The sequence below is a fragment of the Malaclemys terrapin genome, chromosome 5 (genome assembly GCF_027887155.1).
Source record: "Malaclemys terrapin pileata isolate rMalTer1 chromosome 5, rMalTer1.hap1, whole genome shotgun sequence".
Classification (NCBI taxonomy): Eukaryota; Metazoa; Chordata; order Testudines; family Emydidae; genus Malaclemys; species Malaclemys terrapin.
Window position 1 is genome coordinate 73,098,931 of NC_071509.1, and position 406,858 is coordinate 73,505,788.

General features: G+C 41.3%; 2 protein-coding genes across 9 annotated transcripts; one reads left to right on the top strand and one right to left on the bottom strand.

Moving 5' to 3' along the window:
• Window positions 1–17,684: 17,684 nt before the first annotated feature.
• Window positions 17,685–36,424, top strand: CBR4 (carbonyl reductase 4). 6 transcript variants are annotated; one of them, XM_054030232.1, is made up of 6 exons: window positions 17,685–17,757; window positions 20,146–20,287; window positions 21,274–21,394; window positions 23,335–23,471; window positions 24,907–25,041; window positions 36,181–36,424. In XM_054030232.1, the coding sequence occupies exons 2-6, from the start codon at window positions 20,146–20,148 to the stop codon at window positions 36,357–36,359; spliced, it is 714 nt and encodes a 237-aa protein (XP_053886207.1). In that variant the 5' UTR covers window positions 17,685–17,757; the 3' UTR covers window positions 36,360–36,424. The 6 variants fall into 6 exon arrangements, with proteins under 6 accessions (XP_053886207.1, XP_053886205.1, XP_053886209.1 ...); XM_054030230.1 differs by having other exon boundaries at window positions 17,705–17,808; XM_054030234.1 differs by having other exon boundaries at window positions 17,705–17,808; window positions 21,277–21,394.
• Window positions 36,425–64,904: 28,480 nt separating this feature from the next.
• PALLD (palladin, cytoskeletal associated protein) lies at window positions 64,905–384,508 on the bottom strand. 3 transcript variants are annotated; one of them, XM_054030228.1, is made up of 23 exons: window positions 384,365–384,508; window positions 379,913–380,968; window positions 266,616–266,794; window positions 260,801–260,867; window positions 258,244–258,349; window positions 256,870–256,944; window positions 255,450–255,591; window positions 255,062–255,085; window positions 236,494–236,613; window positions 234,288–234,633; window positions 120,192–120,881; window positions 102,123–102,258; window positions 100,950–101,051; window positions 100,333–100,383; window positions 98,655–98,876; window positions 86,856–87,005; window positions 76,142–76,236; window positions 73,267–73,399; window positions 70,667–70,874; window positions 68,986–69,151; window positions 66,649–66,782; window positions 66,474–66,524; window positions 65,399–65,489 (listed from the first exon to the last, which is right to left on the bottom strand). In XM_054030228.1, exons 2-22 carry the CDS (start codon window positions 380,965–380,967, stop codon window positions 66,511–66,513), a joined length of 4,215 nt encoding a protein of 1,404 aa, XP_053886203.1. In that variant the 5' UTR covers window position 380,968; window positions 384,365–384,508; the 3' UTR covers window positions 65,399–65,489; window positions 66,474–66,510. The 3 variants fall into 3 exon arrangements, with proteins under 3 accessions (XP_053886201.1, XP_053886202.1, XP_053886203.1); XM_054030226.1 differs by lacking the exon at window positions 66,474–66,524 and having other exon boundaries at window positions 64,905–65,489; XM_054030227.1 differs by lacking the exons at window positions 66,474–66,524; window positions 100,333–100,383 and having other exon boundaries at window positions 64,905–65,489.
• Between the last annotated feature and the right edge of the window lie 22,350 nt (window positions 384,509–406,858).

Below are 406,858 nucleotides of genomic sequence, written 5' to 3' on the forward strand. Positions count from 1 at the left end.
TATATTTGTTTCCAACCCCCCCCCCCCTTATTGGCTGGTTTGTCTTTTTTAATCATTGTATGTGCATGTTCCAGATACTGAAGGCTTAGAGTAGAAAGGCTTCCTTTGAATGGCTAAATAGCTGCATTTAGTGCCTTATTTATGTCAAAGGCCGGATTTTTTTTTTCCTTCTCCCTAACAAACATAACCTAACTAGCTGGAACTCTAAAGGATGCTGCTTCTGGATGTAAGTATTACAGTGCAAATGGGATATAAATAAGTTAGAGCTTATTTAGCTCCACAAGAGCTACGTAATCAGTTTGAGGGAAACAGACAGGGGCTGAACTCTTGTAAGGTCAGTTTAGTAAAAGAACTCTTCCCTCCCCCAGTCATCATCACAAAGGGGACTATTCATTCTCCCATGCTCAGAACCTTAGTAAGAATGGCAGTCCTGCTCTTGACTTAATGGGAGCTGAACTTGGACTTTAATATGATTCTTTCCCAACCTGGTTTGTTTATCTGTTTACTTTAACTTATTTATTGTACCATGTTGTTGTTGGGGCCTGGTTTCTGTAGACTAGCAATTCATACTCTTGTTAATATTTATACTAGGGTAGCACCAGTGTACAAGTCACTGTACAGTACAGACACATAGTAAGTAGAGTTGGTTGATATGTTTGACAAAAACATTTTTTGAGAATTGTTTTTTACCTAAATGCAAATTGTTAGAAAATGTTCATTTTTGTCAAGCTTTTCTGTTTGTTTTTTATGAAAAACAGAAACTGAATTTTTTTTAGTAAAAATATTCATCTTTTGGTTAAAAGAATTGGTTTTGGGTTCTGAAAATTATTACAAACAACCTAAAATTATTACCAAAACCTTTTTGGACACGGAATGAGATTTGGTTGGTTTGGGGGTGGAAAGGGGGAACTTTCCACAAGAAATTTAGAAAATACAAACAACAAAAAACCATTTTCCCTGAAGAGCCCATGAAAAATATTTTTGGCACTTTTTGACCACCTCTAATAGTAAAAGACAGTTCATTCCCAAAAGTCCTTACAGTTTAGGGGCCTGATCTGCAATTTCCATTATGTGAGAGAACTTCTGCACCCTTACAGATTCCCCATGACTTCAGTGGGGTGCTATGGGGTCACAGCAGTGAAACCACACACACACAGTTAAGTGAGGGGTCAGTGGACAAGAGAAATAAAAGAAGTATTATCCCCAACTAAAGATGGAAACTGAGGTTCAGAGAGGTGGTGACTTGTCAAGTTACACAGGACGTCTCCAGCAAAGACAGGGATTGAACTCAGGTCTCCTGAGTCCCAGGTCTTAACCATAAGGCCATCCATCAATTAGTTCTCTTCATATTTTTTGCTCCACCATTGACCTTCCTCCTCCTATTTCCTGCTTACTGCTTTCTCATCCTTACTCACGTCACATACAAAATGTAAACTCTTGGGAGTAGGGCCTGTGTCTTTCTCTGTTCTAACGCACTTCTGGCAGTAGAAATGAAATGCTATTAATAAAAAAAATTCTAATTGTAAGCACTTACATACTTCCTCTTGTCTGTATCCTCTATAAATAAATTTCATTTTTAAAAATGTGAGAAGTGCTGTTAGCCCACTAACCATTTGTTTCGATAGATCTAATGAGAGTTTGTGATCCAGATGGCATGCCATATTTTTTTCCAAAATATTTTAAAGTCAGTGACAGACAACTGTGTCATGCGGAAAGAGCTCTTCGCCCAGGTTACTGTAAAGCAAATGTGTTGCTTGTTTCTATTAGAGCAGAATAGTTCTTTATGAAAGAGTGCCTGTAACTCTGAATAACAATTTGATCAAGCAAACAAGAATGAGTTTTGTGTACATAGACCATGCACATTCCATAGGCATAGTGGAGATGGTCAGCAAGTCCTGCAAGAGTTGCCTGGAGCTGTATGCATAGCATATGTGATGCTGTAGTGCTCACTGAAAGTGGTTGCAGGTGTTCAGGGATGCCCATCAGTGTGTGAACAGAGTTACAGAAAAAGCTAGGGCAATGGGTGGCTCAAGAGACTGGAAGTAGCTTTAGTTTGCCAGTACGACTATAGGCCTGGATGGTGGAGAGCAGGAGTTTATTGCATAGCTGAGATCTGTTCAGCAGCCTATCTGAAATGAATCTGGTGACCTCGTTCTGGTGCCTGGTAGACAGGCCTTCATGTATCTCCACAAATGGTAACTTGTAAATTTGCAATCTCAGGTAGCAGTTCTAACACTGAAAGGAGCCCTGAAGACTGAACTACCCTCTTATCCATATTGATGGCCCCTTTGGGTCAGGGTTGAAGTACAAAGGCAGAGCAATGTGGGGAAATCTTGCACTGTTGCTTTTCATTCCATGCCTGCTCTGTGACTAGATAAAGAAAGTCAGTCTCCAGTGCTCTCCATCTGGCATTTGCATATGTGCTAAAATTCACAAGAAAAGCAAAAACAGAACAATCTAAAGTATGATGATATTTAGAAAATATTGTATAATACAAATGATGTAAAGCTTTTAGCAACCAGTGTTCTACACAGACAGATGAATAAAAAAGGAAACAGCATGTGATAGTACAAAAATTAACTCATCTGTATCCTTGCAGAAGCAGCCTCAAAACAGGAAGCTGCAGTGTGCTGCCAGATGTGCAACACTCTGAGCAACAGTCTGTTTGTTCTACTTGATGTTCCATAGGACATTGCTTCTCCTGAAACGCATGTGCACTGGGTGAGTCATGTGACTTTAACTCTAACCTTCAGTAAAACTGTAAGGAGTGTTTTTTTTTTTTTTTTTTTTTTTTACAAAACATGTTTTCGTTGGAAAACATTGATTTTTTTCAAAACTTTTTGCAGAAATATTAGTTTCAATGATTTGTTTGCAAAATGGAATTCTTGTTTTCCAGCTAACCCTTTAGCACAATTGACTATGGAAGCACCAAAGAAACTGGTGGGATTGTAGTACTGTATGTAGCATCACATATGTGCCTATGATGCTCTAAACTAGTCATTTTTGAAGGTGCAAGTTTTAAATATCTCAATTAAATAAAATGAATAAAGGGACTTGTATGTGACTGTGACATTACCCAGGGTACAATCTGGATTGCTGAACTGCTGTGTCCCCTCAATTCTCCATCTGGGGTGCCTATTACACCGCTTTGCTGTGAGAGCAACCACTTCTGGCCTTGCTCTCACACCGCCTCTAGCATGTAAATTATTCCCAGCTGAGTCATGCTTCTAGCCAGCCCTTCCTAAGTTGTATTGCAGAGTACACTAGCAAATTCCCAGTCCCAGACTTGTCCCCGGAAATGTGCGTCCAGCTCTTTCCTTCTGAAAAATACAAGCTCATAGAAAGTCTGTCATTTCATTAATAGAAAATGATATGCACAAATCCTATTACCTTAAATGGAGTTTCCCAAACTCTTAAATCATACTGGCTTAGATAAAACTATAAAATGAGTTTATTAACTACAGAAAGATAAATTTTAAGTGATTACAAGTAATGAGGCAAAAAAGTCAGAAAAAGAAATTAAGGTAAAACACAAACTAATATCTAACTTAACAGCTGAGTTGAATTTAAAGCAAAAGATTTCTCTCACCATATGCTTACAGCAGTCTGGCTGGATTCCTTCAGACAGGACCACTCCCCCAGTTCAATGATGGTTCCTTTGTCTTTCAAATGTTAGTGAGTAGAGATCACCGAGGAGAGGTGACTTGAGATCTCAGTTCCTCATTTTTATATTTTTTCCTCCTCTTTAAGAATCATCTCCAGCAGTTGAGACCCTTTGCCAGGATGTAAATGTCTCACTCATCTGTCTTCCTGCCAAAGAATGGCCCCTTAGCCAGTGGTAGTCCATTTGATTTTGTTGACACCTGACTGATGCATCAGTTTGGCTTTTGTCTCTGAGGAATTGGTCTATGCCTGCTTTTCCAAATTTGGAGCATGTCTCACTCTTCCGGTGTCACTTAAATCAGTCAAGTTGTCTAGTTTTTATGGGAACTAGAAAAACAGACCTGACTTCCTGGCAAAGTGGTAGTTAGCATTTAAAAATTGAAGTACCCCACTCTGCCAGAAATCAGATGAATATTTAGGATATTAATATTCATCCTTCATGCAATTTATTTGACCACAGTGGATGTAGAACAGGAATTAATTTGGTCTATTATTGAAATTTCCACCAATGTAAGATGTTTGTATATAATCAATTATGTCTTAAACTATTGCACTGTCTAGATTATTTCAGATTAACATCTTTGAAAAGTGTTATCACTTTTGATAAGTCCCTGAAGGGAGAATATTCACTGATAGATGCATTAAAAACTGATCCAAGCAATCTTCTTCAAACATCACTTCTCATTTTTAACAACCTACTTCTTACCTTGTTAAGCCAATTGACTGGATATTTTTAGACCATTATCATCATGATTTACTGCTCTAATACATTAGGAGGAAAACAACAATAAAGGCTTCTGTTTCTTACAGAGAGATTAAGTCCTTAGTTGCTCAGTTACATAAACAGCAGAGTGAAAATGTATTTCTGGTGCTATTAGGAGGCAAGATATAAAACTAGATATGTTTGAGGCAATCTGATAGAGAAAACTCATTCTTGGAAATGGACGGCTTTCAGGAAACTCAAAGTGTTACTGTATGCTACTCAGGTGCTACTGTATACAAAATGGATAACAGCTGCTTTTAAAAAATTGCCTTTGACATTTCCTATAGCACTGGAAAAGATAAGGGAGGTGAATGGCCTGTGAGGTGTGTGAGTGTCACTATTACTTCTGCCACAGTTACTCTTTACTGTAGACTGTTCAGCTCTTATTACTCAGGCAAATCGCCCACTGACATTTTGCCAGAGTAAAACAGTGCTCAATAGGTCCCTATACAAGTTAGGGACCAGTCTTGCAAATACTTAATTGAGTAGTCCTTACAAGAAGTCAGTGAGACTTCTGCTGAAGTCAATGAGACAATTAGGATGAGTTTGTGGAATCAGGGCCTTATAATTTCCCTTCACCCTCACCCCCTAAACTGTTTTTAATAATTCCTTTGCTCTTTTCTTTATTTACTTATTTGATATCAGACCATGTTTATACTAAATAATAGAAGGAAACAAATATACAACACTACTTTTCCACATACTTTAATTTAAATCTACTGCATTTCCTGCAGGCTGACCACCACATTTATTAGACACCGCCCTTACTCACATGAGTCCACAGGGCTGCTCACATGAGTAGGAGATGCAGGACCAGGACCATGTATGTTGTTAAACATAAATTCTCCTACTATATTTCACTTTTCAATGCAAGCCCTCCAGTGAATTAGACATAATACTGGATACTATCCTGCCTTGTTCAGGTCAAAGGCAAAATAAAAAGGTTAAAATTAGTATCCTTTTGTGCCGTTACTGTAATATATTTTTCATTTTTATGATTAAGAATATATTCATAGTTCATAAAATTAAGTTCTGCTAATCAGACCACTGCAGGAAAGAACATCAAATTAAGGGTAAGATTAATTCAACACAATTAATCATGTCCATCACAAGGGAAATAAAAAATAATGTGCTTTAAGCAGGCAATAGCCCATAGTTTTAGTATGTGGGAGGGTTTTTTTTGTTTGTTTTTTTTTCTGTAAAAGCATCTGTGTATAAAGTCACAACTACTCCTGACTGAAGTAAAAAGCGTTGCAGTGTTACCAGCTACACATCAAAGTGGTGAGTGAGTATGTTAAGTCATGCCAATTCTCATTTCAATAATCTACTTTGCTGATAGAGTAAAAATACAGTTTTGCACTAGAAGGTGTAAATCTCCAGTAGGCTGGGTCATAGAGCAATGCTCCAGAGATGTTTATAGCATCTGTGAAGATCCGGTGTTTAAGACTGAGATTAGTGATATAATAGGCTAGTAGTCTGCTGACACTTGCTGCTAGTACTTTAGAACAGGAAGGAAGGAGATGGGGCTAATGTTAGGCTATTCACAGCTTTGTTTTTCTATGTCTAAATACTAAGAGAACTTTACTTTCTATACTACCGTTCAGCACAAAGCAACAATATAATCTTGTAATGTTTTCTGCTGTATTGTGAAACTCTATTTTAAAAAAAATATTTATTAGATTTTATTCTAATCTTAATAGTATCAAACATAAATACTATGGGCTAAATTATCCTTTGAGTCACATTCTGTAGGCCTGATCTTGCAGCACTTCTTCACGTGTAATAAGTGGGACTGTGTGTGAGAGTGTAGATGGCAGGATTGGACCCCTCAGTTATAACTGGGATTGCATTGCAATGATACATGAACTGAAGCTGTAGAAGCCAGGTGGACAGAATTATTATATAAATATCTAGTAGTTCAAACATGCTGATCTCTGGGCTACATGAGTTCTTTCTAGGTATGTGATGAATAGGTAGCTGACCATTTTCTGAGTGTTATTGAGGCTGGTAATCTCTATTGTGAGTACATCCTAGATCTTAAAATATATCTGTTCACATCCAGGAGAATAAGATTAAGCTGTTCTTCTATGATTACTCAAACTGTCCTCTTAGTGATGGCAGTAAAGTACCTTCTGATAACTAAAGCCATGATTTATCTTTAATAACTTGAGCAAAAACAACCAAGTGCTTTTTAAAAAGTCCTCAACCTTTCTAAGGGTATGTCTACACTACGGGATTAATCCGAATTTATATAATTCGGATTTGAAAAACAGGTTGTATAAAGTCGAAATGTATGCGGCCACACTAAGCACATTAATTCGGTGGTGTGCGTCCAAGTACCGGGGCTAGCGTCGATTTCTGCACCGTTGCACTGTGGGTAACTATCCCATAGCTATCCCATAGTTCCCGCAGTCTCCCGCGCCCATTGGGATTGTGGGTTAAGATCCCAGTGCCTGATGGGACAAAAAACATCGTCGCAGGTGGTTCTGGGTACAGCCTCACCTCCTCCCTCCCTCCTCCCTCCCTGCATGAAAGCAACGGACGGCAGACAACCATTTTCGCGCCTTTTTTCCTGGGTGGGTGAACACTGCAGACTCCATACCACGGCAAGCATGGAGCCCGCTGAGCTCAAGACAGCAGTCATGAACATTGTAAACACCTCGCGCGTTCTCGTGGAGTTTATGCTCAGCCAGGACCAGAAAAACGAGGCGAGGAGGCAGCGGCGGCGGCAGCGCAGCGACAAGCATGATGAGGACATTGACATGGAAATGGACACGGACACGGATACAGAATTCTGTGAAACCACGGGCCCCGGTGCTTTGGAGATCATGTTGTTAATGGGGCAGATTCTATCCATGGAACGCTGATTCTGGGCAAGGGAAACAAGCACAGACTGGTGGGACCGCATAGTGTTGCAGGTGTGGGACGATTCCCAGTGGCTGCGGAACTTTCGCATGCGTAAGGGCACTTTCATGGAACTTTGTGACTTGCTGTCCCCTGCCCTGAAACGCCAGAATACCAAGATGAGAGCAGCCCTCACAGTTGAGAAGCGCGTGGCGATAGCCCTGTGGAAGCTTGCAACGCCAGACAGCTACCGGTCAGTCGGGAATCAATTTGGAGTGGGCAAATCTACTGTGGGGGCTGCTGTGATGCAAGTAGCCAAAGCAATCACTCAGGTGCTGCTACGAAAGTTAGTGACTCTGGGAGATGTGCAGGCCATAGTGGATGGTTTTGCTGCAATGGGATTCCCTAACTGTGGTGGGGCGATAGACGGAACCCATATCCCTATCTTGGTACCGGAGCACCAAGCCACCGAGTACATAAACCGCAAGGGGTACTTTTCAATGGTGCTGCAAGCACTTGTGGATCACAAGGGACGTTTCACTAACATCAACGCGGGCTGGGCGGGAAGGGTTCATGACGCTCGCGTTTTCAGGAACACTACTCTGTTTAAAGGGCTGCAGCAAGGGACTTACTTTCCGGACCAGAAAATAACCGTTGGGGATGTTGAAATGCCAATAGTTATTCTTGGGGACCCCGCCTACCCCTTAATGCCATGGCTCATGAAGCCGTACACAGGCAGCCTGGACAGGAGTCAGGAGCTGTTTAACTACAGGCTAAGCAAGTGCAGAATGGTTGTAGAATGTGCATTTGGCCGTTTAAAAGGTCGCTGGCGATCATTATTGACTTGCTCTGACCTCAGCCAAAGAAATCTCCCCATTGTTATTTCTGCTTGCTGTGTGCTCCACAATCTCTGTGAAAGTAAGGGGGAGACCTTTATGGCGGGGTGGGAGGCTGAGGCAAATTGCCTGGCTGCTGATTACGCGCAGCCAGACACCAGGGCGATTAGAAGAGCACACCAGGAAGCGCTGTGCATCAGAGAAGCTTTAAAAAACAGTTTCATGACTGGCCAGGCTACAATGTGAAATATCTGTTTGATTCTCCTTCATGAAAACCCGCCCCCTTTATTGACTGATTTTCTGTAAGGAACCCACCCTCCCCCTTCCCCCAGCTTTCTTTCAAACCAAATAAAGTCACTATCATTTAAAAATCATTTATTCTTTATTAATAGATTAGAAAAAGAGGGAGGGAACCCGGGTGGTATTTGGGAGGAGGATTGTTGGGAAGGAAAAAGCCACAAAGAAAAGGTTAAAAAAAATGACAGCCTTTTGCTTGGGCTGTCTACTGGGGTCGAATGGGAAGGTGTACGGAGCCTCCCCCCCCGTGTTCTTACACGTCTGGGTGAGGAGGATACGGAACATGGGGAGGGGGGAGGGTGGAACAGGGGCTGAAGCGGCAGTCTGTTTTCCAGCAGCCGTTCCTGAAGCTCCACCAGACGCCGGAGCATGTCTGTTTGCTCACGCAGCAGCCCCAGCGTTGCATCCTGCCTCCTCTGGTCTTCCTGCCGCCACCTCTCATCTCGAGCGTCCCTCCTGTCCTCACGTTGGTCCCTCCTGTCCTCACGTTGGTCCCTCATGTCCTCACGTTCACTGGCTTCTTTCCTATACTTTGAAACTGTTTCCTTCCACTCATTCAGATGAGCTCTGTCACTGCGGCTGGATTCCATAATTTCAGAAAACATCTCGTCTCGCGTTCTCTTCTTACGACGCCTTATCTGTGATAACCTTCGGGATGGAGGAGGGAGGCTTGAGGAATTTGCAGCTGCTGTACGGAGGGGAAAAAAGAGAGAATTGTTTAAAAAGCTACATTTTGCAGAACAATGCTTATACTCTTTCACGGTGACCAACACTATTCACATTACATAGCACATGTGATTTCTGTGCAAGGTCGCATTTTGCCTCTTAATGCTGAGTGCCTGTGGCTTTGCTGCTAGAGAACACAGGTCTGGGCAACAGAATTCGGCTTGCATGCGGCCATGGTAAGCCATTGTTTTACAGCTTCTGCGCCCTCCTTTCCCACATACCAAGCATAGCCTGTAGAGTGCTGCGGTTTTTCTGTTAACATTCAGCAGCAGCAGCAGAAAACAAACTAACCACCCCCCCCTCTCGCCATGAATTCTCTGGGATGATCGCTTTACCCCTCCCCCCCCCCACCGCGTGGCTGGTATCAGGGAAGATCCCTGCAGGCACCAAACTAACCCCCCCCCCCCGCCGCCGCCCCCCTCCCGCCATGAATTCTCTGGGATGATCACAGTAGCCCTCCCCCCACCGCGTGGCTGGTAACAGGGAAGATCCCTGCTAGCCAAACGCGAAAAACTCAGGGCCAATTTCCCATCTGCGCTTGGCTAACTGCAGGGAAGGATTTATTTTCCGCCACAGGCAAGCAGCCCAGTAGGAACGGCCACCTCTGTCCCCTTAATTAAGTTCCCGTATTTCAACCAGGTTACCAGGAGTGATATCACTCTCCTGAGGATTACACAACAAGATAAAGAACGGATGTTGCTTGAATGCCAGCAAACATCAGGACCATACGCTGCCAGGCTTTGTCAGGCAATGATACCAGATTACTTGCTGCAAGCATGGCGTGGTCAAGTGTCCTACCATGGAGGAGGGAATAAGGATGCACTGCCCAGAAACCTTCTGGCAAGGCTTTCGGAGTACCTCCAGGAGAGCTTCATGGAGATGTCCCTGGAGGATTTCCGCTCCATCCCCAGACACGTTAACAGACTTTTCCAGTAGCTGAACTGACCGCGAATGCATCCCAAGTCCTCAGGGCAAAGTAATCATTAAAAACCGTTTGCTTTTAAAACAAGTTGTATATTTTAAAAGGTAAACTCACCTGAGGTCCCTTCCATGGGGTCAGAGTCTTGGGTACTGGCTTGGGAGGGTACTTCAGTCAGGGTGAGAAAAGATCCTGGCTGTTGGGGAGAACGGAGTGCTGTGTGCTCTCTGCAAGCTCATCCTCCTCCTCCTCCTCCCCATCGGCAGAATCCTCAGGCGTCACTGATGAGACTATCCCTGACCCAGAATCCACGATCACAGGTGGGGTAGTGGTGGCAGCCCCCCCTAGAATTGCATGCAGCTCGGCGTAGAAGCGGCATGTCCGCGGCTCTGACCCGGAGCGACAGTTTGCCTCCTTTGTTTTTTGATAGGCTTGTCTGAGCTCCTTGACTTTCACGCGGCACTGCTCAGAGTCCCTATTGTGGCTTCTCTCCATCATGCCCTTGGAGATTTTTTCAAAAGTTTTTGCATTTCGTCTTTTAGAACGAAGTTCTGCAAGCACTGAATCCTCTCCCCATACAGCGATCAGATCCAGTACCTCCCTCACGGTCCATGCTGGTGCTCTTTTTCGATTATGAGCCTGCATGGTTACCTGTGCTGATGAGCTATCTGTGGTCACCTGTGCTCTCCACGCTGGGCAAACAGGAAATGAAATTCAAATGTTCACGGGGCTTTTCCTGTCTACCTGGCCAGTGCATCCGAGTTTAGATTGCTGTCCAGAGCGGTCACAATGATGCACTGTGGGATAGCTCCCGGAGGCCAATACCATCGAATTGCAGCCACACTATCCCTAATTCGAAATGTTAAAATCGATTTTGGCGCTACTCCGCTCGTCGGGGTGGAGTACAGAAATCGATTTAAAGGGCCCTTTACATCAAAATAAATAGCGTCGTTGTGTGGACGGTTGCAGGGTTAATTCGAATTAAAGCTGATAAATCCGAATTAAAGTCGTAGTGTAGACCAGGCCTAAAGCTGCCTTCAAGTCTCCAGTATCCCAATCTGGCCCTTGCTTTCTAGCAGCTATAGCTGCCTTGAAAAAAAGAAGGTATTTTAAAGCCAATTTACAAACTACATAATTGGAAAGCAGAAGTCCCCCTAGTTGCAGTATTTCATTTTTTAAAAAAGGCATCCATGCAAAATGCTTCTGTAGAGCTCTAGAATTTAGTAGTACCAAAACATTTATGGGATGTGCTTATCACTTACAAAATATTCTCCACACCTAAGATACCATCCTTGTGCATAAATAAAAAAAAAAATCTATGATGGGTCCCGGGAGAGAGGTAGGTCCTGTCCATTTTTCAAAATCTCCCTGGGAGTTGACCTGGAGACAGATGACTACATGTGGCTCCTTCAGGGGTTTATAGAGGCTGCTCAAGTGTATATCAACAGGTGTCCTTGTCAATAATACAAGGTGTTGCCTCCCTACAGGCTGATGGTGCTGCAGCCTCAGTGTTCTTGGTCCCTGTTGGCTCAGGCATGAACACACAAGCTGAACTCTCATACCTTGTATAGCAGTATAATGTTCAAATAGAGGGTTTGATAGATCAGTGGAAGCACAGAAATTCCAAGACTGAAAGCACATTCTTAATTCACCTTTCTGTGTGTCTGAATATTCCAGGATAAAATATGTGAGATTGCTCACTGGTTGTGTTCCACTCCCATAATTAGTAGGCAGAACAAAATATGTATTAAAACTGGAGTTTCAGCTAGAACCCTGAACTTCCTGACTTGTGGGAGTTAGGGCAATTTATGACAGGTTTCAGGGTAGCAGCCGTGTTAGTCTGTATCCTCAAAAAGAACAGGAGTACTTGTGGCACCTTAGAGACTAACAAATTTATTAGAGCATAAGCTTTCGTGGGCTACAGCCCACTTCTTCGGATGCATCCGAGGAAGTGGGCTGTAGCCCATGAAAGTTTATGCTCTAATAAATTTGTTAGTCTCTAAGGAGCCACAAGTACTCCTGTTCTTTTTGAGGGCAATTTATATAACTTGAAGATATTTTTGTGGTTAATTTTGCATTGTTTTAAAATGTCTATGAAATTGCCAAGTGAAACCCTGGAAACTGAAATCCTCTTATTAGCCGCAGATCAGGCAGCAACAGTGCAAGCTTCACTTCACCTTTACCAGTATACCTTACCTCTCACTGAGTGGAAAAATTAGTGGGGTCTCCATGTGCAGTCAAGCCCAGGCCACTCTGCTGAGGTTGTGAGTTAATGCCAGTTGTAATGTGAAGGAAGTAGATGAAACCAATTTATTTGACACAGACCCTCCACTTGCTTTGTTTCTTTAGTTTAAAAGGCCTCTCCTGGAAGCTGATCTATAAAATCATGAATGTGTTGATTTACACATTTGTTAAAAATACATTTTATTGTAGAGTGACAAGTAGAGAAAACTGGTATATAGATATATGGTTACGGTTGTGTTATAATTGTGAATACCATATTCAATGGAAAGTAATGCAGATTTGGACAGCCAAGGGGGAAACAATAGATCAATGAAGAATAACAGGATGGTAGTTTGGTCACCTAAGTATTTGAATCAGAGTGGCTGAGGAAAATTAGCCACATTGCAAAATGCACCTCTACCCCAATATAACGCTGTCCTCAGGAGCCAAAAAATCTTACCGTGTTATAGGTGAAACTGCATTATATTGAACTTGCTTTGATCCGCCGGAGTGCGCCGCCCCACTCCCCTGGAGTGCTGCTTTACCGCATTATATCCGAATTCATGTTATATCGGGTCACGTTATATCGGGGTAGAGATGTACTGCTAATTTTTTAGTGATTATTACATCCCACAGCAACAGTTGCCCAAAGTGAGAAAAGAGGAACTAAGTCATTAGACTACCACAGGAAATCTGAAGTATCTGATCTGAGGGACTTTAGGTATTCCAATACTAGTGGCCCATAACTAATGATTAAAAGGTTACCTTACTTTGTTCTTATTTGCATTTGATGCATTTCAATACATTAAATACCTCCAACTGTTTTGGTGAGTTGCAGTATGCTTACTCATTTTTTCTATAAACTTAAATTGTTTTTGAGAAAAAGCTATGACCTTTTCAAATAATGGGCTGAAATCGTTCAAAAAACTGCAGTTTCTAGCACAAACTTTTTGTAGTGCCTGTATGCAGTAAGTTTGAGTAAAGACAACTAGATAATTTTACTTTTATCTTGTAAATTGTCAACAAGTCCTGAATGTGTCTACACACTGTTATATAGAGAACCATATGTGATTAATTTGCTTGTAATTCTACAGTCATAGTAAACCAGACATAGAAACAACCAATGTTGTGCTAGTTGCTATAGTTTTATCCAGTAGGGATAGAAAAGATGTATTAGATTGAGTTCATATATCAGAGTAGGACACAGTCCCACAGGGAGAGGATATATCCAATATTAAACTGATTCTTCACTTCAATACAGTCAGCTCATCCTTTACAAAATTAGGAAATAACTAGGGGTAAACTGGCTCAGATTCATTGCTTGTGTATGCTTTCGGCCATATGCTTAAAACATGTAAAAAAGAAATCATTGGGAGAAAGGTTAACATAACTTTTGCAAACATTTGGTTATTCTGTGGCCAATAAGTGATCTCTGATTACACATCTAAGTTTAAATAAGCATTTACTAGACAAGAGCTGAACACAATCTTGTCTGAACCATGGGAAAGAATGTTTTGCATTGTTATTTTGTTCACTACATGATGCAGTTTAAAAAAAAATGTAGAGAATTTCCTGCTTTTGTGTCAGAGTTCCAGTGTGTACAGGGAAGACCAACTTTTTATCACTTTCTTAAAGCATTATGTTATGCTGCCTTTCTTGATGAGGGATCATCAGACAATTATTAAGCACTAATTTATGTCACATGAATTCTGGCCTGTTGCTCTACTCATACCATGTCATGGAACCTAGAATTATTGTGTCTTTAGTCCACCAGCTTTAGCTAATTAGCTATATCCCTTTTCATTGGGGACTGATTCTTTCTCTCTCCAGCTCCCCCCCCCATGCCATTTTGCTGCTATCTATTTCACCAGAACAAAACGTCCACATTTTCCCCTTTGTGAACACTTTTGTATTACAGAACTAAGTCTGTGCTAAAGACTATTTTGAGACAAAATGGTCAGCTCTCTAGTTATAAGTTATAGCTGGTTAATGGTGTGTCTGGAACCCCAAATACATCTTTCCCTATCATATATAAAGACTGGCCCATTGAAAATTATATGTTAAAATTGATAACTTCACTCTCAACTCTAATCCTGGAGCTCTTAGAAACAGTCTGAAATCCTCATTACTGAGGTTTACAGCAGAAGGTCAGAACCTCAGCATAGCACATTTCCCCTGAGCTTATAACTCTACAACAATCATATCAATAGTAATTTGAGAACTTTGAATAACTTTTATTAGCCCAAACAACTATGAAAAGTGTCCTGCACATAAGTAGATACTAATCTCTAAACTTTAATTATTTCTCAGCTGAAGCCATTTAAGCCACATTTTGGATAGGGTTGCCAAACCTCCAGGAATTAAAATTGATCTTTAATTAAAGATTGTCATGTGATGGAACCTCCAGGAATACATCCAATTAAAACTGGCAACCTTAATTTCAGACTAATGCATAAAAGAAAACAAAACTATGTAGTAGAGCTAAACAAATAAAGGCTTACAATGGGAACGTAGTCACAAAACCATCAACTCCAGGCACACTTGCACTCTCCCCCATCATGGGGGAGACCCCGGTTTAATTCCTTGTCTATTATGTACACATTTCAATGTATCACTGCCAAATTAATTCAGTCTGGTCTACACTTTTAAAGTAGCTTGACCTAGCTATGTCACTCAGGGCTATGAAAAATTTCATGCACTGAACATTCTAAGAGCATAAGAATGGCCCCACTGGGTCAGATCAAAGGTCCATCTAGCTCAGTATTCTGTCTTCTGACAGTGGCCAGTGCCAGGTGCCCCAGAGGGAATGAACAGAACAGGTAATCAAGTGATCCTGTCGCTCATTCCGAGCTTCTGGCAAACAGAGGCTAAGGACACCATTTCTGCCTATCTTGGCTAATAGCCATTGATGGACCTATCCCCCATGAATTTATCTAGTTCTTTTTTGAACCCTGTTATGGTCTTGGCCTTCACAACATCCTCTGGAAAGGAGTTATACAGGTTGACTGTGCTTGTGTGAAGAAATACTTCTTTTTATTTGTTTTTAAACCTGCTGCCTATTAATTTCATTTGGTGACCCCTAGTTCTTATGTTATGAGAAGTAGTAAACTACACTTCCTTACCTACTTTCTCTACACCAGTCATGATTCTATAGACCTCAATCATATCTCCCCTTAGCCATCTCTTTTCGAAGCTGAAAAGTCCCACTCTTATTAATCTCTCCTCATACGGAAGCCGTTCCATCCCCTAATGATTTTTGTTGCCCTTTTATGAACCTTTTCCAATCCCAATATATCTTTTTTTTAAGGTGGGATGACCCTATCTGCACATATCACAGTTAGGTCGACCTAACCCTTGGTGTATATGTGGCTAGGCTGCTGGAAGAATTCTTCCACTGACCTAGCTATCATCTCTTGGAGAGGATTAACTATGTTCACTGGCAAGGGGGGGAGAGGGGGAAGAGACCTCTTCTGTTGATGCAGGAAGAATCTGTACTATAGTGGCACAGCTGCAGCACCATAGCTGTGTCTGTGTAGCAGCTGCAGTGTAGACATTCTCTCTGTAGAGGAAAGGAGACCTTGTCACTCAAAAGATTCTCCAACTGATTACTGAATGGCTGATGAGCTGTGTTGTCCCACTCAGTATTATATCATCTATGATAAAGGTCTGATCTTCTACACTTAAGAAGTTTTATTGGCATAACCATGTCAGAAGTATGTGGGGGGTGGGTTTTTGATGATATAATTCTAGTAAAAGCCCTAGTGTAGATGCAGCTATATTGATATACAGGGCCGGCTCCAGGGTTTTTGCCACCCCAAGCGGCAATTCGGCGGCAGGTCCTTCGCTCTGAGCGGGAGTGAGGGACCGTCTGCCGAATTGTCGCTGAATAGCTGGATGTGCCGCTCCTCTCCAGAGTGGCCACCCCAAGCACCTGCTTGGCAACCTGGTGCCTGAAGCTGGCCCTGCTGATATAAAAACCTTATCCTGGTGTACACTGAGGTGGAGAGAATACCATTGTAATTATGCCAGCATAGTTAAAGCAGAAAAAACATAAGTGTAGAGACAAGCTGATAGATCCATGGGAGAAAAGGGAAATATACTAAGAGGAAGGAAAAAAAAAAAAAGATTCTGAGATATCCAATAGGGATAGGCTAAAAAGAAAATTGCAGCAATTTTCAATGTAAATGTGATGCAAGACAAGTTCTCAGTACACTTGCATGCCAAATCATTTCTGGCAACAGATTCTTTAGGACAGGAGCAGGGTTAGGTTAAAAAATGCAGTGTTAAAATAGTTGATAGGTTAAGTGTAAATTACTACTTCAAGGTGTAAAACTGAGATTTCAGTTCAAAATCCTAAAACCTCTGAACTAAGATAGAAAAAGCAAAATTGTCTATGTGCTGGGGTCTGGGATTGAGACGGAGAGGTATATGCTGCATGGCACATAGGTAATAACTGCATGTCTGGGGGTGGGGCATGCAGGGGTGACTAGGTTTGCCTGCAGCATTGTCAATAGAAAGCATTCAAAAATCATAAATAGGGTCCCCAAAATTGAGACTGGCTTAAAATCATGAGGTTTAAAAATATTGTTGATTCGTTTATTGCTTATTTTCAGCAACTCTGAGGACTAGATTTACTCAATGTTGGCAACTCTTGTGATTTCACCATCTCATGATACGTGCTGTTTTTCTTAAAGATCTGGCTCCTGGAGGCAATGGAGTAGGCAAGAAGCTCAGCTTTTGTTTAAAGGTGAATTTCTGGTCCTCACAGTTGTAGAGAGAAGCTCGGGAACATGACATGAGTGCACCCGAAAGGCTCAGTAACCAGAGGACAAATAAAAATCACCTAAAATGTAGTAGTAAAAAAATTCTGAATGTATTGATTGAGGTTAGCATTACCAATTTTTGTTTAAAATGAAAAAGATTCTCATAAAATAATCATATAAATGTAGGGCTTGAAGGGACGGTGAGAGCCCAGAATAGCTGCTGTTTTCACAGCTCCATCACGGAATTGACTACTATTCAATTTGTGATCCCCTAGAACCACCTGCGTGCTGTGACTCCAGGAACTGGGGCTTTATCGCACGTGATAAAACTGACGAAGTCCGGTTTGTGAGATGGCAGCTGGGGCAAGGTGCATGTTGCCTAGGGCCTGCCGTGAGGCTTTGGGTGGTGTTTAATTACTGGAAGATTATTCCTAGTCCAACGCAAATATCCTGTGCGGCAGGGGGTCTTCGGTCTGCGAGCCCGCGCAGCAGCAGCCGGAGCTTCACCTGGGCACTCCTACTACAAGTCCCAGCATGCACTGCTTCCTAATAATGCCGGCAGCTACAGGCACTCTATCTGCAGCCGGAGCAGCCTGGCCGCATTGCATGCAGGGAGCGGTAGTTTCTGGCAGGATCTGCATAGCGTTTTATGAGAGGCGGTGCAGTCTCCGCCCGTGCGCCACAACGAAGGAAGGGCTGCGCGCGCGCGTTTTTCCCAGCGAGGTAGCGAGAGGATTGCAGACGAGTGCTACAGAGCTCGGCGTGGTCTCCGTGGTAACCGGCTACTGCTGAACCCCGAGTGTAGCTGCCCCACTGTGACAAGCGCCTGAAATAGCGCGAGGCCAAGGGCGCTTGCAGTGGGAGGGGGTGGGAGGGAACACGAGGCTCCAACGCTTGCTCCGCCGCGCTGAAACCTGTCCCCGAGGCGGGTTCGCCAACTGCTACTCTCCCTAGCGGAGGCTGGCGGGAGGCGCGGGCGGAGCTGGGGAGCGGAGGTGGGTGAACGCCCGGGGGGCGCTTCCTGCCAGACTGGCCGCCCGCTCTCTGCCGGGTAGGGTCTGCGCCGCTCGCGTGAAGCTCCGGCAGGTGGAGGGGGTCCGCGGGAGGCTGCGCTACTCATACCATGCCGAGGCTCAAAGCGACTCCTGGGAGCTGTCCGAGCTCCTCTGGGTGTTCGCTGTTCCGGGCCGAGCCCCGTAGTGTTCTCCCCACGCTGCCCCTGCAGGGCGGGTGTGTGCATGGAGGAGCCCTGCAAGCCTGTGGGCCTCCTTGCAGGAAGAGTTAACAGTCCAGTTCGTTCCCAAGGTGTGAAACTCAGGAGAACAAGTGTCAGAGGGGTAGCCATGTTAGTCTGGTTCTGTAAAAAGCAAAGAGTCCTGTGGCACCTTTAAGACTACCAGATGTATTGGAGCATACGCTTTCGTGGGTGAATATGCATGCGTCTGATGAAGTGGGTATTCACCCACGAAAGCTTATGCTCCAATACATCTGTTAGTCTTAAAGGTGCCCACAGGACTCTCTGTTGCTTTCAGGAGAACAAGTCACCCCATGGGGGCGTGGGAGAACAGTGATGTGGAAACATCACTGGAAGGAGAAGGCATGGCTGAGACACTGTTGTGTCCTGGGAGTGAAATGGTGTATAGCAGCTGCTGCATCCAACCTCGGTGTCTGAGCAGATATTAGTGCTGTTCGGACTTTGACCAGAAGCCAAAATGGCCCCAGCAGCCCCAGTGGTAGAAAAGGTGCAAGACTCTGCCCCTTCACTAGTCTCAGTACCACTACAGGGATAGATTTTTCTCCCTAGGATCCAGTCCAACAGGCCTTTTTTCATGTGAGTAGTTCCATGATGGCCTAGAGTTGGCAAAGCATTTTGAAATCCTTTGATAAAAGGTGCTGTGGTGCAAAATAAATGTCTGGAAAGATGGGGGTTCTGTAGTGTCTCAAAGGTGAGAATACCAACTTTGACCTTGTGGTAAAAGACAAAGTGCAGTGATTCAGTAAGGGGGAATGACCCTATTAAAATCTTATTGATTCACTTCTGGGCTACTCTCTGTTGAAACTGCCAGTTGTGATGGTCCTTTGTGGACTGATGATTTATTTTTTTAAAGGGTATTAACAGATTGTATAAAACTGCTAAGTGGAGTCTATGTAGTTCCAGAATATTTTCATGTTAAAAACCTATGTTCATAATTTCCCTTGACATAACATGGCAGTTAACTGAAAAGATACCTTTGGCATTCTTTCCATAACCAGCAGAAAAGAAACTAGGCCTCTTTTCTACTTTCATCTCTCCCACAGGAAGCAACATTATAATGCCAAAGTGACAAATTCTAGCGCTCTTATTCTGTCTTTACTAAGGCACAAGGTTTTGGCTTGAAGTTAGGTACATACCTGCTCAAGTATCATTTCAACTGATTAAACAAGCTTTTTATTTAAAAGCAGAAGCAATTAACATAGATTCTAGGACTGGAAGGGACCTCGAGAGGTCATCGTGTCCAGTCCCCTGCCCGCATGGCAGGACCAAATACTGTCTAGACCATCCCAAAGTACTGTTCGGTCAGTGGCAATGTAAACACAGTATGTTATGGTGTCATAGAGATGCTTGGGATGAGTTTTGAGGCCAAGGTCAAAAGACTGAGTGGCTTTAATATCAGAAGTGCTAATACAGTAATCACATTTAGTTCTTGAGTTGGCTTTGAAAAGACCGAATTATAAGCACTGACTTGAGCAGGTATATAATTATCTTTATAATTACATTGCTTTCAAACTTTATCACACTCTTAAAATAATAGTTAATTTGTAGTTCATGATTATCTGACTGCAAAATTGAAGATTATCTGTAATTCAGAAATTTTAGTATACTTATTTCTCAACTGAAGATATTCCGCCTTAACACATAGCTAATAGTGGTTAGTTCAGCTGTTTGGTAAAGTTTAAATAAACTAGGTATGAATACAGTAACACTGAAACAATCTGATACGACAGAGTGCTGTATTGACTTCAGTGGGAATGGAAGATAATTGGCATCATAAAGGACCAGGTCCTAAAATATGTGGTGCCAGTCACTGTTGATTGTAGACTTATTTGCTGTTTGTGAATTATTCTTTGGAGATGGCCAAAGTTTGTGCCATTTTTGGAGGATCCCGAGGAATTGGAAAAGCTGTTGCACAACTGCTGGCATGGAAAGGATACCGCTTGGCTATTATTGCTAGAAATCTGGAAGTAGCTCAAACTACTGTGAATCACCTTGGGGGTATGTATATTGCTTTGTTACTGTTTATTCATGTCCTGTCCACTGTTTAGGTAACTGGTAAGAGTAATATATTAATATATCTAAACTGAGCATATTCACAAATGCAGGTGAAAGTAAAAGGCGGAGCATCTATTTGAGAATTAAGCCACATATAGCAAAGCAGATGGAGGATTTACTATCTGAAATAGTGTGAATAATGGCCTGGGTCTGTTCTCATGATTGTCAATAGAAAAGTTCTCATTAACGTCACTGGGAGCAAGATGGTCTATTTTGTTTTTAAATGTGTGTAGTTTCAAAATGAATGTCCAGTGAATTTTGTGTATTAATTAAAAACTGCATTTAAACTATTTTTGAGCATAGTAGTGTGCATTGCTGTTTTGAAACATAAGCCATTAAATCTAGGGCCTGACACTGGCAGGGTTTGTGTTATCTACCAATACCATTTTTTTCAGTTAGGAAAAGTGTGTGAATTCCAAGCAGCATTTAAGAACCATCTATTCTTTCGGTAATTTTATAGTTGTAATATTTTATAACAATATTTTTGCATTTAAGAGCAGTTTACACAGCACTTTACTTTTTTCCCCAAATATATAATCTTCATAACACTCCTACCAGGAAGGTGGTTGGTAAGTAATTGTTACAGACACCCTTTTACAGATAGGGTAACTTGAGATTAAGGCAGTCGTCCACGGTCATGTGAGTTGGTGACAGAAACGGTGTTAAAATTTGGCAATTCTTGGCTTCCAGCTAGCCCAGACCTCAAACTGTTCTAGACCACATTGATTCCAAACTTGAAAAGGGCCAAAAAATTCAAAACACAAGAAAGTGTTGTAACTAATCAGCAGACTTCTTGAAACGTGTCCTCATTTAACTTTCCTTTGAGGGGGAGCAGATTTCTTAAGTTAGAACTAGTTCAACATCTGTTTTTACTATTATTTTGCTATTTATATTTACTATTATCCTAATGCAACTTCATTTCAATACAGCAGGTCATATGGCACTTAGCTGTGATGTAGCCATGGAACAAGATGTCCAAAATACACTTGAGGAGGTGGAGAAGAATTTAGGTCATGTTAATTACTTGGTTAATGCTGCTGGAATCAACAGGTTAGTTTTATGTTGAAAGTAAGAGTAGGGTATGCATTCTTGTTGAAAGGTACTAAATATACTGAGAGAATAATTGCAAAAGTAAACACATTGTTAATGATTCTAAAAATGAATTGAAGTGTATCTGAAGACTGTGTATTGTGGTCAGTGTTGTTGTAGCCAGAACAACAGATGCAAAACCTGTAGACATATTACTGATCAACATCCTCCGCAACACATTTTTCAAGATCCATGGATCTTGTACATGCACTAAATATCCCAATAACAACTATGGGAGTGAAACAAGATAATCACTATGCTCTCAAACGAACTCTCACAGAAAAAATAAGACAAAAACACCATATCACCTGTGGGTGAACAATTTTCACAAGACAATTACTTTAGGTATGATCTCTCAGTTCTCATTCTCAAAGGAAACCTGTACAACACTTTCAAAAGATGAGCCTGAGAGCATAAATTCATAACTTTGCTAGACACCAAAAAACATGGACTGAATAAAGACACTGAATTTTATGGCTTATTACAACAATCTGTAACCCTTCCCTCCCCCACATGACTTGAGAGGGGCCAGCAGTGCAAGTAGGCGAGTACACCGTACTAGCAAGCCATTTATAGCTGGTATGGTGTACCAGAAAGACACAGCAGCAACCTAGCCAAAGGAGAGGGCTGTGGGGGTGGGGGGGCGAGGCTGGTAGTTCTGCTCACTTTCATGCTAGGAGGGGCAGCAGGGAAAGGAGCAGAATGCTAACAGTTCCTCTGATGACTGTACCGCCCCCAGCCCTATCTCAGGAGGGCTGCTGCTGTAGTATGAGGAAGGATGGAGATGCAGCTGGGAGTTCTGCTCCTTTCCCCACTGGGAGGGGCAGCAGTGGAGAAAGGAGCAGAATGTTGGCAGCTCTTCTGGCCACTGTCTCCCCCCCCCCCCCCCCTTCCCAGCCCTGTCTCTGGCACAGCAGGAGGAGGATAGAACCCTGTAAACCCCCCCCCCCCCCCAGATAACATGGGATGGATATAGGGAGGGGACGGTGAGAGCATGGGAGTCCCGGGCTGGAGGCAGGGCAGTGAGGAGTCACATGCGGAGGTCACGTGCCCCCACTTAGTTGGTGCCCCCCTTTCCCTCCCCCGTACTAGTAAGACATGGATTTTACTAGCACCATTGAGAGGTGCTAAGGGGCTATTTCTCCTTTAATAGTCCCTTGAAATATGTGTTGTTTAGCATAAGTAGTTAATATGTTCCACTTTGTGTTTTAGCTGCGACACTAAGGATATGTCTACACTGCAATTAAATACCTGCAGCTGGCCTGTGGGTCTGTAAAAAATAAAATACACATTAGGGCTTGGTGTGGAGCTTGAGCTTGAGGAACCTCCCTAGTGTCCCAGAGCTCAGGCTCAAGCTATACCACAATTTTATGGCCTTGTGAGCCTGAGTCAGCTGACATGGGTCAGCTGTGGGTGTCTAATTGCAGTGAGGACATACCCTCCGAGTCCACTTCCTAAGACCTGAAGAATAGCTCTGTGTAAGTTTGAAAGCTTGTCTTTCTCTTCAACAGAAGTTAGTCCAATAAAACATATTACTTCACTCTCCTTGTTTTTCTGTTGTACTCAAAGATATATTATTTTCAATGGAAGTGAAACTCCAGTACAAATATATATATAATTTCCAGTCTCTTTGTGGCCAAAAATAAATTGATCCATTAGAAATTAGTGTTTGACAGTCCTCTGAGCTAGAACATTTGACCGCTTGTCATATACTATGAGCAAAATGGCTGATGTGGGCCTTATGTCTTATTCCTGTACATAATTTTTCAGTGTTACCAAGAACAGTGCTAGTATATGTAGGGTCAAATTCTTCCCTGGTGTAACTTCATTCTGGTCAATGGAATTTGACTGGGGATGACTTAAACCAATTTTTCAGGGTGTTTTTTTTTTTTTTTTGACAGGGATGGCTTGTTGCTGAGAACCACATCTGAAGATATGGTATCCCAAATTAACACTAATCTTCTGGGAACGATGTTGACATGCAAAGCTGCTGTAAGGCATATGCTTCAACAGCAGGGAGGTGCTATTGTTAACATAGGTGAGTCTACACCTTAGGCAAGTTGAAGGTGGTTAATTATATTTCATTGACTTTCTTAGACACAGTCTTAGAAATTTTATGTTAAAAGGTATACCTCTAAAAACATGTAGTAAGAATCCAAAATTGAAACACAGTTGTAGGAAATGCATAATGTCCTGAAATTAATATTTTATCATCGGGTCCAGTTACTTGTAGAGAGGCATAATCAAATAATAAATTCTGCACACATCATTTTGAAAATATTCTGCCTATTATTATTATCTAAGCCTGGAATGCGCTTCAAATGATTTAGACCTCTGTGCCCATTTGAAGCTAATTGTAAGATGAAAACCAAATTTGCCTACAACTGAAAAATAAGATATTTTCCCCAGTGTATTTACCTGTCACTATTCATAGCATTTGGTGTAAAGTTAGCTTGGTTGTTTCGTCTGGACAGTCTGATAGATTTCTCTGTTTGTGAAAGACAGGAATATGTTAAAGAATTAGGAAAGTGTGTGTGTGTGTATGTATGTATGTATGTATGTATGTGGGTTTTATTTTATTTATTTATTTTTTTTTAAACCATAACAATTGGGAAGAGGATTCAAAGGCAGGTATAATGTTTTATATTACTTTTAATTTTAAAAAAAGACTAGATTGCAGATTTACAGTGCCTTTTTAAAGCAGTCCACAAGTAACACACACTATGAAAGGCTGAAGGAGTATTATGTTTTTTCAATTATGATGAATTTTGTGTGTGTGGTTAGCTTTTTTTTATTCCTAGTCCTGCAAACCCTTATACAATCCAGTAACTTTATGCACGTGTGTTTTCTCATTAAACTCATTGAGTCACTATTTTCTTAGCCTTTCTTTTGTGAACACATTGTTCCTTTTTAAACCTTTTCAGCAACCTCTGAATGTAAACACAGCTCATGGCCATGATAAATAAAGTCCTTATAAAACCTTTAGTCTGCATTTCATCATGCTTTTATAATCTTCCCGTAACTTCTGCCAATTATTGCAAGCGTTATTCTTAATTAAAATCAAAATAGAGAAAGGCATGGCTTTTTTTTTTTTCTCTCTAGGAGGGTATTATTCAGGGAGCTTTGCCACAGACTTACCAGTATTATAATTTTCTGGTGCATATTTGTATGAACTGTACATAGATAGCTGAGAGACTTGCTCTCAGTGATAAGTTAATATTCAGGAAGCAATCTTATTTTCATTACTTTAGTTGTAATCTTAACTGTCTCTCCAATAGTTAGGCATGTATTCAAGGGAAAATTTTAGTTCTAACTTGCAGATGGGGACGTAACATGCATATCAAGCTCTCATTGCTGTTATTTAAAAGGATGGTGATTAAAAGTTCTGACTTCAGTAAAGCCACAACTGAAGTTGTACAAGATTAAATTTTAGTCTGTCATTTGGCCTCTGTTTGCTCTTGTGTTTGTTTTAGGAAGTATTGTTGGACTCAAGGGCAATTCTGGTCAGAGTGTGTACAGTGCCAGCAAAGCAGGGTTAGTTGGATTTTCACGCTCTCTTGCTAAAGAAGTAGCAAGAAAGAAAATTCGAGTCAACGTGGTTGCTCCAGGTTAGTTCATGATTAAGATACTAAATCTCTGTACATTGTTTGTGATTACTTCAGTTATAGATCAGCAAGGTTGGAACAAAGAAGCGCTTACTATTTGCTTATTGTACTCTGAAAGTAAGAAACTATTTATAAAAGTACACTGATGGAAAAACACTACTAAGTAGCAGGTTTTAGGCTAGTTTCCAAACAGAATGGTAATCTTTTATTTTAAAAGTTTTCTTAGACAATTTTTTTTGTCTATCTTATTACTTAGCCCATTTTTACATATGAATGTGCTTAAGGGAATAAATGTGTGTTCCTTCTTGAATATCTAATTTAATTTTGTTTGCTTATCTTTTGCTTCTGTGAACTAACCCTGTGTAGAAAAGGAAATTTAAGAAATGCTGCATGAGGAGGAATTTCTCTTTTATAGGAGATTCCTTTCTATATCTGCCTTGTCCTTAATGTTTCAGACTTTTATTAGACAAAAGAAAATGGATGAGAGAGGGTGCATTGTACTATTTCCTAATGGGACTGATCTTTCAATTTCTTAAAGGGCCATATAGTTGTATGGGGTAGAAAGGGGTCATTTTAAATTGTTGGATGCCAAATAATTGTATTATTATAAATTACTAAAAATGTTTAGAGAAACTAGAAATAGTAAGACAGTTCTTACTAATTGTTTCTCTTATTGCCAACTACAAGGTCAGATTCTTTACATACCTTTGGGTACACCATAATTGAGATCAGGAAAAATAATCAAGCTATTGATCATGGCTATTTTGTTAAAGAAAGGAAAATAAAACATTAAACAAAGCAACACAAGTGACAGAACCCAACTAATAAACCGGTTACAGAACAGACTAATGGAAGTATGTCTCTCTCTGGAGAGCTTTGAGCAGAGTTACATCTCTGAGAGTGGACTCGCCTTTGGTGTGGCGCTTTTTTCCTCTTTATAAACTGAAACTAAGGCCCTATTTCCCAAAATTATTATGAAACCAGACTTAGTCTATGCTTAGAGAACAAAGAATATTTGTGTTCTTTACAAAATAATTTCAAGAACAGGTGTATCCTATTTGGGGGGTGGGTGGGTGTGTCTGTCAATATTTATATATAATAAAAATCATTGATAACCGAAACATGCTATCATTGGGCAGAGTAAGCAATTTTCACTAAATTCCATGAAATCCAAGAAAATATTTAAATCACTTAGAAGAAACCATTTAAGGAGCTGTCTTGAGACTGGCCAGTTAAAAATCTTGTATCCAATTAAATCCCACTGTTTATTTACCGATGTTTAGTCCCATTTCTTCTCCAAGAATACACAGTTTAACCTTTTGGTGAATAACAAGAGAAACTATTAATATTTTAAGTTATTGCATTTCACTATTCCAATAAAATAAAATAGTTTAAAATCTAATCCTTTGGCAGTGTCTTAGTTAACTTTATCTCACCATAGTTGAAATCTTGAGGAGGTTTTCTTGGGTTGGGTTTCTTTTTGAGTCTTTTGTATTTTTTAGCTGCTGTGGCAGCTTGCTTGTAGAGGTGGACTGGATAAATTGTGTAGTGCTTGCTGTTTTTAAGCAGGGTAGAGAGGATGTGTGTGAGGGGTTCTCATTTCAGAGGGGTGTTTTTTTTTTTTTTTTTTATATCTTCCTATTTCCATGAAATTATAGGACAGTAAGCCTCTTTCAGACATGTTTAGATTCAAAGTTTGTTGCTGTTTCTTTCATTGGCGCCCTGCTTTCAGGGTTAGATTAGGTGACACCTTTAGCTCCTGAATATGCAGTCTGCTTAATGAATATGCAACATTTCTCTAAGTGCCTTTGTTCTTCTTGGATGGCTAAAGCATCAGATAACTTTAAAAGTTAAAATTAAAATTAACTTTTTTTTTTCTTTTATTCAGTCCATTTTCTGAAATTTTCAGTTTTATTAATTTTGACAGGAAACGAAATAGTTTTCAAAAAGCCCAAACATTCCTGTCAGGGTGGATTTGACTTAAATCATTAGTTAGGAAGACTCAATTTAATCATGGATTTCTACATAAAAGTGCATTCTTGTTGGTTGTTATAACCTTAATACATAGTCTTCACAACTCAGAGATAGATGTAGGTTTCATTTTAGAAGGTACACACTATACATTTTTAAAGGGATTTATTTTGAAAACTTTTCAGATTAGTTATACAGCTATATTAGAAAGTGAATGATTGTTTGGTTATTTCATTTACCAAAAGCAATCAAAGCCGATATTTATGAAATCATTGCATGGTGAACTATTTCCAATTCAACAGGTTAATCATTAATATTTGGAGGATTTTCTTGCCATGCTGTATTAGTAGGAGAACATCAACAGACAAACATTTAAATTGTTTTAATTAACTAAAACAACAATTCTGGATTTTTTTTTCTTCAACAGCAAACATCTAATATTTTAACAAAACAAGCATATGAATTTTTGAATTTAGTCAAACATTCAAGTTTTTTAAAATCAGGTGTTGTATTTGTTAAAATTGTTTTTAACTAAAATAGTTGAATTACAGTATATACTCGTTCATAAGCTGAATTTTTTTAGTAAAAAAGGGAAGCACCAGAGAAGGGGGTCAGCTTATGAACGGGTATAGAGAGGGAGAGGTGGGACACAGCCCCTCCCCCCAACAGAGCTCCTGGAGCAAGGAGAGGCAGCAGAGACAAAAGGGAAGAGGCGGGACCAGAGTCTCTGCTTCTGGCCATGTTGCTCTCCCCCCAGCCTCCGAAGCAGCTGCAGCTCCGGGGCTGGCAGGCTGCAGCTGTGCGGCTCGGCCCTGCCCCCCAGAGCAGGCTGTGGCCACGCCGCACAGCCCGCCGGAGCACGCTGCGGCCGTGCTGCCTGGCCCAGCCCGCCGGAGCACGCTGCGGCCGTGCTGCCTGGCCCAGCCCTCTGGAACATGCTGTGGCCGCGCCACCAGGTCAGGCTCGCCGGAGCAGGCTGTGGCTGCACTGCCCAGCCTGCTGGAGCAGCTCCCGCCAGGTCAGAGACACCCTCCCCAGATAATATGGGAAGGGATGGGTTGGGGAGAATGTGGGAGTCCCCGGCTAGGGATGGAGTCATGTGGGGAGTGGTCACAGGGGTTACTCCCCTGACTCCCAGCTTCTCTCTCCCCCTCCCCCATCCCCCCCCCAAAATTTCCCCACCAGTTACTGTCCCGGCCTGTCAGGGTAAGCAGCTGGCGCGCCAGGACACTTTGTTTACTTAGGTTTACCTCTGTGCCTGCGGATGCTCGAGGTAAACAAACATCTCGGCCCACCAGCGGCTTATCCTGATGGCCCGGGAGCCAAAGTTTGCTGACCCCTGAATTATAGGGTCGGCTTATGAATGGGTTATAAAAATTTTCCATTTTTACTTATCCATCTGGGGGTGGGGGGGGGGGGAGGTTGGATTATAAACGAACTGACTTGTGATAGAGTATATACGGTAAATATTAAAAAAAAACAAAAAACCAACAAATTAAATTGACTGTCAGACAGGTCAACATGAGAAACTTAAAATATTGGCTTCTGCATCTAACTCAGTCGTCTTCACTTTCCCAGGGTTGGGAGTTCAATCCCTGAGGGGGCCATTTAGGGAAATGGGGTAAAAATCTGTCTGGGGATTGGCCCTCCTTTGAGCAGGGGGTTGGACTAGATGACCTTCTGAGGTCCCTTCCAGCCCTATTCTATAAATTCATTTTTCTGTTCATAATCTAGAAAAGAGAAACAAGGTTTCCTGCTTTTTCAGGTCCCAAACGATTTCTCAATTTGGAATGAATTAGTCCAATGGAAGAAAATATTCTTTCTACATGGGCAGAAGAAGCTATTGCTTTTAAAAGTGAGATTATCACTTCAACTGTCTCTGAATCCAAGTGCTTAAGTGACTTCCACCGGTTCACTGGTGTGACTTTGTTTAAAATATCATCAGCAAACATATATTTCTTGACTGGTTTACCCTTGGCTCTGAAGTTTATTATAGTTGGCATTATGGAGGGATGATTGCTGGATGTCCATATCATAGCCAACTCCTCTTTTTCAGCAGTTAAGGTTTGACCCGGTACTGCGTATTGAGAATATAGTGCTTGTCCCATTCTCTGTGTGTTTTTTTTAATGCTTGTAATTTAATTCTGTCATTGCATATTTCTCTTTTCACTCAGTTCCTTCCAAATTTCAACAGCATCAGCAATAAAACAGCTATTTCCTTTCAGGACTACAGAAATAGGCTTCAGGGTACTCGGAATGTGTTCAACATTTCTCTTAAGACCAATGTTGAGAACTTCGGCTGTGACAGTGCCATCTGTTTTTTTTTTTTTCACAATTTTGTTCACAAACTGTCATCAGATTAGGCCAGTTCTTGATACAGTACTCAAAACAGTCCACTACTGAGTTCCATCGCATGTCTTGTGAGTGAGCTAGCTTGGTTCCTCCCACTTTTTTCAGAGCAGCTGCTGCAAAGTGGTTGTTACAGAAGTATTTGCAATTTCAACAACATTAGCCTTTATTTCTGGAACACTAAAGTCTTGAGCTAGGAGGTGCATCAAATGAGCACTGCAACCGTATGTTATTAGCTTGGGACTCTCTTCTAAATAATTTCTTCTCATCTTGGATACATTTGCAGCATTTTCTGTGACCAAGCTGTATACTAGACACTTTATTTTTTTCCCACAGTTTGTTATAGCTTTTGCTGCTGCTTGTACGTATTCTGCTGTGTGTGCATTTCCTGTTGTATCAATTGTTTCTGTAAGGAAGACATTCCCTTCTTCTGTTGTCACACAAGCACGTACAACAGGATCATTGTGGACATAGCTCCACCCATCAAGATTCAGGTTAACAATTTCACCCTCTAGACCTTTTGCACACTGCTCAATTTCTCTTTCATATACTTTATCCAACAATTTGCCTGCAACATCTGCTCTGTTGGGTAGACTATATCCTGGTCTTAATGACTGAACCATGTTAATGAAGTAATGAGTTCTCAATCATACGGAAAGGAGAGTTTGTTGCATAAACAAATGAGGCAATTTTTTAATCAATTACCTCTTTTTGTAATCTGCTGGTTCTCATCACAAAGTTATCTATAGTTGTTTCTGGATGATGGAGATTTTTTTTTTCTTTTTGCTACAGGTGATATACTGTGGCTATGTGACATAGAAGACGTGACTGAAACATTATTATTGGCAGATAACTCTGAAACTATAGAAAATGATGGTGCTCTTGAAGGTGGATAGTCTTCAGAATCCTGTATGTTGAGGATGGATTTTCCTAAACAAAATAAGCCAATGCAGTTATTTAATTATTATTACCATACTGCTCATTTAGTATTACTCGTTGCATTCACTGACGCTCAGTACTACTTAAAAGGTGAAATTGTAAAAGGAAGATCTGCCTATTTTAGCTATTTATTTTTTATCACAACTGCATCTAGAGTAACTACTATATTATTGCTCACACATAAGAATTCAAGAATCGTCCAGAAGGAAGACAGGCAGTCGTTAAGAAAGAAGTATGAAACAAAAAAGTTTACCAGCCTGAAGATCCTGCATGTTCAGACATGTTCCTTTCATCATCTTCAACGTAGCTTCCTCCTGAGAAGGAGCGCTTCTCATGATGTTTCATTCAGGCGACTAGGCCTTGCATTTCTTTGTTGCACTGTTTGCATTTTGCATGCATGCCTGTCTTACCCACAGGTAGAGGAGCTTCATTAAAATATTCCCAACCTGGGTCTCTTTTATGGCCTGCTGCCATGATAGGTTTTCCCTTCTAGTGAGAGAATGGTATGGTAGATCTCAAATCAATGAAGGCTACACTCAGAAAGACCTCAAGACTTCTGGAATAAGCTGCTCAAACAGTTTCACTTTTGTTTCTACTGCCTGTCCCTCCCTTCTCACATTTATCACCAGACTTCTCCTTGTCCAGATTTATTCTGCCCTCAACAACCTTCTATTCATTGAACTTTTTGAAACGTTGCAAGTTTAGAGAGAGGTAAGGGATTGACTCTGTGTACACAAATTTGCAGAGGGATGATACCGTTTAGGTCTGTTCTTTTTTTCCCTCACCTTTATTATTATTTAAAAACATTTTTGCTGTTAACAAGCATGTTATCTCTGGAGACACAAATCCACTGATTGAAAACTGCAAAACTAAGCATCTCTGATGGTATCTTCTAGACTGAGCACTGAGTCCCATTGGGTAGATAGAAAGATCAACCTAAATAATCTATACAGAAGCCCCTGGAACCCGATAAGATTGGGTCCCGAATCCATGAATTATTGGAACTCATTTACAAAACTTTTCTTAAACATTACATGAATAAATTGTCTCATACTATAGAATTAGAATTTATAATTCCTATTCTGTGATGAGATATCTTTGAGCTATAATGTATCTTAATTAAAACTATCTTTAGATAGGTTTTTCCTCAAAGCATTTTGTCAAAAAAAATTATTTAAATATTTTTTATTTTTTTTAAATTATTGATTTTTATCCACCCTTATTCCTGTTTGTGTTATAACTGTTTACAGATTTTAAGTTAGTTAAATAATTCTGATAGTCTAAGCTTAAATAATTATTTAAAAAGTCATTGGGTTTTCCCCCCAAAATATGATCATGTTAAAAAGGTGATTCTTCTTGTCTTCCTAAGATAGATGAGAGAGTTGCTTGAGCAATGCCAGTAATTTAATGGGAAAAAATAATTATATAAATATTCTATACTTAAATGGCTTCTCAGAATAGTAATTAGTTTAGCAAAGTCATTAGATTCCATGTTCGTACACAAAACATTTTACCATTTACATAGCAATGATATGGGAGCTTTGCATTTAGCTAAAGTATTTGCAAATCTGTGTTTCACAAAAGGGATTTGCCATTTCAACATTAAGAAATAAACAAAAGGTTTAAAATCTTTCCAGCTGCACATGTTTTTTCTAGAAGCTCTTCTGAATAAAATTGTTATAGTAACTATAACATTCATTTCAGTTAGGATATTTATAAACTTCTTTGTGTGGGTTTACTTAGAGGTAGCCCACTTTACCTCTACTTTTTATACCTTTTGATAATTACTCCTGAGGGAATTATGCAACAAAAATTAAATTACCATATGTACTCATTCATAAGCTGAATTTTGTTGGTAAAAAAAGTAAAGCATTAAAGAGCTGGGGTCAGCTTATCAAGGGGTCTACCCCAAAATTTGACTATTTTAAGCTCTATCGAATTGAATATCTTAATACGTTGTCGTTTTGTTTACCTGGAGTGTTCGCAGGCACAGAGCGGTTCGCCGTTCCCAGCCAATGGGAGCTGCGGGAAGTCGGGGCCAGCATGTCCCTCGGCCCGCTCCGCTTCCTGCAGCTCCCGTTGGCTGGGAACGGTGAACCGGGGCCACGGGGAACTGAGGGCCTTCATGCCTGTGAACGCTACACCTAAATAAAACGTCCCGGCCCCCTCATGGCTTACCCTGGCGGGCCGGGAGCTAAAGTTTGCCAACCCTTGAAGTACAGGGTCGGCTTATGAAAGGGTTATACAGTTTGTTTTTTTTGCCATGTTTACCTATCCATCTTGGGGGGAGGGGGGGGGTGTCAGCTTATAAATGAACGGGCTAATGAATGAGTATATGCAGTATGTGCCAAATTAAAAATTCTGCACGCAATACTTTAAAATTCTGCCAAATTTGTCATTTTTTATTTGTCAAAATAACACACTAGAATTACATCAGTTTCAATTATTTTGGTAATTTATTTCAAAATACCTGTCAGCAAGTATGTCGGTAACAATGCAGACAACAAAAAAGATTCAGGAAATGTTTTTAGACAAATAGATTCCTTACTAGGCAGATTAATACATAACTTAGAGTAATGATTCATTTAAATGACAGTGCAGAACTGTATTTCCTGCACTCCTTAGAAGCAGTGCAAAGGCTTGGGGTGGTTGGGGGGGCGTTAGGGGTAACAGAGGAGCTGAGGTAGAGTGAAGTAATTACTGGGAAGGAGCCTGGGTGTGAACTTGGACAGTAGTTGGGTATTGTTCCATACTTTTCCCACCAGGTTTTTTTGGGGAGGGATTGTTAGGGAGTTTCCCTCACATGCAGACCCTGGCTGACCCCTAGCCTCTCCCATTCAGTCAGGCACATCTGCCTCGTGTGTCCTTCATGTGGACAGAGGATGTCCATCTACCCCTAATCAGACATCCTCCCCACCCATCCTAGAGCTACCTCTCCCCAAGCCCTGGACCTGCTGCAGTACCCCTCCCCCAGCCCCACCCAGCTCGGGCCTGACCCAGCCCAGCCCTGGACCTGCCGTGGTCAGGGGAGCGGCACCTCTCACCCCCAGCCCAGCTGCTGCTTTGGGGGGGGGAAAGAGCTGGTGGGGGAGTCCTCTCTCTCCCCACCGTGGTCCCGGGGAGCCTCACTGCACCCCAACCCCCTCAGCACCACCCCAGAGCACGCAATCCCAGCTGGAGCTCTCCCCCCCCCCCACACCCAAGCTCTGAGCCCCTTCCCACACTCCAAACCCCTCAGCCCACCCTGCAACATTAATTTTGTTAGGTGTACCAATATGGAGGTGATGTGTGACACATCACCTCTGTATTGGTGCACATAACAAAATTCATTCCGCACATGGTTGGGGAAAAATTAGAGGGAACACTGCCCTGCGCCCCCTCCCCCTGCTCTTACGTCTCTGAGCCTCCGCTCAGCCACCCCCTCCACCATCCCAATGTATCCCTGTACCTCTCTGTACAGTGCAAGCTCATTAAGTTAGTCCGCTTCTCAATGTGGGGAAGATGTGCAACAGCTCTTGCTAACAAAGCCAAGATTCACTGACAGTTCACTTAAAAACACACTGGTTAAAATAAAACCTAAAACAAGTTTATTAACTACAGAAAGATAGATTTTAAGTGATAGCAAACCAATCAAAGCCGGTTACCTAGGAAATCAAACAAAATTGCAATCTAAGTCTTATACAAACTAGATAGATTTGAATGAGCAAATCTCACCCTGACTGATGATACAAGCAGGCTTGCAAATTCTTGAGGCATAAGTTGCATATGCTTTGCAGCTTGGGGTCTCCTCCCCTATTCTGAGTCCTTTGTCTTTTGGAGGTTCTTTCAGATGTTGAGTTGTGGGGGAGTAAAGACAAGTCATGATGTCACTCCCCACCTTTACATAGTTTCTCTGTACATCAGGAACCCCTTTTTTCCAAATCAGGTTCCCAGCCCAATTTGTGGAAAAATAGAGGTACCAAAATTGAGTTCAGTATTATATGGTCTGGTTGCATGCTCTTGCATTCCTTGCATAGTCATAGCAGCCATTATTCATAGACTAGTTAAAGCGTCCCTAGGTGAGGACAAGCATTTTCCCTGGCCCATTGTCTTTGCTGATGGGCCATTCCATTTGAATAGGCCATCATGATGTGCTGGCTAGCCTGAATGCAAACAAACCTTTGGGTGTTACCCAGGAGTAAACACATTTGAAATTCAAATACATAGTCAATATTTGTAACTCTAGATACAAAAATGATACATGCATACAAATAGGATAATCATATTCAGCAAATTAAACCTTTCCATACACACCTCACATGACACATTTTGCACAAGATGCATCATAATTGTGTCATAACTATATCATAATTATACCACAATGATGAATATGGGGCAGTGTGTCTCACTATACATAATGTGTTTTCGAGGATCAGCTTCTGAAATCTCTCTTTATTGTGAAAAACCTGATATGGTTAAGTTATTACAGGTTTCCATTGATATCAAACCACTGTAATATATGTTGATTGCTGTTGCAGGAGGGGGTGTGTGTCCATGCATACAAATACATATATATTACTCCTGGGGAAATACTGCGCCACTGCGCAGGTGCAGAATTCATGCCCCACAAATTTCTTTGCTTCCCCACAGAAAAATGATTTTTTGACGGGGAAGCTGCAAGAGCAGTCACACGCTACTCCCTAGCAGTGCAGGTATATTGGAGCAGCCGGCCGCGAGGTAAATCAACATGGGGCTGGAGACACCCCAGCCAATGGCTCCTACCCTGAGCTGGGATCAGCTGCTAGTCCAGCTAGGCTGGAGGCAGGAGAGGACTGGACTTATTCCCCTGCAAGGAGTGGTTGGGGCTGTGCCAGACCCACCGCCAGAAACCTCCCCTGCTTCCTGCCCCCATAGCTCCTCAGTTGTGGGTGAGAGATCACTATATGGGGAGCTGCTCCCCCATGTACCCAATCCTCCTGCATTGGAATCTCCCATACCCAGACACCCGCGCCAAGCTTCACCCCATACACTCAAAAGCTACCTAACCCTCCATATCTGAACTCCACCCCACTGAACCTCAACGCCCTGACTCCAGACCCCCTGCCTCCAGACCTCTGCCCCTACCCCCAGACCACTCCACATTGAGCTACCTGCACTCAAACCCCCATCCTGATGAGCCCCACATCCATATCCTGATGCCCCTGACCCCAACTAGCTGTACCCAGACCCCTCCGCTGAGATCCAACCATCTTCACTTGGAAGCCCCCCAACGAACCTCTGTGAATCCAGATCCCCCCACATCTAGACCCCCCACTGAGATCGTCCCACACAGAACCCTCTCACCCCACACTTGGATCCTGCCTGGTTGAGCCAGCCTGCCTGCCCCACACGTGGTGCGCCTGGCGATTTTCAGAGTTCTAGGGATTTTCTGGGGCAGGTCCAGGCCTTGTGTTAGGTCAGAGTAGGGTGCAGCCTCACCGCTGAGTCCGTGTCTCAAGGGTGGGTGGTGATGGGGGACTGCAGGGTGATCTCTCACCTTCGTGCAGCCAGTGACATGTGCTCCCCACTGCCATGCTGGAGCCTCTGCATTTATTTATTGACAATACTTGCAAAAAATTAAAATATGGTGCGCAGAATTTTTAATTTTTTGGCGCAGAATGCACTCAGGAGTAATTGTGTGTGTGTGTGTGTACACACACACAAAATGTATTTGTACTGAGATTGGATTGATTCTCAGTGAAATAACTGTTACGTTTTTTCATAAACTTACTTTACGTTGGATAAGGATAGGACTCAAGGATCTTACAGAGCTACTATATCACACTAGGATTTCTTCCGGACTTCTACAGCTACTCTCATCAATTCTGCTTACATTTTATGTCACAAACATTTTTTTTCTCTTAGGCTTTGTTCACACAGAGATGACTGCACGTTTGAAAGAAGATCAGTTGAAGAAAACTATTCCTCTTGGAAGATTTGGAGAGCCTGATGAAGTTGCACAAGCTGTTGTCTTTCTTCTGGAGTCTCCCTATATTACAGGGCATATTCTAGTTGTAGATGGAGGCTTGCAGCTTCTAATTTAAATTCCACAACAGCACTTATAAAATGACTTGAATGAGGGAAAAATAAACTTGGCTGATGAAGATTCTGAGGTGTGTAATCAAGATGATGCTTTCATGAGTTAGCACTTTTTAATCAAAACAGTAAAATAATCATGTATAAGTTAAATAGTAAACTCTAGAATGTAAGGTTGTAATGTAATATATGTACATTGGTCAGTTAACTAAAGCCTGCATATATGACGCCAAATGAGGAAATGCATGGTGGATTCATTATAGAACTTTTTTTCATAACTTCTATGAAGAGGTGGGGAAATGGTAATGATACTAAATCACACATTGAAATTAAGTACATTTTTTCTGAATACCATTCACATTTTATGATTTGGGATAGAATGGGAGCATCACTCTGAAGCACAACAAGACTTATAACATTTGTAAGCCTGTTCACCGGTCAGTGGTGGTGGTTGCTTAGTTGACCAAATATTTCAAATGTTTCTTTTCAGAAGAAATGGCATCATGTGTAATGAAATGGTAAACTCCTCTCTAGGAGGAAGGTCCTCACCTTTTGTTTTTATTCTCCTGCCAAATATTTCCTAATCAATACATTTGTTTAGTGCTATCTAATACATGTAAATAGTTTCTTTTATTTCTTGTTTGCAGCTGAGGCAATGGAGCTGGAAGTTTCATAGCTCTCCAGCATAACTGAACTGTCTTTGGGGGATTGAAATAGTGTGCAGTGAAAAGTATTAATCTTGTGTAAAACAAAAGTTTCTGAGTCCTGTTCTAAAATATGTATTCAACTACCATTGAAATCGGTAGCAGTGTGAGTGCATGTTGAGGTCATTGCTTAGCCCTTGGAGTGTGGGATGCCACTTCTGTACAATGATTCTATGACAGTATTGTAAATCTGAACTGAAATTAGCAGTATAGCTGTGACCCTTTCCACATTTTCCACAGGACTTCATTTACAAGCCAGAATTTGACAGAAAAGTGTGTAAATGGTACTATGTCTTCTCAGTGACTGAAAAAAACGGTTTGGTATTTAAAAAACAAATATTTCCAAAATATGAAGGCAAAGCATGGTGATCCATAGCTGCCTTTTTACCAGTCTGGCAGAAGAATCAGTAAACTGGCTGCTATCTATATCTTGTCCTTAGTATCTTGCAAGAAAAGTGGGTTATGTGACATGTGGTGACTGTCAGCCCAACTCCCATTTTCTTCCAGTGACTAAAAATAACTTGTTTTGAGTGAGCCCTACAGCCCTAATTATTATTTGTTTCAGGAAAGTATGGGACCTTTTTTCCAATTGGTTGGTTTATTAGCAATAGGGTGATGTTTTTTGTTACTTTTGTGAATAAAGTTTCAGGTTACATTTTTCCTATTGGTGAATATAGTGGTGCTCTTACATATGTCAGAACGTCTAGTTATACATCGTTTTAGGCAATGTGACTAATAATAGTTTTATTGCCTATTCCAGTCAGTTCTTAATTTCCCCTTCATTTTCCAAATTAACACTCTTGCATGTCTCAGTCCTCAAAGTTAGATTCCCTCTGCATCTCCTTACTGCGTGTCCTCCAGTGACAGAGGGTCTAGTGTGCTATTTATACTCTCTGCTTCTTTGGTAGGATATGGTTGTCACTGGAGCCCTATGTTACCCATAGTTGGCTCTTGGGGGTGTGGGTTCAACATGAGACTCAGTGAGACAGGCTATGTTGTATAGATCCCTTTTTCCTTAAGTACAAGCTCACCCTGATTCTTGTAGTCACAGAGTTTATCCAGTCTTTACTCTTACCTCCTTACCTGACTCATAAAAACAGGTAGCTGCAGTGCTCTGGACTTTTTGTAGCTTTTGGAAGCATAGTGCCATTCATATTCCATCAACAAGATCTTCAGGTAGGAATCATGCACTGTACTTTTCAGACTAGCATGTACTTTTCTGCCAGGAACTGCAGCAGGAGAGCAGTGGACAGGCTTGCTTCCACACTGGGGAAAAAATACACAGGAAATGTGTTAAGCAGCTGATAGATAAATTATTCAATACAATAAACTATATTCAATGAGGGGATTTCTTTTTTGCCACTTGAGGGCAGTATAACCAAAGATATAATCATATGGGAAATTGAATGGTTCAGATTAAGACATTTGTATAATTCCAGGAAGGTAGAGATGACTGCTTTGATTAAAAGGTTGATACCTATAATATTTCCACCAGTATTCTCAACTCCATGTAGACTGTGTTCTCTTGGGATTTATGCTGGGATTTTGAAAGAGGTTGAAGGAAGCTAGGCATCCAATTCCCATTCAAATTCAATGGGAATTCAATACCTAAGTCCCATAGGTTCTTGAAACTCCCAACCTTCAAGCTCATCTCTATGGCATTATTGTTGTTTATTGTTAATAGTGTTTCTATAACTCAGACTAAAATTGCTTTTGTTCTGTCTTTGCATATTTTCTAAATTACAGACTATGGTGAGTACCTGTTCTCCTCACTTGTTCCCTTAACACAGGATGAGATATATTCCATGAGGTTGAGATGATTGTGTTTTACCTGTTACTTAGCACAGGTTTACTTTTTTTTTTAAAGTGCAGAATGCAATTCAGTTAAGGGAAATTAATCACAGCTGACCTTCCCAAGTCCAAACACAAATGCTTAATATTAGATACAAAATCAGGATGAAATGAGCTAAGCTGAAAAGGTGTGAGGCCGGAGGGAAGATACCTTTTAATGTGCAGGGGCTGAGCACTATGCTCAATGCTTGTATAAGTGCTCACAACTCTATTGAAGCATGGAAGTATTGAGTACATTTGCTTTTAGCTTTAGTAGCAGTATAGTGGTTCAGACTCTGAGGTCCCTGAACCCCATCTCCCCTCATTCCATGAAAGGAGCTGTCTGGACTGCAGTAATTTGATTCTGCCCAGTCTATTGTATCATTTGTATGTACACATCAGATCAGGTCAAATACATTACCTTCTCTTGACTGCTTTTATTCTCACACTTTTCTAGGGTTTTAACGGTTTAATTAGCAATGCATAGGTTAGCCAATAAGAATATGAAACTTTTGATACCAATGCAATATTATTTTTTGAGAGACTTAACATACCCCTATAGATTGCCAGTGGTGGGTCTGATGGCACCACCATGTGTTCTTGGACATGCCAAATGAGAGCCATTGACTTATTGTATCAAATAGATGTGGCATTTATGCCCACTTTGGGACTGAGTGGTGCTGAGCACATATGACTCCCATAGGAATCAGGACCACGAGAGGAGAGTCTATATGATATCTCATAGGTCAGTAAACAGTTGGGGATCAGGCCCATAGGAAGCAACTGGAGTTATTTGTGTAAGCAGAGTCAGGATGAGCTCTACCCTGACATCTGGTGGTGAATTATGGCGAGTGTGGAAAAGAACTCCAGGGGCTGATCTTGTTTGCATAGGCACACCCACTCGCCTGGCATGAAACCACAGCAACTCAAAGCGGTTACTTTGGCTGGTGTGGGATCCCCAGTTTCTCTGTTATTGGGGCAGGAAGAATAAAGTTTTGTTACCCTGATTCTGTGAATCAAGGCCAGTGGAACTGTTGTATGACAGAAGGACTGAGTGAGTCATTCACCATTACCTAAGTAGCATTTGCTTGTCAAGGGGCATGGGTTACAAAACCCAGTGAATTGAGAGAGGATGGGGACAGGTATCTGTACCTGATGGTATGGCCCCCTCCCTGAGGGGGTTGAAACACCAATTGCACTACCTCCTCTCTCCACTGTTGAATGTCAGAGCTAACTTTGATTCCCTTAGGAGTCTAGTTACAGACTGCTGAGCTGAGTTCACTTTGGGCCAATAGTGCACCAGCACTGGGGCTCCCCTACTACTAGCTGAAATCACTAAGAGCTGAAGCTATTTAAGAGCTGAGATCACTGAGGTTGTGTTAACTAGTGGGGGAGCCTGAAGCTATATTGCTAAGCTAACTTAGCTTAGCGGGGGTGAGCGGAGCGGAGCGGCTGGAGGAGCAGCTAGCAGAGCAGAGCCTTGTGGGAGTGGCCCAAGGGACGGCTGGAGCGGAGCGGAGCGGCTCACAGGTCGGTGAGCGGAGCGGAGCGGCTCACAGGTCGGTGAGCGGAGCGGAGCGGCTCACAGGTCGGTGAGCGGAGCGGCTGCCAGAGCAGTTCGTGGGACGGCAGGAGTGGGACTGTGGGTGGAGTGGAGCAGTTCGTGATGAAGGCTGCGGTGGAACCCCACGGAGAAGCAGCCGGTTGGCCTCGGATCACGTAAGGTGCCCCTTAACACCCTGCGCACCCCCCCCCCTTTGAACTCTGGGGCTGCACTGATCATGGACAGAGACTTTGGGGGGTTGTTGGACTTTTGGGACTTTTGTGATTCTTGGGTTGCTGGACCCAAGAGACTTTGGGATTGGTGGACTTTTGGGACTTTGGTGATTCTTGGGTCGCTGGTTTCAAGAACCAACGGGAGAGGACACGGCCCAATTTGCTGGGGTGGGTCTTCGCTCATGGTTTGGTCTAAGAACTCTAGTTGTGGTGTTTTTCCAATTTAATGTTGATGTTGTTTACCTCATGTTATTAAACATTTTCTGTTACACTCAGACTCCGTGCTTGCGAGAGGGGAAGTATTGCCTCTTAGAGGTGCCCAGGGGGTGGTATGTAATTGTCCCAGGTCACTGGGTGGGGGCTCGAGCCGGTTTTGCATCGTGTTATTGAAACGGAACCCCTAGATACAGAACCCGGCCCTTGTTGCTGCCAACTTAGATGGGCAGAAGGGTTACATTTTTGGGGGCTCGTCCGGGATCCCCTGGGTCAGTACCCCTCGCATGCACCTGTTGAGTGTTCCCCTGCATTGGGAAACAATTGTGGTTATATTTTGAGGAAATTACTGTTTGTATAATGGCTAATATGTTGGGTTTGTTGGGCCCCGGCCCTGCAGCCTCTAGCTCAGGGGCCACAGCCTCAGCCAATGATTGGGCAAAAGCACTGGGGCAAATATTGGAAAAGGTTGTGTTGTCCCATGCTAGGTCAAACTCTTGTCGTGAGTTAAGGTTATTTGCTGGGGCAGAGGAGTTCGAACCCTGGTTGGAGCATACCACTGAAATGCTGCAGGAGTGGGCCGTACCTGATGCAGAAAAGCGAAGATGTCTGATAGAGAGCCTTAGTGGCCCAGCATTAGATGTGATTCGCACCCTGAAGCTCATTGACCCTGGGGTCAGTGTGAAGGACTGCCTAGAGGCCCTTGATCATACCTTTGGGAGTGTAGAGGGCCCTGAAGACAGTTACTGTAAGTTCCTTAATTCCCGACAGCAAATTGGCGAGAAGATTTCAGCCTATATACAGAGACTGGAAAGACTGCTTCAGAGAGCTGTCATGAGGGGTGCAGTGACTGCTGAACAGATGGATCGGACCAGACTGGCTCAAATTGTAAGAGGAGCTCAATATCAGAACTCGATTCTACTCCATCTCCGGCTAAGGGAACGACGGGAACATCCCCCAAGTTATTCCCAGCTGATAAAGGAGGTCAGAGAAGAGGAAGAAAGGCAGGCTGCCAGCGAGTTTTGGGAAGCCCAAACATTGGAGCCAGCCGGCACAACACCACTGCAAATGGCCAGTGTACTGATGGTGAGCACCACAGAGGAACTTGCCCAACAAATGCAGGTCCTGACAGAACGGATAGCTGAACTGCAAAGCACCATTGACCAAGCTAAGACTTCCGGGAATAAGGAGCCTCTGACCGTGGCGATGGAGAAGTCAGCATTTAGAGCCACCATCCCATCTGGGTGAAGAGGGAAAGGACAATTCTTCTGCTACCGATGTGGTCAGGATGGACACAGTGCTGCCAAGTGCCATAATGAAGAAAACCCCTCCTTAGTGTATGGAAAGCTGAGGATCAGTTGGGAGAGATCCGGTAGCTGCCAGAGAGTCCGGGGACGGGGACCACCCAGGCCTGCAGGATTTGAAGATTCCCCCAGAAAAGACTGTCCAGCTGGGATCCCCGCAGGACTGATAGGGCCTCGAGCAGAGGTCATGGTGAAGATTGAAGGGGTGGAGTGTAAAGCCGTGCTTGACACTGGATCTCAAGTGACTATTATATTTCAGTCATTCTACCAACAAATGCTTAGGCACCTGCCTATACAGCCACTGACTGGCGTTGGTCTGTGTGGCCTCAGCATGGATGAATACCCCTACCAAGGGTATGTCATAGTGCACCTGGAATTCCCAGAGGAGGTTGCTGGGGTAAGAGAAGAGGTGGACACAGCTGCATTAATATGCCCTGACCCTAAAGGGACCTCTGATGTGTCTGTGCTGATAGGGACCAACTCCAGTCTCTTCAAGGTGCTCGCGGATTACTGCAGACAACGGGCTGGGGACCAGTACCTGAATACCCTGATGATCCATACGCTTTGTGCTGAAGCCTATAGGAAGATTGAGGGTGCTAAAAAGGAGACATCTGAGCTACCGATTGGGGCGCTGAAGTACATGGGCACAACCCCGTTAGTAGTGCCTGCAAGGACGGAGCAAGAAGTGCTTGTCATGAGTACTCGGCTGAAAGGCAGTAAAGGGGCATTAGCAATGGTAGAGCAGCCGGTTGAAGGAGAGCTCCCGGAAGGAGTGCTGGTCTCCAGTGGAGTCATAACCCTACCTGCTGAAGCCCAGGAAAAGGTGACTATACTGATTGCTAATGAAACAAGTCGAGATGTTGTTGTGAAGCAAGGACAAAAGATAGCGGATCTCTTTGAGCCTGAATCAATTGTAAAACCCCAGTGTGAGACTCAAGTTCCGCCAATAGACCCTGCAAAGTTTGACTTTGGAGATTCACCGTTGTCCGAGGAGTGGAAAGATCGCCTGAGGAGGAAACTTTGTGAAAGATCCAAGGTGTTCTCATTGCATGAGTGGGATGTGGGATGTGCAAAAGGAGTAGAGCACAACATCAGACTACATGACTCTCGACCTTTCAGGGAGAGATCTAGGAGGATTGCCCTCTCCGAGATGGAAGATGTGCGACAACATCTTCAGGAGCTGGCTGCGAATGGCATCATTACGGAGTCCCGCAGCCCATATGCCTCACCCATTGTGGTGGTCCGTAAAAAGAATGGGAAAATCCGGATGTGTATTGACTACCGCACCCTAAACCGCCGTACTGTGGTTGACCAGTACACAATGCCCCGAGTCCAAGATGCCTTAGACTGTTTGCTGGGAAGCCAGTGGTTCTCTGTGTTGGATCTTCGGAGTGGATACTACGAGATCCCTCTGGGTGATGCAGATAAGGAGAAGACAGCCTTCATCTGCCCATTAGGGTTTTATCAGTTTGAACGCATGCCCCAAGGGATCTCTGGAGCACCTGCCACATTTCAACGTCTTATGGAGAAAGTTGTGGGAGACATGAATTTACTGCAAGTGTTAGTTTATTTGGATGACCTGATAGTGTTTGGAAGAACCTTGGAGGAGCATGAAGAAAGACTTCTTAAAGTGCTTGATAGGTTAGAGGATTATGGTTTGAAGCTTTCAATTGACAAATGCCAGTTCTGCAGGACCTCAGTGAAGTATGTGGGTCACATCGTGTCCCAAGAGGGTGTGAGTACTGATCCCGATAAAATAGAAGCCCTCACTACATGGCCATGTCCAAGTAACTACAGAGAACTCAAGACCTTTCTTGGGTTTAGTGGCTACTATCGCAGATTTGTGAAAAACTATGCTACGATTGTAAAACCTCTGAATGATCTTACCAGGGGATACCAGTCCAGCAGGAACAAATCTAAGACCAAGAATAAGGGAAGGTCCCCAAAGCCTCCTGTGCAGAGACACTATGGCCCCTTCGAACCATTTGGGCCACGGTGGGATGAGAGATGTGAAAGGGCTTTTCGAGAAATCATTACTTGCCTAACTCATGCTCCAGTCCTAGTCTTTGCTGACCCAAGCAAGCCATTTATCCTGCATACTGACGCCAGTTTGGAGGGTCTGGGAGCAGTACTGTACCAGGAAGTGGAAGGAAGACGTAAACCTGTAGCCTTTGCCAGCCGAGGACTGTCTGATAGTGAAACTCGCTATCCCACCCACAAGCTGGAGTTCTTGGCCTTGAAATGGGCCATCACTGAGAAATTTCGAGACTACTTATATGGTGCTCAGTTCCAGGTGTGGACAGACAACAACCCACTGACCTATGTGTTAACAAGTGCTAAGCTGGATGCTACAGGGCAAAGATGGGTGGCCGCTTTGGCTAGCTATGACTTCAGCATTCAATACCGATCAGGGAGAAGCAATGTAGATGCAGATGCATTGTCCAGGCGTCCACAGGCACCAGGAGTTGCTGTGATACCCACAGATGGAGTGAGGGCTATTTGCAGTGTGAGTCGCCGAGAGCCAGAGTCCCATGAGAGTCTTCATGGATGTGCTGCAGAAGCTTTGGGCCTGCCCCCTGAATGTGTGCCTTCTGCTTCAGTGAACTATATTGCGTTGGACCAATCTCCTTTGCCCATGCTCAATGCGGCTGACTGGCAGGAAGCCCAGCTGCAAGATATTGGCATTCGTGATACACTACTTGCCAAAAGGGAGGGGCGAAGCCCAGCTGTGGTTGTCCCATCTAACCCGGAGGGTAAACTACTATTGAGAGAATGGACCAAACTAAAACTGATTCAGGGAGTGCTACATCGAGTGACCACAGACCCTTTACAAAAGCAGCGAGCACAACTAGTGCTGCCAAAAGAGTACAGAGCCCTGGCCATGAGGGCCCTGCATGATGACTTTGGACATTTAGGGATGGAGAGGACCCTGGAACTTCTTCGTAGTAGATTCTATTGGCCCCGGATGGCTGAAGATGTTCGTAGGAAATGTGAGACTTGCGCTCGACGTGTTCAAAGGAAAACTCTGCCCACGAGGGCTGCATATCTCAAGAACATCACTAGCACCAAACCTTTGGAACTGGTATGCATCGATTTCTTGTCTTTAGAAGTAGACAAGAGGAATATTGGGAACATTCTAGTAGTGACTGACCATTATACACGATATACGCAGGCATATCCCACGCGTGATCAGAGGGCCACCACTGTTGCTCGAGTACTGTGGGAGAAATATTTCTCAGTTTATGGATTTCCAGCCCAGATACACTCGGATCAGGGGCGGGACTTTGAGAGTCATCTTCTGAAGGAGGTGCTGAGGATAGCGGGAATTAAGAAGTCTAGAACAACGCCTTATCACCCGCAAGGTGATCCTCAGCCAGAGAGGTTCAACCGAACCCTATTAGATATGTTGGGGACTTTGCGACCAGAGCAGAAAGCAACCTGGAGCCAACATGTTGCATATCTGGTGCACGCCTACAATGCCACAAAGAATGATGCTACAGGAGTCACCCCATATCTCTTAATGTTTGGACGAGAACCAAGATTACCCATAGACCTGTGCTTTGGTGTATCAGAGGATGGAGATAGCTATGAAACTCATCAGCAATATGTATCCCGACTGAGAGAAAAGCTGCGGGATGCTTATCACTTAGCTACATCTGCGGCTCGGAAGAACGCCGACCGCAACAAACATCGATATGATGCTAGGGTACGTCTGCAAGAACTCCAGCCGGGGGACAGAGTTCTGCTGCGAAATTTGGGTATTGCTGGCAAACACAAGATAGCCGACAGATGGAAGGCAATACCTTACTTGGTGATGGAAAAGCTAGGAGACCTGCCGGTCTACAAGATCAAACCTGAAGAGAGTCCAGGGCAGACAAAGACAGTGCATAGAAACCTTTTGCTCCCTGTGGGGGAATTGGTAGGCACCCCGTATGAGATGGGCCACAACAGGGCAACTGGGCAGAACGAAGGTGCTGGACCAAAGCCGCCCTCCAACGTGGACAGCCAGCCCCCTGCAGCTAACCTACCCCCATTCAGCACATCTGAGAGTGAGTCTGAGGAGGAAGACACAACCATGGTGTATCCTGGGATGGAGACAAGATTTCAGTCTTGATTGGCTGAATCAAAAGAGAGCTCCTCTTCTTCCACCCTAAACCCCATGGCAGAAGTATTTAGGCCCATTCCTGACACCCCTGAGCCACTGGTGGGACCCCCATGTGATGACACACCCAGGTTATTGGACAGTGGAGACATACAGGTGGAGGATGTCCTGGGCACCTTGGACCCTCCACTGTTAGAACTAGAAATGCAGGGGCCTATGCCAGTAGCCGAGGGACCCTCAAAGGAAACCTCTCCATCCATCGTTCAAGAGGCTGTCCCGCCCACCACGGCAACAGAGATTCTCAATAGACGAGACAGGGTAATAAGACCAGTAAAACGGTTGACTTATGATGCACCTGGGGTAACTAGTGAGGAACCAATATGTTTAGCACACAGGCTTGTGGAAGCTAAAGTGGGCTATCTGAGGCCCTTTGGAGGGAACCAGTGAGTTGTTATAATAGGGAGTGTGATTTGTCGGGACGACAAATTTTCGGCTGGGGGGAGGATGTAAGCAGAGTCAGGATGAGCTCTACCCTGACATCTGGTGGTGAATTATGGCGAGTGTGGAAAAGAACTCCAGGGGCTGATCTTGTTTGCATAGGCACACCCACTCGCCTGGCATGAAACCACAGCAACTCAAAGTGGTTACTTTGGCTGGTGTGGGATCCCCAGTTTCTCTGTTATTGGGGCAGGAAGAATAAAGTTTTGTTACCCTGATTCTGTGAATCAAGGCCAGTGGAACTGTTGTATGACAGAAGGACTGAGTGAGTCATTCACCATTACCTAAGTAGCATTTGCTTGTCAAGGGGCATGGGTTACAAAACCCAGTGAATTGAGAGAGGATGGGGACAGGTATCTGTACCTGATGGTATGGCCCCCTCCCTGAGGGGGTTGAAACACCAATTGCACTACCTCCTCTCTCCACTGTTGAATGTCAGAGCTAACTTTGATTCCCTTAGGAGTCTAGTTACAGACTGCTGAGCTGAGTTCACTTTGGGCCAATAGTGCACCAGCATTGGGGCTCCCCTACTACTAGCTGAAATCACTAAGAGCTGAAGCTATTTAAGAGCTGAGATCACTGAGGTTGTGTTAACTAGTGGGGGAGCCTGAAGCTATATTGCTAAGCTAACTTAGCTTAGCGGGGGTGAGCGGAGCGGAGCGGCTGGAGGAGCAGCTAGCAGAGCAGAGCCTTGTGGGAGTGGCCCAAGGGACGGCTGGAGCGGAGCGGAGCGGCTCACAGGTCGGTGAGCGGAGCGGCTCACAGGTCGGTGAGCGGAGCGGAGCAGCTGCCAGAGCAGTTCGTGGGACGGCAGGAGTGGGACTGCGGGTGGAGTGGAGCAGTTCGTGATGAAGGCTGCGGTGGAACCCCACGGAGAAGCAGCTGGTTGGCCTTGGATCACGTAAGGTGCCCCTTAACACCCTGTGCACCCCCCCCCCTTTGAACTCTGGGGCTGCACTGATCATGGACAGAGACTTTGGGGGGTTGTTGGACTTTTGGGACTTTTGTGATTCTTGGGTTGCTGGACCCAAGAGACTTTGGGATTGGTGGACTTTTGGGACTTTGGTGATTCTTGGGTCGCTGGTTTCAAGAACCAACGGGAGAGGACACGGCCCAATTTGCTGGGGTGGGTCTTCGCTCATGGTTTGGTCTAAGAACTCTAGTTGTGGTGTTTTTCCAATTTAATGTTGATGTTGTTTACCTCATGTTATTAAACATTTTCTGTTACACTCAGACTCCGTGCTTGCGAGAGGGGAAGTATTGCCTCTTAGAGGTGCCCAGGGGGTGGTATGTAATTGTCCCAGGTCACTGGGTGGGGGCTCGAGCCGGTTTTGCATCGTGTTATTGAAACGGAACCCCTAGATACAGAACCCGGCCCTTGTTGCTGCCAACTTAGATGGGCAGAAGGGTTACATTTGTGACTCAGTATCTATATTTATTAGGGGTGTCGATTAATCACAGTTAACTGATGCGATTAACTCAGAAAATTAATGGCAGTTTTAATTGCACTGTTAAATAATAGAATACCAATTGAAATGTATTAAATATTTTGGATGTTTTTCTACATTTTCATATATGTGGTATTCTGTGTTGTAATTGAAATCAAATTGTATATTTTTGCTTGCAAATATTTGCACTGTAAAAATGATAAAACAAAAGAAATAGTATTTTCAATTCACTTCATACAAACACTGTAGTGCAATCTCTTTATCATGAAAGTGCAACGTAAAATATAGATGTTGTTGTTGTTACGACTGCACTCAAAAACAAAACAATGTAAAACTTCAGAGCCTACAACTCCACTCAGTCCTATTACTTGTTCAGCCAATCCCTAAGACAAACAAGTTTGTTTACATTTAAGGGAGATAATGCTGCCTCTTCTTATTTACAGTGTCACCAGAAAGTGAGAACAGGCATTTGCATGGTACTTTTGTAGCCAGCATTGCAAGGTATTTCCATGCCAGATATGCTAAATATTCGTATACCCCTTCATGCTTCGGCCTCCATTCCAGAGGACATGCTTCCATGCTGATGATGCTCATTAAAAAAATAATGCATTAAATTTCTGACTGAACGCCATGGGGGAGAATTATATGTCCCCGCTCTGTTTTACCTGTATTCTGCCATATATTTCCTGTTATAGTAGATTTGGATGATGACCCAACACATGTTGTTCATTTTAAGAACACTCTCACTGCAGATTTCACAAAACACAAAGAAGGTACCAATGTGAGATTTCTAAAGGTAGGTACAGCACTTGACCCAAGGTTTAAAAATCTGAAGTGCCTTCCAAAATCTGAGAGGGACGGCGTGTGGTGCTTGCTTTCAGAAGTCTTAAAAGAGAAACACTCTGATGCGGAAATTACAGGACCCGAACCACCAGAAAAGAAAATCAGCTTCCTGCTGGTGGCATCTGACTCAGATAATGGAAATGAACATGCGTTGGTCTGTGTTGCTGTGGATTGTTATCGAGCAGAACCCATTATATGCATGGATGCATGTCTTCTTCTGGACTGGTGGTTGAAGCATGAAGGGACGTGAATTTTCAGCGCATCTGGCATGTGAATATTGTGTGACGCCAGCTTACAACAGTGCCATTAGAACGCCTGTTCTCACTTTCAGGTGACGTAAACAAGAAGCGGGTAGCATTATCTCCTGCAAATGTAAACAAACTTCTTTGCGTGAGCGATTCGTTGAACAAGAAGAGTGAATTTGCAGGCTCTAAAATTTTACACTTTTATTTTTGAATGTCAGTTTTTTTGTACACAATTCTATATTTGTTAATTGCATTTTCATGATAAAGAGATTGCACTACAGTACTTGTATTAGGTGAATTGAAAAATACTATTTCTTTTGTGTTTTTACAGTGCAAATACTTGCAAAAATAAATATTAAGTATATTTATGTAAATAAATATAAACATTTTATATTCTGTGTTGTAATTGAAATCAGAATATTTGAAAATGTAGAAAACATCCAAAAATATTTAAATAAATGTATTCTATTATTTAACAGTGCAATTCATTTTTTTAATCGCTTGACAGCCCTAATATTTATATTAGTATTCATTGTATTTTTGTAGTTACTTGTGGTTATTTGACCTCATGATGGATTCCTTATATCTCTCAATTTAAAAAAAAAATCACCTCTAACTAGTATACAATGATAGCAGGGAACAAAGCCATACTAATTTTAGCATACACCAAATACAATGATACTGCAGTATTATGAGGGGCAAAATTACATAGAGAAATCATCAGAGTAAATCTCTCCAGGGCAGTAGTGAAAAGCCTTTTGTTGAGTGTGTGCAATGACTTTGTTGTTGCTTTTCATTTCCTATGGATTGGTGTCCATATTGTAAAAATCTGAATCACAGCTGCCATGGAGACCATGTCACAGCAGAGAAGCCACTTCATTGCTTTTACCACTAGTTATGGTCTCTCTAAAGCACAATTGAAAACATTGGTGGGTTAGCAGAGACTGCTACTCGCAGTGCAATACTGGTTCTGAGGACTTTGGTGTCCAGGCCTTTGAATGTGATATCTGAGTGCCAAATTCACAAAATCTATATGTTCAATCTGGATGATGACGAGGCCTGCTAACAACCTTAAGTTACAGTTCTTTTGCACTTCATGTTAATGGCAGTCTCCTTTTCCTTTTCATACTCTTTGGGTGTGGGTGTTTCCTCTGCAAATAATTTCCTGTAAGCCTGGGGAAAGGAAAGGAAGTTGCATTTTCCTGGAATCTTTTTTTGTTTTTTCTGTAGATCCCACTTGTAGTGTGCATGTCTCAGGCACTTGAGTTGGAAATGTCCATTAGGGCTATGTCTGCGCCTTGCTAGTCTTCACCAACCACAGGCCTAGATGGCAGAGCAGCCATGACTGCTTCTCTGTTTGCTATTGCCACCTGTGGCAGCAAGACAGAACTCTGCAATGTCTGTCTACTACCATGTAGCACCCTTACAATTTGTAAATACTAGGTTAGCGAGTTTAGTGACAAAATTCTAGCCGATTGGCAGCCCATTGTTTGTTTCTGTTCTTTAAAATCTTTTTTTTCTACTTGGCATGAAAGTGCCTTCCTGTGTAATGGCTGAGACCAAATCATTCAGCTTCATGCCATGCCCCACATGTGATGGATGTATTATTTTACCTGATGATGCTGTTGGTGTGTCCTCTCTTTAGATGAGAGCCATGTTCTGGACCATTGACCCATATGCTTGTCTTTCTCTAGCAGAACTCATTGCTCCAGTGATATCAAGCTAAAGCTCTACCTTGTGGAGTAGTCCATGAAGGTATCAGCTGAGTTGGAAAGATAATCTGACTCCAAAAAGGAGGACACTTCCCAGAGATCCCATTCCTTCAACATCCCTTTAAGAAGGGACTCTACCTTAAAGGCTCTCACCAACAGTATTGAGAGAGAGTCTGCTACCTCTTCAGTCAGCTGTCCTCTGTCTTCCAGAGTGAACTCAGCATTGGTTGGGAGCTCATCACTAAAGCGTGATATTACTTCCATCACATTGAGGCAGATCTGAGCTCCTCTTCTCAGTGCTGATCTTCTTACCCAGAATGATAAAGAGCAAAGAAGTTAAGAATCATGGGCTTTCTGTCTTAAACCATGAGCTTAGAGGCCTGACCCCCCTGTGTAGCCTAATAGTGTTGATTATTTGTCTTACCTGACTTTGAAATCTATTCTGATGCTGAAGCCTAGCACTGGTAGAGATGCCTCATCAAAACCAACACTCCTCTGTACTGGTTCTGTGGGGCAGAGTATCACCATTTATTGACAGATTCCCACAAGGAAGAGAGGGCTGACTGGAGATCCATTATTTTGGAGGGAGAACTAATAGCCAATACTTCATTCCAGGCAGTCCTGGACACCTCTGATACAGCCTATTTCATGGCCACAGCCATCACCAGGAAGAAGACAGCCTGGCTGCAGTCCTCAGATTCCCAGAGAAATACAAACCACTGTAAAATATCTCTTCTTTGAAGGACCAGATCTGTTTTAGCTTCTGCACAGATGAATTGTTTTGTACTCTGAAGGACTCTAGATCTACACTGAGATTCCTGGATATATATATTCTTACCCCCCCCCATCAGCAATAGAGACCTGCTGACTACACTTGTGAAAGTAAGTCTTGATTCACCCACTCGAGAGCCCCCTCCTTTTTTTACCACCCACCCTGCATCATCTTCCATGCAGTAAGTTTGATGTGCAAGTTGAGAGCACTGTACCAATCCACCTGAGTTTCCTTCTCTTCCCCCAACCCCCATACACTGTTTTTCTTTACTGTCTTTACCATTTTTTCCAGCATGGGCCAGGATTACTTTCAATCAATGGGTATTGGAGACTTCTCAAAGAACGTTCCTTGCCATTTCAGGCCTTGTCTCTTCCCCTGTCTCTCTTCAGAGACCCACCTCAAGAGGCACCTGAGGGAAGAAGTGGACTAGTTACTTCATCTGGAGCAATAGAAGTACCTTAGGAGTTCAGAGGGAGGGGTTTCCAGTCTTTAGACTTTTTTCTCCAAAAGAAAAGAGGAAGTCCTGTTCTGGATTTGAGGCAACTAAATGAATTCATAACTGGACACAATTCAGAATGGTGATGCTAGCCTCCATTGTCACCTCTCTAGAATGTCAAGATTGGTTTGCAGCTCTTGATCTTAAGAATACTTATTTTCATATAGCAATTCATCCACCCCACAGAAGCTATCGCTGCTTTACGGTGGGACAATGCAGGGTACCAACTTTGGGCCTGTCTTATAGCCACAAGAGTAGTCACAAAATAGCTGGCAGTAGTGGCAGCCCATCTGAAATGACAAGGACTTGGATGACTGGCTTTTCGGAGAGAAATCCCCACAGGAAGTGTCCAGTACCCTATTTCGTTTCACTCTTTAGGATTGAGTGAATTACAAGTCATCCCTCACTCCTTCTCGGTCAATAGACTGTATAGGGGCCCTTCTAGACTCCAAGTCAGCAAAGGCATACCCGCGGGTAGACCGACTTCAGACTGTCTCATTCCCTGATCATCTGTCTCCGGGAGAGTGCTGCAAAAACAGCAAGAATCTGTCTCAGACTGTTGGGTCACATGGTGTCAGTACTTACATGACACTTCTTCCCAGAATCGACTTCTGCCCTGTCCATGCCTGGCTGAAGTCTGTTTACTGACCTATGAGATATCATATAGACTCTCCTCTCGTGGTCCTGATTCCTATACTATTTCTTTGAACCGGTGCCTAAGTTTCCAAATGGCCTGCAAAGGAGGGGGTACTGTTCTGCATCTCTCTTCCCATGGTGATGCGCTGAGTATAGATGCTTCCTCTGGGTGGCCCATCTAAACCACCTACAGATCCAAGGCACATGGTCACAGAAAGAGTCCTGGCTACATATCAAGGTTCCGTAACTCTGGGTGATCTGAATAGCTTCCAGATCCTTTCTGCTGCTCAAGAGAAGATCTGAACTATGGTCCCTACTAGACAACAGCTTTGCAATCAATCAATAGGCAGGGAGGTGCCTGCAGTAGGCCTTTACTTTCACCATTACCTCTGGTTTTGGAATTAGATCCTATATTTATGCAAGAACCACACTGCTGCTTGTGCTGCACACTTGTGAAAGAAAATGTTATTCTTACAGTTCCAGAAACCTCTCCGTTTAAGTAAAGTTCTTCTTTTCACAATTCCTGGGAAATAGTTCTCCCATAATGTAGCTTGAACCATTGCAAGTATTTTGGAAGGTTGTGCTATAAATGGGCATTGCTAGTGATCTGAAGATGTTTCTCAAGCATATGGAGTACTATGCTATTTGTATCCTATTCATTTCATACTCTCTCAATGCCAAAGCTTTGGGGCCTCAATGTAGCTGTAGGCAAGACATTAAAATGTTGTACCACTTGGCATGCTGGGCATCTGGGAAAACATTCACAGAAGTTCCTAGGTGCATAGGGGGGAAAGCTTATGCATGTCATCTGTGCAAGATTTGCAAAGTAGGCTTCCTCTCCTTTGTAGAAGTATCTGTTGGTAGGAGGGAGCTGCTGGGTTGGTTCCCATATAATTCCTTATTTTGCTAAGATCTTGCTTTTTATGAGGGGAACTTCCTTTCCATTCTGTTTTACTGTATTAATTAGAAGTCTGCTTATCCTTTCCCTCCCTCCCTCTCTTACTTCTGTGATTCACTGTTTACTACTTACTGGTGATGAATGAGAAAAACTGTGCAACAGAATGAGAAATTTACCTGATTTTTCTTTTAGCACCATCTCGCCTCATTCAACCCACCCTGGTAGTTTGGTAAATGACCAGAATATAAATTGAAATTTTTCTCTAAAGGGACATGTAGATATAATTGAGTTAAAGTTTTTAATGCATTAGATCAAGTTGCCTTAAGGCTAATAATTGGTTGCTGGAGCATTTCTTCTGGTGGCCTGAGCTGAAGGGCAGGGGTTAAATCTGGAGCCTCTAGCAACATTGGATTGCCTCTGCATTCCAGAAGGGGAGGTATTTAACCATTAGTCATGAATGAGGAGAGAAGATGCTAATAGGAAAAAATTAAGAAAAAAAAAAATCTCATTACTATACAGCAACTATGATTCGTAGAGAGATCTTGTCTGTGTAGATCCCTTAACCCACCTCCCATTCTTACTGGGACTCTGAATTAGCAAGGGAGTTGAGAGATGGTTGGGGCCTCTGTCCTATATGCCCTTGGGTGGGAAGGGGACGCATGATGTGTAGACATGATTGAAACAGGTGCTGCTAGTGAAAAGATTCTGATGTTGGGTACATGTGTACCATAAGTGAGATCCACATAGACAAAACATCTTAAAGAATCACAGTTACAGTAAGGTAATTAATTGTTCTTTCTATGGTATATAGAGTTCCTCCAAGAAAGTCTCAGGTGTGCTTTTTAGAAAATGTTGCATAAATAACTGAAAGTCAAATTACATTGAGAATTTGCTACAGGTACTTTCACATGCAAGAAAATTTTACTTTGGTAGTATTTGATCAAAAAAATGGTCAAATCATACACCTACCAGGTTGTCATTAAGTGGGCTTGTAGCCCTTGAAATTATTTTAGAATTTTAAAAATCAGTTTTGGTGATTGTATGTGCTGAGACAAAATTACTGGTGTTCCAGGTCCCTCAGGATGTATCTGAAGATTCTTCTCTGCGTGATTGCTCACGTGCATTCCAGTAGGTGTGTGCGCGTACAGTACATAAACATTTAAGGAAAGCGTGATGGACAAAAATAGAATTATCTTAGTGAAAAAACTGTTACTTACCTCATAACTGTTGTTCTTCGAGATGTGTTGCTCATGTCCATTCCAATAGGTGTGTGCACGCAGCGCGTGCACAATCGCCGGAAAGATATTCCCTAGCGTCGGGTCGGCTGTAGAGACCCCTAGAGTGGTGCCTTTATGGCGGTGTATATATGTCCCTGCCGACCTGCCGCCTGCTCAGTTCCTTCTTACCACCCATGACAGTCGTTGGAACAGCTCAGTCTCTTGTTTCTGCAAGTGCCTTACCTAGTGGTTCCCTAGTTTTTCTGTGTAAATAGTTCAATAGTTGTTAGTTAGTTAATAGTGTAGATTAGTTTAGCTTACTTCGGGGGGTTTCCCCCCACTCTTCACTCCCCGGCACCGGGGCATGCCTCTGTCGCAGGGGTATAAGGCGTGCGAGAGGTGTGCAAAACCTATGCCAACAAGCGATCAGCACACCTCCTGTCTCAAGTGCCTCGGCGAGGGCCATCAGACAGATAAGTGCCCTATTTGCAGGAGCTTCAGACCTAGGACTAAGAGGGAGTGTGACTATCGCCTGAAGCTCCTCCTGATGGAGTCGGCTCTTCTGCCACAGCCAGAGCCGACACTGGCATCCTCGGTGCACAGCGCACCGGCCTCAGAAGGACTCCGCCAGGGAACACCGGCACTGCTCCCTGGCCCGCAAGGCCAGTGCCACGCGGCGGCACTGTTCACAGTCCCTGGTGCCACATAAGAAAAAGAAACCAGACAGGATGTTTCCCTGTCAGGAAGCCGAGGAGAGATTCCAGTGGGGTGCGTCCTTTGGCGGGACACCCTCTGTCTGGTCCCCAAGAACCAACGCCATTGACTCCGACCCCAGTTGCAGAGCTGTTGAGTCCAGCGAGAATGGACTCTACTACCCGGGACGATTTGGAGGATGAGCTTGACCTCCCCTCTACTCTGGACACGTATGAGGCATCTCGAGACCTCATTGCCATGAGGTTGCAGTACCTGGCCCCGCAGGTGTGGAGCCTGGCTTTGCAAACTCAGGCAATGCCAGTAGCACCAGCGACGGCATTGACTGCGGCGGCGTGCCCGGCACCCTGGACGACTCCGACACCTGTCACGGCACCGATGGCGGCACCGCCATTGATTCATCATTGAGGGAAGCCCATGATATTACGGCGCCAATCTCTGTCTCCCCGGCATCGCTCTCTGGTTCCACTCCCCTGTGGTCGGGTACAGAGTACTCGTCAGAGTCAGACATAGAATCATCTGTGTCCTGACACAGCCACAATCAATCCCGGTCCCGGCACCGATCCTGGCACTGTACGCCAGTGGAACAACCAGCACCAGCCATCACTTGGCCACCCTAGTGGCAGGGCCCAGTGCAATGGCCTTTTTGGACCCTTTGGGCCTACCACCAATCTCAAGATCAGGGATCTAGGCTGGCATTGGTTGTTTCAGCCCCCCATGACCCTCCATCCACGACGTTGATGGCACGCTACATCCTTAGGGTCCCTGAGGACCCTGTACGGGACGTGGCTGTTGAGCGGTGACAGAGAATCACAGCCCCTCCTCCACCAGCGTTGGTGGCACCTGATCCTCCGGTTGCAGGCAGCTCCGAGGTACTTGGCCCGACCTCTAGAGAACCCAAGGGGCAGGAAGACCCTGTCCCGGGAACCTCTTCCTCCTCCTCATTGGACGAGGCGGTGGCAGGCACCTCCACCACTCTACCACCAATGGACAGCAAAGACCACCAGGACCTGCTTAGGAGGGTGGCAGTTAACTTCAACCGTCAGGCAAAGGAGGTTATGGAGGATTCAGATCCGATGGTAGACATGCTCACTCCCTAGGGCCCTTCTAGACTGGCCTTTGCCCCTCATAAGGATAATTCAGAACACCACGAAGGTGCTCTGGCAAACCCCGGCCTCTATACCACCAGTGGATAAAGGAGTCAAGAGATGCTACTTTGTGCTGCAAAAGGGCTATGAGCACCTTTTTACCCAGCCCCAACCGGGGACGTTGGTGGCTGATGCGGCAAACCACAAAGAGTGACAAGGACAACTGGGTCCTGCACCTAAGTCACATGACGCCAAGAAACTGGATCTCTTTGGCCGTAAAGTCTATTCAACTGGTGGGCTCCAGCTTCGGATAGCGAATCAGCAGGCAGTACTTAGCCGATACGCTTTTAATGCCTGGAGCTCGTTGGCTAAGTTCCAGGAGTTAATCCCAGCCAACGTGAGAGAACTGAGGGTGGTTTGCCTGGCATGCCAAGCGTTCCAGGCCCGGCTTCAGGGCATGTGTGTATCAGTGCGCATGGACAATACTGCAGCGATGTTCTATATAAACAAACAGGGTGGTGGTTGCTCCTCTCCCCTCTGTCGGGAAGCCCTCACAGTGTGGGACTTTTGTATCGCCCACTCCATTCACCTGCAGGCGTTGCACCTTCCGGGGGCACAGAATGAGCTGGCCGACTGCCTCAGTTGCTCGTTCAGTGGACACGAGTGGTCCCTCAGACCGGACATCACTCACTTGATTTTCCAGAGGTGGATCTCTCCCCACATGGACCTGTTCGCGACACAGAGCAACAGGAAGTGCCAGAGATTCTGCTCCTTCCTGAACCACAGCCCAGCCTCTACCACAGACGCCTTTCACTTGTCATGGACAGGTCACCTGCTGTACACATTCCCACCATTCCCACCTCCCCTCATCAGGAGAGAGCTTCTTTGATCCTCATAGCGCCAGCGTGGCCTCGCCAGCACTGGTTCACCATGTTCCTGAACCTCTCAGTGGACAGACCAGTAGCGCTCCCTCTCTGTCCGACCCTAATCACACAGGACCACGGCCATTTACAGCACCTCAGTCTGGAGTCCCTCCACCTCATGGCATGAAAGCTCCATGGCTAAACCCTCTTGAGCTTCAGTGCTCGCACTCAGTGAAGGAGGTCCTGTTAGGAAGTAGGAAATCCTCCACTCGAGCCATGTACTTGGCTAAGTGGAAGCGTTTCTCCATTTGGCCTCGACAAAGGGGAACTGAGCCATAATCAGCCCCAATTCCTTTTATTTTGGACTGTCTTTTATATCTCAAGCACCAAGGGTTAGCAACATCATCCCTGAGGGTAAACCTTGCAGCTATTTCGGCCTTTCACCTGGGAATGGAGGGGTGGGGTGGGGGTTCAGTGTTCAGTAATCCCATGGTGAGCAGGTTTCTTAAGGGCCTGGACAGACTTTATCCTCCAGTACGTTGGCCCGTTCCCCCCCTGGGACGTCAACCTGGTCCTGTCCTCACTCATGGGGGGCCTTTAAGCCCATGGTTACATGCCCTCTGTCCTACCTTTCCTGGAAGGTGGCTTTTCTGGTGGCTATAGCCTCCGCTAGACGGGTAGCCAAACTCCGAGCACTGACCTCCAAACTGCCTTATACGGTATTTTATAAAGACAAGGTGCAGCTACGCCCCCACCCTGCGTTCCTGCTTAAGGTTATCTCCCAGTTTCATGTGAACCTGGATATATTTTTACCTGTGTTCTTTCCTAAACCCCATGCCACTAATGGGGAGCACATGTCCCATTCCTTGGATGTTAGACGTGCCTTAGCATTTTACGTTGAATGCACAAAGCCGTTTCGTAAGTCACTGCAGCTCTTTATTGCTATAGCTGAAGAATGAGGGGACTCCTAATCTCATCACAGCGAATCTCGTCATGGATCACGTCCTGCATCAGGACTTGCTATGGCCTGGCTAAAGTTCCAGCCCTCCAGAGTGCAGGCGGCATCCGCAGCATTCCTGGCGCAGGTCCCTATCTAGGACATCTGCAAGGTGGCAACCTGGTCTTCAGTTCACACCTTCATTACCCATCGTTACGCCATGATGCTGAGTTTGGTAAGGCAGTCCTACGTTTGGCAATTAGGTGAACTCTGACTCGTCCCCTGGGGTAACTGCTTGGAAGTCACCTATTGGAATGCACATGAGCAATCACTCAAAGAAAGAAAAAACGGTTACTTGCCTCTCGTAACTGTTGTTCTTAGAGATGTGTTGCTCATGTCCATTCCAAATCCTGCCCGCCTCCCCACTGTCGGAGTACTCTGGCAAGAAGGAACTGAGCATTCAGCGGGTCAGCAGGGACCTATATACACTGCCATAAAGGTACCACTCTAAGGGTCTCCATAGCTGACCCGATGGGACCTGCTAGGGAAAAGCTTTCCGGCGATCGTGCACGCGGTGCGTGCACACAGCTATTGGAATGGACAGGAGTAACACATCTCGAAGAACAACAGTTACAAGAGGTAACAGTTTTTTCACTAAGACAACTCTACTTTTGTCCATCAGGCTTTCCTTAAATGTTTATGTACTGTACATTACTTCTGAGGGAACTAACAGCAGAGAATAGTGTAATATTACATATGTACTTTTATAGTTAGAAATCCACATAGTATACAAGCCATATAACTGATTATTTTGGGTGGAACATTGGAGAGAGACAAACTTAGTTTCTTCTTAAATCTTTCATTCTCCGCTTCATAAGGGAATTGCTCTTGTGGTATACACTATTGTGATTACCATTCCTATGCTCTGTATAGAATTTGCTATTGGTTATTAGATGGGTTACACCAATGAAAATATTACTGACATTTTTGTGAAAGTCATTGCGGGGGTTCCACCTACTAAGGGAAATTAAACTATTTTTGGTCAGACTGAAATATGTGAATTAATAGCTGATGAGGCTGAATAGCCAAAGTAAATTCAGAATTAATGGAAGTTGCTTTATCTGTAATCTCTCAAATTCACTTAGTGGTTTGTGTAGGAAAGTGCTGAATTCTAAAGACTTGTGGGAGAAGAAATGTATCAATTAGGAAGTCATAGAGGGCAGTGGTGAAATATTACAATGCTGTGTTTCTTCCAGTCTTTTTCATACAAAATGATAATCCTTTGTTGGGAACTAAGGAAAGTACTGCAGATAAAAACCTGTAATTTTAGATATTTAAATAGTCTCTTAAAATTTGCAAAGAATAAGCAAATATGCTCTCTATTATGTGGGAAGGGATATCTTAGAGTTCAAAAGTGGAAAAGAGTTGACAAGTATAGTTCTGTTTCAAACCACTGTGGATAGTATTTAGAACAATGGCAGAGGGCTTTAAATTGAGCGATTGCATAATGGAAATGAGGAAATACCCTTTTAGCTGTACTTTGGGAGAGTTGTTCTTTGCTAACTTTAGGTCAAAATTTGACCCAAACAGTTTTAACAGCATATTTAGCTAAATGGTTAAAAAATGGAGTCTGGCAAAATCTAGCCCGTTCTGTGTGATGAGATTTTATAGCTTCTGCTATAATTGATCTAATCAGTCTGAGCAGTGGCCATCTACTATTCTTTTTCCCCATCTCTTGTGCTGTGGAGATGTTTCTGGCTTAGTTGTACTATTACAGAAGTAGAAGGTGCGGTCAGTAGTAGAGTCTGACCCTTCACCAGTGTTTTATATATGGCACTGCAGTAACTTTAGAGTCACTGCATCCAAGTTAGTCTCAGCTCTTCTTTATGCATTTATGAGGTCATTTCCCTGCAGGTATTGATGCTTCTTAGTCTGGACTTTCTCCCTAGGAGTGCACTTGAGCCTTATTTTAAACCCCCAGATCTTTTAGTAGGAACATAGTGCAGCATAGGATTTAATCAGTTTATTTTGTCTTTGCACCTAACCTTTAAGTAATGCTTGCCTTACCCAAATTCCAGCTTACAGACCCAAAGAATGGGCATACTGTATGATATAGATTGTGAACTCCTTGGGTTCCGGGAGTATATCCTCATCTTTGTATTGAACGATGACTATTTAAGTCCCATGATAAACAGCAGAAGGGTGCGGAGGGGAAATGTTTGTTGCCATTTGAGAACTAGATTAATGTGGGCAAATCCGGTTTATCACAGGTGCAGAATGATCAATAAGTAGTGAGCCTGGGGAGTTGGTGCAGGTGCTCTCAACTGCAGCATGCAGAACTCTATCTGCACCATAAAGGGTGGAAAATGCTGGATGATTAATCTAGTTGGATTAGATGATTCACTCCCCTCCCTAGGTGAGGCATGCACATAGAAGCAGCATAGCCTATTATGACTTGGAGGCTGCACTGATAACAGTGGAGCAGATCCTCTTCTCAAACGGGGGGTCAGCACCCCACGGGGGATCGCAAGGTTATTACATGGAGGGTTGCAAGCTGTCAGCCTCCAGCATTTATAATGGCGTTAAATATATTAAAATGTGTTTTAAGGGGGGGTCGCACTCAGAGGCTTTCTATGTGAAAGGGATCACCAGTACAAAAGTTTGAGAACTGCTGCTCTATTGAGTCAGGGGAAAGTTTAAGCCCCCACGAAGTACTGGGCATAAAGGCTATTTACCTGTGCTGGAGGCAGAGATAAGATGTGTTTTTAAAAAATTGTTCATTACCATACAAATTGCAGAAAAATGTTTAAAAGGTAATGTATCTGAAAAAGTTAAACTTTTCAAAGTCGGGTGTTCCCAAATTGTGCAATTTGGTTCCATTTGCCTTTGATCCAAATAGCTGTGAAACATCACAAAGTGCTGGATGTTTGTATCCAGCTATTAAAAGTAGGTAAAACTCCTATATAGATTATGTAAGTAACTGCTGTAGATGCCACCAAGTTTTTGTAATCAAGAAAGTGAAGGTAGCTGGTCTGCAAGACACAATGTATTAACATGTGGTCCATAGAATGTGTTCTCAGATTTTTTTTTTTTTAAGTCTATGTAAAATGGGTGGATTCAGCCACCTCATTTCTATTGGTGTTAATGGGAGGCTTCTTCCTCACCCCAATAGCTCTTTGAAACTTTAGATGCAGCCACCTTATGAAGTAGTCTTGAATTGTTTTGTAAATATGCTTGAATAGAGAGGGTTTCTAACAAAATATAATTGCAGAGGACTTTGAGACAGTGGAGAACTCTTTGGTCTAAAGTAACTAGTTACATTATCAATTATACAGTGTGTGTCAGTGGGTAGCCTCAGTTGGGTGTAGTTGGCTGGGAAATTTAAATTTCCCTCCATAAAATGACCTTGATGACTCAGTGAATTTCACATAGGTTTGTAGCCTTTTGGCAAGCACATATGTCTCTCCCTGCTTATGCTACACTGATTTATTTTTCTGCACTGGTAAACCCACAACATCCTCAATGTTTAAAAATAGTAATTAAAAACTTGGCTGTGCTGTAAACAGCCTTACTTTTTAGTTAAAGACCTGATTTTACTATTTGTACTAGGGATGTAAAAGGTTAACTGACCTTAACCGTTAACCCCGTCGCCTGGCTGGAGGGGCCCCCGGGCTGCCTTGTGCTGGCCGGCTGGAGGGGCCCCAGCCCTGGCTGCGACCTTGGTTAACCGGTTAACTTTTTAAACAATATTTACATCCCTGATTTGTGCATGGGTATGTATAAAGAAAGTCAAGGAGAGACATTTTGTCTGTGAAGCAAAATGTTTACATAAACTATTTGATGGGAGCTACTTTTAACACACCAACAGCAAATTAGAGGGACAAGCTGTTTTATAAAACAAGTACTCTGGTTCTCAAAAGCCCCATCAGATTTAATTTACTGTGCCAAATACTGCTGTAGTAAGTAAGCAGGGGCAACACCATTGGTATCAATGGCATTACTATCACTTGTGTCAGGACTCTGTTTTGCTGAGTGAGTTGCTGTAGGGTTAATTTTATGGAACTGTTCCTAAATATAAACCAAATAGTAAATTAGACTTTTACTGAACAATTTGATTCTCTATATGGAGGGCAAACTTGCAACATATGGAGTACAACATTTTTTTCCTTCTTGGATTTAGTGTTTTGCAATTTAGAGTGAGGACTGTCTTTTTTTGGGTAAAGTCTGTTCTTACACTAGGATAATGGTACTTCAAGGCAGCTAAATAACGTGTTAGAAAATGTGGCCGTTTGCCAAACAATTCTGTGTACCTACTAAATAGTTGTTTTTTTTTTAAATAGAAACATAATCAAGAACTGATCTTAATCACAAGATGGCCTCTATAACACAATTACAGTCTCTCTTCTACTGGGTAAGTACCATGGTTTGGGTATTATAGACAGTTCAAATGCAACAATGTGTGCAGGATGAATGGAGATACACATTGAATATGAAACATTTTTAAAACTAAACTATTACACCGTGCTAAAAGGGTCCTTCCCCCACCCCCCAGGTTTAAATCAGCGAAGGAGATTCCCTAAACCAAATCTGACCCTTCTTAGAAACTTCAAAAATCTCTTTATTTCCAGCTCACAACCCTAATCTTGTCGGTCTTGTGTTAAATTTCCAAATTCTGTATTTGGATACCTTTATAGAAATAGCTATGACTACTTTTGCCCAGAAAATGACAATTTTCTATTTGTGTAATATTTATTGATGCTAAACCCACATTATGTCAGCACAACAATCCAAAGTAATGATAGTACTTTTTTATAAATACAAATAAAAGGTGTCAAAATAATGCTAGTTAAGCTAAACAAACAGTAAATTAGCAGTCAAGAAAAACGTGGCAAATAAGACATACTTTACTCTAAAATATAGGTAGGATATTTCTATATGACAGACCGTATGATATTAATTTAGATAAGTAGTGCCTGTAACTGTGGTCATAACCTGCACCAATCTGCATAGAATAGTACTATCTTCTGTGCTAAAGTTTAGTCACTAAAAAAAACTTGGTTTGTATACTTACAAAGAGGTATGAAACAATATATGTATAGCAGTAATGCAAAATATATGGTAGTACACAAACAATAAACTAATAATGGACTTGAATAACTGAGCTGAGATAGATTTCAACACTTTTTATTATAAATAACGAACGATAACCGTATGTGCTTCATGTAAGGAATACAGCATGTTCCTTTTATATCAAAGACTCTCGTACCATCAATACCTCAATTTTTTCCCCATTAGGCCCAATTAAAATTCTTCTGCCCTCTCAACTAAACTAATTGGTTCAGTCTCAAAACTGCCTAGTACAGTAGAGTCCAGTTTGATGTGGAATTGCTTTGCATTCTGAAAGTAGCCTCTATTCTAAAGTCTTCACCAACTGCACGCAGTCCCTAGCCACAGCATGGTTAGTCTGTTATCATACACTAGGGAAGAAAACAAATATTTATCATTCACCACCTACACATGTTGTCTTAAGAAAATAATATAATGGCACATCTGTTTTTCTCCACCTTCATTCTACTAGCCTACCCCCTATGATATGTGCTTTTCATTTAAACTCCAATTGCAGACTCAGTCCATTTTTTCCACTTGCTCTACATTCCTAAAATCCTCATACATATTCACAAGCTCTACACAATCATAAATGTCCACTACATAAACTCCATAGCTTTCTGCTGATCTGGGAATTTCAAATGTGTGAATGGCAGTGTTCTGTTAGTTTTCAGGATCTGTTTAAAAAAAAAAAAACACACTAAAAACATCTATAGTTTTCCCCCTTTTTGCTAACTGTATGTAGTAAAACTATACTGTTGGCATTTTTCTCTTTCCCAAAAGTATCCCTTACTTGGGTGCTAGGATTTATAGTCTGTAGTAGTGTATTATGCCTCAGCTCTCATTATTTTGACTAGGTTCAATTATTTTTGCTTAAATTAGCCTTGTAGTATGGTTGTAAATAAACATTCTCGCTGACCAAAAAAAGAAAAAAAATAAGAATTTTTTTAAGATCAAAGGTGTCAGCCTTGCTATATAGTATTGGCAGTTCTAACATTTTAAGGCATGTATTTCCTTTCTCATTGTAGAGACAAGGTATTCGTTTGTTTTTCCTTCTCGCTTCCTGTTTTATTCTTACAATATTGCACTTGTTCTCTGTAGCTATCACGCTGCATTGCCATTTTGAATTGTAAAAAGATAACCATACATGTTAATTTCCTTTATGGTCTAATAGCCTAAATGAAACTTCTCTCACCATTAATACCATGTAGCATCTACATCTTGCTTAGGAAGGAACTCAGTGATAAATACTGTACTGTTTACTTCTGAAAAATCTGGTTCAGTTCAGTATTTTGGCCTTTATGAAAAAGGTTATTCATAAGAATTCTAGCAATATAGGCATAAGGAACTGAACAGTGAATGTGGTTTTCTGTGCAATGTGAATATTTCTATTAATCAGCTATCTATCCTAATTTGGTAGGAATAAGAAATATATGGTTAAGGTGGGGATTTTTGTACTTGAAGGTGTCTGGCTTTACATAAAGTGACATAGAAGAATCATTGGTCAAGGCAATGGCTTTCAGTGTTTCTGCTTTGAAAGAAAATGATGGATCTGGCAGCTCAGGTCTACAGGTCATCGCTCTCTACCAAGCCAGACTGCAATGTCAGATGAACTGGGTTTGCTTCAGGCTGGAATGCTGCCTTGATGTCTAGTCCTTGGTCAGAAAGTGCTGCATATCGACTGGCTGAGGGACGCACCTTCTTTGGCTTGGTGGTTTGAGGTTGTTGTTGCCACTGAGCTACAGATTTGAAAAAAAAACAAATTAGGTTCACCCTTCTTAACTCAGATAACAGAAGTACTATAGGCACACTCCTGTACTGTTCAGTTCTTTATAAACTCCCGATACATTTTTTCACTTGAATGGCAGGGAATTAGCAACTCTAGATTTTTTACTTTATGTACTGATTTACATAACAGCCAACCCTGTTCTCTCCACTGCTCTCACTTTGTCATGTCCTTACTGCACAAGAAAAGACTATAAATTGTTTGCCTCCACTATTTTGCTGTGTAACCCACCAGCTAAGCCTTCTCAACCACCTCCCACCCTTACTTCTGAAAGATGTGCATTGTGACTCCATTCGCCCTGGCCAAGTACAAAATTTGCCATTGCTGCTCCCAAGAAGTCCAGAAAAGTTACTGCAGAACACTGCAAGACAGTCCTCCCCACTGGGGTGAAAATACCAGGCCAGATTCTAATCTCCCACTAATGTAATTGATCTTCAATGGAATTGCTAGTGGGTGCCCTATGGAACAAATCAGATTATCCTTGTCCCCCTCTGCGATGTGGTGTGACAAAGCTAAGCAGAGTCCTGTTCAGAGCTGCTGCTTTGTAACAAGTTACACCATCACCACCCCATTATTGTGTGACCTTAACAAGAATAAACATTTTGCTCAAAACAATGAACAAGTCAGATTGCTGTCCAACATTATCTAATTTTGGTTTAAGATCCGTTCACAATAGGGAAACTGTACTGGTCTAAGTAGTAAACTACAACAGGATCTGCCATTGGCACCCATCTCAAGTGTGTTTAGGTAATACTAATAAAGGTTAAAAGCTGATGCTAGCAGAGCATTGTAAGAAGGACCAAAAGAAAATGTCATGCTGCTTTCTAGAGTTACTGATAAGGATGCATGTGTAAATAAGCTAGATGTAGTATTCTAAGCAAGTAAAGAAACCAGCATGCTTGGTTTGTGTAAGTATTTGAAAGGTGGTGAAGTATACTTTGACAGAGTATTTGCTGTCTTGATGAGGATCATTATTATTGTGAAGAAACTATAAACAAAAGAGAAAGAGATCAGTGTAAACCTTTGTGGTATAAACTAAAGTTTTTAGAACTGCTGGTTTTTGGGAAGATTGGTTTAATTTAACTGCATATCTCAGAATAGAAGGCACTTACTGTAAACATCAAGCCTGGCAGTGCAGGACACAATCCCAGCCTCATTCTTAGCTGACACAGTATACCAACCAGCATCTTCTTTTGTAGCTCCCTGAATAAGCAGGCAAATGTAGCCATGGTTATCCTGGTGCATACTAAATGGGGGAGAAGAAAAGGTTATTAAAACTTAAATTACATAACAGCCAGTATGGACATGGTTTATTGTGTTTAAACATATCATTACAAGCCCAAATTTAAAGCAGCACATTTACAGCTAGTAGGTTATATTTCCTCTTAATGAACATACAGCTCCCACTAAAGGAATGAGAGAGATGTGCACAGTAAGTGGAAAATGAATCTGAGCTTAATTTTTAAGTCTGTCGTTTTTTTTTTTTAATTTGGTTTTTTTGCTAATTTTTAAAACAAGTCAAGATGCACAATTAACATCTGGCTAATATCTCAGTAACCAGTCTTTTTCTTGTCCACAATTCAAGACACTACTTTAGAGCTCAAGTTTCAAGTGCATTTCCAAGTCAAAACTTCAAAAAAGAAACTTTGGGGAAGAATCTAACAAATTTGACCTTTAAGGAATGAGAGAGAGATATTCATAGTTTTGAGAAAGTCATGTGCCTCATAGTCCCCTTTTGTAGATGAAGCCATTAACAGGCCTGCTGTGAGGATTACTTCATGTTAAGAGTACATAATAAACACTCAGGGCTAGATTCACAAAGCAGCCCCTAAAAGGTCACTGGGGTTCACAAAGCCTGAGTTCAGTGTCTAGGTTTCCTATTCACATCCTTGTAGAATCCAAGGTCAGAAGGGACCAGTGTGCTCACTTAGAGCCTATGTGCTATACAGGAGGACAGACTAAGGGTTATTTGGGGAAGATCTGTCTTGCTTTAAAAATTGTCAGGGATGGAGAATTTACCACAGCCCTTGGTAAACTGTTCTAATGACAAAATGTACATCGTATTTCCCGTCAGGATTTGTCTAGCTTCAACTTCCAGCCATTGGATTGAACATTTCCTTTCTGTTTAGATAGATGAGCCATTGTTAAATATTTGTTCCACAATAGTACTTACAGACTGTACACAAGTCATCCCTTAGCTTTCCCCTTATTAAGCTAAATAGCTTGAGCTCATTGAGTATGTCACTATAAGGCATGTTTTTTAATCCTTGTAGCTTGTCTCCAAAACCCTCTCCAATTTATCAGTAGCCTTTGTGGACAGCAAAACTGGATAATCCAGCAGCGGTCACACCAGTGTGAAGTACAGAGGTAAATAACATCTCTACTCCTATGCGAGATTCCCATTTATGCATCCTAGGATCGTCTTTAGTTCTGTTGGCCATAGCATCACAGGGGGAGCTCATGTTCAGCTGATTATCCACAACAGTAATCTTTTTCAGGCACTGCTTCCTAAGATACTTACAGAATGGCGGACTCTGTCCTATATTCTTTGTTTCCAGATGTATATGTTTACATTTACACAATGAATGTGGGAAACAGTCACCTTGGAATGGGATTCACAAAAGCCACTGACATAGGCACCTCCTGCTGCTTGAATCCTCAACTGCAAACCCTCTCTTAGCATTAGGCACCCATGCTGGGTTGGGGTGGCGGGGAGCAACCTCATACTCTCTAGTCCAGTGGTTAGGGCATTTGCCTGAAGGAAACATCTGGTTCAAGGCCCCCCTCTACTTGAAGGGGAGAAGGGATTTGAACTGGGATCTGCTGCCTCCTAGGAGAGTGCTCTAACCATTGGGCTATTCTGACATGGGGCTTCTTCAGCCTCTGCTGTTGAATCCTTCCCACTGTGAATAAATAATTAAATTCATTGGAGTAGGCACACTGGATATTGGCTCTCCCACATCCCAGTTGAGAACCCTCACCCCTAAGTTACAAAAGAGGTCATCCTCCTCCTACCCCCCACTCATTTTGAGTAAGTCCCCCCACAAATAGCTCATTTGCTAAGTGGGCTCAGAGTTTACCTACAGGCTTGTGAATCTTCCCCTCATGGGCGAACCACTGGGACTTAAGTGTTTGTATGTCTGCCATGGGGCAGCAGTGCTCATGTTCAGAGGCAGAAACATAGGGAACTTTCACTGCAAAAATTTAAGCATAGAATGAGTTTAGGTGCCTACAGGGTTTGGGGGTAGCTGAGTGGGGATTTTGTGAATCCCAGGAGGGTCTGATTCTGGGATTTAGGAAGCTAAAGTGGCAGTTAGACACCTTTAGTCCCTTTGTGAACCTTGCACTAAGGATTCTTACAACCTCATAGCCCCTGAAGGTTATTTCAGTCATGATTTACTTTGATCTTTGTCAGTGAGATTAATTATATAATATTAAACTGCTCTAACCTCACTCTTTCAGTGTTGTAAGTAAGTGACTCATTCTCTTTCTTCCAAAATATCTGAGGATATGGCACCCCAGAGACTCGGCACTCCAGTCGCACGGGATAGCCATCAGCCACTCCTGTGTTCTGTAGCTTCTCTAGAAACACAGGTGCCTTGTGTTCTTCCTTAGCTGTGAAAACACCATAGAAATGGCAACAATATTTACAGTGACAACATTCTATTACCATTCAGCCTCCATTGCATTTATTCAGTTAAATGGTAGAAGATTTTAAACCACTACTTAGTGGCAGTAAACTTTTAAAAATAATTGCATTAGACCCGCACCTGCTTCAGGGAAGTAAAACTTGTCCTGTCTATGACTTTAATAGGAGAAAGATGGGTTCTAATAGAGCAGGGTGAAATGCTTAAATTCTCAGTTCAGCTGAACAAGGCACACTCAATATTGTCAAATGAAGGGAGCTTCATTTTTGGGATCCTATGAGGTGTGCCCGTTAGCTGGCAAAACTGATCTCATACAGATATTATTTGAGCTCTCTCTTAGTTTGGCAATCTAGTCTGGTTTGTGGTCTCTATTATTGCCTCAAGTGTACTTCAGACAAATGTAGTAGCATATCTTTTGGCTGATTGTGCACATACACAAAAGGAATTTGGGATAAAATTTCTTCTTTGCCCAGCTGACCATCAGCATATGCTCTGCACCCTGGCTAATTGTTCACCAATAAAATATTTTAACATAAATAGTGTCATTTCAACTTATTCCTCTTCCATATAGTCTTTTGAATGTCCTGTGACCATGGGCCCCAGGAGCTGATATGCCCAACACCCCTCCAATATGCAAAACAAAAACACCCCACTAAAACAAGACAGTCCACTACCCCCCCCATCCTATTTTGTATAGATGCTTAGGCTGTGCTCCTCACCATAGTATCTGAATGCCTTCCATTAGTACATTAAGGGATATGATTAACATCTGTCACATGATTTGTTTTCTCATACCCTCTCTGGAGGAGGAAGGACTTCATTTTATCCTTTTTAAATGTTACCTTTTAGTTTCCTTGCTGTCCTATTGAGTTTCAAGCTCTCCTTCTCTCAATCAGCCTAATAGGCTGCTACATACCTATCCGATCCCCAAGCACTTGCTGTATCCCTGCAAAATACAGTGTTAATATTGCACTGGAGCTGGCTGAGTTGTGTTTAGCACAGAACTCAAGAGACGGGGGCAAACTTAGCTAAATGTTTGGGCTCCATTACTTTCCCAGTATCAACTGGTAATGACTATTCTGCTGGCTGCAGTGCCTTCTGCCCTCTCTCTCTTCAAAGCATGCCCCCTATTCTTGAGTGGCAAGTGGAACAGAGCCGGAGTATCATCATCTGTCAGTTTAATGGCAGTTTTATAGCCCCTCTGTGTTTCTGGAGAGGCACAAAGGGGTCAGAGCATTGACAAGGATCTGGTTCAAAGTAACAAATGCAGTTACACATCTCTTTTCACATTTGTAACCATGCTCTATATGCATTTATTTGAACATATGATAGTTCAAACACTCACCTCCTGGAATTAATGAGATACTTATTTTAGTGGGTAATAATTCCATAGTCTTTCCTAGAGAACTTCAACTTGCATTTTCAATATTTCATGTATGCCTCAAACAATTTTCAACATGTAGTCTTAGCATGAAGAGATTACCTGCAACAATGAGCTCCAGGCTGAATGTGTTTTGACCAGCTCGATTGGTGGCAATGCACGTATAGATTCCAGAATCCCTAGCCGTGACTGGCTCTATGATCAGAGAGTGTACACCGTTCTCACGCACCAACATTTTGTGAGAACTGTCAGGACGAATTGGTCTTCCACTGAGTTGCCAGCTTAGATCTGGAGTTGGTAATCCACTGACCTTAAATATAAACAGAATGGAACAGAGTCTTAGCAGTACAGAACAGTAGGGAACTCCTTATTTCATACTGCAGAGAAAAAGGAGGAATGTTTTTGCAAGAAAATTTGTGTGTCTGACAAAATACAATGGACCAAATGTTGCCCTCAGTTACACACAGGAGCGCAACTGGGTCAAATTACACCTTGTACAATGCCATAGGGATCCCAGGTATGACTGACTAGATATAAGCATTAAAATATATCTTGAATCTAAGTAACAAAGTAATAGATTACAGAACAAAAGGTTGGATATCACCTGTCATCTTTTTGAATGTTGCCCTTGATTCTGAATGAGAAAAGAAACTTTCAGAATTCTTTTCTTGTGGGAAATTTACAAAGGACGACAACTGGTTTGTGAAGCAATTTTTCCTTCAAAAAACCAACCCATTGGTAATCTGTTGTTGAACTCCAAATTCAATTCCAGTTATGTATTGCTTATTATAGACAATGCCATCTACAGAACTTTGTATTCAGATGGTTTGAACCATCGACAAACTGTTGAAAGATGTTTCATCAGCAATACGTACTACTTAGGAAAATAAGAGTAAGATATTGTATTATGAGAAACTAATTATGTTTAAAAGTAAACAGCTGAAGTCTGAATTTTAATTAATTATCTTATACAAAGTTACAAGTCTCTCTACCAAGCTAAGTTTCGGTCCTACCTTTGTAAGATTTCAAACAGACCAAAATGGGCTAAAAGGATTGGTGGCCAACAGACATTGTATGTTTGTTAGATTCACATCTCTGTTCACATGGACGTGCATGTCTAGTTTACACAACTGAGTTGTAGAAGTCATTCTCTCTGAGCTAAGAGAGTGGCTCAAAGTGCCTCTTTTGACTCAATGTTTAGGCCCTCATTCAGTCTCTTCGAGAGAGTCCATTTTCCTTTTACTAGCAGAGTCACTTCACATGAGTACAACAGAGAACTGACCCTTAAACTGTACACTGGAAAGATCATTTGGCCTTTGTTTTTATCATAACAGTATGGAGGTAATATTCTCAACTAACACATGAAAAGGGGTTAGGAGAATAACACTATGGTACTGCTGTTATTTGAGGGAAAAGGTTATTTCCTTTCATGCTTAGAACCAAATCAAGGTGAACTGGTTCACTGAAATGGGTGCAGCTGGACAAGAAACTTTCTTAAAAAGGAAGAAGTGATTGAAACAATCTGTAATTTACAAAGGAATACTTTACAATGACACTAATTTATATAAGTTTTTAACTCTCTGGGACCTTCAGGATGAAAGCCACTACAGAAGGGATGAATCAGGCTAGATACTATCTAGCAGCAGTTCTCTCCACTAGCCATTCTGTTCATTCATGTTTATTTTTCTTAACAGGGCAGGTGACATGTGTAGGAAATGTCTCTCTTTTTCTATATACATAGGCACATATACATACAGAGTAGTAGGTTGAAAATAAGTTTATAAAGGGAAGATGTTGAATGCTTTAATGTTTGCTTGAAAAAAGAGCAAAAAAATTCAAATTACTGTGTGTACTTAGAGCAGATGATATCACTGAAACCTGCTGTCTCACTCTCAGTTAAAAAGGGCCACTGAAGTTAGTTAGTTAGTTATATAATATTTTATATATAATATGTACTATGTGGTGAAGAATGTCCCTTGGAGCATTCAAAGTCACAGTCATTGCTTATGTAGGATCTACAATTTGTGAGTCTTAGTTATTGCAGAGGGGAGCACACACACAGACAAATATTATTCTCAGAGCTGTGCTTACTGACTTCTTGTGTAAAACTAAGGGGGGGGGAGAAGATTATTCCTATTAGTGAGCTGCCCCTCCCTGTCAGCACAGGGCTCAATGGCTGCTCATCATAGGAGTTGATTCTGTTGCAGTCTGTTAGCCAGGAAGGAACTCGTGCCATGAGTACAGCAAGGTGGCATTACCCTAGTCACTAACTGACTTGCATTCCTTCTAATAAACTGAAGTACGTTTAGTCATGGTTTTCATGGACCTCAAAGGCCAGCTGTGGGCTGTAGGAGATGCTGTGACTCACCTTCACCTTTTGGATAAATCAATAATACAAACTCACATGTTTGAAATTTTGTCAAAGTATCACTTGACTTTCAAGCTGGCTTTATTCTAAGAAGAAATACTGAGATTCTTCTTTACATCTTAGTCCCCTCCTCCCCCCTCCACAAGGGTGGGCCCCAATTGGAGGCTTTGCCAAAGGCCAAGTCTGAATCCTGTGTTTAATTCTGCCTCCTTTGTGTACCTAGAATCCCCACTGAAATCTGAAGTGCATGAGCATTACAGGATACAGCTGAATTTGAACAGAGTTCCCTCTCTGGTTCAACAGAAACACTAATTAAAACAAACTTAATACTTGCCTTGCAGTCCATTCTGCAGAGTTTTCCTTCTTGAACAATCAGGTCTCCAGGAGCCTGCAGGAAATGAGGTCGGAAGAATCGTTCCTGAATTGGTTCATTTTCATCACCACTGTCCCTTGATCGAGATCGAGGTCTTAAAATAATATATGAAATACATTTGTTTATTAGGCATGTCCCCATGTTTTCTGATGAAACTGAAGAACCAAATTCAGATGTCAGACTGGTATAAATGTAGCTTAACTCCATTGGATCCCATTGTAATAATTCCATATTTACACCAGCATAACAGAGCAGAATTTGGCTCAAAAATCAACTAAATATGATTCTCTCTATATTTATTTGATTCAGTCTACATTTTGTAGCAAAGATATGAAGTAGAAAATTATCTCATTCACAATGAATACCATGTTAGGTAAGTCAGTTTGTTTATATACATAGTAATATGTTTTAGATTTCATTTATTCTGTAGTTTAAATCAGTGAAAGAAAATGTACAAGAATTTTGGTAATACTTTATATTTACAGCCACAACTCTGCTTTAGTCTTTCATACATCTGAAACCCTCTCTATTACTGATTAAGCCAGAAAATCTGTATTGTCAATAATTACATTTACCTTTAAGAAAATAGTAGAAGCTAAAGACTATCACAATTCACAAATATATTCGGTTCCACATTAGATTTTCTATTATTATCTTCTCTTATTTGTTACTAGTTAAAGACATTTATTTTACATTTACATTAATGTGAATTAAATTTTATTCATCTGCTCTGGAGGATTATTCTTCACTAAACAGTTATCTGTTTGTGATATTTATAATCATTTCCAAAGCAACTCATTCTGCTGTAAGAAGAACGAGAATGTAGCTCATAAGCAACACAAACTAAAGAACAAAAGATCTTGTGACATTAAACTGTTCTTAGTAAAAATAAAAGAACATGGGAAGAAAAATGCAGAAAATATGACCAATCAGCAGATTTCCTCCACCCAAAATACAGTTTTCTGTAATTTCTGTGATCAGCAGTTCTTGCCCATTAATTTATTGTACCCTTGCCTGTGGCTAACCAGTTCATTTTCAATTGAAAGTAACAATATTTCCATTATATAAGTAACTTATTTAGCAAAAAGTTCTTTTTGCAATCTCTGTAAAGTCCTATTTTACTTACTAAATTTAAAAATATGTAGTTAAAAATGAGATTTGTGGCCAGTTTCTGTCCTCTGCTACAGTCATGCAGCTCCAATGAATTCATTGCTTCTATGGCCAAACTCTGCCCACAGTGACACCCTACTACAACAAACTGTAATGGAATTCATTTGGCCAATAATATTTGCATGGCTCTGAAAGTGAAATTCTGCCTTCAGTTAGCATGTACTAGAAGTTTATTTTGCATATCAATCTTCATATCTGACTCCATTTCTTTTTGTCTTGGAGAAATACAGATATTTTTGGACGGGCTCAAAAACCAAAAAGAGAGCTCTTTTAAAGAACATAGCCAGACTGATCTCTTAGTGTTCTCTGTTTCTTTGTTTCCTCTTTTCTTTCCCTCTCATGCATCTGCATGTTCCCTTCTCCCTAAATTTTAAGTGCCCCCCAGCCCCAAAAGGCATTTACACTGTCTTCTCTAGAAGCTAGTGACCTGCAGGCTCCTTGCAGCTCTGACCCACAATTCCTAGTGGCAGCTCTTCCTCACAGATGAATAAGAGGCTTTTAATTGCAAAGGTGCTGATCCAGTGCAATGGGGATATTGAATATCAACCTATTGATGAATCAGTGGCTGTGCAGTCCTGAAATAGCTTCTCCACTGCATTTACTATGCAAAATGAACATAAAACTAGCTTTTGTGGGCTTAGTGGCCTAATGACAGTGTGCAACACACTGCTGTGGAAAGGGTTTGGATTCAGGCCTTGATATTAGCTCCTTGTTATTCCTGGGCCTGGAACTTTATTGGATGCAGTTTGCATAGCACTAGGTGAGGGTGGGTAAGATGTGCTTTTCAACACTTGAGTGACCGCCTTTTGGCCAACTCAGGAGTGAGGCTTATGAGAGAAAAATGCATCACAGGCCTCCTTGTCCAGAAATAAGGATTAGGTAACATGAAGAATTCTGAGAAAGGAGGAAATAAAGTGGAGAAATAGGGTGGAGGATCTGAGAATCCTCCTCATAAACAATTGACCAGGGGTTTATCAGGACTTTCTAGTATCTAATTTAATATTTACCAGGGCTCTGTTTTCGATGCAGTATTTGTACCATATATACTTCCTCAGTTGCTAACTGTTCATGTGAGTAACAAAATCCATTAATTTCATCCTGAATGTAGTAAGTAGTGCTGTCATATCTATACTCTGTGTTGTAATTGGCAGCTGATGGCAAGATACTGCAGTGGGCATAACCAATGAACAGAACAAATATATGCCACCACAGCAGACACTTGAACTGGGACCCTCTACTTGGTTAACCAAAATGGAAGAATTTTTTCATCGACCTAGCTGCATATACTGTGACGGTTAGGGTGACCTAGCTACATCGCGCAGGCATGACATTTTTCATAGCCCCGAATGATGTAGCTAGGTTGACCTAAGTTTTAGGTGTAGACCAAGACTGGGACAAGATGCAGCAAGTGAACATGGCAAACAAGGAAGGGAGGGAGGACAAGGATTAAAAAACTAAGATCACACGATTGTATAAGTTGCCTGTTGTACATCTGATGGCACCAAAAGCTATAGGGATTTTTGGATACAAGAGAAGATTAGGTTTCTTCCTGGGTGCCATATTGCACATATACTTTCTTCCCAACTCTCTAATCTTGCCAGCACCTTTGTGCAAAATATGTTTAGCAGCTGCAGTGATGAATGTGTAAAGAAAACATCTATGGTACCTTCTGATATGAGGCTGGCTGGGGGGTGTTCGAGGACTCCGTCCTCTCTGATTGACAGCCTGAACCATCAACCTTCCAGTACAGCTTATTCTGCCCTGTTACAAACATTGAGGTGGGGAAAAAAACAATTTTTTTTTTATTAAAAATAAACAATTTTAACAGAATAGATTTCCCCCAAAACACTAAACAAACATATTAATAAATACCCAGAGCCTGAAGTTCACTTGTTGGTGCCAACTTTTACAGATGCCTTGCTTTCAAAATCTTTTCTTCCATAAAAAGGCAGTTCCCATCAGAATTAGTTAACATATCAACTGCCAACAATACTTTCCCTGTTTTTACAGCTAGCAGTCCAACTCTGAACACACTGAAGCAATTCTGTGGTTACAAAAAATGATCAATAAAAAGTTATGAGGTCTACTTTATTGTATCCTACAAGGTAACCCTTTCAAGAGGGGGAAATTTCTGCACTCTCTGGAACACAGCTGGTACAGATAGCAGTGAGGTACCTATTGCCTGTAGAACAAAGTATTTAGACATATTGCCATGTTCCTTTATGCTGCTAAATGGTCCAGCTGCTGACTCTGCTCTCGCTGATGGACCATTTAGTAATGCTGCTGACTGTTCTTACCATCAGCATAACATTCACATTGATTCTTAGTTATCTAGTAGTAAAATTATCCATCTGCTCCACCGGCTATAAGTCACACCCAAAATATACCTAACAAACTTTATACACAGAGCTAAGCGCTTGTGGCAGCTCAGTCATTGTTTTGTTTGCAACACTGATGTCTTCACATACAGAAAAGAAGTTGTATTGCATAAAATCAGAAAGCAGGAAGGGAAAAAAAAGCAGTCACCTTGAAATACAATTATTATTGATAGATAACATGTATACGTGCTGCTTTACAAAATGTACCACAAAAGGAATTTTATTTCCTGTACTCATGAAGCAGTATCTCTGTGAGAAAGGTTGTTACCAGTAAAAAATATGGATTTCTGGACAGCTGTCTGCACATTTCACAGCACAGTGGGAAATCTAGGTGTTGGAGTGTCCATTCAACTTCGCTAAACAGAGGTAAGTAGCTGTTTGGGCTCTCAACCATAGATGGGATGAAAACAGGATTTCAAAGTAACCAAAAAGCTTCTAAGTTCTTGAAAGATTTTAGTTCACTAAAAAAATGGAATACATATTTGTGCATTTCAAGTGCTATTTTGTTGATTGTATTAAAAGCTGATTCTCCACCAGTGTCTACCATCTTCAACAAGACCCCTAAGCACTAAGTATCTGCTTATCCAGGTTAACGGAAATTGCTGAAATTTCTCATAGACCTCGCATAAATATATTGGTTTGGTCCAGTGGGTAAACATTAATGTTCCCAACTACCAAACAAGAGACTGCTGATGTTCCAGCAGATACCAGCATCCAGCCAGGATAAGGATCGGACTATCACTGAGGCAGTAAATTAGGTGATAACGGTAAGACATAACTTACTCCTTTCCCTCTGAAATATCTATAGAATTGCTTGTTACAAAGGAGTAGTGGCAAGGGGAGAAACCTCAAGTTCTTCCAGACAGAAGGGCAGGATTTAATATATCTTAGGAGGAATAGTTCCTGCTGTGGGGCTTCTAAGGTCTAGACCTCCTCCTTCCTGGACTTTTTCTCAGGACACTGCTGTTGTGGACACCCACATGGAGTGCTAGAAATCATATCATTGGGAATTTCTGTGCTATTCCAACATCTTTCCAGTGCAGTAAACATGGTACATGCTTCCATTATGATGTGAAAAGTGTGTGATATTCCTTTTACATTTCTAATAGTTGTATGAGCTGTGACAGATTTGGAGGTGCCCTGTGATAATTAATGAATACAGTATGTTGGTCTGGGTATTGGGGTGTTTTTTTAGGACTTTGGTTTAACTCAACAGGAGTCTATCTGGAAAAATGGCAGGAAAGAGACCACCACTTCAAGATAAGCCACTGTAGCAGGGCCTCCTTGATCCTGTGTACAAACCACGCAGAGACCCTGGTGCTGGTCCAACACTCTGTGCAGTTTATTTATAATTGAGTCCCACTATCTTCACAGCGTACCTAGCGCCTCTACAAGCAGAGGGAGAGCAATCTCTCTCTCACTGCCTGTTTTTTCCCTTTTCACTTCCTTCCTGTGCCTATCTGGCCTATGGCTTAATTAGTCTTACTGCACTGCCCCACCCACAAATTAGGCACAGGTCTGCCTCATCAGCTCCAGAGTGCTGACTTCATACCTAGCACTCTGTCACAGCCACCCTTTCAGCAAACACTTGAGAGTTGTTAAAGGACAATACCAGAATCACTGGCTCTGAGTACTCATTTGGTCTGCTGCTGAGCCTACAGGACTTGTTTTGACAAGATGGGTCAAAGCTTGGGGACACAGAAGAACAAAAGAACTACAGCATGGTTTAAAAAGAACCTCCTCTCCAGAGAGGGGCTGTAGTTGTTTGGGAGAAGCAGACTGAGATACAGGACCCTATTGGGGCTGTTTGAACAAGTTAGACCTGTCTTCATTACCATCAGGTAATGGTAAATGTTTAGGTCACAGACATATGTGTAGACAATTTTAAAAAATCCTTTCCCCCTTACGCTTTATTCCTACTACCAAAATAAACAATGCCTTTGTTTTAAGAAAGCTGTCTGATCACTATATACACCAGGAGGGTCAGAGGAAAACTGGGAGGCAAGATCAAATCAGTATCTTAGATGCCTGTATACACATGCGAGAAGTATGGGTAATAAGCAGGAAGAACTGAAAGTGCTAATAAATAAATACAACTATGACATTGTTGGCATCACCGAAACTTGGTGGGATAATACACATGATTGGAATGTTGGTATGGATGGGTACAGCTTGCTCAGGAAGGATAGACGGGAAAAAGGGAGGAAGTGTTGCCTTATATATTAAAAATGTACACACTTGGACTGAGGTGGAGATGGACATAGGCGATGGAAGTGTTGAGTCTCTCTGGGTTAGGTTAAAAAACAAGGGTGATGTCATGCTAGGAGTCTACTACAGGCCACCTAACCAGGTGGAAGAAGTGGATGAGGCTTTTTTTAAACAACTAACAAAATCATCCAAAGCCCAAGATTTGGTGGTGATGGGGAACTTCAACTATCCAGATATATGTTGGGAAAATAACACAGCAGGGCACAGACTATCCAATAAGTTCTTGGACTGCATTGTGGACAACTTTTTATTTCAGAAGGTTGAAAAAGCTACTGGGGGGAAGCTGTTCTAGATTTGATTTTAACAAATAGGGAGGAAGTCATTGAGAATTTGAAAGTGGAAGGCAGCTTGGGTGAAAGTGATCATGAAATCATAGAGTTCACAATTCTAAGGAAGGGTAGAAGGGAGTACAGCAAAATAGAGAATGGACTTCAGGAAGGCGGATTGTGGTAAGCTCAGAGAGCTGATAGGTAAGGTCCCATGGGAATCAAGACTGAGGGGATATTTAAGAGTAGGTTAGATAAATGTCTGTCAGGGATGGTCTAGACAGTATTTGGTCCTGCCGTGAGGGCAGGGGACTGGACTTGATGACCTCTCCAGGTCCCTTCTTCCAGTCCTAGAATCTATGAAAACCACTGGTCACAGATTCCCAAAGGGAAAAACTGCAGGCACATGAGCCCTGTTGGGCCTGCTGGATAAGAATGGTGGATACATTCGGCACTGTAGACCAGGAGCCAATATAAGTGTGGGAGAATTGCAGAATTCAGTCAAGAAAAGGCAAAAGCACAAGGCCTGACACCTGAGGGGGTCCCCTCAGAGACCAGAAAGGGGACAGAGGTGCGACTAGCCCTGCAACCATGATAAGAAGTCATCAGGAGCAGATGATATTCACCCAAGAGTACTGATGGAACTCAAATGTGAAATTGCAGAACTACTAGCGATAGTCTGTAACCTATCATTTAAATCAGTTTCTGTACCAAATGATTGGAGGATAGCTAATGTGATGCCAATTTTTAAAAAGGGCTCCGAAGGTGATCCCGGCAGTTTCAGGCCAGGAAGCCTGACTTCAGTACTGGGAAAACTGGGTGAAACTATAGTAAAGAACAAAATTGTCAGACACGTAGATGAACATAATTTGTAGTGGAAGAGTCAACATGGTTTTTGTAAAGGGAAATCATGCCTCACCAAGCTACTAGAATTCTTTGAGTGGATCAACTAGCATGTGGACAAGGGGGATCCAGTGAATATAGTGTACTTAGATGATTTTCAGAAAGCCTTTAACAAGGTCGCTCACCAAAGGCTCTTCAGCAAAGTAAGCTGTCATGGAATATGAGAGAAGGTCCTCTCATGGATCAGTAACTGGTTAAAAGATAGGACTTAATGGCTAGGAATAAATGGTCAGTTTTCATAAAGGAGAGAGGGTCTGTACTGGGACTAATCCTATTCAACATATTCATAAATGATCTGGAAAAAGGGGTTAACAGTGTGAGGTGGCAAAATTTGCAGATGATATAAAACTACTCAAGATAGTTAAGTCCCAAGCAGACTGAAAAGAACTACAAAAGGATCTCACAAAACTGGGTGACCGGGCAACAAGATGGCAGATGAAATTCAATGTTGATAAATGCAAAGTAATGCATGCTGGAAAACGTAATCCGAACTATACATATAAAATGATGGGGTCTAAATTAGCTGTTACCACTGAAGAAAGATCTTGGAGTCATTGTGGATAGTTCTCTGAAAACATCCACTCAATATGCAGCAGCAGTCAAAAAAGAGAACAGAATGTTGGGAATCATTAAGAAAGGGATAGATGATAAGACAGAAAATATCATATTGCCTCTATATAAATCCATTGTATGTCCACATCTTGAATATTGCGTGCAGATGTGGTCACCCCATCTCAAAAAAGATATATTGGAATTGGAAAAGGTTCAGAAAAGGGCAACAAAAGTTATTAGGGGTATGGAACGGCTGCCTTATGAGGAGAGATTAATAAGAGTGGGACTTTTCAGCTTGGAAAATAGACAACTAAGGGGAGATATGATAGAGGTCTATAAAATCATGACTGGTGTGGAGAAAGTAAATAAGGAAGTGTTATATACTCCTCATAACACAAGAACTAGGGGTCACCAAATAAAATTAATAGGCAGGAAGTTTAAAACAAAAGGAAGTATTTCTTCACACAACGCACAGTCAACCTGTGGAACTCTTTGCCAGAGGATGTGAAGGCCAAGACTGCAACAGGGTTCAAAAAAGAACTAGAGAAGTTCATGGAGGATAGGTCCATTAATGGCTATTAGCCAGGAAGGGCTGGGATGATGTCCCTAGCCTCTGTTTGCCAGAACCTGGGAATGGGTGACCGGGAATGGAACACTTGATGATTACCTGTTCTGTTCATTCCCTCTGGGGCATGTGGCATTGGTCACTGTCGGGAGTCAGGATATTGGGCTAGATGGACCTTTGGTCTGACCCAGTATGGCCGTTCTTATGATATAAGCATGTATTTTTCCTGTCATAACCACAGATAAAAGATTGTGCCTTACACTATGCACAGTAATAAAACACAAAGTGTAATGTTGCTAATGCAAACCAGCTTCATTCTTGTGATTTTAATTTCATTTGTGTTATATACACAGCAAGCTCACTGCTAATTTTTCTTGTTTTGACCTGTTGGTAAACAGTTGGCTATGTAATAACTGTAGAACTTGTTCTGTCTTCTTGAGTGCCTGAAATACCTGGCAAAAAGCTTACATTTTATTAGAACATTTACTTTAATCTAAACAAGCAGTGAATTCCTATGTTCAGAAGGCTCCATTACAAAGGCCACAATGAAGTCAGCATGTACAGTGTTGTTTTTAGAAGCAAATTTGCAAAACAACAATTTTGTATTTTGTATTGTGTATTAATTTTAAATGTATGGCTTTCATTATCGTATGGGACTGAGCTACAGAGTGTAGATCTCAAACCCAACCACACCAAATCAAAATTATGCAGGTCAGACCAGATTATAATAGTTCCTTCTGGCCTTTGAATCCATGAAAACTTGGCCATGTTTAGATATGGGATTTTGGTTCATCCCATGGTTCAGGTATGAGCTACATATGTGGTAGAGTGGTTGAGTTGTATCAAATCCCTCTCAGTTTTATTGCACAAGATGAATCTGTATTTTAAAAGTAATTTCTGTTGTTCTAATATTGCAGCATTTGTACTTTTTGGCTGTATTCTAAATTAGCGCTCCTTGAAAAACACTAAATATTTTCCATGAAATATTTTAAACAGAAAAAATTGTTTCATTCAAAATTTTTCCATGGAAATTTTCAACAAAATAACTCAAATGAGAATTTTTAATTCGTTCAGTTTCTCCCCTCCTCTTTCTCTTCCCTATTTTTCAGTGGAAAATAGGAAAAAGGGGGAAAACAAATAACAAACAAAAGTAGATTCTAATCAAAACTAAATGAAAATGTTCATTTAGACCTGATTTGTTGAAAAATCAAAATATTCTGAAAGAAACTATTTTTTGGAACGGGAATAATTTCTTTTTAAAAGTCATATTTTTGTTAAAGAAAAATTTTGTTGACCATTTTCTACCTGCTCTTAGTTAACTGGAGCATATACAATACATAATATACCGAGCAGCTAACAAGGACAATCAAGTGATAGTTCAGACTCACACTACATCCTTTGTGCATATTGTTTTGAGAGGAAGACACCACAGAAGATGGTAAGGACAGAGAATTTATTTTAACTGTAGTTATCAGCTCTGAGTGCTTTGTGGTGTAATGATAACAACAAAACTGTTTTGTAGTTATTTTCACTTTCATAGGTTGTATTTGCTCAAGAAATGAGAACAGAGTATTTGTAGAGGGTAACTTCTATTTGAGGCAGTTTTTTAAAAAGTGTGTTACGTAAATGCTTTTGAAATATGTTATTAACTTCATAAAACAAATATTTATGGCAGAAAAATGCATTATTTTAAAAAATATATTAGGGCAACTTTAATGCTCCTGAAAAATCCTGGATCAGGTGCCCTAAAGAGTGAAGTTACCTTTATCTATTGAATAACTACCACATGGGCAGCAATAGTGCCAAACATCCCTGCATCAGTTTGCAGATGTACCTGAACTTTGGGCTCCACACTCATGTGTCTAGTAACATGGGTAATAAAAAGTGCCAACCACAATGTGGGCAGCCACTCACTGGGAACTGGATGGACTCCCCTAATAAAATTTCACATCGGTCACTAAATAGCTCTCAAAAGGGTAATGAACTTTTAATTACTGCAGAGATTAGAATTGGAGAGCTAGAGGTGAAAGTCTCTGTATCCCCAATCCTCTGCCCTATTTAGTCCACCAGACAAATACCTGTGTTACAATAAGTTACTGCACATGGCCTGTGAAAATGTTGAGTTATAAGACTATAAAAAACATCTGGAACCAGTAAGCCTCTATTTTAGGCATTATTATACATTAACTTGTTGCTTGTGGGTAGTGAATTAACTCATTTCTAGCTAAATTTACTGGGATGTAGATGCAAGAGGGCATCCAGAAAGGGAAATGTAAAGTACTGGAAAGAATCTAGAATGGAAAACACGGTCTACACTACCTGCCTGAATCAGCGGGTAGAAATCGATCTCTCGGGGATCGAATTATCGCATCTCGTTGGGATGCGACAATCGATCCCCGAATTAACGCTTGTACTCCACCAGTGGAGGTAGGAGTAAGCGCCGTCGACGGGGGAGCTGCAGAGGTCAATTTGCCGCCGTCCTCACAGCGGGGTAAGTTGGCTCTGATATGTCGAATTCAGCTATGCTGTTTGCATAGCTGAATTTGCGTATCTTAAATCGACACCCCCCTCCCCGCCCCCCGTAGTGAGGACGTAGCCTAACAGGAGGGTTAGGGAACTTGACAGCTTATGGAATTGGGAAGTGAAGAAACCATCGGTGAGGCATGATCTAGGACAAGATGGCCTGGAAAGTGGAGGGAAGGTGGTAGCAGCAGAGGAAGGCCAGAGGGATAGCCAGTCAGATAGTGAGGGGGCACCTGATTGCTACTCCACATTACAAAAGAGTGAAGGAGAGAGACGCAGTAAAAGGAGGAAGAAAAACAGGAAGGAGTGAGAAGGTAAGGACCCACACTCACATTTACTGGCATTGGTAGGAGGCTAGCCGTTGAGAGGTTACCAATATGTGTAAAGCAATGTTGAATGGGATAAAACACACAAAGCTGAGTTACTGGAGAATTTGCAAAACAAAATTTGCTCCTCAGTTAAGATGTTCTATGCCAGGCTTTACAGTGAACCCAGTTTGCTGCCAGATTATAAATCCCAAATTTCAGATTCCTATAGTGTAAATGCTTACACAATATTAACTACAGTATATATATATATATATATATATGCGCAAGAATTGTATATTTCCTTTTTCTTCTTCCAAGATAAGCTGGTAAATCCTACATGTGTAAATTTCACAATATCAGTCCAAATCCTCAGCTGGCATAGCTCCTTTATATCAACTAACTATATCAACATCATCTGAGGATTAGCTTCATTGCCTTTTATATTTAGATTTGTTTGGCACTCATAAAATGAGGGGCGAATAGCACTGGCCGGAGTCCAGCAAAGTGCAGCAGCACTGTGTAACCTGTACTGACACAATTCTGCCAATCCACTAGAATCCTGTTTTGAGACCCACCCTCTGTACAGTGCTTTAATACATATTCATGTACTATGCTTTTCCTGGAAAGAAGCTGCTAATTTTGCCTATGTTTGCGGTAGCTTTGAGATGTGGACAAATTTCCATTAGCATTAGGAGGACAAGCCAAACTTATTTTCATGTATGATGACTTAACCAGCTTGGAATCCAAGTCTTTTGGTGTGAAAGGCTAGTGCATTAATCCACTGCTGCTCTTTGCCTCTACTGAACTGCTAAATGCATAGTAGAAATAAACTAATGCTGGGAGACTATTATATTTACTTGGGAATGATGTGAAGAAAGAACATAAAGGGCTGGGTGAACCATTCAGATGTTTTTCTATATTGCGTAATAACAAACTTCCAAGTTTTCATCCAGGGGATCCAGAGGAGGATGCTTCTGGTTCTTGTCTAAAGTCAAGCAAACATGAGCACAAGATTTTCTCCTTAGTTCACATAGCTGTTTTCTCAGACTCCAAAACAGGGAATAAAGCAGAACTTTTTACTGTATTAAAAAGTAGCATTATTAAATGCCATCAGTTGCCAATGATGATTGTCTGGGTCACATCTCTGTCATCAAATTGGTCAGTAGCCTCTTGGTGATATTCAGAGAAATAAACAAAAGTAGGTACTAAATGAACTTGTAAATCTCATCTAGTGACTGATCCAAAACCCCCCTAAGTTAATGGGAGTGTTTCAATTGACTTGCTTGGGTTTTGGATGAGGCCTCAAATGCTGAACCCAGGAGTTCTCAAGATGATGTTTCTACCTTGGTGCAGAGGAGTGTGTTATTTTTTTTTATTCCAAACAAATCTGCTATCCGTTTGCATTATTTATCACACAAATGGGTAGGTATATTACTTAGTTATTGTACAGTGCTTTCTGTATGAAGGATGTTTCCAGCTTGTAAAGATTATCCAGGGACTTGTGAAACTATTTATATAATGTGGAAATAACATTTACATTTGAGAGTTTTATCCAATACAGTTTGTAGTATCAAGGTCTAGCTTAAAGCTACCATTTGTATATATGTTGCAACTTGAGGAGGTATTGACAGCTAAAAAGCTATGCAAAAATGGAAGTGTCATGCTAAGTAGCCTAGCAACGTGCATAACAGAGCACAACACTCCTGTTTAGATTAAGTTGTGTCTTAATGATAGAGTTTGTTATTTTACAATGTAACTGTTTGAGAGTTTGATCTTGGCAAGGTCCTCGGTGCTGCAGAATGCAATTATTCATTATTTCTCTAAGTTATGGCAATGCTTTGGTCTCTCATGGCTTGAATTCAAGCAGTGTTGCCTTCAGCTTGCTAAACTAGGAAAAAGTGGGTTGAAAAAATGACTTCCAGTGTTCTTAGCCTGTGACTTCAGGCATTATGTCCACCGTGTTACTTTTTCAATGTGTGTGATAATAGGTTTCTGTTATGCACCACAGCTTTAGTTTATTAGCTACTGCATATGTAAAGAATCACTTAGATTACAAAGCAATATCATGTGACTTTCAGAAGAACATACAGTGAAGACCATGGGACCTACACATCAGGCTGCCATATTACACATACTACATGCTATAATCCTTGGCTTTTATTAGATTGCATTTCAGCCTTATTATTTTCATGTAGTTTTAGGTCCTGAATCTAAAAGCCTTACTCATAGTGAGAAGCACAGCTGATCCACATAGTCCCATTGGTTTCAGTGGGACTAATTGTGTTAATAAGTGCTATAAGCGGAAGTGTAACCAACAGCTTAGCTGTGTTAGCTGGGAACCTTGCCTATTTTAGCTTGCATAATATTTACTTAAGGCATGCTCTGTCAAGACATTTAGACAGTGTCAGCTGAAGGCAAAGAAATGACAATGAAAAACAAACAAAATAACCATTCCATAGCATTTCCCCCTAAGCATAGAGGCACAGTGGTCCCACCCTGCTGATGAAGTCTAAGTATTACATACTTTAAGATGACTTCATGTCTAATTAAATTGCACAACTGTTAGAGGAGAGAGTTTACAGGAGCATGCTTATTCTGCAGCCAAACTTCCATTTACCTGGGGGTTGGCAGCCATGATAGTGTAATTCCCATCATCATCCAGGGTGGAGGCTGTAGTGTGGAGAGAGCAGGTCCCATCCGGTTCTCTTTGAATTTTGTAGTGATCACTCCTTTTAGAGATTTGCTTCCCATCTTTGAACCAATAAATCTGTAGAAGAAAACCAAGGGTGGATGATCAGAAGTAGGTGGGTATTGTCGTCATTTCTCATTTAACAATGGTAGCAACTCTCAATTGTTGAAAACCTCACTAGTGTGGATAGAAAGAAAACCTCTTCCTATCCACTACTAAAAGGCATACAGAACTGGGCTGGGTCCTGAATCCATGAACTGGATGTAATAAAAGTTTCAGTTACAGAAGCCTAATCTTCAGAAGGGAAAGCACAAACATTTAAACAGGGAAGTTAGATCAGAGGGTAGTATTCGGTTTCCAAAAAGCAAGTGACAATTGAGCACTTACAGAAATGTTCCAGATCAAATAAATTTCCTGTATTTTATTTAAATCTGAAGTTGGAAAAATAATTTAAGAATATTAATGCTTTTTTTCCAGTGGAAAAAAACCATGATGGTTACAGGAATGATTATTCTGATGAGTCAGTATAAAAACAAGTGATAATTATATTTTATAAGTCACACTTTTACTAGATGCCTATTTATGACCGTAAGCACCCCATAGTCACGTCTCACACAATTCTGTAATAATTTTTGTACAAAACATGCCTTGCGAGGTATCATTTGAAAGCTAATAACTCACTGATTATTAATGTTCTTGAATGATGTATGCACATGGTGGGTTTTAAGAGTTATAGGTACATGCTAGAATTATGACTAACGTGTGATTAAACCAGGCACGTCAGAGGGGAGTTGGTGAACAGGTCTGCCTTAGACAAAGAAATGTAAATTTGATTGTCTGACCAGCCCAATCTTCAGGAAAAAACAATGAAGGTCCGTATTTACAGATAAGCAGTAAACAGGCCCATCGAGACAGCAGGGGGACGAAAGAGCATGGAGCTTCCTTCATCACCAGACTCCATGTCATCTTCTTCACAGCTTGAATAAACTTTACTTTGAGGGGTAATCCTCAGAAGAATCCATTTCAAAGGTTTACTGGTCTATCAAGGCAGGGAGGTCTGAACCTCAAGTGATAAGCAATTGAATCAACTGATAGTATACAATATTACTGTGTTATTTGCTTGTAACCCTTTCTAACATTATTCCGTTAGTTTGCATCACATAACCTATGCCCGATGGTTAATAAATTTGTTTTATTTTTACTATAAACCAACTCAGTGCTGTGTTTAAATGGAAGGGTGTGTATTTACCTCAGTTAAGTTAATAGGCTATGATGTGCTTGTGTCTCTTTAAAGGAACAAACAGACATTATTATTTCTCTGAACTGTCCAGGAGAGGGCTGGACATTGCAGCACACACAGTTTTAGGAAAGTCTGGGACTTAGTGTGTGTTGGGGTCGCACTGCAAGTAATAACCAAGGCTGGTGGAAGCCAGAGTGGGGCTGTAGACAGGCTGCTGGGTTCAGGGGTTCTGAACCATAGCTGTCTAGCACACAGATATTTCAGAGTGCAACCTGCATGCTTATAGGCTCATTGTGAATGTCCCACACTAGAAGATACAGCAGAAAAGCACTGTAAGGCATCTAGGGTTTCAGAGCAAGTGGTGACACAACCTCTCGCTGGCCTGGATTGCCTGCCGAGGCTTATCATACCCTTACACTGACCAGTCTGAACCAAATAACCATGAAGAGGCATGTTACTCAAACTCACACTCCCCAGTTCAATATGTAATGTAACAACTTTTCTCTTTAAATTTTAATTGTTGAATAACATGCTTAATCATTCCCCAAAGAGACAGATATATCCCACCTTAATATAAGTGTAGGACTTACAATAATATTTAGACAATAATAGAGTGTTATCAAAATTTAATAGGCTTCTATAGAAATACTCTAAAAATTTCATAGGAAATACCAACATTTTAAATCAAAGTATAGAACTTTAGAGAACTACATCCCAATTACACCTCTACCTCGATAGAATGCTGTCCTTGGGAGCCAAAAAATCTTAATGCGTTATAGGTGAAACTGCTTTATATCGAACTTGCTTTGATCTGCCGGAGTGTGCAGCCCCCCCCCCAAGTGCCCAGCTCTTAAGGCAGCAGCCTGCCAGCACCAGCACAGAAGTAAGGGTGGCAAGACCATACTATGCTACTCTTACTTCTGCGTTGCTGCCTTCAGAGCTGGGTGGCCAGAGCGTGGCAGCTGCTGACTGAGGGCCCATTTCTGCAGGCAGCAGTGCAGAAGTAAGGCTAGCAATATCATACCATGCTGCTGGTCTCCAGCTGTCCAGCTCTGAAGGCAGCACCACCATCAGCAGCAGTGCAGAAGTAAGAGTAGTGGTACTGCCAACCCCACGCCCCCAACTCCTTTTTGGGTCAAGATCCCAAGGCTTCCGGCAACTAACAGAAGTTACTAGATCACAGGCCCTGGTTCTCATGGGAGACTTCATTCAACCTGATATCTGCTGGGAGAGCAATACAGTGGTGCACAGACAATCCAGGAAGTTTTTGGAAAGTGTGGGGGACAACTTCCTGGTACAAGTGCCGGAGGAACCGACTAGGGTCAGAGCTCTTCTTGACCTGCTGCTCACAAACAGGGAAGAATTAGTAGGGGAAGCAAAAGTGAATGGGAACCTGGGAGGCCATGACCATGAGATGGTAGAGTTCAGGATCCTGACACAAGGAAGAAAGGAGAGCAGCAGAATACGGACCCTGGACTTCAGAAAAGCAGACTTTGACTCCCTCAGGGAACTGATGGGCAGGATCCCCTGGGAGAATAACATGAGGGGGAAAGGAGTCCAGGAGAGCAGGCTGTATTTTAAAGAATCCTTATTGAGGTTGCAGGAACAAACCATCCTGATGTGTAGAAAGAATAGTAAGTATGGCAGGCGACCAGCTTGGCTTAACAGTGAGATCCTTGCTGATCTTAAACACAAAAAAGAAGCTTACAAGAAGTGGAAGATTGGACAAATGACCAGGGAGGAGTCTAAAAATATTGCTCAGTCATGCAGGAGTGAAATCAGGAAGGCCAAATCACACTTGGAGTTGCAGTTAGCAAGAGATGTTAAGAGTAACAAGAAGGGTTTCTTCAGGTATGTTAGCAACAAGAAGAAAGTCAAGGAAAGTGTGGGCCCCTTACTGAATGAGGGAGGCAACCTAGTGACAGAGGATGTGGAAAAAACGAATGTACTCAATACTTTTTTTGCCTCTGTCTTCATCTACAAGGTCAGCTCCCAGACTACTGCACTGGGCAGCACAGCATGGAAAGGAGGTGACCAGCCCTCTATGGAGAAAGAAGTGGTTCGGGACTATTTAGAAAAGCTGGACGAGCACAAGTCCATGCGGCTGGATGCGCTGCATCCGAGGGTGCTAAAGGAGTTGGAGGATGTGATTGCAGAGCCATTGGCCATTATCTTTGAAAACTCATGGTGATCGGGGGAGGTCCCAGATGACTGGAAAAAGGCTAATCTAGTGCCCATCTTTTAAAAAGGGAAGGAGGAGGATCCAGGGAACTACAGGTCAGTCAGCCTCACCTCAGTCCCTGGAAAAATCATGGAGCTGGTCCTCAAGGAATCAATTCTGAAGCACTTAGAGGAGAGGAAAGTGAACAGGAACAGTCAGCATGGATTCACCAAGGGCAAGTTTATTTGCCTTCTATGACAAGATAATTGGCTCTGTGGATGAGGGGAAAGCAGCGGACATGTTATTCCTTAACTTTAGCAAAGCTTTTGATATGGTCTCCCACAGTATTCTTGCCAGCAAGCTAAAGAAGTATGGGCTGGATGAATGGACTATAAGATGGATAGAAACCTGGCTAGATCGTGGGGCTCAATGGGTAGTGATCAATGGCTTGATGTCTAGTTGGCAGCTGGTATCAAGCGGAGTGCCCCAAGGGTCGGTTCTGGGGCCACTTTTGTTCAATATCTTCATTAATGATCTGGAGGATGGCGTGGACTGCACCCTCAGCAAGTTTGCAGATGACACTAAACTGGGAGGAGTGGTAGATACGCTGGAGGGTAGGGATATGATACAGAGGGATCTAGACAAATTGGAGGATTGGGCCAAAAGAAATCTGATGAGGTTCAACAAGGACAAGTGCAGAGTCCTGCACTTAGGACGGAAGAATCCCATGCACTGCTACAGACTAGGGACCGAGTGGCTAGGCAGCAGTTCTGCAGAAAAGGACCTAGGGATTACAGGGGACGAGAAGCTGGATATGAGTCGACAGTGTGCCCTTGTTGCCAAGAAGGCTAACGGCATTTGGGGCTGTATAGGGGCATTGCCAGCAGATCGAGGGACGTGATCATTCCCTCCCCCACCCCCCATCTGGAGTACTGTGTCCAGTTTTGGGCCCCACACTACAAGAAGGATGTGGAAAAATTGGAAAGAGTCCAGCGGATGGCAACAAAAATAATTAGGGGGCTGGAGCACATGACTTATGGGGAGAAGCTGAGGGAACTGGGATTGTTTAGTCTGCAGAAGAGAAGAATGAGGGGGGATTTGATAGCTGCTTTCAACTACCTGAAAGGGGGTTTGAAAGAGGATGGATCTAGACTGTTCTCAGTAGTAGCAGATGACAGAACAAGGAGTAATGGTCTCAAGTTGCAGTGGGGAAAGTTTAGGTTGGATTATTAGGAAATACTTTTTCACTAGGAGGGTGGTGAAGTACTGGAATGGGTTATCTAGGGAGGTAGTGGAATCTCCTTCCTTAGAGGTTTTTAAGGTCAGGCTTGACAAAGCCCTGGCTGGGATGATTTAGTTGGGGATGGGTCCTGCTTTGAGCAGGGGGTTGGACTAGATGATCTCCTGAGGTCCCTTCCAGCCCTGATATTCTATGATTCTATGATAATTACAACACTGAAATTTCAGATTAAATAGCTGAAATCATGAAATTTACAATTTTTAAAATCCTATGACTGTGAAATTAACTAAAATGGACTGTGAATTTGGTAGGGCCCTCAGTATAGGACAAGAGTTCAAGACAGATGTAACCAGAAAAAAACATCCATTTCATTTTTGTATCCATTCCATAAATACAGTTTTTAAAAGTCTCCAGCACACGCAAAAAGGAAATTTGGAAATTGTGACCAAAGTTTAAAAATATAAAATTTTCAAAAGTGCTTTAGTCACTTAGGCCCAGATCCTCAAAGGTATTTAGGCACCTAAATCCCATTGATTAATTGCCTAAAAACCTTTGAGGATCTGGGCCTTTGGTGCTTTTGAATATTTTACCCATGATGCCTAAGAGGCCTAAGCCCATATTTAGGCTTCTAAATACATGGCGTCTTTTTCAAAGATGCTGACCGCTCAGCAGCTTCTGTTGAAGTCAATGAATGCTCAACATTTCTGAAAAAGAGGTCACTTAACTTAAGTGCCTGAATATGGGTTTAGGAGCTTAACTTAAGGCATTTATTTCTGAAAATTGTTCACCCCTGTATCTGGCCTAGTTTTATTACAAAATGCCACTCACCATTAAATTTCAATTACCCATAATTAGGGCTCCATGTCTGTCCTGGAGGGTGTGGAAGTCACGGATTCTGTGACTTTCCATGACTTATGCAGGGGCCAGTGTGGCTGACCCAAGGGCTGCCCAAACAGCTGGCTCTGGGGCCAGCTGCTCAGGTGCCCCCCGGCACAGCCACACCAGCTGCTGCTGGGGAGGCCCTGGGGACAGGGGGACTGTCCAGTGGCCTGGGCAACGGTCCCCGGACCCTGCCAACTGGTGCCACATTAAACAGGAATGTGGTGCTGCATCATTTTGTGGTGATGAGAGGCAGCAAAAAGAAGAGAATTGGGTCAAGAAAATAAATGCATTTGACAGGGGTTCTTATCCCACAAAGGAAGCAGCAGCAAGCAAAGTAAAAGTGTGCTGGGATGCGCTACATCCCTGATGCTCCTCAGTGTCTGCTAGGCTGGAGAATCTGTACTGATTCAAAAACGAAAAGGAGAGGGCCTGGAGCTCTACCCTGAAATATATGCTGCAAAAGAGATTTTATGTCAAATCTATGATGTATTTGTGTTTCCTTCTCTCTCCCTCCTCAAGGGAAGAGGGAGCTGCTGGGGCAATTTCCTTCCTCTGGAGCTAGCCTGGAGAAATATCTTCCTTTGGAGAGGAGGCGAATAGAGAACTTGCGTCTGGGGCCATAATTCTGCCATTAGGTGCTCCTCTGACTGGTGGGAAAAACTGGGAGCTCCAGGAACAAGCTCCTCTCATGTCCTCACTTCATCAACCAGACAAGAAGGGAGGGGAAGTTCTCCCTCTGCTCTCCCTTACCTTAATATCTGTAGAAAAAAGTTGGGGGCAAAATAAGTCTAAAACCTTTGACTTTTTCCATTTTCTTTCTATGCCTGACAGGCTGCAACAGTGAGTACAAGGAGTATAGATGTCCTTGGAAGGCAGCTCCACCAACCCAGACAAAGGGCTTTGTGGGTTAATTCCCAGCTGAGGATCAGAAGGAGCTGAGGGAATCACTAGTGGCCAGAAGCAAATCAGGAGCAGGTTAGCCTATGCACATACCTTACACAGGGAGGTCAAGAAGGCTGTGCAGACCAAAAGCCAGGCCAGGAAGCTATAGGAAGAATAGAAGAGCTACCCTGTATGGCTTCTTCTTTTGAGTTTACTGCTTGTGTAAGTGCATGGATGGAATGCAGCTACAGACTTACCAAGTTGGTGTCAATCTGGGTTTAACCAGAACAACAAAACCCTATCAGGAGAGGGTAATTTGTGTTCAAACCTGAACCTCTGGTCAACTCTCTTTCTTTCTCATTGTTTCTCTCTAGGCCCTGCCATACAGCCTGTATTTCCATTCAAAGAACTTTCCCACTTAGAAGAAAATATATGTGTTCACAGTGTTATCATTGCCTATGAGATGAAGGAAAAAGGGCTACATCCACTTACTATATGTAGGCTGATGTGTTAGAACAATAAATGAATATGGATTTCTTTTTTACAGCACAGTACATATAGAGTGAAATTTTTCTTCCCCTAATCATGAAACCAATAGGATTATTAGCATAAGGCAGGCAACGTTGTCAGGAGTGTTATTTCTGTAGTGAGAACTCAGTGATTTAGTGAGAAAAATGTGTTCGGAAGTTTTCCAGCAACAGTCAAGCGACAAAGCAGAGCAAGATTCCAGTTAGATTACAATCTTCCAGGTTCTTCATATTTGCCAACTCTTCAAAGCCAATAATTCATTCATTTTGGGGAGTGAATGAAGGACACTTTTAAATTTCACTGAAATACAATAGACTAGGAAAACTGAGTGGAAATTTCCTTTTAAAATAATTACTATGTCTGGTTCTTGTATTGACAGGCATTATATGTCACTATAAATGATTTCATTTCCTCAATAGCTGGTTATACTAGTTTTCCATTTTGTCTGTCAGCAGGCTTGCAGAAAATCTATGGTGTTAACAGATTTGGTAATGTTTTCTCATTTGCTGACAGAGCTTTTACTGGAGACAAAAGATATTTGATCATTTATAAACATATGCTAATGGTTCTGAACAAAGACATAGCTGCAAAAATGAGTTTTAACTTGTATGCTTCACATGTTTCATAATGTTACTTGACATTAGTTGGGCTTGCATTAAGTGGTAATTATTTTGTAACACATTTCTCTCATCACAAAATCAAGAGACATGCCAAGAATTATTAAGCAGAGGCACCTATTAACTGTATCTGTTGTCCCAACTTGATACACTGATTGCTTAATACTCACTTCCACCAGGTAGTAACAAAGTTCCCTTCTATGGCTTTTTATTCTGAGTGAATTTTTAATGTAACCCTTATCTGTTGTGGGTTATAAGTAATGGTACCATCACTATTTCTACTGGAAACAAGGGCCACCTGTCTGGTAAAATATTTTCCTCATATGATACCTTATAATAAAAGGTACCATTATGTAGTCATTGACCTTACATTTGGATATTGTATATTTTTAATAAATTTTCAAAAACAGTGTAAGTGAATGTATTAAAAAAATGGTAGTGATTTTCAACCATGTACTGCAGATTCAGTTATTTTTAAATTGTGAATGACATCCACCCCTGTGCAGAGAGGCCAGTACAAGGTCTATGCCCATACTCACATCTCACTTAACCCCTATTTTGAGGTGAATATTTCTCTGTATGGAATTATCATAATCATAAAGACAAATATCCCTCAAAAAGAACATTTCCTCTCTCACACACATTGATTCCCACTTTAACCAGAAAACAACTATCATGATAGTTATAATCAAAGGAAATTCAGATTTTAGAAACATATCTAAAGACAGAATTTTCACATCAGTATTCAACTTACATGGTATGTTCAGAAAAAAGAAAAATCAAACCAATAATCCTATTTACAAAGATCCCTTGTAATGAATGCCAGATTTTAGAAACACCACAGTTCCTCCCAAATCTATTCTTTCACAGACTATTTGGGAAAAAGGTGATTCAAGTTGAGTAAATAGTTTCCAGGCTTTCATTTGCCAGTGTCAACATTTCCAGCATCAGGAAATGGCAGTATAGGAGCTCATCTCAACCATCAACCGTTTCAAAATTGCCAGCTTGACATACTTAAGCAGATAAGGGAAAGAACATGTTCTGGTAATTCCAGAGAAGTCCAGTTGACAAGAAGTTACCCAACAGCAGTGGAAATGATTCCACCCCTGGCAACTGAGCAAATCACACATGAAGCATCTCCAAGGAAACTGAATAAAAGGTCATAGCCCCACCAGTGAGGATGACAGACCACTTTCAATGTATATATTTTAATATAATGGAGAAATGGAGCATAATATCCCTATCACAACATACCCATGTCAAATAATGCACTAATTTAGAATGCAGTGTTTTCAGGGAACAGCCAATTGAATGCTCTCCAAATATAAGAAATGACCATAGTTCACTATGGTCCACCCAAACTGTGATTCGTAAGCCGTGGGCAAAAAGCACACTTCTCCATCAGACCACACACCCAACTACAGTAACCTAACGTAGTTGGAAACTTTTCTGTCCTGATTCATCTTCCCATCTTAATCAGCGCCCATCAAAGTCAATAAGAATTGGATCAGGCCTGAAGTTAGTCCTGGCTCCTTAATGGACTAACCCATACCACATTGAACTTTGTACATTTTAGTTTAGGAAACTTAATTTTTTTAATACTACCTGTGGTTAATTAAAAGCTCCCTCTTTGATCTCTTCTATGTGCAGTGCTGCCCACTTGTTTGCATCACTGTGTTTCTCATTCTGTATACACATAAGTATTGCCCAGAAAAATTAGATTGAGGAAAGCCAATTCTAAGCATTGTTCTCAGCCTCCCAAGGTCCAAATGTGGGACTAAGCTGAAACGAAGTACAAGAATAAATAGTACACAAACTGAAAAGGCTATGGGATTATTTTCTTCAACATAAATAACCATAAAACTTTTTCTGATTCAGCCATTCTAAAGTCAATCTACACTACTAAAAAGTGCAGCAGCATCAAATACATGAGATGGAATTAAATTTGAATTTCAGAGAGAGAATACAAAATTAAAAGAAGCCTGGGGTATGTAATCCATGGCCTGCTGAGTTGGTTCTTGAGATCCAGTAATATCCCCTCAGTTTCCTAAGAACTTAAGCTTTTATTTTATTTTTTATTTAAGTGAGATTTCAGCAATGCTCAATGTTGGCTTAACTGATTTCAATGGGAGCAAAGTGTTTTTGGAAATCACACACTAATATTTAACTATGATGGTTGTGAAGAAAAACATATCATTATTCTCTATCTTCCTGAGTCCACAGACTCACAGCCTGAATCAAGAGCTCAGAGATATAACCTTCCACTAATTTTTCAATGGGGTGTTGAATCTGATGTCTAATTATATCAATTTAATTATGTCACTATGGTTATCTGGTTACTGCAAGAAGGTGATGTCCCTTTGGGATTTGCCAAGATGACAACAATGACCACTACAGTTAACTATAACATGGAAATCCAGTGTGGACTGCACTTAACCACCGGGATACATTCTTTAGGATTACAGAAACTATTAGAGATGGAAAGGTATTAGGTCTGTGATACACAATCTGTGGCTACTCATTTCAATCTTTTTCTAGAGAAGCAGACTACCAGTAAGAATAGGTGAACAAGTAGGAAACACAGGCATGTTCTAGATAAAATGAACAGATCAGAAGGCTTCAGGAGCGGCAGGCCAGGAAAGCTTTCATAGGTTACATAAAGAGGGCTGCTATTTGTAAAAGTCTCTTTGGAAATACTTATGTTTGTGAACAGATATTTCTTCTATTTGGACTCTGCAGGGATCAAAGTGACCACAACATTGCATAACAGACTCAAACTGTTCAAAAATAAAGCTGAGAAATAAAGCTGAACATCAAGAAGTTGCTTTCAGAGAAGCTGCGCCAGTTTTCCCAATTCTAGTCCTTCCCTGGCAACACTCCAAACACATTTGGTCTTTCTATAATTTTGTGTAACACTGCATGCTAATAGCACTCTATAGACACCTTTTAAAAATGTATAATTTTCCTCAAACTAAAATCCTAATACATTTATTATGTAAATTTTGTAGCCCCTTGCATTTCTGGCAGTTTACCAATCTGGCCTTCACTGCTGTGAAGGCTGGGCTTCAATGGAATAATCTAAATGAAAAACAGTATCTAGCCACAAGGGGACACTGTGACAACCTGCCGCACATTACTGCTCTCCTCCCATCTTCCCCTACCCTTCAGGACAATTATGAAGTTACTTGCTTTATGAATGAAGCCAACAAGGAACCAGTGCTGCTTTTGTTTTCCAGTTACCTAAATAGGTCAGTAGATTACTGGTTAATCATTAAAATTACTAAGCACAGCCTACTAAACAGGACATTTTCCTCCACACTAATTACCTAGTATCAACAGAGATTTAACATTTTCTCAAAGGAAACCCATCCTGAGTGCTGTGCACCAAACCAGGAGATGCTATATTGTTATTTTTTGAACTTTAAAAATCTAAAAGAAAACAGTGATGCTTGGCAGAAATCTTTGCCCAGTCAATGAAAGTTTCCTTTGACAAGACTTCACTGGAAGGTATGGTGGCCTTTGAGAAGATTTTCAGATGAACAACAAGCTTCTGTCATTAAAAAATAAAAATTACAGAAACATGAGGAGCACCATTACAATGTATCAGAAACATATGGGACAATTTTTGTAAGTAACCTAGGAATCTAAGTCCCATTTTCAAAAGTGTCCTAAGTCTCATTGACTTTCAATGACAATTAAGCTCCTAAATCACTTTTGAAAATGGTTCTTAGGTGCTTTGGAAAATTTTACCCCCATTATATATGGCTAAGGTGACTGGGAGATGGTTAGCTGTGCATCTTTAGAGATAAACCCCAAGATGCAGACCCTCAGCTGATGCAAATCACCATAACTTCACTAGCTTCAATAGAGCCATGACAATTTCTGCCACCTGATTGGGGGGCATGGATCAGCGTTCACATTGCACTCCCCATCAGTACCCAGCTGCCCAGGCTGTGGAAGCTAATTATCCAACCAGTGGACAAATTTGGTGATGAAGTTCATGTGGTACCTGAGGCACATTGCACATATGCTAAGAAGAAGATGCCACCTGAGGACCTGCCCCCAGACAGAAAACTTAATATTCTTATAATACATAGAACACTTGTTATTACAGAGATAACCAATACAATAATCAGAAGTTTCCACACTTCTAAAGAGATTTCTTCCATCCTCTCACCTTTGGCTTTGGATTTCCAGCCACTCTGCATGTAAATGTGACTGACATTCCTTCAAAGATTTTGTAATGTTTCAGCTTCATCTCAAAATATGGTGTCACACTGTTATCAGTGGGCTTGTCTCCATGCTGCACCTCATCATCCGATTCCTCCACAGGAGACCTCTCCAGGCGGTATTCAATCTCACTGATCAGTCTTTGCTCAAAGCTGGAGACTTTATACTCCTACCGGACAAGAAAGGTTCATGTTAGTATCTGTCGTCATTTACTACATAGTATGATATGATTCTAATGAATTTCTTTCCCTAGGTCTTTGACAATTGGTTAGGATCTTACATATAGAAAGAAATTGTATTATGTAGAAGAAAAAAAACAATTTGTGCCCAAAAGGAGTTCGTTATAAAACAATGAAAATATCTGGTACTAGGCATACATTTTATTTTATGTTGTCCTAGGGTCTAATTCATAAGAAAGAAAGAAAGAAAGAAAGAAAGAAAGCCATTGGTTGCTTTTCTTCCTCTCTCTTTTTTCCCCCAAACACACAAAGCATAAAATCATATATTCTTAAACAGTTCACAAAGAAAAAAACACTGATTTTTCCTGGAGGGTGTAGGCAGATTTAGGGTGGGGTTTGTCTCCAGATGGTCAGGAGACCATATGGTTCACAGCTGGAGTTTGTGAAGAACCTTACTGCAAGTAGTACAATAAAAATACCATTATTTTGTTTACATTCTCCCTGAGCAGTGACAAAACTACATTACTGGTATATGACTACAACTGCCATATTTTTCTCACGTCTCCAGCCCCAATCCAGTTGCTGCCACAGATTGCCCTTGTTTAAAAAACAGTGACACACACACACACAAACACACACTATACGGTATATTGTTTATTTCACACTGAACATTCCCTATATATACAGGGAATGTTCAGTGTGAAATCAACATATGGCATATGACGACAACGGCCATATTTTTCTCACGTCTACTGATACCCATACTTTGCATCTAGACATATTTGACGTGGGCTTTATGGTAAGTGAACTGAAGACTAAACAGCAGCAGAAATCTTTATTTATCATTGATTTTCTTAGGCTGTAGAAACTAGAACACCCTTTTGTAGGTTTTATATTCTTTCTAACCATTCTTTTTCTTATTACTATTGGTATCTCATGTAAAGTCTCCTTTCATAGATCCTCCCTCTACAAATGAATTTGATCTGGCTGATGACATTAAGCCCCTCATCGCTACCCCCTGACTTGGTTATAGAAAATAATGATCACTTTGTGCAGGAAAAAAGTGAGAGAAAAGTTGGATTTTGGTTATAACAAACATTTTTACCTATTTCTTTACAAATTTTCCCATGAAATGTTATCCAATTATCTGATTCTACATTACTTAGATGAGCCAATGCAAGATGCAAAGCATCTTGCGTCAATGGATCTCAGAATTACTGGGGAAAGACATTTGTACAGAGCTATAATGGTAGTGTTGTTAAAGTTAATCTGTCTGCAGTTGCTTACTAAATATTAAATTAAACACCATGTGTGTAAGTGCACCCAGAAATAAGTCATTAATATTTGACCACTGCAGTGTTATTAAAGAAGGAAGGTAAAGGTGAAAGGTACAGGAGACAAAAAGTCAATAGATTAAAAAAAGCAAGAAAGAAGAAAGATGAAAACCTTTTGATTATCCACAGGACTCTTTATAGAAGCATCAAGAGAGCAAGCTTCCTGTAAGGGCAGAAAGAAAATGAAGGCTAGCAGTAAGAAGATCAAGAGGAATCCACTACAATTTCTGGGAGTTCTTTCAGAAGAAAGTACTGCATGTGGTAACATAAACAAACGAATGGCTGAACAGCAACACTGGCAACAGAGCAAAAATGGAAAATGGGTTACTTGGCTTTTTAAACAGACTTTCTGCTACACTTCTGATTTTGGTTTGCACACAACAGTACAGATTACATGCATAAAAGACAAGTTAGTCTCAAGATAACAGAGGATGTATTTTTGCCTTGAGAAACTGAAGGGTCAGGATAGGATAGGATAAAAAGAAATGAAGCTCAAAGTAGGAAGCAGACATTTGAGAATCCTTTCATCTTATTCAGTGTGGAAAAACTGAGCAATAAGCATGGTATTCTCCACTTGATTGCTTTTGTGTATAACTCACAACTTCTTTAGTCAAATCCGTCCTGTCTTGTCTATCCTACCATATGGAGCTCTCTAGTAGAATGTTGTCTGAAAGGAGCAATGGAAAGGAAATGATTATTTTACTGTGCAAGTGCAGAGTTATGTAGCACCTGTGTAGTGGGCTCTTCGTCTGGTTCCTGTATATTAAAGACAGTTGCAGCATTGTCAGCACCCAGTAGTCGACGTGCCATCTTCTCCTCATAAGTTAACCTCTGAACAAAAATAAAACAAAAAAAGGGAGTGGGAGGAAAGGAAAGTGGAGAAGGGGAAGGGGAAGTAAAGGAAAGTTATTTTTTCTCTTTTAAAAAACACACAGCAGGTAACTTAAAGAACAACCAGTGTTCCCATGGGAAAATCTGAGAATCATTCAGTTTAGCAATAAGTTAGCTTCTGTGTCATATTTTCTGTACTGCTCAAATGTATTGCTGAGATGAAAACAGGATCTTTATTTCTTAAAAATCCATCTCCTCTTAAGTTATTACTCTTATTTGTGTCATCAACATAATTTCCACAGAAAGCAATTATACTCCCAAACACAATTATTACCTCAGAGGAGAAACAAGCAAGAACAGCAGGTCTCAAAGCCCAGGCTCCAGCCCAAGTGAGAACATCTACACTGCTATTTTTAGCCCCATAACCTGAATTGACTTAGGCTCTGAGACTCACTGCCATAGGTCTTTTTTTTTCCAGTGTAGACATACCCCAAGAAACCTAAGATCCGTTGATTATCAATGAGATTTCAATGACTTCTATATCACTTAGACGCTTTTGAAAATTTTGCCCTTCATTTACAAAATGGGGATGATAATCTACAGCATATAAATAACCTTCATTATTTAAAATAAATCACAAGAAAGATGTCAGTAGTTGATTCTTAGACTACTAAGGTTTCAAAGACACTTAAAACAATCCCTTAACTGAAAAATTCACACAAGGTTTGGGAAAGTTGGTGTGTCTGAACAGCAGGTGAACTTTCTCAAAAGTAAATTAGAGACTAATTTTATTTATGTCTTACAATGCATAGAGAAATAATTGGCTCAAAACCTTGTAGATGTGCACATGGCTAATCTGTAACCACATGCTTCCTATCAGCATTTCTTCCAATTGTTTGTTACACCCACTTGTTTTGTCTTGTCTTAAAATTAGATTGTAAGGTTTTTGAGGCAGGGTCTATGCTTAGTGCAATGGCCCTAATCCTGATGGAGCCACACTATTGTAATACAAATAATAAATTATCTGAGAAACTATGCCCAATCCCCCCGTTACATGTTAGGTTTAAATACCGGCTGGCCATTGTTCAAAAGTTCTTCCTTGAAACGAAGTTTTCTTTCCAGGTCTTGTATGACAGCATCTTTTGTCCCTTGAATCTCTTCGTCAGATGCTATCCTAGCAGTTCTGCCTGTTTTCTTTGGAAATCCCCTGCAACACAATACAAGAAAGTAACATTTTTTATTAAACCATTAAGATTTTAAAATATCTGGGTAAAATCCTGCCCTTTCTGAAGTCAATGAGTTTTTGACATTGACTTCAGTAGGGTCAGGATCTCACCTACCCTGTCCAAACTCATGAAATTCAAGCTGTGAACCCGATATTCTAATTTTTTTTAAACTATATTCTTCGTGTTGTTACCACAGTTATCAATAATAATGCAGAAGCTTAGTTGAAGTCATACAATTGTTCTTCTAACTCACTTTGTTGTGATCTGAGAGTCAGTTCTATGGCAAAAGTTTAAATGTTTGTTTTTGATTTTTTTCTCAAGCATTAGTTCAAATAGGAGTTGAAATGGTGCTGAAGTGGGTGCCAACATAACACATACACAAAATAGCAAGCAAAGTTAGCAATGACAATACAACAAACATGATAACAGCGCCTGTAAAGAAGGCATGACTAGTTGAGCAAGAGTGAAAGGGAAAGGGGTGTGTGCACTGTACATACTGTTGCCCCTTTTCGACCTGAATGGGTGGTCAAATTTCAGGGCCCTGGGGACATTCCAGTTGGAAGTACAAATTGATAGAGTCTGGTATTTTTTTTGATGCAACTTTGTTTATTTACAAAGAGGTATCAAGTTCTGCTTCTCCAAATGCAGGAGAAACCAAAAACAAAAGGAGCAGGTTCTTAGTTTACAGTCCCCAGCCTCGTTTTGTCTTTGATCTCTAACTTTTTCTCAGGCCATTCCTCTGGGTCAGAGAGAATGGGTAGTAAAACAAGATAAAAAGCTTGCACATTTCAGCACCTGTAGGGTTGGCAGAGTAAAGATATATATTTAACAGGACATATTGGGGCCCTGCTGAAAGAGGGCCGGGTTGAAGGTTTTCAGAAGTTTGAGTTTTACTTAACTGAGCATTCTGCAAGGTGGTGACATACCACCAAGCAACTTTAACTCTGTGTTAATGTAGAGTTTTGCCACTGAATTGCCTAGGAAAAGATACGTTATTGGTAGAAGTTAGTAGTCATTTAGGCAGCTGTTCATATCATGTCCCACAATTTGCATACTGAAACAGCCAGCACTGCCTCCCATAGGCTGAGCACCACCAGCCCAGCTTAAGTGGTCCCCCCAAGCTATGGCTCTGACCCATTCACTGTGTTCTCCCCTACAATTTAGCTCGCCCCCCCCCCCCACACACACACTGCAAGCAGAGGCTAGTAAAGTACAGATTTTCTCAAAAACTACCAATCCAAGGCTTGCCTACCACCTGTTTCCATTTCCCACCCCTTCTGCAGCTGCAACCCCTCTCCCTTTCCCGGTCCCTACCTCCCCTCAGAAGTCCTCTAGCTCCTCCCCATAACAAAAATGTTGGTCAGACTGCCTGCTGACTATTCTACTGTGTTCACAGTAAGCCTCCCCATAAATTAAAAATATGTGACAACTGAGAACTCATGTATCAAGCAACATGAGTTATTCAATCTTCATTGTACAGGTGTACAAAGTTTGGATTAGATACATCAATGGTTGGGTGTTCACGGGGGCAAAGGCATTAAACTACCCTGGCAAATATAAAATAGCTGCATAGAAATGCTCTCATGTTTTTTTTCTTTACTGGTGCGTATGCACTGTAATCCTTCCAGACTGCACATCTGCGCAAGCAAAGAAGTGAACATCCTTAAATACCAGGCTCAATTTAATCGCCCAAAGATTTAGTGGATGCCATGCACTGCCTTGGGTAAAACATGACAGATTGAGCCCATTTTGACTCACACCACATCAATAGTTTGACCCCTTGCTCTGCAAAAAAGAAATTTAAAAACTTTTTGGAAAATGTTTTGGAGGATCGTATGTCTCTTTAACCCCAGTTTATATGATCCCAAATTAGGATCACTAACCATATCCCCTACTCTCCTGAGGCACACCAAATATCAAAGGAATCTGACTAAGCATGTTGATTTTAAAGGACTTAGGGTATGTCTAGACTGCAAGTAAAAGCCCATGGCTTGCCCATGCCAACTGACTCAAGCTCACAGGGCTCAAGCTAAGGGTCTGTTTAGCTGCAGTATAAATGTTTGGGCTTTGGCTGGAGCCCAGGCTCTAGGACCCTGCAAGGTGGGAAAGTCCCAGAACTCAGGTGGCAGGCAGTATGAGCCTGAACGTCTACACCACAATTAAACAGCCCCTTATTGTGAGCCCAAGTCAGGTGGCATAGGCCCCGGGTGTCTATTTGCAATATAGACCCCTTAGAAAGGTCAACATTTAAGGAAAGTTGTGATGCAATCTTAACTAGAGTGGTGTAGCCTCAGCACTATAATTAACCCATGTTACCGTTTGTGAATACATAGTGTGTAACAAAGTTTTCTCTTCCTTGCATAGCTGGAAAATGACATGGCAATACTGTTTCTGAAAGACTAGTCAGCCCCAGAGCCTGCTTTACACTGGGAAACTGAACCAGCACTGAAAGCACTTTTCAACAGTGTGGCCTCCTGATGGGAAAACAACTGTTTAAATGCTGGTATACAAAGAACAAAGCTGTTCTCCATACCATTGCAGAAAGCATGATCACACTTTTCTGAAAGTCTCAGTCCCACTATCTGGAGTGATTGAAAATGGTTTTGTCTAGTCTGCACTAGCATCAAAACCATTGTCAGTATTTGTACAAGGGATTCACTACTGAAAATAATGGTTAAATTTTCTAGTGTAGACAAGGATATACTTATTCAGTTCAAGCAGTGGGGAACTGAACACTTCAGTCAGCCTCTGCATTTTTAAAACAGTAGCACACCAGGGTTCCCATCTACAGCCTGATGAAGTAGCAAAATGCCACTGTAACCTCTGATACTGGCTCAGTGCTGGATTTTCAACACCCCAGTTTTTGAGGGTTTTCGGATCTCTGATTTTGGTGTAGCCCATTATAAAGAGAAACGCTTTGCAAAATACGTAACTGGATCCAGGTTAGATTCCAAACATCCACACACTTTGGGGTGTTTAGACCTGGGGTTTTGGTCTGGACCCATTTTTATTTAAAAGTGAAACTTTTCTCCTATTGTGAAAATGTTAATGGGATGATAGCACAAACCAGGAGAGCATGATTTTTTTCTGTTGCCAGGAACATTTAAAATTAATTGGAATTTAGGATTCATAGATGATAAAGATGGAAAAAGATTCCAATTGTGTTAAAGCATCTCAGTCCATCTTCCTGTCAATACATAACTAACTTGTCAACTGCTGGTGCTGGATCTTTTAAAATTAATAATAAAATGGAGATACCAAATATCAGGTAGTTACCTGAAAATATTTCTATCAACTGCAGTCATGTTTCCAGGATAGGGGCAGGAGGTCATTCCTTATATATAGTCTTGAACTATAATTTTAGTGTTTATTAAGCTGATATAGTAGAAATGAACTGTCAGAAACCAATACAAAAACAAGTGAATTGATGCAGAAGACTATAATTGGACTCTTTCTGCTTGAAACATTTTATATTCTGTTACTGAAAGTAAATTAATAGAGTGGGGAAATGGATAGGTTACTGTTTAAAAAACTAACAATTTCCACATACAGGCTATTTTGAGAAGCAAGTCACAAGTGACTAATATACAACAATACATTAAGAAACAAAGCTTTCATATCACATGCTACAATTTCATATTTTAAATCACTAAATTCAAGAAGCAGCTTAGCAAAATATATCTAGGTCCCAATCATCCCACGCACTAACTGGCACACAGATGTCCAAAAAGGTATAACCTATAATAAGCCCAAGAAAGTTATGCAAGTTTCATGAAAAGAGGGGTGTTATGCTGCCACTGTGCCAGCACTATTTCAGTTTTGCACAGCACATGGGAGCTTGCATGGAAGGACTGTGGTCACCCAAGGCTTAGGCTTGGTGAGGTCAAGGCAAGATAACATGTAACCGCCACCTTTCATTTAAGAGAGTGGTAAGAAATACTATAGCACTTCTATAAAACAATAGCAGCCCCACCCAAAAGACAGGCACACTTCCCAGAACAAACTCATACATTTCACTGCCCAAAAACAAAGGCACATGTGAGACCGCTCAGGAATTCGAACTATACGGGAGAGAGGGTTGGTTGAGTGTTGGTTTTAATAGAGATGTGCATGTCAGAGAGAATGAGACAGAGAGAGAGAAGCAGAAAGAAAAACACCACAGAAACAGACAGAGGCCCTGCGTACACTACAGCTATGGCACTGCAGGAACTTTACCTCCGTAAGCAATGGTAGCTAGATCGATTAGGTTGACATAGCTGTGGTGCTGAGGGATGTGGATTTTTCACACCCCTGAGCACTGTCGCTATGTTGACCTAACTGTTAAGATTGGACCAGGATACAGAGAAGGAGCAGAAAGTCAGTGACAACCTGAACAAGCACTCAGAGCATAGCCCTGAGAAAATCTTACAGAGAGCTTTTGGGACAAGGCTGATTGAAAAGGGGTTGGAGCTGCGAGCAAAGAAGCTATCTCCTATTGGATTCCTCCAGTGTTCAGAGAAACAGGCCCCTGTACATTCTTTGTAAACAAACAGAATTGCATCACAGATACCCATCTCACTCATCAATTTCTACTCCTAACAGAAACAAACCTCCCGAGCTTTGGCCACACGCTTGAGTCAAGGGGGGGGTAACGATATGTTTATCAACAAAATTTATGTAGATTTACAAAACATGAATCAAACAATGGAGGTAGCTACTTCAGGCAACCTGCCTTTGACATATAACTATAAAAAAATTTATACAGCTAGCAGCCCTCAAAAGCCTTAGCAAATAGATATGTCTTGTAACAACTCTGGACTGTTTTGGACTGGGGCTGGAGAGAGAAGGGGAGATGGGAGAGCTGTGACCCCTCATGGAGATGATCTATTCCTATTCCAAAGAGGATGGAGCTCGGCTGTTCTCAGTGGTGGCAGATGACAGATCAAGGAGCAACGGTTTCAAGTTGCAGTGGGGGAGGTCTAGGTTGGATATTAGGAAACAGTATTTCACTAGGATGGTGGTGAAGCACTGGAATGGGTTACCTAGGGAGGTGGTGGAGGCCCGGCTTGACAAAGTCCTGGCTGGGATGATTTAGTTGGGGTTGGTCCTGCTTTGAGCAGGGGTTGGACTAGATGACCTCCTGAGGTCTCTTCCAACCCTGATCTTCTATGATTCTATCCCCCTTTCTTAAATCACACTTAGGTACACAAAAAAAAGTTACCTTTTCAAACATACATTTTTTGACATGAGCTTCAATATGGCAACAAGAAAACGGAGATAAATAGAAAGACATTGGGTGTGTCTGGTCATAAGGGTGGTCATGCTATTATATAGCAAAGACAGAAGAGAAACAACACTGCAGGGACCTGAAAAGTGGGCCCTTAGGGAATGGGAGAGATTCAGGAGACAAAGCTTTGGCCCCATCAGGGATTACATATGCCATTGCCACAATCTGCCCCTTCCCAATGGAGCTCTGCCATTGGCCACTGGTGCCCACCCATCTCGTTCACCGTTGGATTTACAATTTACCCTCCAAGGCATGGCCCATGTAATGAGCAACACCAGTTCCCTTCATGGTTGTTGCAATCAGTTCAGACCACCACCTCAAGTGATTACCATTCTACTGCTTTGGTTGTCACCCAAACCATCTATTCACTGGCTTTTGCAGTGGTTTCACCATCCCTATGCACTTATCTGGACACACTGTGTCCTGAGAATTTTCTTCTTGTTCGTGGCTGCTCCCATGCCTATGTTTAGCCTATTCTAGGGAACAATAGACAAAATGCTGCTAATTTATTTGTGGATTTGAATGTGAATTTTTTGTCTAATGTGATTTTCAGTGCACAGTGGGAGGATTAAAGCTGTAGGACACAATAAGAAAAGGCAGACTTAAAATATAGGTGCAAATAACTGTCAGCACAAAACTGTGGCTGAAAATTTTATGCTGTCTTTCAAAATCAGGCCGAAATTTCCATTGACTTCAAAGGGAGCTTCAAAGGAACTCAGCACCTCCAAACCCCCCTCTTATTTAGGGGCCCAGATCTGGATTTAGATGCATAACTTCAAGCATATAAATTTGAATTCTTTTGGCCAGAGAGGGCACAGGGAAACTGCCCATAGACACGCCACATATTTTACTTTTAATTATTTCACATGCAGAAACTTTTGACAGCAGAGAATTTTGGAACCTTGGCTCAATTCCAGCCTGTTTTGAATACTCACTGTAACATTTATTTAGAAAGCAGGCCAAACCAGCAACACTTTTCATGCTTTGATTACAGTGTGCACATTGGATGAGATTCTTTCCACTCCTCCTTCTCACTGTTCTGACAGGGTAAACAAGGGCAACAGGCTGGTGGTTGTTACAGTCCCAAGGATGTGTTCTTTTTTGCCGTCAATGTTGCTCAGTTTCACAGAAATCTAAATGAACATTCATTTGATTCTCCTTTTATAACCAAAGCCTTACAAAAGTCTGTTCTGGCTCCAGCACACAGAAAATTCCTATCCACGTAAAGTATTTTCAATTACTTTAAAATGAGGAATTATGGTAAGCATGGGTCACAAGCTTTGACGCTACAGCTGCACATAAAGAACAAATGTTTTTAGTTTGGTCCTGTCATACATACTATGAGGTTTTAAAACTCCAAAATTCAGCTCCTCTCAGTAGTGCTAATTAAATGCACTTGGATTAATGAAGGACTGCCTACGGCAGAGTCTTGACTCAGGGATGATACCCTCAAAATGAAACAAAGGTAACAAAGTTCACCTACTTCCCCTAGGAAAGTATCTTAACAAGAAAAAGGCAAGAGAGTGATTAAAAATCAACCTTACCCATAGTTCAGCTAGGATGAAACCAGGTATGTACAATACATATTTCCCAGCATGTTTGATCCTTTTTTCAGAGATTCAACAACAAAGAGGGAGCCACTCACCTAAAAACTGGGTTCATATCACCCAAGACTGTCATTTCTGCAAGGCATGCAATTAAAATGCATTTTCACCCAATAAAAACCACAACCATCTTTCTTTAGTTTCAGATCAAGCCCACTCCACTTGTGCAAGTTACCAACTTATTTAGGTTTTCATATTGTCATTCATCACCACAAGTATCTGAGGACCCAATCAGTAAAGATATTTAGGCACCTAACTTCCATTGATTTCAATGGGAAGGAGACTAAATAGCTTTGAAGATCTAGGCCTGAGTGCCTCCTGGCTCCTATAATTGAGATTATGTCATATCCATTGTGAAACATTTTTCCAAAGATGGGCAGGCACATTTGATTTCAGTTTAAAAAAAATCCAGCCCTTTCTGAAATTCTGGTAATCTAGGCAAAATAAATCTTAACGCACGCCCCCCACCCATACAATTATTGTAAAGGTTGTGTTTGGAACGGATAGTCATGAAAATGAAGAGATTAATATAGCATTGACTGGAGCCAAAGGTAGAGAAGGAGGACACACGCGAATTTCCCTACTCAACACAGCCCATGGATCTTAGTCTGAAACACTCTAGTTATTGCAGTCCTGGGTCTCTCTTGAGCAGTGACTGACAAACGTGCCAAATACATGTGATGTGAACAAACATCCACTAGGGACTGAGAGGAGGCCAAACTCAGTCCTATTTGTGATTTATCCAAAATCAACCTTGATCTCCAATTGTTGAAAGGCTAGTGCACTAAGCACCCCTGCCACCAACACACCATAACTTGTTTTTATATATAAAATCAATTAATATCTGAATAAAAAGAAAAGAAGCTTCTCTGACTGATTTACAGACATTTATGTGACATCTCTTCATAAGTCTGAAGTAAAGTTCTGTGCTTTGGCCAACAGGGACAATATGTATAGGATACTAGCCAGGTTGGTAGGCCAAAAAGCTACAAAACAAGGTAAATAAATCAGTACACACTCCCTCTCTCCAACAGAGTGCATGTTCATCACCAGTTTGTTTTGATTACACTGACAGTAAGTCACTGGTCATTTTTAAATGTTTTGCATATGCATCTTCAGCAATCATTTGGAAAAAGAAATGGATAAAAAGCATCTGGAAAATAAAGCCTTCCAGATGCAACCACGGTCAAGATGCAGGAGGTCAGGATTTTGGCTACTGCACCAACCTTGAGTATCTTTCCCCTTGATGTAAAATTCTTGGTCTGTACTTTACTTAGCCTTGAGTAACTCATAAGTAAAGTAACTCTCACACTGAGAATAATGGATGTTTTAGTTCACCAGCAATTAAAAACAAAACAACAAAAAAACAAAAATAAGAAAACACAAACCAACACTACATTTCATTTGGGTCAAACTGAAAATGAGATTTTTTGGAATTCTCAGAGTATCAAAAAGTAAAAAAGTTTAATTTTGGGTTGAATGAAACATTTTGTTCAACCCAAAACAAAACATTTTATTTCAACTTTGACCATTTTTTAAAGGTCAAATCCAGACAAGATTTTTTTTTTTGGTTCAATAAAATTGAAGGAAATTTCAAAAAATTATCTCAAACCAAAATCTCAAAATGGTTTGACATTTTTGGATTTTTTTTTCTTTATGTGAACAATTTGGCAAAACCAACACAAATTCACAAAACATTTCAGTGTAACTGAGCCTGCATTTTTTGCCACAAAAGTTTGCCAAAAATATTTGGTTTATATTTGTGACTTGGGCACAACTTGGCATTCAAAGTTCAAATGCATCTGTAAGGACGGGTGATTAGAACCTAGATCTGCAGAACCTGTGACAGCTGACAGTCCCACAGTGACGCCAAGAAACAATGCAGAGGCACAGCCAGCGAGCACTGTGGAAAATAAGCGCCATAGGAAGTACCACCCAAAATGACCCAGAATGACAGTACCTTGCGGCCCTCTGATTGGCCAACCACAGTATTTAACCCTGGAGAGTGCCCCAGGAGGTTGCCTGGACAACAAAACAGACTTTGGGCCTGATGCAACCCCAGACCGGTCTTTGACCCCCAGCCTGATCCTGAGCCTGACTCTTGCCTCCTGATTTTAGCCTGATATTATCTCTGATCTCCAGTCTCCAACCCTGGCTTGACTTTGACCCAGCTCTTGCTTACTGAACCTGGTCTATAGCAATCCCTCTGACCCCTGCTCAAAGACTACTGTCCCTGATGTGTGGACCCCAGTCCAGCTCTGACCACTAGGCCAGACCACCTATGTCACAGTCCCTTACAGTATGGATATATGGTGGTTGTATTTAGTTATTTTCTTTTAAGAAGAATGAAAAGAAGATATTTTCGGTGGTAACTTGTGTGCACATTTCATTAAATTTAAAATTTCCGTTTAAAAAAAAAACCATATGGATGTTTCATAGGACAATCGAGGAGAATCTGCTCATATCCTTGATAGCCATACAAGACTTAGCTTCCTAGAGAGCTATACGTGGAGCTCAAGATGAAGGACACAAGGAGGACAATAGGGCAGAAAGTTTTTAACAATAGGAAGCTGTGTGGTCTACTGGGAAAGTCATTGGGTGAGGAGTCAGGAGAACTTGGTTCTAATCCTGGTTCTGCCACTGAATTGCTGTGTGACCGTGGGACAATTACTTCACTTCTCCATGATTCTGTTTCCCCGCCCATCCTTTGTCTTGTCTATTCACATTGTAAGACCTTTGGGAAAAGAGCTCTCTCTCTGTGTTGTGCAGTGCCTAGCTCAATGGGGTCTCAATCTCTGCTGAGGCCTCTAGGTGTTACTGTAAGGCAAAAGAACAATGTGGTTCATTAGTTTAGCAGAATGATAAATTGTCATTTTCATAAAGGGCTCCCATAGAAGTTCTCTCCCTTGGACCTCTGACAAATCCTATGAGTGCAAACTGGAAAACTAAAAAACAAAAACAGCCAAACCTGATATTTGCTGAAATTCAGTTCATTTCAAAACTTTCACTTCAGATGTATTTTCATGAGCCCCAGAGATAAGTTTGGCAGGGATGAATGAACATTACAGAGATGAGATGAGCTCCCTCAGAGGCAGGGAAATCACCTTAATCTTTATCCTCAATTTGGTGGTGGGATTTTTAAGCAAGGGGCTCTCAGAAGCCCCATCCAATACATGAATGTTTTGGCATAAACCACACTGACTATAAACTCAGTTTGAGCAAACTGTGATAGTCATAATTCACAACACCAGGAAAATAAATGCCAGATTTATATAGGACAGCAATAAATTGTGTTCTAAAGTGGGGGATGTCCTTTGTAATGAGGGACTGAGAGTTATATGGTGACAACACGTACATAGGTGGCTGTCCCTTATGATGCTCACCATCATCACTGACAGATGCAGGGAACCTGGAAGTCAGTAAAACATTTGGCTTATCAGTAGTTACTGAGGCAAAGTTCAATGTACAGAATAAGTCTGGAAGAGCAGACCAGCTGCTTTGGCTCAAGTAAAGGTAAAAACATTGCACTGTTCTCCCTGCATTGTTCCTTATCCCCATAATGCTTTGATTTACAGTTTTGAAGAGCATGGAAACAGCAATTAAAATTAGCATCAGCAATGATGAAAAATACAGTTTGTTAATTTTATAGAAGTGTTCCAAAGTGATGTTTTCTTTTCTCTTTAAAAGGTTTAGTTAAATAGGAACAGCAAGTATGAAGTTAAGTCAACAGTCATGTCCTTTTAAAAACTCTGTGCATCATGATATTCTCCTCTGTTAGTGACCTAGGCAACATTACTGAAGAATGCAACTGCTGGAAGGAAAGAATTAGATATGTCCTACAGTCAAGATCCTTTTAAACTGATATATTCATAACTGAAAATGCATGTTTATTCTACTCTGAAAGGGATGCCATCTGTCATTGTCAGACGACTAATTCCATGCTTTCTTTCTAGTGGTTTACGCTTTGCATTTATAGAATCGGTCTGTGGGTCAAAATTTTGCTGTCAGTGACACCCATCCAAACTTACTGACGTGCATGGGTGCAAATCAGAGAAAAATCTGGGTTTGTATCAAACTTTTGTTGTGATGGCTGATGAAACTTAGGTTCTAGCCTCCATATATTTCTGTCAGAAAACAAAATGGGCACAATTTTGGATTCTGTCACATGTATCGTTCCCCTTGAAGTTAATAGGGTTATCCTCCACATAGCTGAAGGCTGAGCTGGACCAATAAATCTACTAATACGTAGAGTTCTTTAGAATAGGAAAAACAGAGACCCCCAAGTACAAGGATTCAGCAATAGGATATTGGCCAAATTCCAACTCAGAAATAAACAATATTCAGCCCCCATTATTTCTCTCTGAAATGTTAACTGACTACAGCATTCTTCACTTCCTCTCTAAATGTTACTATATGGTGATAAAAACTACTGTGTTCCATCCCAAATGTGGCTGTATTTGATGGATGGGTAAAGTGATCCCTATGTCCCTTACTAATCTCACTAGGTGAAAGTGTTAGTGACTGTAAAGTGACTTGACCACCCTGGCAGTACTAAGTATTTTATTCAATTGACATTTTTTCTCAGTAAAATTGTGCAAATAAATATTTAATGATGAACTAGTACAAGGTGGTCCAACCAATGGCCTGAGGGAAGGGGAGCCAAGTTGGGAGGAGGGGAAGTGTGGAAGGGGAGCCAGGCTGTGGGCGTGTAGAACAGGGAGAAGAGATGGGACTGTATGAAATGGGGAGTAGAGCTGAGTGAGGGGAGTGTGGAAAGGGCTGGGACTGCATGGAATAGAGAGCAGAACTGGTGGAGTGCTTGGGGTTGCCTCGAGGGCTCTGGGATGGTCAGGCTGATGGTGGGGGGAAATATGAAAACATTATTGTTCAACTGCTGTTGAAAACAATTTGATTTTTGTTACTTCAAGCACTGCCCTTGCTTAATACCTTTGTAAAAAACAAACAAACAATTTCTACCATATGGAATGCCAACATATGGTAGATCATAGAATCATAGAAGTTTAGGGTTGGAAGAGACCTGAAGAAGTCATCTAGTCCAACCCCCTGCTCAAAGCAGGACCAACCCCAACTAAACTGCAGTGTTTCTCACTCAGATTTGTCCCAGGGGTCGACCAGGCCAAGCTTGCCCCCCACCAACTTTTTCAGTTCTTCCAATGCCACTGACTGTGCAGGGGAACCAGTACCACATAGCCCCCTGCAACCCAACTCCTCATGGAAAGCCCCAGCATACAAGCTGCAGCCCCCATCCCTGCAGCTGCACCACCTGGGGCTGGAGGCTAGGGAAGTGCTGAGGCCTCCAGTCCCCTCCCCTCCCAGCCCACAGCACCAGGACTCCAGTAGGGGCTCACCTGTTGGGCGGGGATATGGGCACCCCAGGCCATCACTCCCAGTGAGGGCGGCGGGTCCCTGGCCATGGTCTGCCTGCACTATTGTCCCAGACATTGTCAGGAGAGGAGGCGGCAACTGCTGGGTCTGTGCAGCCTGAGAGCTGGTTGGGTGTGGGGGGGGAGAGGTTGGATTCCCTGTCCTCTCACCTCATGGCTCCCTGTTCCTGCCTTCCCTATGGTTAGTGCAGCTGGCACCCCATCCCTTCCTGTAGGCAGTGGAGAGGGGGAATTTTACCTCTGCAGAGACAGTGCACTGACCACAGTGAAGCCCTGACCAGAGTCTCCTCTCTGAGTTGGGAGGGGTAGGGACATGTGTACCATTTGAAATATTCCTGGGGGCACCCCTATCTTGAATAGTCTCCTATTTAATTTTATTACTTCTTAACCCTACACAGAAATGCTTTAATGGCTAAATCCCAAATCCTAAAAAAAGATCGGATTCTAGAATCTGGAATGATATTTCTGTATGGGGCCCACGGAGGTGCCCCAAAAGTAGCATCTGGCCCACAGCATTGAAAAGGTCAGACCACTCTGAACTATTACATCCAGAACTGTTCTTCATTTTATCTGAATGTCAGACACTTGTGAAGTAGACCCAGAAATCTACTCAATTAGGGTTTTTTTTGTTTCTCATAGTTCTGGACAGTCAGACTGTAAATCTATACACTGGCAGCAAACTAGCTCATCAAAACCATCCAACTAGAAACCATATTGTACAAACTGGTTCAGACGCTGCTGCCAAACCCACAGCCTCTGGGAGCTCCCTATCTCATGGGAATCCTATCCCATTGTCATTTCAACCCAGTGTATTATTTCTTGCGCATATTTCCATGCCACTTAATTCATTCCTAGATTCATAGTTTATATGGCCAGAAGTGACCACTGTGATCATCTTGTCTGACCTCCTGCATAACACAGGCCATAGGACTTCCGTGAATTAATTCCTGTTTGAGCTAGAGCAAACAGGAATTAGGGTGTGGAATAAGAGTTGCTGTATGCTGACGTCAGACTCATGAGAGATCAGGATGTCTCCTTTGACACTTTGACCTTATGTGGGCTACTTCAATCACATGTTTCTCTTGCCTTCTGTTTTACAGGAAACTTCCATCCTTTTTGGCTCTAACCAATGTTTAATTTGTGCCAGGGTTTGACAGGGCTAAGCCTTGGCACCTCTAGGCTTGGCAGTTCATAGCTCTGGGCTTACTGCCTCAGTTATGAATGTTAAAAAAAATATTTTTGCTTGAGTCCCAGCACCTAATAACTTGAGCCCAGCACCTCTAACTACAAATTAAACACTGTCTGTAACCCTATCCAACCCCCCCATCCCCAATCTAGACACATTACTTATTCTCTAGTCCATAGTTGTACCCAGTTGGCACGGCAAATCCATTATGGGGAAATGGAGAGAAGGCTGCATGATCAACTGTGGGACCCTATGAATTAGAGCTGGGGGGGGAAGGGGGGGCTACATGCTTTGCTTGAATCTTGGATAGAGCTGGTCCAAAACAAGTAAGTATATTTCATGAACTTTTTTTTAAATAAATACGTTTTTTTCTCATTTCATTCAACATTTTTCATCATATTTTGGTTAGCTAAATTCCAAAACAATTTTTTGAACATTTTTCAAAAAGTTTCAATTGTTTTGTTTCAGTGGGGAGAAAAATAACCCACTTTCCGAATTTTATATTCCCCATTCACAATCTTTTTTCCCTAGTGGAAAATAAGTTAAAAAGTAAGAGAAAGTAGGATTTTGCCCACCAAAATGAAATAAAAAATTCCTTTTTTTTATTTTCAATTTTTAAAAATTTAGTACTAAGACCTTCAACAAACATGGAACTAAATTTGTGAAAATTTCAATTTAATCAAAAAGTCATTTTTTGATGAAAAAATGCCAAAATACTCCAGCCAGTTCTGAATCTGAATTAATATAATATTTCTTCATTACATTCAAATGAAGAGAGCATCAAAGAAATATTACAAATATACAATATATACTAATGTAATCAGAACACCAAAAAGTATCACTTTTAAAAGTATTCCACAAGAATTCCAACTCATCTGGGTGGCAAGTTATTTAGGTTATATTACAGATTCTGACACAAGACTAAGCAGTCCAAAAATCCCCTTTTCTTTTTTTCAGATCTTTGACTACCATTGTCACAGGAAGCCAGTACAGAGGCAGAAGAGAGTGAACTATCATGTGAAGACCATACACACAAGCATGAGCTGTGAATATCTGATGTGGATATCTGTGGACAAATTGGAGAGAGTCCAGGGGAGGACAATGAAAATGATTAGGGGGCTGGGGCACATGACTTATGAGGAGAGGCTGAGGGAACTGGGGTTATTTAGTCTGCAGAAGAGAAGAGTGAGGGGGGGATTTGATAGCAGCCTTCAACTACCTGAAGGGGGTTCCAAAGAGGATGGAGCTAGGCTGTTCTCAGTGGTGGCAGATGACAGAACAAAAAGCAATAGTTTCAAATTGCAGTGGGGAAGGTCTAGGTTGGATATTAGGAAACACTATTTCACTAGGGGCTTGTCTTCACTACCCGCCTGGATCGGCGGGTAGAAATCGATCTCTCGGGGATCGAATTATCGCATCTCGTTGGGACGCGACAATCAATCCCTGAATTGACGTGCGTACTCCACCACCCCAGGCAGGAGTAAGCGCGTTGACGGGGAGCCGCGGTGGTCAATTTGCCGCCATCCTCACAGCGGGGTAAGTCGGATTGGATACGTCGAATTCAGCTATGCTATTCGTGTAGCTGAATTTGCGTATCTTAAATCGATCCCCCTCTCTACTGTAGACCTAGCCTAGGAGGGTGGTGAAGCACTGGAATGGATTACCTAGGGAAGTGGTGGAATCTCCATCCTTAGAGGTTTTTAAGGTCAGGCTTGACAAAGCCCTGGCTGGGATGATTTAGTGGGTGTTGGTCCTGCTTTGAGCAAGGGGTTGGACTAGATGATCTCCTGAGGTCTCTTCCAACCCTAATATTCTATGATCCTCAAGTATACTAGGAAAGTGGCAAAGAAATACCAGCAATAAAAAGACAAGAGAGAGGGGAAGGCATTGAAAGTGACCATAAAGTTTGCTGCAAGAATGGTCTCTCTCTTAATAAAAGCAGTTGGTAAGAAAGGTAGCTAATGTAAAGTATTTAAAAAACAATCAAGGATCCAACCCTACTCCCATTGATGTCAATGGTAGTAAAAATCTATTTTAAAGCTGAAATTCCATTACTTTAGACCGCGGCTTATGCTGGACTCTCCAATGTTGATAAAGATACTGCTCATTTCCATCTACAGAATGCATTCCACACTTTGACTAGTTCATTTTCAGCAACGCATAATGTATCATTTGTAATCCCATTTAATAGATTGGGAAATGGAGACAGAGAAATTAAATGACTTGCTCATGATGCATGTCAGAGTTGAAATTACAAGTTCCCGATCTCAACTCCAAGTTCAGCACCCAGACGACCACACTACAGTGTCTTACCAAGGAAACAGTGTCTTCCTTTTAGAATCAATGGACATCAATAGCAAGGCAATAGCAAGGAGTATAGGCCAGGATTAGACGGCTGATCATCCAGGCTTTTTCCCTTTTACAGGCTGCAGAGCTGACCAGCTTCTGCTCCTCCTACATCACTGGAGGTGATTGGCAGTCAGTTAATTTTGCTCAGTCTAGTCTCATCTATACTACTAACTGGCTCTGTCTATGGAGACCCATGCAGGCAAGCAACAAACATGTACTGGAGTGAGTGGAGGGTGAGAGCTCAGAAAAAAAGTGAGTAAAGCAAAGAAAAGGGATAGGAGAGATGGTCTAATTGTTGTGGTGTTAGCCTGGAACTTGGGAGACCTGGGTTCAGTTCCTCCCTCCACCACCAACTTGCTTTGTGACCTTGGGCAAGTCATTCAGCCCCTCTAGTGCTTGAGTTCTCCATCTGTAAAATGGGAGATATCCTCACAGGGGTGTTGAGAGAATAAATACATTAGAGTACAGGTGTTCATGTGCTACAGTAATGGGGATCATAGAAAGATAGAGATGACAAAGAAGAAGGACGAGTGAAGGGGAAATGGAGGTGGCTAGAGGGGATGGGACAATAAATTAGAAATTTTGGGAAGACAGAAATATGGAAAGTGAGAGATTGAAAGAACTTGGGGGAAAGAAAGACGAGAAAAAACACAGAAAAGAGTGGCAGCGTAGATAGAGGATGATGGCAATGAGAATACTGTTAAACAAGACAAAGGGGAAACAGACACTGAAAAAAAATAAGAAAGGATCTGATAACATACAGTAAGAGGAAAGAAGAAATTTGGTAGGAAAAGAGAAACTAAAAGTAAAAATTAAAGAGACAGAACAAGTTGATTTTTGAATTATGTAATAGATCTTTTAACATCACCAAATGTTATAATTAAAATTACAATGTTTTGTTTACATTGCAGACAAATTCATTACTATCTTTGAGTTACTGACAGAATTTTTCCAAAAGTGCCTTAGGAGGTCACACACAAACAGCTACACTGAGTTCTGGTAAAATACCCAGGGCAACTTGGGACCTTTGTGGGCTGCACCAATCAAAAAACAAACAAACAAACAAAAATCACTATTTCAGGGCTGAATGTACCTGCAAACCTGTTCCTGAACAAATACTAGAACTGAGTATTACTAGAGGAATGGAGCCAATGGAAAGGAGGAGACAGGAAGGCAAACAAAACAAAGTTAGAGTGACTGCAAGAGTGAATGAAACTATTCATTTTCTCCTTAACTCTGTTTATTTTGTGATCAAATATCATAATAAGACACAGGATGTAAATCTAGAGAAACACTTTTTAAAAAACTTAAACCTGAATTACTACTCTGGTGTCCATCTTATCTCTCCCTTGTCTTCCATCACATACCTTGGAGTGAAATAACAGAAGTTCCTACTGCACCAAATCTGTAGCTGAGCAAGTTATCTTGATACTGTGAACATGTTTAGAAAGCCCTTAAACAAAGTTATAAATAAGCCTTGGAGCCAGCTATTCTCATTTTTTGTTCTTTAGCATTTCTCTTTGTTCTCCAACAATGGAATGAGAATCTAGTGCCAATGGAAAGACAAACTGATCTGCTCTGGGCTTTTGTCATGCTCCAGAACAATATTTTAGCCTTGCGGGGAGACAAAAGGGAGAGAAAATATCTGGCGCTGATGTAGTCTGTGGTGTTTTTCCTGTTTTTTAAACACAGTTCTTCCAAATCCCCAGCACCACGTCCTCTCTTCCCCACCCCGAGCAAAAAAAGATAACCAAATATCAGTAGGCCATTGTGCCTCTTCATTTTCCATCTCTGCAGCTTTGTTCCATAAGCAGAATACAGCATGATATTTCTCATCAGTGTCTTCTTCCCTGACATTCCTCCATGTACAGAAATCACTAGAGTCAGAAGCCAAGTATCACCTTATGAAAGTGACTGCAAGACCTCTGGCCCGAAGGGAGATTTCCTTGCAATTCCTTCCACTGATTCAAGAATCAGTCATTCCCCCACCCCCTCTCAGTTAGCCACAGTGCAGAGAGCCCAAAAAGCTATAAAAATGGAGAAGCAATAAAATTAATAAACAATAAAATTAAATGTAAGAAGTTCATTAGCTGTGTATACTCACGGAGGCATAACACCTTTTGGAAGTCCTAGTGCATTGACAGATATAGGCGGTGGCTGGGATGGTAACATGGAGCTAAGGAACGCTGCTGGAGACTGGCTTGAGTTAGAGAATCTAGCAGTTGGAGAAAGACTGCGGGAAGGTGAGGAAACTGAGGAAGGGAGAGGAGGAGGAGGGGGTGGGGGAAGTGGGAAGGAATCAGAAACTGAAAATGTTGCAGTTGGACTAAAGACTGGTGGGGGAGGGGGTGGGGGTGAAGAGGAAGATGGAGACCACAAGTACTCCCCTTCCGGAGCAAATGGTTGGGAGAAAGGGAGAACAGGTGCTCTGCCAAATTGTTTCTGAGAGGCAGTTGGAGACATAGGGGATGGAAGGCTGGATGTGGAAGACCCAGATGAAGGAGTTACATAACCTGAAGCAGGGCTGATGTTCTGAGCAGCAATGAACTGTTTAGGCCGGGCATAGTTGAAAGTGCTGGATGACTGCATGGTTGGGGAAGTGTGGGAGTTGAGAATGCTCATTTGCACAGGAGAAGTGACAGACTGGCAGGACACCAGCTCCTGGAAAGAAGGGGGAGGAGGAAAAGGAGGAGATGGGGGAGGGTTTTGATGTTGCTGGTGGTGATGGTACCGCTGGCCACCTTCTTGTTCCAGACGAATTTGGTTCTGCAGTTGTTGTAGTTTTAGAGGGTCCCTGCATGAGAAGAAAGAAATTTAATTAGAGGGATGGTGATGAGAGAGGAGAGATTTAAAATAAAGAGACAACCTCATTATCTAGACACTGAGCTCTATTTTATCACCTGGAATTTTAGAAGCCAATGGAACTCAGAGCTATTTGCATATCTGATCCTTAAGTCTATCCCCGTGCCAGCAAAGTCCCTGCAAGAACACACATCAGATATTAAACTGCTACAACACTTAATTATAGCTAAAGAACCATTTGTAAGCTCTCTAATTAATAAAGCCATGAATCCCTGCTGGGATGGAAAACCTCAATGAAGTTGGGAGATTTGGTTTGGATACTTATTTAAAGCTTTTCCCAATGGATTCAAACCATTTTGGTCAGGAGATTGGGATGGCAAATTTCCTGTAGTTCCCTATTTCATCAGACCTGCAAATACTACAAATAAAGTCCTTTTTGTGATCTTCTTAGTACTCTTATTTTCAGCTGATACCACAATAGAAATTAAGACTCTTGAATTTTAAAAAAGTTTGCTTTTTATTTGGGTGCTGGTGGATCATTTGTTAATTTTATTTGAACTGAAAATATTAATTGCAAGAGTCCTAGTATTAAGGATCACTTTTTTTAAAAAGGGCCTCAATTCTGGCTCTCTTATTATGGTGTTCAAATATCTAAGCAACTGCAGCCACAATCAGGTTGTTAGAAATCTAAATGCCCTAGTTTGTGCCTGCTGTTAATCATGTGTCATTCCCGTGAGGTGACAGACATTTGACAGCTCTGTCAAACCTTCCCCCACATTTGTGAGGGAGTGAATGAAACTTCCCCCATAATTTTCTGCAACCTAGGGAAAGGTGAACTAAGCTGTGTACCAGGAAACCATGAGTTTTAGTCCCAGCTTTTCCACTGACAGCTGTTAATATAGCTGTACTCTTTACAACTTTTATTCTTAACCAAGCCTCAGAACCCTACCATATCAGGAGGCAGCTGAGGAACTGAAGCTCTAGGGCTCTGCTAACTGGACTCATAGCACCACACCAATGGGAGTTAGGCTTATTTACAATAAAAATACAGAACTTCTTCACATTCACATAACTGTAAAGACTGTAGGTTTGACATTCAAAAGCGCTGAGCACCCAGAACTCCAAATGAAGTCAATAGATACTATAGACATTCAACATTGATGACAATCTGATCCTGTACATATTTTTGCTTATTGTACAATTGCTTACATGACTATTTACATTGCATATTGAAGGAAGGATAGCTCAGTGGTTTGAGCATTGGCCTGCTAAACCCAGAGTTGTGAGTTCAATCCTTGAGGGGGCCACTTAGGGATCTGGGGCAAAATCAGTACTTGGTCCTGCTAGTGAAGGCAGGGAGCTGGATTCAATGACCTTTCAAGGTCCCTTCCAGTTCTAGGAGATGGGATATCTCCATTAATAATAATTAACAGGAAAGCAGCACTTCTATAAAAAAATCTTGAGACTAAGGACCATTAAGGTAGTTTGTGAATCTCCTTTAACAGTCCTGCTTTAGCAGCACTATAACCTCAATAAGGCCCCTATCAAAGCAGAGATCAAACTTTGCTGTGTGTGGTCTTGATTCTAAAACTCATCTGTTTTATTGGCTTAACAATTGTCTTGTCCCAGCTGGGAATTGTAACTTTTTCTCAACGCTCCAGATGTCTTTGTGGTTTTATGTGCAGATGCACCTTTTCAGTATATTTCACATATAAATACTTTACAATATTATATACAGTGTGTCATTTATCACATAATTTAGGTCATTATTTAACCAGAGATTTTACTGCAGAGTCTATTGAATTCATGGAATATGTATGTATGACAAACACCATAATGGATGCATACTTTTGGTATTAGAAATGATCATGATGTCATAGTTACATTTGTAACCTACTTTCCATTATAAGATTTATTTTGATACTCCTGCTCCCCAAAGTATTCTGAAAATATTTTCTGCCTGAAATTTCACGTGTGGTGTCTAGAAAAGGAGACTGTTTGGCTGTAAAGGGGGAACAGAAGTTTAAGATTAATCACACAAGGTATTTTGAGACACAGTACTGAAAAAAAAATCAATGTTTTGAAGGCTCTGACTATTTTGTAAAACCATATCAGAAAGATACTTTGGTCTAGAAATGAGAGTTACCCCACCTACAGGAGTAGCAGATTAGCTCTTTTTTACCAGACTATTTTCAATATAGTTGTGTGAAACATTTTGGAGTTATTCACTACAGATTTCTGAATATTCATTTTTTGAATGTTGACCATATAGTTTCCTCCTGAGTTCAGATTGTTTTGATGTTACGTTTGGGTTAAGGCTGGTCTTTATTTTTTATTATACCCTTTGAACATCCCTTACCCTGAAAGAGCTACTGCTTGAGCAATTTTGCATTGAGGCTTTCTTTTTAGCCCATACGGGCATCTGACCCTCCCAGTCAATGGCAGAGTTCCAGCAGCAATACCAAATCATCTTGGATAAATGAGTAAAAAAAAAGTATTTTTTTTTTAATTTTGGGGTTTTCCTTTTTAAGTTTGTCCTTTCCAAATTGTGCATTTTAACTATTCTTGGGCACATTGTCTAATGGTCATGGAAGTGTTTTAACATATTTTTACTTTCATTTTCATACCAATTTTACTTCATTTTCCCCATCATTTGTATGTATTATAGTGAGACTACGCCCAAAAAGTAAATAGAAATGTACCTAACTATATATGCTGTGCCAGGTATGGAAGAAGTTTAACAATCTCAAATACAGAGACTTTTCACCAAGCATGTGCCATAACAAAAGGTATCCTGTGCTGTGTTGAAACTTTTCTATTTTAAATTACAAAGTCATGTGTTCATGTTTCAGACACTGGCACAACATAGCAGTGACCATCTAGGGCCTTGTCGATGCTAATACCTGTTTTACAGCAACTGCTGCTAAATGATGCAACTATATCAGTGTTAGTAATGGTGGAAGTGCTAGTGTAGACCAGGGTCAGGCTTTAAATCCAGGATGTCATGAAAATGTACATGTTGGGTAAAGGAAAGATCCTACTCTGAGCAGGTTTTCATGACACAAAGGTAAAAATGCATGATCCCTGTATTAGGCATCTTTGCAGTTATTCTGTTGCTGTAAGACAGGTACTAAGTTTTCTAGTGCTAGACACATCCTAGAGTAATGTCATCCAGCATTTAAAAAAAAATCCCATTGTTGCTATTGTACTGGTGCTAATAATGGGAGCGTGAGGGTGGAGATGGGGCACTGGTGTTTAACACTGTTGCACCACATCATCTAACCTTACTCAGTGCAAAGCTAGACACAGTAGTTAAAAATACTCCACCTGTGGCCAATCTGTACCAGTGCTTCTTCCTTTATTAGCAACAATAGTGAAGCAACTACGGAGACAAAGAAAAACTTCAGGGACTAGGAGGACACATAAACAATACTAGTTTAGATATAAGAACATGATCCTATCTCAGCCAACTAAGGTATGTTTAGTAATCCAGGGTGATAGACAGACACACTTTCATAGAACCGGTCACATTTATTTTACATCTACTTCTTTAAACACAGTGGAAAAAAACGATAACATTTTCACATACTTATTTTTTATTACTTATTTGAGGTTTACCTACAGTTTTATCTAACAATTAATTACAGAAACTGAAAAATCAAAAGTAACTTCTGAATAAAATTCACTCAGTGAAAAGGCCAAATCGACTATAAAATAATCACATTGGAGGTGGAGAGGAAATGGATATTCAGGAAATCATTTGAACTCCGACATGACCATTTATAAAGGGATTTCAACAGCTTTATTCTGATATTTGTCAGCTATTTCCTGCCTACTGTTGGAAATTCTTGCTATAGATTTGCACATGTATATATCTCTGCCTATGTTCCAACAGCTATGAAAAAAAATAAGACTTATAAGCCAACTGAAAAAACATATTTACAGACACACACACACACACAATGTAACAGTGAGAAGTAGTAATATTTTAATATGAACAAGGGCACAGGCCTAAATAACAATAGGGAAAATCTGTAATACATTTTGAAGGTTATTCAGTTCTTAATGTGAATGTGCATATTATTACCCTGTCCACAATACTTAATTTTTGCCAATTTACTATAGACATAGTGCAGTAATGTTACGACTTTTCTATATAACACGAATAAACTACTGTTCTATTCTACAGGACCTAGTTTCTGCTGTATCTATCTCAGAGCCCTTTGGAGAAGAGGTCTCAGCTCTTAATAATGGTGTCTAAAATGACAGCAGAAGGCATGGTCCTTTTTCACCTCCATTACTATGTCTTTCCTGGATTGTCTTTCACCTGCTGTGCAACTTTGCCTTGAAAGAGAGAGACCGGGGGAGGAAGAAACTCAGCTTGTATTGCTTCTAAGAATTAGGATTTATGTTCTTCACACCACTAGTAGTTTCTAATGATAGAGGATGTGATCATCTTGAGGCTGGAAATACACTTGCTTCTGGGAGAACTGTGTGTGCTGCAAGCTGTCACTTTTTTCTTTTATACCTCTGAGTACTGAAGAGTTATAATTAACTGTGGGAATTCTTACACTCTCTGTAACTAAGCAATGCTTTATTTAATGTACATATACCGAGTTTCAAGAAGAGATTATTACATCTCAGATATTTCTACAATTTTGTTTTCCTCTTTGCCCCTTCCAAGACAAATTACTGAAATGAAAGAGACATCTAACTTATAAATAAGTATAATTCTTTTATTGCCTTGATTAATGAAAATTTGTAGCCGCAAAGTTTATGGGATCTGGAGTCTGACTATTCTAATTGCCTAGGAGGACTGTTTTCCCATTATGAAGTTAGTGAATCCCTCATGCCACCATCAAAGCTTTCTTCAGACAACATATTAACAACCACAATATACATACCAATCTGCACCAACTATTATAAGTGGCTCAGTACTGATCTCAGGTATTTGGGTGATTGTTCCTTATAATTATGTATGGCCAGCTCACTACCTGTGTACATTCATGCATACTGGTAGTAGGTGGTTGAATACAATATGACAAAGAGCATCAGACATCAAAAATGAGCTTTATGTATAGAATCTTTGGTCCAGGAGACATATATTGACTAGAGGCCAAGCTTAAACTAGTGACTAACACTAACAGTGGGGAGGCAGTATAGCCTAGCAGATAGGGCACTGTAGTAGGACTCAGGACAGCTGAGTTCAATTCCCATTTCTGCCAGTGGCCTGCAGGGTGATCTTGGACAAATCACTTCCCTCCATGTGCCTCAGTTTCCACATCTGGAAAAAAATGGGAACAATGATACTGACTAAAGTGCTTTGAGATCTACTGATGAAAAGTGTGATATAAGAGGTAGGTACACCCTACCCCGATATAACGCAACCCGATATAAAACGAATTCGGATATAACGCGGTAAAGCAGTGCTCTGGGGGGGTGGGGCTGCGCACTCTGGCGGATCAAAGCAAGTTCGATATAACGCGGTTTCACTTATAACACGGTAAGATTTTTTGGCTCCCGAGGACAGCGTTATATCGGGGTAGAGGTGTATTATTATTACTACATGATGTAAATGAACTGTGCACAAATGATAGGACAGTACTTAACCTGGTAAGGCAGCCAGCAATTCTGCTTTGCCTTCTCCCTCTCAGAAAAAGAACAGTTACTGACCCTACGTAGCTGTGGTTCTTTGAGATGATGTAATCAGTGAGGGTGCACATGTGCCTCATGCATGCGAGATTAAACTCTTTTGCACAGTAGGTCTGATGAATAGATATTCCTGAACAATATCTTCCTGCTTTGTTTCAGGATTTCCTGGACTTGCCTACAGCAGTCTTTGTCTGTGGTACTGAGCCAGCCATCAGCCATGCTGATAGGTGCAGTGACTTTGGGTCTGTGTGGAGTATCTGTTCAAGGTGCTGTGAAATCAGATCTGGGCAGTTGGAAGCTGGACAGGTATTTGGGTGGACTTCTGTGGCCTGTCTTTCAACCAGAACTGCTTTGGACAGTAAGGACTACAAGGATGACTGTGGCTTTGTCTCATTTGATCTTGGATATTATCTTGGGGAATCAATGGAAAGGCACAGAGAAGGCCTTGAGACCAGTGTAGAAGATAGGCATCTGGTATCTATTCAAGTTTGTGCCCCTCCAGAACAAAAGTTTTGGCACTTGGCATTGTTGATGATGGTAATCAGGTCTATCATGGGAGAACCCCAATGAAGGAATACTGGGTCTATAATGGACCTCCATAGCAATTATTCAAGGGGAAGAGCTGTGAACAGAACCCCTTTATGTACATTCTTGGGTTCCTGCAACCATCTCAGTGACAATGTGAGGCGGGATCAGATCTTTCTTGTTCATTTGGTGTTTTGCTGGGGAATAGATTAATCTGAGCCAGATTTCCATCATAGAGCCAATAGAAGAAGTTTGGCAAAGGGTATAATGTAAGTGTATGCACACATATGGCCTAGCTGCCCCAGATGAGTCCATACCATCACGGTAGAGTCTGATTCCATTTCATGTACTATCGATTGCATGAACAAGAACCTGTCCTCAGGAAGATATGCTCTTGTGGACCTGGAGTCGATCAAAGCTTCTATGAACTTTATCTTCTGTGATGGGACAAGAGATGATTTTTCATAGTTCACCAGGAGGTCTATCTGGGAGAACAGGGGAAGAGCATATTATAGGCTTGATGCCATCTTCTGCTGCTTTATGTAACAGAAATAGGGTAACCCTCTTCCAGGTGAGAAAATCATATATAGTAAACAGGGCCTTGCACTTTTCATCTTAGAGTTGCAGTGAGGCAAATTAATATACCTTGCATCCAAACAGACCCAACTTCTTAGGATCTCTGTTCTTAGATAGGCTTTTTGTGGACTTGAACTTTTCTTGTACTGCCAAAACAACCAGAAGCCCTCAAATTGGGTGGGCATAGAAGTATTCAAAGACTTTTGGAGGCATCTGTACCTCTTCTCCACTCGTTTAGAAGTAGGAGGAAGAATAGCCAGGGTTTGGTCAGCTGCAGGACCCTCTGATTGAAAGGGAGTGAGACCCTGGGCTGGAGTTGCAGTGCTTAAAATATAAAAAAGTTTGTGGGATTTTTCCTGTATCAATGTCATTTCAATGTCTGGGGTCTTTGCAATGTGAGACAGAAGATCCTGGAATGCCTTGAAGCCATTGATTGCTGGCTTTGGGACAGGCACCACCACTTCATCTGGTGAAGATGACATCTTGTGTAGAGATAGGGGTCAGTTGTTGATGCCCCTCCATTACCTCTTGCTCATGGGGGCCATTGTCCAGCTCGTGTGGGTGGCCTGGCTAATGATGTCAATAAGGAACGAGATCTCCTACTCTTTCTGGATGTATCAGAGGGATATCTGCTCCTGGACCCGAATTATGATAGTTCTCAGTAGGGCCGATACAGTCCTGGTGGCATGCTATAGGGACACTGGCCTGCTAGAAGCCAGTTGGTTTGGTGCTACTCACCCCCCAGCTGAGATGGAACTCTAAATGAAAGCCGCCTGGTATGCTCCTTAAGATTGCTTTCAAAAGGCAGGGGTCAGGGATCCCTACTCAAAACTGGAGAAAAGGAGTAGGATGGTGAAGTGAAGAGCTCTTCTTTCAGTGGTGGTGCTGTATGCTGACACAAAACTGGTATTGGCCCTGATACTGGTTATTGCTTGGTGTGGAGGATGTCTCTGCAGGGAACATTGAGTCTTGCAGGATGCATCTCAGCTCATTCATGGGTATCAGTAGTGGGTCTCATTTCTGCTGCATCTCTCCAGTTTTGGTGGAGGGCTTGGAGGCTCTGCCCTTGGATGAATGTTTGAGCTCCCTCCAGCTCAGTCTCTCAATGTCACCTTTTCGTGGCCAAAGGTCCTGATTTTGCTGCCGAGGTTGTCAGCTGGCAGCCTGTGACAGGACTGCTAGCATCATGACTGCCGATACTGAGACTATCAGTGCTGAGTTGGTCAGTGTGGAAGTTGCCAGTGCTGGCTTTGTCAGTGGTTCCTCTTGCCCTCTTTTCTCTGCCTTATCCTGGGGTATGGTGTCTGTTTGAGGCAGAATTGGTTGATGCTGGTTTGTCTGGCCACATTCTGATAGTTGCTACCCTCTCTGGGCCCAAACTGACTCACAAGGACTGCTCTAGCAGGTGTAACTTGAGCTGAACATCCCTGGATTTGTAGTTTCTTGTGGAGATTGACTTGCACACAGAGCACCTATCTGAGATGTGGGTCTTTCCAAGGCTGAAGAGGCATTGGCTATGTCCATCATTGATGGGAATCAGTCTGTCATAGGCAAGGTTTGAACCCTGATGGTTTAATTCTAGTTCTGCAGTTTCTCAGTGAAGTCTGTTTTCGAAGTTTTTTTGTTGATCTACAACCTATCCTGAAGGACGATCCCTAACTCTCACAGACCTTAGGAGACAGGCCAGTCCTCGCTTACAGACAGTCCACCAACCTGAAGCAAATACTCACCAGCAACCACACACCACACAACAAAAACACTAACCTAGGAACCAATCCCTGCTACAAACCCCATTGCCAACCCTGTCCGCATATCTATTTAAGAGACACCATCATAGGACCTAACCACATCAGCCATACCATCAAGGACTCGTTCACCTGTATGTCTACCAATGTGATATATGCCATCATGTGCCAGCAATGCCCCTCTGCCATGTACATTGACCAAACCGGACAGTCTCTATGCAAAAGAATAAATGGACACAAATCAGACATCAAGAATTGTAACATTCAAAAACCAGTAGTAGAGTACTTTAATCTCCCTGGACACTCAATAATAGACTTAAAAGTGGCCATTCTTTAACAAAAATACATCAAAAACAGACTTCAACGAGAAACTGCTGAACTGGAATTAATTTGCAAACTGGACACCATCAAATTAAGCCTGAATAAAGACTGGGAGTGGATGGGTCACTACAAGAAGTAATTTTCTCTCTGCTGATACTCACCCCTCCTTGTCAACTGTTGGAAAGGGGCGATGTTCACCTTGATTGCATTAGCCTCGTTAGCATTACAAAAGTAATCAACTGTTGAGAACAGGCCACTTCCACCTTAATTGAAATTGGCCTCATTAGCACTGACCCCGCACTTGGTAAGGCAACTTCCATCTTTTCATATATATATAAACTGCTTACTGTATTTTTCACTCCATGCATCTGATGAAGTAGGTTTTAGCCCACGAAAGCTTATGCCCAAATAAATTTGTTAGTCTCTAAGGTGCCACAAGGACTTCTTGTTGTTTTTGCTGATACAAACTAACATGGCTATCACTCTTAAACTTGTAAAGGTTTTTATGAGTTTTATCAATGATGCAATACTTCCATTTTTAAAATAGAAAAACTACCCTTCTACTAAGGTTGCATGAGTTAACAGCTGTAGTGAGCAGGATGGCATCTAATTACACTGTGGATGGTAAATTAACATTTTCACATTTTGAAAAAGACATGTATAAATTTAAAGGTTTCAGAGTAGCAGCCGCGTTAGTCTGTATCCGCAAAAAGAACAGGAGTACTTGTGGCACCTTAGAGACTAACAAATTTATTAGAGCATAAGCTTTCGTGGGCTACTGCCCACTTCTTCGGATGCATAAGAAGTGGGCAGTAGCCCACGAAAGCTTATGCTCTAATAAATTTGTTAGTCTCTAAGGTGCCACAAGTACTCCTGTTCTTTTTATAAATTTAAAATGGTTACATGACAAGGAAGCTTGACAAAGAAAGGGGAAAATATAAAACAACGGTGCAACATTTCCAAAACTGGACTGTGCTCAATGCAGACAGAGCTCTTGGGCCATATTAGCGTAAACATTTTTATACTAAAGCACCAAGCCTCTTGATCTTGAATGATACCCTTGTGGGGGAATAGACCTGGCTGACCCCCCGTTTCACCGAACAAGACACTGGCGAAGACTGATCCTATAGGCCACCCTACAGGCCACAAGCCTGAACCATACTAGGAGTCATGTTTTCTGCTGGTCTTGGTCATGACCAGAGTAGGGAGGGGGACCGAGGAGAGAAAGAATAAAAAGCCCCAGCAGCAGCACTAATGAAATATAAGTCTGGCTGGCGAAATATAATAACCACTTGTTTGGCTGGCAAAATATAATAAACCGCTTGTGTGAAGAAAGTAATTGTAGTTAAATGCAGCTTCTCCTTTGGGTGCTCTGTGACACTCCCCCCCCCCCCCGAACTTCTAGCTAAATGCAAACTAACCAATCATGCTTCTTCTTTGGGCGTTCTGTGACCCCCCCCCCCACCCAGGTGCACTATCGGTAACACTCCGGAAAAGTAATTTACACCCTGCCGAGAATACTCCCTAACTGGTGCCACGTACTGCCCATATCAGAAACCACCAAGAAGCCCTCCACCCAATATGCACCCAATTCTCGGAAAAATAATAAGGAAGGTGCCAGGAAAGGGAACAGACCCTAACTCTTTATTTTTCGTAAATGACGTGTAACTTGTAATATGTATGCGGTTTGTAAGAATAAAAGGAGCCTGCGAGCTCAGTTCTTGGGAGCAGTTTCTATTGCTATCCCCAATGCATTGGTATGTATTGCAATAAATGGGACTCAGGCTTGAGTCTGTGAACTAAAATCAATGCGTGGGTAACTTTTTCCATGACACCCTGCATTCCTAGAAACAATCACAGCCTGTTTAATTTTCCTAGAAAGGCTCCTATCCCGGTAGGCTTTGAATAATAAATGAAAGATCAATAGCAATGTACATACTAAAATGAAAATATTCAGGGTTAAATTTTGTCCTTACTTACACAGACTTCAATGAAGATGCATGGATATAACTGAGGGTCAAATTTGGTCCTCATTCTGGACAACTAGAAACAATCCCTACAACTGAAACTTTCCAGATTTGTTTTGCCACACCAACCTCTGTCTCTTCAACACATAAAATTTGCTGGTAAATATCTTCAAATACAATTGAACAATACTTTCCATGGATACTGTATTAACTGGATTATTGTTTATAAACAACCAATTCAGTCAAAAAAGAGAAACAGAAACAATCTACTCAAAAGAAACACAGAATGTTCTACTATTAATATAATGCACTGTAATAGCGGATACTTTGAAAATAAGCTTATTCCTCATTAGGCAAAACCTCAGACAACAAGACAACAAATGTAAAACATTTGCATAGTAGCGCCATTGTTTGTGAACTCTCTTATAAGGAAATTCTGCCCTAGTTTGACTATTAAAGACTTTCCCAACTTGTCCTAAAAAGTGGTATTTATACTCGTGCCCATTTTCCATTTTTGTTTGGTTATCTGTCAAATGGCGTCAAGTTAATTTCTATCTGAAGGAAACCAGCAGTAGTGATATTGCCAGTACTTGCTGAGACACAAGACGTCGCCATACAATGCTCTCACAGACAGGAACCATTTCTCATATCTCTAACACCATAAGGACATTTTTCAAAACATGTACCAGTAAGATAACAAATTCAGCCTGGATTCAGAAAGAGAGGAAATTGTGCTCCTGTGTGCATTCATTGTTTAACAAGCCTAAGACACAGTATAGCTTTACTAGTAAAACTGAACTTAATGCCCCTGTTGGGACTATAATCAGAAAATTGAGTTTGGCACCTTACATTGCAGTCTGAACTGGTAATTCAAGAGTGTCACTTAAGCAATGCTATGAGTCCCTTACAATTGAAATATAATGTGAAGAATTGAGCACGAGGCATTAAGTGATACTGTTGAGGGGAGAAAAGCATAACTTATAGATAGGTGAGGCACTGTTATTGGTAAAAGAACCATTGCTTGAACTTACAACTAGATTGCACAAAACATTACAGAATCCTGCATTAGAACAGCAATGGACCAACAGGTCTTCTGCATCTTTAACATCTATTAAAGTACAAGGACAGCTAAAGACTGTGTCTAGTGCTATGTCCGTTGGATTTCATTTTCATGTACAGTAAGCAAGACTAGGAGGTAGGACTGCTTTCTTCAAAGACTTATGCAGAGATTTCTTTTCTTTAAATCCAGAATTAAGGCTTTTAAAAACTGCAATATCATAATACCATACACACATAAAAATGAAAAAAGAGGAAAAAGATGGCTACTATTTTTCCTAATTAAAATCAGATAACCTAGTATCTGCACATAGTAAACAAATTATCTAATGCTGTAGTACCATCCAATTTACATAGATTTAGTGGGGCAAATTTTCATTATGATGCACAGAGAACTCATTAAAATTATATAGTGCTTGACTAAGTAACAGGACATCCAGAATTTACCAGATTCAATTTAGAGATGGGCTGGGGTTGCCAAATTTCTAATCACAGAAAATGGAACACCATTGCCCCACCTCCTTCCTGAGGCTCTGCCCCTGCCCTGCCCCTTCTTTGAGGCCCTCAGTGGTTTGAGCATTGGCCTGCTAAACCCAGGGTTGTGAGTTCAATCCTTGAGGGGGCCACTTAGGGATCTGGGGCAAAAATCAGTACTTGGTCCTGCTAGTGAAGGCAGGGGGCTGGACTCAATGACCTTTCAAGGTTCCTTCCAGTTCTATGAGATAGGTATATCTCCATATAATATTATTATAATATTATTACTACAAACCCCCTCCCTCTGTTGCTCACTCTCCCCCACCCTCACTCACTTTCACTGGGCTGGGGCAGGCGGATGGGGTGCAGGAGGGGGTGACGGCTCCAGAATGGGGCCAGAAATAAGGGGTTCAGGGTGCAGGGGGGCTCTGGGCTGGGGCCAAGGGGTTTGGAGTGCAGGAGGGGATCAGGGATGGGGCAGGGGTATGGGAGGGGGGCAGGGATCTGGGGTGGGGCTGGGGATGAGGGGTTTGGGATGCAGAAGGGGGATCAGGGCTGGGGCAAGAGGTTGGGGTGCAGGCCCTGGGAGGGAGTTTGGGTGCAGGAGGGGGTGTGGCCTCTGGGAGGGGGCTCAGGACTGGGGCAGGGGGTGGGGTGCAGGAAGGGGTGAGCGCTCTGGCCGGGCAATGCTTACCTCAGGCGGCTCCCAGTCGGCAGCGCAGCGGGGCTAAGGCAGGCTCCCTGCCTACCCTGGCTCTACGTGGCTCCCGGAAGCAACCAGCATGTCTGGCTCCTAGGCGGAGGGTCCAGGGGGCTCTGTGTGCTGCCCATGCCCACAGGTGCCGCCCCTGCAGTTCCCATTGGCCATGGTTCCCAGCCAATGGGAGCTGCGGAACCAGCACTTGGGACAGGGGCAGTGCATGAAGCCCCTATGGCCACCCCTGCAAATAGGAGCCGGACATGCTGGCTGTTTCCAGGAGCCATGCAGAGCCAGGCCAGACAGGGAACCTGCCTTAGCTCCGCTGCGCCACCAACCAAACTTTTAGCAGCCTGGTCAGCAGCTGCCAGGGTCCCTTTTTGATGGGGCGTTCTGATCAAAAACCAGACACCTGGCAACCCTAAGATGGGCTGATTAACGAAGTTAGTTGATTATCTCAATTCCATTGTCTTTATCTTTAAAAAGAAGAAATGAAATGAATATCTCTGTAGAGATGTAAGAAGCTTCTGATAAATGGAATATACACTGTAGCTGTAAGTTTTCATCTGAGCTAGTTGATAAGATAACTTAATGAAAACAAATATCTGAGATTAATCTAATGGCTAAGAATCTAGTTCCAAGCCTTTGTGAGAAAGCACTATAACTCATTACCTCCTCATCAGACTGCCAGTACCCAGAGATCAGAGCTATTCTGGAGCACCTTTATTTGCAGAGGATCATTGCCTCATGTAGCATCCAATGTGAAAGGTGCCTGCTGGTGGAATCTCTCAGGCAGCAGGTGGGGGAGCTACAGGAGGAAGTGGCTAGGTTGAGGAGCATTCCTGGACGGTGTCGATGTGGAGACAGCTGAGGTAGCTGTCCCAGTACACAGGACTGCTGACACACCACAGGTGGAGGAGGAGATGGCTCAGGGTGGACACTGGCAGCTGGTTACTTCTGGCAGCAGGCAGTGCACCACCCCTGCTCTGAACCCCCCCCCCCACCGTGGTAATAGGTAACCATTAGTCTCTTCTTGATACAGGAGAGAAGGAATCACCCCCTACAGTAGAGGAGGAGAAGCCTCGTACCCCTAAGGCTGGGAGGTCTGCTGCCACTACTGCAGATAGGAAACGTAAGGTAGTGGTGGTCGGAGACTCTCTTTGGAGGGGGACGGAGGTGCCCATCTGTCGCCCGGACATTTCATCTCGGGAGGTATGCTGCCTGCTGGGGGCCCGTATCAGAGACGTTACGGAGGCATTGTTGAGGATTATCCATCCCTCTGACTACTACCCCATGCTACTCATCCATGTGAGCACAAATGATACTGCGAGGTGTGACACTGAGTGGATTAAGAGTGACTACAGGGCTTTGGGAGTACGGGTGAAGGAGTTCGGAGCGCAGGTGGTATTCTCTTTGATTCTTCCTGTCAAAGGTAGGGGCCCGGGCAGAGACAGGTGCATCGTGGAGGTGAATGCCTGTCCACAAAGATGGTGTCACCAGGAGGGCTTTGGCTTCCTCGACCACGGGATGCTATTCAAGGAAGGACTGCTAGGCAGAGATGGCGTTCACCTTTCGAGGAGGGGAAAGACCCTATTTGGACACAGACTGGCTAACCTAGTGAGGAGGGCTTTAAACTAGGTTCGATGGGGCCCGGTGTGCAAAGTCCACAGGTAAGTGGGAAACATGGAGACCTGGGAGATGGGTCGGAAATAGGAGGGAGCGTGGGCTATAATGGCAGAGAGAAAGGAGGGTCAGGGCAAAACTGGGAGGCAAGATCAAATCAGTATCTTAGATGCCTATATACACATGCGAGAAGTATGGGTAATAAGCAGGAAGAACTGGAAGTGCTAATAAATAAATAAAACTATGACATTGTTGGCATCACTGAAACTTGGTGGGATAATACACATGATTGTAATGTTGGTGTGGATGGGTACAGTTTGCTCAGGAAGGATAGACAGGGGAAAAGGGAGGAGGTGTTGCCTTATATATTAAAAATGTACACACTTGGACTGAGGTGGAGATGGACATAGAAGATGGAAGTGTTGAGTCTCTCTGGGTTGGGCTAAAAGGAGTAAAAAACAAGGGTGATGTCATGCTAGGAATCTACTACAGGCCACCTAACCAGGTGGAAGAGGTGGATGAGGTTTTTTTTGAACAACTAACAAAATCATCCAAAGCCCAAGATTTGGTGGTGATGGGGGACTTCAACTATCCAGATATATGTTGGGAAAATAACACAGCGGGGCACAGACTATCCAATAAGTTCTTGGACTGCATTGTGGACAACTTTTTATTTCAGAAGGTTGAAAAAGCTACCGGGGAGAAGCTGTTCTAGATTTGATTTTAACAATAGGGAGAAACTCATTGAGAATTTGAAAGTGGAAGGCAGCTTGGGTGAAAGTGATCATGAAATCATAGAGTTCACAATTCTAAGGAAGAGTAGAAGGGAGTACAGCAAAATAGAGACAATGGATTTCAGGAAGGCGAATTTTGGTAAGCTCATAGAGCTGATAGGTAAGGTCCCATGGGAATCAAGACTGAGGGGAAAAACAACTGAGGAGAGTTGGCAGTTTTTCAAAGGGACACTATTAAGGGCCCAAAAGCAAGCTATTCCGCTGGGTAGGAAAGATAGAAAATGTGGCAAAAGACCACCTTGGCTTAATCACGAGATCTTGCATGGTCTAAAAAATAAAAAGGAGTCATATAAAAAATGGAAACTAGGACAAATGACAAAGGATGAATATAGGCAAACGACACAGAAATGCAGGAACAAGATTAGAAAGGCAAAGGCAAAAAAAGAGCTCAAACTAGCTACAGGAATAAAGGGCAACAAGAAGACTTTTTATCAATACATTAGAAGCAAGAGGAAGATCAAGGACAGGGAGAAACAGTAACAGGAAATTTGGAAATGGCAGAGATACTTAATGGCTTCTTTGTTTCGGTCTTCACCGAGAAGTCTGAAGGAATGCCTAACATAGTGAATGCTAATGGGAAGGGGGTAGGTTTAAAAGATAAAATAAAAAAAGAGCAAGATAAAAATCACTGAGAAAAGTTAGATGCCTGCAAGTCACCAGGGCCTGATGAAATGCATCCTAGATACTCAAGGAGCTAACAGAGGAGGTATCAGAGCCTCTAGCTTTTATCTTTGGAAAATCATGGGAGACCGGAGAGATTCCAGAAGACTGGAAAAGGGCAAACATAGTGCCCATCTATAAAAAGGGAAATAAAAAACAACCCAGGAAACTACAGACCAGTTAGTTTAACTTCTGTGCCAGGGAAGATAATGGAGCAAGTAATTAAGGAAATCATCTTCAAACACTTGGAAGGTAGTAAGGTGATAGGGAATAGCCAACGTGGATTTGTAAAGAACAAATCATGTCAAACCAATCTGATAGCTTTCTTTGATAGGATAACGAGTCTTGTGGATAAGGGAGAAGTGGTGGATGTGGTATACCTAGATTTTAGTAAGGCATTTGATACGGTCTCACATGATATTCTTATACATAAACTAGGCAAATACAACTTAGATGGGACTACTATAAGGTGGGTGCATAACTGGCTGGATAACTGTACTCAGAGAGTAGTTATTAATGGTTCCTAGGCCTGTTGGAAAGGTATAACAAGTGGGGTTCCGCAGGGGTTAGTTTTGGGACCAGCTCTGTTCAATATCTTCATCAATGACTTAGATATTGGCATAGAAAGTACACTTACTAAGTTTGCAGATGATACCAAACTGGGAGGGATTGCAACTGCTTTAGAAGACAGGGTATTAATTCAAAATGATCTGGACAAATTGGAGAAATGGTCTGAGGTAAACAGGATGAAGTTTAATAAAGACAAATGCAAAGTGCTCCACTTAGGAAGGAACAATCAGTTTCACACATACAGAATGGGAAGAGAGTGTCTAGGAAGGAGTACGGCAGAAAGGGATCTAGGAGTTATAGTGGACCACAAGCTAAATATGAGTCAACAGTGTGATGCTGTTGCAAAAAAAGCAAACATGATTCTGGGATGCATTAACAGGTATGTTGTGAGCAGACACGAGAAGCCATTCTTCCGCTCTACTCTGCGCTGGTTAGGCCTCAACTGGAGTATTGTGTCCAGTTCTGGGCACTGCATTTCAAGAAAGATGTGGAGAAATTGGAGAGGGTCCAGAGAAGAGCAACAAGGATGATTAAAGGTCTTGAGAACATGACCTATGAAGGAAGGCTGAAAGAATTGGGTTTGTTTAGTTTGGAAAAGAGAAGACTGAGAGGTTACATGATAGCAGTTTTCAAGTATCTAAATGGGTTTCATAAGGAGGAGGGAGAAAACTTGTTCACCTTAGCCTCTAAGGATAGAACAAGAAGCAATGGGCTTAAACTGCAGCCAGGGAGGTTTAGGTTGGACATTAGGAAAAAGTTCCTAACTGTCAGGATGGTTAAACACTGGAATAAATTGCCTAGGGAGGTTGTGGAATCTCCATCTCTGGAGATATTTAAGAGTAGGTTAGATAAATGTCTGTCAGGGATGGTCTAGACAATATTTGGTCCTGCCATGAGAGCAGGGGACTGGACTCGATGACCTCTTGAGGTCCTTCCAGTCCTGGAATCTATGAATCTATAATTATTAAAAAAAATAATAAACACCAAAACTTATATTAGCAAAATTTCTGGGCACAGACAAATAGCAACACAAATGGCCAATTAGCTGCACTGGAACCAAAACACTTCTTATACCCAGAATAAGCCCTTCTTCTGAACAGGACATTCTGCATAATCTACATCAGAAAGGTAAATACTGTATATTGAATGAATATGCACTTGGACAGGGGCACTCAAAATGATTCAATTTCCTTTTAACATCTGCGATAAATAATTTAAAACAGGACCGTCATGGCAAATAAGTGAAGATCTTTTGCAGTGAGAATTTAAATTATTTTTTTCTCTAGTTACTAATTATAAGACCATTCATTATCCTGTTAAAAAGATTTTCATTATTACGTGGGATAGCAAGATGCAGAGTTTCTTTTGTACCAATTATTAAGGATAAAACCCATTTCATTGCAGATGATCCACCTAAAATATTACTTACCACTTAAGCCATTAGCTAAGCTTTCAATAGAAGGCTTATATGGTGTAAAGGCCCTGTTACAAAAAGTGGAATAAATTGCACAATAGGGGAGCTGTAATTCTGGGAACAGTATATTTAAGGCATGTTTTTTTGGTTTTATTGGCACAAACAAGCTTATGATGAAAAACACAAACATTCATTGTGTTCATATAATACATAAGCGGAACTGATTGGCTTTTCACCTGTGGAAAACCGATCTGGAATCTATTTAGCTGTAAATTAAACAAATCCAGTTTGTGGCCTTGGGAGAGTAGTAGAAGCAAGTGAATTTCTCTTCTCTTCACCCCCTCCCTCCTCCCACCAACTCCCATGCAGTGGCAGATATAACATGATGACTGACCTAAAATGAAGAACCAGACACAACGCAGACAGAAGTTTCCACTAAGGAACACCCAGGGACAATAACTTGTATTGAACAGCATCAAAGCTTCATCGACTCCAAGGCCAGAAGGGACCACTGTGATCCTCTAATCTGACCTTCGGTATGACACAGGCCATAGAACTTCACTAAAATAATTCCCAGACCAGATCTTTTAGAAAACTAACCAATCTTGATTTAAAAATTGCCAGTGATGGAGAATCCACAAAAAGATGGACAGATTCTAGCAATATGCCATCTAAGCTTTTTAAAATTTTTGTCCAAGGTGGAACTTGAATATTGGCTGGGCTAATCAGGTTCAAATAGGGTTACCATATTTTAATTTTTAAAAAGGAGAACACTCCATGGGGCCCCGGCACCGCCCCAACTCCGCCCCTTCCCTGCCCTCAGCCCCGCCCCAACTCTGCCCCCTCCCCTGAACGCTCCGCCCCCTGTTCTCCCCCTCCCCTGCTTCCCGCGAATCAAATGTTCGCGGGAAGCCTGAAACAGGGGGGCAGCAGGTAGGCTGGGGCTGGGTGCGGCGTGGCCCAATCCGGCCCCCCTGGCCGAGCGGCTCCCTCCGGCGGCTGGTCGGCCCAGGCCAAGAGGCTCTGGCCCCAGTGTCTCCCGCCCGGCTCGGCTCAGGCCCTGGGGCACCGGCCACCGGCCGAGTACCCCCGGCCCCGTCCTGGCCCCGGCCCAGCACCGTGCCCCCTGCCCCCGGCCAAGTGCCCGTGCCCTCGGCCCCCGGGCGAGCACCGCGCCGCCCCTGGCCCCGGCCCTTGCCGAGCACCGCCGGCCCCAGCGGCCTCCAGCCGAGCACCGCGCCACCCCCGGCCCCTGCTGAGCACCGCCAGCCCCGGCTCCAGTGGCCCCTGGCCCAGCACCGCGCCAGCCCCCTGCCCAGCACCGCGCTGGCCCCCGGCCCCAGCGGCTCCTGCCGAGCACCGCTGGCCCCAGCCCGGCCCTGGCCGTGCACCGCCGGGCCCTCCCTCCCTATTTTCCCGGACATGTCCAGCTTTTTGGGATTTCCCTCCGGACGGGGATTTGAGGCCCAAAAAGCCGGACATGTTCGGGAAAATCCAGACGTATGGTAAGCCTAGTTCAAAGGACTAATGCTTATCCCCTTGAGCTATCCAGCTGGTGTAAAGCTCTCAGGTAAGCCATGTGACCTGGAAATATTTGAAAAATGGACTAGACAAAGTACAAACACATACACACACACACACACACACCAGAAGTGTTTATTTTAGCACAAGAGGGACAGACTATACATTTGTGTTAAATTATGTTTAAGGCTGCGAGTCTGTCATGGAGGCCATGGACTCCATGACTTTCCAGGAGCTCCATGACTTCTGCAGCAGCCAGTGCTGCTGACCCCAGGGCCACCCGAGCAGCTCAGGCAGCCCCAGGACAGCCGCACCAGCCACTGCTGGGGCTGTCTTGGGCCACTGCGCCCGCCCCCCCAGAGCAGCAGCGGCAGTCTCAGGTGGCAGCCCCCTCCCCCCAGCACTAGCAGCAATCTCAGGCTCTGCCCCCTCTCTCCCCGAGCACCAGTGGTAGTCCTGGGATGCACGCCCTTGGGCCACCCCCTGCCCCAGAGCACCAATGGTGCCCTCGGAGCCCCCGTTCCAGAGCACCTGAGATTTAGTCAGGGGTATATAGTACAAGTCATGGACAGGTCACGGGCAGTGAATTTTTGTTTACTGCCCGACCTGTCCATGACTTACTAAAAATACCCATGACTAAATAGCCTTAATTATGTTCTTACTACTTTTCAGTGATTTCTGGGCAATAATACTGTTCATGCAATGCTTTTAAAGAAAACTGCAAAACTATATAAATATCGGAAAAAAATAGTGAACAGCATTCCCCCCATTATTCTAACATGCTATATGGAACAATCTTGCATTACAATGAGTGGACTTTATTATTATAGCTGATGTCTATAATTCTATTAACCCCAGCAAAAAAACCAACCAACCAACCCACCCACAAGCCGAGTTTTATTAGCCTTGAGTTTGACTATGTGAAAGGGTGTTTTGTAAGAAGCTTATTTTTAAAAAAATATATAAATTATGAAACTCATGCTTCGGGGCATATTCCAACCATAATCTGACAGGAATGATGAAGAAAGATTAAACCACGTCTAGGGAGCCTATTACTGAGTTTCTTGTACCTTCCTCTGACGCATCTGATATTTCTCTCAGAGACAGTATATCAGACTTTGTCTTTACTCCAAAAAGCATATTCATACATCAAGAGGTCTCTCTTGCTGTAAGTCCTAGTGGAGACAAGTTACAGCTAGGTTTTACTATAGTGTAGCTAGGTGAGGTAAACCTCAGTTGGTACAGGTTTGACCTTGACTACTTAAATCAAGGTAAAAACTAGCTGTGCCTTGTCTCCACTGGGACTTTACAGCAGGAAAGCTGACAATGCAAAAACACACCTTTTTGTAGTGAAGCCATGGTCTTCTATTCCATAGATGCACATCCTCTCTTTAAATGCCATGACAATTACTCTCAGCAGTTGCCTACCACCTTAAAAATAGCTGAGACGGAGAACAGAAGAACCTTACAAAACTGCCCTTTGATAAGCAGCCCACAAGTCTATACTGAAAATGGAATTTTAGGTTTGCAGGATACAGAAGACAAGACTAAAGAAGTTATGGGGCTGTACCAGAGTGCGGGCTAGCCAGGATGACAATGTCCTTCCTCCATGTGTGCAAATGGATAAGCACCAAATCACCTTCTGCCCTTTCCAATGGTACTCTGGAAACTTTAAAAGTTAGCTGACCTTTATTTTAACCTTAAAAGACGTTTTAGAGTTGGGTTGGTTTGAGCTAAACAAATTCACAGCAGTTCAAAACTGGTTTGTCCATCCCTCCATATAGTGGTATTCTGATAATTTTATGTGGAAGAGAAAAATCATCAAGAGAAAGGCACCAGAAAAATCACAGAGAAATGGGGGGAAGGGTACACCTTGAAGAGTAAGAGTGCTATTGACATCAGATCTAATGCTTTCAGCTGTTTACAATAGCTCATTAATTAATTATTGTTCTTACAGTAAGGAGGATAAAATAAGGAAAGGCAAAGAAGCAGTTGTCCTCCATAATTAGTTCAGTTGTACATCCTGAAGTGTGTTCGGACACCCAACTTTGATGACAAATTGCACTGATAAGTATTTTTGTTCAGTTGCAACTACATTTATTTCTCTACACTTCTGCTATTTTGCATGCCAGGATTCAAATGAGTCCATACACTAAGACTTGTCACATTAATTGTATTCTCACTCCAAAAGACAGTGCTGTTTGAGGCCATCATTTTTAGATCATTTTTGAAAACACCAGAGATTAAATCAATCCAAAAATATTCAGATTGATTCAAGAATATTAAAATGCCAAAAACCCTATTTTTGTCTAGTTAAATTCAGAAAAAAAATTGCTAAATGAGAAGTGTTAGCACATCATCCTCACTGTCCATGCAATACTTCATACATTAGTTATGTCTGCTGTTTTATCCTGGGGGAGATATTTGGTCCTCTGGAGCCTGGTGCTAAGAAATACCAAAGAACCACTTTCTCTTACATTTTAATTTTGGTATTTGAAATCAACAATAATTCTTCAAAAAGGGAAAGCACAGATTGATTACCATACTTCTAATTAGAGGCAATGTTTTTGACCTCTAGCTGACCTAAATATTCTCTTGTTATTATTTAGCAGCACGATCCACTTCTCTAATGAATTACTTAGAATGACTGAGTAGGAAAAGATCTTCAGCACACTTGGAAATGTGCTACAGTATCTTGCTATCACAGTTGGAACACCTTTTATGTATATTAAGCAGTTCCACAGTTCTAAAACACTTTCCAGATGTGAAGAGAAACACGAAGCTTGATTTGCAACAGTCCTAAGTGATCACTTTGTGTTTTTCTTATTTTTCCTGTGCCACAAGGGTCTTGCTGCGATTTTGCCCTACTTCTGAGTAGAAGACCGTATACAGTGTAGCTTTCTCAGTAACCACCACCAAGGGTTCACTCTAAAATGATTAACAGGAAGGCGTTCAGACAGCTGTTCACCCTTTCTTTGGAACCTAACTATACTATCTCAGACATATCCAAACCTCATGGACCCAGATCTGAGAAATCATCTGAACCAATTCTTTGTCCTATAGCAGTATATCATATTGCTTCACAATCACACTGGGGTGATTCTCAGCAAATAATGGGCTCATTTAGATGTATTAATAAAAAACTCTATCCTATATGCCATGTAAGTAACTGATGTGAATTCTGTTATGCATCAGATAATTAACTGAGAGACCAGCTTTACAGCTTACACAGTGCTCTTATTCAGGTCTTCAGCTCTGTGACCACTTGAAAGCTTGTCTCTCTCACTAACAGAAGTTGGTCCAGTAAAACATATTACCTCACCCACCTTGTCTCTCTAATATCCTGGGACCAACATAGCTACAACACTGAATCCATAATTAATTGACTTGCAAATGCAGTTTTCTCATTGTAGCAAACCAATGTACACCCAGCTACTTTAGATGAGGAATGTTCCTTTGTGCAGAATGAGTGGCAGGGAGGGTCCATGGTTTCATACACCACCCACCCAGCTAAGGTCCCATATGGGTGTGAAGTTAATACAAAATTGGTTAGTAGCAGCATGCAGCAACATTGTTACAGTTGGGAAGAAATCTTGTGATTATCTATCAATGCCATCAACTAGAGTACATGGAACAAACAAAAAGCCAGAAAACAAACAAACCTGTAGCTCATTAAATGGAGGACTTCAGTAGTTTAACAAAACCACAGAGAAGGTAATCAGCACAATATAGTTGAGGGATCCAGGTTAATTTTATACATCGCCAAAAGATGCATCATATTAGGGACATATAAACACGTCAGATTAGATTACTGTATTTGGGTATATAGCTGAAGTTTCTGTTTTAGCTACATAAGCTAAATCTTAGGACATTTATATTCTATCTATAATATTTTAAGTCTACTAAGATTGTATCTATTCATGTTGTTTCTATTACTGGCAGCTAGAAATATGTACCCAGTAATACAGTTAAATTAAAATGTTAATTTTAAACATTGCTTTTCAGTACAGGAGTAAAGCAAAACTCCTGTCCTAAAAAACAAATAATAGACGGTACCCCAGAGTTGTTGTGTGTCTCAGGAGCTTGTCTTGTAACATGGGTTTTCACTTTCAAACTAGCTCAAACCTGTTTTATGGAAATAAGATGCTCTGAAAATCTTCTTTATAATTATTTCCATTGCATAGAAACAGAACCTCCTGGTATTTCTAAGATAGCCTGGCTAAATATAGCAAGCAGCTCATGTTTTGTGGGGCATTTTCCTCTGGTATGCAGCTAATATAAATAAAATGAGTGGAGAGAAGCTGGCAGTGTTCCACTGACATTACATCACTCTTCCTTAATAGGAAGCCTCCCTGCAAGTTAACATCTTGCTTTAAACACTCAAAGGTGCCTACTTAGTTCTCAGTGAGGATCATCATATAAGGGTGATGTTTTAATTTGAAGAGCAATGAAACACTGCAGAGGCCTGGTCATCTTACTCTCATTACTTTCTCAATGATGGAGCATTAGTACAACACTGAAAAATCACTTTTGACTTTGCACAAATTTCAGCAGAGCAAGAGTGTTTAATCAGAGTACAGAGAGTCATGATCTAGTGGTCTGAACAGGGCTGGCTCCAGGTACCAGCCTAGCAAGCAGGTGACTTGGGTGGCCAATGAAAAGGGGGGTGGCACATCCAGCCGTTTGGCGGCAGGGCCGTCACTCCCTCTCGGAGCGAAGAACCTGCTGCTGAATTGCCGCCGTAGAATGAAGCGGCGGTAGAGCTGCCGCAGCTTGCAATGACAGCTTTTTGTTTTTTTCTTCTTCTTCTTCTTCTCCTTCTGCTTGGGGCGGCAAAAACGCTAGAGCCGGCCCTGGTCTGAACATTAGACTAGGAGCCAAAAACCTTATGCTCTTATCCTTGGTTTGATACTGAGACTCTGTGGTCTTGAGAGAGACAAACCTTTCTGCTTCAGATTCTCAATCAATAAACAACCACCACCTAATCTACAACACTAGGTTATTAGGAAAATAAATTAGTTAATGCTCATGAAGTGCTATGTAAGTGATATTATTATTAATTATTTTTACTAAGGACAGACAATGTACATTCATTGTACTGCAGATCAAAATCCTGCTTCAAGACTGCATGCAGTAATTTATTTAGTTTGCATAGCATTTCATCCAGAGTGAACATTTATCTACTCAGTGCCATGCAGATAGTTTACCACCTGGAGTATGAAAAGCCAAAGTAGGACATTATCTTTGCCAAAGGGGCTTGCAATGATTTAACTGAATGACTCCCAATGTCTTTAATGAGAATTGTGCTACATACAGTGCTTTGAAAATTTACAGGAACTGAAGTCACAGCAGAGAGAAGTGATTTTAAATTGTATTATTTATTGATCCCACCTGAAGGCATCTGATGAAGAATCTCTGTGGCTGGTTAACCAGTTTAATTGAAAATGAGGATGTTTGACTTAATTTGTGGCTTAACTGTCAGAGTAACAAACCTATAAGGAACAACATTCACAGGACCAACTTCATCCTTGGTGTAATTCCACTGATGAATGAAATTAGCTCAGTACTGAAAAATTTTTCTTCATCCCAAAACTATACAGAGAGTTATTAGCCACAGCCAGTGCTTATTTTTTAGAAGATTTTTTTTTATTGTTTCCAATCAGTACCCAGACCTCCTTTCCAGGGACTAGAAAGAAGAATAGTTTTAAACTCAAAACATAGATGTAAATAACAATGCAACTGTGTTTATAGCAAACACTAAATCAAATGAAAATTGCAATAAAACTTGACCTAAATAGTTGATGAGCACTGGATGACGCAATTGCTGTTTAGTAAGTTGTTGTTTTAGTTCCCTGTTGAGTTTCGAGTATTGTCCCATGGTACATTGTCATTGTGGAAACAGAGAAAACATCTGTTAAAATGAGCTTTAATGGAAAAAATTTAACTGACATTCTCTCTCTCTCTCTCATCTATTTTAACAATGTATTACACAAGTTAGTTTACTATATAGAGCAGCCAGAAAAGGAACTGTCATTTGACCTATACTCTAGCTGGACATGGAGTTGTGTCATATTTATCATCATTTTATAGTATCATATAAAAGGGAAATGCCAACATTTTCCGAACTTGTGCAAATGCAGTTAGACACCTACATCAGTAGCTTGATTTTCAGAGCACATGCATCTGCACTGAAGTTATATAGTGGGAGCATTAGATAATCTCTTAAATCAGGCTACTTATACAGGTGCCTAACTTTCTTCACCAAGTTTGAAAATTTGGACCCAAAAGTGCAATAATTTATTTTAATAATACTTTTCACATTTCAGCTGTTGCTTTTGGAGCAAGCTTGCAGCTGAATTCAAATATCTTGTTAACTTGTGATTACTCAGATGGTAAGGATGGCACCTGGTTTTGGTAATGGGATGTGAATTGCTTCACTGTAGATCAGTGGTCTCCCCAGAGGGTGTGCAAGAGGATCCTTGGGGGTGCGCGGCAGGAGGAGCGTTTCCCCCCGCCCACTTCATCAGTTCGGGTGGAAGTCCGAGCGGCTTTTTTTTTGCTTCGGCAAAAATGGTAGAGCCGGCGCGGTGGGGGTGTGTGCTCAAAATTTTTTTACTGATAGAGGAGAGCGCGATCAAAAAAGTTTGGAGACCACTGACTTAGGTGATGATGCACATTGGTGTCTAGAGGTTTAATTGGTGAAACCAGGTCAATGTAGCTTCAGAAAAGAAATTCTGTTTTAATACTGTGTAGGGCTTTTTATGAAAAACATCAGTCCAGGAGGGTGCTAACTGATGGCTGCTAACCGATAAGTCTAAAAATGTAATTGTATATAGGAATCATCATCGAGCACCTGTTTTTCCAGTGGGGTCCTGCAGGACCCGTTCTTGGCCCTATCCTATTTAATATTTTTATTAACGATATGAAAGAAAATATTAAATCATCACTGTTAAAGTTTGCAGAAAATTTGGGGAGTTCTAAATAGAGGAAGATAGGTCACTGATACAGAGCAATCTGGATCACTTGGTAAACTGCAAACAAGCAAACAATGTGTGTTTTAATATGGATAAATGAAAATGTATATATATTGAAACAAAGAACGTAGGCCATACTTACAAAATGGGAGATTCTATCCTGGAAATCAGTGACTCTGAAAAAGATTTGGGGGTCATGTGGATAATCAGCTGAATATGAGTTCCAGACACCCAGGCCAAAAGGGCTAATGCAATCCTTGGATGCATAAACAGGGGGATCTCAAATAGGTGTAGAAAGATTATTTTCTCACTATTTGGCACGGGTGCAACCGCTTCTGGAATACTATATCCAGTTCTGGGGTCCACAATTCAGGAAGGAGGTTGATAAACTGGGGAGGGGTTGGAGAAAAGCCACAAGAATTATTTTGGGGAAGTTCTCTGGCCTGTGTTGTACTGAAGATCAAACTAGATTATCACAATGGTCCTGTCTGGCCTCGGAATCTATGAAGAGTTCAGAAATCTGTGATTTTTGCTAATCAAATTCTGTCTCAGCCCTCAAGGTACTATTTGCATTTCAAATGGCTGAAGCAAGGCCTGTCTAGTATTATAAATTAACATCTTGTCTCCAGTAATCAAATTAGGGTTACTTTCAGTGTTGCTTTGCCAAATACATTGGTCTAAAAAAACTAAGGAACATGGAATCAATTGAAGTGTGGGTGTGTTGTGCATGGTGTTCTCCTGGTTTAACCTATGTCATGTCTGTTTAAACCAGATTATGTGGCTAGAAATGATGACAAAAGCAATTTTTAAAATGTTTAAAGGGTTCTAATAACCTCAGTTTCCCAATCCAAAATAGCCGAAGAAATTTCAAGACTGGCAGTACTGAGGCAGTGATGAAGATACTGCTGAAAATTAACATTGATAAGTCTTGAGCCACAGCCAACTAAACTGTAGTTGGTAGTATTCATTTGAGAGAAATTATTTTTTTAACTGCCTGTATTTAAGATGTATTCCTTATCCTTTTATAGTGGCTGAAAATGGGTGAAATCCTGACTCTGTTGAAGTCCTTGGGAGTTTTGCCATTGACGACAGTGGGGCCAGGATTTCACCCAAGATCTTTGGTATTTCTGTTTAATAATGACAGCAGTATGTGGTGACATTTTTCTAGCCATTTCTCACCCTTTGGTGACAATTTCTGTCATGGTTTAATTTATTTTGGCCTTCAGTCTGTCCTATGCGAATGTTGCAAAGCAGAATTCACATCTAAAGCTAAATACACTCACTTTACTAGATTTCTCTAGGTCCTAAGTACTTGGCAGAAATTTTTACTGTCTCTTTAATATTTTCCCCTTAAAGGCAGGCAATCAAATTGTTGAATAACAGTAGTAAAATGAGAAGTTCAAACAGTGTGAACTATGAAGGGAAAAGAAGGTGTTTGAATGTCAGTGAAATTGAAGTATTGTTTTTGTAAACGTACACTGGTCCCAGAATGTTCCAGATTATAGAAAGGCCTTTGTGGCATTTAGCTAAAGCATGTGATTTTTTTTTAAAACTATCCAATGGGAATAAACTACTACTTTGGTTTTTTTTAAACAAAGGGATTGAAAACCTCTCATCTCAAGAAATCAAAAGAAATCTGGAGACTTGAGGACAATGTCCTGGAATGAGGAATATAAGTGATATCAAAATCAGGTTATGATCCAGCATTTTCACTAGTTGTTAGCACCAGGAGCTACATTTACTGAAACTCGGAGGATCTATGTATTATCCTGTATCTACAATATCAATGTAAAGACCCTACATTTGGACCTATTGTACCAATATTAACCCTTTGCTCCTCAGATAATGAAGCAGTACCTTCAAACAGTTGAGAGGGTTTGCACGGTTGATTTTGCTTTTGGAAAATTACATTTATTTGTTGCAATAGCTAAAATGCAAATAGCTGTCACTAATTAGAAAAAACATGTTTACATCTAGTACATAATTAATAAAGTGATGTTCATGCTTTCAGAATGAATGTAGAGGTACTTTGTTAGGGATGGAGAGTGCAGATACTGTATTTTGTGCATATACATAACTGAGAGCTCACTCTTGCTCCTACTGAAAGCAGTAGTAGTTCTGCCATTTCTTTCAACAGGGGTTAAATTAATTCCTTTTTCTTTCATATGATTGAGACTGAAGCAAGAGATCTGTCATTCATCTCCATTATTTGTTATCTGTTACTGTACAAAACTGCAAGCGCTCATTCAGATTTGTATATGAAGTTAATGCTTGTGAAAGATGCCAGAGTAACACCTCTGAAACCAAAATAACCTATCCACAGAGCAGATAGTGGCAGTGAAAGATTTCCCACACTGTCCTGCTGTTATGCCACAATTTTCACATAGAGAGATCACTTCCAGGGGTGACAGTTTCTGTCTTCCCTGCTGAGTCTGCAAAGACGGGTGATGGTATTTTTAGCTGTTGAGGCCACTCTTCTGGGAACTGAACTGAGAGTGACTCAGTTCACATAGGGTATCAAACATTCAGCAGACGTTTGCCACTTCTGTCACTACTTACTGGATTTAAACTGGTGATCTAGAGCAGCAGTCTCCAAACTTTTTTGATCGCGCACCCCTAAAAAAAAAAAAAAAAAAAAAAAAAAAGCCGCTCGGACTCCCGCCCAAACTGATTAAGCAGAAAAAAAAAAAAAAAGCGCTCCTCCTGCTGCGCACCCCCAAGGATCCTCTGGCGCACCCCTTGGGGTGCACGCACTCCACTTTGGAGACCACTGACCTAAGTGACAGAAAAATGTACACTGCAACATTTGATATTAGATAAGGAGGGTGGAGTGTAGTCAATAATCCATTTCAACCCTGCTTCATCCAGGCCAGGATTTAGACATGTTAACACTGCAGCACAAGTGGTGTTTCTCAGTCTGAGATAGGGAGCTGCATGTGTTTGTGTGTGCCCAGCATCCCAAAACCCCAGAATCAAATACAGCACTCTTCCACGTCCCTTGCAAAGGATGCTGAAAAAAACCTTTACCAACTACCAAAAGTAAAGCCTTAAAGTCTTTCCACAAGTTTTGCCTTACGTAAGGCTCACCGTTCTACAACACGAGGCCATTTATTGAGACACTGAAGATAGCTTTTAACCCACAATCTTTTATAGAAACTTATGTCAAAGGCACTTTAATTTCCATCCAAAAGCATGGACATTCTGCATCAAGAAGAGCAACACATTTCATGGTCCCCTGGGAAGAGTATCTCAGTTGTAACCCTGCGATATGGGAGGAGGTCCCAGTATGGAAAAATAAATCTGGTATCAAAAATGTTGAATATCACTGCACTAGCACAATGTTGTTGTGTTTGGTTTCTAACATTATAAGCAACTTTAAAAAAATACCCAGTTTTCATTGATGAAAATTTTTATTAACATGTTTTACAAATAGATTTCAAACCCAACCTATATTATGAACTTAATTAGCTGACACTTATTATCAACATCACACTCTCACAACTGGAGAATTTAATAGAGGGACAGAAATGTTTTGAAGAGCGAGAAATGTCCTGTAAGAATATTTCATATAATTGTATTTATTTCTTTTTTTAAAAAAGAGCATAACTTTCATCTGACCCAGATCAGTCAACATTTTGCATACAGGCATTACATTTCTATTCTTCTCTGCTGTTTATCAATGAATGTGTTACTTTAACTATGACCATGTGCAAATATGTAGTTTCCCCAGTTCAGTACATTCCAGAATCCACTCAGTAAACAGGATGTGTCTTTTCCCTCGGTTGGCATTAGTGCTCAGAACATGATCAGCTATTTGATTCATCCTAAAAAAAGATTTACCGTAACCATAGAGCCTTATTTGCAAACTTGTCTTCTACCCAACTGGCAGATGGAGCTCTTTGGTCATCCATCAGAACTCTGCTGTCCCTAAGTAGCGCCTCACATTCTTAGATATAATCAATCACCAAAAAAACCTCCAAAGTTTGTACCCAGCAAGAATGTTAATTGCACAACACTGTAACAGTGCTACAAAATCCGGTTATGTTCAAATACAAGAGGAAAGATGTTCATCTTCATTGGAAGTGTTTAATTCCTAGAGCTGTGCGAATAACTAATAAAAGCCACTTCTGAAAAATTTTAAAAAATTTGTTTTGGAACTAACAAACCAAAATGTTTTGAATTTTTTGTAAAGTGAAAAAGTTGGAAAAATGTTATTCAGACTTTGTGCATTAACTATTAAAAAAATAAAGGAAAGGAAATGAAGAGCTGAATTCTCGAATCTGGAGGAGGAGGACAATGAGGTCGTGCAACCGCCACCCCCTGCCATTCTACTCAATATCAGTGGTTAAGGCACTCCCCTGGTATGTAGGACACCCAGATTCAAATCCCCACTCTGGAGCAGGGACTTAAATCCAGGTCTCCCCCTGCCCAGCCGAGTGCCCTAGCCCCAGGCTAAGAGTCATTCTCTCTCTCTGCCCCAGTGAAGTCATACAAAGTCACATAGCTGCATGAGGAGAAATTGAGAGAGACTCCTCCCAGAATACCCAGTAGCCACCAAAAATGGTGCTTAACTCCTGTGATGAATCTAGCTCAATGTGGGGGAGAAACTTTTCAGTAAATTTGCAAATAGTTTTGGTGGACCCAAAACTGCATTTTTTGGTGCATAACTCTTAGAAAAACTGTGGCCCGATCTATAAAAACTTTGATCAGCTTCAGATACTGTGTGTGTAGACAAGGCCTCAAGACAAGGCCAGAGGATGTGAACAAGCCACTTGCCCAGTAGCCAGAACCCCATGGTGAAAGGCATGCAAAGATGGCAATTTTGAGTAACAATTCAAGCACGTAGTCTTTCTAACGAACTAAAGTAAACATGTCTGAAGTGGAGTTGAGTCAGTCACATGTGGTAGTTTCTTGAGAGAAGCAGCAAACATGAAGAAGCATGAGTGGGGAACGTGAAAGCAGAACTGTTTTGATACAGCTCTGAAAGTGATGCTAAATCTAAGTAAGCTTTGCTGTTGCTTTGCAGAGGTAGCTATCCTTTTTCAAGGCAATGACAGGAGTTATGTGCATAGTGTAAACAGAGAGAAACTAGAAAATCTTGATCTGTGTACATCTATTTTCTCTTTCAGCAGGAAAGTAACTCCGACATTAGTTGCTCGAGCTTTTTCTTACTTGCACTTAAATTAGGCTTTGTTCATATGCTTTGCTGGATACCAATTATGTAGGTGTGTTATAAAGGTAAGATGCATCAGGGTAGGACATAGCTCAGGTAACATTAACCCATCTCCCTGATCCCCCAAACCATCAACATTTTTTTTCTGAATCAAAATATTTATCACAATAAAGCTTTTCCCTCCTACAACCAACAAGCCATGCCCACAGATTATAACAATTAAATCTTCATGAAAAAGACAACACATGAGAGGAATCCAGTCCATCTCAGTTATGTTTCAGTCCTCATAAGGCAACACAAGACCATCTTACAATAGATTCACTAGCACAGTGGGTTAGTGCTTTAATCTGTGGCAAACAAAGATCCACTAGCTATGTTTCTTTTCTTAAGTCTTTAAGCCTTCTTGACACTTTTCCACCAATGTACTGAAATACCCAGCTATATTCTCATTGATCACATTAACTCCCATGAAGTGTCACACACTAATTGGGTAAACTGAAAAACAGAGAAGGGAATCAGTAGAAAAACCTAGACCTTTTAAAATGACAGCTCATATCCTAGAAAGAGTTAATTTCTTTTTAAAACAGACTTGCTCAAATTCTAGCTTAGGCCCTTCATCTTGTGTTAACTGTGATGCTATGTGGTCAGAGCTGAGTTTTGCCATCTTGAGAATGTCTCCACATTGAGGACAGGTTTCTTATATAATGATCTGATCACTGTTAGACAGGCCTTTATGACATCAAGATTGGGTTACAGCAATGTGTATACTGGGGGCTACTTTAAAGGCTGCTCTGTTGTCTGCACCTGGTGCAAAAAGCCACCATACAATTGGGGGTGGGAGTGGGTGGGTGGAAAGCACAGGAGATCCTGCTTTCTGACTGTTGTGCTCATTTTTCTGGCTTTCTATTTAAAAGGGATTCAGTGCAAAAAAATTGGTATTCACTTTTCAAAGCATTCATTGGACTAGGTTCCTGTTACATTGTGACTTCTTGCTCTCCCTCTACCCTCATAGCATCATGTCTAAAAAGTCATGGAATTGAAGGAACCAAGAACCTTTACAGGTAGGAGAACTATTATTTGTATCTTTTCTTCTGATGCCCTAGGCATACTATGGAATGTTCTCTCATGACCTATGGACAGCCACAGAACGAACCCAATAAATAGCAGGTTTAAAACTCTTTCTTTGTTTCAGAAAGCCTTTGACATGGCAGTTCGGTTTTTTATATTATATTTAACTGTTGTTTTAATCTCAGTTTTGGTCTTTCAATCTACATAGGTAAATGTGCATGCACATGGCCTATAGAACTAGGGTTACCATACGTCCGGTTTTTCCCGGACATGTCCGGCTTTTCGGCAATCAAACCCCCATCCGGGGGGAATTGCCAAAAAGCCGAACATGTCCGGGAAAATGCTGGCCGGGCACTTCCCCTCCCGCGACTGCTCTGCTCCTCCCTGGACTCTTCGACTCTGTTTAAGAGCCGAGCTGCCCGAGCACTATGGGCTTCAGGCAGCCCCCTTGCCTCCGGACCCCAGCCGCCGGCCGGGCACTTCCCCTCCTGGGCTCCGGCGGCGCAGGGTCCGGAGGCATGGGGGCTGCCCGAAGCCGGTAGCGCTCGGACAGCTCGGCTCTTAAACAGAGCCGAAGAGTCAGAGGAGGAGCAGAGCCTCCGGCCGCGGCGGCTCTGCTCCTCCCCTGACTCTTCGGCACTGTTTAAGAGCCAAGCGCTACGGGCTTTGGGCAGCCCCCATGCCTCCAGACCCTGTGCCGCCGGAGCCCGGGAGGGGAAGTGCCCGGCCGGGGGCGCAGGGTCCGGAGGCATAGGGGCTGCCCGAAGCCTGAGCGCTACCGGCTTCACGGTTTGCCGGGCAGCCTCCAGACCCTGCGCCCCGGGCTGGGCGCTTCCCCTCCCGGGCTCCAGCTGCGCTGGGGAAGCGCTGGCCGGGGGCGCAGGGTCTGGGGGCTGCCTGGCAAACCGTGAAGCCGGTAGCGCTCGGGCAGCCCTTTTCGCGTGGCTGGGAGTGAGAGGGAGGAGGGGGTGGAGTTAGGGTGGAGAAGGGGCAGAGTTGGGGTGGGGCTGGGGGTGGGAAATGGGCGGGTCCAGGGCCCCGTGGAGGGTCCTCTTTTTTTATTTGTTCAATATGGTAACCCTAATAGAACTCAGTATTTGAAAGCAGAATATAGCCGTATATCTCTTTTCTTGTAAATCCCTTCTCCCCAAGGATATGCTTCAAGTTCAAGCATTCCTTAAATACAACTTATCTTAAAATGTACATTTTCTTTTGATTTTAGAAACAAAAATTTTATAAGTAGCAAAAATGGAAGTGATCATTTTCCTGCAACTCCAGATGAAATACTAAAAGAAGTTTAAGCTAATAACCTCAAAAGCTCTAGTAGAAATTCCAAAAGCCACTAAAGATAAAAGAATGGGAACCACATGCAACATACTGGGGACTCACGGTACAACAGAACTATCTTTCAATATATTTTGAACTTCCATGGTCTCGTTTTATAGTTGGATTCAATAATTCTTTTTAAATGGCTAGAAAAGGTGCACCTTTATCTTTACACTACATCCTGATCTCCAGTTTTAGTACAGATTTAAAAATTATGACTTTTTCCCCCTAAGGAAATAAAAACCTTTTGGAGCATATCATTTGACCTCTCTCAATAGGCCAAGAGTATGGCTAAATTCTTTTGTACCTGAAAAATTCAGAGTACAAATGTTATATTTGAGAGAGAAAGCATAGTATTTTGGTTAAAGCATTGGGCAGGGTTTTAAGAAGTCTATGGAATGGCCAGAATCCAGATCTTCTATGTGTGGTTGGATGTGTCACTTGAGTATTTTGATCATGTCCATTAATTTTGGATACCTCTGTCTTTGAATGCCCAACTCTAGGTACCTTGGACTGATTTTCAGGAGTTTCAAGCCCCCAGTTTCATTGGAAATATTGATATTGATCTCTGTGCCTCAAGTTTCCTCATCTGTAAAATGGAGATAGTAACACATGGCCACAACACAGGGTATTGCAAGGATGAGTATCTGAGATGCTATAATGATAAGCATACTAGACAAGACTATTATTTTAATATTTTATATTGAATTGAGATTGCCACAATCTCAGCTAAACACAGGATAATTTTACTTTGTAAATAAATAAAACAAATATATTAAATAAAGGAAAACTACATGATATTGTACTGCAGATAGACAGCCCAAACAGGAAGTGCTTTTTAGCAATACATGGAATGGCAATGCCCCTGGAGGATTCTCTCTCTCAATAATATGATTACCACTATAAACAAATGTTTAACAGCATCACTTTTAAAGCATCACAACTGATAGAACTGGCCTTCTAGTTGTCAGTCTACAAAAAAAGGCCAACAGATGGATGGCTTTGGAGACTAAACTAAACAAAGCTTTCCCCTCGTCTCAATCTTCTTGTAGCTTAAAACAGTTTTACAAAAAAGTTCAAATCTGGTCCCCGATCAAATGTAATTGTTTCCCCCCCCCCAGAAAACACACATCTTTGTGAAAACTAAGATATAGAAGTGAAGCCATGACTCCCTCCTGAAAATAAACTATGCAAGAAATGTTATATAAAGAAAAAACCTAGCATGCCTGCTTGATAGTTCACCAGCTTCTTGATGGGATAGTTGAGAGAGCCATGCTTTGCTAATCTCTCTGACATCCAATTGAAAGGAGTCTAATGCACTAAGACCCCTGGCAACCACTGGGGATACCTACACCCTTATTAAACTGTGTTTAAACTATTGCTTTTAAACATGTCAGAGCTGCACTGAAGAAAAGCAGCGCCATGGCATCCTCTTGCAGCTAATAGATTTTTTTGGTCCCTAGTAACTGAACTATCAAGAAACTGATGTTCTCATTTAACCCTCTGAAAACAAGCACAGGAAGCACATGTCACCAACACATATATAAAGAGTGCATGGAAAAATCTCATCCACAAAAAATGACGACCACCTCTGAGGTTTTCAAAGCTCCACTTTCACTGGAAAATTCACTAGATCTTTGGTAGTTGTGTACTACAGTCATAAATCAGGGTGCCCTTCTGATACTTTCAGACATTACAAACAAGGCTTTATATTTTAGTGCCAAAATAAGTACAGTGAAGTGGGCTGGAAGAAATACAGCACCACTGGGTTTCTGTGTCAGGAAGCACTCCTTCAATTTGTTCAAAACTTTGTGTTGCCTTGGTGAATCTGCTCTGTTAGCCAAAGTTGGACTCATTAAAAGTTTTGTATGTAAATAATGAAAGATGAACTGCTTTAAACAAATCATCCCCATAAATTAGATACTGATTTTACTGATACTTTATATGTACATGTTTAGATGAATGTACATTTATACACGCACATTTATTCTATTAGGGTTACCATATTTTGTGCCTCCTAATGGAGGACACTCCCGGGGGCCCCGGCCCCGCCCCCAACCCTGCCCACGCCCCCGCCCCAACTCCGCCCCCTCCCAAAGTCTCCGCCCCCTCCCCTGCTTGAAGCCTGAAGCAGGTAAGGGGGAGTGTGGGGGGGAGGAGGCGCGGCCCAGGCTGGCCCCCAGTGGCTCCAGCCTGGGTCGGCTCGGGCCCTGGCCGACCACCCCCGGCTCCCAGCCTCCCGGGCCGGCTCCTGGCTCCCAGCCCCCCGACCCCGGCCCGGCTCCCAGCGCCGCGGGCCGGCTCCCAGCTCCCCGACCCGGCTCCCAGCCCCGCGGGCCGGCTCCCGGCTCCCCGACCCCGGCCCGGCTCCCGGCTCCCAGCGCCGCGGGCCGGCTCCCAGCTCCCCGACCCCGGCCCGGCTCCCAGCCCCGCGGGCCGGCTCCCGGCTCCCGGCTCCCCGACCCCGGCCCGGCTCCCCAACCGCGGGCCGGCTCCCGGCTTCCAGCGCCGCGGGCCGGCTCCCGGCTCCCCGACCCCGGCCCGGCTCCCAGCGCCGCGGGCCGGCTCCCAGCTCCCCGACCCCGGCCCGGCTCCCAGCCCCGCGGGCCGGCTCCCGGCTCCCCGACCCCGGCCCGGCTCCCGGCTCCCAGCGCCGCGGGCCGGCTCCCGGCTCCCCGCCCCGCGGGCCCGGCCCGGCTCCCGGCTCCCGGCTCCCCGACCCCGGCCCGGCTCCCCGCCCCGCGGGCCGGCGGCTCCCGGCTCCCCGGCCCGCGGGCCCGGCCCGGCTCCCCGCCCCACGGGCCGGCTCCCGGCTCCCGGCTCCCCGACCCCGGCCCGGCTCCCAGCTCCCCGGCCCGGCTCCCCGACCGCGGGCCGGCTCCCGGCTTCCAGCGCCGCGGGCCGGCTCCCGGCTCCCCGACCCCGGCCCGGCTCCCAGTCCCGCGGGCTGGCTCCCGGCTCCCAGCCCCGCGGGCCCGGCCCGGCACCATGCCCCCGGCCCCGGCCGAGCCTCCCGATTTTCCCGGACATGCCCGGCTTTTGGGGATTTCCCCCCGGACGGGGATTTGAGCCCCCAAAAGCCGGACATGTCCGGGAAAATCCGGACGTATGGTAACCCTAATTCTATCCTCTTTTTCTTTTCTCTAAAGAGAAAAAAAAAATCACATGTACTTTTTTTCCTTTGTTACACTGTATATATATGTAAAATGTGTTATAGGTATACAATATAAATTCACTTTGAAGTCTAAAAAGAACATTTTTTATTGCTAGTGATTATTTTCATACAATTAATGTTCAGCATAATTAAATATTTAGCTCAATAGGGACAATAGGTCAAAATAGAATTTAGAAATGAATTCTCCCAGGCTGTGACTAAGGTTCAGGAAGATTACTTCGAGGGGCAGGCCTGATTTAAGGTAACAGAAGGTTGGTTCTCTTGAGAAGCCACTGTATCCCATGCAACTCTCCCATTGATTTAAACTGGATGTATGCATGCAGAGTGGTTGAAGAACGAGGACCGTATTTTTTATGATTCTGTAGTCCAAGAATCTCAACTAAGTATCAACTCATGCCCTGTCTATTGACTAGAGGTTGTGCAAGAACTCATAATAAAATTTCCCCAGATCACTGGATATCATCTGAATGCCCCTCCTGCTGTTTGAAATGGACATTTCTCCATAACAAGAGATATTTTTAAAACCCAATTTAAAAATTAAGTCCATATTTCATTCAACACCTTTTAATGACATTTAGCTGTTCAGATTTAAATCAAAGAATTAAAACAATTCTGGCAACTATGTTTCAGTAAAATACATTGTGTTTCCTTCAACTGGTTATATTACACACCAACAAAAGCAAGGAAATTCAAAGTAAATGTGGATGCCTTATCCTTAACTCCCCCATGGTGTCTCATTATTCACAGGGATCTCAGATCCTGTGCTATAATATTAGGCACAACTGGGTATAGACCTTACGGTGTCAGCTTTCACTTTGAATTTGATGGCTTTTGTTGGTCAGTATCAATGTTAACATTACTTAAACTTTTTTGTGAGTTAATCTATTTATACACTTCATTGTGGAAAAAAATGCAAGGATTTTGCCAAGGAAAACCAAAAACCTTTCCTGTACATTTCTGCTGGGTGACACATCATGTCTACAAAGGAGTGCCTCTCTAGAAATTCTTTCATTGAACAAAATTTCTAGGACTAATGAAATATATGCCACATTGTCAGGAGTGAAAGTAACTGAGGACACTTATCGGTATGAGGTGGGGCGGCTCCTTCCAGGCTGCCTGTCCCGCGCCGCTCAGGGCTCCCATGTTGATTTAAAGGGTCTGGAGTCCCGGGCCCTTTTAAATCACCAGCCCCAGGGCAGCTGCTCCCTTCCCCCCCCCCCACCCGTCGGTAGCTGGGGGGGAGGGGAGAGGGGGGCAAAAGGGACAGGGGTTAAAGCGCTGCAGGGTCCTTTGCCGCGGCAGCGCTTTAATGTTGTTGCACCACCCCCACCCCCCGTCGGTGGGGGCACAGCAACATTAAAGCGCTGCCGCGGCAAAGGACCATCCTTAAAGTGCTGCTGCGGCAGCGCTTTAATGTCCCTGCCCCTTTTGCCTCCCCTGTTGGCGGCTCTGCCGGTATAGACCCTACTAGCAGGGCCATCAATGGGGGGAAGAGGCAGGGAGGTTAAAACACTGCCGTGGCAGCACTTTAAGGATGGTCCTTTGCCGCGGCAGCTCTTTGAGTATCCTTAAAGCACTGCTATGGCAAAGGATCGTCCTTAAAGTGCTGCTGCGGTAGCCCTTTACTGTTGCTAGCCCTTCCTCCCCCGGTGGCGGTCCTCCCGGTACGGACCCTACCAGCAGGGCCCCTGACAGGGGAGGCAAAATGGACAGGGACATTAAAGCGCTGCCACAGCAGCGCTTTAATGTGGGCTGGGTATGGGCAGGTGTGGGTTCTTACCGGTACGGAGTATCGGCTCGTACCGGTTCACTTTCACCCCTGCACATTGTGAACATTTTCCAGAACTAGGTTGCCAGTGTGGCAGCACATAGGCAACATGGAACAGTAGCTCTTTATAGACAGACTCTGGTTTTGGATTAATTACCTCTTTCACATTCCCAAGACTGAAGTGTGTAGTGAAAAGTTTACATTGTCTTGTCCTGGTTAAGATCTTCCAAAAGGAACCAGTAAGAAAAGAAGTGTGGCTTTCCTGCTTGCTACTAGAACATTGTGTAGAAAGGGTCCATTCTGAAAACAGATATCAGGCACAATCCTGAGTCCCACTGCTGCTCCTTTGTGCTGTTCTGGTGATACAAAGAAGCCACATAACTGTTTCAAATGCTAATTGGGCTTCCTCCTCCCAGTGTAGGAGGAATTCCCAGGAGGCAGACAGCTAACACAACCTAACCCCCTCTGCCTCAGCATAAGGGGTGTGGAGGAAATGGAGTGGCCCCATTTGGGACACTGCAGTCAGGGAGTAGTTTAGAGCAGCCTTAAAGCTAATCTAAATTATGCCAAGTGTCAAACCTGCCTCCCCTCTGTTCTCAGTGGGAAGGCTCTGTGAGCTGCTTTGTGGTCCCCTTAATTTTGCGGAACCAGGCAGAGACTGGGTGCAGCACTGGATTGAGACCATTGTACTTTTAGAAAAATTTATATGTTCTTCAACTCCCTTCCTTTTGTGGTGAAGGAAAGCTCCAGGATTAACCATTCTCTAAAGTCACACTATGATCCAATAAAGGAAATGCAGACTTCCTCTCTTGGCACAGGTTGGAGTGTCTTAAGCAGGTCAAGAAGTGACTGTATAAAGTGTCTAGACAGCAAAGTGGAAGAAAATATTTTCCAGAAAATGCAATTCTTGTGGTAATCCAGAAATTACATTTTGGATGCTCAGCCATGAATTACCTTGTTTCTCTACTGGTTTGCTAGTATACTGATAGTGAATGTGACAAAAAATGTAAATAATTTTTACATCTCATAAAATGCCAAAATATTGGATGAGATCCTGATACTTAGGGTCATGAAAGAGCCCATCATGTTTTCTACAAAATAAAGGTATTAGCCTGAGTATCCTGGCCAAGTTCTAACTTGGGTAATAACATGTATACCCAAGTTCTTCCCATTTCTAAATGAATATAGTATTATTCCTTTACCGGCCATAAAAATAACCATTTAGTGTTGTCATTATAGAGTGGTAGCCCCACTCCACTCCAGAAGTGGATGCAATGAGTATGTGTGTGTGTGTGTGTGTGTGTGTGTGTGTGTGTGTGTGTGTGTACACACTTCATCACTGAAATGCTATCTATAAAGTATATTGGAATGTTTCAAGGTGGAAGGTTATTTATGAATATAAAGTTACATAGACATATAATGATCCGAGATTAGTCTTGTAATGAGACAAGTGTGTATGGCTATTTATTAGATTACCACATGATGAAGTCTACCAAACATTGAATATGCTGCACATATGACACCCTGAACTGTTTGTCACTTTATAATAGAAATTAATGTCTTTAGGCCATCAACCCTTCTTTACTGCTCTACTCCCTTGATAATTCCTGCAACACAGTAATTTATTACTTATTTAAAACAATTCAGCAGGAAATCCATCATTAGAAGGTTATTTCCCCATCAAAATAGGACAAAAAAGTGAAGAATAACCACAAGAGGTATTATGTTCGTGATGAGCTAATCTTTAAGGCTTAATAGTTTGCTAAAATGAAAAAAGTAAAAATTTAAAACAATGAACTACAGTATCAAATTCACCTTTTGGAGAATAATCTCTAACACCTATCCTCTACCTATTTCTATACTCTTGATTCTTTTTCCCTTTGCCCCTCTGCTCTCCCCAAGCCATACAGCTTATCTTTTCTCCAGGTATCTCCCTCATTCATTTCTGGGGCTTCTTCTAAACCAATAAGCCTGGAACTCCTGTCCTTCCTCAGTCTCCCATGCCTCCACACTCTCCTCCAAGACTCTCTGAAAACAGACTTCAAAAGGCCAATAAATCTCAGATTACTCCTCTGAAGCGTAAACAACAAACGGAAAAGTTTAAACCCCAAAGCATAAGATATTCCATTGAAAAAATATGGAACTAATCAGATGTGTACTTCAGCATTCAATTATATAGCTTTTCATTGCACCCATTCCTATTTTGTACATTTTCATCTTAGATATTCATATTTCAGGGGCCAGGTCTTTGTCTTCATATCTTTCTACATAATGCCAATTCATCATCTACCAGTAATTTAGGTGCACAGAGATTTACACAAGTAACCCCACGTAGACTGATGCTACACTATACTCCTTGGTGTCTGAAAACTTTTGGTGTGGATAAAAATCACAAGGAATGCATGGGATGTCATATTCAGAGCTACTGAAGAGTATAGCTGGTTGAATGCTATTTGGTGAATTCCTTATTTGAAAAATTTGGTTATTTTTCTTCAAATTATTTGACAAATCACTTTCCTAGTATTCCATCAGCTCTTATATTTAACGAGGTGGGTATATACTGGTGCATAAATAAACCACGCACACTTACGGAGTGCTGATTCAATCACCATCCTTGCAGTTACCCTTTTGCTCAGCTGAAATACAATTAATGCTGTCTGTGAACATGTACTTTATTTTGTTCATTTAATTGCATGCCCTTTATGAGTAAGGTGTAAAATTAACTGCTAAAATATCAAACACCTTACTCCTCTGCCTTCTCTATTACTTGCTCAGATGGTCATACATTCACACAGGATGCAAACCTGTATCAGTTTAGTCATTGTCAAGATATTGAACTATTCCCCCCCAAGGCCAAAAATTGCATACCACCCTAATGGACCACAGACTTGCATGTAAAGAATTTGTGATGGGAAGAAGCCAATGCTGGACCAAAACTTTTGGCTATGCTTTATCATGGAGCTAAAAAAGCAGCTTCACTTGTTTTCACTCTTTTATAGCAAGATTTTTGAAATGCCACTTCTGCAAATTAGCACAAGAACAAAACAACTGGGGAGTTTTGTATGAGTTCATATTTAGTGTTGAAATATGTAGTTGTATTGATGATTAGTTCTCATATTACTGATGCAACCATTATTTTGGCGGTCACTAGGAAAGTGAATACACAATGTATCTTCATAATGAAGGTTTCTATTATAAATTGGTCCCTAAGGCTGCCTAATACCCAGTTCTAGTGAAGTCCATTTTTAAACACTGCTGGTCCACTATAATACTTAGGAACAGACTAAATGGTTGAACAAAACAAGACCCTAATCTTCCAACCAAACTTAAAATGAGCATTTCTGGGGAATACATACCCCAGCTACCTGCTCTGGTCTCTTTTATCAGCCCACTCCTTGAGTTTTTGGTTCCAGCCAAGAGAATAAGTGTTGAAATACCATGTCAAAGGCAATTCTTACAGTATTCCTTGCCCAACCAAATGTAGGAAGTGACAAAATCTTACTTTGAAAAACTGGGCTAAAAACTTGTGAGAACAGCTTACTGACTTAAGTGATTCACATTAGGTTCAGGACATTGTATGGATTGATCAAGTTGACCAAAACCACTGAAATGGCAATGGTTTGCCCATCCTTCATATTATCAGTTTCAATTCTTAATCGTTCCATGTCTGCTATTTGTACAGTGAATCGTAGACTAGATCTGGGTTCCTGGTGGTTATTGGGGCTCCAATTAGAGCAACACTATTATTTATATTATATTATATTAGATAGGCAGACAGATTGACCGACCAAACAGGGCCTTCAGTGAAGTATGTTGTGCACAGACCATAAACACAATACTTTCCAGGTGGCAGTTGAAACAGCACACCACAGTACAAATAGCACACCCCATGAAATCCATGCCAGGAAACATATTTGCTCCTCCAGACCAGTGGATGCAGTTCAGTACAACCACAAAATATTGAGAAGAGTGCCTCCTTGACCTCAGTATCCAATCAAATAGGAGATGTGTCCATTCCTTTTTTTAGATGTGAGCTGTGCATTCTTTAACCTAACATTGATCCAAATGTTCCGATGGCAGACATTGGTTTCTCTTTGATAGCCAATGCATACCTCTGCTTTCCAAGTTCCTATAAACACATCATTATAAGGAAGGCAAGTCTTACTTTTCCCAGCATCCTTTCTAATTACTTGCCTGTTGCCAGGAAACTTTCACATATTTTTGTCTTCACAATCAAAATTTAAACAAATATCTGCTACACATTATTAAAAAAAATAAAAAATAAAATAAAATAAAATAAAATTCAAGCAGCACCAAAAGCAGTTGCTGTGTAAATGACAAAGTTATTAGGTAACACTGTGACATTCCTTTCAACACTGAATTATAAATATTTCAAAAATAAACTAACAGCAAGAGAGTATATAAATGATGGGAACCCACATGCATTTTGCATACAGCACAGACTCCAAGCAGCATACAAAGATTATGATTTTGATAACAAACCATAACGTTTTGGGTGATAAGCTTTCTAAAATATCTGGAGTCTCCTGCCTGTGGCTAACTCTGTTTTAATCCACAAGTTCTTTCATCAAGTTGAGAGAAATCTCCTACAAAAGAAGGCTGCAAGGGCCCTCACTATTTTACAGCTCTATCATATACTAACAATCGGTTCGCCAATGTTGAGACACACACACACACACACACACACACACAACACACCCTGCAGCTGCTGCTGCTGCCGCCGCCACACTAACATCCCAAATGCACTTAGAAAAATGAATCTGATGCCAAAGACTGCAAATAAAGTGCATTTCTGAGCCTGGCTGCAGTTACAGAAAAAGTGGCTAACGCTGTAAGAGATAGTAAATATTAATAAAAAAAAAAACTACTTGCAAGAGCTGCAATCACCAAGATCACATTAAAAAAAGTTGCTCTGACCTTTCGTTCTCCATCACTATGTTTTAGTCATGGGTTTACCTGATCAAAAAAAGGACGCAGCATACATAAACAGCATCGTCGCACCTTACCTTTTCAATGCCTACTTTATCTATTATCACAATGCCAGAGTACAACTTTTTCAGATAAAGAGACAGGCAGATCCGTTGTAGCAGTAAAGCCAGCACTTTGGGACTGAAGTGGAGTCTAGCAGGTTCTCAATATTATATACAGATTAGTCAGAGAGAAGAGAACACCAACTTCATGACTCAGTGATTCTTCACTAACGTTTTCTAGCTCTAGCAACTTCATAATAAGAGTCCTCCAGAGTTACTGAGAATTCCTCCGTGTGATTAATAAAAGAATTACCACATTTCTGAAAACTGCAGTGAAGTTGGTGTTTTTCCTATCGTTTGTCACCTCTGCTTTTCAGGATATTCTTCTGAATCAATATGGTCTGCTAAGTTTTAAATTACTCTCTCCTTAGCACAAAAAGGGTTGTGATTTTTTTTTTAAATTTTGCTCAAAAAATCTTTAGCTGCATGTTACCATGGTGCAGCAATACCCCCTTTTTCCAATACTTTTTGTCCATTTCCATTACAAACTGTGCAGACATCTCTAATAAATGAAGAAAAGCTGCATGTGAGAGGAAAGGAAACAGTCTGGATTCTCTGGAATTAACATATTCCTGAAATGGCAGCAGTTAGAAATTTTTCCACTGGAGCTGGGGTTAACCTTCTTGCAAAACACACACAGTTTATTTATATTTCCTAGCCTGCCACATCACTTTCACCCATAGTGCACAACGGCAGAGTATAGTAGCACATCCACATATTTTAATGAAAATCTAGAATGGGGGGAGTTATGCTTCAGGTTTTTTTTTTGTTTTTTTTTTTTGCTTTAAATGATGTTTATACTTATCCCTTGGAGTTGAGCAGCATTCCAACCTTCAGTATTCCTGACTTTTCAGATTAGAACTAAATTAGGGGCTTTCTTCAGAACATTTATAGTGTTCTATTAGGTGCCTCCATCGCATGTTTTATAAACATTCTGTTATGCCTTGTTCACCTACTGGAAGATGGTGTCAGAGTTCAGGGAACATCTACTGATACTGTGTGTTGCCAGCAAGTTATTTTGTTATTTAATTATACTTTCAAAATGTTAAATATTCCCAGGATGACAAACATGTATTCTTAAAATGTTATTACTATTACATGTTCCACTGAAAACACCAGTGGAATGTCGATGCTTGTTTTTGTTGAGAGAGGAAAAGTGTGGAGAATGGGGAGCATCCACCAAATCCTTCTGCCTCTCACCTTTCTATTACTCTATTTAATTTGAGTTAATCAAAAGCTTTCCACGTGCTGATGTGGAAGTTTGCTTCAGCTTTGCAAGTAAATTCAGAGCAAAGTTAAATTATCAGCAACATAGCAGCAGACAAACTCAAGATGAGTGAGGATTCAGGGTATGTATACAATGCAATGGGAGGTGTTACTGCAGTATGTGTATACATACCCAAACCAGCTTTGCTCTAACTAGCTCCAGACTCCAGTAACAATAGCAGGGAAGCCACAAAGCATGGGTGGCAGCACAAGCTAGCTCAGGGGTGGGCAAACTTTTTGGCCTGAGGGCCACATCGGGGTTCCGAAACTGTATGGAGGCCGGGTAGGGAAGGCTGTGCCTCCCCAAACAGCCTGGCCCCTTCCCCCTATCCGCCCCCTCCAACTTCCCACCCCCTGACTGCCCCCCTGAGAACCCCCAACCCATCCAACCCCCCCTGCTCCTTATCCCCTGACTGCCCCCTCCCGGGACCCCCTGCCCCTAACCGCCCCCCTGAGACCCCACCCCCTTATCCAACCTCCCATTCCCCGTCCCCTGACTGCCTCGACCCCATCCACACCCCCGCCCCCTGACAGCCCCCCTGGGACTCCCATGCCTATCCAACTGCCCCCTGCTCCCTGTCCCGACTGCCCCCCGGGACCCTCTGCCCCTTATCCAAGCCCCCCACTCCCCGACCCCTTACCATGCCGTTCAGAGCACCAGGACTGGCAGCTGTAAGTAGTACACAGTAAGTAGCACATTCCTATGGGGAGCAATTTAATATACTACTCCTGCAGCTCTCGCAGCCGCGCTGCCCAGCAGGAGCTCGCAGCCCCACCACTCAGAGCACTGGCGATATGGCGAGCTCGAGGCTGTGGGGGAGGGACTGGGGGCTAGCCTCCCTGGCTGGGAGCTCAAGGGCCGGGCAGGACGGCCCCGTGGGCTGGATGTAGCCCCTGAGTGGTAGTTTGCCCACCTCTGGGCTAGCTGCTGGAGTATATATCCAGGGTATATCTACACGGCAATGTAAGTTTAGGTTTTAAACCCAGGCTCAAGCCTAACGCCCTTTCTACATACACACAAATTATTCTAAACCAAGACTTGGTCCCAGGACCCATGGAGGTGGAGCCTGAGTCAAGCCGAACCCAGGATACAAGCTCTATTGCCTTTGCAATGTAGACGCAGCCTCACTGGACGCATGCTCGGACTCCACCAAAAGTATCCCACAGCCCCCAGGCCAATTTTCTTTGTCTCTGGACAGACAAGTTTTCTCACACTGCACCAAGAACAAAGGACTAGAATTGCCACATTTTGGAAGGGTGGTAGGATGTTGGGGATATTGATGGTTGGACTTGGGCCTGCATCAAGCAGTGTATGGTATGTCTATGTAAGCGAGGGAATGGCCCCACTATTGTGGGGAACTTTCCTGGCTTATAGACTACCCCAGTGAAATGGGCTACTGAAAGGATTTGAGTCCTCGCTCCCACTTCCTTTACCCAGAGGCCTGCCTGACCTCAAGGGCTCGCCTTCCACTCTCCTGTGTGGTAGAGTCCTCGTAACCCAAACAAAGCTGGGCCCAGGATTCCTGGGGGGGTTCGACCCCCAATCTTGTTGTGGTCACTTAAGGCAGGGGCTAGCAGAGAGCAGGGCAAACTATGGCCCACGGGCTGGATCCGGCCCATCAGGGCTTTCAGTCCGGACTGCGGGACTGCCAACCCTGTGGCACAGCGGGGTTAAGGCAGGATCCCTCTGCCTGCCCTGGCCCCACGCCACTTCTGGAAGCGGCCAGCACCACATCCCTGCAGCCCCTTGAGTGGGGGGCAGAGGGCTCCATGCGCTGCCCTTGCATGTAGGCACCGACCTCCGCCGCTCCCACTGGCCGGGAATGGGGAACCACGGCCAATGGGAGCTTCATGGGTGGTACCCACAGGCAAGGGCAGTGCTTGGTGGAGCCGCCTGCCCCACCGCACCTCCAGGAGCCACTGCCAGACATGCTGGCCACCTCTGGGAGCAGCACAGGGCCACGACAGGCAGAGAGCCTGCCTTAACACCACTGTGAGCTGCTGCCACCCTGGAGCCGCTAGAGGTAAGTGGCACTGCAAACCCCTCCTGCACCCTGCACCCCAACCCCCTGCCCTGAGCCCCTGCTGCACCCCGCACCCTTGCCCTGAGCCCCCTCCTGCACACCACACCCCTCCCATACCATCCACTCCCTCCCAAACTCCAACCCCGTGCCCCAGCCCTACATTCATGGCCCTGCATACAATTTCCACACCCAGATGTGGCCCTCGGGCCAAAACGTTTGCCCACCCCTGGGCTAGGGTGATCCCCCTCCAGGGTGCTCTCTCTGCACTGGATGCTTCCCTGACCCACTGATCCTTACATACAGTTCAAAGCAAATAAAATTTTTTCAACAGCAATCAATTTTAAAGAATAAGGAAAAAATGAGAAAGGAAAGCACATAACCCTGGTCTGTGGAACGGGGACATCACAACTAGCATCTCTGAAATGTAAGGGAAGTTTACAGTCTGTTCCTCACAAGTCGCAGGCTGAGTTTTTGTAAGGGTACAATAACCCCCTTACATCTATACAGAAATAAAAGAACTGAGGCATGGCTAAGGCTAGCCTGGGTCAGCTCACTCGGGTTTGTGGGGCTTGGGATGTGGGGCTAAAATTCGCTGCATAGACGTTCAGGCTTGGACTGGAGTCTGAGCTCTGGGACCCTCCACCCTTGCAAGGTTCCAGAGCTCAGGCTCAGTCTGAGCCCAAATGTTTACACAGCGATTTTCGCCCCGGTCCCCAATCCCATGTCAGCTGACCTAGGCCAGCCAAGGGTTTTTTATCCCTGTGTAGATATACCTGTACTGTAGATGCTAGAGCCCCAGATTGAGACCTGGGTTCAACAATTCCTAATCTTGGGTTACAAGTGACTGTAGATGCTCAAGACCTTATTTAACTCAAGTTCTACTAATCCTAGGCTCACATTGCAATGTAGACACACCCCCAGTGTCCTGGGCAGGTTTCTACAGCCTGTGCTTCAGCAGCTTCACTACTATTGTCATTTAAGCTAGCTGGATCAGAGCTAGCTCAGGTATATCTACAGGTGTTACAGTCACACCTCTGATCGTAAGATAGGCATGCCCTCAGACATTTTCACCTAGGAACTCCTGTTCTCATCAATACCCACATCTGGAACAGAACTATGTTTGGCTTTAGGTTGGTTATACTTACTGAACATAGCATTTTGCCCACTCACATTAAAATAAGTAGTGTAAACTGTCAGCCAGTAATGGCTGTAGATAGGCAATCTGTATGACACTAAATCCCTACTTCTGGATAGTACCACTAAACTGCTTTGCCCTTAATTATACCTTCAGATTATTATTTACTAATAATAATTAAACAAATTAACAGCAGAGGAGAAGAAATTGGTAGAAACCATGACAGTGAGCTCAGTGAGACCAACTGAGTTGCACTAAAAATTTTGGAAGAGAGCTTTGGGGAAAAAAGGAGGAATGCCATTTAATGAGTTTGGAAGGCAAATGCAAAACAAAGGCCACTTTCACACATCAAGTTATCACGAGATACTCTCTCAACTGTGATTCAACAAACATAACTGTGACTAGGAGGTGCACATGAAGTTCACCATGGCAAGGCCCAAATAATAATAATACTTAGCTCTTCATCATTAGATCTCAAAATGCTATATAAATAAGGTCAGTATCATTATCTCCATTTTACACATGGGAAAATTGAGTTACAGGAAGGTGAAGAGGCTTGCTTAAAATTCGCCAATGACAGAGCCAGGAATAGAACCCAGGTCTCCTGAGTCCCACTCCACTGCTCTATTTCTGCCTCCCTATGTGAGACACACTACGTGTCAAAGACCCCAAAAAGGAGGATACAGAATTATTTATGTAGGAAACTTGAAACGCTGTTGCATTCCTTCCCTTAGCGTAAATAACTCCTCCTATACCCCCGGTTACATTATTTTTATTTCTGATGTAAATCATTTTCAGTAATAAATGTGAGAAGATACCCAATTTGTGAGGAACATAAGTAATTTTGGGACTTGAGAGATATGAAAGTGAATCAGGTAACTCCTACCCACATTAAGCCAATGAACAGCACCCGATCAATATACTGACAACTATGATAAGACAAACAAATCCTGGAAAGACATACAAAAGAGCAGGAAGGAATCAGTAAGTAATTTGTATCCACTGTTGGGATGTTGATGATAGGAGCCATTAATAGAAGAGAGAATTCTTGGAAGCTGATAAAAGTTAAAAAGCCATTCTTTTTAGTTGGTATGGGTTAGTATTTTGAATACCATTGTGAAACTCTTTAGCAAATGAAGACTTGATTTGACACAATTTTGGGATAAATTGAGCTCAACTAACAAAAATTAACTGATTTGTCAATGCAGAACTCTAAATTGACACTTGACGACTAGACTGAACTACACCTCTACCTTGATATAACGCGACCTGATATAAAATGAATTTGGATATAACGCGATAAAGCAGTGCTCGGGGGGCGGGGGGGGGAAGAGGGCAGGGCTGCGCACTCCAGTGGATCAAAGCAAGTTCGATATAACGCGATTTCACCTATAACGCAGTAAGATTTTTTGGCTCCCGAGGACATTGTTATATCGGGGTAGAGGTGTACTTACAATAATTATGTAATTTACAGTATCGATCAAGTTTAAATGGTACTTTAAAATATAATCTCCTTTGAAAAATAATTATTTTAAAAAGCCAGTTTTAGGGTGGATATTCCAAAGAGATTAGGAACAGTTCATCAAAGTGTACGGTAGAAGGGAGATTCGGGTTCCACTTGTAGTATCTACTACTAGCTCCAGAAAAGTCATATGAAATTAAATATCCATTAGTTATGAAGCCATTTATTCATCTTGTTGATTTTTACATTTTTTTGTAAGGGCTGGGAAAGGAAGTTAAAAGGCACACACTTTGTATTTTTTGGAGAAAAAATTATGAAAACTAGCAACTAGTCAAAATTAAATTAATACTGTGTAAATTGGAGTATAACCACCACAGGTCTGCAGCATGTAAGAAGAGATCATGAACTTGTAAATGCTGGAGGAAAGATCTGATATAGAACAGTAAGATCTATAGCAATCTGACTGAAAACAAATGATTGGAAAACAGTACAACTGAATTATTGAGTCTGAAAAATTAGAAAATGCTCTTAAAGCACTGAAACTACTATAGAATCGATTTCGGGGTCTAAATATAGTTCTTTAAATGTATATTTCATCTTTAGAGCAGAGACTGTATTTTAATGTGTCTGTACAATGCCCTGCACAATGGGGTTTTGACCCTGATTGTATTACAGTAGCACTAGAAGCTCCAAATAAATGTGTATTTAAGTATTATTCCAGCAGGAACTTGAAATTCCTTCAAATACTGGAGATAGCTGGCTTTCCTGCATTGCAAAATACAACATTTTGAGATCCTGGGCAATGACAGTTGCTATACTAAATGGAAGGCATTATTACATGCTTTATTACAATGTGCAGTTTCTGATTAAGCTGATTAAGACTGGATTTTTTTCTTGAAGTCTTTTCATCAACGCTAGATGTCCATCTAAACATACGCTATAGCTCAAATAAAATGCTATAACTTGATGCAGAAATTACTTGGTGAGATTCCATGATTTGTCTTATATTGGTGAAGGGGGTTGCCACACTAGAGAGGTACATACGGATGTCATAATGGTACCTTCTGGCCTTAAAAATTTAAGAACCTTCAATTCAAAACTGAACATCAGTTCGGGATTATAAAATCTGTTTTAAATTGGTCCAGCCCAATGGAAACTGTGCATCATGCCATAGTTCCAACAGGAGTAAGCTCAGTTGGAGTTGCCAGTAATGAAACCACCATTGAACAATTTGCTAGTGTTCGTTCAAGCTGATTCACACAATTGGCTGGAGTCATAATGTGCTCCATTCAGTTATCTCCCAAAGGAAATAAACCTTATTTACACCATTACTGTAAGATGCTCAGAATGAGGCCTGCAATGCCTACAATTGCAAAACTTTAACTTTTTCCCAACTAATTACAATCAATAAAACTGATTCCTCTCCCATACTGCATCTCCCAACGTTTGATCGCTCTGAATAGCGACACCTCAGGAGTGGAACACAACACATTTAATATTGAAATGCATTGGAATTAGAGCTCTTTTTGGAAGGCCAGAGTGGAAAAGTAACGTTTTATGCCTCTCAAATAGGGGCAGCTGGCACGTACATCCTCCTCCTGGAATTCATAGCATGATCTTGGGAGAGCCAATTGGATTTTACAGTACAGGCATCCTGCTCTACTCAGCTTCTCTGCTTTTGAGAGATGACGACAGTGGACTATAGAATATATTTTATTCTAAATTATTTCATATTGGAGAAGTCCACAATAACAGAATTAACCAGTTCTTAAAAAAAAAAAAAAAAAAAGAAAGAAATCTAGAGAATAAATCATCAGTACTCTTAAAGACAAATAATTTAAGCACACAAGATCTCTTATTTATATCACACCTTACCATCACCAAAGATCCCAAGATAGCATATTAAGGTTATGCACTTTACAATGAGAGAAAGCCAACTATCTCCAGCATTTGAAAGCCAAATATGATTTCCAGTCCTTGCTCTACTAATGTGATAAAATAAAAAGTAATCAAAACAGAGCGATAACAGCAAGAGATTTTTTTCCCAGGCTACTTAAACTAGTTTAAATTGTGTCACACACACACACACTGCTTTTGCTTAGGTAACAGGCAGAGCTTTAGAAAAATAGACAGGTAGCCACCCTCAAAGTAAACTCTCTCAGATTAAACTACCATACTAAAGGAAGTATTTACAGCATGTGAAGCATGGTCAAATGACTGGACATTTAAGCGTTCTACACAGTATTCTGACTACAGGAAAGCCTTTTGGTCATCGAGCTATTAAATGATATTAGACTTGCTATTACATTGCCATTTTGATTATAAAGAGACTATGGAAGAGAAGGCAGCTAAAACACTGGTGCCTGAGGCATACTTACAGGTTTGTAGAACCCTTGGAGTCAACCACACCTCTATTTGTGTGGGAAGAGAAGGGAGGGAGCGGCTAACAGGAGGGGAACTAAAAGGAAGAAAATATCTGACTTTTTTCCTCACGAAGATTTCTTGCAAATTGTTCCAAGTGGGAGGAGAATGGAAGATATTAGCACCTTCCCACCAAGCCTGCTCACCTAACCAGTGGATCTCTCAGAATGACACAAGGGCCAGGGGAAGAGATGACTCCTGGCAAGAACTGGAAACAGCAATGGTGGAGCAACAGGGGTGAGGCCCAGCCAGGCTTCCCCACTGACAGCTACTCTCCCTCTTTCCCCACCCACCCCGTTAGAGCCCATGGTCAGTAGACAAACTGCACTGAACAGTTTGAATGCTGGATATTCCTCAGTCTGCTGGCTTCTGGCTTCCCCCAATCACTTCCTTCTCCTCAGCTGCTAGTCTCAGTCTGCCTGTACTCCCTGGGTAAAATGAGGGTTAAGAATAGCATGTCCTCCACCAGTGGCTACAGTTACCAGGAAAAGAAATTTCTCCATTAGCTCGGGGGGTACAAGCCTATGTTTTGGTGCTAAAGATCTGAATTTCAAACCTCACTAATAACCCACAGCAGGTTATTATATATGTGTTCCTTTACATTGTTCTTTTCTCTCTCCAACTCTGCTTCTATCCCGTCTGTGTCCTTCTTCCTTTTGTCTTTTTATTCCATTTCCTGTTGCTTTGCATTTATTTAATCTTTCCTGCCATTCCCCCTCATTCCATTGCAGTTACCAATCCATCTATATTTATTTTTTATGATTGTGTGAGATTATAGTTATAAAAGCAATTGTATTATACTCTTCTGCTCCAATCAGCATGCCAGGACATTGGTGCTTGCCCTTAATTTGTTTAGCACTCTGCATTCCCTTATTAGTCAAAGAAAAAAGTCTCCTTGCACTTATCTGCTATCCTACTTCTTTATAAGCAGCATCTTGCCACAATTGTCTTTGTCTTTTGTTTTAATTCACCTATCTAGAGGATATATTTTAATTCAAGTTTATTCTTAATAGAATTTAAGGTCACCTGATGTAGAGTGTGGAGGGTGCCATAGGGCTTTAAGGGTCAAGAGAAGGGAACTTGAGAAAAGAGTAACATGGAATTGCAGATGTCTTGTTATGGCTTACTCTGATTGGTTTCAAGAGTGTCCTTTATACCAGTGGTTCTCAACCAGGGATACGCAGAGGTCTTCTGGGGGTACATCAACTCATTAAGACATCTGCATAGTTTTACAACAGGCTACATAAAAAGCACTAGCAAAGTCAGTAAAAAACTAGAATTTCATACAGACGACTTGTTTATACTGCTCTTTATACTGTAGACTGAAATGTAAGTACAATATTTATATTCCAATTGATTAATTTTATTATTATATGGTAAAAATGAGAGAGTGAGCAATTTTTCAGTAACAGTGTGGCTGTGACACTTTTGTATTTTTATGTCTGATTTTATAAGTAAGTAGTTTTAAGTGAAGTGAAACTTGGGGTACACAAGACAAATCACACTCCTGACAGGGGTACAATAGTCTGGAAAGATTGAGAGCCACTGCTTTATACTGTCGCTTCTTTCATGTTGATTCGTAATAATAAATTTTGAGTAGTGATCTTCAGCAGTGGAACTCTAAGCCTATTGACAAACACTGATGCAGCTTTCCAACACTGCTCTAAGCCAGACAAATATACCTACGTTTTATATGGGTAAACTGTTTGGTGACTTGCCTAAGATGGTAACAGCCGAAGTGTAGCCCCTAAATCCTGATTCCCAGTTCCTGGCTCTAGTCCCTGCCCATATTCTCCTTACCACTTAACTCCATTAGTATTATAATGCTGTGCATATTAGTCACATTTTGGTAAAATACAGCAGCTGGAATAGTGAGGCCTGTCAGGAACTACACAGAAGCTTGTCTTCTGAGTCAGGCTTCACCCCCCCTTTGCTCCCTCAGATTTGAAAAGGCTTCCCAGTAACAGTCCATGAGCAGATCTATTCTCAATATTTAAAAGATAAAGGAATAAGTTCTTACCTTTCCTCAGGATGACAAGCCCAGAGTGCCTTTAACTGTTTATCATAAAGGAGGACGAGATTTTAACAAACATCCTCTTGCACACATTTTGGAACCAGAACAAAACTGCAAGGTGATCGGTTAATTTAAATGTTATTGCTGACTTTTGTGTCCACAACCATTTAGTTTTCTGTGTTTCAGCTTCCTCCAAGGCTCACTCTGTATTGCAGCTCCTCCTCCATCCGAACAAAGCTTTATGTTGCCTTAGTAGGCCTGGAGAACTGGGGGAGGGTGTTCTGTATCTCTGTCATTGGTAGTGCCTATTTATCAAATCAGGTTACTTTTTTTAGTTTTCTCACAGATATCAGAGTAAGCCCAAATCAAAACTTTGGATCCAAATGCTCTTTGGAATTGGGCTGGGATGCGTGTGAAATGTAGATCTGAGTCCAAATTCTGTAGCTGAAGCCAGTTTCTGATATCAAGGAATATTCTCCCATCAATTTGATTATAATAAAAAAAAAGTTTTCTACCAGGATTTTTCGGGGGCTTGGATATGATTATTTGAAGGTATTGAGGCTTAGAGTCCTACTCTCCCCTTCCCCCCCCCCCAATACTTCCCCTCTCCTCCCAAAAGCAAATTCAGTTTCTAAATAGTATCTCTTTCCTTTCTACATTAATTCAGTTTGACTTTTTTTTCATATGGACTCTCTAGTAGGGTGTGCCACAAAATGTGCATAATGCCTGCAATTTAATTTTGGCTTTTCTGTCAGCAAAGGAAGAAATAATTTGTCTTCAGGCTGTTAGACAATGGTGTCTACGATCACTCTTTTTAAAACTCAAATCCACAAAAAGGTTTTCAGAAAAATGAGAAAAAGGGACAAATCCATCTTGAGCTTTGCTGACAGAGGATTAAAGAAGGATAAAAACATTCTTGAGTGCATGATTCTCCATATTTACCATGCCTGCCATTAAAAAAAGAAAGTGGATTGCTGCACAAGTACTCATTCCTTCCTCCAGCTTTCCTAAAATCCCTGAAACGCTTGTATTCTGAAATACTCCAACTCGGACTTCCTTATTTGGTTGCTGGAGCTGTTCTTTGTCTTGTTCAAACATTCTGGTAAAACTGCACGCCTCCTTCTATCCCCATGTCCTCCCCCAGTTCTATAGATATAGTCTGACTTCAGCAGGTCACCCTGACTCAGCCTCCTTTGTAGTTCGCTAACCAATCACACATCAGTTATGCCCATTTAAGGAGTACCTTTCCTTTTGGAAATCATCAAGGCAAGAGGGAGTTTTCAGCTGTTTGGAAACTTTGCTTTGTTACAAACACTGAAGTCAGCATAAAACAGGGATTTCACAGAATTATTGTATTTGCTCAGAAACTAGAGATTGCTCCAGAGCATGTTAATCTTTTTAAAAAATCTCATTGCATTGCAACTCAATTTGAGATCACTTTTTATTCTTCAGTTGTTTGCTGCTTAGCCTTGTACTTTTTAAATGTGCAAACACATAGTACTTAGAGGTTAGTCTAAACAGTAAGAATGTTTAATATTCTATAGCACTGGGTGAGAATTACAGACAAGGTGACAAAGAGAAATTATGCTCTGTATGTTTAAAATAACTCTTCAATTAAACATTTTTCTGAACTTTTTCACTATACTCTGGAACTGAAATGAATCAGGCATTTAAAGTGACAGTGAATCATTTTAGGATTTCACTTCTTGTCTAAGCAAAAAACCCATCTCCTAATAATGTTAGCTATCTCAGAAAGAAAACGCAGTGGCCAAGTTGTTCTATTAGACCAGTGACACATATAAGACTAGACAAAGCCCTAGAAAGTATACTGTAAGGAACAGTCCTTCACTGTCAGGTGCTGGAGCAGATGATCTATCAGAGCATTTCCTGAGTATTATTGTTGCTTATTATTTACATACTTCTACCAGCATGCCATGCATTAAGAAGACACTGTAAGAATTGACATGCTAACATAACATGAAAATATAAGACAGGGAAACAGCAAGATAGAGAGTGTAGACGTATGATTCTTGCTGGTTCCATAATTTTCATTCTGATCTTTTATGTTTAATTTTCTCTGAGTGTAGAATTATGGGCCTTTTTGAACAATCATTCTTCAAACCCAGGCAGAGGGAATCTTTCAAAATGAAATGTGAGAGTATGACAATCGTATTTTAAGAAGATATATACTGAATGTATGTGATTCTGCAATGAAAGTTGAAACAAACCAACCAAATTCACGTGATCTTGGAATTTATCTCTAATTGGCTGGGGAAATTCTTGAAGAGCTGTGACTCCTCACAAGGAAATATCTTCTATTATGTAATGTTTATTACTAAACAGGGCTCTGAATGATAATACTTTGTAGATACTATTTGGTAGATGATAATGCTTTGCAACAAAGTGAAGAAACGGTTTTGACTAAAGGCCATATTTTCAGGGACATAATAAAGAATAAAGGGGCAAAACAATATTAAGAAGTCTGTGTGGGCACATCCTTAGTTCTCATTAAGGTTCCTTTGCAAAATGTTGTACAAAGGGTCTTAGCTCAGCCTTAAAGGGGGGCTTGTGACCTGGGGATTACTTGTGGATGAGAAGCTGGATATGAATCAGCAGTGTGCCCTTGTTGCCAAGAAGGCTAATGGCATATTGGGCTGCATTTAGGGCCGGCTCCAGGCACCAGCTTCTCAAGCAGGTGCTTGGGGCGGCCGCTCGGGAGAGGGGCGGCAGGTCCAGGTATTCGGCGGCAATTCGGCGGACAGTCCCTCACTCCGGCTCGGAGTGAAGGACCTCCCGTTGAATTGCCGCCGCAGATCGCGATCACGGCTTTTTTTTTTTTTGGTTTTGGCTGCTTGGAGTGGCCAAAACCCTGGAGCCAGCCCTGTGAGGCCACATCTGGAATATTGCATCCACTTTTGGGCCCCCCACTACACGAAGGATCTGGACAAATTGGAGAGAGTCCAGTGGAGAGCAACAAAAATGATCAGGGGGCTGGGGCACATGACTTACGAGGAGAGGCTGAGGGAATTGGGCTTGTTTAGTCTGCAGAAGAAAAGAGTCAGGGGAGATTTGATAGCAGCCTTCAACTACCTTAAGGGGAGTTCCAAAGAGGGTGGAGCTAGGCTATTCTCAGTGGTGGCAGATGATAGAACAAGGAGCAATGGTCTCAAGTTGCAGTGAAGGAGGTTTAGGTTGGATATTAGGAAACACTATTTCACATGGAGGGTGGTGAAGCACTCCAATGGGTTACCTAGGGAGGTGGTGGAATCTCCATCCTTAGAGGTTTTTAAGGCCCGGCTTGACAAAGCCCTGGCTGGGATGATTTAGTTGGGAATTGGTCCTGCTTTGAGCAGGGGGTTGGACTAGATGATTCCTGAGGTCTCTTCTAACTCTAATCTTCTATGATTCTATGATTGTGAGAATTATTCCACCATGAGAGTTTCCTGGAGAAGGGGAATATCTGGAGCAGGAGGGAGGCAGAGAAACATACTGGGGCAAAGGAGACAGAATTGGATCATGTGGCATTGCACCCAGTTTTGGCCTGTGGAGCAGTCCCTATGGAACTGCTCCTGCTAGTGCAAGTTGAGCAGCCCCTCGTAACCCAAAAAATCAGTTTGGGTAGGTGGAAAGATGACTTAAAGCCAGTTTCCCCCACCACTCCTCAACTGTTCCCAGTACACATTGTACTGACCATGAGTTCTGTGCAACTGAGGATCTGTTCTTATAATTTTACATCACTTGTATGTTTGTCAGTGGCATGAACATTTTTACTTGCTCGTATAGAGCCCTCAATCCTCAATAAGAGGAAGCTACTGGATTAGCTGAGTAAGAAATACATTAATTGCATCATACTTTACACAGCCTACATATGTGCCGTTAATGTTTTGCCTCCCCAGGAAAAAAAAAAAAAACCATTTGAAGTCTTGTGTCAAAAAATAAAATAAAATAAGGTTATGACTGCCAACATATCAACATTTAACTAGTAACATTTGTGTTATGTTTACAAAAACAAATCTGCTCATTTAAGTTTTCCCTTTCTAAACCAATTTAAAAAAAAAACTTAACTGACAAATATAATGCCCAGACCAAGTTAAAAAAAATGGTGAATTGCCAGAGTTTAACAGCCATGCATTTATTATAGAGGAATGTGTATATATAGGTTGTACACATATATACATATTGTGTTTGTACAAATACACACACCATATCCTAACTGTGGCAATATATGACCAATATGTGGGTTACAAAATCTGATTAACTTCTGATTGCTTTTGGAACCTACTGGTCAAGAATGATTCATTCTGAGGAAAATTGTGATAGTCCATGATCCATGTGAATTGTCCCTTACAACATCACTGAGCACTAAAAATGTTTTAACTTCATTATATATAGAACAGCAATATATCAACCATGACACCTTCATTTTACACCCATTTCCATACAGTAGCAGAATCTATATTAGCCAAAAATACTTTGTCTACTCAGATGCACTCCGCACGTTGTATTAGCCCTGATGTGCTCATCAGGAAGTGAAAATCTCTATTTGGAGTAAGAATGCATGTGGACATATCCACATTGCAACCAAGACAAATTAGTTGATGCCAACCTCGGATCTGTCCCAGGAGTTTCATGGGAGGTTATGAGCCACAGACATCAAAATACGTTGCTATCCATGGAGTGGATATGCCAGGTGAGCAATCAAGTGGGAGGTGACAGCTTGAGAATGCTATATTCATAGTTAAAGTTTAAACGCTTGGCTTAACTGCACTATCTGGGTGGCTCCTTGATATTTTATTTGTGAAGGTTAAATGATATCAGTTTAATAGCTCCACATGTAACTTTATAAGGTAAAGCATATTTGCCTGGGCCCACAGGTTGGCACAAAGCATAGATTCTTTGACATAGGAAAAGGAAAAAGAGGCAAAACAGAGTTGGCTGTGGATGGGAAAAGGATACTATTGACTTTACGTTGTTACATTCATATGTCTGCATCTTATAGTCAAGTATTGAACAATTAGGTATGATAGCGGGGAAAAGAATTTTAGTACCAAATAATTGTCATACCATTTTGCAAAAGAAGATTCCCCCCGCACTCCACCCCCAAATTCATTTGAAGCCACTTGTGACACATAACTGGCGTATAAATGAAACATCACATGCTGTTTAAACAAAAAGATACTTAGTATCCTCAGGCTACCAGGAAATATCTATATTTACATGCTGATACTTTTGAATTAATAAATGCTCAATTTGGTCAACAACATTGCAGTGCTATGGATCAATTTGTTGTTTCAAAAGAATTCTTATTTAATCTTAAACTATGGCTTTCTGAGTACAAAACTGCATGAGCAACACTATTCTTATATGCTTGAATTAAAACAATATGCTTTTGTGGAATAATTTTCCAAAGGAAGTACACGTCTACCCTGATATAACGTGACCCGATATAACACGAATTCGGATATAACGCGGGAAAGCAGTGCTCTGGGAGGTGGAGCTGCACCACTGCTGGCTAAGAGACAACGGCGCTGCTTGGCAGCACAGTTCAGCTAACAACTCCCAGTGCGCAAGCCAATAACCTTCCCCCCCCATCCCCCCCGTGAGGATCAGAGAGTGGGCAGATACAGGATGCACCGGCCAGCCCGAGACGGCCGGGAGTGGAGTCCTCTAGGTAACAGCCCATCAGCCCCCTGAGGCAAGGCCCTGGCACATGTGAGCAGACCCATCTCTACCTGCACAGAGCTTGTTATTTTGCCACCATGTCGGACATGCTTCTGGAGCGGCCACCCGCAGGGTCAGCCTCCCCCGGCTCCCGCATCTACTGGCGATCCTGGGTGGTGGCGGCAGGGCATAGCAGAAAGGCACAGTGGGAGAGACGTGTGAGCCGCCGGTGTAGCGCCCCGCCCGAGCCTCGCCCCACCCCACAGGGCCAGCTTCCCATTGAGGAGTCAGGCCACACCGTCCCTTCTGCCCACATTGCAAAGGCCGTGGCCCTCAGCAGGGAGGCAGGACCGAGGAGCCACCTCACCCAGCAGGGAGGGGAGAAAGGACAGAGACCGAGCCCTTGCATGGGGGGGGGGGGGGGATCGCCAGGGGTGAGAAAACAGGACTTCCCTGTTCCCTGCCTAGAGCGAGATTGCAGCAAACAGCCCAGGGGTAGCCGCTGAGTAACTCAGACCCGCTGTGGTCACAGCTGCCACCATGCTAGCCCCTCAGCCTAGAGTAGGGGTTGTAAGAACTCTGAAAACTAGCTGGGGACCAGAGAGCTGGGGATCAGTGTCTGCCAATCGAAGGCCAAAGCAAGTTCGATATAACGCGGTTTCACATAGAACGCGGTAAGATTTTTTGGCTCCCGAGGACCGCATTATATCGGGGTAGAGGTGTAGCATGAGCTGCATAGATTGGGACATTTAAAGTTAGAATGGAAATAACATTAGAAAAAATAGCATACAGAATAATCCGGCATTTGTAAGGAGACTGACTGAATAATCTAATGTACTTTTTCCTAAGCTGTCTTCTAGTTTCAGCTATGCTAATGTGACTTTCTTCTACGGTTAGGATTTATACCTTGGCTGCTGAGGGTCAGAGTACAGCATTTGGTTGCCACTTTGCTCTTGACAGATCAAAAACTGATATGATGGATGCCAGAAAGCTAAATTCCATCTCCTTCTAGGCTTTCAGAAGTCAGCAAGTTACAACAATGTGTAATGCCCTCTAGGAACTAGTGCCCATATCCTCAATCTCTATATGCATCCGAAGAAGTGGGCTGTAGTCCACGAAAGCTTATGCTCTAATAAATTTGTTAGTCTCTAAGGTGCCACAAATACTCCTGTTCTTTTTGTATATCCTCAAAGGTATTTAGGCTCCTAACCTCCATTGAAATCAATGGATCCAGGCCCAGTTTCCTTCCTAAGACATAGTAATATGTTACCTTCCGCGGTTGGGAGCAGCTTCAAACAGTAATTTGCTGCAGCTAGTCCAACAGCTAGGTTACCATAGTGGGATTTTAGAACTGTCCTAGACAGTTGGAACTGGAGGGCAGTGATTCTATGTTCTATTTACATTTTCAGGAGCGCTCACGAGAAACAGCTTGAAACAAGCTGTAACTAATATGCTAAACAGAAGTGAGGGAGAGTGCCAGACTTCTTGGGAAAGACCCAATATCAACACCAGTGTCAAGGTTTTGGCTTGAAAAAAAGAATTTAATTGTTCTGGTCCACATTGTATCCTAAAACATGTAGGAGTACTGGTGCTTTGAGTGACTGTCTCATCAGCCTCTTCATGTTTCATAATGCACAAGATACATGAGCACTAAAGTGCTCTTTCAGAGCTGCTTCAGACCTTCTACTGGGGTTGTATAGAATGCCACTGTTTTCTGATGCTACATATAGGGAATAAACATTGTGACATGGTCGCATAACTCCTGTGAGGTTGATTATTTTCTGGCAAGCCCATCGGTCTCTCCCTGCTCAAGAAGGGGGGAGGGCATTTAGATACAATGCCATTTGCAACAATGACTCCAGCACCAAATCTGTCCCTAAGCCTTCTGATACATGGTCCAAGGAGCAACCAGAAACACTGATCCTAGGGTCCCAATGTTAATTCATTCTTGTAACAAACTTTGTTACATTTAAAACTGGGAAATGTTAAAGTACATTCACATTCTGTGTTGCTGCAAACTGGCTAGGGGCATTTTCAATTATGATTTTCTTCTTTATTGATGAATTGGCATAGGCTGTTGTGAAAATAATCATGCCAATCAGACCTTATTGAAAGGTCAAAAATTCATTGTGCTGACCATTTATTCCTTGAGTTATTTTAGTAATGCACACATTAAAGAACCTAATGTTCAAATTCTACATCAATCAAACAAGAGCACTACTAGCCAAAGGGGAGGAGCAGCTCATGCTGTGCTCTGGAGAGGAACTGTATTGGAGGCACAGTGCCTTGCAGAGCTATCCTGACTCCACACCACCTCCAATAGAGGCCAGTGGCTAAGTGCTGCAATCTGGCCCTTTGTGTGTGTGAGATATTGTACTGTTCAGCAGACATGCCCCTTTCCAAATTACAAGAACCATTGCTGCTTTATTAAAACTCAAACTTATCAAACCTATTTAATGAGCTCCAACTACTGTGGAAAAATTAAAATTCCTCCCTAAACTACATAAGCTACCCAAGTTGCTTCTCAGGTCCCACCATTTAGGATACCCAGAGAAGGTTTCAATTACTTTGGTACTTACATCCCTGCCTTTTAATTCAGTTTGAAATTTCATTTAAAATTGGAACCTACTCCACAGCTGCATTAATTACTGAAAGACATTGCTGTGAGTTGCTTAACATATGCATGTTGGATGCCTCCACCATGCCATGGTACCTTGTCTATGGGCCAGAACCTCTTTAGGCAGCAATTCCTCTGTTTGTGGTTAACTCTAGAGAAGTTCAAAACCAGCCCAACTGCTAGAAGTGCCAGACATTCCACAAAATCAACTACAGACTTAATTATCACAATTTAATTATGTGGAAGGTGCTCAGATAGCATGCTGATGAGTGGTGATATAAAACCCTAAGATATTGCATCACCTATAGCTACAGTTACCTAACAGCTGCCATTATAAAGACGCTATTTTCAGTTGCTTATCACCTTGCCAAACTTAAACTGCTTGTACTGTAATTCTGCATCCCAGGTATCTGCCTCAGGCAGAATTTATTTATTTATTTATTTATTTTTGAAAGGTTCAGCAAAATAGTTTAGCTGATTCTGAGAACAAGATTAGGGAAAATGTGTTGTTTTGCCCATGTTAATTGTTCTTTTAAACAACTGTTCTGTTGAGAAATTCTAGTGCTGTCCTGCCTACTTGAAATTTGGCAGGGTGTTCACCCTGGTATTAGGGAAGTGCCTTTTGATCTCTCCATGAACATTTGCCCAAATTTGGCCAAGTCATAAAATGTCACATGCACAGCAGAGACTAGAGTTTGGCAGCTAAATTTTCTGAAGATTTCATCTGTAGCAGGTATAGTACTGCCCAAGGCTGCAAGAACTGAGCAGGATTTCCCTTCAGTTGTTGCTCCAGGCTGTTGAGGTGATAGGCACTTGAACTGAGAGGCTGTCTTTCCTATGCTGTCATGCTCCCTCTGCTTTTACCCAGGCAGCAAGGTGATGGAAGAGGAGCAGCTTGACTGAAATGCAGGGGGAACAAGAATGGTGTGTGTATGTGTGCGTGCGAGTGTGAGTGTGTGTAAGAGAGAGAGAGAGAGAGAGAGAGACCTTAATTTTGTCATTTCTTAACCACTGAGTGCTTGTTTTTGCAACCTTAATATGTATAATGTAATACAGAGAGTGGCAAACACCCTCCTCTCAATCACAATGCTTACTGTATCTCTTCCCAATACTTTTGCTCTTTGACCAGCTGTTGTCTTTAACAGCAATGCAGACATCTGATGCACAGGAATTCTTAAAGGGTTTGCATCATACATCTCTCTGTGGGATAGTTATCAAGGTTCTGGAGAAGCATAAGGTTTGGCAAACAACTATTCAAGTGGGACAAGAATAAAAGCAAAGGAATCTGATAGCATAGAATTGCATTGCATAGCAAAAATGCATTGTTTAAGACAGCTTTGATCATCCTTCAGGAAAGCAGCATATCAAAATGCTCTATTTGATACACCTTTGTGCATATGGAATTCTGAAATTATTTTACTGAAGGTCATGTTTAGAAACCACCATGTTCTATAAAGAAGGATGATTCTAATAGAAGATTACACATTTTGTTGCCTCCTTCAAAAGAATACAGTTTTATATTCACAAAACTGTTTAGATTGCACATCATATAAACATTTAACTACAGAGACTAGTTCCCAGACATATACAGTATTTCCTTCTCCACCCTCCTGTTAACTGGATAAGAACAGGAGAAGATTGTTTTTAGGAATCATATTTTAGAAAACTGGAATTGTTCTGTCTTGGATTTTGTTTTTTTTCTCTATGCAATTCCATGAAACAATGTAACCTTCAGCATTTTGAAGCAGCTACAGCATGTATTGCATAAAACTTCAATACAATTGTATACTAAATATACAAACATGGAAATCCAGAACAGTCTGAACAGCTCCAGAACATAAACTGTAATGCTTTAAAGCTTCATCTTTTGGGTATCATTTTCTGAGAAAAGAACATTTTGTCCATTAAAATGTAAAGCTTTAAAAATGGCACATTTTGGGGACTTTTTTTCAAGCCAACCCAGAAAGTGGTTAGTTCTAAATGGAATCAAAGTGGTATGAAACTGAGAGAGTAGTATGAAAATATTTCTGGCTTTTTAAGAGTATAAACTGGTATTTATTGGTATAATTTTTCTTTAGGTGCAGCCACTTTGAAGGTCTGATAACCCTTCAGTGTAAGCGTATTATGCCTTGTGCAATCCACCACAATGCAGTCAGGTAGCATTTTACCTTTACAAATACTGCATTAGTTTTAAGAGGCTATTTGGATTCACAAATAGGCTTTAAGATGAAAATTAATGTTAAGGGAGAGATTGTCGGAAAAGGCACAAAGGGGAGCTGCCTTTTGTGACTTGGAAAATCTCCTGAGAGTTTCACATCTGACAATGAGAATTCAATCCTTTGAAGAAAAAAATAGCGCTCAAGTTTTGGAAGCATTGGTGGAGACTCTTATGCTAGTTTAGATAGTAAATGCTTATTCATGTACAATTGGCACATTACCACTAAAGTGAATACTCAAAATATGGCTACAAAGGATTTGCTCCTTAGGGGAGGAGTCCTAGGGGAGGAGACGGCTATGTCCAAATAGTATTGTGTGTAACACTGCAAATCTCCAATGGGATGCTAGGAGTTTGTCTATCGAGAGCAATATATCAGTAAATAATAGCTCTTAAAACAGCAAGTTTCATATATAATAGTACTGGATTTATTTAGCATTTTCAGTAATTTTACTGATAGCAACTTATTGTGGGAAGAAAATATGTTGATAGAAGTGTTATAGTTAGAAAGGATGATTATTATATCTTAAGTTTCTTGATGATTGTTTATGCTACAGTTCCTAAAAATGCCTTTGTCTGGCAGAGGTACTTTAATCACAATTTAGCTACATCTAGGACATGCAGTCTGACAAAACGGAGTGTTTTCGAAGACCAGAACATGAGTCTGTTTCTGGCTTGAAAGGGATAGCATTGCAGACATACAGTTTGTGTTAATGTATTTATTCATGCTCTATGACCAAAACTAGACTTTTAAGAACAAGTTAGACATTTTCCATCAATAGGTTGGATGCCAGTAAAGAATGACTGATAACTGTATATTTTCCCTTAGAATTCTTTTACTTTGATTAAACTGAAAACAAAATATGTGCACCAAGCCTTTCACCACAGTACTAATACACATGGTTCATATTTGCAGGGACACCACACCCCTTATTAAAATATAGTCCCCAAAACTTACCATAATGATTCACATGTCTGCTAACTAATGGCATATTATTACTACATTAAAAACTTACAGAACATAGCCACAGATACAATGTATCCTTTAAAACACACACACACACACACACACACACACACACACACACACACACACACACACAGAGAGAGAGAGAGAGAGAGATCTGTGCAGAGCCAAAAACATTCCTCAATACTTTATTTGCCAAATCCAAAGGAAGCCACTTTCTGGCTGGGCAAAAAGAGAAATCCCCACAGGTATCCCATTACCAAACATTATAATGAAACATTGTTTACTGCTCTGCGGGGTCCATTCAGCCCATGGAAAATCTATTCTGAAAGACTACTGTGTTCATTTTACAACTTCACACATTGTCATGCTGTAAAACCCATACTTGTTCTTATTTATAGTGAGGGAGACAGCTCCAATCCTCTCCCCTACCCCATAGAATTTAAAATAGTTTGTACTGGTAAAGACATTTTTGTTAATATATTGAAATCTGCAGTTACACCCAGAGAAAAGATATGAACATAAGATGGATGTACTGTCAAGACCAATACCTGAAAAGGTCTGTGCACAGGAGAATGTTATGTTGCCTTTAAATGAAATTAGTCTATATCATTCATAGATTTAGGTGTCAGAATGGACTGCTATGATACTCCATTTTGACTACCAGTCTAACAGGTCTATACAGTAGCTCTCACTTCAAAATAATCAATATAACAATGTTAATATCATTTGTATTTGACAAAGTTGCAGAGAAAAAGACATTCCAGCTGATACACATTTATACAAAGACCTCACACCACAACTATATTTGTAATTGACCATTTATTCTCACATTAAATTTAATGAGAAGGCTTTAAATGTAAAATTATCATAGATCCTCACTCAAATGTCTCACTGTAATAAAATGTGTTATCTCATGCAAGTTCTTTTGCCATTGACAGCAGCTTTAAAGAGTTGTAGCAGAGGGAGTGTAATAGCACTAGGAAGAGGTTTAGCCATATTCATTCATACAGGTAGATAGATAAATACTTTGCAAAAATGACTCAGTCCCTCCACTCCAGTCCCTAAATGCTGCTGCTGCCTCACAATGGGCCAGAAGACAGCCACATTCCTTAGCTATAGATTCTTTGAAGATAAAGGTGGTTCCCAAGTGAACCTCCTGTTACCCCTAAGCATAGGGGCATGCCAGGTGATTTCTAGGGAGGGATAGAATGACTGCAGCAAACTGCACTCTAGCAATCCCTGCCTAGCCAGTATCCCTGGGGGCCATGTTCAGCCAGTGTAGTTTAGGTCGACAAAATATGCTGAGGGGCTGAATGGTCCTCTAGGTGCTGTAATAAAACTAGACTGTCTCCCCTCAGGGCTTTGGATCCGGCCCGTGGGATTGCCCCCCATGGCACTGCGGGCCCCACGCCACTCTCAGCAGCGACTGGCCCAACAACCCTGCCGGCCCCTGGGTCCTTGCCTCCAGGCACTGCCCCCTGCAACTCCCATTGGCCGGGAACGGGGAACCACAGCTTCGGAAGAGATACCTGGAGGCGCGGCAAGGGCAGCGCACGCAGAGCGCTCCGCCCCCCTCCTCCAGAGGCTGCAGCACTTCCTGGAGTGGTGTGGCACGGCATGGCACGGGGTGGGGGACAGGGCAGGCATGCAGGGAGTCTGCCCTGGTCCTGGTGCGTGCCGCTGCCACCTCAGAGCCTGAACTCCTCTTCCACCCTGTCCCTCAACTCCCTGCCCTAAGCCTCCTGCCTGCACTCTGTACCCCTCCTGCACCCCAACCCCCTTTCCTGAGCCCCCTCATACACCCTGCACCCTCCTCTGCCCCATCCCTTGCCCTGAGACCCTTTCTGTACACCACACACACACACACACACACACACACACACACACCCCACACTCCCTTCCACACCCCAATCCCCTGCCCTGGCCCTGCATACAATTTCCCCACCCAGATATGGCCCTTGGCCCGAAAAGTTTGCCCAACCCTGTTATAGAGTCTTAATATGGATATGCTCTGAAGTGTCCGTAGCCTCTGTTTGCCAGAAGCTGGGAATGGGTGACAGGGGATGGATCACTTGACGATTACCTGTTCTGTTCATTCCCTCTGAAGCACCTGGCATGGGCCACTGTTGGAAGACAGGATACGGAGCTAGATGGATCATTGGTCTGACCCAGTATGGACGTTCTTATGTTCTTATAGTTAACATCATCAGCCTTCCCTGTTAAAGGTACAGCAGTTTTTCTTTTATGGTGTAAGTCAGTGGAGTTAGGCCTATGAGGTGTAAAAATTAGTTTTGAGGCATGGGAAAAAGAGGTCCCATTTCAAGGACCACTCAGTATCTTCTGCAGGAAAGAAAGACTTGGTATGCAGAGCTGCATATAAGCCAGAACCCAGAAGAGGACGCTTAGGCAAATAACACTAACAAAGCCATATTAAGAATTCAAACTAGGTTTGAAGAGAAGGTAAAAGCACAAAAATTAAAAGGAAGGGATTAAATGTGACTGCAGTAAAGGAGTAAACATTAAGTACTTTATATTAGGAACATAAAAAATCTGTTTGGATTGGCAAGTTTTGGAAGAACTAAACTGCAGAACAGCATTTGACAGTCTAAAAGCACAGAATGTAGGGAATGAATTGGAATTGCAGGTTTGTGCTGGCTAAATGCAGCCTGCTTTACTAGGGAAGATTTAGTTGTAAAATAACCAAGACGAGCAAACCAGATACAATGTGACTAAGGGTCTGATCTCACAAGATGCTAAACACCCTGACTGACTTTCTAGACAGCTGGGGACGCTCAGGCCCAGATCCAGTAAGTGGCCTCCATGCACTGCTACCAGATTGAGGGGCTCTGCACACAAGATAAGTAGGTGAATGCCTGTTTTCCCCTGGTTCGTGGACCAGTCTGGCACTTAGGCAGGAGATAGGTGCCTAGTCATCAAGAGTGATGCAGCACTGCACATATCCAAGGGCAGAAATTCAGGTGCAGAATGAGTTTAGGTGCCTGCAGGGTTAGGTGTGAGTTTTGTGAATTGTTGTGGAGCCTAAAACAGGAACCTAAGAACTTAAATACTTTTGTGGATTTGGCCTCAGGGCCTTGCAGGAAGGCAATCAGCATCTTGTAAAAGTATGTACAAAGTTAAACTAAAAAACTGCTGTCCAATGGTGATCTTAGTCCTAACAAAACAAATGCACTTCTGAACAGCAAAGAAAGCATGCCACAAATAGCACAAACAGCAAAGCAGTATGACTGTCAAAGTGACATCAAATTGGGATGTCTCTAGAAAGAATGGAGCAAGGCAAAGAACTCTGATCATTACAAATACATCCTTCGTGTCCTACAGTATCAGACACACTACTTTTACCAAATACTGCCTGGATGCAGTCTTACATACTGAAGCACAAGATATAAATAAGATACAAATAAAGACTCCACTTCTTGAATCAAGTAACTCATTATATTTACTGGGCTGGGAAAGAGCGGAAGAGCCCCAATAGTCACTAAATCAAAGATGAATGATTTCAGACAGCAAACTTCAAAACAAAACCTCACAAAGCCTGGAGGAACCAAATGGCCCCAGGCCACGCAATGTTAATGGAATGTATATTATCTAAGAAGAAATGGAACAAGTTTCCAACAGTCATGGAAATCCTTAAAGATAAATATATATTAGGCAGAAAGAGCAAACTGTACTGAACAGTTTTCCAGGGGCCTGATTTTACATTCCTTGCACACTCCAAATTTGCCTTAAAGTCATTGGAAGTTTAGGGTGCATGCCAGGATTAGGCTTCGGTATAAATGATCACCCATGGTGGCACTAAGAAAGAATATATATACACACTCACTCAGATAAGAAAAATAAATGTTCATTGCAGTTAATACAAAAACAAAGCAAGATACTTAAAAAGAAAAGTCTGATAGAATGTGGCTGAAGATGAAGTATATTTCTAATCCCGTTTCCCAGAACTGGACACCATTAAGGAGGAGGAAATAAGATGTTAAGAGGGTGAAATTGGAAAAGATTAAACAGTGTTGTCATATAGCTGAAATATTTAAGGAACATTTCCTAAACTACTTTGAAAGGGAGTATACTAACCAAATGCTATCTGATCCTGGCTGGGTGCCCATAACTTTAGTTGGGTTGGGGCTCTATGAGGCAAAGGACAAAAATCAAGTGGAATAGATGGGATTTATTTATAGGACAGTCAAAAATGCAAAGACTAGAACCCTGTGGACCTATACTGCTGTTAGAACTTAGAAATTCTTCTTGAGCATGAAAGTGTTTTAGAAAACTAATGACTTAAAGAAAATAAAGTCAGATTGATCTATGCTAAAGGAAACACAATTGTGCTAAGCTGAGGATGGAGTAATGTTTCCCATAGGTATAGGAGCATGTTAGCTTACTCAGGCTAGAGCCCTATTTGGACTTATTTCCCACACAGATTGATAAACAGAAATACCCATTTCCTTATGTGGTAACCTCACTGAATTTTCATTGCTTCTTACACCCATGACCATATCCATATACGGAGGAAGTCTGCCATTCTAAACTGACCAGGAAGATCTAAACTGTTTCTCTCCTCAAGGCATCCCTCCCTTTATATATTTTTGGATTAATTTTCAGATAATGTCATTCATTCATTCATGTCTGAAGTTTAAAAGAGTCCTGAAAAGCTTTTGAGAAACTCACCAATTCCAATGTTTTTATTTTAAAAGAAGTCAGGGTCAGAAATAATACAATAAAGGTTACAGTAAAGTACTCATAGCTAGCATCTTATCTTACAAATAGTTTTCTTTGGGACATGTACTATTGGGGACTTAGCCAAATGTCCAGAGTGTTTTATTTCAGGGATTCTTATTTCTAACATAACCTAGACACAGGAAAAATTTCAAGTTATTTTGTTAAAGGGATGGTGACAGTACTACCCACACTGAGTAGAATGTGAAGGTACTTGACACTACTGCATATCTCATTAAGACACTAGTTTCCAGCACCATGCTTAGTCCAATAGTCAAACAGTCTCTCTCTCCCTTCTCCCACTGCAAGCAGTCTAGCAACAGGAGTTACTTAAAAAACCACTAGGGGATTACCAACAGAGTACACAAATTATAACAAAATGGTATATCTTTTTTATTATGTGCATAAAAATGATACTAACATTGGTGGAAACTAAGCAAGGATTGAGAGGAGAATATGGCACTTCAAAATTATAATGTGTAAAAGGCTTTGAAGATATGAACCTAAGGGTTCAATATTCTTTATAGACTTTCTTACAGTAATTCCTAAGGATTGATTGTAACTCTTCAATTCAGCCCTAGTAAGGGGTAGCATGCACAACTCCATGAGCAGGGCAGGAGCCAGACAGTGACGCTGCAACAACCTACCTCCCCACTACTCTAAGGGGAAGTAATCTACACCACTGCTTTTACTGCACAGATTATGTCCCCATTTGCTCGAGTGCATGGGCCATCTGCCCACTCCATACCTTTGCATGCCCATTTACATAGGAGGGAAATAGTAGCCTGGCTGCATCTGTTCTTGACTCTCTGTGCTGACAACGCTCCAGAAATGCAAGTAACTTGCCAGAGGCATAAGGGGTCTCCTTATGACCCTTACAGATCTGCATGGGCGTGCAGTCTTAGGTATTTATATTTCTATCTTATTTTTTATCCATTACTGAGTTAATATGTTTTCAGATGTTTTAGAAGTGCTCCTCAGGATTCAAAAATATTACTCACTCACAACATAAATATTTTTTCTTCTCACTAGTGTGCAGCTGACTAAAATCTAAGCCACACTCACCTCAAACTTTGAATCACTGGAGGAGGAGAGCTGGGAAGCAGCCTGTCTGGCAGAGTTTTACAGGTTTTCTGTCCTCACGAAAAGCTGACTTAAAAGGCTTTCAAGAGCCTCTCAAGTTTTTCCAGCCACTTGGCAAAGAAACATCTTCATGACAATCTTAGACTAAACTATCAAACTGGGCGAGTTAAAAAAAAAAGAGTAAAGCTTCCCACAAACAAATTTCAGGGATGGTGCTTTGTACTTAATCCAGAACCTAAATCTATGTAATGGCAACCTCAAATACTCCAAAGGATGCTGTTGAACATTTTAGACCCCTTGATTTTCTTCTTTTGCTTTCTTTAGAGTCCTTTCCTAAATGCTTTGAACCATGTCTTTCAACACTCTTACTGGGAGGCAGCTTGAACCTGTACCACACTGATACAAGTTCATTGGCTCATCTTATAATGGAAAAGATTAAAGAAGATTTTAATCATCATCATCCACAAAGGGAAATGTGTCTGAACCAAAAGCACAGCTCTTTATAGTCCTGAATTTAGAGGGAGTTAGATCAAAATTTTGCATTTCTAGTCACAATGCAGAGAACAAATCACAGACAAAAAAAGAGGAGAACATGACTATATTAACGAATCTTACAAAACATTGTTTCTCCTATTGGAAGCCACTGGGTCACCCCTTGAAAACCATAAATGTGACGGGACAGGTTGAGGAAGGAGAAAATGGTAAATAATTGTGAAGAACTGCTGTTTTACAGAAAAGTGACCATTCCTAGTAAACAATCTGAGGGTTTCAGTTTGAGAAATGCCTGCAAATGCAAAATGTGACCTGCAGGTTCCAGAGAACTATTTTTATTCTTTATCGTCCCAGGAACCACCCCATGTTACCAAATGTCACCTGCCTCTGATTTTTTTATCAACTTCCATGGATGTATTTGGTGTGGATGAAGATGAAGGACGAAGATGAGTGAAGCTGGGATCAGGGTTCTTTCAAACTTCCTCACTCTCCTGTCAATATCCTTCAGTCCTGCTATGCCAGTTGTAAGTCTCTGTGCTTTTGGGATGTAGACAAATGTTCGCAATAGGCCACGAACAAGAGCACCAGCCTCATTTTACTCTTTCAAGCTAAGCCAGATAATTAGAAAGTTAATTTTGAAGTATAGAAAAACAAGAGTTGGGAAACTGCCAGTTTAGCTATTTGTTCTGCTTCTTACAATCACAGGAAACAGGACTGATTGGTGCATGGACAGGATATATTCCTAGACCCTGAATCTTCACTTGAAATAATGTGCAGTACAGGATTTCCCTCATTGCCCATGGGCTGAGGAACGATAAATTAGATAATTATAAGACGTTTTCTGGTTCTTGATATAATTGTTTTTGGAAGAAGGATTCAGAACTGCACTGGAAAGAGTAGTGCTGGAATTTTGATTTTCAGCGTTGAGCTTTTGCATGTAGTTGGAGTTGTGAGTGGCCCAGCTAAGAACTTTCCAAAGAACTGTGAGCTTCAGAGATTAAAAAAGTGAAGCAAGAAGAAAACCTGATTTAGTATTAATTCATCATCAGTTTCAGATACCACTGGTCAAATTCATCTCTGGACTAAACCCACTGAAGTCGATGAGGCTACATAGAAACAATTTTGTTTCTACATAAATTGGAATCTAAGAATTCCTATATTTTTGTCTTATTTTTTAAATTATATATACTATTGAACATACATTTGAAAAGACTTCAATGATAATGTTTCATTTTTAGATATTTGGGCACAACACTGTTATGATTTAAAAATTTATCCAGATGTTCCTGATTTGTACTTGCTTTCTGTCTTTTGCAAACTGTCAATGTGTAGATACTTAAACAAGATCATAGAAATGATGAGGCCAATATCACTTAAACAATTTGGAAAGATCAAGATACTCCCGTAAATTACTAAATTCAGTTAACTTCACTTTGCCAATGCTAACAGATGCAGTTTTGTGTGTACATAGACAGTCATTTTCTACTCACACTAAATATATACCTGTGCTATATGTATCTCAATGCAGTTTTTATTTAATGTAACATTAATGCTTTCATTTACTGTACAATACAACCTCTTAGAGCAAAGGAATTCAGTATTAAGGCAGACACTCCGTTCATTGATGTGGTTACATTTTGCAGCTCATATGACCTGCAAAGGACACTCAGAAAAGTGAGGGCTCTCACAAACTGTGACACACAATAAGGTGGATGATGAGGACATCATTCTTAGTTTCCTCAAACATATGGATTTTAGTCAGACTGGAGAGGTTATTTCTACAATACTTATTTTATGGTTTAGAATTCTGAAAATTTCACATACAAAAGTTTGCTACTTTATTGTAACAGCGATCTGGGTTAAAATCTACAAGCCAAAAATTCAGGTATGGTTGAGATGCTTTCTAACTAACACAACACACAACATACAATGTCACCCGTATTCCTGAGAGAATCCCATGAGTTTAGAGTGGCAATAACCAGAGTATTTAGTTAATACAGGATTTTCAGCTTTTATTCTAAAATCTTCTAACATTTGTATGATTACTTTAAGTCCTTACTTATTAATTGGGCTAGATTTTCAATGACTACAAGCCCAATCATGCAGTTGTTTGTAAATAATAAATGAGAAATTCAACCTTGGTATAAGCAAGAGCAACTTCCATTGACTTATATTCTAGTACATACATACCTATTTTATGGTGCTACTGTAACCCACTGGTTATTGTATGTTATGGATCCCACCCTGTCCTTCATCCATAAAAGATATGGGTCCATTGCAGTTCTTAGCTTCAGAATCTGGTTTATTAGCATAAAACAGAGATTCATGCTTTTAACTTTGGATGTCCCTTGTTCAATACCTGCTGTCAGCCAAGTTGACAGCCATACTACAAGCTGACTGCATCCTGTTTTATACAATATGATGTTGTTGTACAGTAGGGTTACCATTCGTCCGGATTCCCCCGGACATGTCCGGCTTTTTTCAGTTAAAAATAGCGTCCGGGGGGAATTTGTCAATGTCCGGATTTCCCCCCATGCAGAGCGCACACGGCGTACAGGGCAGCCGGCTGGATCGTGCCACTCGCACGGGGCTCCGGCAGCCTGAGCCCTTCCTCCACTTCCCCCTCCTCTCCCCTGCAACTTGACACCACTCCCCTCCTCCCTCCCCCTCCCTCCCTGCATTTGCAGATCGCCGGCCAGCCGTTCGCCTCGGGCCTCCGGCGGGCCTCTGGCAGTCAGGAGCTCCAACCCTACTCCCCTCCCCCGCTGTTGAGCGCGCCGCTCTGCAGCACAGTAAGGGGGCTAGGGGGTCAGAGAAGCGGCAGGGAGGTTCGGGGGGGGGTAGTCAAGAGACAGGGAGCAGGGGGAGGCTTGGATGGGTCAGGAGTTGGGGGGGGCTGTCTGGGGGTTGGGGGTGTAAGGTTTTGGGCAGTCAGAGTACAGGTGGGGGGGTCTCAGGAGGGGGCAGTTAGGGGACAAGGTACAGGGAGGCTTAGGTAGGGGGTGGAGTCCTGTGGGGCAGTTAGGGGCAGGGGTCCCAGGAGGGGGCAGTCAGGGGACAAGGCATGGGGGAGAGGGTTGGGGGCTCTAAGGGGGCAGGAAGTGGGAGGGAGTGGAAGGGGCAGGGGCGGGGCTAGGGCGGGGCTCCTCCTGTCCTCTTTTTTGATTGTTGAAATATGGTAACCCTATTGTACAGAGTCTAAGTGCATTGGTAGAAAAGCATAGGTGCAAGACAAGAACTGTTATCTAAGACTTCCTAACTGTTTCTATTAATCTATGCATCAGATTTTTGTGAGGGATTACAGAGGGACATGCAAGCTGTTTATCTGAGCTATCCAAAAATCTTCCCTCACTTTGTCCTGCATGTTGAGAGATTATGGTATATAATTCAAAGGCAAAAGGTGCAGCCTGACTTTAGGATCAATGTAGCCGTTGTCAAGACAGTATTTTAACTGTTTAAAGTTAAAACCACTTTTGTTACTGAATATTTGGACAAGATTAAAAGAAACAAGTCAATAACATTTTTTGGAAGCTGGTAAGAAATTTAATTCTAAAACTTCTGTAAAAAAAAAAAAAAAAAAAAAAAAAAAAAAAAAAAACCACAACAACACAGTTCCTAGATTTTTTTCCATTATATCTTTGCATTTTTTTCCCTGCAAGCCCTTACATTTCATGAAATGTATGATTTCTATGAATAATAAACTTAATTGCCATGTCTATACATGTGAATTTTATACTTAAATGGTATTAAAATAGTTAGATATAATTACTTTATTACAACCACTGAACATTTTAGAAGCTCTTACAATCATGCATTCACACCAGGTCAGAAGAGCAAACCTCTAATCTTAAAATTGATTCTCAATGTTCAGTTTTGCCTACAGCATTGTACATCAAACTCTGGGGAGCCCATGATCTCTCACAATGTGCCATCTTCTCCTGGTGAAGGATGGGACACATCTTTCCAAACTGTATAATGAAAGCTATGTACATGTAGTAGACTAGTCATTATTTTACAAACTCTTCCACCCAGTGATTGGTGAGCAGAAAGGTATCTCTGGAATATTTGGGTAGTTAGTATTTGATAACAGTCCCTGTCACAAGTGAGCAGAATTTCAACAGTTTTCAGATAGCTATGGTGGTCACACTACACTTAGTTTCTTGCAATCCAATGAACAAATAGAAAAGTACAAACTGTGAAACTACGGCTGCTACTCTGAAACCTGTGCAACTCCTGTTTGTAAAGACTAAACAGAATGGAGGAGACCCAACTTTGCTGCTGAATATAGGAATATATCTATAAACATTAGTATTATTATGTAATATTCAGCATTCTTCCACTTGTGGAAGATCAAATTGTTTTTCTTTAGACCAATCAGCAATGTTATTTTCAGCAAACCTGGTGAGAATCTTCCTTAGTTGCATTCCTTAATTGAGGAATGGCAAAGCAGCACAGCAGTCTGTCCCCCACCCCCTGCAGCAGCAGTCTGCCTGCTGCTGTGTTCCTAGCGCAGGGCAGAACAGGAGCATTCCAATTATTTGCCCTTTGTTTGTTCCCCAAACGGAGCAGCACACAGATACTTCCTGGAGCTTTGAAAGGAGAGGGGTGCATGCTGCAGGGCTGCTGAGATCAAAACACTGAGCAGAGCAATCAGGGCAGGCATTGTGGGATACTGGCAGAAGCCAGTTCTGTCCACAAAATAATCAGCAGTGTCTACACTGGCTCTTTGTCGACAATAAAGGGAGGAGAAAAGACAAAAGTCTCTCGTAGGAGTGGAAGATTTTGTGGAAGATTTTTGTCCCCAAAACTGGGTGTTTTTCACAACAAAAGTCCCACTGTAGTGTGTATGCTCTTGCTGTTTTGTCACCAAAGAGCAGTTTTTGGTGACAAAACTTGCCAGTGTGGACAAACCCATATTCATAGAATCACGTTTGCCGTACTACACAACTAAACGCAAACAACCTCCCCCCCCAAAAACCCCCAAAAACCTGTTTTCAGATAACAGTGCAAACCTCCCATGTACCATTGAAAAAAACGCATGATCTTTACATATCATCATCTGTGTGAGTAAGAAAGCATCACTCACAGACAATTTCTCATGTGATGCCTGTTAGCTGAGAACTGTGGACCTGAACACATTCACATTTAGATCAATGACAAAACTAATTTGATTTTGAAGCAATCAGGCCAGGATCTTTTAAAAATAGTACAGTTTTAATATACCTTTGGCTACTAAACTTCTTCTCTCCCTCCACTATTTGAAAAGGTTTGGTGTTAATTTTGGAAGCACTTGTCCCTGCCTATCACTAGCATTTTTACAATCTGATTAAATTTAAAATGCTCCATGGGTGGTGATGAGCATAATATACATGATTATGTGGGAGTAGAATAGTCTGACAATCAAGATATTACAACAAAGCATGGGCTTCTGGATTAAATGGGAGGATTAAAATGGGAGACAAGGAATTATAACATTCTTCACCATTAAACAGGAGCCTGGAATTTTATCTAAGGAGAGAGGGACTAATGATTTACAGTGTGTGCAAATGAGTAGACAGAGAAAACTTTGAAGTCGTCTTTTCAGTTTACTGTAAGTGGTTGCAAGCTTCTGTAGGTTACGCAATATATTTTCTTTGTATAAAAAAAAATCATTCAGACTCTTCTCTAAAAGGCAATGCTTAAATGTTTCTCATTCTGTTTCTAAGCAGACTGGTAAATAAATGCAAACAGATACACGCCCACAGGCAAATGATTCTGGTTCAGCATGTTTGTATGATTCATTCTGAACTGCTTAAGTGATCCAGACAGAATAGTGCACCTTCCACGTATACCAGGGAATAATCCTATCATTTTTTAAAAGGCAGCTATTGTGAAAGAAGATTATTACAATAAGCACACAGTCATATTTTTAATGCTTTAATTTTTCTGTGAACAACAATTACAGGGTAAAATCCTGAGAAATATGTAAAACCAATTGCAATGTACAATTACCATATGCTCTTGGATGCATACTGTAACTACCCATAAACACCCAACTGGTATGCCCCAGTTCCATTTGTATGGATATTTAGGGCAACTGCATGTGTAAACAAGTCATAGGAGTTACTCACATATTTCTGAAAAATCTGGCCCTTACTGACCAGAGATAACAAATGATGACAAATTTGTGACTAGAATACTGGATCCTAAGGCAGGGTGTTTCATAATAGGAAATCCCTGATATGTTAAACTGAACTAGGAAATCCCTTGACACGTTAAAAGTAAAAGTAACAAAAAGTTATCCTAATATTTTTGCATATGCAAAAAGCTTTTGTTCAATATTTCAGTTGATTCTGCTCTTATTTTATCTGAACTAGTTGACAACCCTTTTCTAATTGAGACACAAACACATTTTGGTGCAAATACAAAATTTAGAACAAGGACTACAGCATTAGAAGTTATATCCATAATTAGCAGGCTGTCAAATCACATTTTTGGAGAAAAATGCCACTCCCATAAAATTCCATATGGTATCCCAGTACTTTGGCATATCTATTATCATTAGAGTAAATCCCTGTTTTATGTGATAGGCGCTGTCCTTTAGAATAGATTTGCTCTAATAGGAAATCTATGATAGATATTATATGTGGTAGGTGTCTAGTATTGGGCTTATATTATTTTTGAGTCAAGATGGACATAGTAAAGCTATGAAAAACCTTGATATGATACTAGAGAGAGCTGAGCCACACAAAATTAGTGCTTCCTACAATATGATTTTCTAAGGTATCCAATAGCACTCTGATTGGAGTGGCTTGTTGGGGGTGAAATCAAACCATGCAACGCCCCCTGTGCGACTGAACCCCTGTGGTACTAGTCCAGCATAAGGGGGGGAAAAGGTAAAGTAGCCCTGAAGGAGGCCTGCCTTTTTGTATTTATTTCCCTACTAAGGGATCCATGCTGGCTCTGAATAAGGTGGCACTGAGTAGAGCACTAGGGAAGGGCCAAGGAAGTCTGTAACTTTACATAGATCTAGGGTCTGGTTACTCATACATATCGTATGTGTGCATGTGGCAGGCAGGCAAGGGACTGGACTAGTAGACTCAAAAGCTAAGGGGCTATTTAATTGTGGTGCTGACATTTGGGCTTGGGCTGCAGCCTGAGCTCTGAATCCCTCCCAACTCCCAGGTTCCCAAAACCTGGACTCCAGAGTGAGCTCAAATGTCTGCATCACAATTAAACTGACCCTTAACCCAAACCCCGTGAGCCTGAGTCAGCTGGCACAGGTCAGCCATGGGTTTTTAATTACATATAGACATACCCAAAGGGGCTGTGCTGACCTGTATGCAGGTTTTGGAGATGAATTCCATCACTCAATCCCAGTGGAGTCTTCTACATCCCTCCCCTCCCCCCAAACAGCTAACTAGAAAAAGGTGAAATTCACTTTAAAAGCATACGGTGGTCACAAGCTGTTGCTCTTCTGGAGTTTGATTTTATAACAACTTTTGTCTCAGACTTGTTTCTTCAGTTATCAGACACAAGAGTTTGCAACTTCTTGAGGAATAAGTAAACAAGGAGGAGGAGAAAATGAATTAATGGATAAAAATTCTGGGCCCAATTCTGTTACATCGAGGCCCTCTTATGCCACTTTGGGAGAGCAAAGAGGCCTTAAAGAGGCAGAAGCAGCCATCCCAGAGTAGTTCTTGAGCCATGGGCCTTCCTGGCTGGCCTAGAATAGCTGTAAGAGTTCCATGCCAAGCTTGCTCACAGCCTCTAATTTAGGGGACCTGTACAGAGTAGACAAAATCTGAGGAGGGAGATAACTTTAGCAGTGTGTGTTCCAGGTCTTATTTGTTTCTGAGAGCCCATACAGAAATGGGAGCAGCACAGTACAAGTTAGAAAAGCCCTGACTTTTCTTGATAGGTCCCCAGCTGCACCAGAATACAGGAGAACTAAAGGTGATTTCAAACCACTTTTCCTCCTCTTGTTCCTGAGCCAAGAGCAGGGTCCTCTGCTCTCAGAGTATTTTCAGTACTAAATATCCAAAGGAAGAGCAAAACGATATATATGTATGTTTTTCTAAACTTTCCATGAGGTATCAGTGGGTCATTAGGTTATTACAACCACCCACTAATAATGCTGGCAGTAAGTGCATATGCAATGGGCCAAGAAAGAACTACTGTCTTCAACTTTTTCTCAGACTATGTTTACAGAGATTTTGCTTTGACAGGTTGTGTTCACTAACTGAACCGAACAAACCAATTTTAAAGAAACAGCTTTATCTGAAACATATACTTTCATTTTATTACCAAAATGCCTGTAGATCAAATGTTGGTTGCAAATAAATTCACACAATTGCTTTGGTTAGGAATATTTCCATAAGAAAGTGACCACCACAAAACGATTTGGGAGGCATCCAACTGAAAACTAAATATCAGTATAATTTAGTCCCTTTGGAAAACTACAAATGTGATCTTCTAGTTCTAGCTTTTTGCAGTGCTATAGCAACCTTACTTTGTTGTACTGATGTGAAAAGCCAAAGACTGAATTCAGTTCAGAAAGCCTAGATTCACATGAATGTACAGGACTACTAAAGTATAGGAGACATTGTAAGAAAGTGATAAAAGACCATGGACTGAATGTATTAAAAAGTACCATTTCGCTCCAATTCAAGCTCAAACTGCTGGTTCTGTTCAAAGGACTCCTTGCTACCTTCATAGATAGAATGGTAATCAAATTACTTTTGTTTGACAACTTCTGAAGTAGAAATAATTCAAAAAAATAATGCACACAAGAATGCTTTCTCCTTTTGAAACGTTTGTAGAAAATTAAAGAGAGTTGTAGCCTGATTTTAGGAGAGCTAGAAGGTTTAGGAGATTAATAAGAGAATATGCAGCCTTTATGTCTAGGTCACTTTTTCAAACTCAGCTTGCAGTAGGGTCAATAGTGACCAAGTCAATATACTTTGCACAGTGTACTAGACATTCCTCCACGTTAAAGGAGTTGGTGGAATCAGTTTCCTAATAGACATATGCCAATGACAAAACCCACCATCAAAATCAGTAGTAATTAGAAACACCCTTTTTGACAGTGCTTAATTTGTAATGAAAGAGGTGCCGGGGTTAGAGCAATTTTTTTACATCCATAACTGATGCAGCAAGCCCAGAGATGCCAGGGCTATGAACTAGCCCATGCCTAGAGAGGCAGCCCTGAAACAAATTAAGCACTGGTTGTTGGCAGTCAGATACAAGAGGAGACAGACAAGGCTAAGGAGTTGGAACTATTCTCGCCCTGTGAGGTCAGACTGACTAGAGGCACTCTGCTTGAGTAGTGCAAGGAAATTTGTACTGAAGTTCCCTGTGCTGAATTCAGGACTGTATTAACCCATCACTGGGCCCTAGGCAAATATACACTTCTGGGCCCCATCTTCTAATAAGAATAACAAAAAAGAGCCGATACATGGAAAACCAGGAAAAATACATGTCAATGATGTTCCCTCCCATACATGCCACTGCAGTAAATTCCCATCGCAGCCTGTTTACTTACTGCTGTTGGAAAAGCAGTTTCTGTACCCAGAGCCCTTCTGTCTCCTTAGTTCTGTTGGGAATGGCAAAACTGTTAATGCCCACTCATTCACTGATGCAGATTTGCATGTGAATTGACAGAACTTCATTCAAGTGAGTGGCACTGCGACCCTCTGCCAGGCCACACCACCACTCACTCAAGTGAGTGAAGTTCTTCCACTTTGTGCACAAATCTGTGTCAGAAAAAAGAAAACCCACCACAAACCCAAAACCATTTGGGGTCCTCCCACCACAAACCTGGGCCCTAGACATGTGCCTACTTTGCCTATGCATTAGTCCAGTCCTGACAGTATCTGTTTTATGAATAAATAATGGGTTCTCAATTTTCAGGACTGTTCATTCAGCACTTCAAACACTAGGGTCATTCAGAATAATTTGCCCTTTCCAAATAAATACTACAAAACAGCAAACTTGACTTAAAAAACTGATTCTACAGTACTAGACACCCCAAGCAGTCACTATATAACGACATGACACTTACAAGGTGGGAACAGGGCCGGCTTTAGGCCGATTCGGCTGAATTGGGCCCCGCACCAAGAGGGCCCCGCGCCGCAGCTCTCCACCCCGCCCCCAGCTCACTTCCCCCTCCTCCCCTCCCCTGCTCGCTCCGCCCCCTGCTCCTCCCCCGCCCCTGCTTTTCGCGGGAAGTCTGAAAAGAAGCAGGGGCGGGCAGGCAGCACTAGATAACCCGGGGTGGTGGGGGGTGCGAGGAGGGCTCCGGGGAGGCACGGCCTAGTCCGGCCCCGGTTCTGGCCGAGTGCGCTGGCCCGCGGCATGGCTCCGGCCCAACCCGTGGCGTGGCTCCGGCCCCCCGGTCCGGCCTGGCCCCCGCGGTGCGGCTTCGGGTCCGGCCCCGGCCCCCGCGGCGCGGCTCCAGTCGCCCGGCCCCCGCGGCGCGGCTTCGGGTCCGTCCGCCCGGCCTGGCCCCCGCAGCGCAGCTCCGGCCTGGCCCCCGCGGCTCGGCTCCGGCCGCCAAGGGGCTCTGGGCCGGACCCAAGCCCGGTGAACACGGCCGGAGTGCGGCTCGATTCCTGGGGGCGGGGCTTGCAGCAAGCCCCACCCCCAGGAATCAGGCCCCGCTCTTGCTAAAGCCAGCCCTGGGTGGGAACAGTGAATCTTTTCATAGACTCATAGAAGATTAGGGTTGGAAGAGACCTCAGGAGGTCATCAAGTCCAACCCCCTGCTCAAAGAGGACCAACCCCAACTAAATCATCCCAGCCAGGGCTTTGTCAAGCCGGGCCTTAAAAACCTATAAGGATGGAGATACCACCACCTCCCTAGGTAACCCATTCCAGTGCTTCACCACCCTCCTAGTGAAATAGTATTTCCTAATATCCAACCTAGACCTCTCCCACTGCAACTTGGGACCACTGCTTCTTGTTCTGTCATCTGCCACCACTGAGAACAGCCTAGCTCCATCCTCTTTGGAACCTCCCTTCAGGTAGTTGAAAGCTGCTATCAAATCTCCCCCTCGCTCTTCTCTTCTGCAGACTAAACACGCCCAGTTCCCTCAGCCTCTCCTTGTAAGTCATGTGCCCCAGCCCCCTAATTATTTGCATTGCCCTCCATTGGACTCTCTCCAATTTGTCTACATCCTTTCTGTAGTGGGGGACCCAAAACTGGACGCAATACTCCAGATGTGGCCTCACCAGTGGTGAATAGAAGGGAATAACCACTTCCCTCGATCTGCTGGCAATACTCCTACTAATGCAGCCCCATATGCTGTTAGTCTTCTTGGCAACAAAGGCACACTGCTGACTCGTATCCAGCTTCTCGTCCACTGTAATCCCTAGGTCCTTTTCTGCAGAACTGCCACTTAGCCAGTCGGTCCCCAGCCTGTAGCAGTGCATGGGATTCTTCCGTCCTGAGTGTAGGACTCTGCATTTGTCCTTGCTGAACCTCATCAGATTTCTTTTGGCCCAATCCTCCAATTTGTCTCCGGACCCTATCCCTACCCTCCAGAATATCTACCTCTCCCTTCCAGCTTAGTGTCATCTGTGAACTTGCTTAGGGTGCAATCCACCCCATCATCCAGATCATTAATGAAGATCTTGAACAAAACTGGCCCCAGGACCAACCCCTGGGGCAGTCCGCTTGATACTGGCTGCCAACTAGACATTGAGCCGTTGGTCACTACCGTTGAGCCTGACGATCTAGCCAACTTTCTATCCACCTTATAGTCCATTCATCCAAATCATACTACTTTAACTTGCTGGCAAGAATACTGTGGGGGACCGTATCAAAAGCTTTGCTAAAGTCAAGATATATCACATCCACTGCTTTCCCCATATCCACAGAGCCAGTTATTTCATCATAGAAGGCAATCAGGTTGGTTAGGCATGACTTGCCCTTGGTGAATCCATGTGGACTGTTCCTTATCACCTTCCTCTCCTCCAAGTGCTTCAAAATGGATTCCTTGAGGACCTGCTCCATGATTTTTCCAGGGACTGAGGTGAGGCTTACTGAGGTGAGGCTTACTTTTCCAAGCTTACTAGACAATATATTTTTAAAAAAATGTTTGTCTTTTTAAAAAGCTGTTTTTTCCCCTACATATCCTACTCTAGGCATTTTGGATTAAAGAGAATTTTAAAATATTTTAAAAAATCATTTTTATCAAAACCACACCTATTATTTCCTTTTGTTAAAAGGTCTGTGAAATATCACAATGTCCAGAACTGCAGAGGAATGCATCTGGGTTCTACTCCAACTAGCATAGGAGAAACACACTAAAGTAACTTTCCTGAATTCAAGCAAAGATAATTACTATGGTCTACAAATGTTCAGAAGAGATTAAATCATTAGTATGTTGAAAAAAATTCTCTTTTCTTCACTTTTTGGCCTTAATTTGTAGCTTTTTTCAAAGGCACTTGTGGAATTGTATCTCTTTCTAACAGGAGAATGGAGGGGATTTAGTAGTTTCCAAGTAAGAACAAAGCCTGTCTGAACTTTTGGCTAACATAAACTAGGACACTGCATGTTCTTAGAATCTGCTTCCAAGAAGCCACATATGTAGAGGGATTTAACTGGATATTTGAGTATAAAGCATACAAAATAGGTGTTCTGGATATTGCAACTGTACATGGGAGATTTGGAGGGCCTAGCCTCAGATACTTTTAAAATTCAAAATTGATTATTAAAGTGGTACTTAATAACAAAGTCTTACATATAAAGAATCTTCATTTTCTCAGATTTGTTTCTGCATTTGCAGCAAAGCTACAGTACTCTTGGTAATTTATGGTTAAAATATTTTTCTCTGAAGAAAGGCTTTGTCACACAGCACTCTGAAGTTCATTAAATGTTGCTTTGGTTACTGCAAAAGAAAAATAATCTTGCTTCCAAACACCATTTAGGGCAGTTAGATACTTATGCTGTCAACAAACAGTTATTTTGATAGCTTAAGCTAAGTCCTTTGACAATCACTAAAAATAGATTCTGATTTATGCAGAGTATTAAGTGGTATGAAAGCAATTAACAAAAACTAGATACAAAATTTTAAAAGCATATGCATTTTGATGCTGCAAGAAAGAAAAAGTGGGACCAGAGAACTATAAAATGACTTGATACATATTTTCTTCACAGTCAGCAACTAAAATCAATGGTAAACACAAAAAGCAGACTTGTTTCACTAATTCTTTAAGCTATGCACTTTAGGGACAGCATAGCATTATTATTTTTTAAATGCGACACTAAATTTTGCCTTGGCAAAAGAGCTGCAATAGTTGATGGTATTTTTTTCTCAAACATTCCATGGTTGTATAAACATCGTCTTTAAAACTGGATACACAGAAAGTGAAGCAGAAGCTTAGGAAATAGTTGTTCTATATTTCCAGAAGGAGAGTTAGATTTAAGTTATGACCCAATGTGAAGTCATAGATTCAACAAGCCATTGGGGGGAGGGATAGCTCAGGGGTTTGAGCATTGGCCTGCTAAACCCAAGATTGTGAGTTCAATCCTTGAGGGGGCCATTTGGGGATTTAGTTGGGGATTGGCCCTGCTTTGAGTAGGGGGTTGGACTAGATGACCTCCTAAGGTCCCTTCCACCCCCTGATATTCTATGATTGAAATTAGTACACAGACCAGAGTTTGGATCCCTTACTACACTTCACCCTCAGCACCACTGAAAGACTCTCACAATCCTTTGCAGAACTGTTTGGCAAAACCCACTGATTTTTAAATATCCTCTGACATAAAGGAAGTCACCCCTTTCTTATTAAAACAAGAAACATGGTAATTTAAGCTCTGTTACTGTATTATTTAATTCAATGGGAGTTTGGCTATGGACTTCAGAAGGAGAAGGAGCGAGTTCTTAAATTTATACACATATAGCTCAGCCAGGAGGTAATGCCCCAAATCTTTCAAGTTGTGGGTTTATCTCCCTTGAAATTTAGTTAGCTTGCCAGAAAGGAGAAACCCTAGCACACTGGAAAAGTTTCTACACCTGAAGCTATTTATAGCAGTGTGATAACATTTCCCAAACCTAAGATTTTAGTATTCACTCTATTATTCTCACAAGTACGATTCATATTGGTAGAGCAAAAAGATTTTAAAAAAACATTTGCATGTACGTCAATTTTTACCAATACCTTACGTTTTTCTAACATATAATTTCAAGATCACAGAGAATTGTTTTTTCTTGGAGGTTAACTGACTTTGACATGTAAAATATATCCTGATGACTAGAAAACCCATTCACAGCTCTGGGGTAATCTTATCTCAATTTGAGAACAATGGAATCATTTACGTAAAGACTTGAGCCAATGTAGGCATGTTAGGAGCTTCATTTGTAGTCATTACAAGATTATTCTGGTTGCATAAAGCTGTTTTTTAAAATAAGGGTTAACATTGGTTTGCTTCAACAAGATTGGTTCTCTGGCAGAAAACGGAGGGACTTGTTTGGAAAAGAATTTTACATACACGCTCTCCCCTGATCGAACCGGCAGAGCAAACCTAAAATTTAAACCCTGCCACATCAAAGGCTATGAAGTCTTATCCCTTCAGTTTTATTTTTTTAAACTTCCTCTGTGCCCTTTGGCTGTGCTTGATGAAGTAATGCAGTACACCACAGGTCCATACCACTACTTACAAACTCTATGCAATATACAAGCAAAACCTCTTCATCTCAGTATTTTTTTTTTTAAACATAGTCCCCATGCTAATTTTGGAAAACATGTCTCATTTAATTTCAAGTTTCAAACAGGCTGAATTTGTACATGCATGAATTCAGCTTGACAAGTTTGAAAAAAAGCATCAAAATACCTAAGGGATGAAGGTTGTAGAATTTTGACCCATGTCAATAGGTCAATAATCCACTACCTACTTTTCACTCTGGCTGCAGAAAAATGGCTGTCAATAATCTCCCCATCCAAATTTTGCTTCCTAGTATCAGAAAGTGAGAACTAACAGTTCAATTTCCCCCTATGTTGCTGGTGAGAATTTCAGGGAAAACTGCTGATGGCAGTTTCTCTAGACAACTGGAGCTGAAGTCAAATAATTATTTTTCATGCTGAAGATTGGGATTAGGCTTCTCATGAAACCAGGCCTTGAGGTAGCGTGGAACAGTCTGTGTCCTGATAATTTTTTAGAATGCATCTTGGAAGAACACAGACTCTCAAAATTATCCTACAGTTTCATAATGACTGTCTTCCGTACAGAGTTTACAGCAGGAATCCTTAAATTAAGTGTTATAGTTCTACTGTAATAGGAGTCTGTGATGAGACATTAACTAGTTAGAACTAGAACAGTTGGCTTTAAATGTCCGGTTAGGATGTCTGATCAAAAAGGGTTCTCATATCTACATTCAGTCATTTTACTGTGAGATAAATGTGTTATTGTAGTAGTATATTCATACCTGTCTTCTGCTCTCCAGTCCTCTAGTGCAGTGGCTCTCAACCTTTCCGGACTACTATACCCTTCAGTCTGATTTGACTTGCGTACCCCCAAGTTTCACCTCACTTAAAAAACTACTTGCTTTCAAAATCATACATAAAAATACAAAAGTGTCACAGCACACTAATCCTGAAAAATTGCTTATTTTCTCATTTTTACCATATAATTATAAAATAAATTGACTGAATATAAATAGTGTACTTACATTTCAGTGTATAATATATAGAGAAATATAAGCAAGTCACTGTCTGTATGAAATTTTAGTTTGTACTGGCTTTACTAGTGATTTTTCTGTAGTCTGTTGTAAAACTAGGCAAATATTTAGATGAGCTGTTATACCCCCAGGAAGACCGCTGCATACGTACCCCTGGTTGAGAACTACTGCTCTAGTGTATCCACCCCTGCCCAAGTGATTCAATCTTACCTCTTCAGTTATTCTGGCCCTTCAGAAGATTTTACAAACACTCCATTTTCTGTTAATTATATTCAACAGACTTTATTCAATAAAGCTCATTTAATATGCAAATACCTTGTATCTTGATAGGTGTTATGTATCTAGATAGGTGTTATGGAAAGGCTAGAATTGAATGAACAAAATATTTGATCAGATACTTCCTGGGCAGGTGTTGGCAATAAAAATCTACAGAAGAGAAGCCTTCTCAACCCTCCATCCTCATGCAATGTTTGTAGCTTCTTCTGTGGTGGGATCTGTTGCTACATATTGTCATGGAGATCTCCCACTATGAATGAGGTAATTAAACAGAATGGATTCCTCAACATATAAACATTCTTGCTTATAAAAGCATGGATAGAAAGCATCACAACTTCCAGAGTTAAAGCAAAGTACTCTTCTAAAATAACAGTTATCTGGATTATTTTTCTTATTAAAATACAGGAATCATTAGAATTTAAGGATTTAAACATATTGTAAAACACCACTCTGGGGCATCAGGTCACATTTTTATTTAATTAATCAATGATGATGTGTTTGTAACACAAATGGTTCATCGTTTGCCAGTGTTACCGAGATCAGAAGTTAAAAAGAGAATGATTCAGGTCTGACTGAAGCCCAACACTGATTCAGCATGTCCTTCAATAATGCTTTGCAAAACAATATATGCCTCACTAGCCACTGATAGTCCAAACAAAAATAAAGCCCTTAACAACACTTGGCTTTTTGTGTTTGTCATCAGAATACACGCTACGGGAAACATTTTTATACCCAGTTACCTCATGTCAATTTCAAGCCATTTTCAAAATACTATGAGATAAAAATGTCACTTTCAAAAATATTTCCAACTTTTTGGTAAACTTTCAAAATACTATAACTTAAACAGAACAAATTAAACATAAACACAAAAACCAAACAAACCAAAATAACCCACACCACCTCCTCTTCTGATTTTTCCAACTTTCCAGAAAACCTGTACCTTTGGCATGCACTATTTCAGTAAGATTGGTTTAGTTGTGGTGTATATGAAGTGCATCTTGAAAATGGGGATTATAATGGGAAATTAGTTTTAACCTTAAATGCTGCTTATACTGCTATTGTGGCTCCACATGATATATATCTTGTGATTTAGTGATATAAAACCTTGTAGTCCTTCTTCGTTATTATTTGCTTCTGTTGCCTTTATTCTGTCAGTAAATGAATGTCAACTGAGAAATAACTTGGTGAGACCAAGAGACTGGTATTCAGAGTTAGCAATAGAACCCAAGAATCCTATCTCTGACACCGAAACAACTATGTGATCTTTGATGAAGTCAGCCTCTTTGAATCTGTGTTCTTATCTATTGAAAGGGTATATTACTACATTTACCTACTTCACAGGAATGTTGTGAGATTTTATGTTTTGAAAGTGATCTGAGATCCCTGGATAAATGTGCTATTGGCCCAATCCTGCTGTCAGTGGAGTCAAAACTTTCATTAATTTCAATGGGAGCAGGATTAGGCCTTTTAAGTACTATTTTATGGCATGAAGAGCTAGGGAAACTGATGCCAAACTGAAATATTTGAATTTATTAAATTGAATATTTTATACTATACATAACCTGGAAAGTTTGTTGTATTGACACCTATTTGTGTGCATACAATTTATAAAGGTTTGCTAAGGTTATTGTTTTATGTCTACGGCATTCACTCCTAATCGCAGAGGCTGATCTGGCTAAGTGTTGCTCAAGACAAGTATTCACATTATAACAAGGTGTGCAAATGTCACTTAGGCTATGTCTACAGTGCAATTAGATACCCTGTGCCAGCTGACTCAGGCTCATAGGGCTTGGGCTAAGGGGCTGTTTAACTGTGGTGTAGACATTTGGGCTCCGGCAGCAGCCTGAGATCTAGGACCCTGCAAAGTGGGAGGGTCTCCAAGCTAGGGCTGCCTCACAAGCCTGATCATCTACATAGCAATTAAACAGCCCCTTAGCAGGAGCCCCCAGAGCCCAAGTCAGCTGGCACAGGGCAGTCAGGAGTATTTAATAGCTGTACAGACATGCCTCCCTACAGTGTCTGAAATAGGAAAGTAAATATGATTGTGAAGAGGGAAAACAGTCAACCATGCTACAGTGTATCTCCATTTATTATGGATAGCATTGTTTATCCTGAATCAGTTAAAAATTGAAGAGTTTAGTTCCCAAATGAGCACAATAAAAGTAAATTACTATACTTACGGTCTTCAACTCAAATTCCTAAACAAAGTTACCTAACGAGAAAGCTGACCAAATCAACACAAACAAGACCTGTCCGACCCCTACCTCTGAGGTGTTTTTTTTAAACGACTGAATTCTGAATTGCCCGAAGTTTTCATGACATATGTTGAAATGAAGCATTTTTGGAACATTTCGCTTGGATATAATTTCTGAATATCCATTTTTACACCATAAGCACTCATGAAGTTTTAATATACCATAATTATAATGATAGAAAAAATTATTTGGACTAATGAATCTACAGAAAATAAAACTAGACCTTTACAGCATGTGCTACCTTTCAATAATGCCGGCACTGAGTATTTAATAACAAACATCAGATTTTTTTTTTTTTTAAAAAGAAATAAAAGGAAATGGATCACTGAATCCTGGAAAGCAGCACATAAATTTTAGTCTTGAATTTTCACTGTAAGTATTGATAGTAAAAAACAAAACAAAAAGCAAAACACAATTTCATGACCGAATACTCCCCCAAATAAGTATTGTAACATTGTTATCCATTAAGCACTGCCAGTGTTAGACCAATAGAAGTCCATGCTGCTTTGCTTCTTAGGGTTGGGAGTGTTGTTAATGCTCTAGCACAACGGCTCTCAAACTTCATTCCACCGCGACCCTCTCTGACAACAAAAATTACTACACGACTGCAGGAGTTGGGACTGAAGCCTGAGCCCTCCCGAGCTCCTCCACCCCAGGTGGGGGAGCCAAAGCCCAAGGACTTCAGCCCCAGGCAGGGGGTCTGTAACATGAGCCCTGAAGCCCTCAGGCTTCTGCTTTGGCCCTGGGCAGTGGGGCTCGGGCTTTGGCCCTGGACTCCAGCAAGCTTAAGTCAGCCCTGGTGACCCAATTAAAATGGGGTCACGACCCACTTTGGGGTCCCAACCCACAGTTCGAGTCTAGCTCATTGATCTTATTAATGCCACACACACTGGTGCCGAACCAGTTAGGCCCTGATTCGTCGGCAATCACGGTTCGCCGTTCCCAGCCAATGGGAGCTGTGGGAAGTGGCAGCCAGCACATCCCTGTGGCCCACGCCGCCTCTCGCAGCTCCCAATGGTTGGGATCGACAAACCGCAGCCACTGGGTGCTGTGGGCGGCAGTGCCTGCGGATGGTCAATATAAACAAACTGTCTCACGGCCCGCCAGCAGATTACCCTGACAGGCTGCATGTGGCCTGTGGGCTACAGGTTGCCCACCACTGCAATAGACCTTGTAGAGGTGCAGGCATCTTCTCATGCAAATCCTATTGCAGAATCAGGATCTCATAAAATAACTGTCACTGATGAGCAGGTAGAATATTACTGGCCATAAAAGAAAGTTGCACCAGGTTCATTTTGCTTGCTTGTCCATCCTCCTTCAGCTAGAGGAAATGTGTTGGGCCTATAGCTGCCACCAGTCAGCAGGGAAAGAATGTTAATTATTTTTCTCATTGTTCCCCACTGTTCTATTACAAAAGGAAGAATAAAATGATTCTTAGATTAAGAAAATGGATACAGATTTGAATGCAAAAAAAAGTTACAAAGGGAGCCATGTAATGCATTTATTGAGAAGTTCATGTGACAGACACAGATGTGTTACCTCCCGAGTGTTGTCTGTTGTTAATCTTTGCCAAACACAGTGCACACATCAGATTATAAACCAGTCTTTCCTTTCAGTCTCCTGGCCAGACAGAATAAACAAAAGATAATTAAGAGAAGCTAAAGAAAGTAACGTATTGAGAACAGTGTCAGAATTCCAGTGATTATTTGATAGCTCAGTGCAGGATCAGGATAATAATCAGCAAAGCTGGTTTTGCAATCCTTCCTAAATTCTTTACTTATATGCAGAACTTGCACAGGGCTAAGCATATCAGAACAAAGTTTTATGCAATGTTGTAGCCATGTTGGCAGGGCCATCTCCAGGCACCAGCCGAGCAAGCTTGTGCTTGGGGCAGCAGATTCTAAGGGGCAGCTTCCCTCCAATCCCACAGGTTTTTGTTTTGTTTTGTTTTGTTTTGCCGCTCCGGCTGCCCCGCAGGATTTTTTCCTTTTTGGTTCGCCGCTCTGGGCGCCCTGTAGGGGGTGGTGGCGTGAAGGAGGGGAGCGCCCTGCTGAGAATGGGCTGCGCACTCCGTCTGCCCCAGCTGGTGCCAGGTTTGCAGCAAGCCCGGCAGGGCAGCCCGCATCCTTCCCTCCCCGCTGATGGGAGCGGTGCGGAGCCCTCCCGACAGACAGCGCAGTGGGAGGCGCCGCGTGGCGAGCACCCCGCTGAAGGAAGCCCTGGCCACCCTCCTTCTCTCTCTCCCCTCATCACTCCCTCTCCCTCCCCCCCGCTAGCCGGGGCACGCACTCCGCTGTCCGGGGCCTGTCTGCAGTGCAGGGAGTCCCCCTGCACCCTGGCTCCGGCCGCCCCACACAGTTTTTTTTTGTTTCGCTGCTCCAGCCGCCCTGCAGGGTTTTTTTTTTTTTTTGCTTGGGGCGGCAAAAAAGCTAGAGCTGGCCCTGCATGTTGGTCCCAGTGTAGCAGAGAGACAAGTGGGCGAGGTAATATCGTTTACTGGTTCAGTAAAAGATATTCCCCCACTCACCTTGTCTGAAAACAAAGTTTTAACATATTAATTAAAGCCAACACTGCTTCATTCATAAGTTATCTTCAGCCCACTATTTGTGTACTAGCTGTCCATTGGTTATACCAGTCATATGAAATAGCTGGTTTGTTCGCAACCAGAGTATGACTTCTGTTTTGCCTCCAATGACATCACAATTATTGGGGCATATTTGTGGTGGTGCATAAGGAATTAGCTCCAGTACTACACACAGAACTGCCTGGGTAAACCCATGCAATTATCCAAACTCTATTGACTTGAGTGGGGCTCTGTGAGGGACAGTGGGACCTGCATCCTGAAAGATCAGCAACTTCTGTTGCTGACAATAAAATGATCTCTTTTAAGATTAGGAATTGCAAAGCCACTAACACAAAAGAGGAGGCATTTGATTGACCAAGTCCTTAACCCTGGCAATGTTAGTTAAAAATTGTTTTTCCATTTTAATAGGGATGAATTTAAACTGATCACATATTCATGGTTGCTTAACAGTGACTGACTGTGTTTGAAAATGTATTTCCATTAATTGTTAGATTTTTAAAAGCACTTTCTTAGTGGTTTGTGCCAGAAATATGACACACTTTGAAATTAGTTCCAACTATATGTCATTTCCTTTCAGGGTCAATTCTTAATTTTGTTATATTTTTGATTTTTTTTTTTTTTTTTTTTTAGAGTTTCCATTAGTGCATCTGTTTGTTTTAATTTCTCAACATCATGTCTTTTTAATGTATTAATGTCAAATCACAATATGATAGTTCTTAAAAATATCTGTTAGTGGTTTAGCAATTCCTAATCTAAATCCCATGCCCTGGGAATTTTAAAAAATGTGTCCATTTTACACATCTTGAGTAACACCCAAACATTTGATTTCCATAAAATGGAAAATTGAAAGCTGTGGCTGGACTGTAAGCCAGAAATTATGAGCAAGAGGAGGTGTTCCTTAAGGACCTACAACACTATTTCATTTAAAATGGAAAATAAACTGCCACTATTTCTTGGACTCTACTATGAAAGTTTCAGGGCCTCATGAGAAAGTGAATTCTTCCATATACTAGCACAATTAACACAAAACAGTCCTGATGCTGTATGCAATTATTGTATTTAGACTTCCTGAGAGGAACACTACCAATGGCTTGTTGAAGGACTTTTATACACAAATGAAAAGTCTCAACTCTGGCTGGTTCTTCTCCTAGGATGCAACAATGAAATGAAATGAATTCCCTTCACTGCAATTTAATGCTATGTATACATGTGCCTCACTGATATGGAAAATAAGTAGAGCTAATTATCAACACAATTTCTCCAGACTTTCCTTTCCCCCAAATAGTTGTCCATTGCTCAAGAGATTCATCTGTTTGAAAAGGTTCCAATAAGGCAGAACAGAGAAGCAAAAGAGCTACCTCATAATCCACTTATTTTTAAATATTTTTCAAACTAAGACTGTTAGAAGACAACTATTTTTAACAAACATCTTTTAAAAAGGCACAGAGGAAGGAACAATTTCTAGTAATTTGACTTTCTGACTTGCTCATAAGCCAAAAGAGCTACTTTTCACGCAATAAGTTTAAACAAAAGTATTTGTTTTTCCTAGATTCTCACTACTATAGTTGGTATTTCTTCCATTTTTGGTCTTCAAGAAATATGTCAACAGCTACAACACATCAGAATAAACTGCCATCTGGAGCTTGATTTGGTTTTGTTGAAGTGAACAATCATGGGAGTTGAACACTGAAATTGACATGAAATCAAACAATCTAGCATAAAGTTAATCAAACCCACACTACACATTTTTTTTTTATAATTAAACAAAGGTCACTTCCTTCAAGATATCATTTTCTGCAAACTGATTTGTACAATTCTGTAATACTGATGTTAATTAAAGCACACCACAAGATTGAAAACAGATGTAACTGAAAACGTTAAACAAATTTTAATGGCATTCAGCCCATTTTCTTAAACTCATTTTCAGTTGCCGCTATTGTCCTTTGCACTTAATTAACGAGTTGCTACAATGAGATGGTTTACATCAGTTGTATGAAACTCACAAAGGGATAGCCACTCAATAAAATATACAAACTGGGACTCTTAATTGTAGAGTGCAACAAACCAAAGAGGATCTTGAATATACTGTCAGGCATTTGCAAACAGTCTTTCCTTTTCTTCTTCTTGTTAACTTTCTTTTCCTTGCACTAAAGTTTTCAAGCTGTATTTTACTGGTAGCTTTGCACCACCAAAGCATCAGTAAATATAAAAAGTGCTAATTATGAGGGATGCAAGAAAACATTTAGAATTAAATAACTGTTATGTGATCTCATTCTAGACATCATTATTTTTCAGTCGGTGCGAGGCAGACCTGATAGCACTTCCTCTTTCCTCCTTCCTTTCTCTCTCTGGTGCCTGAACCTCCAACAAGTACTTTTAATTATTGTTCCCAGTATTAGCCAATAAACATTGGGTCTGTGACCATGTCCATTATTTATCATAAATAAAGATCATGTGAGGTCCAGAGAAAATAGAGTTAAAAAAAAAAAAAGGTACCGTAAAAGGGTTCTTTGTGGTGTGTCTATAGTTTTTTTTTTCTCTCTCAGTTAACTAGAAAATTTATCCACTTCCAGTCTCATTTCCTGGGGTTTTAGTGTGCACGAGGGAAGGTTCAAAGTAACTACAGTACTAAAAACACCAAACCAAGGAGCTCCACTGCCTATTTTTTGCAGGTTTTACTCTCTCACCAATTGCCAAACCCAAAACAAAATGTATTGAAAAAAGTTTGTCTTCCAGAGATGTCTTTGGTTTTGCCAAGAATGTAGACCATTTAATATAGCAGAGATTGTTACAATACTGTGTTACTGAAACTACTTAATATAAAGGGTAGTAGGATCCAATGAGCTCAGAGTTATGTAGGGGAAAGAAAGCGAGGCTGTTTTTGTTCTCTCAGCATATCATCAAAAAAAAAAAAAAAAAATTGTAAAGCCATACATTTAGAACTCAACATAAGAAATCTCCCATACTACTATTTCAGAGTGTTTGATTTTTCTCAAGATTTACCCACATAAATCCTGCTTGCATCAGTGTGTTGGAAAACACAGTTTGAGTTAAGTGAACAACTTCAAAATAAACCCCATTTAAATATTTGATTTATTTTAGCTTTTCTGAGCTCCAGAATGATGTATAGACACTTTTTTCTCTAAAAGTAACATGGGACCCAAGACCACAGGTCTGGTACATTTTTCTTTTTTTAAATAAATGTACTTACTACTGGCCTAATCCTGCTTGGTGCTGAATGTCTCTTGCAAGGTACTAAGTCTACGTCTACACTACCCGCCTGAATCGGCGGGTAGAAATCGATCTCTTGGGGATCGAATTATTGCATCTTGTTGGGACGTGACAATCGATCCCCGAATCGACGCTTGTACTCCACCAGCAGAGGTAGAAGTAAGCGCCATCGAGCCGCAGAGGTCGATTTGCCGCCGTCCTCACTGCGGGGTAAGTCGGCTCCGATTCGTCGAATTCAGCTACGCTATTCGCGTAGCTGAATTTGGGTATCTTAAATCGCCCCCCCCCCGTAGTGAGGACATAGCCTAAGTGTCCTTATCTTTCAATGGAAGTTGGCCTTGCAGGATTAGCTTTATTAAGCAAGTTTTCCCAAATTCACTTGCTGCTAGCACAGGTGTAGCTTTTTTCCTATCCATTAATTGTCAAGCAGTCTGCTTGTGAAACCTCTGAACAGCTGAGAGCACTCTAATACTGTTAGCAGTTAATATGAGTGTGTGTGTAGATTATTGTCTGTGAAGAGATTCCCAACCAAATTCCAACTTCAACTCCATGATTTAAGATGTATATTCCAAACAGGGTGACCGGACAGCAAGTGTGAAAAATCGGGACGGGGGTGAGGGGTAATAGGAGCCTATATAAGAAAAAGCCCCAAATATCAGGACTGTCCCTAAAAAATCAGGATATCTGGTTACCCTAATTCCAAATCAGCTAAGCAGGACATGAATGAGCATATGAGGCTTGCCGTTGACAAGAGGCTGGTTGCAGATTCAAAAATGAATGACAACAGAGGAAGAGAACCAACTGTATGAGTCTCAGAATGACAGTTGGAAGCACTGGGGTGGGGAGAGATGGAAAAGGCAATAAGGAGTAAATGCAGAGAGAGGTGGAATGGAGTGAGGGGGAAAGCAGTAAGTAGATGAAGGAAGAGTGGTTCCCAGAGTTTTCACTGGGAATGAATCGAAGAGATTATAAATGTATTTAAAATAACTGAAAGAAAAAGAAAGGTAGGGCTGGGGGAAGGTAAAACGGCCACGGACAACTGTATTTGTATTCTGTATTAGACATACTAATGTAACAATCACAATAATAATTCTAATTACAAGTATAATAACAAGCAAGTTAAAATTATTACTAATCAATAATGTATCAATATTTTACTTCCCCCTTCCCCACCAAACTCCCCTCCCCCAAAACAACCACCAGAAACACAAATAAGTTACCAGCCTGAGGGAACTGAGTGAATAGAATTTTATAAGCCTGCTCTATGTACATAGATGGATTGGATGAGAATTCAGTCACAGCACAAAATATAAAAGTTATCACCATCCAGGAGAATAACTAGAGAAAACTATATGGGTCACAAGGAAAAACTACATATCTCCATACTTTAAAACTGCATACTTATAAAGAAGTTTGACAAAAAAGGCATATTATTTTCTTTAAATTCATTTACTGAATTAGTTGCCTCTGTGTCCTCCTGGCACCTCCTCTCTCCTAGTAAGCTCTCATAAATGAATAATACAATGCTCTGAAAAGGTCTTTGGTAAGTATAATGAGTAATTATAATACAATACTCCAAAAATGCTTTTGTAACATGTTCCAGAACTCTCCTATAATACTGTGTATTCATTCATTATAAGTATATTTATTAATTTAATTGCAAAAGAAAAGCTGAGGGAATGTAAAATAGACAGACTAACTGTATTTCTGTACTGTATGAGAACTAAAACAGAGATGTGTGAAGTATTAAAAATCCATCAGTGGATGAAATTTAACTAACCCCAGAAAAATCTGAGCAAGGAAAACACAACATGGCCCACCCTGTGTTGCTTGAATAAGGATGTAAAGAGCAGTGTAAGCAATGAGAAAAGTTATTTTTTAAAGAAATATAAACAATGCACAATAGCAGGGAGAGTGGTTAGGAAAACGTATAAAAAAGCCAGAACAGAAACAAAGGAAAAATCTGAGGAGAAAAGTTGTGAATGCTGATTTTGGAGTCTATTTCTACTAAAAAGATAAAGTTTCCTTAAATAAATTCCTAGCAGACAAACAAGGGGCTCCAATGTCACAGTGAGGGGCATGTATGAAAACCAAATTAGAGAAAGAGGCAAGAGAGATACTGGTAAAAGAATTGGCTCCAGGAAGAGCGATAGTGGACCACTGGAGAAGGAATAAGGGAACAGATTTCTTTAATGGATTCTGTATCAAGGTTTATTTATTGTGTTCTTGATCACAAGTAGCTAATATATATAATGCTCAGCATTATGCTTGTCTGCTTTATTTCGCTATATAGGCAATAAAGTGTGGCCTAATGGATACAGCACTGCACTGGCATATAGGAAACCTGGGTTCTATTCCAGTCTTTGCCACTTGTTTGCTGAGTGACTTAGTCACATCACTACTCCTCCCTGTTCCTCAGTTTCTCCAGCTGTAAAATAGGGATAATGATACTGACCTTCGGCTGGAACCTGAGGGTCTCAGGACTTCCAGACTCCTTTCTCCCTGCAAGTGGCCTGGAAGCCCCAACTCAAACTGGAGCTTAGCTCCCAGCTCTGCAGCAGGAAGCTTAGAAGTCCTGGGGTTTCTCCAAGCTTCCAGGCACAGTACCATGGAGTTGGGAGCCTGGAAGTAATCCTATGGCTTGTGGCTCCATGGCAGTCCTGCAATGCAGACTCTCCCAAGGCTTCCAGACTCCCAGGCGAGGGAACTCCCCAAGAGTCTGGAAGCTCTGAGGTCCTAAGCGCCAGGGCTGCCCACAGGGGGAAGCTGCTTCAGAGCAGCTGCTGTGTGTGAAGTTGATGAGAATGAAACAAAACCAAAATTTAAAAGCCAGAATTTCTCATGAACCAGAAATTGAGAGTTTTGACAGCTCTACTGCTCCCTCCGAGTCTCTGATTCTCTCCTAATCCTCTCTGATCTCCTGATGTTCTTTTTCCAGTACTCTAGAGATTATGGAGCCCTCTATTGGCTGAGTACTGAACTGTGTAATACAGTGCTCTCCACCAGAGCATTTCCCTCCAGCTCAGCTGGGCTGGGGGGAAGGTATCTAGTAATTAGGGTGACCAGACGTCCCGATTTTATTGGGACTGTCCCGATATTTCTTTGTTTGTCCCGCATCCCGACCGACGTGCGGTCGGGACACTGGACAAACAAGGAAATGCGCCAGAGCCTGGAGCCCGGAAGTGCTCGCACCCCCCCCCCGCCCCGACTCCACTCCCTCCTCCCCCGATTGGCTCCCTCCTCGAATCCCCGCCTCTTCCCCAGGCTCACCATTCCTCCTCCCTCCACAAGCGCTGGAGGGAGGCCTGGGAGACTCAGAGGAAGTGCGGGGCTGGGGTGAGTAAGAGTCCGGCCTGGCCCAGTGCAGGCAGGACTCAGTTGGGTGGTAGGGAGAGGAGGGGGGCGGCCCGCGGGGCCAGGCGGCGGCTGTTGTTCTCCCCCCCGGGCAGCGGGACACGGGAGCAGCCGCTGCTGCAGCTCCCACTGCCGCGGGGGAGGAAGCGGCCATGGTGCTCGGCGGCTGCGGCTCTGGCGCCCCTGAACCCCCCGAGCCGGGGCCTGCTGCAGGGACCCAGCAGCGCGCACGCTGCGCCCAGCCCCTGGCTAGTCGCGTCTGGGCTGCTGCCCAGCTGGTGCTATCCCGCGGCAGCCCCGGGGCGGAGGCATCAGCAGCCCAGCCCCGTTCGTTCCCCTGCGGGACCCGAGTGGGACGGGGGGGCTGGGGCCTGCTGCCCCCGCTCCGGGGCTGCCGCGGGATAGCACCAGCTGGGCAGCAGCCCAGACGCGACTGGCCAGGGGCTGGGCGCAGCGTGCGTGCTGCTGGGTTCCAGCAGCAGGCCCCGGCTTGGGGGGTTCGGGGGCGCCAGAGCCGCAGCCGCCGAGCGCCATGGCCGCTTCCTCCCCCGCGGCAGTGGGAGCTGCAGCAGCGGCTGCTCCCGAGTCCTGCTGCCCGGGGGTGAGAACAGCCGCCGCCTGGCACCGCGGGCCGCCCCCCTCCTCTCCCTACCACCCAACTGAGTCCTGCCTGCTCGGGACCAGGCCGGACTCTTACTCACCCCGGCCCCGTGCTTCCCCTGAGTCTCCCGGGCCTCCCTCCAGCGCTTGCGGAGGAAGGGTTGCTTTTTTTTTTTTGGCCACGCCCCCCCTCCACGCCCCCCCCCCCCCACGCGTCACCCTCTCCCCCTTCCCCCGCGTCCCGATATTTGACTTGGGTGATCTGGTCACCCTACTAGTAATCAGCCAGCAGGCAGAGGCTGCTCAAGCCAAGCTGCCATCCAAAGCAAAACTTCCACGTGCTGCCCTACCCCTACTCTCTCAGAAATTTGCAGCAGGGACCCACCCCTCCAACTCATTCCCAGTCTCCTCTGGGTCTAGATACCCTTGCGTTCCCTTAACCCTTTGTCCGGAGCTGCTCAGCTCAACCACAATGGGACCCAGGCACCCCTCACCCCATGTACTCTGCATCCCCAGCCCATAGGCAAGGGAGTTTCCCTAGCAGAGGTGTGCTTCCTGCTTCTTTGAGGCCTTGGGGAGGAGGTGGGACTGCTTCCCCAGCAGGCTAGCTGAGGGCTGCTTCCTGCTCCTCTGAGCCCCAGCCAACAGCCTCATCCCCTGTTGCCCATGGAAGGAACCAGCTGGCAGTCCTGAAATCTGCTGCCCTAGGCAGCTGCCTAGCTTGTTTATGCCTAGAGCGGCCTTTAACAGCAGGTTCTCTACAGTTCCTTACTCCATGAATAGTCCCATTGATATCAACAGGACTGGTGGAGAGACTACTCAGCATGCTTAAGGGTAGTAGAATCAGGGTCTCCATTTTTACTCAGTGACTAAAAAACTCAATTATTTAAACTCTGGCACATCTATCAAATAGCTATTGTACCCATTCTACAGTGAGAAAAATGAAGTACGGAGACATATGTTGCCCAGAGTTACATAGCAAGTAAAGAGAGCCAGAAATAGAACTGAGCACACAACTCCCAAATCCTTGTTTTAAACACTAGAAAACATTCCTTAATATGGGACAGAAAATGGACAATACAGTTTAATGTAGAGAAATGTGAAAGATAATGAATGATAAGTCTGTGGGCAATGAACCAAACTAGGGACTACATAAATGGAAACAAGTCTTGTACTATTATGACTGTGGAAAAAGCCTGGAAGCTATCAGCCCATTATCTGGCTTCAATAAAAACAGGATACTGGGGTATCTCAGGGAAAGAAAAAAAAACAGACATTTTATTTTTATGCAAGGTTCTGATTAAAACTTCATAGACTACAGTGTCCTGCCTAGAAATTCCTCCTGACCAAGTTTGACCCCTAAATTTGCAGAGCTATGCTGGAAGATGCGTGGGTGGGGTGAACTGCAGGTTGGCTTATCTGATATTTTCTATTTTTGCAATAAGCTGAACTTTCCCAATAAGTTTTGTTAGATAGAGACATGAGACTCTCAACAGGCATAGTGATTCTGAAGAGAGTACAAATGGAAAAAATAAAATCAGTGGATTTCAGATTATCTATTTTTACCATATAGTATACATTATACAATAGAACATACAATAGATACTTACAGTAAAAGACAATGCAATTTATTTTAATTATTTAAAGTTAGTTTTAAAAGCTATTATCCAAGACTCTAGGTGCTTGTACAAGCTTAAACATATAAAACCTACAATAAAATAAATAAAAAACAATAATAATATCAACCAGTACTGAGTAAAAATGGTGCTCTTCCTTTCTGAGAGATCCAGAGGGTAGTTATGGCTCATTGGTTCCTAGGGTGTTCTTCTGTGGCATGCCACAGGGTTCCAGCATGTAACCTCTACTGTTTGACATTGATCGGAGGCTTATAGGAAGATTATTGAAGAGAAGTGGGCTATGATGGCAATAGTATGCTTATGAAACACAGTTCTGTCTCCATCTTAACTGACCTAGCTAAGAAAGTTGCCTGACTGCACTAATATCTAGATGGTTCAGGGGCTTGGAGGAATGCTAGCTTGACTGAACCTTAACCAGGAGAAGACTGAGATGATACTTCTAGGAAGAAATGACACATTTGATGAACCTCACTGATAGGAATTCAGCCACTACTCAAGAAATTGCTTGAAGACAAACTGTAAATAAGTTTATAAAAATATAGTGTTTGCAAGCAATTCACAAGTAGCAAAACAGTCTAAATTCTAATGAACTTTGTTCACAATGCTGAGTGAAGCAGAACAATTAACTCCATGTCTTATATATGAAACTCCTGTTAATACATTCCAGAATGACATTTGCTTTATTTATTTTTTTTTTTTTTGCAATAGCAATTCACTATAACCTCCAGATCTTTTTCTGTAGTATTGCTGCCTAGCCAGTTATTCCCCATTTGGTATTTGTGGATTTGATTTGTTAAAAACTGTCAGTTCATCTTAAATTATTTCCTTTTTCTTTCCCTGCCCCTTCCACTGAAAGTCAGCACATTTTACTATACACGGATCATAACTAGCAAAATTAGGAATAAGGTGCCAAGTTTAGGAGCATACTTTTGCTGCTGTCAGATGTGGCTTTGCTGAATATAATTGGCATCTGTTTTGGCATGATAGTTCATCATGTGCTTGAAGGGTTGGTCAGTTTCTGTCTTGGCCTCTTAAATAGAAGTTTAGTTTGATTAGCCTTTCATCCTTAGGAATTTTTTGATCCATTTTTCATTTAAAAATAAGGTTCTGTCAGAAGTGGCCTACCTATCTGCTGTGTACTCTATACAAAAGACACAAGATGAAACACTGAGGCCAAAAGAGTGAATGTGATCCTTGGATGCAGAAACAGAGAAATAGGATGTTTTTATTACCTCTGTATTTGGCACTGGTGTGACTGCTACTGGAATACTGTCTCCAGTTCTGCTGTCCACAGTTCAGAAAGGATGTTGATAAACTGGAGAGGGTTCAGGGAAGAGTCACAAGAATGATTAAAGGATTAAAAAACATGTCTCAGAGAGAGAGAGAGAGAGAGAGAGAGAGAGAGAGAGAGAGAGAGAGATGCAAGGAGATCAATCTGTTCATCTGTTCTGCTTAACAAAGGGAAGGTAAAGAGATGACTTGATAACAGTTTATTAATTTCTACACGGGGAATGAATATTTGATAATGGATTCTTCAATCTAGCAGAAAAAGATATAAAAACAAGATCCTACGGCTGGAAGTTGAAGCTAGACAAATTCAGACTGAAAATAAGGCATATGTTTTTAACAGTAAGAGTAATTAACCATTGGAACAATTTACCAAGGCTCTCAGTGGAGTCTCCATCACTGACCATTTTTAAATCAAGATTCTAGGTTTGTCTAAGAGACAGGCTTTAGTTCAAATAGGAATTATTTTCAGGGAAGTTCTCTGGCCTGTGTTATATGGGAGGTCGGATCAGATGATCACAATGGTCCTTTCCGGTCTTAAAATATATGAATTTATGAACTGCAGGGAGGCCCAGAATGGCAGCTCCTACTCCAAAACTTCAGCAGCTGGGCTGTCTCATATATCCACACTCCCTGTTGCTCCCAAAACAAGCCCAAAAGGTTCGTCTCTCATGCTGTAGCAGGGGATTTATTTCCTGTTTTGGGACCAGAGACAGCTGGGAAACATAACTCCCTCATCTCTCCAAAAATAGTGATAAGCCTGTATAGTCTAAATGACATGCATGTTGGGTGATTATGGAGGGTTGGGAACAGAACAATACTATGAAAAATCTGGTGGTATGAAATATATTGAAATCTATGTAAATACTTGGAAGTTTGCAAAGCTATTAAACCCTTTATGTAGAAGCATTTTTGTCCCTTACATATTAAGGAAATCTGTTATTAATGTCAAAACGTCAATCCTGAGATGTGCTGAGAACCAACAAAATCCTATGGATTTCAGTAGGAATTCAGGAAACTCAGCAGCTCACAATGTCAGGACCCAAGTCAATGCTGCAGAAGGAAAGGCTGCTAAATAGAAATAGATGTAGAGGCATACACACAATCTTCTCTCAGGAAATGTTTTGTACTGAAGAGCTGTACTGTCTCTGTGCTTCTGTATAGTGTCACTAACCCCAATAAAAAAAAATAAAAATAAAAAAAAGGGACTTTGTCTCTCAGTGTATGTATATGGCCTAGTATAATATTCTGGTTGGTGATCTTTGACCCTGATCCTGCATGGTGCTGGGCACTTTTGCCACTCATTGAAATTAATGCGGGTTTTCGGCATTTTACAGACTTGGCCCCCCAATGAATATTTGTTGCACTGAGAGTTAAGGGAGAAATCACTACTCTGATGTACAGTAACTCTTACTATGCCTAACTATATTCAAGATAAGCAACTTTCTCCATTTTTCTTCTCTCACCCCTCCCCATCTTGTATTACACTAAAAATTTTCAGTGTTTGATACAAAATAAATCGGATGTCTTTTTCTGTGAATATTTTGCCTCTCCAGGTTTGACAGGCCTCCCAGGTATACTGGGATAGAGCTGACTGTGCCCAGAGGAGCTCTTTAACCTCTTCCTGACTGGAATGGGAACCTGTCCCACCATACTACCTTTATGTTGAAATAATATGGAACTTTCATTAAAATTATTTAGCTTTTATATATACTACTCCAAGTCATTAAATTATCCCAACAAAGTTATGGAAACCTACAAGAAAGAAGGAGCCTAAAGTTATCTGGTGATTCTCTAAATAAGAGATTTCTTTGTACAGCTAACAGACTTTAGAACTTTCAAGACCCAATGACCTGAATGGATAACACACATGCTTGAATCATTTTTTCCATATGATGATAATATATCCCAACATATTCAGCAACCTTGTTCCAATATCTATTTTTTTGTAAAAAATATTAACATACCTTCATAGCAAAATATGGACCCCAGTAAGTAGGTATGAATTTTCAGACACTTATGTGAACATGCATTACATATCACAATTACCCCTTTTGACAGTGAGATGCTAACACAGCTTTTCATGCTGATCCAATGTCAAGAATCATTATTTTAGTTCAAGAAACACTTTAAAATGACCTTTGACAATCAATCATTTTCTTGATAGTTCTGTTAGCTGAATGTAATCAGTTAAGTATTCCTTGTAAAATATAACCTAGTACTTATACAACTGCTGTATGTTGATTAGTAACCCAAGTAACAGAAATTCTACATACTTAATCAAGTACTGCAGCATACTTTGTGTCTCTAGTTTTGTTAAAAATTACCATTAATGTGGAAGGGAGAGAAGAGGAAAGGCAAAAACAAAACATTTGTGTTAATCAGTAAAGGGTATTTAATTGAAAGGAATTTGTATTGTAAACAGATCGAGTGATCAGGTTAGTATTCAAATTCTTTTCCATTTCATTTGAAACCGCCTCAAGTTTTGGATCATTATTCTTGTTACTGAACATTATATTGCAGTAGCACTATAAGTAAATCAGGTCAGAGCCCCATTGTGTTAAGATAGTAACATATAGTCAAAGAGTCCCTGCTCCAAAGAGCTTGCAGTCTAAAAAGGCAAGACATAACAGATGGATGAGACAAACATTTTTGTATCTAATGTTGTCTGTTTATCATGGTCATCATTTCCATGTAATTAAAAGGATTTAGTATTTTCCCCATAAAAATGTCATGTCTTTGTCCCCATGGTACACCTGCTACTGAACAAATATTCCATAAATGTTTACAAAATTTGACTCCTGTCCAGTGCAGTGGAATATATGACCTGGGTTAGATACTGCTTTAGACCATATAACCTCAAAATATTTCATGTTTTATCAAAACAGAACACACTAGTCAGTGTCCTATTTGCTATGTGTACTTTGCTGTCTTTATTGGCTTTCAAACTATTAATAGTTTGAATCAAAACATTGTATAGCATACCTTTTAAATTAAAGAAAAATATGATTTTGGTATTTTCTGCTCAAGAAAAAGCCACCACTTTTCCCACTTTCTGCCTCACCAAATAAATCTTAAATGAGTAAACTATGTACAAAGTACATAGATTGCCACATATAGAACTAATTTCAGGGACATGGATTTGTTTCAAACAAGATCATACAAGAGATTTGGGACTGACATCTTTGTAATAGTTAAGAATCATTCAGATATTTGTATCATAAAAATAAGGGCCCTAGTCCCATTTGGTAGGTACTGTACAAACATATGACACATGAGGAATGTTCTGGGTGGCACGACAGGGCTCAGGCCAGCCCCCACGAGGGGCAGGAAGGGAGCACCACCCAGCCTTGCTCTGCCCGCAGCTCTGCTCTGGCCCTGCCCCCAGCTGGGGCCCCAGCCTTGGACCCTGACTCCCAGCCCAGCCATGGCTCCGGCCCAGCTCGTAGCCGCGGTCCCAGCCCTATAGCCCCACTCGTGGCCCTGGTCCTGTTTGGCCCTAACTCTTGGCCCCTGGCCCTGACTATGACCCTGCTCCCAGCCCCCAGCGGGGCGCGCGTGTGCGCGCGCGTGTGTAGATAGACAGGGGTAAAGGGGGCCGCGATCTAAGTAGTTTGGGACCATTGCAGTAGGCACTACCATCTCTCTTATCTAACTTCTGGCTTCCTACAGGATAGAATATGACCTGTGTTTAGTAATAGCTTCTGCAACATCCCAGGTGTGAAACTTAACCTGCACTGTGATTTTTTCCCAGCAGCAACTAATAGGTGATGTATATTTTATCTCATTAAGCTCCATTCTAAGTACACTTGACACCAGCCTGATGCAACTGCTATCATCATCATGCTTTAGGATTACATTTCTTAGAATCAATTACCATGAAAGCAAGCATGTTGTAGCAGCTTTTAAAACACTTTTCTATACAGAAGACACCCACAGTAACTATCTTTGGCATGACAACTCTTGGTTGGACACAGCTTGGATAAGTTAGTATTATACACTTATATGCCTCTTTTCATATGCAAATTATAGAAAACTGGTCACACATCCATAGTTAATGAGTTCTGTTTTGAACCTAAAGCAGGAATTCAACCTAATTGTTTTCTACGAAAAATGCAATGCATCTTTCCCAAACTTACAGCGCTTACTCTGAGTACAGAGTAATAATGGTTTGCCTGATTAATTAAAAAACTGTGTTCTTTAAGAAATTTAACATCTGTGTCAGTCTTTTCTTTGCCAAAATGAGCCTAACAGAATAGCGCAGACACTTAGAATCATAGAATATTAGGGTTGGAAGAGACCTCAGGAGGTCATCTAGTCCAACCCCTTGCTCAAAGCAGGACTAACACCAACAAAATCATCCCAGCCAGGGCTTTGTCAAGCCAGGCCTTAAAAAACCTCTAAGGATGGGGATTCCATCACCTCTCTAGGTAACCGATTCCAGTGCTTCACCACCCTCCTAGTGAAATACTGTTTCCTAATATCCAACCTAGACCTCTCCCACTGCAACTTGAGACCATTGCTTCTTGTTCTATCATCTGCCACCACTGAGAACAGCCTAGCTTCATCCCCTTTGGAACCCCCCTTCAAGTAGTTGAAGGCTGCTTTGAAATCCCCCCTCACTCTTCTCTTCTGCAGACTAAAGAAGCCCAGTTCCCTCAGCCTCTCCTCGTAAGTCATATGCCCCAGCCCCCTAGTTATTTTCGTTGCCCTCCGCTGGACTCTCTCCAATTTATTCACATCCCTTCTGTAGCGAGGGGACCAAAACTGGACACAATACTCCAGGTGTGGCCTCACCAGTGCCGAATAGAGGGGAATAATCACTTCCCTCGATCTGCTGGCAATGATCCTGCTAATGCAGCCCAATATGCTGTTGGCCTTCTTGGCAACAAGGGCACACTGCTGACTCATATCCAGCTTCTTGTCCACTATAATCCCCAGGTCCTTTTCTGCAGAACTGCTGCTTAGCCTGTCAGTCCCCAGCCTGTAGCGGTGCAAGGGATTCTTCCGTCCTAAGTGCAGGACTCTGCACTTGTCCTTGTTGAACCTCACCAGATTTCTTTTGGCCCAATCCTCCAGTTTGTCTAGGTCACTCTGGACCCTATCCCTACCCTCCAGCATATCTACCTCTCCCCCCGGCTTAGTGTCATCTGCGAACTTGCTGAAGGTGCAATTCATCCCATCATCCAGATCATTAATGAAGATGTTGAACAAAACCGGCCCCAGGACTGACCCCTGGGGAACTCCTCTTGATACCGGCTGCCAACTAGACATCGAGCTGTTGATCACTATCCATTGAGCCCGACAATCTAGCCAGCTTTCTATCCAGCTTATTGTCCATTCATCCAATCCATACTTCTTTAACTTGCTGGCAAGAATACTGTTGGAGACCGTATCAAAAGCTTTGCTGAAGTCACGATATATTACATCCATTGCTTTCCCCATATCCACAGAGCCAGTTATCTCATCATAGAAGGTAATCAGGTTGGTCAGGCATGACTTGCCCTTGGTGAATCCATGTTGACTGTTCCTGACCACCTTCCTCTCCTCCAAATGCTTCAAAATGGATTCCACTTCAAACTTTTCATATAGTTAAAATTAATTGAAATCTTATGCACAGGTTATATTTGAAGAAATTAGGTTATTAAAATAAACCATTAACAAGTGAATCCAATTGCTATGATTATATAGGTTAGCCAGACAGACAGGTCAAAAACGTAGGTCAATTTTAAATGGGGCTATTGTGATGCCAGAGGTAACTACCAATCAACATCATGCAAATTAGCTGTAGAGGAAGGAAGTGATTCTATGAAGGAGACTGGTCACAGGTAACCAGAGTACTTATTGACAGAATGCTGGGCCCAATTGTCATTGCTCTTCAGAGATTCTGTGACTGCATACTAGATTGGATATCAGTTCTTGAAAGACTTCCTGTAGCACTACTTCATCAGCACCACTGCACACTGAGGTAGTACTGCTGGGGAAACTGAGGCAGGAGGCCAGGGGAGCCCTTATTACCTCGAGATATTGGGACTCAGGGACTGAGCTCTCTCCTACCTCCCCTTTAACATAGCACCGGTCTTACTAATATAGATCTTGAAACCCATAAGTCAATTGCAAATTAAGGGCCAGATTCACCAGTACACTTCAGCTGCTTTGGGCTTCCCTGGTGACGCAAAGCAAGTGTAAACCTAAATCAACTGGCTTGGTTTACTCTGGCTAGTTTATTGTACTGATGAATCATTTCTCAAAAGTGAAATAATAAAAAACAACAATTTAAGATTAATACTACATATCATCAAGATGTTAAAAATATTGCAGGGTAGCATACTCTTTGGGTTTCTTATTTAGTGCTAGTGTATGACATTTTCAATACATTTAAACACATTAAGGAAATTCCCTGCCAAAAAGCCCACACACAAACAAAAATCTGCATTAAGGTGTTGATGTTGAGAGTATGTGTCAGTAACATAAGAATAAAAAAACATTACAGGGATTCTGTAATAATCCCAAACCCAAGAGTTACAAACCCAGGAAATTCAGAATAAAGGTTACACTTAAAAAAAATCCAAACATATTAAGGTATGAAATGCACAGTTAAGATACCCAACTCTGTCCAGTAGTGATATCATGAAGGAGGAAAAAAAAAGTGTCTTTTAATGTCAGTGCCTTAATAGTGTTGTTGTACCCATGTTGGTCTCAGGATATTAGAGAGACAAGGTGAGTGAGGTAATAGCTTTTATTGGACCAACTTCCAACCAAGAGTTGCTTGTTTCTCTCACCAACAGAAGTTGATCCAATAAAAGCTATTACCTCACCCACCTTGTCTCTCTTAAGAGTGCATTTTTTATATCTTGTTTGGATTTCTTTTAAGTCTGAATTTCCTGAGTTTGTAACATTTGGTTCTGGGATAATTACAACATCCTTGTAATGAGTCGGTTATTCTTGCATTATTGATACATACTCTCAACCTCATTTTCATCATAACATTTCTTTTTCTGGGAATATATATTGGGCTTCAGAGAATGTGAGATTTTTGCTTGTGAATACTATAAATCCAACAGCATTGGAAAATGAAATAATCATGTTAGCTGTTGGGTAACAGTTTTGTAGAATTAATTTACTATAGTGCCACAAGCCCAGGATATAAGATCAACTCATCTGGACTGGAGAAATGGGACATGAATGTCTGGGGGAAAAGCTATAATTCTGGGAAAGTGTTTTTCCTCACTGTGCTCTACTAATCTCCGGTATTTCTTGTATTTCTGTGGTGGTTAGTTCCTCTCCAGTGGCACTGATGTTGAATGCGGATTAAAAAAAATGCACAGTCTGCCCAAAGCAATCATTTGAAAACAATTATTTCAGATCTGAACAATTAAACCATACTTTTCGGTGTGAGGTTACTGATTAGACACGGGTTTTTGGTAGTCTGGATTTTATTTATGGTCTACCACTATTTAATTGAGGTGAAGAGAGATGGGTGCATAAATGCACAGGAGAGCCCAGTATCTCAGGAAATATTAATCTTTAGTGAGCAGGACAAGGGCCACGAGGGTGGGCCAAATTCCTTTGGGCAGTGTCAGAGCTCCTGGAGACCAGTTGTAGCCCTCTTTGTATGGGGGCTACGATTGATCAATCCCAATATCTATAAGTAGCGCAGCAATTGTCCAGGAGGTGGCCGAGCACTGCTTGTAAAAGGTGGCACCAGCTGGAAATAGGCTTCTTCCTGCAATATTCCCCTTCCCTGGCCATGAAAATATCACCTCTCTCCCCTTTTCTTTTGGGTTATTGCATGCTGACTTCTATTGCCTCATTCCTCTCTGTTTGTGTGTGGTTGCAGGTTGTACATCACGTTACTGTAGCGTGTTATCTGTTTGTGTGGGTACAATCTCACTCCCACTCTGACCCTTGTACGCTGGGTAAAGGTGCTGGAGGGATGTAAAGTGCTCTAAAAGCCCTGAATCTGACTGGTGGAGAATTCTCCCTGTGCAGAAAGCAATGCAGCCAGCTGCAGGCTGTTTTTGGTGGACCCTCCTGCAAACCCTGGTGTAGGAGCCCGGATGGTAGGGGCATGAAGACTGTAGCTGCAGAATATAGTGCTGCACAGATTCTAGGGTGCACTGCCGCCATAGGCAGCTCCCAATGCTGTCTAAGTTATGCTGGGGACCACTTTGGCCCCCCAGAGCAGGGCAGAATCAGCAGGGTGTAAAGGTGTCTTACAGCCACTTTAGCCCCTCCTCTCCCCCTACATTGCAAGATCTCTGCTCCTCTCTTAGTACAGCACAGCATCTCACCCAGGATTTAAAAACCAACTGCACACATTCACATTGCACAGGCACACTTGAACTTTAAAGCAATTGTGCTGGTTTCCTCTTTCACAGGTACAGCCTATTTGCTCAGTATGCATGGTGTCATGGTTCACTGACTTGATGTTTGTTTCACAGGATCACAACTTTAGGCACGTGGCAGAAGTTCTATCCCTGCTGAGGGGAACTAAGTAATGGGGGATGGCACAAATCCAAAGTTAAGGGTAATACTTTTTCCTCCACAAATGAGACATTAATCTATCTCTTGTGCAAAAGAGGGCTGGATTCAGAAGGCCTAACCTCTGATGGCTAGGCTAGGTGGTTTCTTCTTGCAGTAGCCTGCTCTGGACTGTAGGCATCGGAATAACAAGGGCCTGGTAGGGTCTTGGGTTTAAACAGGATGTTTAAGCCCAGGACACTTTAGCATGCTCTGGGTTTGAGCATGAGGTGGTGTGAGGGAGCACCTCAAGTCTGCTCTTACTTTTTCACATTTCATTTCGGGCAGGACAGATTGCCTCTAATGCTTGTCTCTGTCCTCAGTGGATCCTGCCACTTACAAAGGAAGGGAAACTAGAACAATGCAAACTATACTGTAAACATATGAGGAGATGTATGCTGAGAACATATTTCACAAGATGAAGGCTTTATTTTAGTAGGCTTACAAAAATTTTAGATTCAACAAAAGTTTTTCTTATAATGACTTTAAATTCCTGGATTTTGTATTGATACCATAATGTGAATATTCAATTAGAGTCTGCAGCTAGAACATGTCATCCTCTGAATTTCAGTATAGCCCTTCCCTCTTCAAAATACATATCCACAAGCACACCCACACCAATTAGTGTGCAACTGTAAAAACAAAAAGCCAAGTTCTTCTTCACCTGAACTGTGTGATGAAATCCTGGCTCAAAAAAGAATCATGATGTCATTCTAAAAACTTGTGCCTAAACCACTCATCCTCCTTTTAATGACCACAGAACTGTTTTGTCTGCTTTTCATAGATATGCAGAAATAATTAGGAAGATTGTATTTTTAATATACCAGTAATAGTTCTGACCATGAACTAAATACTGAAGGATTTTAAACTTCATTAAGGTAAGAACAGCTGTTGTAGCCTGCTAATCACTAGTGCTTAAGTTTCTCTTACTTACAGTCACCTGAATACAGTTAACACACATTATTTTGGACAAGCCACTACAAATAGTGTTATCAATATTTCATTGAAGCAGTAAGTCTCCTCTGCATTCATAAACCACTGAACCACATCATTGCTACTTCTTTTTAGCTGTATCATCTTTATAGTTAAATATAAATTTATTGTTTTTATAGACTATTGAACATAAGCAGAAACCAAATATCACTCACTTCATTCTACCAATGGTTCTCAATGCATTACTTCTTCTCATTAGTACCTTGTTACAGGCCATTGATCTGAATGGTTCTTTTGGTTTTGGCCAGCTGTAATTTCACAAATCACCATACCCATTGTAGAAAAAAACCTATGAAACACAGCACCTGGTAGACACAAGGCTTTGCATGGCTGATGAAAACAGACACACAATTGGAAAAAATTTGGACTTTAGAACAAGCCCTGCAGTACTTACCCTGGAAACTCTCACTGATTTCTACTGAAGTCAATAAAATTTTTCCCTGAGTTTAGGTACAATTAGGTACAAGTGATTGAATAACAGACTAGAACACCAGCCATTAACCTGAATTTCTTTTGTTTTGCGGCTTTAACGTAATATACCAAGTTGTAATATCCTTTCATTTGGTATGATTTTAAAATGAACTACATGGATCGTCTTGTATTCAGCTGCTTGGAATTTAATCCATATCAATGAGAAAGACACATTAATCAAGATATAGTCACAGTTCTGGCCATTATTTGTCTAAACACACAATGGTTCTAGGGCAGAAGGTTTGCTTTCAACAGCCAGCAATTTAGAAAGGAAGAATAAAAACCATGCAGAAATACTCACAGCTTTGGTTTGGCAAGGACTGGTGGTGGTTCCTTTGTGGGTGAAAGCAGGACATCTGGAGCTGGGGCAGATTTATCACTACAAGCTTTGCTGTTAATCACTCCATTTGCTTCATGACTGGGATGGATGCCATTGGTTTTCTTCTCAGCAGTGTTGAGCTGTAACTGAATGGCTGCTATGTTGGGTCTAAATTCTGTGTTGTTCACCTGTTGGCTCTCTGTATGCTTCTTTGGAGGAAGCTCAAGAGAACTAATCTCAAGAACTGGAGGGGGAGGTGGGAAATGTTGGAAATCATCACTGTTGGATTCTCTTGTTGACAGCTCATGGCTAGAGCTTTCAGAGTTGGCTAAAACAAAAAGGAAGATAATCCCTGTCCAACAAGTCATATTCAAACTACATAACAGATACTTCAACACATATGCACAGTGTGCTTTTAGTTCATTAACGGTGAGATCACTTCACTTTTGTTATATATCATAGCTACACCAGCTGGATATTTTTTCTGAAGCTCTCACAAATATTCACGCCAAATTAGATATGCTACTGACTATTCATTTCCTAACTACCCATGATGCAGGTGGAATAGTTGCTAGTTACGAATGAATGATTTACAGTTATTCAAGGACAGCCACCTGAATGAATTGCCTGCGTTGGAATTTTATTAGCATTCACTGCACATATTCAACAACATACATGTGAGTGGTTAGTATACTCCAAAACTTAACTGCCTGCATTTCTGTTTTAAATTTTACATAAAATATAAGGATTTTATTTTCATTTTTGTCAGCATAATTTCATCTATTTTCTTTTTGCTTCTGCTGCCATCTAGCCTCAGAGTTCTGATGTTAAGGAATCTGTCTAAACTTGGTTACATTATTTTTCTAAACCTATCTTGCATAAATAAAAATTATTATTAAGAAACTAAAACTAAAATTTTGTTCCATTTGGTGCGTTCCATCGGAGTATGGCAACACACTTTGTAATATAGCTTCATCCATCAACTAGGTAGATATTTTTCCCACTCTATGGATGAGACACATTAGCCTCAAAAATGTGGGTGATTAGCCCAAGATCACACTGGACACCAGTGACAGAGCTGGAAATAGAACTGAGGTTTCCTAGCATCTCAGTCATTTGACTTAGTTGCAAGAAAAAATTCCCTACATGACCCACTAAGAAGCATGCTCTAACAGGTGGGTAATAAAGATGGTAGGGACTGGATTCATTTCTGTGGGTTGCTGGTTTTAGTACTGAGAACTTTTCAATAGACTTAAACTTAAGTTCCTTAAAAAAAAATTATTTCTTGTATCAAGAGAGTAACAGGCACATTTTAATGAACATAAATCACAGAATCATAGAAATGACGAGAGGTCATCCAGCTGAGCCCCCTGTGCTGAGGCAGAACCAAGTAATCCCTGACAGATATTTATCTAACCTGTTCTTAAAAACCTCCAGTGATGGGGATTCCACTGCCTCCCTTGGAGCCCTATTCCAGAATTTAACTACCCTTATAGTTAGAAAGCTTTTCCTAATATCTAACCTAAACAAATAACAGCCTTTTGACTGGTTTGATTTCTGGCATTCACACATTTTACTCCAGCTATTTATTCTTTAGGGTTCTATTTATTCAATCCCATTTCTACTTGATATTTTCTTCATAATTCCCTTGTGATGTTACTTTTTCCATGTTCATATTGCTTTATAATCATCCCTTTCATTAACACTTTGGCTGCTTAAATTATATCTTTTTGTTTATTTTATTCCTCTGTGTTTTTTTAGGCTCACTAAGCACATTAAAAGAGTGTTCACATGTCTGCATTGCTGCATGAAGAGGCAACTCTGATTCAACTGCAGCTACTTGATAGTACTTGACCCTCTCTATTAGCAGCTGGATTTCTGGAAAAGATTTATAGGAGTCCGTATGGCTCCTTTTTAAATGTCTTTTGAGGATAAATGCAATAGCCTTCCCTCATCTCCACGAAGGACAGCTTTCAGACTCAGAACGTAATCAGTCAGTGCTGGAAGACGTGGGAAGACTCACACAGAGATTGAACAGGAGATGCAGCAAGAAGTTGCCTAAACAAAATCTCTGTTTTGCAGCAACTATTTTCTACAAAGGAAGTAGCCAGATAACTGCCCAGATGTCATATACGTTAGACTAGCTAAGAACAGCAATATGCAGTTCTTCTGTCCTTTTGACACATACCTGAGCAGACGGTAAGTTGTGCACTGCTTGTCACTGACCCATATTCATTTGTTGCTGTGCATGTGAAGGTTCCTGCATCTTCAGGAAAAGTCTCTGCAATTACTAATGTACATATCTCTTCTAGAAATGAATAGAAAGGTACAAACCAATGATCAACTACGTAAGATGCTGTACATGGAATTGTGCATTTAAATATTTCAGTGCATTATGAGACAGACAGCTAAGGGTCAACCGCTAATCACTCAAAGTATATTGCTTTAAAAATGGTTGTACATCCTAAACAGATAGCTCAATAAATCTATGGTTTTCAAAGGGGCCTAAATCTAACCATTTTTTATATCCAAAGTTTTTTCCCACCCATATCTGTGTACACAAAAGCTGATTTTTGTCCACAAATTGCCTTTGCATATGCAAATAATCTAATTATCCAGTTTCCATATGCAAACACAGGTTGCATACTCTAATCCAAGTCATATCTACGCTTTTTTGCTTGCAGATTACAATACGTGATTAATCACAATTAATTTTTTTAAGTTAATCATGTGAGTTAACTGCGATTAATCTACAGCCCTAATAATTCTAAAATAGTTTCTGGAAGCAGATTTAAATAATCCCGATTTTTCACAGTTCTCATGGATAGTTTCATTCTAAGGCTGCTCAAGACAATTGGGGCAGGTCTACACTTAAAATGCTGTGGTGGTGCAGCCGTATAGCTGTAGTGCTTCAGTGAAAACATTACTACGCCAATGGGAGAGCTTCTCCTGTCGGTGCAATTAATCCACCTCCACGAGAGGCAGTAGCTATGTGAACAGGAAAAGCTCTCCTGTTGACATAGTGCTGTCTACAGTGGGGATTAGGTTGGTATAACTGCATCACTCAGGGGTGTGGATTTTTCACATCCGTGAGTGACAGAGTTATACCAACATAAATTTGTAGTGTAGACCCAGCCTTAAAAGCTTCATTTCATAACACCCATTTTATAACACCTCCCCATCCCTCCACACAGGTCACTGACTATTAAACACATACCACATTTTGAAAAGACCCTGCTTCAAAGGAAACAATTTTACACTCTAATGTAGAACTCTGCATATTCATCTGATTACCAAATACTACAACTGACAACCCACAGAGTTGGAAAAAGCAGCAGAATATTGAATTTCATATGGGAATTAGTGTATGGAAAAGAGCAGTAAGGCTGGGTCATTTACTAAAGCCTTCTCTTAGGTTAAATAATGAAGCTTTGGGAGTCATTCTTAAAGTTTCATTGAGGGCAGCAAACCAATGTCTCAATCAAAATTAAATGATTTTTCCTTTTTAAAATTATCATGTATCCAAAGACTTCCTGTGTTGGAGACAGGCTGAAAATGAATGACTAATTAAAAGTTTGGCATAGAATTTTTATTTTTTTCCAGACAATAGAACACTTTTTTTTTTTTGGCAGCACAGAACAGTCATTCTGTGTAATTGCAGTAAAGGTGTCTGGTTGTACTGTTGCATGCTGGATTTTATCTTACCCAGATGAAGATTAATGACTCATGAAAGGTCTTATCAGGTAAGTAATGGGTAACACAAGCTTCGTTTTGAACTTCTGAGGTCAGACTTTTCCGAGTCTTGGTGTGTTTTAGGAAGTGGACAGTCTAAGTAACTGTGTGCTATATTGTTAACTACACATGAATCCAGAAGGATGTAACAATCCCTTGGAATGGAATTTGATATGAAAACCATGCTGCTTAGTTTCCTGTTAAAGAACAGAAGAATTCCAAGTACTGAGTATTTCGGTATAACAAATGAAAATGGCAAACACCACATTTGTCACTCATGTGTTACTAGACACAAAGATACTAGCCATCTAGCAGAATTATTTTATTTCTGTAAGTGCTTATATAACAATACAATTTCTTAAAGTGATTAACAAGGGAAGCACTGAGAATTTACTTCTCAATAATGGATTGATTTAGTTTACTATGTATTCTATCATGATACATGTTATCTATTTAAGTAAAATATTTGCAAATACTATATTGCATTAATAATAAATCTCGTATAAGATAACAGTAATTACTATATTTTACAAACTGACTATTTCTGGGCTGGGTGATTGGACAGTCAAATAGAATTGTGTATTTTTGATGTTCCATTATGACAAAACCATGAGAAAACTGACCAAAGCTAGATCACAGTAGCTTCAAAAACCAATAAGAGCATCTGTCTAATTAAAAGATATTTGAGGGGTAAGCAAACTGCCATTGGTGTCAGTGGATTTGTTCCCCAAAACCATGACTGTTTTTGTCCCACCAAGAATTCTTGCAAAAGATTTTATTAGCAAATATTTGTATAAAACACTGGAGTAAAATATAAGTTCATTGTATGTAGGAATTAGGCAAATAACTCCCATAATAGAAGCTGGATAGCTAGTTCTCTGTGTATTTAGTTAAGTTTTAAATACTGATCTTGTGCAATTATTTCTTTCCCTGTTGCTGTGTTAAATAAAATCTGGTGATTTGAAGTAAATAATGTCTGTTCTATTTCCAGCAATCATCATCTGACAAATAATTTCATCACAGAAATGTGTTCCAGACGGCAGCTCTGAAATGCTGTTCTCAAGGCCTTGAACATATTTAACACTTGACTAAATGAATACAAAAGCATTTTGTTCGCTGAAACATGTAAAATGCTGAGGCAAGCAAGCACTTGATTATTTTGTCAGTTGGATAACAAGAAGGGTTGTATTTCACAGGTTGATCTTTTTTCATTTATTGCTTGTGAGACAGAATCGTCATAAGGGAGAACTAAATGTAGCTAAGAAACCCCTCACCACTATGTCTGCAATTAGTATATTTTCTATTAGATCTTTAGGGAACAAAGCTCTCCCCATGTCCATGTTGGTATTTCTGTTTTTAGTGTTCTGGAGCATTTTTACTAATTTCTCCTTGATGTAGTGTTTTCAGAGATGAGCATTTACTTCCCAGAATGTGTGTGCGCATCACATGAAAGGTGACACTTTTCTTTGATCTGCAGCTTTGATTTTCAACTTTGATCTTCAGCTTCCTCCATTGTGATGCACACGTAATCCTGGGAAACAAAGAGTTTTTGGCCATGATGCAATGTATAGAGCAACAGCTCTATGGATTTCATAGTTCCAAAGCCACAACAGAGTTTGCCATTAAAAAAAAAAAAAAAGAGTGGGTAAGCACAGTGGTCATTTTCTGCACTGTGAAAAACCTGTCAGATGTAAACCTGTCTCCTATTTCTAGTCTTGGTTCTTTATGCCCTGAGCCACCGCAGATTAAGAAACCAATGTACTCAACAGGTCCCCTCTAGTAAATTGGGAATCTGTCTGGAAGGCAGGGAGGAACAAGTAAGTGTAGAACAGAATTAAATTGAGTGTGACGAGAAACCATAGAGTTCCAGCAGAGACAAAGAGGAGCCTCAAATAAAAACAATAGATAATATCAGCTCAGTCTTGTGAAAACTCTGAACATTTGGTAATGAAAATAATGAAAACGTTAGTTGATGCCTTCTCTTTTATGTAGGGAATTCTGATCACTATTGCTGCACCTCACTCCCACCTACACAGCAGTTCCAGAGTGATTTCAGCCTGTATTCTCATGGGCTCTAAAATTAGAGATTAAAGTTTTACACCAGTTGAAAGATGCAGTGTTAAGATTTCAGAAGACATGCAGCACTGACTAACTCTGGAGATAGTTCATAGGATAGGAGCCACAAAATATTTGGTCAGAACTTAACTGAGGAGAGGTGTGATGGTTAGCAAAATGGTATAGTTTAGGGACCTGATACCTTATGAGCACCAGAATGAGAAAACAGCTGTTCATTGTGAGAAAACTGAGAAAACAGATTCTTAGTGGTGTTGGGCTCTTTACCAGCTAGGACAATATGTTTTAACCATGCCAAGCATCCTCTGCCAAACTACCCCTGGAAACAACTTAATTCATGAATATTTTAATCAAGACAAAATAAGGGGTTTTTTTTTGGTGGCAGCATCGAAAAAAAGTCACCCCCTAGGAATTAGCCACCAATGCTCTTGCGATGATCAGTTTTTGGGTGAGGAGAAGACAATTTGTTGTAAGATTTCTCTCTCCTATTTTGCCACTGTCTCTACCTATGCAGAGAGTAACTCCATTATGCCTAATGTGCATGGGGATGGAAGAATCTTACATTTTTGGATTTCACAAAGAGTTGAGAACATTCTGAAAATAAATAGAGAGCTGTACATTTGTTATACAACTAAATATATATGTGTGTGTCAGAGCCTGTATTGCAGCATAACTTGTAATTGACTATAAAAACATGGTAATAGGGTAACACGTATTTCCAATTATAAAGTCCCTAAGAACTAGTGAGCTAACCTGGGACTGGGAAGCAACAACATGCCAGCACAGCCTGAGCAGTATAATAAGGACAAGGACAGAATACAAAATACTGCAGATATACTGGGGTAGCAGAGGACAGCTGACAGAAGAAAACTGAGGTAGTGTAACTAGGGAGGTGGATCAGAGTAGCAGGGAAAGCTGGGCTTCTATTATCTCTAATCCAATTATAGTTTCTCTCTCTAATCTAGTGATAGCTTTAGTTTATTTTACATTTACCTTTCATTTCTGAATGTTGAGTTACCCCTCTGAATTTAGATGCTGTTGACCACATGTTCTCTTTTCTTTTACATAGTGAAGAGCCAGAACCTTAGCTGGTGTAAATTGAGATAGCTCTTTCAACTTGGGTGGAGCTACTCCAGCTGGGATCTGCCCTATAATGTGTATACTTATTTACTGAGAACTGGTTGTATTTTAAGTTTCACCAACTATCAGAAAGAAAAGGCTGAATTTTGGGGCAGTACTGTTACATTTGCATTACCTTTTCAGTTTCAAACTTAATGCAGCCATATTTGGAAATGTTGTACAGGGCTATTTCTTATCATGCACCCTTGGGCTACTGTAGCAAAACATGAACCCTAGAATGCATGATCCAAGATAAGTGATGTCTATCTTCTCAGAGGTTTTTGGTCAAATTATGCAGCATTGTACTTTGAAAGATTTTATGTGCAGCAATTTTCTGGAAATGTAAGAAAAATTATTTTATATAGTTTTCTTCTTACATGCCTTTAGACAATTGTCTTACAGTAATTCAATACAGTTTGTGGCTGGCTCCAGACAGCTGAGTAATGACCAAAGCATCAACAGCTGGCAAATGACTCTATGGGCTTTTTTTTTTATCCCCAAGCAGACTGTTCTTTGAAGGATTCAATCAGCATAAAGTCAAAATGTCAAAGAAAGAAGTACAGAGCAGGTAATTTGACAAACTGTGATGTTGGCCCTAAGTAATCTGACTAGTTATTAATTCACAAAACAGTCTGAAGAGATTTGTGATGCAGCCTGATTTCCGTCTAGACAGAGAAAGGAGTGTAAAACACATTAGGCAGATAGAACAGAACAGTGACAAGAAAAACCTGTTTCACAGTCTCTCAGCTGTATGAATTTATGGAGATCTCTGCTCCTATTTCATTATTATTGACCTATAAACATCTAGGACTCACTGAATTTGCATTGTAAGGTTTTTAGTCACAGTCGAACACTAGCTATATAACACATAGGATATGTGTAGCTTCAAAATATTTCAATAAATTGCTGAAACTGCATCCACCTCAAATTTTTGAGTACCCCACATACTAACACAAGTTTTCATAGTTTGTCAGCTTCCTCACACTTTACTCAGTTCTTGTGCATGTTCTCACTGCCTGCATTCAGCAGCAGTTGAAATTTGCTTGCTTATGAGCCATTTCTTTCACAGGTATTGGTTTAATCTGGTTTTCTAGAATCTGCATTGAAACACAAAGCAACAAGAAGGCTCCACTATATTTCTGGAATCAATTCAGCTGCTCATTGTAAAAAATGCAGTAAGGCTCCTCAACTCTCAAATTCTGCTCCTCACACAACAGGCAAAGTTAAAGTTCTCCCTATTTGGACAGATTCTGCTAATTTGAGTCATATTCCCTATACACATATAGTGTTTGATGCTGCACTGCTGAAACCAGTGGAAGCTTTATCATAACTTCAGTTGGTGCAGAATCGGACCCACTATGTGGAATATCACTGGGAATAGTAGAAACCAGAAAAAGCTAGTTCAACAATGGTACATGCAGAGAATCTCACATGGACACCAATGGGAGGGTATTCCATGAATAAAGCTGGCCAGACACAGAAATGAGACCATTCTGCACCTTCAAAGTGATGGTGTAGTACATTCCAGAGAGCTGGGGAAGAGACCGTCTCTTGAGTCAGAATCTCTCCTACTATTTCCCCATCTTTGTATAGGTAGTAGTTTTAAAATAATAATGACAGTAAATCAGTATTTATTTTTAATTATTACAGTATTAACTTCCTTTCAGTTGTACTCTACTTATATTTTAGCTATTAGTAATGCCACCACCACCTAGCTCTTGTAGAGCACTTTACAAAGGAAATGAGTATCATTATCCCCATTTTACAGATAGGGATACGGAGGACCAGGGAAGGGTAATGACTTTCACAGGCTCACTCAGCAACTAAAGGCAGAGACAGGAGTTGACCCAGTTCTCTTGAGTCCCAGTCCAGTGTCTGTCTTATCCAGTAGATCACACAGTCTCTTAAATAGAAGATAATTAGCTCATGTAGCACTATTCATCTTCAATGAGTGGTTAAAATTACTAAAATATGCAGAGACTATCACATCAATGAGAGTTAATTCTGACAATTTTAACTGGATGTGAAAAAAGCAAAAGGGAGATTTGTTGGTGAGCTGTAGACCTCCTAGAAAACTTTGCTTTAAGTTTTACTTGCTTCAGAAACCTTGAGATGTGCTGATGGGGTGAGTGAATAAAAGCTACATTTAGGAGATACAAAGCAGATGACTTGGTGGTAGAGAAAAGGGAAGCTACTTATCATGTACAGTAACTGGAGTTCTTTGAGATGTGTTATAGTTTGCACATTCCACTGATGGTGTGGCATGCACCTCATGTGCTAGAGATTGGAGTCTTTTTGGCCAGCAGTACCTAAAAGGAGTGCATGCACTTTTCAGTTCTTGTGCTCTGCTGTGAGGGCATATAAGAGCAAAGGACGACCACCCCCTTTCAGTTCCTTCTCACTACAGAATCTCTTACGATAGGACTCTGAAGAACGGATGCAAGGGTGGGATGTGAAATGTGCATACAGACAATACATCTTGAAAAACTCCAGTTTCTGTAAATGTAAGTAACTTTCCTTTCTACTTCAAGTGATTGTCCATGTGCACATTCCACTGATGGTGACTCCCAAACAACTATTATATTACGAAGGTAGGAGCTGGAAGTAGTTAAAACAATTATGGAAGGCTTCTGTTAAAGGCACAGTGTCATGAATGTGTGCATTGACACCCAAGTAGCAGCCTTTCAAATGTCTGATATGGGTAAGTTTCACAGTGATGTGGGCTGATATAGTGTTGTGGTCAAAGACACCCACGCAGTGATTTTAGTTCAAAGACTCAAGCCTGAGGCCAGTTTATTGACACATATACCAGTGCATTGGGGTACAGTCCGAAAACTGACACACCGAGGGCCGCTCGCAGGCGGGTTTTTATTTCATTAAACTGCAAGCAAAGTACAAACAATACGTCATGAATTAAGAAACTAGGGTTGGGGTCAGTCTCTCCCTTAAACCGAGAGTTAAGAAATTAGGGTTGGGGTCAGTCCCCCCTCCCCCCCAGTACCTTCCTCATTAATTTCCAAGAAGTGGGTGTTTATTTGGGTAGAGGGGCACTTGGTGGTTTTCCCCCGGGGTGGTACTTGGCACCAGTTTGGGTACATTTCTCAAGACACCTGTTATTTTCCGGGGTCTTTTGGTTAAAGATTGGGGGGGGGGTTTCCATGGGACACCTAAAGAGGATCTATGATTGGCTATTTTTGCAGCTAGCTGGAATCACGGAGTGGGTCACAGATCACCCAAAGGAGAAGCTGCATGAGTTAAGAAATTGCATTTAGCTAAAGTTACCTATTGCTTTACACAAGTGGTTATTATATTTCATTAGTCATGAACATATTTCATTAGTGCTGCTGCTGGGGCTTTTTTTTAATTCTTTCCCTCCTTGTCCCCCCCCCTCCTCTGGTCATGACCCTTGACCGAGTTTGGCAGGGAATTGTGCAGTCTAGTCTAGTTCAGGCCCTGGCCTGGGCCCTGGCCTGTACTGCTTTGTGTAAGGATAGTTAGCATAACAGATCTCTGTTGGAGGGTTTATTTTGGGGCCTTCAGATCCACAGCTCTGGCTATTAAAAAGAAGGCCCCCCTGTTCTATTTCCCCACAATAGCTTGCTCTCAGATGGAGTAAGTTCTGATCATGGATGGTGAGTCTACCTTGACCACCTCATAGCATATTTAATGCAACCAGAAATCCAGTCAGATAGTTTGTGAGATGACATTATTGACCCTTACATCCTTTCCATAATACAAACAGTCTAGGAGATGTTCTAAAACGTTTCATTCTATTTAGGTAGTAAGTAGGCCATGGTTCTCCTCACATCCAACACATGCAGTGTTGCCTCTAATTTGGATGTGTGAGATTTTGGAAAGAATACTGGTAAGTGTATTGGCTGATTGAGATGGAAATCTGCCACTACTTTGGGAAGGAATTTATGATGTGTCCTCATTCCTACTCTATCCGGGTGGAGTACTGTAAACAGTCATTAGCAGCTGAATCTCTCCTCTTCCAGCTGAAGTTAACACTATCAAAAATGCCATTTTCATTGACAGGTGCAGCAGGGAAGAGGAGGCCATTGGATTGAAAGATGGTCCCATGAGGGTTGCAAGCTCTAGGTTCAAGTCCAAGGAGGAATTGGTTCTTTGATAGGTGGGGATTCTTTAACTAGGCCTTTCAGGAATCTCACCACTGACATATGACAAAAGACTTTATAGTCCTCTACTGGTAGATGGTAGGTTGACTCTGACGCTGAATGTACCTTGACAGAGCTGAAACACAGGTTCTTGTTTTGAGTTCAAGTAGTCAAGAATCTGAAGGATTGAGGAGTGATGTGGAATCAATTATTTCTGATTACCCCAATGAGAAAATGCTGTCCAATTTGAAAGATAAGTTTGTCTCATTGATTCTTTTCTACTGCTTATCAGAACTTCTCTAACTGGAGAGGACCAAGCCTGCTCTACTGACAACATCCATCCGGCCTCCATATGAGGTGCAGGAGTGGTATATTTGGGTGTTGGATCTGACCCTGGTTCTGAGATAACAGATCAGGCAGCAGACATAAGGTCCTGTGTTGAGCTACTGAGAGTTCACTAGATCTGTTAACAAGAAGTGTCTGGGCCATGCTGGAGCTAAGAGGATTAGCTTGGTCAAGCCCTGTTTGAATTTGTGGAGCACTTTGGGAATTAATGAAGTTGAAGAGTAAGCATACATCAGAACTCCTGATCATGGTACCAGGAATGTGTCCACTATAGGTCCCTGACTTTGTCCTCCTTTTGAGCAGAATTGGACAGCTGCATTTGCATAGATTGGCAAAAAGGTTGTGATGATGTCTGCGAATATCCTCTCTTTGATTTCCCACTCATGATTTGGGAGAAAGCGTCTGTTGACATTGTTCACTCTGCAGTCCAAGTAAGCATATTGCCGGTAGGTATATTCAATGGTTGATGTACCAATTCCAGAGTCTGACTGCTTCCTGGCAAAGTGAGGAACATCTGGTCACATCTTGTTTGTTGATGTAAAACACGATTGTTATGTTGTCAGTCATTATTTGGACCAAGTGTCCTTATACTAGGGAGAGAAAAAACTCACAGGCCTTCTGTACGACTCTAGGAGATTGATGTGCATTCTTTGCTTTCTCAGGTACCATAGGCCCTATGTTGTTAGTTCATCTGTACAAGCACCACATCTCTGTAAGGAAGCATCCACGACTACTGTTGTGGAAGATACAGGTACTCTGAACGGGACCTTCTGCCTGCATTTGATGGGTCCTTCCACCATTTCAGTGAGAATAGGATCAAGGGTGGGATGGAGGCAGGCTTGTCCAAGTGATGTTTGGAGATTGTGTAACCAAACTTCGGCCAATCCTGCAAGCATCAGAGGTGAAGTCTGGCATGTGGAGTAGTGAATGTTCAGGAGCCTATGTAGCCTAGGAGGGCCAGGCATTACTTTACATTGGTATTTGGATTTCTTTCTAGCTGAAAAAGAAAGGGAAGACAGATTCTCAAACCTGTCTTGAGGAACAGGAGGTGGCAGAGTCCAGGACTGTGCCAATGAATTCATTCCTTTGGACTGTGGTTAAGCTCAGTTTCTTTGCTGACTTTCAAGCCTCACCTCCTGAAAAGATGGAGTGTGATGGAGATGGCTTTGGGGGTCTGAAGAGGCAATTTCCCCCATAACAGCCAATTGTCTAGGTAAAGATACATGTTGATGTTTTGTCTCAAGTAAACTGTTGCTAGTGATAGCACTTGGTGAATACCCTTGGTGCTGTGGAGTACCATCTGGTATTGCTAGTGGTCCTGTACCACTGTAAATCTCAGGTACTTCCTGTGGGGCAAAATGATGGAAATGTGAAAGTATACATACTGAATTTGAGAGATGCAAATCAGTCTCGTGACTTCGGTGTCATGATTATTGATGCTAGGGTGACCATCTGGATTTTTAATTTGTGAATAAAGGTATTGGTGTTCTGCAAGTCTAGGATGGGTTGCCAGCCTCTCTTTCTTCAGGATTAGGAAACTGTTGCTAAGGAAACCTTCCCTGTAAGGAACCCTTCTATTGCTCTGAGAGAGGGGCAGGAGGATCTTGTGACATAGTAGATCCTTGTGAGAAGGGTCTCTGAAAAGAGACAAGGAAGGAGGTTAGGGGTAGGCACTGTAGAAAACTTGATGGAATAGTCATGCGTTATTGTATACATATTGGTAAGAGACCCAGTATGCCTGAAGTGAGCTAACAGTTTTCTGAAGGGGAGGTCATAAATTTCTGGAGCTGATGGAGGAAGGACACATCTCTTGACCATCCCATCAAAATGAATGCTTCTGGAACTGAGAAGATTGGGAAATTTGTGGTGGAACAGTGAGTTGTCTTCTCCTATGGCGATGCTGTGGTTTCCTGGGTTGTTCTGAAGACCTTTGGTGGTAAAAGAGTACTGGATTGGTCTCCATAAGGGATACTTCTGTTTCATTTGTTTCCCCTTAAGAACTTGTATGTACTCTGAAGGAAAAGAAGGTGTCTCATGAGTCTTTCAGTGGGGACTATCAGGGGCCAAGTCAGTTTTAGAGCTGAGCAATATGACTGCTTTTAAAGGTAAGTCCTCCACCACTGTTTGGACTTCTCCATGATGCCAGATATATGACAACAGCTATTGCCATTGAGCTGGCAGCCATATCTACTGCATCCAGTGCTGCTTGAGACTCTTCTGGCTAGAAGCTAGACTGCATTATCTAACAGCACATAGTCTTTGTGACTGTCACTCAGAAGGTTGTCTGTGAAGCAAGCAGTCTTTCTTGTATGCAGAAATTATATCTGGCTAATAGGACCTCATAACTGGCTACACAGAACTGTAGGATTGCTGAGGAGTAGGCTTTCTGGCCAAGGAAATCTAGTTTCTTTAGCTCTTTTTCATTTGGTGTGGATCAGAATTGTTTTGCCTCTTTGTTTACCACAGCAATTACAAAAGAAGATGGAGCATGATGCATGTTAAAGAATTCCACACCCATAGGTAGGCAACTGATACTTTTTATCTGTGCTGGGGGATGTAGTGGTACAGAAGCAGGTGTCTGCCACAAGTTTCTGGCTGGATCTATGATGGTCTCGTTAATTGGGAAGGCTGACTTCCTCACTGCAGAGGCTTGATGTATGTGCACCAATTTATGTCCTTTGCCATATGGATTTGGATGGTCTCTGCCACCCTCTTTAATGTGTGTTGGAAACCCTTATAGTTGTCCATTTGTGGGGGTGGGTGGCACTAAGACCTCATCAGGGGATGAGGAGGAAAGAATGACTGGTGCTGGCAGGTTGCACTGGTCTACAATTTTTGAGAAGTCGTCTGCTTCAGAGATAAAATGTGCTATTTATTTTGTATTTTGATGTTCTGAATTCAAATATGACAATTAAAACAACTGATTGGCTACTGTTTCGAAGATATTTAAGATTTTACATTTTATGTCTATGTATATTGTGTAGATAGTAGAGTTTTTATCATAAATTGTAAACCTAGGTCTTTTCATGTGTTTATGGTTGCTTTACATGATAATATTTCACCCGTCCTGTTTATGTAACACTTTAAAAATCAGCAAAAGGGTTATATAAATAAAATTTATTATGAAACAAAAGGCAAAAAACTATTCTGTACATAGTTTAGTCCTATTCAGTGTCTACTCGGCGCTTCTTGGCTTGTCTCTTGTATTCATTAAATGGAGCATCTCTTGTCACTGTCCAGCAATAGTCTGCAAGCATTGATGGGTTCCATTTGCCCAGATAGCGTTTCTCCATTGTTGCAATGTCCTGGTGAAATCGCTCGCCGTACTCATCGCTCACTGCTCCGCAGTTTGGTGGAAAAAAATCTAGATGAGTGTGCAAAAAATGTATCTTTAGTGACATGTTGCAACCAAGGCTTTTGTATGCCTTGAGGAGGTTTTCCACTAACAACCTGTAGTTGTCTGCCTTGTTGTTTCCGAGAACATTTATTGCCACTAACTGGAAGGCTTTCCATGCCGTCTTTTCCTTGCCACGCAGTGCATGATCAAATGCATCATCTCGAAGAAGTTCACGAATCTGAGGACCAACAAAGACACCTTCCTTTATCTTAGCTTCACTTAACCTTGGAAATTTTCCACGGAGGTACTTGAAAGCTGCTTGTGTTTTGTCAATGGCCTTGACAAAGTTCTTCATCAGACCCAGCTTGATGTGTAAAGGTGGTAACAAAATCTTCCTTGATTCAACAAGTGGTGGATGCTGAACACTTTTCCTCCCAGGCTCCAATGACTGTCGAAGTGGCCAATCTTTCTTGATGTAGTGGGAATCTCTTGCACGACTATCCCATTCGCAGAGAAAACAGCAGTACTTTGTGTATCCAGTCTGCAGACCAAGCAAGAGAGCAACAACCTTCAAATCGCCACAAAACTGCCATTGATGTTGGTCATAGTTTATGCACCTCAAAAGTTGTTTCATGTTGTCAGAAGTTTCTTTCATATGGACTGCATGACCAACTGGAATTGATGGCAAAACATTGCCATTATGCAGTCAAACAGCTTTAAGACTCATCTTCGATGAATCAATGAACAGCCTCCACTCATCTGGATCGTGAACGATGTTGTGGGCTGCCATCACACCATTGATGTTGTTGCAGGCTACAAGATCACCTTCCATGAAGAAGAATGGGACAAGATCCTTTTGACGGTCACGGAACATGGAAACCCTAACATCACCTGCCAGGAGATTCCACTGCTGTAGTCTGGAGCCCAACAGCTCTGCCTTACTCTTGGGTAGTTCCAAATCCCTGACAAGGTCATTCAGTTCTCCTTGTGTTATGAGATGTGGTTCAGAGGAGGAGGATGGGAGAAAATGTGGGTCCTGTGACATTGATGGTTCAGGACCAGAAGTTTCATCCTCTTCCTCTTCCTCGTCTGACTCAAGTGAGAATGATTCTGGTGCATCAGGAACCGGCAGTCCTTCTCCGTGGAGTACTGGGCATATAGCTGATGGAATGTTTGGATAATGCACAGTCCACTTTTTCTTCTTTGACACACCTTTCCCAACTGGAGGCACCACGCAGAATTAACAATTGCTGGTATGATCTGTTGGCTCTCTCCAAATCATTGGCACTGCAAAAGGCATAGATTTCCTTTTCCTGTTCAACCACTGGCGAAGATTTGTTGCACAAGTGTTGCAGTATATGTGTGGGGCCCACCTCTTGTCCTGATCTCCAATTTTGCAGCCAAAATAAAGGTGATAGGTTTTCTTAACCATAGTGGTTATACTATGCTCTTGTGATGCAAAAGTCACATCACCACAAACATAGCAGTAGTTATCTGCACTGTTCACACAAGTACGAGGCATCTCTGCTCACTTTGGCTAAACAGAAATGTGTCCCTTTGCAAAATCAAACACTGAGAAATAAGAGAGCACGACACTGTATGATTTCTAGAGCTGATATAGGGCAATTTGTTCAGCAGAGCGATGTAAGCTTCGTTATGATTGCATCATCCATGACTTCTAGGAATAACATGATGCAATTCATATCATGTATGATGCAATACCAGCTTCAGATTGCATCATTCATTGTTTTGCCTCTACAAGTTGTTGAGGGCTGTGGAGACAGGCTGGGTAAGTAACTCTGTTGCTGAAGTAGAATTTCCTTGTCCTTCAATTCCAAAGAGGAATCCCAGAAGAATGTATAACTTGGATCCATGAGATTTGCCCTCAGAGATTTAGGGATCAAACTACAAGATAGATCATTGTGTGGAAGACAACAGCAGGGACGACTGTGGTTCTGGGTGAATCTGCAGGTCCACTGGTGCCAGTATCTAAATAGTGCCAGGCAGGGTGGCATGTTCAGGTGCACGGGAACTGGTTTTGTCAGGACATTATGGCAATTTCTGCCACCGTGATGGTGAACTGTCCTGATTGGCTTGATTCCAGTGCCAAAAGAGTCAGTGCCTGGACCACTGAAGTAGGCAGTGCCATGGTTGGTGCTATACTCTTTCCTGACCATCTGGATTTTGGTGCCAGATGCTTCAGTGCCATATGGTTTGAACAGTCTTGAGAGTGAGCTTCAGTGGGAACCCTTTTGGGTTGCAAAGTCTCAGACAACATTCAGTGCCACGGTGAGGTTTTCCTCTTAGAGGAAACTCTGTTGAGCGACCTGCCCCGAGTTCTTCTAGCTCCCTGCAGTCTAAGGACAACGCTATTGTCATGTTTGCAATTTGAGTCGGAGCTCTTGAAGGCCAAGAGTTTGCATTTATACGCAGGCTTGGAAGATCCCTGTACATTGGAATCTAGTGAGCCTGGTTCAGAAGTGGGTCTCATTGACTTGATCATTAGGAAGACCTAACGGCAGCCCTCCCTGTCCTTTCTAGCTTGGGAGCTGAAGGACCTGCATATTACGCATTTACCAGGAATAAGTGATTCTCCGAGAAAACAGAGGGACTTCAAGTGTTTGTTTGAAGCTGGGATAGTTCCCTCCCATGAAGGGCAGTGTTTTAATCCCAGCAAATCAGATGACACCAGGCTACCCGGGTGAGCTCTAAGAACTAAAGATTGCAACAGGCAACCAAACTATAATATAAACCTATTAGCTAAAACTACAAGAAGGGGCTGGCAGTTTCTTGGACTGTTGGGCTCTATCTCTAAACCATGAGAGGAACGGAACAGCAGCAAGCACATCTCTCCTTTACATGCCCTTGCAGTGGAGCACAAGGATTGAATAGCACATGCATGCCTTATGGATACTGCTGGTCAAAAAGACTCCCACCTCTAGTATATGAAGCACATGCACACATCAGAGGAATGTGTATATGGACAATCACTTGTGGGAGCACTGCTGATACTATTGATATAGATATGCCAAGGGCTTCTCTCAGAACACCAAGTGTATTAAATCTAGAAACAGAATTTGAAACAGTCCTTATTTTCAAAGAATACTAATTTCAATTTTTTCAAAGGAACTTATCACACTGATCTGCTTTGTTTTATAACATTTAAAAAACAATAACTTGAGTAGTCATTTTGCTACAACAAGACATAGCGTGGGGGAAGTTTTCAGTAGTGCCACAGAAATTTAGGAATACAGCTCCCATTGACTTTCAACGGAATCTGGGATCCTAAACACAGCGGGGCTAAATATTTTATGCAAAATCTTTTTTCATCCCAAAATGCAGTCTTTGATTGGCTAAAACAAATTCAGGTAGACTTTGGCAAATAATTTTGGTTAAAAAATTTGGAAATGTCAAAACAGTTTCAGCATTTCTGAAACTAAAAACATTTCCACGTTTTGGAAAAACATTTTATTTTGGAATTTCTCTCAATTTTATTAAAAAAAATTTGTAAATTAAAAAAAAAACAGAATCAAAATAAAATGTTTTGTTTGGCACTGACAAACATTTTCGTTAACACAAAATGAAATTTTTCTCTACATATTGGTTTGCCAAAAATTACTAAACATTTTCATTTTGGGTCAACCTGGAACAATTTTCTTTTTCAATTTTTTGGACCTGCACACAAATCAAATAGTCAGTTATTTGTGCAGCTTTAGCATAAAATCCCTTAGTTACTTTTGAATATCTCCTTCTTTAGCCCAATTTATCTGACCACCATATAACCAAACTCCTAGTTAACCAACAGTCAATTACAGCCCACAATGGCAATGCATACCATATGTTACTCTCCTGCATATCCAAAGGCTTCAGAGGTCTCTGAAACACTTCAGAAAAATTGGATTGTACTGTAATTGACATCCTTAACAAATATAGACTAGTGTATAATTATAACCCAAACCCCATAGTTAATACCTGGACTCACTGTTAAACCTTGTGAGAGGCCAGTTTGAGCAAATATACTGTTTTCAACTTTCTTTTAAGGTTGTTACCTAGCACATCTCACATTTCAGGCCTCAGTAAACCAGGTGGGGCAGTTGCATTATAAAAAAAATAGGCACATATGCAAGTTTTGTATTTATTCCCATGACAACTGATGCCCAAAATAAGTAATGGGATTGCATGCAGCAATCTGCACACCCATCTCTCCACATCCTCTGCTAATCAATATTTTCAAGGTCCAAAACTGAGGCACTGTGTCTGGGGGCACAATAGGCAAGTGTTTTGCTGGGGGGATAAGGGAGGTTGGTGGAGAAGTGAGGTGAAAAAAGGAGCATCCTCCTTCTCTCTTCCAGCTCAGTTTCATAAAAGACATGGTGGAAGATCATAGTTATCCATATTAGCTCTTCACTGTTTTTTCTTAGTTCCAAACCCTTCCTCTTCAACCTAGATTTTACCCTAGATCCCTCATATGCACACCACCAATTCACCTACCCAAATCCCCAGCTGACACCGTTCCCCCGTATTGAATCCCGCCAATTCACCCCATGCCCGCCAGTGCAGCATCTCAAAGCCCCTAGGCTCCTCTAACCAAGTCCCTATCAGTTCAGAAACATCCTACACAACACCTATGTCTCAGGCAGAAATTCTTTTCTTCTGCCTTAACTTCTCCACATCTGAATGCTTGTTTATTTATTAGTTCTGAGCCACCTCCTGTCTCTTACCCCAAGGCTCAGAACACCCCACATTCACACACAACCCTCCATGTGCAGAAAACCAGCCCCAGGCTAAGAGCCCTTTACCTTGCTACTTGTCATCCTCTACCACCAAGCTAAGAGGCATCCCCTCCCCCATTTGTTGTTTGATCTGGGAAAGTAGGAGCACAGGCAGCATATGAAAACAGCCCTATACTCTGCTTATGTGATAATGAACAGAAATAACCTTGCTCTGTGCCTCCTCTGCCCAAATAAATCTGTTAGTCTTTAAGGTGCCACCAGACTCCTTGTTGTCTCTGCTATCTGCCACTTACGTGCTGCAGGGCCAGTTCCCTGCCAGTCAGCCAAGTGTATTACATTACAGTGGCTGGAGCAACTCTAGTCATAGCAAGAGTTCTCACTGGCAGCAAGTAATGCTACATTCTGTAGTTTGAGCCAGAGAATACAATGTTGGGACAGTAGTGGTAGTATTTAGCCCCAGTAGTTCCTACTAACTAGTTTTTCCCTTGACTTAATCTCTGGAGAAAGGGAGAGGAGGAGGGTTGGCTGCAGTGCTCTTATAGGACATTTGCCAAGCAATCTATGCAAAAGCCTAAACAATTGCTTCAGAAGAAGCCATTTTCTTTCAGTCTCACAGAACTGGAGCTAGATGGTGCCATGCTGGTGATTTTAGTGATTTCTTGCACAAACATAAAAATGGTATGGCATGGGAGAACATATGTTCCAATTCCTACAACTTCCAGCTGATAGTCCAAAAAAGTCCATAACACAACGTGTGAAGAGTGAAATAAGGAGGTAGAGAGAAACGTGCAAATGGACAGACCATTTTTATGCCTGCTGAGTTCCAAGAGTCATACCCTGTGAATAAACTGGAAAGGCTCACTAGAACTAAAGGTGCTTATTTTGAGCCAGCTCTGCTTACATTTAGGACAGCTTGCATCTGAGAAGCCAGACTGAGGAAACCAGCATTTAGTGGTCTGGTGTTACAAAACTATGCAAGTAGAATTTGGGTGATGGAATTTTGTGGGGATTGTTTTTCCTCATTAGCTTGCAAGTTGCTCATTTTCTGAGAATAAAGATAGTTTAAAGGTTTTGTCAGTGGGGAGCTCGATATTGGTCTGAATGGAATTTACTGTTTAACGAATACAGGAATGGATGTAAAGCACAGTGCAGAATATGAAGCCTGTGATAAAAGAATAGATTGTCTTTAAGGGGGTTTCATATTACCAATGTGCTCCAGAAATATTGTTCTATTTATGGCTTCAATGCAAACACAAAGAGCTAGTGAATCAAAAGATTATTTTTTCATATGATTCTTACCAGGTTCAGCTGCAGACCGGGGCTCTGGATATCACATTATCCAAGGAGAAAATAAACAAGAAAAATGTATTAGAAAGAGGTTACATTAATAAAAATAATAGAAGTTCTGTATAGAAATACTACAGGCAAGTACAGTATCTATGCAGATGATACTGGCAGGAAAAATCAAGGATGACATTCATATCACCTGCCTATAATAGTTCTTCTGGAATTAATTTACTTGGTCTGTATTACTATTACCCACATAAGTGGATAAGAGGTTTTCCCTTTATCCAGAACTCAATCCTTATGGTGGAAAGTGACTGCTTTGACTGACTGAGGCTAATTCCATGGTGCTTTCTTGAGAATACATGAATATTATTGGGCTAGCCAAAGGGCTATTTCTTACTTTTCTGGAGAATTCTGAAATCTGGAGAATCTTGGATTTCAACATCCTGTCGAAACCACTCGACGTGCAAGGGAGGAGCTCCCCTGACTCTGCACTCTAGTACAACAACCTGTCCTTCAGATGCTGTGGAGTTTTGCAGCTCCTGAAATGTGACAAACATACTTTAAATTAACAAAAAACCCTACATACTTTAAAACAATCAAATCAAACTTCCCATCCTCAATTTATTTCATTGTGTCATAACATTCTGCTGATTTTCTTTTCCAAGAACAGTGTTTTCAGTTGGAATATGTTTAATACAGGGTCTATTTTTGAATACATTCTTATCATGGTTACAGAAGAAGTAGTGCACTGCTTGTTCTCTAGGAGGCTGATCTTCTGAAAGCAACATCATTGAGGAGAAAGTGGAAAATGGTTAACGCCAAACATCCACAAGAGGTGGATGTCAACAGATAGTCTTCTATCTTATTTTTTACCCCATGGTGTGAAATGAAGAATTTTCAGCTGGCACACATCTTTTGTTAACTACATATTGGCTAATCTGGACATGAGAGAATAAATTGTTCTTGTTAGTCAATACATATACTGTATGTTAAGCACAGTATTAATATAAGTGTTGGGAAGTTATGTTAACTGAATGTATTATACCCGCCTCACAATTCTGTCCAGCCATGTCAAGTATACCATAACACCTTGCATTAGCTGAAGTAAGCTTTGGCTTAAGTAGACAGGAAAACTGTCAGAATCAGGACACGAGTGTGTTACCATAGCAACAGGTAGGGAGTTACTCTCACAGGTTAATAGTAGAATGTCCCAAAGGGAAAAGGACGAGATATATGAATGTCCTATCCTGGTACAAACCTAGACGGTACCTTCATGGACCAGTACCTGAAAGGCTAGTACCCAAGACAAAGATAAGGAAAGGAACAGAACAAGTAGTTAAGGAAAATTGGAAAAACTGGTGGTTTGAATTTTAGTGACATGTAAAGAGTTTTGTAACTTCTACAATCATCCTATAAATACTCCTAGCTAAAATGTGTTAGTTGGTGAGCACATCCATTATTGTTAAAATAACTTCAAAACCATTAGATTTTATTATCCAGGATGCAATCATGGGAATGGGTCTTTCTTATTAGCATGTGTTGCCAAATGTTTTGTTTTTAATTTTTGTAGCCATGGCCAGTGATAGGTATGCGACAAACACATTTAATTATTTAAAACATTTCAATAGTGCAGAAGAACAGGAAATTCACTATTACAATGTAAAGCTTCTTTTCCTAAGTGGCCACTAGTACCTACAAGGAAAAGGACCCATAACAAACTATATAAAATATATGTTTTAATGTGATTAAAGGATTCATGCATTATTAGAGACTGGAAAGTAAAATGTAGACTGTATATAATGATAGAGAAAACAGACCTTTGTAAAAATGGGTGTGGAGCAGACAGGCTTGGATCCATCTAGTCGGTACAGATATGACGTAGGACTTTGGACCTAGAAAATCAAAAATGACAGTCACTTGAAGCGCTAAATGTATTATTACTGTAAAGTTTGAATATGCTCTGATAATATGATCAATATAGATCTAATGCAAATCCAACTACATAATCCTGCAAAGGAGTTTTTATTATAGTACAATCATTGTGCAACTTTACTATTTCACATGTGTACTTCTGCAATCAAAACACAAGATTTAAAGGTTTTGATGCTCCACATGAGAATTTTCAGAGTAACAGCCGTGTTAGTCTGTATCCGCAAAAAGAAGAACAGGAGTACTTGTGGCACCTTAGAGACTAACAAATTTATTAGAGCATAAGCTTTCGTGGACTACAGCCCACTTCTTCGGATGCATATGCATCCGAAGAAGTGGGCTGTAGTCCATCTTCGGATGCATATGCATCCGAAGAAGTGGGCTGTAGTCCACGAAAGCTTATGCTCTAATAAATTTGTTAGTCTCTAAGGTGCCACAAGTACTCCTGTTCTTCTTTTCACATGAGAATTGTGTTCCCAACTGTCATTACCTTAATGAGTTGTGTGTGTTTGGTATCTGATCATCTTTAAAATATGTCCCCAAAATGAAGTAGTTCTGCATCACCTATTATTACGTACCATATAACAATGTAGTATGTTATTAAAAAAAATAATCTAAGAACTAGGAGGGCTTGAACCAATGTAACAAAAGGAGAGAGGAAGAGGACTTAATTTCAATTAAGTTAATATTGAGAGAAAATGTGATTGTCTAAAGACCAACATAGATACTTTATAACTTACAATCACTTTAGGCAAACTTATTTCCAACTGCTGATGTAAAAAACAGCAAAGTATAACTGAAACCACAACCATTTGATTTAAGTTAACCACAGAAAATAAAGATTAAAGAGTCATTTTGTGCTAAAAGTATGTAATTAAACATCATATGCATAGGGAGTTCTGAGCAGTGTAAAAAGAATACACATAAGAATTATCATAAATCATATTAATGTAGCATACTGTGTAGTATTCAGTACATTATCAAGTGCTCAGATATTATGGTTATGACTGTGGTGTAAAAACCTATATAGCACATATGTGCACATGCTCAAATACTTTATTTGCTCCCATTCAGTGTAAGTAACTTCAAAACATTTTTTTTACTGTTAATCTTCAGATTGCAAATGGCAGTTCAATGATTTTAAGTTAAATAATATGAAGTATGATCCCTCATCCCCCAAAATGGCAATTCTGCCCCCCAAATATTTAATTTTGAGAGAGATATTTAATATATTTGACTGACTTAACATGATGTCTGAGTACCTGTTGAATGGGTACAGAGATAGGCTGAATTACAGCTGTGGTGACTCCAGCCTTTGGAGTAGAAGATCCTATTGTTAAGGAAACAGAAGTGGTTTTCTTCTGGGCCCTGGAAAAAAAGGGGGAAAAAAAAACATTTTTTCAGATCATATAACAGTTATCGAATGTGTTACTTTGGAACCAACGTAAACTCAAAATTCTTACAGGATTTGAAAGGGATGACACTATATTTTATTTGCAATGTTGTTGTAGCTTCATTGGTCCCAGGACATTAGACAGACAAGGTGGGTGAGGCAATATCTTTTATTGGACCAACCTCTGCTCGTGAAAGAGACAAGTTTTCCAGCTTACACAGAGCTCTTCCTTCAGGATGTCTGAGTACCTGTTGTAAGGTACTGAGTACCTTCAGGAAGAGCTCTGTGTAAGCTAGAAAGCATGTGTCTTTCAGCAACAGAAGTTGGTCCAATAAAATATTACCTGAACCACATTGGTCTTTTTACTATATTTTATTGTCTATCCCCCTCCTACCTATCTTTGTCTCTATGCAATTTATAAACTCGTGCTGATCACACTGCCAGATTAAAATTACAAAATCAGCTTCCATCTTAGTCCATGCTTATAACCTTCCAAAATATTAACTTTGGGCTAAGATAGAGAATATCAGCCCGAACTCAATCCCTTCATCAGCTGCTTTTCAGTTATGTAAGTATTTAAATTGTAACACAAAACATTTTATTTAAAAACACAAACTTGACATTCATTCAAGTCCTCTGAAGATTAGTGCTTTTGCTTTGGAAGGAGACTCGACAAGGACGGGAGATGCAGCACATACACTGTTGCTAGCACAATATGTTTGACAGAGATTATTTCCATGAAAGAAACCAATAAAATAAAATTCTGAACATCCAGGATAGGAGAAAGTGTTGAACATAAACAATTTAAGGCTTCTTGCATTCTAAAATACCTTGCAAATTCTAAGATTTAATCTGGAAAATAAGTTTCTCTCTTTTCACATTGCAAAGAAACAGTTATCACAATATAAACAGATATATTACTGCCAGGGCCGGCTCCAGGCACCAGCTTGTCAAGCAGGTGCTTGGGGCGGCCGCTCCGGAGAAGGGCAGCACGTCCAGATATTCGGCGGCAATTCGGTGGACAGTCCCTCACTCCGCCTTGGAGTGAAGGACCTCCCGCCGAATTGCCGCCGCAGATCGTGATCGTGGCTTTTTTTTTTTTTTTTTTGGCTGCTTGGGGCGGCCAAACCCTGGAGCTGGCCCGGATTACTGCTTGTTTAAGTTTCAGAGAAAACTCTCATCACTACATCCACCCTTTTTCTCTCCTTCTGGGAACATCCAAAAACTTAGAAACTAAGGAAGATATTGGATACAGGTGAGTAAGCAACATTTTGTTTTGGGTAAAATTTCTCAAAGTTGTAAAATTGTTCATTTTGCTTTTTAACTTTCAAAATTTTACTTTTCCAAATTTCAGATACATCTTTTAAATGGGAACATTGGTATATATACCGTTACTTGAATGCTTCCCCCTACCCCAAAATGTTTATTCAAATTCAGTATTGCCAAAGTATTTCCAAATATAAATTTGGCTCAGCTAAACTACTGGGAAATTTACCCTTTTGTCACAGAAATGTATGTATTATATATACTTGGGCTGTCAAGCAATTAAAAAAATTAATCACTATTAATTGCGCAATTAATCACACTATTAAAACAAAAGAATACCATTTATTTAAATATTTGTGGATGTTTTCTACATTTTCAAACATATTGATTTCAATTACAACACAACAGAAAGAGTACAGTGCTCACTTTATATTTATTTTTATTAGAATATTCGCACTCTAAAAAACAAAAGAGATATGAGGTGCATTGAAAAATACTATTTCTTTTGTTTATAATTTTTACATTGCAAATATTTGTAATAAAAAATTATATACACTTTGATTTCAATTACAACACAAAATACAATATATATGAAAATGTAGAAAAACATCCAAAAGACTTAATAAATTTTAATTGGTATTCTACTGTTTAACAGTGCAATTAAAACTGCAATTAATCATGATTAATTTTTTAAAGTTAATTGTGTGAGTTAACTGTGATTAATCAACAGCCTTAATATATATAGATAGTAATTTTCCAGCCTATATTAAACCTTCTTCCACAAGTAAGTTAAATTGACTTTGTTTTTTAAGAAATTTCCTTCACTAGATGTTCTGTGAGTAGAGCCAAGTTAATCTAGGTACAGCTATTTTCTGCATGCATTATACATCAACATATTTTCTTTTAAACAGATGTCCATTAGTCTAAAGTTATTTTCTGTTTTGATAGCTCTGAGCCTACAATAAAGCCTGCATGTAGCAAGTCCCAGGATCAAGGTCCGGTATTGTACTTTAACATAACTTGATCATTGATTAACACCAGTTAGCCTCTTCTTTTGGAGTAACCTCAGCAAGGACAGATGTAGCAGAACAGTTTTGCTACCATTCTTATACAGTTATATAGAAAATTTGTATATCATTGGTGTTACTGAGCACACTTACTGTGGCATAGCTCCAGATTTTGACTTGAAAACTAAACTTTCACTCTCAGAATCTGTTGAGCTGACACCTGGGGGGGAAAAAGGGTATATTCAGTGCTGTTATACACTCTCCAATCTCCACTACGCTTAATTTCAAAAGTAAATACTATACTTCTTTAGTATTATTCTGAAAGCATTACACTGAATTGACTTATAGGATGTAGTATAAGTGAAATCATTTCAATGCAGAGCTGGAAATTCTTTTTTTCAAAAATATTGTAGCTTTTCTTTTTGCCTGACATGTCTTTAGGATCTTTAAACGGTTTGGGAGTCATGACTGTGCTGATATATATTATTAGAGGTTAATTGCTAATTTAATCACAAATTGTTTTCCTGGGTTTTTAACTCCTTCACATTAAGGCAAATTAAACAAAAAAACCTCTGGTTACTTACATGCATACCATTTTTCCGTAAAAGATGAGTTAATGGGCCATATTCATTCCTACCTGGTTTAACATCATGGAAGTCTTTGGAGAAGTGGCAACACATTGGGGGAGGGGCATGTGGGTCACATGTCTCCCCTCCACCCTGGATTTGCTGCTTGGCTAGTCCTAAGCATGCTCAGTAACATTGCTGAAGCTGGCTGCCCTCACTCTGTCCCTCCTCCCCCCACTATCAGCAGGTATGAGTCATCTCTGCTTTAGAGATATACCTACAATGAATTTGGTACAGTCAGATTAATTGTTTAAGGGGATGCATTTTTTTAATCCATTCCAGGAAAGGGAATTTAAGGAATTTAAGACAATGAAGGAAGCTGAAGCTGTATGCTACTTAAAAAAAAATAATACTATGCATGCTAGACAAGATTCCTGAAGGAATCACTTACTGTGCTATTAATGTATGTAAAAAAAAAAGTGATGTGTGTGACTTTTCAATGTCTTTGTGGGTCAAACAAATGCAGACTTAAATCCATAGGCCACTAACTAGAGGTTTTCCTAACAATTCATCTGGGATTTCCATTGTCCCCAGTTCATGGCAAGAATGACAGCAAATGATACACTGTAGCTATTAAAGTTGTATTAAATAAAACTGCCAGTAGAGAGGAGGAAATTTCATTCTACTTAATTTAAGGAAGAGAAGGTTAAGGGGTGACTTGATCATAGTCTATAAGTATTTACATGGGGAACAAACATTTGATAGCAGGCTCCTCATTTATCAGACAAATGTGTACAAAGATCCAATAGTTGGAAGTTGAAGCAAGACAAATTCAGACTGGAAATAAGGCACATATTTTTTAACAGTATGGCTAATTACTTTATAGAAGAATTTACAAAGTGTGTGTTGAATTCTTCATCACTGGCAATTTTTCAATCAAGATTGGATTTTTTTTAAATGTTGTAGTTCAAAAGGAATTATTTTGGGAAAGTTCTTTGGCCTGTGTTGCATGGGAGATCAGCTTCGACAATCAAAATGGTCCCTTTTGGCCTTGGACTCTATTAATAGCTATGAATAATTAGCGTGGTTATATTTTTGATAGATTAGAGAAAGAGGTGATAGTGGGGCAAGATCTGGATATATGCAGACCTGGGTTTCACCAGAGGCTCCATTTCATCTCACATTGAAAGAAACTATATACCTAACATATACTGTGTTTTTAAAAATTAAAATGTCAGCATTAATTCAAGATTTCCAGTAGGCATTGTGACAGTCTGTAGCTGTATGTTAACCCTTTTTACAAGACTATGATAAATTTTGTACAATGTATGCCTTGAGAGTTATCATTTGAAAGCTCATAATTTGCTTATCATTATTGTTCTTGTAAAATACGCGTGGCAATATTGTATGTAAAGTTATAAAGTTCTAGTTTAAAACATGCTCCAAGTCTGGGGAAACAGCTACAGACCAGTTCCACAGAGACAACAGGCTAGCCAACACCTCAGCTAGGTGTCAACATAATCAAATGGACCATCACCTGGTTAAGCAGCTATTCTTTGGCAGGAAAAAGGGTGTAAGCAAGAAATTTACACATTGGCAAAGAAACAGACTGGGTGTTGCCTGAACCCCAGCTGGAGATGATTTTCAAAGAAAAATAATGCTATAAGGAAGGGGAGCAAACTCCTCAGATTACCTCTCTCTCCTCACTGCATCAACACTTGAAAGACAAAGGAAACATCACTGAACTGGGGGAGGGGTTCTGTCTGAAAGGAATCCAGCCAGACTGCTGTAAGCATGTTGTGAGAAAAACCTTTTGCTTTAAATCCACTCAGCTTGTTAAGTTAGGTATTAGTTTGTGTTTTACCTTTTATTTCTTTGTAACCAATTCTCACTTTTATGTCTCATCACTTGTAATCACTTAAAATCTGTCTTTCTGTAGTTAATAAACTTGTTTTATCTAAACCAGTGTGTTTGGGAACTTCATTTGGGATAACAAGATTTGTGCACACCATTTTCTATAAATGAAATGACAGACTTTCTATGTGCTTGTATTGTCCAGGAGGGTACTGGGCAATACGAGATGCACATTTCTGGGGACAAGTCTGGAGTACAGAATTTGCTGGTGTCACTCTGTAATATAATTCATGTCTGTCTGGCTAGCTAGCTATAGCACTCATTCAGTATATCTGACAGTCATATATATGCTGGAAGCTGAGCGTGGGCAGACCAGGAGTGGTTGCTCTCACAGTGAAGCAGTGTAAAAGGCATCCCAGATTGGAGAATTGAGGGACACAGCTGTTCAACAGTCCAGACAGTACCCTGGGTAATGTCACAAGCATGTTTAAATAAACTGGTCATAATGCCCAATGCATTGTTATTGCATCAGGTTGATTTTTAAGCTTTCATCTGTCTGTCAAGTAAGGCTTTACACAGTAAATATAAAAATATTTGTACCAATGACACCATCCTTCTATATCCACATACTCATACTTGTTACAGAGTGGCAAAGAGGCTTATCCTCCTGCTGGTTTAAGTGAACAGGTGCAGCTCAGACATTTATAGATAAACTTTAACCTTAACTATAACTCAGTATGGCATAACATTTGCATGCTAAACTGTCCACACTCAGTTCAGAGGCTATTTATATTCATCTACATGCACTATACTCATCACCACACTACTGCTGATGACCCTGCATAGCCTTCTGAGAAACAAAATGCTGTCTTTAATTCCCATTTGCCCCCTTCATTAATGACTGTTTGAGATTCTGGTTATTATGTGCACAGATTTTAGTTCTTCCTTTAATGGGAAATTTGAAAGAAACTTAATACTTTGAAAAATATCAGAATTGGGGTTCAAATTTTGATGTTTTCCATTTATCACACTCAGAATTTAATCGGGGCATTCTGTGCAACTGGAAGTTTTAATATAATCTATGTATCTGGAAACATCTTGAACATGGGAATAAAGCTTTTTCATGCTCTTTAAAAAAAAAAAAAAAGCACAACTGATGTTTCATAGAAAGTAATTTTGTTTAGATCCAAATCTTCTATATACCTGGTGGGGGTGTATGGATTTCTTCCTTAGAGATGTGTGAAAATGATAAATTGTTGTTGCTTATTCTGCACCTAAACTCCAAAATTTCTGTTTGATATAATCATAAGCAACTAGTTATTAGTACATCACAAAGACCGACTTCTGGGGAAAGAATCATGCAGATACCTAAATACTCAGACTATATTCATTGTTGCTAGACTATAAAAATTAGGAGGTAGGTGTGTTGTAATAACTGGGCCTACAAATTTACCCTAATTGTGAGCTCAGCTGTGAAAAGCAAATGAAAGTTTATAAAATGTCAAAATAACCTAAAACAATAAATTGATAGAGAAAGGTGAAAAGGGAAATGAAAGACTGAATTAGTACAAACAAAAAGGCCCACTGATATAATTCAAGGAAGGACTATGTTAAGCTATTATGCTGAGTAAACAAGAAAAGTACGGGACCAGAAATTAATGTGTGTCAGAAATTAGGGCTAATTGGTCAATAAAACAGCAGGGGGTGAGCTATTCTCCCTGACTCCTTTTTGTGGTTCTTAAAAAGAAAAGACTTTGGGGAGAAGTTAGCAGAAGCAGCAGCTGTCTGACAACTGTTGCAGTGAGCTTTATTATCATGGCTGCTACTCCCAAAATGGAGTCTACATGAAAGTTTCTTATGGGTACCCATGAATGAAGGAGAAAGTGGTCTTGGGTGGGTGGGGCTTTAGAGAGAAGAGTGTTTGAGGAATGGATGTTAACAGGACAACAGCATGCTAATGTATCTCAATGCAGAATAACAGCTCTAGATCTAGTAGAGACTATACGTTCATTGGAATGGGGATTTTCCTTTGTATTTAAGTACTGAATATTGAAAATACAGCACTTAGAGAATGATAAAAAAATAGTACTAATATTAAATGATGCATCTCTATTTAGTTTCTAATTACTAATGAAAAGTGGATTTTTTGTTGGTCAAGAGATGATCCTTCTAATATGTTGATATCCACACACATATATTACAAGTGTTTACTATATCCATCTATTTTTACATATTTAACTGTTAAAATAAAATTTAACCGGCTGCATTTATGAACTGAAACCTCCAAAAGCAATAAATTATGCCAAAAATGGTTGAAAGAGCAATAGTTGCTCAAAGGAAAAAATTAGAATTAACTCAACTACGCCTTTAAATATTCCATAATTAAAAACGCCTTTGAGTGTCTTTCCACAATAGTTTAACTTCAGTTGGTTAATACAGTACTTGAACTCTGAGCAATCTTGAATTCAAAGAAGCATGAGAAGAATTATTGGCATTTGGTTCTGGACATGCCTGTATTTTAATCTCTCTTAAAAGCTTTAGGGAAGCAAATATTTAAATCATGCAGGCCAGATTCTCATTGCATTCATTAGGTGACTATCAGAATTTTTTTTGTTTGATTTAGTACATTCAATTAGAAATTAAGGCCTCAACTTCGCAAACAAGTGAGGCACTTTACATCTGTGAGTAGTCCATCCGAGTTTATTCTGTTTGTAGGATTGGAGTCTAAGTTTGGATCATGACACTACAAAAGGTTACGATGTCAAAATGGCTTTCATGCCAAAATAATCCTAAGTAGAGGATCACACAATTTGTTGCTTCTGTAGGCCAGGGCTCCTTTCATTCTTCCCCACTCCAAGCACCCTATGTGGCACCTTCTCATCCCCTTCTATCCCAAGGATTCCCTCCTCCTTCCCCACACCAACATCTACCATCCATCCCCTCCCTATGCCAGCATCTGTGTGAGCCCCCATTCCACTCTTCCTCCCATTATTTTTATTTGATTTCTGTCTGGAAGATACTTCATTCAGGGGGTCAATGTTTTAAAACTGTACTGGGAGGATGGGCAGAGCTGAGCTGCCATGATTGGTATGTCAGAAGATGTTAATGGGTGCCATCAACTGGTTCTTTAATCTAAAGACTATTGGAGCCCTAAGCTCTCCTAAGCAGATACCAAAGTGCCTGTGTCTCCCGCCCATTTCATCTTTCAGTTTACCAATTTTTGCCAAAATCAATATGGTTCTCCCCATTGATGTCTAGAAAATTCCCGGAATTTTTAGAGACACAGAAATGCCACCAAGTTGAGTGTAAAGCCTAGCTTGACTCAGCGAAAATCTCGAAGCAACAAAATCATAAACGAAACCTAATGTGCAGTATCTAAAGTCAGCTCCATTTTTAAAATGAGATTTTGGCTCCTAGATGCCTATATCCCCTTTGAAAAGAAGAATTAGGCCCAGATTTGTAAAGGTATTTAAGTATTGCCGAGCTCAGCATTGCAATGCCTAACTGATTTAGGAGCCTAAGTATTTTCATTTTACCCTTTTTCTTACCTTCAATGAATACTTCTGCTGAAGTACTATCAGAGCCAACAGAATTTGATGCCAGGCAAGTGTAACGTCCGGTATCGTCCTCAAAGGCTTCTGCTATGACTAGTGAATGAAGGCCTCCACTTTCACAATGGATCTGAATATCAGGGGAATTCTGCAACTCTTTCCCTTCACAGAACCATCTGCAGTTCACACATGAACAGGGACAGAATACAAAGAGAAAACAAAGTGTCGATTTGCATCTACCACTAACAAAATGCAATGAAAAATTGTTGCAAACTCTAAACAGCTATATACACATTAAGGAAAACGTATTGCTTGTTTTTATATTTCATGGAACCTACAAAGAAATACAACTTTCTAATATAAGATGTATCTCAAGCTTGCTTAACAAACGTACATACTTACAAATTGCTATTAATAATTTCCTTAACTTCTCTTCAGGTACCATTAACACATTGTACATTTTAAAAAAGTAACCTGCATTAAGCACTTGGAAATTAAGTTACAATTTAATCTCTTGTTTTGAGAGTCAAAGGCAGTATGTGTAGGCAAGCAAACTCCTTTGTGTTCATTACAAATCCTCCATCTAGAATATGTGATTTTTGTTATCAAATTTGCAATCAAAATAGCAAAGCCATGTCTTATGCCTTCCATATCATTAATGTTTTTAAGGTTCCTACTAAAATATGACCATAGTGATTCCAATTCTGATACAAATGGTATAATTCACTCTTGACAGAGTTATTGCTTTCCTAAACACACAGAAGTCTGATGTGGAGGGCTCCAAAGTGATTTGTTTATCAATACCAGTACATACACACTCTCCCTCCCGACCTTCATCCTTATGAATAGATTTTTTTTCATTATACAACTATGAAAATACATTGAAAGCCTGATTTACTTCAACTAAAAACAGAAAAATTTAAAGAATTTTCTACTTCAGACCAACAAAGGATTCAAAATCCCTTTGACAAGATTGTCCCCTTAGTTCTTAACCACTTCTTAGCATTTGTCTGCAATTCTAATCTTCCATTAATTGCTTCCATCTGAAACTTTTTGCTTTGTTGGCATCTTGTCCTGAAAACAAAAACAATAGAAGCCATATCTGTTGCTTTTCCTAAATTTAAAAAAAAAGTGATGCAGTGTTAGGGTATCTTCCATTCCTATTTAAGAACAGTTTGTAATGCATCACACAGTGCTAGAGATGTCAAATAATAAAGGTCAATTAGGAGCCTTTACAAATGGACCGACCTGTTCCTATTTCATTCTAGCCAAATGGATAGAATAAAATTACTTTGGTTTCCTTTTCATCTATGATTAGCAAAACAGGAAGATACTTGGACAATTTGCCTCTAAAAATATTAAATCTGAATGACTACATTCATTTTTATTTTATACCCTAGAATAAAAATGATACCTTCCCCATTCAATATCTAATGGATTTACACATGAGGTAACTCCCATTAACACTAATGAGAACTGTGCACACAAGTCCCCTGTGCAGATGAAGAATAGACACAATATTCCTCAAGGCTAGGAAATGTTGATAATGGAACTAAAATCCTATACCATTCTGTTTTGTAATTGAAGACTAACAAGCTCCTTTTGTGTTTCCTATTGTGCCCAGAGCTCTACACATAGAGAGACTGTACAAGTTAGGCAAGAAACAAATAAACTTCCTTTTGTTTACTCAGTAGCCCCATTTGGCCTAGTTTTACAATTATCTGGTTTGGGGACAAATTTATCCAGTCAGTTCACATGCCAATTCCTCCCCATCCCCTCCTTATTCTGCATGAGGAACTTCAACTACTATATCTGCCATTTAGACTGCCAGAGTCCTAGACTTTGATCACCTTTTCTATAGGCTACGAGTTTGATAATATAGAGGAAGGAAAGGCTGATCCAGAATTTCTAGACTGATAACTGTAGCCAAGACCCTATAAAATGGGGAATCGGAAACCTAACTAGCCATCCTATTCCTCTTTCCATTTCCTTTTTCTTCTTTCTGGAAATATCTTTCAAGGCAAAGACTCCATTCATAGCCTAATTACTTTCTCAGATAGGGTCCAGTTTTAGTCTTGTGCAGGTTTAGAGTTCTAATAAGTCTCTATTGTCGCCCAAGTTCCTTTTACCCCAAATATTTATGGTACTATGATTTATATGGTCATAAAATTTCTGCTAATATAGTTGTATCAGGGAGATTTATCCGGTGAGGTTTAAACAAAGTTATTTTCTTAGGAGGGTCAGTTTTATTTTCTTCCCCTGATGCATGAGAAATTTATGTGGCTAGCAACTAGTGACCTCAATGGGAGTTATTGCAAGTAAATCTTTATGTATTCTGTGACTTCTAGTTGAGGTTGAAAGTCACCATCAATGACCTATCATTAGAAAAAAAGAACATGAATCCCAACCTTCCACATCAGACACTGCCTCATTTCTGTAGCTGAAGCCAAAGATCAAAACATAGTAGTAAGCAATTCAATACAAAATTACCTCAATCATCTTTAATGTGATGCTTGATGAACAGGAAACGGGCCTGATTTTTTACTACACTCATCACTGTTATCAAGAACAATTCATTCCCCCATTTCTGATTGCAGTTGCAACCTAGTAATTGTTGTTTCATGAAATGCAGAGACAACGTTGGAGATGTTGGTTACATTAGCTATGTATGTTTATTTCATAACATTTTCAACTCAGTTTTCTTACAGGAAATTCAGGGTATTTATTGTGAATTCCTCAGGGGAGAGCTGAAAATTAAGTCTACTGAATGAATGCCTCACTGAAGTTTTTGTTTTTCTTGCAATGAACTTGGTAGGTGCCAGTTCAGTTCAGTTCACATGAAGTACCACTAATGTAATGGATCCATTAGCCACCCAGAAAGGTGTTTTTCAGCTTATAAAGCTGGATGAAGTGTTAAGACTTGCATGGACTTAAAGATAGAATTTATGTTTAAAGCAAGCTAGCTTTTATACAGCATAGGATATTCCATGGAGCAGATTGACCATCAGTAGATTACACCTTTACACTATGGGCTTTGCTATCCCTATTGCTGTTTAGCGTGGAAACAAGCTTGTGCTTGGGGCGGCACCTGGTAAGGGGTAGCCAATCTTGGGGTGGTGGGGGGCAGCGCGGCGCTCGGTGTGTGGGGCGGGGGAGTTTGGTGGCATGGCGCTTGGCAGGGGTTCAGCAGCTCGGCGGGGTGTTTGGCAGCGCAGTGCTCCACGGGGAGGGGTTCGGCAGTGCTCTGCGCGCGGGGGGGAGGGGGGATGTTCAGCAGCGCGGCGCTCCGTGGGGGGCAGGGGTGTTCAGCAGCGTGGCACTCCGCAGGGGTTTCGGCGGCGCTCTGCAGGGTGTGTGTGTGGGGGTGTTCGGCAGCGCGGCGCTCGGTGGGAGTTCAGCAGCTCGGCGGGGGTGTTCAGCAGCACTCGGCAGGGGTTTTCGGCAGCGCGGTGGGGGCTGTTCGGTGGCACGGTGCTCGGCGCGGGGGTTTCAGGGGTGCAGCACTCAGTGGGGGGGGTTTCGGCAGGGCGGGGTGGCATGGGGGGGGGTGTTACAGCGGGGCGGCACTTTTTTTTGCTGCTTGGGGCAGCAAAAAAGTTAGAGCCGGCCCTGCGTGGAAAGGTTCAGAGGAGAGGAATTCACACTCAAATGGCCCTAAAGATTAAAGAGGAAAGGCAAAGGAGTATCATTTTCCCTTTCAGGTGCTACTGGCATTTTGGAATCATGACTGATCAGAGAACAGTCATGTGAAACTTATGTGAAAATTCCTCTGCAAGTTTTCACTAGCTAGATCAGCATTTCCTCCTTTACAGTTCATTGCATAGGCAACTGGTAACTGCTGATGGGGGAGGGCATAATGGTCCCCCCCCACAGTCACCGTCAACTTCCTGGTGACTGCCAAGGCACCCTCCAGCAACACCCTCTTGACCACGGCACCCCTCTGACCATGGCACACTGGTTGGTTGCTCATGTCGCCTATTCTTAAAGTTCACACTGTCATGATTGGCCTTTGGGAAAATGGCACCCTAGCACCCTGCCCCACTGCCTTCCTGGACTCCCCAAACCCAATCACTCTTGGACCCCACTGCCTCCTCCAACTCCCCCCCCATTGCCCCTGGCCCCCACTACCTCTCCCGGCACCCCAACGCCTCCCCTGGCTCTCCCCCCCCCCCCAATTACTCCTGGCCCCTGCTGCCTCCTCCAGCTCCCACCCATCACCCCTGGGCTCACTACCTCAGCTCCCGCTACCTCCCCCACTCAATGCCCCAACTGACTCCCTGAGCTCCAGGCAGGGGAGTCCAGACACATACTCGATCAGGTAACTGGCTGCCAGCCAGTGAGGAAGGGATGTGTCTCAGCAGGCCCCCCTGCTCCCCTCTGGCAGAGAGCGGTTTCAATTCCCTGCTCTGGGCACCAGCTAGTGGGGCTCAGCAGGGGCACTCACTGCTGGTGTCTTTAGTAGGTATGACCCTTCAGCTGCGCTCAGCCCACCCTGGCAGAAATCGTGCCCCCCCATGTGTCACCTATAGTCCATTCCTTGCTATTTATTCCCTTAGGGGGAGAAGGATTATGACCCAGGTGTGGATGTGGAAGGCGATAGCAATTTTGCTCCTGAGGAGGCATTCTACCAGAAAATTATGCCCTAAAAAGAGCAGCATGGAAGAATGGGCCCATAGTCCAGATGCTCTGAGAGAAGGAGGATTTCTCTGGATCTCAGGGTGAAACAAAATTTTGTACTTCATCTGTTCAAAGCACTGTGTGCAAACATTAATTAATTAGTTCTCACACCACCCCTCTATTATAGATATATATTATGTCACGTGTATACATTGGGTGGTGGAGGAGGGGAAGTACACAGGCAGAGGGGTGAAATGACTTGACTAAGATAACACAGCGAGTCTGTGGCAGTTCTGGGATCAGATGTTCTAACGCCCACCTTATGCTCTTTTCTTTAGAGCAGTGGTTCACAACCAGGGGTACTGAGGGGGTTTTCCGGGGGGTACATCAACTCATCTAGATATTTGCCTAGTTTTATAACAGACTACAGAAAAAGCACTAGCGAAGTCAGTACAAACTAAAATTTCATACAATGACTTATTTATACTGCTCTATACGCTACACACGGAAATGTAGGTACAATATTTATATTCCAATCAATTTATTTTATAATTATATGGTAAAATGAGAGAGTGAGCAATTTTTCAGTAAAAGTGTGCTGAGACACTTTTGTATTTTTGTCTGATTTCGTAAGCAAGTAGTTCTTAAGTGAGGTGAAACTTGGGGATACACAAGACAAAAATCAGACTCCTGGAAGGGGTACAGTAGTCCAGAAAGGTTGAGAACCACTGTTTTAGACCATGCATCTAAAGAGAATTGGCATGGTCTAAAGTAGTGGTTCTCAACCATTCCGGACTACCATATCCCTTTCAGGAGTCAGATTTTGACACACCTGTGCCTTAGTATCATTACTTCAGTCATTGCACCCACTGAATTTCAATGGCACTTTTGGTCCTAAATCACCTGGGCTCCATTGAAAGTTCCACCCTTAGGAGGCTAACCTCAGTCACTAGTTTAAGGATCTTGGCCAAAACTCCTTACTTCTTCTCCAAAACTGCTGTGTACAATTGTTGTGGGTTAGTGAACCATTTCTGTAGGTTATTCCAATGGTGACCACATTTCAGTAGTTTTTGTAATTGATCCCTGCATATAGTTTCTATTTCAGTTTGTTAACCTTACTAAATCACTTTGGGATCCTTTGCAGTAAACGGTATTGTATTAATGCATGACATTATATCCTAGTCAGGGCACGTAACAGCTCAGATAACTTTAAAAAAAGGGTGAGAAAGACTAGCACTTTAACATATTTCAAGTGACAGGGAAGTGAATTTTGACTGCTGTGCACTCTTCCATGCTCTCGTATAAGTAGTTTCACTCCTCTACCCCCACCCCCCCAAAGCTTTTTTACTGGCTATACTTAGCATCCTAATTTTTACTGTGATATGCTTACATGAAAGAAAAGAATGAGAGATGCCAGCTGTGAAACAGTTTGTATATCATGCATATCATGACACGAGTTAGTCATTCATACCATTTGTCTATCTCCTTCACTCCTCTTTCCCTCCTGCCCTGACAATCCTCCGTGTATGGAAATGCATGTGTCTGGGATTTTAAGGACTCTGAACAAAATATTAACAGTTGAGCAGCACAGTGACTGACCAAATACCAGGGCCTTAAGAAAAACAGTTCAAGCTTTCCTCTAATGCATAATCCTGCTGTAACCTATGTTTAGTCAAAGTAACTGAGGAATAAGGAGGGTTTCCTTTCCACACACTCTTAAAAGTTAATTTAAAATGGCAGCTGAAGTGAAATTTAAAGACACAGCCTGAGGGAAGAATTATAATAGGGCACTCCGACCCCTACAAATGTGAAGTAATTTTATCCTTAGTGGTGTTAACTATGGCCAGCAAGAAATGCTAAAAGGAAACAATGTAGTATTGCTTTAGTGGTATAGTCAGTGTTTCCATTATACTGTATAAACTCCTATTTTGTAATTTCCCTATAAAAATTAACCACTGTCTCACACTTCCAGCCCTCAAAACATCTCCATTTGCAAACTTTTTAGTTTACAATTTTAAAAAGAAATCAGTTTCACCACATCAAAATTAGAGTATATTGCTATAAAGAAATTGATTTGTTTCTAGTGTAAGCATAACTCAGTTTTACACAAAAAGTAATTTGTGAAGCAATTAGGACACGTTTTCATATGTAGTCCATATTCTTAGTGTTATATATTATAAAATTACTACAAATAATGACAGACTCTTGCTACCTATATTTTGATATCTTTTAAAAATCCATCAAGATTTTAACCTCTGAAAACAGTAGAAAAATGTGTAGCTTCTCTCTGAATGCCTAGCTTAGTGGGTCCAAAAATGAATTTACAGGGCTATTGTGGTCAAGCTAGTAAAAAAATGTACATAACATTGGATGATCTCTCTCATTTATTCTGGACTGATCTCTTTAGTAATCTAATTGTGATCTTAAAACTCTCACTGACCTGAGAGTGTCATATTCAGTGGAACAATTTCAGGATTAATCTCTCAGGGTATGTCTATACTGCAGTTAAACACCCACAGCTGGCCCACATCAGCTGACTCGGGCTCAGGCTATGGGGCTCTTTAATTGCAGTGTAGATGTTCAAGATCGGGTTGGACCTTGCAGCGGGCAGGGTTCCAGAGCCCAGGTTCCAGCATGACCCCAAATGTCTACACCGTGATTAAACAACCTTGCAGCCTGAACCCTGTGAGCTGGAGCCAGACATGAGCCAGCATGGTTGTTTAATTGCAGTATAGACATACCTTAAAGAGGCAACAGTCTTTCCTCATGCAGCATGTGAAGACCAAAAAACCGCTCTGGATTTGCTGCATTTTCACTGTGTTGTGGAAGGAGAGAGGTATAACATTTGTTCAAGAGAATTCTGCTCCCTGGAAGCAACATAGAAGCAGAGAGCGGGAGGAAAGGTAAGAGATGGGGCCAGTTGATTTAGAAAGAATGCAGTGCGCCATGGCCTCTACTGCTGAGAGTAGGCTGCAGGAACTCCACAGACTGTCTTCACTAATCTACTCTAATTTAGAGGGGAAAATGTGTTCCCTCCAACTGTCACATAGTTCCTCACAATCTTTTTGTGAGAGCTGTGTTTATGAACAAGGATTTGGCTGTAAGTAATTATTAGGAATTTGCACTACAGACTAACTACCGTTTATATTCGTTCATAAGCTGAATATTTTTGGTAAAAAAAGTGACGCATCAAAGAGCGGGGGTCGGCTTATAAACGGGTCTACACCAAAATTTGATGATTTTAAAATCTATGGAATCATTGAATTGAATATCTAATACAGGGATCGGCAACCTTTGGCACACAGCCCGCCAGGGTAAGCACTGTGGCGGGCCAGGCCGGTTCGTTTACCTGCCACTTCCGCAGGTTCGGCCGATCGCAGCTCCCACTGGCCGCTGTTCACCGCTCCAGGCCAATGGGGGTGGCAGGAAGTGGCGGCTTACCCTGGCGAGCCACGTGCCAAAGGTTGCTGATCCCTGATCTAATACATTGTAGTTTTGTTTACCTGGAGCGTCTGCAGGCATGGAGCCCCTCAGCTCACCACAGTTCTCTGTTCCCAGCCAATGGGAACTGCAGGACGTGCCGGCGAACTGCGGCCACAGGGAGCTGAAGGGCTCCATGCCTGCAAAAAGAACAGAGGTACTAGATGCTCCAAGTAAACAAAATGTCCCGATCTGCCAACGGCCTACCCTGACAGGCCGGGAGCCAAAGTTTTCCAACCCCTGAAATATGAAATAGGGTCGGCTTATGAAAGGGTCATACAGTTTTTGCTATTTTTAATCTATCCATTTTGGGGTGTTGGCTTATAAATGAGCAGGCTAATGAACCAGTATATACGGGTATTCCATTGAAGTTGATACACACACTGAAAAGATGTAATAACCTAAGGAAAAGAACTGCTAAGTTAGTTTTAGGTATTGACAAATCCAGACAAGGCATTTGAAGTTGTAGCTGAGACTGTTCTTCGCTGCAATACCCAGACGCAATGAAATGAGCTGTTTCGCAGCCTTGTATAGTACTATATGCTAAATGCACTATAATAATTAGATACCATAGAAGACCAGTTTTACCAACCCTGAACATTCAAAAATCATGAGTCCACCCTAAAAGATCATGGGATTGGCTTAAAGCACCCAAGAATTAAGATATTAAAACTGGGGGCCTTATTTGCCTCTAGTTTGAGTCTTTCAGGATTCGTATTTCTAGACTTTTCTCTGTTATCTTGACACATACAAGTTTCCTTTAAAAAAAAAGAAACATCAGAGATTATCATAACATGACTGCAGGAGTTGGGACTAGCAGAAAAACACCAAAACATGACAAGAGCTGTGATAAAATCATAGATTGTCAAAATTTTACCTTCAGCTTACTGGTTTTTGTCAGTTTGTATTCAAACCTAGTATTAGACATATTGTACCATCAGGTTAAAATTGGCAAAAAATGTTTTTTCTAAAAACTGTTTTATTTATATCTTAGATTAGGAGAGCTTTTTAACCTTATTTACTTATCTTTGTTTACCGTTTACACTTTGCTCATCTTGGATCATGAAATTCTGTTGGCTTCAACTGAGTTACCAATGATTTAAACCTCTGTAATGCATCAGAATGCATGTCACAAAATGATAGCCCTGAATTTCAAATTCACTACTGCCCTCCAAACTCATTCATAGGCCCACTTCATCTTACTTGAAGATCTTCTAAACTGTTTCAACTTTTAGTTATAATTATAAAATATTATTCTGAGAGACATGGGCCTGAATCAAAGCACTTAAACATATGACTGATCCAAACCTTTTCAGCAAAAACATTTGGAACTATGCCTTACACTCTGAGATTTACCCCATTAAGTTAAGTTAGAGACACAGCAACAGATTTGGCCCAGAACATCATCATTCTTTAAAAAAAAAAAAAAATTAATGAAACTTTAAAAATAATGCAATGGATAAACTTTTGTTTGGATTTAAGTGTTTCTCTAGGTGGTTTACAACTTAACCCTGCATCTTTGTGGTGGTGGATGAGAACTGTGAGGGTGTGTAAATGTAATTAAAAACAAAAGTGGAACTAACGAGTATCTTTTTGCACTGGTTTTATAACAGAGCAAAGTTTGACTCTGTATATTTATGGAAACCTACCATATAGATAAGAGCCAATAATAAAAGAGTCTGATAAGATGAGACCATTCTAGTTCAGTAAAATTTCATATGTAAACAGGCATTCCAAGACACAATGAATCATATTCCAGATGGTTTCTGTATTAGTCCACATGCATATAAAGTAAAAATCTAGGAGAAATGTGTGAACTCACTGATTGATGGGGTATCTGTAAATGCAGTTTTCCCACCATGGCTCAAATTAATTGAAGGGAGAATGAGGAAACGGGTTTTGCTTTTCAAACTGTAACAAGTTAATTTATTTTCAGTATTAGCATATGGAAATGCAATTTAATTTATGTTTAATTTAATTTAAATTAATTTAAATGTTAATTTATTTTCAGTATTAGCATATGGAAATGCAATTAACACTAGATCAGAGAGATTATTTTCCATTTAGAAAAATGGCCCTTAGTAAATACAGAATTTTTGGGATGCATAGTCAAGGTTATCTAGAAATATTACTGTCATGCAGGTACTCATGTCTTGGTTGCAAGAGCTCAAGGTAATGTCCCCTGCTGATCAGTCCTCGCTGGTGGCTATTAATATTTTCAGGTGACCTTGACTGTATGTTTTTCTAGACCTTTATAATTATTAAAATATGTATTACTTATTTGAAGAGTTTAACAGGAGGACAATTATGCTTTAAAAGTGAAAAATCTGCCAATTTTCTCTTTGGTGAATCTGGTTTCAGGTCTCATGGGTGCATTTATAACATGAAAAGATTAGAGATAACAAAGAAATGACTCACTGTGAAAGCTGATTTTTCCACAGCACAGTGGCAAATGATATAGGTATTATACTTTAAGTAATCCAGTTTTAACAGTCATCCTGCAGAACAGGAGGCAACTGTGCAGCTGTTATTAATTCAGTAAGAATAGGAAGCAGATCAGGCTCTTTTCTATGCCAGTAAGAAAAGGATGGTCTCCTCACATTGAGAAAAAAAAAAGAGTGGAAGATTCTCTCCTTCAGTCCAGTCCTCTGCTTAGAAGACTATTCTGTTTTGAAAGACAAAAGATTGGCCTAAGAGTGGACTATGCAGCAGCTTTATCTCAGATCAGATCACTTACAGCATAAACCCCTTTCAAGCAGGGGAGAAAGGAGTGCTGGATGGCACAGTGGATAACAAGCCTTTCACCTCTCGAGACCGAAGTTTAAATCCTACCTTAGGTCACAAGATAACTGTCTGTTCTTGCTCTTATTTATCCACATCACAAAACCACTACACAGTTTACTAAAAATGACCCCAATCGGCATGGTCTGTTGAAGTACTGAAAAGTTATAGATGTGGATTAAACTAAACATACATTTGGAAGAGCTGCATGTGAAACCTTGTGCAGTGTTTTATGCTCTATATTTGGCTCAAGTCAGTAGTCTAAATCCTTCACTTTTATAAGCAGTAACATAATTCACAAGTCGGGCTGAGTAAATACTTTAAATAAGTAATATTTGCGAATATTAATTCAAATTAAAACAGAACGTGTGTTGTCTGTATTTGTGACCTCTTATTTACATAAAATTGTGTGTGAAGTTTTGTTCACAAGAATGTACTTGGAAAGAGAAAGTGTCAAATTCTCATGCAAATATGTATTCATACATTAATATGTATTTACAAGAGAAGTGTTTGTGTGGTTATCTTCAGAGCTCTTTGTGGGTTTGGGCAATGATCAGAGCAGGGAACAGAAACACTACCAGATGCTGTAGGGTATGTCTGCACAGCAGCTAGGAGTGAAACTTGCATTAGCAGGGCTTGAACTATCATGCTAGCATGGATGTTGCAGTCCACAGAGACTTGTGCTAGCCACCTGAACTCAGACCCAGGGGTTGAGTGGGCTGTTAAGCCCACTCAACAGTATTGATAATAATAATATTCAACATTCAATAATATTCAATATTGATAATACGGGGGGAGGGATAGCTCAGTGGCTTGAGCATTGGCCTGCTAAACCCAGGGTTGTGAGTTCAATCCTTGAGGGGGCCACTTAAGGATCTGGGGCAAAATCAGTACTTGGTCCTGCTAGTGAAGGTAGGGGGCTGGACTCAATGACCTTTCAAGGTCCCTTCCAGTTCTAGGAGATAGGATATCTCCATTTATTTATTTTATTTATAATAATATTCAAGCTGCTACCTGAACCACAATATCCACACAGCTATTTTTAGCATACTATCTTGAGTCCTGCTAGCACAAGTCCGTCTACCCATGCTCGGAGACTCACTCCCAGCTGCAGTGTAGACAGACCTTTAATTATCCTGTAAGGGGAACTCAACTGTTGAGCACCTCTGAATGTCTGGGTGTGATAACAGTCAATTTCTCTCCTCTGCTGCCTCCAGCAGGCTGCCAGCTGATTCTGATGCATCTTCAGTGGCTTGGCCCTTCAGCCAAGTCACAAAGCCCTTTTTGAGTATTAGAGTCTAGCAAATAAACAGTCACTATCCTCACTAGGGTCTTGAGCCCTGGCTCTGAGCTCTTTAAACTGAGTCCTTTTTTGGGCTCCCAATTAAAGTCTGTCCCCTTTTGGAGTTCACACAACTTTACTGGTGTCTGGTGGGGGAACCTGGGCCTGCCCACTACTCCAGGTTCCAACTCAGAGACTCTATAAACTTCATTCTTCTGCTGCTATTTCCCTGGGCCTTTTCCTACCAGGCACTTCTATCTCTAGCCCTGCATCAGAGCTAACATCCTCAGGTCCTTCTCCCTCTGCATTCCCAGCTATGTAAATTCAGTCAGCCATATAATTTGTCTGAGTGTTGGGCTCCTTTGACGAGAGGGGAGCATCTTGTCCACTCCTCTGGTCCCCGCCAGGAACTGCACTGATCCTTTTATCTGGACCAGCAGGGCCCTTATTGGCCATTGCTAGCCGCTCTAGCCCCTTGGTGGACTGTGGTTTCCAAAGTGTCTGCTCCAGAGAGGCCTCTCTAGGCAGACCTGTAAGACCCACCTTCACTACTCTCTTCCTCCCACATTGCCACTTCCTGGTACGGGCTGTAGTAGGAGCATGGGGCCTCCTGTAGGAAACTGCAAAGGCCAGATATACCCTGTCACAGGCCCACAGTGAGGATTTAAAACTTTCAGAACTTCAAGCTGCAAAGTTGTTTAAAAACTCAAGATTTTTTGGAGTTATTTTATATCTTTCCTCCTCTACAAAAACAGGTGAACTTACTTTTTTCAAACTTAAAAATAATAAAAAAAAAAAACCCAAAACAAATTACCACAGCCAAAATGCTGAAAGTTTCAGAAAGTTGCAAATGACTGAGGAAAAGGGATTAGGATGGAAACAAATAAGAAACCCGATCTGTAATGGGATGGAACTCCCTCATAGCTACAAAACCTTTTCTGAAAATGTAGGAAAACATCCAAAAATATTTAATAAATTTATTTGGTATTCTATTAACAGTGTAATTAATCACGATTATTTTTGTAGTTAATTGTGTGAGTTAATTGTGATTGACAGCCCTAATACCCACAAAACAATATTGTTTCCCCCATTTTCGTCTCAAGGAAACAATTATTGGAAACTGGATACACTCTTAAGTATCATTCATAGTCACAGGAAAAAGCTGCAGACATTTTTTGGACCTGATGCTGTTTTGAACCTTCTACAGACATGGTTCATGATGACCGACTAGAAAAAAATAAGCTGTGAATACATGAAGGAAAAAACACTAAATAGTTACACAGTATATTTCTGGGTACAACATTTAGCAGACTGCAGAATATTTTATGTTGTAATCTAACTGTATGGCAGAAGATAAGTGGTTGAGTGGAGGAAATGGTGTTTAACTTTTAAAAAAGCAAGAAGTATAGCTAATAAGATGTCTATCTATCATTACCCTGATCCCTTTACTTGTCCAGTCTACTTGTCCCTTCTCCCACCCTATAGCAATCTTTGTCTTTTTAGACTTCATGATCTTTGGGGCAGGTTTCTCTTCTTCTGTTTAGAAAGCATCTTGCACATTTTGGCCATGATTGCAATACCAACAAACACTGGTTTCATAGTTACCCCTACTAATGTCAATAGTTGTGCTGGCCACTTCCAAGTTATCAAAGTATAAAATTCAGAATGGTTTATAAATGTTGAGAATGAGAAATTGCAGTCAAAAAGACGGGTAGAGGTGCATACTCAGCTAATTTCAAGCCAAAGTTATTGTAGGTAGTTAAAATTACTCATTGTTTAAACCTGGATTACATATCAGAATGAATATGGTGTACTTTATTGAACAATTCCTTCATTCTTCCACATGAAGTTTTTATGTTTCTATGTAATGATTATCACAGAAGTGTGAAACAGTAGCTATAATACCAACTTCTAACATAGGGAAAACAGGGGCAGCTGGCACATACAGCATTTTCAGCTAACTAAAGTTACTGCATGTGAAACCCCCTGTAGTTTTAAGTATGTGAACTCCCAGAAACCGAGCAGTAATTTTTTTCCTTTTGACAGGTAATTAAATTGAATGTTTTTGTACAACTTCCTCCTGGGGACTGGAACATCTTACCCTGAAGTCAAAGTGTGGTAGACATTATCTACATCTGAAATTGTTTCACTAATTCATTTGTCAGTATGTCAAGCAGCTCCCTTCTGTCGGTCTGCGTTGTTCTGCCAGCAGCATATGATTTATTTGCTGTTTTGCTACGTAAAAGGATTAACATCTCTCTTTAAAAGGTTGGATTATTAGATTTCTAAATTAGAGATACTTCTCCATTCTTTATTCACTCTATCTTATTCACACTATATAGAACTGGCTACACGGTCTCTCAGTTTGTTAGCCACAACATTACTTGTGCAACTACAAGAAACATGATCAGCACATCAGGCTTTTTATTTTCCTGGATGATAAAGACAATGCAGTAAGTATAGCTCACTTCACTGCCCTGGGGTCTTCCCTAAAAGCACTCCTATAATGGGAGGCAAGATAAAGTTTCCATATATTTTAAAGAATAGCATTCAAATGCAGTCAGCCCTGTCTCTTGGGAAACATAAAAAATGCATCTCAAAACAGCTGCTGGTTAGGAGAGCAGAACCAGTACAGGAGTAAGCAGTATGGGAAATAGTTTTCCCACTACTAAATGGACAACATGCTTGGTTTCTGGGGAAGCACTGAGAGGGCTAATTAATTTTGTATATACAAACATATATAAATAATTTACAAAATCAAACGGGCCTGATTCATAACTGTATTACTCCAAGTTTTATGTCCATGTAACTCCACTGAAATAATTATTGATTTCATTAGGAGTTAGTATTTCAATAGAATTATATAGGTGTAGAACTGGAATAATGCAGTCATGAAGCAGGCTCTATAGCTATCTAAAACTACAAGTCTGGCTCATGACTGCATTATTCCAGTTGTGCATCAGTGTAACTCTGCAGAAGTGCATGTATACACAGCAAACCCCTTTGCTTGAACAAATGAATATATTTCACCAAAATATTATGCATATCAAAATGAACTTGAACAGATGTTTTTATTAATATTTACTATCTGTTAAGAGTTGACAATGCACTCCACTCTTAAAACAAGAAAAAAAAAACATTTCTTTAGGATAAATGGACACAAGTCAGATATTAGGAATGGCAATAAACAAAAACCTGTAGGAGAACACTTCAATCTCCCTGGACACACAATAGCAGATTTAAAGGTAGCCATCCTACAGCAAAAAAACTTCAGGACCAGACTTAAAAGAGAAACTGCTGAGCTTCAGTTCATTTGTAAATTTGACACCATCAACTCAGGATTAAACAAAGACTATGAATGGCTAGCCAACTTCAAAAGTAGCTTCTCCTCCCTTGGTGTTCACACCTCAACTGCTAGTAGAGTGCCTTATCCTCCCTGATTGAACTAACCTTGTTATCTCTAAACTGATTCTTGCCTGCATATTTATACCTGCCTCTGGAAATTTCCACTACATGCATCTGATGAAGTGAGTATTCACCCACAAAAACTTATGCTCCAATACGTCTGTTAGTTTACAAGGTGCCACAGGACTTTTTGTCGCTTTTTACAGATCCAGACTAACAGGGCTACCCCTCTGATACTTCTTGAAGTTGTGTGTCAGTTAAGGTTACTTGATGTAACCTCCTTTCTGACACTGATCTGTATGCATCCACAGCATCTATTTACATCTTCAAGCTCAAGGATAGTTGAGTGCAATGCTGTGCTCTATGACAGTGTGTCTGCTACTACCAGATTTTTTCCAGGATCATAATTAGTAATTGGGTTAAAATCACAATAACTTTTTCAATAGGCTTGATTCAGGTCTTTTCCGTTGATGAGGGTTACAAGTGGTTTATGGTCGGTTAGTGTAAAAGCATCCAATCCTCACTGATTACTGTAAAAGTTCTCACATGACCATGTACATTCCTTTTCAATCTGTGCTCATCATTTTTCTGCTTCGGTGAGTGTGCAAAAGCAAAATGCACCTGACATCCACTCAGCTCTATATTGACGGAACAGTACACCACAGCTGCTTGCATTCTCACTGACCATTGGGGGTTTGTTCACATCATTGTACTTGAGAACTGGCGCTGTTAAGATGATCTTTCTACCTTTTTGAAGGCAATTTCTTAATATGACTCCTATACTCACAATGTATTGAACATTAACAGTACTTTCAGTGGTTTTGTCACTGTAGAGAGATCTCATAGGTATTGATCAAAGTAATTTACCATCACCAGCATACCTCTCAGTTCTGGTACATTTGTTGGTTCACTGAATTCTTGAATTGCCTTTACTCTCTGGGCTAGGATTGATTCCACCTTTGCTTATTGTCTGTCCCAAAACTCAATTTGGGGTAAGCAGAGAATGCATCTTTTGCTTGTTTAGCTTCAGCCTAGACTGAATCACGAGGATTAGAAATTCGCTGAGGATTTTGTTGTGTTTTTCTAATTGAAGAACCATATATCAAATCATCATCCATGAAAACTAACTCCATTTGTGTTAGTTAACAGTTCTGCTAACTTTCTTTGGAAGCTTCCAGGTAAGCTTGGTAATCTCAAAAAGTAAGCTTCTAAAGCAAAATCTCCCAAAGTGTGTGATAAATGAAGTCAGTTTACAACTCTCTTTGACTAAGGCAATTTGCCAGAACCTGCTCAAGGTATCCAGCTTTGAGAATACTATAGCTTTTTTCACTTTGAGGAGGAAGTCATCCAGTGATTATTCATGGAAAGATTATTGACATCAAAAATTGACTCAAGCAGATGTGACCGTGATTATCAGAGGGACTTACAATCACCCTAACCCCTCTCAGAGAAAGATATATTTTTTCCTCTCGCAACTGCTTCATTAAATCTTGAAATCCAAAGATTTGTATTTTTCCATTTTGCTTTATAATAGGCACCACTGAGGTGTTGGTTTAGAGATTTTCTCGATAATGCCAATCTGTTCCATTTTCTCTAATTCTATTTCCACTTTGAGAAATCCTGTGAAGTTTATGTACACTACATGGTTCAGCATAGTCTCTTAAGGTCATCTGTACTGCATCTCCTTCCAAGAGTCCAGTATCACCAAATACTACATCAAGTTCTTCCACCTTTCTCACTAGGACCATCATGGCTGCCACACAGCAGCTCAGAAGGTTGTTGGTCTTTGATCCTTTGTTCACATACAAAAGACAAAATTTTGATTCAGAGTATAAGTTGTTTCTGGGGCGAAATGGCCCAGGGCAGTTCGGAATACCTTCAGGGCTTGTCAGAGCTCCATTAGGTGACTTCAGCTCTGAGAGGGGTTAGGGTGATTGTAAGTCCCTCTGATAATCACGGTCACATCTGCTTGAGTCAATTTTTGATGTCAATAATCTTTCCATGAATAATCAGTTTCATTCTTCAGGCAGACACTGCAATAGATCCCAGAAACAAAGGCTCTTGACTGTCCATTATCATAATTAGCTGGCAAACAGCTGTAAAATGTCTATACTTGTGCTCTTGGCTGGACATCTGTTGGGATATGAATTTTTCCACATCTTACATTTAGTCTAAAAGGTTTTGTAGTTAACCTGGAATTTGTCCCCCTTAGCCTCAGGGGTCTTATGATGAATTCTTGAAATCCCTCCCAGATCCTATGATAATTACTTTTAGCACTCGTGCCGAGTCTGTTTACAACTTCTAAGCTAGTTTTTGGTTTGGCAAATTTGTTTTGCTGCTGCATCACAAGTTCAGAGTGCTTTGGTATCAGTGTGTAGATTTAAATTTGTCTTTAATTGTAGTTCCTGAGAAATATTTTTATCCCTAAGTTCAATGATTAGTCGGTCTCTGATACTTTTCTGTTTTGCAGTGCCCCTCACCTCAAATAGGTTTCCGGACAATGCATGTAGAGCTCTTATAAAAGATTCCTGGTTCCTGTATTCTCTGGTATAAACACGCTCTTTCATAAACCACATTTCTCTTAGGTAGGATCTATGCATCAAACATACCCAGATCCCTTTCTTAGTCATCTTTGAGCTGACTTCAGTAACGGCAAAAGATTTATGGCATAAATTCAAGAAGATACCGGAATATTTCCAGTTTCCTGGTAGAGTTTTGTAGCAATGAAACATCTTGAAAATATTGCTTCTGCTCTGTCTATCTTGAAGGACAATCAAAGCTGAAGAGCAGCATGTTCATGAGATTTGATCCTGCAACTTTATTAAACATGCAACCTTTTTTACTTTGCTCCTGTTCGCAACTTTTGTTGCTGTTTTCCTTCTGTTTCTACTCTCCTCTGGCACCAGTGAGGCTACCTTTACTTCTAACACCATTTCACATCTTCTTGTACAAAGTATGTTTCAGGGCTGCTACTAGGAGGCCAGACTCTTCTACCAGATATGGACTGGCTCTAGAGTTTCTTTTGTAGACAGTACTAGAGATGCAGAAGGCCACTTAGGAAATTCTGGGAACAGAGAAACTAGGTCTCTAATACATCAAAGACAAATATCATCCACTTTGCACAGTGTTCAGAAGAAACCGTGCCAAATTAGGTACTTCTGCAACCCACACTAACATTGTGTCTCTGTGTCTCCCTCTACCAGCTAGACCACTTATAGATGGTTTATGATTCTATTTTGGTTCCTTAGCTCAAGTACTAGAGGTTTCAAATTCAGTCCTCACAGATTACACAAATAGAGATGTTGTCACATTTAGCTATGCTGTTTGTAATCAAGAATCCTGGTGCTCAATGTTCCAATGCTGTCTCACAAATACCTGTGCAAACAACTGGCAATGTGTATGTTCTATATGGGCTAGCCCACAAAAAAAGAGCAGCATGTTTCCCTTTCTCCAGCAGTTACTCCTATAGCTGAAATAGAAGAAGTTTATACTATGGCTTTGAAGGTTGAATGTTCAAACACTGCTGCTGACCTCAGGTGAACATGAAAACATATTATAGGTAGGCTTAGCAGCATTCAGCTATTTTTAAAATATTTATATCTCTGTGACAGCTAATATAGATATTTTAGATAATATACAGCTAATTGTGACAGCTAATATAGATATTTATTTTTATTAATTGAAATGTTCACAGTTGCAGGACATTATTGGGGGAGGGTCAGACAATTATATAATGACAGACATTGGTGTTCAAAAAGTTAAAGGTTATAAAACAGCTAAAATACAAACTGTCAACATCACATCTCAAAATATATAATGTAACTACCCTTAAATCAAACTCTAATAAGTTCTTAAGCAGCATTTTTCTTACTTTGCTTATCAATACATTCCAGTTATGAATAGAAATATGTTTTCATATTTGTGTGTGTACAGTAAAAATCAATATTTACCAACGTTTTCTGATAAAAATCTAATCCTTCTAAGTCTAATTAGAGGGAGGGCTGGGAGTGTTGCCTATTAAGGTTGCCAGATACTGCTCAGTATAAGACCCTGTTTTCAGTTGCTTGTAACTTCATCAAACTAAAACCATGTGGGCTGAATTTTTTGATGCTGGGTGTTTGTCTCAGGCAGATTTATTTGTTTGTTTGTTTTTTTGTGGGGGACGGGGAGATTTCAGCTAAACAGTTCAACCATTTCTAAGAACAAGGGCTATGGAAAAATATGTCATCTTACCCATGTTATATTTGGGCAACTTTTTGTTTGAACACCTCTATCACCCCCTGTGCTTTGGGGCTGGGACTTGAAATTTGACAAGGGGTGGTCTTTGCCTCAGGTCTTTGCCTTTCCATTCTCTGTGACTATCTGCCCAAATTTGGCCAAGTTATAAGCCTTTGAAAAACTGCAATTTACATATGCTCAATAGAGACTTCTTTGATTTTAGCAACAAAAATCTCAGAAGATTCCATTCTCACTGGGCATGTTTGAGGCTCTCAACTCCTGCATGTGCCAGGACTGCACATGTTCATCCCTCACAAAGCAACCGAGGATGCCTCTCTCCAGCACAGGACTACAGTGGCAAAGCCAAACTTCCCTTTAATGGCTGCTCCCAAATGCACTGGTGGCCAGGCATTAGCACTGAGAGCAGGAATCCTGCCTCTCCCATGCTCTCAGTGACCCCATTTGGCACCCAGGCCACATGGGGGAGGCAGCAGTCAGATTAGAATGCAGAGGGGACAGAAGTTGGATAGGTAGACTGGGACTGGAAGCCAACAGAGAGTGATGGGGGGATTGATACCAGTTGACTGAGAGGGTGGGGAGAGACAGAGTGAATGAGAAGCAAAGGGAGACATGGAAATGACAAAAAAGGCAGAGGACAAGGACCTAGGGCATGGGGACAGATTGGGGAGGTGTTGGGAGAGAGACTGAGAATGAATGAGGAGCCCACTGACGGAGATTAGGATCTTTTCTCCCTCACTCTCTTCCCTGCAGCTTCCTTTTCTGCTCTGAGCTTTCCCCCTGCTGTCTCTGGGCCCTGAAGGAGCCTTATTGCTCCCTGCAGTATGTCTATAGACCTAGCTGAAATTTCCTGGTTTTCCCTCTTTAATGAAACCACCTTCTGCTCTTTATGGGGAATTGCCTGATTCCTCTCAGGTGCAGCTCATTCTGTAATCAGGTTGGTTTAACCCCATGCTCTCCAGCCATTATAGTTGGCAATACTGGAAACAGTAAAGTTAGATTACTGTCTAGCAAAACCAGCAGCATTCTTGCTGGGAATGATATCTAGCTTACAGCAATTATACAACATGTTTTATTCCAATTTTACTTTCCTCTTATCCACTTTGTTTTTTTCCCCTTTTCTAACTAGATCACTTATGCCCTCTTCCAGCAAAGAAATTGTGTCCAGAAACCTCAGCAAATAGCATTTGCCATATTGGATCTGACCATTGGTCCATCAAATGTGGTATTCTATCTCAGGTAACAACCTAATCAGGGACATAAACAGAGTGGGGCAAGCGGGGCAACTGCCAAGGGTGCAAAGCCACAGAGGTAGAAAATTGGGGCATGGCAAGGGTCGGTTGAGCCAACCGCAGACAGAGATTGGGGGGGCCTGCAAGGGCATTGCCTCCCCCCCCCCGCAACTGTATACTGGTCCCAGCACTCCAGAGCCCACTAGCGTCACTCCCCTCTCAGCAGCAATGCACATGGGATCTGCCTACCTCAGCCAAGTCCCCTCAGTGCACGAAAGGCTCCCTCCCCCAACTGGGTGCTCTTGCTCCCCGGCATCTCGAAGCACGGGGGGGGGGGGGGGGCAAAGGGGTTTCCAAGGTGAAAGAAACTTCCCCATAAGGACTGGATGGCTGAAACCTTCCTGGGAACTCCGGGCAGGACACTGGTGGCTTACAGGGGAGCAGCTGCTGCAGCCTGAGAGCGGGAGCGAGGGGAAAGCTTGGCCCCAGGCTGCCCCAGGCCGGGTGCAAGCACCAGCAACCACGTGACGGCCCTGAGCAGGGAGACCATAACCCAGAAGCTGGAGGGTAAGCCACTGGCTGATAAGCTGTGGCTGGGAACCTTGGGTGACTACATGAGGCAAGATCAGATGCTGGGAGAACATACCCTGCTACCATCCCTGCTCACAAAATCCCCTCCCTCATCCTCTGAGGCCCCTCTGGCTTTGTTTCTAAAATGATGTTCTATTTAGAAATTTAGCTAGATTTAACAAAAAAGGTAAAAATATCACCCAAAATTGAAATAAAATGTTTCCTTTCATTGGACCTGAAATGAAATTATTTTTGCCACCAAAACAACAACTAAAATCATTTGTCTAGCTCTACTGCTGTAGAACTTTTTCGATGTTTATTTCCCTCTATTTTCCATTTTTGTTTTCCTCTGAGTTCTGTCCTTCACAAGCTGTTATTTACAGCAGTTGTTTTCCAGCTCTTTCCTTAGGTAGGCAACTTCATACAAGATAGATCCCTTCAAGGACCCACTCATCTCCTAAATGCTCAATCCCCCAGCATGTGCTTCTTCAAATACTTTGTTCTGAGGGCCACTAAGAAAAGGTCAGTGGATCAAATTTGAGTTTGGTGGGTTGAGGGTAATGTTGGTGGACTACAACTAAGAATTATAGGGTGAACCTGAGCAAAGGAAAATTTAGGGTGAATGGAGAGATCTATTACACTGCTGAATAGCATCCAAAAGGCAATGGAAAGAGCTCTACCCCTCATGAAATTGGTCTAGATAAAGAACACAAGAATGCACTGGAACAAAGTCACTCTCCTGTTCAGTAAGGAATAAACATAACTCCATAGGTCTATTTCACTTCTAACTTCTGATTTTAAATAGAGTTATTGAACAACTTATTTAGCAAGTGGAGCCACATTTTTCTGTTTGTGGGATATACATAGGCAGATCATAACTTCCTCAAATATATTCAACAAATACCTTGTCATAATGTTTGCATTCTGTATTGCCCAATATTAAAAAAATCAAGATGTTTAATAATGAATAGTCTGATAAATCATACCACATTGGGTGAATGTGCAACCACTTCATCATAGACACACATTTCTGTGTTTAACTTCCATATTCTCTATCAACAAACATTTTTATTAAGCCCGATGGCCCCAAATACAGAAGTCAAACTCTGCCTATAGGGCCAGTCCCACTTTTCTGGGCTCGGTGAGGGAGTGCCACCTCCCCTCCCCCCTGATTCACCACAGCAAGCCATCCAACCTGTCTGGGTTGCAGGGGAAACAAAATATCTGGGGGGCATGTGACCCCACATGCTCCCCCCCCCCATGGCACCTCTGGTAGGGGGCGCAAATATGGTTATAGCCCTGGGCAACAAAATGTTTAGTTTCGGCTCTGAATCTAATGTTTCAGAGGACTGCATCCCTCCCGTCCACTGTGTACCTGGCCATTCGTGCAATATACTGTTTATGGGAGGAAAAAAAATCCAGTTCCTCAGGTAGTCAGAGTAATAAAGTGCTCTTTTTGAATATTTTATACTTATAATTAAAATAAGTAATCTGTGCCTATATATTAAGTTCTGTCAGTGCATCCTGACGTACTTCACAAACGTTAAGTTTCAACACTCCTATGGAGGTAGTTAACCCCATTAAACCAGTTGAGAAGCTGAGAAGTTAAGCAATTCATCTACAGTTACACAGGTAATCTGGGTGGAGAGCCAGAATAGAACCCAGATTCCTGTGCTTTAACCACAAGACCACCCTCCTTCTGCTGATTATGCTGTACAGAATAAGGTTGGATTCTGAACCTACATAACATATATTATTGATCGCAAAGTTATTCTGCCCTCTTAAAAAGCCAGCACATTTAGATCAATAGACGTCTGAGTGTGGGGTGTGTGCAAATTATTGTACTGCACTGCATGGCAATAAAGTATTGGAGTTAAAAACTTTGTGCAACAATAGGTGAGTAGACCTCTAAGTTTTAATGTGGGTGATTCCTGTTAACACTGAGTGACATTATACATGTAAATCTCCTGTGCATTAACCAAATAAACCCTATGGTAACTATATTCATTTCACAAATTGCAGAGACTGTCACATTGGTTGACATGGGCCTGGGCTTCTCCAATATAGAGACTGCCACTAGTTGCTACTGTCTCCTAAATGGAAGTGGAGAAACTGGGAATAGACTGGAGGGGAAGAAAAAAAGGGGAAAAAAACCAATGAGGACAATTGCAGCAAACTTAAAAAAATATTGACTATTTAATAGTGAAATGTGAACCATAAAACATTTTTCAAACCTGAAACTCTGTTAAGACTTGTGGGATTAGCATTATTATGCTCTCAGTTGGCATGGAAAGCATATTTAAGTACAACCCCCAACTTAATATAGCTCTACATAACTTTATACTTTCTTTGGCCACAGAAGGTTTCTGAACCAGTTTTCTGCAATTATTTTGTGCATTTGAAAAAAAATCATCTTGCAGAACTGCCAAATGTGATTTTCTACTTGAAGAATTTTTTACTTTGGGGGACCTTTGCAGGGGGTTAAAGTAGTTAAAAAAAAAGGTGGAAAAGTAGAGGGATAGAATTACATTCATATAGTATTAAAAAAAAAATCCAGCCACAGGGTACATGCAATATAATCAGCTTTGTTAGAGAGGAGTGGGTCATGGCTGGCTACACAGAGTTCAGATGAGGAAGGGGCAGGTGCTACTTACTTTCAAAACTTTGGTACTATTCAATTTAGTTTTAAATGGCCCAGTCCTGCAAGGTGTTCATTAGCATCTTCTAATCTCCATTTAAGTCAACCACAGAAGAGGAACCTAACAGTGCGTATTGTTTCTTTAAATCACATTTAGGAAGTCAGGGAGAAAAAGACTGAAGAAAGTTCCAGGCAGAAACACTACAATGAAGCATGGAGAATACATTTAGAGGGAATACCTGTATTATGCCATGAAAGAACTCAGGTTGTGTAGACTGAAATACTCCAAGGATTATCATCAAGGCATAATATTGTTTTATTGTAACAATGTCAGAAGAAAGCAATTCTTTCTGTTAATTACCATGACCATTTTGCCAGCTCTCACAATTGTACTCTGATTCGTAAGACATTTGGCACTTTTCTTAAAGCTCCAGCTCTGTGTCATTAATTATGTGACAAACTCAGTTTTCATTTTTTGAAAAATAAACATTTCTGGCTCTCTTGGGTGCAGAGAAAGACTTGAAAACCATGAACCTTAGAGGATCAAAAAACAGAGCCAAATAAAAAGATGACAATATTATTTAAATAATTTCACAATTTTTAAGCCAATCCATTTTTGGGGCCTAACTCATTTGTTAACACTCTGGGTTAGCAATACTGTGAAAAGTACACTCTGACCCATCCAGGATTAGGACCAATACTGGCAGATATTTTCCTCAAATTCAGAAAGATACTAGTGAAATTTAAAAGCTCAGCTCTTTTGTGCAGGAGAATTAATGACACTTACAGGAGATGGTTGGGTACCTAATAGCACCTACACATCAAAGTGATTTTATTTGTACCTAACAAGATTATCAGAATATCAGAAACCAAGTTAAGAAAGAGTGGAAAATGAGGCCTAGGTATCCAAGATAAAAAAAAATCCTGCAGGGTAAAGCTTTTACTTGTGTACAGAGAAAAGTATTAGGTTATTGATGCTGTTGCAGACACTGCCAATGTCCTTATCCCTCTATAGATTTCTTCCAAAGACAATTTAGAAGGCATCCACATAACTTTAATGATTTGGAGATATTTTATCCACACAGCTCTGCAAGTCAATAACTGTGCACAACAAAGTAAGGAGGTTCTCAGCTTTATATTAAGTAAGACTGCAATAGAAGATGCTCAGTTAAGTTCAGTCAAAGCAGTCACACCAGAAAGAGGAGCTTCCCCTCTGCAAAGAATACCAGGATCAAGCGAACAAGCTGATTTGAGATTGAAGCACATACACACTATTGCACTCAAAGAATACCATTTTCCAAAGCAGCAGTTAATCAACTGTCAATTCCCCATCAGTGTCGAAATGCATCCAAAACATTAAGGATTAAAATTACTTGTGTACTACACACACAGCCACAGAGGTGGTGATGATGCAGTATTATGCAATAGCAAAGTCAGAATTACAGCAAAGTTAGACCACCTTATCTGGTCCCCAGTCAGGAGCCCTGCATATTATTTTTAAAATATGCAGCCAAAGCATTACTGAATCCCACACACTTCCAGACAATACAAGTATTAATTAATATAGTTTTCAATGACTGTTGGGTTTGAGGTAGTGGCATGTGGCTTTGATGTTCTACATAACCTTTTCAGTTAACCTTGACCACAATTTTCTTTTGTTGAGTTGTGAACCGCTTTCCATAAGCTTGTCTTCTTTTCTCATTATAGTAATTCTTGCACTGTCCCAGAACCATGAGGGGAAAAAAAAAAAAAAAAACCACACACACACACAAGCAAACCCTAGTATAAACATTACCAAATTGTACAAAAGAACTTTTAGTAAGTCAGCTTCACTGTAACAAAAATACACTAATTGTTTGAAGGTTTTTTTGCATATCAGCTGAGGATTGTCTACATTACAAGTAAGTGAACAGCAAGCCAGGGTGTCAATCTACAGTGCACTAGCTTGCACATGCAGCTCTTCAGAAGTTAATATGTGGCTCCTTGTGTAGGCACAGACTCCAGGGCTGGAGCTACAGGTGCAAACTTTCCAATGTGACAGGGGGTGCTCACTGCTCAACCCCTGACTCTGCCACAGGCCCTGCCCCCACTCCACTCCTTCCCATCCCCTCCTCTGAGCCTGCCATGCCCTCACTCCTCCCCCTCCCCATCCTGAGCCTCCTGCATGCCACGAAACAGCTGATCAGGAGGTGTGGGGAGGGAGAGGAAGACGCTGATTGGTGGGGCTGCCGGTGGGTGGGAGGCGCTGGGAGCGGGTGGAGGAGCTGATGGGGGGCTGCTGATGTATTACTGTGGCTCTTTGGCAATGTACATTGGTAAATTCTGGCTCCTTCTCATGCTTAGGTTGGCCACCCCTGCAATAGAGAATGCTGGAAATGGAACAATCCTATTTTACTTGAGAGAGAGAGAGAGAGAGATTTTTATCTCCAATAAGTGTAGCAAAATGCCCTTTTTTGCAGCTTATTTCAATTTTATTACAGAGAGGCTCAAGCCACAAAATATAAATCTTGATTTTTAATTGTCCCATCCCCAACCCAAAGTTTAACAGTGCTTTGATCAGGGATTTGGTTTGGGTCCATCTCTAGTTTTTAATTAACAAAGACAGATTATCTTTCTCCTCATTCTGCATGTAAATTTCATGTTCCCGAGAGTGAGGAAATATTGTTAATATTATCGTACCTAGAGGCTTCTACTTATTTTTGCTCTTTTTCCATTTTTCACTGTTACTGTAGGCCTGAAAACATAGGAACAAATAGGAATTAATAGTCACTGTTTATATGGATCTAACTGGCAATTTTTTGACGTGACATAGCATGACAGGTTTCAGAGTGGTAGTATTTCAGGAGGAGTCCACGCAGAATCCTTCTTTCTCTAGTGCTGGTAGGAAGGTTTCTGTGGGTTAGTATGCTGTTCAGAGGTGTGTTGGAAATATAATTCTGTCCTCTACTTAAAGCAACACCTCTTGGGAAGAAAACTGAAATCTGCTCTCTTATCAATTGGTTCCCCCTATACCATATGGTCATAAAAAAGTATTATGGCATTATTTTTTAATTCTACTAGGTCAATGGCATTGACTTCTCTTTTTAAATACAGACAACACTGAAATATTTACAGTGGAACAGTTTAAGGAAAGATTGAGCAAACTTTCTTTCACTAGTCTGTTTATTCTCTTAAATAGGCCATTAAGTCTTGGATAATATAAAGAAACCATTTTGTACTTGATACCATTGCTACTGAAGTAGTGTTGCATATCAGGAGAAGTCAATGGCATTCCATTGTCCATTACCAATTCCTTGAGAAATCTTCTCAGGCTAAGAATGATGACATGAACTTAATCACTATTTCAGTGGTAATCTTTACAGTGAATGTAACTTCTGGCCATTTTGAATGATAGGTAAAGGTTTGCCATAGTAATGGTAGACTAACAGACTGACCTTCAAATGGTCCCATTAGGTCTACAGCCAGTTTCTTCCATGGGCAGTTCAGACAGTCAACTAATTGACAGGGTGTGATGGAGTAGGAAGTATTAACTTGGTAGTGTTGCATGGAAGTTTTACTAGTTTTCCCTGGGGTACTGCACTAATACGAGATGGTGATGGGAAATAAGGGTATGACTTCACTGAGGGATGATACTTGATGGCCAGCATGTAAATGATGGCAGCTGCCCTTTGTAACCTGAGCCCAGGAGGGGGTTGGGGCCAGGCGACACCTTCTGCCCAGGGAAACTGGACAAAGGCTGGAGGAGGGGTGAGGGAGCAGGGTGGTGGCTGGGTGAGGGAGCAGAAAGGGGGTTGAGTTTGGAACTGGCTGGGGAGATGTGGGAAGGCCCAGAATCTGGGTCTGGGCTCCCCACCCCACAAGAGGGACCTGACTGAGGGGTCCTGTTTTCTGTACCTACAAGCTCTGTTTTAGATTGTGTTCCTGTCGTCTAATAAACCTTCTGTTTTACTGGCTGGCTGAGAGTCACAGTGAATTGCAGGAAGTAGGGGGTGCAGAGCCCTGACTCCCCCACACTCCATGACAGAGGGATGGTCAAGTTTTTTCTGTGACTTATCACTATTTGGATAAAGTTATGCAATTCTTGATTTCCTCAATCTGCTTGTCCATCCCTGGCTACCACAAGTCTTGATGCAGTTGTCTTTTGGTTAGACTCATTCCCAGATTTCCTTCATGTGACAGGTGAATCAATCATTCTCTCAGTAGCGTTGGCACAACAAGATGGTCAATTCTCAAAATCTATGATATACATGTCTATATGGTTGCAAGTGTTCTAGTATCATCGTTTTTCAAGGCCATGCATTGACAATCTAAGTCATTAGGTTCTGAAGTACTTTGTCTTCTCTCATGGCTGTTGCCCACTCAGACTGTGATCACTCCTTGAGTTGTAGCAATGTTTTGTGCAATTACACTCTTCATCATCTTTCTCTATTGCACCCTCTTAAGGTCAGAGACCATCTGTGGCGTGTTCTTGGCACTTAGAAGATATGCAGTCTGGAAATCAAAGTCCATTAGTTTGGTGGCCCATTTGGCAATTCTTGGTATTGCTGATCCAGAACCTTGTGTGGTGAATAAAACTGAAAAAGAGGTTTGTGATCAGCTCTCAAGATAAATCTCCTACACCACAGGTAGATTCTGAAGTGTCAGAACTTCCTCAAATGACAGAATAGGATTTTTCTGGTTCAGTCAGTGCTCTGGAGGGCAGTGCAAGAGTGACTTCTCACCATTTTTTTTAAGTTGAGTCAAGACAGCACCAAGACCGTACTCACAAGCATCTGTTGTGACAATTGTTTTCTTCTCTGAATCAAAGAGGGCTAAGAGGCAGGCTGGTGGAAATTTACCTCATTGAAGCTGTTCTTTCACACTTCATCCCATTTAAACCTTACATCCATTTTAAAGGAGGAGATGATGCAAAGGTACTATTTTCAGAGCAAACTGCTGTACAAACTTTGAATAGTATTCACCCAATCTCAAGAAGGATTGAAGTTTGACCTTGTTGTCAGGCTCTGGTACAACAAAATTGGTTTTCACCAAGACTGGTTTTGGCTGCATGTCATTCTGAGAGATTGTATGTCCTAGATATGTCACTGAGTCAATATGGAACTGACATTTCTTTTTGCTGATGGCAAAATCATGTTGTCAAAGTTTTTCTAGAACCTTTTATAGGAGGACATGTTTGGATTAATCTTTGCCATACACTAGAATGTCATCTTAAAAGTAAAACCCCTCGTCTGTCTGAAGATCCCATGCCTCATTCCTTGGAATACAGAAGCTACAGAGGCTTACAATTCAAATGGTGTTGTTTGGGCATCAAACCTTCTGGAGTGAAGAAAGTTTCATATTTGTGGAACTCTTCCATTAAAGTGATCTGCTGGTAAGCGGAGGATAAATCAAGGGTTGTAAAGACTCTTGCCTCCTTCAAGGGGAGAGCATTTCACTGATATTAGGTAGAGGATGATAATCCATAACAGTGTTGGAGTTTAGATCTCTCAAGTCCACACACATGCAGATAGCACTATTAGGCTTCCTGCTGAGACCAATAGGAGAAATCCATTCGGATGAATCAGCAGGCTCAATGATATTTGTTTTGCATCATTTCAGAATCTCCTCCTTGGCCAGTTGTCTCAGTGCAATTGGAGCATTTCATACTTTATGCTGTATGGCACAACATTGCTTTTTTAGCTGGATCTTATGCTTGAAGATTTTTGCAACGCCTGTGGTACAGGTGAAAACTTCTGGAAAGTCAAGGAAGATTCCTGGTTGTAGCCTATCTTCAGTTTGCAGGACAGGCTGTGTACTATTCAGATCCAATATCATCTGAAGATCTCTTTGATGATTCCATACTAAAATAGAAACTCTGTCTTAGGCTACATAGATTTTCCCTTGGGTATTACAGAGCTTGTATTTGAGAGTAGCTGTAAAATACCCTTTGGGGTATATATCTGGAAGATGCAATTCAAGTTGGAAGCTGACAAATAGCACAGTGTAGAGGTGGTGGGAAATTATAATTAGGGAGTTGCAGTGGAGTCGCAAGGATATTTTAGGGGGGGTCACAGTATTGCCACCGTTACTTCTGCGCTGCCTTCAGAGCTGGGTGGCCGGAGAGCGGTGGCTGTTAGCCAGGTGCCCAGCTCTGTAGGCAGCACCCTGTCAGCAGCAGCACAGAAGTAAGGCTGGCAATACCGTACCACATCATCCATACTTCTGCAGTGCTTCTGGCAGTGGCTGTGCCTTCAGAGCTAGGCTCCCAACCAGCAGCCATTGCTCTCCAGCTGCCCATCTCTGAAGGCAGAGCTGATGCCAGCAGCAGTGTAGAAGTAAGGGAGTGGTTGTGGTACTGCTACGCTACAATAACCTTGACACCACTGAACAACTCCTTTTTGGGGCAGGATCCCTACAATTACAACACTGTGAAATTGTTGATTTAAATGGCTGAAATCATGAAATTTATTATTTTTAAAATCCTATGACCGTGACACTGACCAAAAATGGACCTTTAATCTGGCAGGGCCCTAGTTATAGTACAAGGTGAATCAGAATCCACTAACATCCTGATCTCATGACCACGACTTGCACTTAGCAGTGTGCAGTGGTGTGGTGATCTCCTGTCATATTCAGAACACCACTGGGATTCAGTTCCCATCATGACTATCTGTGAAAACTAAGGATACTACATTGATAGCAGATTCATAGACTACCAAAATATACTTTTTTTTTTTTTTTTTTTTTTTTTTTTTGCACTTCTTGTATACAGATTTCTTGGCAGGACACCTTTGAAAGTCTGTCTTGTGACCTGCCTTCTGCTGCACCTGTAGCACTGGTAGCAATGTGGTATGTGGGAGGGTAAAGCCACTTTGGATGTAGACTTAGGAAATTTGCAGATTGCAGTCTTGTATTGAACTGCATTAACCTCTGCAAGCTGGGAGACATCTGATGTTGTGGAAAGTGATTTAGCACAGTGGATGGTGCTTTCCACTCATTGGGAAGGTTCTGTGTTTCGTCCAAGGTAAGGCCTTTTATCATGAGGAGTCGTTCATGAATCTTGGCACTGGCCATCTTCATGAAAATTTGATCTCTGATCATTTTTATCTGTGAAACTAGCAAATCTACAGGTTGCACTCAACTCATATAATGCAGCTACATAGTGGTCAATGGGCTTGTGAGGCACCTGTACATGGGAACCAAATTTGAAGTGTTCAGCACAATATTTAGTAGAGGATTAAAATCAGGGCCGGCTCTAGGATTTTTGCCACCCCAAGCGAAAACAATTTTGGCCACCCCCCCATTTTTTTCTTACCCCACCCCCAGCCCCGCCTCAACTCCGCCCCTTCCCCAAATCCCCGCCCCTTCCCCAGCCCTGCCTCCTCCCCCCAGGCTCTCAAGCCTAGGAGGAAGGGAGGAAGAGGGAGAAGCAGTGTGCGCGCCGCGGCCACTCAGGGTCTCCCCCTCCCTCCCAGGCTCTCAAACCCGGGAGGGAGGGCAAGATCCCAAATGGTCGCGGCGCGCGAAACAGCTGTTTCGCGCGCCGCAGCCGCTCGGGGTCTCCCCCTCCCTCCCAGTCTCTCAAACCCAGGAGGGAGGGGGAGATCCTGAGCGGCCGCAGCGCGCGAAACAGCTGATTCGCGTGCCACTGCTCCCCCTCCCTCCCAGGCTCTCAAACCCGGGAGGGAGGGGGAGATCCCAAGTGGCCGCGGCGTGCAAATCAGCTGTTTCGCGCGCCGCAGCCGCTCGGGATCTCCCCCTCCCTCCCGGGTTTGAGAGATTGGGAGGGAGGGCGAGCAGCGGTGCGCGAGTGGCAGCAGCGGAGGTGAGTTAGGGCAGCCAGGGTACATTTTTAGGGGTGGCATTGCCCGCTCCAGAATGCTGCCCCTAAAAATGTGCCGCCCCAAGCACCAGCTTGTTTTGCTGGTGCCTAGAGCCGGTCCTGATTAAAATGATCATCCAGGGCTTGGAGAGCATCATCATCTGCAGTTGTATCTTGCGGTAAGTCAGTAATAGGAGAGAGATGCTGGGCCTATAAGCCTTGACAATAACCTTAAGGTTTCTGAGTCCATTTGTAAGGCTGATTAGAGAAACAGTAGATCAACAACACTGATACCTTCCTGCTCAAGATGTAATTTTTTTAAAACCAGATATGCATATTCTGCAGATTAAGTTCAAACAGAGCAATAAAAAAATATAAAAATCAGTAATAAGAAAAGGACCTTTCACAAAATTGGTCTGAACTGATTAAGGGTTATAAGAATGATACTTTGCCCTTGCTCTATGTAACAGCTTTCACCTGTTTATTTCAAGCACTTTTTAAAGAATTAAGCCTCCTGAAGAAATACTGTACTCAGCTGCAAAATGGAGTTAACTAAGAGGCAGAGTAAACTGACTTGCTCAAGACTGTAGAGCAAATCAGTAGCAGAGTTGGGATTAGAACCTAGAAATCTAAACTCCCAGGCCCAGATCCACCAGAGGATTTATGCATTTAAATTCAAACTCTAGGGTCCTGAGATCCTCAGGCCCTCTGCTAAGCTACTACATAAACCTGGAGGTGCCTAAAATACCCCAGCACTTAAGAGTCCAACTGTTAAAGTCCCCTAGTTGCCTCAGCTTCTGAGCATGTGTCGTTCACACAATGCCTTATTCTAGGCTCTCAAGTGCCTAAACCCCAGAAGGATTCTCAAAACAGGTGAAGAGAGGCATTGCCCCACCTATCTTGCCTGTGTGGCCCAACCCAGTAGCATGCTTTCAGCAAGCCTGATTCTATACAAAACTGCTGGGGGGGGACTAGCGGAGGGAAGTCTTCCTTATAACCTTTAGCCCAGTAGTTAGGGCACTCATCGGGGATGTGGGAGATCACAGTTCAATTCCTTTCTCCACCTGATGAAGAGAAGGGATTTGAACTTTACTATAGAGTAGCTCTCTCTCTCTTTCTGACCCAATGAATATTTAAATTATTTATTCATAATGGAACAGCTTCAACAGGAGAGACAGAGAGCCACGTCAGAGTAGCCCAGAGGTTCAGGCACTCACATGAAAAGTGGGAAACCCTGTTGAAATCCCATCTCCTCAGCCAGCATCTCCCACATCCCTGGTTAGTGAACTAAACTAACCACAGGGAGAGAGATTATAAGGGAGACCTCCTCCCTCCCCTACTCTCCCAACTCTTTTGTGAAGTTAGGTATCTGCAGCTGCTGTTCTTGCAAGAAGCTTATTAGGTGTAGGATGGAGGTTTCCTGCTGTGGATCCAATGTGAAGATAGGCACCTAACTCCCTGAGAGGGACAGGGATAAGGAGAGGGATGTGTCCTCAGCATCTGCTATTGCTAGTTTAGGCATTTCCCTGCCCAGCGTGCTGTTTTTTGTTTTAATTCCATTCTTAGGCGCCAACCTCTCCCCATGCATTGAACAGGGAGCCTAGACACCTAATTCAGGGTTTGTGGATTCCACTAGGTGGCTAGGCTCCTAAGTCCCTTTGTGGATTTGGGCTCCATTCCCTATTTATATCACTAAATCACACTTTCTCCCAGACTTAATATTTGTCTTTACTAAAAGCAATATCAGGATCAGGACTGTTTGCTTCTGTTCCTGTCTCTGCCACTGATTTATTGTTTACTCTTATTCAAGTCACTTAACTGCTCTGCCTCCATTTATCTATCTGCAATATGGTTAGAATAACAAGGAGTCTGGTGGCACCTTAAAGACTAACAGATTTATTTGGGCATAAGCTTTCGTGAGTAAAAACCTCACTTCTTCGGATGCATAGAGTGAAAGTTACAGATGCAGGCATTATATACAGACACATGGAGAGCAGGGAGTTACTTCACAAGTGGAGAACCAGTGTTGACAGGGCCAATTCAATCAGGGTGGATGTAGTCCACTCCCAATAATAGATGAGGAGGTGTCAATTCCAGGAGAGGAAAAGCTGCTTCTGTAGTGAGCCAGCCACTCCCAGTCCCTATTCAAGCCCAGATTAATGGTGTTGAATTTGCAAATGAATTTTAGTTCTGCTGTTTCTCTTTGAAGTCTGTTTCTGAAGTTTTTTTGTTCAATGATAGTGACTTTTAAATCTGTAATAGAATGACCAGGGAGATTGAAGTGTTCGCTTACTGGCTTATGTATGTTACCATTCCTGATGTCCGATTTGTGTCCATTTATTCTTTTGCGGAGGGACTGTCCCGTTTGGCCAATGTACATGGCAGAGGGGCATTGCTGGCACATGATGGCATATATGACATTAGAGGATGTGCAGGTGAATGAGCCCCTGATGGTGTGGCTGATGTGGTTGGGTCCTCTTGCTGTAGTCATAATGAACAGGTCAGATTATGAACAGGAGGCTGCCAGGCAACTCTCCAAGACCACATTCTACAGGCCACTATCCTCTGATCCCACTGAGGAATACCAAAAGAAACTACACCATCTGCTCAAGAAACTCCCAGCTACAGTACGGGAACAAATCTACATGGACACACCCGCAGAACCCCGACCAGGGGTATTCTATCTGCTACCCAAGATCCATAAACCCGGAAACCCTGGACGCCCCATCATCTCAGGCATTGGCACTCTGACAGCAGGATTATCTGGCTATTTGGACTCTCTCCTCAGACCCTATGCTACCAGCACTCCCAGCTATCTTCGAGACACCACCGACTTCCTAAGGAAACTACAATGCATTGATGTTCTTCCTGAAAACACCATCCTGGCCACCATGGATGTAGAAGCACTTTATACCAATATTCCACATGAGGATGGACTACAAGCTGTCAGGAACAGTATCCCTGATGAGGCCACAGCAAGCCTGGTGGCTGAGCTTTGTGACTTTGTCCTCACCCACAACCACTTCAGATTTGGGGACAACTTATACCTTCAAGTCAGTGGCACTGCTATGGGTACTCGCATGGCCCCACAGTATGCCAACATTTTTATGGCTGACTTAGAACAACGCTTCCTCAGCTCTCGTCCCCTAATGCCCCTCCTCTACTTGCGCTATATTGATGACATCTTCATCATATGGACCCACAGAAAGGAGGCCCTTGAAGAATTCCACCTGGACTTCAACAATTTCCACCCCACCATCAACTTCAGCCTGGACCAGTCCACACAAGAGATCCACTTCCTGGACACTACAGTACAAATAATTGATGGTCACATAAACACCACCCTATACCGGAAACCTACTGACCGCTATACGTACCTACATGCCTCCAGCTTCCATCCAAGACACATCACACGATCCATTGTCTACAGCCAAGCCCTAAGATACAACCGAATTTGCTCCAACCCCTCAGACAGAGACAAACACCTACAAGATCTTTATCATGCATTCGTAAAACTACAATACCCACCTGGGGAAGTGAGGAAACAGATTGACAGAGCAAGACGGGTACCCAGAAATCACTTACTGCAGGACAGGCCCAACAAGGACAATAACAGAACACCACTGGCCATCACATACAGCCCCCAGCTAAAACCTCTCCAGCGCATTATCCACGATCTACAACCTATCCTGGAAAATGATCCCTCACTCTCACAGACCTTGGGAGGCAGGCCGGTCCTCGCTTACAGACAACCCCCCAACCTGAAGCAAATACTCACCAGCAACTACACACCACACCACAGAAACACCAACCCAGGAACCTATCCCTGTAGCAAACCTCGTTGCCTACTCTGTCCCCATATCTACTCTGGCAACAGCATCAGAGGACCCAACCACATCAGCCACACCATCAGGGGCTCATTCACCTGCACATCCTCTAATGTCATATATGCCATCATGTGCCAGCAATGCCCCTCTGCCATGTACATTGGCCAAACGGGACAGTCCCTCCGCAAAAGAATAAATGGACACAAATTGGACATCAGGAATGGTAACATACATAAGCCAGTAAGTGAACACTTCAATCTCCCTGGTCATTCTATTACAGATTTAAAAGTCACTATCATTGAACAAAAAAACTTCAGAAACAGACTTCAAAGAGAAACAGCAGAACTAAAATTCATTTGCAAATTCAACACCATTAATCTGGGCTTGAATAGGGACTGGGAGTGGCTGGCTCACTACAGAAGCAGCTTTTCCTCTCCTGGAATTGACACCTCCTCATCTATTATTGGGAGTGGACTACATCCACCCTGATTGAATTGGCCCTGTCAACACTGGTTCTCCACTTGTGAAGTAACTCCCTGCTCTCCATGTGTCTGTATATAATGCCTGCATCTGTAACTTTCACTCTATGCATCCGAAGAAGTGAGGTTTTTACTCACGAAAGCTTATGCCCAAATAAATCTGTTAGTCTTTAAGGTGCCACCAGACTCCTTGTTGTTTTTGTAGATACAGACTAACACGGCTACCCCCGATGGTTAGAATACTTACCTAATAGAAATGCTCTGATAATTAATACTTGCAAAGTGTTTAATGATCTTCAGGTGGAAGGTGATGTCCTATAGAATTGCAGAGAGTGGTAGTGCTACATGGTACTAGACATGTTAATACCTGCACTTCCTTGTTCTTGAAAATAAGTATTACATTGCTACACCTACTATATAGTTATTACCTTATAATTATATTTTCATATGGAAATCTACAAACAAGTTGGTTCAGGTTGGCTTATTAACACATGCTTTAATATTGTGGAATTGTGTGATTGTTCAGATCTTAGAGTTTAAGTGCCCAGAGACATATCTAGTGTTTTGGTTAATGTTTAATGGATATTGAGAGGTACTAATAACTTCCACATATGTATTGTGCACTTCATATTTAGAACAAACTGCAATTAAGTTTTAAACAATGTAGTTTATGTGTGGCAGAAGTTAATTTCATAGATTCTGATTCAAGGAGTAAGGGTAAAATTTCCTTATAAGTTAAGAACAAAGTTCACCTGTGTCCTGGAGAGTAGGGAGGGGGGGAGAAGAGACACAAAAACACAAAAAACTTTGGTCACAGTATGTGTCAGAAGGTATTATTGAAAATTTATGCACAGATTTGTGATCAATGCTCCCCCATCCCCTTTCAGCTTGTTGACCTAAACATAATCACCTCAAACTAATATTCCAAGAAACTCCAAAAAAAGTCTTCAATATAACTGCTGTTTATTGGTTTTGCTACTGGATAGTATAATAGCACTGAATAGTGTACTGTGTTTTGCTCTCAGCAAAATTCAAGTTGTATAGTGATTTCTCTAAGGATTGTTCTCTAAGTTGGTGTTCTACCATCTTCCACAAAAACCAATTAAATTTGAAATAGCAGTACTATATGTTGCAAAATTTAAAGCCTAGAACACAAAGTTTTTTTAAAAAAAGAAATCTAATATTTGTTTACTATAGCACAATTGATGTGCTTGGTGCTTTCTAAACATTCACGAAGGGACAGTGAAGTTCACAATCTAAGGACAGACAGACAAATCATTATGGGCTGCAATTTCTCTCTGTTTAAAAAAAATACAGTTAAATCTGAATTGGGGATGAATTTTCCAGAGAAGCAATGGCTTCATCAGTGGATGATGGTCATAAGGGGGTCAGAATTAGGAATGGTCTCAACAGGAGTAATGAATCACAGGGATGTCTCAAGGGAAGGGTTTGCCTAAGAGAGCTGGGGAATCTGAGAGCCAAATGAGATCTTTTCTTTTACGCAAAGAACTCTACCCAGATGGTGTACAAAATGGGAGACAAATGGGTTGGGATTGGGGAACAGAATAAAGAAGAAATCTTAAAGAGTAAGAAAAATATTTTAGCATACTACTTCCGCCCTGTAATTTCATGGTGATTATTCAATGAACATAAATGACAAGTGGTTGTTCATTCTCCAACACATATTAGATGAACAGACAAAAAGAATGCATCTGCCATTTATCATATATGTAATATGTATAAGGGGACAAATATGTGAATTATGATGTGGTTATTTAAAAAATATCTTTTATTTTAATTAATTATCCAGTTATTTCGCTCCCTCAAGATAACTATATACAGAATTCAGCATTTTTTGGCTAAGGTGGACAACCTCCTCACAGGTCTGCATTCCTTGTTGGGAAGAGGATGATAACATCTGGTGTTACATGGAGACCATCTCCAGTCTATTAATTGTTTTTTTGTTGTAACTATGCCTCCAGTTCTCCTACTAAGTCAAAAGATTTCCCATTACATTTTTCTCCCCCTCATGTTGAGGCAACGTAGGTTTACATGCTCTGTGAAGTCCTCCAAAAGAAAACTCGTCATTATATATGGAGAGCCTTAAAAACTATTTGATTTTAGCTTGACCTGACCATTAATGCCACAATTCCAACTCTCAGCCTCCAGGCAATTAGAAAGAAAGAAAATTGTTTGACTAAATCCAGCCAGCAATTTCCATGTTTAAAAAAAAAAAAGTGCAAGCTGGAACCATGTGGTCTCAATAAGGCTGTAAAAACACCCCTCCCCCCACCATCTTTATGTTCCTAAATGTACATTGCAGTGTACCCATAGCCTCTCTTTTAAATCATCTTTAACCAGATCTGAATCATTCTGACCACAAATGAATGGGTGACACTGGAATGTGCTTGAGTAGACAGTCGCTCAGAAGTGGACTTTAGGGCATTTTCCATTTCCAGTGTTAAAGGGCCTCATCCACAGCAAAAATCTTTAAAGGTTAAAGCCTTGAAGATAGAAAATGACATCAGAGTTTAATCATTCAGAAAAAAAATGCAACTTCTGCAGAATAAGTCAAAGTAATGTACCACAAACCACAGTGGGCAGATAAAGCCAAAGAACAGGTTTTCTTACTAAGGCATACAGATACCACAAGCAGCTGGCAGATACATGTTTAATTGTATTCACAGAAACCTATTGTATCTGTCAGCACAGCCATATTCAGAGCGGCCAATCAGTACGCAATGTCAGAATAACCACACTTAGAACAACAAATTGAATTCTGCTTTCACATTTATACTGTACTGCAGTCCAGGTTGTGGGCTATCAACATTTTTGGCACAGGTATCAAATATATCTGGCAATATCCTTTAAAGAGTTTTAGACGGATCATTTAAGGCCCAATCCTGTGAGATGCCTAGCACTACCAAGATGGTGCTGAGCTTCCACAAGTACCACTGAAGTCAGCAGGACTTGAAGGCACTCAACACCTCACAAGAGTTAGAACAGAATTGTGAAACATATATGAACACGATTTGCTGGGGTAGAGACAACATGTTTTTTTTAAAAGGGAAATCATGCCTCACCAATCTACTACAATTCTTTGAGGGGGTCAACAAGCATGTGTATAAAGGGGATCCAGTGGATATGGTGTACTTAGATTTTCAGAAAGCCTTTGACAATATCCCTCATCAAAGACTCTTAAGCAAAGTAAGCTGTCATGAGGCAAGAGGGAAGGTCCTCTCATGGATCAATAACTGGTTAAAAGATAGGAAACAAAGGGTAGGAATAAATGGTCGGTTTTCTGAATGGAGAGAGGTAAATAGTGGTGTCCCCCCACCAGTACTGGGACCAGTGCTATTCAACATATTCATAAATGATCTGGAAAAAGGGGTAAACAATGAAGTGGCAAAATTTGCAGATGATACAAAACTACTCAAGATAGTTAAGTCCAAAGCAGATGGCAAAGAGTTACAAAGGGATCTCACAAAACTGTGTGACTGGGCAACAAGATGGCAGATGAAATTCAATGTTGACAAATGCAAAGTAATGCACATTATGTTTTCCAATTCCCAACTATACATATAAAATGATGGGGTTTAAATTAGCTGTTACCAGTCAAGAAAGATCTTGGAGTCATTGTGGATCGTTCTCTGAAAACATCCACTCAATGCGAAGTGGCAGTCAGAAAAGTGAACAGAATGTTTGGAATCATTAAGAAAGGGATAGATAATAAGACAGATCATATCTTATCGCCTGTATATAAATCCATGGTATGCCCACATCTTGAATATTGCGTGCAGATGTGGTCGCCCTATCTCAAAAAAGATATACAGTAACTCCTCACTTAAAGTCATCCTGGTTAACGTTCTTTCGTTGTTACATTGCTGATCTATTAGGGAACATGCTCGTTTAAAGTTGTGTAATGCTCCCTTCTAACGTCATTTGGCAGCTGCCGGCTTTTTCTACTGCTTGCAGGAAGAGCAGCCCGTGAGGGCTTGGAACCAGGGTGGACCAGCAGCCCCCCATATCAGCTCCCCGCTCCCCTAAATTCCCTGTGTAGCAGCTGCCCAGCAGGCTAGCAATTGCAGCTGTCCCTACTCGCACTGCCATGTACTGCTCCTGCCCTCTGCCTTGGAGCTGCTCCCCAAGACTCCTGCTTGCTGTGCAGGGGGGGAGGGAAGGAAGAGGGGGGCTATTGTCAGGGTGTCCCCCTGCTCCTGCAGCCCACTTACCCCATCTTCCCTAGACAGGGGACACACACCAGGGCTCAGGACTGAGGGAGCTTGCAGCAGCTGAGGTCTCAGCAAGCTGATCTAATTAACAAGGCAGTGTACTTAAAAGGGAAATGCACTTATCTCCCTCATTCCTGCTGCCTTGTAGAGTGATAGTGTTAACCCTTGAGGGCTCAGCCAATTGCTAGTTCATCATTTAGCAGTAAGGAAAATATCCCACCCTTTGACTCCTCCACCTCAACCAAGCTTCACAATCATCATCACTGTATATCAGTATTAAATTGTTTGTTTAAAACTTATAGTGTGTGTGTGTGTGTGTGTGTGTAGTCTTGTCTGGTGAAAATTTTTTCACTGGCACCTAACCCCCTCATTTACATTAATTCTTATGGGGAAATTGGATTCGCTTAACATTGTTTCACTTAAAGTTGCATTTTTCAAGAACATAACTACAACTTTAAGTGAGGCGTTACTGTATTGGAATTGGAAAAGGTACAGAAAAGGGCAACAAACATGATTATAGGTATAGAATGGCTTCCATATGAGGAGAGATTAACAAGACTTGGACTTTTCAACTTGGAAAAGAGACGATTAAGGGGGGGTATGATAGAGGTCTATAAAATCATGACTGGTGTGGAGAAAGTAAAGGAGGAAGTGTTATTTACTCTTTTTCATAACACGAGAACTAGGGGTCACCAAATGAAATTAATAGCAACAAGTTAAAAACAAACAAAAGGAAGTATTTCTTAACACAACACACAGTCAACCTGTGGAACTCCTTGCCAGAGGATGTGGTGAAGATCAAGACTATAACAAGGTTCAGAAAGGAACTAGATACATTCATGGAGGATAGGTCCATCAATGGACTATTAGCCAGGATGGGCAGGGACGGTGTCCCTAGTCTGTTTGCCAGAAGCTGGGAATGGGCGACAGAGGACAGATCACTCAATAATTACCTATTCTGTTCATTCCCTCTAAAGGATACTGGGCTTAGATGGACCTTTGGTCTGACCCAGTATGGCCATTCTTCTGTTCTGTAAGTATTCAGTACGTCTCAAAAGGAGTCCCCAAATGCAACTTACCTTTAAAATTATAATAGGAGATAAACCTACAGTGAATTAGTTCCTGTGAAAGTCAAGTTTAGGCAATGAATAATAAAAGAAGCTACCTAACAAACAAGCTCTCAGCATAGGTATCACATCAGCTATCAGAACAGAGAGGCCAGGTTTAATATTTATCTATCAGCAGCACTAAGTAGCATGTTATTTTTAAAAATATAGCCATAGTTGAATAAGCTTCCCTCCCCCTTCAAATGGCAAATTATACATACATGTAGCCAAAGTGATGCGTCTTTAATATGGATAGGCCAGAGCCAGAACCTTTTTCCCATCGTTCAAGAATATCTGGATCCAGGGTTTTTGGTTGAGGCCCACCTCTAGTGTCTAACTGCTGAGCTTAACACTCATTGCCAAAATTCACAGACAGTACCAAATGATATGTTAAAAAACATATTAAAGCAGGAAAAGTAACAAAAGACCTCAGGTTTTTCCTCGCATCAGCGAGAAATTATAGCACCTATGGAAATTGTGAAACTGAAAGCATTGCTGATGAAATCTGACATGATGCCATCAGAGGGGGGAGCACAGCTCTAGAAAGCACTATTACAATTTTAGCTCCCAAAAGGAATTTTTGCTAGTTCTAGTGTCCCATTCCAAACAAGTGAATAATACACTTTTTATAGACTAAACAACAGCATGCAAAGGAGATGTGAATCCCAGTGCAACAAGGACAAAAACTCCTTTTGAACATATCACTAAAAAATGAATGAGGCACTGAATACCATCTGTAGTCATTTAGAAATTCAAATCCCCACTCAGTCAGCTGACCAGGTAGCAGGACATTTATTCACCAACCAGACTATTCTTTCCAACAAAAAGGGGAAAGTTAGAACTGGACAGTGTTGGTAAAAATTTGAGAAACTGAACAAACAAAAAGCTGCAGCCATCGGAGCAAACAGGTAACTGATTGCACCTGCCATATTTTGCACAATCAACCAACCATTTGCACCTGCACACAACTGCATATTTTGTATGTGACTAGATTCACTCCTACATCACCTGTGACAAAACAAAAGTAAACAATTGCCTTTTTGCAAATTACTACAGGGTTTTGGAATCACTATTTTAAGTATAGGTACAACCACAGGCAAGGGTAGAGAATCTGTTCCCCTCCTCAAGTTTATTTACAATCCTGTTTATAACCCCCTGGTAGTTACATCGAAAATACATTCACACTACAGGTCTTCTCCCCTTCCCCAACTTTTTAACATAGTTGAACTACTGGTTTTCAAAGCTTCATCATCATTTTGTCAAGACAGTTCAACTAAATCTTGTCAAGATCTAGTAGTATGCTGACTGCATTATTTATCAGTAGCTTTAAGACAAATGGTCCCTAAGGTGGGTCCCTTTCTGACAGCCAGATGAGATCTCTGGAGGCATCTGGATCAATATCCTGGAGCACTGTTCATTTTAAGTATTTCTAGAGACCAGTCAGAGAGAAGGGGAAAGCAATCCCTGTAAACACCGTAATGGTTCTTCGGTAGCAAGTTTAAGAAACAGTATGGGATAGGTACAAAAACTAGTATAGCAGCAACTGTATGTTTACCAGAAGAAAACCAGGTTTCATTTTGCCCAGTTCTTGTCCTCTCAATGACAGACAAGTCTCCAAGAACATATTCCTTTCTACTGTATGTTGGCTTCCACTTGTTTCCCCGAGAACAATATTTGCTAACTGATTGCTCTTTATGTCAAGACCTGAAAAAGTGGGTTTTTAAAAATGCAATTAGTTTCCTAAAATGAGCAAAGGTGGTTTGAATGAATTAAAGCAGGTAAATCAAACCTATTTTTTGCTCCTATGAACCTAAATAAATCTTTCCCCTCCCCCCATTCCTTACATTAGTGACCGACATATAAACAACTCCACTGTATCCTGCCTCTGTCCGACAGTGCTAATTTCCACTTCACAGGTTCAAACAACAAACTAAGTAGTTCCTATTCTGTAGTTACTCTATTCTACTTACGAATGGTGATTGAACAGATTTTCAGCTAACCTAGTCATGAAGCCCTATGGAAATCTTTCCAACATCAGAATTTGGCTAAAGCCTATTGAGTCTTGTTAGGGCTTTCGGGGGGTGAGAAAGATCAGGAAAACTTAACTGCACAACACTGTTCCGAGGCAAACTATGACTGAGCATATACACTGCGATTCACTCGAATGCGTTGCCATTGCAATGAAATTACTAAAGCGCCTCATTTTCTCTGCTTCTTTATACGTATTTAATGCTGGCACTTACCGTCGTGGAACAAATGGACCCCCACCCCCAAAGAGGTTGACGGTCTCCGTGTCCCTTTACTCCTTGACTATCTCCAGCTCCCAGCTTTGCTCTTCTAAAAATCAGCCTAGTTTGCAGAACAGAACAGAGGAAATTAATAGACCGCCGAGTTGCCAAAATTCCGACCACTCACGAGTAGCAGTGAAGACGTTCTCCCGGGTTCCGACTGATTCCAAAGAACAAAGCCTACTGCTGGCAGTGAGGAAGCTGAGTGTAAGTCCCCTGGCTTCAATCCAACTGTTGCTCTTGCTTTTGCTTCAGAGTACGTGAGTGTGTGCTTATGTGCGCCGTAATATATGTGAGAGAGGAGGGCTGGGAAAAAATAGGGTGGGTGTTGGGGGAGGAATGCTGGTGATGTCCAGAAATAAGACGAAAGAAATGACTAGGGTGATCCGTCTCCCCTCACTTTCTCCTCTTATCACATGTGCTGAGGCTTTTTCCTTGCCGGGGATTTTGACCTCAAGACAGAAGGTAGAGAGCAAATTCCAACGGAGCTTCCTAAAACCGATCGCTGGTTGGACGGCACTTTAAACCACAACGGAGGGGCTCCCTTCATCCCCTGAGCGAGGACGCTGTCAAGACACCTTGGGAATTGTGGGCTTAGTAGCAATCTAACGTTAGGTTCGCAATAGTTCTCTCTCTCTCGCTCTCTCTGCCCCTCCCCCCCCAATTAAAAGTTTACTCAATTTTCAAGAACTATACTGCCATTGCTTTCCTGAGCTATTTCAGATTCCACTCCCTGGCATCTCTGGATGTTGTATAACAGATTTTTTTTTTTTAAATCGACTATGTATTTGCCTATAGCACAACGCACAAACTATGGCAACTTACCCCACACCACCCTCTCATTACCTCTAATGAAGTCTGTTACTCCACGCTTGGAAAGGAGCTTGCTCTGTACCTAAAAAGAAATAAGAAGTTTCCCCAGAGGACTTCAGAGCTACAAGTTAACTACTTTGGTTACAATTGGACCAGGGATGCCAATGCCAAAAATAAATAGTTTTTTTATTCTTCACCACTGTGATGAGTTCGGTCACAGAGATCCCCTTGGGATTGTCATCTGACATGCTGAGATTTCTTCTGAGCCCTTTTTCCCTGCCAGCTTGTGACTCCAGAACCCTGTCTTGTTCAGCCAGACATGCTAGCCTGCTGCAAAACAGACCCAGGTCTGGTCCACACCCCCAAAGCTGCAGGCTTAACTGAAAACAGCTTAGCAGGTTACCTAGCTCCAGCACCCAGACACCAGCTCCCAATGGGATCCATACCCCAAATCAATCCATTTTACTGGAGAGGGATAGCTCAGTGTTTTGAGCATTGGCCTGCTAAACCCAGGATTGTGCGTTCAATCCTTTAGGGAGCCATTTAGGGATCTGGGGCAAAAATCTGTCTGGGGATTGATCCTGCTTTGAGCAGGGGGTTGGACTAGATGACCTCCTGAGGTCCCTTCCAACCCTGATATTCTATGCTTCTATGCAGGGTAAACTCATAAATTGTCTGCCCTCTATAACACTGACCGAGAGGGATGCACAGCTGTTTGCTCCCCAAAGTATTAATCACTTACTCTGGGTTTATTAATAAACAGAAGTGATTTTATTAAATATAAAAAGTAGGATTTAAGTGCTTTCAAGTAATAATATACAGAACAAAGAAAGTCACCAAGCAAAATAAAGCAAAAACATGCAAGTCTAAGCCTAATACATTAAGTAACTAATTACAGGTAATATCTCACCCCCAGAGATATTCCAATAAGCTTCTTTCACAGACTAGACTCCTTCCTAGTCTGGGCACTCCTTCCTAGTCTGGACCCAATACTTTCCCCTGGTACAGTCCTTGTTAGTTTCAGCAGACATCTTAGGTGGAGCCTAGGGGTTCTCATTTGACTGGCTGCCCCCTTTGTTCTCTTCCACCCCCTTTTATAGCTTTGGCACAAGGCTGGAATCTTTTGTCTTTCTGGGTCCCCACCACCTCTTCTAAATGGAAAAGTACCAGATTTAAGATGGATTCCAGTATCAGGTGACATGTTCACATATCCTGTGAGACCCCAGCCTCCATTCTCCCAGGGCTGGCCTATGCGTACATTTGTAAGTAAACAGAGCCATTTACAACCAATTGTCCTAGTCAATGGGAGCCATCAAGATTCTAAACCACCATTAATGGCCCACACTTTGCATAATTACAATAGGACCTCAGATATACTTCATATTTCTAGCTTCAGATACAAGAATGATACATACATAAAAATAGGAGGAATATATTCAGTAGGTTATAACCTTTGTTATGATACCTTTTGCATAAAGCATATTCCAGTTACATCATATTTACACTTATAAGCATATTTCCATAAAACATATGGAGTGCAACATCACAACCCCCATGTACTCAGAGAACAATTTCTTGTAAAGAATAGTCTTTTAGGTAATGAAATGAACAGGGACAATTGCACTTGGCAACCTAAGGAAGAATGTCAGAAAAGACTTTCGGAATTAGTTTTTGTGTTATACAGAAGAATCTGGCAAAAGTATTTCAGTTAGTCATAGAATTTAAGTCCAGAAGGGGCCATTAGATAATTTAGTCTGACTTCCTCTATATCACAGGCCACCCCAACACCAATCAGCACCCATGAAGTAAACTGAACCACCATAATTAGACAAAGATATTACAGCAACAGCCCTCAGGAGACTTAACTGTTATGTGCCACAACTTGATAATAGAAGGGACTGAGATGCAATGTCCAAGGCCCCTGAACTGGCAGGGAATTAATTTAGCGAAATATATCCACATGATCCTAGTAAGCACCCACATCCCATGCTGCAAAGATAGGCTAAAACTCCCAAGATCACTGCCAATCTAACCTGGCAAAAAATTCCTTCCTGATCTTACAGATAGTAATCAGTTAGGGTATGTCTACGCTTAAAACAAAAAAAACACCAAAATCACACCCTGCTACAGAGCATCTCAGAGCCTGAATCAACTAACTGCTTTTGGGGCTCACACTACAGGACTAAAAACAGTTCTGCAGATATTTCTACTTGGAGTCCCCCCTTGGTTGGGTTTCAGAGCCCCAGCTCCAGTCCAAGTACTCATGTCTACACTGCTATTGCTAGCTACATAGCAGAAGTCTGAGTCAGTTGACACAGGCTCTGGACTTGCTGTCATGTGTGGGTTCTTTTTTGGTTTTGTTTTTTGGCTATATAGACATACCCTTAGATCAGGGGTGTGCAAACTTTTTGGCCCGAGAGCCACATCTGGGTGGGGAAACTGCATTCAGGGTCATGAATGTAGGGCTGGGGCAGGGGGTTGGGGGGTGCAGAAGGGAGTGCGGGGTGTGGGAGGGGGTGCAGTGTGTAGGAAGGGGCTCAGGGAAAGAGGTTTGGGTGCAGGAGCGGTGCAGCAGGGGGCTCAGGGCAGAGTGCGGGCGGGGACTCATGGGAGGGGGCTCAGGGCAGGTTCTTGACAGAGTCTATATTGCAAACACACCTCTCTCCTCTCAGGGAGTGACTGCACAGTACTTCCCTTTCAGCCCCCTTCTGTTCTCAACTTGCTGGCTTTGTATCAGCCCAGCCTACACCTGCTCAGATGAGCATCATCTTTTATTAGGGCTTGCATCTCCAACCTAACTCTCCCCAAGGTGCAGCCTATTAGGTTAATTAGCCCCTTCCCACCTACCTTAACCCTTTCATATGAGGTGTGGAGCGAACAACCCATCACAGTCCTCTAAAATCAACATGCTTAGTCGGACTTCTTTGAAATTTGGTGTGCTTCAGAAGGATGCAGGGTAGGGATAGTGACCCCAGGTTCCAGAGATATAAGCTTTGGGGGGGAAAATAGCCATTTTAAAAAAGTTTAGATTTTTGGGGGTTTTTTTGCCCAGAGCTAGAGTGTAAACTATTGAGGCATGCAATGGTTCTCACTCAGGAGTTGGTTGGGAAGTGTGGCCTAGTGGTCAGGCTGCAACCTGTGACCAGCAGAGCATTGTTGGTAGGTGAGCCTGGGCTCTTCCATTCCATTGGGCTCTGAGCCAGGGCCCTTTAGGCTACCAATGGTTCGGCATGTGGTAGAATTGGGATGATGTTTGCCAATGTGCATTACTGTGCATTTACCAACAGTGAATTTCATCTACCATTTTGTTGCCCATTCACCCAGTTTTGTGAGATCCCTGTGTGACTCTTCACAGACTGCTTTGGACTCAACTATCTTGAGTAATTTTGCATCATCTGGAAAAAGGGGTAAAACAGTGAGGTGGCAGAATTTGCAGATCATTTATGAATATGTTGAACAGCACTGGTCTCAGTACAGATCTCTGGGGGACATCACTATTTATCTCTCTCTGTTCTGAAAACTGACCATTTATTCCTACCCTTTGTTTTCTGTCTTTTAACCAGTTTACTGATCCATTAGAGGACCTTCCCTCTTATCCGATCACTGCTTAGTTTGCTTAAGAGCCTTTGGTGAGTGACCTAGTCAAAGCTTTCTGAAAGTCTAGGTACACTATATCCACTGGCTCATCCTTGTCCACGTGTTTGTTGACTCCCCTCAAAGAATTCTAATAGAGTATTCTAATCAACACCCACCAGTACCACCTGTTGTTGAAAAGGCTGCAGAAAGAAAATAATTCACAGTAATAGGAGAAGACCATCTGCAAATTAGCAAGTGCACAGTTGGAGTATATGACAAACCCATTCATAACTAAGGACATTTATAATTTATTTGAAGTGAGGAAGAAAAATTGTAATGGTTGGTGTTAGTGTTACAAAGGTTTCTGCAAAATTAAAGTGTTTTTATCTAATTATTCAGTAAATTATATAAAGACATATAATATCAAATTATACCTCAGTGAAGACTCCACATAGTAAATAGAACATAACATCAGCATCATTAATGATGTACTCAATGGCAACTGCTACCCCCCTGTTAATACAGAATTAAGGTTGTTATCCCCTTGCAGAATGCTGAGTTGAGCAAAACTCAAACTTTTTAAAAATCAGGAAAAGCACAGTTAAATTTGCATGAGAAGATGCCCTCTTTCAGTAATGCCCCCATACATCCCATCCAGGGAGGCTGTGCTGGGCTCTTTTGTGCTGATTGCATAAAGAAACTACTGGCTCTGCTTCCTGCTCCCCCTTTGATATTTTTGATGCAATGATTAAATAGTCTCAAGTGGGGAAAAAACCCCTTAGATCTGTTCCTTTAGATCAACTGCAAGGTGTATCCTCATAAGTCAGAGCCCACCTAACACCAATGTCATGTACTTGATAAATACAAAACCCTACATGTACCTTCCATGTTTCATATATGATGTTGGCATTCATCAATACAGGTCATTTACAATACAGTGCTTGAACCTAGGGAGAGGAGGGCTCCAAACTGAAAAGGGAAGGGATTGGGGAAGAAAGATAGAAAACACCCAAATATGGAAAAATTAAGTGCACCAATTTATGATCTAGAACATTACAGGTATGTACAGTTCAGCTAATTTATGTGGGAGGTACTTACTTGATTGATGACCCATTTCAGGCATCTGCTTTAGCTAGGGAAATCTTTACCAAAGATTTAGCATATTCTTACAAAACAACTTCTCATGCCTCAGTGAGCATGATTTCTATGCACATAGGTAGTAAGAGTCATCTTTTCTAGCCCCTTCATCAATTTCCATAGACTTGAATTCTTTGTTTTGAAAGCTGGGATCAATCTAAGCTATCCAAGATGTAGATATATACAAGAAGGCTTTCTTTGTAAAGATAATGGATGAAGTTTTCAAATGTGCCTGAATGTTTTAGGAGCCTAAATCCCATTTTCAGAAGGGTCTAAAGCATATAGGCTTAAGAACAAGAATGGCCATATTGGGACAGACCAAAGGTCCATCTAGCCCATTATCCTGTCTTCTGACAGTGGCCAATGCCTGATGCCCCAGAGGGAATGAACAGAACAGGTAATCATCAAGTGATCCCTCCCCTGTCACATTCCTAGCTTCTAAGTGACTTAGATGTTTTTGAAATTGGGATGTAGAAATTTTTGAAAATGTTACCCAGTGGGCTGATTCTCCTCTCTCTTGCAAATAACTCAAATTTAAATTCAATACCAATAGCTAAGTAAAAGGAAAAACATTTTATTGAAATATAATGTAAGATGTTGGGACAAATGCTACTCAAATATAATCTAAAACAAAAACAAGTTTATCAGAACCTATTTCATGTATCAGAGCTTTCCATTTTTGTATGGACACAAATTCAAAAGGAAGGAAGGAGGATTAAAATGCAGAAGCTATCCAAAACACTAGAAAACAGACAAAAATATGAAATTCAAAGCAATAGTGTGGACTGCACATGCAAGACTTACCATATGATCAAATATTGTCTTATGTTAATCACTGATGAAGTCTCCATACATTCCATTAAAAGAACCATCAAAAAAATCAACATGTAAAAAGAAATATCTAAGCAGCACAACAAACTTCTCAAACTCTGTATCTGTTAAGTCCAAGTGAATAGTTCCTAAACCCCACAGCCTCAAAACAGACTACCCCTAAATTCAGCATATGAATCATACTGATGATGCATATATTCAAGCAAGTCTGACTTGCATTCACAAATGTGACAAATATTCTTGGATGCATCCTAATCCTGAACTGATGGAAAGCTGCATTTACTGGGGTCTCAGAAGAAAGTCATTCCCCACTTGCCTCCCAAATCATACTTAACTCTGCTCACATCACATTACTGTATTCCTGAATAATAACAGAATGTAGGACATTGTTCAACGTGTGTCTTCTTTATTTTAACAGGATCCCACTAAAGGCTGTAGTGCCAGAGAGCAACTGGAAGAAAATTTTTACTTTCTATGCTAGCAGCTACATCTGTTTTCAACGAAAGCTAGGCTTCCTACTTTTGGCACATGTGTAGACCTGAAGGTGCCCAATTAAGTCAAACAGATGAAGCACACATTCATGGACTATCACCTACTTCTGCTTGCAAAGATTTAATGGATATGCTCTAGGACTTTCTTTAAGCTGAAGTATATTAATATATATTTATATAATCTTTTGTACAAGTATGAGACTTAACCTTGGATGGTTTGTTATTTAGTTTGCTGAATGGCTGTTCTAAAACTGCCTAAAATGACAGGACAAATTTGTTTTTGGGAACAGGAAAATATCTAAGAAGCAAAAGGAGGCTAAAAAACACAACACATTGGCAGGAACATTAAAAATAAGCATATCAACAGGACTTTTCATGACAAAGATCCTTCCTTATCCTCTGTCTATTACACTATTGATCCAAGTAATCCTGTCCAGTCACTAGAGACATTTCCTAGTCAGAAATGATTTCCACAAGGAAATTAGCTATTTCTGAAAATTATTAAGGAAGATTCCTTTGTAGGGGAATACAATGGTTGGGTGGGTTGCTAGGGACAGCTTTAAGGGGGAAAAAATATAAAGTTTCCTTGCCTGTGCTTAGAAGAAAAGGGAGTTCAGTTTCACCGTCTGAGGATATTTTGGATGTTCTCCCTGAACTGGGATTTACTACCCAAAGCCAGGAGGAGCTCCAGAAGAGATGTTGCCTGGACACAAGCATGTAACTTTTGGTGGCTACACATCATATTACCAGAACAGCAGCAACTACTGGTAAGCACAGCTATACAAGGAAGGCCCTTGTTCAGAAGCTGGGAGTATTGACCAGCCTCCATTTCCACCACTCCCCACCAACTCTCTGGAAAAGTTGGGGTCCTCCACTTTGACTGCTCCAGACAGGGTCTCCAGAACAGCCATTGCACCTTCCTGGACTGAAACAGAGATCCCCAGGTATGTCCACAGACAGGGCCGGCTCCAGGGTTTCGGCCGCCCCAAGCAGCCAAACAAACAAACAAACAAAAACCCCCGCGATCGCGATCTGCGGCGGCAATTCGGCGGGAGGTCCTTCACTCCGAGCAGGTGTGAGGAACCGTCCGCCGAATTGCCGCCGAACAGCTGGATGTGCTGCCCCTCTCCGAAGTGGCCGCCCCAAGCACCTGCTTGGTAAGCTGGTGCCTGGAGCCGGCCCTGTCCACAGATATCACTGCTCCTTCCTGTCTGCCATTATTATTTTTATGCTATTATAAATTTCACACATCTTCACGGTCATTCACTTTTGGGTAAATAAGCAGACAAGAAAACGTAATCAAATGGCAACATGACAAGAAGTTTGTAACCTACATAGCTCAGCTCTAGCCTAATCCAGAGACAAACCCAAAGGTGATTTTAAGAAAACTCCCCGGTCAAGTTAGAAAATATTTCTATAGTAGTAATTATTTTGCATAACTTGTTCACACTTTGTCTGCCATTCTGAGAATCTGTAGGGAGGGACAGACATTGGAGGAGTAAACACCAGGTTATACTAATTCTCAGGTCACTCATCTTAAGAAAAATTGTAAAACGAGCTAAGGGTTCCAGTGCTTTGGTCAAGTAGCCAGTAAGCAGCTTACAACAAGATTGAGATGTCTATGCTTACAAGTTTATGGTGCCAGAATTATGCTAATGCAGCTGTGCCGCTGTAAGAGTGCTCGTATAGCTGCATTATGCCGATGGAAGAGAGCTTTCCCGTCAACATAATAAAACCAGCTCAATGAGTGGTGGTAGCTATGTCTGCAGGAGAGCATCGTCCGCCGACATAGCGCTATGCATACAAGCACTTATGTCAGCAAAACTTATGTCAGTCAAGGATGTGTTTTTTCACACCCCTGAGTGACAAAAGTTTGAGGAAATAAGTGCTAGTGTAGACATGACCAGCAGTGCAACAAGAGACTGATGGGCCCGCCTTTGTAACATGGGTCTAATGTTACTTTAACAAAATTGTCCTTGCCCACTGCCATATTACTCAACATTAACTGATTGTTGTGAAGTTAAGAAAATATTGTTTTTTAAATATAGCTACCACCCAAAGAGCACCTCAGCTTGAGCTTGAAAAATAACCTTGAAAGTTAAGGTGCGTTTTTGTTTTGTTTTGCACTATTGAAAGAAATATTAACTGGATGAATGAAGCAATCCAGGTTTTGTTAAATGTCATGCAATTGCAAAGATATTTTTTAAGGAGATTTGAGCAGAGACAAATACATTGCAAAAAGTAAAATGTAGCCCAATGATGAGGAAAGTCCATATTTTCTGTCATGTAATAAATGTTTACTTCTTGAACGAAGACTAAATTCTAAACTGGCAGCAAGGTAAAGATGACAAATTATTGGAATTTATCGAAAGATGTTATGACAACGATAAAATATTAAGTAGGATTGCTTCAAATAAAACCCATTATAATGCAATCATCCTTCTCTTTCCACCATATAAATATTTCTATTCTCAGCTAACAGCAGCTTGAGAAAATGCTTTTCATGTATAGCTGTTATAAAGCCCATAAAACTGGGCAGAATACACTTATCAACTTTTTAATGTAAGACAGTAGTTAGTTTAAGTCAAAAGACAATGCTGCATTTTTTGCATGATGGATTTACTGAGGCACTGGAAACATTCAGAAAAGCTGACAACCATTTCTAACCCTTTTCAAAGAGTTATAATAGTTACAACTGAATGAACAAACCTTGCCTGAGACTAAAAATAGAACTATTTTGAACATTATAAAAGTTCTTGCACTTTGATCCTAGGATTTTTAATTGTTTTTAAACTATCTCTCTCCGTTGAAACTGGTAACTCATGGGCACATATGTTTTATGTTAGTCAAGCAAAGTGAGTATCTAAAGAAGCCAAAAATTTATGTCCATTTGAAATACAATATTCACTACTATTTAGTAGCTTTGCCAGTAAATGGACAGTAAAGAGCTCTACAGTATGTAAGAAGAGATCCTATTTGTCTATCCTTGTCAATGCTTTCCCTTGTGTATCTGTCAAGATCAGAATTCATTCAGGATCAGCAAATCCATGTGTGAATATGAGGAATCATAAACCAAACTAAAATTATCTCCTGGAAGAGGCCACAAATTCTCCTTTTCATAAAGAAAGCTTATATCCTATGTTCTGAGAGGCAGAGGAGAGAGATAGTTATAACTTTATTTTCAAAAAGCACTTGTTACAGCAATTTTGGATGGTTAAAAATGATTTGTCACCCTGTGACCCAGAAAATCAGACTGCTAGTTTGGAGGGCATAAAATATGAATTTAGGAGCTTTGCCACCATTTAAAAAAAGCTTGGTTGGTCACAATGTTATTTATTTAGAACACCTTAACGGTATAAGCCACATTATGAACAAATAAGTATACGGTCCCTACTCCAATGTAGGGAAATACAATATGATAAATATTAAGCCTAAAAAAGAAGGGCAAATGTTTGGAAGTAGGGATTAACAGTGACAATGAAGTGGATTTTAAGAAAGGATCTTAAGGAAGAGGAGGTGATGGCTGGTTGCTGCCGAGGAAGCACTGAGATTCATAAAAAATAAAAGCTAGAAATAACAAAAAACACCACACTTGTAAAAGCACAATATTTGGTATGTTTTAAATAAAAATCCCATTTGTTTATATGTGCTTTAAAGCATTCCACATTGGAGAAAGCAATTTCAAACAAAATGTGCAAGGTCTGTAAAAATGATTTCCAGATAAGATATTCTTGGCACAACACCATGCACTAGGTCGGCCAACGGTAAATCTTCCCTATAGATCACCTGTTAGAGACTGCTGACTTGACCATGGGGGTCTCAGTTCACGCACCAACTGCGATGGGCCTCCCATATACATCAATCAGTTTTTTATACAGAACTAAGTTCACTTTGGCTATTTGCATAGCTGTGGAGTGAAGGGTGAGTTTCACCAGGCTGCCTGCCTCATCTACTTCTGGGACAATCTCCTTTCATCATTTGGGGGGGGGGAGGGGGGCGGGAAATTTTAAAAATGCCATTCAAGAGGATTAACTGTACAACGGTAATTCTTCAGAAGTAACTGAAGTAAAAACCAGATTTCTGGTGCTGCTGAAGGAAAAAAATCAGTTCAGGAAATTAGCTAGTAGATATAGAGTATCACTCTACACAGAGAATGATGATCTATTTGTCACACACTCACTAATGTAACCTTGGAGGGGTATGCATTTGCCCAGGCACCAGGTAAAAACAGTTCAATAGATTGCACGTAGCCCACACCAACTGAAGTTATTCACAGACAAGATTTTTTTTTTTCCAAATTGAAATTGAAAGTTAGGCTTCTTAAATAGAGGCTCTGATTTCACTGGTCTACAATTTTTGAGAAGTCGTCTGCTTCAGAGATAAAATGTGCTATTTATTATGTATTTTGATGTGCTGAATTCAAATATGACAATTAAAACAACTGATTGGCTACTGTTTCTAAGATATTTAAGTTTTTACATTTTATGTCTATGTATATTGTGTAGATAGTAGAGTTTTAATCATAAATTGTAAACCTAGGTCTTTTCATGTGTTTATGGTTGCTTTACATGATAATATTTCACCTGTCCTGTTTATGTAACACTTTAAAAATCAGCAAAAAGGTGATATAAATAAAATTTATTATGAAACAAAAGGCAAAAAACTATTCTGTACATAGTTTAGTCCTATTCAGTATCTACTCGGCACTTCTTGGCTTGTCTCTTGTATTCATTAAATGGAGCATCTCTTGTCACTGTCCAGCAATAGTCTGCAAGCACTGATGGGCTCCATTTGCCCTGATAGCGTTTCTCCATTGTTGCAATGTCCTGGTGAAATCACTCGCCGTGCTCGTCGCTCACTGCTCCGCAGTTCAGTGGAAAAAAATCTAGATGAGAGTGCAAAAAATGTATCTTTAGTGACATGTTGCAACCAAGGCTTTTGTATGCCTTGAGGAGGTTTTCCACCAACAACCTGTAGTTGTCTGCCTTGTTGTTTCCGAGAAAATTTATTGCCACTAACTGGAAGGCTTTCCATGCCGTCTTTTCCTTGCCACGCAGTGCATGGTCAAATGCATCAGCTCGAAGAAGTTCATGAATCTGAGGACCAACAAAGACACCTTCCTTTATCTTAGCTTCACTTAACCTTGGAAATTTTCCACGGAGGTACTTGAAAGCTGCTTGTGTTTTGTCAATGGCCTTGACAAAGTTCTTCATCAGACCCAGCTTGATGTGTAAGGGTGGTAACAAAATCTTCCTTGATTCAACAAGTGGTGGATGCTGAACACTTTTCCTCCCAGGCTCCAATGACTGTCGAAGTGGCCAATCTTTCTTGATGTAGTGGGAATCTCTTGCACGACTATCCCATTCGCAGAGAAAACAGCAGTACTTTGTGTATCCAGTCTGCAGACCAAGCAAGAGAGCAACAACCTTCAAATCACCACAAAGCTGCCACTGATGTTGGTCATGGTTTATGCACCTCAAAAGTTGTTTCATGTTGTCATAGGTTTCCTTCATATGGACTGCATGACCAACTGGAATTGATGGCAAAACATTGCCATTAGGCAGTAAAACAGCTTTAAGACTCATCTTCAATGAATCAATGAACAGTCTCCACTCATCTGGATCGTGAACGATGTTGAGGGCTGCCGTCACACCATCGATGTTGTTGCAGGCTACAAGATCACCTTCCATGAAGAAGAATGGGACAAGATCCTTTTGACGGTCACGGAACATGGAAACCCTAACATCACCTGCCAGGAGATTCCACTGCTGTAGTCTAGAGCCCAACAGCTCTCCCTTACTCTTGGGTAGTTCCAAATCCCTGACAAGGTCATTCAGTTCACCTTGTGTTATGAGGTGTGGTTCAGAGGAGGAGGATGGGAGAAAATGTGGGTCCTGTGACATTGATGGTTCAGGACCAGAAGTTTCATCCTCTTCCTCATCTGACTCAAGTGAGAATGATTCTGGTGCATCAGGAACCGGCAGTCCTTCTCTGTGGGGTACTGGGCATATAGCTGATGGAATGTTTGGATAATGCACAGTCCACTTTTTCTTCTTTGACACACCTTTCCCAACTGGAGGCACCATGCAGAAATAACAATGGTATGATCTGTTGGCTCTCTCCAAATCATTGGCACTGCAAAAGGCATAGATTTCCTTTTCCTGTTCAACCACTGGCGAAGATTTGTTGCACAAGTGTTGCAGCATATGTGTGGGCCCACCTCTTGTCCTGATCTCCAGTTTTGCAGCCAAAATAAAAGTGATAGGCTTTCTTAACCATAGTGGTTATACTGCGCTTTTGTGATGCAAAAGTCACTTCACCACAAACATAGCAGAAGTTATTTGCACTGTTCACCCAAGTACGAGGCATCTCTGCTCACTTTGGCTAAACAGAAATGTGTCCCTTTGCAAAATCAAACACTGACAAATAAGAGAGCACGACACTGTATAATTTCTAGAGCTGATATAGGGCAATTTGTTCAGCAGAGTGATGTAAGCTTCGTTATGATTGCATCATCTATGACTTCTAGGAATAACATGATGCAATTCATATAATGTATGACGCAATACCAGCCTCAGATTGCATCATTCATTGTTTTGCCTAAAAAGCAAGTACTGTCCAAACCCAGTCATAGATTTATTCATAGATCCAGTCAAAGATGTATTTTAGTCATTTCTGGTTTAAATTAAGATCCCTTCCGTTTATAACTCACTTATAATTAATCGAGCTGAGCACCCATCAGTTTCCACTGATTTGGGTGGGAGTTTCTGGATGCTCAGTGTTTTTGAAAATCAGACACCTAGCTATAGATTTTAGAGCCTGACTTTAGGCTCCCATTTAAAAAAAAAAAAAAAAAAAACCATCACCACCACCAAAAACACTCTTATTCCAAGCTCCAGTATCATAACCATGTACAGGCTAGAAGAGTGTTTTACAACAGCAGCTGTGGTGTTGCTTAGATTTCTTTCCACAATGCCAGTACAGACTTAAACCCATGGTTGCTGTTTTTTGTTTTTTTTTTAAATTACAGATCCTCCCATCTTTGGGCCACGAGTCCCAGCCACCTCTTGGGATTCCACATCTTCCACAGCAATTGAGTTTGCCACAGCAATTTCTTATTTCCACTTGCTTGGAATACAGACAAATGACCCTGATGTATCTCATTGAATCATTTAGGAATTCCATTTGTCATGAGCTTGGTCTTCCACAGTGCCCTTTTCAGGTGTGACAAGGCCTTGTATTCCTCCATCCTCCAGTTCTCAGTGTCCGGGCAGTTGGCAGAACATGTCTACTTGTGGGACACGACCTTTGGTTATCCCAGAAGGAGTGAAAAAGGCAGGAGGTGAGAAAGCCAACTGATGCCAAGCCCACAGCATCCCTCCCTTCTTTCAAGGGGCCTTTGGCAGGCCATAATTCAGTCCAGCTCCCGCAGGCAAGTCTTAGTAGGCATTCTAAAGTAATTGTTTGCAGCTCACACCACTGTCCCAGCAGGGAGCTCTGACAAGCAATGCAAGCAGTGCCAGTTCTCAGCCATATTCTCCTCTGGGAGCAGAGAACTGAAGGTCTGGTTCTCTCCCAGGGCTTCCTTTTCTTGTTGTATTATTTTGTTGAGGGACATAAGCACAGCTATACTGGGTCAGACCAATGGTCCATATAGCCAGATATCCAGTGTCCGGTCTTCTGACAGTAGCCGGTGCCAGAAGTTTCAGAGGGAATGAACAGCACAGGGCAATTTCAATTGAGCCATCCCATTGTCCGGTCCCAGCTTTTTGCAGTCAGAGGTTTAGGGACACTCAGAGCATGAGATTGCATCCCTGACCGTCTTCACTAATAGCCATTGATGGATATCGCCTCCAGGAACTTAGCAAATTCCTTTTTGAACCCAGTTATACTTTTTGCCTTCATCATCCCATGGCAATGAGTTCCACAGGTTGTTTGTGCATTGTGTGAAAAAATACTTCCTTATGTTTGTTATAAAACCTGCTGCCTATTAGTGTTATCAGATGACCCCTCGTGAGGGTCAGCACTCATGGGAAACATCACCTAGTGGTCAAGGGGTTAAGATCCTTCAAAATGCAGAAGGCAGTTTGGTAGGGGGAAGCACAGTGCCTCCCACTCTACTGAGCTCTGGCCCAGAGCCCTCGGAGGTCTACCAAAGGATCTGACACCCAAGAGTGCCTTAAAACTGCTCTCCCCGGGCCACTTCCTACCACCCCTCTATTGTCTAAAGTTCACAGTCTGTAGCAAGAAAGTGTGAAGGGGTCAGCTCACAGCTTGGCACCTCCTTGTAACTAGCTGTGGCATGGTAGCTCTCTCCCTCTCTTGGAGGTGGTGACTCCCTCCTCCTGTGACTTGACCCTCCAGCTCAGTCAGTTCCAAGTCTCTTCCCTTCTGTGGTAGTCCATAAACAAAATAAGGGGAATTAACACAAACTGGGTTAGTACATGAGAGGGGGAAATGCCTCCCTTTCAGGGTGTATCAGAAACAGGTCCTTTCTTCCCCCAGGGAGGGACTTTCAGGCAGTTGGTGATGGGAAAGATCCTACCTTCTCCCTCAGTCCTTTCCTCAGGAGCTGCCAGTTAAAAGGTCCATTCTCTTCCCTGGTCTGCTTACAAGTAAGCTGGTCTGCTTTCCTTTTAACTCCTCTTCCAGTCTGTACATCTCATACAGGAGCCAAGAACAGCTCCTTAACCCCATGTTGCCTTGTGTGGTGTTTGTATACCCCATCACACCCCTGGTTCTTGTGTTATGTTAAGGGATAAACAATGGTTCCTTATTCCCTTCCTCTAACCATTCATGATTTTCTAGACCTCGATCATATTCCACCCCCACCCCCCATCAGTTTCTTTCCTCCTATCCTATCTCAATCTCTTGGTGTTTCATCAAATTCTGGAGTCAACTACACCTCTACCTCGATATAACGCTGTCCGCGGGAACCAAAAAAATCTTACCGCATTATAGGTGAAACTGCATTTTATTGAACTTGCTTTGATTCACCGGAGTGCACAGCCCTGCCCCCCCGGAACACTGCTTTACCACGTTATATCCGAATTTGTGTTATATCGGGTTGCGTTATATTGAGGTAGTGGTGTATATTGCATTCATCCAAACCTGTCTTTTCTACTTAGATAAGATCCAACCAGATGATGGCCATGAGCTGATTATAACTAACCAGGGTCCAAGAAGCAGGTGTCATGGTCAACTTGCCAGCCAAAGCATCTACTTGTAACTAACCAGCAGTCCAAAAGGTATCAATAAATGCCATATTTCATCGTGTTTTCTATCCTGTCTCTCTTCCATCTGGTGTGTGTGTGTGTGTGGGTGTTAATAAAAGGTTAAATGAGTGCCCTTCACATCAGGTGTGAGTAAAATTAACCCTATCCTTTTAATCAAAGAAAGGTTGCTCTGAACATAAGAGACTGCTATTTTGACTCCAAAAGGAGACAGACTTCAAAAAGGTCTGACTAAGTCGGTTTTGCATATTCACTAAACCACACTTTCAATACAAGTGCTTGTTTTAATTTCTTGTTCTTTGTATTTCATCAATAAACTTTCAATTTGAATTAATGCTTTTCAATGTTTGCCAAGTAACTGAGTAAAACCAACAGCTCTGTTTAAAAATAACTCTGAATCTGTCTGATACTATTTCATGTTAGACAGTGAAAGCGTTTATAAATGTCTTTAACTCTTTAGACCTTTAAGAGCAATACAACACCCTCCCATCCCTATTTTTCCTGAACATGAAAAAGAACTATGCTTATGACATTATATAAATAAAATTAAGTTATATAAAGAAATATAAATTTTCTAAGTGTAGTACCAGGGCAAAACCACATTTCCCACTTTATACCTTTCTGCAAGTTTTATGAACACTTCAAGAGTTAGATTAGATAAGTTTCTCACAGCTTTAGCTATAGAGATGGCTAATGCAGTTTGATACTTGAACTTGAATTGAAGAAGTTGAAACCTTCCAAAGGAAAAGGATTTTTCCCCCCTTCTCAATGGTAATTCCTTTGGGGACACTTTAAATTATGACACAGCCCTGTTAAGAATGTGTAACCAGTATGTGAAAACACAAACTAGAAAAATCAGTATGTAAGTTCCAAGACAGGGCTGGCTCACACCATTTCACATCACTCTGCAATGTAGGAGTCAAACACGCCTGAGCTAATTGCATGGTTGACGTAAATAGGATTTATGATGAGAGATGGATAATCCATGCACACAATATTTCCAAATGTCTTAAGTAGATATCCTGCTGCTCACCAGTGCAAACCTTACATTCTCTGCACATCTTCAGCTATGGTTTCATGGACTGAAAAGACCAGCTGTCCAAGCAGATCTGGAAATGTTTTCTGGAGGTCTCTCTCCTGCAGCATTTCCAGCTGCTTTATAGATGACGGTTTCTGAACAAGTGTAGAAAATGCCCACACAACATTCAGAGGCGCATTTTGCTGCCTTGCTGTTGCACTGTGCAAAGAGGGTTAAACTGCAAATAATTCAGACAGAGGAGTAATGAGCAACACAGCTGGGAACAAGTTTTCTTTTCAGAAGGTTTTTCGTTTTGTATTGGACTCACTGAAAAATTGGCTTATTTCTGCATTCAACTGAATGAACTTATGAAGCAATAACTTTTTGGCAAATCCAGGTTTGTTAAAGCTGTACACGAGTATTGCTGAGATATGAAGACAATGCTATCAAGTTTTTGATTTCTTCACATATTTATGTCATTTAGAATGGTACTATAGTGCCTGCAAGAGGTTTTGCATATCATGGAGCCCATACAGCTCCAGGCTTTTCAAAAGTCACATTCTAGTGTCATGTACCATTTAGGGCTCTCAGCCCAACAGAGCATAAAGTACATGCCAGAGATCAGCTGTGGCCTTCTTCTGGGCAAAGCTGAAGAGAATGATTCACCTTTTTAAATGAAAACATGTTTTGTTTATTGCAATTTTGGGGTGAGTTGCTAATAGATTTTTCTTCAGATTGATCTTTTTTCTCCACCTACTCCTATGGTAATTATGGAACTACTACTGCCCTTTTTATTTACAGGTAGAAAGGAAGGAGAGGTGTGCAAAGATCTGTGCATGTGGGGATCCTGATTGTGAACTCTATGGGGGTAAAGGCTGTTATTTAATATTATATATAATATATATATATATATATATACACACACACACACCCCCCTACATATAGTGTATAGATATATGTATATACATATGACAGAATAAGAAGCAATGGTCTCAAGTTGCAGTGGGGGAGGTCTAGGTTGGATATTAGGAAATAGTATTTCACTAGGAGGGTGGTGAAGCACTGGAATGGGTTACCTAGGGAGGTGGTGGAATCTCCATCTTTAGAGGCTTTTAAGGCCCAGCTTGACAAAGCCCTGGCTGGGATGATTTAGTTGGTGTTGGTCTTGCTTTGAGCAGGGGATTGGACTAGATAACCTCCTGAGATCTCTTCCAACCCTAATATTCTATGATACACACGCTATCTAGCGCGAAGGGACCCTGATCTAATTGAGGCCTCTCGACATTATTGCAATATAAATAATGATGGTGTGCTATATACATGCAAAATTTTTCAGACTAGAGGACTTATTTTTATTAATGAAAAGCAAAAAGCAGACCTAGCGACAGTCAGCACTGACTCACTGATACACCGCCTCTGAATTGCAACATTAAATAGCAGCTGTCTCATCAGCGCAGAGAGTCATCTGCATTTAAAGGTACAGAATACTCAGAACATGATAACATCTACTTTCAGTTACATGGCTACATATAACATACATAGTTCGCAATTGGTCAAATCTCCAAACCTTGGATTATACCCTAATTTTGAGAAAGTCCAGTGATATTTGGACTTTGACTCATTGTTACTATTTATATTATTTATAAATATCTGCTTTCAGGGTCTTTTTAAAAAGCAGGACTAAAACTTAAGTAGTCAATTCCAAAAAAAGAAAAAAAAATCTGATTACACGTTAGTTAAAATGCAATGGCTAAAATGTCTGTTTCAGACATTCAAATAGTTCAATTTCAGGAGAAGAGGCAGTTTTAATTTAATTTTTTAAAGTACTCATATGCTACTATAGTATCAAACTAAATTAAAGCGTAAAGAAAATCTAAATAGGGGGAAAAAAGGCAAAAGTAGTCAGTTGTGCTAACCCAAATAAAAAAGGATTGCATCAAGCCCTGATGGTGGCTGAAATGTGATTCTGTTGGCCATCTTCAGAAAGGGAGTTTCACTGAAGGAAACAATAGCCTCCATTTCATTTCACTCTGAAGTTGAATGGCAATTTACAAGACAATGCTTGTAATATTTCATTGCTGAGCAAAGCACACAGGAAACAAGAAGGATCATCATATGATGGACATCTTCTATAAATATAGCTTTGTTTTGGCATGTCTTTTATGCATCTCAAGTGGGTGCAGCTTTGGGATAAGACCACTAGCGTTGACTTCCAGTTGATGACACTTTAATAGTGAAAGATGAACAAAACAACACCTCAGCATAAGTTTTGTTTAAATGATCTGCATATAGGCATCTTTCTTACACTTATATAAATACACGGGGGAAAAGTGGGTTATTTTGCCTGGAAGGTAACCACATATTTTCTTATAAGTTTTTGTTGTTGTGCATCAATCCAGTGTGTTGATGAGTGATAAGAACAGTGAACTGAACTTCCTTCAGATGCTAGTTACCAGTGACATGAGATACCTTTCTAGTTTAACAGCAAGTAGATCAGTATATATAATACTTACATAACATACACAAAGCTCTTTTATGAAAATTGTCCACATCTAAAGAACAGTATTTTGATGCCAACATATATGTTACATCATACATGTTGGTCCAGTAAAAATTATCAGATTAGTTACCTGTGTAATTATGTGCAGTAAATGTATTGGGCAAAAGCTATGAAGCCTTTGAACTTTTTATAGTTAATGATGAGATCTGCTTAAGCATCTAGGATCCCAGGGGTCTTGGTCAGCTTTGCAAGTGTCATCCCATCTGTTTACTATACATTACAGGCCTTCCCTATAAATACACTTTCAAAAGGAAAGTGAAGTTTCTGGTTTGTTTTTCATATTCATCAAAATAGATGAGAGCAGAGAAGAGCAAAACCAGACTGAAGTCAACAAATGGATGATCTAATTCACATACTTCAAATTTATTATTAGAGAATGAGTACCTTGGAGTAAAAAAATAGTTAACAAGCTAGTTTTATGGGGCATCATAAGCCAAATGTTCAGTAAAGAACAAACAAAGGCAACTAATTAAAAAAGATTTACAAAAAATAGGTGTTCTGAGATTATATATTACATTATGTAGCTTCATGGTAGCAACACCATAGTTAAGGTTATATTCCAAAATTGGCAAAAATTCCCATTTTTCTCTAAAGGTAGGGGAACACTGAAATTTCATACAGGATTAGAAGATTCAAAGGGGATAAAAGCTAGGAAATTGGTTTGGTTTCTCTTCCTAAATTGTTAGTAGAATGTCTTTGAAATAGGGCTCTGACTCCCCCCCCCTCCACCCTTGTAAATCCTACTTTTTATTATTAGTAGTATTACTGGATCAGGACTCCATTCTGGTAGATGCTGTACAAAGAGTACAAAAAAGATGGTCCCTGCTCCCAAGGAGCTGACAATCTAAATGTAAGACAACAGACAAGGGAGTACAAGGAAACGATGAAACAACATTGGTCAGCATGATATCTAGTGATCTCTGCACACTAGCAGCCTCACCCTTGGAAAGTTTATTGAGCGATCTTTTAAAAAAATTGTCTATCTACCCAAAACTAGGTAGAGTGGTAGATTCTGAGAAGCTATTCACAATGATAATTGAGAGTTTATCTGCAACACACATAAGTCTAATTAATTGATTGGGGGCTGGAAACAGGCAACACTGAGTGATGGGTATGGGCATACATAAAACTGTCTCCATCAGGAGCAACACTTTTCTATCAGATCATACCCTATGATAGGACATTCATGCACAACTGCTGACAGACAAAACATTCTTTTGAATTTGAATTGTTTTTATTTGATAAATGCTTTTCTAGCCCTTCTATGCAAATGCACTAATGATTGAGGAAAAATCTAGCTTTCGTGCACAGGTGATATTAAGCATGGTGAGCCCATTCAAATGCTCTTGTCCCATAGTTGAACAGTGATAGTTCTTTACCTGCTTCAACATGTTGAAGGTGCGTTCACCTGAAGCCACTGATGCAGGCAAACTGACAAAAATACGCAATGCAATTGTGATAATAGGAAACACCCCAGAGAGTCCAAGTTTGAGTATTTCTTGAAGCAATTCCTTTGGCTTGCAATCCAATTTAAAGTTCATAGCATATATTCGTTTGAGGAAGATGACCTCATCACCGAGATCTTTTGAGATTTCTTTGTCATACTGTTGCTGAAATTGTTCAGTTGCAGAAAGCAGATCTTCATTACTCAGTTTATTGAAGTGCCAAAGAAACCCCAAAAGGATACAAATTAGTCACAGTGACTCAAATCAACATGTAAGACCTGATTGAATAGAGTCAATGATGACAAGGAAGACATTGACCCTATAATGCTGCTCGGCATCAGATTCAGTAGGTAAATTGCGATTGGTGCAGAACTCAGATGAAATGTCAATATTCTGTGCTACTAATTTGGACTCAGTCAGGATTGCATCCCATTGTTCACGAATCTGTTCACTGTCATTGATAAGACTTTCAATGTTATCCCTCTCAACATCAAGTGTAGCATTGTGTGCTTCAATTACCAGATTAGTTTGGTGGATCATTTATAAGTAGCTTCATCCACAAAGATGACATCAGAATACATTCAAATTTTGACATGTGCTTCTGAATAGACTGAAGTTCAGTTTGAGCCTGTGCACTGAGATTAAATGAGCTTGAATCTCTCAAAGCCTTTCTCACTGAATTCAAATGCTGCGCAACTGGTTGAACACCATCAAATTGGTGCCGACCATCTAGTTTTGGACATCCCATGCAGTGAAACAGGAAGATAATGCTTCAGAATTTCCCACCTTTGTGAACTGCTACTGAAGAGATTAGAACTGTTCAGCAAATGTACAAAGTAAATAATTGCCTCCTTGCATGATTCAGTACAGTCAACACCTCCAAGGTTTAGTGTGTGGTTTCCACAGCTGGAGAAAATACAGTTTGAATTATGCTCAAGCAGAACTGCTTGTACACCTTCATACTTCCAAACCATATTAGAGCCATTGTCATAGGCCTGACCAATTGTTGTTGGTACGAATGACCCACGTAGCTCAATAAACTCATTTTGTATGCGTGTGGAGAGATAATGGACTTGTATGCGCTTTTGACTCTCTTGCAGTTCTCAAACATGTTTAACATGCTCTGATAAAAGTGGGTCATATTTGATGAGGAGCTCAACTATGCCTAGAAAGTTTCCATTGGCATGATCACCAATACATTGACTGGAACCAAAGAAAGCCAATCCCTGCTCAGAAAGAAAAAGGGTGACATTCAGGATGCGCTCAACAAGTTTTTTCTAGTTATTAGGTTTCTGTAGAGAATTCAGTCAAGAGTAAATTCTCAATTGAACTTTAAGCTGATGCTGCCCTACTGTCTGATTTCCATGCAACACAGTTTTCTTTGTGTGATGTTGAACTCTCATGTGTTGGTATTCGGTCTTTCAACTTCCTCCAACCTCTGTTGCAACAGATGTATTTGCAGCACTTTTGTTCAAAATGAAGCAGGGTGCACAGTACAGAGATTGTTTTTCTATACTCCAGCATAACCAGTCTCGTGTGCAGCGCTCACCTTAGTCAACTAGACATAAAACTATAAAGACACTAAATGTAACAATTCTCTACCTTTCAACAAGTACTCGATCCAGCACCAGCCACTAGTAGTGGTTTGTTTATATAATCAGCTGATCTGAGAGGACATGTTCATCATGGTCTAATCTTGTGCCATCAGAACCAATATATTTTTAACTCTTTAATATGACAAAATCTATATCAGTTAACAAAAAAATTATGTCTTTTACCAAATCACATCTCTTATTTACTTAAATTTGCAGCTCTAAGCTGAAAGAGTGTATCACATTTTGGTCCGATAGGGATGTGCATGAAAACAAGTTGCAAAACTTATCCAATGCCAAAAAACTTAACAAGTGTCTAAATTTGAACCCCACTTTGAGCTTGAGGCCCAGGCCAACTGGTCCTCTTGCCCCCCCCATCTGATTGGCCCTGGTTAGGTAGCTTAACTTTTCATTTCTTTGTTTTTGCGGGTTTGTGTAAAGTGTGTGTTTATTATACATGTATAAAAATAAACTCAACTTGGTGCTAGTTGCTTCCCAACAAAACTTTTGGTGTGTTAATTCTCGTATGTGTTTAAAACCAGTTGATGTTTAGAGCACCAAGTTGAGTTATTCAGGAAAAGTTAGACTATTTCAGAAAACGCACTGAGAAGATTTAGGCCCTGCTCCTGCACACACTGACATGCTTAAAGATACGCATATAAGTAGTTCCATTGAAATCAATGCTCCTAAATGATCAGTTTAAACAAGACCCCAAAAAAGTTGGGCAAATTTTTCAATTATTTCTGTTACTAGTTTGAGACAGACTCCTTTCATTTTCCTGAAGTTTTCTATATACTTTATCAACTTTTGTTTACTTTTTATTTTCTTTGGTTGTTTTTATTTTCTAGTTAAATAATTTTGGACAATGAGAATTCTGGATTTCAAAAAACAGAAAGATTTTCAAAAAAGTTTCCCCTTTGGTAAACTTAGACACTTTTTTAGTCACAATTGCCAATGATATCTAGTAAAATTTAGATGAAGCAGTAAGGCAGTGATGCAGTATTGTTTAGTAGATAGGGCACTGGACTAGGTGTCAGGAGACCTGAACTGGATTTTATTCCTTTCTCTGCCACTGACCTCTGTATGACCCTGAGCAAATCACTAAGTTTTGCTTGTTTCTCTCCCAGCCTTTGTCTTGTCTACCTAATTGTAAGTACTTCAGGACAAGGACTTTTTACAGCTTTGTTCCTCGATCGTGCAGTGGGTGGGTGAACTGCTGAGCTTGCGTGTCTACCCAGTACAAGAGCTGAGCCTATCTGTACAGTACCTAACACTGTGTGCTCCCATCTCATGTAAATATCATCCCCCAAAATTCCACTCCCTCTAAATAAAAAGAGATGATGACAGAACACACACAAAAAAAATGCATGAACACAGAAGAAGAAATGTATTGTGATTGACAAAGAAAACCAAGAAAACAGAAGGGGTCTAACCATAGGACAAGAAAAGGATGACAGTGATCACAATCAAAAATGAAAAAAATAGCAGGCTAATTTGTAGCTTTAAAGTTTGTCAATCCCCCTACATTTTTACAACTTTGATTTTGAAAAAGGCCATTTTTCGATTAAAGATATTTTGTTCAAGCATCTGACCAACTCTATAAGTAAGGGCCAACTTATTTTCCCCTCCCATCCCCCAAACCAGGCTATATTGACTGTAAAAAGAAGAACAGGAGTACTTGTGGCACCTTAGAGACTAACAAATTTATTAGAGCATAAGCTTTCGTGGACTACAGCCCACTTCTTCGGAGCTTATGCTCTAATAAATTTGTTAGTCTCTAAGGTGCCACAAGTACTCCTGTTCTTCTTTTTGCGGATACAGACTAACACGGCTGTTACTCTGAAACCTGTCATTATATTGACTGTGTACATGGAATGTCTGAATTGGCTAGTGGACCAAGGTTGATACTAGCGTTAAATAAGCCACTAAACAGAACAAGGCCCAGACTGTAATAGAAAGAGTTACAAGGAAAGATAAAGATGAAGATTTTCATCATATCCTATACCTTAGATTTTTGCCTAGGGAACGAACTAGTGGTAAAGGGATGGACTGTTCCCCACAAATCAAAGTTAGTTGATCCAGTGGCTGCTCTTCTAGCCTAACTCTCCACTCCAGATAGGCATGTTAAGCAGAAGCAGAGAGCTCATTATTATTCAGGACATTTCTCTTCCTGTACAAAACTCAACTTCATCCTTCTCCTGAAGGATACCTGCAGGGATTCTATGGCAAAGAGAACTTTCTTCAAGCCCTCTCCAGCAGTCTATTTGAATCTCAGAAGAACAGATTTTCAGTGCTTGGAACTGTCAGAGTCATATACCAGATTCTTCTCCAAAAAACCCCTCAGGAAAACACACTCCAGTTAGGATTATAGCTATTCCAGTTTTAAACTTTAAACATTTTTGTTGCAGCTCTAACAGTATGGTTCCAGATTCACTATAGGAAAACTATTCCTCCTCCTTCCTCAAATGCATACTTTCCCATAGTCAAGGATGGCTGAAAAGGTTTTGATTAGGGCTGTTAATTTATCACAGTTAACTCACGCAATTAACTCAAAAAATTAATTGCGATTAATCACAGTTTTAATCACACTGTTAAACAGTAGAATACCAATTGAAATATATTAAATATTTTGGATGTTTTTCTTCATTTTCATATATATTGTATTCTGTATTGTAATTGAAATCAAAGTGTATATATTTTTGATTACAAATATTTGCACTGTAAAAATTATAAACAAAAGAAATAGTATTTTTCAATTCACCTCATACAAGTCTCATAGTGCAATCTCTGTAGTGAAAGTGCAACTTACAAATGTAGATTTTTTTTGTTACATAACTGCACTCAAAAACAAAACAATGTAAAACTTTTGAGCCTACAAGTCCACTCAATCCTACTTCTTGTTCAGCCAATTGCTAAGACAAACAAGTTTTGTTTACATTTACGGGAGATAATTCTGCCAGCTCCTTATTTACAATGTCACCTGACTGCAAGAACAAGCATTCACATGGCATTTTTGTAGTCGGCATTACATGTTATTTACATGCTAGATATGCTAAACATTCGTATGCCCTTCATGCTTCGGCCACCATTCCAGAGGACATGCTTCTATGCTGATGACGCTTGTTAAAAAAATAATGCATTAATTACATTTGTGACAGAACTCCTTGGGGGGAGAACTGTATATCTTCTACTCTGTTTTACCTGCATTCTGCCATACATTTCATGTTATAGCACTCTTGTATGATGACCCAGCACATGTTGTTCATTTTAAGAACACTTTCACTGCAGATTTGACAAAACACAAAGAAGGTACCAATGTAAGATTTCTAAAAATAGCTACAACACTTGGCCCGAGGTTTTAGAATCTGAAGTGCCTTCCAAAATCTGAGAAGGATGTGGTGTAGAGCATACTTTCAGAAGTCTTAAAAGAGCAACACTCTGACGTGGAAACTACAGAATCCGAACCACCAAAAAATAAAATCAACCTTCTGGTGGCATCTGACTCAGATGATGAAAATAAATATGTGTCGATCTCATTATCGAGCAGAACCCATTATCAGCATGTATGCATGTCCTCTGGAACCGTGGTTGAAGCATGAAGAGACATATCAATCTTTAGTGCATCTTGCATATAAGTATCTTGCAACACCGGCTACAACAATGCCATGTAAACACCTGTTCACACTTTCAGGTGACATTGTAAACAAGAAGCAGGCAGCATTATCACCTGCAAATTTAAACAAACTTGTTTGTCTGAGCAATTGTCTGAAGTAGGACTGAGTGGACTTGTAGGCTCTAAAGTTTTATGTTGTTTTATTTTTGAATGCAGTTATTTTTTGTACATAATTCTACACTTGTAAGTTCAACTTTCATGATAAAGAGATTGTACTACAGTACTTGTATTAGGTGAATTGAAAAATACTTTTGTTTTTTACAGTGCAAATATTTATAATAAAATAAATATAAAGTGAGCACTGTACACTTCGTATTCTGTGATGCAATTGAAATCAATATATTTGAAAAAGTAGAAAATATCCAAAACTTCTTAAATAAACGGCATTATATTATTAACAGTGCAATTAATCGCATGATTAATCATGATTTTTTTTTTAATTACTTGACAGCCCTAGTTTTGATCAAACTTAAATGATACACCTTCAGAGAGAGATTAAGCAAGGAATATTACACCCCAAAAGATGAATGTTTCAGAAAGTTGTTAGGGATATGTGAAAACTGTTTTGCAGGCTTTTCTGAACTATTCACTGGTAGTAGCTTCTTATTTTATGTTAGCTTCAAGTCATAGTCATACCTGGAATCGTAGTTTAAATAATTATATATAAATTGTGTGTGCGCACACACACATACAGAGAACTGAACTGCATAGCTACAAATACAACAGTGTTAGAAAAACTGTTTAAATAGTCATGTTTAACAGGACACAATTAAATCAAACCTGATGCCTGTGTTTGAGTCTGTGAATCCTAGCAGGGGACCAAGTCACTAATATGGCCATAACAATTAAAGCAGTCAAGCTTTTTATGTGACTGTTTTTATAAATATTACTTCTAAGATGTATATACAATATACACACACGAAATGTTTAAACATATTTTTCCATTATATGTGTGTGTGTGTGTATGTATGTATGTATGTATATACACACACACACACAAATGTTTAAATAGCTAGTTCTACATACTGCAAGTTACAAAAACATTACTGGAAACAATGGTAGGAGAGAATAATCGTATCAACAACTTGTCACAAAACATCATAGGAATTATCATACTGATTCAGACCCATCAAGGTATCCTATCACTGACAGAGGTCAGTATCAGCTACTGAAAGGAAGAAACTGTGCAGCAGACAGTTATGGGATAACTGTAAAAGCTTCTTAACATCACAGAGGTGATGAAGCATGAGGGTTTATATCCCTTCCAAAAGCTCTTGTTTATATTATTGACTATTACAACTGTGGGTTCTAACTCTTGCAAGCCTTACATATGTCTAGTCTTTTTTAATCCTGCTAGGTTCTTGGCATTAGTGTTAACTTGTAATGAGTTTCATAGGCTAATTGCACATTATGTGAAAAAATATTTTCAATTTGCTACCTTTCGATTTCATTGACTGCCCCCTTTGTTCTTGTATTGTGAGAAAGGGTGAATATGAATTCATGATTTATTTGTAAGCCAGCTGTAGCTAGGGTGACCAGATGAGAGATGTGTATGTGCCCATAGAGCAAAAAAACAAAAAACAAAAAAAACCCCAACAACCCCAAGAGCTGGCGGTGGAGGGAAAAAAAAAAAAAAGAAAGAAAAGCAAGAAAAGCAGGAGCATAGAAAAATTGGTGGGGGCTGAGCACCCACCGACAGCTCCACACCCCGATCCCCCCCACCAGCTCCGCTCCGTCTCCACCTCCCCTGAGCTGGCTGCCACATCCTGCTTCTCCCCCATCCTCCAGCACTTGCGCTGCCATACAGCTGATTAGTGCAAGCTTGGAAGGGAGGGGTGAGGAGGAGGAATGCGGCGTGCTTGGGGAAGAGGCGGGGCCAGGGCAGGGATTTGGGGAGGGATCCAATGGGGAAGGGAGAGGGTGGAGTTGGGATGGGGGGGGCGCAAGCCCCCTCTGCCTGTGCGCCGGAGTGCAAAATATCGGGACAATTCGTGTCCCGACTGAACATTGGTCGGGACGCGGGACAAACAAGTAAATATCGGGACAGTCCCGATAGCAATTCCTAGATTTTGAAAAATGTGTTCAGTACCTTTTGCAAAAAAGGTAGAGGCAGAATCCACCAGAACCTAACAAAGTGGTAGTGTATATATGTAACTTGGCCTTTTATGTTTGTTTATTGTTTGTAAACAGTTATTTGGAACCCAACTAGATCTGCGTTGTTTCCTCACGTTCTTAATGTTGTATAAAAAGCAAAGACAGCATTTCTATAATGATTTTTGTTTGAATGTTTCTTTAAAGGAGGTCCTTTTGCAAAGCAAAAAGAGAAGATTTACATTGTAATTGTAGAAGTATTCTTGATGTAAGGAAAAGACTTGATATGTTTCTTGTTGGACAGAGAGTTTATTAGCTTTCAGGACATCATGCAAAGCCCATCTATGTTTTCAGGCTTTTGGCTACATATTTGGGTGATGTTTCATACCCCTGTTTTATGATGGCAAGTAGAGTTTATTGAAGGTTTGCAATATTAAACTTTGTTTTTTAAAATGTACAAGAACTTAAAATATTCATATGATCATGTTTAACACGGAGAAATATCAACAGTCCATGATAGTGCTGATTGTGATGTTTAAAATTTAAGTCTTAGATTCTGTGACTAAAACAGGAAGTATATTATCTGAGGAAAGCAATACATCACAATGAAAAGGGAAGGTTGTATTTTCCATCATCACTTTTGTTCACTTGAGGAAGGATGTCATTCTGCCTCCCCCCTACATCATACTTTTCAATACAGTAAGAGTAAATGGTATGCTGGATTCATGGCTTAAATTTAGCTGGAGCTGTCCAGGGTGGAGCTCTGGTAAATATTTTCAACTCCCCCTGGAGTTTTCATAGCTTGTTGAGGAGGCGGGGCGCAAGGGACTCTGAGAAACACCAAGAGAATTTAAGCCCTGCCTGAACTGCTTGAACCTTTTAAATATTTGGACTGGCTGGCCATTCTGCTTGAGAGACTGCAGAGATGAGAGACTACAAGTGACTTGAGAGACTACTGTAAAGATATTAATAACAACAGTACACAACTGTCAATAGAATGAAAGGTTTTAAAACCTTGTGTGAGACAGATTGAGAAAGTTATGGAGCACACCCCACCCATATAATTACCAGATTTCATCTAGATAATCAGCTGGTAATTAGAATATTGGATTTGATTTTATGTTTTAAATTAAATACCCCCCATAACTGAGAATTCCACACCCCTCCCTAATCCCACCTGTTTTTCCCATTTTACATACTTAAGGTCTTATACTGCAAACACCATCCTTCTTGCTTAGTAGGACTGATAAAATCTTCCTTCAAAGGCCTATCAAAAGTTTTCCTTAATAACCCAGCAGGGGTTGCTGCTGAACAATACAATGTACTCCCCTTCCCTTCGGGGACTAAGTGGGCTGCTTCTAACATTGCCAGCCTAGGGAGCAAGACTTGGATTAGAAGTTGAACCCTCATCCTATCACCCCACTAGTTAGCAGGTGGGCCTAGAAATATTTCCATTTTGATGCATTGCTTAGAAGGAACCTGAATCACATCTTACCAAAAAGCCTATAAGAAATCAAAGCTCGCCTGGGTCCTTACCCTGTCAATACTACTAAATTATTGATACTTATGGTGGACTCCAATACATCCCAGTGTTGCCCTTCTCCCCCATAGATCCTTGGAGACAAACTTTGCGGGTCCATTGGTGCCTTCTCACGCCAGGGCCTGGATTCACTGATTGATGGGAGTCTGACTCAGCCAACTGCAGACTGTTCTTCCACTCAGCAGCCCAAGTTTGGGTCCTCATCTCAATTCTAAACACTCCATGCCAACAATGCCTAGACATTCTGCAGGGGCATCATGCTGGACTCCAGAAACTGCCACATTCAGTTTTTCAGCTGAAGGAAGAGTTACTACAACATGGGGCCCAGCTTAAGTTATGTGATAGTTTCTGGCAGCTGCACTGTCTTGAGAGAGAGGGACAGGATATTCCTGTGCAACATACTTGGCTATTCTGAAATTCTGAATAACTGGGACCAGATAATTTATAAAGAACACATGAGATAATGTAGGTCTTAAGTTAAGCAGTATCACTGAAACTGAGGATTATGCTGCTCTTTAAATATCACGGCAAGGGCTATGGAAAGGTTCTCATTTGCTAATAAGTCCTATAGGATCTTTCTATAAGGGTTTTATTCCAGGTGAGGAAAGCTAGAATGTACAGGTGCAAGCTAAGTAATTATGTTACAAAAATGCAAGAAAAAGTATTCCTTTAGTCTTTTTCTTTATTAAAAGAAAAAACTAAATACGACTACAAAGAATTAGTTAAGATGCTGTTGCTTATGGCAGATATTTTTGTATCAAAAATTAAAAATGTATCAAAGTCCCAGTAGCTTCTAAAACTGTCCTTTTAAAAAACCTGTTTTAAGAACTGCTTCCTCAGTGATGTATACTATTGCACCTGAAGGAAGATGTTAATTAACAATTGATAATTTCCCTATCAGCAGAACAGACTCTATTGTAATCATTTAATTCCTTCAAGCCATAGCTCTGACTTTCTTGTAGGGTTACCATTCGTCCGGATTCCCCCGGACATGTCCAGCTTTTTTCAGTTAAAAATAGCGTCCGGGGGGAATTTGTCAATGTCCATGCAGAGCGTGCGGGGCTTACAGGGCAGCCAGCCGGATGGTGCCACTCGCATGGGGCTCCGGCAGCCAAAGCCCCTCCTCCACTTCCCCCTCCTCTCCCCTGCAACTTGAGACCAGTCCCCTCTCCCTCCCTCCCCCCACCCTGCATTCACAGATCGCGGGCCGTCACCTCGGCCTCTGGCAGTCTGGAGCTCCGACCCTGCTCCCCTCCCCCGCTGTCGAGCGCGCTGCTCTGCAGCACAGTAAGGGGGCCGGAGGTCAGAGAAGCGGCAGAGAGGTTCTGGGGTGGGGTAGTCAAGAGACAGGGAGCAGGGGGAGGGTTGGATGGGTCAGGAGTTCAGGGGGGTGCTGTCTGGGGGTTGGGGGTGTAAGGTTTTGGGCAGTCAGAGTACAGGTGGGGGGGTCTCAGGAGGGGGCAGTTAGGGGACAAGGCACAGGGAGGCTTAGGTAGGGGGTGGGGTTCTGGAGGGCAGTTAGGAGCAGGGGTCCCAGGAGGGGGCAATCAGGGGACAAGGAGCGAGGGGGTGTTTGGGAGTTCTGGGGGGGGTGGCTGTCAGGGGCAGGAGTGGGGAGAGGGATCGGAGCAGTCAGGGGACAGGGAGCAGAGGGGTTTAGATGGGTTGGGAGTTCTAGGGGGGGCTGTCAGGGGGTGGGAGAATGGTTGGATGGGGCGTGGGAGTCCCAGGGGTCTGTGTGGGGGTGGGGGTGTGGATAAGGGTTGGGGCAGTCAGGGGACAGGTAGGGGGTAGAGTCCTAGGGGGCCAGTTAGGATGTGGGGAAGGTCTCAGGAGGGGGCAGTCAGGGGACAAGGAGCAGGGAGGCTTAGGTAGGGGGTGGAGTCCTGGGGGGCAGTTAGGGGCAGGGGTCCCAGGAGGGGGCAGTCAGGGGACAAGGCGTGGGGGGGAGGGTTGGGGGTTCTGAGGGGGCAGGAAGTGGGAGGGAGTGGAAGGGGCAGGGGCGGGGCCAGGGCAGGACAGGGGCGGGGCTGGGGCGGGGCTCCTCCCGTCCTCTTTTTTGATTGTTGAAATATGGTAACCCTACTTTCTTGCCCATGTGCCACATTTATTTAAAGTCATGCTGTGTGTGCAACAGGGTGCCTGTGCACAGACAGGACAACCTCTGGTGGTTAGTTTTCATGATAGGAAAAAAATGTTACAACTTTAAGTAGAAAGTAGTGCTACAAAGTACCGGTATATCTAAGATACAGCAATAGCAGGGTGAAGTGCAATTGAAGGCAGTGAGGAACACCCATTTATCTAGCTCCACACTTTCAATCTCATATAAACTCCACAGAGACCTTACTTTTTAACAAAAACCAAGAGACTCTTTTCATTAAAAAAAATTGGACTTCAGTGGCATTGGAGCCTGCTATAGCTGTGAAGCTACTGCCAGATCATAATGGAAGTCAGAATATAGACCTATGGTAAATCAAAATAAAAGACAACTTCTGAGACCTGGAGGTAGATAATGGATGACTTGCAGATAAGAAAGATTGAGTCTTCCTGTCTTTGTAACAATCAAGGGAATTGTAGCGTCTGGAATTCTTTCCTTCTCCCTCCTCATGAAATTGCATAAAGGCAATCAAAAATGTGTCTACCTTTTTAAATCTCCTTTTGTCACTCTGATGGTATGCTAATCTGTCAGCAAGGGTGGGAATCAGAGGTTATAAAATGTTAATTAAAAAGATGCAACTGAATTTGGATTCAAAAGAAGCCATTAAGTTGAGGGCCTGAATTTTAGTAAGTGTTATATGGAAGAGTCAAGATCAAACATGTATAGCTGCAGTATACAAGGATTTCATCTTTGCCCAGTTACAGTGAAGTGCTGGAAACTTACCACTGTAATGATGCATTGTATATAGAGGGAGGCAGTTTGCATTTTATTTCATAGCCTGTTGATTTATTGACTTGCTCCTGAAGTTGTGTATGCACTTGCTTAAAATTTGCTACATTTGAAAACTCTTCTGAAGCTTGTATTTACACAATTCTTGTGGAGGTATAGCAGCATCCTTACTTGTGGCATAACAAAAGGAGAGGGAGGAGAGTGTTTTTCAATGAGCATGAATCTGAAATACTGAACTACTCTAACCATTCAATGGTGTCAAGAAATTTTGCCTCCTTTCTCTGCTCTGCCACATGATTTGGTGGGAGCCTCAGAAAGCCGCCCTTGCTGAGCCTCCATTTTCCCATCTGAGAAGTGGGGATAATAGTATGTGTTGAGGCGTACATTTAGGTAAACCTATCAGTCACTCATTTCTATTCTGAACTCAGATTTTATTCCAAAAATTAAGCGCTAAACGTATCAGCATAGTGAAAATTAAGAGATGACTTAGTTATTCTTGAAGATACATCTGGATGAGAATATGCACCATAGAGCCTATGACTTAGAACTTGAGGTTTGGATCCACCAGACAAAACCCATGAAGTCATAGGGGTTTCAGAGGGGGTAATAGAGGCCAGAATTTGGTCCTTGGAGTTCAATTCTCCAAAATAGCAGTCTAGTCAAACTCCTGCTCAAAATGCTGTTCAATGAGTTTCTCTGTGTCTCTTCTCCCCTAGTGAAGGGCTCTTGCAATAACCAGAATTTTTTTTCAAATCATCCTGCTGTAAGACATAAGGAAGGAAATACAGTAGAAAGTGAAGGCAAAACAAAACAAAACCCATCAGAATCAGTATTACTTGAAAAGGGACTTCATCTAGTGGCAGAATACTAGATAACTGAATAAATGGTAAAGTATTACAGATTGTATTAGTCTGAGAGGAGGGAACATTCACCCTCAAGATCAGAGGGTAAGAAAGCTACAACCATTATTCAAATTATAAAAGACCAGCTAATTTAGCAAATTTTCCCGGCAGAGTAGCTGTCAATGAGCATACACTACTAGTCAATCAGGCAAAACACTGTATGATGGATGCATTCCTGTACAACTTCTGCCCACCAAGACTTCCTATTTGCTTCTTGGTAGTTCATAAAATGGTGGGAAGTGAAGTGGGGGAGTAGAGAGGAAGAGGGTTGTTCAAGGTCTATCAACCACACTGTGGTAAGTACTAAGTAAATGAATTTTAACATTTTAAAAAATAGAAAATTCCCTTCTGAAATCCTCTGCCACTTATGTGCTCTCCAAAAAATATCCTAGATCCATCATTTTGCAAAACTACTGGTATTTATTATATGATGGTTTTGTTAAGTTTGGCAGATCAGAAGTGAAAGAATTTCATAGAGCAGAAAAAACAGAGACTTTAAAATGTTTTAAACATCAGAGACAATTAATATTCAAACAACAACATGAAAGCTGATCACCACCTCTGGTAAGAAAAGAGTAAATGGAATGTTTCAGAGTTGCAGCCGTGTTAGTCTGTATCCGCAAAAAGAACAGGAGTACTTGTGGCACCTTAGAGACTAACAAATTTATTAGAGCATAAGCTTTCGTGGGCTACTGCATCCAAAGAAGTGGGCAGTAGCCCACGAAAGCTTATGCTCTAATAAATTTGTTAGTCTCTAAGGTGCCACAAGTACTCCTGTTCTTTTTGAGTAAATGGAATGTTATATATATTTTATGCTTCTCTATTTTTTTTTAGATATTAAGTGTATGATAATGCTTCTTGTAGACCAGGATAATATGGACATTAGAGTATATGTTTTTGGACTTAATCCAATTTTAAATTTAACTTTCTAATTTCCCTTTAATGTTACTAGTAGAACATGTGCAGAAGTCAATATATCACTGACCTTTTGGGAATTGTTATGCTGGTGATGAATGCAAATTACTTTGAGAGGCCTATAAAATGGACTATCAGCTTCTAATGAGCAGGAATCAAAACATATCCCATAAATTATACTAGAGAGACTGTGGGAGCATCAATATTTTTGAACAAACAAGATAAGGTATATCTGAATTAAAACACCACAAGGACCATGAATTTGTTGCTTCTTTCAAGGGCAGTGGCTTTTAACTTTTGAAGTTATTTTTTTTACATGCATTCATTTCAATGTAACAGTATACTGAAATAAAAGTGAAAGTGACAATTCTATGGCAAAGGAAATCAAAGTTGTGGGAAGACAAGTGAATGACTGTTCCTTAAGATTTTGGACCTTTTAAGATGTTTCCAAAATATGGTTATAAAAATGGGTCCCACAAGTCTTATTTGCTTTCTTAATGTACAGTGCTTCCTTTGTATGGAAAAAGGCATCCTTTGTCTCATAAAAAGCTAAGAAGTTACAGACACTGCTGTGTTGAAACACTTATTTTATGTCAATCTCAAAATGATATCTCTTAAAAAAAATAATTTTCATTCTAATGTTTAGCATCTGTTTAGGCTCAACATAGATCTGCAACACGTTCCAAATTCAAAACCTAAAAACAGCCCAGAATTGTTGGACATTTGTTAGTTTTTAAAGACATGTATGAACCAGTAAATTAAGACAGACTTCTAAACTCCCTCTAGGAAGTGTGGCCATACCAGTTTGAATACATGAGGTGGCCTTGTTCCAAAAACTGGAAGCAAATAGAAAGAACATTCTTGGTATGGTAATATTTCCTCTGGCTGTCATCCTTTTTTGTTTTGATAGCAGTATCTTTATATAATATTTATGAATAATGCATCATTTCAATTAGAAACCAGGTTCTCTAATACACTACAAACAGAGCAAGCACTAAGACAACAAACTTCCATACTAAACACTGGAATACAGATACTGTATTGATACTGTAGTAAGAAGTTGCTCTAAATGTGTAGCAAGTACTGTAGTGCTGCTCTCCTAGAATCTCCTTTTCATAAGAGTCTCAACTGAGAGACAGTCAAACTTTGTTTGTATAGACTGAGAATCCATGTGCATTCTAGGTTACTTAGTAAGAATTATACCACATTAAAATAGAAATGGAGGGAAGAGGCAGAGAAACCTACTTACAATATGCTAAATTTTAGTATGAACTATTATTTAGAATGGCAGAGGAATAAAGTCAAATTTTACAGTCTAAAACCTGGCTAGCTGAGCTATGCCTCATCCCTGCAGATGCACATCTTTTACATTTTTGATATGAAAATCTAGAAAGGGAAACATGCATCCTTCAGTTTTGTTCTTCTATTAAGAAGGAGTTTAAAGCTAGTGCAGCCACAGGTTGAATAGCTAAGGAAGGGTATTGCTAGATGACAAAGGTTCATTTTATTAACTGAAATATGTTAGGAACAATAAAATGCAACTGACTCAGTTCCATCAAGAGGCTCCTGTGATAATGTGAATGTCAAATACACATGTTAAAGGGTTTATCAAAAATCCTAGACTGTGAGGATATTCATTAGAGGACTAGAAAAATATACATCCCTAGTAATTGTCATTTACCTGGGATATTTTTAGGCTGTTTCTGAGAGCTTCTCAGGCATAATGCACATTGCAAGCTCTTACTGAAGATAAGTTACCTTATCTTCTTACTGTTAATTAAAGATTGTACCTTTTTGACAGCACATGCACAAATATTTACAGTTGCTAACAGTAATTAAAATGTATCTCCTACCTAAATTCTTCATGAAGCAAACTGCAGCAGTTTGTAATATTTTCCCTTCATAAAAGCCCCAAGTATTTACTGTCTGCAGATGAGATCACACTCTAGAAATAGTAATACTGAGAGAGAGGAGACAGAAAGAGAAAGGCATTGACGAAGGTTATTCACACTAATACTACTTGAACTGAAAAAGATCTGATCTGCAGTACCTTGATTCTCATTTGTTACTCAGCAGGGCTGGAACAGTATTTGCCCAGTTGCTATGTAGATAGGAGGGCTTGCCAACTCAGTCCATTAACACTACTGAACCTGGTTCTTGTTGATAAGAAGAGTTCTTGTTTGAATAAAATGTGCTGATAAGATGCTCTCCAAGGCAGGTAAAACAGATATTTCTTGTGTGTGCGCTTGAACAATGTTGAAAAGCCAAAGTCATGCCTTGTAACCACTCCCCATTAACAGAAGTTTTCATTTGACTAGGCCAGAATACCTTTTCTGGCAGTCCTTAGGCTTGCTGAGGTGGGATTTTGGCAGCTGGGGAGAGAGGGGGGAAGGGGAGGGACGTGACCCATGCTGACACTCCTGTATTTCAAAGAGTACAAGGAGTTGGTTGAGTGTTTTAATAATTTCTACCAAATGGACTAAAACAAATCATTCTAAGAGTTTATAAAAATGTTAAAAACTACCCATGATATTTATATGTATGATCCCGCTGCCTTTATTTAGCTAACTGTAATTCAGAGTAAGTATTGACTGAGGATTCAGAGCTTGTATATCCATTTCAATATGGAGTTTTTAAGTCAAACACACACACACACACACAAATACATTATTAGGTTAAAAGAACATTAAGACCACAAAGTTACATACTCAAAAGTCAGAGTGCCAGAATTAAGGTTGCCTGGGCAACCTTAGTGACCTCCTGTGAAAAGTTCGGTTTAAGAGACTTGCCCAGCATCACACAGGAACTCTGTGGTACATACTCCAAATTCTCCAATGCAGCATTCAACTGCCCTAATTATGAGGCCATCCTTCCTCTACGTCACTAACTATCCACCTTCCAATTTCTGCAACAAATGAAGCAAGGATCCTACAGACAACAGTCTCCTTCATTACACTCTGGTTTATCCCCAGAGCAGGTCTCTCCTGTCCTGGAGGGAAAATAGTATGCAATCATGTAATTAAAGACCGCATCATAATGCATACTCATAAGGACGGTGGTGGTAAATTAATATTGCCCCACTCTCCTTACCCAGCCAGTCCTAGTCACAGTCTCCTTCTCCCTGAATCCTACTTATCCCCATCTATTCGTCCCTACCCCACTCCCCTGTACAATCAAATCAGGAATCTTCCTTCTCCATGCTGAATGAGACCAGCAGGGGAGGGGGCATTTTCATTGAGAGCATAGCAGACAGTTTCCCCGCTTTCATTTTCAGTGCCCTGGCACAGACACAGGCCAGCCCACAGCAGCCCAGATATGCAAACTGCAGGGGAAGTCCTGTTCAAATAGCCGCTGCAGTCACAGCCTGGACCATGCTTACCATAAAAAAAAAATCTCCAAGGAATTTGGCTCTTAGGCTCTAGCAAGTCTGAGTATGTGCAAATTGCAATTTTCTCATGGGCTTATTGTAACCCACACACCTCCTAGGTGTGATGTTCTGTCCCATCTAGTGGCACTGAGACCACTTAGAGTGTTAAATAAGTCTGCTCAACAGCCAGTTGGCTTTTAGTTCATGCTGTAGAGGCTCATACACTAAACTCCAGAGGTCCCTGGTTCTTCCCACCCGCCGATGCCGGGGTATTTCGGTGTTACATTATCATAACTTGGTCAAGTTTGGGTGGATTTTTGTGGAATGTATCAGGCATGTGACTTTGGCATAAAGGCACCTCCTGCCAAATTTCAAGTCACTGCTCCAAAGTGGGGCCACAGGGGGAAACTAGAGCTTCTCTAAGAAAAGGTCACCAGAATTTTTAACATGAGCAATAAAGAGAGTGTATTTTTCTCAACTCATTCTCTGCAATGGCTAAACCAGGTTGGCTGAAATGAGGGCTGGGGAAAAGTCAGCTTGAAGCAGACTCCCAGATGTATATTTTCAGCCCAAATGGGTAAAATATGACAAAGTTACAAGCATCCAAAAACAGTATCTTATAATGGAAAGTGCCAGGCAACCTTAGGCAGATTTATTACAAATAGACTTAATTACTTCTAGACTCCTTACAATAAGTTGGCATAAGTATCATGGAATGAGTTGTATAGATCCCATGCACAATAAATGTAGTGAAGTGGTTTATCCGGGATCTGTAGAAGCCCCAAAAGGGGCTTAGTGAGATCTTTTAATTTGCACTTTTGAGACTGACTATGATTTAGATTATAATGATGAAGTGTAGGTGAAGGGAACCACCCAAGGAACTAGGAGAGAAGTCAACTCCATGAACCACAACTAATGGCCCAACAGATCTATTTAAAGGAACAGGTTCAAATATGAGAAGGAATCACTGACTGATTGTCCACACACTAATTATACATTGAATGCAGTATGTTATTTTCCATATGCACAATTATGTCAGTTAAAATATTTAATCTACAAATTGTTTCAACCATTTTAATAAGTTACCTATTCTCTATATAAATCTATTCTAAACTTGAGGATAGAATAATGCCTAGGTTTGAAAAATAAACGATTAGTCCATGGCTGGTATTAACAAGAACATATTCCACTATTGCAGTTTCAGTCTATTTTGCAGCATATACCCTTTCAGAGAAGATGTGTCACACATGCATACAAAGATATATGAATAAATCTAGTCACTTATTTGTATGGTGGTAGCAGCTAGAGACCCAAAATCATACATCAGGACAAGGTGCTATATAATCATATAAGACGGTGGCCCTTCCCGCAAAGATCTTACTATTTAAGTGTAAGACAAGAGATAACAAGCAGATACAATAGATGGAGGAAATGCAAGGTAACAATGAGCCCCTCCATTCTATTTTGGATTTGTTTTTGCCACTTTCCTTGACCACTGGCAGGTCACACATACAGGATTGCTATTGACACTGGTAATGACCATTCTAGGAATCAACTCTTAACAGATGTCCTGTGAACAAGTTGCTCTAAAATTTTCTTTCACACCCACACATTTGGATCATGAATCAAGTATCAACAATTGACCAGGAACACGATTAAAAGAAATTAATGTGCCTTGTTTAAAAAAAAAATTCTGCTGTAGTACCTTCTATTGGAAAGTGGATTGCTGTTTTTAAACACACCCTTGGAATGTAAAGACTGCTTTACAATCAAGAATTTTGTTCTCTGCAATGACAGTCTAATTTAGAAAGCAGTGTGAAGTGAAGCTAGTGTCTGAAAATATATTACTTTTTAAGTTACTGGATACCATAGCTCTCCCAGAGAAAATTTCCTGCTCTGGATGATGGCCAACAAGATTAAACAGTAAGAGGCCATATCCTTTGCCTTACATTATCGAGGATATATTTTACACTATTACAATGTAATCAAAATACTTCCTTTGTAGCCAATATGTGGTTCCAGAACAGGTCAACATTTTTTCCATAGGTATTGTTAGGTAACATTCCAAATAACAAAAACTGAAACACTTTGAAACTTTGACATTTTCCCTCACACCGTGATAAAAATCAAAAGTATTCTGTTAGATGTATGATGACCACTCTCAAAGGGTTCTCAGGTTATTAGGGTTCACAAGGCATAAAGTTAGAAAAGCAAAAGGATTACTTATCTGTTTTGGGCTGAAAAAAAATTATCATTTTAAGGACTGTTTATAAAAAAGAGGCAGACTTCACTTGTGACCAGAAGATTCTTAAGATTTTAAATTAACATTTTTTGCAACAATTATTTTCTTTATACTTTGTCTCCATGTTACTGTTTTAGTAAAGGAGAACTGTGTCCAGAACACAGTAGCAACTAGGCTGCAGGCCTACATTCAAAACAAGAGAGGAAAATGTCTAGTGAACCTGCTGTCCCCTTTAGAATGACCTGAAGGGAAAGAATTGGGCCTCAAGTTATCCTGGAAGGGACAGGACCTCAAATCATCATCTAACCTGTAGAAAGCACTTTGAGCGATACAGTGTGTTATGGAACAAGCAGCAATAAGACTACTGACCTCCAGTGGTGACCCACTAGAGGGGCATGTGACATACTTTGCCAGTGGTGCACAAATATTTTCTAGACAACAGTAGAATGAGACGCACAGGATTCCTGGACTCTAATACAGGATCAGGAAGGATACTGTGGATTAGTAGTTAAAGCAGGGGTTAAAAATAGAATAACCAAAACCAGATTTGTCAGTTAGTATGGCTAAGATTTGGTTCTTCCATATTAAAAACTAGAATTTTATTCAGAGCTCTACCAGAAGAAGTGAGCTCGTGAATCCTCTCAGTTACCTTACCTGTAAAATGCAGGGAGTGATATTTGCTCTCTCTGACAAGACGACCTTGCTCAGTAGTAAGAGCTGTGATATGTATAGATTACTTCAGTCAGTAGAAAAGGTGAAACTGAATTCATGGTCTCCTGGTTCTCACTTTATTGCACTTTCTCCTGTGAGAAAAGGTGTTTTGAAATATGAGGATAAACAAGCATCCAAGTTGCTCATCAAGGCTTAATAGATTAGACAGTGCAGTTCTAGAATGTGGGGATACTTAGGAAACTACTCCTTGGACTGCTCTCTCGGCCCAGTCAGATACAAAGGCATCACCTCTGCTGACAGTCCTGAAATGCAGCGGCAACCTACCTCCTCCGCCTGAAGAGTGGCGCCACAGTGTCAGATCCATTCTTCCAGCTCCCAGTGGCCTAAACTTGTCCTTTGCTGTCACAAATGCCTGACAGGAACTAAAATCCAACAAGACCAGTATAGACTGGGACTTTTAACTTCCCTAGCACTTAAGGTAGGACTGTTTAATTTAAGAACCATTCCATTAATTTCAGTATGGTAGCAACCCTACCTGCGGGGGTGGGGAGGAGAGAAGAAGAGGGGTCTGGATAAACATCCTACACTGGTTACAGCCTGTCAATCATCTTCATCTCTCTCCTCTGACTCACCCTTCCCCTGCATGTCAATTTCAAGCTCCCTGTTGTTGCATTGGAAGTCCTCTTCCTTCAAATGATCTCCTCTCAATATCCCTCTTCCCTGCCATTTTATGCACCCTTTGGTTCCCTTCTCCTACTTTAACTTCTGAGCCTTCTTCCATGCCGCTCCTATTGAACATCATTAAACCCTCCTCAAACCAGTTCACCAATTCACCTTCCTTGCCCTATTCAATTTCCAACACAGAACTGGATGACATTTGCAAAAACAAGATCAATTTTTAAAAAGTATGTTAGCAGACTCACAGGATGTGTATGTGCCCTCCTGACCAATAATGTGATTTTATTGCTACCCTGGTCTTTTCTCTACCCTTTCCTCTTAATCTTTTCTGTCTGTCTAGGACCCTCAATTGAATGTGGATTGTGAACTCTTTAGTTCAGGAACTGTTTTGTGTTTGGGAGACACCAAGCACAATTTGGGGCACGCAACAAAAGTAATGAATAGTAGCAATAGTATAAAAATATCAGTTGCCACATGTGTGGCACCATCATATGTAAAGATCAGTACAGCAAATATTGCCTGGTTTTGGTTGTGTAAATTTGGTTGTGTGTGATTAGTGTAAACTTCTCTGTTGAGCATTCTCTTCCTTTGTGAGCCAGGAAAGGATCCACTTTATTTCTAGGGGACTCGCTGCCACCCCTAACAGTGCAACTGGCTTACTGACCTTGATGTCATTGAACTACTCTGATTCAGCCTATCCCAGAAGATTTGTATTTAGAATGGTACCAGATACCAGAATGTTCCAGTGGCCTCAACTTTTCCATTGTAACACCAGTTCTTTTCCTCTTTTTGCCCATCCTATAGTCTCTTTTCAGAGGTTCAGAAGAGATTAAGTTGCCACATTCAGTACTTTGCAGTTGTATGTTCACATAGTTTTGTACATTTAAACATTTCTGAAATACAGTAGTCCTTTGAGCTTCCTCACAGGACTTACAATGGTTATCACACGACACTCATCCTGGGTTGTTTATTCATTTTGTTTATTACAATAAGTAATATTGGCATAAACTATAGTTCGTATATTTCTGAATCTACCTGGTGGTGGACAATGTAAATTATTAATTCAAGAACTTGTTAGTCACCTCATCTAGTCTTGCAACTGTTAGAAAGCAGATATAGCTCAAAATACTGATTAGGCATGAAGACAAGTCCAAATGTATTATAGTATAGTTTAACCTAACTGCAGTATAAAGTAAAAACTAATAAAAGCATGGAGCTTGAGACAGCTGCTTGGTTAGAAATCAAAATAAATGAGCTGCCATGCCAATTCAAAATTTAGGACTCTTTAGAGCTGGAGTTTTGGGTTCAGCCTCATTGCTGGAAGTAAGGAATGCTAATGCCCATCCATATGTTCTTTATTCATTCAAAGAAGGAGGATAGTCCTATTAGCTCAAAGCCAAGTAAATTTTACCAGCTATTACACCAAAGTTCCACATTTTGTTTGACTTTCAATCCATGTAATCAGTAGACAATAGCAAATAGGAGAAGGAAGAGAAGCAGTTAAGGTTTTCCTTTAAAAGTCTTAGGCTATACTTTTACTGGGAGAAAAAAAAATGTGTGTGGAGAGGTTGTTAGTTATCCCCTTGTTGCCTTTAAAAAGAATACAAGTATTAGGTATCCCACTGCAATAGCCTAGTGGAGACAAAGCACCTGTAGTTTTTGCCACATGATTGCTAGGTTAAATCAGTCACAGATGGGGAAATAGCATTGACTTCACCTAGCTACCTTCTGGTAGGAACTACAGGGCCTTGTCTCCACTAGGATTTTATTGCTGGAAAACTAATGCCCATTACCTATCCCACTATACACACACACTTTTTTAAAGTAAGTGCAGACAGAGTCAGCCCTAGGTCACTAGATGCAAGATATATTAAAACCTGTCTACTACAAGGGAAGAAAAGTACTTCTTGAAACCAACAGATATCACCTCAAGTGGTCCTCTTAATAGATTTCAGAAACATTTGCTGGTTTAGAGTGTATGTGGATGAAAAATTCCACTGACATCATGATAACGTACACAATGACTTAATACCTAATGATCATTTGCATTGGTGCATTCTTCAGCCATGTATGCAAATTTTTTGAACGTGGTGAGAGAGTTCTTCACTTTTTCAACTGTTGCGTCTTTCACTGTTGCACCACATGCTTCTAGCCAATCAGTTGAGTTTCTTGCAGAAAAATAGTGAGCATTTGCTGGTCTTGTTCAGAACCAGTGTTCAACTTCAGGATGAACAAGTGACAATGCACTTAACATTGGCCTCCAGTTTGTGTGGTCTCTCTTGCTTAAATAGAAAGTTTGATTCCACAGCCATGTTTGTTTGTATGAACTGTGTTGTGTCTCCAGCATTCATAACATCCTCATTAACACTCACTGGTGTTGTCCTTGGTCAGTGGAGACTCAGAGTTCAGAGGTGCTTTCACATGAGTTCACCTCCCAGGTGGGGGGAAAGAAGGCACCTTGCTCGTTCCTCTAGCTGCTCACTGTTCACTCTGGCCACTAATTGTTGTGCCACCCTTCACTCCATCGCTCTGTTGCCAATGGCTCTGCACCATCACCTTCTGCTGCCACCTGCCACTGTACCCTCTGTGAGTTGGTCTCCTGAGTTTCTACCCAGCTCTCAGTGATTTCAGCTGAGCTCTCAGTGTGGGAACCTCACTGCTAGTGCAGACTGGGCTGTGTCTTCCACAGAAACACTCTCCCACAGCAGGCCTAAGCACTTAGACCTCATTATCTGTGATTTCAGCTGAAGTGGTCACTTAACAAAACAGAAGCCTATCTATGGAGCCTAATCAGCTCTGTCTTTAAACAATGGAGAGGGGCAGGTCAAATAGTACTTGTGACTTAGGTAGACCATCAAGCAAAACACCTGTCCCCACCCTCTCTCTTGATGCTCTCAACCAGCACAGGCTAAGTACAGTTCTACTGCCCTTTACTCCTACAATAAGAACAACAACATTTTATTACCCCCCCACATCCAAGTGATTTGTAACCCAACCCCAGCCAAAATCTATCACTTGGGCAACACAACTCTGCTAGATACATAAGTAGATTAGGTGTGAATGTCAGGGAAAGCTCATTTAGACTTTGCTTACAAATCATAATTTGAAATTATTAGGTTGGCCAACATCACTGAAATGAATGCACTGACATTGTCATAAAAAAACAGTTGTATAAGGAAGCTAGTCTACGTTCATACTTTTCAAATCTATTATAGTTTTTCAGATACACGTATTTTATCATACACTTTATATGCTTTTAAAGTGTGTATTAATGTTTCAATTTCAATTCAAATTTCCAAACAATCACTAAATTGGCAACACTGCATGTAACTTGTTCAAAAAACTGGGTGAGGGGGGTGTTGGGGAAATTCAAGGGGGCGGGTAGGGAAATCCCTGCCTTAACTGATCATTGTTTGCTCTGGCACCTTATTAGCCACAGCCAGAATCCCAGCTGTTCCTGCTAAGCTGGGGCAGTGTTTTACTCTATGGCTGCCTTTCAGGTAAGGTACCACTAACAGATACTTTTGTCTTTGAAGGCAGGCCATAGTGACTTTTGTGAAGACAATCCTAGACAAAGAAGACTTAAAAATAATATTAAGTAGAAATAAAAAGTACAGAACACCCCTAAGTATTAGGCTTACCTAGGTTGATCTAATCTGAGGCCACTTGTCCATTCTGCCTTATCAGAGGTACTTTTAAGTTATACTCTACACTTACATGGCAGAATTTGCTGAGATAGTGTACTGCCTTATTAGTTGCGGAGTTATGTGTTACAAGTGCATTGAGACAATGTCTATTCAAGCATTTTTATACAATATTTTATGAAAGCATTCCAGTCTTTCTCTGCAATCGTTGTTTTGGTCAGTTTCCTCTCATGTACCTATTGGCATCCTTAACTTCTATGGGGTTAACATTTATTTTCATGCAGCTTTGTCAGGTAAAGTTTGTTTGCATGTTTGTTATCCCTTCTTCCCTGGCAGTTATCAGATGTATGTGAGAACATGAGATTTTTTTTTCCAAACCAAGCATTATAGAACATTACTCATCAACCAACCAGGGTAAAACTTCAGCTAAGCCTGCAGGAAAGAACAAAAATGGCACAGAAGGAAACATCTCATTGGATCAGGAATGGAGACTTAAATATTTAGAGGGAATCGCAGCCCAAACAAAGCCAGTACCGATGGGGTCTACTTCTTTTTTACACTTTGACAAGCTATACAACTGTTGCCATGTTACTAACATTGCATTGGATTGTTTTTCCACAGGAGATGGCAACTCCCTTTTCAGCCAGCCTTACAGGTATTATGGCTAAATTTTCCTAATATGTTAATCTGTCTCAGTAATTCTTATCTGTACCGAGAGGATTTCTTGAAGGTGAGAAGAGAAACAGCACAATATATAAGAGAGGATCATATCTTAGAATCATAGAAGATTAGGGTTGGAAGAGACCTCAAGATGTCATCTAGTCCAAACCCATGCTCAAAGCAGGACCAACACCAACTAAATCATCCCAGACAGGGCTTTGTCAAGCCAGGACTTAAAAACCTCTAAGGATGGAGATTCCACCACCTCCCTAGGTAACCCATTCCAGTGCTTCACCATCCTCCTAGTGAAATAGTGTTTCCTAATATCCAACCTAGACCTCCCCCACTGCAACTTGAGACCATTGTTCCTTGTTCTGTCATCTGCCACCAGTGAGAACAGACTAGCTCCATCCTCTTTGGAACCCCCCTTCAGGTAGTTGAAGGCTGCTATCAAATCCCCCCTCGCTCTTCTCTTTTGCAGACTAAACAAGGCCAGTTCCCTCAGCCACTCCTTGCAAGTCATGTGCCCCAGCCCCCTGATCATTTTCATTGCCCTCCGCTGGACTCTCTCCAATTTGTAAACATCCTTTCTGTAGTGGGAGGACCAAAACTGGACACAGTACTCCAGATGTGGCCTCACCAGTACTGAATAGAGGGGAATAATCACATTCCTCAATCTGCTGGCAATGCTCCTACTAATGAAGCCCAATATGCCATTAGCCTTCTTGTCAACATATCCAGCTTCTCATCCACTGTAATCCCCAGGTCCTTTTCTGCAGAACTGCTGCTTAGCCAGTCGGTCCCCAGCCTGTAGCGGTGCATGGGATTCTTCTGTCCTAAGTGTAGGACTCTGCACTTGTCCTTCTGGAACCTCATCAGATTTCTTTTGGCCCAATCCTCCAATTTGTCTAGGTCACTCTGGACCCTATCCCTACTGTCTAGTGTATCTACCTCTCCTCCCAGCTTACTGTAATCTGTGAACTTGCTGAGGGAACAATCTATCTCATCATCCAGATCATTAAAGATCTTGAAGAAAAACGTCCCCAGGACCGACTCCTGGGTCACTCCGCTTGATACTGGCTGCCAACTAGACATTGAGCCATTGATCACTACCCATTGAACCTGACAATCTAGCCAGCTTTCTATCCACCTTATAGTCCATTCATCCAATCCATACTTTTTTAACTTGCTGGCAAGAATACTGTGGGAGACCGCATCAAAAGCTTTGCTAATGTCAAGATATATCACATCCACCACTTTCCCCATATCCAGAGCCAGTTATCTCATCATAGAAGGCAATCAAGTTGGTCAGGCATGACTTGCCCTTGGTGAAGCCACATTGACTGTTCCTGATCACCTTCCTCTCCTCCAAGTGCTTCAAAATGGTTTCCTTGAGGACCTGCTCCATGATTTTTCCAGGGACTGAAGTGAGGCTGACTGGTCTGTAGTTCCCATGTGTCACCATTGTTTTAAAATGAAGGTAGGATTTTTAATAGCATAATATTTCTCTCTACTTCTAGTACTGAAATCAAGGGCTAGCTTTGCCTACTTAGGAAGAATGCACAGTGTGACTGTCATTTTAAGGGAATTTCATGTGTAGTCCAATAGTGGGGTGTTCTGTGATGTTGCACTCTATGATTTTATGAAAGTATGCTGATGAGTATGACTATAATGTAACTGGAATATGCTTCATGCAAAAGGTCTCTTGTAAGGTATCATTACAAAGTTTATAATCTACTGAGTGTGGTCATCCAATTTGTATAAATGTATCACTCTTGTATCTGAAACTAGAAATATAAAATATAACTCTGAGGGCCTATTGTAATTATGGAAAGTGTGGGCCATTAATAGTGGTTTGGATTCTTGATGGCTCCCATTAACCAGGGCAACTGTCTGTAGATGGCTCTGTTTTACTTGTGAGTCTTCCTGTATACGTATGTGCTGGCAAGTGGGTAATGAAGTCTTACAGTGACATGTGGTCATGTCATCTGAACTGGAATCCATCTTTAACCTGGTGCTTTTCCATTGAGAAGGGGGGGAGGGGGTAGGAACCCAGAGGGACAAAGGATTCCCACCTTATGCAAAAGATATATAAGTGGGTGGAACAGAGAAAAGGAGGCAGCCATCATGAGAAATCCCCTAGCTACTACCTGAGCTGGAACAAGGGCTGTATCAGGGGAAAGGATTGTTCCCAGACTAGGAAGGCATCCAGTCTGTGAAAGTAACTTATTGAAACATCTCTGAGGGTGAGATTTTATCTGTATTCAGTTTTATTAGACATAGATTTGCGTGTTTTATTTTATTTTACTTGGTAATTCACTTTGTTCTGTCTGTTACTACTTGGAACCACTTAAATCTTACTTTCTGTATTTAATAAAATCACTTTTTACTTCTTAATTAACACAGAGTATGCATTAATACCGGGGGGGGGGGGGCGCAAACAGCTGTGCATCTCTCTCTATCAGTGTTATAGAGGGTGAACAATTTAGGAGTTTATCCTGTATAAGCTTTATACAGGGTAAAACAGATTTATTTGGGGTTTAGACCCCACTGGGAGTTGGGCATCTGAGTGTTAAAGACAAGAACACTTCTGTAAGTTGCTTTCAACGTCTGCAGCTTTGGGACATGTGGTTCAGACTCTGGGTCTGTGTTGGAGCAGACTGGCATGTCTGGCTCAACAAGACAGGGTGCTGGAGTCCCAGGCTGGCAGGGAAAGCAGGGGCAGAAGTAGTCTTGGAACATCAGTTGGCAGTTTCCAAGGGGGTTTCTGTGATCTAACCCATCACATGTTCTACTTTTCCTCACCTCCAATGCTGTCTTTAAATTGAAGAGTTGTAACACGATATCATGTTTAATATTATACAAAACTTTGTGCTCAAATAACAAACATTTGATTAAGGAGAAATCCTGCTATGTATATAGAGCAATTTTCCACTCTCTCCTTTTTGATTCAGTTATACATAGCCACAATGGAGTTTCAGAGAAATGTGTTTGAAGTAAGCCTTACTTCCATCGTGAGTGGTTATCAAGAATGAAAAAACAAAAACAAACAAAAACTCATAATGAATGAGACATGCATTTAAGTTTTGTCTTTTCTGAAGTATATATATTGTAAGTTTGATGAATAGAAGAAAGTGACAGTGTCCAACTAGTCTGGAACTGAAGATCACAAAAGTTAGGAAATTCTAACACTGAAATTCTGTTACCACCTAGGCTTAGATTATCCTTATGTTGAAAGGGACATTTTGTGAGGGAATCTCTGGGCTTGTCTTCACTATGGGGGTAATTTGACCTAAGTTACGCTACTCCAGCTACATGAATAATTTAACTGGAGTCGACGTAGCTTAGGTCGACTTATCCTGGTGTCTTCACTGCGCTGCATCGACGGGAGACACTCTCCGGTCAACTTACCTTACTCTTTTTGTAGAGCTGGAGTACCGGGGTCGACCAGAGAGTGCTCTGCCATCAATTTAGCTAAACCAGGGGTGGGCAGACAGGGAAGTGATGAACATTAACAAGTTATTAATTGAGACAATGAGGGCAAAAACCCAACCCAACACAGAATAGTGTCAAACACCACTCTCATTGTTTTCAAAACACTTTAAGAGTTTTGCACAGATACCTCCAATAACTTTTGTGGATCCCATACAGTAAGAGCATAATTAATTATTGCCTTATGGTCAAATGTAGAAGTGATGTAACGTGGTGTAAATGAGACCCTTTATACAGAGTATTTTGTATTTATTTTCCCCATTACTATCCCATTATTGTACTTTAATTTACATCTTTGTTCTGCTCTGCAGTGTGTAAAGCAGGGAATGGAGGGGTTATTTTAAATTAAAGCCTTCTTCCAGCTATTTGGCATGTAAATTACATCAGTTTAGATTTTACACATTGAGAGACCAAGGAGGTTTAACACTGCCTAACTGGCACTACCTTACACATCAACTCTGTGGTTGGCTTAAGCAATTGGATATTATGCGGGTGAAGGTGACCATAAAAAGTATTTGATACATGGGAAAAAAACACACCACTGATTTTATATTCTCAAAGAAGAGGAGGGAAATGCAAAAAAACTGATAACCATGATAAGAATCATTCAATTTTAAACATTACATTCTAGTGTACAAGCTATGAGTTTTATATTAACTATTACTGTTATTTTGGCTTGATCACACTGAGCTAACTGTCTCCAATTTGTGAAGTGTTTTCATTTCAGATCCACACAAAATAAAAGCAAAGCAAGTAAAAACAAGCTCTCTGCTAATTTTGTCTCATTCGTGTTAAAACTGGGATGGGAATAATCTAAGAATATAATGTCTTGATTTCAAAGAGTTACTTGGGCTTTTATCACTTTATCCTGAATAAAGGAAAGTTCTCATAGTTGCTGCTTTCATATTTTGTGTACATTTGTGTGTTATGTCAATTATATATTTTCAGAACTCCTTAAATTGGCAAATAAAGTGTGATAGTGCATACAAAGGTTATCTAGCTTGGTTCCTGCTCTTAAATTTTTAGACAGCTCTCAGACACAAAATTTATGAACTCTGAACCTACTACAAAATTTAAGGCAGGGCTTTTCAATTAATTGCACTGGAGTTTGGACACCTAACTTTGAGGTGCTTTTAAATATCTTTGCTTAAGAGAAGACCTATACAATCAAACAGCTATATACATCTGTGTAATACCAATGTGTATAAACAGATTAAAATAATGATTCTCAAATGGACTCTGATAAGGACAGTAAGAGCAGCAATATGCCAACTCGGTCCTTTTCGGTAACCCTCTTTTTAATCTTTCAGCAGCACCGAAGCTATATAGTTCTATCAAAATGTAGGAATTTCTTTTGGTCAGAAGTAGCACTCAATATCTCATGGAAGATTATCTGGTTTGACTTCTAGTGCTTTATTCTATCTGGGATGAGAGCAGTAGATTTGTTATGCAGGCAGACCATAGGGGATAAAGCAGTGGTTCTAACTCTTTTTCATTTGCTGGCACCAAAAAAATTTCGAATGGAGGTGCAGACCCCTTTGGAAATCTTACGCATAATCTGAAGACCCCCAGGAGTACACAGATCACAGGTTGAAAACCACTGTTGCATAATAATAACAACCTTTCACAGACCCCTTAGACATAGTCTGCAGACCTCAAAAGGTCCAGGGACCACAGGTTGAGAACCCTGAGATAAGGGATGTGCATTCCCCCAGAATTAAACAGCAGTCTCTAGCTGGTTAAAGAGCAGGGTCAGTCAAGCCTCACAGGAGTTCACTCTCCATTTCTAATCATCCAGAGGGATGATGGACATATGACTGAGCCAGTGACATGTGTGCTAGAAGTTGGTTCAAAAAGTTAGGAAAAGAAAGAAGGATCCTCGGAGCTATCGCCTCCTCCCATGCCCACCCTTTCAGCAGGGTGAAAAAAAAAAAAAAAAGATCTAGGAATGCTATAACTATTTTTCAAACTGTTCTTATATTGCAGCGTGCACTTAACTGTTGCAAAAATCTCATGTATACAGGTTTTTCCCACCATTTTGTTATTACTCTACCCTTCTGAGGTAAACCGTAATAAAGTACAATCCCGTGCTTACAGGAGATTTAGGTTCAAAATTTGGGACTGATTTTAAAGAATTACTGTAAAATATTATTTAGAATTTCAGCAGTCAAAAAACCTCTGCATTTGCCAACAGTTCCCTTCAAATAATGAGATGCAATCCATTTAACCCTATCCATAATGGAAGAGAACATAAAACAGTATTAGATACCATATTTAACTGTTGGCAAATGTTGAGATTTATTTCTTAATATGTGGTCTATTGTCACTGGAAAATCCTAGTTTCAGTTAGATTGTCAGGCTTGGAGATCAGAGATCTGATATAGTTTGACTGTAAAGGGCTATACAGGTCTTTACTTTTCAGTGTAAGACATCCTGAGTTTACAAAGGGTGCTCTGCACAAAAGGAATTATTGTAAGTGCTTCTATTTGAAGAAAAATACTGAATATTGGGATCTCTCTTCTCCACTATTTACACAACACTCCGACTCCTGGTCTCAGCCCACTGCTGGCATTATCCACCCAACAGTGAAACCTTTAATTTGGCAACATTCTCCAACTTGATAACTATGATCTGCAACACAGTAGAAACACTTTTAACCTTTGTACACAAAAGAGACAGTGTTATTAATTTTGCAGATGCTTGACTAGCCATATTTTGAATTCTACATTATTTTAACAGGTATTTTTTGACATGAGTTTACTTTATTACCTTGCTTCCCTTACAGATATCTGTGTTTTTAGGTATGCTCCGTACTCTTGTTTTGTTTTGTTTTTCCTTGGGAAAGCTGGTTCAAATTCAGTTTGTTATTCTGAGAGGAGAAGTATGCCTTGACATTTAGATTAGTTCCCAGGAGGCAGCAAAGCCTATCATAAAACAGCATCACTCCTGACTGAGGAGGCCCTGCTTCCCCTTCAAGTCAGCCTTCTGGAAAATGTACACGGAGATATAACTGTGTGTGGCAGCATCTAGCATTATACCTGGCCTCTGGATATTAGAATTCTTCACTGCACCAGAGTATTATACATTATAGAAAAAGAAAAGCTACATACTGGACTAATTATCTCATACTTCTCTTATACAACGCTAGTGGACTAGTCTGAGGTTATATGTTAAATAGTCTTTTACACAGTAAGTCCACAAATTGTCAGCATTATGACCAGTTAACATAGGTTATCAGGCCCTGGAGTTCAGTATGGCACAATTAAAATGCAAACACATGCACCGCTTTCCTAAATGGCAAATATTTTCAAAAAGCCTCCCTGTGAAGATGTCTCAGGTCTCCCCTACAAGGCAGTTATTTCCCCTGGGCCCCCTTGCTCCCTCTCTGCAACTTTCTTTTCTATGATGTACAAAAGTTATAACTCAGCAGCTTGCCAGGTAGTAAGGAAGGTGTTCAACTGGTATTTAACTGTTCCTAGGACAAAAATGGAACAACGAGTACTGCCCTCTCTCAACTTTTCTTCCCCTCCCCTTCTGACAAGCATAGCCATATGAAACAGAAGGAAACAAACCAAAGCTGCCAATATATGACCCAAGCTCTCTATAAAGCACTCAGATCATCAGATGAAAGGTACTGCAAAGTATTAATTATTTTTATGGCATCAGCACATACATACACCGCAGGAATGCACGATTACAGTTCCCTGATGTTAAAAGTTACTTTGATTTGAAGCACTACATTAGTCTTAGCAACTAATACAAACATCTCAGTAATGGCCTTGCTGCACAAGGATCTTTAAAGTCATCTACTTGCTTTGACCTGCAGCTAGCTGAAAAAACAACTTTTATGGGTGATTCTACTTGGTAATTACCAGCAAAACTTTAAATGTTCAACACACTGCCTTTTCCCTACAGGAAACCAGACTGATGTCAATTTTAAACCAACATAGGGTCAGATTGTGCCCCTATTACTCATGTTGAATTGTACCTTACTTAAATGCAGAGTAAGGTGCTATTTAGGGCACATAAGGCTCTCAGTATCTGATCCATAATTAGCGTTTGTTGGATATCCAGCTCTTAATGCATCAGATAAGATACCTCCTTCAGTGATATGTAGGTATGTAACCTTTCTTAACTGAAAAGCCCTGCATTTATACAATTTTAAATGTTCACTAGAGCTGGGTGAATTATTCATTATTAATTTTAAAAAAATGTTAAAAATCTGTATACAGAAAAGTGCTCATCTGCTCATTACTCAATTTGTCTATACATAAGTCAGCCTATGGATTGCTTACAAAATATTCACCATGACTTCCATCAATTATTCCCTGTTCTTAATTAGCTAGTCATATTTTGTGATGTGGTAATATTTCAGCTGGTTAACTAGATGACTTCTATATCCACAAAGCTTCTAAGATGGCTGCATACAACTCTAATACAGAGCAGCAGGAGTTATGTTCGACATTGTCTCCCCACAAAAATGTCTGTAAAAATGTGCTTATATAAATATTCACAAGAAGTCAAATACAAGAGTCCATGCATGCTGTAAAAAACAGTTCAGAGTTTTATCTAAGAATGTTTATAATATTAGAGCAATATTTGGCCACTGTCACAGTCTGCTGCTTGTATTATTGGTTCCCATTGACTGTTCACAGGTTTGTGAGGTCTGCTATCAATTCAGTATCTGTGCCCCTTAAAAAGTAATTTTCTACATGTACGAATGGATATTACAATGCAGTGCTTATGTCACATACGAGATTTTATTTTATTTTAAATACCAACCCTCAGAATAGAGGGCAATTATTTGGTTTGACAATTTTGGCACTGATTTAGAAGGAATGTTCTTGCTGATCAAGATTCTGGTTCATGAGTGTGAACACCCTAAATAACACAGAAATAAGGGTAATGGGTTCCCTTCAATGGGTTCAAAAATGCAAGGCTACCAGTTTGTCACTGTGTTGCATCCAATTTGGAACTACGGCTATGCTAGTGTCTGAAACCCTAAAGTAATTATTAGCAACCATTATATTTAAAGTCACAAGAGTTTCTATACAACCCACTTTTCACTGTTCATAACTTTTCTGAAGTGTATTTGTGGATTAAAGTTTCCATGCCTAAATGTGTGTATTTTTTTAAAAGAATTTCAGGCAGCTGTGCTCAGCCACTTGAGTTATCTGAAGATAAACAAAACAAAACCCCACACTAATTCATCTTTTGAAGGAAAGCCTTTTGTGCAGAAAATGAATAAGTGAATGAACTTTGGAAGCTCTAATTTCACATATAAATAGTTTTCACTGAGGTGTTGTACCTTTAGTAGCTTTTGATTTTTAGCGTTTACTTTCCAGAAGGCTCTTTTGTGGATTAATGGAACCAGAAGGTCTACTTGCTGCTGTCTGACTTTGTCTCACACCACTGTAAAGGCTAATAGAAGATCACATCATATAAGCATTACGAGATGTACATATGGGTATCATTCAAGAAATTGTATAGATGTATTACCAATGTTTAAACTGTGTTTATCAACCCTGCCTAGTTACAAAGTTCTCCCAGACAAAGGAATACTGATTTACCTATCTGCCAAGATCTCTTATGTAAATTAGTCAGGATAAGTCAAATACAGTGGAAGTACAGGCAAAACAAGTTAATAGGAGGCCTTGTAAACAGCATAGCTTCACCAAACCAGAGCACAGAGCAGTGGGGAACAAAGATCTTTTCTGGAGGTACACTTTGAAGCGTATCCTTTTGAAGGTTTGTTGGACTACAGGAAGGATAAGAAGGGGTTTCTTTTCCCATCACTGAGGGAACAAAAAGGACAGCACTTCTTGCATCCATGAAAGTTGGATCCTGACCCTGAGGGCTGGTGACACAGAGGTTGCTTTAGATGAGAAACTTACTGTGAATAAAGGTCTAAGCATAACTTTTAACAGGCCTTAATCTTTTAGAAGTGTGTTATACTTATGTTGTATCTGTAACCAGGGCCGGCTCCAACATTTCTGCCGCCCCGAGCATGCAAAAAAACCAACAACAAAAAAGCCGCAATCGCGACCGGCGGCGGCAATTGGGGGGGGGGGGGGAGGGGGGAAGCCGCGATCGGCGATGCCAGTTCGGCGGTAGGTCCTTCGCTCCTAGAGGGAGTGAGGGACCTGACGCCCCTGAATCGCCGCACATGCCGCCCCTCTCTCTTGGCTGCCTCAAGCAGCTGCTTGTTAAGCTGGTGCCTGGAGCTGGTCCTGTCTGTAACCATTACTGTGTTTCCATTATTCTTACTCAATACTCACTTGAAACTGTTGTTTATTAAATTTATTCTCCTTTTACTATAAAGTCATCTCAGGGTTTGCCTATGCAGCAAAGAAAAACCCACGGCTGGCCCTTGCTAGCCAACTCGGGCTCATGGGGCTTGGGTTGCGGGGCTGTTTCATTGCTGAGTAGACTTCTGGGCTCAGGCACGACTCTGAGCTCTGGGACCCTTCCGCCCCACAGAATCTTAGAGCTCGGTCTCCTGCCTGAGCCCAGAAGTCTACACAGCAATGAAAGAGCCCCACAGCCCGAGCTCCGTGAGCCCAAGTTGGCTGATACAGGCCAGCCGTGGGTTTTCCTTTGCTGCTTAGACATAGCCTCAGCACTATGATATTAAGAAGAGTGTGCCTTCTCAGTTGAATCAAGTAAGCTTGTGTGTACACTGTCTCTTTGGAGGCAGTGGACTTGGCAATTACTGTGAGTGTCCAGTGATAGGGGGCTGAACACTACAGAGGGACACTTCTGGGAAGTTCAGGAACTGAGGTATACCAAGTGTTAACTTGTGAGACAAAGTAAGGGCTGGCAGAGTCCTGAGAAGCTTGCCTGGGATGGCTAAAAGACTGGGGAACATCTCTCTCCGAGTTTAGCACCAGCAAGTCTCACCCACCACCTCAGAGAGAGAAACACAGTGATCTATGGTTCTGGATGCCTTAAGAAATATCACAAGACATGGAGATGATATTCTTTTGCACCACTATCCATGGTACATGTAGTAGGTGAAAGGAACTAAAGGGGAACCTTTCACCTCTTTAATCTCCCCTGCATTGGCCTCAATCTGGCCCAAAGCTACCAAGCTACCTAGTTTTGGTCTAGTTAACACTGCGCTGTCAAACTAAACTGCTTATAAGAAAGAAAAACAGATTTTCCAGATGGCCTCTAAAACTAATAAAATAAACTCAATTTTCACTGCTATTTAACAGTATTTCTTCTATGCTTGGACTACTATAAGTCATTAGAGTATAGGCTGCTCTGCCTCCCCCAAGGTCTTGTCAACTCTAATTGAATAAACTGAAGTTAATGTTTTCAGTCATCAGTTATGTACATTTGCAAAGAATCCCATTTATTCAGTTTTGTAGTCCAGTTCAGTAAAATGAACTTCCATGCTGTCTTGAAAACATTTACAGAGTGCATTTCAGACATGGCAAACAGCTTTGTGTCTTTCAGCAAAGAATGTTTCAAGCGTCAAGTTTCAAAGTGATAATTGTATTTACTGCATTCATCTTTATAAAGCAATGCATTGTATCCCACAAAAATATGTGCTGTCTAAATAAGGTTATTAAATTGCTGTAATTACCCCTAACACTCTTAAACAATCCAAGATGTGGTATTGCCCTAAGGCAAGTAAGCAAACATGTCAAAAAACACTAACATAACTATTTAGAAATTATTTGGAATAGCATTACGTACTTGTTGAACACAGATAAGCAATGACTGCAATGAAGCCAAATATATTGATTCCAAATGCTGTTCTTTATTGAAAGCATCACTCCCACACTCATCCCCATATTTTCAGCACTGATAAGATCCTCCACTTCCAATACGCTTTTCCTTTGCACCTCTGCAAGCTACACAATAGTCTACTTTACATAAGGCTTCTGATTGACAGTACTGATCTGACAAAAAACAAACAAACAAAAAAATACCTCCAACAAATTAGCATATTCTGGTCAGATTACTAGTATATTTCCTTTTTGCCAAAACCTTTGGCAAGAGGTGGCTAAGGTCAAAAGCTTGTAGGAGGCTAGAAAAAACAAGAGACCATGTTTTGAATTTACACAAGCATGAACTCAAACAAATAATAAGTGATACAGAGAGTTGAGTCTTGGTTCTATTTTTACAGTGTAGTTTGTTATTAATAATCTGATTTTAAAACTGAAGTCTTGTTGATAATCTCTAGTCTTCTGAAGACTTGAGTGGATACATTCTCATCTGAGAAAGTTTCCCTATGCTCTCAGCCAAGCACAACACTTACATAGCCACTTTAAAAAAAAAAAAAAGGTGTCCTTATAAACTTATTGTACAAAGAGAGAGAGACCCATTTTCTTCACATTCCATTCAGGAATAGCTTTTAAGAATTAGAGTGGCTATGAATACACTTCACATCAAGCCCAGAATATTCAAAATACAACTGTACTTAACACTATTGTCTATTCTTTGGATTTCTTTTGTAAATAGTAATTAAGATGCTATTTATCTGGGAGTGTAGTCAGTAATTTTAGTTCTGCATTTTGTATCAGAGGCAGACAAAAAGGGATAACTGTTAAAGAAATGGATCAAGTCATCTTTAGAATATTCATGATGTAATTAGAAATACATCAGGACAAAAACTTGTATTCACAAATAGCTGCTGAACAATAAACTGTCTGAGCTGGGATTCCTGCCTAAATCCAATTTAAGACAGCAGTCCTAGTTTTTTTATTATTATTATTTAAAACAATTGCCCCATTATCTTGATATTGCCTCTCATAACTTCCATCTATATGCACCTAACTTTTTTTTTATTTATGCTGTGATAAATGGTAGAACACAAGTTTCTGATTTTTTTAAAAGGTCATTCAGTGAAAGGTACTAGACAGCCTACCTGAGGACAGAACTCCTCTTAGTGCACAGAAAAATAACGCACAGCAGAAATGCATCATCTGTCTAACAACCCTCAAACATATACCAGGGGTACACGAAATGGGTGAAATTAGTAGTTTAAGAATCGCTCAGCATCCCTGCCTCTTCTGTCCTTGGAGTCTTTGCACACACAAGCTTGTTTCTAGGTCCCTGAACTGCCATTGTTAACAGACTAAACCACATTTGAACCAGTGACTGTTGTTCAAAGTTACATAGGATAAAGTATCCTATTATCAACACTGAGTCCCTGTGAAGGGTCATTTCCCAATGACACTATAGGGGCCTGACTCTCCTCACACCAGTTTATCACTAGTGTGACTATTTGTATAAATTTGACCATAAAGTGTGTGTGTGTGGGGAAATAAGACATTCACCTGCAATGACAATGGGTATTCACACACTGCATCGGTTCCCAGGCACTTATGCACAAATAGTATCAACAGACAATCATGATGTCAATTCAACACCCTCTTGGTTCTTAAAAGGAAAGGCATCTTCCTAACAAGTTAAAGAAAACTACTGCTCTATCCTTCAGCCAAGCAGAGGGGAGCCTGATCTAAACTATCCTGGCCACAAGGGAATACTGCATCCACAGCATATTCTTCCCAATTCCACAGAATCCCTACTGTGAGTGTTCAGCACACAAGCTGGGTAGGGAGAGATCTCTGCCAGATCTCTCATCCACCCTAAAATCCACAGGGCATATCAGCACAAATTACCGCAGGCAGAATTCACATAGTTTGCTCATTGGCATCATGGAAAACCCTCCACTCCAAAAGGAGATCCCCAGGCAGAGTTGGCTAGGAAAACCCATTTGCCCAAGCACTGTTCAGAAAAGTGACCAATCACAGTATGCTTTCCAATAAAAAAAAGCAGGAGAAGTGATGAAATAATCACATCAATCGCTGAGAGTGCTTTTTCAATACATATGAACTTTCCTGTTGCAGCCCAAAGATGCTCAGAATTTCTGTAAGAGAGGTGCTCCCTGGGCGTTCAGACATAGAAATACATTATCCCAAACGAGGGGTGAAGTAGGAAGAGAGATTTCAGAAGGGAAAAAGAGAACGGCGATACAGGCCACAGAATAGGAGAAAGAGGACAACAGATAACTGGGGGAGACACCAAAATCGGAAAGGGATACTCAACAAGGAGAAAGCAACAGAGGAAAGAAGAATATAAATCAAAGGCAAAACAACAAAAACAAAACAACGCCAAATGATTGAGAAAGGGTAAAAAAGCAAATTAGGAAAAAATGAAAAGAAGTGATGTAACATCCAGAGAAATCTCTCCTTGGACAGGGATATTATTTCCTTACATGTATATATAAGCTACCCCATATCTTAATTAGGGATAGGTAAAACTGCCATAACCGTCTACTGTTAATAAACAGATTTGAAACAAATTTTTGCTTCCTGTAGTGGGCATACTGGTAGGTTAAAAATAGCGACTATAGTTTCTCCCTTTGTAATCAGGCTCATAGCAACACACACAAAAGTTCATATATTATTATTTATATTTTAGTAGCACCATTCATAGGGTAGGTGCAGTACCAACCTATAAAATGACAATGCCCCTACCCCAAAAGAACTTACATACGAGGAGTACTTTACTACTGCAGCAATTTTACAAAAGACAGAACTTGTGGGAGATAATGAAGGAATACAAGTTAAATAACGAGTCCTCTATTTAAATACCCTCCCTCTTCTTAGGGCTTTAGCACTATGATATAATAAGTAGAAAAATATTTACATATTTTAGACACCAAATACACTATACCAACAGGCTCTAAGAAGACAGGGGAGCATTAAGGTTAATTTTAGCAGAAAAGTTGTTTCTTAAAAAAAGAAAAAAAATCTGAGTAAATCTATGGTAGGTGATACTGAAATAGTAAGATACATATTTGTAGGAAATGTATATATGAAAAAAACTTTGCTACAATTTCAGCATCAGTAACAAACTTTCTGAGGTTTTAAAGGCTTTATAGCCAGCATGAGCCTTTAAAACAAATATTTTTCATTATAAGCTTTAATGCTAGAATAAAACAGCAATTCTATGTCTAATAAGCTTAGGTAATTATTGCCTTGTCTAGCCTCTTCTGAAAATTGGTGTGACAATCATTAATGTTAAAGCATATAAATCCAGTTTTTAATTTGTGAGAACAAAGTTAATCTTGATTATGAAAACAGGTTATAGAATACAAGATAATGGTTATGGGCATGCTATTGAACTGTAGTCTTTTCTACAAAAGCACTTCCTACTGATATTCCTATAGCGTGTATTACTTCTTTATATATTTTTTATAAAAGACTTCTCTAACCATTGAAACAAACACCTACTATTGTTAATTGCCTTGGTGATAATCTTGCTGGTTGTAGAACTCTATAGATATCACTCATTCTCCAAAAAGAGAATTCTCCTGTTGACTCTTCCCATGAAAATCCATGATTCCTAAGAAGAGGTAGCAATACTGGGTTGGGCAATAAGGGAAGGGGACAAGTTAAAAGGATGAAACTGGTAGGTAAATTAGAACTATTCACTATAAAGGGTTTTTGTCAAATAAGGGCCAGATCCTCCAAACATTCACACACATGCATAAAGTGAACTCATATGTAAGGGATCAGGGCTTAAAGCAGCACTTGTGAAGAGGGAGGGGAATTCTTTGAGGTAACTAATTTAGAGATAGGATGCTCAGCAAATGATGCAGATGTTACTGGGAGGATCAGAACTTTAGGTTCCTGTGAGGCTGTGTGTATTTTGGAGAGATTGCAATTTGTCTACTTATTAGGCATTTAAGGGCCTGATTCTGCACTGCCTTACACTGTACGAGATCACTCACAGCTGTGCAAAGTGCTGTTAAATGCTATCTAATGCAAGTGTCAATGTTTTGCATTACATAGCTATCACAGACTACAGAAGGTGCAAGACAGGATAGAATCAAGCCCCTCATTTTAGAAAATTGAATGTGGGGTTAGAATTGTAATGTAGTCTTAGGTTTTAAACTTATTAGAAGCCTTGGAATAATTGGGACATGGTAGGGAAGGGGAATCAAGCTAGTGGAGGCTCCTCAGGTGCTTTGAAAACATAAAGTACACTATAAGTGCAGGATTATACAGTATTTGCTTTATCTGCTGTTGAAAACAGACTCTGAGCATATCTTTACATATTAATTTTGCTTGCTCACATTTAAATGTCATTAGTGTCTGCTGGCAGGGCTGTCCCTAGGGGGCTGCAGGGCCTGGGACACATCAGCCCCCGCTGGCTTGGGGGCCCCACTCTGCATCAGTGGCTGGTTGGCAGGACAGACCCCAGGCACGCGGGGAAGCAGCTGGGACCTTGGGTGCAGAGCTGGCAGCCAGGAGACCAAGGGTGCTGCAGCACCCCCCGCACTCCTAGTTCTCACGCCTATGTGTTCCGGGATCGACCGCACCAGCCAATTGCATGGCCTGTGGGGCCCCCCCCCAAAGTGCAGGCCCAGAGCAGTTGCCCTGATTCACCCTACTCTGTCTGCTGGATCTGGTTAGAGTCCAGGTTAGAGTCCAGTAGTCATGAAGGGAAGTAGTTTGTAGTGAGCAAAAGAGGCATATTGTTTACATGTACATACAGGATGTGTATAATACAAAATAAGCATGTATGCCTAAAGATAGGCTTCTAAATATATTTTTATGCACCTAAATAAGCAATTGATTTCAAAGCTTCTGAACATCCAGCAACTACTTTTGAAGTCCAGGGGAGCTGATGGATATTCAGCACCTTTTAAAACTACAAACAGTAATTTGTTTCAGAGTAGCAGCCGTGTTAGTCTGTGTCTGCAAAAAGAACAGGAGTACTGGTGGCACCTTAGAGACTAACAAATTTATTTGAACATCAGTTTTCGTGTGCTACAGCCCACTTCTTCGGATGCACAGAATGGAACATATAGTAAGGAGATATATATACATACAGAGAACATGAAAAGGTGGGAGTTCCCCTACCAACTCTAAGCCTGGAACACTGGTGTTCGTATCTTTGAGGTTCCACTGTACTACTACTTCAGCATGGTTTCAGGGCAGTGGTTCTCAAACTATGGGAGCATCATGCTAACAACCACACATCCAACCCCATTCAGCCCCCAGTCCTGCTCTGTCTCCAGGCCCAGTTCTGCCCCCAGACCAGTTCTGACCCCGCTGCAGCTCTGCTCCACCCCCAGCCTGGATCTGCCCTCATTCCCTCTCCACCCCAGACCAGCTCTGTCTGTAGCCCCAGCTCCACCCCCATCCCCAATTCTGCCCTCAGCTCTCTGCCTTCAGCCGAAGCTCCACCTGCAGTAATTGGGGGGGAGAGGCATGGACAGATTCTGTTACTGCTAAGGGGGGATGCAACTGAAAAAGTTTGAGCATCACTGTTTTAGGGGATATTATACTATTGGTGCTGCTGCCTTTCAGATGAGATACAAAACCAAGATTCTGAACACTCTTAGTCACTAAAGATTGATAGCACTTACCATAAAAATATTGCTGTTTGGCCCTAGTATTATGGTCAAATTTCAGCTTAGTGAGCTTTAGTTTCATACAGTTGGCATGCTTAGTTTCTACAGGTATGAAAGTTTTCACTGCTTCTACCATTATTCCCCTAATATTCAAGATTTTGGGGAAAAGGGTGTCCAAAGTGAGGCTTCCCCAATCCATATATTTAGGTCGCAAATAAGTGGCCTGGTTTTCTAAGGTAACACATACCTAGAAATTCCCATTGGATGTAATCAGCAGGATTTCCTGAATGTGTAGCACTTCAGAAAATCAGGCCACTTATTTAGGTGCTTAAATATGGATTGGGAAGACTAACTTCAGGCATCCATTTATAAAAATCTGGGCCTATATACATAATATTTTCTCTCACACACAAGTGCAGAAATCTCTCTGAAAATGGTAGAAACGTTTTAAGTTCAGCTATTGCACATTTTGCCTATTCTGATTTATTTCTGCAATTTCATCTGGATTCACTATTTTGTCCTTCCTGTGTTGAACTACTGTGTGATGTTGTTATGGGCTGTTACACAGTTCCATCCTGAAGACGGCTGTTTTTCAGTGTTGGAGGGAGGAAGAATGGAGGTGAAGTGATTCTGATGTGCACAATGTACAGTTCTTTGGAAGCCTTCTTAATGAACCAGGCTATTCTAATGTTAGATAGTCTTATAGTATAATAGTTGTGATTGCTCTTAAAATAGAGACTTAAAATACAACTTGTGATTTGTTTTAATAAATAAAAACCTGGACAAGATTTAGAGATGGACTCTGGGTCTAGGTCCAAACTGCCACAAAGTCTGAGAGGGTTCAAATTTTTGCTGTTACCTGTGTCTAACAACAAATTCTTAATAACTGACTGGATAATAGTACTGCTTTCACAGTTCACCCTGAAATATGTTTAACTAAATAAATATATTGAAACTGCTTTCGAGTGCCCCCTGGTGTTATTCACTAAAGAGAAATACTTTGTCAAAATTCTCATTGCCTGACTTGTGATAGAGTGACCTCTTCAGTAAAGTGGATAAGATTACAATAAGCCAAAAGAATTTTATTGGCATTGAAAATAAATTGTTATTGCAAGGTGGGGCACATTTTCCAAATCTTCCCCCCATCTCTAAAATCACCATTCCATTCACATTAAAGGAAAAAGCCACCGTTTCTATGGGATTCACACAAGAGAGCATGATTTGTTTTTTCATAAGTGCCTCACATACCATAGTCCAGGAGCTGTGCTGACAAAAAAAATTTTTTTGCATCTCTTCTATTGTCCCTGAATGAAGAGTAACAAAGAAATATCACCAATCAAAGATATAACCACATAAAAAAGACAATTGGGGGTAGACCAGATTGTAAGTTAATGAGTACTGCAATATTAAGGGAATTAAAAAAAAAAAGTCATGTCAGTTAAAGTGAAGAACTTGTAGCTTCTTTGCCCACACCACTAACTGGATGAATGTAATAGCAATGCAAAAATACTATGAAAGCATCTAAGGTTTTTGCACACATCTTTCCATTGCTGTGGGTTTTTCATGGATGACTCCACAGCTGTGGGACAGAGTAACTATAAGACTGCTAGACAAAATAATAGCAATGAGATACTGTAATGTTAATATAAGATAATGATGTATCTTTGCTTTCCTAATATTGCATCTTCATTGAGGACTTATAATATCATACACAGCATTTCACTTTTAGGTCACTGGTTTGATTCCAGTTCTGCTCAGCAGTTACCTGAAGTTATTACCAACTGATGATTATATGCTATATGCATTAAATGCACTTAGAATATTTCACCATTTTCAGATATTTTACTGGTATGAGAAAGATTCCATATACATATTTTAGGTTATAATCTTTGGATAGGTACCCATAGCATAGGGTAGGTGCCTATACTTATATTTTATAATTCTGAAGTGTTAAATTAACAGGCATATTAGGCTAGAACTGGTAAAAATAGTCAACTCAGTAGAAACGTTGAGTATCTATATGACCTGTTTCATTCTAGTACATTAATGTAGTATACAACTTGACTATCAGTTCTTTCTAATCAAGCCAAAATAAATCAGTTAAAGATTAAGCTTGTTTTCTGGCATCAAAGGTTTTCACATTCCCTTCCTTATTAAGGTCTCCTATTTTTAGACTATTCAGTCTCACTTGCTTTTCAATTTAAGGAAGTACAGCTGCTTTGTAATACTTTATAATACTTGAATAATTGTATTAAAATCATGCCAAAAACATGTTGCTTTGCAAAATAATTGCTTTGATCTGTCAATTTCTTTTCTTGTTAAAGATGCTTGAGAAAACATCTGATTTAAGACAAAATATTGGCAGACATCTTTCCAAGAAATGCCCAGGCCTGCAAGTTGAAATTGTCCTCAACTTCCATTGGCTTCAATAGGATCTGAAAGCTCTCAGCACCTTTCAGATTTTGCTGAGTTCCCTTAATAATTGTGTTTATAGGTTTTAGAAATGTAAAATTTAGAACTCTCATAATAGCTAACAAGTATGATTTAACAATTAAGAACATTGTGAAAATTGTTATTACAGTAGATATTTCAGTATGCCCATCAAGCATAACAATATAGGTTCAAAATTCCAACGACATACTGGAGGAAATGTTTTGATACAGGGACCATCTGATATCACTGGTCTACAATTTTTGAGAAGTCGTCTGCTTCAGAGATAAAATGTGCTATGTATTATGTATTTTGATGTGCTGAATTCAAATATGACAATTAAAACAACTGATTGGCTACTGTTTCTAAGATATTGAAGTTTTTTTTTACATTTTATGTCTATGTATATTGTGTAGATAGTAGAGTTTTAATCATAAATTGTAAACCTAGGTCTTTTCATGTGTTTATGGTTGCTTTACATGATAATATTTCAACTGTCCCATTTATGTAACACTTTAAAAATCAGCAAAAGGGTTATATAAATAAAATTTATTATGAAACAAAAGGCAAAAAACTATTCTGTACATAGTTTAGTCCTATTCAGTGTCTACTCGGCGCTTCTTGGCTTGTCTCTTGTATTCATTAAATGGAGCATCTCTTGTCACTGTCCAGCAATAGTCTGCAAGCATTGATGGGCTCCATTTGCCCTGATAGCGTTTCTCCATTGTTGCAATGTCCTGGTGAAATCGCTCGCCGTGCTCGTCGCTCACTGCTCCGCAGTTCGCTGGAAAAAAATCTAGATGAGAGTGCAAAAAATGTATCTTTAGTGACATGTTGCAACCAAGGCTTTTGTATGCCTTGAGGAGGTTTTCCACCAACAACCTGTAGTTGTCTGCCTTCTTGTTTCCGAGAAAATTTATTGCCACTAACTGGAAGGCTTTCCATGCCGTCTTTTCCTTGCCACGCAGTGCATGGTCAAATGCATCAGCTCGAAGAAGTTCATGAATCTGAGGACCAACAAAGACACCTTCCTTTATCTTAGCTTCACTTAACCTTGGAAATTTTCCATGGAGGTACTTGAAAGCTGCTTGTGTTTTGTCAATGGCCGTGACAAAGTTCTTCATCAGACCCAGCTTGATGTGTAAGGGTATTAACAAAATCTTCCTTGATTCAACAAGTGGTGGATGCTGAACACTTTCCCCCCCCCCAGGCTCCAATGACTGTCGGAGTGGCCAATCTTTCTTGATGTAGTGGGAATCTCTTGCACGACTATCCCATTCGCAGAGAAAACAGCAGTACTTTGTGTATCCAGTCTGCAGACCAAGCAAGAGAGCAACAACCTTCAAATCGCCACAAAACTGCCACTGATGTTGGTCATAGTTTATGCACCTCAAAAGTTGTTTCATGTTGTCATAGGTTTCCTTCATATGGACTGCATGACCAACTGGAATTGATGGCAAAACATTGCCATTATGCAGTCAAACAGCTTTAAGACTCGTCTTCGATGAATCAATGAACAGTCTCCACTCATCTGGATCGTGAACGATGTTGAGGGCTGCCATCACACCATCGATGTTGTTGCAGGCTACAAGATCACCTTCCATGAAGAAGAATGGGACAAGATCCTTTTGATGGTCACGGAACATGGAAACCCTAACATTACCTGCCAGGAGATTCCACTGCTGTAGTCTGGAGCCCAACAGCTCTGCCTTACTCTTGGGTAGTTCCAAATCCCTGACAAGGTCATTCAGTTCACCTTGTGTTATGAGGTGTGGTTCAGAGGAGGAGGATGGGAGAAAATGTGGGTCCTGTGACATTGATGGTTCAGGACCAGAAGTTTCATCCTCTTCCTCTTCCTCTTTTGACTCAAGTGAGAATGATTCTGGTGCATCAGAAACCGGCAGTCCTTCTCCGTGGGGTACTGGGCGTATAGCTGATGGAATGTTTGGATAATGCACAATCCACTTTTTCTTCTTTGACACACCTTTCCCAACTGGAGGCACCATGCAGAAGTAACAATTGCTGGTATGATCTGTTGGCTCTCTCCAAATCATTGGCACTGCAAAAGGCATAGATTTCCTTTTCCTGTTCAACCACTGGCAAAGATTTGTTGCACAAGTGTTGCAGCATATGTGTGGGCCCACCTCTTGTCCTGATCTCCAATTTTGCAGCCAAAATAAAGGCGATAGGCTTTCTTAACCATAGTGGTTATACTGCGCTTTTGTGATGCAAAAGTCACTTCACCACAAACATAGCAGAAGTTATCTGCACTGTTCACCCAAGTACGAGGCATCTCTGCTCACTTTGGCTAAACAGAAATGTGTCCGTTTGCAAAATCAAACACTGACAAATAAGAGAGCACAACACTGTATGATTTCTAGAGATGATATAGGGCAATTTGTTCAGCAGAGTGATGTAAGCTTCGTTATGATCGCATCATCCATGACTTCTAGGAATAACATGATGCAATTCATATAATGTATGACGCAATACCAGCTTCAGATTGCATCATTCATTGTTTCGCCTAAAAAGCAAGTACTGTCCAAACCCAGTCATAGATTTATTCATAGATCCAGTCAAAGATGTATTTTAGCCATTTCTGGTTTAAATTGAGATCCCTTCCCTTTATAACTCACTTATCCTCCGCCATTCTCAAGTCAAGGGTCATATATACTGACCCAATAGCATATCTTGAAAACTAGAGGCAATCAACAATTTTAAGCATCATTTTTGTTCTCAGTGACCCAGAATTAGTAAAGTTTGACTACATTTATTTCAGAAGCATTTTGGCTGTAGAGCAGTGTATCTTCTGAAAGACTTCTGGCTGGAGGTGACAAAATTATTAGAAAGTTTTTTCAGGTTATTTATCCAGTGTTCTGACCGATGGAGAGAAATGCAACGTATACACTTATTTACTGTCTTTGTGACTGCAGCATTTAAGGACCAAATTGTGAATCCCTTTACTCAAATTGGTGAGACACTAATCTCTGAAGCCAATTTTGGGCGTAGTTCTGCCACCCTTACTTGGACTGAGTAGTACCTGTAGTAAGATGAGGCCCTGAGACATAAACCCTTGGTATCAGAGGCCTGGTATGAAGCCTGAGGTCTGAACGGAAGTAATGGTCAAGACTTTGCTAACATAAAGCAAAGTTATGCTGTGAGTCAGAGGCAGGCCCTGCTCACAGATGTTGGCAAGAACAAGGCTGCTAAAAACACGTATACGCATATAAGCACTAATAAGATGAACGTGTGCTAGGATGGCACCAGAACAGCCCGGTACAAACACATCCCACAGAGATAAAAAGGAACCCATCCTAAAGACAGGATCAAAAGGACAATATGATGGATAGACTTATTTGAAACCAACCTGTACCAGGGGAGAGGCAGCACCCTAATGCATAGAGGGCTGTACCTCAATGTGTCAGGAGTGATGTGTGACCTGTTTGTACCTGTGTATAAGAATGCATCCCTATGTGGACATCTTTGTCTGGCCTAGGGGGCAGTGGCAAATCCTGCCACTGACTGAGCCAGTCCATTGTCAGGGAGCACATATGTACTAGCAGAACTGTAGACATCTGATCCGGGGAGCTAGAGACTGTGTTTCATTTGACAATAAACCTGGCTGGGTGCCTTCGTACCTTATTAGAGTCTACGGTCATTGGGCGGTTCGCTCGAGATCTGCTATTCCAGCTATGTGCGCAGAGCTGGGACAGCACACTGGGAGAACACACATACACGCAGCCGACCGTTATCATCATTGAACAGAGCAGAGCATCACACCGGTGACGTCTGATGACAGTACCTTACTCTGCAAGTAGAAATCAATGGAAATATTTGCGGAGTAAGGAACCACCAAGGTAATGGTGGTAAAATCTGTCACTTCATGAATATATTAGTAAAATCACTTGGCTGTCAGCATGCACTGTTAGAATTTTCTTGTACATTACCCTTGAGCAGGTCCATGGTGATACTCTTCCACAAAAGTAAAATTAGAAGATATCAGCCATTAGAAGATATCACCCTGACCATTTTAAACTGCCATACACCTACCTGACATGAGGTGTTGGGTTTCCAGCAACTCTGCACTCCAGCAGCACCTTGCTTCCTTCAGCTACTTCCTGGCTCCGGAGTTTCTGAGTAAATCGAGGAGCTGAAGACTGATAGCTACCCGGATTGGTTAGCTCATGGTGAAAGGCAATTTCACTTTCTTGAGTGACATACTTCCTGTCAGGGAAGGGCTCTCCATTGTGGTGAGTCTCAGGTAACTTTGCCTCAGGTTTGGTCTCTGGATATGCTCTACCAGGGCTCTGATTCACTGAGGCATTTATCATGGCTGACTGTTTCTTTTTAGGAGACAGGTATCCACTGTCTGGAGAAGAGGAGTCCCCATTGGGACTCCTGCCTCTTGCCTTTGCTGCTTCTCTAAATATGGAAGAAAGTTCTTCAATGAACATGGCAGCCTTGTCACACAGCTTGTTCTTGAAAGGAGCATCTCCCTGGGATATTGATTTGGATTTTGGGCTTGTCTTTTGCGTATTTGGACTACATCTCTCTGCATTTCTTAGACTCCGAATAAAGCTGGGGCTAGCCATTAGCGAGGGCGAGATGTTGCCTTGCCTCCCAGGAACAGTGCAAATGCTGCTTGCTGCCTGAGGGGATGTGGGTGGTTGCTGTTTCTGTTGCTCTGGGAGAGTTTGAGCTGTGCTGAATAGTGAATTTGGACTGCTCAGCTGAAGCGTCCCCAAATCTTCTTGTTCGTGGACTTTGGTCTTTCTAGAAGAAGCATATTCTGATGAGTTTGGATAAGTGTTGAAATGATGAGTGAACTCCTGCTCTATATTCTGATTCTCCTCCACTGAATTAGCAATAGCTTCTCTGGCAAGATCAAGGCTTTTACTTATCTCCTCCTTGCTGAGAAATGCAGATAGCTCATTAGAAACCTCTCCATCCTGTATGCCTGATAGGGAATCATAAAAAAAGTCATGAAAGGAGGAAGCCTCTGACATGTTTTCAGAGTAATCCTCGTGGGCTCTTTTCTCTGCTGAGTAAGCCTCCTTTAGCATTAAGGGTAGAGACACCACCTGTTCATGCCTTCTGTCTTGCATGCTGGAAGAAAATGCACATAATTTCTATAAGCAGTGTGACAATAAAACAAACACTTTATATGCTTGTGTCATATAACTGTAGATTCATTATTTACAAATGACAGGCTACAAAAGCCGGTGGGAAAAAGTTAAATACTAATGATGTAAGAATTATTTGTAGCATGATCATTCACTTTGAGTTAGTATAGGCCTGACTGACACTGAGCAAGAGAAAGCTAGTTACAAAGTGTTTCAGGAGTGGGTCCTCTACATCCAGTCCTGTTATGAATTTGTAAGGGGTTTGTTTTGTTTTAACCCTGCATGTTGGCTAGCACTAGCTCATCTCCTCCAAATGATTTTCAGTGATTTATTGATTCCTATTAATCTTACCCATTCTATTATTATATGTTTAGGTTCATGATCATTTCCATGATGTACCTGCATTTCTTTCCCCACAAAAGTGCCTTCAAAATCATAACATATTGCAACATTAAATCACAATAAGAGAACATTGAAGTGATTTAAACAAATGATTATTATTATTATTATTATGATTTAGAATCTGAATGAGTAGGAGTCTCTAGAATTCCCTTGATTAGAATTGCCATGCTTTCTCCTGGTTAATAATATAAAATTATTTTTAATCATGTTATTTATGATCTTCTGGTTGTTAATATTTAATTTCCTTCACTGCTGTTGGAACATGCATGTTCTTGGTAGCATTATGATATACAGTGATCATTTAAATTAATAGAACATCAGACTACCATGAACTATAGATACAGTAAAGCAATATTGAAGGGAGTGTTATTCATGCATATATCTTGCAAGTCACATTGTACCAAGCAGCTTGTGTATGAAGATCGCCATATTTGGGGTCGGGAAGGAATTTTCCTCCAGGGTAGATTGGCTGAGGCCCTGGAGGTTTTTCGCCTTCCTCCGCAGCATGGGGCACGGATCACTAGCAGAAGGGTTCTCTGCCAATTGAAGTCACTAAAACACAGGATTTGGGGACTTCATCAGCAGAGTCAAGGAAAGGGTAGGGATGGTTTTGTGGCCTGCAGCATGCAGGGGGTCAGACCAGATGATCATAATGGTCCCTTCTGACCTTAAAGTCTATGAGTAAAATTATCTATAACTCCCCTCAGTTTTTCTACAGCATTTTAAAGCATCTCATTCCTTGCTTGTTCTGTGGGGGCAGAATAAAACCCGTTCCCCAAATGGAATTATATGCAAGAAGTTCCATGAGTTGAAGCTTGTTTGGTTTCCTGGATGCTACATTGGTGACAACTTGGCTCCAAGAATGATAACTGCTTCTGCTGAATATTAATTCAGCTGAACAACAGTGATGTAAATATCCCTGATTGCCATGACCATATATATACCTTTATATACATATTCTCATTTCCTTGGGGAGTTTAATTTCTTAAAACTAGATTGCTTAAAACTTTGCATGTTCACATTATTCCCTAGTCCATTTCTTCAGTGCTAGCTGGCTTGATAGTCATGAGATGCACTCAGACGTATTTTACACTGGCTCATGCACACTCCAATTACTTCTAGTTACTTCACTGGGGTTTACCCAGCAGATAATCATTAGCTGATTGACTGATTGAATTCTTGGACTAGTACATGCCTCTCTTGATATCTCTTTTTTTGTGTGCTCTGCCAGTGGATTACAGCCAAGCACATACAAGGGAAGTACAGGGAAGCCAAAGAGTTTGTTTTATGGTTCAACATTTGAAGCATAGTTTTATAGAGTAGGTTGATAGGGGTAGTCCTTGCTTTAATTAGGTTGTCTCTTTCCCTTTATTCCTATTTACAGGGGAACAAATCTAGCAATCATGCCACTATATTGTCAACAAAATCTAAAAAAGTATATACAGCATAACTGGCTACAATTTAGCAGTTTTAGAAATGAACCCAACCTGATCTAGAGGCGCAGCTGTTAAGGCAACTGGATGAATGCCAGGGAATCAAGAGTTAAATCTGGAGAATTTGTGTCTCTGGAACAATTAGTAATTTTTGAAAACGTCATATTCAAATGAATAAATATGCTACTGTGTATGGATAATTTACTGCTTTAAATCATATTGTGCATCACAAGCATATCTTTACATGACTCTGATTCACACAGTTTCTTCTTCCTACTGAAGCTTATATCTCAGTGTGAAATGTATCATAATAAGCTAAACTGTCCTGACTTTCATTCTATGCTATTCTGTTGTCTGACTGGGATATGGCTCAGGGCAGAATTTGGCCCTTTGCCACTCAGCATAACAGAGAATGGTTAGTTTCAAGTAAAATGATTATATTGTGAACAATGTTACAATTATTTGAGCTTTATAGCATTGTGTATCTTATTAGATAAAAACAGTGGTTTACACATGACTGAAAGTTATAATTTTCAAAGTCTGATGCCTAAAGTTAGGCATCTAAATCCATATTGAGATATCTAAATAATTGGCTAGATTTTCAGAAGTGCTGAGCGTTTCTGAAAAATCTGATTACTTATTTTGGTGTCTAAATATGGATTTACATGTCTGTCTTTAGGCATCTAAGTTTAAACATTTTGGTCTAAAAGACACTTTTAAAACTTATATTGTAATGTATAAATCCACTGTAATTCAGGGAATCCAAAATTTCATTTAGAACAACTTGCTTCTTTAAGTCACAGCTAAATGAAGTTAAAATAACACTAACCCTATCAAATAGCACATAAGATCATAATTAGAAATATCTAATGCTATTTCTAGCATCTAGTGGTTAGACAACAGCATATTTATAATGGTGCTTTGCACTTCTATCTAATGAGTGTATTCACCATTATTAATGCACTGTATTGTTTTAAAGACAACATGGAAAATAAAAATTTTGCATATATATTACTTGGAATGTTTAACTTTATGGAAGATATATTATGCACAAATTATTTCCATGGTACAATTTGATATTTATCTTGTCATGTAAAATCACAGATGCTATACCCATTAACATGGTAAAATAATTAATTAAAATCTATTTTATTACAGTGGCAATAATTTTCACGCTTTTAGAAAATACATGAATAATTCATCAGTTTAAAGCATTACATGAATAAACAGTAAGGAACAGAATACCATGGAAAGTAATTTTACAGATCTCGCTTTCTCATTGTAATGAAAAGGGAAATACTAAGGAAAAATATAAACATCTTTAAAATTTGTGAAAATTGTGCTAAGAAAAATCATAGATTAAAAAAAATCAAAATAAAATCAAGCCCACTCAAATGAGTAACAGAGTTTAAGGGAAATTTCTAATGGTGTTTCAAAAACAAATAAATACGTATTTTGATATGGATTTTGAAGCCCTGAGGTATTATTCCCTGAGAACAATTAATTGAATTCACAGAAAAAAAAAAAAAAACCACATTACAGACCTTATATACGTTAGGCCAGCTTGAAGAGTCTCACATATAATTAATTTCAGGAAAGGCTGCTTCCTCCTTTTTTGCTTGAGAAAGCTGAAAGTTGCTTTAACTATTCAATAAAGATTGCTTGGTCCTGAGTAAGCATCAAGGCGACTGTGGCCTGTGAATTATATCTGTCCTCTGTGACTATGTATTCTTACCCCATTCATCTATATTTGGTAACTGAACTCATGTTTCAGCAGACTGCCACTATCTGGAATTCCAGCAGAAGGTATGTTAGCCCTGGAAGCCACAACAAGTTCTGTGCACTTGGTGCTTAGAAACTCAAGGAACTTAATGTTGAAATGTTCCATTTTTGTTGTATTCTAGACAGGATTTCAGTCTCTTTTACCGTATTCAGGAATTTTAAAATGTGACACTTGTTCACTATCAAAGTGCCTCCATTCACCAGAAATAGAAAGTAAGGTCTGTGGTTTGATTTACAGGGGTAAAAAAAAAAAAAAACTCTTTATAAGGAGTTTCATCTTAACATTTGTTTTTTATTTTTACCACATTAAATTGAAAAAAGCTTTTGTATTAAAATAATTGTAAATTAGTCAACATATGTTATAGAGATACATATGACAACAAAATATTCTAATGAGAAAAATATTATACTACATTTAGATATGTGATTAGAAATAGTACCTTATTTCCATGCTAAGTTGTTGGTGGAAGATAAATGTCCAGTTCAAGACTGGCAATTATCTTACTACTAATAATGTGGCTCTATCATCAGAAGACAAGCCAATTCACTATTGTAATAGTTAACACTCAAAAATGATACTGATGAAAATCTTATACATTTACCAACAAACGAAACAAGTGCACAACGAAAATATAGTTGATACATATAGCATTATATTAGTCTGTAGCATGCTAAATGATCCCAGTTCCACTTTCTCATACTGACCTTGCTCAGGAAGAAGTTTTGCCTGATTAAAGACTTCAGTGAGAGTTTTGTCTGAGTTTTCTGTCAAAAATGCACCTGTACCTTTCTAGCATTCATATACTTCATTTTTATTTTGGTTAATTTGGTATGTTTCTTTTTATCTTCTTATCTACGATCCATTTCTTTTAACTAGAGATGCAGTAGCTAAACTAATATCTATCCGTGGATTCACTGAGATTTTCCCCATTAGTTTGCAGTGTTGTGATAGCCGTGTTGGTCCCAGAATATTAGAGAGACATGGTACATGAGGTAATATCTTTTATTGGACCAACTTCTGTTGGTGAAAGACACAAGCTCTTGAGCTTACACAGCTCTGTGTAAACTTAAAAACTTGTCTCTTTCACCAACAGAATTTGGTCCAAGGAAAGAAATTACCTCACCCACATTGTCTCTCTCATTTTCCCCAGCGTCATTTTGACTGATAACATTACCATGCCTACCATGGGAAATCAGTTTGTCTTTTGATGATACAGCTGCATCATTGATACTAATATTAACTATTAATAATATCTTATTGTACACCTTTCAACAGGAAAGATCCTAAAGCGCTAACAAGCTCTATATAATAACCTCTTCACATACCTCTGGAGCGATATATTGTAGCTTTTAACAGTTGATAGTGGCATAACAAACATTTTAGCACAGGAAATAGTATATGGATCTTGGTTACTACAGTTAATTGTGTTCATTCTGTGCTATGATCCCATTTTGGTGCATCAGGATCTTCACCTCTTTGTGATTACTATTAAGAAAAATATAATTTATATAGCACCATTAGATGTTTGGCCATTTTACAGTAGGTTGAGTGCACCAAACACAGAACAGAAATCCCACTCTGAGAAGTTTACATTCCTAGTCCTGCACTCACTTGCCCATGTGCTTATATCACAGATGTGAGTAGTCTTGTTGAAGCCAATGGCACTGCTCATTTGCATAAAGGTAAGCACATGTATAGGTGATTGCAGGATTGGAGCCAAGACATGCAAAGTGTAGGTCCAATACAAGGGTCCAATCCTGCAACCACTTATCACCATGTACAATGCTTACCCATCACATTGCTTAAAAACTGGGTTCTGTATTTAACATGAACAAGTGCTTTAGCAGAGCTATTTCATTTTGAAAAAGCATACTGGGCTATCATTTCCTTTTTAAAAAGTAGGTGCAGTCTTTCCCTCACTTTAGCTTTTTTCCCCATTTTGAATTTACATTGATCATACCATAAATGCAACAGTGTTTGAATCCATTTACAGTTCTGTTAAGATGTAAGATTTTGACCTGATCCACACTATAACTTTTAATTGAGTTTTTAACTAGTTAGTGGCATGGCTGGCTCTAAACATGGTCTGCATCCATATATAATAATTCAAAACCAAAAAACTTCAAGTTCCATTAGTTAAGGTCCAGTGGTTCTCAAACTGTGGGTCAGGATCCCAAAGTAGGTTGGGACACCCTGGGGTCACCAGGACTGGTGCTAGACTTGCTGGAGCCCAGGGCTGAAGCCTCAGCCTCAGCCCCAGCACCCAGAACCAAACCCGAAGCATGAGCCCCACCACCCGGGGCTGAGGATTCAGCCCTAGAGACCTTGGGCTTTGCCTTTGGCGCCCCTGCCTGGGGTGGTGGGGCTTGGGCTTTGGCCCCCTGCCCAGGGTAGCAGGGCTCAGGAGGGCTCAGGCTTTGGTCCCCCTCCTAGGGTCATGTAGTAATTTTTGTTGTCAGATGGGGGTTACAGTGCAATGAAGTTTGAGAACCCCTAATCAATAAACAAAACCATAGAAAATAAAGCTAAGGAATAAAAAGGATTAAATGTTGAAAGTCAAGCACTCCTAAATTAGGAAAAGATAGAATGAATACTTAATTTGGCCCCCTTCTGCGGTATGCCTTATGGTACAATCTTTAATTACATGGTCCATTGTTTATTATTATTATTTATTATTACACAGGATGCCTAACTTATTCAAAGCAAAGGACAAATGTGCTCTGCGGATGAATTGGAACTCTGTAGTGAAGGTCTCTGTGTCTGCAGGACTCTTGCTTCCTTTGTTGCAGAAGCTGGAAGGTTTGTAATGAAGGAGGTAGGAGACTGCAGGAAGAGAAAGGATGGTCTTGTCGTTAGGGCAATTGAATACCACCATTAAGACTAGGATTTGATCCCTGCCATTGCCACTGAGTTCTTATGTGAGGCTGGGCAAGTCATTTATCACAAACTTTTCACAGATAGTCACTTCTACATGTAATTAAAGACTGTATCATAATGCATTCATACAAGGAGGCTGAATTAAGCTTGTCTGGGCAACTTGAGAATGCATGACTTTGCAAGCTTTCAATCCTTAACTTTGTATTTCCTAATTTTTACAGTTTAGTTCATTGATGAGAGCAACCTTGACTAAGGTTAAACCAAGTTTTCTGTTTATGAATTTCTTTATTTTTTTAATTGAAAATATTTCTATATCTATGCCTAATTTAAAGAATAAAGCACTTACACAATTGTTGTCTTCAATGCATTTTTTGCATTGTTTATTTTTGTGATGCTTCATATTTCACCACTCACTGCTGTGTTGACCAATATGTTGAAAGTTAATAAATTAAACTGCCATCAAATGAAACACATTTGTTTTTTTTAATGCAACTTTGTTTTCTCACAACTTCTAAATGAAACTGTTTTTAACTGTTCTCCACTTGTGAGGTAACTCCCTTCTCTTCATGTCATTATATAATGCCTGCCTCTGTAATTTTCACTCCATGCATCTGACAAAGTGGGTTTTTTACCCACAAAAGCTTATGCCCAAATAAATCTGTTAGTCTTTAAGGTGCCACTGGACTCCTTGTTGTTTTGTGGATACAGACTAACACGGCTACCCCCTAATACTTGTTTTTAACTGTGTAACAACAATAAGTAGGGACTCATAGCTATAATTCCCTGCCTATTTAAAAGGTTAATTCAGAAAGTCATCCTCCTCCCATTTTTAAGCAGCACATACAAAATGCCACCTCCTTGTCATGTAAATTGTTTCTTATTTACATGTAACCCTTTTTGAGGACAGTTCTTTGAAAAGAAACCGTGTAATTTATCCTAGTTCAAACCTAAAGGAGCATTGCAGGAGCTTATCCAAACCCAGTCAGCTCTTCCTGGGACCCTTCTCTGTGAGAATGTTCTAGTACCTGAAGTAAATCAATAATCAAAGGCAGCTGTTGCCATGACAACCAGGGCACTCTCTCCAAGTCTGAAATGGAACTGCAGGGGAAAGAGTGATAAATGGCTGACTATTTCTGATGTCACAATGTTACTTCTCAGGCAGCAGCAGTAGACAGCGAGTGTGTGTGTGTGGGCGGGGGCGGTGGGGACGGGGGAAATCAAGTTTTTCCAGTGTTCAAGTTTTCTCAAATTTCCTAAAAACCCAGCATACAAACACAAACTACATACTGGGGATTATTCCATACATGCTAATTAGTGGTTGAAATCTGGTTCAAATTTCCCACGGCATGTTTACAAAAGAGGGTTCCTAACAAAGGAGAGGTACTGAGGTACAGACCCAGGAAAACAGAAAATTCTTTTGCAACCTTAACTATGATCTCTTTACTGCAAGACCATAGTACTGTTGTTGCTTCTATGCTCAGTGGTAGCAGAGGGCGGGACCTTACAGGTTAGCTTTCATTGGAGGAGAAATCAGTTACATGGAATCTGAGTATATTCTTAGTGCAACTGGTTTATTTTACACATACAGTCCAGTCCTTGAACAGAGAAGGTCACAAACAGCACACAGGCAATCCCCTCTTTCAAGTATCTCAGCCCAAATACCAGAGCTTGAACTCCAAAGAACAACCCCGCCTCAAGAATTTATTCTAGTTAGTGAGATTAAGGCAGAGAGTAAACTTCTTTGCTGCTCACCATAGATCCCCCTAAAGAATCTGCATCACAAAACTAATAACATGGCCTTTTCTTCCAAGACTAAAAACTTGCTCTCATGCAATTGTAGCAAAAAGAGCTCCTAACCTAAGTTTATCAGTACCATCTGGTGACCTCTGCCATAACAATACCTATATGTTGATAACTGGCAGCTGACAGTGTGACAACTCTGCCTGGGACTTAAATTAAGAGAGTTTATTCTCATAAACAGTTCAGCACACTGTTTTTCCCCAGTGCAAATGGACAGAGCCGGCTCTACCATTTTTGCCGCCCCAAGCAAAAAAATAAAGCCGCCCAAACTGCTGAAGCAAAAAACAAAAAAACAAAAAAAAAACCCCGCCTGGACTGTGCAGCCCCAAGAATGGATGGAATGCCGCCCCATAGCATGTGCCGCCCCAGGCACGTGCTTCCTCCGCTGGTGCCTGGAGCCGGCCCTGCAAATGGATCTCTTACCATATCTGTGTAATCAAGTTAGCTGGTCTTCTTTCCTCTCATCTATCTGTAATGTAGTCTATCCCTGAGTGCAGTTCCTAACAAACTGATAGTGCTGTTCTGTGGTTAAATCCTTCAGGAACTCTTTACTCTGCTAAAGCACTATGTGATGGCTGCTTAGATTTTTTTTTTCCTGAGTGCAATGATACAAACGTGCTTAGGCAGCATGATAAACATAGAGGCACAAACATGGCTGACAATATATTTGTGACTAAATCTGCTGTTTGGATACATCTAACCTGTGTTTATTATAAATGGATCAGAACAGAGTGTCACAAAATAGTAAAAAAAAACATGGTTGCTGTGTGAAGATTAAATAGCACCTGTGGTAGTAAATCAATTTCCCTAAAAGTCTCCAGACTTTCTGTGGCAATGCAAATAACATACTATTTTAATTTCATCAATTTTATTGCAAGTCTATAATGTGCGATGATGCCATATGACTAAGGGTACCACAAGACTGTGATTGCAGCATGAGTCAACATACCCAAGCTAGCTTTAATCTAGTTAGCTCAGGTCCAGGAGCTCCGGTGTTGGAGCACCCACGGGGAAAAAATGGTGGGTGCTGAGCACCCATTGGCAGCCAACTTACCTCCGGCACAGAAGAAGCAGTATGAACTTGAGCACAGGATAGCCCCACAAGTAATTAACCAGGGCTCTACTTGGATTTGTACAGACTGCACTGGTGTCTACACTGCTGCTGCTTCCTTGCTCTGGGACTCATGCTAGCTAGATTAAAGTTAGTTTGCATATGTTGGCTTGAACTACAATTGCACCCGTTATTGCACTCTAGATATAGCCAAAGAGATAGTGGGGGTTTCCAGTGTCCAGAAACCAAATATAGGGCCAAATCTTGCCATTCTTTTGCACACAGAGGTTCCAGAACGTCACTCGGTGTTTTGGATGTGGCAGAAATGTAGGATGGGACCCACAGTAAAATCCAAACAAAGTTAAAGCAAGTTATGTTGATATTAAAACAGCAAAAAGGAAACTAAAAAGCTGTTATAATAATGTTAAAGTTCTGCTATAAGTAACAAACCAAAAATTGCAACAAAAGTAATAATGACGATTTTATTTACAGAGCATAATCACTGACAAATTTCTTAAGTGGCTGCATGTAATAAAACAATTTTAAATAAACTGAAAACAAATACTGACAATTCTCAGTCATAACAAATAGGTCAAAGGGTTCTGAAACAAAGAGGGTCAATAAGCTAAAACTGGGAAAAGAAAGCTAATAAACATATTGTAAAGGACTTAAATTCTCTCTTAAGACTGGGGAGAGCTGGAATTCATGGGGAAGAAGACTTCTTAGTCCTAGGAAAGGCCTTGCAGAAGCCATGGTGGAGCTACAGACCACTGGCCCAGCCTTTTTTATTCCTGCTACCAACACTGGAGCATATGTTTCTTTTATCCTCCCTCAGGAAGCTTCATTGTTTAATCTATTATTAAACAGAAACACTACACACAATTGATAGACAAATGATTATAGTATATTATAGTAGCTTGGCTTTACAATTACTGGCATATCCTGAAGCCCCAGAGCATTATTTTGTAAGGAATTAGAAATTTTCTTCTTGAATGATTTAATATCCCTTGACAGATAAAAAGCAAAATGAGGTCCCACAGATTTAGACTTAAGGTGAAGAAATGCAAACTAAAGCTGACCTACTAACTTTCTTGCCGATGAAATGCACGGAACTTCCTGAACGGAGGTATGAAAGTAATACTAAGGAAGGCTCTGCACATGTACATCCTAGCTAGATAGCATTAAGATTGGAGGGTGACCTGGAACTCCTCTGGGCTTTCCATCAATCAAAACTTTGTGTATTTAAACACATTATGTTATTAAGTTTTACTGAAATTCTCCAGAGAAGTTAAAAGCTAGGGAGCCAGAAATTTAGTTAAAATGAAATCTAATTTTATTTTACATCAGTTTCAAACAAGTAATATCTTCAATTATTTAGTTTAAAATGAATTATTGTTAATTACTTTGTAAAGAAAAAACAATGTGCTTGGTGTTGTATAAGATACAGAATACAGACAATTCGTCTCTTGAAAAGTTCATAGTCCAAACAAGACAGACTGGGCTAGACCCTCACAGTTCCATTGAAGTCAATAGGACTATACCAATTTACAACAACTGAGGCTCTGGCTCAGGACAGAGAGGGTGCACTGAGAAGCCCAGAGAAGGGAATGGTTAGGATTGTTTTTAAATTATTAATATTTTTATAATGAAAGAGATTATTTAATTTTGAAGGAAGAAATTCACTCCTGTGCAGAGGGTACAGACAAAACATATACACCACTTAATCCCATTTAAATGTCCAGAGGACACTACAGATTTAAAAAAAAAGAGCCAAAAAGCTCAGTGGAAATTAGTAGACCTTTCCTAAAGAAAATGCAAGCCCGTTAATGGACTTAACTGCTATATCAGCTGTTCTAGACCATCATTGGGGTTGAAATGTAAGTGCAATTCCAAGTTTCAGAATTTGGGGATAAAAATATATGACTGTATGCAAATATATAAACATTTATGCAAATTTGTTATCTGCTATGTTTTTGTTAGAGAATATTGGCAGCTATTGGTGGAAAAAGAAAAAAAAAACCAAGAGGCCAATTTGCCCCTGGAGTCAGAGATACTCGGAAGTCAATAAAGATGACAAAAGACAGGAGTTATATGATGTGAGAAAGCGAGACAGAGAAAGCAAGGACAAATTCTGGCAATGTAGCAACCTGGGGATAAACACAGAAGAGGGGTGTTCTGTAGGAAGAAAAGAAAAATCTTAGTATAAAAAAAATGCAAAATATCAATGTGAAACCTTGGCTGCTGAACTAAGATTGGTAGTCTGGTATATAAAGATATTGTCTTACATTTCTTTTTTTAAAAAAGTTACATCAGTGTATATTTAGATTAACTACTTTTCTAAAAAAAGAAACAAAATGATATCTGTTCCAAAATCTTACACATGTGAAAAAAGCCAAATGAGAAAAAGAACAACTCAAACGTAGAATCATAGAATCATAGAAGATTAGGGTTGGAAGTGACCTCAGGATGTCATCTAGTCCAAGCCCTGCTCACACTACCCGGTGAGCCCAACAATCTAGCCAACTTTCTATCCACCTTATAGTCCATTCATCCAATCCATACTTTTTTAACTTGCTGGCAAGAATACTGCAGGAGACGATATCAAAAGTTTTGCTTAAGTCAAGATATATCACATCCACCGCTTTCCCCATATCCACAGAGCCAGTTATCTCATCATAGAAGGCAATCAGGTTGGTCAGGCATGACTTGCCCTTGGAGAATCCATGTTGACTGTTCCTGATCACCTTCCTCTCCTCCAAGTGCTTCAAAATGGATTCCTTGAGGACCTGCTCCATGATTTTGCAGGGGACTGAAGTGAGGCTGACCGGTCTGTAGTTCCCCAGGTTCTCTTTCTTCCCTTTTTAAAATATGGGCGCTATACTTGCCTTTTTCCAATTGTCCGGGACCTCCTCTGATCGCCATGAATTTTCAAAGATAATGGCCAATGGCTTTGCAATCACATCAGCCAACTCCCTCAGCACCCTTGGATGCATTAGATCTGGACCCATGGACTTGTGCATGTCCAGCTTTTCTAAATAGTCCTTAACCTGTTCTTTCAACATTGAGGACTGCTAACCTCCTCCCCATACTTGTTGCCCAATGCAGCAGTCTGGGAGGAGGTTAGCAGTCCTCAGTGTTGAACGAACAGGTTAAGGACTATTTAGAAAAGCTGGACATGCACAAGTCCATGGGTCCAGATCTAATGCATCCAAGGGTGCTGTTTGTGAAGACCGAGGCAAAAAAAGCATTAAGTACTTCAGCTTTTTCCACATCATCTGTCACTAAGTTGCCTCCCCCATTCAGTAGGGGTCCCACACTTTCCCTGACCTTCTTCTTGTGGCTAACATACCTGTAGAAACTCTTCTTGTTACCCTTCACATCCCTTGCTAACTGCAACTCCAATTGTGCCTTGATTACACCCCTGCATGCTCTAGCAGTATTTCTATACTCCTCCCTAGACGTCTGTCCAAATTTCCACTTTTTGTAAGCTTCCTTTTTGAGTTTAAGCTCACCAAAGATTTCACTGTTAAGCCAAGCTGGTCACCTGCCATATTTGCTATTATTTCTGCACATCAGGATGGTTTGTTCCTGCGCCCTCAATAAGGCTTCTTTAAAATACAGTCAGCTCTTCTGGACTCCTTGCACCCTCATATTAGCCTCCCAGGGAATCCTGCCCATCAGTTCCCTAAGGGAGTCTAAGTCTGCTTTTCTGAAGTCCACGGTCCGTATTTTGCCACTCTCCTTTCTTCCTTTTGTCAGGATCCTGAACTCAGCCATCTCATGGTCACTGCTGCCTAGGTTGCCACCCACTTCTACTTCCCCTACCAATTCTTCCCTGTTGACATATAAAGGTTTAAGACGCACGTAGGGTGGGGTGGGGGCAGAGCAACGTTAGGAAATGCTGAGCAGTTTAAATGGTCAAATTACACAAGACACAAGTAGAACTAATGTGGTTTCCTCTCCTCAGTCCAGAGCTCCCTTCTGTGGGTGCAGAACACCTAGAAAAAAGGCAAAGTTAGCTTTAACTTGACCACTTAAATAGCTAATGCTTTTCTAATTTGGCATTTTTCAAATTGCATACAATTATTACATCTTCATATGGATTAACTGTTTCTTTTCATTTCTTTTCTTTTTTTGTAAATTTAATTAAATTTGTTTTTCTTGTCTGTACCATATATGAACTGCTAAGGGCCTTGATTCAGCAGTCAATCCCTATTCAGCATAGTATTTAAGTATGTGCTTAACTTTACGGATGTGCTTAAATTCACTAACTTCAGTTGACTCCCATTTGCTTCAATAGGGGAACAATTAAGCCAAAACTGAGTGCTTTTGAAAATCCCACTCTTTGTTCATTAAACATGTCCGAGGATTCTGACTGCTGGGACGTGAGACAAAGTCACCTCTTACTGTGCCTTTTGTTGTTCCATATTTCTAGCATTTGCCAGTATAATTTATTCAGATTTCCCCCCTTTTATTGGGTGGATAGTATATTAAGGAAAGAATTTCTGTTAGATTAATTTTAGTCTTAAGTCTATGGTGGATATTTATGTTTTTATATTGACAGCCAGCCGTGCCTTCAGATCATGGACCCTGTAGATACTGTGGCTTTAAAAGACTGATCTGTTCTTTTCAGAACATATGAAGGGTGTCAGAGCAGAACTGTTAAGAAAGGATAAGATATGTTACATGGACACTATCCTGAAGCTCAACAGCTGTTCCAAAGCTCCTGCTTCATACAGTGGTTTAACTCTGAAAAGTGAATGTGCCTTTTAGTGCTTTGTTGACACGTTGATCTCTGGATAAAATACATTACTTTCGGTTCCCTTTTTAAAATTATAGCTGTTAGTAATTTTGTTTTTCTAACCAACTATTTCAAACCACTATGTCTTTTAATAGTGCATATTGAGTTTGTGTGGCCTGTATGAGGAAATCCACCTTGCAAGTAAAAGTCAGTTGATGCAAGATAAGCGTAGACAGCTGTATAATGATACCAGGAGCCAGAGTGCTAAACAAAAGACAAATGTGAAAGGATGTCACATTCCCTGGGAAAGCAAGGGAGTGAATACTGTCAAGGGAATATGCCAAGGGAAGAAATCAGCTGTTCAACTGAAATAGGATGAAATTGTTTTAAAAGAATCAGTTAGTAGAACACAGTTGGCCAATTAGTGTGAAATACAGAGGGATGTGTCAGTCACTGACTCCTAGTAGGTAGGCACTTAGCTCAGGACTATTTTTGGAAAGAGTTTCCATGGATGTGAAGAGTATTCAGGCCCTTTGCTTTTTTCTGATTGGCTAACAGAAAGGTGCTGAAAAAGGTGGTGGCAGAAATATCCCAGACCTCGTAGATATCACATATACAGGCACTAGAGGCTGTTACTTTTTGTTTTATGATTGGTTGTTATGTCAAAACAATATAAATGTCCTTTCTATCTTACACACATAGGAGAAAAAAGAAGGGTAACTAAATAGAAAACTAACATATGTCAATTGAAAATATGAGAAATTTCTTTATAACTTGGGAGCAGGAACTCACTCTAAGGCGCTCATATAAACTCTTAGAAGGAACACAAAATCTTTTTTTCCCCACAGTGGGAAATATTGTAGATACCATAATTCTTAGTAAAATTTGCAAATGTATCAGCTTGATGTGCAAAGGTTACATATCCTGCAGATAGAGAAATAAATGTTGTTCCCATAGAAAAGTAAGTTGTCTGGCTTTAGCAATAAAACACATATAGAATAAATGATTTCTAAAAATATCTGGCATTAGGAGGTATTGAAACTGGGCCCTGCATGGCATTGAACTAAGCACCAAAGGCTCAGTTAAAAATTGCTTTCCTATTACCTCATTAATGAATAATACAGTCTCCCATGTGAGAATGAGATAAAAGAAATGGAAGAAGTTGTGTATTGTGTGTACTACAGTGCTGTGCTTTGCCATAGACCATTCTATGTTATCTACGGTGTATCTATATCATGCCTGTCACTGGGCTCTCCAGACATCTGCTCTGTGCTGAACATGGTAGCCATACCACTCCATTCATACACATTAGCAAAACTGTAAACCGTGAGACTGATATTTTAGTGTTTTAGATCAGAACAAAGTAAGGGAAGATCACAATACTGAAACATAGCAAAGTATTAAAAACACTATATATTTAATAAGCCCTTGAATGTTGAAGCATCTATACAAGAAAGATTGTAAAGGGGCTGACTGCGCGAAATTAAATTTAGATTGCTCTACTCAGACAATGACCAACTCAGCCAAACACAAAAGGTTCCATTCACTCTGATTGTATACTCTCTCTCTCTTTCCCACAATGTATCTATCTTGTCTTTTAGACTGTATGTTCTTTGGAGCACTGTGATAAATGAAAGGGGGGAGCTCCCTTTTATGGACACCCAGCCAGCCAGTAGCTATAAAATCCCTCTTAGTAGCTGTTCTCTAATTGCTCTACCTGTAAAGGGTTAAAAAGTTTTACTGATATGCATAGGTAAAAGGAAGTGAGTGGCCAAAAGACCCAATGGGAAGGGTAGAACTTTTTAAAATTGGAAAAAAAAACCTCCCCTTTTGTCTGTGTTGTTGTTCTCTCAGAGAGAGGCAGACAGGACAGCAGCTATACTGTAAGAAGCTTGGGCCAGGTATGAAAACATGATCAGTATCATACCTAGAAATTACTCATTTAAAACCCCAGATAAGTAAGTAGATTAGGAAATGTCTAGGAAGATGCAATTAGGTTTATCCCTTTTATTTCATTATGGCTTGTGGATTCCTCTGTGCTAACCCCAGGTGCTTTTGTTTTGCTTGTAACCTTTAAGATGGACCTCAAGAAAGCTATTCTTGGTGCTTAATCCTTGTAGTTGCTCTTTTAAAATCTAGCAATAGCCTGAGTTCTCAGATGTATTTTCTTTTTTTTATTAATAAAATTTACCTATTTTAAGAACAGAATTGGATTTTTTTATCTTAAGAGGTTTGTGCACATGTTGTTTAATTAGCTGGTGGCAACAGCTGATTTCCTTTTTTTTCTTTCTCAGCTCTTCCCTGGAGGGGGTGTGAAAAGGCTTGAGGGTTGCCCAAAGGAAGGAATTCTCAAGTGTGCCTTCCTGGGCTCTCAAAGGGGTTCTGCATTTGGGTGGTGGCAGCATTTACCAATCCAAGGTCAGAGAAAAGCTGTAACCTTGGGAGTTTAATACAAGCCTGGAGTGGCCAGTAGTAATTTTTAGAATCCTTGCAGGCCCCCACCTTCTGCACCCGAAGTGCCAGAGTGAGGAATTAGCCTTGACATGGTGGCAGAATGGTGGGATCATTCTGAATCAGAGGCACAGACCTCAGGATTTTTAAAAGGACACATTTTTCCTTTTGGCAGCCTGCAAAGCCAGGGAGGTTTTTTTCTCCTTCTTTTCTTTTCTTTGCTGCCTGAGGGGGAACAGGAACGCAGAGAGTTCAGCTGCAAAGCCAGGGAGTTCAACAAGCAGTTTATTTTCTTTCCTAGCTTCGTGGCAACAAAATAGCTCGGCTAGAGTAAGGCATCCCCGTGCATGAGGTTGTAGTCAGGTACCGAAACCTTAGAGCAACCAGTCTTCCCAAAGCAGCACGCCACGGAGAAGACAGACCCAGATCAAGCCCAGACATCCAGCTCCATGACAGAAATGCAGGGAGGGGATGGGGGACTGGAGATTTCCCCGAAGGGAATGGTCAGTCCTCCCCAACCTGAGATTCAGGTGCCAAGATAGAGGGATGCCTTTAATCCAGACCGAGTTCTAACTGCAGAAGACAGGAATTTCTTCCTACAGATGAAGCGCTTGGAGACGGAAGCAGTGGAGAAGTGCTTGGAGGCAGAAATAGAGGCGAAGCCTTTAAAAGCGGATACAGAGCTGAAGTGCTTAGAGCTGGAAAGGGCTAAACTGGATCAGCCAGGTAGCCCTAATGGTCCTCCTCCAGGTACCGCTCCCCATTCCAAAATATTCCACACATACAAGGTCAGAGATGATAGAGAGGCCTTCTTAGAAAATTTTGAAAGGGCCTGCCTTGGGTACAACATTCTTACAGACCAGTATATGGTGGAGCTGAGGCCAAAACTCAGTGGACGCTTAGCAGAGGTGGCAGCTAAAATGCCTAAAGAACACATGAATGAGTACAAACTTTTTAAACAAAAGGCCAGAATTAGGATCTGGTTAACATCCAAGCATGCCCATCGGTGGTTCAGAGCCCTAAGGTGGAAACCAGATGTGACATTTTCCCGACACACCTACCACATTGTAAAAAATTGGGATGCCTGGATATCAGGAACAAATGTTAAGTCTTTGGAAGATTTGTCTCTCCTAATACAAATGGAGCAGTTCTTAGAGCGTGTTCCTGAGGCAAGAGAAAGTTACATCCTAGATGGGAATCCCAAAACTTTAATTGAAGTGGGGGACCAACCCCCAACTAAATCAGTCAGAGCTTCGTCAAGCCTGACCTTAAAAACCCCTAAGGAAGGAGATTCCACCACCTCCCTAGTTAATCCATTCCAGTGCTTCACCACCCTCCTAGTGAAAAAGTTTTTCCTAATATCCAACCTAAACCTCCCCCACTGCAACTTGAGACTGTTACTCCTTGTTCTGTCATCTGGTACCACTGAGAACAGTCTAGATCCATCCTCTTTGGAACCCCCTTTCAGGTAGTTGAAAGCAGCTATCAAATCCCCCCTCATTATTCTCTTCTGCAGACTAAACAATCCCAGTTCCCTCAGCTTCTCCTCAAAAGTCATGTGCTCCAGCCCCCTAATCATTTTTGTTGCCCTCTGCTGGACTCTTTCAAATTTTTCCACATCCTTCTTGTAGTGTGGGGCCCAAAACTGGACACAGTACTCCAGATGAGGCCTCACAAATGCCAAATGGAGGGGAATGATCACGTCCCTCCATCTGCTGGCAATGCCCCTACTTACACAGCCCAAAATGCCGTTAGCCTTCTTGGCAACAAGGGCATAATGTCAACTCATATCCAGCTTCTCGTCCACTGTAACCCCTAGGTCCTTTTCTGCAGAACTGCTGCCTAGCCACTCGGTCCCTAGTCTGTAGCAGTGCATGGGATTCTTCCGTCCTAAGTGCAGGACTCTGCACTTGTCCTTGTTGAACCTCATCAGATTTCTTTTGGCCCAATCCTCTAATTTGTCTAGGTCCCTCTGTATCATATCCCTACCCTCCAGTGTATCTACCATCCTCCCAGTTTAGTGTCATCTGCAAACTTGCTGAGGGTGCAGTCCATGCCATCCTCCAGATCATTAATGATATTGAACAAAACCGGCCCCAGGACCGACCCTTGGGGCACTCTGCTTGATACTAGACATGGAGCCATTGATCACTACCCATTGAGCCTGATGATCTAGCCAGCTTTCTATCCACCTTATACTCCATTCATCCAGCCCATACTTCTTTAACTTGCTGGCAAGAACAATGTTGGAGACCGTATCAAAAGCTTTGCTAAAGTCAAGAAATAACACGTCCACTGTTTTCCCCTCATCCACAGAGCCAGTTATCTCATCATAGAAGGCAATTAGGTTAGTCAGGCATGACTTGCCCTTGGTGAATCCATGCTGACTGTTTCTGATCACTTTCCTCTCCTCTAAGAGCATCAGAATTGATTCTTTGAGGACCTGCTCTATGATTTTTCCAGGGACGGAGGTGAGGCTGACTTGCCTGTAGTTCCCTGGATCCTCCTTCTTCCCTTTTTTAAAGATGGGCACTGCATTAGCCTTTTTCCAGTCATCTGGGACCTCCCCCAATCGCTATGAGTTTTCAACGATAATGGCCAATGGCTCTGCAATCACATCCGCTAACTCCTTTAGCACCCTCGGATGCAGCGCATCCTGCCCCATGGACTTGTGCTCGTCCAGCTTTTCTAAATAGTCCTGAACCACTTCTTTCTCCTCCCCATGCTGTGCTGGTCACCTCCTCCCCATGCTGTGCTGCTCAGTGCAGTAGTCTGGGAGCTGACCTTGTTCGTGAAGACAGAGGCAAAAAAGCATTGAGTACACTAGCTTTTTCCACGTCCTCTGTCACTAGGTTGCCTCCCTCATTTAATAAGGAGCCCACACTTTCCTTGACCTTCTTCTTGTTGCTACCATACCTGAAGAAACCCTTCTTGTTACTCTTAACATCTCTTGCTAGCTGCAACTCCAAGTGTGATTTGGCCTTCCTGATTTCACTCCTGCATTCCTGAGCAATATTTTTAGACTCCTCCCTGGTCATTTGTCCAATCTTCCACTTCTTGTAAGCTTCTTTTTTGTGTTTAAGATCAGCAAGGATCTCACTGTTAAGCCAAGCTGGTCGCCTGCCATATTTATTATTCTTTCTACACTTCGGGATGGTTTGTTCCTGCAACCTCAATAAGGATTCTTTAAAATACAGCCTTTCCCCCTCATGTTATTCTCCCAGGGGACTCTGAGAACCAGGGCCTGCGATCTAGTAACTTCTGTTAGTTGGCAGAAAAAAGCCTTGTCCACCTCATCCCCCTGGTCTGGTGGTCTATAGCAGACTCCCACCCCAACATCACCCTTGTTGCTCACGCTTCTAAGCTTAATCCAGAGACTCTCAGGTTTCTCTGCAGTTTCATACTAGAGCTCTGAGCAGTCATACTGCTCTCTCACATACAACGCAGCTCCCCCACCTTTTCTATCCTGCCTGTCCTTCCTGAACAGTTTATATCCATCCATGACAGTACTCCAGTCATGTGAGTTATCCCACCAAGTCTCTGTTATTCCAATCGCATCCTGTGCCAGGACTTCCAGTTCTCCCTGCTTGTTTCCCAGGCTTCTTGCACTTGTGTATAGGCACTTAAGATAACTCAATGATTGTCCCTCTTTCTCAGTATGAGACAGGAGTCCTCCCCTCTTGCGCTCTCCTGCTCGTGCTTCCTCCTGGCATCCCACTTTCTCACTTACCTCAGGGCTTTGGTCTCCTACCCCCGGTGAACCTAGTTTAAAGCCTTCCTCACTAGGTTAGCCAGCCTGCTTGTGAATATGCTCTTCCCTCTCTTCATTAAGTGGAGCCCATCTCTGCCTAGCACTCCTTCTTCTTGGAACACCATCCCATGGGCAAAGAATCCAAAGCCTTCTCTCCAACAACACCTGCATAGACATTCATTGACTTCCATGATTCAATGATCTCTACCTGGGCCTGGGTTTCACAGGCCAATGCTCAAACCACTGAGCTATCCCTCTCCCCATATAATATATGGAGATATACCTATCTCATAGAACTGGAAGGGACCCTGAAAGGTCATCAAGTCCAGCCCACTGCCTTCACTAGCAGGACCAAGTACTGATTTTGCCCCAGTTCCCTAAGTGGCCCCCTCAAGGATTGAACTCACAACCAGCAGTGGCATAGCCAGCTTCTAAGAGGAGGGGGAGCAAACATAAAAAAGGTGCCCCCCCCTTGGCTCCTCCTCTGGCCATGCTCCCCTTGGCTCCTCCTCTGGCTGCTCCGCCCTTCCTCCCCCCATGGCTCCTCCGGCCCTGCCTTGCCACCCCCATGGTCCCCCCCTGCTCCTCCGCCCGCGGCTGCTGGCTGCCATGCTGCGCCCCCCTGCTCCTCTGGTTGCGCCCGCCGCCCCCCCATGGCAGCCAGCCACGCTGCGGGCCGGCAGCCTGTGCCCCCCTCGCTCCTCCGGCCGCGGCTGCTGGCCGCGCTGCGTGCTGCGTGCTGCGCCCCCCACTCCTCTGGCCGTGCCCCCCCCCACTCCTCCGGCCGTGCCCCCCCTCGCTCCTCCAGCCGCGGCTGCCGGCCGCACCATGGGCCGCATGCTGCGCCCTCCGCTCCTCCCGCCGCACCGCCGCACCCTCCCACTCCTCCGGCTGTGCCCCCCCCCGCTCCTCCGGCCGTGGCTGGTGGCCACGCTGTGGGCCGCTTGCTGCACCCCCCGCTGCTCCCTCTGTGCCCGCCGCCCCCCATGGCTGCTGGCCGCGCTGCGGGCTGCCAGTCTGCGCCCCCCCTCGCTCCTCCGGTCGCGCTACGGGCCGCATGCCATGCCCCCCCCGCTCCTCTGACCAGGCCCGCCGCCCCCCCATGGGTGCCGGCCACACTGCAGGCCGCCAGCCTGCGCCCTCCCTCGCTTCTCCAGCCGCTTTTGGAAAGGCGCCAACTGTGCTTTGCACAGTTATGGAACATGTGTTGAGGGGAAGCGGCTGCTTCCCCTGCACCCCGCTAGCTATGCTACTGTTTAGCAGGCCAATGCTCAAACCTCTGAGCTATCCCTTTCCAGGAAGGTATTACTTTAGAGATCTTCTCTGACTGCAAAGAGATGCAAGCTCATACTTGCTAAACTTGCAGATCAACAAGAGTCTCTAGCATGTGCGTTTGGAGGCCAGAGAAGCCCTATTATGGCCTGGTGCATCTCCCTCTCCTTTTCCTTCTGGGACTTTTTCCTGTCTGCTCTTTGCTTCTCCACACTGTCTGAATTATTCACTCTCTGTGCTCTCTGTTCAAGGTCCAATGCAGCACTGACTTGCAGGATCTCTGAAAACATGTCCTCCAGAGTCCCCTTCTTTCTCAGAGTCAGGCATTCCACACAATAAAATTTTGGCCCCTATTTACCAGGGTAATAGCACAGGGCAACGGTGCACTATTTTCCAGAGGTGATGGTGTTTTTAGCTGTTATCTCACTCCTGAAGGTAACAAAGGCACAGAGAACACAGCTGCTGCTGGTGTCCAAAAGCCACCTGGGCCCATATCCTGCTAGCCAGTTCACTCAAATGATGCCAGCCAAACTCATTGTGGAATGGCATGGGAAAATATCCTACCGTGGAGGAAGAACTAAGGCAGCCATCCCTAGAAACCTTCAGGAGAGGATTGCAAAGTACTGCCATGAAGGTTTCATCGAGATATCTCAAAAGAATTCAAGGGACTTCCCTATATATATAAACAAACAGCTCCACATGTGTCACCTCCCTGCCTAACCTTACAAGAGAATGAAAAGCAGATGATAACTCTGCTTCTGTTTGTTGTACTGCTACCTCTTCTTGTATTAGGAAATGCATGGGAAGTCAGTACCTGAGTCCTGATTAGTTTGGGGTTGGGCGTCATCTGTACATTTAGACATTCCAAAGGAAAAGGCATTCACACACTTACCTGAGGTTCCTCCCTTTACAACAGGCTTGCCTGTGCTCCGCTGACGGGACTGACTAAATTGCAGTGGAATCTCAAACAGGTCTTGACTCACAACATACCTGCATCCCCCAGTCACATGTCCCCCATCCTCCTCCTCCTCCTGTCTGTTCATGGCTGGGGTCTCTGTCTTAGGCTCCATCGAGGTATCTGCAGTGGTCTGTGGACTGCTTGTAGGGTCTCCACCAAGTATGGCATGCAGCTCATTATAAAAGCAGTAAGTCTGCAGCTTGGCACCAGATCGAGTGTTGGACTCCCTGGCCTTGTGGTATACCTGCCAGCTGCCGCAATTCCTTCACTTTCACATGGCACTGCTGCTGCTACCTGTCATTACCCTTTTTCTGAATCCCCCATGTAATCTGCTCAGAGATGTCCATGTTTCTATAGCTGCTCTTCACAGCCTCTTCTCCTCATAGACCCAGGAGGTCCAATACCTTCTGTCTACTGCAGGTCAGAGCATATCTAAAGCATGTAACTGGCATGGCTGACTGGGCGGTTGCACACAACAGTGGTGAGATGCCAGGTGTGCTCACCAAGCTGGTGAATCATGAAAAGTCATTTCAGAATTATGGGGTTTTTAAAGTGGGGCCTGGCTTCTGGTTTCTGTGACCCTGGGCAGTGGAATTTACAATTATGACTGGACCTGTCAGTATCAGGCATTGTGGGACAGCTGCTGGAGGACTGTTAGGGTAGACATAGGTCACACAGTATCCACACACACACTGTGTCGACCACAATATGTTGACCATGGCTTCATGTAGTTGAGGGAGGTGAAGTTACTGTATTGCCATAATGGAGCACTTATATCAGAGACAATTTCAGTGAAGACACATGCACAATTAGGTTGGTGCAAGGCAACTCACATAGACTTAGCCTTCTAGCATAGACCAGCCCTCAGTTCCTGAGCCTGCTCCTCCCTCTGTCAAAAATCCTGCTCTCTGATGCAAGGAAGTCTCAGACATGGATCTTAGGTTTTGTTCTTTTTTTGGAGAAAAGTAATGGAAATGATAAATCTGAGAATGTCGGAGTTTTCCATAGTGCCGGAACTGAGAGGGGAGGCTTTAACTGTGCTAGATAGATCAGATGCTCGGGGATAGATCAGCTCTGCATATTAATTTAGATAGAATATAAGGGAAGAGGAAAAGAACACAAAGACGGCGAATGGTGGGGCGAGTGCGGGACAAAGTTTCACATCCCAGTTGGTATTTGGGATTTAGACTGAGTAGTGGATGTGACAATGTCATCTAGCTCTCTCTCTCTCTGGCCAAGTCTGGTCAGGACATCTCTCAGGATTAGGATGAAGAATCCAGGATCCCAGTAGATGATGGGGGGTGCAGCCCCGATGGTGAAGCTCACTTCTTCTCCTTCTCTTGTCTTTCAGTTAGCCAGTGTCATGGTGCCAGCTCCCCCCCAAGTCCTTTTTTGAGGACCCCAAAAGGAAATGGTGGGCAGAATAGCTCATCCTCTTATTATTTTTCAGGACTGCATTGGCCATCCCTCCTCCTGTCCAGATCACTCTGATGCCAGGGGATTGTGTGGAGATAGCACAGAGCTGGTTCTGCAACAATGGTGGGAGCCTGTTGTGCCAGGCCAATTCACCAAGGAGAGAAGGGAACCTCGTGGCCAATTTTGCACCAGCACAGCCTTTACACCACTTTGCAAAGCACAGCTGGTGCAAAGGGACCATAAAATGCTAGAGTGAAGTCATCTCTACAAGAAGGAATGTCTCCCAGAGGTAAACCAGGTAGTTTCAGTGTCAGCATCTTCTCTATTACAAACATTTTTAAATTCCAGGGAAATTCAAAACCATAAAAAACACCAGAAAAGCAGGATCATTCTAGTAGGCAAGGAGTTTGGAGCCATAAATTGGCTGGTCTGAAAAAGATTTAGGTGCCAGATCTGGGATTTTCCAGCACTGTCATTTTGCAATATGGCCTGGTTTGAATTTTATTGGTAGAATAGGGATGTTTAAACTTGTTTTCTATTTAGATATTAGAATTTGGAGAATTGGGACCAAAATATTGTCAGACAACAGGGTCTGAAGTTTTAAGGTGCTTAAAAGTTTTAATAGGAGCTGCTAAATATGTACTCTAGCCAGTGAAATTTGGGCCATTGGGACCAAGTATTGCTTAGATCCACTGGGATCCACATATTGGATATGGGTTTTGCAGCACTCTTGTTCTGGGATCTTGTGGTTTCTTATTGGTGCAGTGGACTTGTTCTCCTTGTAGGTAGTGGAATTTGGGGCTTGGGTACAAAGATCAGCAGAATCCCAGAGGATCCATGCTTTTACCTTTTTCCTGGGTGGGGAAAAGTGGTTGTTACTGTGCAAAAATTCCCTTCAAGTGAATCCAAATTGAGCTGGAATTTAGAAAGCTATTGAGTCTGGACTACATGGAGTTTTTATTGGGGAATAAACTATATTGAAATAAGCACCTTTATAGCCATATAACTGCATCCACCGCTAGGAGTTGTACCGTTTTAACTATTGGGTATGTCTACACTGGCAAGTTTCTGCAGCACAAGTTATACCACTTTTATTAAAATGCTGGAATTAAACCGCTGTTGCGTGTCCACACTGTGTTCCTTGTGATACTGGAGTGCATCCACACTAGCATCTCTTGCAACGGCAAAGACACCAGTGCATTGTGGTAGCTATCCCACTGTGCAACTGGCCGCATGGTGCTTTGGGAAGAGTTTGCAATGCCTCATGGGGCAGGCATAGCATCACATGATGCAGGTTTCCCAATCCCATTGTTCCATGGGCATCCTATTATATTACCAGTTGCTTTTCAACTGAAGTTGGGGCATGGGGAGAGGAGTGTGTGACAGGGAGTGTGTGTGTGTAGGGAGCGGGAAGAGAGACAGTGTGTTTTGGGGGACAGAGAGTGTGTCAGCATACTGTCTTGTAAGTTCAGACAGCAGCAGGAAGCAACCAGTCCTAAGGCAGGGAGAGGAGAAAACCCCAACATCAGACCCCATCTCCCTCCCTGGCCTCTCTGCACAGCAATCTCTCTCTCTCTCTCACTCTCTCTCTCTCACACACACACACACACACACACACACACCCACCCACCCACCCCCTTTGTGTTCAACAGCATGAGCATTCCACATTAATGGTTTGCTTTGTGTCCCAGAGCAGATCAGCACAGCATGCAAGGACTGTCAGAAATGGTGCTTTGAAAGGGGAAGGGCCAGGGGTGAAAGTGGGCTGGTATGGGCCAGTACGGTGTACCGGTAAAAAGTGGCCGCCGGTACCGGCCCGTACGCAGCCGACGTTAAAGCACTGCTGCTTTAAGGACCCTGCTTAAAGTGCTGCTGCAGCAGCTCTTTAACGTTGCTGCCCTTTTGCCCCCCTCCCCTGTCAGCGGCCCTACCAGTTAG

Bases quoted from the DNA above. Each gene is read 5' to 3' on its own strand.
- CBR4 (XM_054030232.1), top strand. From the start codon at position 20,146: ATGGCCAAAGTTTGTGCCATTTTTGGAGGATCCCGAGGAATTGGAAAA. The intron at 20,288-21,273 runs GTATGTATATTG...ATTTCAATACAG, and splicing joins TACTGTGAATCACCTTGGGG to CAGGTCATATGGCACTTAGC. The intron at 23,472-24,906 runs GTGAGTCTACAC...TGTTTGTTTTAG, and splicing joins AGGTGCTATTGTTAACATAG to GAAGTATTGTTGGACTCAAG.
- PALLD (XM_054030226.1), bottom strand. From the start codon at position 380,967: ATGCAAGACAGAAGGCATGAACAGGTGGTGTCTCTACCCTTAATGCTA. The intron at 100,384-100,949 runs GTGCTACATAAC...CTGCCCTTACAG, and splicing joins ACGAAGAGCCCACTACACAG to GAAGCTTGCTCTCTTGATGC. The intron at 87,006-98,654 runs GTGAGAGGATGG...TTTCTTCTACAG, and splicing joins CTGGAAATCCAAAGCCAAAG to ATTTATTGGTTCAAAGATGG.